This window comes from Schistocerca serialis, chromosome 1, assembly GCF_023864345.2.
Source record: "Schistocerca serialis cubense isolate TAMUIC-IGC-003099 chromosome 1, iqSchSeri2.2, whole genome shotgun sequence".
Taxonomy (NCBI): domain Eukaryota; kingdom Metazoa; phylum Arthropoda; class Insecta; order Orthoptera; family Acrididae; genus Schistocerca; species Schistocerca serialis.
Genome location: NC_064638.1, coordinates 1058136262 through 1058712977, shown reverse-complemented (window position 1 = coordinate 1058712977; position 576716 = coordinate 1058136262). Strand labels below are relative to the sequence as shown.

The 576716-nt window shown below is 42.1% G+C and overlaps 1 protein-coding gene across 1 annotated transcript; it reads right to left on the bottom strand.

Annotated features, from left to right (window-relative positions):
• Positions 1 to 255325: 255325 nt before the first annotated feature.
• Positions 255326 to 534883, bottom strand: LOC126458959 (phospholipase B1, membrane-associated-like). The gene is made up of 8 exons (XM_050095828.1): positions 534695 to 534883; positions 468624 to 468897; positions 418928 to 419183; positions 405935 to 406161; positions 388267 to 388426; positions 380887 to 381038; positions 362805 to 362973; positions 255326 to 255785 (listed from the first exon to the last, which is right to left on the bottom strand). The coding sequence occupies exons 2-8, from the start codon at positions 468819 to 468821 to the stop codon at positions 255622 to 255624; spliced, it is 1326 nt and encodes a 441-aa protein (XP_049951785.1). The 5' UTR covers positions 468822 to 468897; positions 534695 to 534883; the 3' UTR covers positions 255326 to 255621.
• Between the last annotated feature and the right edge of the window lie 41833 nt (positions 534884 to 576716).

Below are 576716 nucleotides of genomic sequence, written 5' to 3'. Positions count from 1 at the left end.
TAATACATCACATATAAACTGTCATACTTTGTAAACAAAGAAGGTACCTGGACTACAAGGTCCAAAGAACATCCAGCCCCATTTACAAATATAGCAACATACCGACAGCTTTTACCCACTGTAAGCTTGAGACTACGTAAATCAGTAAATAGTATAATTAGCATATGTATGCCCATATTTTAAAGCGTAATCAGTGCATCACCCCAAACCTCACTAAGTTATAAAACGTAGCAGATATATTCTTAATAACCCGCTACCCTGAAAACCTCGTTTTCGCTCAGTCACTCCATTCACACGCATATACATATATATATATATATATATATATATATATATATATATATATATATATATCCATCCTCCAATTCATATTTTCCAGGAATTAATTTATTTGCTTACCTCCTATGGTATTCTCCAAATGTGCAATAACTTAAGTAACTCACAAAATTCAGTAGATCCATGACCCACGTGTCAATCTAATATTACATATAGCTGTTTATATTATTAACTTGTGATCGGTTTGTTACCACAACATTTGTTTAGTAATATCTCGTAACAGAGGTAAGTCAAACAAACCGACATGTTTAGCATATCCAAAACTTGGCTCTCTTTCTCACAATCTTTTCATCCTCCATCTTTGAATACCAGTGTAATTTGTTATTTATGTATAATTTTAGCACTCTTGCTAAACGTATTTATTGCACTTAGTATTTACAACATGTCATCTGATTATATAAACAAGTACGAAATGTAAGCTGTATAAACTTGACAGAAAAGGCTATGTATAGACTTGAAATATTTACTCTAACATGTGTAAACATCAACTAAACCAAAGATCTCCAGAATGCTCCAAAACTCTCTCTGAAAATAACTACAGAAATTTTATGCTGTGTGTTCTTTTTACTTCGAAATAATCTATCTGTTTTTGCTTTGTGTTCTTCGGACCAAGTATCTTCCAGGCACCATTTTTATGTGACAGTTTATATGTGATGTATAAGGTGAGAGAAAATAGCCTGTGATCACTGGAGATGTTATGTTTTAGTTGTTATATTTTCCAAATTGTAATTACGTTTAGTTTTTGGTTAAAAACTTCCCCCAAACCAGATTTTCCGCTAGACAGTGACTCAGGCTACCCCAAATTCGTAACAACACGTACATATCCTATTAACACGTATAAATCGACCTGAGGATGGCGGTTTAAACTTTTGAAACGCGTTGTAGATATAAATAAACAGTGACTAGTAACAGTAAACTTGTCATTTCATTCAAATTTCATATGCCTTTCCTTTTCTTTTTTGTTTGCCATTCTTTTCTATTGTCTCATCTACGTGATTACTCTGCAGTTTACACTTAATTTCCTAGCGAAGGATTCATCGAAACACTTCCACTCTATTTCTCTACCGTTCCACTTTCAAACAGAACGCGAGAAAAACGGACACTTAAATGTTTCCGTGCGCCTTGTGATTCCACATATTCTGAACAAAAATGGCTCTAAGCACTATGGGACTTAACATCTGAGATCATCAGTCCCCTAGACTTAGAACTAGTTAAACCTAACGGAAGGACCTCACACACATCCATGCCCGAGCCAGGATTCGAACCTGGGACCGTAGCAGCAGCGCGGTTCCGGAATGAAGTGCCTAGAATAGCTTGGCCACAGCGGCTGGCTTTACGATGACATTTCCCCCTATGCAGGTGCGCGTCAACGAAATATTTTCGCATTCGGAGGAAAAAGTTGGGCATTGAAACTTCGATAAAGAATATTTTGTAGAACTATATCGCCCCATCGAGAAAGTTCATTGTTTTAGTGACTGCCACCATAGCTCGAGTATCACATCCGTGGCACTCTGTTTCCTATTTCGCGATGATACAAAACGAGCTGCCTTTCTTTGAACTTTTTCTATGTCTTCTGTCAATCCCATACCGCACAGCAATATTCTAGCAGAAGAGGGACAAGTGCAGTGTTGGTAGCCTCTTTAGCGGATTTGTTGCATCATCTACGCGTTCTGCCAATAATACGCAGTCTTTAGTTCATCTTCCCCACAGCAAAATCTAACCCGCATCTCGTGGTTGTGCGGTAGCGTTCTCGCTCCCCACGCCCGGGTTCCCGGGTTCGATTCCCGGCGGTGTCAGGGATTTTCTCTGCCTCGTGATGGCTGGGTGTTGTGTGCTGTCCTTAGGTTAGTTAGGTTTAAGTAGTTCTAAGTTCTAGGGGACTGATGACCATAGATGTTAAGTCCCATAGTGCTCAGAGCCATTTGAACCAACAAAATCTAAGTAATCGTTCCAATTTAAATTGTTCGTAATTGTTATCCCTAGGTATTTAGTGGAAGATTCGCCTGTAGATTTGTGTGATTTATCGTGTAACCGAAATTTAACGGATGCCTTTTAGCATTCAAGTAGATGACCTCGCTGTCTTCATTGTTTGGTGTAAGCTGCCACTTTTCGCACCATACAGACATCTTTTCTAACTCATTTTATAACCTATTTTCCTCTCCTGATGAGTTTACTAGGCAGTAAATGACACCATAATCTGCAAACAATCTGACTGGTCAGATTACCTCCTTTAAAAATGAGATATTTTTTTCTTACAAAGAGCGCTAGGATGTAAAATTACCTGAACTTTTCACGTGATGCTTATTGCTTGATGATATTGTACATGTCTTACTTGTTTGCAATGAAGTAAATTAATAGTGAAAATTCGTGCTTATGTCTACTCAACGCGAAAGTCCCCCAAAGTAAACGTTCCGCTATATCACAATACGTTGTCACAAAGTTTCTTCGAATGTTGTAATACCCGTAGTGTAGCTGTGACGAAAGTTTCCGTGCCGCTTCATCACTTAACGGCAATTTTCGCCCGAAAACCGTGAAAAACAGCCACTGCTGCTAGCCAGCTCATCATGATGTAACTGGAACATTACAGTTCTCGTGCTGCATGGGTAACTGTGTGTCATCCAGACACAAGAGAAGTTGTCATACAAAAGCCATTTACTTAACAGTCGGTTCTTTTGCCTCAACGGGGAAGGTAATGCTGAAATATATACATGGCATTCATATCGTCTTTGATAGTATCACAACTATACTCTAGCCATCAGCGACTTTGGCATATATTTTTCAGTAATACATGCTATTTATGAGAAACGTCTCCACGATATTTAAGGATACATCGATTTTAAGCTTTTGGTATTCTTTGTTACGAAACGAGTTTTGGCCTATTGACAATTTGTATGTTTCTCACCCTAAAAATCAGGAAAAATCTTCCGTATGGATGTCCTCGAAATATCTTCGGGTATGAAGAAAAACAGGAAAACAAAGAGTAGTTTTCAAATGTCGCTTTGCCTCATGTTTAATGTTTTTCTCGTTCTGTGAGGGAGAACTCTATAAATGAATAAATGAGATGTGGAAACACAAGGGAAATTTCCAGTAGACGACTATAGTGAGTTGTGTGTGCACTCATATCTGCTTCCCTGACGTCTCGTGGGGAAGGAGTCTCTCTTCTGGAGTCTTGTTATGTCGGCTGTTCCGGACCCTGGAGTACCTCGCCGAAGGCAGAGGGCCGATCGGTGTGTTGTGGTTGACGATTGTTTAACTTGAGAAGAGTGCTGACGCCCTGCGAAGAATCTATACTTTCCTCTGGCTTCGTAGTCGCCGGTAGCATCTTCTGAGTCAGTCCATTTCACATTTCTGCTGTCTTGGTTGTTGGATGTGGTTCTGTTAGCATTCCTTATTGACCAAGGTCCGACGTCGAAATAAATGGTGAGCACCTTGCCTTATGTGTGGTTAAGTATTGGATGAGATTTGCGAAAACTTGCTCTTGCTAGTGGCCATTATTTTGGCTTGTGTTTTTAATGTGAATCACCATACCTGGTAACCGACATGTGGTAGGTTATTCTTAAAAAAGCTGGCGTAAAAAGGCTTACATTTTGTCCAGTTCTGGTTCCGTATAAGCTGATTAGAATCAGAGGTTTTTTAAAATGGTGCATGTGCATTATTCTGAACAATACGTTATCCACACTGTTATAAAGACATTGGAATTTCAAATGGCCGTTAACTTTAAAGCAATTGTGTATAGATTCTTATTAACTGTGTGCGTGTTTTATACTGAATGTTCAGGTGTTCAAACTATTATAAAACATCTGTATCTCCAATTGTCTGTTTCAATCACTTTGTGTTAAAAGGGCGCAGTTCCCTTCCTGTATGTTTGTTATGCCCAGTCCAAAGACCCGTGTAAGATCCTTAATTTATTTCATTTACCGAGTTTTATGTGTATGGTATGCGTTTCAGATTCTGAGTTCAACCAAGCAACTGTGTGACACATAGGATGAAATAAAGCCAATTATCTTACGTTTACTATTATATTTTCTAAGCTCCCTTCCAACTCTGCTCTAAATCTGTTAATTAAATACATCGTTTTTTCTTTTTTTTCCTTGTGTGGTGATTTAGTCTTTTAACGCTAGTAAACTTCGCATTTTCGCTAACATTCATTTTCTAAAATGTTTCTTGGAATCTTAAAATTTGCTTTTAAGTGTTGGAAGTGTCATTCAAAAGGTGGTTATTCTAACGCCTATTTTGCAAGTAAGGAAAGTAGTTAATAGCTTTTGAGAACCTCTTAGGGCAACGTTTTTAGTAGTTATGGGACTTCAGAAAGTGAAAAAAAATTAACTGTCATTAAATAGCCCCCATGTGTCAATTTTATGCCACTTAATCGCTTGTTATTGTTTCCATTATTTAACACAGTCAAATAAAATAAAGAGATTAGAAGTTCGTATTTTGGTACATTCAGCACCTTACCATTCCCAGATCCGTGGTCAGGTGCCGTTTCCTATAGTATAGTAATATTGTCAACGAATGGCACAACAAATGTTTTGGTTATTACGAATAGGAATATGAGTGACGATAGAAGCAGTGACAATATTATTTTGTTCGCAATTTTAAGAGACAATATCAGTAATCACAACTGCACGGTGATGAAAAATTGTAAAAATATATTATCAAATAGAGTAAAATAAAATGAAACAGTGATAGTGAGTGGTTATGTGGTGAGGAAAGCAACGAATAATCAACGAAAGAGATGAAATATTTCGTAGGTCGTGTTAGATGTTTCAAACAACTATTGTGGAAACATTCTCTGAAATATTAATCTGGGGCAGGTCTGAAGGGAGGTAGCACTTTGGATTTGAGGAAATGTTTCCAAAATACTGCTACCGTTTTTGGTGATGTTGATGTTGTTGTGGTCTTGAGTGGTCTGGTTTTATGCAGCATACCATAGTGTGCAAGTCTGTTCGCTACTACAATATGAATGCATTTGGACCAGCATAGTGCAATGAAGCCTTGGTCTCCTACGATTATTAATCTCAACACTTGCTTCCTTCAATAAACTGTATTTCGTTATGCCAATCTCTTCTTTTAGTCAAACTCTGCTATAAGTTTTGTTTCTCTCTGATTCGATTCAATCCTCCTTACCTACCCATTTAATCCTGGTATTCCTCTGCAGCACGATATTTCAAAAGTTTCTGTTTTCTTGACTGAACTGTTTATCTTCCACATCTCACTTCTGTAAAGGGCTACACTCCAGAAAAATATCCCCAGAAAAGACTTTCTATCACTGAAATTTTTTATTGGATGTTAATAATTATATCATTTTCAGAAATTCTGTTGCCATTATACATTCCATATCCTCTCTACTTCGCTCATCGTCAATTATTTTGTTGCCACAGTAAAACTCACCGAACACTTCCAGTTTCTCACTTCATAATCTAATTCACTCAGCTCGGTTTGATTCGATTCCATTACCCTAATTTCACCTTTGTTGATTTCATCTTATAATCTCATCTGAAGACACTATTCACTCCAGTCAACTGTACTTCCTAGTCCTTTGCCGACTCTGACAGAACAACTTGTCACTGGCTAATCACAATGTTTCTAATCCTTCTCCTTCATTTCTAATTCCTGTTACTAGTTTCTGGTTGCTTCCTTTTACTGCTCGCTATATGTACAGACTGAATAGCTTTGGGAGTAGGCTACAAACATGTCTCACTCCGTTCTCAACTTTACCTTCTGTTTCATGTTCTTTGACTGTTACAAGCAAATTTCGGTTTCGCTACAAGTTTTAAATAATAATTTGCTCTAGTTTATCCGTGCTACGTTCAGAATTTCAGAGAGGGTGTAGCAGTCAATATTTTACAGTAAATACGAGTATACGAATTTTTCCGGAATGCTACAAACGTAGATTTCCATTTCTTCTGTCTCTTTTCTGAGACACATCATAGTCTATTGCCTTTCGTGTTGCTGCATTTTTGCAGAATTCAGACTGATCTTTCCGGTAGTCGGTTTCTGCTAGTTTCCTCCATTTTTCTGCAAATATACAGTTTCAGTGCATTACAGCAATGGAGTATTAAACTGTTCGTTTGGTAACATTCATACTTTTCAGCACTTGCCTTGTTTAAAATAAGAATTACTGCATTATTTTTTAGGACTGAGGGTAAGTCTCCAGTCTGAAATAACTTTCGTACCAGGTTGAGTAAATTTATTGTGATATTTCCTCAAAAGGATCTTAATAATATGAAGGAATCTTTTGCTTCTGCAATACTTCTACAGATTTCAACCAAATATTGAGATACATTCTCTCGACGCACCAAGAAGAGGATGTGTGATCAGGGGATTTCAGATACCAGTTTGGGCTGGATGAGGTCGAAATTCCCCGGTTAGCATCCTCCTTTCCGGAATCGATGCATATTGCACGCTGTAGTGGTCCAATCTTGAACATATGCGGAAATTTATCAGAGTGGGGTCAGATTATAAAAGACCAATTTTCGATGATTTTAAGAACATACCCCCCAGGAACAAATTTGGCAGGATATAAGAAAGTTTTAAAGTGTCTCAAACGATTTAGTATTATCAGTTAAAAATTCTTTTGTGCGTAACTTATTTTAATACACTAAGGGTAAGCAATTAGTATTAATACAGTGATGTAAGTTTTTATGTTATTATTTCAGATTTTTTAAATTTTATGTACGTATTTCATGTATTTTTATGTTATGACTGTAAGTACATCCTCGTATGATTAAACGACTTAGGAAACAGAGCTAGAAAATATTCACTAAATATATTTTGTTTTAAATAACACAAATGTTTTTAAACGAAAAATGAAAAATCTAAAATAGACGCAAAAATGAGAAACGCTGAGAAAATCATGTTGCACATCAACGTACATATTCAGAATTACCGCTTATTAACAGTGCTCAAACGGCAGAATCGGGCAATAAACTTTAAAAAAAAACGCTTATTCAAAGCTAGTGCTGTATATAATACTAGTAAAACAGATCTTGACTACTTATAACCACAACATCTCTAACACTTATATCTGGGTCTCAAACCTATATTTCTGTACACATGTTCCACTAATGATAGAGCTACAAATACTATTGGCTTGAGAAATTAATGCAGCTCAGCGACAGATTCTTTCTAGTGTCACATGTATGCAGCTACGAATTCTAGAGAAATCGCGGTCTGATTTATTACTTTCAAAATCAAATCTGCATTTTGACATTTCTATACAGGGCTATGTTGCTGAACAGGGATGAATTGTGTGGTGTCACCGCCAGACACTACACTTGCTAGGTGGTAGCCTTTAAATCGGCCGCGGTCCGGTAGTATACGTCGGACCCGCGTATCGCCACTGTCAGTGATTGCAGACCGAGCGCCACCACACGGCAGGTCTAGAGAGACGTCCTAGCACTCGCCCCAGTTGTACAGCCGACTTTGCTAGCGATGCTACACTGACAAATACGCTCTCAATTGCCGAGACGATAGTTAGCATAGCCTTCAGCTACGTCATTTGCTACGACCTAGCAAGGCGCCATTACCAGTTTATATTGAGATTATTATTGATGTATCAACAAGAGCGATGTTCTACAATTATGGATTAAAGTTAAGTATTTCATCAACTACGTACTTTATTTGCTACTGTTAATTCCCTTAACTGTTCCAGACCTCGCGCCAGCCTGCGTGAGCTTAAGCGCGTGCCTTTCGGCTTCACCTCATAGTGACTTGGCTGTCTTGCCAAGTCACAACAAATTGTATGAAAGACGATCCCTGAATGAGGAGAAAAAGAAGTCATATCGACAAATGGCTGGAAATGTGTTCCAGAGGAGGTACACAAAATTGATGGGGGAGATAGAAGATCTTTGACGTGCCAGATTTCAGTGACTGAGAGCAGCCATGAGAATACACCAGGCACTTTATTCTACCGATAAATGAACGTAATGATGAATTAACCATAGACTCTGTGCACTACCAGCCAAACATCGATATGACCTTTCTTGCTGTTTACCCTCTAACGTATCTTTTTCTGCTATTTGTCCCAATTTTGCAGAATCGCCCAGTTTTGGAGATAATTCGACGACATCTGCAGCAACAGTAAGACTCTAATTCGAGTGGTCTGGCGGTATACTAGTGGCTGAAATTATTCAATGAGAATAATTTCTGGCAGTTACTTAGTCCAGTTCGGTCCAGCTGCAGGTACTACACATATAACATTTGTTGCCAGTAGCTGCTGCTACCGCCAATACACGCCAGGAAGCCGAGTATGACCAGCAACATACCTGCTGCCAGCTGTTAAAGAGATGCAGTAATAGAACTGAGCAAAAGTTCGCTTTCCAATAGTCTGTTTACCTCAAAATAAGTAATACTGAAAACTAGGGAATGAGAATATTTCCTTTTTATGACAGATATCATTTTCAAATCTTGGTTCATGAAGCGAAGATGTCAGCTCTATCGCGTAAGCAACATAATGTAGCATATTAATAAACTAGCGGAGAAATGTTCCTGTCAGAACGCGAGAGCGGGGAGTATGTCCCTCTTTAAAAGATCCTGGCAGGAAGGAGGGAAAACAGCTGCCTAGTATCCATTGCGCCTTTCTCACCAATAATTTTGGCATACGGACGTATTAGTGTTCTTTTAACACAGAACATTCTAAATCCTTTTACCCAGCCTCTCTTTGTGTTTAGCATTCACACACTCAGCATCTACCTCTCACTGGCACTGTCTGTACATGTCTCTCTCCCATTGCCTCCTTTTTCCTCACTGATTTACAGTACATCCCACTGCGCTGTCTCCTCTCTCACTCACACTGTCTCCACCACACATCGGCAGCTCAAATATTCTGAGGGTGCCAACTTACTTCTGCCCCTACACCCATGTGTTTAATCTTTCGTTCCAAAATTTGCAATCCTCTACACCTAAGGGTTAAAGTTCTCCGGTCTGGGAGATCCCCCCAAGCCTGTGTATGGTCTCCATGGTTCTGTATTTTCCAATTACACTGTCTGCTTTTGCTCCCACTGCTATTGTCCTAATCCATCTCTCTCTAGCTGCCACTTTCTCTCCCACTGTATCCTCTCTCTTTCCCTCCCACTGGCATTGTCTCCTCTCTCTTCAACCGTAATTGTCGCGCTGCTACTCTCTTTCCAGTCCATAAAGCGCTAATATGTTCGCATGCCAAAATTTTTGGTGAGGACTACGGAATGAGGTCTGAAGACAGCCGCTTCCTCACTTCTCTGTCAGAGTCTTTTAGACAGGAACATATTCGCCTTTCTTGTGCTCCTACAGGAGCGTATTTCCGCTGCTTCCCTTCTCTTCCCTGCTACAGCAAGGTGTGCTACTTGTATAAAACTAGTTCTACACGTCAGTAAAGATTTCACAGATTATTTATATAATTCCATACATTAATATACTTTGACATTTATAAGCAACAAATAAGTATGCATATAATAAATTTAACACAAAATAGTTAGCTTTACGTTGTACATCGATAGCAGTTCATCGAAAACAATCGGATTATGATTTGTATATTAAAGCAGTAAAAAAGTTATTAGAAATATTTCACTGAATTTGCAGTTGTTCCATGTTCACATAAGCTGTAGCAGTCATTTTACTTTCTTTTTAGAGATGTTAACACCCATTTTAGCTCATATTTTGTCACTGCAATACCGCTTTGAGCATATCAGCATAGGTGTGAAGTGCCCGTTGTACAGAAACAGCGTGTTATTGGTGAAAATATGTCGACTAAAATCATAGTTTGGTGACTCATAGTTTGGTGACCTCAGAATAGTTATGATGACCCTACAACCATTACCACGTGTTTACTATATCAATTAAAAGTAGATGTACTCCTCAAATGGTATATTTCGTGCAAATTTTACATACATAAGTAGAGTAACTTCCAACCTCTCGATCTCGGTAATGCATAATGGTATCGAAAAATGTGTAAAGTTTCCCAAGAATATCATCTTAAGAACATGTGGTAAAAATTTCAACGATTTGCCATGAACAGAAATAATAGAAGCTGCAGTCCACTCAGCTGGTACTTTTGGTACCCAGACATCATGGTTTTTCGAAGTTTTCTCAGGAAGCGCCCATGAACAAATGTTGGTTTTGTAAGCCAAAAGCCCGCGATAGACTACACCTACTTTAAAAGACTCAATCTATTTTCTCAATGTGCCTGGGCTGGAGGAAGTGATTAACGTTCAAATTTTGACTGTAGAATAGTTACGGCACACACCATTCTTCCAATGGGTATAAAAATGGTAGCTAGGCTAAGGGATATTCAGAATACATGACCACTTACATCTGCGATCAATAAATGCGACATACGGCACCCTGAAAAATCGTATTTTCGCGCTCGGTTTTCTGGAACATATTGGTACCACGCACTGTCGTGCACGAAACGACATTCTAATCTACTGTCAGCTTGACCATACTCTAAAATCAACCGATTCTTATGCAGATAAAAGGAACCACACTGAAGAGCCAAAGAAACTGATGCACCTGCCTAATATCGTTTAGGGCCCTCGCGAGCCCGCAAAAGTGCCACAACACGACGTGGCATGTATTCGACTAATGTCTGAAGTAGTGCTGGAAGGAACTGACACCATAAATCCTGCAGGGCTGTCCTTAATTCCGTAAGGGTACGAGGGGGTGGGGGGGTCTCTTCCTAATAGCACGTTGCAAGGCATCCCAGATATGCTCAATAACGTTCGTATCTGGGAGTTTGGTGGCCAGCGGAACTGTATACACTCGGAAGGTTATAAGGTTGTCGCATTGTCCTGCTGTAATTACTCAAGTCCATCGGAATGCACAATAGACATGAATGGATGCAGGTGATCAAGACAGAATTACGTACATGTCAGAGTCGTATCTAGACGTATCAGGGATCCCATATCACTCCAACTGCACACGCCCCACACCATTACAGAACCTCCATCAGCTTGAACAGTTCCTTGCTGACATGCATTCATGAAGTTGTCTCCACACCCGTACATCCACTAGATAGAATTTGAAACGAGACTCATCCGACCAGCCAACATATTTCCAGTTGTCAACAGTGCAATGTCGGTGTTGACGGACCAGGGCAAGGCTTAAAGCTTTGTGTAATGCAGTCATCAAGGGTACACGAGTGGGCCTTCGGCTCTGAAAGCCCATGTCGATGATGTTCCGTTGAATGGTTCGCACGCTGACACTTGTTGATGGCACGGCACCAATTTGCGGAAGGGTTGCACTTCTGTCACTTGAACAATTCTCTTCAGTCGTCGTTGGTCCCGTTCTTGTAGGCTCTTTTCCCTTCAGCAGCGATGTTGGAGATTTGATGTTTTACCGGATTCCTGATATTGACGGCACACTCGTGAAATAGTCGTACGGGAAAACTCTCACTTCATCGCTACGTCGAAGATGCTGTGTCCTGTCGCTTAAGGGCCACTATAACACCACGTTGGAACTCACTTAAATCTTGGTAATCTGCCATTGTTGCAGCGGTAACCTATCTAACAACTGCTCCAGGCACTTGTTTTCTTAGTCGTTACCGACCGCAGCGCAGTATTCTGGCTGTTTGCAGATCTCTGTATTTGAATCCGCATGCCTAGACCACTTTGTTTGGCGCTTCAGTGTATAATGTAGCATACCTAGATTCTTTGCAAATGATGCGTCTTACACTTTGGTTGTTGTTGATCTGAACGCCACACTCAAGGGCCAAAGAACAGAGTCTAATATCCTGGCAGCCACGAGTTCATATGGAACACAGAGCTCGGCGCAGTTGGGGAGGGAAATAGGCTATATTCTTTCCGAGGAAATCGTCACAGAATTCGCCTAGAGTGGTTTTGGAAATATGCACTTTCCGAATGCAAGGTCATTTCCTTAACCACTGTGCCACTTCGCTCGGTGCCAATTCAAATATATTACTTACGTTCGTCTATTTCATGGCAGTTCGTCACATTTGTAACTGACATTTCCTGCATGCAGATAGTCACATCAATTAATTGCTCTTATTGGTTTGATCTCGACAAATATTTCACCACAGTATCACTTCTGATCAACTAATAAGCTCAAATGGAAACTCCTTACAGTTATTGGATACAGCTATCTCTACCACATTACAATTTTTTCTCGTATATTTGTCATAAACTACTGACTCTTAATAGACTTACTGCTCATTTCAGTAGCATATACAGTATAATATCTAGCACACTTACTGGAAGCCTAGGAATATTCATCTGATTTTAATACTTTTTCCTGTAGCCTCTCTGAAACACAAATTCAGTTCCAAAATGGAATGCTATAGTGTAAACGTGGTTTATCACTGATCTGAAACATCTACTGGTTTTTAGCTGCGTCCTCTACTTCACGTTATTTCAGTTCATGTCTCACTGAAAGCATTCCTTAAACTATCATTACTTTCTTTCCTGTCTCCACCATATCGTATTTATTCTCTGTGATCCTATGAAGCGAAACGTCTGTAACATTTAGAATGAACCATTTCAAGCTTCTACCAGCTTCTATTTTGGTGGGCTTCGTCGTGTGTTACATAGCTAGTAAATGCGTGAGCTGAGTTTGTGGGTCAGTTGCTAAACCACAAATATCCACGTCAGTTTCTTTTTTTTTCTTCGTCAACCCATGCCACTTCACTTTGGCTTCAGGTGACATCTGATGCCTTATCTTCACGCTCCGCCTAGTTTAAAATGTGTTTGGTGTCGTCCGAGTCAATGAATGTAGGAAACATTCCTGAAGACATTTTACCATAATGACCAAAACAAGCTGCTATTTTGGGATAATATTTTCGTTCTATAGCAGTTTCGGGTGACTAGCCATCCTTTAAGAGAGAAATATTAAAAATTAATAACCATTTAGCATTTATGTCTCCGAAAAAACTAGTTTTGCTGATTGTATGATCATCTTATCTCTGGAGTCGTTTGGGAACTATATTTTCTAGACATAAATAATTCGCTGCGATCTTTCTTTCCACCAAGCCAACGTTAACAGCAATTAATGAACTACGTCGAAAACTACAAGTGTCATAAATTATTTTATCCGTGAAGTATAACTGTAAGTTACAGTGCGTAACGTACTTTCAACTCAAACAGAGTTTTGAACAATGAAATTTTATTTTAAATCTGAAATGAGCACTTTGGGATATCTTAAGTAGAATACAATTACTTTCACTGTAATCAGTTGTACTGCTCGTTTGGAGCTTCTTGCACTTGCTTATCAATAATACGAGGTTTCAAGAAAACTCAAGTTTGTCGGTATGGTTCCTTGTATGACGTTTGTGGGTCGATATACAGACACTTGCTGCACTTTTCAAAAGTACACAACACCAACAGGCAAACAGCGTCACTATCAACCGTGCGACGCACTCCTGCAACTTGTGTCTGTGTAGAACTGGTACTTTAACATGAAAACCTAACTCGAATCATACTCTAATTTGGCAGTGCAGCTCGTCGCAGTTAATAAATAAAAGTTTTGAGGATTAGTTGCGTCCTTTTCATGAAACTCAACCGGCTGGAACTAAACTCGGACACTTATTATTGTAAAATACGTGTAAACATTGTTGGCACCTTACCCAAGCGAATGTGCCAGGATAAAGACTTCTTTCAGAGGGCCATCAAATGAAGTTTTGCGATACATTATTCTACGTTGTAAGAGAACTGTAATACGAGAGAGGGACAAAAATGTGCGAAATAAGAAGTTTACGTAATTGATAAACATTGTACCTGTTTTTATACTATGTCTCTTTCTTAAAATCACACTTTTTTAAGGCATGTAACGAATGTTGATGCACCCATATCTTCATTTTATCGTCTATAAAGGTGGAGTAACAACTAACAACGATTATTTTAACAAGAAAGAGGAATGTTTCTCAAAGTAAGTTTGCTTCTTGGCTTCAAGTCATTACGAACACTGTGTAAGGATCCGTTCAATGCATATCGCCCCATGGCGTCACGATGCAAGAGATTGGTTACATGTGCGCAGGATGTGCGTACCCACCGCAGGACAGATGTTCCGTCAGACCATTATCTGCTTCCGTCAGCATTCCGGCTCCAACCGAAGAAACTGCAGTCACCAAAACCGGTTCATTCCAACATTGGACGACGTTCCTGTCATAAAAGAAATTCAATCAGAAATTGCAAAACTGCTCCCTACGTTAGTAAGGTGACGATGAACTTATACGAGGTGAGGCAGCCACGACAAATATATCCAGAACGTATAACTATATCGAGGCGCAGTTTTCTTCAACTTACAGCGCAAAAGAAGGCGAATATCCTTAGATTCGCAAGTAATTTTTACCTTTTGTAGTCACCGAATTACGACAGCGACTTAGATTTTTTCTAATAGAAATATATATTTTTTCTGTAGCATTTGAAAGTAGCTCCTAAAAGAACTTCAACGACATAATACACTCCTGGAAATTGAAATAAGAACACCGTGAATTCATTGTCCCAGGAAGGGGAAACTTTATTGACACATTCCTGGGGTCAGATACATCACATGATCACACTGACAGAACCACAGGCACATAGACACAGGCAACAGAGCATGCACAATGTCGGCACTAGTACAGTGTCTATCCACCTTTCGCAGCAATGCAGGCTGCTATTCTCCCATGGAGACGATCGTAGAGATGCTGAATGTAGTCCTGTGGAACGGCTTGCCATGCCATTTCCACCTGGCGCCTCAGTTAGACCAGCGTTCGTGCTGGACGTGCAGACCGTGTGAGACGACGCTTCATCCAGTCCCAAACATTCTCAATGGGGGACAGATCCGGAGATCTTGCTGGCCAGGGTAGTTGACTTACACCTTCTAGAGCACGTTGGGTGGCACGGGATACATGCGGACGTGCATTGTCCTGTTGGAACAGCAAGTTCCCTTGCCGGTCTAGGAATGGTAGAACGATGGGTTCCATGACGGTTTGGATGTACCGTGCACTATTCAGTGTCCCCTCGACGATCACCAGTGGTGTACGGCCAGTGAAGGAGATCGCTCCCCACACCATGATGCCGGGTGTTGGCCCTGTGTGCCTCGGTCGTATGCAGTCCTGATTGTGGCGCTCACCTGCACGGCACCAAACACGCATACGACCATCATTGGCACCAAGGCAGAAGCGACTCTCATCGCTGAAGACGACACGTCTCCATTCGTCCCTCCATTCACGCCCGTCGCGACACCACTGGAGGCGGGCTGCACGATGTTGGGGCGTGAGCGGAAGACGGCCTAACGGTGTGCGGGACCGTAGCCCAGCTTCATGGAGACGGTTGCGAATGGTCCTCGCCGATACCCCAGGGGCAACAGTGTCCCTAATTTGCTGGGAAGTGGCGGTGCGGTCCCCTACGGCACTGCGTAGGATCCTATGGTCTTGGCGTGCATCCGTGCGTCGCTGCGGTCCGGTCCCTGGTCGACGGGCACGTGCACCTTCCGCCGACCACCGGCGACAACATCGATGTACTGTGGAGACCTCACGCCCCACGTGGTGAGCAATTCGGCGGTACGTCCACCCGGCCTCCCGCATGCCCACTATACGCCCTCGCTCAAAGTCCGTCAACTGCACATACGGTTCACGTCCACGCTGTCGCGGCATGCTACCAGTGTTAAAGACTGCGATGGAGCTCCGTATGCCACGGCAAACTGGCTGACACTGACGGCGGCGGTGCACAAATGCTGCGCAGCTAGCGCCATTCGACGGCCAACACCGCGGTTCCTGGTGTGTCCGCTGTGCCGTGCGTGTGATCATTGCTTGTACAGCCCTCTCGCAGTGTCCGGAGCAAGTATGGTGGGTCTGACACAGCGGTGTCAATGTGTTCTTTTTTCCATTTCCAGGAGTGTATGTATGGGCCTTGATCAAACAGTATCAAGATAACAGCGCCGCAAACCACTGTTTTGCCGTTAAGAATGGAGGTTCCACCGTCACCTGCACTATTACACCAAATGTAAGCAGACACGTAATGAAGATTAATTGAGCGCCTGAAGTGAATCAGACTGTTTTCTGTTGTTGTAGCAATCAGATAACTTGCTCCTAAAGCTATTGAGATATTCACAATGTATTTACATCTACGTGGTTACTCTGCTATTCACAATAAAGTGCCTGGCAGAGGTTCAATGAACCACCTTCACGCTGTCTCTCTACCGTCACACTCTCGAACAACACGCGGGAAAAACGAGCACTTAAATTTTTATGTGCGAGCCCTGATTTCCCTTATTTTGTCGTGATGATCATTTCTCCCTATGTAGCTGGGTGCCAACAGAATGTTTTCGCAGTAGGAGGAGAAAACTGGTGATTGAAATTTCATGAGAAGGTCCCGTCGCAACGAAAAACGCCATTGTTTTAATGACTACCATTCCAATTCACGCATCATGTCTGTGGCACTATCTCCCCTATTTCGCGATAATACAAAACTAGCTGTCCTTCTTTGTACTTTCTCGACGTCATCCGTCAATCCCGCCCGATGAGGATCCCACACCGCACGGCAGTACTCCAGAATAGGGTGGACAACCGTGGTGTAAGCAATCTCTTTAGTAGACCTGTTGCACCTTCTAAGTGTTCTGTCAATGAATCGAAGTCTTTGGTTTGCTCTATTATCTATGTGATCGTTCCAATTTAGGTTATTTGTAATTGTAATCCCTAAGTATTTAGTTGAATTTACAGCCTTCAGATTTGTGTGACTGATTGCGTAATCGAAATTTAGCTGATTTCTTTTAGTATTCATGTGAATAACTTCACACTTTTCATTATTCAGGGTCAACTGCCACTTTTCGCAACGTACATATATCTTATCTAAATCATTTTGCAATTCGTTTTGATTATATGATGACTTTACAAGACGGTAAATGACAGCATCAGTTGCAAACAATGTAAGACGGCTACTCAGATTGTCTCGTATGTCGTGAATAAAGATCAGGAAGAATAGAGGGCCTATAACACTTCCCTGGCGAACGCCGGGTATTACTTCTGTTTTACTCGATGACTTTCCGTCTATTACTATGAACTGTGACCTTTCTGACATGAAACACGGCAGTTGAGAAAGTGAATATTGTTGATGGCGAATGACCTGCGGTTGTATACTGAGGAATATCCAGATCGTGTCAAGCATTCACCATCTTTCTTTCAAAACATTATAAAACATCGTTCTAGGAACTGGAAGTGTGTAGAATATAATAGGCCAAGGAAAAAGAAGAACAACTGATGAAAGAAATGAAACTAACATTTCAGTTGCAATAACAGACAGAGCAAATGTCACTGAGAGTCATCACTGAAGGACGACAGAGCTCGACCAAAGGATGTTTTGCGAACACTACATTCCATCGCATTTTATCCTTTTCACATTTCGTTTCAACTACAGCTTCATGGCAATGACTTCGGAAATTTTGGTTACAATTCTCCGAATATTATGCAGTGCAAAGTAATGTGGCATACGTATGTACAATATTGTTCAAGGAAGAAGCATCGTTTGCAAACTGTGGGAAGAGCAATCTTTCCAACACGTAGTATCATCGGTTGAAACTACAGGCTGATCCCAAAGAAGTGGATAAAAACAAATCTCTTGTTCTATCAGCGTATGGTTCGTGTTTTTCAAGACCTGCATCATTGGTCCCTGTTTTATGGATGTAATTTAAACACTTCGAGGCGTCTCGACTTCCTAAGATATGCTGCTGCCGCAGTTTTTGGAAGACATACCTTTGGAAATACTTCGAATAGTGTGGTACCAAAATTACGTACGTCCCTCAGTATCACATTTGTAATGAAAGACCCTCTTAAGATAACATTTGGAGCAGACTAAACGGTCTCTCAGGAAACGCAAAATGGGCTGCACACTTACCAAATTTAATACATCTATACTTTTGTCTGTGGTGAAAATTAAAATATGAAATCTATTTGGAAATATCGATGATTCCCGAACTGCGTTATAACACGCGTCTGTACTGCCGTTAACTCCAGACGAAATTCAGCGTACAGTATTGTTTCTACAGAATCACTTCACAGCATGTAGCAAGGCTCGAACTCAACATTTTGAGTACGCTGTATGACAGCCGTGATGATGAACGTACGAACCGAGCCTGAGACGTGTTTTTTATACTTGTTATAACAGGGCAGAAGTTTGTGGAGCCTCTTGTCCGATGGAGGAACAGTGATATGCTGCGCAGTTATCTTGGTGCTATTTGATCAAGTCCCACACATGTTATGTCGTTGAAGTTCTCTTATAAGTTTCTTTCAAAAGCTACAGAAAAATAATATGTGTCGTAATTCGGTGACTATAAACGATAAAAATTACGTTGGAATATCAGAAAATAGTCACATTGTCCGCTATAAGTTGGCGAAAACCAAATCTCAATATATTTATTTATTGTGGATATATGTATTTGGGGTGGCCTGTCTTAGCTATTTCACCCTGTATATCAATTGTCTCTCTACAGTTAACGCCTATTCAGTGTTGCCGAAATATTACATTGGTCACTGAAAATGTAGTTGAAAAGCTACCACCGCACATGCCAGCTCACTAATGGAGGAAAATTTCACACAAGATCTAGTCAGACTGACTAAGGGAGCAATGGTTACCATTAAAAAAGTAGCAAAGTTACAGAAGAACTGAGATGAAATAACTGGCTGAAGGAAAAAGTAGGTGAGGTATGAGACGCATAAACAATGGTCATTATATTACTGTATTTGGGTAGTGGAATACCAGACGTTGACAGGAACTCAAAACCTGAAGTCAAGCCTTTCCAGGAAATACGGGATCCATCTGGTCAAACTGAAATCTCTGATGGCAAAGTCAAACTGACTTTGAATAAATGCACGAACACTACATGTGACAAGAATAAAAAGTACGAATGTAAATATATATATACTAAGGACTGTGAACAAAAAGAAAACATGTGACCTGTATCTGATGACGATAGAACGCCAGAAGCATGGTCAGTACTGGCCTGCATCTGTGATTACTATCCAGGCTCAACGACCGGCATCAAAAGAGTGCGGAAATTATACAGTACCAAAAAGATCTTGTATCAAACACTACATGAAGGAGTATCATGCTGTTTTCAGTTTCATTGACTTCACTATTCCAGCAACGGCAACAACAACAAAATGTTGAGAGTAAGGGGCATATTTTATTTTATTTAGTTCATAATTTTAGGCTGTTATATTGATAGTTAAAATAAGCAGTATAATCATGTAAGTCATGTTACCACATAAGTGGAAAATAAGTACTGTTTGCTGTAAACACAAAAGTACTATACTTAAAGGGTTATGAAAAGGATGCTCGTGCAATGCAAACATTATTTTGTAAACGAAGATCGTAGTATACCGAATAAAGTTGTGGAAGAATCTACTATCAACGTTTTGTCCCCGAACGATTGCCAGAGCTCTTATCGAGGGTTTCTGCTGATGTTCGCAACTGCGAACAGAACTTTCTGTTAAATGTTTCGTTGAATCCGCAACTGCAAAACTTCCGTAAAGCAAAGTAATATTTATTAAAATCTGCCTTTCTCTACAAAGTATGCCAAGTCTAAGTGGTGTAAAGTAGAGGCATCTGTCATGGGAACCAGCCCTCCGACCGAGGAAAAGAATTATCGCTATTCTTAAACATCGTTGCTCCCCCCGTATCCATACGTACAACTACTCTTCAAAAGCCCTCCTGATGCCCCTAGATATTGAGTGGTAACAATTGAGTCTTAACTAACAACTAGCCTAGGTGCACGCTGATGACTGAACACATCCTACTTCATTATTGCATTAAGTCATACAGACGCACATGAAATGGATCAGAATGTCTGACATTCTAAATCATTCTAGTCAACACTTTTCCGTGAAATTTCGCTCAGAGCTTCAAACTTGCAGTCTGTAAACTCAAACTCCCGTCCCTCGAGAACGATTCTCTTCAGATTTTACATTTACTTAGGAGCTCCGCAATCCACCGTACAGTGCGTAGCGGAGGGCACCATGTACCATTGCTAATCATTTCCTCTCTTGCTCCACTCGCAAGTAGAGCGAGGGAAAAACAACTGTCTATAAACCTTCGTACGAGCCCTAATTTCCCCTTATCTTATCTTTGTGGTCCTCACGCGAAATGTATGTTGACGACAGTGAATCGTTCCGCAGTCGGCATCGTATTACATTTCTCTGAATTTTCGCTATAGTGCCTCGCGAAAAGAGCTTCGTCGTCCCTCGAGACATTCCCATTTTCGTTAACAAAGGACCTATGTAGTACTTGCGTGCTGATCAAACCATCCGATAGCAAATCCAGCTGCCCGCCTCTGAATTGCTTCGGTGTCTTCCTTTAATCCAACCTGGTGGAGATCCCAAATACTAGAATAGCACTCAAGAATGGGACGCACTAGCGTTCTATACACCGTCTCCTTTACATCTACATCTATACTCCGCGAGCCACCTTACGGTGTGTGGCGGAGGGTACTTATTCTACCACTATCTGATCCCCCCTTCTCTGTTCCATTCACGAATTGTGCGTGGGAAGAACGACTGCTTGTAAGTCTCCGTATTTGCTCTAATTTCTCGGATCTTTTCGTTGTGATCATTACGCGAGATATATGTGGGCGGTAGTAATATGTTGCCCATCTCTTCCCGGAATGTGCTCTCTCGTAATTTCGATAATAAACCTCTCCGTATTGCGTAACGCCTTTCTCGAAGTGTCCGCCACTGGAGCTTGTTCAGCATCTCCGTAACGCTCTCGCGCTGACTAAATGTCCCCATGACGAATCGCGCTGCTTTTCGCTGGATCATGTCTATCTCTTCTATTAATCCAACCTGGTAAGGGTCCCATACTGATGAGCAATACTCAAGAATCGGACGAACAAGCGTTTTGTAAGCTACTTCTTTCGTCGATGAGTCACATTTTCTTAGAATTCTTCCTATGAATCTCAACCTGGCGCCTGCATTTCCCACTATTTGTTTTATGTGATCATTCCACTTCAGATCGCTCCGAATAGTAACTCCTAAGTATTTTACGGTCGTTACCGCTTCCAATGATTTACCACCTATGGCATAATCGTACTGGAATGGATTTCTGCCCCTATGTATGTGCATTATATTACATTTATCTACGTTTAGGGAAAGCTGCCAGCTGTCGCACCATGCATTAATCCTCTGCAGGTCCTCCTGGAGTACGTACGAGTCTTCTGATGTTGTTACTTTCTTGTAGACAACCGTGTCATCTGCAAATAGCCTCACGGAGCTACCGATGTTGTCAACTAAGTCATTTATGTATATTGTAAACAATAAAGGTCCTATCACGCTTCCCTGCGGTACTCCCGAAATTACCTCTACATCTGCAGATTTTGAACCGTTAAGAATGACATGTTGTGTTCTTTCTTCTAGGAAATCCTGAATCCAATCACAAACCTGGTCCGATATTCCGTAAGCTCGTATTTTTTTCACTAAACGTAAGTGCGGAACCGTATCAAATGCCTTCCTGAAGTCCAGGAATACTGCATCAATCTGCTCGCGAGTGTCTACGGCACTGCGAATTTCTTGGGCAAATAGGGCGAGCTGAGTTTCACATGATCTCTGTTTGCGGAATCCATGTTGGTTATGATGAAGGAGATTTGTATTATCTAAGAACGTCATAATACGAGAACACAAAACATGTTCCATTATTCTACAACAGATTGACGTAAGCGAAATAGGCCTATAATTATTCGCATCTGATTTATGACCCTTCTTGAAAATGGGAACGACCTGCGCTTTCTTCCAGTCGCTAGGTACTTTACGTTCTTCCAGCGATCTACGATAAATTGCTGATAGAAAGGGGGCAAGTTCTTTAGCATAATCACTGTAGAATCTTAAGGGTATCTCGTCTGGTCCGGATGCATTTCCGCTACTAAGTGATAGCAGTTGTTTTTCAATTCCGATATCGTTTATTTCAATATTTTCCATTTTGGCGTCCGTGCGACGGCTGAAGTCAGGGACCATGTTACGATTTTCCGCAGTGAAACAGTTTCGGAACACTGAATTCAGTATTTCTGCCTTTCTTCGGTCGTCCTCTGTTTCGGTGCCATCGTGGTCAACGAGTGACTGAATAGGGGATTTAGATCCGCTTACTGATTTTACATATGACCAAAACTTTTTACGGTTCTTGTTTAGATTGTTTGCCAATGTTTTATGTTCGAATTCGTTGAATGCTTCTCTCATTGCTCTCTTTACGCTCTTTTTCGCTTCGTTCAGCTTTTCCTTATCAGCTATGATTCGACTACTCTTAAACCTATGATGAAGCTTTCTTTGTTTCCGTAGTACCTTTTGTACATGATTGTTATACCACGGTGGATCTTTCCCCTCGCTTTGGACCTTAGTCGGTACGAACTTATCTAAGGCGTACTGGACGATGTTTCTGAATTTTTTCCATTTTTGTTCCACATCCTCTTCCTCAGAAATGAACGTTTGATGGTGGTCACTCAGATATTCTGCGATTTGTGCCCTATCACTCTTGTTAAGCAAATATATTTTCCTTCCTTTCTTGGCATTTCTTATTACACTTGTAGTCATTGATGCAACCACTGACTTATGATCACTGATACCCTCTTCTACATTCACGGAGTCGAAAAGTTCCGGTCTATTTGTTGCTATGAGGTCTAAAACGTTAGCTTCACGAGTTGGTTCTCTAACTATCTGCTCGAAGTAATTCTCGGACAAGGCAGTCAGGATAATGTCACAAGAGTATCTGTCCCTGGCTCCAGTTCTGATTGTGTGACTATCCCATTCTATACCTGGTAGATTGAAGTCTCCCCCTATTACAATAGTATGATCACGAAACTTCTTCACGACGTTCTGCAGGTTCTCTCTGAGGCGCTCAACTACTACGGTTGCTGATGCAGGTGGTCTATAGAAGCATCCGACTATCATATCTGACCCATCTTTGATACTTAACTTAACCCAGATTACGGATGAGCTACACTTACCAAAAATTCTCCCAATGAAACGGAGTCGAGCATTCGTCTTTCCTACTAACTACGTGACGTGCTCACTCCAATCCACATCGCTCTGAAAAGTTACGCCTAGAGATTTAATTGATACGGCTGTGCGAAGCAGCGCCGTACTAATGCTCAATTCGAACGTTACGTGATTGAATTTCCTATTCGTACGCATTAACTTAGATTTTTCTACATTTAGAGCAAGCTGCCATTTCTCGCGCCAACAACAAATTTTGTCCAAGTCATCTTGTATGCTCCTACAGTCACTCAACATCTTCCCCTGCACCCAGTGTCAGCAGCGAAGAGTCGCAGATTTCTGCTCACTCTGTCACTCAGGTCATGCATTTATGTATATAGAAAATAAGAGCGGTCTTACCACACTTTCCTGCGGCACTCCCGATGATACCCTTGTATCTAAAGAACACTCGTCAGCGAGGACAACGTACTGCTTTCTATTACTTAAAAAGCCTTCGAACCACTCACAAATCTGGGAACCTAAACTGTATGCTCGGACCTTCGTCAACAGTCCACAGTGGAGGACCGTGTCAAGCGCTTTCCGGAAATTTATGGATATGAAATCTACCTGTTGCTCAATATCCACAGTGAGAAAAAAGCTAGCTGAGTTTCGCACTAGCGATGCTTTCTAAACCTGTGCTGATTTGAGGAGATTTTCTGTTTCAAGGAAATTTATTACATTCGAAAGCAAACTGTGTTGAAGGATTCTGCAGCAAACCAAACCTAAGGATACTGGACTGTAATTATATGGGTGTGGTCTTTTACCTTTCTCATGTGCAGGAGTAATCTGTGTTAAGATACATCCTGTTATTATTTGTAATTTTAAATAAGTGAATCATACGTGAAAGTTGCTAAAATCTTTCTAAATCCAAGGCTGCATTAATATTTATTTCTTTACAGCAACCGGTTTCAACAGATTTCGCTGTGATTTTCAGGTCTTCAAAAATCTTTGTTATAAAACGTGTTCATTCAGAGTTAGAACTTTACGCGAATCTGTCATGTTGGTGCATAACTCCGCGTGAGGTTCCAACTTAGAATGAACAGGTTTGATAACCCGAAGATGATAGCAAAGTCTCTCGAAACCGGTTACTGTAAATAAAAGAATATTTATGCAATCTTGGCTATAGAAAGTTTTACCAATTAAAACAGATCGCTCCTTCTGATTTCTCAACATAAGAAAATTATGTCATACCTTAAAATGTTAGGGCAACGAAAGTGCAAATGTAAGACATTGCACCTCAGTTGATTTTCATTCGATGAAATGTGTTTAAAACAGCCACTGCAGTTTTTAACACGGCGACGGTCATATGACGCAGTTTCCCTCTAGCCTCACCTCTCCTCTTTTCACACACACAGACACACACGCACATACACACATTTATCGAGCGAATATTACAGGCGCATGCCACTGAATACTTTCCCGCGTGCCTCGTGATCGTAAAATGACGGTTTCATCGTAATGTTTGACGCGAAGCCGGCATTTCCGAGCACAGTTTCACCAGCAGCTTCGACGTTTGCGATAACAAAAGCGCTTGGTCAGCCGCTGACGAGAATGTTCTGCGTGTTACTTCACCAACCAATTACAGAGTCGTTAGGGCTTCGAGCCTCCATCCCCAAGTCGTAAGCATTGCAGATCGTTATGCAAGGAACCTCGTTTGTGACGTGGAACAGTGGCGTGGCAACCGTCTTGACGATGCTGCGTATAAAATATTCGTATAGTTGGCCGTTGTCCGCTGCTAGAAGCGTACGATCCTTGTGACATTTAAAATGGTAGATATGAAAACAACTCCACAAAAATGGTAAGCATTGTTACTATTTGGTCTGTTTTTTCTAATTACTAGCATCACTGCAGCATACCCTTATTGGAATGAAGTTAGGAACAAATAGCTTTATTTACAGTCAGGCATGAAGGCATTTCGGAATCAATTGACACAAGGTAGACTTCTGTACATTTTGTCTAGTATAAACATAACAGTACTATATGTAAGTAACAGTTTGATATGCGACATCCACATGTTGCTCACAAACATGTTTTCCTACCTGTGGGGTAACGCACTAAACCTCTGGCTTCAGGAGAATGTCTCATGGTTCCTGAAACGCAGCACTCGGTTGCATCTGTAACAACACTTAATCTAGAGGCTTGAAGGAATACAAACAACATACGTGAAAAACCAGAGAACACTACCAAACACGAGCCTAAAATGAAATCAGCGACTGCTTTCGACGTAAACACTGTAGCTGAAGTCTAAGATATTATAAACTATGGATATTAAGCTTTGGTAAATATCAAAGACTAAGTACAAATGTATCAGAATCAAAGGATTACGGCTCAGAACATAGTAAAATAATATGTAAATTCAATTTGCTAAAACTATGGTTGCTTAATTGGGATTCTTTATCTCTGAAACGTTGAAGCATTCTCTAAATTGGGGTAAATACAGTTCTCGACATTCTGGTACATGAAAATCTGGGCTGGAACGTGGGGGATACTTAGGATCAGTTTCATATATTTTGTGACGTACGTTTTGTATATGGACAAACACGTGCTATTTATCAAAATTATTCAATCTAAAAGCATTAATTTATCCCTCAAACTGTTGTAAAGACTATTCCAGTACTATTTACTTCAAATGCAGAACAGTTTTATTTACATGTGTTCGAAATGACATTAATAGTTTTTGAAGCTATTCATGACTAAAAGGATAATTTGTTTGCCACCATATTCTGTTCTATAAGTAAAAATTGAGGTAGCTAGAGAGACTATTGACGTGTTTCTGAGATCTTCTGCCACCGTGCAAATAAGGGCAAACGTTATCTGCTGCTGCACTCACAAAGCTACGTTTGAACTTCAGAACAGAACTTTGCACCAATTATAAGCGTCTGCTTTCCCGTGATAAGAAACTGCACTTAACGACTTATCACAATAACTGCAGTCACTTCAAATATAGTATCTCATCAACAGCTGACTTAGAACCGCCGTATGTCGTCTATATCGTGAAAGGTATCACACAACGTCACGCGATAAAATTCCCGGGGTGAAATCTGTACACCACTCACGAACACTGTCTTGAGAGATTAAACTCTGTTACGGACGGTGAATCTAATCAATATCTTTGTCCGAGGAGACCAGTGATCCATTTTTTAGTCCAGTCTGATACACTTTCTTGAACTTTCAAGCTCGTCGACAATAGCGAAAGTCAATCGAGAATTAATGTAAATGAGACCATGACTGCTTTTCGCAGTAGCAGAGAAGATATTAAACACTATTCAAAGAAGTGAACGATTCTCTCCTTGTATTCCAGTGTATATATTAACTAAAGTACCTTTCCATTTCATAAATAAGTTAAGGAACTGTTTTTAAATCTATAACCTAGATGTCAAACCATAACCTACGTGTAAAAATGGACAAGTCATGTAATGTTTCAGGACACCCACTGAATATGCCTTGTAAAAAAGGCGAAACGCCTCTGGGTGCATAAATAAAAATAAAAATTTCGGTGTGCAGCATGCGAAAAAGACATTTTCTTTGAAACAACTGCAATTTATATACAGCTGCTGCGAAAATGGCCACAACAAGAAACGTGTTATTAACTTAAGACATTAAAATATTCGAAGACTACTCAACGGATCAAAAAATTTACCGCCACTCTTACCCGTGTGTGAGTGATGAGTGGCGGGTTGCAACTTTCAGATCTTCACTGGGAATCCCCGTTTTTTTTTTTTTTTTTTGTTTTGGGGGCAGAATACGATTCTACGGCAAATTCTACGTACGCTTCGTCTGAAGCATTTTCTTCGTTTCGCCACATGTAGCGTTGTAAATGGGAGAAAAGAAATGTAGAAATGGCATGTGGAATCATACATACTTCCACGCTGGGAGGGTAGGACAGGCCAGTATTTCATAACTTCTAATTGGAAACCCGATTTGCAAAGTTATGTTCCTCTCACCATTGAACACGGAACTACGCGACGCATCACCGCGGCCGTGCAGCGAACTACTGCGTATCATAACAGGCGACTAGAACTCACGTATCGTGCAGACGTAGAACAGATTGTAGTATTGGGCAGTGTTTATTGCCTGGACACGTACCTTATATTTGGAGAAGAGAAGTGCAAGTGAACAATAAATATTGCAACCACAGAAGAAAAAGCTGAAGTCATCCTGATTTACGGAGAATGCAGGAGAAATGTTGATGCTGCTGCTGACTTGTACGTTGAGCGTCTCAAATAAAAGAGCTAAAAAGATAAAGCTCGGTCTCGTTCGTTCTTTTACGAGGTTTTGAACGCCTTTATGCCTGATGGCAGCGTACAGACCGGCAAAAGGAAACGAAGCAAATGTGTTGCAGTAAAAGCTAATGAAATAGCCGTACTAGCGGCAGTGCACCACAACTCACGGATAAGCACCCGGAAATTACACCACCATTCCGCTATGTCCGTAGATAGTACTGTCGCAATACTGCATCGTCATAAGTATGACCCAAACCACGTGTCACTGAGCAAGACCTTGATGGCACCGATTTCCACAACCGGGTAGTGTTTTATTAAGGGGCACGTCAACAAATGTAAACGACTCCCACGTTCTTTGACGAGGTATTATTTCCCGATGAGTCTACATTCACAAACCGTGGTAGCGTTAACCCGCTGTTCAAAAAATGGCTCTGAGCACTATGGGACTTAACTTCTGAGGTCATCAGTCCCCTATAACTTAGAACTACTTAAACCTATCTAACCTAAGGACATCACACACAACCATGCCCGAGGCAGGATTCGAACCTGCGACCGTAGCGTTGGTCTGTGTTAAACAGCACAATTATGCCCCACATTATCTACTATCATCTTCCATATTGGAGACAGAGCTACCATCAGGACCCGACCCGGTTCGATTCCAGGCCGAATTGGGGATTTTCTCTGCCCGGGGACTGGGCGTTTGTGTTATCCTCATCATTCACCGTAGCAGTCCCGCGGTTCCGGACTGCCTAGAACCGCACGGCCACCGCGAACCAGCTGTTAACTGGGTGTAGACAATCCCCAGTGGTTACCGCAAGTTGACCATCAACGTCGTTGGTCGGTTAAGGTATGGTGTGACATCATGGGTAACAAGCTCATTCGTCGAATTTTATCGACAGCAGGCAAATACCAAACGTTTTTGGAACCGGAACTACCGGTACTACTGCAGGGTGTTGTCCTGGACGTTCGACATCGAACATGGTTTCAGCATATCGCATGCCCAGCGCATTACGCAATTGAAGCATGGAAGGTATTAGACCGTGTTTACACTGGTCGGTGCACCGGCAGAGGCGGCCCTGCGAACTGGCCCACTTTGTACCGGTATTTGAAGTCACCGATTTAGTTGGTAACGCCTGTTCTGGCATTCCCTCAGATATGCTTCTGTCCCGTGTACGGTCATTTGACAAGCAGGTCACTAAGTGTATTGAAGTTGGCGGTACTAGGTTTGAATACTTACTCTAATTGAAAAAGTAGCGTAGCGATCGCCTCGAGTGACGCCCACAGTGACGCTAGATTAGATCCCTGTTCGATATGTCTTAGGATTAAAACGTTGCGAATGGCGTTTCCGATTGGAAGTTACGAGCTACTGCCCTGTCCTATACCCTTTCAGCATGGAAGTGGGGCCCACGACGCATTGAATGTCCAAGGGACAAGAGAAACAATCTGTAAATTAAATTGTTTGCCGATTTCTACTCCTCCTATCGGAGGACCATACGTGGCGAAACCAAGAAAATGCTTCAGCCAAATGCTTGTAGATTTTGCCGTAGAATCGGAATCTGCAATAAAAGACAAGGATTCCCATTGTAGTTCTTAAAGTAGCAACCCACCACCCACGCACGGAGTCTGATGGGGGCGAGTGTGGTATCACTGTGTGTCCCATTCCGAGACAATCAAAATTGGTATTATAAGTTTTAGTAATCCCTTAAAGCAGTGAAGAAATGGTGCCCTGACACCACAACAAGAAATGTGCTCAATATTTTTCAACGCTACTCTTCCGTTCACCGCTACACTTCTTGAAATGAATTAATCTACAGATACGGAAAACTGATAGTGGAATACTGAACATTTTACCTGCATATCTAAATAGACACAGAAGAAGGTTGTGACCAGAAAACACACACTACAGAATCTTCCTGGTACCCTTTGTGTAAAACACACTGGATGAAATCCATACATATCAGTCGTCGACGGGAAAACATATTTTTCGCTCGTGATATTTTAATAGTTGATGGTCATCGAAGGATAGCTTGCGTTTTTCAGTTTTCTGCTGCATGTCTCTAACGTAAGGGATTCCCGGCAGGAACGTTAGCACGCCGCATCCGTGATTCGGGGAGTTGCGCCGGCCCAGGCGGGTTAACGACGAAAACCGGTGTGCCAGATCACCTGGCTGTGGTACCGAACATACGACAAGGTGAATACAGGTCTGGTACCCATATCACGCCTGAGTCCCACGCAAGGTTTACAGACATTTAGAAAATGCTCGCACACTTTTACATGAGATAAGGAAAAAGATGACGAAGTCAAAACAGTGGTGATGCAGTGGCTAACAAGTCAGGCGGCACACTTCTATGAGGAGGGTATTCAAAAACTGGTACATTATGACAAGTGCCTCAATATTGACGGAAATTATGTAGGAAAGTAGATTAAGGTACAGGCTTTCGTGTAAAAATAAAATTATTGAGATATCTTAGCACTTTTTTTTTTTAAATGGATCTGAGCACTATGGGACTAAACTTCTGAGGTCATCAGTCCCCTAGAACTTAGAACTACTTGTTGTTGTTGTTGTGGTCTTCAGTCCTGAGACTGGTTTGATGCAGCTCTCCATGCTACTCTATTCTGTGCAAGCTTCTTCATCTCCCAGTAACTACTGCAACCTACATCTTTCTGAATCTGCTTAGTGTATTCATCTCTTGGTCTCCCTCTACGATTTTCACTCTCCACGCTGCCCTCCAGTACTAAATTGGTGATCCCCTCTACGATTTTCACTCTCCACGCTGCCCTCCAGGACTAAATTGGTGATCCCTTGATGCCTCAAAACATGTCCTGCCAACCGATCCCTTCTTCTAGTCAAGTTGTGCAACAAATTTCTCTTCTCCCCAGTCCTATTCAATACTTCCTCATTAGTTATATGATCTACCCATCTAATCTTCATCATTCTTCTGTAGCACCACATTTCGAAAGCTTCTATTCTCTTCTTGTCCAAACTAGTTATCGTCCATGTTTCACTTCCATACATAGCTACACTCCGTACAAATATTTTCAGAAACGACTTCCTGACACTTAAATCTATACTCGATGTTAACAAATTTCTCTTCTTCAGAAACGCTTTCCTTGCCATTGCCAGTCTACATTTTATATGCTCTCTACTTCGACCATCATCAGTTATTTTACTCCCCAAACAGCAAAACTCCTTTACTACTTTAAGTGTCTCATTTCCTAATCTAATTCCCTCAGCATCACCCGACTAAATTCGACTACTTAAACCTAACTAACCTAAGGACCTCACACACATCCATACCCGAGGCAGGCCGGCCGGTGTGGCCATACGGTTCTAGGCGCGTCAGTTTGGAACCGCGTGACCGCTACGGTCGCAGGTTCGAATCCTGCCTCGGGCATGGATGTGTGTGATGTCCTTAGGTTAGTTAAGTTTAAGTAGTTCTAAGTTCTAGGGGACTGATTACCTCAGATGTTGAGTACCATAGTGCTCAGAGCCATTTGAACCATACCCGAGGCAGGATTCGAACCTGCGACCGTAGTGGTAGCGCGGTTCCAGACTGTGGCGCCTAGAACCGCTCGACCACCCCGGCCGGCTTCTTTTTTTAATTTCTAAATGGTACTTACTTAAAAAACACTCCTCGTATTTTGCACTCTGTTGTAAACCATCGACGCAAACCACTCTGGACCTGCCTGCTCATGCTCAGTACTGTTTCTGACACCCAGTGTGTATGTAGATGACACTGTGATGTTCCTCAAACGTCACTGGAGCTATACACTCTCCGACGTGTTTGCTTTGCAAATAGGAGGCTCTCACTCGCGAGGCGACCACCTGCTCTCTCCCCAGGTCGGCCACAAGGAGGCCGTGTGACGTAGGCCGGACCGCCACCAGCTGTGCGCGGTCTCCCTGTCGTCAACAGTTAACGGGCGGGCGCGACCGGGCAGGCGCGTCACCGGCAATGTTTGCCGCCTTTCAGATCCTACCGCCCCATCCGCCTCGACCTCAGTAATGACGTTCTGATGCAACGCTGTGCTGAAATACTGAGAACGTATTGTGCAATCATAGATATATGTCGTCTCCAGCTACAACAGCAAGCTGCCATACTCAAGCGTTGCTTCGTACACGGTGAGGCAACACGCTATTTGCCTCAAATGTATTTTAACTTGTTAAAGTTACTGGGAATCTATTTTCATTTGTATGACAATTTAATAAGCCACGGCTGCAAAATACTAACACGAATTCTTTACAGACGATTGGAAAAACTGGTAGAAGACGCCCTCGGGGAAATTCAGTTTGGATCCCGTAGAAATGTTTGAACACGTGAGGTAGTACTGACCCTACGACTTTTCTTGGAAAATAGATTAAGGAAAGGCAAACCTACGTTTCTAGCATTTGTAGACTTAGAGAAAGCTCTTGACAATGTTGACTGGAATACTCTCTTTCAAATTCTGAAGGTGGCAGGGGTAAAATACAGGGAGCGAAAGGCTATTTACAATTTGTACAGAAACCAGATGGCAGTTATAAGAGTTGAGTGGCATGAAAGGGAAGCAATGGTAGGGAAGGGAGTGAGACAGGGTTGTAGCCTCTCTCCGATGTTATTCAATCTGTATACTGTACAAGCAGTAAAGGAAACAAAAGAAAAATTCGGAGTAGGTGTTAAAATCCACGGAGAAGAAAAAAGAACTTTGAGGTTCGCCGATGATATTGTAATTCTGTCAGCGACAGCAAAGGACTTGGAAGAACAGCTGAACGGAATGGACAGTGTTTTGAAAGGAGGGTATAAGATGAACATCAACACAAGCAAAACGATGATAATGGAATGTAGTCGAATTAAGTCGGGTGATGCTCAGGGAATTAGATTAGGAAATGAGACACTTAAAGTAGTAAAGGAGTTCTGCTATTTGGGGAGCAAAATAACTGATGATGGTCGAAGTAGAGATGATATAAAATGTAGACTGGCAATGGCAAGAAAAGCGTTTCTGAAGAAGAAAAATTTGTTAACATCGAGTATAGATTTAAATGTCAGGAAGTCGTTTCTGAAAGTATTTGTATGGAGTGTAGCCATATATGGAAGTGAAACATGGACGATAAATAGTTTGGACAAGAAGAGAATAGAAGCTTTCGAAATGTGGTGCTACAGAAGAATGATGAAGATTAGATGGGTAGATCACATAACTAATGAGGAGGTATTGAATAGAAATGGGGAGAAAAGGATTTTGTGGCACAACTGACCAGAAGGAGGGATCGGTTGGCAGGACATGTTTTGAGGCATCAAGGGATCACCAATTTAGTATTGGAGGGCAGCGTGGAGGGTACAAATCGTAGACGGAGACCAAGAGATGAATACACTAACCAGATTCAGAAGGATGTAGGCTGCAGTAGGTACTGGGAGATGAAGAAGCTTGCACAGAATAGATTAGCATGGAGAGCTGCATCAAACCATTCCCAGGGCTGAAGACCACAACAACAACAACGGGATGGATGAACTACCTGCTTACGTAATTAAGTTTGTACGGAATCCTAGGTGCGCCAGTCCTAATCGCACTTATCCACTTTTTTTTGTCTAGAAAACGAGAAAGGTTAAATGATGTAACTGCGTCGTATGTCTGACAAGAAATCATGTAGTAAAAATACATTTTAAAACTTTATATTGGCCTCAGTTCTTCGGGCACCAGAACAAAGTAAGAGCTCAACAAATGAGCACGTTGTCTAAAGCAAATGATGGAGAAGGAAGAACTTTCTAAGGGAATAACACTATATTAGAATCAGTTCTTCGGACACTAGAATAAAGTAAGATCTCAAGAAATGAGCACGTTGCCTAAAGCAAATGATGGAGAAGGAAGAACTTTCTAAGGGAATAACGCTAGGGGAGAAGATGTGTAGGAGTGAAACTTCCTGGCAGATTAAAACTGTGTGCCGGACCGAGACTCGAACTCGGGACCTTTGCCTCCCGCGGGCAAGTGCTCTACCGACTGACCTACGCAAGCACGACTCACGTCCCTCCTCACACCTCCGCACATTGCAAATCCAGTTAAGCAGCTGCTGAAGCATGACTTCGGAAGTGCTAGCATTATCAGCCACTATTTCCCTACAACCTGGCCGTCCCGATCACCTGATCTTGATCCGTGTGATTTCTGGCTGTGGGGCTATCGGAAAGATGTGTTCAGTGTTCCGACTGCAAACCTAGCTGCACTGAAGGCAAGCATTGCGCAACACATTATGAACGTGAACCCGGAAACACTTCGATCAGTTGTGGAACATGCTGTTTCTGGATTTCAAATTGTTGCAGAAAACGGTGGACAGCATACTGAACATGTTTTGCGCCAGTCACACGGAAATTAATAATCTGATTTGATATCGATTGATGCTTTTTATGCGGTTTTTGGCCTCAGGACGATTAAAACCTGATTTTTGCCATCCGATGTGATATGACTTGCCATGGAGGATGGGCTTACGTTACTAACAGTATCACACCTGTACACCCTTGCACACTGAATGGTTCAGTGTGTTTAACGTCTAACGTACACCTTAGGCATTGTTGTATGATTCAGTTGTCATTTGTAGTCAACCATTATTAAATTACGATGCTTACAGCGTCATTTATTGCTTCATTTTATAACTATTTATTTTTCTTCTGCCATACGTTTTCCCCCTTCTCCAATAACATTCGTTGCAATTTGGCATCATTCTGACCAGTTGTGTTATTTCTACAGCGGTTTGAAAGTTTAATTTTAATTATAATCACCCTGTACATTTTTCAATTTTTTTCATTTTTGACGCAATTACTTTCTTATGACACAATCATAACCGGTTTCGGCTTTCGAAGGGCATCTTCAGATATTACAACTGTGAACAAAAAGCCTTAAAATAAAAAAAGTGGCTCTGAGCTCTATGAGACTTAACTTCTGAGGTCATCATTCACCTAGAACTTAGAACTACTTAAACCTAACCAACCTAAGGACATCACAACATCCATGCCCGAGGCAGGATTCGAACCTGCGACGTAGCGGTCGCGCGGTTCCAGACTGTAGCGCCTATGACCGCTCGGCACCCCGTCCGGCTCTTAAATTAAGAACTGAAACAAACATGATTATTTTCACTATGGCAGCATATGAGGTTAATATTAACGTGCATATGGTTCAAACCTATGGGCCGCATTTTTCATATTTAATGGTTTTACGACTGAAGATTTTATTGTAGAGGACGCGAATATCGCGCAAGGAGTAGGCAAGCAAAATTACACTTGTTTGTATGCGTGTAATTCCGTGAGTTTTGATTTTATGTTTAGTTGATAACAAATTAACACTTGTTCATCAAATACATGTCAATAGCACTTAAGCAACCTCAGTGGTAGGCCGAACGAAAAATTATTTCATTTGTTTCAGGTATTAATTTAAGCTTCTTTTATCTCTTTTATGGTATCTGAAGATGGTCTTTGAAGGCCTAAATCGGTTATGATTGTATCACAAAAACGTTGTTGTGCCAAAAATTTGTAGTATTTGCGTTGGTGGCGTGAGAAATTTGTCATTTATTGCTTTCTGTTGATGGCGGTGGCTAATTTTTTTCATATCCTGTTAAACGTTAGACGGTTCATGCCCCTGCTTTATTTGGTGTTCAGCAAAGGCAGAATGCTTCTTTTCACCCTTCCGGTGTCTAATGTGTCCTTTGTATATACTGTAGTTTTCAACCGGTGAAGCAAAATATTTCGTGAGAACACTTCCGGAGGAGCTTCTTCAGAGCGTCGTCGGCCGGATGGTGTGTCAGTGACTCTTCCGCACGCACGAGACTGCGTGAGTCGCGTCCAACATGTGGGAGGAGTGTCACAGGGCATCCCCGATGCGTCACGCCACCGGCCGGGAAGGCGTGGGCAGCGGCCAGCTCCTCCCGGCTCCAGCCGCGCCAATTCGTCACGTTTCCAGCCAGCTCACCATGGCAGGCCCCCCAACACGCTGGTTCACGCGGAGGCGCAATACAAAAGCCCAACTGCGCAGCAGCAGAGGCCCAAGGTGTGTCATTGAACTTAAATGCCTATTGCTCAAGGCCTTCTTACCATGCAATACGACTGGAGCGATCTGTGGAGGAACATTTAAACACTAACATTTGCTCAATTCCCTCAAAGTAACTGAGTGTTCATACTTACTAAGGATTGCGCAAGTAATAAACGGCGAATGTAAACTGGAAAGCCTAACAACAGTTCCAGACAACATATAACTGTTCTTCAGTACGTAACAAGCATTTGTTTACCTAAATCTTAATGCCAGTTACGTGGCCGCGGTGGTCTTGTGATTAGAGCTCTAGGCTCTGTCCCTAGAGGTCTAGGTTTCAAACTCGGACACAGCAGGGACAGGGAATCGACTCTCCGGTTCCTTCGGATGGTCCCATCTACACTCAGCCTTCTGTCAAATGAGTACCAGACATCTTTCCCAGGGGCAAAAGGCGCCGGGGCAATGTGTGCGCACACACCTACTGCCGCGACAAAGAAAGGCTACACTCTACCCTAGTCGGGTCAATAGCATGGTCAAGCGCTTGCGTCACAGATGTTACTTACATAAATATACATCGTATCCATCTCATCGTAGATACGCACAGTGTTTCATGATTCCTATTACACGCTTCTAGTCGGTGCGGAGACGACTTATTAGACAAACTTATAACAAGGAAATCTTCCCAATAAATGTATCGCTTGGATAAAAGATTACTTTGAAGACTGGGTCACTACCAAATATCGCACTTCGCCGTACGCATGCAAACTGAGGACACCGTCGTCGGTCCCTCTTGCAGATACATGACCTACCACTTTCTTTCGACTTAAACAACGACTGCGACAAACTTGTACTATTGCAACCGAGGAGATCACGGCAAATGCCATAACCCGATTTCCCAGAAACTTCATTTAGTGTAGAAGCGGTCAAAATAAGCTAACACGTGTCTTGGCTTATCCGTAGATACTGCACCGTTTCTGAAAAAACGACCAAGTTATCGTGGTATTTTCCACGGTATTTATGTATCACTTACTGCGCGAGATATTCATGTGCAATGGTGGCGCAATGGTTATCGTCGTGGCCTTTAATTTTGCGCACCGTATTCGAAACCCGATTATTACACTACTGGCCATTAAAATCGCTGCACCACGAAGATGTGCTACATAAGCGAAATTTAACCGACAGGAAGAAGATGCTGTGATATGCAAATGATAAGCTTTTCAGAGCATTCACACAAGGTTGGCGCCGGTGGCGACACCTACAACGTGCTGACATGAGAAAAGTTTCCTACCGATTTCTCATACACAAATAGCAGTTGACCGGCGTTGCCTGGTGAAACGTTGTTGTGATGTTTCGTGTAAGGAGGAGAAATGCGTACCATCACGTTTCCGACTTTGATAAAGGTCGGATTGTAGCCTATAGCGATTGTGGTTTATCGTATCGCGACATTGCTGCTTGCGTTGGTCGGGATCCAATGACTGTTAGCAGAATATGGAATCGGTGGGTTCAGGAGGGCAATACGGAACGCCGTGCTGGATCCCAACAGCCTCGTATCACTAGCAGTCGGGATGACAGGCATCTTATCCGCATGGCTGTAACGGATCGTGCAGCAACGTTTCGATGCCTGAGTCAACAGATGGGGACGTTTGCAAGACAACAACCATCTACGCGAACAATTCGACGACGTTTGCAGCAGCATGGACTATCAGTTCGGAGACCATTGCTACAGTTATCCTCGACGCTGCATCACAGACGGGAGCGCCTGCGATGGTGTACTCAACGACGAACCTGGGTGCACGAATGGCAAAACGACATTTTTTCGGATGAATTCAGGTTCTGTTTACAGCATCATGATGGTGGCATCCGTGTTTGGCGACATTGCGGTGAATGCAAATTGGAAACGTGTATTCGTCATCGCCATACTGGCGTATCACCCAGTATGATGGTATGGGGTGCCATTGGTTACTCGTCTCGGTCACCTCTTGTTCGCACTGACGGCACTTTGAACGATGCACGTTACATTTCAGATGTGTTACGACCTCGATCCCTACGAATCCCTACATTTCAGCAGGATAATGCACGACCGCATGTTGCAGGTCCTGTACGGGCCATTCTGGAAACAAAAAACGTTCGACTGCTGCCCTGGCCAGCAGATTCTCCAGATCTCTCACCAACTGAAAACGTCTGGTCAATGATGGTCAAGGAACTGTCTCCTCACAATACGCCATGCACTAATCTTGATGAACTGTGGTATCGTGTTGAAGCTGCATGGACAGATGTACGTGTACACGCCATCCAAGCTCTGTTTGACTCAATGCCCAGACGTATCAAGGCCGTTATTACGGCCAGAGGTGGTTATTCTGGGTACTGATTTTTCAGGATCTATGCACCCAAATTGCGTGAAAATGTAATCACATGTCAGTTCTAATATAATATATTTGTCCAATGAATACCCGTTTATCATCTGCATTTCTTCTCGGTGTAGCAATTTTAATGACCAGTATTGTACTTTTATTTTTGTTTTTCATTTATATACCCATGGCATTACTGCACGAATGTGTATATTGTATACTGATATAACTTTGCCCATAATCGAGTACTAACAGTACGTCAGATGAATAAATTTAAAAAAATGAAACAAATCGTTTTAATTTTTTTTGTGTAATTCCTGAAATGTAACTTCATTCATAATCAGTTGCAAGCGCCAGTTTTCGGAAAAGAGATTCGTTAGTCATGAATGCCACGAAATTATTGCAAACCTGGGATATCTCACCAATGTTTGCTATACTTCTTTCCCGAATGGGATCCACAGGAAGAAATGTCACTACGGCCAACCTGCCTTCGCGCGATGCTCGTGGTGTTCGGAATATCTGTTTCAGATTGGTATCATCCAAGGGAATGAAGAAAATCATCCTGAATAATTACACATGAATGAAATATATCAATTAATATAAGAATTGATATGAAAATGAGATATCAACAGATGAGAATTTAAAAAAAAAATTGTAACCTGTCAGCCCGGCCGGGGTGGCCAAGCGGTTCTAGGCGCTACAGTCTGGAACCGCGCAACTGCTACGACCGCAGGTTCGAATCCTGCCTCGGGCATGGATGTGTGTGATGTTCTTAGGTTAGTTAGGTTTAAGTAGTTCTAAGTTCTAGGGGACTGATGACCTTAGTAGCTAAGTCCCATAGTGCTCAGAGTCATTTTGTAACCCGTCAACATACTATACACACATATTATACAGTAAATGTATGATACGTATTGTTAAATTGAGTTGTAATTTATTAATTAAGATAACAACCTTGCATCCCCTTCTATGGACATGGTCAGATAAATGAAAACAATGAAAATAAAATAACCAAAAACAATAAGCGGCTCCGCCACTGCCAGTCCCAGGACCTCATCTCGCAAGTGGTGAGGCAGAAGGAGGCTGATGAGTAACTCCTCGTAAAAGAAAAAAATAAAAAGAAAAAATAAAAAAAAATAAAAAAATAAAAAAACCTAGGTCAATCTCGCTCTGGATAGTCGCACACTGTGAGGACCCTGCATAGGGTTACAGGTGAAACCTCGTCAACAGTCTCAAAGGTGGAAGAGGAATCCTAGCTCCCAAGTTCCCAGTGACAGAGAGGACTGAAGAATCTACGGGGGAAAACCATGAAAAATAATCATTTCCGACTAACAATGCTTGTTTGTCTTGGAATTTATTTCCTGCCATTTACAAAGTACAATTTCAGTTGTAGAGTGGAAAGTCCAGGGGATGACTCGACAGAGGAATCCACGTTTGCTTTCGGCAATACATCGGTACCCACGGTTCTTGTGGGTTGTGGCTGGAATTCAGTTCCGGCGAGGCAGTGCACGAGCATTAACTCACCTGAAGATGGCGGCCAGCTGATTCGCCGAAATATTGTGTCTGGACGACGATATGATCCGGCTGCAAACCCGTCAAGAATATCAATATAAATGGAAGTTTTTGCATAAATAAATAAGCCAGTACTCTTGCGTAAATGCACTCACGATAAATGACAACAGATTGTCGTTAAAAGATGTTTAAACTATTGCTTAGGCCTGCTCATCGGAAGTGTCTTTTGACACTCTTTGACAAAGGTGTTGTTATCTAACACATGCGAATGACCAAGTCTTAAATAACCGTGATTTTGCATTATCGATTGTAATTAATATTTAAATAAAGTTACTGGCAAAATAGTAAATTATTCATTAAATGAATACACAAGTATGACGAAATGTGAGGTATTCACGCTGTGTTAATTTATGTAGTTGTACAGTGTTCTGTCAAATACTTGTATAATGAAAACATATGAAAACGTAATAAAACAAGAAATAAAATAAAATATAGTTACGTACCTTTCAGAGATGATCGCTGTAGGGTTACGCTATCGTCTGAGATATCTTATGTCGAAATTGCATGAGACCTTCGAAAGTTGTTCATTCAGAAACTCATTGTGAATATGTTTGTTCTAGAATGAGATTTTCACTCTGCAGCGGAGTGTGCACTGATATGAAACTTTGTGGCAGATTAAAACTGTGTGCCAGACCGAGACTCGAACTCGGAACCTTTGTCTTTCGCGTATAAGTGCTCTACCAACAGAGCTACCCGAGCACGACTCACGCCCCGTCCTCACAGCTTTACTTCTGCCGGAATCGAACTCGGGATCGTTGCCTTTCGCGGGCAAGTGCTCTACCAACAGAGCTACCCGAGCACGACTCATGCCCCGTCCTCACAGCTTTACTTCTGCCAGTACCTGGCATGTTTGTTCTCTTTAAAACATTTACTCAAGTTTTCAAGGTATTTAAATATTGTTGTGTCATTAGATGCACCTCATTTTCCTGATATCGCTAATGTATCCAGATTTTTTGATTGATTTTGTGATGCCTTCACCTGCCATTCTCTTTATATCATCTGCGATTTGTAACAGAGCAATAAGTGGAAGGGCTGGGGGTGAGGAGGTAGGCGTAATACACAGTTGTAAGCATAGTTTTGTTGCAACTAACCACCTAGTAAAATCAACTGATACTCCTAAAAGCAAACTTTTAAAAACAACACCAAGTAATTGATTTAAATGTCAAAAAAAGTAAAAAAGCAAAAAAAGTAAAAAAATTCAAAGAAGTAAAAAGGTCTGTCAAAAATGTCTGTCAAAAAATGTCAAAAAACGTTACAGTTAAACATTTAATTAAATGTGGTACCTAGGCCAAGAAAAACTTTACAACCCAAAGTGAATATAACACATGCGCTCACCCTATCAAAATTACAGCAGTTCCTCATTCGTCTATCTTTGCTCAATGCAAACAGTTACAACATAAAACACAACTATTAGATTTTTTTCTTTTGTAGGAGTACAGTACATATGAGTAGCATGACAAGTTTTCGGACTCACCCTCTCGCAGAATTCTCTCAGTTAAATATACGCCACAGCTGAGCCACATAGAACACGCCCAGTATTCAGATCCCTTGGACGACCGTTCCAATCACCACAGCTCACTATAATTCAAAAAGGTTATGATCGCTGCTACACACGGTGTCACTGATACCGACCAAAGACGTCTTCTGTGCGGAATACGTCGTATAGGGGGTTGACGCAGCCCGCGACTCCGCTTTTCCGTCTCGCTTCCTGCTTGCAAACGTTCTATCCGTAGCTGGTTTCGGCCGTCCCTCATGACAGTCGGCATAGGGCGACACCTGAGAGGCGCTTGTTTAGCTACACCGTAGCATGGCGCGGGAAGGTTGCGAGCAGCATTCAGAGGCGTCGGACATGGGGCGATGATACCATAGGCACATACGCCATTTTTAAGTATTTTATGGATGATTCTTTAGAGCAGATACCAATGGTGACCATGTAGAAAGAAATGATAATTAATCGAAACCCTCAGCTGCCAACAGGTGTTGTTGATATACCTCAATGGGGACAGATGAAAATGTGTGCCCCGACCGGGATTCGAACCCGGGCCAGTGAGACCCACATTCCCAACTGTCCACAACCTACATTCGTCATGTTCCTAAAGGATATTTGCCCATTCACTCATTACTCGCGCCACCTAAGGTGACGACTCCTGTAAGAGTTCGGACAAAGTGTGCGCATTCGCACAGAAGAAGGTCAATGGTCGGTTGGCATGTAAGCAGGAGATCCCGGGTGCGAGCCCTGGCCGCGTCACAAATTTTCAGCTGTCACCATTGAGATATGTCAACAACACCTGTTGGCAGCTGAGGGTTTCGAGTAATTATCATTTTATACTTAAGTAATAAATTGTGCCAGGTAGGTCCTTGCTCCTTTGACTGCATGTTATACTCATAAATTAAATTAAAGGTTTTACTTTAACACAATTTTTCCAAAGCTGCTCGAAATTAACGTGCTCCTAAAATAGCCTAAAAAGTCTATAATTTAATTGATGAGCATAACAGGCAGTCATAAGAGCAAGGATGTATGTGGTATAATTTACTACTAAACAATCATCCACAAAATACTTGAAAATGGCCTAAGGCCGAAATTGTACAATCGCCCATGAAAGAAAGAGAATGGCAAATGTAATATATTGCGAATACATAGAAAGAAGGATCCTTTATTGTATGATTATATGATAGCGGAACAAACACTGGTAGCAGTTACTTCTGTAAAATATCTGGGAGTATGCGTGCGGAACGATTTGAAGTGGAATGATCATATAAAATTAATTGTTGGTAAGGCGGGTACCAGGTTGAGATTCATTGGGAGAGTGCTTAGAAAATGTAGTCCATCAACAAAGGAGGTGGCTTACAAAACTCTCGTTCGACCTATACTTGAGTATTGCTCATCAGTGTGGGATCCGTACCAGATCGGTTTGACGGAGGAGATAGAAAAGATCCAAAGAAGAGCGGCGCGTTTCGTCACAGGGTTATTTGGTAACCGTGATAGCGTTACGGAGATGTTTAATAAACTCAAGTGGCAGACTCTGCAAGAGAGGCGCTCTGCATCGCGGTGTAGATTGCTCGCCAGGTTTCGAGAGGGTGCGTTTCTGGATGAGGTATCGAATATATTGCTTCCCCCTACTTATACCTCCCGAGGAGATCACGAATGTAAAATTAGAGAGATTAGAGCGCGCACGGAGGCTTTCAGACAGTCGTTCTTCCCGCGAACCATACGCGACTGGAACAGGAAAGGGAGGTAATGACAGTGGCACGTAAAATGCCCTCCGCCACACACCTTTGGGTGGCTTGCGGAGTATAAATGTAGATGTAGATGTAGAAGACATCACGAAATAATTCAAAAAATTTATCGCAGCCGCAGAACCTGTCACACTGAAAATTATAGTATCCTTATTTGCTTCAGTACTTGAGAATGATTTATTGTAGATTCTTGAAGAGTTGTAAAGAGCCATCTCTCAGCTTATCTGACACTCCGTCATTTCTTGGAGCATCTCCTGTACAAAGGTCGTGTGAGCAACAGCAGTCAAAATTCCCCACTCTTGGTTTTCCGCATTTCTGGCCACACTGCTCGTCTCTGCACGTGACTAGCGGGGCTGGCCGCTATCCGCTAGCGTTCAGCCATGAAACAGATTCGCTTTACCTCGCACCAATTTTGGGTGGCCGAATCGATCGCCTACATGCGCAACAACGTCACAAACGGGATTCGAGGACGCTTTAAAGGACGGATAGAGCTATGTAACGTTTACTAATGTGGCCGTTGGAACTATCGTAAAATTATCAAATAAATGAGTTAAAGTTAGTTATTAATTCATCAGATTCCGTGGGACAATGACAGCCAAAGGTACTTGCTGATGGAACGAGTTGGTACGAATTCCATGAAGTTTCGGGCTTGCAGCCAGAAGAAATCGACATCTTACTACGATATTTTGGCGGAAAACCATTCAGCCACCTTCAACTAAATGTGGCTGAATGTTTGTCATCCGAAAAATTGTGGCAAGATGTCGACATCATGTGGCAGCAAGCTCAAAACCTCATGCAATAATCAATACGCCAGGGAACTTCAAGAAACACAGCCTGTACGTAGCTTGTAGAATGTTGAGTAGAAACCTTACAAAGTAATTAACAAATCACGAAAAAAGTTGTTAGAGAACATTCAACTAAATAACCCATTACAGAAACAAGCTCTCAGGCATTGCGAGGAACTCCTGTACAGAATAGACGGAGTGGACTACAAGGAAATCTTTCAACTTTGATTTGAATACTTGGGGTTTGTCACTCATTTTTTTTTCTGTTGTGTTGCAAGCCTATTGGAAATGAAACCTGCTGAATGGAACACAGCTTCCTGTACAATGCTTAACGAAGTGTCGTCCAAGTGCACATCGTTTTACGGTCTACTGTTTGTTGATGAATGTTGCAGTGAGACATTGACTCACCAAAACCCATGGTGGACTAATAATTCTGAAACGCCTGAATGACGACCTACGTGAAGGTCACGAACTGACACTGCATAATTTATCAGTCTGACCGTTCTTTTCATGACAGGATATTCTTCATTATTGCGCTCTAAACTGTACCACGTACGAGACAATAGAGTGAAAGTAAACACCACGAAATAGGATTCTTATGCGAGGCTTCGTAGTATCAAGCCTTTCGACTATTTACTTGTTTCTACAACAGCTGTTCACTTAAACATAGGTACTTAACACAAATTTGAAACAGTTTTACTAAGCCTCTTCGGATTCGCTAGAAGTTAGCATGCAGTTTCAAAACAATCGTAGCTAGCCTGATATCCGTGTCGTACAAAGGAAGGCTAGGGGAAAAAACATTTTATCTCAGTAGCGCGGGCTTATATTCTTGCTGCGTACGACGAAGGAGACTGGCATTCGAATACCACGTAGTACTGTTTACACAACAACAGCCGTTTCCAGGCGTCTAGCTTTTGAGTTTTGCCGTGGATGCATTTTGGAAAACTCGTCATGTCCCATTAACAAATACTATATAACTTTACTTGCTTGTTCAAGAGGTTTTGAATGTCATTAAAATGTGTGTCGCTTCATTAAAAAAAGCTAAACTTGCCACATTATCTCCCTTTGTACATGAGTTAAGAGGATTAGACATTCAACAGAATTACTTTCCCTCCGGCGTACTACCATTTAGCGAAAACCTTGTTTCCATATTTGAACCTTTACACGACTTCCCCTGTGTTATACATTTCCATATGCCGGGTACCTCTCCTATGATGCGTTAGTTGCATTTGCTCTGGTGTTTGTGCAGGTTTTTGCAGTTTCATTTTCGCATCATGTAGCTCATGTATCCCAAACAATTTAATGGTTAGCATGTCATATACATACACTCCTGGAAATGGAAAAAAGAACACATTGACACCGGTGTGTCAGACCCACCATACTTGCTCCGGACACTGCGAGAGGGCTGTACAAGCAATGATCACACGCATGGCACAGCGGACACACCAGGAACCGCGGTGTTGGCCGTCGAATGGCGCTAGCTGCGCAGCATTTGTGCACCGCCGCCGTCAGTGTCAGCCAGTTTACCGTGGCATACGGAGCTCCATCGCAGTCTTTAACACTGGTAGCATGCCGCGACAGCGTGGACGTGGACCGTATGTGCAGTTGACGGACTTTGAGCGAGGACGTATAGTGGGCATGCGGGAGGCCGGGTGGACGTACCGCCGAATTGCTCAACATGTGGGGCGTGAGGTCTCCACAGTACATCGATGTTGTCGCCAGTGGTCGGTGGAAGGTTCACGTGCCCGTCGACCTGGGACCGGACCGCAGCGACGCACGGATGCACGCCAAGACCGTAGGATCCTACGCAGTGCCGTAGGGGACCGCACCGCCACTTCCCAGCAAATTAGAGACACTGTTGCTCCTGGGCTATCGGCGAGGACCATTCGCAACCGTCTCCATGAAGCTGGGCTACGGTCCCGCACACCGTTAGGCCGTCTTCCGCTCACGCCCCAACATCGTGCAGCCCGCCTCCAGTGGTGTCGCGACAGGCGTGAATGGAGGGACGAATGGAGACGTGTCGTCTTCAGCGATGAGAGTCGCTTCTGCCTTGGTGTCAATGATGGTCGTATGCGTGTTTGGCGCCGTGCAGGTGAGCGCCACAATCAGGACTGCATACGACCGAGGCACACAGGGCCAACACCCGGCATCATGGTGCGGGGAGCGATCTCTTACACTGGCCGTACACCACTGGTGATAGTCGAGGGGACACTGAATAGTGCACGGTACATCCAAACTGTCATCAAACCCATCGTTCTACCATTCCTAGAACTTGCTGTTCCAACAGGACAATGCACGTCCGCATGTATCCCGTGCCACCCAACGTGCTCTAGAAGGTGTAAGTCAACTACCCTGGCCAGCAAGATCTCCGGATCTGTCCCCCATTGAGCATGTTTGGGACTGGATGAAGCGTCGTCTCACGCGGTCTGCACGTCCAGCACGAACGCTGGTCCAACTGAGGCGCCAGGTGGAAATGGCATGGCAAGCCGTTCCACAGGACTACATCCAGCATCTCTACGATCGTCTCCATGGGAGAATAGCAGCCTGCATTGCTGCGAAAGGTGGATATACACTGTACTAGTGCCGACATTGTGCATGCTCTGTTGCCTGTGTCTATGTGCCTGTGGTTCTGTCGGTGTGATCATGTGATGTATCTGACCCCAGGAATGTGTCAATAAAGTTTCCCCTTCCTGGGACAATGAATTCACGGTGTTCTTATTTCAATTTCCAGGAGTGTATAAATGACACAGTTAATATTCTGTTGAGGTGAAGGTCTTTACATATGTGCTTGCTGGAGAAGGAGGTGGGGAGGCGGGGGAGACGAAATAAATTATCTTCTTGTTTACAGAACCATCCCATCACTCACCTGTGTGATACGGGAAAACCACCGAAAAATTAAATTGGTGAATGGACGCGGATTTGAACCCCAGTGCTTTAGAATGTGAATCACGTGTTTTAGTCTAAGCGCCATCGTTCTACATTTCCTCAGTTCTTGTAGATGAGAGTTCATGTTCTATTCAGTGAGATTGCTTCAAATCGGCTGGAACTATGTTTACATTGCACTTTCTGCACGGCTATCAGCTTTAGACAACAGCCGGGGTGGCCGAGCGGTTCTGGGCACTACAGTCTGGAACCGCACGACCGCTACGATCGCAGGTTCGAATCCTGCCTCGGGCATGGATGTGTGTGATGTCCTTAGGTTAGTTAGGTTTAAGTAGTTCTAAGTTCTAGGGGACTGATGACCACTGCTGTTGAGTCCCATAGTGCTCAGAGCCATTTGAACCATTTAGACAACATTTTAAACTGATTCCATATATAGCACACAATTTATCACTGAAAATATTTATGTCCATGACGCAACTCTGCTTTATCTGCGTGATACGCTTCCACAAAATTCTGGTGGTGACAACGTGTCAGACAAATTTTACATATATTCTCGCTTCTTTTCCTCTCCGTGGAAGGCATTTTCTGTACGATGGTCTTTTGAAAATATTTCTATATACGTTATGGTCATGAATCGCTGCTTTCATCTGTATAGTTCTCTAGAAAATCCTGCGCTGTTTCAGCGTTAATTCTGAAACTTATGTTGAGGTACAGATACATTTTCTTCAGTAACGGGATAAGCTTCATTGGCAAAACATTTAAGTATCAATATATACTTAATAAAACATCCTCCAGGAGAGATTCATAGTTCGTAATGTTTCAGAGTGTCTACGAGAAATAACCGATACAAATATTAATATTTTATTTCCGAATGTCTGGAACGCATTATTCTTTTTCGACGGTTATTTTAAAAATTTGCTTACTGGCCAGCTTCTCAAACCCTGAACTGATGTAGAGGCCATTGGATATGTTTTAGATGTAGTTTTAGGATACAGGAGTTTGTGAGGCTCCTTCTCGGTGCACACTTCACTGATAGTATTACTTCTCTCCTTGTGGTTGATGGACTGTTCCACCGTTAGTATTATCTGATCGGCGGTTGCTGAAGTTTATTAAGCACAGTGGATTAAGATTTGTTTGTTTATTTAGTTATTAGTTTGTTATATCCTTCGTCGAAAGATACTAATGAAAAATAGCAACAAAATAATGCCACGGCATTACAGAAAAATTTCAGCTTTCATGATTCCTTCAGTCTTGGATGCCATTTCCTATTTGAGCATTACCTTCAATATTCTTCCGAAATGCAACCATAAAATCGACTACGTTGTCTCACTATCATTCGAATACTTCAACCGAGTGCTCCCGACCGACTACATTTGTAGACTTGACTTTCACACCTGCCTCGTGTCAGCTGAAAACAAATAAACCACACAACTCCATGTTGAGTCGCACGTCACAGAGGTTTATCGAGACTTGAGAAAGTTCACTGAGCTAAAATTAATCCATGAACTCGTCCTCAAAGCAAGGTGGGTTTCAGCGTAATCTTGAACAAGGAAGCACTTCAGTCAAAAATTCCCTCCTATAAGTCCTCCTAATACTAGGGATAAATACCTCATAAATCAACTTCATACAGTATTAGCGAGTTAGCCCATATTTTGTAATTCATCTTCCACGTATCTGCAGTTTACTTTTTATAGCAATGGTTATCTTTCCCAGCGCCTGGTTGGTATCGTAGCAGTACTGTGCAGAGTTCACTGGCTTTTCCAAATACAAGGAGAGCTTACACGTATTTCATAGATTGCGGATCTGACCTCGTTCCCTATTTTTGTATTGATTTGCTTTAGTTTTTGGTTAACGGTGATTCGCACGTCGTCTCTCAAATCCTCAGTAAGCTTGACGTTTCAGCTCCCCGTGTCTGCTTGTTTATTTTTTTATTTTATTTTTTTGAATTTTCAGTCTTCTGACTGGTTTGATGCGGCCAGCCACGACTTCCCACCTGTGCCAAAATTTCATTCTCAGAGTGGCACTTGTAACCTACGTCCTCAGTTATTTGCTGGACGTATTCCAATCTCTGTCTTTCTCAATACTTTCGCATTTTGTTCGATTTTCTCTCATTTCATATCCAGTACTGATTAGACTGCCCACAGATCCAGTAACTCTTTTTACTTTCACTGAGAACAGCGATGAAATCAGCGAATCTTATCACGGATATCATTTCACCTTGAATTTTAGTCCTAGTCTGGAACCTTTCTTTTATTTACATCTTTGCTTCTTCGATGTACTGACTAAGCAATAGGGGTGAAAGAAAACATTCCTGTCTTACATACTTTTTAATCCGAGCACTTCGTTCCTGATCTTCCACTCTTGTTGTTCCTTCTTGGTTCTTGTACGTATTGCATACTACCCGGATTCCCCTATAACTTACCACCTTTTTTCTCAGAATTTCGAACATCTTCCACAGCTTTATACTGCCAAACGGTTTTTCGGTTCGACATATCCTATGAAAGCGTTTTCATTTTTCTTCAGTTTTAGGTCCATTGTCAACCACAAAATCGGAACTATCTAGTTTCGTCACCTGTCTTCGGAATTGTGTCCATGATGTTTTCCGAAAGTCTGTTGGTATGTAGCCAGCCTCATATATTATACAGACCAACGTGAATAGTCATATTGTTGATACTTCCCCGATGATTTTAGAAATTCAGATGGAATTTAATCTATCCCTTCTGCCTTAGTTGACCTAAAATCTTCCAAAGCTTTCTTAAATTTTGACTTTAATAATGAATCCTCTACCTCTTCCCTGTCGACGTCCATTTCTTCTTCTATCACGTCACAGTCAAGTCCTCTCCGACTCAGAGCCCTTCAGTGTACTCTTTCCACCTATTCGTTCTCTCCTCTGCATTAAACAGTGGTATTCCCACTTCAATCTCAATGTTACCATCCTTGATTTTAAATTCATCGAATGTTGTTCTGATATTTCTATATGTTGAGTCAGTCCCTCTGACAACCATTTATTTTTCGATTTCCTCATTTTTCAAATGCTTCAAATGGCTCTGAGCACTGTGGGACTTAACATCTGAGGTCATCAGTCCCCTAGAACTTAGAATACTTAAACCTAACAAACCTAAGGACATCACACACATCCATGCCCGAGGCAGGATTCGAACCTGTGACCGTAGTAGTCGCGCGGTTCCAGACTGAAGCGCCTAGAATTGCGCGGCCACACCGGCCGGCTCCTCACTTTTTCCAGGCTGCCATTTCGCCATAGCTTCCCCGCACTTCCTATTTGTTGCATTATAAGAGACTCACGTTTTTATGTTCCTGAATTTCGCTGATCATTTTAGTACTTCCATCTTTCGTTGATCAGCTTGAGTATTTATTCTGTTACCCATGGTTTCCTCGCAGTTACCTTCCTCGTACTCACATTCTTCTTTCCAAATTCTGTGACTGCCTGTTTTTAGAGACGTCCACTCCTCTTCCACTGAAGTGCCTACTGGGCTATTGATTATCGCAGCATCTATAGCCGCAGAGAACTTCAAGCGTATCTCTTCACCCCTTAGTATTTCAGCATCCCACTTCTTTGCGCATTGATTCTTCCTGAGTAGTCTCTCAAATTTCAGCCTTCTTCTTATCGTTACTAAACTGTAATCTGAGTCTATATTTGGTAATGGATACACCTTTACAATCCAACCTCTGATTTAGGAATCTCTGCCTGAGGTTAGGTTAGGTTAGTGGTGTTTCACGTCCCGTCGACAACGATGTCATTAGAGACGGAGCGCAAGCTCGGGTTAGGGAAGGATGGGTAAGGAAATCGGCCGTGCCCTTTCAAAGGAACCATCCCGGCATTTGCCTGAAACGATTTAGGGAAATCACGAAAAACCTAAATCAGGATGGCTGGAGACGGGATTGAACCGTCGTCCTCCCGAATGCGAGTCCAATGTGCTACCCACTGCGCCACCTCGCTCGGTGTTAATCTCTGCCTGACCATGATGTAATCTAACTGGAATCTTCTCGTATCTCCCGGCATTTAGGAACTATATTTTCTCCTGTCGATCATGAAATTCACTATTATGGGCTGAAATAAATTTCAAAATTCATTTAGTCTCTCTCCTCTCTCATTCTTATTACGAAAACCATTTTCTTCTGTAATCCTTTCTTCTACTCCTATCCCTACAACCACATTCCAATGCCCCATGACTATTAGATTTTCATTTCTCTTTACGTTCTGAATTACTCTTCCAATATCCTCATGTACTTTCTCTGTCTCTTTACCTCTTGCTTCAGATGTCGGTACGTGTACGCGACTCTCTGCTCTACCTTCCTATTCATAAAAAAGTCCCACACTGTCATGCCATTTTCTGCTGCTGCTGTTATTCAAATGGTTCAAAGCACTATGGGACTTAACATCTGAGGTCATCAGTCCCCTGGACTTAGAACTACTAAAACCTAACTAACCTAAGGACATCACACACATCCATGCCCGAGGCAGGATTCGAACCTGCGACCGTAGCAGCATCGCGGTTTCGAACTGAATCGCCTAGAACCGCTCAGCCACAGTGGCCGGCTGCTGTTATTACACTATACTCATCTTACTGGAAATCCGTTCCTTATTTTCCATTTCCCTTCCTTGAGCCCCACTGTATCTAGACTGAGACTTACCATTCTCTCTGTCCGCTCCTCCGCTCTCTTTGGTGAGGCTCTTAGCAGAATGGGGGCGACTTCTTATTCCGGATAATTTTAATTCAAATATATGTAGCGGCGGGGTTCGAACCCGAGACGTTGGAAGTTTTGATTAATAGTCGAAGACGTTAGCCCTAGACCACGGATGCCTATCCGCAGAATATTTGTCACTTTTTGTCTTAAAATTTTCGCACTTTACTCTGCTAGCTCTAAAAACTCTAGGTTTACTGACCCATCTACCACTCTTATTGTTTTTGTTTTCCAGAACAACGCTCTTACTTACACTGTTTCCAGATAACAAATTTCTCATGCGACATAATTTTTTTAATTTATGCACTAGTCTTGCATATTTCTTTACTAGTTACTGTAACTCCTCTTCCAATATCTTTCATGTGCCTCGCTCTTTTTATAAAATAACTTCTTATAATAAGGGTCCACAGGTTTAATAAAATTTTTAAGTGATGTTATGTTCGAATTAGCTATGTCCTTACGTTGACTAACTTCAAGCTGCATGTGAATAACAAGTCTACTCATGTCATTGGCCACAACTATTTACAGTACAATCAAGAACGTTACAACCCTAAACGAATTTGTGATTGTATTACATCAAACCTTATTAGGAACGCCAGCGGAGCGAAAAGCATTATAACATTGGCTATAATAAATTTGGTAATGTTTATCACTTTACTGCTATCACTTTACTTGGCATCTTGGTACCCTGTTAAAAAGTTTATGTAATAGTCACAAAAATGTTGCAATGAAAGTGCAACCACAGTGAAGTCTAATATAGCTAAATAAGCTTCCTTGACCATCGTCAGTTTGGATAGATCGTTTCGGGTATTTGGCTGCTACCTTATGAAACACTAAAAGAGCTAAAATGGTCACGTTCAAATCGAATTTCCACCGATGCTCAACAGAGTCCTGATGAGAACAGCTACAAAGTTGGTCTAAATGTCTTGTTTTAGAGTTTCGTAATCAAGTGGCCTAATACCAAAAGTGATTTTATTCAAATAGTGAATTCTAGTTAATCAAAGTGAGAAAGCAAATAAATTTCGTTAACTTTATTGCTGTGTCGTCGTATCATTCTACTGCGTATACATTTAACGTAGACAAGACGACCTGTTCATTCGTTACGAGATACAGAAGATTAGAATAATGGTTTATGATGTAAAGAGTTCGTATATTCCACAACACGGCGCTAAATAATGAATATCGTCTTTGAAAAAGGATAATTTACAAGAGCAGACTACTTTTCCTGCTGAGTTATAACTGTGCCATGAACTTATACTAGTGCTTCTAAAGGCCACGGCCGGACTCCATTATCCCAGTTCGGTTTTATCTGGTTCTCATATGTTACACAACACTGCTGCTGGACTTCATATCATTATTAAAGGGCACCCGACTGGTTGCAGTGAAACATGAAGTCTTGCCAGTTGTAATTCAGACAGGAATAAGGAGTGAATACCCTCACTATGTGCACACTTCACAGTGGTACTACATACATGTAATCAACTAAGATTCGTTTGACGTACTTATGTGGTGAATGATAATTTTCATAAATGCACTCTACACCGAGGAGAGGCACGAGTCAGTAATCATTTTTCGTGCTGTCTATAGATCCAGGAACAGGAAAATGTAACGTATCTACTATGCATTCATTTCCGCTGACTGACTTGATCTAGAAAATCAAAGACAGTGTGAATTGAAATTTCCAAGTCTATTGTTCGTGTCTTCATCTTAGTCTAAATTAGTATACGTATAAATAAAACATTCAAATCTTCACTGATAGAAGATTTTATATCTCTTTTGTGAGTGTCGTTTAGATATTGCATCTGATTAAAGGCAACTTTCTCACACGAAGAAGGAAACTGATTCTTTATTGGATATTTCTGTTCCATGTAGTCCTAGTGCATTAATACATATGAGATAATTTTAGCGACAGGGTTCACAAGTCTTTCTTGTGGATAAATCTTTTCTAATCATCTGTGAGTTTGTAATATCTAGTAAAGAGCTGATCATTACACATTCTACCCATAATTGACTGTGTCAAAGTAGTTATATGATTGTAAAAAAAGAGAAACCTTTCTTCGCATTTGGTAGAAAGAAGAAGAAGAAATTAGTATACTAGGCCAGTGCTAAAGTTTACAGATGATGGAATTCTTTCTACTGAAAGAACTGAATACTCTCACAATACGGAAATAAGAATCAGTATAGATTTATGCAACAGATCTTTCTCTTTCATTTTGAAAGATTTATCATTAAACTGCAATTATTCCATCCGTCCTATAAATCTCGCGTAATCCACTCTAGTATTTCATTAATACTTCATTCAGTTAACAAAGCTAAACATCATGTTTCGTACGTGGCAGACATGCCTCATGACACAAAAAATCGAAGCACCAGAAAGGGAGGAGGAAACGATATGAAACTTTACGGCTGAGGGGGTGTGTGAGGTAATTTCAGAGACTGCTAAATCGAGTCAAATTTAGAAAGAACTTTGTAGTAAGAGGCCAACGGCCTTGGGGAAGTGGTAACACCGATTCCCGTCGGAAGTCAAGGACTGTCAGCACTTGGGTGGGTCACTGCCCGGGTTGATGGCAGCCGGGGTGCACTCAGCCCTTGTAAGTCCAATTGGGGAGCTACTTGATTGAGAAGTAACGACACCAGTCACGAGAACTGACAATGGCCGGGAGAGCAGTGAGCTGACCACACACCCGTCTGCATAGCACCCAATGATGCCTAAGGGCTGAGAACGACACGGCGGCCGGTCGGTAATGTTGGGCCTTCACGGCCTGTTCGAATGGTGTTTGTTCGTTTGGCAGTACGAGTCCACTTATCAGTAAAACACTGCATCCCCTCTGGACTACCTGGATGTATTGATTCGATTGGGAAGTTTGTCACAAAGCCGTTGTATTCTCTGTTGGAGGAAGCTGGCCCACAGCTGTTATAACTGGTCCTTGATATGCTGGATACTGGCACTGGGACCGAGCTGACGTCAGAGCCGATCCGACACGTTCTCTGTCACAAACAGATCTGGGGATCTTGCTGGTCATGAGAGTACCAGACAATACATAGAGTAGACGAGCATTGGTCTGTCGAAAAAGTGGCAGCACTGTACTATAACTGGGTAACCTCTTTTGATGACAGTTGTCAACATGAGCATTACTGCAAAGGGCATTTGATTATAAAGCATTATGTCAGGGTGAAAAACACTAAACAAATTACTTTTTCTCTTTTAACAACATGTGGGCAGGGTGCGTTCTTCCTTGGCTCGGGCATGAGGTAGAATGAAACAGCATTTTTACATTTATTGAAAGATTTGTACAATGGTTTCCTTACTGCATTGTTCTGGCTGGGAGAGCGGCAGCTGTGTCGTTTGTGAAGCCTTCTGCTGCGTGAGCGGCGGTGTCTGATTACGCCTGGCAGTGTGTATCTCGTGTCGCTGTTTCCCCCAGTTGACTGGAGACACGCATCCTGAGGCGGCCCATTTAACTGTTGATAACGAAGTCGTGAATCAGATGGTGATACCTTGGATGTGGCGTCCCAGTGTTTCTCTTTTCTATGCGGCTGCATGTGTCAGAGTTGTGTGTCGGCCAGTGGAGCGGCACGGTGGGGGAAGGCCAGTGTCCTGAACTCGAACAACGGACTCCAGCCTGCCTGTCTTCAGCTGTCAGATCTTCACCACCAGCTCACAGGTGACTGCTGATGTGAGGCCGTCTCCTTCCCATCCTCACGAGTCACCCGGGTACGTAAAAATCAGTCGTCAAATACCTTCTAACTTCTGTCTTCTGGCGGTGCGGCTGCTGCTTGCTATTCCATTACAGTGGCGGACTTGGTGCTTCTGTGTACTCTGTAGTCTCTTCCTACATGACGGTCTTCAGCACCGACTGAACTATACTGGAACTGAACTCGAACCAAAACTGAACTGAAAACTACTGTCGGGCCCACTGCGTCTCGCGTATTTATTTACTTCAGTTCACTGGAGGTGAACGACTTCACGGTCATTGCCTCTTCTGTCACATTGAAAAGTTTCTCGAAGAATCTTCTTAACGTCGGTCATTGGCTTTTGGAATGTAGGTGAGGGCCTTTGAACACATGTGACAATTGAGAAACACGTGAGCTGGTCGGGCGATGCCCTGACGGCTGAATCGACAGCTTCCGCTTATGTGGGGAGGGTGATGGCTTCTCCTGAACATGCTGACTTGCAAGTGCTGGCCGTTAACACTGCTGCTCTGCTTGCTGTTTGCCAGTGTGTAACTCTTATAAACTAAGTTTTTCACTGATTTCTAATTTCTACTTCACTTCACATTGATTTCACTAATTTATTTACCTATCTTAAGTACCACTGACAAGTACTGTCACATGAGAGGTACCACGTAAGGAGGCAGGATTTCCGTGTAGTACCGTTATGCCGTCAGTGTTCACTCAGTCACCACCAGTCAGGACATGAATTCATACCCGAACGCACCCTACACGCCACAGTAACACTCTCCATAACTTTGGAAGAATGAGACCTCTCCCCATGTCGCCCATGGTAGCGCAGAAGGGCGATTCATCACTGAACACAATGCGGAGCAGTCCATGCTTCCCGGTCACCGTATGACTCCAAACAAGGCCGTTTGTGTTGTAAGTTGCATGAGTAGTAATTCCTTAGTCACCCTGGTTCTAGCGTCCGACTAGTAGTGTGGGGTGATAAATAATGTTGCAGGGAGTCCATTAAATGTTGTCGGAAGACTTGTGCAGACCATGTCCGTCAGACGTCGTCGACTAGAACCTCGACGACGAGTATGCCTTCCCTGCAGTGTTAACATCTGGTCACTGTCAGTTCCGAATACCCTCCCGATTCGACAAGCTGGTCAAATGGTGTCTATTAGGTGCCGATAACGCTGTCTCACACGTGTACGCGGCATCTTCGTATTTTCACAGTGATCACTCAACATCTGACGCTCTTCACGTCCCTACAAGATCTGTTGTTATTATTTTTCTTTTTTGTCGCACTTGCGACCTGCGTCCTCAATTATTTGCTGGATGTATTTAGTCCTCTCTCTCCCTCTAGAGTTTTTGCGTCTACAGCTCCCTCTAGTACCACCTGGTAACAACACTTTGGACATAAAACATTAATGCATTTATTCTAGCTGTTCTACCTGTACCAGAGAATCGCGACCCTAATCATTTACGTACCTGCCGATGGTATGTACGTGTACAAAGTTAAACTGACAGCCTCTTCATAGAATATTCCGCTCCTGGTACCTGGGTGGTCAGTGTGACGGAATGTCATACCTAACGATCCGGGTTCGATTCCCGGCTGGGTCGGAGATTTTCTCCGCTCAGGGACTGGGTGTCATGTTGTCCCCATCATTATTTCATCACCATCGACACGCAAGTGCGGAAGTGGCGTCAACTCAGAAGACTTGCACCAGGCGCACGGTCTACCCGACGGGAGGCCCTAGCCACACACAGCATTTACATTTTTTTTCGTAGAATAACGATCTCCAAGTATGGAATAAGAAGATATTTCATACACAACAACATCTAGTTGATAGGGGGCAGAGCATTAGATCAATCTGATAACAAATAAAGATGGGCTCCAAATTTTCAATCTGTCTACATCTGTTTATGGAATATGAAACAGTGTAGAGGGACGGAGGTTTCAACCAGGATTTTCCAGAGCCGTAACAGTGTATCAGTTCACTCGATATCGACTTTAGGCAGCAGTCCTCAACTAGCGTGGCACTCAAAGTAGAAAGGCATCCTTGTCACAGTTTTCCTCACAGGAGATTGCACGATTATTTTAGTCTAACTGTACACGTACTGTTTACAAACGAGCAAAGTAGATCAATGTGACTTATCCAACAATGACCTCCGACACGGGAAAATTTACGAACACTTCTAATATCAGTAACTTGATTTTCAGTATCCTTGTCCTCTTTTAGAGGTAGGAATATTTTCGTCAACAACGTTGAAGCTTTTCAAGTCAGCAGGCTGACATCGTGAAACAAGACAAAGCAACTGGATTTTCGTACTATTCAATGTGTGTTCGTCTGTTATTCCAGCAGATGTTTATTCTAGAAGAAGTGAAATAACTGCACTACTCGTTATTCGATGTGGTTGATGTACGAAGTTCACAGTCATATCAATATTACGAAACACTACTGATATGCCTCGTGACTCAGCAATATATTGACTACATTGGTTACGCGCATTTTAATATTAATGTAAATCTCGTTCAAGTACCTCACCAACATTCAGTTCTTCTTAAATTACTTATCACCTTTGTTGGACGCAATATCTGTACGTTGTATGTATTACACATTTTGATGATTCACTAAATGGATGTGTGTGAACACAATGGAAATTAAGGGTTGGTATGCTCTCAGAGCTAAAGTATACAGAACTATAGCTATGAAAATAAATATTTTCATTTTCCAGAAATATTATAGGCAGAAAAAGAATGCCTGGCCGTGATTGCCAGTAAAACCCCATCCAACACGTACGAGTTTCGACTTACTATTTTGTTATTCAGTCTCAAAATACACCTTATTTTTATCTTAAAATGAAAGCTCAAAGTATTCTTTTCCATTTTCATTCTGTATTTGTTAGGTTCGATCCAAGCTTTCGAAGACTGCTGTGGTACGCAGTGTGTTAAAAAAATCACCGATGAGCTTCAGCGACAGATCTCTCACATGAAACCAAAAAATATATACGTTCACAGATATGAGCATTTGTTCGATATTAAGAAAACAATCCCTTCTTCTTAAGGTCTTTGCTTTCCATATTTTTTAGAGGAGATGGTATGGATCAAAACAAGAAAAAAATAACTAATCAACCTGGGCTCTAAAATACATGTGTTAGGAGCTACAAGCACTTGTTCACTGGAAGAGACGTGTTTCGCACTAGCGAAGATGAACATGTGCTGATAGCTCATAAAGTATCCATTTTAGACACCGTGTTTACTCGTAATTTTTTTCTTGGTTTGGTCTATACTACATCCTATCAAAATATAGAAAGCAAAGTCATTGTAGTAGAAGAGATCTGTTTATAGTATCGAAGATGAACAAGTGGTCATGGCTCTTAAGGAATGCATTTTAGAGCCCATGTTTACTAGACGCTTTTTCTTGTTTTGGTGTAAGGAACTGCTCCTGAAGTTTGTAGATGTTTTTTGGGACTCCCTATAGATGCAACTTAAGGAACTTCCATGTTGACTGGAACAGATTATATAACAGCTTTAATCGTCTTAGAGGGCACTTTTCTCTCTTAACTTAAAGGAAACAGTCAAATTAGACAGCTCTGTCAATTCTGAAGACGTATCATTTATCATCTGATGACAAAGCAGTTCCAGCGTGCTGTAGTGTTCATTACTGAGCCCCTACTACTTTAGTTATATACAAATGATATCCCATGTTATACTGTGAAGTGGAAATAGTTGTCAAAGATCGGTACCAAAAGGAAGATAAATGAATTTCTAATTGAAATTAATTACTGCTAATCGGTAACCGGAAAATAACTCAATTTACAAGAAACACGACCAGTATATCTCCGTGCAAACCAGAGTACATCATCTAAAATAATACTAAAACATTGTGGAAAAGTAATACGCAAAAAAAAAAAAAAAAAAAAAATCGAGGCGTATTAAGGATTCTAACAAGATTTTTATTATTTTGTGAAGTTAGTTGATAACTGATCGCAGTATGAAATGAATAGTAACGCTCATAACCGTAGCACTACGAAAGAAATTTATCTCCACTGTACAAGCAAGAACTGGACTATAACACTATGTAGCCATAATATATTTATCAACACCAACATATGGTAAGAGGCAATAAAGGCAAATTTTAAAAACTCTCGTACTCGTCTTGTATAACAGTTTCTTAAGCATCACAGAATAATTTTTGAAAATATTTATTTTCGTCCCACTCCTCCCCGCCACCCCTCTCTCTGCTTGTTTGTGTGTAAGTGTGTGTTTCTGAACAGGCACCGCTAATGGGCTCAGTTCAATTAATCAGTTTAAGCACAACTCACTCAACTGCAGTAAGAAGGTACACTTCGATTCCCCCAAGAAATAGTTGTTTTTATACGTTCCAGTTGGTTCCAATGGCTCTGAGCACTATGGGACTTAACTTCTGAGGTCATCAGTCCCCTAGAACTCAGAACTACGTAAACCTAACTAACCTAAGGACATCACACACATCCATGCCCGAGGCAGGATTCGAACCTGCGACCGTCGCGGTCGCACGGTTCCAGACTATAGCGCCTAGAACCGCTCAGCCACCCCCGCCAGCTTATACGTTCCACACAGCGAGATACCGTGGATACGACGCATAGAATATGAATATAATTAACTGTCATTATATTTCTGTGCAAGGAGATACTTCTATGCCAATTTTCTTTGAGTCATGATAAAAACAAATTTTTGTTTCCTGTGACGGGTACGAAGTGTACTTGGAAGACACAATGGCCGCCGCTAGGATACTTTTATACGTAATGTGTAGCAGAAATGTGCAAGGCAGTGTTTTAATATGTAAATACCTTTAACGTATCTTCGTTTCTGCGACTGCGGTAAAAAGTTCCACTAGAGGTTCAGCGTACGTAAGCGTGTCAGCTAGGGTTCTCACTTGATGGAGTGGATGATTTTCTTGTTTACATCACACAGTCTGAATGTCATAAGAGGTGAAGCTCTTCTGCCCTGATGGAACAAACAATGGAAACGAAACCATCGGCGGCCGGTGTTAGGTAATCTTCCTCGAGAACAGCACCGCCATCAAGGTGGGCGACTTACCGACTACCACTTAGTGGAAAGCGCTGTGTTGCGATTCCCTTGGTGCCGTATGACCATGCAGTTATTTAAGTACGGCAGAATTCAATACACTGATTCCTGTCTCTCTAATAAAAATTTGGTAGAAATGTAACGATGTACCGGCAAACTTTGTAATTATATACCCACAATAGAGCGCAAATTTAAAGCAATATACGTGCAGTACTGCGGGAATGGAATTCAGAGAACAGCTTCGCAATAACTTTTGAAACGCACAGTACCATAAAGGAATATGAAAAAAATAAACATACTCGCCTAATCATTGATTATTATAACCTTGTGAAAATATGAGAAAAGTGCTACTTTTTTTTCGAGAAGTGTACATATACTACCAATAGTGCTATCCTAGCGCGCCTCAGCTTCGCCAAATAGTAAGAAGAGCCACCTCTGATAACCTGTTTTCGGTAGCAATAACATAAATATTCAAACTGAAAGACATTAGACACACATGACAGAGACATGCCGTGTTTCAACGGTATATCCTTCCAGTTACTATGCGCTGACAGCCATGTTGCATTGCTGTGAGAAGTTTCCGCAACAGAGTCTAAGGTGCTATGAATGAACGTCATACGATGTTCAGGGTGGTAGCGTAAATCGGAAACGAAGAGCGTCATCTCATTACCTTAGCCCACCTTCGGAAGGTCTCTGACCTACTGTGCTCATTCAAGGTACGCAAGGTCGTGAACAAAGTGTCTTGTCCCTTCACAAATTTGAAATATTAATTTGACGCAGTTTGACCGAGGGGCACTTAATATGACTGGATTAGAAAATTTCTCACTGATGGTACAAACTGTTTTAATTATGCCATTTAATTCTATCGGAGCTTCGAATTCGTGTAGTATGTCGTTACAGCATGTTCTTTTTTTTTTGTAACTCATTTACGATACTATTTGTGGCCGATCGGTTCTAGGCGCTTCAGTCCGAAACCGCACTGCTGCTACGGTCGGAGGTTCGAATCCTGCCTCGGGCATGGATGTGTGTGATGTCCTTAGGTTAGTAAGGTTTAAGTAGTTCTAAGTTCTAGGGGACTGATGACCTCAGATGTTAAGTCCCACCGGCCGGAGTGACCGAGCGTTTCTAGGCGCTACAGTCTGGAGCCGCGCGACCGCTACGGTCGCAGGTTCGAATCCTGCCTCGAGCATGGATGTGTGTGATGTCCTTAGGTTATTTAGGTTTAAGTAGTTCTACGTTCTAGGGGACTGATGACCTAAGATGTTAAGTCCCATAGCGCTCAGAGCCATTTGAACCATTTTTTTTTTTTTGTTAAGTTCCATAGTGCTCAGAGCCACTTGAACCATTTTTTACGATACTAGTTGTTATTCTCATTAAAATCTTTACTTTTGTAATGTTAAGAATTCTTCTTCCACAAGCTGATTCTAACGCATTATAGAAAAAAAGGTTGCCGCATATTGTGGTTACGGAGCGATTATGCTCTCAGACAATGACGTCATAGCTTAATCAAAGAAAAATTCTGATCATTATGCGACTTTTCATGGTTGCAATGTCCTGTAACTATACGAATGACGAATACCGTTATATTTCTTCCAGGATGCAAACAACTTGAAATTTACATTCGCTACAAGCAACGTGATCCTCTAATAAGACCGAAAACCCTCTTTATTTAATGCTGTGTTTAATAAATTTTGTGTTATGCATAGTTCCTTTACATCTGACTTAATACTGCAGTTTTTGTAAACGAGAAACGTAGCACATCACATTATTCACTGTGAAGTACATAATAGAGGACGCTCCCATGATTGCTCAGCTGCACATGTCGGCGTGTGAAGCTCTTTATCACATGTGTGCTGTGGTTAGAGGATCGTAATAAGTACATGAAAGCCACAAAAGTGACTTCAATATATATAGTGTCTTATAAAAGAAGAGGCACACTGGAAAGTTTCGAGCTATGTGTTCCATAAACATTTATCTAAATACAAAGTGTCTAGCGTTAAAGCATAAAAGAAAATTTACCAATAAATTTATTCGCTGAGAAAAAAAGAATAATTTATGAAGATGATTTTTTTCTTTTTTTTGCCACACTTCTGAAGGTGTCTTGATGTACAGTGCGTAAACTACGACACTACTACGTCTTTTCTTGTTTTCTCTGTAGATCTAATTTTGAATCAACGGTAACAGGTAGAATTGTTTTGTAGTAACACCCAGAGCAATTGGCTGTAAATAGCCTCCACGGGTTGGACGACGAAGAAATGCGAAGTTTAGGTAAAATATGTATTACCTGACCGATGAAATGTGGAAGACGCCCATCCTTCTGAAATAATATACCATACCTCGTAGCCAAAGTAACCTGTGGTAAAAGTAGTGTCAGCTCAAGATGTAGTAACTACTGTACTTCAGACATGCAAGGCAACAGGCCCAGTATACAAACGTTCTATCACAGAGCACCTTATTTTTAAAGAGTAACGGTTTTGTAAATGTTTCTTGACAGTGAAACTTACTGGCAGATTAAAACTGTGTGCCGGGCCGAGACTCGAACTCGGGACCTTTGTCTTTCGCGGGCAAGTGCTCTACCAACTTTTTTTTTTTTTAGGCGTCTTTCACTTACGACAAACAAAATTAGAATGTACATCCGTAGCAACAACAGAAAAAGAGTTCCTCCTAAACTATGAAATAGAATTTGAAACCAACAGTGTGATGATAGAGAATAAGGAAAGAAAAATGTAACCAAATCCCGCACGCCATTCCATGTGCATGGCCCATCTGCGTACAGATTCCACGTTCCAAAGTGATAAAACCTTCCGCAGCGTTTGGCGCTCCAGACGGCGGTCATCCTCTGCCCGGTACCCCCCCCCCCCCTCCAACTGTGAGAGGGGGTTATCGGAGACACTGCGCAAATAGTTCGCAAATAGTTGTCGGTATCGGAGTGTACACTCAAGTGTACTATGACTGTCCTGGAGAAATTGCCAGTAATCAAGTACCATCTTCTCATCATCTCGAAAGAGGTAGTATATGGACATGCCTTTAAACCATGTGAGAACGTGAGTCTTCGCAGGTGGGAAATAAGTATCCTCTGGACAAAGGAGGAGCCGCAGCTCAATTGTGCGAGGCGCGATACGTAGGTAGCAGGCGAGGATCTTCTGCACTAACAGCCATACCTCTAACGCCGAGCCACATGTTAAACGGTGTTCGTCAGTATCCACGAGGTGGCAACGTGGGCAAAGGGGGGAATCCGTCATCCCAATAGCGTGCAGCCTTTGTCGAGTCACAACCTTCCCGATCACCACATGGTACCACGCGGCTCGTACCCGCGTGGGGAGGAACGGCTTCTGGACCGCTCTCCACACTGCAGGCTATAGGGTCGTAGGGCTCTTCCTCTCAATCACATTGCGAGGGATGGACCTTAGCAGCAGCCTGTAAACGTCTCTCGCCTTGGGAGTGCGAGTGTTGGGAAGGTCTGGGTGCACGTAACTATACTCAAGAATAAAAGCCGAGAGGAGCGAGAGTGAGGGTGTAATGTGTGCTACCGTGACAGGTGGCAGAAGAGACGCCGGCAGCAATTCCTCTAACAGACGTCCGTAAGGGACATTGTGCACAAGTATAACGCTGTAGCTCTCGCTCGTACATTTAAAAGTCCCAGTCCGCCATCACGCGGAGGGAGGGTGAGTGTTTCGTAGCGGACTTTGAATAGGTGTCCGGCGGTAAGGTAATATCCAAACGCTGCTTGCGGTCTGTGGGCCATCGCTGTTGATATCGGTAGGACCTGGGACATGTGGATCATCTTAGTCGCCACGTGAAGGTTGAGGTATTCCACACGCTGTAGGAGGTCCATCCGTCGAAGTAGGTTCCGGCGAACTTCTGTGCGTATTGCCTGTAGTAATCGTGCATAGTTCATGGCAGCCGTGCGGCGCACATCCTGTGTAAATGTTATGCCCAAGAACCGGATCTTGTTGACTAGTGGGAGTGGGGCTAAAGCGTCCTCCTGTAGACGTCTCCCAATGGGCATCGCTGCCGACTTGGCCACATTCATGAGGCTGCCCGCTGCCAATCTATAGCGATTGATCCATTGTATCACCGAGCGTACCTCGTCACCAGAGCGGACAATTAATAGAAGGTCATCAGCATATATCCTGCAGTGAAAGGTGTGATCCCTCAATGACATGCCTGAGAGCCTGTTTTTCAACCCTCCGACAAGTGGTTCGAGTGCGATCGCGTAAAGGATCATGGAGAGTGGGCATCCTTGGCGAACTGACCGTCGGATCGGAAAGGGACCAGCAATCCGTCCATTCACCAGTACACGGGATGCAGCTCCACGGAAAAGGCGCTGAAAGATGTCGACAAAGTCAGGCGGGAAGCCCATGCGGGCCATAACAGACAGAAGGAACTTGTGGCGAACTCTGTCGAAGGCGTGGTCGAAATCAAAAGAGATCAGAGCAACTCGAAAGCGACAGGATGTGGCGATGGCTATGAAATCCCTGCATTCGCTGGTTTCCGTTTGCATGTTGGTCACTCCGCCCTGTGTCGTTTGCTCCATGGAGAGGAGTAGGGGCAGAACCTTCTTTATGCGGCTGGCGAGTAGTCGGGCGAAGATTTTATAGTCCGAGTTTAGCATTGTAATTGGCCTGTAGTCCTCGACCGTCCGACCTCTGGAAGCCTTGTGTATCGGTATAAGGAGCCCTTCCACGAATGCTGGTGGCACGTGGGAACCGGGGGTCATCAGTTCTTGGTACATGATGATCCATCGGGGCATCATTAGATCGCGGAAAGTCCGATAAAACTCGAGCGGCAGTCCGTCTGGCCCGGGAGATTTGTTCAGGGCTCCCTTGTTAATCGCGTCCTCGATGTCGTCCCGTGTAAGTCCAGCTAACAGCGTCGCCGCTGCTGCATTGTAGAGGGTGTGCGACACGTGCGGCAGTATGTCGTGATCGTCCGCTTCCTCTGTACTCACCTCGTCGTAAAACCGGCGACAGTGATCCGCAAAGGCTTCTGTAACCGCCGCCTGAGTCATGACGACCCTACCACCTGGCAATACGAGGTCCGTGATCAGCTGCTGTCGAGCACGATGTGATGCATAGACGGGTTTTCTCCTTCCACTCAGTCTTGACGTCGCGATCGCACAACGACCCCCTCCAAACGTTTCCTCGTAAGAGACAGTATTTTACCTTTAATTCGGCGGCTTTCCATTTGTCGGTTTGGAGATAGTGGTTGGCTGGCGAGTTCGCGGAGCATCGTGTAATAAAAGTCCAATGTGTGACGATGCCAAGCTGCGATATCTTTTCCGAATTATGTTAGCACACGCCGAAACGCTGATTTTGCACATTCCATCCACCATGCTAGAGTCGAAGGGTATCGGGGAAGACGACTTTCGCAATCCATCCATGTGTTGTCGATAATCTGACGGCATTCCGGGGCTTGAAGATGTGCCACATTCAGCTTCCAGGGTCCTCGTCTGCGCCATATCCGCTGCTGCTGTAGAGTGAGTGTGCATATGAAAGCGCTATGATCGGAGAAGGCAAGCGGCCAACGTTCGGCGTCCAATACTCCCGTCGCTAGAGCTCGTGAGATATAAATGCGGTCTAGGCGACTGGCTGAGTGACTAGTAAGGTATGTCGGCTCGGGACGGTCACTGTGCACTGTCTCCCACGTGTCGGCGAGAAGCAGATCGCCGGCCGAAGTGGCCGTGCGGTTAAAGGCGCTGGAGTCTGGAACCGCAAGACCGCTACGGTCGCATGTTCGAATCCTGCCTCTGGCATGGATGTTTGTGATGTCCTTAGGTTAGTTAGGTTTAACTAGTTCTAAGTTCTAGGGGACTAATGAGCTCAGCAGTTGAGTCCCATAGTGCTCAGAGCCATTTGAACCATTTTTGTAGAAGCAGATCTCGAGCCAGGAGCCGAAGTTCTTGACAAGTCGAGAAATGTGGGACTTGGTCTTTGGGGTGGAGCACACAGTTAAAGTCGCCGCCGAAGATATATTGATCAACGCGGCTGATAAAGAGGGGGGCGATATCCTCCGAGTAGAACAGCGATCGTTCGCGGCGTTGGTCAGTTCCTGATGGAGCGTAAATGTTAATGATGCGCGTGCCCAGCGCTGTGATCGCCAGCCCCCTTCCTGACGGAAGGTAAGTCACGCCTTCGATGGCAATTTCGTCGCGCACTAGTATTCCCGTACCGCTGCCATTTCGGTCCGCCGGTGACATATATGTCACATAACCGTAGAAAGTGGGGAGGGCCGCTATATACACTTCTTGCAACAGGGCAATGTCAACATCCGAAGAACGAAGCATCTCACGCAGCAACTGGAGCTTCACTGTCGTTTGCATCGTGTTGAGGTTAAGCGTGGCGATACGATAAGCTTGTTGCCGAACCGCAGGTGTCAAGTTATCCATTAAGACTGGAATTACCTATGACGCTTCTGACTGTATTGACACCTCCACATCCCCCCAAATCTCACCTGCGGTCCTGTATAGAGACCCGGCGTCAATGGCGTGGGCCCTGTTGGCGTAACGTGCATGGTGCCGTCGTCGTCGTGGTCATCCGCCCACGTCAGGGAACTCAAAGCAAGATCGGCTTCCCTAGCTTCCTCAGGACACGGCATAGGTGCTTGTACTCCAGAAGGTGGTGGGCAGCATCTATCCTGCATATCGGCATCCGATTTTGCCACTGTAGATATGTGTGGTTTGTCCTCAGTTCCGGTCGGTGGTGCCAAACTGCAGCAAATGGCGCCTGCCTCTGTGGTAGCGTCGTCATTAAAGGTGGAGTCGTCGTCCTCTGGAGGATGTGTCGCATCCCGTTCGGAAGTTGCTCTACGTCTCCGCTTCCGTTGCTATGGAGAGCGTTCGGTTCCTGGTGTGTCCTTCTGTGTCAGACGATTGCAAAGATTCACGACGTTCCGGCACAAAGGCAGCCGTAGGCACAATAAGCGAGTCTACGGCCATGCTATTGTCATGTATTGTTATCCGTCAACGGAGACGGCGGCATCGGAGTTGAATCCGTAGCTGGTGGAACGGGTGTGTCGTCATCACCCTGTATTGTAGGATGGACCCGCGACCCAACAGTGGATGTCGGCTGTCGTGGTGAAGTGGTAGCTGTCGTGAGGGCTGCTGCGTAAGTCACGGGAAGCAGCGTCGGCTGCGATGGCGGGTCCGCGTCAGCCGGCGGCAGTTGCGTGATTCGACGTTGGATACATTCGTATCTGAGGTGTCCCTCCTTCCATCAACCAGAGCAGGTCTTCGGTTGCCCATCGCAGATAACGATGGCACGGCAGCCACCGATATTCAGATATGAAGGTACGTTTCTTTTAAGTTCTATTCGGACCTGGCGGACTCCGTTCAGCACCGGATATGTCTGGAATTGCGTCCATTTTTCCGCAATATGATCATGCACCGTGCCGTAGGGGCGCAGCGCTGTCACGACGTCCTCCGCCGGTAGTTCGAAAAGAAGTTCGAAAAGTCTGATCGTACGAAGTCCCATGCCAGAATAATCGACGTGCACAGTCCCCACATTGCCATCAGCTTGGCAGAAACGGAGGCCCTGTTTAGTTTCCCGAAGGATCCGTTCACATGCTGCTTCATTGATGATCTTGACATATACGATACTACTCACAATGGACAAGTGAATGCCGAGAATGTCGGTCGCCGGGATTTTAACTTCTTCTCGTAGAAATCGTTCGACTTCGAGTGCTTTGGGCCGTGCAAATTCGTTGCGGAACGTAGATTTGAGCGTCGATTTTCTATATTGGTGCGTCACAGTGATCTATATGCTGAGTACGGCACGCGTGAAACGGCCGAGTACGATGTAAACAACACGAGCGCTCGCTCTGCGGCATAAACACAAACAGTGCGTCCGCACCGCAGCACAGCCAAAGGCCAACTCTCAACTGAGCTACCGAACCACGACTCACGCCTCGTCCTCATAGCTTTACTTCTGCCAGTACCTCGTCTCCTACCTTCCAAACTTTACAGAAGCTCCTTCTTCACAGTGCTGTATGTTTGATGCACCACTGGTGTGAAATACAGATCTATCTATGTTGCCAAAGGTTAAGTAAATGTCTCACTGAACGTATGAATGACACTAAGGTTGCAAATCAGCTTCAATCGCTTACTGCCATCTCAGTCGGTTGCAGAAGGTACCTCACCCTATGTCATACAATGGTGAGTTGCCGCTATTACCAAAGCGGCGGCGGCGCCGACGACGACGACAACCGCGAGGGTCTCTATCAGGGGTAGAAAATACATCAGAAGAACTAATGCAGACATTGATCTCATCGCTAACTTATCGTTGCCTGGTGAAACGTTGTTGTGATGCCTCGTGTAAGGAGGAGAAATGCGTACCATCATGTTTCCGACTTTGATAAAGGTCGGATTGTAACCTATCGCGATTGCGGTTTATCGTATCGCGACATTGCTGCTCGCGTTGGTCGAAATCCACTGACTTTTAGCAGAATATGGAATCGATGGATTCAGGAGGGTAATACGGAACGCCGTTTGGATCCCAACGGCCTCGTATCACTAGCAGTCAAGATGACAGGCATATTATCCGCATGGCTGTAACGGATAGTGCAGCCACGTCTCGATCCCTGAGTCAACAGATGGGGACGTTTGCAAGACAATAAACATCTGCAAGAACAGTTCGACGACGTTTGCGGCAGCATGGACTATCAGCTCGGAGACCACGGCTGCGATTAACCTTGATGCTGCATCACAGACAGGAGCGCCTGCAATGGTTACGCAACGACGAACCTGGGTGAATGAGTGGCAAAACGTCATTTTTTCGGATGAATCCAGGTTCTGTTTACAGGATCATGATGGTCGAATCCGTGTTTGGCGACATCGCGGTGAACGAACATTGGAAGCATGTATTCGTCATCGCCATACAGGCATATCACCCGGCGTGATGGTATGGGGTGCCATTGGTTACACGTCTCGGTCACCTCTTGTTCGCGTTGACGGCACTTTGAACAGTGGACGTCACATTTCAGATATGTTACGACCCGTGGCTCTACCCTTCATTTGATCCCTGCGAATCCCTACATTTCAGCAGGATAATGCACGACCGCATGTTGCAGGTCCTGTACGGGTCTTTCTGGATACAGAAAATGTTTGACTGCTGCCCTGTCCAGCACATTCTCCAGATCTCTCACCAATTGAAAACGTCTGGTCAATGGTGGCCGAGCAACTGGCTCGTCACAATAACGCCAGTCACTACTCTTAATGAACTGTGGTATCTTGTTGAAGCTGCATGGGCAGCTGTACCTGTTCACGCCATCCAAGCTCTGTTTGACTCAATGCCCGGCGTATTAAGGGCGTTATTACGGCCAGAGGTGATTGTTCTGGGTACTGATTTCTCAGGATCTATGCACCCAAATTGCGTGAAAATGTAATCACATGTCAGTTCTAGTATAATATATTTGTCCAATGAATACCTGCATTTCTTCTTCGTGTAGCAATTTTAATGGCCAGTAGTGTAGTTATGTCCGAAGTGGAAAGTCCTGCTTAGTGCACGTTTGCAAACTCTGCTACGAAGTCGGGATCGCCCGTTGGCAGTTGTGGAGAGAGACAGCTCGTCGCAGAAAATGTAGAACAACGGACGGAAACGAGGCGCTCGCAAGGCGATAACAACCGCCGTGTGACCCGCCGCGAGCGCGTCCTGCAGCACACGTGTGCCGCAGAGCTCGCCGGCGCCACAGCCGCTGCGTCAGGCGGCGGCGGTGGCGGCGGCGGCAGCGGCGGGCTGGCCCGCAAGGTCTCTGACGTCAATGCTGGTGCTATAAAAGCGCCGCGCCCGGCGGCTCGGCCACCAGTCGCTCGCAGACGACGCCCGAGCTAACAGCAGCGCACCACCGCTCCGACCTACCGCGCCACTCTGCTGTTTACCAACGCCGCAACGTGTGCTTCTGTTGTGTTGTTGTTTTGTTCCGACTACCGGAGAAACACTCGCCGCCATGTTCCCGAACCCGCTCGAGAGGAAGCACTCGACTTTCCGCCAGGTGCTGGACAAATTCCTGTGCCCGGACGGCGCCAGCGCGAAGAAGAGCAGCAAATGCACCAGCCTGTCTTCGTCGAATGCGTCCATCTCGTGGAAAGGCTCGTCGTCCGACCGGCGAAAGCTGGCGCCGGGCGGCAAGTAGGCGTCTCCGGGAGGCGCGAGCGGACCGCGGAGGGGCGCCTCCAACGCCGCTCGCAGAGGTCCCGGTCACCAGGGGCCAGCACAGTACAAATACACCGCTTCGCGACGCCGGGGCGCCACTACCATCGACTGGTAAGTTTCACCACTTTAGCTCTACTGTCGTGCTCCAGTCTAAATTTTGTTTCTGAGATACACATCTCTTTCACATAGAATCGGTTCTAGAGTAATATTTAAAAGTTTGAGGATGTCAATGTGGAACACACACAATTTCGAACTATATTATGACACAGTCATAAATGCGAGAGAAGTAGCTCAAATCATTAACGGTGCTCTGTTCTCGTGTTGTCTCTCCCTTCACATATACACAGAAACACATACTATTGATATAACTTTAGAATTTTCGCATTTCTGTTTATCTGACGATGTAGTTCGAAACTTGCTGGCCGCGCGGGATTAGCCGAGCGGTCTGGGGCGCTGCAGTCATGGACTGTGCGGCTGGTCCCGGCAGAGATTCGATTCCTCCCTCGGGGACGGGTGTGTGTGTTTGTCCTTAGGATAATTTAGGTTAAGTAGTGTGTAAGCTTAGGGACTGATGACCTTCGCAGTTAAGTCCCGTAAGATTTCACACACATTTGAACTTTTTTTTTAAAACTTGCTGCAAACAAGTAATATCATGACGCATGATATGGAATTTCCGCTAAAATTGTAAGCTATTCTAAATTTTATTAGTATGTACCTAGATAGAAGTTATCAAACAATAAACTGATTTTTGCGGTAGAAGATAGGTCTAAGAGGCTGCTAATGTTATAGTGTAGATGAGGTTAGCTGTTCTACTGGTCCGCTGAGGATTTGGGGGAAAACATACTCTAATTTCAAACTTCTGTCTCACTCTACTTTACTCGCTACAATTTCTACCTATCAGGAGCACCTATCAATTTAGTAACATGTACGACTCTATTACTTCTATTATCAAATTGGTTCAAATGGCTCTTAGCACTATGGGACTTGACTTCTAAGGTCATCAGTCCCCTAGAACTCAGAACTAATTATACCTAACCAACCTAAGGACATCACACACACCCATGCCCGAGGCAGGATTCGAACCTGCGACCGTAGCGGTCCCGCGGTTCCAGACTGTAGAGCCTAGAACCGCTCGGCCACCCCGGCCGGCCTTCTATTATTCCCAATTAAAGTGCGTGTATATGACCGCTTCATGGTGTAAAATATGCGTTGCTTGCGTCCGCTATTGGAGATGGCAATGTATTCTTTGTGACTGATGAGGCCAGCCTCCAAAGCGGCTGAAACTTCGGAAAGTGTCACAACGTATTGCGTTACGCACTAGTGAGTCTTTCATTGAATACGACTTAGAATTTACGTATATATCATTTCATGAAGCGGTCAATGCGCATTAAAGTTTCTTCAACTATTTGAAATTCCTGTGTAGGAAAAAAAGTTGGTAGATCGAAGTAATAGTTTGTACTATAAGGCTGAGCTGTTTATGAATGCAAAGCACAGAACAGAGTCACCTTGAAATTCGTGAAAAGCCAACCTAGTATTACCGGTTCCTCAACGTTGCACGTCAAGGCTAACCTGTGCTTCTCTTGTTTTGTAGATTCGGAAGGCGATCCTGAAAGATACAGACGACGATGGCGTCTGGAGGAACCGAAACAACGTCTGCTGTAGTCAAAGGTGAGCCTCCTGCAATTATTCTTACAATTAGTCACACGGCTATGTTATACCTAAATATCTAAAAAAAAAGAAAAAAGAAAAAGAAAAAAGAAAATCGGCCAAGGCCAAGAGGCATTTACGTTCAGAATGCGGAGTGCAACGTATTTTACAATTTTTTGCTTTTACTATAGACTTAACGCGTAGAATAAAGAAGTTGCATGTAGATGAAAAGTAACTTTGAAGTTTCTTTAGAACTATACAGTGTAAATAAACTGATACGGTTATCATAGACATCAGTTGTATCTTTACATTTCATTCAACGCTTGTCAGTTTGATGTTGCTTGAAGCGCTGTAAATTCAATTCCGTAGAATAATAAATACTGAAACCACTCTTCAGCCGCGGCTTAGCTTCAGTAAAAAAAAAGACTTCCTTTCAGGTAAAGCTAATTGTGTTTCACAACTCGTTAACTAATAAGTGCTGTTTGCTTTCTTTCAGATAGCAGACTTGTCACAACTACCACCCGGTTCTTTCCTCATCGCCAAAGACTACAGTGAACCAAAGACTCACTCCTGGTTCCTTCGAGAAGACTGCACTAGTCGCGCATTCATCCCAGCCAGCATATAAGATCTTAAGAAAAGAAAACGACGCGCTAGATCATTGTACAAGACATCCTATCAGATAGGAGCCCACCGTGTTTACGGCTGTTTTTTATTGTTATTTTGTGTTGTACCATTAATTTATTGTGTGCTCACGTCACCCGCTGGTCGGGTGGCTTTACATGAGAAGCCAACACAGCCGGACTGTGTCAGCTTTGACATCTCTCACAGCTATCATCATAATACTCTCAAACAAGAGACTGACAGTGCGTTCACTCTTCACTTTGTAGCTCTGCAGCGAGCTGAACTGGCAAACGCATTTCACATTTGTTATGTCCTCAAAACAGTGATTGTGTTAATAAAATTTTTATTTATTCATATATTTCTTGCATTGTATCAACTTATTTGATGCCATTAACACTCCTTATGTCCTCCTTTATTGTCCTGTAAATAATGCTGGTTTGTGTTTCCTGAGAATTTTACAATATGTTCAGTATTACCTTCAGAGGCATGTTTGAAGAATAATACTGTTTCAAGTTTGGGAGCTATTAAGCAACGTTAATAAAGAAAGTGAACAAAGGAATGTTCTGGGTGTTATATAATTTCAAAAAATAAATAAATATGTGTCAATGATAGACATTTTTTGAGGACATGTCCAGCCTCTGCACTTAAGGCACAAACCAAACAATAACAAAACTGAGATTCACAACAAATACTCTGAGACTTTCAAAAGAATGTGTTACGTAAATGGAGTCAATTAACAACATGCGAAAAATGAATGAAACAGAGATTAAAGAGTATACACCTTTGTTATTGTTATGCACACAAATAAGCAACGATCTAAGACAGAACTGCGAGCATACTGCTCAAGGAGAGAAATTAGGAACGTTTCTCCTATCGATATTTTTATCACAGTTTTGACAGGTAATTAAAACTGTAATCCAAGCCTACAAGTGTCCAATATGTTGTAATAATGTTTTACAACTTCGTAAGTCTTGAGATATGAACCTACATACAGAAACGAACTATGACAACTGTTATTGAACTTATTGCTCGATCATCCTCAAGAGGCCTCTTTAGATTATATTTCTTACACTCACAAGCTGTAATGTATACTTCCAGATGATGTTATTAATGCGCAACAGAAACCTTATTTACGTATTTTTCTACTTTCGTAACTGTCATATAAGACGCAAACAATGTTTTTCTTGGAATTAAAAAGAAATACAACTTGGAAAAAGTTGTAACAAAGCAAAGGCTACCGTAAAAAATAATCACAGGCCTTTAAATACCCGAACTGTAAATAATCTTTAGTTGTCCTACGTATAAGAAATTTAGATTGTAATTAAAAAAGTACTATTGACCCACTGAGACAAATATATAGTAAGTTTACATACTTTTAACACAACATGCGCATGATGAACGTAATGGTCGAAGTGGACAGCAGTAGTATCTTGTGATAGTATTTTTAGTATTTTCCTTCGGGGTCGGGGTGATGGGGGGCGGGAGGGTGGGGGTAAATAAGATTTTCTGGAAGTAATGTCCTTCCTAGGTAGGAAGTGGGTGATGCAGCTTTAAACCAGAATTTAAGGACATTTATAGAGTAAGAATGATCAATTAAATTTGTTACTCTTTTTCTTCGGCTCAGCAAATCTTGATGATAAGTATCTGTACATGACTGCAATTCAGCAGTGAATAATCTATAAGAACACGTTATTTCCGATATTTTCACAACTTACCACCGTTCTTATTTACATCTCGGCATATTTGTTCGGTTAACTAACCGAAAAAAGTTAATATTTCTTAATATACATGAATTTAAGAATAATACGTATGCTAAAATTTTTCGGAGTATAGTATTACGGCGAAAGCGTTGATAGTATAACACATCGCCGCTAGGCAGCGCCTGAGTGCAGCCGGTTGCAGAGAGCCCAAGCTGGTTGACTGGGAAGGGGATTACATATTAACGAAATAGCGCCGATTTCATGCTGTACTTCTTGAATTTGATTTACATCAACATTGTTTAGAAAACGACTAACGTCTTAGCATACCTCTTTTCTTATCAAAGCGATAAAATTTAATTCTGAGAAAGCGACTACGTAAAGCAGGACGTTGTTCACACACAACGCCAAATACACGTTTTATAACACGCAGTGAAAAGAGTACGAGTGTGACTTTTTTAAAAACTACGACTGCTGTACAGTAATTTCATTAAATCGATAGACAAATTACTTAGTTACGGGGCTACAGTTTCAGAATTCTCAGTTTTCTGACACACAACATGTGCCGTATAACAGCATACATCGAAATATTATTTCTTCGAAGTACACCTACAATTTGTCAGATCTTTAATCCGTCAGTTTCCTTAATCGATTTCTTTGCGTTCCAAGCAGCCCCCTTTCACTCTGTCTCTCTCTTTCCCATACACTTCTTCCATGTGACGACCTAATATACTATTAGTGTCGTCCCACTTCTCGTTCAGAACTCAACAAAACACGATGACGAATGATCGAAATGCATCAGCTCCATACGACAAATTTTTATTTCCGTTCACTAAACAAAATTTTCTCTGCTTGCGGCTCCTGAAGAAAGTATACAAATCATTAGACCCAGAAGAAGACCGCTGCAACCATGGCCGAAAAGGTGGTTTTTCTCCAACAGCAGTAGTTTCATACATTATGACGCGTTACCATACCCAGAAAACGCTTATGACGAAATCAATTTCTATTTCCATTTATTTGCGATGTAATAAGGTTCTACGCAAATGCGGTAAAAATCGAAACTGAAAATTTCTGAGAGCATTCTGAGAGTTAAGTATTATGCGTCCCGTCCTATCTAACAGAAGATTTTTCTGTCACTGATCCCACTAAAAGTAAAAATTTTTAATACTATTCGTAGTTTTTAAAATTCATCATTGGAATGAAAATAATTTGTTGTTTGTAAGCATAATTATAACTTCCAATTTTGAAACGAAATGTGGATTCATTGTATAAAACATAGACTCAAACCAAATTGCTGCTTCTTTGTAAGGTGGACCGACTGATAGAACCAAGAGCTTATTAAGGGGGGTAGGACGTCAAACGGGCCGACTTGGAGCAGGAGAGGCACCACAGGACATTTTAATTTACACTGTCTATACTTTTACAAACAAATTCATAAAACTTTAACGGTATGACCAGGAAGGATTCAGGATTCCTGCTCATAGCAGTGGAAGCTCAAAAACGTAACAAAACACTTTTTTTTACAAGTGAAATTTCATCATTTTTTCACTTATTAGTGGCTGCATTTATTGCTATAGGTACACTTTTCTTCCTAAGCAAGAGAGATTCTTCGATGACTTTTGCACAGCATACAAATCATAGTTACAGGTGTATGAAACTCTAGAAGTTATTTAATTTATGAAAAAATGAAGGAACTGTTACATTTTAAACTTCATGTTTAGAAAAAATTCAAGTTTTATAGTTAATTATCTCAATTTTTTCAACAGTTTTTTAATAGATTTGGAAAATCCTAGAGTTTCATACACCTGTAACTAATGTTTGTATGCTTTGAAAAATTCATCGAAGAATCTCTCTTACTTAGGAAGAAAAGTGTACCTATAGCAACAAATGCAGCCACTAATAAGTGAAAAAACGATGAAATTTCACATGTAAAAAAAAAAGGTATTTTGCTACATTTTTGAACTTCCACTGCGATGAATGTGAGTCCTCAATCCTTCCTGGTCATGGTGACAAAGTTTTACGAATTTATTTGTAAAAGTATAGACAGTAGAAATTAAAATGTCCTGTGGTGACTCTCCTGCTCCAAGTCGGCCCGTTTGACATCCTACCCCCCTTAAACGAAGGAGCTCAACAGATGATACGACTGACTAGAATAAAATATAACTTTAATTTTCTATGATATCGACAGAACTGAATTATGAACATTCTGCATCTACATACATATTCCACAAGATGCTATACGGAGGATAGCGGAGGGTACTTTGTACCACAACCCGTCATTTCCTCTCCTATTCCTCTCGCAAATGAAACGAGAGAAACTCAGCTGTCTTTAAGCGCTCGTACGAATTCCAGCTTCTCTTGCCATCGCTGTCCTTCCGCGAAGTGTACGGTGGCGTGTGTAGAACTTTCAGCCACAAATGCCGGTAACAGATGCTGCAGTAATCCACTGAATTGCTTCGATGACTTCCCTTGATCCCCTCAGGTGAGGTTCCCAGACAGTCGATTATCACACAAGAATGCACCTCATCACTGTTCTATACGCGGTCTCTTTCAGATATGACAGAGAATTGCCTAAAATTCTCCTTATAAACCGAAGTCAACCATTCGCCATCCCTGCTACTGACCTTCCGTGCTCGTTCCATTTCATTTCGCTTCGAACGTTGCGCCTAGATAACTAATCGAGACGACTGTGCTAAGCAGCGGACCACTAGTAATGCATTCGAACACTACAGGAGTGTTTATTCTACTCATCACTTTAACTTACATTTTTCTGCACTTAGATCAAACTCTCATTCATCACAACAAATAGAAATTCTATCTGAATAATCCACCTCCACTCACTCAAAGACGATAAGTTGTCGTACACTTCAGTGCCATTAGCAAACTATTTCCGAACGTTATTCAACCTATCTGTCAGATCGTTTATGTATACGGAGAGCTAGAACGGTCCGATCATGTTTCCCTGGGGCACTTCTCACAATACTCTTGTCTCTGAGGAACACTTGCTGCCGAGGTCAGTTACTGGGCTCTAAAATTTAACGGAACCTGTTCCGTATGTGTGAATTTCCCTTAAGAGTCTGCAGTGGGGCATTGTGACGAAAGCTATCCGGAGGTCTAGGAAAATGGAATCCGTCTGCTGCCATTCATCCATGGTTCGTAGGATATTATGTGAGAAAAGAGCAAGCCGAATTTCGTAAGAGTCAGCTTTCTAAATCCGCTCTGATTTGTGGGCAGAAGTTACTGTCTCAGGGAAGTCTGATAAATTCGAAATTACAATATACTCAACAAATCTGCAGCAAATCAGTATTACGGATATTGGTCTGTGATTTTGAGGGACCGTTCCTTCGTGATTCTTACAGAAAAGATCAATGGATTCGCCTGTGTGTGTGTGTGTGTGTGTGGTTTTTTTTTCACTAACTTGGAACTTTTCGCTGTCCGAGACATTGTCGAGAAATGCAGACTAAGTAAGAGGCCAATGCCGTGGAGTACTCTCTGTAAAACTGAATTAATGGCTCTGAGCACTATGGGACTTAACTTCTGAGGTCATCAGTCCCCTAGAACTTAGAACTAATTAAACCTAACTAACCTAAGGACATCACACACATCCATGCCCGAGGCAGGATTCGAACCTGCGACCGTTGCGTTCGCGCGGTTCCAGACTGTAGCGCCTAAAACCGCTCGGCCAGGGTGGCCGGCAAAACTGAATTAATATTCAATTCAGATCTGCCGACTTACATGTTTCCAACACTTTGAGTTGCTTCTCAACCCCAGGGAAGCCCATTTCTGTGTCCTCCATTCGGGAGTCTGTCCACTTTACGTCTGTACGATTTTTTTTAAGGCAAAATTAAAAATTTCAACTTTCCATTTACTGCGTCGCGTTGTCATATCATGTCGGTCGAGAGCCACTGGATAGCAGTTTTCTACCCACTTACGAGGGAACGTTTCCTGGTGTAAATAGCCGATGTTGATGAAACTTGGTGGGAGTGTAGAGCGGGCAAGACAATGCAATACCATTTTTTTTTGTTAGTACACAGTTTTACTTTTCAGGGGTAAAATACAACAGGAAAGCTGCTGCATACTTGAGTGACAACAGAACTGGTTTGGTACCAGTTGAAGATAGAATGAATGGTGTCAGTGTGTGAAAAAGTTGTTAAATCCTGTTGTAACGTCCTTTATTAACAGGGCATCAAAAGACATACTAGAGCAGGACAGTGTTAGACCTCACTCTGCAGATCACAACAGAAATCCGTCACAGCGGATGCCTGGCTTGCTATGGAAAGACGTGAGCATTCATAGCAGTTACCAATCTTCATGCACTGATGTTTCAGACATGTCAAGAAATTCCTCAAGAAAATATTCCGAATGTTTCGAATGGAAATAAAATTTAATCTTTTAAAATGCGTTAAAACCAGTTATGTGATGAACATCTCCACATATATATCCACGAATGTCGGACTTTTACTTCCATGTCAATGTACATAAAATCTAAGGCAGCGAAGAAAGCAATAATTTTCGACTATATTGAGGCCAATGTTAAGTCCAATGTGCATAAATGTTTAATTCATGACATATCAATGTTAAGTCCAATGTGCATAAATGTTTAATTCATGACATATCTTTCAGCCGGAAGCATCCTTTGTAGTATAAGTTCAAACTCATTGTTCGGCAAGTCTAAATAAATGACGTTGCCTGACGGTATGGTAAGAGAAAGAAACACACATGAGCTACTGGAGACAACCGCTATGTTGCAGACTCCCCTCACCCGGGCGAATGGAATTCTCGAGCCAGTCACGTGAATGGTTCACATGGCTCTGAGCACTATGGGACTTAACATCTGAGATCATCAGTCCCCTAGACTTAGAACTACTTAAACCTAACTATCCTAAGGACATCACACAGATCCATGCCCGAGACAGGATTCGAAACTGCGACCGTAGCAGCAGCGCTGTTCCGGAGTGAAACTCCTAGAACCGCTCGGCCACAGCGGCCGACCACGTGAATGGAACGTCGTCATACTTTCGCGGTTGACATGAATGTTGAGTTCGCGATGGGCAAGACGCTTTGATTACCAGTGCATTTCATCGAAGCTAGATCGTGGGTGCAGATTCATTTCGTGCAGGCATTGTGCTTCCACGTGTCGTGGTGTGGCGTTGTACTGCGAGTGCTATGATTCGGGGGGAAACTGCCACCATCTGAGTCAACAGCCCAACAGCCGTGGGTCACATGACAGTGGTTGCCGAGCACTACAGCGGACGTACAGTGCGACAGAAACCACGAACCCGCACTTGCCCTCTCCGCAACCTGCACTTCACAGAGCCTGGAATCAGGACTGATGGACGATTATAAGTGTCATAAGCATTATTACACGACGATGGTAGGGTAAGAATGTGTCGAAAATAACAAAAAGCTATGTATCACGTTTGCCAACAGGACACAGCCCATACGGTGTAGATACCCTCGTGTGAGGCACATTTTTAACGTGTGAAGTGTGGTGTCCTCAACCATCATTGTCGAAAACTAGCGGAAGGTCGTGTAAATCTTAGTCTGTGATACCCGACGGACGACCTGTACCTTCAAAAAGGCAATGCAGAACACCACTACTACCAAAGTAAGTGGGAATAGTTTGAAGAATACGGACAAGAGGGTGACGTACACAGTATGATCCAAAGTATCCGGACACACTTCTGTAATGTGGAAGTTATCACCAGTATAAAAGGATGTAGGCCATACTGTGTTGTCAGTAGAGGATAACTAAAAGCAGAAAGGATCAGTCAGGAGTGACATTGACATCGAGAGTGTCATTGGATGTTACCCTAGTAACAAATCCATGAGGGACGTTGGTACCCTTCTAAATCTGCCCTAGTCGTCTGTTGGTAAAGTGACTGTCAAATAAAAACTGCAGCTAAATCAAGATCAGGAAGACCTCAGGTACTGACGGACAGGTGCCGACGAACACTGCGGAGGATGGCTGTAAAGAATTGCATGAAAGAAGCAGAAGAAATCAGTCGTGAGTCCCAGCAGTTCAGCAAGCACAGTGATTGTATTTTGGGAGCTAGAAAGAGTGGGATGCAACTCTCGAGGAGCGTCTCATAAGCCATACTTGGTCACGCCACTGTGAAGTGGAAATGTGAAGAAACAACCATGGGTACATCAAGAACAAGCAAACCTCATGTTCTGACGGACTGTGGAATGTGCTTGTAAAATGTCGCATGAAGTGTCACCAGAAGCCCAGTTGACTCAATGTCGCATGAAGTGTCACCAGAAGCCCAGTTGACTCAATGACTGTGCGCAGAGAGTTAAAAAGAATGTTGTACAATGGCCGAGATGCTCCAAATAAGCCACACATTTCTAAAGTCAATGCTGGGCGACGCTTACGAGGAGTAAAGAGCAACGCCGATGGATAATGGAGAGAAACCAGTGATTGAACTAATGAATCACTATGTAGCCTGTTACAATCCGATGGGAGGATTTGGGCTTGGAGAATACCTGGAGAAAGTTACCTGCCATGACTTCTAGTGACGAAAGAGCAGTACGGTGGAGGTGGTGTTACGTTTTGGGAGAGTTTTTCGTTGTTAGGGTGTGGTCTCCTTATTGCACCTAATAAAATGCTAGATGCTGAAGGATACGAACGCATGTCATGGCATTCTGTGCTTCGTTTGGTAGTCGAACAGTTCTGAGATGATGACTGCATCAGCATGACAATGCGGCCTGCCATAAATCTGAGCGTCTGTGTGGCAATGGTTTGTGGACAGTAACATTCGTGAAATGGGCGGGACTGACCAGCGTCCCGACCTGTATCCAATGGACCACTGTGGGATGAGTTACAACGTTGACTTCGCTCCAGACACCAGCTTTCGACATCACTATCGTCTCTGGTTTCGGATCTCGAGGAAGACTGGGCTGCTGTACCTCCACAGCCATTCAGATACATCACTGAGAAAGTTCTCAGTTGAATTTATGTCATTACAAAGAAGAAGACTCGATACACCTCATATTAATGTCGACAAACTGGTGTCCGGATGTTTTTTATCACATAGTGCACCTCCAATAACTCATTGTCTGCCAAGACGTACGATACGATCATTTAAATTCGTTTGTTGACAGGCCAAGCGACCTGTACCTTCAGCACGAAGTCGGATCAGTTGAAGGATACCGAAATGAGGGTGCTTGCATATCACAGATTACAGTCTCATCACAATCTTCTGAAAAAAAAGGAGGTTGTGACACTGGATTCGCAACCTGAGCGCCGCAGTACAGATTCCCGTCAGGTCGCATAGATTTAGATTTTCTGCGGTTCCGCTTAAACAGTTATTGTGTTCTGTATGATGCGAAAAGTGGCAATTGACCCTGAATAAAGAAAAGTGCGAAGTTATTCACATGAGTACTAAAAGAAATAAGCTAAATTTCGATTACCCGATAAGTCACACAAATCTGAGGGCTGTAAATTCAACTAAATACTTAGGGATTACAATTACAAATAACATAAATTGGAACGATCACATAGATAATATTGTGGGTAGGGCGAACCAAAGACTGTGATTCATTGGCAGAACACTTAGAAGGTGCAAAAGGTCTACCAAAGAGACTGCTTACACTACGCTTGTCCGCCCTATTCTGGAGTACTGTTGTGCGGTGTGGGATCCGCATCAGATGGGGCTGACGGATGACATCGAGAAAGTACGAAGAAGGGCAGCTCGTTTTGTATTATCGTGAAATAGAGGAGATAGTGCCACAGACATGCTACGTGAATTGGAGTGGCAACCATTAAAACAAAGGCGTTTTTCATTGCGACGGAATATTCTCATGAAATTTCAATCACCAGTTTTCTTCTTCGATTGCGAAAACATTCCGTTGGCACCCACCTACTTAGGGAGAAATGATCATCACGATAAAATAAGAGAAATCAGGGCCCGCACGGAAAAATTTTAAGTGCTCGTTTTTCCCGCGTGCCGTTCGAGAGTGGAACTGTAGAGAGACAGCATGAAGGTGGTTCATTGAACTCTCTGCCAGGCACTTTATTGCGAATAGCAGAGCAATCACGTAGATGTAGATGTGAATGTCGAAATGATTCCTTTAGAAATGATACACCTAATTTTCTTCCCCATTATAGTCAACAAATAACTCGCCGTCGATAGCACGTCCCACCCTATAAATAATATTACTTCTTTCTATTGAGCTCATTTGCTGAGCCCCTTAGACGCTTCTCCAACGTATGCATTTGATTTTTGGGTGGTGATCGTGGAAAAGAATAGCTCCACTACTCTTTCGATGCTGCACTGAATTTTCACTACCTTGTATCTTCACCGTCATCGGAGTACGGAGGGAGTGCTAATTACTGCTATGTATGTCTCTAATTCACTTCCTCTCGTGAGTGTGTGCACAAACGACATTGTTTGCGATTATTTCTGGCTAAGTCAAAAGCAGAATTAATTTCACTTAACGAGCAGTGACAATGACTGTAATCACAGATTAGTAATCTCACACTGCCAGATTTTATCGATATGGCCCGCAACCCGTAAACGTTTTGAGACAACACTGATACAGCCGTATAAGACACGTTGCGCAATATTCTCAGAATGTATTAATTTTTACATTTTTATTCATTAACCTCTTTTGCGTGAAGTCATGAAATGGTCACTTTTGTTAACGTCATATTATGCACGAGGTTAGTATATATAATATTAGTATACGAAGATGTAATACATATCATATTTATCTACAAAGATTATTATATAATGTAATTAAATATACGTGTTTTGACAAAATGCTGATTACGCAGTAAGGTAATAGTTAATTCGCTTATTTGTTATCTCCTTCTAACATATACATTTCGTTGTCCAACACAGTTTATTTCGTACTATACTCCCACTTTTATTACTTCTTTCACTACTTGAAAAATCTGCATTTTATATAACTTTCAGTTTTCCGTGACAAATGCAATTTGGTTTCGTAGTCTAGAGGGGCGACACTATGGAGCTTTTAATTCCTTCTGTTCTACATGCAAAGCACATGTAATAACACTTATCGTAATGTTAAGTTGTTTCAGCTGAGAAATGTCTTGCCCATCCCTAAGTTTTACATTTAAAACAATGAACAAAGTCAATATACTAGGAATACTACGAGCTTCACTATTGTTATTTGAAACACTTGAAAAATATATGCTTGATGTCGTCAGTAATACATTTTTCACTAAATGAAACACCGTATTAAAATAACACGTCTCTATCTGCTGCGAGCTTCAAGAATAAGATTCTTAAGCTCTGCTCGTCAGTCCTAGATGCGCCTGGAACTTTATAGCCCATTTCGTACTGTTGCAACTTAATACTTATTAACAAATGGTTCAAATGGCTCTGAGCACTATGGGACTCAACATCTTAGGTCATAAGTCCCCTAGAACTTAGAACTACTTAAACCTAACTTACCTAAGGACATCACACACACCCATGCCCGAGGCAGGATTCGAACCTGCGACCGTAGCAGTCCCGCGGTTCCTGACTGCAGACTTATTAACAGTTCATCACATGTGTACGAGAAGCTGTTGTTACTATCTTGCGGAAAGTACCACTTGATTAAGTATTTATTTCTCTTTCAAATGTACGAAATGCAAAATTATTACAATTAAGTAAACTTTCCGGAAAATATCGAGAAAACGCAATAAAGTGTTACAATTACAGCAGCAGGCGAAGAAAAAGTGGAAACTAAGACAAAGATGGAAAGCGAAAACAAAATAGGTGTAATTTACATCTTGGCCAAAGAAGGGAAACTTACTTTCTCTAGGAACTCTGATTTGAGCTGTGGGAAAATATCTCTTGCTTTACGGAGATACGAGATAACCTGCAAGCACTGGTGTCCATATCTCTTTGTTAGATAAGTTGCAGTATCATCCGATATAAGCGACATGTGATAAAGAATACTGTCTATGCCTGTTCTTCTTCTGAAACTTTCCCAGAAACATTTGGACTTCCCAGCGACACTCTTAACGCTGGAATGTCCTTTCGCCAAGTCACTGCTATCAGCTCTTACAGTCTGTCCTGCATTCTTTTCGTACTTCCTGCTGGGCAGCTACGTAGCCTTTCGTCTTAATTACAGCTCATACTTTGCGAAGTATTGTATCTACTTTCAGAGATTGCTATGACCCGTTCATGATAGACATATTTACATCAATCTATTGTTCGCCACTTATTTCCTATCACCATCCTCATCATCGTACATAGTTTACGTAGTTTATTATCACCTGACAGCATCAGTTCAAAGTGAGCTCGAGTTCTACACCCAGAGGTATCTCTGATTTCACGTACACTTTCGCTAAAATTAGCACAAAAGAGCAAGTCTCACTCAGCAATATTCTTAGAAATTCCAACCTCTGTGCACATCTCACAAGTTTATTTCGGTTCAAAGTCTAACCCACATAAATGACAATTTTGAACAAGGCCGACTTTCAGCATCCGTACTTAAGTTTCAGTGAATAATAAAAACAGCCAACTGGTTGCACAAGTTTTACTACATTTACCTAGCTTCGATACCAACTAAGGGTATCTTCATTAGAAATATAAATAAACTGTAAAATTCGCAGTCTTGCTAACTTACTGCTTTATTTCAACACATAGCGCGTTTCGGATTCACAGCCACAATCAGGTTCTAAAAAAAGCAATGACGTCGAACGTATAGTTGTAAAACTCAGCATTAGAAATCATGTGCGTATTTCCTTTTTTGAAGATCTGATGATGGCTGTGAAGCAGAAGCTGAATATCTGTTCAGATAAATCAAAAAGGACCAAGACAGTATATTCTATAGTTTGCTTCTTCGTGTTTCCAAGTAGGCAAGATTCCTCTTACGAAAATTTTACGGATTTTTAGTGTTTTAATATCTGCTGTTATGGATGGGATCTGTTAGGCGTCATATGCTCAAAAATTGCCGCAAGATTTTCCGATTTACTGGATTTCATTGAAATGCAACAGCACTGCTACCTTAGAAGACAGTGGCGTTTCGTGAAATAACGTTGACTTTGTCTAATTTATCGTGCCCTCGATACATTTTGTGTAGCAGCCGGACCGAGTAAGGAAATGACACCGAAAGCGACTGCTAGTATGAAAGTATGTTCCTGTTCCCACCATTTCGGTGGAACATTTCCAATCTCTGCTGGTAGGTCTCGTTTTTCACAGAATTTCATTGAAATGTGACAGTATTTTTGCTACAACATTGTGTACAGGTGGACGTTTCGTGAAGTGGTCCTGATCTGGAAATGATTAGCGTCTTTGAAACATTGTTTCTTTTTCTACAAAAGTGTGACTCAGCAAATGACACCGGAAGCGGCTACTTTTGTGAAAGTTGAACTGCAGATTTATGAGACGACGTCTGTTGCAATTCACCTCATGCTTGGTTAAGCTCACCATTTTCAGCTAATCATCCTCTTGATGTTGATTTCTCAGAAATTTAACTTCATGGTAAAGTTACTGAGGCCTTCGCTCGAAAATGTTTCCCGTTCCTGTATGTTTATGGAACGTAATGTTTCACCCGTGTCAAACGTAGAAGCTACACTCAATTTGAGATGTTGGCGTCTCAGGTCCTCGTCGATATATCAAGATTCAGGTTTTCCCTAAATTTCTTAAAGTGAGTACCAGTACCGTTCTGCGACATTATGAGCGCGAGTGTGCCAAGTATGGGATGTGTAAGCACTACATTTGATTGGACGATTATGACTGGCAAGTTGTCTTTATGTAAAATATCCAACACTAAAATTGCTTATAAAAACAATAACAAATGATTCATAATATGTGCGTATGACACACCGTCAGGGGTGTAGCTCCTCATGACAGGAGAGGGATGAACAAGTACCTATTATTGTCAAATAAATATGCAAATAGTCATAAATAATTCAGTTAATAAGTTGAAATGGAGAGCCTAAACCATTAATTCTCCACATATACGCAATTGATTATCGCCAGCATGAGATTCCAACACTAGTTTCATTTAATGAAATAAAATTTGTTAATTTTATATACAGAAATGATAGGGCTCTCAGTGTAGATATTGTGATTACTGGTACCTTAACATGTACTCACTTCACTATGTTAGTTGATTTTTCTCTGTGTTTAACAGTCTCCCGCAAAGACCTAACATAATCTACTACCTGCCATTTTCCGCACGGTCGTAACTTCACCACTATGTAGACTACGCCACACATTCACACTTCAGCACCTGACATGCTTTCCATATGTACCTGAAGGTAGTAACCAATCTAGAAAAATACTACTCCTAATAGCTATAATTATTAGTTTGTAAATGAAGTAAAAACCAAGGTAATGTTGTTCAGTATACTGTCCCCTGTCACCAATAAAGGTATCTGATTTTATACCCTCAAGCTGCAACACCGGTTATGGCAGACAAAAGGGTGAATAAAAAGGAAGTTGGTTTTTAATGGCAAATATAGAGAGTACTGTAAAACAAAATCGTAAAATTAATTCAATAGTATTTAATGTGAATATTTAAAGTTTAATAAGAATTGTAATACAGCTGATTTCATGAATGGTAGTCAGATGAAGGAACTGAAACTGACCAAAGCAACGATCATGTGACCAAAATTAGAAATAGCTGGAACCACTAATTAGAGTTAATAGGCTTCCAATGACACATCAGTGGATTATGGCTTTTAGAAAACAACTCCTTTATAAGAACGCGAAAACTATCAATCTTTCCTGGTTTCCTTTGTACTTATACGTTAGTACGATACACTTAAAAGTTAAATTTAACACTACAGTATTCATTGTCTGTCGTGAAGTTAAACTGGCAAATGGTAAGATACCAATTCGTTTCCGACCATCCACTGTGCTGGAATGTCTCCTTTGAAATGAAACCGTTGATTTACCACTTGTACCAGAAATGTCGCTATGCTGTGTCCCTCATAACCGTTTCGTCGATATTCCGTTAAATACTAACCTTCCAGCTTTCGTCTACTTTGTTGCATTTCAAGCCCTTATCCTTGCAGCAATGATCTCGATTTCCTTGACTAATGCATTTGCTTCCATATTTCATGACGAAACTGCCAGTTATTCGCTAGCGACTGCCGTGGTAATACAACAGCCTTTTTTTCCTAGAGTCCACTTAAAAAAAGTTTTCCTTGCTCATGTTAGATGTCAGATACATTTCGAAATAATAAGTTCGACTGTTATTTCTAATAGAAGTCCCAACCAGAAAGCTCTACAAGCGTGACTCAGATTGTGAGATAAGCTTTCGGGATTTGGGATTAGTGGCATTCTGTTCAGAAGTAAGAGTTCTTATTGAGGTGTTTTTACGATGAGGCGGAATTTGCTGAGCAGAAAGATATGACTTTTGTTGTTTCAGGCAAGAACTTTCCTCGTGCAGGTACTAAATAAATACCAGTTGAGAATAAATACCAGATCGAAATACTTCACTGTTTTGTCTTCCGATAGGACAACGCCCTAACCTGACTGTACAATATTTGTGCATCCCCTTACATGGAAAATGGTGTCATAACGCTCTGAAACCGATCTACGAAGAATCCATGTTTTGTAGCCGTCGACAAAATGAGTGAAATTCTTCAATTTGACAGCTTTATAGTACTTATTATACTTCAAATTATTTGTCTGATTTGGAAATTTGGCTATAAATAGTAGTAAGAAACCGGACAACGGAACCAATAACTGTAGTAGTAACACGATGAAATGTTTCCCTAACGCAGTAAGTGTTCTTAGTACGCCTTCCTTTACTGACACTTGATGACGCCTGGAATCAATGGTTTCATTCTGACGTAAGACTTTTAATCGGTGAAGGTCAGTGCCTGATACGAGACGTAGTCCAAATACATATCTGTTTCCTTTTTGACGTAAATAGCTAAATGACAAGTTGTTAAAAAGACTGCTACGCCAGAACTCTACGACGACATACGGTGACATATTACCCACATTCACTCACAAGTAGGAAGATCACCTAACTGTCAACTGAGGGGTTTTGTCTTTCAAGTGTCTGTTTAAAATACAGTAAAAATCCGACTTCTAAATAAGCATCTGAAAATAAACAGCAGTAGTCCAGTCCAGCTGAAACCAAGTTATTATTTTTGGTTCCAAGTTCCTTTCCAAGAGCAATGACAAAATAACTTTCTTGGTTAAAGTCTATTTCACTGAAAACAGGAAAAAAGCCGATTTTTTTTAGTTTCCTAAAATAAAATAATGTTCAGATCGGCAGTAAAACGAAACTTTCTGTTAGTCCCTATCACTACGCCCATGAATAAAGCTAAATCTCGCTATTAAGAGCTAGTGTGGTGTTATCTGACGGCTCATTCATGAGATATACTGCGGCGCCTCTTATCACGTGACCTCCAGTCATTCAGTTTCGTCCGCCACATTTATAAATCTGCTGTGTTTCTAACAGTCGACCGTCACAGAAGCACCAAAATAAACACCGTCCACTACGCCGCTATCTCGACGCTGTACTGTTACGTCGGGAGATTCACTCCGTTAATACTACAGACTAGACTGCCTATAAAGCGGAGTCTGCTTTTTCACGATGTACAAACACTAGGGTTTGATCGATGAGAGGATACGGAACAAAAAAGGTCTAATGAACTTATGTCCGGAAATGCAGGCTTTCTATGCTAGAGACCATTTATTCAACGATACTTCGTTACAGAGACTGCAGTCTAATTCGCGCTGTACCATTCAGCCACAGTTACAGTATGCATGATTTCCTCCTAGAGGGTGACACTGTTCCTCATAGGTCATGCCCTAACGCCCTCTCCTGGCATAGTAATTAGTAAAGTCTTGTCCGATTCGCTTCTATTGCTGACTCACCTTGCAGTGGATGTGAGATAGCTTGGTTTCATATTCGAATCGAGAGCTTGCCGACATGGTGTTTACTTACGGAAAGGCAAATGGGTACGGGCGGCGGGCGGCAAGGAGACATGTTCTCGCCGACAACTACCACAGCATTCAATGTTTGCAACAGTGTTTCGCCGTTTCTCTGAGAGAGGGTCGTTTCAGGAAGCAGGAAACCATGAAAGACGTACCCGAAATTTTCGGGCACGAGACCTGGAGGAATATGTGACTAATACAGTGGAAGGCCACCGCCATATCAGTAACAGGCAGCTGGCCCACCAGTACAGGGTAAGCCAGACGACCATGTGGAACATTCTCCATTGCAACTTATCTCCTACAGCGTGTATAGGGGTTACTAGTGACAAACTTTTCACATTGGGAGCAGTTTTGTCACTGGTTTCTTCACCTGGAAACCGGTGTTCCGGGATTTGTGTCATCCATCCTATTCACAGATGAGGCCACCTTTACGCGAAGTGGTATCTTCAACTTCCATAACAGTCATCCGTGGGATAGTATGCAGAGTCCCTGTGGTATGGTGACAGCGAATCATCTGCATCGGTGTAGCCGAAATATGTGGGTCAGGGTAATTGGATTTTTGGATCAGTCTTCCTTCCCCATCGCCTAACACCCCGGAACTATAGGCGTTTCTTGCGGATGACTTTGCCTCTCCTGCTGGAAGAAGTGCCACTGACGATTCGAAGGCTGTTACATAATTGTGCTCTAGCCCATTTCACCATTAACGTTCGGATGCATCTCAATCGTGTCTTATCTAGTCGGTGCATCGGACAAGGGAGTCCAGTTGCATGTCCTGATCGTTCACCGGATGTCAACCAGTGAAATTTCTGGTTATAGGGCCATCGCAAAAGTGTCGTGTATGCAGAGCCTATTCCAGATATGGAGACACAGGAGCGGCGTATTCATACTGCTTTTGTCACTGCGGATGCAACATGGCAGATGCGAATGTGCGATACAAAACATGCTACGGCGTGTAGACGCATGCATTGAGGCACATGGAAATCACATTCACTGTAACTATGACTGCATGGCCGGCCGGGGTGGGCGAGCGGTTCTAGGCGCTACAGTCTGGAACCGCGCGACCGCTACGGTCGCAGGTTCGAATCCTGCCTCGGGCATGGATGTGTGTGATATCCTTAGTTTAGTTAGGTCTAAGTAGTTCTAAGTCTAGGGGACTGATGACCTCAGATGTTAAGTCCCATAGTGCTCAAAGCCATTTGAACCATTTCTCTAGCATGGAAATCATCCATTTCTGGACATAAATTCATCAGACCTTTTTCGTTCCGCATCCTCTCATTGGTCAGTCCCTAGGGTTTGTACACTGCGGAAAAAATCACCTTGTATATATGTCCATATAAATTAAGGCTTAGATGTCCCACTGCTTACTAGCGTAGACTGATTTGGGATATTGCATTTCTTAAAATAATATAAGCTTTGAAATTATGGATTTCATTCTTCTGCCATCCACGTGTACATCTCAAGAGTCATAAGGGAGCTCACATTTCCCTACGTTCAGGAAAAGAATAGTGAGTGTGTGTCGTGTTCTGGAACATGTAAGTAGAGTTGTAGATCCTAATCGCTATCCTTCACATAGCTCGAACCTATCATCTGATATTCTCAGGTGAACACGATCGACTGCTAAGTAAAAGAGATATTGTGCAACCTTGCTGCCATTATTAGTAGATTCCACTGCAATATCTGCGCCTTGTATCAAACACTTAATATGTATTGTGAAACGGTGCAGAATAGAAAGGTCACAGACTGAAAATTAGGTCGTGCTGAAATAACTTGTACGACATAAATTAGACACAACTTAAAAAAAGTTCATAATATTTTGAGGGTGGATCGAAGACAGGGAACCGATTGACTATTTTTAGAAAACAGTCTATGTATTGGCGTTCCACCACTGCAAATTGGGACCTTTTGAGATCACCACAACTTAAATTCCATAGTTTATTCTTTTGACACCTTTCTTGTTACGTTTTATTGCTGGTAACATGGTTTCCACTTTTGTTTTCAAAAGATCGAAATTTCTCGTCTGTTACACTCTTGAAATAATGGAAGTTTATCTACCATAATTTTTTACAACACACTTACTTGTTGCCGTTTAGAACCGCGCCGTTTGGGGAGATTTTAGGAATAACTGTACGTAGAAATGTCTTATTTCAACGGCTTAGGGAACAGCCCTTTCACGATGCTACATCAATTAAAGAGCTGACTTTAGTTTTTAACGTGCGGAACTAGAGTAAATAAAATGATTATGCAATAAGCCCATAACCAAGGCACCACAAATGAATAGTTTGTATTTAAATGTACTTCGCAACTAACAGAAGGAGAACATATGTTTGACTGATCGCTTTATTATGCAAGAAGCCCCTATGACGGTACATCCCTAAAGAGGGTCCCGTATATTGCCAATGTTGTTTCGACTACGCTGCAGAAGCTTAACTCGGAAGCCTATGCACTTCCTCTATAGAGTCCCGATGCTTCCCCATGCGGTTTCCATATTTTTGGAGCCCTAATGAAAGTAATTAGTGGTCCTGGACTTGCTTTGGACGAAGAGGTGAATGCCTTGGTACAGTTATAGTTCTATAGGCAACTGCAAACATTTTTACATGAAAGCATTGACCATCTTTTCTTACAGTAGTATAAATGTATTAGCAGTTATGGGTATTATTTTTGAAATAATAAACAGTTTTCTTATTTTTTTCTTCCATCGGCCTCGTTTTCATTTGACCGTCCTTTATATGTTAGTTCTTGCACCGATCAGATCGTTCGGATATGTTAATGTTTACGTTGAGAGTCAGATGCTTTCTGTTTTGCCACATATTAATGAAAAAGACTCATTACAATATATTACCCGGTCCATGCAGCGCGTGCATATACGTAACGTTGTTGACCGTCACTTCTAAAGGTTTTACTGCAATAGAAAGTGCAACCGAGGTTCCAATTTGCTCTCAGTGTAACATAGAGCACTGTGACGTTTATTTCGACTAACTCAAAAATGGTGCATTTTACACTACTGCCAGGTGTTTCAGCAGAAGATGCTGTGAACAGAGTGAGCAAAACTAATAGCCGTACCGGGCGTTGCTCAACTGTACATTAAATTCTTGCTTTGTGACCGATTAGGAACATGTGTTCTCTCTTAAGTATCTTGAAAGATCTGACACCACTTTCAGTCGTAACACACATGAAGTAAATTTAAACTGATTATGTTACTTCGTTTTAGATGATTTTCAGATATTTTGGTAAACCCACGCCGTATCATCGACTTGATTCAGTCAAATCTTTTGCTACAGTTAACTAAAAAGAACGCGGAACATGTAAGATGTGTCGTTCTTTAGGTACATACTTATCGCGTTATTTCAATTTTGTTGGCATAGGAGAGAGAACATTTTACATACTACAATAGGTCAGAAAATTAAGTATGTTTCAGATAGGTAAGAAAGGGTAGGTATGAACAAACGCCAACAATCCGCTAATTTGACAATAGAATAGAGGTTAAACAGAAAATGTAACTACTGAAATTTGTATTACATAGCACGTTCATAGACGTTAACTGACAGGAGTAGAATGAATGGAAATGAACCACAGTATAACGCCAATGAACAGACGTTGACGAAAGAAGACATAATAGTACAATTAGACGCGTGCAAGTTTGGCCTGCTGCTTATGTGTCATAACTTCCGCACCTACAAATTTTTCATCAGAATCAATAACCGACGTGACATCTGTGATAAAGTACAAATATACCGACAGTCCTTACGTTTTCAGCCTGCAGCTGTGTTCTGTAGTGTGTGTGTTGACTCACCTGCGGAGGACATTTGTTTCAACACGTTTCCCAATCTGCTGCGCAGAAACATCAAGTGTACTCACCTTTCTACTACTTCTGTGAGTATAGAATATGCTGACATTGACGCAACACTACAGTCTTATTCCAATACAGAGCAGCTGTTAATCAGGTTGGAAGTGGCATGTAACCCGGAATCTTTGTAAGAGAGAAACTACGTCACTGATGGGGACGGCTAATCGTTTGGCACTTCATTCAGGGAATTCATTTAGATCAAGTCAGTACTATTAAGTGTGTTCCCTGCTCTCTTTTATCAAAACCGTCTCTGTTTAGATGATTAGATACATTGCTTTTCTGTGAGCTAAATGCACTATCAAATTTTTTCGTTGCCTGAAATTAGCAAAGCTTTCCTAACGTAGTGTAAAGGAACACCAAACGAATTCCTACTCCATTTCTGAAATATGTATTTCCTTAGTCCCAAATACAACAGTTTTATTTCAAAACAAAGAATTCGTGCATTTATTGTACGTCTCGCTGTTTAAAAAAAGTGATCTATTGACAGGCTATGGTTCAAATGGTTCAAATGGCTCTGAGCACTATGGGACTTAACTGCTGTGGTCATCAGTCCCCTAGAACTTTGAACTACTTAAACCTAACTAACCTAAGGACATCACACACATCCATGCCCGAGGCAGGATTCGAACCTGCGACCGTAGCGGTCACGCGGTTCCAGACTGAAGCGCCTTTAACCGCACAGCCACACCGGCCGGCGACTGGCTATACCTGATCCGTTATGGAACAGCCAATTTAGTAATCAAGGAAAGTCTGAGAGGTGAAAATTATAGAGAGAGATCAAGGCTTGAATATAGTAAGCAGCTGCGATCAGGTGTAGGTTTAGCAATTATGAAACAGAGAAAGGGAGAGAAAGCGAGAGAGAAAGAGAGAGAGAGAGAGAGAACGGGGTAGATTAGCGTGGAGAGCTGGATCAAATCAATCTGTGAACTGAAAACTTCAACGACACTGTTGGGTTTTTAATTTTACTCTCGATAGCTTTTAACTCTTTCTCCAGTTTCTGTTGAGATGAAGATGATGTCATAGCTATTTTTATAACATGGGGGACGTCTAACATTTTCATGCATTTCATCATATTCGATAAATATAACTACGAAGCTTGAAGAACTAATCTGTTTCACACTGTTTCTGTGCATGAGCCAAAAGTATTACAGTGATATAACCGATCCATTAGTATAGTTCAATAAATTCTCCGATCGTCTAAGAAGTGACCGATTCTACATATCGTGGCCTTATGTGTCACACGTATAATTGTCGGTGTTCCACCATTTTTAAACTTAAAACACCTACCGTTAAGTGAGACGAGGACGAAAGAGTTTAACGATGTTTCGAGGTCGAGGTTATAAAGACTGAGAACATAGTCAGTTTCGACAAGACTAAGGAAGCAAATGACCACTACTTAAATGAGGATAAACTGTACATGGATGGCCAGACTGTGTGTGACCTGTACACTGTTCACCTCGGGCCCATTTTCTAAATCAGTGTTACCTCGTCCTGTTCGTTCTATTAGAACAATTACTCTCTGGGTGTGAGTTTTGCAGCTACTGACAGTCAATATGACAACATCCGAAGTCTTTCTTGGATGTTGTGCAGTATTTGATGATTTATCTTTTCGTAAAGATAAACGAGTTTTCACAGCTGACGAGAACGGGTTGACTTATTTTTGTATGTCCATTATTTTAGCAGGAGGACTCTCGGACGACGGCCGTTTACTATCGTGACAAATAAAAACACCTAAAGCCGTCGTTATGATTTTATTTTATTTTGTCGCTACCAGTTTCAGCTCTTCAGTGCGTCATCTTTAGGCTGTTTTTAATGCGGTACACTTTGGTATGATCCCCATGCATAACACATCAGTTGTCAGCATTGATGGTTGGAGTGCTGACACATCATCTATGTATCCAGTGTCTTCTTCACTGATGTAATATCCCTCATTCAATTCTGAGTAAAATAATTGGTATATAAAGGTTATTTCTTTCGGGTCTTACAGTTCCATATCGCAGTTTGATGATGAAGTGTCTATTTTTTCGATATGGGCCATAGTTACTGTGACAATTTCCGTGTACTCTGCAGCATAAAATTTGAAGGGTTCGCTGACTACCTTACGTTTGCTTCATTTTAGGTGTTACGTTTCTGTATCCTAAATGTAGCTAACATATCGTGATTCTTTTTGAAGTTGGAAGAAACGCCACATGTCACTACAGTACTCAGAAAATAGACGTTGAAGTGTTTCATTTGAGCGCTCTGCCTGAGTGCGCTACCTCCATGTGGCTTGCAGCTCCCAGTGGGTTCACGCCTACCCTTCATCACCGATTTCGCCCATAATTGCGGTATATGCATGGCTTGGTGAGAACTGAAAGTGAGAAAAGTGGGAACACCAGGTGGCCAGGCCTTTGAAGGAAAACAGCAACTTTGGCGCGGCTCGGGAGGCATGAGATATTTATGGTAGCATAGCTTGCAAATAGTGCGTAGTGCAATGGAAAGAATGCGGAGTAGTAACTGGAGTTTATCGGGTTGGAGTCCGTTAGTAAAAACTATTTTATCTTCCACATTTTCAATTTTTACGTTACGTGCACTGGAAAACAAACAGAAATAATGTTTAATATATTGTATTTATCAGTACATTCAAAAAAGACATGAAAAGTAAAGCAAAAAAAGAAAAATTGAGGTCGCATGTAATTTCACAGGAAGCGACTTAAGCTGTACACAAGAACTTCTCATATAAAATTAGAAGCTCTCCTTATTTTACAGTTGATGGATAACACTTTTCGGGATGATATTGTCACAAAAACAGGGTAAGCAGTAATTTCTCTGGTATTTTGTACACGTTATAAACATTGCATTTATACAGTTATGTAGTTGTTTTAAAGTTCTATAGAAAAACAGACATGGATTAAACACTATGTGATTGAAAGTATACTGACGCCTGGCTGAAAATGACTTACAAGTTAGTGACACCCTCCTTCGGAAATGATGGAATTCAATATGGTGTTGGCCCACCCTTAGTCTTGATGACAGCTTTCACTCTCGCAGGCATACGTTCAATTAGGTGCTGGAAGGTTTCTCCGGGAATGGCAGCCCATTCTTCACGGAGTGCTGGACTGAGGAGAGGTATCGATGTTGGTCGGTGAGGCCTGGCACGAAGTCGGTGTTCCAAAACATCCCAAAAGTGTTCTATAGGATTCAGGTCAGGACTCTGTGCAGGCCAGTCCATTTCAGGGATGTTATAGTCGTGTAACCACTCCGCCACATGTCGTGCATTACGAGCATGTGCTCGATCGTGTTGAAAGATGCAATCGCCATCCCCGAATTGCTCTTCAACAGTGGGAAGCAAGGTGCTTAAAACATCAATGTAGGCCTGTGCTGTGATAATGCCACGCGAAACAACAGGGGATGCAAGCCCCCTCCATGAAAAGCACTACCACACCATAACACCACGGCCTCCGAGTTTTACTGTTGGAATTACGCACGCTGGCAGATGAAGTTTACCGGGCATTCGCCATCCCCACACCCTGCCATCGGATCGCTACTTTGTGTACCGTGATTCGTCACTCCACACAACGTTATTCCACTGCTCAATCGTCCCATGTTTACGTTCCTTACACCCAGTGAGGTGTCGTTTCGCATTTACAGGCGTGATGTGTGGCTTGTGAGCAGAGATCGACCATGAAATCCAAGTTTTCTCGCCCCCCCGCCATACTGTCATAGTACTTGCAATGGATCCTGATGCAGAGTGGAATTATTGTGTGACGGTCTGGATAGATTCTGCCTATTACACATTACGACCCTCTTCAACTGTCGTCGGTCTCTGTCAGTTAACAGACAAGGTCGGCCTGTACGCTTTTGTGCTGCATGTGTATGTGTATGTGTCACTTCACGTTTCTACTTCACTATCACATCGTAAACAGTGGACCTAGGAATGCTTAGGAGTGTGGAAATCTCGCGTACAGACGTATGGCACAAGTGACACCCAATCACCCGACCACGTTCGAAGCCCGTAAGTTCTGCGGAGCGCCCCATTCTGCTCTCTCACGATGTCCAATGACTACTGACGTCGCTGATATGGAGTACCCGGCAGTAGGTGGCAGCACAAGGCACCTAATATGAAAAACGTATGTTGCTGGAGGCGTCCGGATACTTTTGATGACATAGTGTATTCACTGAAGGTTCTCTCTCATCGCACAGTATAGCAGCAAACCAGAATTGTCCCACCATGTCGCCAAACACTGGCGGTGATGTATAATAGACAGTATTATGATGTAGTCTACTCTAGATGTAATTTCCTTTTTTTTCTATTTTCGTTGAGATAAAAGTGCCGGCCGGGGTGGCCGAGCGATTCTAGGCGCTACAGTCTGGAACCGCGCGACCGCTACGGTCGCAGATTCGAATCCTGCCTCGGGCATGGATGTGTGTGATGTACTTAGGTTAGTTAGGTTTAAGTAGTTCTAAGTTCTAGGGGACTGATGACCTAAGTAGTTAAATCCCATAGTGCTCAGAGCCCTTTGAACCATTTTTTGAGATAAAAGTAATTTTCGATGTTTCTCATCATATTCTTTACCTGACAACAAAAACAGACATCGCAGGTTTGAGCTAGCATAGAGCATTTGGGAGAATCATTTTAACACTGAAAGATGGCAAACCTCCTCCTTCTTGAAACATTTCGTCATATAGTTCTGGATTTGTGTGGCTTGCCCACGAGTCATTAACGGAAGAATTTTTTTTCCTCTACTTATGGTTTGAACACGTCAGTCAATTTTTTTTATGTTGGCTGTTATAAGTTTACCAGATTTTGATGAAGTGATGAAGACATTCCAATATTTTGCCTTCGCCTTTACTTACCATGACTTTTATGAAAATATTGGTAAATACAATGTACTGAGCATTAGTTCGGTTTATTTTCGATGCAAATAACGTAAAAATGGAAAATAAAGGATGATCAAATACTTTCCGTATTGCCCCTATGCCCTGCGACCCTCGGGTTATCGTTCCGCACTCTTCCCGCATCGCTTGTCCACGGTAAACAGTTCGCGGAAACAAATGCACCTTTCTCAAACTAGTGCTCTCAATTTATTGTACAACAAAGGAGGTTCATAAGGTTTAGCACAGTCGTCTCTAATTTTTTTAATTTTTTTCAGGAGGAGAATGAAATTTCTTGTGAAACATTTAGCTATACATTGAGCCTACTCAATGTAGCCCCCATCTGCTTTCACGCATCTGGCCCAACGTTCTTTCCAGGATGTAAATGCACTTTGCTAAATTCTGTGGATTGACCTTTATACCATAACTTGACACAGTAAATAAGGTCTTTCTCACTGTCAAATGTTTTACCGCGCAAATGGGCTTCCAGACGACCAAAGAGGTAAAAATCAGACGGAGCCAAGTCCGGACTGTAGGGAGGAAGAGGAACAATTTTCCAACCCATTTTCCTGATTTTCTCCTACGTTATAATGGCTGTATGTAGTTTGGAATTGTCATAGTGCAGTCTGATGAGTTGACCCTGACCCTGAAGCTGTGGTCTGTGGGTCTTGATGGCACGTCGCAGTTTGTCGAGTCACAAACAGTAACGGTCCCGGTTAATTGTGGAGCCAGGTTCCAAATAATCAATGAAATTGAAACCACAATGATCCCAGAAGAAGGAGGCCATCACTTTTCGGCCTGCTGTTTGCGAAACTCTTGGTTTCTTCTTCCGAGGGGAACCCGGATGACGCCACTCCATGCATGGATTGGGTTTTGCTCTCAGGTTCGGACAAAAACAACCATGTTCCATTCTGGGTAATGACGCCGTCAAAACATTGTTTCCACTCTTCAGTAAAGGTCATGATGAGACCCTCGCACACATTCTTCCTCATCGTATTCATTTCTTTTGTCAATAATCGAGGCACCCAATGTGCACAGATTTTTCTGTACCCTAGTGACTGTACCAGTGATTCCACACTACCCAATGACAAACGAGTCATTTCAGCAAGCTGTCGTGTCGTCACACATCTGCCATTTTGGATGATTTGATCAATGGTCTCCTTATTCACATCACTCACTGCCGTCGATGGTCTGCCGCATCGTGGATTGTCCAGTAGAGAGAAATCACCTTCTTTAAAGCTCTGCAACTACCGCTGGATACTGTTGCGATACACTGTGTCCTGCCCATAAACAGGGAACAACTTCTTGTGAATCAATGTGGCAGAGTCACTGTCGGTCTTGAAGAGGAATTCCATCACCAATATCTACTTCATGGACCATTATGGCTCACCTGGAAATAAAAGAAAATACTTTTATACACGAACCTACAGCTAAATGTTCCAAGTATGTTCGCAAAAAGTTTCATTCTCCTCCTGCAAAAAATAAAAAAATTGGAGACGAGTGTGCAAAACTTTTTAAACGCCATTTCTACTAATCACTGGAAGAATATGATGAAGAAGAAAACATTCTACACTAACAGTTGCATAATGGAAAGGCTCAACACATATCATATTTAGGACAAAGTAGGACAAAAATTTATTTAGATACTTATCAATCGCCATTTATTAAACGAATATGATGCATATTACACATTGTGTCAGAGGGAGCTTATAGCTCTGGGCATAATTCAAAATATTTATGTAAATTAAATTTTAATCAACCTTATTGACTTCTTTTAAAGTAATACCTGCGCGTTGCTTTCAAGTTGAAAACAGGAATGAAAGTTCCAGCACTGATACAAACTTTGAAACTCCTGCAGATTGTTAAATTTCTGTTGGAAGTGAAGTTGATTTATCTGTCCACAGTCTCAGCAAAGAAAAATTAAGGAGTAAAATAAAATTTCTGCACGAAAAAAACGGTATTTACACAACAAAGCAATTTCATTGACATCTGACGCTAAAATCAGTAGCAGTTCACAGCTGACACATGAGAACAGTAATTAAGTGATAAGTTTTTGACTAAAGATGAATCACGCCTTGTTTCATTAGCGTTTCCTTTCCTAATCGTATTCATTAACTCTGTTTCGTAAGAATGTCCATTTCGAGCCGTAGTAATAAGCGGCTATGGCTTCGAGTTTACTCGGTTTCAAGAGGGCATAGAGCTCAAGGCTTGGCTTCGTACAGATCAAAGGAGTTGCCCTCTGCTTTCCTTTCTGTATATTCTATGGTATAGCTGCAGAATTTGTTTTGTACAGTTTTAATGTTGAGTGTCTCGTTTCCACTTCCTTCACTTTTCCCGTGTGCAAGCTAGACAGCGCTGATGATAAACAGACTTTTATCCCACACATATTTTAACTAGCGTTTGTCTTCCGCGTCTTCACACTTTTATAGCCGTACTTAGTGTTTGTAAATATTGTACATCACTCGGGCGGCTTGGTAAATTGTCCGAGTTTTCTGTAAATCCTACTCTACTTTTCATTGCTGAAAGCCCTCTGTGTTTTCACGATTAGCAAGAAAATATAAAACATTTGTATATACTCACTTCGAAAGTCAGCATATGTCCACTACCTTTAAAGTTCTTCTGTATCTCCGTATTCTAATTTGGCCAACAATTTACAAACTTCAGATGTAAAATAAATCCCATGATATTACATTTTATGTGAACATGATTACTTAGGTAGCGTGACTATAATGATCTATGAGAATTCATATAGTATGAATTATGATTCCAACAATCCGAGCAGCAGTTCTAATAACCTCACAGCTTCTCCAATGAAAGATTTATTGTATGTGTGTGTATGTGTATGCTAAATGAACTTTACTGACACAGTAATTAGCTCCCCGCCGTTTCTAGAACACGAAGATATGAGAGTCGATGTGGAGGACGTAGGGGCTCCCGTGTTATGGTTAGAGGTTAACCGCGCTTTTGAGACGGTAAGGCAGAAGGGATACATAATATTCGTTCGGAATTTCGAAAATCATTGGAAGAGTGGGGTTCGGAAATGGAGGGACATGACAAGTAAACAACTACTCAAGTTTCCAGAGTGAGATTTACACTCTGCAGCGGAGTGTCCGCTGATACGAAACTTCCTGGCAGATTAAAACTGTGTGCCGGACCGAGATTCGAACTCGGGACCTTTGTCTTTTGCGGGCAACTGCTCTACCATGTGAGCTACCCAAGCACGACTCGCGCCCCGTCCTCACAGCTTTACTTCTGCCAGTACCTCGTCTCCTACCTTCCAAACTTTACGGAAGTTCTCCTGCGAACCTTGCAGAACTAACAATCCCGAAAGAAAGGATATAGCGGAGACATGGCTTAGCCACTGCCTAGGGGATGTTTAACTACTCAAGTTGGTCTGTATGTTCATGTGTGTCGAGACATATGGCGTTAGACATTCTGAAAAGAGTATTTCACACAACGCTTCGTATTGGAAAAGCAGAGCAGCGTGGTAACCATCACACAATCAGCTAAACAACTGAAGCATCCAAGTAGATGACAAGGATAATGCACAGAAGAATGGAGAAGCAAACCGATGATCTGTTACAGAACAATCACTTTGCCCTTAGAAAAGGTAAAGACACAAAGATAGGTATTTATGACATTACCGTGATAATCGAAGCAAGATTTGAGAATAATCAAGATAAGAATGGAGTATTTGTCGCTCTAGGAAAAGCGATCGACAATAGTGAAAGATGTTAAAAACTTTCAGGAAAATTGTTGCATGCTATAGGGAAAAGCAGGTGAAATACAATATGTATAAGAACCAAGAAGGAACATTAAGAATGGAAGACCAAGAACTATGTGAACGGATTGCAATGGAATGGGTTCTTTCGGCTATACTTTTCAATCTATACATAGAATAAATGACGGAAATAACGGAATGGTTCATGAGTAGGGCTAAAATCCAGGGTGAAAGGGTTATCTATGAAACGAGTCTCTGGCGACATTGTTGTGGTGGGTGAAAGTGAGAAAGAATTTCAGGATATGTTGAACAGAATGTAGAGTCTATTGAGCGTACACTGTGAATTACACGACCAAACCGCACAAACACGCAACTAATGAGGAGTAACAGAAATGATATTAGAGATATACTGAACATCAAAGTTGGGGACCAAGAAGTAGATGAAATAAAGAAATTTTGATCTGTTGGAAGCAAAATAACACAAGACGGGCGAAGCAACGAGGAGATAATGAACAGACCATTCCTGGCCAGAATAAGTCTACTAGTATCAAGAACCGGCCTTAGTTTGAAGAAGTTTTGAAAATGTTCGTTTGGAGTACAGAATTGTGTGAAAGTGACCGTGGGCTTTGGGATGGAAGGAAAAGATGAAATTCGAAGCTTTTGGGACGCCAGGCTACAAAAGAATGTCGGAAATTATAAGCTATTCAGGTACAAGAAAAATAACGCTACTAAAATAAATATTAAAAAAATGAAAATTAAAACATAAATCTTAAAATTTGAGTTATATCAACCTTGAATGTAACTAATTAAATAAACAGACAGGCTATATTTAGAAATTACTTGGAGTAATAAGAAATGAGGGTATTCGGAGATTCGACGAGGAAAGGAAAATGTGAAAAATATTGGGAAAAAAGGACAAGACAATAGGACATGTCTTAAGACATCAAGGAATAGAAAAAGTACTTTTTCGGTGGGTGTAGACTTGTAGCAGTTATGCATAAACGATAGGGATAGCGATTTCTGCTGGATCCATGTAGGTGTATTATAAATATTACGAGCTCGGAGAAAGAAATGTGTTCCTGTAATTGTAATTGATGCCCAGGTGACATAACGATCGTATTAATTACACGAAAAACATAGCGTTGTTCTTCTGTTTCAGATTCTGTTTCGGCATAAATCTTCCTCTGTCCGTTTGTGGTAAACAAGTTTGACTACCAAATGGGTGACCCGTAGTCGATCCCGATGTTGTCAACATTTTTTTTCTTTCATGTGTGAGAAACATTTAAGGCGGTCCACGTGGCATACTGCGTGTGTGGATGGTAAGGAGCATCTTCGCCAACAGACCTCATCTTTGGAGACCACTTTGCTGACCACAAGTTTTCCCAATATAGCTGTCACAGGATGTCAGACGAGGACACTGAAGCAGCGTCTGTCGCGGTTCCCCCGTGTCGCGATGTCGAAGTTAGGCCACACCTGGTGGACCTGAACTACAACGACACAACTTCCAAGGTGCAATGGGTATATTTTTTTAGTATTTAGGTACAAGAGATCCTTACGCTCTGGTGGTTTCTTACAGAGTAATTATGTAACTACGATATTTTCCGGTTCATTGCTCCAGTTACCTTTTCTTCTCTCACAGCATTATCACAGCAGTCTGTTGTGTAAACACCGGAACACAGTGTAATGCAACAGACTTCAGTAAAAAAGCACTGTCATATGACTGCCGTCGTTGCGGGAACAGCCCAGCATAGAGGCATTGTGACTGTCTTGCAATGTCTTCAGTAACCCAATATACGAGTTGAGTATCGGTCAACTCTTCATCAGTAAAACAATCCGTACTGCTGTGTGATGCTGACGTACAACTAACGCTGCCGGGAAAAAAACGAGCAGTAATGGATGCGAGAATGAGGGTGGATTGTAAAACGCGCGTTACTGTTGTCAACATCAAATAGCCTCAGTGAACGGAACAAGACTGTTACCGAAGAAAGACACACAGAGCATAACATCATCTGCACTTTTGTACAACGTACATAAAAAGATAAAAGATAGTAATAAATAGCCAGCCCTTTGAATCCATATAATCTCCTTCATTATGGACGCTTACCGTTTTAAGCTGTTCCTCTTTCACCCACTGAGAACCACTGAACTCCTTAATTGTTGACCCAGATTAACTCTGCAGACTACAATTTATTCTTCTATCTCTCTAAAAGCCAGCAGACAGACTAATGCACTTGTATTGAAAAAATTGAGACCTTTATCAATTCGTTGAACACCAGTAGTCCAAAAAGCTATATTTTTATAGTCCTTTTTGCTATCAGCTCATCTTTCGCATTTCGATTAAGTCTGAATCTCCCACTCAACTCTCCCCCCCCCCCTCCCCCCACACCCAATGCTTCCCACCTTTTCTCTCTAGCTACATGGTGCCCTCCAATCTAACTTGTGAGAAGTATTTTAGTGGTACTATCGCCCACGTGATAGCGTGCGGACTTGCTGTCTGTGTTTGGATAGTTTAAGTTACTCTCATTTCATATCAGCATTCCGTTGTACGTTTTCTGTATCAGCTGTCAAACCGTATTTTTTCAGAACCATTACTTCTTTATTCTTGAGTTGATGTAATTAAATATGCAATCTCCCAACACACTTAAGTTTGCCATAATCATTGTCTGAATCTAATTTACAGAGCTTTCCAATTTCTTCGCTATTTGTAGGTAATTGGGAAGTCCTGCTGTTATGTACTTGCTACAAAGCAATATTTTGCTGTACGTTCTAGAACAGACAGAAACCTGTGCTTAGCAATCGTTGAAGTTTTAATTTCAAAGGGCTCTGCGGGTTCTCTTATAAGGTAATTCTTCTTCAGGATTTAGCTGCATCAGTTTTCACGAATCTTGCATCAGAAATTTTAATAAGGAAAAAATGATTTAGGTTCGTTCCACACATCCAATTTTCAGAAATTTGTACTCTGAGACTTTTTTAAGTTTAAATTTTCCTGTAATATGTACGCCTTTGTATGAATCAGGTGATTTTGAGTGAGGGATTGCTCCCCATGTTTCACTACAGTGTTTAAGTAGACTGCTTGGCAGAAATATAGTACAGCACTAGCTTTCATTCGTGGACTAATGAGCTCAAATATCTCTCTGATCACCGTTTAAAAATAAAAGTCTGATAGATGTACTGTGTAGTTCTCCTGGAAAACTTCAACTACCTCATTTATCCTGCTTGTTTCGCAATACCATCTCTCTCCGTAGTAAATCCTGAAGATTTAGTTTCATCTGAGCTATGAAAGACGAATTTCGTATTATTCCTTAGGCTGAGATTTGTAGATACATTGCCGGCAGGGGTGGCCGAGCGGTTCTAGGCGCTACAGTCTGGAACCGCGCGACCGCTAGAGTGCCCCATGACAGTCCTCATTTCAACTGCCATAACTCTTCTTTTATTAGTAGAACAATCTCTGCTGGGTCTTCGATACTGTCTCTCATTTAAGTCAAGTTTCCTAGCCTTCAGCTTTTCTCTGTATCTAAGTTGCTACTCCTTGTTTAGGAACTACTTTCCTCAGTCTTTGTATGAATTTTCTTTTCTTTTTTGATCTGGTTGCGGTTTGTGTTTATTGATATGCTTTTTTAAATGGATTTGGCCTATTAAGGAGCACATGAAATAACTTAAGTCTTCTTCCTTTTCTCCTTTCTTTCTTTCTAGAAGTCTTTCTTTCTTTCCCTATATTTTTCTCTTCTTTCTCCTGCCCACACCGCGTCTGTCTTCTTCTTTGTTTCCTTCTGGAAGCCCCTGAAACTTTTTACTTTTTCTTTGAACTTTTCTCCTTCTCCTATTTCTCCCTTTATTATTTGTATTTCTCTGAGGCCTCCTTTAACTTCTTTGATCAATGTCACTGATGTTTTTGAGTTCCTGTGAAAAACATTGAAAATTCTTTTTGTTGTCCTCTCTTCATCTAGCCGTTTTACGTGTCCTTAGAATACAACTCTTCTCTTTCTCATTCGGTATGATATTTGTACTCTTTCTTCATAAATCTTTCATTATCTCTTAATTTCCATTTACCATTTTCATTTGGTTCCAAGACTTTCATGATTATTTTTCTTTTCTTCTTTTGTTATTTCATTTATGGAAATAAATTTCTTGTTATACAGGTCTTTTGTTAGTTGAAAAGCCACCTTCATTTTCCTTGTCCTTGCTAACTCAGCTTCTTTGTCCTAAGCATTTTGTTATATTATTTCAGCTAGATATTTAAATTTTGTAGTCTGTGTGGTGTCCATAATCATTTTCCATGTATTTCGCTGCCTCCTTCGTGTCTGTCATATAATTTCTTATTTTTTATTTTGTTTCAAGAGGCTATACAATGGCCTGGTTTTGAAGCTATCTCTTGTAGAAGATTCATCGGCATGTTGCACCTTCTGTAGTTTCAGCTAAGATGGCAAGATCGTCTGCAAAAGCCAAAACAACCGAAACTCTGATTATCTCGATTTCTCCCAATTTATATTTTTCTAAAAATTCTTTCATCTTGTGCACTTTTCCACCACAGTTACCTTTTATAATCCTATACCTTTATTTTTGGATAATTTTCCATCTTCATTTTTGAAGCCCAATTTAGCCAGTTGGTAAGTTTGAAGGTGTAGTTTATAAGTTTTATGCAAGTTTCTGATATTGTTCCTTTGGGGTCTTCCTCAGTTAGTGATAGCTGGTTTCTTTCGAACTTCCTTTGACTGCCCTTATTGTTGTTGAGGTTTCGCACCTTTGTTGCTTAAAGTTGATAACGTCTTCACTTCTTTAGGTGAAGTATATTTCTGCCAGGCTTGTTGTCCAAGTAGTAATACTTTTTCACACTGTTCATTCCACCATACGTACTTTTTGTGTCTTTTGACTGGCACCATTTGAAGGACGGTGCTGATTAAGTTTGTTTTAATCTCCTCCCAGCCTTCTGAGTCTATATTTAGCTGTTCCTGAAATTCTTGTTTCTTAGTTTCAGTGCTGCAGTATCAGTTTTACGAATCCAATGCCCTTGTCTTTGAATTTTTGTTTGTATAGAAATTTCATTTTTATTGTGATTAGATAGTGACCTGTTTCAACATTAGCACCCTTTATAACTTTTACGTTCATGACTTCTTTTTGATTGTTAAAAGATGTAGCTGCATGTTTGATTTGAAATTCTCCTACGTTTGCATTGGGTGTATTCCACGTTCTCCGTTTTCATGGCTGTTTCTTAAAATTTGTGGACCTTATTTTGCGGCTGAAGCCTCTGTATAATTCTGTTTGTCTTAGCTCATTCTTATTTGTTCTTTTCTGTGCTGGATACTCTCCAACTATTGCTGAACTTCCTTTCTTCTAGAGTCTGGGCTTTGAAGACCCCTGACAAAATTTTTACATTCTGTAAGGGAACCCTTGATAGTCCATACTCCTGTGAGTCCCAGAAGTTTTACAACTTTTCCTGGATTCCTTTTATTGTGGATCTCGGATTTAAGACTGTTTCGCTTGCAGTACAACTAACAATATCACCCCCGTTTTAGCTTAGGATAGGGTCCATACAGGAACTAAATAAGTAATTGTTTTTAGGACATGTTTGTACTCCTTGCTCTTCCTTCTGCACCATTTGCAAGCTAGGATTCTGAGATATCTGCTAGCATCATATACTGGAAAATGAATGAGTTTCTGATACAATAAATTTGTCCTTAATATTGTACGGAAGTTATACTAAAACTGCGAAAGAATTTGAGACAAAGAATGAAGTGGCAATATAGTATCATAGACCTGTTTGAGAAAAGCTGCAGATAAATAACGAAAAATTTTTATTTACAATAGAAGAGGAAATGTACCTGTGGAAATCTGGACTCCAGAAATCGGACACTGCCAGTAATATTTTCCTACTCATAAATCCAAGCTGGACTACCTCCTTTAGCCAATTTTTGTACGTTATTTCACTACCGAAAGATAATCGAAGTATACACTCCAATCAATTTACCAGATAGTCAGTCTCAAAAATTATTTGTTAGTATTTCTCACTACAAGTACATCGAGCTACGTTATCAGTAAGTTTTCCATACAAGGCCGTTCTTTCAAATCCTTTCATTTAGTTTCACATGTAGCCGACGAGAGCTGTAGTGAATCTTTCTAGGCATATCTGACCCGGTTTCCGTGGAGCGGAGGTTAAGACCCACTTATCTCCAGACATTGACGCCGATCTGGGACGAGCCAACCCAGTGGCTGGCGGCACGTGATGCAGTCACGTTGTGCCACCGAGCCTCAGCCAGATCACAAACATTTCTCTCTAGCGGCACGTGTTTCCTTTCACATATACAAAGGATAATTTTCTTATCCAGTTTAGATAGCATTTGTTGTTGTCGTTGTTGTTGTTGTGGTCTTCAGCTCTCCACGCTACTTTATCCCGTGCGAGCCTCTTCATCTTTGTGTAACTACTGCAGTCTAGTTCCATTTCAGTCTGCTTACTGTATACACTACAGGTTCTCTGTCTCTCTACAATTTTTACCCCCACATTTCATTATTAAATTTACTATTACTACTCTATCCTTGATGTCCCAGGACGTGTCCTATCAATCGGTGTTCACTTTTTCTCAAGTTGTATAACAGATTCACTACCTGCCTCGTTATTTACTCCACATAGCCATTTAGAAGATATAATTCTTCTTAGCACCATATTTCAAAAACTCTCTTCTTGTCTGAACTCCTTATCGCCCACATTTCACTTCTGTACAAGGTTGCACTCTAACAATTGCCTTTAGAAAATACTCCAAGAACTAAACATATTAGATGTCAACAAGACCTTTTCAGAAAAGATTTTCTTGCTACTGCCAATTTCCATTTTACATTCTCTCTCCTTCTACCATCAGCAGTTATTTCGATACCTAAATATCTACATTCCGTTACCTTGATTTACTTTTGTTGATGTCCATTTTATAAGACAACTCAAAACACTGTCCATTCCACTCAACGGCTCTTCCAAGTCCTTTGCTATCTCTAACAGAAACATAATGTCATCGAGAAAGTTAAGACTTTATTTCTTCCACTGAACTTTAATTCCTGTTCATTATGTTTCCTTCTTTCCTGTACCGCTATTTCATTGTACAGATTCAATGACATTTGAGCTATGTAACGACCCGTGCCACTTTTCACAACCACTGTTTCCTTTGCATATTCTTCGACTCGTAACTGACGTCTGGATCCCGTTCAAGTTGTAAATGTTAAGGAGTGTACTCTAGTCAACAATGTCTAAACATTTATTTAAATTTACAGATGGCACAACGTAGGTTTGCCTCTCTTTGGTCTGTCTTTTTTAACTTCTGCAGCGTACTCGGACCCACATGTTGCCATGTTGCAGAAGTTTCGCTGGGAAACCCTTACACGTCCTCCATACAGTCCCAATTTCATGCCATGCGATTTCACTATTTTTCGAGCTTTGAAGAAAGTCATTCGTGGCCGATTTGCTTCGGACGAATGGCTGCAGTCGTGGTTCTGTAGGCAATAGCAAACATTTTTCTTTACAGCCTCTGACCACCTTGTGTCACAGTGGCGCTTGTGTCACTGTAGCATAAATGTATTAATAGCTACGACGATCACTTTTTAAACAATAAACAGTTTACTTACTTTTTTTTCATCTGCCTCGTTTATTTGACTGCCCCTTACACGTTTCTCCAGAAACGAAACTGATCTTGAGTGTGGGGTGCCAACTGTAAAAATTGTTAGTTCGCCTTAACAGTTCATTCCAAAGGATTTAAATACACTTAATCTCGTGTTAGTAAATTGTCGAAGTGTCTGCAGCAAGATCCCCGAGTTACTCTCCGAAATAAACAGTAGTAAAGCCAATATTGTATTAGATACCAAAAACTGGTTGAAACGAGACATAAAAAGCAGTGAAATTTTGAACACGGATTGGACAATGTTCAGGAAGGATAGGACTGATGCTATGAGAGGTGGTGTGTTCATTGCAGTTAAAAGCTGTTTAAACGCAGTTGAGATCGATACTGGGTCGGACTGTGAAATAGCCTGGATAAAGCTGTCAATCAGACAAGGATTGACCATTGGATTAGGATGTTTTTATAGCCCACTAGCATCAGCAACAAACATCGCAGAACGTTTCAGGGAAAGTCTTGAGAACATAGGAAATAAATATCCAAATTATCCATTAGTTATAGGCGGAGACTTTAATCTGGCATCAATTGACTGGGAGAATTACACATTTATCACAGGGGGCAGAAGCAAAGATTCGTGTGAAGTTATTCTAGGAGCGCTCTCAACTTACAACCTTGAGCAATGTGTTAGAAAACCAACTCGAGATGGGAACATACTAGATATCTTGGCGACAAACAGACCTGATGTTTTTGAGGAAGTTAATCTAGAAGAAGGTATTAGCGACCATAGTGTCGTTGTGGTTTCTATGTCAGTGGAAGTTGGAAAAAAAAACAAAGAAACAGTGTAGAGTTTTCTTGTTTGGGAAAGCAAATAAAAGTTTCATTAATGAGTATCTTCATAGTCAGCTCCAAGCATTCACCGCGTGACACAAAGATAATGAGTATCTTTGGTCGGAATTTAAAGGTATTATCCACCATGTGCTAGAGAAGTACCTGCCTAGCAACAATATAGGGGAGGGAAAGTATCCACCTTGGTACAACAAACATATTAGGAATTTTCTGAGGAAGCAGAGAATTTTGCACAGTCGTTTTAACCGTAGTCACTGCCGCGCTGACAAACAGAAATTATGCGAAATGAAAGCAGCTGTCAGATGGACAATGAGAGATTCTTTTAACTAATTTGAAAGCAATATTTTATCTGCAGATTCTAAAAACAACACCAAAAAAATTGTTCGTACGTAAAATCTATGAACGCTACAAATAATTCAATGCCTTCTCTTGCCGACAGTACGGGTAATGTAACTGATGTTGATAAACAGAAGGCCGAAATTCTAAACCTAGCTTTCAAAAACTCGTTTACGGTAAAGGTCTGCAGCACCATTCCCCCTTTCAATTATCGAACAGACGCAAGGAAGGCTGATATAGTATTTAGTGTATCTGGGACGGGAAACAGTTAAGATCCTTAGACGCCAGGAAGGCATCTGGCCCAGACGGTATCCCCATAAGATTATATGTTGACTATGCTACAAATATAGCACCATTCTTATCCATCATCTATCAGAGGTCATTAGAACAGCGGAAAGTTCCACGGGACTGGAAGAAGGCCTGGGTCATAGCAATCTGTAAAAAGGGAAGAAAATCGGATACACAAAATTACCGGGTAATTTCACTGACATCGATTTGTTGTACAATCATGGAACATATTTTGTGTTCAGACATAATGACCTTTCTAGATTCTGAGAAGCTCAACTGCAAAAACCAGCACGGTTTTAGGAATCAGCGGTCATGCGAGACACAGTTGGCTCTCTTTGTGCATGATACAACAGGCTGTAGATACCGGCTCCCAGGTTGATGCCATGTTTCTCGACTTGTGAACGGCGTTCGACTCAGTTCCGCACTGTCGCTTGCTCCAAAAACTGCGCGCTTACGATCTATCCGATGACATATGCGGTTGGATAGAAAGCTTTCTAACAGACATGGAGCAGTATGTCGTCATGATCGGGGTGACTTGAACAGAAACAAGCGTAACTTCAGGAGTACCCCAGGGCAGCGTAACAGGTCCGCTGCTTTTTACGATTTACATTAACTGTCTGGTTGATGGTATTGACAGCGGCATTAGACTATTTCCCGATGATGCTATAATAGTCTATAGGAAAGTAGGATCACACGAAAGTTGTGAACAAATCATTGAAGATTTTCAGAAAATTAATGCGTGGTGTAATCACTGGCAGTTATTTCTCAATATCAGTAAGTGTAACCTACTGAGTATAGCAAGGCGAAAATCCCCATTGATATACGAGTACAAAATAATTGCCCAGTCTTTGGAAGCGGTAACATCCGTCAAGTATCTGGCTGTGACTATTCGAACTGATCTCAAATGGAATGATCAGATTACACAAGTAACGGGTAAGGCAAACGCTAGATTGCGGTTTATTGGTAGAATCCTGAACCGATGACGTCCTTCAACAAAGGAAATAGCTTACAGTATGTTAGTTCGTCCAGTCTTAAGAGTATTGTTCGTCTGTATGGACCCTTACCAGTTGGGTCTGGTTCACGAGATTGAGAAGGTTCAAAGAAGAGCGGCAAAATTCGTGACTGGTACATTTAGCCAACGCGAGAGCGTTACAAATCTCATAGAAAGTTTGAAGTGGGACGGGGCGCTAAACGGAAGGGGCTGCTCTCTAAATTCCGAAATCCGATCTTCACCGAGAATGTAGATCATACATTATTACCACCAACTTTCAAGTCGCGCAATGATCACCGCCAAAGATTAGAGCTCGTACTGAAGCGTTCATACAGTCATTTTGTCCTCGCGCGATCCGCGAGTGGAACAGAGGGGGAGGGGGGGGGGGGGGAAATATGACTTTGGTGCGAATTGTGCCCTCCGGCACAAACCGCTTGGTGGCTAGCGGAGTATGTATGTAGATGTAGATGTAGATGTAAATCTTCCTCCGAGTTTGGCTTCTTCTGTAAATAATGGGCAACAGTATTTTGTAATCAATACTTAACTGTAGGAAATAGCCCTAAGAATAATAATCATAAAAAGTAATTGGGCTCATTATCAACTATTCAAAATGGGGCGACGGAAAAATATCGAAACACCAAAAAATAACTAATGTAGAGTAATGAAATTTCGGGAATACATTTGTCTAGGTGATATATGTAAATGATGGACATTGGAAGATCACATGTCAATAAAGCCCGAGATCGGCCATTGCAAATGTAAAATGCTGGTTCATTAATTATCGGTGTAACAGGCTGAATTTTGAGCGCAAGGTTGCAACCACATATGCATTGCGTAGTACAGGTGCCGGATGTCAGTTTGTGGGATGGAGTTCCATATCTGTCGCATTTAGTCAGTCAATAAAGGGCGGTTAATGCAGTTTTTGGATGACGCTGTAGTTGTCGTCCGACGATGTCCCATATGTGCTCGACTGGAGACAGATGTGGTGATCGAGCAGGCCCAAGCAACATGTCAACACTGTTAGAGCGTGCTGGGTTGCAACAGCGATATGTGTGGGAGAGTTAACCTGTGTGAAAACACTCTATGAAATCCTAGTTATGAAGGCAACCACAACAGGTCGAACAACCAATCTGACGTACTAGTTTGCAGCCAGAGTGCGTGGGATAACCGCGTGCGTGCTTCTGCTTCCATACGAAATCGGTCCACAGACCTTAGCTCCAGTATAAGTCCAGTGTGTCTACCAAGCAGACAGTTTGTTTGCAGATCCTCAATTGGCCTCCTTCTAACTGACACGTGGCCATCACTGCTACCGAGGTAGAACCAGCTACCAGTAGAACCAGAATCAAACATAACAGATCTCTACGCTGCCCTCGAATGAGCTCTCACTTGACACTACTGAAGCCACAAATGGCAGTTGTTTCGGGTCAGTGAAATGCTCGCTACATGGCGTCTGGCTCGGAGTTGTCCTTGAAGTAATCGATCTGTAACAGTTCTTTGTGCCACTGTGGTGCCACCTGCTGCTGCAGATGCAGTACTAGGCACCAGAGCCATACGCCCGACGTGATGGTCTTGCTCTCGGTAGTGCCACGTGGCCGTCCAAACCCTAGTCTTCTTGCGACCGTACATTCTCGTGACCACCGCTGCCAGCAGTGGTATACATTCTTGCCAAGTATTTCTGCAATATTGCAGATCGAACATCGAGATTCTCGTAGTCCTATTACACGACCTCTTTCAAACTCAGTGAGGTGTTGCCGCCTGAAAGGCACTCTTGACTAACATCAGCTCACCAGGTCCACTCTCGTAGATAACTAACGCTCACGATCGTTACAGCGTGTATCTAAAGCAAACATAATTTCCGTCCTCATAGTGGCGCGAAATTTCAGCACCCGTCATCTTTCAGACGTAGAAACACGATTACCAACTATCCTTTATTTCATGCAATTCCTACTCGATGTCGAGATTTTTCTTCTATTAGAGAGTTTGGATTTTGACTGCACCAATATTTTCAATCAAGGAATAAAATTGTGCAATCAGTTACTCAAAGCGATTTAGAAGGTTACTAAAAACAAACATACTTAAGTAGTACATCTTACTCGACACATTCTATTTGTTGGATTATTTACATAACGCAGCATAAGAGTTTAGGTAACGGCCTTGCCGCAGTGGATACACCGGTTCCCGTGAGATCCCCGAAGTTATGCGTTGTCGGGCGTGGTCGGCACTTGGATGGGTGACCATCCAGGCTGCTATGATCTGTTGCAACTTTTCGGGGTGCACTCAGCCTCGTGATGCCAATTGAGGAGCTACTCGACCGAATAGTAGCGGCTTCGGTCAAGAGTACCATCATAACGACCGGGAGAGTGGTGTGCTGACCCCACGCCCCTCCTATCCGCATACTCCACTGAGGATGACACGGCGGTCGGGTGGTCCCGATAGGCCACTCGTGGCCTGAATACGAAGTTAAAAGCGAAAGAGTTTATAAAAAGGTAGTAACAGTACAAAACCTGTCAAATTATTGTCAAACTGCTCTGGTAAGTGTGTAAATGCACATACGAAGTACGTTATTTTTGTTGTTTTTAAATTATAATACCAAGATTTGTTCAGTATCCTTGTAAAAGTGATCTATCTACTACTACAATTACTGAAACACTTCACAACACACTTCCGCACTACGATGAATTTTTTTCTGGTAAATAGTACACCAAGCTCTGTAAAGGATAATACTGACATTTTATCTCCTGCCTGAGTCAGTTTTTCAGTGAAGATAACGAGAAGTTGCAGTACGAAAATCGGAAAATTACCACCATGCTCATAGTCCCGATGACATCTACATCTTCATCTACATCTACATGGATACTCTGCAAATCACATTTAAGTGCCTGGCAATTCTCTATTATTCCAATCTCGCATAGCACGCGGAAAGAATGAACACCTATATCTTTCCGTACGAGTTCTGATGTCACCTATTTTATCGTTATGGTCGTTCCTCCCTATGTAGGTCGGTGTCAACAAAGTATTTTCGCATTCGGAGGAGAAAGTTGGTGATTGGAGATTCGTGAGAAGATTCCGTCGCAACGAAAAAGGTTCTTTTAATGATTTCCAGCCCATCATTTCTGTGACACTCTCTCCCATATTTCGCCATAATACAAAACGTGCTGCCTTTCTTTGAACTTTTCCGATGTACTCCGTCAGTCCTCTCTGGTAAGGATCCCACACCGCACAGCATTATTCTAAAAGAGGATGGACAAGCGTAGTGTAGGCAGTCTCCTTAGTAGGTAAGTTACATTTTCTAAGTGACCTGCCAATAAATCGCAGTCTTTGGTTAGCCTTCCCCACAACATTTTCTATGTGTTCGTACCAATTTAAGTTGTTGGTAATTGTAATACCTAGGTATTTAATTGAATTTACGGCTTTTACATTAGACTGATTTATCGTCTAACCGAAATTTAACGAACTTCTTTTAGCACTCATGTGGATACCTCACACTTTACGATTTTAGGGCCAACAGCCACTTTCCACACCATTCAGATATCTTTTCTAAATAGTTTTGCAGTTTGTTTTGATCTTCTGATGACTTTATTAGTCGATAAACGACAGCGTCATCTGCAAACAACCGAAGACGACTGTTCGGATTATCTCCCAAATCGTTTATATAGATAAGGAATAGCAAAGAGCCTATAACACTACCTTGGGGAACGCCAGAAATTACTCGATGACTTTCCGTCATTTATTACGAACTGTGACCTCTCTGACAGGATATCACAAATCCAGTCACATAACTGAGACGATATTATATGCCGGCCGCTGTGACCGAGCGGTTCTAGGCGCTTTCGTCCGGAACCGCGCTTCTGCTGCGGTCGCAAGTCGAATCCTGCCTCGGGCATGGATGTGTGTGTTGTCCTTAGGTTAGATAGGTTGAATTAGTTCTAAGTTTAGGGGACTAATGACCTCAGATGTTAAGTCCTACAGTACTTAGATCCATTTGAACCATTTTTTCGATATTTTACTAGCACGCAATTTCACTACGAGCCGCTTGACAATTGATAAACTGCCCAGGAACTGGTATTGCGAAATAAATTTACAGTGTAGCACCAGCTTCTTGCAATATGAAATAACGTTTGTACATTGCATGTTGTTTGTGGTGAGGGTGTATGATGTGTGCCATGAGATTTTCTCTACGTTAGTGTAGGAGGAGGGGGAGAAGGAGATTAGTGTTTAAGGTTCCATCTGAATCGAGGTCATCAGAGGCGAAGCGCAATCTCAGACTGGGGAAGGACACGGAAGGAAATCAGCCTTGCCCTTTCGAAGGAACCATCCCGGTATCTGCCTTAAGCGATATAGGGAAATCACGGGAAACCAAAATCAGAATGGCCGGACGCTGGTTTGAACCGTCGTCCTCCCGAACACGAGTCTAGTATTTTAACCACTGCGCTACCTCGCTCGGTTTAATGTCGAAGTCTCTACATCTCTGCCTAAATCGCAACCTGCATTAGATGAACATGGTTACTGTAGTCAAGAACTGGACTTCCTCGAAAATTATTACTTCTCCAATCCCCCTCCCTTCCCCCAATCGCCACGTATTTCCATATTGTACATTTCTTGATCCCTCAGCATGTGTCTATCAAAATATCTATAAGTATTGTCAATTGCAATAGTTCTAAGAGATTAAAAGTTATTTGATGTATGGTGTGAAAAAACACAAGTTTTGAGACTCTTTTTAAGTTGCAATATCTTACATCCAGCTGTGTCCACGTTTTGCTTCTGTTGTGCAGTACAGTCATGTGCTGACAGATAGCCAGGCAAATGAAACTGGCTGTTTACGAATAAATACTAGAAGTATTACACGCTGTACAAGAAATTTCTGATATATTATATTTTTAATTACGGTGACGATATATGTGTCTGTAAATTAAATCTCCAACGACTAAAAAATGGATCACATGACTAGGAGTAAATTAGAGTCTGGGCCGGATTTCACAAGACGTTGGGGAGGTATTTCCAAGAATGGAAGGCTGTGTCGAGTGCTCTGTTGACTTACCAGGTGGTTGAGCGCGATAGTAGTAAAGGTCTCTTTCTAACAGAAAAATATTCTCGGTAACATTTGCGCAGCCCTTCGTGCTATCTAAACAAACTGTGTAACTACAAATACAATTTACATGTTTACAGTTAGGAGTATTAGCGCCGAGGAAGATGCACACAAAAATGGTAGTGAACGTGAATAACCAAAAAAAGTACAACCTGTACCCGATTTAAGGTCCAATCGATGCAGCTGTAGGAAATAAGGTAGTTTAAACGAGATTTTTCTCATGTTACTAACTGAAACTTAAAGAAATTTATAGAAAGAAGCCATAAGTAGGGATGCCGTTGAAGAAGCGATTAAGACAGAAACGGTAAAGACCTGCAGGAGGTACATGAAATGGACTTGCGACTGCGGGATGCGTAACAGATGCAAGGTGAGTCTTCTATATTTACACTTTTCTTATACAGTTTAAATAATTTTTAGGTAATTACTACATCTCGCATCTACTACTAAATGATAAAAATACACACATATAATATCCACCTTTATTGGTTTGTTTTCTTCTCCTGCTCATATTGCGGCAATAACGAGCTCGTTTCAGTATATAGTTTTATTTCAGAATATCAAAACTGATTTACGACTCAGAACACCAGAACGTAAATGCTTAGAGCTGTATACCACAGTCACCACACTCAGGAGATATCATTGTATGTACTGCAAAATACTTTCTTTTCAATATGGTACATTCCGCCAGGTAGAATGTTTTAAAACAGGTTCATGAAATAGAGTTTACGGGAGAATCGACAGTATTGTCATCTAGCATAATAACACAGTTACATTTAGTACCACAGTAACATTTATCACCATGTTCAACACGTTATAATAAGTAGTGATATAGTCTATGTAGAATCAATGTATTTAAAGAAAGTATATCAAAAATAATTTGTTATACTGTGTAACTTACAATGTCTTATTTCTCTCTGTTCTAGTGGGCATGTGGAAGATCTAATTGTTTTAAAAATGGAAACTTTACCATTGGTCAGTATACCATACTTCAATTCCCCGACCGCTACGGTCGCAGGTTAGAATCCTGTCTCGGGCATGGATGTGTGTGATGTCCTTAGGTTAGTTAGGTTTAATTAGTTCCAAGTTCTAGGCGACTGATGACCTCAGAAGTTAAGTCGCATAGTGCTCAGAGCCATTTTTTTCAATTCCCGCTGGCTGATTATGATGCGGTTTATGGCTCACAGTAATGTCTGCCGCCGCTCGCAAGTTTAAAACATCGTCTTTTGCACAGTGGTCCTTGTTTTCCTTAGTTTACTTTAGTCGGATGTTTTGAGCCAACTGGCTGCGTTGCGACACCAGACGGTGTTCGCTGCACTCTGAACCTTGACACTCTCCGCTTTGCACCAAAGAGGAGCAGATGCACTTTCTTTTTCCATGTCAATTGCAGCGCCACTATAAATTCTGCCGTCAAGGCGGAGAGAAGTTGTTTCTGTCTGCTTACGCCACAGCTCTTTTTATTCTCTCGATCCTCTTATCTGACAGGTCGTCCCATAAGATATAAATTGCAGAGATTCGTGATTCGCTATTTACACTGTATGAAATAATGGTTACCATATATAATTGATTTTTCGTTAGTATGACACTGTCCAATTTAAACGCGACCCATTGTTGAGCACTGCTCGAGTCTTTGGTATCCCCACCAGGTCAGGTAAAGGAAGGCATCTACATCCGCACGATTACTCTGCAGTTCACAGTTAAGTGACTGGCAGAAGGTTAATTTTTATTTTTTCTTTTCGTTTTTATTTTGAACGTCTAGTTTCACAGGACCAAATTGAGGAACAAATCTCCAAGCTCATGGAACGTGTCAGTACATGAAATGACAACATAAAAGTAATAACAGATAAAATTAAATGTTTATGAACCCTAAAAAAGATAAGCCATAAGTTTATGTAAAAGCAATCAACAATATAACACAGGAGTCAGCTTGATTTTTCAAGGAACTCCTCTACAGAATAGAAACTCATGAGAAAACTCTTCAGTTTCGATTTGAATGAGCGTCTATTGCTGCTAATATTTTTGAATTCTTTGGAAGCTAATTGAAAATGGATGCAGCAGTATACTGCACACCTTAACATACAACAGTCAAGGCAGTTCGTTCCAAATGAAGATTGGATTTCTGTCTAGTATTAACTGAGTGAAAGCTGCTATTTTTGGGAATAAGCTGATATTGTTAAGAAAAAGCGACAGTGAAGAATATATTTATTGAGAGGCTAACGTCAGGCTGCCCAGACTAATGAACAGGGGTCGCCAAGCGGTTCTTGAACTTTCACTGCCAGTTTCTGAGCCAAAAATATCCTTTTGGAATGGGAAGAGTTACCCCAAAATGCAATACCACACGTCATAAGCGAATGAAAATAAGCAAAGTAGACTACTTTTCGTGTCGAACTATCACTTGCTTGAGATACCGCTCGAATAGTAAAAATGGCAGCATTAAATCTTTGAAAAAGATCCTGAACGTTTACTTTCCACGACAGTTTACTATCTCTCTGAACGTCTAGAAATTCCAACTGTTCAGTTTCACTAATAATACGCCCAATCTGTGAAATTAAAACGTCGTGTTTTGTTGAATTGTGTGTTAGAAACAGTAAAAACTTAGACTTACTGTGATTTAGCATTAGTCCATTTTCTACAAGTCATGAACTTACGTCACGAATTGCACTATTTGAAACCGATCCAGTGTTGCTCACGGCATCCTTTACTACCAAGTTAGTGTCATCAGCACACATAAATATTTTAGAACTGCCCGTAATACTAGAGGGCACATCATTTGTATAAATAAGAAACAAGAGTGACCCCAGAACTGATCCCTGGGGCACGCCCCATTTGGCCGTGCCCCACTTAGACCGCATATCGTAGCCATTCTCAGCACTGTGAATAACGACTTTTGGCTTTCTGTTGTTGCAGTAAAAGGTGAACCAATTGCGAGCTACTCCCCGTATTCCATAATGGTCCAGCTTGTGGAGCAACACTGCGTGATAAACAGAATCAAAGGCCTTAGTTAAATCAAAGAAGATGTCTGTCGTTGGAAATCTTTTGTTAAATCCATCCAGTACCTCACAGGGAAAAGAGAATATAGCACTCTCAGTTGTTAAACTACTTTAAAATCGAATTATACATTTGACAGCAAATTATGTGAAACAAAATGACCAATTGTCCTTACATACACAGCCTTTTTAATAACTTTAGCAAACACTGATGGCATAGAAATAGGTCTAAAATTATCCACATTATCTGTTTCTCCCTTTCTCCCCCCTTCAAGCTATTGCCCTACCGTTCCACTCTCGAGCGGCGCGAGGGAAAAATGAACACTTAAATCTTTCTGTGCAATCTCTTATTTCTCCTATTGCATCATGATGATCATTTCTTCTTAGGGTAGGTGGGCCTTCTTAGGGTAGGTGGGCGCTAAGAGAATATTTTCGCGATCGGCGGAGAAAGTTGGTGATTGAAGTTTCACGAGAAAATCCTGCCGAAAAAAAAACCTTTGTTTTAATGATTTCCACCTCGATTCATGTATCATTTCAGTGGAACTTTCTCCCTTTTTCCGCAATAATACAAAACGAGCTGAATTCTTTAACCTTTCCCGACGTCCTCTGTCAATCCCATCTGATGCGGATCCCACACGGCACAGCAATACTCCAAAGGAGGGCGGACAAACGTTGTGTAAGTAATCTCTTTTGTAAACCAGTTGTACTTTATAATTGTTTTGTCAATAAACCGCAGTCATTGGTTTCCGTTCACCACATCGAACCAGTGCAGAGAAGTGCTGCTACATTTTTACCGATAGTTTCGATAAGCACGCAAGTATTATGGAGATGCTTCGTGTAATTAAATGGTAATCTCTGGAGGGAAGACGACGCTCTTTTCGGGAGGCAGTACTGCGAAAATTTGGAGAACCGCCATTTGAGGCCCACTACAGAGCGAATCTGCTGGCGCCACAATACATTTCGTGTAAGGACGACGAATATGAGAGAAATTATGGCTCGAACGGAAGCACATAGATAGCCCTTTTTCCTTGCTCTGTTTGAGACAGGAACAGGAAACGAAATGACTTGCGGTGGTACGTGCTACTCTCCGTGCCATATGAGGCGTGCGGAGTACGTATACAGATACAGGTGTAGCTGTAGGTTAAAAATCAGAGCTAGGAATGAATTTACAATAGAAGAATGATATATTTCTCGTTACAGATGCGATGTCACGTGCTGTTATATCGGAAAGGCTAAGTGGAGGCTCAGTAAAAAAATTCGACACGCGATGAAATCTGTAGGCCCTTCGCGAACATACGTGGCCACTCAAGTAATGTGCTGCTGCGTATCTGTGAAAGAAAACTGCGATCATTTGGCCATACTGAGCACTTAAAGTATTCATAAAAAGGGTAAGAAAGTTTCTACTGTACGATGAACACGTTATCAGTGGTTGTTGCTACTGCAGCACAACAACAGTTAATAGCACTCGAGTGGGAATGAAAACATGCTGACACTGTTGACTCCAGGTCACTTATGACGTTGTCTTCTTCTCGGGCAGCTGACATTCACCTCTTTGAAGGGACCTACTAGTCCCCTTCTCCTGAGTGTTGAAGGTGGCGAAGGGAGGGGAGGAGGGAAATAGTGGTGTGGGTAAAAGAGAGGTGGGGAGGGGGAAACCTTTGGGCGTCATTCTAGGACCAAAGTATGTTTGCTTAACCTTTCATCACTTCTCGAAGTGCGAGTGTGTTTTCATTCGGTTTTCATGTCATTTTATGTTTACGTCATTCAACGAATCGTCCGTCACCTTCCTCATTAACTTCATGATTCGTCGCAACCAGACGTATTGTAAACATTGTACAATCTGCTGTGTTGAGAAACTGATTCCTCTGTGAGATAGTATTACAGAAAATTATCTAGTAAAAGAAAGTTTATAAAATTAACTGCAATCATAGATTATAAAGTCACTGAGAACTAATGCTATTTGTAACAAGAAAGTGGTTCCGCTGATTTAACCAATACCACATTTGAAAATTTTTCCGCAGCTGATGATAGATATTTACCCTGAAAAAGCAATACTACAGTTGCTGAAAATTACAGCCATGGATGAAATAACATTTCAAATTTTGTTTGTTGTTTTCAACAGGTAAGATTCCGGTAGTGATGAAAGGTAAATTAAATGTTTGTGCTGTTCCATTGCATCGAGACGGTCCAAAACAATTGATTCGAATTCAGAATGTGAGGATCTCAAATGTATCTAATACTTATTGCAGCTTGATGCCAAATTTATCACTCGAAACATGTCGCTAAATGCAACATAACTGTACAGTAGTTTTACGTAACAACTGAGTTCGTTAAATACAACAAATTATTGAGAACAGCAGTAATGCTCGAAGAGCAAAGCTGGCAGGATTACTGTACTAACGCCTTACTTTTTTCTTTAAGCGGCTCCTCTTTCTCCGCCCCCCCCCCCCCCCCGCCCTGTCTCCCCCCGCCCCTATCTCCCTTTCTCTCTCTCTCTCTCTCTCTCTCTCTCTGTTTTTCCCGCTTCTGTATCTCGGTCAACTTTCACCTATTCTGGATGCGAGGTGACATATTGAAAAAAAAGTCTTAGCTTCAATCATGCATTACTTTAACAATTGTCAACCGAAAAACACGTACTAGAGTCAAATGGAGTCTGATTTTCACTACTTTTATCATACAGAGGCATCAGATGACTGATATAATGAAATAACGAACAATTTGGGCCTTAAGGCCATCTACTGTCGTTTCCACGACCCAGCCGTCACTGGAAGCTCTTGCGCTCATAACAGAGATCAGTGTAATGATAAAAGATGATGGGTGTCGCCCGTACTTGGTGCGATTCGACTACAAACACTTATTATGAAACTAGTAACCAGTCGTCATCTACGAGAAGTTGCCAAGGAAGCGTGCATCGAAATGCAGCAATAACCCACTTCTCTACACCTTCAACGCTTTTCACATCATTCCTTTTCAAAAAAAACTCTAGAACGTCGTACTGGGAATTTAGTCGATATGCAGAGAAGGTAGGAGGAAAAGTCGAGAGGTTGTGTTTTGATGTTGAGGGCGTTATGGACATGAATAGCAGAGGACTAAAGCGTATTAACAGTGCAACTCTACTAATATTTGACCACATTTCCTAAAAGGATTTACGGAAGTCAAGTGGCTCCACATATGTTGTATCGGGAGCTGATCTGGTGATTTCGTTGGCACAGGAAGTGTCTCAATATCCAGCACTCAGTTCATAGATACATGTGCCACGTGTGGACCAACATTGTGTTGTTGAAAAAGCACCACAATACTGCCGCATAAGAGGCAATACATGAGGATGGAGGATGTCCGTAATGCACCACTGTGCCGTGAGTGTACCCTCAACCATTACCAGCCAGTGACCTGAAATCACACCCATTGGTTCCCCACACAATTACTCCAGGAATACCACGGCTGTGTCTCTCCAGTGCATTGGAAAAATAGGACCTCTGTGCAGGTCGCATTCATATTCGCCAACGTTGGTGAAACGCCTTCTTAATTACTTAGGGCTAACAGGTAATTAGGATTGTGGAAACGGCCAAAGGAGTTCCGGTCGGATTCATTTCACAATTCTAATTTATTATCATTTAGTTCACAAATACACTTTTGAAAGAACTAAATTTGTTCGCGGCTGAAAGCCTTCAAACAGATGCTTTAGAATAAGTTCAATTTTAAAAAGACATGACACACAGTTAAATTTACGAATAAATGGTTCAAATGGCTCTGAGCACTATGGGACTTAACTTCTGTGGTCATCAGTCCCCTAGAACTTAGAACTACTTAAAACCTAACTAACCTAAAGACATCATACACATCCATGCCCGAGGCAGGATTCGAACCTGCGACCCTAGCGGTCACGTGGTTCCAGACTGATGCGCCTAGAACCGCACGGCCACACCGGCCGGCCAAATTTACGAATAAGATTAAACGTATACTTATATATGATCAGTATGTGGAGCGGCTGAAGGCCGCCGGAATAAATCTTCAAAGTTCCAAATATACTATGATGATTACTGAAGGCAGAAGGCCGCACTGTTTTAAGATGTTAACAGGGCTGATGACCCACAAGGAGCACAGAGATAAACAAATGCAATAAGATGGCTGAAGGCCGCAGAGTTAAATTCTTCAAATTAATGAAATACATATTGCAACAATCGGTAAAACAAGTTTAAAAATTTGCTTTTGCAACACCAACGGCGGAAGGCCCACAATAAGTTATAAAATCTTTCAGAGGAAATTACAATAACCTTTCAAGAGCAGAAGCGGATAATGTTTGGACTTGAAGGAAACTCTGAGAACATGTTTCCAGGGCTGAAGGCCCACAACTAACCTTGCCAAATTAAAAATATAAAATACAGTTAAATTACAACAACATTAACACTGCCAAAAGGACAATTAAGAGAACGGCACTCAGGAGTCTCCAGTGGATCGGTCTGTCCTCGTTCAGTTAGGTGAGACAGGTGGTGAGTCCAACTACACTTAATTCGTGCGAACCCAAACAAGGGACAGTCACTGATCCGACCGACCAACCGCTTGCTTGCCGCGACGGAGTGCACGAGAATTCTAGCCTCCCCCCCCCCCCCCCCCCCCAAAAAAAAACACATTACAAGTATCACTATCCCCAAACAAACGCGTATGTGAACTGAGCTGCGAAAACTACACACCATGTTGGGCAGCAACAACAGGCGAGGAAAAAACACTGCCTAAAAACTACGTTAATGGCCAGGGCAGGTAACCAGAACACTAACGGCCACAAGGCAGAAAATTTCGCTGGTGCACTCGAATTGTAGTCAACCAATATAGTTAATTGCACCGCATGGCGGCTAAATTTCAGCAGTAGAAACACTCGGACTCGGTGTTGCTCACAGGAAAACCTCCCCAACAACGAACCACGGAAACGAACCACCACAACATGAATGGACGTGGCTTGGGTTGTTGAAACCACTACTCAACTTTGACGTCCTGGCTCGGTGAACCGCGAAGCTCGTAGCGATCGGACAGCTCCACACACGCTCCGATACTGCGCAGAGACCGACAGCGGACCCAGCCGACCACGCCGCACGGAGATATCTTCCCTGGTCCGCAGCAACCGACCGACTGCCTGCTGGTCCGTCCCCGACTGCAGCTCCGTCGCGTATCCACTGCTGGTGCGTCTCCCACTCACTTCCAGACACACGACGGCGGAAATACTGGCTCGGACCCAACCATGCAGAGGGAACACGCCCACTGGCTAAACGACATCCCTGCACCAGGAAAGGACCGTCCCAAATTCCACAAGATGGTAACTGAAGGGGTCCAGAAGCGCTCGGAGAACCAGTTACACGTCGCCCAGGGAGACGACCGACGTCTCAGAGCCAGTACGCCGACAACATTTAAAATAATCATCAGTGGAACTAACGCCCACTACACACACAATCTGACGAACACTTGCACGAAGTCCTGAACGATACTCAACAGTAATGAAGCACGCACAAAGACAAATAGGGAGTCGATGCACGCACACACACACACACACACACACACACACACACACACACACAACCGACTCATGAACGATCGGCGAGCCAAAACGCGTCGTCCGGTAGGACGACCGACCGACGATCCACCAAGACCGTGACCCTGCTCACGTGATGCGTGGCGGCAATGGTCGGGCGCGCCATGTCGACGCAGACCTCACTGCTCCAACCCGACTGCACTAGTGCCGCATTGCAACTGCCGACTGGCAGGTCCGCACTGCGCTTCAGACACCTTCCAACTGACTGGCAGCCCGAACTCCCTATCCGAACTTGCTTACGACAGGCAACGACCAGGAAGTAACAGCAGTCGAGCGAGATACTACGAGAGGGGATATATCGATAGGCCCTGCTAACGCCGCTCACGGTCGGGCAAAGGAGCAACTCAGTGACAGTAGTAATTTAAATTAATGTAATAAGGTGGAAGTACGTTAAAAACAGGGTGTAAAATACATGATGGCGGGAACATGAGCGCCGGCTGCGGTGGCCGATCGTTTCTAGGTGCTTCAGTATGGAGCCGCGCGACTGCTACATTCGCGGGTTCGAATGCTCACTCGGTCATTGATGTGTGTGATGTCCTTAGGTTAGTTAGGTTTAAGTAGTTCTAAGTTCTAGGGGACTGATGACCTCAGATGTTAAGTCCCATAGTGCTCAGAGCCATTTGAACGAATTTTTTTTTGGAGGGGCGGGGGGGGGGGGGGGGACATGAGCCACGCACGGCTCAGATGGTCCTCCAGGATAGTACAGAACCGTGATTCATCGTTGAACACAAACTGACGTCATTCGTCAGCAGTTCATACTTTCTGGTCACACCACCACTCCAAACAGTCGTTTTGTGTTGTGGTGTTAAAGGCAGTCTACGCACGGAGCGTTAATTTCGTAGTCCAGTTGCTGCTTGTCTCCAACCAGTAGTAGTGGATGACAAAGGATGTTACAGAAACTCGATTACTAGTTCCCGTACAGCAGAGGCAGATGTGAAGGGGATAAGATGAGAAAGATGTACAATACGACAGCCCTCTCTTGAGGAGGTCACGTGTGGTTGACTACGATGTTGACGACTAGTGTGCCTTCCCCTCATGCTCTCATTCATTTCTACATCAAGCCTCTGTCATATTCTAATGCCCCACAAATCTCGATTGCACGATTCTACCAGCCAGCTAAGTGGAGACCCACAATGAGGTCCCTCTTAAACTGTCCAGTGCTGATAACGCTGTGTCACTCGAGTACAGACCGTCTCTGTGTCCTTCACCATGATCACTCAACAGCTGACATTATTCGCACTCCTCATATACCTTACTAGGTTTGCTAACAACACTAAACGTGAACAATAGTAACGCACTGTGGTGGCTTTCCAACCTGTCCCAGAGTCTCGCAACTCTGATGATTTACATAGAGTGCTCGCAGAATAACATGGCCGGTAGATGTGCAGTCGGCAGAGCAAGCGTGTGGGGGGGGGGGGGGGGGGGGGGGGTTGGGGGGGGTGAAGCCGGCAGGCGCTGTAGTGGAAATGCTGTATGCTGCAGGGGTGTATGCTGCAGGGGAAGTGCCATTCTAAGCTGAAGCCTACACTCATATTTTTCATAAACATTACGTGGAGCCTCTTCGCACCCACGCTTGCGTCGTGACCATTCACGCTCTGTCACCTCTTGGTTAGCACCTTGAAGCAATTCCGCTGTAAATGCAAGCAAAGCCGCGATTTGTTTTGCTGTCGCTTGTTGACAATTTGAACGTTTCAGAGAAGCGTCATAGGCGGTGTATATTGAGTAGAATCGAGTTTGTTAGTGTGCCTAATTCAATTGTTTTGATTAGCCTTTTTTTAAAATTTAAAATGGACTTGTAGTCCGGGGTGATATGTTACAATACAGCATCACCGGGGTATTGCGGTCTAACTGTGTTGGTGAGGCGGTGAATTTCCACAGGGCTGTGACTGCGTCTTTGCAATTCACTTTGGGGGTGTGGCGGTGGGGCTTGTGGTCCCGTATCGCCCTTTGACGGTGATGGTGCTGCATGAGTCAGGCAGAAAAATTTTGCCTAACATGGGCGGGTGAAGGTGTGGCGGTGGGACTACCACCAGACCATTGCAGAGTTTATGTCTTTCAAATGTGCAGACGCAACTGCGAGATAATTTTAAAACACTGATTTATTAAGTGAGGAACTGAGGAAAAATAGGGTCGATAGGTGAAATGAAATGATCGTATGGGATTGTTGGCCGGGAGGCCCCATTGGAGGGAGTTCGGCCGCAGTGTTGCAACTTCTTTTTAGCTAACGACACTTCGGCGACTTGCGAGTCAATGATGATGAAGAACACAGAACACCCGGCCCCCTGCCGGGAATCGAACCCGGGCGCGCTGCGTGACAGGCGGTAACGCTACCGCTACGCTACGGAGGCGGACGGGTCGATGGGTTATGAAAAAGCACATCCTCTGTACAAAAATAAATGTGTAATGTCTTCACTTATGTTATTCCGCAACCCAAAGCATTTCTCGCTTCACCAGCTATCGAAGGCGCTTTAAAATTGCAGAAAGTCTGTGGATAGTGCAATAACATGGTAGTTAATGAAGTTTTGCATAATAACAATACGGCAAAATACTGTCCTTTTTGCGTATTATCATGTACAAAAATCTCATTTCGATATCTCAAACTGTTTATGAAATATGAGGAAGTTGTGGATATTTCATCTGCAAATGAGTCTTCCGCATCAGATCGCTTTTTCGAAATTGGTAAGATAGACCTTCACCCAAGTCTAAAGAAAACTTCAGTATGTTAAATAAATTTCAAGCACAGCAACATATTATGTAACGTGCACTAAACGCGAAATCGTAGCGCAAAATCATAGTATCCCTATCTTTCATTGATAACTTTTTCAAATTTACCGCTGTGTCCTACTTAAATGCAAACATCACAATAACTATGACCACTAACGAAATAACGGGCACGTCGCCATGAAGCTGACATATAAAACTATAAATGAGGTAAAAATGATTTTATTTGTAATGAGTAGTTCATCTAACAGAAAGATTTCAGGGAGTGCACTTGGAGTCTGTCATCTTTAGGCTGCCCGGCCTAAAGCGAGCCATGTCGGCCTCCCCGTCTCAACAAACGGATGAACACTTTGGACGAAAACTGGTCGCCGCCCGTCGGCCACCGTATTCAGCACGGACTCCACCCGCCAATTCTATGTGCGTATCACACATTGACATCCGACTACGTCTTCTGGGCGCTCCACATTTTTTGTCCCGCAGTGCATAACCACGAGAGCCCACACTAGAACAAAACATACATACACAGAAACTAGCCCGTACGAGTGAGTGTACCACATTTTGTTCTCAGATGCTCTGAGATGGGTATTATACAGGCTACGAGAAAAACATCTGGCTGTCAACTGGGGCAGTCTCAGCATGCTATGTCTCTCCCTCTGGAGGTATTTTCCACGACTGTTCACATTATGACTGTAGACTCTGCGTCGCCATCCACCGTTAATAGCGTCGGGAGGGGATAGGATAGGAGCACTCCGTTCTGACATCACACCACATAACATGGGCAGTTACGTAATACAGAACGCGCATTGCGTGAACAGCGTTATTCGGCACTTTTAGATGATACGCTATTCGCTTCCACAGAAAAATGTCAACAAATAAGTACTGTGAAAGCAGTTTAATTGCAATAAACTTACTCTCCAACAAGAGAAGCAGCAGAACCATTTCACGGAGTGGAAAAATGTGTGTACGCCACTCGTACGAAGGAACTTTCCGGACGAAAACGCAGGTCATTAGCAGCGGTCTTGTCAAACGATAAAATGGAGCTCATTAGGCAGCCCAATGAAAGGAAACGTAGGTGGAACGACGATTAGTGATTCGTTCTATCGTGGAATATTAGCGTCCATTTATAGTTCTGGCTCCATTATCGTGACTCCAGGGGAAAGGAGCTCAGGAGCTCAGGAGCTTTACGGTGCTCCTACAGTAGACTGCACACTAAATGGCAATAGTAGATGCAAGGACACAGACATTAACCGTTTCACTGCGCATTTATTCTCAGCGGCTCCCGCCCTGTGTACGTTATTTTCACCCGGTGCGTATATATACGTTATTATTGAGATAAAAATGAGACGCAAAATCCAGTATTGTAGGTGTAAATCATTTCCTTTTTTTAAATATTAGTTCAGAAAGTCTTATTTTGTTCAAAAAAGGTACTTTGTTAGGAGAAAAAAATACAAAACATATTACATTAGCAATACTTCAAAGTGTGATATGTCTCGAGACAAAAATTCAAACATAAAGGCACATTACATTTTACACAAATGTATCTTGTGTCACTTCGTTTATCATGTTTTGCACATACAATACACCTTCTCTGGGCGGCCTTCTTCTTTGAAGTTCCTGGGATTAGCGAGATAAAGTGGCGCTCGGTTAGGCGTAAGGGATTGTCACCAGGCCGGCCGGGGCGGCCGAGCGGTTCTAGGCGCTTCAGTCGGAAACCGAGCGACCGCTACGGTCGCAGGTTCGAGTCCTGCCTCGGGCATGGATGTGTGTGATGTCCTTAGGCTAGTTAGGTTTAAGTAGTTCTAAGTTCTAGGGGACTGATGACCTCGGAAGTTAAGTCCCATAGTGCTCAGAGCCATTTGAACCATTTGATTGTCACCATCAGCCGATCTCCTTCCACGACGTCCCTCTGTTTGCGGTTGGTGGTGAATCTCTAGGATCTCTTTGATAAGTTTCTGCTGAAAATCAGATACTGAAATATTTCGTCCCGTTTGAGTTTTATGTAATGCATGCGCATTGAGCAGACACAGATCCGCCATCGTACACATTCTAGTGAACTTAGCATCATGTTGCTCCTTCGACGGCTTCCATATTTTCAGTGTAGCTTACGATGCAAGCTGGTTTTGTTTTTGGTTCATTCGTGGTTCTGTCAATTTTGTCAGTCGCTGTAATTTTGCTTGTATGAAGAGTTTAAAGCATCCTCACTTCCCGCTTGTCCTGCCACTTCAGAGCAAGAAGTTTATCTGTTGACATAAACTCGATCTCGCCTTTTCTAAGTTTTTTTGATAAAGCAGGCATGCCTTTGCGGTTTGTTCCACAGTTCCATAAGCATTAGTCACTCTGTCATGCAAATAAGAAAATAACGTCGAGCTAGTGTACCAGTTGTCAATATATAATGTGTGACCTTTACCAAGGTAACGTTCAAGTAAAGTGAGAACAACGCTTCCATGTATTCCGACATTTACACCAAAGTCAGTTTCTTTTTTTACTTCTGTTGCCGCACCCACATAAATAATAAAGTCAAGAATATAACCAGTTTCACAATCACATAACACAAAAAAATTTACACCAAATCTGTGGCGTTTGGAAGGAATTTACTGCTTGAAGAAGACACGACCTTTGAAGAGAACTAAACTTTCGTCAATGCACAAATTTTTAAAAGGATAGAAAGCACCTGGAAATATTTTTCTTAAGTGATCCACAGTTCGACGTAACTTCCAGATTTTGTCATCTCCAGGGTCCTTACTGTTATCAGCAAAATATAACATTCTAAGTAACAGAAGATATCTATCTCTCGGCATGATTTGCGCAAACATTGGAGTAGACAGTAACTGATCGTTGGTCAATAACTGTTTATTTCATTTTTTCTCACTTGAGCCATCAGAAAATTTACAGCAAGGAAACTGTAAACTTCGTCACGTTTTTCCAAAGTCGTAGTCTTGATTTTTCACTGGCATCATTGCAAAGGTGTTCATAATATAAATTACATTGCTCAGCTACGTAGCTCACAATTTCCTGGCTAAAAAAACTTGGAAGCAGTCGTATACAGTACATAAATCATCTAAATTGACGATTTTGCAACCGGAACCACTGTTATCGAAATTATACACTTCAGGGTCCAAATCAGAGTCTTTCCAACGTTTGTTCAACGTTTGTTGGTTCACAAATATTTTTTATGTTTGTGGAGGCAGATTTATCTGCCAGCTCGTCGTCGTCATTATCTGTCCACCCATAATCAACTGGATTGGGCATGATGATGTCCTCGTCGTCATTTTGGATCAGAATACTCAGCAGCTCGTCGTCTGTAAACGGACGGTAACGTCGCGTCATTTTATTCGGTAACGTGGAAAAGGCCGCACACAAACTAGGTAATTGAACGAACTCAGCAGAAAGAGAATTGAGCATTCAATAGTCGTTCATGTCATCATCATCATCATCATCATCAGCCAATTCAATCATTAGATGATGTGGCCTCTTCGAGTCGTGGATTCAGGTAGGCTTTCAGAAGTCTTCTCCAAGTGGGACGGTCTTGGGCAGTTCTCTGCCAGGTGTTACCAGCGATCTTCTTGATGTCTTTGTCCCATCTGTCTTGTGGTCTTCCTCTAGGCCTTCGGTGCTCTCTCGGACTCCACTCCAGTACTAACTTCGTCCATCTGTTGTCTTTTCTTCTTGCAACGTGGCCAGCCCACTGCCATTTCAAGGAACCTACTCTCTCTAAGATGCCATTAACCTTCGTCACAGACTGGATGTCATCTGCCCTTTTCCTGTCCTTTCTTGTATAGCCCAGCATTGATCTCTCCATGGCTCTCTGTGCTGTCCTAAGTTTCCCTTTTGTGAATGAGTTCAGTGTCCATGTCTCGCAGCCATACGTCATCACAGGAAGAATGCATTGATCAAATACTGCTTTCTTCAGATTTACTGGCATTTTTGATCTGAATACTTTTGAATTCTTCCCAAATGCTTGCCAGCCAAGCTTGATGCGTCGATAGATTTCTGGTCTTATGTCTCCCTTCATATTTATAATCTGGCCAAGGTAGACATATTCACTGACCTCTTCTAGTAGACAGTCCTTGACTTTCACATCTCCAGCTGGGACCTATTTGTTGGATATTACTTTTGTTTTGGAAAGGCTCATGTTCAAGCCAACCAGCTGACATTCCGATGCAAGATCTGTAACTAAGTTTTGGAGCTCTGCGAAGTCTTTGGCCAGTAAGGCAATAGCATCAGCAAATCTCAAGTTGGTAAGCCTTCTTCCATTAATTCTAATTCCCTTACCTTCCCAGCTCAGCTTTGACATAGCCATTTCCAATACAGCAGAGAACAGTTTTGGGGAGATGGGATCGCCTTGCTTGACACCCCTCATGATGCGGAATTCTTGAGTTGATTCGCCGATGTTAACAGAAGCTGAAGAATTCTCGTAGATTTTCCTGAACACTTCAATGTATGCTGCTCCCACTCCTTGCTCACTCAAAGCTTGGAGGACAGCTACATGGCTAACGGAGTCAAATGCCTTTTCAAAGTCAACAAAGGCAATGCAGAGAGGCAGTTGGTATTCATTCGCTCTGCTTATCACTTCACTAACGGTCAGAATGTGGTCAATAGTGCTAAAATTGCTTCGGAATCCAGCTTGTTCTATAGGTTGGGCTGAGTCTAGGGTGGAACTAATTCGGTTTAACAAGATCTTTGTGAAAATTTTGTACAAAATTGAGAGCAAGCTGATAGGACGGTAGTTTTTAATATTGTGAATACTTCCTTTCTTGTGTATCAAAATAATCTTAGCCTTGTTCCACGATAGTGGGATTGAAGAATAGTGCAGGCAGGATGTAAATACTTTTGCCAAGTGATTTATTGTTACCTCTCCTGCCAGTTTGAGGATGTCAACGCTGAGCTCATCATCACCCGGCACTGTTCCCTTCTTCATGCTATCTAGAGCACACTTGACTTCCGATGGGAGTATATCTGGAATACTAGGTATATTATTTACATTAGATACACTCAAATTTTCCCCTGGATTGCTATACAAATTGCTATAAAAGTCTCTGATGAACTTCAAAACCACCTCCTTTTCAGTGATTCGACTGTCATTTCCATCGAGTGCGATAATCTGCTTTTTACCGATTGTGAGTTTGCGTTTGGCTGACTTTAAACTTGTCTTGTTCTCCAAGCTTGCTCGTTAGGTGTCTTCAGTGAATTTCTGTAAGTCAGTTTTCATTTTTCTTCGCACTGCCTTACATAGTTCGGAATACGCAACCATGTCACGATCGGTTTGGATTTTCATTACTCTCCTCTGTTGTAAAAGGGTTTCAGTTTTGGCACTGAATTTCTTTAGTTGTTTATTTTTTTGGCATAGGCCACCGACTTCTTGTGCACTTGAAACAATCATTTCCGCCAAATCACAATCTTTAGTTACGTGGAACTTGCTTTGGAGGACTTTTTGGAATTTCGAGGAATGTTCTCCCAGGTTTTTGAGGTTGATTACCCTTCTATTCCCTTTCATAAGTTTACTCCTTTCATTTCTTACATTCAGTTCGACCCTTGCTCTCACAAGACGGTGATCACTGCCAGTGTTGAACTGATTTAGCACTGATACGTCTTTTACAATCTGCGGAATATTTGACAGAATAAAGTCTATCTCATTTTTGACACTGAAATTTGGGCTCCTCCAAGTCCATTTTCGGTCAGGGTGCTTCTTAAAGAACGTATTCATGATGGACATACTGGTGTACTCAGCGAACTGGACTAATCTCTCACCTGTATCGTTTCGGTCGTCAATCCCATAGTTGCCCACCACTGTATCGCCTTGTTTCTTGGTGCCAAATTTTGCATTGAAATCGCCAATGACCATCTGGAAGTGACAATCGCTAACTTTTTTACAGGTGTTATCCAGACTTTCATAAAAGGATTCAATTTCTTCTTCAGGGTGACTTGAGATGGGAGCGTACACATGAACAATCTGTATTTTATACCTATTCGACATCTTCAGGACCATTCGCGCTGTCCTGCTGGAAGTTCCTTCTAAGACAGATACTCTATCAGCAATATTCTTGTTGATTAAGAACCCAACTCCATTGAGTTTTCCTTCTGGGTCGCCACAAAAGTAAAACAAGTTGCCAGAGCGCAAACGGAGACAGTCTTCGTCAACCCCGTGTGGGGTTGCTAGTCCCTCATCGGGCGCCCCCCCAGGTGGCAGATAGGGGAAAGCCTCCCAGATATGGGTGGCACCGGGGAAATGAAATACCCGGGGTGGACCAAAACTAGCTGCGTGGTGGCGTCTGTACTCTAGTGGAGCGGCCTACCAAAGGCGTCTGTACCCCATGTCAGGGGCGGCCTGGAAATTATATCGCGAATCCGTTCTGAAGCAAGCGTGGCGATTATGCTTCTCACCTTCGAGATATGTTGTGTGACATTAATGTTAAATTTTCCGTAGTAATAGCCCCACAGTCGGATCTCCGGGTGGGAGCAACTTTGATGTCCCAAACACCAAGTGGTGCTGAGAAGAAGATACAGACTCTTCACATCTGTACATATAACTGTCGCTCTCTAATAGGCAACGACAGACTAGCAGAGATCGAGAAAGAGCTTACAAAAATCAACTGGAGTATTGTTGGTTTAAGCGAAGTTCGCCGAAAAGGTGAAGACTGTCTCCGTCGTTCATGCATTTCCTAGTATTCCAACAACTAAACTGCGTACTTGCGCAACAATTACCTCCGACTCGCTGGCCCGATTGTCGGCGTTGTACGTAACTATACGACTGCAGCAGGGAACCGCTGTAAGTATTTTTTATAGCAAATAGTAATATATACGTCTGGAGCACTGAAACGATTAGCGTATATTTACGTCTGCAGCAGTGAATGGAGTAAAGAACCGGTAATCAACAACTATGGAGGGTGTCTTTATCATAGCGCACGTATTCGTTTAGTTAAAGGGCTAATTCATCACTGTGTTCTGTTACAGCTTTTCATCGATGACGAACTTTTTTTATGTACTTTCTCGTAGTCGGAGGAGAAAAGCTGGAATTACTGCCTTGATATTTGTATTTTCTTCGTTCAATAAGTCCTTAAATCACTTGAGGCAATGTTTGTTTTACAGCTATAAAAATTGGATGGATTTCTTTGTTAAACACGACTGTTGATGTCTTGAGGGGTCGTGACTTCGGTGCACCGCACGAAGTAGCTAGCTGTTGAGTCAGCTGCGAACCGCTGTGTGCGGTGAATCGAAGACACGCTACCCTTCAATTGTCAATTCTCCTTCTCCCCCTACCGCTCCTCCTCCGTCACCCTCTTTTTTACCCCAAAGAGCGACGCACCATTGTTTACTAAGACAGTCCATTCAATCACAGATTAATAGCAATATACATTTTAATGACTGAAACATTCTCTGGCTATGAAAACTTACGTTTTATGAATATCGTTATGTTCTATAAGTAAAATCATGGGCAATTTACAACGAGAACACGTGAGATCTTTGGCCGTCCCCGTTAAACAAGGACTCCATACTTCCTTTTATACTTTGTCAGTGCCCTTATGATAGCGCATCTGGCAAGATTCTTTAATTCACTTCAAAATGTACCAAAGCAGACCTGCATTTGTATTAGAGTGCAGAACGGAAGCACGGTCCTGACGAATGGTTTCTGGGTTTCACATGAGTTTTACATCTACTGATACAGTGAGAAAGTTTCGTGCTTCCACCGAGCCAGGTTGTACATGCATTTTGTCAATGTTGTTTGTTATTTGAAAATGGAGAGGACAGCCCTCCGGAACTTGCGAGCAGACCCGGATACAGTGGTGCTTAAATCGGACAAAGGCAATGCTACTGTTTTAATGCTACGGGAGGACTACATTAATTAGATCGATGTTTTATTATGTGAGTCAACATATCGAAAAATAGATAAGGATCCTACTACCCGAGTGGTGCGGAAAACAGCAGAACTTCTGATTAACAGTTCCTTACCAGAGGTGGTAATTAACAGAATGAAACCAAGTAGTTAAGTTCGACCTAGGCTGTCTGGATTACCTAAGACCCGCAAGGATAACGTGCCATTAAGTCAAATTGTGAGTAATATTGGAGCAGCCACCTACGACTTAGCAAAGTACTTGGCATTTTTGTTCAAACCAATGGTATGAAAATGTCCACATCACATAAAGAATTCTAGTGATTTCATCCGCAGACTGAAGTTATTGCCGCGCGGGCTTAGCCGAGCGATCTAAGGCGCTGCAAACATAGACTGAGCGGCTGGTCCCGGCGGAGGTTCGAGTTCCCTCGGGCATGGGTGTATGTGTTGTCCTTAGGAAAATTTAGGTTAGGTAGTGTGTAAGCTTAGGGACTGATGACCTTGGCAGTTAAGTCCCATAAGATTTCACACACATCTGAACATTTTGAACTTAAGTTATTGCAGCTGTAAAGTAACGACTTGTTGGTCAGTTTTGATGTGATTTCACTTTTTATAAATGTACCTCTTGTGGTCTCACGTTATCTCATTGGCAATAGGTTTGGGGCTGACATTACAGCGCTGTTTGAGCACACCCTCTCCTCTACATATTTTTTTTATTTAATAACGAGTTTTATGAGCAATCAGACGGTTTCGCCATGGGGAGTCCTTTGTCTCCCTTGGTGGCCAATTTTTATATGTTTCTTTGTATTTAACACTGCTGTTATGTGCGTATTCTTAATGTCCTGTTCCCAACCCCACCCCCCTTTTTTTTTCTTCACAATCCACTAACAGTCAATTTTTAACGGATTCTGTATCCTTTAATGTTGCATGGGTTATTTCCGCATCACCGTTACTTTACACAATATTATCTATTATATGAATTTAGAACCATTTCGTGTCTAACACGAGATGCAATGTAGGTCTGTATATCTAAAATCTTATGCTGCCCTTTGTGTCTATGTTTCCTTCCTACATATTAGGCAAGACTACTTGTTAACTAATGCCCCATGTTTGGCTATTCTGCTATTCATATTACTATGAATAATCTCTAACTACTATTATATTCGCTAGTATATTTACTATTTAATTTTCATGTGTCACATCGATAGAGGGCGCCGTCTTCACGGCAACCCTTAAAGTTTACACAGGTCGTCTTTGCTGTCGTTACAGAACTCAATGGCAGCTTTTTAGAATGTGGTATCGATGTAGGACGCCGTTTCTACGGCAACCCTCAACGTCCATATAGATTATCTTTGCTAGTAGCTTTTCTCTATCGCTATAGCAACCTTTGACAGCTATTCCGTATATCTTTGCCAACAGTACGTAGGTTACGGAACAGATAACAGAGGGCAGCCTACACTGCTTTATTTTACACTAATTATTTATTACAGTTTATATCTTTTGAGGAATAACTATTTCATAGCAATTTCACGATGTACTTTACCTATAACTCTTCTTCAAATCTTAGTAATATAGGCCATTGTAATACTTTTATGCTAATAGTACACACTGTACTCCTGATTGGTTAACACTGATGTCATACACAGCACGGTGAGTGGGACTAGTCTATTTAAGACCACTCCCTGCCTACCCATTCAGCAATCAGTTCAGCGTCGTGGACCGGCGCAGCCTGCTGCACGGAAGTCCACCTGCAGTTGTGGGTGTATGTAGTTGATAATCTTATTCCAGTGTATATACGTTCTGTAAGGATCCCTCTATCTGTTTTATTTCAGAGTCTGAAGATGATTCTTAAGGATTGAAACCGGTCACTCTGATTAAAAGAAATTTGCGATCAAGACTGTTTTTTAATTATCATAGTTTATATTCTCTTCGGATAGGGGCCGCTATTGGTTATGAACTGTTGATTACAACTGAAGAAACTGCAAAAAGGTGGGAATTTAAGGAGATGAGACCTGGATAAACTGACTAAACCAGAGGCTGTGCAGATTTTCAGGGAGAGCATAAGGGAACAATTGACAGGAATGAGAGAAAGAAATACAGTAGAAGAAGAGTGGGTAGCTTTGAGAGATGAAGTAGTGAACGCAGCAGAGGATCAAGTAGGTAAAAAGACGAGGGCTAGTAGAAATCCTTGGGCAACAGAAGAAATATGAATTAATGAATATTGAATTTAATTGATGAAAGGAGAAAATAAAAAAATGCAGTAAATGAAGCAGGCAAAAAGGAATACAAACGTCTCAAAAATAAGATCGACAGGAAGTGCAAAATGGCTAAGCAGGGAGGGCTAGAAGACAAATGTAAGGATGTAGAGGCTTATCTCACAAGAGGTAAGATAGATACTGCGTACAGGAAAATTAAAGAGACCTTTGGAGAAAAGAGAACCACTTGCATGAATATCAAGAGCTCAGGTGGAAACCCAGTTCTAAGCAAAGAAGGAAAAGCAGAAAGATGGAAGGAGTATATAGAGGGTCTATACAAGGGTGACATACTTGAGGACAATATTGTGGAAATGGAAGAGGATGTAGATGAAGATGAAATGGGAGATACAATACTGCGTGAAGAGTTTGACAGAGCACTGAAAGATCTGAGTCGAAACAAGGCCCCGGGAGTAGACAACATTCCATTAGAACTACTGACGGCCTTGGGAGAGCCAGTCCTGACAAAACTCTACCATCTGGTGAGCAAGATGTATGAGACAGGCGGAATACCCTCAGAATTCAAGAAGAATATAATAATTCCAATCCCAAAGAAAGGCCAAAGAGTGGCCGTGCGGTTCTAGACGCTACAGTCTGGAACCGAGAGACCGCTAAGGCCGCAGGTTCGACTCCTACCTCGGGCATGGATGTGTGTGGTGTCCTTAGGTTAGTTGGGTTTAATTAGTTCTAAGTTCTAGGCGGCTGATGACCTCTGAAGATAAGTTGCATAGTGCTCAGAGCCATTTGAACCATTTTGAACTCAAAGAAAGCAGGTGTCGACAGATGTGAACAATCAGTTTAATAATTCACGGATGCAAAATACTAACGCGAATTCTTTACAGACGAATGGAAAAACTGGTAGAAGCCGACCTCGGGGAAGATCAGTTTGGATTCCGTAGAAATATAGGAACACGTGAGGCAATACTGACCCTACGACTTATCTTAGAAGCTAGATTAAGGAAAGGCAAAACTACGTTTCTAGCATTTGTAGACTTAGAGAAAGCTTTTGACAATGTTGGCTGGAATACTCTCTTTCAAATTCTGAAGGTGGCAGGAGTAAAGTACTGGGACCAAAATGCTATTTACAATTTGTACAGAAACCAGATGGCAGTTATAAGAGTCAGGGGACATGAAAGGGAAGAAGTGGATGGGAAGGGAGTGAGACAGAGTTGTAGCCTCTCTCCGATGTTATTCAATCTGTATATTGAGCAAGCAGTGAAGGAAACAAAAGAAAAATTCGGAGTAGGTATTAAAATCCATGGAGAACAAATAAAAACTTTGAGGTTCGCCGATGACATTGTAATTCTGTCAGAGACAGCAAAGGACTTGGAAGAGCAGTTGAACGGAATGGATTGTGTCTTGAAAGGAAGATATAAGATGAACATCAACGAAAGTAAAACGAGGATAATGGAATGTAGTCGAATTAAGTGGGGTGATGCTTAGGGAATCAAATTAGGAAATGAGACACTTAAAGTAGTAGAGGAGTTTTGCTATTTGTGGAGCAAAATAACTGATGATGGTCGATGTAGAGAGGAATTAAAATGTAGACTGGCAATGGCAAGGAAAGCGTTTCTGAAGAAGAGAAATTTCTTAACATCGAGTATAGATTTGAGTGTCAGGAAGTCGTTTCTGAAAGTATTTGTATAGAGTGTAGCCATGTATGGAAGTGAAAAATGGACGATAACTAGTTTGGAGAAGAAGAGAATAGAAACTTTCGAAATGTGGTGCTACAGAAGAATGCTGAAGGTTAGATGGGTGGATCATATAACTAATGATGAGGTATTGAACAGGATTGGGGAGAAGAGAATTTTGTGGCACAACTTGACTAGAAGAAGGGATCGGTTGGTAGGACATGTTATGAGGCATCAAGGGACCATGAATTTAGTATTGGAAGGCATCGTGGAGGGTAAAAATCTTAGAGGGAGACCAAGAGATGAATACACTAAGCAGATTCACAAGGATGTAGGTTGCAGTAAGTACTGGGAGATGAAGAAGCTTGTACAGGATAGAGTAGCATGGAGAGCTGCATCAAACCAGTCTCAGGACTGATGACCACAACAACAACAACAACAACAGGGGTCGCTCCTGTAGTAATGCGGTCCTAGTCAACATATTATTGGCTGACTGTCGTCTCACAGCCTTCTCTGCTCTTGCGTTCTTCATCTTCGTGCCGGCGATTGTCGTTATGCCAGAACTCATAATTCATGTGTGGGATGAAATAACATGTTGCTCGACTGCACGGAGTGTGCTCTCTCGCAAATTCAGTATTAAGCCTCCCATGTCTCTACGTGAAGCGCAATGCCACTTTCGTACATTTCCGTAACGATCTCGCATGGACTAAGCAAACCCATGACGAACCTCGCCGCTCTTCGTTGAATCATGTTTGTCACTTCTATTAATCCAGCCTGCTTAGGATCTGAGAGTGATCAGCAATACTCAAGAACGGTGCGAAAGAATGTTTGTAAGCAACTATTTTCGTGAATTTATTACATTTCCGTAAGGTCCTACCAATGATTCTCACAATCAGCCTGGCATCTGATTTTCCTACAGTTTGTTTGATGTGGTCATTTCACTTTAAATTTGTCCGGATTGTTACTATTCATTATTTTGCTTTAGCTACTGTTCCCAGTGATCCATCACCAGTAGTGTAATCCGACAGTACTCTATCTCCGCGCCTGCTTATGTACAGCACGTCACATTTATTTACGTTGTTTCAACTGTCAGTCCCTAACGTGGGTCCTCTGCAGGTCTTTCTGCATAACGCATTTCTTTGATATCGTTCCTAGAACGAAGTTTTTTTGTAGTGGTCAACCATTAATTTTCGTCCACATGCGGATTACTTCTCTTCTCTGTAAAGGATACACTCATCGGCTTCTTTTTTACGTTGTAGTAGGTGAGTAGCTGCCAGTTTGAAATTATTTCTGTTTTTTTCCGTATTTTCTCGTCTTAGTATTTTTTTTTTTTTTTTAGTGCCTTCTCCTCTTGTGACCTGTTTCGAAGACAGCAATACGTTGCTCTGATGCGCGTATTTGGAAGGCACTCTAGACCGGCTCCTTGATACCCGCTTCGGACTGGGAAGGCTCATCTTTTCAGCGCAACAGTATCCGTAAACCGTGATTAATTCCACTATCATTAAGGTAGGCCTCTAGGGAAAAAAAACCAACAGCGGGAACTGCATGTAGCTACAGGCCACGTGGTTATGGTTTACAGGTAGTTTTCTGGTTTGATGCAGCTTTTCACAGTAGTCGGTTCTGTGCAAGTATTTACATCTCTGACTACACTACTGGCCATTAAAATTGCTGCACCACGAAGATGACGTGTTACAGATGCGAAATTTAACCGACAGGAAGAAGATGCTGTGATATGCAAATGATTAGCTTTTCAGAGCATTGCCTGGTGAAACGTTGCTGTGATGCCTCGTGTAAAGAGGAGAAATGCATACCATCACGTTTCCGACTTTGATAAAGGTCGGATTGTAGCCTATCGCGATTGCGGTTTATCGTATCGCGACGTTGCTGCTAGCGTTGGTCGAGATACAATGACTGTTAGCAGAATATGAAGTCGGTGGGTTCAGGAGGGTAATAGGGAACGCCGTGCTGGATCCCAACGGCCTATATCACTACCAGTCGAGATGACAGGCATCTTATCCGCGTGGCTGTAACGGATCGTGCAGCCACGTCTCGATCCCTGAGTCAACAGATGGGGACGTTTGCAAGACAACAACCATCTGCACGAACAGTTCGACGACGTTTGCAGCAGCACGGACTATCAGCTCGGAGACCATGGCTGCGGTTACCCCTGACGCTGCATGACAGACAGGAGCGCCTGCGATGATGTACTCAACGACTAACATGGGTGCACGAATGGCATTTCTTCGGATGATTCTAGATTCCGTTTACAGTATCATGAAGGTCGCATCCGTGTTTGGCGACATCGCGGTGAACGCACATTGAAAGCGTGTATTCGTCATCTCCATACTGGCGTATCACCCGGCGTGATGGTATGGGGTGCCACTGGTTACACGTCTCAGTCACCTCTTGTTCGCATTAACGGCACTTTGAACAGTGGACGTTACATTTCAGATGTGTTACGACCCGTAGCTCTACCCTTCATTCGATCCCTGCGAAACCCTACATTTCAGCAGGATAATGCACGACTGCATGTTGCAGGTCCGGTACGGGCCTTTCTGGATACAGAAAATGTTCGACTCCAGATCTCTCACCAATTGAAAACGTCTGGTCAATGGTGGCTGGGCAACTGGCTCGTCACAATACGCCAGTCACTACTCTTGATGAACTGTGGTATCATGTTGAAGCTGCATGGGCAGCTGTACCTGTACACACCAACCAAGTTGTGTTTGACTCAATGCCCATGCGTGAAAATGTAATCACATGTCAGTTCTAGTATAATATATTTGTCCAATGAATACCCGTTTATCACCTGCATTTCTTCTTGGCGTAGCAATTTTAATGGCCAGTAGTGTATATGCTGTAGCCTTTACCTAATTGTTTTTCATTACTACTCACTTTCATATTAGTGATTCTCGAGAGCTTATTTTAACGCAATTTATTTCTTTTGTTTAAATTCGACCAAATAATAATGTTTACTATTACTAATGGCTCGTTATTTATTGCAAAAGAAGACTAATGTGCCCCTATACCTATCTCTGGATTAGGTAATTTGTTGATTTTCTGTGGCCAAACCTGTTTCTGGAGTAGCACTCATCTGAAGTAGCCTAACTGTTTCCTTTGTAATTTTAGGAAGCTTGAAAGCTGGGAATTCTATGAGAAGCAGGAGAAAGTTTCTTAAAGTCATGAGAGTGAAGTAACGTATTAATTCTTCGAAACTTACTGGAAGACTGAAACTGTGCTCTGGAGCGGAATTAAAAGCTAATAATTACTTAACCGCTGAACTAACCAGACACGGCATCACATCTTCAGCGCTGCTACTATCTCTCTCCTACATACAAAGTTTCTCAGAAACTCGACCGAATCTCCGCCAGCAACAAACTAAACGCGTCAATCACTTTAACTAATCATTGCGAAGAATTCAGCACCAACAAACTGCGATTTGAATGAGAACAAGGAAGAAGTCACTGAATTTTCGAGGACTCCTTTTAAAATCGTGAAGATTGAAGATCGAGAACATCTTTCTGTACTACCTGAGATATTCCGCACGTTCTAAGACAGAAATTACGGCAAAGAAATGGCCACTATAAATGTTACGTGAGCTGATCAGACCGTTCAATAACGTTAAATATGTTTTTGAAGAGGAATACTCCAGTAAGATAACTGCAGATCATTACGAGTGGAAAATGTCTTCCGCGCGAGGCGGTATAAATAGTATGTAGCTATATGGACACACGATATTGATGATATGCGGGGAGATTTCCGACAGACGGTAATAAGACTCCCATCACAAGCACAATTACTGGAAGTACTGGAATATGTATGCACACTGAGATGTGTTTGTTTTATTCAAGGCCTGAGGCAAAACAGAATTCAGACGGTACGGAATAACGGTAATGAATTCCACTTACAAGAAACAGCGGAAATCGCTTCACAAGAGGAAAAGTTTCCTACTTTCCATGAAGGTAAGTGGAATTTTTCGTGTAAAAAACACACCGCAATCGTTTGACTCCTTATGAAAAAAATTTGCCCTTCAACGTTATGGAGGTTATAATGTTGAAAGGAGGGAAAAGATGAAATCATACGAATGTGTTATGGTAGTCCACAAACAGAAAGAGTGTTCTTTTGATATCAGGGAATATTTTAATAGCAGAAGAAGTGGGATTGTTAACAATAACTCTCTGTTCATGTTTTCAGCTTTCTGGTGAAATTTTGGCATTTGGCATAGAACATAAAATATGCTGTACATTACGGCTCAATGTCAGCCAATATCATAGCTGTAACTTCATGTACCATTTAAATGGTTCATACAGAATGGTAATATAATGTTGAAAAATAAGATATTCCATGAAAATGAAGTGTATAAAAAATGATGTTCTAACTGTTATGGTACACAGTTGTAACTAAATTTTGGACTAAATTTTGTGACTAAATTTTGGATACGGAAATCTCCAGCAAGAAAACAGGTATTTACCAGTAGGCATCTGCTGATTACGATTTCGCCCACAGCACTGTCTTCCTAACGGAGTCTGAGCATTTGAGATCCTGCAGTTCTAACCGAGCACTGACCTTGACAGCCAGTATGTGTGTCAGGGTCGCCACCTTATGTGATCTGTCGCGCCGGTCTAATACGCTGCACAAATACTAACAAGCGGTTACCTTCACTGCGTGACGGCACGAGCTTCACTGGAAAATCCTTGTGAGTACGAGCATATTATGTTCCCTTGTAGCGACATTTTCGTCTTGTCACGCTAGAGAAAATGACTCACACCCCCAACTTATAACTGTTGCTCTCGATTTCCGGGGTTAGATAATCGGTAATAAAACTCTAATGATGCACAATAGCAACCATATAAATAGCCAAATATTGACACACTTCCGCACACACAGGAAACTAAATTTTACCAGTTAAGGATACTAAAGAAGCTCCTAGCCAGTCAAATTCTAGAGTGTGAAAAGACACCGCACTCTATAGAGGTATAGATCAATTTGCAACGGTTTGAAACTGACTAGTATCCGTGAGATCAGGGGTGAAGTATATGGTTACCCGAAAATCATACCGTAAATAAATTCGAAATTGTTGGTTACATCCCTCTAACGCATCGTTGTTTGTAACGTCATCGATGTATGTGTTTATGTGTAACCCATAAATATGTAATGTCTGAAGCGCCATACTGTGTTACAAAAATGAATCATAATCGTTATTATCTTCCAAAAATGAAGTTAGATTGGATCTCTGATAAAACTCTTTGTGGTGGGAGCGTTTGCCATACATTCCTGTGTAACTGCACAGATTTAATATTGGTTCGTATTTCATTCATTTTCAGGGCGCTCAGTGCTGGACTGTAGTGGTTTTGTGACTTCAAAATGGTTACGATGGACGTTTCATGTAGGACACTTACGTATCGTCCACAAGTCTGAGAAATTATAGGCTATGAATGTGTCTTACACAATATGGTGTGGTGCATTCTTGTAATTTCCATGGTTTTTCTTGTTCATACAGTCTTCCTATAAATTGTTTAAGATTGAAATGTCCGTAATGAAGCATGTAGTCGCACAGCTGCGTATCTTGAACAGCCATTTGACAGTAGACGACAGTCGACGAATTATAATGTTACGAACTGTTAATATATTTTTTTGTCAAGTGTCACATTCAGAATCTGAACCTGAACTGAACAGTTATCAAATCAGATTATCGGCGTCCTTAATGTTTTCATTCTCAAATTTTAGTTTCAAAATAGCCTAAGAAGTTTACTTTACTTCTCCTTCTTTGCAATATTGTCTTGTCTTCTTAGGATACTTAGTGCATGACCAACCAAGACTTTTCCGAGACCATTTTGTTCGATAAGGTTTGTTAGTACTGCTCCATTTTACAATTTATTCATTTAATTATGAACATCGTCTTTTAGCAGCAAGTATCAGATGCCTGTACTTTTCTTCCTTCCATTTCCTTCTCTACCGACGTATGAAATGCTCCCAGTAAATTGCATCAGAACCTTCAACTTCGTCGCAACTCTGATACTACTAAACTTCTTTCGTTGGAACCATTTCTCTGTATATACTATTCTGCTCTTTATCTTACAGCCTAAACATCGATTAAGTATGTTTCACCACAATTAAACATTATAACACAGTAGTGAGACTTGACAGTCTGTATGGCACCGAAAACTGAAATTAGTGCTGAAAAGTGGCATAAACAAATCATGGAAATGGAAAGAAGATTGCTTAGAAGTACACTTGCCCAACGGACAACAGAACTGAATGCAACACGAAACGACCTAACAAAGAAATCTATGAATTTGTAGACAGTGCATTATACACATTACACGAGTAAACAAAGTCGTTCCTCGGACATTTGACAAGAATGGATGGTGACTGATTGACGAAGCAAAGCCTTAGTAAAATTATGAAGCTGAAAGAACAACTGGCATTGTTTTCATAGACACTAAAATGACCTCAAAGAGGCCAAAATCAAAATAATGGACACATGTAAGAGGAATTTATTTAGAAATAAACTTCAGAAAGTGATCTTCAGGGACGTACAAAAAAGAAAAGTATAGCTCCTTCCTAACAACTCTGGAAGCAGAAATCACAAAGTATGAAACGAATAGATGAAGAGGAAGAAGAATACATGTACCAAGAACTGAAGTATTGATTTAACGTGTTCCGTAAAAGGTCTAGACGAGTAAATAAATAGAGTCCCTAACTGCAACAATTACTTACACTTATCACAAGGAAACAGAACACTACGACTTAGAGAGCTCAACACAATAGGGATCAATGGCTATTTTACAAAATACTGTCGCCGGCCGCTGTGGCCGAGCGGTTCTAGGTGCTTCAGTCTGGAACCACGCGACCGCTACGGTCGCAGGTTCGAATCCTGCCTCAGGCATGGATGTGTGTGATGTCCTTAGATTAGTTAGGTTTAAGTGGTTCAACGTTCTAGGGGACTGATGACCTCAGATGTTAAGTCCCATAGATCTCAGAGCCATTTGAACAAAATACTGTCAGCTAGGCAACCTTAGCTGCAGCTAAAAACAAAAGGCTATCAGCGAAGCCTCCCGACTTCTACCGATTCACGACTAGGCTGCTGATCGGCTAACTTACATTTAACTGACAGTACTGGCTGTAGTCCTATAGCAGACACTCTTAGATGTACATTGTACAACCGTGCTGTTTGTTCCTATGACGGGCGCTGATAACCTCGTTGTTGTGCGTCCTAAAACACTAATCATCATAATCATCATCATTGTTCCTATGGCAGTGCGTGTGCGTGTGTCTGTGTGTGTGTGTGTTTACAGACCGAGTCATACTGTAAAAGGAAGCAATCTTTGTGGCCTTCATCTTGGTACAGCGTATAGTGGTGTACCAGTTGTAGTTGTTTAATAGAAGAATACATTGTCCGTTGTAGGCTGTATTATATTTTATTGAAATCGTGCTATTAGCTAATTTCGGCCGTGAGTAATTATCAAGAACATCTGCTATGTCATGTGTTACATGACACAGCAAATATGTTTGGTAATGTATGTAATACATGACATACAAATGTACTTGATGATGGCTCACGGCCGAAATTAGCTAATAACACGATTTTAATAAAGCAAAGTACAGGCGAGAAAGGAGAACGTGTTCTTTTTCTAGGCAATTAGAGGCTGTGAATCTGTAGTCGCATTTGTACTTTAAAGTACCATACTGACTCCATCGTCCATGTACAGGAGTGCTACAAAACTGGCCGTTAACAATATGCTTTATTACGTGATTAGCCTCAAATACTACTGAAATGAAGTGTGAACTGTTTTTGTGACGTTGTGCTGAGCCCGCAGCGTGGGATGGCGGCTGAGACAGCTCAGGCAGTCCTTCGTGTGCCTGCAGTGGAAACGTTTACGGTCGCGCCTGATGGGACGCTCTCGTTCCATAGTCCGCCATCATTGCCGGTAGTCACGCTGTTCCATCCCATCTCATATCTTCTTTCTCAAGGTAAGTGGTTGCAAGGATTAGCCAACTGTAGGGGACTGCCACACAGGTCTTGACGAGTTGCCACAGACTGTCTATTGTGCTGTGCATGCTGTACGTAATACTCATACTCCATTACGGCTAGTCCATATACTAACCTAGTAGTTCAGTCTTGTGACGGGTGAAATATCCGAAAGTAGAGTGGACAAAGGATAGGAGACGTGGAAAGACGAACCTAGGGTGAGCGTATCATTTTTCCTCAAGAAATTACAAATTTATTTCAAAATATGCCAACAATCAGAATGATAGTTAAAAACCACAATCTTCTCTTGCACTTGAAATACAATAATGAATAGCAAGTTTCTCTTGCATTAAAAGTCCTTAAGACAAGAGAAATATAAATTTAAATAACAAGCTTTACTTACACAAGCCAATTTAAAACCGACAATAACTGAAATAACTACTGTTAATCGAAATAAGCAGGCCGAAGCGCCGGCCGCTGTGGCCGAGCGGTTCTAGGCGCTTCAGTCCGGAACCGCATGACTGCTACGCTCGCAGGTTCGAATCCTGCCTCGGGCATGGATGTGTGTGATGTTCTTAGGTTAGTTAGGTTTAATTAGTTCTAAGTTCTAGGTGACTCTTGACCTCAGAAGTTAAGTCGCATAGTGCTCAGAGCCATTTCAGAGCCGAAGCCATCCTTATACCCACAGGCGCCACTGCTAAAACTCAGTAGACAACAAGTTAAAGTAACCCAAAATTTTAAACGGCCGTAAGGACCTTAAATAAAACCCACACAATTATAATAGTGGAATTAAGAAAAGATTCCTGAATTACACACAACCAAGAACGAGAAACAAAGGCAAATTTACAGCTTTAAGTATGGTAATCTTCCAGTGAGTTACAAAATGTGTGCAACCAACTTGACTATCAAGAGCAGTGAATTACAGACATTATTTAAACTTAAGTACAGTAAATGTTTGTAAACTCAAGTACAGAAAATAGATTCTTAGGTTCATTACGTTAGATCACAAGTCAGGGCAAGCTCGAAAAGGCAGTTGGCTCAAATGGTTCAAATGGCTCTGAGCACTATGGGACTTAACATCTATGGTCATCAGTCCCCTAGAACTTAGAACTACTTAAACCTAACTAACCTAAGGACATCACACAACACCCAGCCATCACGAGGCAGAGAAAATCCCTGACCCCGCCGGGAATCGAACCCGGGAACCCGGGCGTGGGAAGCGAGAACGCTACCGCACGACCACGAGATGCGGGCGAAAAGGCAGTTGCTTAAAACCATATATCAAATAGAATATCCGGAAAACAAAACTTGTTTAGCAGCCGCAGCAAGAATCAAAACTGCAGCGAGAGCTAACGGCCACCGAAGACGTCTTCCAGGTGCATGCACAGGCCGAAACACAGGAGTACGATCGCGCGGGATTAGCCGAGCGGTCTTGGGCGCTGCAGTCATGGACTGTGAGGCTGGCCCCGCTGGAGGTTCGAGTCCTCCCTCGGGCATGGATGTGTGTGTTTGTCCTTAGGATAATTTAGGTTAAGTAGTGTGTAAGCTTAGGGACTGATGACCTTAGCATGTAAGTCCCATAAGATTTCACACACATTTAAACATTTTTTTTTTTTTTTTTTTTTTTTAACAGGAGTGCGTACATGCGGGCAAGTACCGCATCAGTTACAACGTCACGGCTCAGAAGCCAAGGTTGTCAACAAATAGCATACACATTGCGACAGTAAAGTCAAGACCTCTGGCCGTGTTCACGTCTTTCAACGCTTAATAAAGCTCTTAAAGTAACGTAACATTCGCTAAGCAAGTACTTAATTCTAAGCTAAACGCGTAAGTCTTAAAACTTTTAATTATAAGCAGAAATCTCAATTAGTGTACTAAAACTGCTAATATAAAAGGATAAGACACTTGTGAGAACCAACAGCAGACTTACCAACACACATCGAATGCTTTTTTTGAAACTGCAAAATAATAGACCCAAGCTGACACGCCTGGCAGGGACTTTAAGCTTAACATTTGAAGATAAGATTGACTTTGCAGACCCTCAAAATTTCAAACCATCTAAAGCAAATTCAAAAGTACATTAGTTTAAAACATCAAAAGGTGATTCAACATTTCTCAAAGTTTACAAAAGATTGGGAATGACTTAAGGCTAAGGAACAGCAAATGGAAACAACAGTGCACATTAAGTACCGCCGGGAGAATCCGGGCAGAACAGTTCAAAGACAAATTTATCCCTTCAGAGGCCCATCTAAGCAAACATTCATGTAACTCGAGACTAAATCGGAGATTCTAACAAACCAGTTGCCCGTACAACAATTCTAATACACTCATAAAAAGAAACCACTAAGCAAATAAGCAAGGTTACCCGCGGCTTCAAACAGGTTACAGTAATTGCCAGAGTATTTCTTATTTCGAACTCCACAGGCGAGCTTCACTGCGGGAACAAACACAATACACACAATAAGTTCTTTAGAAGTCCATATGGCGTCATTCAAAGTACTATTCCAGCCGCCAACATTCAAACTACGGATGGAACACTCCACAAAGCAAATTGCTGGTGCACTCTCTCTCCAAAACACGGAATTCAGCCACAATGGGTGCTATATCATACATACGGCTCCGAATACAGGAAGAGGCCTCAACGACCACCATGTTAACATATTGGCCCTTCAGTTCGTACCCGTTGTCTCCTCGACAACTGCGGCACGGGTCCCGCCTTCTCCTCACTCGCTAACAGCGATAAACCGAGCGAATCAATGTGGCACTCGCGCCTCCTACCGGGACGCCAGTCAATCAGAGGGTCTAAAGATAGCACATCGCCACTACGGCTCAGTGAGTAATGTAGTAACCAGACGTGGACGATATTACGCATTCGAATAGTTTAGTTATGCTATTTGGAAGTCTTAATCGGTAAACTGCATAGTGAACGCTACTTTCTCCCAACCTACTTACTTATCAGTTGTGCGAGTCGGAACACGTAAGATCATTGTTGGGTAGAATTATTTAATAGTGTGTTCTCATTCCACTCTCTCTTATCCGTCATCTGTGTTTCTTTTGTAGATCGTCAGTATGACCCGTTGGAAGTTTGGCACAATGTATGCGAGACAAAAGTGACTTCTTTACATGAATATCTTCGTCTTCTTTAAAGTTCAGCTATCAGATTAGTCTGTAACAAACGTCATTCATCTCTTCTATCTACGTTATTCTTCGTTTCCGCTTACATACATTAGCGCATCCCATATCAAACGTAGTCTGCTGCATTTATGACATCATTGGACGTCCTTGGCGAGTCCATTCCTCAATTGCACCTTCTACTATGGTTCCAATGTTTTATTAGTATTATTATTTATTATTTTGAGTCATCAGTCTTCCGACTGGTTTAATGGGCCCCGGCACGAATTCCTGTCCTGTAATAACCTCTTCACCTCAGAGTAGCACTTGCAACCTACTTCCTCAATTGTTTGGTTGCTGTATTTCAATCTCCGACTTCCTCTACAGCTCCCTCTAGTGCCATGTCTCAACAGATGTCCTATCATCCAGTCTGTCCTTCTTATCAGTGTTTTCCATTTATTCCTTTTCTCGCCGATTTTGCGAAGAAACTCCTCATTCCTTACCTTATCAGCCCACCTATTTTTCAACATTCTTCTCTAGCACAACTTCTCGTAGCTTTTGCTACGATTCTTTTCTGTTCCGGTTTTTCTACAATTCATGTCTCACTATCATACAATGCAGTGCTCCAAACGTACGTTCCCAGAAATATCTTGGCCAGGAATGCTATTTTTGCCAGTGTTTGTTTACTATTTATGCCCAACTTACTGTCGTGGGTTACTTTGCTACCTAGGTAGCTGAATTCCTCAACTTCGTCTCCTTCGAGATTCCCAATTCTGATGTAAGTTTCTGCTACTTATTGCTTTCGTCTTTCTTCGATATACTTCAAATCTATGTGCTGCACTCAAGAGAATGTTCTTTCCATTCAGTACATGATGTATTTCTTCTTCACTTCCATTAAAGATAGCAATGTCATCAGCGAAAGTTTTCGTTGCTATCCTTTCACCTTGCATTAAAATTCCGCTCTTGAAACTTTCTTTTATGCCTGTCATTGCGTCTTCACTACAGAGATCGAATACTAGGGGCGAAAGACTACATCCCAGCACTTCGTTCTTCCACTGTTACTGTTCTCTCTTGGTTTTTGTGCACATTGTATATCACCCGGTTTTTCCCTATAGCTTACCCTTATTTTTCTCAGAATTTCGAACGTCTTGCAACATTTTACACTGTCGAACGCTTTCCTTAGGACAAGAAATCCTATGAGTGGGTATTGGATTTTCTTCATTCTTGCTTTCGTTATCAATAGAAATATCAGAATTGCCTCTCTGGTGCCCTTACGTTTCCTAAGCCCAAACTGATCATCATCTAGCAGATCCTCAACTTTCATTTCCATTCTTCTGTATATTATTCCTGTCAGCAAATCCGATGCATGAGCTGCTAAATTGATTGTACGATAATTCTCGTACTTTTTGTCTTTTGCAGTTTTCGGAATTGTGTGGGTAATGTTTTTTCCGAAAGGCTGGTGGTACATCGCCAGCCTCATACATTCTGCAATGCAGCTTGAACAATCGTTTTGTTGCCACATCTCCCAGTGATGTTAATGTAACTTAAAATACATCCCAGAGTCTCCTCTTGTTTCGATCTGTCTCCAGAGGGATCTAGTTTCCAGTAACCTTCTCAGCACTTCTTCGGTGTTAACACTATCCCTCCAACTGATAATCATCTTTCTCTGCCACCAAATCTCCAAGGCTTCTATTCGTCATCTCTGATGTTTCCTATTGTCCAGTTCCCGCCCCCGTGAATGGTCACCCTCCAAACAGACGAATTCATGATTTGTTTCCTTATTTCCTGAAGTATTTTGACTGGTGAATGTGGTCCTTCTCAAATTGGCCAGCAGTATTCTGCTAACGGTTTGTTTCCGGCTTCTACCGTGCCTTGTGCTCCTGCTTCCCCAGTAAGTAAATTCCTTCATCACTTCTAACTCCTCTCTTCCATGTCTCATTCTTAGAGGTTCACATTGTTCAACAGTATTACGTACCATCATGTTAGTCTTTCTACCATATCTATTAGAGAAAGCTCTTTTTGTTGTGCAGAGGATCTTCTCTATGTCTTCTTTCGTCTCCCTAAAGGTGTAACGTAGTGTGTCTATCTTCTGTGCATTAATTTTAATCTCTATCGCAGCTGTTTCACTAACTTGATCTATAACTTCCAGGAGCAAGAACTAAATATAAGAGCAGAAAGCACCTATTTGTCTCACGCCATTTCTAATTTTTCCTTTTTGTTACCTGGAAATTGCTAAGCAACGAAAAGCGAAGTTACAAAAAGCGCCTGTTGGACTTCGTGCTTTTACTACTAGAAAATGGAAGTAAATTTACGACAGTTGCAGTATGGAAAAGTATTCTTTCGCGTCTTTGCAAGTTTTCTGAGACGTTCATTAAATGTACCGTAAAAAATCTTCTCAACTAATTACTTCTTGTGCTTGATTAGATTTCATTCTAAACTCTTCTACAACTTCTTGTAGTGTAAACATTCCTACGAGATTTAGTACTTAATTCAGTACCGCTTTCTGAACCATACTACAACGTTCCCTTCGAATCAGTCGACACTAGGCACTAGGCCACCAACTGAGTTACGTCTAAACGCGCACTCGTCCGCTTGGCGTTTCCTTGTTTGGTTGAGATAATAAATCACTCGCGTCTGGACTAAATTACTTGCCTGGTGGGAAGCGGGCCTTACTCGGGTTACCCTGAATGGGTGACGTAAACTACTCACACTTCCCACTCACAAATGACCTGATTGGCCTACGTGTGGGGCAGCATACATTGTGTTACAGTATCTGTTCCGGAATTCAGAAATCTCTAATTTTATAACTGCTGTGACAGATCAGCTTGAAAGCTACTTGGAAGCGTAATTTACACACACACACTTTGTGGTACTCTTTGGGTAGAATAATAGCGTACTGCTTCACTAGTCCATCTCCTCGTCCTCTTGGTTCTTCATCTTTGTTGACACTATTCTGCAGATGCTTTTGTCATTGCATTAGCCCTAAATGTAGCAGGTGATTTCTTCTATATCTTATTCGTGTGGTTTGTTTCACACTATCAGGCTGTCTACAAACACACAAAAAATTCTTTTCATAAAGAAAAATCTTATGGAATAAGCGAAGTGTGAGGATCTGGATTGTCTGTCTGCACCTGAGATGAAACACGAGGGTCGTCCACAAAGTAAGTTCCGTTTCTATTTCTATCCGCGGCAGAGCTACGATCGTTGTTCAGAGCATGAGACGCAGTTACTCTGACTCAAGGAGAAGACATGTGCACAATTTTCAGATCGCAGCTGCCGACGTGTGCTTATTAGTGCTTCTTTATAATATCAACCATAATTGAAAATGGCGCCGCGTGTGAAATCAGATCTGTGATTCGTTTTCTAAATGCAAAGAAAGTTAAACCAAAGGAAATTCATCAGAAAATCTGCGAGGTTTACGAACAAAATGCTATGAGTGATTCAATGTTTATAGGACGGGACAGACAGATCAATGAAGGACGTGATCAAGTGCACGATGAAGTATGAAGTGGACGCCCGTCTGTGGTTACTGACGAACTGGTTCACACAATTGAAGAGAAGATTGACCACAACCGTAAGTTTACACTTAGTGCTCTTGCTATGGAAGTTCCACAAATCTCACAATCACTAATTCATGAAATTGTTACTGAAAAACTGAAATTTCGAAAACTTTGCTCACGTTGGGTACCCAAAATTCTTACTGAACAACATAAAAAACAACGGATGGGCATTGCACTTCAGGCGATGGTTTTCTTTCTCGGATAGTCACGGGGGATGAAACTTGGGTATCATACGACACCCCTGAAACAAAACGGCAATCAGTGAAATGGAGGTATACTTAATCCCCAACGAAGGTTAAGCCTAAGCAAATCTTGGACACCTGGAAAAGACATGTACACCGTTTTTTGGGACAGAAAAGGCATTTTGCTGATTGCTTTATTACCATGAGGCAAAACAATCAATGTACATGGCTACTGCGAGACCATTAAGAAACTGGGTCGCGCAATACAGAACAAGTCCCGAGGATTATTCTCAAAAGGTGTTGTTTTTTTTCACGGTAATGCCCGACCTCACACGGCGAAAGTGACCAAACAACTCTTACAGGAATTTCACTGGGGCGCATTTGGTCATCCTCCGTGCAGCCCGGACCTCGCTCCTGATGACTTTCATCTCTTCTTACACCTAAAATCTGTCCTTGGTGGTCAACACTTCAACGATGATGACGAGCTGAAAGAACATGTTACCACATGGTTGAATACACAGGCGGCAACCTTCTATGAAGAAGTCATACAAAAACTTGTGCCACGCTATATCAAGTGCCAATAAAATTTCGAAACCTATGTAGAAAAGTAGATTAAGAGTTGTAAATTTTTGTACAATAAATATTTTTTTTTTATCTGTACACGTTTGTTTTATATATCCAAACGGAACTTGCTTTGTGGACGGCCCTCGTATTTTCTTCGAGACTACCCCTCTGTCTTACACTTGATGATTAAATTAATGTATCTGCAACGTATTTATTCAATAATGAGATGCAGAAAGACATTAAAAGGGAGATCCAATTTCAAGATAATATTAATTTCTTTCCCCTAGTTTTAAAAAATGTTCAAATGTTTCTGAAATCTTATGGGACTTAACAGCTAAGATCATCAGACCCTAAGCTTACACACTACATAACCTAAATTATCCTAAGGACAAACACACACACCGATGCCCAAGGAAGGACTCGAACCTCCGCCGGGACCAGCCGCACAGTCCATGACTGCAGCGCCTGAGACCGCTCGGCTAACCCCGCGCGGCTCTAGTTTTACAAATGTTCGTTTCTACATATACTGGACACGTTACCTTTTTGTTTAACCAGAAAGCATTTTGTCTGCCCATTTAGACCTCATTCGATGGTGTCTCGCATGTATCTTCTTTTTTTTTTTCTTAAATTTATGTTACGACACTCTTACGTTGTCACTTCCGTTAGGTATGTTGCACTACTTCCTTTTGGTCTACAGTGACCCAGTACTTATCTATGTAGATTGTGGGCGGGTCCTTTCTATATTATTTCATGCAATTTTTAGCCGCGCGGAGTGGCCGCGCTGTTTGAGGCGTCGTCTCACGGACTGCGCTTCCCCTCTCGCCTGAGATTCCAGTCCACCCTAAGGCATGGGTGTGTGTGTTGCTCTTAGTATAAGTTAATTTACGTTATGATAATTAAAAAACAGTCTTGGTCGCAATTTCTCTTAATCGGAGTGACCGGTTTCAGTCCTTAAGGATCATCTTCAGACTCCAGAACGGCAGGAATCTGAAGATGATCCTTAAGGATTGAAACGGGTCACTCCGATTAAAAGAACTTTGCGATCAAGATTGTTTTTTAGTTATCATATTAATATGAGATCGCTGATAATGTTTTCAACAATTTTAATTTACGTTAGTGTAAGTAGTGTGTAAGTCTAGGGACCGATGACCTCAGCATTTTGGTCCCTTAGGAATTCACACACACACACACACACACACACACAAACACATACACATCCAATTTTTAAGGTACCTCCAACTTTATATGTTTTCTTAATTTGACTATTATGCTTCCAGACGAGTTTTTTACCATTGCAGCGCAAATTTGTCAATTGCCTCATCAAAGAACGTACTCTAAATAATTACTATTAAAAACAGTCTTGATCACAATTTATTTTACAGGTGACCGGTTTCGACCACTACTGTGGTCATCTTCAGACCAATGAGTTGGAACGCCTTTCTGTTGGAGAATCACAATTGATTCTCCAACAGAAAGGCGTTCCAACTCATTGGTCTGAAGATGACCACAGTAGTGGTCGAAACCGGTCACCTGTAAAATAAATTGTGATCAAGACTGTTTTTAATAGTAATTATTTACAAGACATTGATCACTGCTGTTCCCATAATGCATTCAAAACGTACTCTAAGATTTGTGTGAGTCACATCAGACACGCAAACCATATTTCACGGTACTAAACTGCTGGCAGATCTACAGAGCAATAGAAAGAAAAACTACAGATTCAGTTTCATTTCAATAAAGAGGTAACCCTATACAGAATAAATCATGGCTTGTAACTTAGTGACGCATGGCAGAATTAATAAAACACGCGACAATTTCTCTTTTGTGGACTTAGTGAAAGGGAAGATGGAATTAGTTCTGAAACGAATTAGGAAGGCGAGTAATCCACAAACTCTACAAAAGGAAAATACAAGTAATAATAATGGAAGATCAGATAAAAATTTGGTGGGATGCTTGCAGTTTACCAGCAGTATAGCACAAATTGTATGTCGAAGAACAATGATTAAAAGAGCAAGGAAGAGCAAAGTGAGCACACTCCAGACCGAAATTAAGCGCAAAGAAAAGTTAAGTATATTTTAGCGATGGGAAGATCGAGCTCCTGGTGCACTTTTGATATGAAACTGATCTACAAATTAATTAACTTGATTAGTTAACTACCCTCCACCCCCGTCCTCACCATAGGTGACGTCATGTGTTTTTAGATGGTTCAAATGGCCCTGCGCACTATGGGACTAAACATCTGAGGTCATCAGTCCCCTAGACTTAGAAATACTTAAACCTAACAAACGTAAGGACATCACGCACATCCATCCCCGAGGCAGGATTCGAACCTGTGACCGTAGCAGTCATGCGGTTCCGAACTGAAGCACCTAGACATGTGTTTTCCCCGTCTGGAACGTGGGTTCCCGCACACTCCCCCTCCCCCTCTCCTCACCACTTCCCCTCCCACTCACCCACTTACTATAATGGCGGAAATTTCGAATTTTCGCGGGAATTTCAAAAAATTGTGGGAATTTCAAAAATGGCGGGAATTTCTTTTTTCCAAGGCTGTACTGACGTTCGACCCACCCCTCACCTGGAAATTGGCGGGGATTTCTAAATGGAAATGCCCTTTCCAGGAATCCAATCCCGGTCCTTCTGGACAGAAAGCCCAACTGCACACATGGAAAAAGTCCAGGTGAAGGAGAGGAAGATTAGGTTAGTGTACTTTATGTACTTTTATTTGGAATGTGAAGTAAATATCGGTCATAATTACATAGTTAATCATAAAGATATGTTCTAATTACAAACTATATGCCCTGTCTCCGCTATTTTTTAATTTAGTCCCAGAATATATTGTACGAATGGGAGCAGATAATTCAGAGGGTGTGGAGTTAAATGGAAATATTAACATGTTAGGGTATACAGATGATCTAAAGGTAATTAGCGATAGGAAATAATCTAGAACAGCAAATGCGAATGCGTTAATCAAGGCTAGTGAAGATGTAGGTCTAAGGATAAATGAAGACAAAACTAAATACCTGTTTACTACTAGAATGCCAGCAGCAGTAGATCAGGAAATGTTAAGCGTTGCAGACAGGCAGTTTGAAAAAGTGAACACACTTAAGTATCTAGGCGTGGACATCACTTCGAGAAATGAGAGTTAATTCGAACTGAAGAAGAGATTACGGGCAGGAAATGCGTGCTACTTCTCACTGAATAGATTACTCTCATCACGGATACTGTCTAGGAATTTAAAGATTAGTATATACAAAACTATTATTCTACCAGTTATGCTGTATGGGTTTGAGACTTGGTCACTCAATGTGAAAAATGAAAAGCCGTTTCGACTATTCAAAAACAAAATTTTTAGGGAAATTTTTGCAGCAAAAAGGGATGACATTAGCGGAGAGTGGCGAAAACTGCATAACGAAGAAGTTCACGAACTCTATTCAAGCCCTGACATAATCTGTATTATTAAATCACGTAGGCTGCATTGGGCTGGTCACGGAGCTCGAATGGATGTGGGCAGGGCAGCGCGCAGAGTACTGGTAGGGCACTTAGAGGGAAAACGTCCTGTGGGGAGACCGAGGCGTAGATGGGAGCACAATGTGAAGGCTGATTTGAGCAGCCTAGGTATTGAAGGTGAATGGAAGAAAATAGCCCAAGACAGGGACATATGGCGAAAATATGTTGCTGCGGTAATGGACTCTCGAGTCCGGTATGACCAGTGTTTGTGTGTGTGTGTGTGTGTGTGTGTGTGTGTGTGCGTGTGCGTGTGTGTGTGTATGCATAGCGCTATGCAAGGAGCACCTAAAATAACAAAACATCTAATAAACTGACAATGTCATACAACTGGTGTTATCCTGCTGGGAAAAATTTCACTATTGCACTCGAAACTAGTGGCGTGGCAGACGTACTCCAGTTCCAAATAGGTTGATAACTTTACCTACAGTCTGGCAGGAAAAAGGCTGGATTGAAAGGTACTATCTTTATTTTTGGCGCGAATCGTATTCAACGGATGAGAGGCTTATGTTGGACGGAGATGAGTTTAATAAGAAAGCACACAACTGAGGACTGAGTTATTCACTGTTTGGCATCAGAGTTCGCACAGACGCCTCCAGCTGCATTACTCGACAATCACCCTGCAGCCCAGGTGATTGATTTCAGGAACGGCAATACACGCTACCACAACTGATGGAAATAGCTTCACTGTTCTAATTGCACATCGACATTGTCTTAAAAAGGGGACCAGCTCTCGTAAACATGGGTCATAATGCTACACATGTACTGGGGATTGGGGAAAATCATTGTATCATTACATTACACCACGATAGAGAAACAGCAGTTGCACTTCTCCTCGACGTGCGGTCACGTACTCACCAACTTAGAGACACTCATATACTCTCCTCATCCCTCCATCTCCACAAAGAGATCCATATAGCGACAGTGATATACTGACTCCAGTGTGTTGAACTCATTCACAGATAGATGCATCCTACAATCTCTTAAACGTATTTTTCGGAAAGAATGAAATTCTGTGGAAATCTCGAGATCGCTTTTTCAAAAAGACAGCTGTTACTACTTCTGCAGCCCCCCCCTCCCCCCGCCACAAATAATACATCATATCTGGGAGCAGAGTCTTCAGTCCAAAGCAACCCCAACAGAGCACATGGCCGGGTGGTCCAGGCGGTTGGTCTGCGCCAGCAGTGTCAACATACAGAATAGACCACAACGCCGGTAGGCCACAGTACAAGTTGAGATAAATGACAGCTACTCCGACCGCAAGCTGTTTGTCAGTCAAATCAGCATGCCCCCATGCCTGCAGCAGCTCTGCCTGCAAGTGCGCGCTGTTCTGTGACGTATTTAACATCACCACACCTCTTCTAAGCGAAAAGAAAACACAAGTTGACAATAATAAGTTTCCTGTTTCCATGAAAAGAGGTGCAGTCCATCTTTTCTTAGTTTTTTGAACAAAGTCAGTAGAGATTAAGAACTTTTCTCATGTTCAACTTATAAACTGTCGTGCACGAAGGCATTACATGCTTTAGAAACCATTGAATTATTAACATAGAACGGCATCTATACAGTCATTCTTTCACATTAGACTGCAGAATACAATTCGCATCTCTCTCCCTACCCTCACCTCCCGTTATTTCGCGACATCCAAAGAAATGAAAGAAGAAATTACACCACTGCCGCCGATAAGAGATCACTGCTTTCTGTATGTCCACGTTCATGCACGTGTTGCAGATAGATCCCAAGACGCAAGGTAGGCCTGTGTTAGTGTTCGAATGAGGATCCTCCTCTTGTTATAACCAGGACGATCTGTAGAAGCGGATCCACAATGTGCTACGCCTTGGACAGGGTTCGAAGGTGGGTCCACCGGCGACAGGACTGACATAGACATGCAGAAAATAGAGAAAACGCACTGCATCTGTAGAATATATCGTTGTGAATGACTGGGTGCATTCGAGTACAGCGCTATACTGTAACGTCTAACTAATGTGCTGTTATGTCTAGTACATAAGAATAACACAAAGTACTGACTCCCTCTACCCAACTGACATCTTGCACACAAAATTGTGGAAATGGGATGATCCTTTGCCGTCATCATGGATCTTGACGAATATGAAAGAAGGTATGATAGGTGCAGCAGGGTGTCTTGGTTTGTTGTTATTACTGTAGAATCTAGACAATATTGTTACGAAATATCGGTAATATAACTTGCTTCGAAGATGTTATTCTCTTTAGCAGGATGAATATAAATGTGCTTACATCCCGTATAGAATCGTTTTCCGAAGAGTTTTTCCCCCATTGACAAGGCTGTAGCACTGTCGAAAATAATGTACAAGTGGTTGAAATCGAGACTTCGCGATTGATAATACACATGAATAGTCTCTATATGTATACCTGTAGAGCTATCAGTGGATGACACCGCGGTTCGAATGCATAACTTGCTAATTGTTCGTCTATAGATTACGTTGCCGGGCTTGTGCACTTTGTAAATAGGAAGAGAAACTCTCACATTCCAGGATGCTAAGTGCAGTCGGCACACTTTCAGCTAACGAATAACTTATTACTAGGATAAAAAAATACTCGAAATCTACAATTTTTAGATGTGCTGACATTGTTATGGGGATGTATCAGAGTTAGAAGATGTAAACAAAAGTAGCGAACCTCATCTGGTGAGCAATAAGAGCATATGATTGGGGGGAAAACATATCAGTGCAACAGCAGAAATCAACTTAGTACATGTATCATCTCCCTGTTGCAGATCCCTTCAGGGTCGAGTGAAAGTTAAAGGGATGGGCAGACTTCTGAGTTTACATCAATTGCATTGCTACATGACTCAGCAGACAAGCTCTCTGATGTGTTGTAGCAGTACCTGTAATTGTTTCCAGACTTGGAGTTTCGAGTCTGCACCACTCGATGAGCCTTATATAGGTATGAGGCGAGTGTTACTATACCTTTCATGATCTTCCTATCCAAAGTGCATGCATGTAGATCATTGAGAAGTGAGGAATTGTTAAGATTCATAGTAGACTAGTTTATACATATGGAAAAATAACGAAGGGAATACGAAAAATGACATTAAAGCATTAAAAATCGAGGAAAACCTGGTATAATTACGAATAATTGTTGGGAAATACGCAAAACTGAGGGAAATGTGGCGAATTGTAAAAAATTTCGAAAAACTTACAAAATTGCGTACACTGAGAATATATAAAATTAGAGAAAAAGTACCATGAAAGGTGGGGAATTGAGGTGAGTTGGGGTACGTGGACACTCAAGGCTGGGAAAAGCTTAAAAATTGAGCTCTGTCTGCATGCAGACCCCTGTAAAGTACATGGGTTTTCGTAACACATACTCCAACAAAGGAGATGTTTTACTGAAATGGCAAAACATATGTATCCCAATTCATAATTGTGTTTTCACACATGCAGGTATTACCAAATTACAGTTGGTTCTCACAAGCAATGGTATTCCATAAGTATGAAGGAGAAGAATTAATGCGTTTATTAGCCATTCCCTACAGTGTCCTGTTGAAAAGTAGACTGATGCCATATATATTAGCCTTAATAATGTGAGTAGAGTGTACTCTGCAGGGGTGGTGTTAGGATGAAATTGCTGTACTCTACAGGCGTGGTGTTACGATGAAATTGCTATATTATCCTATGCATGTGCAAAACTACCTAACATCAGATCAGGACTTCTGTGTTGAAGATGAATGTTACCAGAGCCGTGGTGATGCTAGTGTAAACAGCATTAAAATTGTTACATCTTCTTTGGGTACCGATGGTGATGCTTATTTTCTCATAAGAAATTGCTGTTTCATCATGTGCATTTTCGTGCAGCGGGGCATGGATGATAACAATGTAATAACTATCGAAAATATTCATGTCGTTTTTTTCCTCGCTCTGTTTCCTTGTGAGGTATAACCACATCTATCAAAAGCGCTACTACTAATAATAAGTATGACTGAAATGGGTCATCTATAATGGGTGTCAGTGCTGTAGTTTCTTTGTCACATCGTTTGATGTCGTAAAATAACAACAGGGGGGAGGAGGTGGGCACAGGAGATTTATTGCTGCTGAAATTGTGTTTTTTTTTTTTTTTAGTAGATGATCGCTTCTAAGAGGCGCATTGATGTTAAATACGATTGTTACAGTGAAGTGTTTCTCCACAGCAGAACAGTGTGTGCTTGTGGGCGGAGTTCCTGATAACATGGGGGAGTGCTGCGTTGGCTGACTAACAACTCACGATAGGATTAGCCATCACTTAACTCGCCTTGTACTGCAGCCTGCAAGCGTTGCAACCTATTGTGCATCTCAGCATCGTTAATACAGATAATACAGAATGACTGCCTGGACCATGCATCCATGCACTCCTGCAGGTGCTGCTCCCAGATACAGCAGGGGCTGTGGTCAGCATAGGCAGTGCACAAAAGTGGTGGCAGCTGTCTGTTTGAAAAAGCGATCTGGAAAGTTCTCCAGAACTTCGCTGTTGTTCCAGTCTTTCTGAGAAATACGTTTAAGAGATCGCAGGGAGCATCCCTCTGTGACTGAGTTCCGCAGACTGGAGACAGTATATCATTGCCCCCATCACTGCCACCAGATGGATCTCTGTGTAGTCCATCAGTGACACGATAGAAGAGACCTCTACCACTACACTCGTGGGGTGGGCAGGGAGGGTGGGGAGGGGGAAGGACAGAGGGGAATTAGGGGAGATATGACTATCTCTAAGTTGGTTAGTTTGTGACTGCACATCGAGGAGAAAGCACTTGCAACTGCTGTTCTTCTATCCTGGTGCAGTCTACTGGTACAATGATTTTCCCCAGTCCCTAGTACATGTGTTGTATTATGACCCATTGTTTACGAGAGCTGGCCCTCTTTTTATGACAATTTCGATGTGTAAATGGAACAGTGAAGCAATATACCTAGTTGAGGTAGTGTATACTTCCATTCGTGAATTTCGATTGAGCACGTCTGCCACTAGTTTCGAACGTTATTGTGAAACTTTTCCCAGCAGGATAACACCAGTTGTATGACATCGTCAATTTTTGAGATGTATTTCAATTTTAGGCACTCCTTGTGTAGCCATATGCATATAGTTGTGTAATTAGGACCAATATTTATCATTCACTGCATAATTAGGAGCAACCTTTCCTTCAGATTCCCAATAAAAGTAAATGAATTACACTAACCTAACCCTCCTCTCCTGCATCTAAAGAGTTTCTATGTGTCTTCGTGGGCATTCTGTTCAGAAGAATTGGGGCTTGACTCCCAGAATGGGCCCTGCCATTTTGAAATTCCCACTAATTCCTAGGTTGTGTGTTGCGTGCAGAATCAGTAAAGCCTTGAGCCAAAGAAATTCCCATCTTTTTGAAACAATTTTTTTGAATTACCAGCCAATTTCGAAGTTCCCACCAATGGGTTGGGTGGGTGTATTGCAGGAGGTGGGGAGGGGTGGGAGGGGGGCAGGAACCAACGTACCACGTGACGAAAAAACATGACGTCATTCGGAGTGAGGGTAATTAATTGATCAAATTAATTAATTTGCATATCAGTTTGATGTCAGAAGTGCAAAATGGTTCAAATGGCTCGGAGCACTATGGGACTTAACATCTATGGTCATCAGTCCCCTAGAACTTAGAACTACTTAAACCTAACTAACCTAAGGACAGCACACAACACCCAGTCATCACGAGGCAGAGAAAATCCCTAACCCCGCCGGGAATCGAACCCGGGAACCCAGGCGTGGGAAGCGAGAACGCTACCGCACGACCACGAGATGCGGACTCAGATGTGCAACAGAAGCCTTATTTCCCCACTACCTGCTTCCTGAATTGGATTCCAGAAAGCTTACAGAACAAGTTAAATAACTGATACCTAAGCTTTGGACTTAGCAGGCAAAAAGGAATACAAACGTCTGAAAAATGAGATACATAGGAAATGCAAAATGGCTAAGCATGGATGGCTAGAAGACTAATGTAAGGATGTACAGGTATATATCACTAGGAGTAAGATAGATACAGCCTAGAGGAAAATTAAAGAGACCTTTGGTGATTAGATTAGATTAGATTAGATTTACTTTCATTCCAATTGATCCGTAGTGAGGAGGTCCTCCAGGATGTGGAACATGTCAGAAAAACAACAATACATGACAAATATTTAAACTAAAACAAATAAGCTAATGTACCATTCCACAGGTCCCAAGTGGAATGATCGTCATTTTTTAATGAACACTAAGAGTCATTTTACAAATACTATTGCACTGAATTTAAAATAAAAAAGTTTTATATTTATTTATAAGGTAAGAAACATGTAATACAACTACTGTAATACTTATTTACAATGAACACATTGCTGCACTGAAATGGTGCAGAAGTTAGATTATACTTACACACATACACACACACACACACACACACACACACAAATTTTCAGTGAACACATTACTGCACTGAAATTGTGCAGAAGTTATGTTGTACTTATATACAAATCAGTTGGTTTTCCTCAGAAATTCATCAATGGAGTAGAAGGAGTTGGCCACCAATAAATCCTTTAGGCTTCTCTTAAACTGAATTTCATTGGTTGTTAAGCTTTTTATGGCTGCTGGCAAGTTATTGAAAATGTGTGTTCCTGAATAATGCACACCTTTTTGTACAAGACTAATTGACTTTAAATCCTTGTGAAGATTATTCTTATTTCTAGTATTGATTCCATGAATTGAGCTGTTGGTCTGAAAAAGTGATATATTTTTAATGACAAATTTCATTAAGGAATAAATATATTGGGAAGCTGTAGTTAGTATCCCTAGTTCCCTAAACAGGCTTCTGCAGGATGTTCTTGAGTTCACACCACATATAATTCTTACTGCACGTTTTTGTGTGAAAAGAGAACCACTTGCATGAATATTGAGCTCAGATGTAAAACCAGTACTAAGCAAAGAAGTGAAAGCAGAAAGGTGGAGGGAGAGCATAGAGAGTCTTTACAAGTGCTATGTACTGGAGGGCAATATTGTGGAAATGAAAGAGGACGTAAATGGTGATATGATACTGCGTGACGAGTTCGACAGAGCAGTGAAGGGCCAGAGGCGAAACAAGTCTCCGGGAGGAGCCAACATTGCAGTAGAACTACTGATAGCCTTGGTAGGGCCAGCCCTGACTAGACTTTAACATCTGGTGAGCAGGATGTATGAGACCAGTGAAACACCCTCAGATTTCAAGAAGAATATAGTAATTCCAATTCCAAAGATATCAGGTGTTGACGGATGTGAAAATTACCGAACTATCAGTTTAATAAGTCACAGCTGCAAAACACTAACACGAATTCTTTACAGACGGATGGAAAAAGTGGTAGAAGAAAAAAGGATCGGTTTGGATTTCGTAGAAAAGTTAGAACACGTGAGGCAAACTGACCCTACGACTTATCTTAGATTAAGGAAAGGCAAACCTACATTATAGCATTTGTAAACACAGAGAAATTTTTTGACAATGTTGACTGGAATGTTCTCTTTCAAATTCTGAAGGTGGCAGGGGTCAAATACAGGGAACGAAAGGCTATTTACAACTCGTAGAGAAACCAGATGGCAGTTATAAGAGTCGGGGTGCACGAAAAGGAAGCAGTGATTGGAAAGGTATTAAGATAGGGTTGTAGCCTATTCCCGATGTTATTCAATCTGTATACTGAGCAAGCGGTAAAGTAAACAAAAGAAAAATCTGGAGTAGGGCTTTAGAATTTCCTTTTTCAGATTCTCCAAATTCTATACTAACTGATATGAAGCCATCATACAACTGTTATTCAAATTATATTCAGGGTAATCAGCGCTGTCAACCGCGTAATTATTGCCACTACCTGTTTTGGGACATCGTTATCCCATTTTCAAGTGCTAAAAATAAGGAAACCAGATAAAACAATCCTCATACCGACAGACATATAAGAATTACAGGCGTCCTGAGTTAAAACCTACGTTAAAATTTTTGTATCCTATTAGACGTCTTCACAACTTAAAAACCAAGCTGTAGGCGTGCGAGGTGCCGGGGCTAGCAGTGTATTTAACACTAAATTCTAGAATCTACACATGTAAATGATGCTCTAAGGCCCCCCTATTCTAACTCCGACTTTTGCTGTTGCACAAGGATTAAAAAATATACGCGAACTGACTGTAATCAACCCTGCAAGTGGAGTAGAAAAGAGTTTGGCACCTGCAATTTATTAATTTGATAAATAAGTTAAATAAAGGAAGGTTTCATTAACGTATTGAGAAAGGATGGGTTGCTCTAGCGATTAACAGAATGACAGTTCTGTCCAAAATAACAATATCATTTATTAAGACTAAACACAAAATAATAAACAAAAACACATGAAACATTTATAATACATCAAATTGGCTCAAATTGGATACACAAACAAACGCTGTGAAGGTGAAGTTGTCCCTAAACTAGATTGTGAGGTTTATGACGAAGTGGTATGTGGAGCCAATTCCTTGCCACTCAAATCTTAAGAGAGACACACAGCTAACCCAACATTAATTGCTGCTACTCAAGACAGAACAAAGTTAGAAAAAGACGAACACGCGCACTCTGCTTAGCTCTGATTATCACCTAGGAAAATCCCTGTCTGCCGGTGCTGCGGACATACATTACCAAACTGTCTTCTTAACTGCCAGAACACGATCTGGCGTACCGGAGGTGATGGCTGGTTGCTTCGACGTCCTCGACCGAAAGGCGAGAGCCGACTACCTAGAGCATCCGTACAGGCCGAACACACAACATTCCCGCCCCCACAACAGTGGCCGTGGTTAAACGTTCCTCGAAAACCGGCAGAAAATTTCACTCCATTGCCGGAACACTGCCATTCCACCAATGGAGATTCTTGGCGCCAATTTCTTCGCTGGTTTTGTTACGTCACAGAGCTATGTCCTGAGCAAGCCAATCACAGTTACTATTTTTCAGAAAGCGCGGGAATTTTCCCGCCACAACTGCCTGGGTACACAAGTCATTCCCACGCCTCGCTGGTAGCCCGCCAGAAAGTGTTTTCGCTAAGCTTCTGCGAAGCAACGGAACCTCCAGCCCAGCCGACACTTCAGACCCCTCCGGGTGCGTCCCTTGACAATGTCGGCGTCTGCAAAGCATTCACTCGACTTCCTCACACCCGTCGGCCTAACCCTCTCCAGATCCGCAGAGCCCGCCTGTCACCGGACCACCCGGGCGACAAGAGACGCTGCGTGGGAAGTCCGCGTGTGAAGGAATAGCGACCCTTCACTGCATGCAACTAGAGAGGAAAATCGTAAGATAGAAATAAGTGAGGGGGCTCATGCTACCTCTCAGGCGTGCGTTGTCAACTCAAACCATAAAACATAAAGCATCACAAGCCGGTGCATTCACCCTTCCCGGGTTACAGTTGCAACCTGAAATCCGCTGCCATCCCCTACCAACGATGATGTATACTTAAGCTTAACGCTCAGTACCAATGATATTACTGTCTGTCATAAAATCTTTGAGAAATATCTGTCTGCTCCTAGCCCATTAAACATAAAACTACCACTACGCAACAATCTAAACCGAAATAACGTGTGTAAATCCTATGTCACTAAGTAACATGTGTTGTTGGTTGCTTCTTAAGAAGAACGTCGGTGAAGTGTACCCAAAACTGCGTTTCAGCCGGCCGGAGTGGCCGTGCGGTTCTAGGCGGTACAGTCTGGAGCCGAGCGACCGCTGCGGTCGCAGGTTCGAATCCTGCCTCGGGCATGGAAGTGTGTGATGTCCTTATGTTAGTTAGGTTTAATTAGTTCTAAGTTCTAGGCGACTGATGACCTCAGAAGTTAAGTCGCATAGTGCTCAGAGCCATTTGAACCATTTGAACTGCGTTTCAGTTACCTCCATCTCCTTATTTGAAACATCGACGCACTCCTATTTCAAGGCACAATAAATATCTACCGCCTCTAAATTTTATTTAAAAGAAACAACTTAGGTTTACCAAAAGAGAAATAGACAGCTTTATAGTGACGAATCCTGAGGCTCCATATATGAACGGTAGGATAAAGACCCACAAGGAAAGGGATCAGTTACGGCCCATGATGAATGGTTGAAGAGGACATGAATCAAGATTAATGAAACGATTGAGATACTTCAGAGATGGTATACATGTAATGGAACCTTTTCTGTTAAAAGTAGTAAGGAGTAGCACAGTTGATACAAGAAAGCAACTTACATGGCGGTGCAAGGTTGGCCTCATTAGATGTAGCTAATTTATATGCATCTGTGCCAGTGGTAGAAACGATAGACATTATAGAAAAGAACGTATGTGAGCCTGGTAAAATATCTGATGTGGAAAATTTATAAGGTTATCAAAGTTTGTTTTGTCGTTCAGCTATTTTAATTTTAATGGTTAGTCTTATGTACAAGATAAACGTTTTGCAATGAGATGTGCATTAGCAGGCTAGATGGTAGACATCTTCTTGAATAAGTACGAAACAGATTTTTTAAAGACGAATGTTAAGTAAAGTGAAAAAATACAAATGTGCAGAAGGTATGTTGATAATACTTTCATAGTATATCAGGGGTCCGAGGAAGAAATGAGTTGGTGAATGACTTCAGTAAGCTGGATAAGGGCATAGTTTTTAGACTGGATCATGGGCAACATGGATTCTTAAATCTTCTGGACCTGATGATCGAGAATAAGAACAAGCTCGAGATAGGAATTTTAGGAAATCCACGCTCAGAGAGGCTATTACTAAAAAGTCCTCAAGCCACTCCCAGAAACATAAATTAGTATTTTTTTCAAAAATGCGGTGCAAAGGGCTAATTCCACGCCTCTAAGTCTGGAAAACAAAATGAGGAAATGAAAACCCGTAGACAAATAGCGACAGAAAATGGTTTTGAGGCGGTTTAAATAGATTGGTTGGACGTAGCAGCTAGGCACACTAACCAGCAAAAAGCCAGAAGTCCAGACAAATATAGAGTCATACAGTTTTGAGAGCCATCTGAGATAAATTAGCGACGTTATTTAACAAGGAAGTGGTTAGAATAGCGTTCAAGACGCACGTCAAATTAGAACAGAGTCTGAGGTACACGATCGACACAGACGGGAACTCTACGAGGAAACTGGGAGCGTATGGAGTAAAACATCAGGATTGTGAAGCGAGATAAGTGAGGAAAGCCGTTACGGAATTTTAAAGTTAGTTTTAAAGAGCATAATAATAGTGCCAACGGCTGTCAGTTGTAGCAAAGCATCTCAAGAATAAGCAGCATATCATTGGGGGATGTAAACGGAACGCATCAAGATGTTGGACGCTGAAGAGGAAGAGTGGTTGCTACCAGTTCTAGAGGAGGCAGAGGTTTATTGTGCCTCGAAAGAGAGGTGCGTCGGCATTTCAAATGAGAGGACGAAAGTGTCTCAAGGGAATTTCTGGTACACTTTAGCGATGTCCTCCTAAAGAAGCAGCCACCAACATATGTTACCTAATGACATGGGATTTACTCACGTTATGTCTGTTTAGATTTTAGCGTAGTGGTAGTTTTATGTTCGAATGTGCTGTGACCAGACAGACATTTCTCAAAGATTTTATGACAAACATGAGTACCGTTGCTGATGAACATTAGACTTCAAGCAAACCTCGCCGTTGGTAGGTGATGGCAGCGGCTTTCGTTTTGCAACGGTACCTCGGTAACGGTGGAGGCACTGGCTTGCGATGTCTTATTCTTTAAGGTTTGTGTTGACAACGTGCTTTCGCAGCTTGGTTTTTAAAATGTGACGAGACCTTATGGCATACAAATTTTTTAACGTAGATTTTAACTCAGGACGTCTGTAATTCTTATATGACTGTCAGTAAGGGGATTGTTTTATCTGGTTTCCTTGTTTTCAGCGCTTGAAATTGGGATAATGTTGTCCCTAAACATGTAGTGGCAACAATTACACGAATGACAACTGGGTTGAATAGCTTCTACATTGCTTTCATATGATGTTCAGACTTCTGATTTCCACGCCCGACTTGTTGAACGTTACTGTGCCATTGATTATTCAGACTTTTTCTCATGGTAACTCCCCCCCCCCCCCCCCCGCCCCCCAACCTTGGCAGTCCCTGCCGGAGATCCGGAAAATTAGGTTTCAATTGCATTCTGCAACTACTGCATACCGTTGCCTATTGGTAATTATCCGCAAGTTTAAGGGCAGTTTTCCACCCGAAGGGCAAGAGATTCCCCTGAACCTTTGTCCGCTCCTTCGCCCTGTTTGATAATGGCATTGGTGGAAGTCTTCGATAGCCATCACTTACGACTTTTATTCGAAATTTAAGCAGTGGCGGTGTTAGAACCCGGGGAAGAAGACGTTTTGATTAATAATCAAAGATGCTACCGCTAGAAAACGGGAACAGGTTACCGATTAATTTTAAAATCAGTACATACGCGGGCTGACGTTCCGCCCCAAAATGTCAATATTGGCTCTTCAGCGAAAGACTTTGACGATCACTGCTTTGGAGTATCAGGTTCTGCATTGAAAAGGAAAAGCTATTGGCCGACCTTTGACCGTAACAATCCCGTAACAATTTCGCGCGAACGAAAGCGTCCGTCCACCAATCTCCAAAGCGTTCAGCACTTATACAGCTGCCCTCGGATTTTCTGACAGCATCATCTTCACTTACAGCCCTTCAAAATGACGGGTACCCAATAATTAAATGAGAGATTTTGAAACTCGTAGAACTGTATGTGAAAAAATTCTTCAGAACTTTCCCCCTGGCGCTGTTTCGATATCTTCTGATGAGGACCACTTCCATTTGTCGTACAGTACGAAAAACTGGTAGTGGACAGCATAAAACCCGCAGGAACTTCACCAAAGCCACTTCAAAACTACTGTCTGAGTCTGGTACGCCGTTGCTGATTTAGGTGTGTGGGAGGCCGTATGTTTTTGGAAGAAGATGTCGTAATTGTAACGCTTAAATTAAATTGCTATTGTCGCCTAATACATACCTCTGTTTGTTGGGAACCATGAAGAGTTAGAAGTCTGGTTCCAACAATACGGAGTCACAGCTCACACCTCTCGGCGTTCTCTATAAACTTTGAGAGCCCTACCTGGACGCCTTCTCTCTTCGTGAGGAGACATCGCCTGACCCCCAAGGTCGCCGGATTTTTGTTTTTGTACACTTAAAGGCCCAAGTGTACAAACATTGCCCCACAACCGTGCAAGCTCTTTTGGAGGCAGTCACCCAGGGAGTGGTTGCCATTCTTCTGGTGATGATTTGAAGAACTATGAACAACTTCCGGGAAACGCTTCGTCAGTGTGTCATCAAGGGAGGACGCCATTTACAGGACATAATTTTTAAAACCAAATGTAAAATGCTATAGTATTTGTAGTTTACAAACAAAACTAGTTTCTCTATACTTTTCTTTATTTGTTTGTAGCTATCTTTTGAGCAACGGGTGGTCTTATTGCCGGACCCTTTACTTCTGCGACCAGATTTGAAGAACTTAGACAGCAATGTGTACAAGAACTGAAATGATTTGACATAGTTTCGAAAACTTCAAAATTTTTTGTTCGTTTCATCACACGCGTTTCCGTGAGCATAGGTAACAGCTCATCTGTCGTTTTCCAGTTCGTGCTCCTTGTAGATACTGCTCTGGTCAAAGATGAAGCACATTTACTAAATTCGTAGTGGTCCCGTTTGCTCACTTTCTCATTCGTGAAGGCAGCAAAAAAGTCGAGCGTCGCTACATACTCATGTCAAATTACAAACAGAAGCGAAATCATTTTTTTTATTTATAAATTCTTCCGTTACTTCTTGGTAAAACAATTCCATATTTAAAGTTGAATAACAAGTACACTGTTTTAGTTCTACTGATTTTTGTTAATTTCGAACTAGTTTTCGGTCTATTAGGCCATCCTCATGAAAGAACTGTTCCCTGAAGATAGCCTAACAAGCAGATAACTAGTTGGAAAGAAACAAAAATCATCTTCAGGAATCAGCCGCTCCCTGAAGATAGCCTAATAAGCCGATAATTATCTATAAATAAACAAAATGCAGTAGAACAAAAACAGCTGTACTTGTTATTCAACTATAAATACGAAATCGTATTTTTCCACATCAAACAGTGTGGGAAAGAGGAATCGAGAGTGAGAGGCATGCACTCACAGGGAAAGGCAGAGGGTTGTATGGTCCTTTCATACGAAAGATTCGTAGAAAACACCGGCAACATTTCGCCCACACATCGCAACTGCCAGCCGCAGCATGCTCCAGCAGCAACACCACCCGGCCATACGGAAATAGCGCCGTTTGATGCAGTTACTATGCAGTAATGTTCAGTGCAGCACCGCATCTTACAACGAAAGAATTACCTGCCAGATTAATAATCTACGGAGAAATAATATACAGTTATTAGAACATATTTTTTCTAGGTTGAAGGGGCTTGCCAATAAAAAAATGTTCACTTCCTTCTAAAAAATGTAATACGCTACTCACCGCTGTTAGAGCTGCCCTATGACCCTGCATTTGTATCTTAACCAAGGTGTAGCTTTCCTCGGCGACGACTTTCCGCAAAAGGTACGGGAATAAAAAAGAAACAGGTAACGTGAAAGTATCTTCTTCTCAGCCCTGTAATTTGGAGACGTTAGCAGAACGATGGCTCCCACTTATCCCGTTTGCCTTTGATCATCAGCACGTGAGACTTATTCAAAACTATCCGGAGTACCCGGCTACGCTCAGGAAGTTGATATGAGATTGTGTGGTAGTTGGAATAAAATGATAAACCTTGAAGTACAAGAAGTAAAAAAATTATTGAAAAAACATGGTTACTATCTGCAGTACTAGTTATAAACAACATTTTTCATTTAGTTATCCGGGGTACATATGTACAAATTCTTCGAATTTACTACTCGAGAGCAAGCTACGTATAGCTGACCGTGAGAGAAACATGAGTCTTTGAGGTTGATGTCGCAGTCCGCAGTATTTTAAAGTTTGTTATTGCACTTTGTTGACTGTAAAACTACAGACTAATGTGACTGGAAATTGCAATCTTTTAAACTTGAATGGCTGTTCAATAAAGATCAGGGGTATTCTGGGCATAAATAGTGTGTGTTCTTTGTACTTTACGGTCATAAGTTCGGCTTCGATTATGATATTCGGTAGTTGTTTGATGATCATCCATCTTCCGTTACCTAGTTTTGGTGAGTTAAGATTTTGTCCTCAGTAAAAGTGAAGGATTACGGGATCTGCTGAATGGAATGACCAGTCTAATTTGTACGGAATGTTGACCGAGAGTAAATAGAAGAAAGACGAAAGTAATGAGAATTAGCAGAAATGAGAATAGCGAGAAACTTAACGTCAGGATTGGTGATGGTGAACTAAATAACGGTAAGGTATTCTGCTACCTAAGCAGCAAAATAACCCTTGAAGGACGGAGAAAAGAGGACGTAAGAAGCAGACTTGCACTGGCCGAAAGGGGATGTGCTGCTACAGACGAATGTTGAATGTTAGGTGGAGTGATAAGGTGAGGAATGTGGAAGTTCTGCGTAGAATTGGAGAGGAAAGAAATATATGGAAAACACTGAAAAGAAGAAGGGGTAGCGTGACAGGACATCTTTTAAGAAATTAGGGAATAGCTTCCATGATACTGGAGGCAGCTGTGCGGCGAAAATCTGTCAAAATACCGATGACTCAAAAAAAAAAAAAAATTCAATCCGCCTGTATCATGCTTGACTTCTGTGCCCATCCCCCAATTCCCCCCCCCCCCCCCCCAGTCCCCCTCCTCACCCACACCCTTCGACGCTAGCACCCGGAATCACAAGACCAGTATCGCCCTTGATAGGATACTGTGATGTTTAATGTCCTGGCCATCAAATATGCTTGAACTGAACACGTTGGGACTCCATCAGACGCCAGCTCCACACCCATAAGCCACCGGTCTACAGTTTGCGGGAAATACGTAAAGTGTGCGAAAACATTTGTTGCCACATACTATACCACTTCCCTTCCTCTCTGGGTGGTAGACTAATTAAACAATGCTAATGGTTTGATATTAATTTGGAATAAGCCAGCGAATCTAAAGGTAAAGTATTACCGGGAAGAAGTCAGGTGCAGCCTTAACTAGTTATTTATTGCACGATTTTACTTCGCGCGGTAACGATTGGCAGAAATAAAAAGATGTACAAAGTAATAAGGAAACTAGCTAGTGAAATTTTGTTCCGAAATGGGGAATTAATTTTGGGTGTATTTGGAAATTACTGCCGGCCGGTGTGCCCGAGCGGTTCTAGGCGCTTCAGTCTGGAACCGCGCGACCGCTACGGTCGCAGGTTCGAATCCTGCGTCAGGCATGGATGTGTGTGCTGTCCTTAGGTTAGTTAGGTTTAGATAGTTATGAGTTCTAGGGGACTGATGACCTCAACTGTTAAGTCCCATAGTGCTCAGAGCCATTTTTTGGAAATTACTGAACGGTCGCCAACTCACTTAGTGTGAGCGAAATCAATTAAAATTTTTGCGGTAAAATGAAACTACGTTACTATTGCAGCATGTTGGCAGGCGTGGACATTAGCAAAGGCACTGACTCTCGCTCATTATCAATAAACAATTGTCACCCAGAAAAATCTCAGTCATGAACAAAAGCAAACTTGCCTCTTCTTCGTGAAATTAATTACTAGTTCTTCACGCTACCAGTTACGTAAAACCTGAACCTCGTTTTCACTGTGATGTTAACTGCTATTAAAAAGATACACTTTTCGGTACGAATAATTTCAGTACTTAAATTGGCTGTTCTACAATAATAACTGGTTTTTAGAATGATAACGGATTTCTTTACTTTAATTACTTCCAACACAAAATTGTCTGCACATGAAATATTGTTGACTCTCCTGAACGAAATTTTCACTCTGCAGCGGAATGTGCTCTGGTACGAAACTACCTGCTCGATTAAAACTGTGCATCGAAGCGAGACTCGAACTTGGGACCTTTGCCTTTCATGGGCAAGTGATCAAATATCTGAGTTACTCAAGCACGATTCACGACTCGTCTTCACAGCTCCAATTCCGCCAGTACCTCGTCTCCTATCTTCCAAACTTCACAGAAGTTCTCCTGCGAACCTTGCAGACCTAGCACTCCTGAAAGAAAGGATATTGCGGAGACATGGCTTTGCCACTACCTGGGGGATGTTTCCGGAATGAAATTTTCACTCTGCAGTAGAGTGTGCTCTGATACGAAACTTCCTGGCAGATTAAAACTGTGTGCCGGACCTACACTCGAACTCGGGACCTTTGCCTTACGCGGGCAAGAGCTCAGTTCGATAAACTTCACTCTTCTTATCATTTACTTTCAGTTCATTAATTACCCACTCGGTTAGTTATAGATACGGAGAGGATCCTGTCGGAAGTTGTTACTGAGTATTACATACCTTAACACACGGTAGTTGCCGCGAGGTCTAGGGCGTCTTGTCACGGTTCGCATGGCTCCCCCCCCCCCCCCCCCCCCGTCGGAGGATCGAGTCCTCTCTCGGGCATGGGTATGTGTTTTTGTGTTTTGTCCTTAGCGTAACACACTTTAAGTTAGACTAAGTAGTGTGTAAGCTTAGGGACCAATGACCTCAGCATTTTGGTCCCATAGGATCTTACCATCAATTTCAATACTTATAGGTTGCTAAAGTATTTGTTATCGAACGATTCGCAACTAACACTGGCAAGCCTCTTACAAATATAATGATAAATTGGTCGGGTCTTACTTCATAGTAGGCCGGTCGGTGCTGCTAGGTCCATTATACCACGACAACGTATGGCCACAGTCTCTTCACCAAAATCAACTTTGGACCCCCAGCGCTCTTCTTAAACACTGGTCAACCTTGATGCTTTGCGCTGTACCCAATTAGTCCTCCACATTATGCCTGGCCATACTGTTCGTAGAATCTTGCAGTGAAACAAGTCTTGCGTCCTCACGAAGCAGAATTCCCCTCTGCTTCCGACCCTCTCACTCGCTACTAACCGACTCTCGTTACTACTTGACAGACACTGCTCGACTGCGCCGCGCTCCTATAATCTCTTTGGTTTACATAACAATGTTCCCCGACTTTGCCGGTGCGTCTACTACAATTCTTTGCAAACTCATTCATTGATTATTTTCCGCACAGGAAATTAGTCAAACATATACAGGGTGGTCCAGTGATCGTGACCGGGCCAAATATCTCACGAAATAAGCGTCAAACGAAAAAAACTACAAAGAATGAAACCTGTCTAGCTTGAAGGGGGAAACCAGATGGCGCTATGGTTGGCCCGCTAGATGGCCCTGCCATAGGTCAAACGGATATCAACTGCGTTTTTTTAAAATAGGAACCCCCATTTTTGTTACATATTCGTGTAGTACGTAAACAAATATGAATGTTTTAGTTGGACCACTTTTTTCTCTTTGTGATAGATGGCGCTGTAATAGTCACAAACATATTGCTCACAATTTTAGACGAACAGTTGGTAACAGGTAGGTTTTTTAAATTAAAATACAGAACGTATGTACGTCTGAACATTATATTTTGGTTGTTCCAATGTGATACATGTACCTTTGTGAAGTTATCATTTCTGAGAACACGTGCTGTTACAGCGTGATTACCTGTAAATACCACATTAATGCAATAAATGCTCAAAACCATGTCCGTCAACCTCAATGCATTTGGCAATACGTGTAACGACATTCCTCTCAACAGCGAGTAGTTCGCCTTCCGTAATGTTCGCACATGCATTGACAATGATCTGACGCATGTTGTCTGGCGTTGTTGGTGGATCACGATAGCAAATATCCTTCAACTTTTCCCACAGAAAGAAATCCAGTGACGTCAGATCCGGTGAACGTGCGGGCCATGGTATGATGCTTCGACGACCAATCCACCTGTCATGAAATATGCTATTCAATACCGCTTCAACCGCACGCGAGCTATGTGCCGGACATCCATCAAGTTGGAAGTATATCGCCATTCTGTCATCCAGTGAAATAACATCGGTAGAGCATTAGTAGGAAATCAGCATACATTGCACCATTTAGATTGCCATAGATAAAATAGGGGCCAATTATCTTTCCTCCCATAATGCCGCACCATACATTAACCCGCCAAGGTCGCTGATGTTCCGCTTGTCGCAGCCATCGTGGATTTTCCGTTGCCCAATAGTGCATATTATGCCAGTTTACGTTACCGCTGTTGGTGAATGACGCTTTGTCGCTAAATAAAATGCGTGCAAAAAATCTGTCATCGTCCCGTAATTTCTTTTGTTCCCAGTGGCAGGACTGTACACGACGTTCAAAGTCGTCGCCATGCAATTCCTGGTGCATAGAAATATGGTACGTGAGCAATCGACGTTGTTGTAGCATTCTCAACGCCGACGTTTTTGAGATCCCCGATTCTCGCGCAATTTGTCTGCTACTGATGTGCAGATTAACCGCGACAGCAGCTAAAACACCTACTTGGGCATCATCATTTGTTGTCGGTCGTGGTTCACGTTTCACATGTGGTTGAACGTTTCCTGTTTCGTTAAATAATGTAACTATCCTGCGAACGGTCCGGACACTTGGATGATGTCGTCCAGGATACCGAGTAGCACACATATCACACGCCCATTGGGAATTTTGATCACAATAGCCATACATCAACACGATATCGACCTTTTCCGCAATTGGTAAACGGTCCATTTTAACACGGGTAATGTATCACGAAGCAAATACCGTCCGCACTGGCGGAATGTTACGAGATACCACGTACTTATACGTTTGTGACTATTAGAGCGCCATCTATCACAAAGTGAAATGTGGTCCAACTAAAGCATTCATATTTCTTTACGTTCTACATGAATATGTAATAAAAAGTGGGGGTTCTTATTTTAAAAAATGCAGTTGATATCCGTTTGACGCATTCGGGAGGACGACGGTTCAATCCCGCGTCCACCCATCCTGATTTAGGTTTTCCGTGATTTCCCTAAATCGCTCCAGGCAAATGCTGGGATGATTCCCTTGAAAGGACACGGCCGACTTCCTTCCACGTCCTTCCCTAATTCGATAAGACCGATGACCTCGCTGTTTGGTCTCTTCCCCCAAATAATCAAAAATGGTTCAAATGGCTCTTAGCACTATGGCACTACTGTGGTCATCAGTCCCCTAGAACGTAGAACTAATTAAACCTAACTAACCTAAGGACATCACACACATCCATACCCGAGGCAGGATTCGAACCTGCGACCGTAACAGTCGCGCGGTTCCGGGCTGCGCGCCTAGAACCGCTAGATCACCGCGGCCGGCCCCAATAATCCAATTGTATCCGTTTCATCTATGGCAGCGCAATCTAGCGGGCCAACCATAGCGCCATCTGGTTTTCCCCTTCAAACTAGACGAGTTTCGTTCTCTGTAGTTTTTCATTTGATTCTTATTTCGTGAGATATTTGGCCCGGTCACTATCAATGGACCTCCCTGTATACATCACAATAAGATACACAATATATTTTTACACTCCATTAAATGTACATGGTTAATAAAGCAGGAAAAAAATATATGTGGGTACTGTGTTGTTGCGTTACAATACCTCCACAAACACACAAAGAACTTACCGAATCCATGCCATGCAAAGTCGCTGTTGTATTGCGTTGCAAAGATGGATCAACTTGCTACTCGTATTTTACAGATGGTCATAATGTTCCCATCCATCAGCGTAAATACAGCCACGAGAGATACGGATTTTCTGTCTGCAGAATGCCTGAAAACAGAGGTACATTCGAAGAGCCTTTGTCCTGCTGAAAAGCGCATCTCCCTGATAGTGTAAGTACACAAATCAAAAATAATTTTACATCAAAACCGGATTATGATTTGTGTATTGTTCTTGTTGTGGTCTTCAGTCCAGAGACTGCTTTGATGCAGCTCTGCATGCTACTCTAACCTGTGCAGGCTTCTTCATCTACCAGCACCTACTGCAACCTACATACTTCTTAATCTGCTTAGTGGATTCATCTCTTGGTCTCCCTCTACGATTTTTACCCTCCTCGATGCCCTTCAATACGAAATTGGTGATTCCTTGATGCTTCAGAAATTGTCTTACCAAACGATCCGTTCTTTTGCTCTGGTTGTATCAGTAATTTCTCTTCTTCCCAGTTCTATTCAGTACCTCCTCGTTGCTTACGTGATCTACCCATCTAATCTCACGTTCCGCTTCCATACATGACAGTACTCCATACAAATACATTGATAGATTACTTCCTGACACTTAAATCCATACTCGATGTTAACAAGTTTCTTTTCTTCAGAAACGATTTTCTTGCCACTACCAGTCTACTTCGACCATCATCAGTTACTTCTCTTGCCAAATAGCAAAACTCATTTTAAGTGTCTGATTTCCTAATCTAATTTCCTCAGCATCACTTGATTTAATTCGACACGTTCCATTTCCCTCGTTTTGCTTTTGTTGATGTTTATCTTATCTCCTCCTTTTAAGATATTGTCCATTCCATTCAACTGATCTTCCAAGTACTTTGCTCTCTCTGACAGAATTACAATGTCATTGGCAAACCTCAAAGTTTTTCTCTTCTTCCTGGACTTCATACTCAAGATTTTTCTTTTGTCTCCTTTACTGCTTGCTCAATATACAGATTGAATAACATAGGAAATAGGCTACAAGCCTGTCTCACTCGCTTTTCAACCACTGCTTCCCTTTCGTGCCGCCGACCGCTGTGGCAGGGAGGTTCTAGGTCCTTCAGTCCGGAACCGCGCTGCTGTTATGGTCACAGGTTCGAACCCTACCTCTGGCACGGATGTGTTTGATGTCCTTATGTTAGTTACGTTTAAGTAGTTCTGTGTCTAGGGGACTGATGACCTCAGATGTTAAGTCCCATAGTGCTCAGAGCCATTTGAACCTTTCGTGCCCTCGACTGTTACAACTGCCATTTGGTTTTTGTACAAATTGTAAATAGCCTTTCGCTCCCTGTATTTTACCCCTGCCACCTTCAGAATCCGAAAGAGAGTATTCCAGTAAACATTCTCAAAAGCCTCCTCTAAGGATACAAATGCTATAAACGTAGGTTTGCGTTTCCTTAACATATCCTCTATGAGAAGTCGTAGGACCAGTATTCCTACGTGTTCCTACATATCTCCAGAATGCAAACTGATCTTCTCCGAGGTCGGTTTCTAAAAGTTTTACCATTATTTTGTAAAGGATTCATGTTAATAGATGTATTATAGATTATATAATTATACATGAGGGTTTCATTCACGGGTCAGAGATAGCAGTGGATGTTAGATTAGATAAGATCACATCCTGTTGGTGTCAATATTTGACGCCTATGCAGAAGGGAGAAAACCGAAGAAACCAGTTAAGGATCAAAAGGAAGAACAAGTTCATATTTTAGAAGATGGCAGCATAAGAGGCCTCTACTAAAAACGGATTACAAAAACACTAACCAACTTAGAAACTGTAGAAGACTCAGAAGAAGAATGTAAATAATTGAAAACAGTCTTACTGAACACAGTTAATAATGTTCTGGGGACGAATGAGAAATATAGAGAACGTGGAGAAGTAAAAATTTGAAAGCCAGAGATGGAAACATCAATTAAAGAAGAAAAAGATGCTGTCAACACTCAGCATGAATAGTACCATTAATGAAAAGTATAATAAATATAAAGAGAGGAGAAATAATGCGAAATACACGACTCGGAACGCGCACGCAAGATCACGGAAACACTTTATTAGCAATATAGATCATGATTTACATGGCAGACAAACTATTTCTTCTACAGTGACGGGAAATGGTGTATACACGTTAATAATATAGGAGAGAACGAATGGATAACTTGTAAAAAATGTCGTATGATTATACTTTAATTCAAACATTACCTGCACTGAACAATGCTAAAGACCTGGACGATATTAATATGAGAGAACTGATGCAAGTTCTAAATGTACAAATATGGGAAAGCCACTGGTTTAGATGCTATTAATATGGAACTGTGGAAATATGGACGGTTATTCCACAACGACCTTTCTGTGCTGGTACTATGAGCGGCTGAAAGCAAGGGCCGGCCGGGGTGGCCGAGCGGTTCTGGGCGTTACAGTCCGGAACCGCGCGACCGCTACGGTCGCAGGTTCGAATTCTGCCTCGGGTATGGATGTGTGTGATGTCCTTAGGTTAGTTAGGTTTAAGTAGTTCTAAGTTCTAGGGGACTGATGACCTCAGAAGTTAAGTCCCATAGTGCTCAGAGTCATTTGAACCAATTGAAAGCAAGGGGAAACTACAACCGTAATTTTTCCCGAGGGCATGCAACTTTGCTGTATAGTTAAATGATGATGCCGTCCTCTTGTGTAAAATATTCCGGAGGTAAAATAGTACCCCATTCGGATCTCTGTGCGGGGACTACTCAGGAGGACGTCGTTATCAGGAGAAACAAAACCGGCGTTCTATGAATCGGAGAGTGGAATGTCAGATCCCTTAATCGGGCAGGTAGGCTAGAAAATATAAAAAGGATATAGGATAGGTTAAAGTTAGATATAGCGGGAATTAATTAGTGAAGGTCGGTGGCAGGAGGAACAAGACTTCGGATCAGGTGAATACAGGGTTATAAATACAAAAACAAGTAGGAATAATGAGAGAGTAGCTTTTATAATGAATAACAAATAGGAAGGCCGATAAGCTACTAGGACCAGCATAGTTAACGCATCATTGTAGCCAAGATAGAAATGAAGCCCACGCCTACCACAGTCGTACACGCTTATACGCCAACTAGATCTGCAGATGATGAAGAGATTGAAGAAATGTATGACGCGATAAAATAAGTTATTTAGACAATTAAGGGAGACAAAAATTTAATAGTCATGGGGACTGGAATGTGATTGTAGGAAAAGGAAGAGTAGGAAAACTAGTAAGTGAATATGGACTGGACGTATGGAATGAAAGAAGATGTCACCTGGTAGAATTTTGCACAGAGCATAACTTAATCAAAGCTAACACTTGGTTTAAGAATCATGAAAGAAGGCTGTATACGAGGAAGCGGCCTGGAGAACCTAGAAGGTTTCAGATAGATTATTTAATTGTAAGACAAAGATTTAGAAACCAGGTTTTAAACTGTAAGACAATTCCAGTGCCAGATGTAGACTCTGACCACATTCCATTGGTTATGAACTGTAGATTAAAACTGAAGAAATTGCAAAAAGGTGGGAATTTGAGAAGATGGGACCTGGATAAACTGTAAGAATCAGAGGTTATAGATAGTTTTAGAGAGAGCATTAGAAAACGGTTGACAACAGCAGGAGAAAGAAATACCGGAGAAGAAGAATTGGTAGCTTTGACATACGAAATAGTGAAGACAGCAGAGGATCAAGTAGGTAAAAAGACGGGTAGTAGAAATCCTTGGGTGACAGAAGATATACTGAATTTACTTGATGAAAGGAGAAAATATAAAAATGCAGTAAACGAAGCCGGCAAAAGGAATACAAACGTCTCAAAAATGAGACAGACAAGATGTGCAAAATGGCTAAGCAGGGACGGCTAGAGGACAAATGTAAGGATGTAGAAGCATATATCAGTAGGGGTAAGATAGATACTGCGTAAAGGAAAATTAAAGACATCTTTGGAGAAAAGAGAACCACCACTATGAGTATCAAGAACTCAAGAGGTAAACCAGTCCTAAGCAAAGAAGGGAAAGCAGAAAGGCGGAAGGATTATGTAGAGGGTCTATACAGGAGTAATGTACTTGAGGGCAATATTACGGAAATGGAAGAGGACGTAGATGAAGATGAAATGGGAGATACGATACTGCATGAAGAATTTGACAGAGCACTGAACGACCTAAGCCGAAACAAGACCCCGGAAGTAAACAACATTTCGTTAGAACTACTGACAGCCTTAGGAGAGCCAGCCATTTCAAAACTCTTCCATCTGGTGAGTAAGATGTATGAGACAGGCGACATACCTTCAGACTTTAAGAAGAATATAACAATTCCAATCCCAAAGAGAGCAGGTGTTGACAAATGTGAAAATGGTTGCAAAATACTAACACTAATTCTTTACAAACAACTGGAGAAACTAGTAGAAGCCGACCTCGGGGAAGATCAGTTGAGATTCCGTAGAAATTTTGCAACGCGCGAGGCAATACTGAGTCTACGACTCACCTTAGAAGACAGATTAAGGGAAGGCAGACCTATGTTTCTAGCATTTGTAGACTTAGAAAAAGCTTTTGATAATGCTGACTTGAATACTGTTTCAAATACTGAAGATGGCAGGCGTAAAATACAGGGAGCGAAAGGCTATTCACAATTCGTACAGAAACCAGATGTCAGTTACAGGAGTCGAGGGGCATGGAAGGGACGCAGTGATTGAGAAGTTATTCAATCTGTACATTGAACAAGCAGTAAAGAAAACGGAAGAAAAACTTGGATTAGGAATTAAAATCCGTGGAGACGAAATAAAAATTTTGAGGTTTGCTGACGACACTGTAATTCTGTCAGAGACAGTAAAGTACCTGGAAGAGCAGTTTAACGGAATGGACGCTGTCTTGAAAGAAGAATATAAGATGAATATAATGAAAAGCAAAACGAGGGTGATGGAATGTATTCGAATTAAATCAGGTGATGCTGACGGGATTAGGAAATGAGACACTTAAGGTAGTATATGAGTTTTGCTGTTTTGGGAGCATAATAACTGATGATGGTCGAAGTATAGACGATACAAAAAAAAGACTGGCTATGGCAAGCAAAGCATTCCTGAAAAAGAGAAATTTGTTAACATCGGGTATGGACTTAAGTGCCAGGATGTCTTTTTTGAAAGTATTTGTATGGAGTGTAGCCATGCATGCAAGTGAAACATGACGATAAATAGTTTAGACAAGAAGAGAATAGCTTTCGAAATGTGGTGCTACAGAAGAATGCTGAAGATTAGGTGGGTAGATCATGTAGTTAATGAGGAAGTACTGAATAGAATTGGGGAGAAGAGGAATCTGTGGCACAAATTGACTAGAAGAAGCGATCGGTTGGTAGCACACTTTCTGAAGCGTCAAGGGATCACCAATTTAGTATTGGAGGGTGGCGTAGAGGGTAAAAATCGTAGACGGAGGCCAAGATATGAATACAGTAAATAGATTCAGAAGAAGGTAGGTTGCAGTAGTTCTTCGGAGATGAAGAGGCTTGCACCGGATGGAGTAGCAGGGAAAGACGCATAAAACCAGTCTCCGGAGTGAAAACCAAAACAACAACAACATTCCTACATATAGCACTTCACATAATTAATCAATGTTAAAGAAATAAGAAGATACCAAAAGACTGGCTGAGATCCAACGTAATAGCTGTTTGTATATCTAATTACCTTTAAAAAGGGCGATAAAAATAAATACAGTAACTACCGAGGTATAACCCAATATCTTCACCGTATAAATAATATGCCAAAGTCCAGAAAGTAAGACTCAACAATATCACGGAAAAGCTAATATCTGAAGAACAGTCAGGTTTTAGAGAAGGACGATCAGTTATTGACAATGACTTTACAGTGCATACAGTGCAACAAGTTATAGAAAAGAGGCGAGAGTTCAACTGGGAAAGACATCTTGCTTTTTTGGATTTTGAGAAGACATTCCCTAATGTGAAAAGAGAAATATTATGGAATACTGGAATATCATGGCTGATGTTATCTATCTCATATCATAATTGCTATTATGAGTCTGTGCACAGAGACCGAAATTGTTATAGATATGGGAAAAATAATAGCAAAGCCAATGAACACAAGCGAAGGGGTACCTTGTACGTTACAGGAGACAGCCTCAGATTACAACCTAACATTGTCGATAGCTAAAACAAAAGTTATTTCATTTCACAGCAGGCTACCATTAAGATCTAAATAGTCTTAAATAACAAAATCTTGGAGCAAGTAATACAGGCTCAATAAATGAGATTTATGGAATGAGTGGAAGGATATACAAGGGAAAATCTAAAAATAAATGATGATATAAAGATAGATTTAGGAATACATAAGCTAAATGAAAAAATAAAGGCCGGCCGCGGTGGCCGTGCGGTTCTAGGCGCTTCAGTCCGGAACCGCGAGACTGCTACGGTCGCAGGTTCGAATTCTGCCTCGGGCATGTATATGGTTTAAGTAGTTCTAAGTTCTAGGGGACTGATGACCTCAGATGTTAAGTCCCATAGTGCTCAGAGCCATTTGAACCATTTGAAAAAATAAGGACAATAGAGGAAAACAGAAGGAACATGTAAATCTTATGGATGGACAAAGATTTCCAGTAAAGGCTCTCAATTGAAATGTGCTGGAAGAAGAAATATAGAAGACCATACCACAGATGGAGTACCGTTACAGGCAATTTGCCTAATATGTGAAGTGAAGAAGAAGAAGAAGAAACTCTTGGCGGACAATAGAAGGAGGGCTACTTGGACTTCAAAATCTCTAACACCTGCAGAGGGAGGCGAAAATGTGGAGCCAAATTTAGAAAAAATATCTTTGACGTTCGGGTTTCTACACATTGAGTTGACTGTGGAGTGAAGTCGTGAATTTCTAACCCCTGCGCATTAAAGAGATGGAGAGCTCTCGGTGCACCAAGACCCCAAATCCTGACCGTGATGTTGTACGACTGATAATGTACTTGATCCACGAAGTGCCGATTAATTGTTGTGGGGTCATTTCTACGTATAATTGCGCACTGGGACCCCAGAAATTTGGACAAGAGATGAACTGACACTATAAAATAATCCCCAATTGGTGAAAGTGATGGCAGCCTCCGTACCTATCCGCAAGGACATTGGTACGTCATTGACTTTTACGTTTAATAAGCAACTTCCTGCAGAGTGTGGGAACATTGACTGAATATACTAGTATGCTACTTCAGGGCATAGTTCATCCATGTTGTCTGCCATGCGGGTGCAGTCCACTGACATCCTCAAAGTTGATTGACATACTTGGTCCTGCTTTCGGTTTCCACTTCGCTCGCCGGTAAGCCATTACCGCCGATGTCTGATAAAACAATGACTGAGAGGCTGTTTTGGCGGTGGGCTGTAGTGTCTTCTCCTGAACTTGGTAAGTCCGATCGGGCAGTTTTTCGTAATTGGTCGTCCAAGTTGCAAACACTAGTGACAGGTCCGAGAGGGTAGCCAAGGATGAAGATATTGTTCAAACGCCCTGATAATGGTTTCCAAAGATGGTTCCTTCAATTTTAAGACCAGTTCACATGAATGCTTGTACTCAGGATTACTGGATTGAAAACGCTAGTCTACAGATCTTATAGGTGGGAACTCCATTTTCTGGGCTGGGTCTACGAATGCAAAAAAGGAGGTGCACCACTGCTCGTCACCTGAGATGCCGTGTACCAGGAAATGTTTCTCCATGTACGCAACGTATTTTGTCCTTGTTTAGACCTTCCTGTCGAACTGATTTAACGCTTGTGGGGCCGAACGGGCACCTTTGAGAGTTGAGCCGATCTCGGAAAGACAGGAAGTGGAAGCGACTTGGTGATGGCCGCCAGACGCTCGGGCAGCAGTTCATGGCTACATTGCGTCTGCTGGGGTAATGTCAACACCTGGGTGGAGCAATCCATCGGTTCCGTCACGCTGTAACCAAAGTTATATCAAACGTACCGTCTGGTGGAAATCAGATGCAAACACCGACCAACTGAACAGGAGGACACGCATGACAATGAAGTGAAAACATATCCTCGCTGCCAACAGGTATGCCCGCTGGACAAAAAATATTCAGGTAGCAATGATTGAACGAGCCTATTTATCAAACATTAATAGCTCGTACGCTGTGACATGAATTCAAACAAAACATAATAAGTCGCTTCTCGAAATAGAACAATAATACTTCTGGTGGCTGAAGGGCTGTTAGTTACATTGTGGAGGGTGTGGAGGGGGCTGCAAGGAGTTTAACTGAAGAAAAGAGCAAACGCACTGACAATGGATTGGAAAGCACGGAGAGATGTAGTTTGTGGCAGCCAACATTTGAAGGTGAAATACATCTTTAAAGGTTGAACAATAAACAAAAGATTGCACTCTCATTTCTGTGTTAGTATTAAGTAACTGTGAATGTTTTGTAGAAGACCTGCCGTAACAATTAAGACATGTGATATCTTATCATACAGTCAAAAAATAAATTATTAAGGCCCGGAATCGAACTGTCGAACTTAAGTATTCTAAAACAAAAATATATCACTACACTTTCTAGGCAGGATAGATACAAAGTATTCAATGAAGACATTTTTCGTACATACACTTGCAGCATTAACAAACCGCCTCTCTTGTACGTCCATTTTTTACCGTAAATATGCATGGGACGAAATTTTGTTACATTCATTTTCTTATTTCTACTATGCAAGGAATCGTGCTTTATCATCCAATTCTGAGAACTTTGCTTCACCCTGTATATATTATGAAACTTGAAGAAATCTTGTCAAATCTTATATTTACATTTTAAAAAAAGGCTGAAATGGCAAATATATTTGGCAATGGCACGCCATTTTAAAATATTATACACAGCGACTATTCTTGGTAGATTATAAGCATCACATTCAATTAATATATGTTGAATGTCTTCTTCAATAAGAGAGCTTGCCACCGCACACTCCAGGGAAATCAAGGTATTACCACGACACACGAATTGATTACAGATTAACTGGACTTTGGGGCTAGCAATGATATTAATTCATTTTGACTATAGTTCTATTTGTGGCTTTCTGTCGTGCGAGGGCGAAAGAGAATTTCCGGACAGGCAGTAATGATGTCACAGAATAGAGGTGCTGCTCATAATTCTTGCCTGTCAAAATTGTAATTAATTCAAAAATTGGTGATTTTCGTCATTACGGCTCTCCGTTGCAACGGACCCTCCACTGTCCTTCATGCAGGAATTACACCACAGAGGCGCCACGAAAGCGGTTCTGGACGCTAGAAGAAGTCAGTGGCTGACAAGTTAACTGGAGTAAGCAACCTGCCCAACACTGACCTTCCACATGACATTCAACAAGCATAATTGGTACGTTTTGCACACTATACTTAATCTGTCACATAGGAGAAAGAAACGGAAGAGATGGCGAATGATACTTTCTAAAGAATTATTATGTGGTTCTCAGTAAATGAACTCTTCCCTAATAAAAATGGAAAAAAAGAAACACGATATTCAGTTCTGTACAAAAAATAGTAATACAAATAATGGGTATAGCACATGAGCAGAAGTCAGTTAATAGGGTACAACGCTCCAGATTTTTGTACGTACACGTTGATGAAAACCTGAACTGAAAGACACATATTACTGAGCTGCTCAAAAAATTTGATTGACCTTCTTTTGTTCTGTGTATAATTTCTAATCTTGGGAACAAACGAATCAGTCTCCTGACATATTTTGCATATTTCCACTTGACCTAGTTGTCATACGGAATAGTTTTCTGGGATAACTCAACCCTTAGATAGGAAGTATCGACAGCACAAAAGCGAGCAATAAGGATAATATTAGGTGTTCACCCACAGAAGTCGTGTAGGTCTCACTGTAAGGAGCTAGGCATTTTAAATGCGCTGTCACAATACATATATCCGCTAATGGAATACGTCATAAACAATGCACAAAAATTTGAGATGAACAGTGATGTTCATACATGAAACACTAGAGCGAAATATGACATTCATTACTCACTATTAAAGCTGTCAATGACTGAGAAAGGAATTCACTATGCAGCAACAAAAATAAATTTTTGATAATTTGTCCGATAACATAAAAAGGTAACAAGGCAAGTCTTAAATACAACATAAAAAACCATTTCTCTCGGACGACTCCTTTTATTCCACTGACAAATTTCTACTTAATATTGGTATCCAGTATACACTCATATTTAAATGTTGCTTCATGAGTTAGACCAAAAAATAGTGTATTCATTCATGTGTACACTAACCATGTGTACGTATCCTGTAAGTTGACTTGTTCCACATTATTTAGATAAAAGAATCGTTCAAATGACCTATGGACTACGTAACAAAGTGTGCAAGTCAACACGATTATGTGCGCTCTCAGTATAATTGGCCGTTTCCTTCGAAACCCAAGGTGTTAAATAACTCAGACAGCTAGAGTTCTGCCTCACGGGAACCCGGTTTCCAGACGCCTTTCCTTGGCTGGTGCAGTGGGTCTCCAGACCACATGGTCTTACAATTTAGGCATCATGTTGAGACAGTATGAGTGAGTGCTTCAGGCATAGGAAGGATCATTATTACATGGTTAATTAGTCAGAAAATCAGCCAGTGATCTTGTTGTTTGTTTGTTACGACAATCGGATCACGGAATTGCTATGGTAACTCATCATTATAGTCACAAGCATACCACTGACGCTCTGTGAAGGTCTTCATCTACATCTACATACATGCATAAAACTCAGGATACAACGGTACGGCGCGTGCTGGAGGGTACCTTGCACCATTACTAGTCTTTGCCATTCCTGATCCAATCGCAAATAGAGCAATGAGAAACCACTATTTGTATGCCTGAGTACGAGCCTCGGTTTCTGTTACCTTACCCTCGCGGTCCTACTGCCACGTGCCAATGTTACATGGAAACTCACTCGCTTGTCCTCAGTTATGTGTTCTGTGTTTTCATTTTGCGTGCTTTGAATACTTACGTGATTTGGTTTCCTCGATTGACAGGGCGTTGTCTACCGTTCCTGATATCCATACACTTGTGCCATTTCTTTCAGTGCCTTTGAATCTGCGAGCTTTTTGTTAATATGTTAGTGGAGCTTTACAAAAACATACATTTCCATTGAGACTGTCGACGACATTTTTTAAGTACAGTTGTGCACCACATCGTGTCCTTAATCTATCCACTACAAGTGTGACGACAAACTAGGCATGGTCAGTCCAGGAAGTAGGGTGCTGGGTGGTCGGCTCCAAGACACGCAGCGGGTTCTCCTTTTCAGAGCAGGAGTTGTAAGTAGGCTGTTTAGGTTTTTTTATTGGTAACGCCACCTCTGTATGAAAATCACTGGCTGTGCTGTGTGCAGTCTGTGGCTAGTTTGCATTGTTGTAATACTCGCCATTGTAGTGTTAGGCAGCTGGATGTGAACAGCGCGTAGCGTTGCGCAGTTGGAGGTGAGCCGCCAGCAGTGGTGGATGTGGGGAGAGAGATGGCGGAGTTTTGAAATTTGTCATGAACTGCTATATTTATATATGATGATATCAAGGTAAATACATTGTTTGTTCTCTATTAATATCTTTCATTTGCTAACTATCCCTATCAGTAGTTAGTGCTTTCCATAGTTTGAATCTTTTATTTAGCTGGCAGTAGTGGCGCTCGCTGTATTGCAGTAGCTTGAGCAGCGAAGATTTTTGTGAGGTAAGTGATTTGTGAAAGGTATAGTTTAATGTTAGTCAGGGCCATTCTTTTGTAGGGAATTTTGAAAGTCAGATTGCGTTGCGCTAACAAAATATTGTGTGTCAGGTTAAGCACAGTCATATATAAATTGTTCAAAGGGGACGTTTCAGAGTCACTGTCTAAAGAGAATATTAATTTTTGCAAATCTCTAATTTATCAGTATCCATGTAACCTGCCCTTAATCTGTTAATGACGATACTTTTTCGTCTCGTGAAGGTCTAGATGAGAGAGAAATAATGGCACGCAGTCTGTTGGAGGGAGATTTTTGGCAGTTGGTCTGTACATTCGTAGGCCCGGCGATATTTTCCTATTCACCGCACTCCAACGGCCGCGATCCAGCACCTCTTCCAATCATCGAGACCGTGAGATATTAAGCATTTGTACCAGTATAAGGACGTAGCTTCTTCAGCCTATCCTTTCCGGTCGTTCAGTCGTAATGAATTGAGGACCGTTTTGGAGTCCGTGCAAGTCATTAGCGAATGCTGGCATTAAATGATGTTCCCCGTGGCAGCTGATTCTGGCGGCAGCGGTTTTCCTCGAATTGAAGCAGTCAATATACGCTCTTGACAAGGTGCCACGTGAAAACCCAGTAATATCACGACATCAGAGAGAGTGCTCGATGCGTCAAGCATCCACTATCTGGCCGCAAGTAAATGCGTTGATATCGTGCGTCTCCCACTTCTTGCGCCCTAATATCACATCACTGTTGGTCAGTGCAATGTTTAAAGACATTCCTGTCACGCGACAAGCCAGTTATTATGTTCACAGCAAACCACCCCCTGGTGTGTGAATATGGGTAGTTCATGCACCATTGTCACTTCCCCCTTTCCTGTTCCGCTAGCGAACGATGTGCAGGAAGAATAATTGTTGGTAAACCTCCATGTGAAGTGCAAAATGCGAAATTTTATATTCATGGTCTTTTCCCAAGGTATGTAAAAGCAAGCAACATTTTGCCCCATTCATCTATAAATGTTTGCTCTTGGAACATTAATAGTACACCACAGCATAACGCTTAACGCAACTCTTACAGCGTGAGCTGATTCCTGAGGATTATTCCAATGATTCTGAGTCATGCATCTGTTCCTCTACGATTAGTTTTATCTGGTCGTTTCGCTTTAAATCGCTCCGTACACATACTCCCAGATGAAACTTCCTGGCGGTTTAAAACTGTGTGCCGGACCGAGACTCGAACCTGGGACCTTTGTCTTTCGAGGGCAAGTGCTCTATCATCGGAGTTACCCAAGCACGCCTCACGTCCCGTCCTCACAGCCTTATTTCTACCAGTTTGGAAGGTAAGAGACGAGATACTGGCAGAAGTAAAGCTGTGAGAACGGGGCGTGAGTCGTGCTTGGATAGCTCAGATGGTGTAGCACTTGCCCACGAAAGGCAAAGGTCCCGAGTTCGAGTCTCGGTCCAGCACACAGTTTTAATCTGCCAGGAAGTTTCATATCAGCGCATACTCCGCTGCAGAGTGAAAATCTCATTCTGGACACATCCCCCAGGCTGTGGCTAAGCCATGTCTCCGCAATATCCTTTCTTTCAGGAGTGCTAGTGCTGCAAGTTTCGCAGGAAAGCTTCTGTAAAGTTTGGAAGGTAGGAGACGAGATACTGGCAGAAGTAAAGCTGTGAGGACGGGACGTGAGTCGTGCTTGGGTAGCTCAGATAGTAGAGAACTTGCCCGCGAACGACAAAGGTCCCGAGTTCAAGTCTCGGTCCGACACACAGTTTTAATCTGCTAGGAAGTTTCATATCAGCGCACACTCCGCTGCAGAGTGAAAGTCTCATACTCTCAGATATTTAATTGACGACCGGTCTGCAATAGCGCAGTCGTACAATAATTCCGTCAATTTATATGTAGTGCCTTACATATTTTCATGTTGAGGGTCGGCCACCAATCCCTACTCCAAACATCGATATTTTTCAGGGCTTCTTGCATTTCATTACTGTTTTCTAGTGTGGGGCCTTCTGTATATATAACATTAGTCGCGAACAGCCTCGTGTAGCTTCCGAATTTGGAAAATCTCTTTTACCCCAAATGTCCTTTCGGCTAGCCAAAAAGATGGAAATCGCATGTATAAGGTCAGGGCTTACCGATCATCATCAACCTAATCCGTGTGGTCTTTTCCAGGTTGTTGACACTATTCCAGAAAGGCAGGAAGGGACATTGCATTTGATCCATATACTGCAAGAATTACGCTGTGAATCTGCGTGCAATTTACACGTTTGGCCTGCATGAATCGTACTGCCCCGAGTACTTAAAGTACGTTGAATGTTTCCGCACCATTTCCGTCGCACACTGTGATGTACCTGTTACCAGTAACGTAGGACAACTGTGTCTGTAGGAAATCCAGGTCTTATACATTCTTCTGACAATGAAGCACTCTTGTTGTGCAATGATCTTAACGTTGGACGACATGAGTAACTTTCTTTCTGAAGTCCCTAAATATGTCTTATAAAGAGTGAAGTCCTAAAACACACCCTTGGACTACTGCCGAATATACTCCTTCATCTGAAAATTTCTCTCCACTAAAAATTCCGTCACGACTACTTCTTCTCCAGCACTCTTACTCGACTGCTCTCGAGTGTCAGTAATGTTGATTAATTTTAATGTTTTACTGAGTGTGCAAACTGCAGAGAAGGTTATAAAACGATGAACTTTATTCGTTACATCTGTAAACATTAGACCATTTTTGGACTTAGTCGTAGCAGTGAGTCGTCACTGGCTAATTACCTACGAAAATACCTGGGAAGCGTTTATAGTTGAAAAAAAGGATTTGCAATTAATAACGTATGATGATAGAACAACTTGCCTCTGTGGCTGAGGTTGCTAACGCTCGACTCGGAGGTCACCCGATTCGAATACTGTGGCCGTGAGGGGGTACCAGGCTTCAGCCTCACCCTTCCTGTCATACGTAACCACACAAACCTAACACTACACTGTACGTGCCGTCATAAGAGTCACCCATACGGCACTTAAACACACCTGACACTTCAAACAGTTTAAGATCGGACAACGGCAAACCGCCTCCACTAGTTAGTTGCCCGAAGCGACGACACCCGAATTCCTGCACTTGCTCCCCAACACTCATTCCCTGAGTATGAGACGCCATCTGCCTACATAATGAAAGAAGATTAGGATTTAACGTCTCGTCTCCGATGGTCAGTACAGACAGAGAACAAGAGAAGAAAATCTGCGAAAATCTACCATGCCCTTCCGAAGGAGCCATCCGGCCTTTCACCACGAGCTGTTTTCGAAAATCACAGAAAACGTTATTCTGTACGGCCAGACAGAGATTTGAACTGGCGGAGTTCCGAATAAGAGCCTAGTCGCAAATACGGTAACAGAACAAATTTTGTGGACTCAGAAATCATTTCAGTAGGGTAACCTTGTCTTTTAGGAATGGCTTGTTGCTGGTAAACTTTTATTGTCCTTGACGCTGTTGAATATGAATCACAGGTAGGGACATAACTTTGCAGATAGACTCAATGACTGAACAACTAAGTTGTTATGGAGTGATTTTATAACGTTCGTTTCTTGTGAAATTTCTATTTTTATTCATTTGCCGCAAAACGTCCTTGCGTTATAGCTATATAGATTTAATTGATTCTGATCAATTTCGGATAAAGTGAATACCTTTATCACTCACAGCTGACTTTCCCGAAAGTTTGTACCTGATAGAGCTATTTCTTGTACACGGACTATAGCGTCCCCAGTGCTAAATTATTATCATGTAGCCGTAAAATAATAATTTCTCTGTGTAGGTTTAGATTGTAAAGGAATAATTTATGACAGAATGATCTAAAGAGACGACAAGATACGCTCTTTTGTTAATTTTTTAGTCGACTTCACTTCTTCTCTTGTCTTTGTGTACGTACAACATCTTGCGAGTGCTGGCAAATGTAAGCATATTTGTATGAGTTAAGCATATAATATAACGATTTAATATTATTGTGCACTTTTAATTTGTAAGAGGTGATCCCGATTTCATGTCCGCCTTCCTTGAATTAACCTGCATTCAAGTAATTTACAGTTCAACAATCGCAGCGGCCGATGCAGCCAACGACGCCATTACGTGGCGATATTAACTTATGAAAAATTAGCGGAAGCGGAAAACTCGCCCACTATTAGCATAATATTAATCTTTCTCCACAGCCGCCCGACGTTGCAGAAAATACTTAGCATTAAGATTCTTATTTTCAGTACTGTAGCTGAGAGCCAGAGCCAGGACTCAGACTACAATACAATGGTTAACGGAGGTAAGAAAAATACTCTCGCGCGTGTGTGGGCCGCAATTGTAATTAATAACTAAAGATCTTTTGCTTTAAAGTGAACTGACTAGCCGAGGAAATTAATATGAAAAGTTTATTACATTGTTCAACTTAAATATCATTTTTGTTAAGGCCCACCACGTAAGTCGGCAACAATCAAAAAATAATAATAACAATAATAATACATATATTAAATTACGACGGCCGACGGACGCGAGATTGGCGCCCAACGTGGGGCGCCAATCTCGCGTCCGTCGGCAGTCGTAATTTAATATATATGTTATTATTATTTTTTGATTGTTGCCGACTTACGTGGTGGGCCTTAACAAAAATGATATTTAAGTTGAACAATGTAATAAACCCCCCCCATGAACCATGGACCTTGCCGTTGGTGGGGAGGCTTGCGTGCCTCAGCGATACAGATAGCCGTACCGTAGGTGCACCCACAACGGAGGGGTATCTGTTGAGAGGCCAGACAAACGTGTGGTTCCTGAAGAGGGGCAGCAGCCTTTTCAGTAGTTGCAAGGGCAACAGTCTGGATGATTGACTGATCTGGCCTTGTAACAATAACCAAAACGGCCTTGCTGTGCTGGTACTGCGAACGGCTGAAAGCAAGGGGAAACTACAGCCGTAATTTTTCCCGAGGACATGCAGCTTTACTGTATGATTACATGATGATGGCGTCCTCTTGGGTAAAATATTCCGGAGGTAAAATAGTCCCCCATTCGGATCTCCGGGCGGGGACTACTCAAGAGGATGTCGTTATCAGGAGAAAGAAAACTGGCGTTCTACGGATCGGAGCGTGGAATGTCAGATCCCTTAATCGGGCAGGTAGGTTAGAAAATTTAAAAAGGGAAATGGATAGGTTGAAGTTAGATATAGTGGGAATTAGTGAAGTTCGGTGGCAGGAGGAACAAGACTTCTGGTCGGGTGACTACAGGGTTATAAACACAAAATCAAATAGGGGTAATGCAGGAGTAGGTTTAATAATGAATAGGAAAATAGGAATGCGGGTAAGCTACTACAAACAGCATAGTGAACGCATTATTGTGGCCAAGATAGACACGAAGCCCACACCTACTACAGTAGTACAAGTTTATATGCCAACTAGCTCTGCAGATGACGAAGAAATTGAAGAAATGTATGATCAAATAAAAGAAATTATTCAGATTGTGAAGGGAGACGAAAATTTAATAGTCATGGGTGACTGGAATTCGAGTGTAGGAAAAGGGAGAGAAGGAAACATAGTAGGTGAATATGGATTGGGGGACAGAAATGAAAGAGGAAGCCGCCTGGTAGAATTTTGCACAGAGCACAACATAATCATAGCTAACACTTGGTTTAAGAATCATGAAAGAAGGTTGTATACATGGAAGAACCCTGGAGATACTAAAAGGTATCAGATAGATTATATAATGGTAAGACAGAGATTTAGGAACCAGGTTTTAAATTGTAAGACATTTCCAGGGGCAGATGTGGACTCTGACCACAATCTATTGGTTATGACCTGTAGATTAAAACTGAAGAAACTGCAAAAAGGTGGGAATTTAAGGAGATGGGACCTGGATAAACTAAAAGAACCAGAGGTTGTACAGAGATTCAGGGAGAGCATAAGGGAGCAATTGACAGGAATGGGGGAAATAAATACAGTAGAAGAAGAATGGGTAGCTTTGAGGGATGAAGTAGTGAAAGCAGCAGAGGATCAAGTAGGTAAAAAGACGAGGGCTAGTAGAAATCCTTGGGTAACAGAAGAAATATTGAATTTAATTGATGAAAGGAGAAAATATAAAAATGCAGTAAGTGAAACAGGCAAAAAGGAATACAAACGTCTCAAAAATGAGATCGACAGGAAGTGCAAAATGGCTAAGCAGGGATGGCTAGAAGACAAATGTAAGGATGTAGAGACCTATCTCACTAGGGGTAAGATAGATACTGCCTACAGGAAAATTAAAGAGACCTTTGGAGATAAGAGAATGACTTGTATGAATATCAAGAGCTCAGATGGAAACCCAGTGCTAAGCAAAGAAGGGAAAGCAGAAAGGTGGAAGGAGTATATAGAGGGTCTATACAAGGGCGATGTACTTGAGGACAATATTATGGAAATGGAAGAGGATGTAGATGAAGATGAAATGGGAGATATGATACTGCGTGAAGAGTTTGACAGAGCACTGAAAGACCTGAGTCGAAACAAGGCCCCCGGAGTAGACAATATTCCATTGGAACTACTGACGGCCGTGGGAGAGCCAGTCCTGACAAAGCTCTACCATCTGGTGAGCAAGATGTATGAAACAGGCGAAATACCCTCAGACTTCAAGAAGAATATAATAATTCCAATCCCAAAGAAAGCAGGTGTTGACAGATGTGAAAATTACCGAACTATCAGCTTAATAAGTCACAGCTGCAAAATACTAACACGAATTCTTTACAGACGAATGGAAAAACTAGTAGAAGCCAACCTCGGGGAAGATCAGTTTGGATTCCGTAGAAACACTGGAACACGTGAGGCAATACTGACCTTACGACTTATCTTAGAAGAAAGATTAAGGAAAGGCAAACCTACGTTTCTAGCATTTGTAGACTTAGAGAAAGCTTTTGACAATGTTGACTGGAATACTCTCTTTCAAATTCTAAAGGTGGCAGGGGTAAAATACAGGGAGCGAAAGGCTATTTACAATTTGTACAGAAACCAGATGGCAGTTATAAGAGTCGAGGGGCATGAAAGGGAAGCAGTGGTTGGGAAGGGAGTAAGACAGGGTTGTAGCCTCTCCCCGATGTTGTTCAATCTGTATATTGAGCAAGCAGTAAAGGAAACAAAAGAAAAATTCGGAGTAGGTATTAAAATTCATGGAGAAGAAATAAAAACTTTGAGGTTCGCTGATGACATTGTAATTCTGTCAGAGACAGCAAAGGACTTGGAAGAGCAGTTGAATGGAATGGACAGTGTCTTGAAAGGAGGATATAAGATGAACATCAACAAAAGCAAAACAAGGATAATGGAATGTAGTCTAATTAAGTCGGGTGATGCTGAGGGAATTAGATTAGGAAATGAGGCACTTAAAGTAGTAAAGGAGTTTTGCTATTTGGGGAGCAAAATAACTGATGATGGTCGAAGTAGAGAGGATATAAAATGTAGGCTGGCAATGGCAAGGAAAGCGTTTCTGAAGAAGAGAAATTTGTTAACATCCAGTATTGATTTAAGTGTCAGGAAGTCATTTCTGAAAGTATTCGTATGGAGTGTAGCCATGTATGGAAGTGAAACATGGACGATAAATAGTTTGGACAAGAAGAGAATAGAAGCTTTCGAAATGTGGTGCTACAGAAGAATGCTAAAGATTAGATGGGTAGATCACATAACTAATGAGGAAGTATTGAATAGGATTGGGGAGAAGAGAAATTTGTGGCACAACTTGACCAGAAGAAGGGATCGGTTGGTAGGACATGTTCTGAGGCATCAAGGGATCACCAAATTAGTATTGGAGGGCAGCGTGGAGGGTAAAAATCGTAGAGGGAGACCAAGAGATGAATACACTAAGCAGATTCAGAAGGATGTAGGTTGCAATAGGTACTGGGAGATGAAAAAGCTTGCACAGGATAGAGTAGCATGGAGAGCTGCATCAAACCAGTCTCAGGACTGAAGACCACAACAACAACAACAATGTAATAAACTTTTCATATTAATTTCCTCGGCTAGTCAGTTCACTTTAAAGCAAAAGATCTTTAGTTATTAATTACAATTGCGGCCCACACACGCGCGAGAGTATTTTTCTTACCTCCGTTAACCATTGTATTGTAGTCTGAGTCCTGGCTCTGGCTCTCAGCTACAGTACTGAAAATAAGAATCTTAATGCTAAGTATTTTCTGCAACGTCGGGCGGCTGTGGAGAAAGATTAATATTATGCTAATAGTGGGCGAGTTTTCCGCTTCCGCTAATTTTTCATAAGTTAATATCGCCACGTAATGGCGTCGTTGGCTGCATCGGCCGATGCGATTGTTGAACTGTAAATTACTTGAATGCAGGTTAATTCAAGGAAGGCGGACATGAAATCGGGATCACCTCTTACAAATTAAAAGTGCACAATAATATTAAATCGTTATATTATATGCTTAACTCATACAAATATGCTTACATTTGCCAGCACTCGCAAGATGTTGTACGTACACAATAAAGACAAGAGAAGAAGTGAAGTCGACTAAAAAATTAACAAAAGAGCGTATCTTGTCGTCTCTTTAGATCATTCTGTCATAAATTATTCCTTTACAATCTAAACCTACACAGAGAAATTATTATTTTACGGCTACATGATAAAAATTTAGCACTGGGGACGCTATAGGACGATTATTCTGGCATCCCCATGTAATACTAGTTGACAGTTTGTTGCTAATAACGAATCTTCTATTTACGATCTCAGGATAATAATCATTGAAGACGAAGTCTGCGTAAGAGTAAGCGCTAATTTTTGTAGTAGCTCTTTGTTATAACACACATTGACTCTCAAAATAATGAAGTACAACGTTCCCAACTAACTAGTTTCCGGTGAGGTAGCGTCAGAAGTTCTTGTTTCTATTACGTGGGTTCGGCAGTTACTTGATGTACATTGTATTGTTCAACAGGATCTTATTATGGTCATAACATGACGTGGCATGGACTTGAATAACATCTTAAATAGCGCTGGAGGGATATAACACCGTGAATCTTGCAGGACTGTCCATAAAAACAGGATGGAGATGTCTTCTGAACAACACGTTGCAAGGCATTATAGATATGCTCCATCAAGTTCATGTTTGGGAAGTTTGGTGGCCAGAAGAGTGTTCCTGGAGCAATTCTGGGGGTGTGCGGTGTCGCATTGTTCTAGTGTAATTGCCCAAGTCAGTCGGAATGCGCAATGGACATCAATGGATGCAGGTGATCGGACAGGATTCTTACGTACGGTAACCTGTCAGAGTCGTATCTACACGTATCAGGAGTCCCATGTCACTCCAAATGCACACGCCCTACACCATTACAGAGCCTCCACCTGCTTGAACAGTCCCCTGCTCACATGCAGGGTCCACCGATTCATGAGGTTGTCATCCGCTCGGTACAAGTTAAAACGAGACTCGTCCGACCAGGCAACATGTTTCCAGTCATCAACAGTCCAATTTCGGTGTTGACGGGCCCAGGCGAGGCGTAAAGCTTTGTGTCGTGCAGTCATCAAGAGTTTCCGGCGAGGTCCCAGCATTTAAATCTGCAGCAATTTGCGCAAGGGTTGCACTTCTGCCACGTTGCACGATTCCCATCAGTTGTCCTTAGTCCCGTTCCTGATGGATCTTTTTCCGGTCGCAGCGATGTCGGAGATTTGATGTTTTAGCGGATTCCTGATATTCACGGTACACTCATGAGATGATCGTATGGGAAGCTCCACACTTCATCGCTATCCTGGAGATGCTGTGTCCCATCGCTCGTGCGCCGACTACATCACGTGCAAACTCACTTAAACTTTGATCACCTGCCAATGTAGAAGTAGTAACCGATCTAATACCTGAGCCAGACGCTTGTTGTCTTATGTAGGTACTGAGGACCGCAGCACCATATTCTGCCTCTTTACATATCTCTGTATTTGAATACGCATGCCTATACCAGTTTCTTTGGCACTTCAGTGTAAACTAGTTACATGAGCGAGTAAAACTTGTAGAAGGCAAAAAATATATTGAAGGGGGTAGCCCTCTTTCAAAATTTCAAACAATCGATTTTTTTTTTCTTTGGCTTAAAACTTTCTCTGGGATATCTACCTTTCCGCAGCGTTCATCTCAAATTCTCCAGAAACTCCATTATCCAGTTACGAGGCAACCTGTGAAAAAATGTCCTAGGAAATCATTAATAGCGGGAAGAAAATAGTCGACATCTAATTCCAACAACGGCCTGACAAGCATTATGGAAATTACGAACGTGCCATATGACGGGTGACAGACAGTTTGGCATCTCACCGCTCAGTTCGAAGTGAGATTCATAACTGAAGACAGTTTTACTCCAGTCAATGAGAGTCGAGGATGAAGACGTGTCTGTAGATACAGGTCCAACAGGAGCACTTCGGAAATCCCCACCGACGACAGATGTTGTGGCTGCAAGTGGTTCTTCCGTCTGGTGCAGCGTTACAGAGAGCGTGCGACGTGGATACAAAAATAGTTTCTTAGAGACAAAAGTGCGAGACATATAACTATATCAGAAGAGTTAGCATTACTTTTTACGTTGATTGTGTTGTTTGGGGGAGGAGACCAAATAGCCAGGTCATTTGCCTGGAGCGATTTAGGGAAATCCCGGAAAACCTACATTAGGATGGTCGGACGCGGGATTGAACCGTCGTCCTGCCGCATGCGAGTCCAATGTGCTCACCACTGCGCCACCTCGCTCGGTAGCATTACTTTTTGTTTTATTTTAAAAAATAATCGCGAAAATCGCCAATTTTTCATGCATTCAGAGAAGTCCACCCCCTTAAGTCTTTCTACCTTTATCAAGTTCATCATCAGTTCTGCCTCTGTGGTGGCTTTAACGTCACCAAAGCCAAATCACTCAACTCAGACATCTTTCTCTGTGAGATACTCTTTTACAAAACGCTTACGTTACAGGGGTCTCGCGTAGGTAGTAGGCATGTCCTGCTCTTTGTCTTGTGTAACAGTGATACTCTCTTTTCGCATTGAGACTAGATGTAAGGAACCGTGACCTTCGTAGCACGTGCTACTAAATTCCTCGTTGTGAGCTCCTTTAAAGCTTATATCGTCAGAAGTTGTTCCTTATGCGCAGCAGTGCCCTGTAGAGACAGCGGTCGAGCTGTCTGTAACGTGCGGCCTGCGAGTTTGTCAGCCGGTGGCCCGTCTGCTGCGCTGCTCTGTACAGCTCCGTGCCAGTGCCAGTCCACAGTGCCTGGCACGGCCTCTCCCAGCCTACCCCTCATCTACATGTCTTGTCAAACGTCACGCGAGCCACAGTCCAAAATACACGTCCGGCTCAATCTCACATTATTCATCTGTAGCCGCCAGGAATGCACGCCAGACATACGCAGGAGTACGCTAGCAACCAAAAATCTAATAATAATGTTTTTATTATATTTTGTGGCCTCGGGTCAGACAACCTGTGCCATATCGATTGAGAATTCCCACCAACTCATCAGGCAAACTGTTTAAAAAGGAAAGAGCAAGACGTAGTAAAATAGTACGTCGCTACATTACAGACTCCTACTAACTTCTAAACGCTGCTCACGCACTTCAGTATTTCACATGGTGACTCGTCGAAGCAGAACTAAACAGACCAGGACAGGTGCTCACATCACGAGCATATCTGCACTCCCGGTAATTGAACAGTTGACTACGTGATAGTCTAAATTTGGTAAATTATAAATCGCAAATACAGTATTTAAATATTCGCAATTTAAACTCATTTTGATATATACTCTTCTCAAAACGGAAATTAGTAAAAAATTACACACCTACTAGCGCACGTAAGCTGGACGTGCATGAGAAACAAACGTGATCTGCAAGGGTGGAACTAGTCACTGGCTGTGATACACTTGAAATTTACGCTACTGGCCATTAAAATTGCTACACCACGAAGATGACGTACTACAGACACTAAATTTAACCAATAGGATGAAGATGCTGTGATATGCAAATGATTAGCTTTTCAGAGCATTCACACAAGGTTGGCGTCAGTGGCGACATCTACAAGGTGCTGACATGAGGAAAGTTTTCGACAGATTTCTCATACACAAACAGCAGTTGATCAGCGTTGCCTGGCGAAACGTTGCTGAGATGCCTCGTGTAAGGAGAAGAAATGCCTACCATCACGTTTCCAACTTCGATAAAGGTCGGATTGTAGCCTATCGCGATTGCGGTTTATCATATCGCGACATTGCTGCTAGTGTTGGTCGAGATCCAATGACTGTTAGCAGAATATGGAGACGGTGGGTTCAGGAGTATAATACGGAACGCCGTGCTGGATCCCTACGGCCTCGTATCACTAGCAGTCGACATGACAGGCATCTTATCCGCATGGCTGTAACGGATCGTGCAGCCACGTCTCGATCCTTGAGTCAACAGATGGGCACGTTTGCAAGACAACAACCATCTGCACGAACAGTTCGACGACGTTTGCAGCAGCATGGACTATCAGCTCGGAGACCGTGGCTGCGGTTACCCTTGACGCTGCATCACAGACGGGAGCGCCTGCGATGGTGTACTCAACGACGTACCTGGGTGCACGAATGGCAAAACGTCATTTTTTCGGATGAATCCAGGTTCTGTTTACAGCATCACGATGGCCGCATCCGTGTTTGGCGACATTGTGGTGAACGCACTTTGGAAGCGTGTATTCGTCATCGCCGGGTGTGATGGTATGGGGTGCCATTCGTTCCACGTCTCGGTCACCTCTTGTTCGCATTGATGGCACTTTGAACAGTGGACGTTACATTTTAGATGTGTTACGTCCCGAGGCTCTACCCTTTATTCGATCCCTGCGAAACCCTACATTTCAGCAGGATAATGCACGACCGCATGTTTCAGGTCCTGTACGGGCCCTTCTGGATGCAGAAAATGTTCGACTGTTGCTCCGTCCAGCACATTTTCCAGATCTCTCACCAATTGAAAACGTCTGGTCAATGGTGGCCGAGCAACTGGCTCGTCGCAATACGGCAGTCGCTACTCTTGATGAACTGTGGTATTGTGTTGAAGCTGCATGGGCAGCTGTACCTGTACACGCCATCCAAGCTCTGGCTCAATGCCTAGCCGTATCAAGGCCGTTATTACGGCCAGAGTTGGTTGTTCTCAGGATCTATGCACCCAAATTGCGTGATAATGTAATCACATGTTCTTTGTAGTATAATATCTGTCAAAATAATACCCATTTATCATTTGAATTTCTTCTTGATGTAGCAATTTTAATGGGCAGTAGTGTAATAGGTTGTGTATGTAACTGACATTCAAGAAATCACGTTTGTTACTGGGACTACTTGGTAAGATGTTCGATGTTCCTGTGGTTAACGAACAGAGCTGTAAATAAAGTTATACGCACGTTGAGTATTCCAAAGGAACGTATCTCGTCAGTCCAAAAAGTTTCGAGACTGGAGTAATAAAAAAATACAGAGAAGATGATAATTTTAATGCTTCGTGTGTTCAATGTTGTCTCTCCCATTTGAGTATAACCCACAGAACTTTCATACAAACACGTGAAACTGTCAGATGGGTCTTTCTTTGGGATGTTGTTCAACTCATGCGTGACATTCGTACCTTCTTCGGTCTTCGCGAAATATCCGAGGTGCAGTCTGCACTTCGTCGGTAAGTCCCTGTTGACAACACCAAGTCTCCTCACCCGTGATGCTTTCTTTCGAGAAAAGAACTGCCCGTGTTTCTCAATCCAGTCAAGATGCGACAGGCGTCCACTGGTCCTTGTTCGTGATCCGAGTCAAGGTAGAACGGTACGTCAGTTAAACCACTTTTGCTCTATTATAAACTACCTCTTTCACTTTTCAATCATCCGCTGGAGACATATTATTGTAACGGGCACATTGCATCCGATGAACATTCGCATTTAGTGATATCCATTTCACGGTTCAGGTCAGTCGCTACTTATACCGGATGGTCATAATTAAGCTGCAGTTACTCAAGAAGGATCAGCGTTGGTTTTAATTATCGAAAGGCAGCGAAACTTGGTAGAGATGCTAATGCGTTAATGAGCAACCGATTTTCACTGGGAAATTATTGGTTCCAATTTTGGCCAGCAGGTGCAAATCTGACGTTGTCCCTTGTTCGTATCATGGCGGTATGACGTCCACGCTGCCATTTTACAAGGCATGATGGTTAATAGTAGTTACTTGTTTTATATTATCTGCTCACGTTCTGATGCCAATCCATTAAACAGACACATTTCTTGAATTTACAGTGCCAGATTTGCAGCTGGTGACCAAACTTGGAAATAATTTTTCCAGCTTCAATCGGTTCCGCGTTAACATATTACTATATCCACCAAGTTCCACTGCTTGTGACAATTACAGTCCACACTGGACTTCTCTGAGTAGTTGCTCTTCAGCTATAATCATCTGGTATTATTTTCATGCTCTGTTCATTGAATAGACAGAATAAATTCTACTTGCACCCTCGCTTAGTTTTCTATCATTTCTCAGGCGAAATGATGTAAACATGAACATTACTACCATGATCCGCACGGATAGTCGCGTGAGTTTACCACGCCGCTTTCGACATTCACGGAGGTGCGCCAGCTCTGGATCGAATTCCCACGGTGGATATGATGAGGGCCAGTCAGTCTGAGTAGAATTTTTAGGTGGTTTTCCAGATCTGAATGATGAATAAGGGCTGGTATCCAGGTTCCGCCTCAACTACACGATTCACAGACTTCTCGCACCGCGCGACCGCTACGGTCGTAGGTTCGAATCATGCCTCGGGCATGAATGTGTGTCATGTCGTTAGGTTATTTAGGTTTTAGTAATTCCAAGTTCTAGGGGACTGATGACCTCAGATGTTAAGTCCTATAGTGCTCAGAGGCATTTCAGCGCGAGAAGGGTGGGAACAAAAACGACATCCGACTGCACTGAAACACGTATGTAACATAGCAGCGATGGCGAGGCATTGTAGCATCTGTGACCAGAGAGTTTGCGCTTGACCGCGCGAGTGTTGCGAGCGGTTCTCAGTCTGTCAGTAGTCGTTGCGAGTCTGTCAGTCAGTCGTTGCGAGTATGTAGCTCTGTCTAGTTGAGGGCAGTACTCTGTCAGTAGTCGTCGCGTGAAGTACGCTAATAGTCGTCATGCAGAGCGGTCGGTCAGTAGTAGCAGCCCAGTGCGGTTGTGTGATGTAGGCGGTCGGCAACACTGGTCAAGATGCTGAATGAGGTATACTGTTAATTAATATAATCATTAGATAATGAAAAAATTTATTTATTGTAATGATTCTCCAACAAGAGCCCCCAATAATAATTTTTATTTCAAAAGCATTTTCTCAAAAATTTAATTTTTTATTGAACTAAAGATTTCGTTGCACTTCCCATTTCATTCCACTTCTTTTGAAAAAAAATTTCACTAAAATCACACAAAAAAAAGGAATATTATTATTTGCAATGCAGTTCCTCCAAGCCGTGCGCAAAAATAAGAGCAGAAATTTGACATCCAGTTTTTCTGAGGTAAGAGTTTAATTTCTGATTTGCACAGGGCCATAGACCGATATTTCGGTTTAATTGAATTTTCTTATCACTGAATAGACTTTAATTTTTTGCTGAAGAATTTATAGTTGAGTCAGATTGCGAATTTCACATTTTTGTTGCCATTGTCAGTACATTTGATTGTGGGCAGGTTACGCTTAGCACAATGTCCATTAGCATTCATAATTAAATATTGTCGTATTTCTTTCTTTTAAAATTTCATTGTGGGGAGGTTACACTTGGCGACACCCAGTCCAGGATCGAATTTCGTTGAGAGTCTTTTGAACAACAGTCAGATATCTGCTCTTATTTGCTTAGATATAATTAGGATTTGGCGCTACGCTTTTACTAATTTTGTGACTTTCTTTCTACAGGTCAACGGCAATTCGTTGCTCTGTTGTATTTGTGTGTTGTTTTTGCATTTGTGCTTATTGTTTTGTGAATATTTGTGACTGTTGTAAAAATGCCGCGAAAGACTATGAATAGTGTATCGCGAGGTATTGTGAATGAATTTACCGACTTAAACAACGTGACTGATAGGACAGGTGACACGCAGTGTAATGATGACAATCCTGCGTTCACTGACAATCAATGCATTCCAACCACTAATGATGACTTTCACCTTAATGATGAACAAACGAACTCAATTGTCTCGTCTGTTAATTTGACGACAATTGATGACGCGGGACGCTCTATTGTAATGAGCGCTGCCCAGCTTAACACACCCGATTTGGAAAATTTAAGTAACATACAAACAAATTTTTCGAATGAAAATGGTCAGTGTAGTGAAAGTACGACGGATTTATTTAATTCCGAAATAGGGTCTGACAGTGTATGTTTAACTGGCAAACCTTTTTGTAAATTACAGAATGACCAAATGGTCACGCAAAACGAGACAATTCCAGATCGACCATTGAATAGCACAGAGAATAGAAATGCCAATTTTGAATCGGATCCAATTATGGCATTTTTGCGGCAAAATTTCAAACAGTTTAATGAAAAATTTAATAAAATTGATGAAAATTTCAAACAACAGAACGAAAAACTAGACAAACTTAGTGAACAGATCAGACAACAGAGTGAAAGTTTCGACAACCATTTCAAACAACTTAGAGAAACAATTGATAAAAGTTTCGAACTCACAAGCGAAAAACAAGACGACCTTAAAGAACAGAACAAACAAGTTAGTGAGCAGATTACAGCTGTTACCGGGCAATGTCAGGACATTGAAGAACAATTACGTGTGAATACTAAGACTTGTGCCAATAACAGTAATGAAAAAGTTGGCACTGTTGCACAAGAATTAAGTAGCACACGTGTAGGCACAACAGAATCACATAAAGACGAGATTAATGCAGTCACTGAAAAATGTTTAGCGAACGAAACACAGATACACGAAATTAATGCAGTCACTGAACAATGCCGTAAAAACGCAGTACAGATACGCGACGAGTTTAATTTGAAGTCACTGGAAGTTTCACACACTGTGAATACGGAATTTGTTAATGAAAGTGAACGACACAACAACCAAATTGACGAAAGTATTAAAGTAACAGAATTAACAATTATTTCAGTCACCAATACGTCACAGAACCCGCCACGTTGCGAGCATTTGTCAGAGTCACACAGCGTGTATAATGTGAGCAATTTACAGAGACTACGAGACGTAAAATCCGAAAAGCCACGCGACTTAAAATCTGAAAAGCTACGTAACTTGAAATCCGAAATGACACAGACAAACAGATTCACACACAAACCCGAACGTGTTTTCAAATTCAGTGACGAGAACGTTAATAATATGCAATTTGCATTTGTAAAAAAATCTAAGGAATTTAATAATGACAGAGCACAGATACACGATTTGCACTGTATAAGACAATTTATTTTTGTACTTTCACCGCTATTGCCTGTAATGCAGAAGCTAGCTTTGAACCAGATGCGACAATTTATTTTTGTATTTACAACAGCATTGCCTGTAATGAAGAAATTTGAATTAGCACGGATACAACAATTTGCTTTTGAATTTTTACCGCAATTGCCTGCAACGCAAAAGCTAAAATTTATTTGCAGTGCGTAAAAGACCTCAGGGGATTCGTTACGCTCTAATGAATATGTGCCGTAGCGAGCATAGGGCCCCGAGCTGTAGTAGTGCTATTTCATCTTTAGTTTTCTGCACTGCTGCCTTTTCTTCTACTATCCTTTATATCTATCAAAACTGCTCTTTAACTATTGCTCTACCTAGTATTAAGAAACTAGTAATGAAAACCCGATGTGACAAACTTTTACCGAATGTGACAATTTTCAGTAGGCACTCCAGAACCAGCGTAATTTTAATAACGGATAAAATCGTAATCATCAGTATGTGTAAAATTAACAGCAAACGCATTTTTGATAACAATAGATGTTTTTCACTACAATAGCATGAAAGTCAGCCACTTAGCATACCTAGCCAACAATGCAGTCTACAAGGTCAACCAAACTTTAATGTTTCGCCGCGTGCACGTATAGTCCCAGCTCCAACAAATAGTAACGCATGGCAGCAAAGAAATAACTACGTACAGACAACGCACTATTTCAACTCGCATCGCAATGCGCCGTATAGAAATTACTATCATGACAGACGTAAAAATAACGAGCACAATTTTCAGCGTACATTTTAATAATAGTCGATCTTATGAGCAGCAACAACATCAGCAACAACAAATAATCATGAATGGAACAGACAATAGGTGTCATCCATAGCGTAACACGTCATTAAGAAATAACAGAACAGTTCATATAGTGGATATGCCACAACATTCTCCCGTAAATAATAACACGTACGATAGATTTTAACCAGATACAGCACAGATTGCATAATACAGTAACGCAAACATTACTTTTGACACGCAGAATTTTGCTCACGAGAATGTTATTTGAAACATGCTTTGTTGAATGCACCACTTTTATCGCACCCAGATCTTACTAGAAATTTTTCCATTGTCACTGACAGTTCCAACACCGCTTTAGGCGTACATATTTTCCAGGAAATTGAAGAAGATGGTTCTACAGTAATTAAAAACATCGCATTTGCAAGCCGCATTCTGTCACCTGCTGAACGAAATTATTCCGTCACAGAACTTGAAACATTATGCGTTGTATGGGCTTTTACGAGATTTCGGCACTTTCTTTATGGCAGACATACCACCGTTTACACAGACCACAGAGCGATACAATTTTTACTCTCGGCTAAATTTACTCACGACAGGTTAAGTAGATGGAAACTTTATTTACAGGAATTTAATTTTACAATTGTTCACATTCCCGGCACGCAAAATGTTATAGCAGACGCACTATCGCGTTCTCTCGGCAACAATCAGCAAGACGTAGCAACCAACTTCTGCAAAACAAATTTCAGTGTCATGTACATTCAGCAAGTTGCATTTGAAAACTTTATTTCATCGTCATTACAGGACATAGCAAAGGAGCAAAATAAAGACAATGTGTGGAAAGAAATTAAACACCTTTGGCAAGATAGAAAAAATGTTACGATTAGAAACCATTACACTGTACGCAATGACGTTCTGTTTCGCCACTCTCATCCTGACAGCAACAATTGGTTATTATGCATTCCTGACGAACTGGTCAACAAATTAATTTGGTACACTCATTTAAGCTACGCACATTACGGAGCACGAAAATGTTTTCTTATACTGAGACAGAACTGTTATTTTACTAACATGGAAAAACGTATACGACGAGTTTTAGCGTCTTGTAAAATTTGCCAGAAAGCTAAATCAGACACCACTTCACATATTCCTCCTTTATATCCCATTATACCTGTTAAATTAAGACATATGGCCGCAGTAGATATTTTTGGTCCGATTCCGAGAACTAACAGAGGTTTTTGCTACATTTTTGTCGCTGTTGAGCTCACTTCAAAATTTGTTACTTTCACTCCGTTACGCAAAGCTACTGCTAAAACTGTTTCGAAAGCATTTGTAAAACATTTTCTATTTCATGTAGGGCATGTGATGAAAGTAATTTCTGATAATGGATCACAATTTCGTAGTAGCGTATGGACACGCATGTTACGAGCTAGAAACATTTCTCCGATCTATATATCCAAGTACCACGCTTCTTCGAACCCCTGTGAAAGATTAATGAAGGAAATTGGTAAACTGTGTAGAATATACTGCCACAAAAGACATATTGATTGGGATACACACATACTCTCATTCCAAGATGTAATTAATTCCATTCCAAGTGAATCCACTATGCTATCTCCGACTGTTATACTGAAAAACGTTGAACCACCGAACAAAATTAAAGAATTAGTAAAATTACCCAAATGTAGGCGACTAAGACACCACGAAATAATTGACATTGCGCTGAACAACATCAAACGTGCCGCAGAGCGCCGGAGAAGACAGCAAAAACAGGTTTGTACACGCCGCGACTTTCACGTTGGACAGAAGATATTAGTACGTACACACTATTTATCCAGCAAATTAAAAGGTAAGTGCAGTAAATTTGAACTTCTATACGCAGGTCCGTATCGGATTCGCAGCATCCCTCACCCCAATGTTGTACACGTCGAAACTTTGAGAACTAGAAAATCGAAAGGCAATCACCATATCTCAAACATTAAACCGTTTATTGAGTGAAACCACTGTATGATTCAACACACTATGATGCCATTTACTAATGCAATTATTTCACGTGACTAATTACTGATGATTATCGTATTTTTTCTTGGCAAGTGCCCGGCAAGGTAAGGTTAGCAGGTCGCTTTTCTTGTCGTTACACATCAGACCGTGCACATTTTCCACTTTTTTGTGTATATGATTGTACTCCAGTTTTGTTTGTATGTATTGTGAAATAGTTAAGATATAACACACACCAGTCGACTTTGACATTTTTTTTTTTTGCCTTATGACATCTCAACATCGTGACTGTTTTACATTTTTTTTTTTGCTGCTGCATTGTAATATTATCTGTACATTTTGCCTCTGAACACTGGCAATGCCTTTGACATATTACGTTTTCTGTCATGTTATGCTGTACGGTTAATTATGTTACCATAAACCAGTCATTATTTAATGGGTATATGATTTAAATGCAGGACATTAATCTTTGTTCATCAATTTCAGAAAGGAATGATGATTGTAAGAAATAAATTCAACAGAAATGGGAATTTCACCTACGGAATAAACGAAAGAAGATGCAATAACTTCATGAGGAAGAGTAAATGGATCAGGATTAACAAGCATTAACAAGAATATACTATACTCATCACAGAATAGCAGTCTTAACTAATTTTTTCTTTCAGAATACAAGGTGATTGATGCAGGCTGTCAGAGAGAACTACACATCTTAGTTTTAGTGATGAAATATGCTAGAGATAAGGAATAGTTATGTAATGAGTAATGAAGTGATTTTTTGCAGATGATAATGAATACTGAAGAATAATGATGAAGGATATGGTATTATGAATAATGAAGTTTTTCTTTACAGGTGATGATAATAATGAAGTTATGATAATGTGGATAATGAAGTGATTGATAATGAAGTTTTTTCTTTACAGATGAGGATAATGTTGAAGTTATGTATTTATGTTATGTAGTTATTTAAGTATTTGTTGCAGTTTGCTTTGACAGCAGGTGTTATATTGCATAGTAGGATGACGGAAAGTTTTGGAAAGGACAGCTATGGAACACATTTTTATACACATTTCACTACCTGTTAATTCGAAGTTCACTACTTTTCAGCATAGTGTGCGTTTCTTCTTTCAGGTCAATAATCCATTTTGTAATTTTTCCAGGAGAAGTTTTTCATGATACTTACTAAACCTGTTACTTATTATACCTGTTCTAGTACTTGCATTTTTTTTTGTATTTTACCCATTTGTGTTTATCATTTATAAATGTGATCACACATACTGCCTTGTTACATAATCTTGCTACAGCTGACTCATGACGAATGACGTTACCTATCCTCATTTGCAGCAATAGGTCAACAGCAAATAGTGTTATGCCTCACCAATTAATTATCGATCCCAACGCAATGCATTGCTAAAAGAGGTATTACCAGTCCCTCATAATGTCACTAGTTTATGATAATTCTGAATAATACTGATCAACTCTGAATAGTATGTCACTTGAGTAATGACTTCCTAATGAGACAAAAAAAAATATATATATATATATATAAAATAATGCTTTGTCACTAGCTAATAACTGCCACTGTTTATTGTAATGAGACTACTTATAATGCCCATGATTATTAATGCTATGACTAATTAGCTGATTTTTAATAATGCCTTCGTAATGATCTGAATAATACTGAATGATGAACTATGTTTTATTCTATTCAATACTTGCTGGCCACTGAGTGCCAATAATTAATGTCACTTGAATTGTTATTAATTATGCCATTGATTAGCTCTTGTTTCCAATGTTGATACTTTGTAACCAGAAAAGAATGTGACTGTTTAATAATGCTTTGTAATTAGAAGAAGGCTAATGATTCTTAATAGATTGGAATGACAAATGATTAATTAACTGTAATTAGGATGTTTTGTAATTAGAAGGCTAATGAATCTTAATTATTGTTTAATAATGCTTTGTAGTTAGGAGAAGGGTAATAATTCTTACTACATTGGAATGACAAATAATTAATTAACGATGCCATACTTTGTAATTGGAAATGAATGTGACTGTTTAATAATGCTTTGTAATTAGGAGAAGGCTAATAATTCTTACTAGATTGGAATGACACATAATTAATTAACTATGCTATTGTTTCATAATGCTTTGTGGTTAGGAAAAAGATAATGATTATTACTATTGGAAGACAAATGATTAATTAATTATACTATATTTTGTAACTGGAAAAGAATGCATTTATTTCATAATGCTTTGTAACTAGGAAAAGAAGGCTACTGATCCTATGTAAAACAATTACTGAACATTTTTCTGTAATACTACATACTTGGTACAGAAATGTTCAATAACTGGGCTATGAATGCCACAAACTGCTAATTAAGTCTGTAATTGTCAATATTATGTGACTTGATGTCCTTCACCTCATAAGCTGACTACCCTAAATTACTGCAATGTCCATTTGTCCTGTTTATCCTAGTGATCATGGAGCACTATATTTGGTTTTTGCACTAATTCTACGTTGGTGTGCCTTGTAAGAGCGTGGTGTTGACACGACATGCTGTCCACCACCGTGAGCAATGAAGACGTTATTATGGTCCCACTGTTTGGTGTACCTAATGTACTGCCAAAATGAAAACATGGAACATTACTACGACAGTTCAGTGTCTTGGCTACACTGATAAATTCTGATGGGAAAAGAACTTCAAGTTGTGTCACTTGGTGTTGTACTTCTGTGGAAAGATATGGACTTTCAGAACAGCTGTGTGCAATCTAAAGTGCTACAACCATGATGCAATCCTTCCCTTTCCCATCCTAATTCTTGTCACATAATGAAAATCATTTTTTTGGTAACATCATTTCTGTTCGTAGGTTATACATTTTTTTCGATTCGCTGAACTCCAGTGCGAGTACACTTATGTCACTGGTCGACATGATGTTTGCCATTATGTTTATTTGTTGTGAAAATGCTAAAGACATTTTTCAGTGCATGTGCACTTTGGACATGATTTTCTTGCCATTATGTTTATTTATTGCGAAAATGCTAAAGACATTTTTCGATTTGTTCTGAAGTACAGTATATGTACACTCTTGTCTTTTATATTGTATATACATTTTTTTATTTTCTGAACTACATTGCATGTGCACTCATGTCACTTGTCAACATAATATTTTTTGCCAGTCTGTTTATTTGTTCTGAATATGTTAAAGAATTTTTTCAGTGCCTGTGCACTTTGTTATCTGTCAAAAAATTTGTATATACATTTTTCTGATTTGCTACTATGTTTGTATTCACATTTTGTCTTTGTCTGATATATTTTGTACTTAGTGCGTGTGCACAACATTTAAATATTCTGTAAGTTGTAGGATTTTGTTAATTAAAGAAAAATTTTGCCGCGCTTGGCAAGTCCAAATGACTCACCATCGCTGCCAAATTTTTGCCCCCCCAGTGGAGGGTTATGAAACACGTATGTAACATAGCAGCGATGGCGAGGCATTGTAGCATCTGTGACCAGAGAGTTTGCGCTTGACCGCGCGAGTGTTGCGAGCGGTTCTCAGTCTGTCAGTTAGTCGTTGCGAGTCTGTAGCTCGGTTTAGTTGAGAGCAGTACTCTGTCTGTAGTCGTGGCAGTCTGTAGCTCGGTTTAGTTGCAGAGCAGTACTCTGTCAGTAGTAGTCGTGCAGTGCAGTACGCTAATAGTCGTCATGCAGAGCGGTCGGTCAATAGTAGCAGCCCAGTGCGGTTGTGTGATGTAGGCGGTCGGCAACACTGGTCAAGATGCTGAATGAGGTATACTGATATCATTAGATAATGTAAAAATTTATTTATTGTAATTATTCTCGAACAAGTGCCCCAATAATAATTTTATTTCAAAAGCATTTTTTCAAAATTTTAATTTTTATTGAACTAAAAATTTCGTTGCACTTCCCATTTCATTCCACTTCTTTTAAAGAAAATTTTCAGTAAAATCACAGAAAAAAGGAATATTATTATTTGCAATGCAGTTCCTCCAAGCCGTGCGCAAAGATAAGAGCAGAAATTTGACATCCAGTTATACTGAGGTAAGAATCTAATTCTGATTGTTTTACACAGGGCCAAAGACCGATGTTTCGGTTTAATTGAATTTTCTTATCACTGAATAGACTTTAATTTTTTGCTGAAGAATTTATAGTTGAGTCAGATTGCGAATTTCACATTTTTGTTGCCATTGTCAGTACATTTGATTGTGGGCAGGTTACGCTTAGCGCAATGTCCATTGGCATTCATAAATAATATTTCTGTCTTGTAAATTTTTGTGGGGAGGTTACAGCACGTTACCACCAACATTGCCAAACCAAGATTAACAGGCCGGCCCCGTGAAGATACGAGATACTGCCAGTAAAAGGAGATGAGGATACTTACTACGTTTTGTCTGTTTGACGTCATTAAACGCCGCGTAGGATTAGCCGTGCGATCTCAGGCGCTGCAGTCATGGACTGTGCGGCTGGTCCCGGCGGAGGTTAGAGCCCTCCCTTGGGCATGGGTGTGTGTGTTTGTCCTTAGGATACTTTAGGTTAAGTGGTGTGTAAGCTTAGGGACTGATGACCTTAGCAGTTAAGTCCCATAAGATTTCACACACATTTGAAGATTTGTCATTCAGCAGTTTCATACTTCCAATTAATGCGATTGCGAAATGTGAAACAGAACAACTGAGCGAATTAAGCAACATACGATGAAAGCTGTCAACAGCAGGGCATCACAACGTGTTCAGTGACTTGTGTAGTCATGTGGACTTGTACATATAGTTGGCATGACGATCGAATATATCACGAGCAAGGTACGCTGTACAGGCGATGTTACATACTATGAAGAAAAAGTATTAAGTTTCTATATAATTATTATGAGCTTCGGTCTCTTTCATATTTTAAAATTGGCACGTAACGTTCCAGTCAAAATTGAAGGTGTCCAAAGCGTTGATTGACCTTTTCATCAAAATGATGCTATGCACAATCCAGAAGAACTTACTCCAGTTGCGATAGCACACGTATTTATTGTTTTTTGTCGTCTTCAGTTTTCTAACTGGTTTGATGCGGCCTGCCACGAGCTCTTCTCCTTTGCCAACCTCTTCACCTGCAACCTACGTCTTCTATTATTTGCTGGATGTATTTGAATCTCTGTCTTCCTCTACAGTTTTTGCTCTCTACACGTACCTGTAGTACCATGGAAGTCATTCTGTCATGTCTTAACGGATGTCCTATCATCCTGTCAGTGTTTTCCAAATATTCCTTTCCTCTCCGATTTTGCGTAGAAGCTCCTTATTCCTTACCATATCAGTAAACCTGATATTTAGAATTCGTCTGTAGCACCACATCTCAAATGCTTCGATCCTCTTCTGTTCCAGTTTTCCCACAGATCATGTTTCGCTCCCACACAATGCTGTGCTCCAAACGTACATTGTCAGAAATTTCTTCCTCAAATTAAGGCCTATGATTCTAGTAGACTTCACTTGGCTAGGAAGGCCCTCTCTGCCAGAGCAAGCCTGCTTTTGATGTCCTCTTTGTTCCGTCGGTCATCGGTTAATTTACTGCCTAGGTAACAGAATTCCTTAACTGCAGCTACTTCGTGGCCATTAATCCTGATGTTAAGCTTCTCGCTGTTCTCATTTCTGCTACTTCTCATTAATCTACCTTCGGTTTACTCTCAGTCCATATTCTGTACTCATTAGATTATTAATTCCATTCAGCAGATCATGTAATTGTTCTTGTAACCTCCCCACCGAAATTTTAAAAGACAGAAATAATAAATGAATGGGAGCCAAGCGTAACCTCCCTAGCAATTAAATTTAATGACATTAAAAATGAGAATCGCAATCTGACTCAAGGTGTAAGCTGTCACGAAAATAATGAAAAACAATTCAATGCTAATGAGACTTTAGTGACAATGTAAACTCAATTAAACCGAAATATCGGTCTTTGGCCCTGTGCAAAAAAAATCATAATTAATTTCTTACCTCATTCGAAACTGCATGTCAAATTTCTGCTCTTATTGTTGGCCACGGCTTGGAGGAACTGCATCGCAAGTAATATTTTTTTTTTTTTTAAATTTAACTGAAACTTTTCTTTAAAGGAAATGGAAGGAAATCGTTCGTTCAATTAAATAGTTCTTTCGTTAAAAATATTGCTTTGAAATCAAAATTATTATTGAGGCATTTGTTGAAAATTAATTACAATAAATAAACTTTACATTATCTGATGATTACCTTAATTAACAATATACCTCATTCAGCATCTTGACCAGAGACCCATGTCGACGCCTGCGACTGCGTCCCGCTCGCGACCGTGATAGGACTAGACCACTACTGCCGACAGACTACATCACACAACTGCACTGGGCTGCTACTACCTTCAGACTGCACTGCTCAGAGACTGCCCACTGACTACTGCTCGCAACTGTACTGCACGACTACTACTGACAGAGTACCGCTCGCAACTCTCGCGCGGTCAAGCGCAGACTAGCCACGATAAATGGCTCTCTGGTCAGAGACTCTGCAATGCCTCGCCATCGCCGCCACACAACATACGTGTTTCATTCTTCACTTTCACTCACGACAGGAATGTCGTCAGCGAATCGTATCGTTGACCGTTGCACCTTGAATTTTAATCTCACTCCTGAACCTTTCTTTTATTTCCTCATTGCTTCTTCGACTTCCAGACTGAACAGTAACCCACTAAAAGTCCGAAAACCATGAGCATCCACACCACGCAGATCATATCCTGAGAGAATCGAGATCTTAATCTTTCCCTCTCCCCAATCTTAATCTTTCCCTCTCCCCACTCTTTCTCTCAAACCACGTGTGTTTCCTACTTCGACGTCGGCCACGACCCAATCATCTCAAATTCTCTTCCGTCCCGCACCCAGAAGAGACTTTCCTGCTGTGTCAGAGCTCGGCCAGTCGTGTGACGACCTAACAGTCGAGCTGCCTATCACAGCCTCCTCTAGTATTATGCGCGGGAAGTTCTCCTGTGACAGGTTGTAACGGAATATGATAACTAGGCGACCGTTTCTCCAAAACGTCCCAAACACCAGCACAGTCGTGGTACCGAGCTGGAGCATTCCTGCCCAAACCAAGAGGCTTTTGCGAGAAAACTTTCCCCAGCCATTCTAAAAACAGCGAACGTCCTTTGCTCTGACCCTTGAGAACCGACATCAAAAGAAAAAGCTGCCAGCCAGAGGACGGGATTCCGTCCACAAGTCCCTGCGACCAGATGTTCCCCCTCCCTCCTGAAGGTTCGCTGCAGTTGTGAGCGTCTAGCCATCTCCTTGCTCAGATGTTCCTGTTCGTCTCGAACATGGAGTGAACAAAGTTCTGATACACATACATCTTAAACTATAGACATGCCGCTACGTAGCATCTGGTTACCTACTTTGCATGACAGTGTACTACAGTTGCAAAATGACATTAATTTGCATGTATCCAAATTTAGACTTAAGAAATTCGAGATAGGCTGGTTTGATGCCCATTAATTACGGTCTGAAGAGGCCAGAGGTCCTGCTTCTTGTAGGACATGCACCGTTCAGTCAAGTTCCGGAGGGATCCTCTTGCAAGGTAAGTTTAAAAAGGACAAAATGGAGCTTCCGCTACATCTGCCATCAGCGAGCGATGCATGATCCTACAGTCGCCTACAGCAGCACAGGTGGTCTGCACCTTTACCAATACAATGCACAATCCCTCTACTTGAGGATGCAGGCTTTCTCGGCGAATCGCGATGATAAAATCTTCTCGGGTTGACAGCCGAGTCAATGAGTTGTTCTCAAGTAACGTTTCAGCAAGTTTCTTACTTGTCAATCCCTCTACTGCTGGAACTGGTTGGAAATATTTGAGGAATACCCCATGAACGAAAATGTCATGAACATGACGGTGATTGTGAACCTTCACAGCCCCCCCCCCCCCCCTCTCTATTTTTCTGATCATCTGGTACAAATCCTGTTGGACACACCTGCTCGCATTTCAGTCGCGAAAGACTGCGCACCTCCACTCTGTCCCTTTTCCCCCAGATGTTACTTCGACCTCTCGTGAACTTTCTGCCAACAATAGTTGTCAAAAGGGCGTTCGAGACCCCACTATCTCGTAGACCTAACTCATTGCTCATTGTCCATTGTTTACCATTCATTTGTATTTCAATGTCATTCTATAGTCACAAACAAACAATTAATCTGTTGCAAATAAAATTACAGAATTTTTATTGCTTTACAGCATTCACCACCTCAAAACGAACTCATTCAACCCTGCTGGTCCCTACAGCAGCGGTTTGAAGCAGAGAAACCAGACACATACGCTGTTGGTAACTATCTTACCCAGGAATGGCTCTTTTCGTTGGTCTATTCTTCCAATTAGTTGTAGACTTTCGGTCCATTTCACCCGTCTGCTCTAATATCACTAGAAGGAAATCTTTGAGGTGCACATTTTCTTCTCTGCATTTTCCACATTGGCCAAACTGTGGTCTGTTTTGGTTCATATTTTTTACTCGTTCTGTCAGGATTTCTTTTCCTTTGTGGTTTTAAGTTCTTTATCCGATGAGGTAATCTCGCTGGAGCCTTTTTTTGTGGATATTTATTCCATTTCTTTTCTTTTCATCAAGGTTTTCTTTCACACTGCTTCCGAATACCTTCATTTCGTATTTTATACGTCCTTTTACAGCGCTTCACGGCTCTAAGAAATCTTATTCCTACTATCTATTTTAGTTTTTCTTGTCTTCTAATCAATCCCTTCAATTCACTTCCATATAAAAGTCCTGAGATTGCGACTATTTTTGAACTTCACTCGTGTTTCTCTCCATGTTTCATGCTTTAAAGTTCCCTTAATTGTTCCACAAACATGTTTACATCTAATCAACTTAGTCTATATACCTTCTCTCTACTCATACGATATTTTACATTCAAAATCATTACATAATTTTACGTGTTCTATAGGTTGCTAACCAACAACTGTCTTAATTCTCTGTGTATATCATCGATAAAATGCCACTGAATTAGTTTTACTAGAAATTTTTTTCATATTACGTTCCTTACACATTTTACTTGGTTCAGAAATTACTTTTTGTAAATGTCTTCCTTTGAAAACGTCAGTGTAAAGTCTTCAGCATATAGGGGCGATATTAGCTTTACCGAATTACATTGAACCGACAAAGAACCTGGTATAGACAGGCAGAATACGGCGCTGCGGTCGGGCAGACAAAAAGAGTCTGGCACCGTTGTTGGATTGGTTACTGCTGCTACAATGTCAGGTTATCAAGATTTAAGTGAATTTGAACGTGGTGTTCTAGTCGGCGCACGAGTGATTGGACACATTTCCGAGGTAGCGATGAAGTGGAGATTTTCTTGTACCACAATTTCATGAATGTACCGTGAATATCAAGAATCCGGTAAAACCTCAAATCTCCGACATCGCTGCTGCCGGAAAAATATCCTGCAAGAACGGGACCAACGACGACTAAAGTGAATCGTTCAACGTGTAGGAAGTGCCGGCCGCTGGTGGCCGAGCGGTTCTGGCGCTACAGTCTGGAACCGCGCGACCGCTACGGTCGCAGGTTCGAATCCTGCCTCGGGCATGGATGTGTGTGTTGTCCTTGGGTTAGTTAGGTTTAAGTAGTTCTAAGTTCTAGGGGACTTATGACCTCAGCAGTTGAGTCCCATAGTGCTCAGAGCCATTTGAACCATTTGTAGGAAGTGCAACCCTTTTGCAAATTACTGGAGCTTTCAGTGCTGGACTACCAACAAGTGTCAGCGTGCGATCCATCAACGAAACATCATCGATATGCGCTTTCGGAGCCGAAGGCCTATTCGTGTACCCTTAATGACTCCTCGACACAAAGCTGTACGCTTCGCCTGAGCCCGTTAAGATGGACATTGGACTGTTGATAACTGGAAACATGTTGCCTGGTCGGACAAGTCTCGTTTCAAGTTGCAATTACCTGCATCCATTCATGTCCACTGTGCATTACGACGGTCTTTCGAAATTCCAGCAGGACACTGCGACACTCTACACATCAAGAATTGCTACAGAGTGGCTCCAGGCATGCTCTTCTGGGTTTCAACACTTCCGCTGCCCACCAAACTACCCAGACATGAGCATTATTGGGCATATCTGGGATGCCTTGCAACGTACTGTTCAGAAGAGATCTCCACCCCCCTCGTACTCTTACGGATTTATGGACGGCCCGACAGGATTCATGGTGTCAGTTCCCTCCAGCATTATCTCAGACATTAGTAGAGTCCATCCCACTTCGTGTTGCGGCATTTCTGCGTGTTCACGGAGGCCCTACAGGATATGAGGCAGATGTACCAGTTTCTTTGCCTCTTCAGTGTATTTAGCTGTACCCCAATGTTTATTCTAGAATTCCACTGGCAAACTGCATCATCAGTGTAAATACTGAACAGCATATGGAATAAACTCCTTCCTTCCTTCTTTCTTTCTTTCTTTGTTTCTTTCCTTCGCTTAAGCCAGTGTCCGACAGCGATCGCAGGGTCGGCGTGGTTACATCGGATTTGGCAATGTCTGTGTTAGGGATGGCCAGATGCCCTTCCTAGCGCCCACCCTTACCCCCCAGGATGGTATCAGTGTATTCCAACTGTCTGCACCTAGTCTAAATCGTAAAATAGTGCGGACGCGTTTCAAATGTCTGCGACGCGTGTAACTGAGGCGGAACGTGGGGACCAGCCCGGTATTCACCTAGCGGGATGTGGAAAACCGCGTAAAAACCACATCCAGGCTGGCTGGCTCCACCGGCCCTAGTCGTTAATCTGCCAGGCCGGTGCGCCTACCCGAGTCCAGGAAGCAGCGCGTTACTGCGCTCGGCTACCCTGGTGGGTGGAATAAACTGCTTCCTTCTCTCACCCCTTTATTTGATGACCTTTTTGGCGTCCTCTCTTTGGTATTTCTTTTGTATAATTTCTTTTATGTTTACAGATCCTTTTATTCGTCATGGTAGACTATGAAAGATATTTTTTATATACTGTTTGTTTTCTTGTATTGCTCCCGAATTTCCTGTGACCAGATTTTTAATTCGCGTCTTTCTTCTTTCCTAATGACTCATTTTCAGACTTTATTATTGTTTTTTCAGTATCTGTCAGCTCTTCTTCAATAGTGTACTGAGCATCTAATTGCTCTAATTCTTTTCTAAATCTGTTCTTATCTAGGCACTTAGTACTTTCATTCTGGAGCAAAAATATTTTATCGAACTCTTCTCTGTGCAGTAAAAGATTTATTTTCTGCTTCCGTTTAGCAAAACCAGCAGTCTGACAGACTACAAGGGAGTGATCAGTTCCTGTATCAAAAATTCTCTCTTCCATTGTACCTTTTACTTGCTTGTATTCGTATATTCTCTGTCACATAATCTATAACTGACCTGTATCCTCTAACAGTCCAAGTATATTTGTGAAGATCTTTTTTTATACATAATAAATGTATTAGTTGTTTTTAAATCGTTAAAAGTGGAAAAATTAAGCAAGTGCAAATTTTGATTAGAGATTGCCATCCTTCATTCCAAACAACGTTAGGTACTGAACTGTTTCGTAATTTGAATTTAAGTCCCCAGTACATCAGTGGCTCAGGAGTAGCGAATCTCTCTACTGCTTAGTCGCCAGTAATAGCACTCTAAGATTCCCAGCATGCGTCACCCTCGTCCTGCCAACATCCTTGTGATAGAGGGCGTAAGAGCAGACAGAGCCTCAGGGCACTCTCTTGTGCTTTGTGGTGGAAAACTGCCTCTAAAAGGTGGAAGAATTAGCAATGATCAACGGCATGAGTATGCAGAAGACAATGAAAACCACTGCTTTAAAGACACATACGTGCACCCAGACGATATGTGACCTGTATTTGAAAAAATGCCATGATGATCTCTCCATTGTCAAAAGATTCCGGTTTAGTCCCCCATGCCAAGCTCTGGGATGGGAGTGTCTAGGGGGAAATAATCATTACAAAAAGGTAGAAAAGACAATGTTCTATGAATTGGGGCGTGGAATGTTAGATGTTTGACCGAGGTAGGCAAGCTACAGAATCTGAAAATGGAATTGCTAAAGCTCTAGTGGGGGTTAGTGAAGTGAAAGAAAACAAGCACTTCCTGTCAAGCGAGCATAGGGTAATATTAACAGCAACATAAAATGGTGTGACTAGAGTAGCATTCATTATGAATAGTAAGGTAGGGCAGAGAGTGAGTTACTATGTACAGTACAGTGATAGGGCCGTTCTTATAAGAACAGACAGCCAACCAACACTGACAACAATAGTTTAGATATACATGCCGATGTCGCAAGCAGAGGATGAAGAGACAAAGAAAGTTTACAAGGATATTGAACGGGCAATTTAGTACGTAAAGGGAGATGAAAATCTAATAGTAATGGGGAAGTGAACTGTATTTGCAAGGAAACGAGTAGAAGAAAGTGGTTTGGGTGAATATGGGTTTGGTGGTAGGAATAAGAGAGGAGAAGACTAAATGAGCTCTGGAAGATATTTGAGTTAGTATAGCGAATATCCTCTTCTAGAATCATAAGAGGAGGTGGTATACTTGGAAATCGATGGAACATACTGGAAGATTGCAGATAGATTACATCATGGTCAGGCAGAGATTCTGAAAACAGATATTGGATTGTAAGGCGTACCCAAGAGCAGATATATAGTCAGATCACAATTTAATAATGAAAAAGAACAGACTGGATTTTAAGAGACCAGCCAGGAAGGATCTGTGCGCAAAGTAGTGTGATACGGAAATACTAAAGAATGAAGGCATACGCTTGAAGTTCTCTGAGGCTATAGATCCAGCGATGCGAATACAGAAATACAAGTCACTTCGGAATGAAATAATTAGGAAGTTTGGGGAAGCTGTTGTAAGTAGGCTGTTTAGGTTTTTACGTTCCTAACGCCACTTAGCTCTCTGTATGAAAATCACTGACTGTGCTGGGTGCAGTCTGTGGCTGGTTGGCATTGTTGGAATATTCGCTATTGCAGTGTTGGGCAATTCGATGTGAACAGCGCGTAGCGTTGTGCAGTTGGAGGTGAGCCGCCAGCAATGGCGGATGTCGAGAGAGAGATGCCAGAGTTTTGAGAGGTCACTATAAGCGGACGACCTGGACCTGTGTCCGCCAGAAAAAGGAAATTTGTAAAGTTGGATGTCATGAAGTGATAAATATACAGGGTAGTCCATTGATAGTAACCGGGCCAAAAATCTTACCAAATAAGAATCAAACGAGAAAGCTATAAAGAACGAAATTCATCTAGCTTGAAGTGAAAAACCAGATGGCGCTATGGTAGGCCCGCTAGATGGCGCTGCCATAGGTCAAACGGATATCAACTGCGTTTTTTTTAAATAGGAACCCCCATTTTTATTACACATTCGTGTAGTACGTAAATAAATATGAATGTTTTAGTTGGACCACTTTTTTCGCTTTGTGATAGATGGCGCTGTAATAGTCACGAATGTATGATTACGTGGTGTCACGTAACATTCCTCCAGTGCGGACGGTATTTGCTTCGTGATACATTACCCGTGTTAAAATGGATAGTTCACCAATTGCGGGCCGGCCGCGGTGGCCGAGCGGTTCTAGGCACTACAGTCTGGAACCGCGCAACCGCGACGGTCGCAGGTTCGAATCCTGCCTCGGGCATGGATGTGTGCGATGTCCTTAGGTTAGTTAGGTTTAAGTAGTTTTAAGTCTAGGGGACTGAAAACCTCAGAAATTAAGAACCATAGTGCTCAGAGCCATTTGAACATTATTGAACCAATTGCGGAAAAGGTCGATATCGTGTTGATGTATGGCTATTGTGATCAAAATGCCCAACGAGCGTGTGTTATGTATACTGCTCGGTGTCCTGGACGACATTATCCAAGTGTCCGGACCGTTCGCCGGACAGTTACGTTATTTAAGGGAGCAGGAATTGTTCAGCCACATATGCAACGTCAACCAAGACCTGCAAGTAATGATGATCCCCAAGTAAGTGTTTTAGCTGCTGTTGCGGCTAATCCGCACATCAGTAGCAGACAAACTGCGCGAGAGTCAGGAATCTAAAAAATGTCGCTGTTGAGAATGCTACAACAACATCGACTGCACCCATACCATATTTCTATGCACCAGCAGTTGCATGGCGACGACATTGAACGTCATGTACAGTTCTGCCACTGGGCACAAGAGAAATTACCGAACGATGACAGGTTTTTTGCACGCTTTCTGTTCAGTGACGAAGCGTCATTCACCAACAGCGGTAACGTAAACCGGCATAATATTCACTATTGGGCAACGGAAAATCCACGATGGCTGTGGCAAGTGGAACATCAGCGACCTTGGCGGGTTAATGTATGGTGCGGGATTATGGGAGGAAGGATAATTGGCCCCCATTTTATGGATGGCCATATAAATGGTGCGATGTATGCTGATTTTCTACGTAATGTCCTACCGATGTTACTACAAGATGTTTCAATGCATGACAAATGGCGATGTACAACATGATGGATGTCCGGCACATAGCTCGCGTGCGGTTGAAGCGGTATTGAATAGTACATTTCATGACAGGTGGATTGGTCGTCGAAGCACCATACCATGATACATTTATCACATTGGAACAACCGAAATAAAATGTTCAAACGTAGCTATGTTCTGTATTTTGATTTAAAAAACCTACATGTTACCAACTGTTCGTCTAAAATTGTGAGCCATAAGTTTTGACTATTACAGCGCCATCTATCACAAAGCGGAAAAAGTGGTCCAACTAAAACATTCATATTTCTGGACGTACTACAAGAATATGTAATAAAAAATGAGGGTTCCTATTTAATAAAACGCAGTTGATATGCGCGCCATCTAGCGGGCCAACCATAGCGCCATCTGGTTTCCCCCTTCAAGCTAGACAAGTTTCGTTCTTTGTAGTTTTTTCGTTTGACGCTTATTTCGTGAGATACTTGGTCCGGCCACGATCAATGGGCAACCCTGTGCATTTCAGTAGTTAGAATCTTTTATTTAGCTGGCGCTCGCTGTATTGCAATAGTTTGAGTAACGAATACTTTTGTGAGGTAAGTGATTCGTGAAAGATATAGGTCATTGTTAGTCAGGGACATTCTTTTGTAGGGATTATTGAAAGTGAGACTGCGTTGCGTTAAAAAATATTGTGTGTCAGTTTAGCGATAATCAGAATAAGTAAAGAGAGAAATGTCTGAGTACCTCCAGTTTTGCTCAGCTGTTTGAAAATCAAATAACGTAAGACGTTTACCAGCACAGTAATTCATAAATTTTCTAAGGGGACGTTTCACTGTAGCAAAATGGCTGCATGAAAAATGTGAAAAAATCGAAAAAGAAATAATTGGAAATAATTGTAGGAAGGGCTGACTCAGCATATAGGGAAGATAAAACAACCTACGGTGAAATTAAAAGCAAGAGTGGTAACATTCAGAGAGCAATGGGAATTCTACTGTTTAGTCCAGAGGAGAGAGCGGATAGCTGGAAAGAATACATTGAAGGCCTCTATGAACGGAAAGACTTGTCTGACAATGTGACAGAAGAAGAAACAGGATACATAGCAGATAGTGGATCCAGTATTATAATCAGAATTGAAAAGAGCTTTCTACAACTGATGATAGAACACATTCACTCGCAACAAAGCGGCTATTTACGTTCGTGCGAATGTTTGTGACTGGCGATGTACCAGCTGACTTTCGGAAAAACATCATCCAAACTATTTATAAGATAGCAAGAGCCGACAAGTGCGACAATTATCGCACAATCAGCTCAACAGCTCATTCATTCACGTTTCTCACACGAATAGTATGCTGAAGAATGGAAAAGAAGGTTTAAAATCTGTTTGATGACATTCAGTTTGGCTTTGCGAAAGGTAAAGGCACCAGGGAGGCAGGTCTGACGTTGCGGGTGACAGTGGAAGCGAGACTGAAGAAAAATCAAAACACGTTAATAGGATTTGCCGACCTCGAAATAGCGTTCGAGAATGTGAAATGGTGCATGATATTCGAAATTCTGAGGAAAAAGAAGTAAGCTATATTGAAAGACGGCTGATATACAATGTGTGCAAGAACCAAAAGAACAATTACAATGGAAGACTAAGAATGACGTGCTCGGATTAAGAAGGGTGTAAGATGGGAATTTTGTCTTTCGCCCCTACTGTTCGACCTGTACATCGAAGAAGAAATAACGGATATGAGAGAAAGGTTCAAGAGTGGCATGAAAATACAGTGTTAATGTTTAGCAGTGATATTATTCTCCGATGACATTGCTATTATGACTGAATGTGAAGAAGACCTACAGGATGTGTTGAATGGAATGAACAGTCTGATGAGTACAGAATATGAGCAGATAGTAAATCGAAAAGAACATAAAACTGATAAGGAGTATTAGCAACGAGAGCATCGAGGAAATTAACATCAGATTTTGGAGTTCCGAAGTAGATGTGGTGCTATAGACGAATGTTGAAAATTAGGTGTACTGATAAGGTAAGGAATGAGGAGGTTCTCCCCAGAATCGACGAGGGGAGGAATATGTGGGAAACACTGACAAGAAGAAGGGACAGGGCGATAGGATCTCTATTAAGATTTCAGAGAATAACTTCCATGGTACTAGCGGGAGATGTAGAGGGTGAATACTGTAAAGAAAGAAATTGGAATTACATCCAGCAAGCAACTGCGGACTTGGGTTGCGAATGCTATTTTGAGATAAAAAGGTTCGCGAAGGAAAGGAATTCGTGGAGGGTGTCATCACACTAGTCAGAAGACTGATCACTCAAAACAAAAATTAAGTCACCAAATAGATCAAGTTGGTGTTTTTGGTTATGAAGATGGGTGGCACCCAGTGGTTGACAATATATGAAAACCAACACAATCTACGATTGCAATTATTTGTTTTATTGAGTGACCAATTTCAATTGTCATTTTAGTTATCAGATCGATGTCTCCTGGAAGTTAATACAAGAGGCAAATACAACTTACAATAATGATTGGCATCGTCACGTTGTGTAAAAACGTGATACATTTACAGTAAACACTTATAGCTCGTGAAGTAGAGCCGTCCTTAGCAGAATGACAGTTTCGTCATACTTTCCCAGAGTACTGTTCCCTACCTAAGCAAGTTCACGTTGTTGTGTTTTCTGTTGAGTTCCGATGTACTTCAACAACAACTTCTTGCAGAAATCTTAATAATAATCATGAATGTAGACTGCTTAGTCCTGACGAAAAGTAACTAGTTCTAGCCGCTTCGCAGTTGAAAGTGCCAATAGAAAGATTTTTCTGTGGGTATGAGGCTGTATTCTTCCACTTGCGTGACAGTAATGATTCTTGTTATAATCACTGTGTACTAGAGGGAGCTGTAGAGGGTGAAAACTGTACAGGAAGACAGAAATTGGAACTACATGCAGCAAGTAATTGAGGACGTAGGTTGCAAGTGCTGCTCTGAAATAAAAAGGTGATAACGAAAGACTTGCACCAGGCGAACGGTCTACCCGACGGGAGGTCCTAGTCACACGACATTTTTATACCATTCAGTGAGTTTCGTGGGGCGACAACTCGTATACGTGAGAAAACGTGGGTGAATCTCACACGGATGAGTTCATTTACGTCCAAACAGAAAACCTGATTTCGATTATGTAATTTATATACTACGAGAAAGACCGGCGCTTCTTCTTTTTTTCCTCACTTGATCTCTTCTCGTGAAAGAAACGACAGCTGTTACAAAAGTATGTTCTCCCATACAAATTTAGAAGCTCAAAATCTTTGTACTGGGAGAAACAATAAACCTATGCTTGACAAAGCAATACTCCACAGTTCATATCAAAAGATTAAGCGTGAGCTACAACAAGGGAATTCTACGGTTGTTAGTACAGAAATTGCTAACTACATTCCACATTCATGGAAACCTTAGTACTGTGTAGTTCTCTGCACGGACAAAGAACAACATTGTACAAGTACTTTTAGAACTGCACATGATGTAACTGAGACGCTAAAACCTTTCATTAACTCAAGGGTGCACACATTTTCCTCTAATATCAAATCACTGTTTTCGTATTTTTCCAAACTCGGAATAAGAGGTCGAAAGACGTTCGTTGACCAGTACATAAGAAATACTTTGAAAATGCTGTGGGCATAAGTATCGTCTTGAAAATTTGGAGAGGGAGAGAGTAGTCTTAGATACCAAGAAGTTACAATACTTTTATCATTGTTTATTTTGTCAATGGGCACCTGAAATTTAGATTTAACCAATATCAGGCGATAATGAATGTTACAAAAGCTCTTAACCGTCTATGAGGGTAACCACCCCAGTAATTTACACTGTTCATATAAACAGAACTAAGACGCTCCGTCAAGCAGTTTATTAACGCCAAACATATATATATGTCCGTAGAGTTTCATTGGCCATTGTCAATCAGTGTTCATTCATCCGAGGAGACGAGAAGAATCCTCAAGAAGATCCCAACTGTATTATCGAAACATGGAGTATTTAAGGATTTTCGAGAGTATTGTGAAACGACCTAACCCAAGATTGTACCATTCACCATTACAAGCGCTAGACATGATCACATTGAAAGGAGTGGAGATATTTTGCCAAACGGTCGGCCTTGGCTGTGGGTAATTGTGTGTCGTAATTGTGTGCGATCGTTGTAGGCGAATACTTAAATATTGTAAATGCGTTGAAGCCCTATACTATTGTCGTGTATGAAACCGAAGTAAATGTACATTCTTATGTAAAATATAATATTAAAGTGTGCCGAGTACATCCAAAAACACTGAAACTTTAACAATTGTGTATTGGAAACGGAAAAGTTTGAAAGTACCCGGAATAAAATTTTTTAGTATGCAATAAAATCTGTTTTGAACTGTAACAACAAACCGCAAAATTCTGAAAAAGTGTTGAAAGTGCGTAATACAGTGACATGTTAAAAAGTGCAGTTCTCTTACACATATAACTTGATACTGTCTGCGAAAAGCTGAAAGTGAAATCTGTCATTTATTAGGAATGTTGTAAATGCCTTCTGTGCGATTAAAAAAGTGAATGTCCAGCTTTTTTTACACAAAAATTATGAATGTTCATAGTAGTTTTTCCAAGTTTATTATCATTTTTGACTGAGTTTGATTTTAATAAGTTTTGTCCATAAAATTTATCCACGATTACAAATTGATAAATGAACTTTGTTATATCTGCAATTTGAGTGACTGGTTGAAAAAAACCTTGTTTGGAAATGAAACATGCCAAAAACATTTGTTAAAAGGATAAAACAAAATCTGACACCATCTTTTTTCCTTTTTCATCCTTTATTGACACTGTTTTTTATTGGGCATTGTACTTAATACACATAAAATAACTAATAGGTTGTCTATAAGACAAACTTTATAATAGATAAACTATAACTACACACAACAAAATTTAAAAAAAATGTAGCTCCTAATTACATTCTTAGATAAACAAAATGTTACGATTTTGTACATGCCTCCCCTTCCATCGGAGTTTTCCATCATTTTCCTTGGAAAAGACAATCTACCTGAATACGAACAACATTTCTAAATGCAAAAAAAAAAAAACAGATTGCCTGTTTAATATAAAACAAACTAACTGAAACATAATAATCCGTAAAATCAACCGTGTTAGACAGTATGCTGCACTTTACGATCTTGTCCAAAAAATGCTTAAATTCGAGAAGGTATGGTGCTTAATACATCTTTTCTGTCCCCTACTTTTGTCTTCCTCCTTAAGTACTAATCTTTAAAATGTTAAATTTCAATTATTAGTTGTTAGGATGGATGTTCTAAATACGAACAATTACAAATTCCAAAAACTTGCATTTCTAAGGGTTTATTTCTTTTTCTTCGTTGCCTTATCTTCCTTCCTCCTCCTGCTTCTTCGCTCCTTCCTGCTCCGATGACCATCCACGTTTTCTCCTTCCTGCTCCAATGTCCAGCCTCAAATGCCTTGTAGAGCGCTTCGTCATCTACATTCTGCAAGGACTCAATCATTTTCTCTAGATCTTTTTCCATGATATCCTCCAGCTGAATTGAACTTTTGGTATGTCATTCACATTAGGAAGTTCATGAAGATTTACATGATTATTTAAAACATTTGCTTTTTTGTAACGTACCATTTCATTCCCTCCAAATCTCAAGACTGATGCTATGTTCAAAATGTAATGCCTCTTATGTGAAATTTTCCTAATTTCAAGGTCCTTAGTATTCAGATACTTTCTAGCAACCTCTTCAAAGTCAATATATTCCTCAGGTTTCATAGGAACAACATTAAAGGATTTTCTACACAAGCTGTTGTTTCTACATTCCTTAGATTTATGGAAGAATTAATTTCAATGTTTTGCGCCACTTTTCAATTACACCAAACGCACGGTCGCAGTTCATGTAGCTGCGTCCACTAATTAAATATTTTACATAAGTATAACAGAAAACCTTTTCGTTCCCAAGTAAATTATTGCAGTTAGGAGAAACTGGTTTTCAATCTGTGCTTCGCAGTTGTCACACCATGACAAAAGCCTTTTTCGAGTTAACAGAAGCGCTGAAGTAACAACATTGAAAAAACAAGATTCTATTGCGTTTGAATCGCGCCCACCCATGCCTTGGTGCCACATACTCATACAGGCCCATCCACGATTATTCACATATATTCCCTACAACGATAGTTGCCTGCAGTAAAACATAATGCTATATGTTAGCACTGGGACAAAATCACTTGTTGTAGGTTCGTACATAAACAATTTTTGTCAATAGCTGCATGCTTACAGTGTCCTGCTTCATATACATTCTTGAGCTTTTTGTGACTTTCTTTGGTGCTATTGCTGTTGTATTTTTATTCTGTTTCTGATGTTTTCACTGACAGGTGCTTGTATCTGAAATTTAAACAACTCACATTTTTTACAGGTTGGTAGAGTTTTAAATTTGAGGTTGGAAAGTGCATATAAGCTACTTTAGTACTTTTATTTTTTTTAAGAACCTCCAGGAACATTATAAATAAATGTGCAAAACGCATACTTTCCACCAGATGATTGTACGTGCCACGTCGCCTGCGACCTGTAAGTAGCACCTGCATGTGGTTCAACGAGTAAATACCTATTGGTTCTGTTCGTTTACTTTCTAAAATTCCGAACCCAGCAACTTTTTTTGTTCATGGATCAACTCCTTATGTGTGTACTTACACGAACATGTTGCTTGTGCATGTGCTGCGGATTTCCCAGGAAATTTTTTGCCTTTACTGTTTCCGAAGGGCTGTCCTAGTTCTAGAGCTTTTCTTTCCTCCTTAACGGTCCTCTTATTTGCAAGGCGATCATCACTTTCCTTATTAGGCATTGTAGCACTGACAGCTGTCTCACCAAACCTGACAAAAGCTTCCAGTTCTCATTACACAAGCGAAAACAAAGCACTATGTGAGTACTCACACTACAGTATCCGTCCGAAGCGACTACTTGCTAATGCAATGCGTGGACAGACACCTCCATCATGGCTAGTGGTAACGACCTCTACAACACATTCCACCCAAAATCTAGATTTTCAGTTTTCTGAGACTTTTAGCCTTTCCCATTTTATTGGTCAATTACAAACTGACTATAAGGCCTATTTATCAAATTCTGCTTGTAAGCGAGGTAAAGAAGTTGTGAGAATTCACAGCATAGTCCGCTTCGAGTATCATCCTCACGAGCACATGGTAAACAGAAACACAAGCAACCAATTCCCAACGTCAACGATATACTGTCACGAACTTGTCTATGTTCAGTGAGCAAGAGAATGGCACATGTAAGTAGGAATTGTAACAAATTTTTAAGTATTGTCGCTTTACTTCTCAATAAAAATTGTAACTGATTTGACTATTTTTGTTCTCTAATAAATCATGCTTCATTTTAAGTACAGATTCAAAGATGCCGCAGGGCCCGCATCATTCTGTGTCTCCAGCGATGCTACACACAGCCTATCTATCGTCGTTTTTTATTTCCCAAACATTTGTCACTGAATCCTTCACGATGTGCTATTTTCCCAGGTGTAGACAGAAGATTTATATTCGTGTGACTCCACCACAAGTATCAAATTTCATTAATTTAATGGCAGTGCTATTGGCCATCTTACATGCTATCATGTCATTCACGAAAACGGAAAGCCCAACAGGACACTGCGTCTCTGTCCATTACCTTATCATCAAACGACTTTGCATCAAGCACTGTGGATTTCCGTTGGAATCTTTGCACTTAAACTTTCAAGTATGACACACTATATCTCCATTGTTACACGTCTGAAGTATCCGATTACTTTGAAACGCAGACGAGCAGTTGTGTCAATGTCACAAGCGACGGGTAACAGTTGTCTTAACTTTCACTTCAACTGCATAATACATTCTCCCGCAAGTTAATCTGTGGCTGTGTGATGGATTAATCCTTCTGAACTCACCATCACAAAATACGAAAAATCCATTAACTAATCCTAGAAAAAATACAGTTTTAAGTGCCTTTGTTTCATAGCCTGCCTGCCCCAAGTGTTGAAAACCCCATGGAGTAATAGTTAATTCCTGTCAGTTATATGTCCCTGTTTGTCTTCCTTCATCAGCATATCTCCCTCCGGAATACTGCAAACAACATTTTTTTTGCAACGTGCAAATAGAAGATTTTGATATACTTCTTGTGAAACACATGGTCTACACATTAGAACATGAACAATGCGTTTTTAGTCATCTACTTTCGTGAAAAATACTGAAATAATGTAGTACAGCCCCATTTATTTCCGCAGTGTGTGTATTTGTGTATTTGTGTGTGTGTGGGGGGGGGGGGGGGGGAGTATCATATGGACAAGTGTCGCACATGCACACCTTTTGATCGGTGTCATGCAAGATAAAATTTTGTAGTTTATCGTACCGCCCAAGTTCGGTGAGCTACTAATCAGCTCAACGTTCCACAATAGCAGTATCTTCAAGCAGGGTGCTCTTAGTTTTCATTTCGTGTTGAACAACAACGTGAAGTTTTTGTTGTGAGCTTATAAAGGTGAAGTAAAAATGTATAAGTGAAAACTCCTTCAACCGCCCATATTTTGAATATAACATGTAGCGGTTTTGCTTTCCATGTTGCTATTCCGGTTACTATGGATTTATTTATCGATTATAATTTTTTACTTGTAGATCACTGTTGCTGTTTGAGCTTACATATTGTCATTTTGTCATTTAGAGATAGGGAGTGGACCTGTGTACGCTAGAAAATGCAGTGCGAAGTGGAGAAATCGAAACATTTCCGACGTATTCTTCTGTTTGAGTTCGATAGAGGGGTGACAGCAGTGCAGGCAGCCAGAAACATCTGCTCTGTGTCCAGGGATATTGCCACTGGACAGAGCAAGGCAAGAAATTTCTTTTTTGTCGTTTTAAGGAGGGTCGTTTTGACGTTAGTGACACTCCAGTTTCAGGAAGACCTTTGAGGTTTTATGAAGATCGTTTAATCGCTTTAATCCACAATGATCCAAGTCAGTCTGCTCGAGAATTGGCAGATGTGATGAACTGTGATCATTCCATCATCGTGTGACATTTGCAAGCAAAGAGGAAGGTTCAAAAATCGGGTCTAAGGGTATCACAAGCTCTAAGCCAAAATCATAGAAATCAGTAGATGGCGATGTGACAGCTTTAGTTGCTAGTAATCAATGGCTCGTAAACAAAACCTACAATTCCTATGCTGTATCGCTACTGGGCAGCTTCTCAACCATCTGACCACAAATATTATCAAGAACACAGTTTGGATTTCTGAAGGGTTCTGATATCGAGAAGGCTATTTACACCTACAGTGAAAATGTGCTAAATTCATTAAATAACAAATTACAAGCAGCAGGTATTTTCTGTGATTTGTCAAAGGCATTTGATTGCGTGAACCACAACATCCTTTTAAATAAATTAGAATTCTATGATGTCACGGGCAGTGCTGCAAAATGGTTCAAGTCATGCCTTGCTAACAGGAAACAAAGAGTATCAGTGCAAGGGACTAGTGAATTAAGTCATCAGTCATCATCAGAATGGGAAGAAATTACATGTGGTGTCCCACAAGGATCCATCTTAAGGCCATTGCTTTTCCTTGTGTACATTAATGACCTCTCATCAGTTACACTGCCAGAAACAGAGTTCGTTTTGTTTGCAGATGACACAAGTATTGCAATAAATAGTATGTCGAGTGTAGTTCTAGAAAGGTCTGCTAATGATATTTTCATGGATATTAATAAATGGTTTAATACCAACTCACTGACATTACACTTCGAAAAGACTCATTATATGCAATTCAGAACCTGTAAGAGGTTTGCACCCAGCATATGCATAAAGTATGAAGAAGAGCAGATAGAAGAGGTTGACAGTCTTAAATTCCTGGGATTACAACTTGATAATAAATTCAGTTGGGAGGAGCACACCACAGAACTGCAGAAACGCCTTAACAAATCTGTATTTGCAATTCGAGTGTTAGCTGACATAGGCGACATAAAAATGAAAAAGCTATGCATACTTTGCCTACTTTCAGTCCATAATGTCATATGGTATAGTACTTTGGCGTAACTCTTCAAGTCAAGCAAAAGTTTTCAGCTTCCAAAAGCGTGTAATACGTATTATTTGTGGAGTAAACTCACGGACGCCCGGTAGAAACCTCTTCAAAGAACTGGGTATACTAACTACTGCCTCTAAGTATATTTACTCCTTAATGCAATTTGCCCTAAATAATATATCTCTTTTTCCAACAAACAGCTCAGTTCATACATACAATACCTGGAACAAAAATGATCTGCACAAGGACTTAAAAGCACTTCCTTTAGTTCAAAACGGGGTCCACTACTCAGGAACACACATCTTCAATAATTTACCAGCAAACATAAAACGTTTAGTTACAAATAAAGATCAGTTTAAAAGGAGCCTGAAAGACTTACTAGTGGCCAACTCTTTCTACTCCATTGACGAATTTTTTAATACAAACAAATGATGTATTGTATATTTTCATACTATTAGTATTCTTATTTCAGCTTAAAAAATATTTACATGTTCTACATCCACTAGAACCTCCTCAGCACGAATCTATGGAACGAAGAACTAATCTAATCTAATATAATATAATCTGGGGACGACAAACTGTGTCTCTATGCGGACATAAGGATAAGAAACGAATGCCAGAGTCCAAACAAGGCAACGACTTCCGTACAAAGACCTGCGCGCATCCACAGACGATAGAGCTACGCATCTGGTAGAACAGCAACGGCCCGGTGCACTACAAATTACTTCCCCAAGTTGTAACCAACACGGATGGTATTTGTTGTCAACGACTGACGTCTTGCAGAGGCAATCCAGCAACAACGGTCAGGAAGACCGCGTGAGGTCATGCTTCTCCACGATAACGCCGTAGTGTCGCTTGCCCATTCCCTTCGTTACTCCCGACATTTCGCCGAATTCTGTGAGAGCTCGAGCGTGGTGATCACTGAAGTCATCAATTGGTCGTCCTCACCTGGATTAAATATGTGGTGTCCGTTCATTCGAACACGTCCGAGGCGTCCTAGGATATTCCGTGCATTACAATCACCATTGTGTCCAGCTGGCGCAGCGGTCAGCGCATCTGCTTAGTTGGCGTGAGACCCGGATTGAATCCTACTCTGGCACAAATTTTCAACTTTCCCCATTGATTTAAATCAGTACCTACTGGCAGATAGTGTCATCAACTCCTTTGTGTCTTAACTGATTTATAATGGCTGTAGGATCGAAATTGTGTCTATTCTTTCGGACTTGTCACTAAGCCAGACTTGCCCGCCCGGTTGGCCGTGCGGTCTAACGCACGGCTTTCCGGGCGGGAAGGAGCGCCTGGTCCCCGGCACGAATCCGCCCTGCGGATTTGCGTCGAGGTGGATGGTTTCTAGGCGGTTTTCCATCTGCCTCGGCGAATGCGTGCTGGTTCCCCATATTCCGCCTCAGTTACACTATGTCTGCGACTGTTGCGCAAACAAGTTCTCCACGTACGCGTACACCACCGTTACTCTACCGCGCAAACATAGCGGTTACACTCGTCTGGTGTGAGACGTTCCCTGGGGGGTCCACAGGGGGCCGAATCGCACAATAACCCTGGGTTCGGTGTGGGGTGGCGGAGGAGTGAAGTGGACTGCGGTAGTCGTCGTGGGGTTGTGGACCACTGCGGCTGCGGCGGGGACGGAGCCTCTCCGTCGTTTCTAGGTCCGCGGTTAACATACAATACAATACAAAGCCAGACTTGCTGCACTGTATTGTATTTTCCCAGAGGTGTTTCGCCTTTTTTCACTTTAAGGCATCATCAGTGGGCTCTATAATGATACAGTTATGATAATTTTTTGTTTTGATATGTGATACTCGTAGATTATAAAATTTATATATGTTTTATTATCATATTTCTTCAAGCCACTGCGTTGCATTACAGCAATTTTAATTTATTTTGATATAATTGCTAAAAACATGTACTGCATTTGAAGGTGGCCATCGCTGTACCGCTAATTCACGAAACCATGTAGCTTCCACGTCAAAATACACTGAAGAGCCAACGAAACTGGTACACCTGCCTAATATCGTGTAAGGTCCTCCGCGAGCACGAAGAAGTGCCGCAACACGACGTGGCATGGACTCGAGTAATTTATGAAGTAATGCTGGAGGGAACTGACACCATGAACCCTGCAGAGCCATCCATAAATCCGTAAGACTACAGGGGAGTGGAGATCTCTTCTGAACAGCTCGTTGCAAGGCATCCCAGATATGCTCAATAATGTTCATGTCTGGGGTATTTGGTGGCCAGAGGAAGTGTTTAAAGTCAAAAGAGAGTTCTTGGAGATACTCTGTAGCAATTCTGGACGCATGGTGTGTCGCTTTGTCCTGCAGGAATTGCCCAAGTCCGTCGGCATGCACAATGGACATGAATGGATGCAGGTGATCAGACAGGATGCTTACGTACGTGCCACCTATCAGAGTCGTATGTAGACATATCAGGGTCCCATATCCCTCAACTGCACACACCGCACACTATCACAGAGCCTCCACCAGCTTGAACAGTCCCCTGCTGACATCCAGGATCCATGGATTCATGAGGTTGTCCCCATACCAGTACACGTTCATCCGCTCGGTACAATTTGAAACGAGACTCGTCTGACCAGGCCACATGTTTCCAGTCACCAACAGCACAATGTCGGTGTTGACGGGCCCAGACGAGGCGTAAAGCTTTGTGCTGTGCAGTCATCAAGGGTACACGAGTGGGCCTTCGGCTCTGAAAACCCATATCGATGATGTTTCGTTGAATGGTTGGCACGCTGGTAACGGTGACCCAGAATTTAAATGTGACTCTCTGTCACGTTGAACGTTTCTCTTAAGTCGTCGTTGGTCCCGTTCTTGCAGGATCTTTTTCCGGCCGCAGCGATGTCGGAGATTTGATGTTTTACCAGATTCCTGATATTCACGGTACACCCGTGAAGTGGTCGTAGGGGAAAATTCCCACTTCATTGCTACCTCGGAGATTCTGTGTCCTATCGCTCATGCGCCGATTACAACACCACGTTCAAACTCACCTAAATTTTGGTAACTTGCCATTGTAGCAACAATAACTGATCTAATAACTGCGCCAATCGCTGGTTGTCTTATATATGTGTTTGTCGACCGCATCGCCGTATTATGCCTGTTTACATATCTGTTTACGTATCTAGTTTCTTCGGCGTTTCAGTGTACGTGTCGTAGCAGCTGATCGGCTGACTGGCACAGGCCCGTGAATTGTCAATATAAATATACTCTAATCCTACAGTAGCCGCGCTACTCATCTCTCTGGTATTGAGGTCCCGGTTGAATTCACAAAAGTCCATTAAAATTAAGCGCATCTAAACACTTTACTCTCTCTGTACGTATTTTTGTTTGTTACTATGCAGAAAATTACACTCTTAACAATCTCTTAACGTTTCGTTTCTGTGAGACATAAGGTTGTGTTTCGAGCAGAAATTATAAATATTACTAGTACCACATATTTAAATGCTGTACAATATACTGACTTTCATTGAAGCCTGTCGTTGATTCCGCAGTAAAAGAGTTTTATGCTGTGTAAAATTCTGTACATTTTAGAAACTAGTTACGGAACGCAGGGATAATGCACGACCGCATGTCGCAGGTCCTGTACGGGTCTTTCTGGATACAGAAAATGTTCGACTGCTGCCCTGGCCAGCACATTCTCCAGGTCTCTCACCAATTGAAAACTTCTGGTCAATGGTGGCCGAGCAACTGGCTCGTCACAATACGCCAGTCACTACTCTTGATGAACTGTAGTATCGTGTTGAAGCTGCATGGGCAGCTGTACCTGTACACGCCATCCAAGCTCAGTTTGACTCAATGCCCAGGCGTACCAAGGCCGTTATTACGGGTAAAAGTGGTTGTTCTGGGTACTGATTTCTCGGAATCTATGCACCCAAATTGCGTGAAAATGTAATCACATGTCAGTTCTTGTATAATATATTTGTCCAATGAATACCCGTTTATCATCTGCATTTCTTCTTGGTGTAGCAATTTTAATGGCCAGTAGTATAATTATGCGACTCGTGGAGCTTGTTTCACCTTTATGTTCTAGATACTGTAGCTGAAAAAAAAAATCAGGTGAGTTTTGTGGTCACTGTGCCCCAGCTTCCCCTGTCTCTGTTACGTACTCTAAACAAGGTGTGTTCATTCAGCTGCTGTGCAGTTAGGTTCATGCTTATAATTTTTTAAAAATTGTGTTGATATTTGATCTAAGAATTTTGTTTTCATCTACACTGTTTTAATCTTAGTTGACTACCTAATACATCATTTTTCGAGTAGTTCTACAGGTTACCTCAATGATGTAACTTAGATGTTTCGACAGAGGTACTTTTCTGGGAGATAGAATGATATGGCACTTAATCTTATCACGCTCTGAGGGAAAAAAATTAACTTTTTTGGTGCCTTTGACAGCCAGAAATTCCATTATCGTGGTATCACAGACATGCAAATAAGAAAATGTAATACTGAACACTGCACAACACGTGTGCGGAGGGCATTTACAACGGTACTGCGGCCTCTGTAATTTCTACTGAGTTACTGCTTGACTTTCCCTACAGCTGCCTGAAGACATATATGTAAAACGAGGAAGAAAACTACAGACTCACGTGCGAAATTAACAGCCGCGCGATGAAATAAATATCAAGCTGTACAACGCTGCCAGATTTAGCACTTGGAGAGCTGCCAGGAGTATTCTCAGGGTGACTTAAAACTGTTTCAGAGCTCCGGTTATATGTGACTAAGGAGATGCGGCGGTGGCTCAGACCTGAGAGAAAACAAATCTCTGAGGGTACTGCCTAGATAACAATATTTTAGCTCTCTGTGGAAGGTTGCTGCTGGTTGGGGATTCAGAGAGGCTAAATTCTGCTATCGTCTGGTTTGAAAAATAGAGGACAAATGTCAAACTATGGCTGTAAGTAAGACAATATTTACTGCTTTTATATAGATCTTGTTGTTTACGGTTCATGTTGTGAATTAAGGCTATAATACATCGTGCGGTACGTTTCTTTAAAAACTTATGTTTACTTTGCCTCTTCTGGTACTTTCTCCAGTTCCTTCCTTTTAACATCGTTATTTTAATTCATTACATTGATTTTATTTTATTGGTCTTATGCGTCAGTGACACAAAGTCGCAGGAAATGTTACAACGTATCCAAAACCATACAAAAACTTCTTTAAAAACTTATGTTTACTTTGCCTCTTCTGGTACTTTCTCCAGTTCCTTCCTTTTAACATCGTTATTTTAATTCATTACATTGATTTTATTTTATTGGTCTTATGCGTCAGTGACACAAAGTCGCAGGAAATGTTACAACGTATCCAAAACCATACAAAAACTTCTTTAAAAACTTATGTTTACTTTGCCTCTTCTGGTACTTTCTCCAGTTCCTTCCTTTTAACATCGTTATTTTAATTCATTACATTGATTTTATTTTATTGGTCTTATGCGTCAGTGACACAAAGTCGCAGGAAATGTTACATCGTATCCAAAACCATACAAAAAGCGGCAATAAAACATGGAACTGAGGCAGTGTAGATAGAAGATAACTAAAAGAAATAGCGTCAAATTTAATTATGGAGAACAAAACGGCGTCATTCGGAATAATTCGGGAAAAACATAGAAAACTCAAATAGGGATTGATGTAACGGAGAAAAAATCGTGACCTCTTTACATGAACATACTATTTGGTTGTTACATGAATTTTTCTCCTCTGTCCTGAAATTCGTCGTTCTGATTCATCTCGTTGGAGCAGTTTCCTTACCTTGTTCATCACATGAGAGGAAATCAGGAGGAATCATTGTGCAAAGAAGTGGGATACAGAAATACTATGTAATAAAGAAATACGCTTGAAGTTACTTGAGGCTACAGATACTACTATAATGAATAATCCAGTAGACAGTCCAGTTGGAGATGTATGGATATCTCTAAAAACGGCAATCACAGAAACTGGTAAGAGAAACATGTGTAAGAAGGAGGTAATAGCGAAGAAACCATCGTTATAGATAAAATACTTCAGCTGATCGATGAAAGAAAGAAGTACAAAAATGCCCAGGGAAATTCAGAAATATAAATCACTAAGGAATTAAATAAATAGGACGAGCGATGAAGCGAAATGGTTGCATGGAGAACGTGAAGAAACCGAAAAAGAAATGGTTGTGGGAAGGACTGACTCAGCATATAGGAAAGTCAAAACTACCATGGTGAAATTAAGGGTTTTAACATTAAGAGTTCAATGAGAATTAGACTGTTAAATGCAGAAAAGAGAGCAGATACGTGGAAAAAGTGCGTTGAAGGCCTCTATGAGGCGCAAGACTTGTTTGATCACGTGATAGAAGAATAAACAGGAGTCGACATAGAAGAGATAGGGCATACAGTATTAGAATTTAAGTGAGCTCCGGAGCACTTAAGGTCGGAAAAGGTAGAAGGGATAGGCAACGTTACACCAGAATTTCTAAAGTTGCTGCGGGAATTGGCAACAACACGGCTATTTACATTGGTCTGTACAATGTATGAATCTGGCGATATATAGCATACTATCAGAAAAACATCATCCACACAATTCCGAAGATAACAAGAGCTGACGAGTTTTATTTATTTATTTATTTATTTACACGTCAAGTTCCGTAGGACCAAATTGAGGAGATCATGGAACGTGTCAGTACACAAAATTACAACATAAAAGTAATAACAGATAAAAATAAAATGCTTACGAACCCGAAAAAAGTCACTCTATAAGTTTAAGTAAACGCAATCAACAATACAACAAGAATCAGCTTAATTTTACAAGGAACTACTCGACAGAATAGGAGTGACCCATGAGGAAAATCTTTATTTTCGATTTGAAAGCGCGTGGATTACTGCCAAGATTTCTGAATTCGAGTGGTAGCTTATTGAAAATGGATGCAGCAGTATCTTGCACACCTTTCTGCACAAGAGTTAAGGAAGTCCGATCCAAATGCAGGCTTGATTTCTGCCGAGTATTAACTGAGTGAAAGAACAAATCGCAGGGATCTAATGAAGGGTAGAGCCACGGGTAGTAACACATCTGAAATGTAACGTCCACTGTTCAAAGTGCCGTCAATGCGAACAAGAGGTGACCGAGACGTGTAACCAATGGCACCCCTTACCATCAGCCGGTTGATAAGCCGGTATGACGATGACGAATACTAGCTTCCAATGTGCGTTCACCGCCATGTCGCCAAACACGGATGCGACCATCATGATACTGTAAACAGAACCTGGATTCATCCGAAAAAATGACGTGTTGCTATTCGTGCACCCAGGTTCGTCGTTGAGTACACCATCGCATGCGCTGCTGTCTGTTATGCAGCGTCAAGGGTAACCGCAGCCATGGTCTCCGAGCTGATAGTCCATGCTGCTGCAAACGTCGTCGAAATGTTCGTGCAGATGGTTGTTGTCTTGCAAACGTGCCCATCTGTTGACTCAGGGATCGAGACGTAGCTGCACGATCCGTTACAGCCATGCGGATGAGATGCTTGTCATCTCGACTGCTAGTGATACGAGGCCGTAGGGATCCAGCACGGCGTTCCGTATTACCCTCCTGAACCCACCAATTCCATATTCTGCTAACGGTCATTGGATCTCGACCAACGCGAGCAGCAATGTTGCGATATGATAAACCGCAATCGCGATAGGCTACAATCCGACCTTTATCAAAGTCGGAAACGTGATGGTACGCATTTCCCCTCCTTACAGAGGTATCACAACAACGTTTCACCAGGCAACGCCGGTCAACTGCTGTTTATGTATGAGAAATCGTTTGGAAACTTTCCTCATGTCAGCACGTTGTAGGTGACGCCACCGGCGCCAACCTTGTGTGAATGCTCTGAAAAGCTAATCATTTGCATATCAGAGCACCTTCTTCCTGTCGGTTAAATTTTGCGTCTGTAGCACGTCTTCTTCGTGGTGTAGCAATTTTAATGGCCAGTAGTGTACATTAGTTGATCCTATAATTTCTTCTCTTTGCCCTCACATTAACAGTTTTGGTATAAATACCGAGAAAGTAAAGCTCTTTCTCTTGTGCCCATGTGGCCCATACCGGGTCAAAGTGAACAGTTGCTTGGGACACCATGATTACACATTTAGGAAGGTAACTTATCCATTAAAAGCTTCTTTTCTCATAATTAACACCGTTATTTCATTATTAGACATATATCTTCACATTTTACTGAACATTATAATGACTCAAAAGAGACTGGGAAGGCCAGAAAGTTAATATAATGGTTAGTAGCTCCAACAAGATGGGGCTCTGGTAGTTTAATTGAATTTCCTTATTATGAGAGTACTGAGGGGCGATGTGTTTTGATTTTTAAGAACCATTGAACAGTCAAAATCGCTAATTTAAAACAAAAAAAATCAAGACAGCTAGTTTCAATAGTCATAGCTGTCATCATCAGGTAATAAAACATGGTCATTTTACGCTGAACTTCATGCACAACATGTCAAGTGGATAAAATTCAGCACATTAGAAACGTTTTTCACCGCCAAAACGTTTCAAAACACACAGCACTTGTCCAAAAGGCCTGTTTAGTACGTGTCCACCATATGTAAACAGATGTGCTATTGTGTACCATACTTGTATGATGTAACAAGCATCTGTAAGGAATATGTATATGCACATCGCCTTTTGGAAAAGGTGCTGAGTGTTTTTAAATATTTTAGTGATGACAAATGTTTATAATGTGCTGAGATTTACCGACTTGATATCTTGTACATGAGGTTCAGAGTAAAATGAACATGTTTTACTACCAAAAAAATGTGTAAGACCTGAAGATGACAGCTAACACCGTTGAAACTGGTTGTCTTGGAAAAAAAAAAAAAAAAAAAAAAAAAAAAGTGCAATCTTGGCTTTTGAATGGTTTTCGATAGTTTACTCACAGTGTCACTAAGATGGATGTCATTTTTCTCTGGATTTTTCGGCATTGTTAAATGGTTCTCACTTTTATGTGATTTCTTCAGTACGACTCTTTTGCGGCTTTTTTCTCGTTGTCGGTAGGACTGATCGTGGCAACCAAGTACCGAAACGGAATCTGTTTTTGCGGCAACTTCAGTTTCACCACTATATAATCATCTTTTTTGGGATATTCAGTGAGTAGTGTCAACATATCGTGCTTTTAATCGCTACTAAAAGAATCTATGCCATCGTCTGTGTCATCCTACTCAATTCGCATTTCTGCATCAGAGTCATCGATTTCTAAAACAAGTTGTGTTTTGGCGCTGGCTGTCTGCTTCACAGGAATGACATCTTTTGCGCTTCCCTTGGCTTTCTTTTGCTTTTGTTCTATGAATTACTGCTTTTCTGGGGTGTCTGTCAAGATTTGTGTTTTGCTTCTTTCCTTCTGGCAGATGAACTTTTCTTTGCTAGTGCCTTTGGAAATGTACTAATTTCTTGAGGTGTGAGAGACGTGTATGGTGCTCTACTGGTGATGTCTCTTAAAGGGCCGGGTGTAGCAGTTTCTTGCCATTTTCTGGACAGATCGAAGGTTGATATAACACTTACAATAGTATCTTTATCGTTAATTGCATCGCAGTTCCCTTTACCATTTTATTCAGTTGTTTCACGCAGCGTTACAGAAGAAGACAGGGAATCTTGTTCTGTAAAATATTGGACTTAAGAGGGCAGATGCCGGTGCACTGGAATCCTGATGCGGTATTGGGTACTGTGAATGCCATCGAATATGATCTTTCGACAAGTGCTGCAAGATTTTGAAGTGTGACAGTATTTCTGGGGTTCATGGTCATTAAGTTGTGACATGACTGTAATAAAACCTCTTCAAGGACTATAAACAGTTCAGTCTAGACGTTGTATTTCGTGGCTACAATGTGGTGAGAGTGTCAGAATTGTCACGTCATTCTGCTTTGCTATATCAGTACCAACTACATTGAGATAGCTTCCATGATTGTCAAAACGGTTCTTGTAACGAACAAAATTTTCCTCTGTCATCGACCAGGACTTCTGAGCTAACCCTAGTGTTTGTAGTGGTGCACTATATATATCATGTGTCCTTGACAACGAGTTCTAGGGAATATTATTGCAGATATAATAGAATTCCCCAATGCGTTTAAACAAGAATTCAGGGTAACAAGTTGGCCACGTTCAGCAGATGTGCAGCGTCCTACCTGCTTTTGTCGTTTTGGAGCAATGACTTTTGCTGATGACTGAGCGGTTTTTATCCCAGTCACATCCAGACTGTGTAGGAATTCAGGGCCATGTGATAAAACGCTTGAAGATCTCCACAAATTTCCCAATGAACAGTCCTGCACTGTGAGGGTAGAACCTTGTTGTTCTCGATAATGATGTAGGCTGTGGCTTCTTCAAACTCAATGAATGACATCTTTTCGATACTTCCTGGCACCACTCTGAACCAGTACTTTTATTTGGCTCCCAATTTTCTGACATTCTGATATTATTGCAAGCTGCTGTGACATATTCCAACTTAGCAAGCTGCATCATGATGATACCAAACAGCATGTTATCAGATGCTTCAGCACATCCACGTAAAATGTTTTCTTGCTACAATGTAAAAACTTGTGTAGAATTATACTTTGGATAAAATCAAACATCTTCAAGGTCTGGTGTAACCTTTGCTGTGTTCACATATCTGGAAAAATAAATTTGTGAGTTGGTATGGCCACAGGTAAATTACGTTAATGTACGGTGCAAGTGTCTGTCTAGGAATTCCGTGTTCTTTAGATGCTGCACGCACAACATAAACTGTTTATGGGGCAGTTTGTACAGCTTCTTTCATTCTGCCTTCAGGTGTCATATAAACATTAGTGTAAGACGTCGTGGTCTCCTGACCTTCATTGCTTACATATTCCGCCCTCACAACCATATTCCGCCCAGCAAGACGCTTCATTCGAACCCAAACTCGATAAGATAAAGTCAATGTTGTATAAATTCATGTAAACGATATGAAAATAACTAATAAATCGCAAGTGCGTACCGTGGTTGAAATACTCGAGGCTGGCGTACACTCATCCATTCCAGACACGACGGTCACAGGAGCTTTTCGTTCGACAGAGGCAACCGCACGCGAGGCCAGTCCCAACTCATCTACGTCGACGGTGACCGCCCGTAGAGCAGACAGCGTTTGCCCGAGTGAAAGGACAACCCCGTGTTTGGCTTAAAAGCAAATTCCGCTACATTGTGTGGGAGCGGTCAGCCTACGCATCCTTTACACATAGCACGCAGTTTCAGAGATTTTCACATGGAGACAGCAAACGCCAAACGCCGATGCTACAGGTTTCCGGATTGGTCGCCTTAAACGAAACGTCATTCTCCCATTTTAGAAGAGCAATGCTGATTGGCAGACGATATTTCTGACGCCTTGAGCTGAAGGAGTAATGGAAGAGACCGAAACATGTACCCCTTCACGTCTGCCGTAGAGAGGGACCGTTCCGTTGTCGCTCTTGGAGCGAGAACAAGTAATGAGAGCGTGCGCGCTTGTACGTGTACTCAAAGAGCGAGGAACTAGTCTCTCCTCAGTACTCCACTGGGAGAGCACCTCTGTCGAGAGCGAATCGAAGTGCGACTCTATATTGAGTCCTTGCGATTAAGCGTTGTTCACTGTGTTGGCCACCACACTTATTGTGCGGTGTGAACGGACAGAGTTATAGTTAAACGCCTGCGAGCGAATTTTTGACTGGCATCATGGTGGACTGGTTATCTTCCAGTGTACTACGCCAATAGTTAGACTAGGGGCGAATAGGAGTCCTTGACTTCTCAAGGCGTAGGGAGAGTTTGATTGGCGAAGGTCAATCCAGATAGAACGAAAGTTATCTTATTTGTCAGCAGCGAGCGGCGCAGACAGCAGCCATTGCAGCTTACGGTATTGTGCGCTACAGCTCTTGCGAGCCCCATATTTCCTCCACAACAGTACACTTCACTGCATTTCACACGTGACAGCATCGCCCATACTTAGCAACATTCTAATGAATAATTATTCAAGTTGAGTAGGCGTGGCTCTCAGCCATTCTGCCAAGTCAATAACAATCTTAAACTTTGTACAGAAATTTCATTGGCGAATCCTATCGTTGAGAGGTAATTTCATATTCCGAAAAGAACCAGGAAATAACGTGTTCAGTTCATAACTAAGAGTGCCAGTGTGATTTCTCAAAATTTTTGCAAAATAAATAATAATGTTCGTTAGTTTTATGTTTTTCTTACACTAACTAGCACTACTCCAGTACCCAAGTATCCCACTAGTTACATAAGAAATTTTGTGAATTTTTGTGTCATTTCCTTACAGCGGACGACTCCAGACGATATTTATTGCTGAAAGTTTTTCGGGCATTTCTCTTTAGAACGTTAGGAGCGTCTGTCTGACTTATGTAATAGTGTGGGGGTGGAAATTGCATCTTGCAGGAGCCACAGGGTAAAGGGTACATCTCAGATTAATCCGTTGCGCAGAATGGCAGAATAGCAAACCCACACGCTCACATTAGTTTTCCTTTTCCTATTTAGAATTATACTTCTTGAAACATAAGAGGGAAAAGCGGATAAGAACACAGAGCAATAATTGTAATGATAGCAGTGATGTGCGCCCCTCCATACAATATACTATATTTGCTACATATAATATTACAAGTACGTGAATAATGAATTTTTGTGTTTCAATATCATTTCTAAAACTACTGCATTCATGCTTACCGCTTTTGACTTTCCTGGACGATAAGTTATTTCAGTAGAAATGTTTTCATTTCATGGAACAAATGAGGTTCAAACTCACATGCAATGTTTTGGCGGAACTGTGGCGAGAGGCCATCTTGAAAAATCAGCTGGTGTCAGAACATGTGAGCATCTTCCCTTGATGAAGTCACCTTACCCTACGTATGCAAACTAGGTTACATGCTTTTCTGATTGTATTTTTGGTGTCGTCATTAATTACTATAAGTGACTGCTCTGTGATAATTAATCTAAAATTAACCCCTTTTGTGACGACGGTTTTTCAAATTGGATGTCTATAACGTTAACAGTTCTTTTGTTTAATACTAGCTGTTATCTGCATTTGCGCTTGCATTTCAGTAGTTATGTTATGATGAGTGACAGAGAGTAACTAAGCTCCCCCCCCCCTCCTCCCACCCTCCCCCCTTTCGACTGCCACAGCAATGTACAACGACATGCTGTGTGCAGAGTCGGTGCCGAGTGGTACGCATTACACAACGTATTTATTATGCAACAAATTTAATGATTTTTTTAACATGGTTTGTGTTCCCTGATGTACAAAAGTAAGTTTCACTCCTCACTTCACCGTCCTAGGAGTCGATTTCTTTTCTTTTTTACTTTCTAAAATAGCTCCATAACAAATTTAATCATAAGCGGTTCAGTGGTTTAGTCGTATAAACGCAACAGATTTATTTCCGCATTTAATAATTTTAGTATGGAATTATGGATGAAACCCATTGAGTACATGCATTGTGTCCATAAATTTGAATCGTGTTATGTAGAACGTATCACCCAACAAAAGCATTTTAACAAACAGGATAAAGTTCAAAAGTAAAAGAGTACAGCTTTTTCGAAGAATAACTATTTTCAGCAATTCGCATGATATTCTTCTAATCATTGAATGTATTTTTCTACAGAATTTCTAGAGTAGCTTATATTCGTCCTCAGTTTTCAGGCTTTCGCCATACGAATTTTAATCGAAATCGGTTCTGCGGTTTAATCCTAAAAAGTAACAGACAGAGTTACTTCTGCATTTATAATAATAGTATGAGTATGGGTTATCACTTTTTATGGATTTATAAGTTTTTGTTAAGAGTTCTCGAGGGGTTTCTTTCATCTACTACTTAGCATTATTAAGCATTCTCTGGAATTGTTTGCTCTGACATTTGTTATTGAGTGTGATTTATCTGTTTGCATGTTTTATGAGTTTGTCAAATGTTTCAGTTGTCATGTACATACAGTTTAATGCACTGAAAAAATTGGTAAAATTGCATCTTCTTACCAGGTCGTGTGCACGTCAAGACGGTCAGTGGCAGAACCTAGGTGTTTGTTGTAAATTGGGTGCACTAATGCTCGTTTTGTAAGTTCTTCTGATACCTGTGGAACACGTTACTCTAATTGTTACGTACTAGTGTTAAACCTGACGGCAAGAAACGAGTGTAAATTTTGTCAGAGTCCAGGGGAGTCTCTGTCCCTACTTGTAGCATTACAGCGGAAACTATTCGCGATGACTGCACAATACAACTCGCTCTTGCAAACGTGCAGTCCTTACCGGCGCACTTCACTGAGTCCAGATGCACATTTAAGTACCGCAGCTTTCGTGTCGTGCTACTGTCGGAAGAGGAGGATATTAGTGTTTAACGTCCCGTCGACATCGAGGTCATTAGAGACGGACTACTACTGTCGGAGACGTGGCTTAAGCGGAGTATCCCTTCCAGTTCTGTAAGCCTCGATGACTACATGATTCTGAGACATGACAGGTATAACAGAAGAAGCGGCGGCTTGGCTGCATGTATACAATTATACTTACTCCCCAATGTGGTGGTAACGTCCAAAGATGAGGACAAACAACCCGAATATATATTCATTGAAATTAAATATCTCAACCGAAGGTATCTTATCTGTGTAACACACAATCCCCCCAATGACGGAGAGCCCTGTAGCCACTAATCAGCACTCCCAGCTCTTGTATCTATGTATGAGCATGCAACTGTAACTGGAGATGTGCCCATAAATTTTATAATCAACAGCCCTGCAGTTTCAACATGCAAGACTATACTTTTCTGCTCGAATCTCACACTGTTTCCACTTGGTCCAACTTATCATACTGTAGACACATGTTCGCAGCCAAGTCTCTAAACAGAATAATTCGCACTGACTGAATTTCTGGATCTGTCTTATCTGGTCGTGAGGTAATACTCAAGAATTATTCGTTACAATGTCCAAAGAACAAACCTCAAGTGGCCACTTTTAGAGATTTTAAGCGCTTGATTAAATTTGAACGTACAGCTGACGCCTATGATGTCTCTTGGTAGGGAATGACAGAAAATAATTTTGACTAATTTATGGAGTACCTAATTTCATTGGGGAGTGGCTAATTTGTACAATTAAAATGCTCCGATAAAAAATGTAGGAGTCAGGAGAAAACCAGCACCATGGCTTACCGATCAACCCGACCACCTTATGAGTGTCTAAGACGCAGCACACTTGAAATATAAAGGGCTCCGAGAATCGTGCCTCCTACAAGAGACTACACAACCGAGTTAGTCGGTGAGAGGTATAAAACACAGATACGCCCACTTTTACTGAGAACTTTCACAGGCTCTCCGTTTTGTGGAAAAATGTACGAGGGCCAGGAACAGGCAAACCTCAATCTGCAGCTGAATCTCTCCTTTGTGTTGAAGACCTGAATGTGTATTTCGCCACGCCTACTTCGCTACTTGACCATCGCTCAAGGACGCAAACCATCGAACTTCCTGAAGTATATAGGACTGATACAAACGAAACATTTTTTTAGAGCCGTTATTCCTTAACACAGACATGAAGTCATTGATCCATTACTGCCCATAATAATGGACATTTTTAACAATTCTATGATCTCCAGCATCTTCCCAATAGCCTGGGAAATGTAATTCATAAAACCTCCATACAAAAAGAATAAGCTATGGACAAAAATGGCGACTCTTACGTGTTTTTTTGGATCCAGTAATGCCTTCGACACTGTCGAACTCGATACTTTGAAAGGTGACAGCCCCTTCTGTCCCGTCTACTTTCGTTGGATGGCCCGTGAGGTACTTTCCCATCTTTTTCGTAATTCAACATGCAAACAGTTAACTGATAGTTAAGTAATAAAATAAATCAAACAATAATTAGCATGTGGTCTCATCATTTCTGTCGTGGAATACAAGGAATGATTCGGCGAATGAGCTCACGGTAGCTGCATGTCAGGGGAATTTCATCGGTGAGGGTATAGATTTCTTTTATCCATACTACGTTTCGTTTGCTGCAAGCAACTACTGCATTCGTCCGAATCAAGGTGGCCAGGGGTCGCATGACGTAGAGAGCTGGGGACCTTCCCGCAAGGAAGCGAGAACAAAACATGAAATTGATGAAATGTCTCACAGTCTGAGTCCGTCTCTTAAGTTGCCCCTTTTTGTGTTGCTAGAAGCTACGTATTTTTGCTGTACGGCAGAGTGCCCGCACTGCTTGGTTTTCATTTGTTTTCTGACAACTCCACCAAGTGGACGAGTTTGTGATCCCGGGCTCAACGTCAATGTTGTGTTATGTAATTAATAACGTTCTCTTTCGGTGAATGGTAAACTGTGATAAAGTTTTGAATATGTCTTTAAGAGAGGAAATGAATTTCCGAATAAAAAATACAGGGTGCCATTTAAAAAAGTCATACCGCTGCTCATATCTTTGTACAAAAAAAAAAAAAAAAAGCTACAACGAAGAAAATCATGCTGATTGATATCCCCCTGACGGCTGAAGAACATTTGCTTGAAACATTTTGTAATTTGCTTCTAGGCAAACAGTTATTTAGGATGGTCAAGATAAATGGGACATCCTGTATATAAGCTATATGTAAACTGAAAGAGTTGTAGACAGCATCAAAGGTAAATTAACGAGATGTTTTGTGGCAAGGATAATGTTTTGATACATAGTTAAATACACTCCTGGAAATTGAAATAAGAACACCGTGAATTCATTGTCCCAGGAAGGGGAAACTTTATTGACACATTCCTGGGGTCAGATACATCACATGATCACACTGACAGAACCACAGGCACATAGACACAGGCAACAGAGCATGCACAATGTCGGCACTAGTACAGTGTATATCCACCTTTCGCAGCAATGCAGGCTGCTATTCTCCCATGGAGACGATCGTAGAGATGCTGGATGTAGTCCTGTGGAACGGCTTGCCATGCCATTTCCACCTGGCGCCTCAGTTGGACCAGCGTTCGTGCTGGACGTGCAGACCGCGTGAGGCGACGCTTCATCCAGTCCCAAACATGCTCAATGGGGGACAGATCCGGAGATCTTGCTGGCCAGGGTAGTTGACTTACACCTTCTAGAGCACGTTGGGTGGCACGGGATACATGCGGACGTGCATTGTCCTGTTGGAACAGCAAGTTCCCTTGCCGGTCTAGGAATGGTAGAACGATGGGTTCGATGACGGTTTGGATGTACCGTGCAATATTCAGTGTCCCCTCGACGATCACCAGTGGTGTACGGCCAGTGTAGGAGATCGCTCCCCACACCATGATACCGGGTGTTGGCCCTGTGTGCCTCGGTCGTATGCAGTCCTGATTGTGGCGCTCACCTGCACGGCGCCAAACACGCATACGACCATCATTGGCACCAAGGCAGAAGCGACTCTCATCGCTGAAGACGACACGTCTCCATTCGTCCCTCCATTCACGCCTGTCGCGACACCACTGGAGGCGGGCTGCACGATGTTGGGGCGTGACCGGAAGACGGCCTAACGGTGTGCGGGACCGTAGCCCAGCTTCATGGAGACGGTTGCAAATGGTCCTCCCCGATACCCCAGGAGCAACAGTGTCCCTAATTTGCTGGGAAGTGGCGGTGCGGTCCCCTACGGCACTGTGTAGGTTCCTACGGTCTTGGCGTGCATCCGTGCGTCGCTGCGGTCCGGTCCCAGGTCGACGGGCACGTGCACCTTCCGCCGACCACTGGCGACAACATCGATGTACTGTGGAGACCTCACGCCCCACGTGTTGAGCAATTCGGCGGTACGTCCACCCGGCCTCCCGCATGCCCACTATACGCCCTCGCTCAAAGTCCGTCAACTGCACATACGGTTCACGTCCACGCTGTCGCGGCATGCTACCAGTGTTAAAGACTGCGATGGAGCTCCGTATGCCACGGCAAACCGGCTGACACTGACGGCGGCGGTGCACAAATGCTGCGCAGCTAGCGCCATTCGACGGCCAACACCGCGGTTCCTGGTGTGTCCGCTGTGCCGTGCGTGTGATCATTGCTTGTGCAGCCCTCTCGCAGTGTCCGGAGCAAGTATGGTGGGTCTGACACACCGGTGTCAATGTGTTCTTTTTTCCATTTCCAGGAGTGTATCTGTATGAAACAAGGTAAGAAATAAGCACTTCAATTTATTGGTCCATGTATCTTCACCGTTTTGTTTTCGGAAAGTGGTAGTGTACGGACGTATGTTTGGAGCCGTCGTACCGGCATTGTTAAAAATTTGTATTTTAACCGTTCATTAAAAGTATTACAAAAAGTTATTAAAAAGCAATATTTATTCGCGCGGCCACAAGGTCAACTCCTACCTGTTCTTCACTTCATTAGCCGTTGAAATCCTGCATCAAGAGGTCCTGTGCAGACAAGAAGAACCCCCGCGGCATCCGGAGGAGCGTTCCTGCATCGACATTCTCACAGTCAAGAATTAATGTGAAGATCGACAATTCCAATGGTTGCGGCGATTATATGGTACCACACACTACTGGGAGCAGCAGTGCGTAATGCAAGTTATGTTTATTGACCTTAAATGTAACGATATTAAAGGTCTGTTGATAATGGTATCAGTTAAAGTTAACCCAAGATTGTGCACAGGTTCATAGATTACCTTCAAAATTTTTTTGAAGTATTCTTTCCAATAAATTTTTCCAATTATTCAAGCAATTATTAATCCATTTTCACATACTTATTTAGTGATCATAACTTAACGTCCTTCCCCTGGTCACATATTTTTAAAAGGTTATCACATAATTTCTTTAGAAATTGAATTCATGTGAAATTAGTCTCCTCGTTATCATATGTACGAGGACCAGAGTAAATCAGCGTTCAATAACCCTTGAGTCACATTATCAATCTGTATCCTCTTGAGGATGGTGTATATCAAAATTCTTCCGTTTTGATGTTGACAAACAGAACCCTCACAGTGTAACGTCCAATAGTACTTGCTAAACCTAAAAGTCAAAACTTTTCTTCAGGTGGTGTAGAATGGCTCCCCTCATACCTTACACGCCGCCAACATTGTGTAATGCTCGAAACAACGGGTCACAAATGTAGAATATAGTATCACGAGTCCCCCAAGGATCATTTCTCGGTCCGTTACATTTCCCATTATTTGTTAACGATGTGTCGGCTATTATCTACCATTGCGAATGTCATTTATGTGCTGATGACCTTCAGTTATACCTAAGAGTAAGCCCGAGAAATCTGCACACAGCCATCCAGAACGTAAATGCTGACTTACTTGCTTTATCAGAATGAGCAAAGAACTTGATGCTTCTAAAGTTACACGAGACTACTAGATAACTTACGTTAGAATACTGACACAACTCAGAAGCCCGATGACGTTCTAGTGAACGATATCGATCGGGACAAAATAAGTATGTATCAGTACAGCCGTGGTATTTCTCACTAATCATAATATTAGCATAATTCAGCTGTGGAGCTCAGCGTGATCAAAATTACCTGGAAGTTCCTATTTTTGTCACACCTACCTTTCCCACTGGTACGGTACTGAATTCTTGAAACACAGTCAAGATCTTCATGAAGACCTACCAAGACCACATCAGTTGCCATATAACAACCTGTACGTCTTCTGTTAATTGTTTGAAATGAAAAAGACGTTATTATGTCAATTCGGAATCAGCACTGTACTTCGTCGGAAAGTTATACGAAAGTTACGACGTCGTTGTCTCATGATAACTACTTTTTGTATGAATAATATTTCTTAGCTACAAAAAATGTATAATTTCAGTGTATTATCTTGCCTCTATGCTGGATTTAGCTACACAAATACTGTATTGGCTCAAGAAGAGTGCGTGTATTAGTGTAAAAAGCACGACTTTAAAGCCAAATCAAACAGTTTTAGTTTTATTACTGTGTTTGTTTTAACCTCTCTGTCTTCACTCTTTTGTTTCTGACTTGTAACTATATGTTCATTCGTTATAACTCCATCGAAATCGAGCTTCAAACACTTCCACGAGCAAATATGTTCTCGCGATTTCATACTAGACCTATAGCTTAGACTGTGTTTATTTATGTAGGCTGCTCGATAGTGATGAAAGCTTACTTAAATGTATACTTAAATGTACGCTTCAAAATTCATTCTAATAATCATTCAAGGGTATACTAATATTCGTAATTAAATGAAGAGAAAGGGTGAATTATGTTCACTGGGAAACTGCCCGTATGGTAGTGACCACAAGGTTACCACAATCGTGTACTAGGTATATGAAATCACTGAAAGACGCATGATTATTGCACACGCAATAAACAAGAGGCACACCACGACAAATCTTTAAATAATATTATTTACACTTGTTATTTTTTACATGTTTACAGCAGTGGTTGGAATTAGGAAAGTTGCGTAATTACGAGATCGGGTGGGAGACCAACTTGCGAGAACAAGCGCAGTACCTTACATTTACATTAACTGTGCAGTCCGAAGCAGGCCTGAGTGAGTGACGGAGGCTACGGAAACAAAGGAATAAAAGTAACAAGGAAGCCGTGCATATGACGGTAACGGCACAGCCGAACGGCCTTCCTTCCCAATCAGAAATGCAGTCGAAGTTCTTCAATTGACTCCGAAGGGCACTTCCTGTCTGTGGAGACGGATGCTACCACTGGCGGCCCGTGCGCTGGAAGGTCCTGGAGTTGTTGGCGGTGAAGATGAAGGGCGCGTCCTCGGTGGGGCAGCGGAAGTCCTCGAAGACGCGCCGCAGGCCGCGCTCCGACTTGTTGCCCACGGGCTCCAGCATGTTGTTCCACAGCATGTTGGCACCTGCGACACAACAGCACAGCGCCGGGTCAGCCCTGGCCGAATGGGGGTCACACTGCGCATGCGCCGCACGTCCGGGACGACAGCGGCGACAGCCTGGCGTGCTCTTCCTGTCGGCCGGACAGGAGGCGCGCGCCGCATCGTTCATTGCTCACACGTGACCATAGGCCACGCAGTGATCCTGCGCCCTTGGCAGAACTTTCAAAGTCCCATCGCCCCTCCCCCCCCCCTCCCTCCCTCCCACAGAAAAAGTAACTTTCTCCAATTTCTTCTACACAGTCAGAGGAAATTTTCTAATTTGTACGATAGGCTTCATAGAAAAAAAGCGTTATTGAAAAATATTATGAGGGTAATCCCAAACCTTCGGAGAGCCAGTCCTGACAAAACTCTATCATCTGGTGAGCAAGATGTATGAGACAGGCGAAATACCCTCAGACTTCAAGAAGAATATAATAATTCCAATCCCCAAAAAAGCAGGTGTTGGCAGATGAGAAAATTACCGAACTATCAGTTTAATAAGTCACAGCTGCAAAATACTAACGCGAATTCTTTACAGACGAATGGGAAAAATGGTAGAAGACGACCTCGGTGAAGATCAGTTTGGATTCCGTAGAAATGTTGGAACACGTGAGGCAATACTGACCCTACGACTTATCATAGAAGAAATATTAAGGAAAGGCAAACGTACGTTTCTAGCATTTGTAGACTTAGAGAAAGCTATTGACAATGTTGACTGGAACACTCTCTTTCAAATTCTGAAGGTGGCAGGCGTAAAATACAGGGAGCGAAAGGCTATTTACAATTTGTGCAGAAAGCACATGGCAGTTAAAAGAGTCGAGGGACATAAAAGGGAAGCAGTGATTGGGAAGGGTGGGAGACAGGGTTGTAACCTCACCCCGATGCTATTCAATCTGTATATTGAGCAAGCAGTAAAGGAAACAAAAGAAAAGTTTGGAGTAGGCATTAAAATCCATGGAGAAGAAATAAAAACTTTGAGGTTCGCCGATGTCATTGTAATTCTGTCAGAGACAGCAAAGGACTTACAAGAACAGTTGAACGGAATGGACAGTGTCTTGAAAGGAGGGCATAAGATGAACGTGAACAAAAGCAAAACGAGGATAATGGAATGTAGTCGAAATAATTCAGGTGATGCTGAGGGAATTAGATTAGGAAATGAGACACTTAAAGTAGTTTTGCTATATGTGGAGCAAAATAACTGATGATGGTCGAAGTAGAGAGGATATAAAATGTAGGCTGGCAATGGCAAGGAAAGCGTTTCTGAAGAAGAGAAATTTGTTAACATCCAGTATTGATTTAAGTGTCAGGAAGTCATTTCTGAAAGTATTCGTATGGCGTGTAGCCATGTATGGAAGTGAAACATGGACGATAAATAGTTTGGACAAGAAGAGGATAGAAGCTTTCGAAATGTGGTGCTACAGAAGAATGCTGAAGATTAGATGGGTAGATCACATAACTAATGAGGAGGTATTGAATAGGATTGGGGAGAAGAGAAGTTTGTGGCACAACTTGACTAGAAGAAGGGATCGGTTGGTAGGACATGTTCTGAGACATCGAGGGATCACCAATTGAAGGGCAGCGTGGAGGGTAAAAATCGTAGAGGGAGACCAAGAGACGTATACACTAAGCAGATCAGAAGGATGTAGGTTGTAGTAGGTACTGGGACATGAAGAAGCTTGCACAGGATAGAGTAGCATGGAGAGCTGCATCAAACCAGTCTCAGGACTGAAGACTACAACAACAACATCCCAAAAGTAAGGTCTCCTATTGTTTTATAAGTACATAAACCTGTTTATTTCTATAGTGGTTTACATCAGTTTGCAACTTGAACGTTTAGCTATTTTTCGATATTATCACTATTTCTGTCGATGCGTTTTTTGTAGACGCTGCGGCAGCTTTTGTATGCCCATGTCATACCAGCTCGCCGCCTTGCTGTTCAGGAAGTTATGATCCTCTTCTTTCACCTCGTCGCCGGAGCTGAATCGCTTACCGGCCAATTGTTCTTTTAACCTATGGAACTGTGCGGCTGATCCCGGCGAAGGTTCGAGTCCTCCCTCTGGCATGGGTGTGTGTGTTTGTCCTTAGGATAAATTAGCTTAAGTAGCGTGTAAGCTTACGGACCGATGTCCTTAGCAGTTAAGTCCCATAAGATTTCACACACACTTGAACATTTTTAACCTAGGGAACAGGTGATACTCACTGGGCGCTAAGTCAGGGCTATAGCGTGGTCGGTTATTATGGCTCAAATGGCTCTGAGCACCATGGGACTTAACTTCTGGAGTCATCAGTCCCCTAGAACTTAGAACTACTTAAACCTAACTAACCTAAGGGCATCACACACATCCATGCCCGAGGCAGGATTCGGACCTGCGACCGTAGCGGTCGCGCGGTTCCAGACTGTAGCGCCTAGAACCTTTCGGCCATTCCGGTTGGCTCGGTGATTATGTTCCACTGAAACTGTTGCAGGAGAGCAACGCTTTTGCCGAGCGATGTGTGGGCGAGCGTTGTCATTGAGAATGTGTACGCCCTTGCTCAACATTCCTCTTCTCATGTTCTGAATTGCCCGTTTGAGTTTCTCAGACTCTCACAGTACCTGTCAGCGTTAATTGTGGACCCAGCGATTCAGCTCCGACGACGAGGTGAAAGAAAAGGTGCATAACTTTCTGAACAGCATGGCGGCGAGCTGGTATGACATGGGCATACAGAAACTGCCGAAGCGTCTACAAAAATGCTTCGACAGAAATGGTGATAATGTCGAAAAATAGCTAAACGTTCAAGTTGTAAACTGATGTAAACCATTGTAGAAATAAACAGGTCTATTTACTTATGAAACAATAGGAGACCTTACTTTTGGGATTACCCTCCTAGTAAACCTATATAGATGGAAAATATTAGAGACATAAAATTATATGTATTATTGGATGTTCAGAAAAAAACAGAACACCTTAAACGACTAGAGATAGGTAGTTCACATTCACAGGACATCATCATTAGTATGTTCTGCAGAAATGATTAGCATTTGAACAACATTGGCCGGAGAGTTCAAGGTCAGCATCAATATCGCCGCGCAACACCGCCTACCGGTAAAATGTGGCTACGGTTCTCGTTGTCGCAATACACCGAAGGTAATGTATCAGTCTGACTTGAACAGACGTGCAGGATGCCTCGCAGACGTATGCGTGAATAACGAGTGTCAAAGAGGGCTTATTTTTGGCATGAAAGAATGTGATGCATACATCCGGGAAAATGCTGCATGTGTGGGACGAAGTGTTTCGACGGTGCAACGGATGTGTGCAGAATGAGTCACGGAAGGCCGCAGAACATGGCAAGATGGGCCACGTCACACCACCCAGACCATCGCCGAGAAAATAGACGCCTCATCCGAATGGCATTGCAGGACACATCTACGTCCTCCTCGGCTCTGCCGCAACAGTGGAACACATCGTTCACTATCAGGGGTGACAGTCCGTCGCCGTTTATTACGATACGGGTTACGCGAGCGTCGTCCACTTGTCCATCTGCCTTTGACGAAAGTGGAGAAACATGCTAAACGGCATTGGTGTATGGAACGACGTCACTGGGATCATTAATTGTGTCAGATAGTCTTTTCGGACAAATTAAGATTCTATTTGTTTCAAATTGATGGTCGCATTTTGGTCGCCGCCAGGCCAGGAGAGCGGCAACGCAGTGACTTCATTCGCACAAGACATCAAGCGCCTACTCAGGACTTAATAGTGTGGGATGCTCGCGGGTACAATCACAAATCAAATGGTTCAAATGGCTCTGAGCACTATGGGACTTAACATCTATGGTCATCAGTCCCCTAGAACTTAGAACTACTTAAACCTAACTAACCTAAGGACAGCACACAACACCCAGCCATCACGAGGCAGAGAAAATCCCTGACCCCGCCGGGAATCGAACCCGGGAACCCGGGCGTGGGAAGCGAGAACGCTACCGCACGACCACGAGATGCGGGCAATCACAAATCACAGTTGGTGCACGTCCAGTGCAGTGAATGACATCCTGCGACCAAAAGTCATACCCTTTCTGCACAACGCATCAGACACCATTTTTCAGCAAGACAATGCAAGAGCAAAATTGGCAGTTGAGCCTAAATAACGAAACGTGTGAGGACATCCACATGAGTGTTAAAAGGAATTCGTTATACTTCGGTTACACGATAAATCAGTCTAATCTAAAAGTCATAAATTCAACTAAATACCTAGGTATTACAATTACGAATACCTTAGACTGGAAGGAAAACACAGAAAATGTCGTGGAGAAGGCTAACCAAAGACTGCGTTTCATTGGCACGACACTTGGAAAATGTAACAGACCTACTAAGGAGTCTGCCTACACTACGCTTGTCCGTCCTCTTTTAGAATACTGATGCGCGGTTTGGGATGCTTACCAGATAGGACTGACGGAGTACATCAAAAAATTTCAAAGAAAGGCAGCACGTTTTGTATTATCGCGAAATATGGGAGAGAGTGTCACAGAATTGATACAGGATTTGGGCTGGACATCATTAAAAGATAAGCGTTTTTCGTTGCGACGGAATGTTCTCGCGAAATTCCAATCACCAACTTTCTCCTTCGAATGCGAAAATATTTTATTCACGCCGACCTACATAGGGAGAAACGATCACCACGATAAAATAAGGGAAATCAGAGCTCGTACGGAAAGATATAGGTATTCGTTCTTTCCGCGCGCTATACGAGATTGGAAAAATAGATAATTGTGAAAGTGGTTCTGTGAACCCTCTGCCAGACACTTAAATGTGATTTGCAGAGTATGTATGTAGATGTGGATTAGCACATGTTGCTGCACGAACACATGCCTCCTTGGTGTAACAGGACGTCAGGCTTTTCCCCTGGCTCGCCTGATCACCAGACTTGTTGCTAGTCAAAACTGGATATGGTGAAACGATGGGTGCAGCATTGCGACACAGTGCCAACCACCACACATGAACTTTGGAACCAGGTGAATGCAGAATGGATGGCAACACCACAGCACGCCTTTCCTACCTTATACGCATCGATGCCATCACGCATGGAACAAGTTATCAGGACTCATGGAGGACCCTGTGCCTGTTAGACAGCAGGACAGATTCTGAACCGAGGTGACTGAAATGCTAATCATTTCTGCAGCACATATAAATATACATTTGTTTGAATATAGATGTCCTATCTCTAGTCTACATCTACATCTACATTTATCCTCCGCAAGCCACCCAAGGGTGTGTGGCGGAGGGCACTTTACGTGCCACTGTCATTACCTCCCTTTCCTGTTCCAGTCGCGTATGGTTCGTGGGAAGAACGACTGTCTGAAAGCCTCCGTGCGCGCTCTAATCTCTCTAATTTTACATTCGTGATCTCCTCGGGAGGTATAAGTAGGGGGAAGCAATATATTCGATACCTCATCGAGAAACGCACCCTCTCGAAACCTGGCGAGCAATCTACACCGCGATGCAGAGCGCCTCTCTTGCAGAGTCTGCCACTTGAGTTTATTAAACATCTCCGTAAGGCTATCACGGTTACCAAATAACCCTGTGACGAAACGCGCCGCTCTTCTTTGGATCTTCTCTATCTCCTCCGTCAAACCGATCTGGTACGGATCCCACACTGATGAGCAATACTCAAGTATAAGTCGAACGAGTGTCTTTAAGGTGTTCTCTTTTTTCTGAACATGAATGTAAATTACAAACTGTATATATTTTCTAGAAGAATTAAAACTAAAGCAGAATCTGTCTAATTGTTCGTGGCAGGTACTGTATATTGATTTTATTGTGATTTGTAATAAAAAAACAGATTTTATTTGCTCCTATTAAATTATTAGCACTGTCTGAATTATTAATCTATATAGACAAAAATTTAAATGGTGGTTTGTTCAGAATCGTATACCTCCCAAATTTCTTCACCGATTGCGTTGAAATTTTGACACAACGTTGCATTCTGTTATAGGCATGCTTTTACGTATCTATTTTTTAATAGGTCCTGTACAGGGAGTTCGAAAATTCCCGTTACAGACTTTTGCATTTGCAGAAGGGAGTTAGTAGATAATATTTTGAATAGGAACCCGTGTCCTTAAACGTGCCGTTTCCGTTCTACGACTGTTTCAGTTGAGATATGTAACGCGTCCATCTCTGCTGAGAGAAACAGAAAAGTGTCAGTGTTGTTTGTTCTGGTATGCAACAGGGTAGACACGATGACCAGTTCTTGGAAGCTTTGCCACTGAACCTCCGTCAGGAAATATAGTTTCAGCATGATGGGGCACCATCTCACTCGTCACGTGCGGTTCGGAGACATCTCAACAGACGATGTGGTGGAAAATGGATAGGTCGACATGGTCCAACTGCATGGCCGCCTCGATCGCTAGATTTAACTCATATGTTCTACTTCTTGTGCAGTCATATTCGAAGTTTAATTTACGAGATCCCTGTGGAGACAGACGAAGATATGACGGTAAGAATTCTGGCCGCTGCACTAGAAACTGAAGAGACATGAGGTGGGACGGAGAGTGTGTACCAGAACATGCTTCGTAGGTACAATGTCTGTAACGACGCTGGTGGTCGCTACATCGAACCACTGTTGTAATGCAGCAGTACTGTTCTGCACGAATATTTTGGAATAATGTAAACACGTAACGTTTAAGTGTTAATAAAAACAAATGCGCGTAAGTGATAAATGGATGTTTCATCATGTTTCCTTTCGAACTGTTACCTAATAATTGTATTATGTCACGATAAATTCAGTTCTCAAGCAGAAGTAAATGAGTTAAACATCTGAACTGAAACCGTCGTAGAAACGAAAGGCTACGTTTCCGGACAGAGGTACCTGTTCAGAATACTATGTACTTACGCATAGGTACCTATTAACTATGTACTTACTCCCCTCTACATGTACTAGAAGTTTGCAACGACAGTTTCCGAACATCCTGTATGACAAATACACCTTTTTGGGATTTTTGTAACAATCTTTTCCTACTATTAAATATATAAAAATATGTATTATAGCTATTTAAAAAAAGGTTTACGAGAACACATACGTATTCCAGTGCAAGGCTGAGTCAAAATTTCCAAACATTAGGTCAGAAACTTTCAGAGACGCGATTAGGAACCATTGCATTCGAATACTTACGTGTTTCTATATACCAACTGGAACGCCATCTGGTGTATAAGTAAGATATATGTAACAAAAGAGGAAATGTTATAAATGTTGGTTTGTTCTGAATCGTTAATCTCCGAAAGTTTCTGGTTGATTCCTTTGAAATTTTGACACAACGTTGAATTTAGATACCGGTGTGCTTTTAAGTATCTGCTTAATTAATATATGTGCATTACATATATATATAGGGAACCATTGTTACCAAAAATCTCAAAATGTGCCTTTCCGTTGTACTTCGAATTTGTATACGTTACTCAAATGAATGTTCAGATACATATAGATTATACACTTTTTAATAATTAAAAACACATTTAAAGTATACAACAGTGGAACGTTGTTAGCAATCAGTAAATTTGTATTTTTGGCTTATTGGTTTATGATTAGAATACTACTACAGAATCTGAATTTGCAGTAACAGTAAGCAAAGTTCAGGGTCAGAGAGAGGAGGGTTGAGATGCACGGAAGGGTGGAAAGAAAAGGACATAGAAAACGGGGAGACGGAAACAGAGACCGGTCAGGAAGAGATGGAGAGAAAAAGGGGGGGGAGAAGGTGGACAGAGAAAGATCGAGGAGGTGATGGGCAGTAAGTGTGCGAAGAAGGAGGAGATGAATAAAGAAAAGGGGAGAGGGAGTTGGACAGACAGGACAGAGAAAGATATTAGAAAGTATATCCAGTCCCCATACGATTTAGAAACGCGTGCTCTCTCTTTTCCTTCTATTCCATTTAACCATACTGAGTGACAGCAAATCGTGGTCAAGTATAGCTACTAGGAAAAAAGAAAAACGGCTACATTTAAGTGTTTAGAACAAATTCCTTTCTAATAATTCTATTCTTTTTATAATTGTACTTTCCATTTTCTTGCTTTCAGTGCACCAATGTCTATAATAATATAACTGAAGTCAGATTTAGCAGTTGTATCGTATTCTATCGACAAGATATCTGAATTTGAACCTGTTTCATCTATACTCGAACTTAAGCAGCTTTTTATCTTCTCTAATTTGCTGAAAGTGTACTCAAATTACAAACATCCTGGAAGTTATTTGAGTGTTCAGATAAGCGTCTCGTAACCCATAATAAGGAAAATAATGTAGTTCAAAATAACCAAATGCGAATCTGTGTCAGTACTCTTCATCGACTGTTTCTACTGGAATTCGAAAGCAGCTATTTCGTTAACTAACTCTGATGTGTCGATATTTTTATTCTGTTTGGCACCAAAACATGCTGCATACTTTTCGAAATCAGATACAGAGCTCTCATTTAACACTTACCTGACAGGAAATTAACGTAAGGTTACAAGTAGTATTTATTTCCATTTAACTTATTATTATGTCAAATGTTTCGAAGCAGTCTAGCTTAAACAGTTTGATCCCAGTTCCCAGTTGTCAAAACTCTGAAAAAAGGAAACCTTCGGTTAAATAGCATATTATTAGATCCGGTGGCCGACCTTTGACGCCCTACATTAACGCAGCGAAACAGCAGCAAATCTCCATTGTTGAACGTGAGCAGCTGTAACAAACAAGTTCACTGATGACATACAACCCAAATGACCCCTGTTCGGAAGTAGTCGTTTTTTGAGTGCTATTTACAGCGTGAGTTTTTAGTCTCGTGTAGAGGGAAAAGCTTATTGCATCCTGTAGACGACAACATGTGCCTCTCATCCCCCCATGGTTAATTCTTAAATCACCTTCCTCTTTTTTTATGGGTCAATTTTTTGCACCCCTCTGTGTCTGCGCCCTTGTCGGGTGTCTATCCCCTCCTAGTACCTAAGGAAACAGTCGCTTTATTCGTTACAAAATTCCTACGTGTTTCTACACGCCTTTTGCTGTGATTTTACTGATAGCAGATTAGCAGATTTAGCTTTGAGGACTAAACGCGAACCCCTTCGCTTTCACAGACACTATGTCTATCTCAGTTTTGTATGGCTGTGAGACTGTTGACGGTAAATTAGGTCGTTTCTCACAAAATGACAGTATATATTCCCTAGCATGCGGATTGCGGCAACAATTTACAGCACAAAGCAAATAGGCTGCAGTATACTTGTAAGATTTCCATCCTCAGTTCCGAAGAGGCCTCCTATCACCCTGCTGTACTGATTAATCATAGTAGGTGATCACCATTCGTTTGTGGACAAAGAATGCTAATGAAATTCAACCCAGTTTTACATGGCAGAACGATTATTGTTGACTCTTAAGAAAGCCGCTCTGATGTATGAACCAAAATACATTAGCGGAAAAGAAGAAATATTGGTCTCTGTACTAGAAGAGTGGAGTTGGATCCCCCTCAAACAGTTTAGGGTGTAGCACAGAGCAGCAGTCAGTGACAGCTGTCAATTCTCCAGTACGTTCTCCTGGCTGCACAGTAGCACGCCAAAGTGGGGATACGAGGACACTTTGAGTCAGTCCTAAGTTCTGAGCAGCCGGTTGTACTGGAAAATAATATAGTGGAAGACTTCTCCACAGTTATCTCGCCGAATGCTGCACTGTGTTAAACTGCATCCAAAATAACAAAGAACATAGTGGATCAGCGGTTAGCAAGCGCCGGCAGTTAGTAAGGGTCACCTGGCATTTCTCGGGTTTTCTGCAAAACTGCGGTCGCATGCAGTGTTTGAAATAAAGCGCAGATAGCACTCCGCTATTTGCTACAATTTTACTTTGATTGAGCTATTTGGTTTGTGTTGTTAGTAAATGTTACTTGAGTGTCACAGAAGGTGAGCTTTGTAATCTTCAACATAGTCTCTACGTTTTGGGGAAATAAGTAATATCATCGTACTGGTATTCATATTTAAGTAGCTTAGTAAAGAATGTATCATAAAAAACATGCAGGTAACACGATTCGAGAGGCTTCCTGTTACCGACATGTTTTAAAGTGTCATGTCAGTTGGGTAACACGGGCTACACCAGACTCGGGAGGGCCGTGCAAGTAATTTGTTTTTATTTGTGATTTTTTTAGGGCACAATGCCGAGGTTGAGGAAGAAGAGGCTCGAAGGGAGTGGTGCGCAACAGTGAGGCAAAGAGTTACAAGCGTTATGGAAGCCGAAATGACCGAAAGAGCTGCTAAAAATGTTCAAATATGTGAGAAATCTTATGGGACTTAACTGCTAAGGTCATCAGTCCCTAAGCTTACACACTACTTAACGTAAATTATCCTAAGGACGAACACACACACCCATGTCCGAGGAAGGATTCGAACCTCCGCCGGGACCAGCCGCTCAGTCCGTGACTGCAGCGCCCGAGACCGCTCGGCTAATTCCGTGCGGCAAAGGGCTGCTGCCGATCGCTTTAATGTTCCTCAAACTTCACTGCAAGGGTGATTAAAATCTGTTGTAAGGAATCAGTGCACAGCTATGATACCTCAGACGGGTTTTTACAAATCAACATTTGAATAAGACTACGAACAAAGCTGGTGGGAGAGATTGCACGTTACCGCCGCTAGCTAAGATTTAGTTTCAAAAGTTCACTTAAGATTTCGTAGAAAATTTAACACTAGTTCACAGATTTCATAAACAAAAGAAACTGCCAGGTTAAGACTTCTTTCAAAACTTTATGAACTTGCAGAAATACTTAGTCCACAAGTTTGAAGCATTGCGTTATGTTTTCTAACCAACTGTTCTTTTTCATCATCTTGTAATTTTGATATACAGCCTGATTAATTTGTTCGTGAACTACAAAAAATACTTTTCTACTTCAAAACCCATGTTTTGTTAAGTGGCCTTTACTACCCTGCACATCAAAAAAGTTTTTCATCACCTTGTTCCGAAAGTTCCGAAAACTGTAAAGAAAATTGTAATAGAGAGCAGCATAATTTCGGCCCTTTTTATTTCTCAAGGAAACCACATATTGCACGTTGTACCACCATACAGTGAGACCTTCAGAGGCAGTGGACCCGATAGCTGTACACGCCGATACCTCTAATACCCAGTAGCACGTTCTCTTGCATTGATGCATGCCTGTATTCATCGTGGCATACTATCCCCAAGTTCATCAAGGCACTGTTGGTCCAGACTGTCTCACTCCACAACGGCGATTCGGCGTAGATCCCTCAGAGTTGTTGGTAGGTCACGTCATCCATAAACAGCACTTTTCAATCCATCCCAGGCATGTGCGATAGGGTTCATGTCTGGAGAAAATGCTGGTCACTCTAGTCGAGCGATGTCGTTATCCTGAAGGAAGTCATTCACAAGATGTGAACGATGGAGCGCGAACTGTCGTCAAAGGAAAACGAATGCCTCACCAATATGCTGCCGATATGGTTGTACTATCGTTCGGAGGATGGCATTCACGTATCGTACAGCCGTTACGACGCCTTCCATAACCACCAGAGGTGTACGTCGGTCCCACATCAGGCCACCCCAAATCAGCAGGGAACTTCCACCTTGCTGCACTCGCTGGACAGTGCGTCTAAGGCGTTCAGCCTGACCAGGTTGCCTCCAAACATCCGACGATTGTCTGGTTGAAGGCATATACGACACTCATCGGTGAAAAGAATGTGATGCCAATCCTGAGCGGTCCACTCGGCATGTTGTTGGGCCTGTCTGTAACGCGCTGCATGGTTAAAAAAAATGGCTCTGAGCACTATGGGACTTAACTTCTGAGGTCATCAGTCCCCTAGAACTTAGAACTACTTAAACCTAACTAACATCACGCACATCCATGCCCGAGGCAGGATTCGAACCTGCGACCGTCGCGGTCGCGCGGTTCCAGACTGTAGGGCCTAGAACCGCTCGGCCACTCCGGCCGGCGCGCTGCATTGTGTCGTGATTGCAAAGATGGACCTCGCTATGGACGTCGGGCCGCCCTTGGGCGGCCTGACCGAGTCATGTCATCGACAGTTCTTGTCTCTCTGTACCTCCTCCATGTCCGAACAACATCGCTTTCGTTCACTCAGAGACGCCTGGACACTTCCCTTGTTGAGAGCCCTTCCTGGCACAAAGCAACAATGCGGACGCGATCGAACCGCGGTATTGACCGCGTAGGGAAAGTTGAACTACAGACAACACGAGCCGTGTACCCCCTTCCTCGTGGAATGACTGGAACTTATCGGCTGACGGACCCCCTGCGTCTAAGAGGCGTTGCTCATCTTTGGCTGTGATGTGATATTATTTGAATTTGTTTTGATATTAATTGTGGTTTTCCAATTTTTCATTACTATGTTTAGGAATTGTATCAATTTAGGATCTACTTTGTATATTTCCAATATTTGTAGTAACCATGAGTGGGGTACACTATCAAAAGCTTTTTGGTAATCAATGTATGCGTAGTGTAGCGACCTTTGTTTAGCTTTAGCTTGATATGTCACCTCTGCATCTAATATCAGTTGCTCTTTACATCCTCGTGCTCCTTTGCAACATGCTTTTTGTTCTTCATTTATAATTTTGTGCTGTGTTGTATGTGTCATTAATTTCTGTGTAATGACTGAAGTTAATATTTTGTGTATTGTTGGTAGGCATGTTATGGGGCGATATTTAGCTGGGTTTGCTGTGTCTGCTTGATCTTTAGGTTTCAGATAAGTTATTCCATGTGTAAGTGTATCAGGGAATGTGTATGGGTCCGCAATGTAACTGTTAAATAATTTAGTTAAGTGTGAATGTGTTGAGGTGAACTTCTTTAGCCAGAAATTTGCTATTTTATCTTTTTCAGGGGCTTTCCAATTGTGAGTAGAATTAATTGCTTGGGTGACTTCATGTTGCAAAATTAACACTTCAGGCATTTGTGGTATCATCTTGTATGCGTCTGTTTCTGCTTGTATCCACCGTGCATGCCTGTTATTCTGTACCGGGTTTGACAATATGTTGCTCCAGAAGTGTTCCATGTCTGTTATGTTTGGTGGATTGCCTATTTTAATGTGTGTGTTATCTATAGTCTGGTAAAATTTCTTTTGGTTTGTGTTGAATATTTGGTTTTATTTCCTTCTATTTTCACTTTTTTTGTATCTTCTAAGTAGTTTGGCGAATGCTTGTAATTTCTGCTTCTTTTCATCTAATTGCTCTATCGCTTCTTGTTCTGAAATTTTACCTAACCTTTTTCGCTTTTTGTATGACATTTCATTTCTTATAAATTGTGTTAGCTGTCCGATGTCTTTTCTCAGTTTTTCTATTCTCGTCTGTAACCTGTGTTGCCATGCTGGTTTTGTGGGTTTCTTCTGTGTGTTGGTTGGTTCTGATCTCTGCCTAGTGTGTGTATTTAGTGTAGTGAGTGCTCCTATATAAACCAGTAGTTGGAACTCTTCCATAGTTGTGTTTTCATTTATTTTGCTGTGTATGATTGTGTTAATAGTTGTTATTGTTGTGTCGACTTGTGGGTTATTTGGCGGTCTATGCAAGAATGGTCTAATGTCTATATATGTCAGCTGAAATTTTTCTTCTATATCTAACATTTGTGTCACTTCATGTTCTATTTGTGCTTGTTCTGGTGGCTGTCTTAAGAGTTTGTTTTCCTCTGATTGTTTAATTGATGCGTGTTGTTCTTTGTTTGTTTGCTCTGGGATGTTTGAGTCCATTACTGTATTTTCTTCTTCTTCTGATTGCACATTATTTTGTTCCGGTATTTGTTGTACTTGTTGTTTGATGTGTTCTAATTCTGACTGGGGTATCCTGTTTTTTTTTATTACTACACGGATCTGATCAGCTAGTCGTTGTTCTGTTAAAAATTTTAATTCTGGGTATCTGGTAATAAATGTTGTGTATACTTGTGATCTGTATTCAGTTGTGTCGGTTCCTAGGTTTGTTGCTTGGTAAGAACAGAACATGAGGTGTCGGTTAACTTCATCTGACCATCTCATCCTCTGTCTTTGTTTTCCTTCTAGGGTGGTTGCAGGAAGCATATCCTGCAAAACACCTCTATTTGGATTTAAATCCTTTTCCAGTTGGCTAGCAGTGTCGTTACTATCGTGGACGGGCATAGGGTTCAAGCGTCGTCCCCGACCATGACGGCGCTTGTCCGAGGCTTCTTTAGTTCTGCTCTGAACCAACTAATCACACTAAAAGGGGGGTTAGCCCTATTAGTGGTTTGTTCTTTTCGTCGCCTTTTACGACTGGCAGAACACACCGGAGGCCTATTTTTTTCCCGGGCCTCCACGGGTATTATGGTTTCAAGGATTTTGTAACTTAATAAATGTGCGTGTGCTTGCTGAAAGGTGGAATCCGTGTTGAGAAGTGTCATCAGTATGTCACTGTAAATGTGCCCGGAAATACTTAGCTCCATGAAGAAGAATGGACCGTTCAGTTTCTGTACTGACGTCCCACAGAAATACTATGTCAACTGTCTCATACGCTGCACACTTCGCATCCAAAATTATCAGTGCGAATAGATCAGTAATAATTGTAATTTGTTGCTGGAATACTTTACGAAATAAGCCAGCAGTCACCACTGCTGTCTATAAATGTACAGCTTGTTTCACATATCTGAAGGCTCTCCTCGATAAGGAGATTTATGGAACGTGGTTTTTTAATGAATAAATGAAAAAAACGTACACACGCACAAACCTTAAGTGAGGACTCACTTCACGCTAAGGGACCCATAAGGACCAGAAAGCCATTATAAACTTGTTCCATACTGTAAAATTCTCTTTCCATTATCTCCTACCATTTGCTGAATTCATCGTCTAGGTATCTGGAACAACTTCATGAAATCGGCAACCAGTTATCTACAACCTGTACTCGTACAACCATTACAAATATTTCCGTCAAGTTGAAAAATTTTAAATGAAATTCGCTTTCCCGGTGTCGTGCCTGTGCTATGATATTTTTATGCGTGTATGTCCGAAGGAACGTTGCACCGTAACTCGGAATAACACAGGTAGGGTAAAAGGACTATCCTACACGGAAATATAATATAGATGTACGATTACAGGTTGTACGCAAATGGTTAACGACAAAAGGAATTTTGGGTCCGGCCGCGAGGTGGTCCGGCACAAACTTTCACTGTCGTCATTCCATTATGCAACTGATAGGTGTTCATATTTGCAGCTGCGAATACACTTCATATATATTTCGTTTTGGTATAAATGGCGAAAAAACATTTGAAACCAAACCTATACATTTCTTAAGGCTTGCAATTCGAAATACACATTTCAAAAAAAATAAACGATGACTGTGAATATTGTATCACAGACACAGTTCAGACTGTTCAGAGATGTCACTAAACCCGCCCAAATACAGATTAAGCGTGGAATATACCAAGGAGACTCATTAAGTCCTTTCTGATTCTGCCTTGCTCTGAACCCACTATCCAACATGCTAAATAATACAAATTATAGATACAATATTACTGGAACATACCCACACAAAATCACACATTTGCTATACATGGAGTATCTAAAACTAGTGGCAGCAACAAATCAACAACTCGACCAATTACTAAAGATAACAGAAGTATTCAGTAATGATATGAATATGGCTTTTGGAACAGACAAATGTAAGAAAAATAGCATAGTCAAGGGAGAACACACTAAACGAGAAGATTACATATTGGATAACCACAGCGACTGCATAGAAGCGATGGAAAAAACAGATGCATATAAATATCTAGGATACAGACAAAAAATAGGAATAGATAATACAAATATTAAAGAAGAACTAAAATAAAAATATAGACAAAGACTAAAAAAAATACTTAAAACAGAATTGACAGCAAGAAACAAGGCAAAAGCTATAAATACTTATGCTATACCAATATTGACCTACTCTTTTTGAGCAGTGAAATGGAGTAACACAGACCTAGAAGCACTCAATACACTTACACGATCACAATGCCACAAATATAGAATACATCACATACATTCAGCAACAGAAAGATTCACATTAAGCAGGAAGGAAGGACGAAGGGGATTTATCGACATTAAAAACCTGCATTACGGACAGGTAGACAATTTAAGAAAATTCTTTCTAGAACGAGCAGAAACTAGCAAAATACACAAAGTAATCACTCATATAAATACATCGGTTACACCACTGCAATTTCATAACCACTTCTACAACCCTTTAGATCACATAACATCAACGGATATGAAGAAAGTAAATTGGAAAACGAAAACACTACATGGCAAGCACCTGTATCATCTGACACAGCCACACATCGATCAAGACGCATTCAACACACGGCTAAGAAAAGGCAATATGTACAGTGAGACGGAAGGATTCATGATTGCAATACAGGATCAAACAATAAACACCAGATATTACAGCAAGCATATTATTAAAGATCCCAATACCACAACAGATAAATGCAGACTTTGCAAACAACAAATAGAAACAGTAGATCACATCACAAGCGGATGTACAATACTAGCAAATACAGAATACCCCAGAAGACATGACAATGTAGCAAAAATAATACATCAACAACTTGCCATACAACATAAACTAATAAAACAACACGTTCCCACATACAAGAATGTACCAGAAAATGTACTGGAGAATGATGAATACAAATTATACTGGAACAGAACCATTACAACAGATAAAACAACACCACATAACAAACCTGACATCATATTCACCAATAAAAAGAAGAAATTAACACAACTAATCGAAATATCCATACCTAATAAAAAAAATATACAGAAGAAAACAGGAGAAAAAATTGAAAAGCACATCCAACTGGCTGAGGAAGTCAAGGACATGTGGCATCAGGATAAAGTTGACATCATACCAATTATACTATCAACTACAGGAGTCATACCACACAATATCCACCAGTACATCAACGCAATACAGCTACATCCAAACTTATATATACAACTACAGAAATCTGTAATTATTGATACATGTTCAATTACCCGAAAGTTCCTAAATGCAAAGTAACATATGCCGTACAGTTAAAAGGAAGTCACGCTTGATGAAGGTCCGAGTCACTTTCCATTTTTGACCAGACATAACGTCTGAGAAAAGAAAGAAAGATAATAATAATAATAGGAATAATGATAATAGTAATTGGTTTTTAAGTCGAAGTTTGCCGTAAAGGGTGGTTTCAAGCCCATGCGATGTTTACGTCGGGACCGAGATGGAGTGTTCTGTACTGGCTGTCTTAGCCTTCAAATTTAGTATACTTCATGACAAATTTCTCGATACTCTTCAAAAGCTGCTAAACAGTAACAAAAAATGCACGTCGTTCCTCTTAATAAAAAGGTGTTACTAATAAAGTATTACAGAAAATAGGTAAACTAACGATTACGAATATGAGCTCTTTCGTAAAATAATTGCTCTTTTGTGTACTGTCAGTAGTTGAAAACTTGAAATATGAGAGGTGTTCAGTATGTTGAAAAACTTAAGTGATTATTCTTATCAGTTTTGATAAGAAAAATGTGTAAGCAGTAGAACGGAATGAACAGCTACGAAGGAGAGACGAGAATAGTAGTTTAACAGGATCACCCCGTTGTAGGAGACAGTATTATGAAGCAAATGAAACGCCTTAAATTAAATCTGCCAATTGTCAGAATCGGTTGCTGGATCATCGGTAGTACGTGCCAAGTAATGTTGAGACCTTTTGTGTGATGTAGAACAGTAGACTAGATAGTACCTTTGAATATTTCATACAGCAGATAGCTAAGGCGTCATATTCCACCCACAGGGTTGTCATTATAACTGCAGAACTTGAGCCAATATTCGAACATATGTAGCCAGGCTATAGCAGCGATTGAATTAAATATAAATTATCGTGCTGTATCAATTCCAGTCTAATAGAACAATACACAACCATTTATAAAAACAGTAAAGACACTTTTTATGAAGTTATTAGTAGAACAGAAATGTTTTCTCCGCGGTATACATGTCTCTGTATTCCAGTAGTGTACGTTAGTATGTAGAGCATATTGCAGACTATCTGACTTGGAAAGAAATTGGAAAATAGACATTCAAAAGAGATTTGGAGATACGAGGGTTGGAACTTAAAATAGTGGCAACTATTTATTAACAACCGATACAAAAGAGTTACATGTTTCCACCTGTTACTGTCCTTCAAAGTAATCACCAGCGTTGTGTAGAACCCGTTGCCAGCGATGTGGAAGGCGTAACATACCGTTAGCAGAGCCCGTTCTGTAGAAGAGCGAATAGAGCGGTCTGCTGCCTGTCGAATCTCTGGAACAGTTCTGAAGCGAATGCCACAATTTGTTTCCTTCATCTTCGGAATCAAATCAAAGTCACAAGGACTTAAGTCCGGGGAGTATGGTGGATGGTATAGTACTTCCCAGTCCCACCGACCGAACAGAATAACCACAGCTTGCGCTGCAAGCGCCCACGCATTGTCGTGCAAAGTGATGGGTGGGTTGCGCAGAAAGTGTCGCCGCTTCTTCCGCAAAGCTGTTCGCAGGTGATGCTCCTAAAACGAACAGTAATACTGTGCACTGACGGTCTGTCATGAAGGAACGTAATGCATTAAGATAACACTATCACAGTCGTACACCAGAATCACCATAACTTTCACCATACTGGGGCTCTGAAGCACTTTCGACTTTCACGCCGACCCATAATGACGCCATTCGTTGGATTGGCTCGTACGATGTGGTTCATGTCTCATCCAGTGTTACGATACGGCGTGAGGAAGCCTCTCCTTCGCGCTCATAGCGCTCCAAGTGCGTCTGAGCAGCGTCGTAACGCATCCGTTTCTGCGTTTCCGTCAAGTTATGCGGAACCCATTGTGAAGCAATTTTTCGCATGCCCAGGCGTTCCTTCAGGATACGAAGCACAGTCGTATGGTCTAATCCGGTTTCGTGGGCAAGCTCACGAATCGTATGGCGTCGATCACTGTCCACTAACGGGGCAACAGCATGCACTTCTTCAGAGACACTAGGACGACCTGCCCGATGCATGTCTGCCACAGTCTGCCGACCTTCGCTGAACGCTTTTACCCAACGTGCCACTGTTCTGTACGGCAATGCCGATTCCCCGCACGCCTCTTGAAGACCTTGATGACACTGTCGTGCTGTACGACCTCTGGCAAATCCAATTTTGATCAAACTTCGTTGTTCCTGTTTCGAAAACACAGTGACACCTTTAAGTTAGACCGCTCGCTCACAAGGGACTGTGTTTCCCTCGATTGTGCGCACGCCGGTGACGGGCGAGTCCATTTGCTCGGAGGTTAGGTAGTTATGTCAACAACGTGTGCTATCAGCGACAATAGTAGATTCCATTGCATAGTGTCTCCACAGCAGTGTTGCCACTATTTAAGTTCCAACCCTCGTACTTATGTTACTGATGTAGTTTTGGAAAGTTCCTCTTGCTCTGCTCCCGAAGTCAGCTGTTTTCCATTGAAGAAGTATACACGTAACATCGTTCTTTACGTTTTCTTGTTTTACACACATGATTCTCTACTTGATAGAAGATTTTTTAGTTGAATCCATTTGCGTGTCAAAAATCTTAAACGTAATCGTTTCCTGGTACAAGTGCGGGCTGAAAAGTAATTTCTCCGAATCTTTTTGTGGAACCGTCTTAAAACTTTTTAAATAAAACAGAAGTTACTAACGCTCTACACCTTCATTCTTCGTGTCTACACATTTTTTCTCAATATTTTAAACGCATTTCACTCAACATGATACGAGTTTGTTGATGCCGTCACTGTATAATATTTGACACTGAACTCACCTCCGCTTGTATCGCAGTCATCACTATCGAAATGAAGTCCTCGAAGGTGTTCTTTAGGTTTAGGAAACAGATGAAAATCGGATGGCACCAAATCGAGACGTGATGATCGATAACAGTGAATCGAAGACGTCGCAGCGCTCGTATGTGGTCTGACATTGTCGACCTCAAGGAGAGGATGTTCCATGTGTGGACGATCTCGAATTCTAAACTCGATTACATCACGTACGGACATAGTTATGTTACACATTGCCATGCTGGAACATACAATTAGGAGTTCTCTAGTGGCAAAGGGCTGCAGGTAAGTAGACATGAAGATGAAATATGTAGAATGTTAATAACATTCGTTTCATTTAGAAATATGTAAGGGTTTTCACATAAAAATTAGGAGACAATAGCTTTTAGGATGCCCTCGTAGATGATTGTGATGCGTGCGTGTAGAGTATTGTATTTGGGCTGTTGCCGATGCCGGAAAAGGAGGGAGACGGTAACAGTCGATGCGGCACTTAGCTTATTACACCGAAATAACACTTAAGGAATCAACTAGGACAATTTAGCAATGTTTGGCGATCATGAACTTGATGTCACCAGCACTCCTGACCTTACTGGCCAAATAATAGAGACGGGAACTTTCCCCACCCCAGCGACTTGTGTCATCTCCGATTCTTGCGCTCTGCACAAGCTAATGTTAATGATCTAGGTTGCGGTAGCGGGTATATCAACCATACAAGTTACTTTGGGAATTTGATTTCTACCACGTCAAAACACCATGATCCTACCACAACCGATGAAACGCGATGGAATATGGGGCTTTATTAACATAAAGTGTATGAGGGCGTAATAATTTATTTTCATTAAATGTATCTTATAACATCACTCGAAACTGAGCTCCTAACACCATTGCCTTGGAAAGCAAAAGTCCGGGTTCGTGTCGGAGTCTGATACGTAGTTTTAATCTGTAAGAAAGATTCTTAAATGCTCACAAACGACTCTAGACTTAAAAAAATCGTTTAGAAACAAACTACTGTCTATGAATGTGTGCGATCTTTCCAAGGCGTTTTAAGAGATCGTGTTACTCTCTGAGAAAAACTTAAGTTTTATGGAACTGATGGCTTCACACGCAACAGGTTTGAATCGTACTTAACGTAGATAACGTAAAAAGTTGTGCAGATTAATTCAAACAATGTTGGGAAAGTAAAAAATTTTAGTGACTGGGGAGAAATCACAACGGGAAATCCCACATCGTTCAATTTTTGGTTCACTACTATTCTCTATGTGTATGTGAATGACCACCTCTTGCCCCCCCCCCCTTTTCCCATTTGACATTTATCAAACACATTTAGTAACTTTTTCAGAAAGAAAACAACAGAAGAGATGGCAAATGATGTTTTTCAAAGAATTATTAAGTGTTTTTCTGGAAATAGATTCTCCCTAAACTTTGAGGAAACACACTACATTCAGTTCCGTTTCACAAATAGAATCAGACAACAGATGTAGCACATGAACAGGAGACAGTAATCAAGGAAGAATGCTCAAAATTTTTGGGTGTATATTTTGATGAAAACTTAAACTGCAAGAAGAATATTGCAGAGCCACTCAACTCATTCAGTTCAGCTACTTTTGCTCTTCGTGTGATGGCTAGTACTGGCAACAAAAGAATGAACAACCTGGCTTATTTCACATATTTCTACTCAATAATGTCTTATAGAATAGTTGTCTGGTGTAACTAATCGCTCAGGAAGAAAGTACTGGTTGTACGAAAGCGAATCATAATAATGATGTTTGGCAGTCGCCATGTAGGTACCTCTTCAAGGAGTCACGTATTTTAACTGCACGATCACCATACATACTTCTAGAGGTGAAATTTGTCATAAATAAGCGTCACAGTTTGATGTTGTTGTTGTTGTGGTCTTCAGTCCTGAGACTGGTTTGATGCAGCTCTCCATGCTACTCTATCCTGTGCAAGCTTCTTCATCTCCCAGTACCTACTGCAGCCTACATCCTTCTGAATCTGCTTAGTGTATTCATCTCTTGGTCTCCCTCTACGATTTTTACCCTCCACGCTGCCCTCCAATGCTAAATTTGTGATCCCTTGATGCCTCAAAACATGCCCTACCAACGGATCCCTTCTTCTAGTCAAGTTGTGCCACAATCTTCTCTTCTCCCCAATCCTATTCAATACCTTCTCATTAGTTACGTGATCTACCCACCTTATCTTCAGCATTCTTCTGTAGCACCACATTTCGAAAGCTTCTATTCTCTTCTTGTCCAAACTAGTTATCGTCCATGTTTCACTTCCATACATGGCTACACTCCATACAAACACTTTCAGAAACGACTTCCTGACACTTAAATCTGTACTCGATGTTAACAAATTTCTCTTCTTCAGAAACGATTTCCTTGCCATTGCCAGTCTACATTTTATATCCTCTCTACTTCGACCATCATCAGTTATTTTACTCCCTAAATAGCAAAATTCCTTTACTACTTTAAGTGTCTCATTTCCTAATCTATTTCCCTCAGCATCACCCGATTTAATTTGACTACATTCCGTTACCCTCGTTTTGCTTTTGTTGATATTCATCTTATATCCTCCTTTCAAGACACTGTCCATTCCGTTCAACTGCTCTTCCAAGTCCTTTGCTGTCTCTGACAGAATTACAATGTCATCGGCGAACCTCAAAGTTTTTACTTCTTCTCCATGAATTTTAATACCTACTCCGAATTTTTCTTTTGTTTCCTTTACTGCTTGCTCAATATACAGATTGAATAACATCGGGGAGAGGCTACAACCCTGTCTCACTCCTTTCCCAACCACTGCTTCCCTTTCATGCCCCTCGACTCTTATAACTGCCATCTGATTTCTGTACAAATTGTAAATAGCCTTTCGCTCCCTGTATTTTATACCTGCCACCTTCAGAATTTGAAAGAGAGTATTCCAGTTAACATTGTCAAAAGCTTTCTCTAAGTCTACAAATGCTACAAACGTAGGTTTGCCTTTCCTTAATCTAGCTTCCAAGATAAGTCGTAGGGTTCCAACATTTCTACGGAAACCAAACTGATATTCCCCGAGGCCGGCTTCTACTAGTTTTTCCATTCGTCTGTAAAGAATTCGCGTTAGTAGTTTGCAGCCGTGACTTATTAAACTGATAGTTCGGTAATTTTCACATCTGTCAACACCTGCTTTCTTTGGGATTGGAATTATTATATTCTTCTTGAAGTCTGAGGGTATTTCGCCTGTCTCATACATCTTGCTCATCAGATGGTAGAGTTTTGTCAGGACTGGCTCTCCTAAGGCTGTCAATAGTTCTAATGGAATGTTATCCACTCCCGGGGCCTTGTTTCGACTCAGGTCTTTCAGTGCTCTGTCAAACTCTTCACGCAGTATCATATCTCCCATTTCGTCTTCATCTACATCCTCTTCCATTTCCATAATATTGTCCTCAAATACATCGCCCTTGTATAGACCCTGTATATACTCCTTCCACCTTTCTGCTTTCCCTTCTTTGCTTAGAACTGGGTTTCCATCTGAGCTCTTGATATTCATACAAGTGGTTCTCTTTTCTCCAAAAGTCTTTTTAATTTTCATGTAGGCAGTACCCCTAGTGATACATGCTTCTACATCCTTACATTTGTCCTCTAGCCATCCCTACTTAGCCGTTTTGCACTTCCTGTCGATCCCATTTTTGAGACGTTTGTATTCCTATTTGCCTGCTTCATTTACTGCATTTTTATATTTTCTCCTTTCATCAACTAAATTCAATATTTCTTCTGTTACCCAAGGATTTCTACTAGCCCTCGTCTTTTTACCTACTTGATCCTGTGCTGCCTTCACTACTTCATCCTTCAAAGCTACCCATTCTTCTTCTACTTCATTTCTTTCCCCGATTCCTGTTAATTGTTCCCTTATGCTCTCCCTGAAACTCTGTAACAACCTCTGGTTTAGCCAGTTTATCCAGGTCCCATCTCCTTAAATTCCCACCTTTTTGCAGATTCTTCAGTTTAAATCTACAGTTCATAACCAGTATATTGTGGTCAGAGTCCACATCTGTCCCTGGAAATGTCTTACAATTTAAAACCTGGTTCCTAAATCTCTGTCTTAACCATTATATAATCTATCTGAAACCTGTCAGTATCTCCAGGCTTGTTCCATGTATACAACCTTCTTTTATGATTCTTGAACCAAGTGTTAGCTATGATCAAGTTATGCTCTGTGCAAAATTCTACCAGGAGGCTTCCTCTTACATTTGTTACCCCCAATCCATATTCACCTACTACGTTTCCTTCTCTCCCTTTTTCTGCTACCGAATTCCAGTCACCCATAACTATTAAATTTTCGTGTCCCTTCACTATCTGAATAATTTCTTTTATTTCATCCTACATTTCTTCTATTTCTTCGTCATCTGCAGAGCTATTTGGCATATAAACTTGTACTACTGTAGTAGGCGTGTCTATCTTGGCCACAATAATGCGTTCACTAAGCTGTTTGTAGTAGCTTACCCGCATTCCTATTCATTATTAAACCTACTCCTGCAGTATCCCTATTTGACTTTGTATTTGTAACCCTGTATTCACCTGACCAAAAGTCTTGTTCCTCCTGCCATCAAACTTCACTAATTCCTTTGTATCTAACTTTAACCTATCCATTTCCCTTTTTAAATTTTCTAACCTACCTGCCCGATTAAGGGAGCTGACATTCCACGCTCCGATCCGTAGAACGCCAGTTTTCTTTCTCCTGATAACGACGTACTCCTGAGTAGTCCCCGCCCGGAGATCCGAATGGGGGACTATTTTACCTCCGGAATATTTTACCCAAGAGGACGCCATCATCATTTAACCATACAGTAGAGCGGCATGCCCTCGGGAAAAATTACAGCTGTAGTTTCCCCTTCCTTTCAACCGTTCGCAGTACCAGCACAGCAAGGCCGTTTTGGTTAGTGTTACAAGGCCAGATCAGTCAATCATCCAGACTGTTGCCCCTGCAACTACTGAAAATGCTGCTACCCCTCTTCAGGAACCACACCTTTGTCTGGCCTCTCAACAGATACCCCTCCATTGTGGTTGCACCTACGGTACGGATATCTGTATCTCTGAGGCACGCAAGCCTCCCCACCAACGGCAAGGTCCATGGTACATGGGGGAGGGGGGGGGGGCACAGTTTGATAAGAATAGGAATATCTTTACCTGCAACATTCGACTAAAAACAGAATGAGCTTTCTTGCCCATTATTTAAAGGGTCAGTGGCTCAAAAAGGTGTTAAATCTGCAGCAACAAAAATTTTTGATCATCTTCTCCGTATCATAAAATGTCTGTCAGGTCATAAAGCAAGTTTTAAGTCTAACCTAAAATCACTGCCCCTGGATAAAAACAAAGCTGCATGAGTAGGACTGTGAGTCAGATGTCCGTAAATGTTAACAGTGTTCATGTACACTTACGCTGTAGACTGACTCGTTCCGCATCATTTCGATAAAAGAATCGTTCCAATGGTCAATAGAAGATATAACTAATTAACTAGCTGGGTGAGACACTATAACATCCCGTTCCCAAGTCATCCCAGTCCACTGATGTGATACTTGAATTCTGTAAATAAGATGCCAGAAACAGCTATGAATATGAGAAAAAGTATGTTGCAATAGCGAACAAAACCCTTTTATCGCCTGTGGGACCAATCAACAATGACCAAACGTTGAACGATTGATAGAAATTATTAAATTAATAATTTTTTGCTAACAGAAAGTGAAGTAGTTATCAAAAACAATAAACGTAATCTTTATTACGAAGTGAAGAAAAACGTTGAAATATTCAGACAGCATTTAAACCTGAAACGCGTAAAAAGGGAGAGAATTTATCCAGGACGTAGTATTGTCTTAGCAACAAATATCTCGTGAAGATTAATTGTGTAATCATTTAAATCACTGAGCGTTTGCACGGGTAGATAAAATTCCTTTTTCTAATTAGTCAATGGGCATGACAATTTGCGACATTTGGATCATAGGCTGAAGGAAGTTAAGCTTACATGCGATGATGCAAAAATAGCAAGGCACCTACACAGTACTGTATATCATACTGTCACCTTTTTATTTGATTCTCGACAGAAATATCCGCTGATCCTACGAGGACACCGCCCGGTTACAATGATGCCTAATGGACGGAAATTTTATGTGGCTGTCAGGTGAAGGCAATAAATCACAGCATTCTACTATGATATGCTGTCGAATACGGTTGGCCTTAACGTATAAATAATGCCAGTGGCTGACTGAGACAGGTTATAAATGACACAGTAAGCGTGTTAATGGAAATGCTCAAGGTGATTCGACCACAATAGTACAGCAAGGCGATAAAGAAAGTCCAAGTGTATAATGACGTCGCGACACTGTGGAATGTGCTTAATTTAAAGTGAGAAGCTTAATAAAGCTCTAGAAATCGTAGGTTGGATCTACACTGAAGGAAAAAATGCCGAAACACCCAAAAAATAACATTAATGTAGAGTAATTAAATTTCGAGAATACTTTTATCTACATAACATATTTAACTGATTCACTTTGCATAACCACAGGTTAATGTAAGAGTGAGATTAGCCACAGTAAATGTGTGTTGCTGGCACATTTATTACCGAAGTAACTAGCAGAATGTTGAAGGTAAGCATGCAAATGTGCACGCATTTTAATGTACAAGTGCCGAATGTCAGTTTGTGGGATGGAGTTCCATGCTTGTTGAATTGGTCGGTCAATATAGGGACAGTTAATGATGTTTGTGGATGCTGCTGGAGATATCGTTCGATGAAGTGCCGTATAAGCTCGAATGGAAACAGATCTAGTATCAGAGCAGGCCAAGGGAACATATCGACACTCTGTAGATCGTACTTGGTTGCATTATCCTGTTAGAAAACACCACCGGGAATGCTGTTCATGAATGACAGCACAACATGTCGAATCATGAGACTGACGTAAAAATTAGTAGTCAGGATGCGTGGGATAGCCACGAGAGTGTTTCTACTGTCATACGAAATCGCACCCCAGACCATAACTTCTGGTGTAGGCCAAATGTTTTTAACACGCACACAGGTTGGCTGCAGGTCCTCAACTGGCCTCCTCCTAACCAACACACGGTCGTCACTGGCAGAGAGGCACAAGCAGCTTTCATCAGAAAACACAACAGACTACCACCCGGCCCTCCAATGATCTCTCGCTTGACACAACTGAAATCGCAAATGGTGGTGGTTTGGGTCGGTGGATTGCACGCTGCAGGGCGTCTGGCTCGGAGCTGTCCTTGAAGTACAGTTCTTTGTGTTGCTGTGGTGCCAACTGCTGTTCATATTGCCACTGCAAATGCAGTACGATGCACCAGGGCCACATGCAAAACACGATGGTGTTTCCTGTCGGTAGTGCTACGTGACCGTCCGGAACCCGGTCTTCTTGCGACCGTACGTTCTCGTGACCTATGTTGGCAGCAGTCATATACTCTGGCTACATTCCTGCAAAGTCTTTCTGCAATACTGCAGAAAGACCATCCTGCTTCTGATAGCGTTATTACACGACCTCGCTGAACATCTGTGGGCTGTTGATAATGGCGACTTTGTCACCTTAAAGGCGTTCTTACCTAACATCAGCTCACTACGTCCAATCTCAAAGGTAACTAACGCTCAGGACCGTTACAACGTGTATTTGAAGCAAACCTGATTTTAATCCTCATAGTGGAGCTAATAGCGTCGCTCTTATGCGGCTGGCGCTAAATTTGAACTTATAAGCTCCCTTCGTCTTTGGAGATTATATAGGTTAATTAATGATTATTGTGTTACAATCCCCTTGTTGTAGTTGGCCGTGTATATCGACACTTCGTTCATTGTTAAATGCCATAGTGTGGTACCAACTGACGGAGACGCATTAAGAACTGGTAAGATTTAATTTATTTCCTTTATCACACTGCACAAACCCAAACACACTATTATTCAAACTGTGTGCCACTACTATTAAACATAGATATAAATCGTTCGCTGCGCAATCGCCTTTGGCTCACGCAGCCTACACCCTCCACAGCCTCTCAACAACTGCCTCTGCTTGCGACTCTCTGCGCCACTGGGCATTGTCGCCTTCCAAAGAACAACCACTTACAGATACTACACACCAGTACCGTCACAAAGTGTCATCATGTAAAAACAGATATACCAACTATTTTTCATGTCGCACAGCTCTTTCTTGGTTTTGTGATTATTTCCGTCTGTGTATTTTCAAACTGGAAATGCTCTTTCGCTACTCTGCTTGATGTAATATGGGCATAAAGTTATTTTCGTAGGCACCCTACGTAGTCTCTATAGTTTGACTTGTACGTGAAGAGGTTTTGGTCTTCTCGTCCGTAAAATTACGCATTCAGTGATTTGTCCAGAGCAATGGTTAAACTGAATTTTTAATCCTCATTTTGTCAGAACAATAGTTCGAAACTTATTCCGGTATTTCTCACTAGTATATTGTCATAGAGTCTTCATTATTGCAGTGGAGCCCTACATAAAACTTACCCGCGCAAAACCAGCATCTTCCGTTGGCGACATACCAGTACCCATACTGATGCCTCTATTGCATATTGAGAAGTCGGGGTATGAAGTAGCCTTGTAAACACTCATTGTTGTGATCGTGGAGATGCAGACGTGTCGGAACGCCATTGCTTCATTGACGACCCTAGGTACTGACTTCAGGAGCATACAAAAGTGAACGCTACATCAACGCAAGAATTTATTCTTCCGCCAAGTCAAGAATCAATACCGCAGAAAAGCAACGCCTTACCAGATTCTTATACAGAGGTGGACACATTTTTTCATTGCACAGTATGCATAGACGGATAATTGTCGATTCCCAGCCCCACGGACATGTCTGATCTAGGGACCCAACTGCCGCAAAGATGTTCGAAGAAACCATAATAAATGCACTGTTTATACGGACAGAAGCTGCATGTAAGGGAAAGAAGATTACGCTGTACCGTCCCGTCGACATCAAGGTCACTAGAGACGGAAGACAAGCTGTGATTGTTACAAGGATGGGGAAGGAAACCGGCCACGCCCTTTCAGAGGATAAACCGCGGCATTTTCATGGAGAGAACTAGGGAAATCGCGAAATTCCATATCTGCACAGCCAGACGCGGTTATGAACCGTCGTCATTCCAATTGCAAGTCCAGTGTGCTAAAAAATGCACCACCTCGCTCAGTTTGCGTGTCAGGCAATCTCTGCAACACAAGTCTACAGTTCAGTGCCACGACGACCGGAAATTCGTAGTGCTCTTTGTAGACACACAAAATACATACTGACACTAACGTGACTGCAAATAATTTTTATCATTTTGAGCTCCGCAGTTAATTAGTACTAATTTCGCAGCTGCCCTGTCATACATACATTGTGTCAGGACCAGTTTCATTCGAAACAGAGTCGTCAGACTGCCAAGTAGTGATAAGAAATGACTGAAGAGGTCACAGTCTACAAAGCATGCGGCGTCGCGTGTTCGCCATGCAACTTGCAGGAGGTCGGAAGAATCTTTATATGGTCATAATTCCAGTTCTTACCTCTTACGTTATATAACTAATCTCTTAAATGATGAAAGTGGCGTAACTGATCATGTTCTAACGAACAAAACAATAAATTTATGTAAATAGAGGTGTGGTGTTATCAGTATTAGCGTGACAGCATTCGCTTGAAACTTAAACATAACTTCTTCTATTATTACTTTTTTGTGGTTCTCAGCTAAAAGTAACGTGAAACGGCTGCAATACTCCTGTTTCCAATGACGGAACATTCAGTGAGGGCTATGATGTATCAGTGTCTGGGCTGTCAGACATTTTCATATAAAACCGAGAAACGATGATATTTTGCCAAATAAGTCTTCTTGAGGGACTTAAATTTCATGTATAGGCTGTTCCTTTAATTTCAAATAAGCACTTTACTTCATTATTTACCAACTAGCTAATTTTGCCCACTTGGAGATAATCATGCCAGATTACATCAAAAGTTTCTGTGCTTACGATATGTTACAAACCAAATATCAGTGTGTAAATGAATGACCTCTAATGACGTCCTTAATAAGAGCTCCGTACAGTCTTAGTATGTACGGGCATAACTATCACAGTTGTGGAGCCAGTAAGTGAACTGAAAAAACTGCAAACCTTATGAAGGTTTTGTTAACCTTCCAGCAATGCTGTCTTCAATCCAAAGACTGGTTTGATGCAGCTCTCCATGCTACTCTATACTGTGCAAGCCTCTTCATCTCCGAGTAACTACTGCAAACCTACATCCTTCTGAATCTGCTTTCTGTATTCATCTCTTGGTCTCCATCAATGATTTTTACCCCGCACACTTCCCTCCAGTACTAAATTGGTGATTCCATGAAGCCTCAGAATGAGTCCTACCAACCGAGCCCATCTTCTAGTTAGATTGTACCACAAATTTCTCCCCAATTCTATTAAGTACCTTTTCATTAGTTACGTAATGTACCCACCTAATCTTCAGCATACTTCTGTAGCAAAACATCCCAAATGCTTCTATTCACTTCTTGTCTAAACTGCTAATCGTCCATACTTCACTTCCATAGATAGCTACACACCACACAACTAAATGGCTCTGAGCACTATGGGACTTAACTACTGTGGTCATCAGTCCCCTAGAACGTAGAACTACTTAAACCTAACTAACCTAAGGACATCACACATATCCATGCCCCACACAACTACTTCCAGATAGGACTTATTGACGCTGGAATTCATACTCTATGTTAACAAATTTCTCTTCTTCAGAAACGTTGTTCTTCCCATTGCCAATCTACATTTTTTATCCTCCTGCTTCGACCATCAGGTATTTTTCTTTCCAAATAGCAAAAGTCATCTACTACTTTAAGTAGCTCATTGGCTAATCTAATTCCCTCAGCATCACCTGACTTAATTCGACTACATTCCATTATCCTCGTTTTGCTTTCGTTGATGTTCATCTTACATCCACTTTTCAAGACACTGTCCATCCCGTTCAAGTGCTCTTCCAAGTGATTTGCCGTCTCTAACAGAATTACAATGTCGTCGGTAAACCTTAAAGATTTAACTTAGTCTCCCTCGGCCTTAACTCCTACTCAAATTTTTCTTTGCTGCTTGCTCAGTACACAGATTGGATAACATCGGAGGTAGCCTGCAACCTTGTCTTATTTCCTTCCCAACCACTGCTTCCCTTTCGGCCCCTCGACTCTTATAAGTGCCATCTGGTTTCTGTAAAATTTGTACATAAATTTTCGCTCCCTGTATTTAACACCTACCACATTTAGAATTTGAAGTCGAAGGGTTAGTATTGCTTCACGTGTTGCTACATTTATATGGAATCCAAACCGATCTTTCCCGGGGTCTGCTTCTACCAGTTTTTCCATTCTTCTGTAAAGGATTCCTATTAGTATTTTGCAACCGTGACTTATTAAACTGGTAGTTCGGTAAAAGTCACACCTTATGCGTTAACGAGCATTGCGCTCTCATTTAAATATATAGCCGAAAGGAATCGTGAAACGAACCCTGTCGTCCAGGACCGCGTGTCACAAAGAGCGCAGATTCACCACAAGATTGGGAAATTCACAGGTGTCTATTGTCTACTGAGGCCTAAGAGCTGTAGTCTGCGAGTGAGACAGACTAGAACCTACGTCACAGGGAAACTCAGTAGGAGGTTTTTGTGGCCAAGGAAACGGAGCAGTGTTAAATATGGTTGACCTAAGATCGACCATAAAGGGAAACATTAATGAAAACTATTTAATTCTGTAGTAATTCAGGGAATGAAGCCGCAGTAATTTTAATCTGCCATCCTCCAAAAATTTTCATGGTGATCCCAATAAAACTTGAATGTCGGTCATATCTATAATAGTTTGATTTACTGTTAAAGTGAAATTGAAAAGTTTTGTAACAAAGACCTGAATGCTAAAATCTGAACGCTCTGGTCGATCTTCACGATCGACATTTCATATAGAAGCGCATCATTAAAATGACAAACGTTGTGAATATTAACTCCGTATCTTTATTTGTTTAAAAGATATAGTAAATTTAAAGTATCAGTGTTTTCAGTTAAGCATCACATCATCATTTCCTTCACACAAAACACACTGAACGATGACAGCATGACACCTTATTGAATCATTAGGTAATAGAATATTTGTTGTTAAGTTTAGTGCATAATAGTTACTTTTGTTCTTTATTTATTTATCAAAAGCACATTGGTGCAAGTCTAATGCCCGTGACATTCAAAGTTAAGAACGAAATTCTATTGGTTTCATGTAAAAGAATTTAACGTTTATTATGTAATGGATATAATTGTTACTTTATTTAGAACGTGAAAGTGGTCAAGCTTTAATTATTTAAATATTTTAAAATGTAAAATAATGAAGGAAAAGCTGTAGCCAACCAGATTGACGGCTTCAGGAAAGGGAGCTGCCCTAGTCAGTTGAGCGACGATATTCGGCGCGCGGGAAACGCGGCCGGGGACGGGAGGAGGGACAGTACTGGTGCAGACGCGAAAGCGGAGAGTTTTGGTTTAGACCCCGAAGAGTACAGTTCGGCTGGTACAGTTCAGATTGAGATGTGAAAGAGGACAAGCGGTCTTTAGGCAGCTAGGAAGTGAAACGACTTACAAAATTTCGTGTTGTGTGGTATGGCGGGACTTAGTCACTGAGCGGTGAGCAGCCGCGCGCCTGGTGTGAACTCTAACTTTTCGTGTAGTTACGGAGGCGGAGTATTGGACTTGTGTTTCACGATGAGATTGTGAATGATCGAACTGTACCAAACAGATATGCGCTCGAGTGTAACAGTAACTCAGAATACGACGACCACTTTCGCTATTAATTTGCTTTATGAATAAACGTTATTCTAACCAAATCGCGACTGTGTGGCCTACATCATTTATGGGTCGTTAACATTATATGTTATATTAACTTTGTATTTCTTAAACTTGCCATCAGCCAGAAAATATAGCCAAAGGGTAACAAGTATCTAATTTAGGTCGTGTAACGCGACACGTGCAGTTCAACCGCTAGACGAGTTTGAGCCAAGACATTTCGACGTACAGGAACCGCATGTCAGCCCGAACATCTTTGGAATGCTAGCTCTCAACCTGTCAGCACCAGCCTTCCTTGGAATTGGAATTATTATATTCTTCTTGAAGTCTGAGGGTATTTCGCTAGTCTCATACATGTTATTCACCTGATGGAAGAGTTTTTTCATGGCTGGCTCTCCCAACGCTATCAATAGATCTAACGGAATGTTATCTACAAACCTGCCCCTTTTCAGAGTCCCTTTTGTCAGTGGATGCCTCACTTGCAAATATCTGTAGAATGATTCTTCATCATTACCTCGAAGGAAACGGTCTACTGACACACAGTCAACATGGGTTTAGAATACATCGATCCTGTGCAACACAACACGCTCTTTATACACGTGAAGTGCTGAGTGCTATTGACAAGGGATTTCAGATCGATTCCGTATTCCTGGATTTCCGGAAGGCTTTTGACACTGTACCACACAAGCGCCCCGTAGTAAAATTGCGTGCTTATGGAATATCGTCTCAGTTATGTGACTGGATTTGCGATTTCTTGTCAGAGAGATCACAGTTCGGAGTAATTGACGGAAAGTCATCGAGTAAAACAGAAGTGATTTCTGGCGTTCCCCAAGGTAGTGTTATAGGCCCTTTTCTGTTCCTTATCTACATAAACGATTTGCGAGACAACGTGAGCTACAGTCATCGACTGTTTGCAGATGACGCTGTCGTTTATCGACTAATAAAGTCATCAGAAGAGCAAAACAAACTGCAAAACGATTTAGAAAAGATATCTGAATGATGCAAAAAGTGGCAGTTGACCCTAAATAACGAAAAGTGTGAGGTCATCCACATGAGTGCTAAAAGGAACTCGTTAAACTTCGGTTTCACGATAAATCAGTCTAATCTAAAAGCCGTAAATTCAACTAAATACATACGTATTACAATTAAGAACAACTTTCAATTGGAAAGAACACATAGAAAATGTTGTGGGGAAGGCTAACCAAAGACTGCGTTTTATTGGCAGGACACTTAGAAAATGTAACAGACCGACTAAGGAGACGGCCTACAATACGCTTGTCCGTCCTCTTTTAGAATACTGCTGCGCGGTGTGGGATCCTTACCAGGTAGGACTGGCGGAGTACATCGAAAAAGTTCAAAGAAAGGTAGCATGTTTCGTATTGTCACGAAATATGGCAGATAGTGGCATAGAAATGATACAGGATTTGTGCTGGAAATCATTAAAAGAAAGGCGTTGTTCGTTGCGACGGAATCTTCTCACGAAATTCCTATCACCAACTTTCTTCTCCGAATGTGAAAATATTTTATTGACACCGACTTACGTAGGGAGGAACGATCACCACAATAAAATCAGGGAAATCAGAGCTCGTACGCAAAGATATAGGTGTTCATTCTTTCCGCGCGCATGTGATTTGCGGAGTATCCATGTAGATCTCTGCTTCGCTTGTACACTTTCGTTACCACGCCACGCGCCTACAACACCATCAAGCAACATTCAGTCTCGCTGTGGGGAGTGGCCATAATGTAATCGATTCGTCAGTGTGTTCTCACTATAATTAGCTAATTTTTGGGTCTGTGATCATATTTCCTCCTTTGCATTATTCAGTTCTTTCAAGAAGTGTGATGCCAATAGTAATACACGCTATAAGACGGAAATAAAACAACGACGCACCACGAAGGAATTATCCGAATGGGACGGAAGTCGATAGATGTGATTTACAGATAAACAAACCATTACCATTTGGTATCCCACCACGACAGGGGCGTCTCCAGAAACGTCTTCGGCCTGGAATCTCATTGACTGGTATAGAATTGTCTTCAATGATGAGTCTCGCTCCGAAATGACCCAGATAACCAGCGAAGACTATAAGGCCCGGCAAGCAGGACTGCTAGTTCATTTCATAGCAGAACCACTTTGATTACCATCCGCGGCACCTCCTCCCCGTTTTGTTGCCCTTCTGGACCGCCCGCACACGGCGAGATTTTATCTTGCTTGGTCTTCGTGCTTGGCTAATCTACCTTGGCCATCAAAGTCGCAGGATCTCTTCCCAATTGAGAACGTTTGGAACGTTATGGGCAGGGCCCTCCAACCAGCTTGGAATTTTGACGATCTAACGCGCCGGTGGGACAGAATTCGGCACGATATCCCTCACGAGGGCATCCTACAACTATACCAATCAATACCAAGCCGAATAGCTACTTCTATAAGGGCCAGAGTTGGACCAACGCGTTATTGACATGCTCAATCTGTTAAGCTCTTTGTGTTGAATAACGCATTTAATTGTTCTGTAATGATTATCATTTGTATGTCTGCATATGTTCATCTCATTGACCGATTTCTGTCCCTCTCGGATAATTTCTTCGTTGTGCGTCTTTTTTTAAACTATAATGCTGAAGAAAAGAGAGATAAATTGAAGAGTTATTCAGCGATGATAGGCTTGATTTCAGATTAGGAAAATGCTCCACAGAAAGCCTTCAACACAGTAATGAGGAATAATGTATTCTCCATCTTGAAATGAATGGATCCAAAGTCCAAAGCAAGTGGGTGTAATAAACGCGTAATTCACGAGTATATTTACCTAAATAAGAAGAATCTCAAGCGAATCTTATGAATGCTGGAAATGACAACCAAAATTGTCCAGAATCATACTTTTCTCGATGTAGTAGCTGAATTCTTGACGATAATATGTCTCAGCTGTTACCTGAACGCCCACATTTGCTACTAAATGTATCAGAGCGCTTGATGACTTTCCTTACGTCACGCCTTTCACCCTGAGAGAGGTCCAGGAATTCTCTCTGCAACGTGGTGTATTTTGCCGCTTGTCTGTGTGCCAACTACGAATGGAATATTAGCGCTTGTTTTTCTAACGGGTTTCTTGTTATGAAAGATTTCTTGATATACAACTAATGATAATAGAGGATTGTGGAGTGTTTCCTACATGACAGAATGTAGTTTCTCAGCAAAGATCATATATTCAGGTCGATAATACAAATTCCTTCTCGGTAAATACATGTAATTTGTTCTTTGGCTAACCGTGAATAAGTGTAAAGTGTCATCTCTCTTCGACGGCTAGTTACTAAAATCAAAACTTGTTAAAAAAGTGCACCACAAACATGGAAGTAATTTAAATTATTTTACTGTTGCTTGCACATGTTATACACTACTGGCCATTAAAATTGCTACACCAAGAAGAAATGCAGATGATAAACGGGTATTCATTGGACAAATATATTATACTAGAACTGACATGTGATTACATTTTCGCGAAATTTGGGTGCATAGATCCTGAGAAATCAGTACCCAGAACAATCACCTCTGGCCGTAATAACGGCCTTCATACGCCTGGGCATTGAGTCAAACAGAGCTTGGATGGCGTGTACAGGTACAGCTGCCCATGCAGCTTCAACAAGATACCACAGTTCATCAAGAATAGTGACTGGCGTATTGTGACGAGCCAGTTGCTCGGCCACCATTGACCAGACGTTTTCAGTTGGTGAGAGATCTGGAGAATGTGCTGGCCAGGGCAGCAGTCAAACATTTTCTGTATCCAGAAAGGCCCGTACAGGACTTGCAACATGCGGTCGTACATCATCCTGCTGAAGTGTAGTGTTTCGCAGGGATCGAATGAAGGGTAGAGCCACGGGTCGTAACACATCTGAAATGTAACGTCCACTGTTCAAAGTGCCGTCAAAGCGAAAAAGAGGTGACCGAGACGTGTAACCAATGGTACCCCATACCATCACGCCGGGTGATACGCCAGTATGGCGATGACGAATACACGCTTCCAATGTCGCCAAACACGGATGCGACCATCATAATGCTGAAAACAGAACCTGGATTCATCCGAAAAAATGACATTTTGCCATTCGTGCACCCAGGTTTGTCGTCGAGTACACCATCGCAGGTGCTCCTGTCTGTGATGCAGCGTCAAGGGTAACCGCAGCCATGGTCTCCGAGCTGATAGTCTATGTTGCTGCAAACGTCGTCGAACTGTTTGTGCAGATGGTTGTTGTCTTGCAAACGTCCCCATCTATTGACTCAGAGATCGAGGCGTGGCTGTACTATCCGCTACAGCCATGCGGATAAGATGCCTGTCATGTCGACTGCTTGTGATACGAGGCCGTTGGGATCCAGCACGGCGTTCCGTATTACCCTCCTGAACCCACCGATTCCATATTCTGCTAACAGCCATTGGATCTCGACCAACGTGAGCAGCAACGTCGCGATACGATAAACCGTAATCGCGATAGGCAACAATCCGACCTTTATCAAAGTCGGAAACGTGATGGTACGCATTTCTCCTCCTTACACGAGGCATCACAACAACGTTGCACCAGGCAACGCCGGTCAACTGCTGTTTGTGCATGAGAAATCGGTTGGAAACCTTCCTCATGTCAGCACGTTTTAGGTGTCGCCACCGGCGCCAACCTTGTGTGAATGCTCTGAAAAGCTAATCATTTCCATATCACATCTTCATCCTGTTGGTTAAATTTCGCGTCTGTAGCACGTCATCTTCGTGGGTGTAGCAATTTTAATGGCTAGTAGTGTAGGTACGAGGATACAAGGTAGTATTCATGACCCGAGGGCAGGTAGGATTTCGGGTTCTTTCGGAAACCTGGGTTTAACGGAATTTGTCTTCGTATTGAATTGAGGTACGTCTAAAAACGAATTTACGCGTTTTCTTTTCCTAATTCTGTTTTGTAAGTCTATGTGGCATTGTGTTTTCAGTTCTTCCATTTTTTCTTGCATGTTCATGGAATCTAGACTCGCTCAAACACAAAGGTAACCAATACGAATGAATCCTGATATTGTAGGAAATAATTATCCCAGTGTTTTCGTACAAGAAGAGGAGATGTGATGGTGTAACGTCTCTGATCACCTTACTTTGAGCCAATGTGCTAATTAAATCCAAACTTCTCCGGAAGCACCTGAGGGCAATCTATCTGCCGCACGGGGACGTTAAGCTCGTCAACCTAGGTGTTTTTCAAAGGTAACAGGACTTGTCTGGACTCCAGTTTTCAGTCTCACCCTTTATTTTATTGTCATAACAAGACAAACCTATCTCTACACAAGAAGTCATCATATCTATCCTCGTAATATAGGTAAACTCACACCATATCGGAAGTAAGCAGTAGCATATCACTTCTATCATATGTTGTCCAAGACAAAAATGTAACATTTCTGCAGATTTCTCAGTGGCTGTTACGTGGGTTTGTGTCATTGATTAATAAAGTTCTTATTCTAACATCGGGCAGGAATGCAGAACTTACAATGTCGTTCGATTTAAATGCTCGTGATCTAAACTGAGAATGAGATCATCTTGTACATAAAACGAGCACTATCTGAACACGTTCACTTATTTATCGTAATTTCTAGATATCAAAACTGTCCAGATTCAGTCTACAGAAAACTTTCCCTCATTTACACATGACCGTTTTCGGCTCAGCTGCCTTTGTTCAGAACTGTTATAAAATATTTAAATTAAAAATTGGTTCAAATTACAAGTGGTGCAAGTCTTACGTTTAGAAAAAAAATTAGAGGTTTCCAATTAATTCAAGATTAATTGTTGCTACAGTGCATATGTAGAACGTGAAACGATTATATTTACAGATCTATAGGACAAGCTGATTTGAGGTACCAGGTATAGGTATCGACCCATGCTGAAACACCCACATTAATATGGGCAGCAATGCGAGTGCTGACTCTGGCATCCAATCGATCGTACAGATGGCGAATACTGTCCTGGGATACGTTATTCCACACCTGCTCCACTTGTTCACATTATTCTGTAAGAGGTGTTGGTTGACGATTCATACGGGACACTTCTCGACACATCATATCCCATACGCGCTCGATTGGTGGCAAGTCTGGCGTTCATGATAGCCAGGGCCCAGGGAAGTTGATGCATGTCTTGTAGAGTGTGTTGAGTTTTTCGGATAGTGTGTGGGCGAGCATTATCCTGTTGGAACAACACATCACCTCCCTGTTGCAAGACCGACAAAGGAACACGTATAACAACACCTACATCTACATCTTCATCTACATGGTTACTCTACAATTCACACTTAAGAGCCTGGAAGAGGGTTCACCGAACCATTTTGATACTACGCGTACTTCTCTACTGTTCCACTCTCGAATGGCGCGTGGGAAAAAGGAACACCTACATCTTTCCGTTCGAGCTCCGATTTCTCTTATTTTATTACGATGATCATTTCTCCCTAAGTAGGTGGGTGTCTACAAAATATTATCGCATGCGGAAGAGAAAGTTGGTGATTGAAATTTCGTAAATAGATCTCGCCGCAAAAAAAAAACTGCCTTTGTTTCAGTGACTGCCACCCCAACTCCCGTATCATACCAGTGACACTCTCACGCCTCTTGCGCGATGACACGAAACGAGCTGCCGTTTTTGGCACTTTTTCGATGTCTTTCGTCAATCCTACCTGGTAAGGATCCCATACTGCGCAGCAATATTCCAGCAGAGGACGGTCAAGTGTAATGTAGGTTGCCTCTTTAGTGGATTTGTCGCATCTTCTAAGCGTTCTGTCAACAAAGTGCAGTCTTTGTTTCGCCTTCCCAGCAATGTTATCTGTGTGGTCATTCCGATTTAAGTTGATCGTAATTGTAATTCCTAGGTATTTAGTCGATTTGACAGCCCTTAGATTTGTGCCATTTATCGTATACCCAATATTATCGCATTCTTTTAGTACCCATGTGGACGACCTCGCACTTTTCTTTGCTTAGTGCTGATTACCAATTTTCGCACCATACAGAAATTCTCTCTAGATCATTTTGTAATTGGAATTGATCGTCTGATGATTTTACTAGACAGTAAAATACAGCTTCATCTGCAAACAATCTAAGGGGGCTGCTCAGATTATCACCTAGATCATTTATATAAATCAGGAACCGCAGAGGGGCTATGACACTGCTTTGCGGAACGCCAGATACCACTTCTGTTCTACTCGATGATTTACCGTCTATCACTACGAACTGTGACCTCTCGGAGAGGAAATCACGAATCCAGTCACACAACTGAGACGATACTCCATATGCACGCACTTTGATTAATAGTCGCTTCAGAGGAACGGTATCAAAAGCCTTCTGGAAAGCTAAGAATATGGAGTCGATCTAAGATCCCTTGTCGACAGCACACTTTACATCATGGGAATAAAGAGCTAGCTGTGTTGCACAAGAACGATATTTTCTGAATCCGTGTTGGTTATGTATCAATAAGTCATTTTCTTCAAGGTGATTCATGATGTTCGAGTACAGTATATGCTCCAAAATCCTACTGGAAATTGAGGCCAGTGATATGGGTCTGTAATTCAATGGGTTACTCCTATTTCCTCTCTTGAATATTGGTGTGACCTGTGCTGCTTTCCACTCTTTAGGAACAGACCTTTCGTCAAGTGAGTGGTTATATATGATTGCTAAGAAAGGCGCTATTGTGTCTGCAAACTCTGATAGGAACCTGATTGATATACCATCTGGACCGGAAGTCTTGCCTTTCTTAAGTGAGTTGATTTGTTTCGCAACACCTAAGATATCGCCGGCCGGAGTGGCCGTGCGGTTCTAGGCGCTACAGTCTGGAACCGAGCGATCGCTACTGTCGCAGGTTCGAATCCTGCAGCGGGCATGGATGTCTGTGATGTCCTTACGTTAGTTAGGTTTAAGTAGTTCTAAGTTCTAGGGGACTGATGACCATAGATGTTAAGTCCCATAGTGCTCAGAGCCATTTGAACCATTTGAACCAACCATTTTTTGAACCTAAGATATCTACTTTTATGTCACTCATGCTAACAGCTGTTCTGGTTTCGAATTCTGTTATATTTACTTCGTCTTCTTTGGTGAAGGAATAACGGAAAACTGTATTTAGTAACTCCGCTTTAGTGGCACGTACCGAACGCTGGGTAGCTTATCCACCAGAAACACCAATGGTAAGCGAGAGTTGTAGCTTATCGCACACCAGACCATAAAGCCTAGGATGGGGCTGATGTGTCATAACGAAAGCATTCTGCGAGAAAGCGCGCACAATGTCAACGTCGTACCCGCGAATGAGCATCATTTACGTGCAGGCAGAATCGGCTTTTATCGCTGATGACCACGGCACACTATTCCGTCTTCCAAGTCATCCTCTGGCGGCACCAGACGAGCAGCGCAAGTCGATGCTGTGGCGTTAGTGGAAGATGGGTCAGAAGTGTGTGTACCTCTAATCCCGCTGCTAATGCCCGGTTTGCAACAGTTCGTTTTGACACGCCTGGGCTCACAAACGGTCTCAGCTTTGCTGTCGTAGCTGTACGACATGCCACAGCTGCTCTTACATTACGACGGTCCTGGAGGACGTCTGCGCTCGTGGACATCTAGAGTCTCGTCTAGTGGTGTGAGATTGTTCACTTGACCACTGATACCCAGCATCACTGCGCAACTGGTGCAGCACGTCCAACCTGTGTGGTGTGGGATTGTTCACTTGACCACTGATACCATGCATCACTGCGCAACTGGTGCAGCACGTCCAACCTGTGTGGTGTGAGATTGTTCACTTGACAACAGATACCCAGCATCACTGCGCAACTGGTGCGGCACGTCCAACCTGTGTGGTGTGAGATTGTTCACTTGACCACAGATACCCACCATCACTGCGCAACTGGTGCAGCACGTCCAACCTGTGTGGTGTGAGATCGTTCACTTGACCACAGATACCCAGCATCACTGCGCAACTGGTGCAGCACGTCCAACCTGTGTGGTGTGACATTGTTCACTTGACCACTGATACCAAGCATCACTGCGCAACTGGCGCAGCACGTCCAACCTGTGTGGTGTGAGATTGTTCACTTGACCACAGATACCAACCATCACTACGCAACTGGTGCAGCACGTCCAACCTGTGTGGTGTGAGATTGTTCACTTGACCACAGATACCCAGCATCACTGCGCAACAGGTGCAGCACGTCCAACCTGTGTGGTGTGAGATTGTTCACCTGACCACAGATACCCAGCATCAATGCACAACTGGTGCAGCACGTCCACCCTGTGTGGTGTGAGATTGTTCACTTGACCACAGATATTCAGCATCACTGCACAACTGGTGCAGCACGTCCAACCTGTGTGGTGTGAGATTGTTCACTTGACCACAGATACCCAGCATCACTGCGCAACTGGTGCAGCACGTCCAACCTGTGTGGTGTGAGATTGTTCACTTGACCACAGATACCCAGCATCACTGCGCAAATGCTGCAGCACGTCCAATCTGTGTGGTGTGAGATTGTTCACTTGACCACAGACACCCAGCATCACTGCGCAACTGGTGCAGCACGTCCAACCTGTGTGGTGTGAGATTGTTCACTTGACCACTGATACCAAGCATCACTGCGCAACTGGTGCAGCACGTCCAACCTGTGTGGTGTGAGATTGTTCACTTGACCACAGATACCAAGCATCACTGCGCAACTGGTGCAGCACGTCCAACCTGTGTGGTGTGAGATTGTTCACTTGACCACAGATACCCAGCATCACTGCGCAACTGGTGCAGCACGTCCAACCTGTGTGGTGTGAGATTGTTCACTTGACCACAGATACCCAGCATCACCGCACAACTGGTGCAGCACGTCCAATCTGTGTGGTGTGAGATTGTTCACTTGACCACAGATGCGCAGCGTCACTGCGCAACTGGTGCAGCACGTCCAACCTGTGTGGTGTGAGATTCTTCACTTGACCACTGATACCCAGCATCACTGCGCAACTGGTGCAGCACGTCCAACCTGTGTGGTGTGAGATTGTTCACTTGACCACAGATACCCAGCATCACTGCGCAACTGGTGCAGCTCGTCCAATCTGTGTGGTGTGAGATTGTTCACTTGACCACTGATACCAAGCATCACTGTGCAACTGGTGCAGCACGTCCAACCTGTGTGGTGTGAGATTGTTCACTTGACCACAGATACCCAGCATCACTGCGCAACTGGTGCAGCACGTCCAACCTGTGTGGTGTGAGATTGTTCACTTGACCAGTGATACCCAGCATCACTGCACAACTGGTGCAGCACGTCCAACCTGTGTGGTGTGAGATTGTTCACTTGAGCACAGATATTCAGCATCACTGCGCAACTGGTGCAGCACGTCCAACCTGTGTGGTGTGAGATTGTTCACTTGACCACAGATACCCACCACCACTGCACAACTGGTGCAGCACGTCCAACCTGTGTGGTGTGAGATTGTTCACTTGACCACTGATACCAAGCATCACTGCGCAACTGGTGCAGCACGTCCAACCTGTGTGGTGTGATATTGTTCACTTGACCAGTGATACCCAGCATCACTGCACAACTGGTGCAGCACATCCAACCTGTGTGGTGTGAGTTTGTTCACTTGACCAGTGATACCCAGCATCACTGCGCAACTGTTGCAGCACGTAGAACCTGTGTGGTGTGAGATTGTTCACTTGACCACAGATACCCAGCATCACTGCGCAACTGGTGCAGCACGTCCAACCTGTGTGGTGTGAGATTGTTCACTTGACCACAGATACCCAGCATCACTGCGCAACTGGTGTAGCACGTCCAACCTGTGTGGTGTGAGATTGTTCACTTGACCACAGATACCCAGCATCACTGCGCAACTGGTGCAGCACGTCCAACCTGTGTGGTGTGAGATTGTTCACTTGACCACAGATGCCCAGCATCACTGCGCAACTGCTGCAGCACATCCAATCTGTGTGGTGTGAGATTGTTCACTTGACCACAGACACCCAGCATCACTGCGCAACTGGTGCAGCACGTCCAACCTGTGTGGTGTGAGATTGTTCACTTGACCACTGATACCAAGCATCACTACGCAACTGGTGCAGCACGTCCAACCTGTGGGGTGTGAGATGTTCACTTGACCACAGATACCCAGCATCACTGCACAACTGGTGCAGCACGTCCAACCCGTGTGGTGTGAGGTTGTTCACTTGACCACAGATACCCAGCATCACTGCACAACTGGTGGAGCACGTCCAACCTGTGTGGTGTGAGATTGTTCACCTGACCACTGATACCCAGCATTACTGCGCAACTGGTGCAGCACGTCCAACCTGTGTGGTGTGAGATTGTTCACTTGACCACAGACACCCAGCATCACTGCGCAACTGGTGCAGCACGTCCAACCTGTGTGGTGTGAGATTGTTCACTTGACCACAGATGCCCAGCATCACTGCGCAACTGCTGCAGCACGTCCAACCTGTGTGGTGTGAGATTGTTCACTTGACCACAGACACCCAGCATCACTGCGCAACTGGTGCAGCACGTCCAACCTGTGTGGTGTGAGATTGTTCACTTGACCACTGATACCAAGCATCAGTGCGCAACTGGTGCAGCACGTCCAAACTGTGTGGTGTGAGATTGTTCACTTGACCACAGATACCCACCATCACTGCGCAACTGGTGCAGCATGTCCAACCTGTGTGGTATGAGATTGTTCACTAGACCAGTGATATCCAGCATCACTGCACAACTGGTGCAGCACGTCCAACCTGTGTGGTGTGAGATTGTTCACTTCACCACAGATACCAAGCATCACTGCGCAACTGGTGCAGCACGTCCAACCTGTGTGATGTGAGATTGTTCACTTGACCACAGATACCCAGCATCACTGCGCAACTGGTGCAGCACGTCCAACCTGTGTTGTGTGAGATTGTTCACTTGACCACAGATACCAACCATCACTGCGCAACTGGTGCAGCACGTCCAACCTGTGTGGTGTGAGATTGTTCACTTGACCACAGATGCCCAGCATCACTGCACAACTGGTGCAGCACGTCCAATCTGTGCGGTGTGCGATTGTTCACCTGACCACAGACACCCAGCATCACTGCGCAACTGGTGCAGCATGTCCAACCTGTGTGGTGTGAGATTGTTCACTTGACCTCTGATACCCAGCATCACTACGCAACTGGTGCAGCAGGTCCAACTTGTGTGGTGTGAGTTTGTTCACTTGACCACAGACACCCAGCATCACTGCGCAACTGGTGCAGCACGTCCAACCTGTGTGGTGTGAGATTGTTCACTTGGCCAGTGATACCCAGCATCACTGCACAACTGGTGCAGCACGTCCAACCTGTGTGGCGTGAGATTGTTCACCTGACCACAGATACGCAGCATCACTGCGTGGTGTGAGATTGTTCACTTGACCACAGATACCCAGCATCACTGCGCAACTGGTGCAGCACGTCCAACCTGTGTGGTGTGAGACTGTTCACTTGACCACAGACACCCAGCATCACTGCGCAACTGGTGCAGCACGTCCAACCTGTGTGGTGTGAGATTGTTCACTTGACCACTGATACCAAGCATCACTGTGCAACTGGTGCAGCACGTCCAACCTGTGTGGTGTGAGATTGTTCACTTGACCACAGATACCCAGCATCACTGCGCAACTGGTGCAGCACGTCCAACCTGTGTGGTGTGAGATTGTTCACTTGACCACTGATACCCAGCATCACTGCGCAACTGGTGCGGCACGTCCAACCTGTGTGGTGTGAGATTGTTCACTTGACCACTGATACCCAGCATCACTGCGCAACTGGTGCAGCACGTCCAACCTGTGTGGTGTGAGATTGTTCACTTGACCACAGATACCCAGCATCACTGCGCAACTGGTGCAGCACGTCCAATCTGTGTGGTGTGAGGGTGTGAGATTGTTCACTTGACCACAGACACCCAGCATCACTGCGCAACTGGTGCAGCACGTCCAACCTGTGTGGTGTGAGATTGTTCACTTGACCACTGATACCAAGCATCACTGCGCAACTGGTGCAGCACGTCCAACCTGTGTGGTGTGAGATTGTTCACTTGACCACAGATACCCAGCATCACTGCGCAACTGGTGCAGCATGTCCAACCTGTGTGGTGTGAGATTGTTCACTTGACCACTGATACCCAGCATTACTGCGCAACTGGTGCAGCACGTCCAAGCTGTGTGGTGTGAGATTGTTCACTTGACCACTGATACCCAGCATCACTGCGCAACTGGTGCAGCACGTCCAACCTGTGTGGAGTGAGATTGTTCACTTGACCACAGATACCCAGCATCACTGCGCAACAGGTGCAGCACGTCCAACCTGTGTGATGTGAGATTGTTCACTTGACCACAGATACCCAGCATCACTGCGCAACTGGTGCAGCACGTCCAATCTGTGTGGTGTGACATTGTTCACTTAACCACAGACACCCTGCATCACTGCGCAACTGGTGCTGCACGTCCAACCTGTGTGGTTTGAGATTGTTCACTTGACCACAGATACCCAGCATCACTGCACAACTGGTGCAGCACGTCCAACCTGTGTGGTGTGAGATTGTTCACTTGACCACTGATACCCAGCATCACTGCGCAACTGGTGCTGCACGTCCAACCTGTGTGGCAGTTCTCCGAAAGAACCATCCAGCCGCTGCGAAGGCCACAATTTGATCGCTTTGAAACTCGATCGTTTGTTAGGAAACACCAGTGCATCTTCCTGGCATCTTTACCTGCTTTCTTCACACGTTTTCACCACATTGAGCTTTCTGGCTTATTACAACATAATCAAACATCATACTCTGGTAGCCATGCCACAATGTCATCTGTTGCCGGAGGTCGCTGAAACCATTATCAGTACATGCCCCAGGTGAAAATGGCGTCATCGAACCAAAATCAACGTCGTCTTTCCCGGTCTAATAATCTCTTTCCGGCGGTCTAAATAAAACATTTGTTACAATACAAAGTTGTGCAACATACAGTTTTTTATAGTTACAGAATAGTCTGCCGAAGACGGAACTGAAAGTTCACTGTCGTAACTAGCCTTACACGGCCTGCTGCTACTTTATATTTTTAAGAAACGTGATTGGTGCAATACCTTCAGCACTGAAAAGCGCCCTCTGTCGATACATTAGTGCACTCACTACAAATAGAGGGGGCTTTTCAGCGCTGTAGGTGTTGCACCAACAAGGTTTCTTAAAACATGCGGGGTGATCAAAAAGTTCGTATAAATTTGAAAACTGAATAAATCACGGAATAATGTAGATAGAGAGGTACAATTTGACACACATGCTTGGAGTGACATGGGGTTTTATTAGAATCAAAAAAATACAAAAGTTCAAAAAACGTCCGACATATGGCGTTCATCTGATCCGAACAGCAATAATTAGCATAACAAAGGAAGACAAAGTAAAGATGATGTTCGTTACAGGAAATACTCAATATGTCCACCATCATTCCTCAACAATAGCTGTAGTCGAGGAATAACGTTGTGAACAGCACTGTAAAGCATGTCCGGAGTTATGGCGAGGCATTGGTGTCGGATGTTGTCTTTCAGCATCCCTAGAGATGTCGGTCGATCACGATACACTTGCGACTTTAGGTAAACCCCAAAGCCAATAATCGCACGGACTGAGGTCTGGGGACCTGGGAGGCCAAGCACGACGAACGTGGCGGCTGAGCACACGATCATCACCAAACGACGCGCGCAAGAGATCTTTCACGCGTCTAGCAATATGGGGTGGAGCGCCATCCTGCATAAACATCGTACGTTCCAGCAGGTGTTTATCAGCCAGGCTGGGGATGATGCGATTCTGTAACATATCGGCGTACCTCTCACACGTCACGGTAGCAGTTACAAAACCAGAATCATGCATTTCCCTCGGGGAAGAAAGGGCCGATAACGGTAGATGTGGTAAATCCAACCCATAGCGTGACTTTCTCGTCGTGCAATGGTGTTTCCATAACAGTTCTAGGATTTTCGGTAGCCCAAATTCTGCAGTTGTGGGTGTTGACAGACCATCGGAGCGTGAAATGAGCTTCGTCAGTCCAAAACACGTTACTCAACCAATCGTCATCTTCCGCCATCTTTTGAAACCCCCACACCGCAAATGCTCTCCGCTTCACTAAATCCTGTAACATATCGGCGTACCTCTCACCCGTCACGGTAGCAGTTTTGCTGTCCAGCGCCATCTGTCGGACATTTTGTGACCTTTGTTTTTTTTTGGGTTCTAATAAAACCCCATGTCATTCCAAGCATGTGTGTAAATTTTTACCTCTCTATCTACATTATTCCGTGGTTTATTACGTTTTCAAATTTATACTGACTTAATGATCACCCGGTGTATATAAAAGTGCAGCAGGCTAGTGTATGACTAGTTACGGCAGTGAATTTCAGTTCCATATGCGACAGGTTACTCTGCAACTGTAACAAAATTCTAAGTAGCTCAAATGTTGTGCTGTAACTAATTTCTTAAGTATTTTGAAGTTTTATAATCATAGGTCGTAAACGATTTGTAACTTGAAGCAATTTAAATTTTTTTTAATGTTGCTGAAGGTGTGCAACTGAGCCGGAACCGGTCATGTGGAATTAAATGAAAGTGATCTGGAGACTGACTTTGGAGACTTTTGTACGAGTAACTATCGCAGACAATCTGTGATGGCGCCTATGTCCAGTTTTAATAAATTTATACAAACAGCTGGACATAAAATATTCAGTGATTATTCTAGCATTCAAAATTCCATCATATTTAAGAAGTATCTAAAACAGAAGAAATAGCAACAGCCGTTGAGTAAAAGTTTCTCGGAGACTCCTATTAATGACAGAGGTCTTTAATTGAGCCTAGTTCCGGAGACAGTCATTGTTGCGCGGTGGAATCATTGTTCCAGAATATCACTTAAATGAAACATCCAGGCAAATTAAGACTGTGTTGATTACCCGACGTATCAGCGTACACTGCAAAGTGAAAATTTCATTCCAGATATCACGTAAATGTTTTCCGCGTTCATACCAATATGCTGCATGTCTGTGAATACGTGTAATTCATCTTAATGTAAAGGCTCAGTAGTCCTTGCGGTAAGAACGAGCTCAAAGAGATTGTTGCGAATTGCTGTCGAATCTAAGCTTCAGAATACGTTTCTAGCCTTCGACTAGTAAGAGACCCAGAAACTTTCCATGTTCAAATTTAACAATAGGATCTGCGTTGGGTGGCTGTGACTACCAATGTCGTGTTCCATGATACCAGTCTCATGTTGCAGGAAAGAAAAGTGCCAAACTGCGAAAGAGATTATGATTTCAAGAGTTTGTTGAGTTCTTTGCTTTAAGGTAGAACATTCAGTAGCGTTGCCATTTCACTGGTCACTTGGAACTTTCTTTTTCCTTGCTATCAGCAGTCCGATTGCAACGCCTTGTAATATTTCCAGTAACACCATTAACGTTCCATTTGTTATCTTCCTCAGTCATCCACTGACGTTATTTACGTATTAAGAACTGTCGTATTACACACTGTATCAGAGAATGCTGTGATTTATTGCCTACATCTGTCAGCCGCTTACAGTCTGCCTCCATTAGGCATTATTGTGGCTGGAGAAATGTCCTCGGTGTGTCAGCGGACCGTTCTGTCGAGGACATAACAAAAAGACGGGCAACATGGTGTTCCATGTTTACGATTTCAAGGTATTTTTCAGTCGTCGTACGGAAAGTTTATGCTCTTGTATCCATGATCTGATGGTCGCATTTTCTCACTAGGACAGTCCAACAACAAATTAATACTGTTGTCACTACTACTACTGTTACCGCATTCCATTTGTTGGTCCAGAAGGCCAGTTACTCCAATAACTACATTGCTGAGGTTAGGAGCTCCTGGCTACATTTTTCCATGTTTGAGAGCTATTTCTTTTTAACTCCACATACTTTTTTCCGTATTATTTACCCAAGTATGTGTCGTCTTCTCTCGTTTTTTTTTAAAATTTATGTACCTATAGAAATAAAGTTTTGTAGTAAGTGGACGATTTTATTTACTGTCTCAAACCAAGGGCTTCAGTTACTACAAATTTCCTTAGAAATGGTCTCAGTTATTTATTCGATTTTGTAACACATTTTCACTCTACACCTTTAATTATAAATTCAAAATTCTCCCAGAAGGTCATCAATTTTTATATTGTCGCTCATTAAGTAACCTTTGAAATCTCTCAAAAATCTCATTTCTTCTTAGTGTAAGTTATTTTACGTCTTTCTCTCTCAATCTAGGATTTTCTACCACAGATTAGCAAAGGCACTGCCATTCTTTTATACAGTCTTAATTTTGTCGTTATGCTAACTTTATTTTTTAAAGGTTAGTTATGGTTCCACATACATGTTGAAGATTGTTTGTTTTCTTTACTGTGTCATTGTCTATGTTCAGTTTAATGTCATTGCCTAAATAACTGATACTCGCCCAAGTACTTTGTTTTCAGTGACAGCCTTATATCGAACTGAGAATTCACTGTAATGGGTCATAGGTTACATTTTAGTAGCAGTTATTTATAGACTGAAATATTTCTTCCCAAGTCATATAACTTACATAAAGAGTGTTATATGTCTACCTCTATATTTTGTAATACAGTTACACTATTCGCTCACAGCGTAGCATTTAGGTGGTAATTTTTTTTTTTAATTTTTTTTTATTTTTGAGTCATCAGTCTTCTGACTGGTTTGATGCAGCCCGCCACGAGTTGCTCTCCTGTGCTAACCTCTTCATCTCAGAGCAGCACTTGCAACCTACGTCCTCAATTATTTGCTGGATGTATTCCAATCTCTGTCTTCCTCTACATTTTTTGCCCTCTCTAGTAATATGGAGGTCATTCCCTCATGTCTTAACAGATGTCCTGTCATCTTGTCCCTTCTCCTTATGAGTGTTTTCCACATATTCCTTTCCTCTCCGATTCTGTGTAGAACCTCCTCATTCCTTACCTTATCAGTCCACCTAATTTTCAACATTCGTCTGTAGCACCACATCTCAAATGCTTCAATTCTCTGTCTTATGTCTTAACAGATGTCCTGTCATCTTGTCCCTTCTCCTTATGAGTGTTTTCCACACATTCCTTTCATCTCCGATTCTGTGTAGAACCTCCTCATTCCTTACCTTATCAGTCCACCTAATTTTCAACATTCGTCTGTAGCACCACATCTCAAATGCTTCAATTCTCTGCTGTTCCGGTTTTCCCACGGTCCATGCTTACCTACCATACAATGCTGTACTCCATACTAACATTCTCAGAAATTTCTTCCTCAAATTAAGGCCCATACTTGATATTAGTAGAGTTCTCTTGGCCAGGAATGCCCTTTTTGCCATTGCTAATCTACTTTTGATGTCCTCCTTACTCCGTCCGTCACACGTTATTTTACTGCCTAGTTAGCAGAATTCCTTAACTTCATCTACTTCGTGACCATCGATCCTGATATTAACTTTCTCGTTGTTCTCATGTCTACTACTTCTCATTACCTTCGTCTTTCTTCGATTTACTCTCAATCCATACTCTGCACTCATTACACTGTTCATTCCATTCACCAGATCATGTAATTCTTCTGTACTTTCCCTCAGGATAGCAATGTCATCAGCGAATCGTATCATTGATATCCTTTCACTTTGAATTTTAATTCCACTCCTGAACCTTTCCTTTATTTCCATCATTGCTTCCTCGATGTACGGATTGAACAGTAGGGGCGAAAGACTACATGCTTATATTACACCCTTTTTAATACGAGCTCATCGTTCTTGGTCATCCACCCTTATTATTCCCTCTTGGCTGTTGTACATATGACCCATCTATTCCTGTAGCTTACCCGTATTTTTCTCAGAATTTCGAACATCTTGCACCATTTTATGTTGTTCAGGTCGACAAATCCCATGAACGTGTCTTGATTTTTCTTTAGTCTTGCTTCCATTATTAACCGCAACTTTATAATTGCCCCTCTCGTGCCTTTACCTTTCCTAAAGCCAAACTGATCGTAATCTAGTGCATCCTCAATTTTCTTTTCCATTGTTCTGTTTATTATTCTTGCCAGCAACTTGGATCATGAACTGTTAAGCTGATGGTGTGATAATTCTCCCACTTGGCAGCTCTTGCCGTCTGCGGAATTGTGTGACATGTTTTTCCGAAAGTCAGATGGTGCGTCGTCAGACTCATACACTCTACACACCAACGTGCACAGTCGTTTTGTTGCCACTTCCTCCAACGATTTTAGAAATTCTGATGGGATGTTATCAATCCCTTCTGCCTTATTTGATCTTAAGTCTTAGAACCTCTTTTAAATTCTAATACTGGGTCCCCTATATCTTCTAAATCGACTCCTATTCCTTCTTTTATCACATCAGAAAACTTTCACCTCATAGAGGCTTTCAGTGTATTCTTTCCACCTATCCACTCTCTTGTCTGCATTTAACAGTAGAATTCCCATTGCACCCTTAATGTTATCACCCTTACTTTTAATGGCACCGAGGGTTGTTTTTACTTTCCAGTCCTACCGACAGTCATTTCTTTTTCGATTTCTGCACATTTTTCATGCAGCCATTTCGTCTTAGCTTCCCTGCACTTCCTCTTTATTTCATTCCTCAGCAACTTGTGTTTCTGTATTCCTGAGTTTCCCTGAACATTTTTGTACTTCCACCTTACAATCCAATATCTGATTCCGGAATCTCCGTCTGACCATGATGCAATCTAATTGAAATCTTCCCTTTTCGTCAGGCCTTTTCCAAGTATACGACCTCCTCTTGTGATTCCTGAACAGATTATTCGCTTTACCAGCTGAAGTTTATTACCCTCCTCTCTCATTCCTTGTCCCACGCATATATTCTCCTGTAACCTTTTCTTCTACTCCCCCTACAACTGCGTTCCAGTCTCCCATGAATATTAGATTTTCATCTCCTTTTACATACTGTACATCCTTTCCATATTCTCATACACTTTCTCTTTCTCTACACCTTCAGCTTGCGACGTCGGCATGTGTACCTGAACTGTCGTTGTCGGTGCTGGTTTGCTTTCAGTGTAGACTTTAAAACGCTTCGGTGACTTCCAACATCCCTATCTGAAACCTTGATTTGTTACTATCTTTTCTACTTTCGAAACACTTGCATTTTACGATTATTTTGGTAATTTCATATATTACCTACATAACATGCATGGTGTATCATTGCTTGTCCATTAATGTTGATAATTTATTTCTAGTCAACGGCTTGAAGTGCAGCATGTGTTTCTAAATGGATTTCCTGTCGTTTTTCAGAAATTCTCTCGATAACAAACATCATCGGCCACGAGCGTCCCTTCCTAAACTCACTCTGCTCTTCTCCAAAGCGTGCATCTGTTATTGCATACAAGCGGTTGTTTGTTAATTTTTACTAAGCCTTGTAGACTGTATTCTTGAGACTTTTATCCATGTCACGAACATTTTTTTTTGTCATTTTAAAGCTAGAAATTACTTTGGCGACTTTCCAATCTTCAAGGACGTTATAAGCTCGCCAGCATTCATTAAATAAATGTAACATTCTTAATCGCACAGCGTTCCTCCGTACTTAGTACATTCAGCATTTATTTAATCTAGGCCACAACTATTGCTGTTTTTCAGACTTTTCATAACCTGTTGAGCCTCCTCTGAGGTTACTGAATCAACTGCATTATTAAAGTCAGGTGTCAGATATTTTATGTTTATTGCAGCGGCTTCACAACACCACGCATTCTTATAATATATTGTCCCCTGTTCTTCCTTAATTACATTAATTCTGTCATTATCCCTTTCTGATTGATTTAAGTTTTTTATCATTTTGTAAGTGAAGCTCTGTTTTCCATTTGCTTCATGTTCGATATTTGTAATTAATTTTTTCCAAACCTCTTCATGTGCTTTTCTTATCATCTTCCTAGCATGGCTCCGCTTTTCCTTATACTGCTGCTCTGTTGCCTTTGTTTTCTCTTGTAGCAAGAGTTGATAAGTGTTTCGTTTTTTCTTCACAGATTGTTTAATTTCTGTACTCCATAAAACGTTATTATAGTGTAAAATACTCTTTACTTTTTCATTTCTCTATCCCTACGGATGTCTTATTATTATCCATCTCAGGTGACAGGTCGGCTAGGCTGACTTCAGTTTGACTTGCCATTTGAGGATTTCACACCGTTTGATGAAAGAATGAGCACTTTTTTCCTGAAGATAAAGCCTTGTTACTTCCATTCAGTGCTATGCTCCAGACGTACTTTCTCAAATTGCAACTTATGTTCTAAAGTATTAGCCTGTTGCTGAAGAACGCGCTCTATTCTTGTGATATTCCTTATGTCAAGTCCTGCTAGCATCATTCTTCATGCTTGTTGAAATTGTAGCAGAAGTCCTTCATTTCGTCTACCCAGTGGAAGACAGTTTTGATGTTTGCCACTAATCACACCTCTGCTAATCCTAAATACTTTAACTTTACTTTGATTTCCTCTGAACCCATATTCTATGATCTATAGACTATTCGTTCTATTAAATGGATGCTGTACACTTTCCGCAAGTTCACCGCGAATACCACTGTTGCCAGTGAATCTTATCTTTCAAATTCTTTCACTCTGGATTTCAAGTTAACATTTCCTTCGTATATACAGTATGTGATAAAAATATCTAGACACCCCCAAAAACATACGTTTTCCATATTAGGTGCATTGTGCTGCCACCTCTTGCCAGGTACTCCATGTCAGCGACCTCATAGTCATTAGATATCCTGAGAGAGCGAACGAGGCGCTCTGCGAAACTCACGGACTTCGAACATGGTCAGGTGATGGGGTGTCAATTGTGTCATACGTCTGTACGCGAGATTTCCACACTCCTAAACATCCTTAGGTCCACTGTTTCCGATGTGATAGTGAAGTAGAAACGTGAAGGGATACGTACAGCACAAGAGCTTACAGTCTTACCTCATCTGTTGACTGACAGAGACCGCCGATAGTTGAAGAGGCAGACATCTATCCAGACCATCACATAGGAATACCAAACTGCATCGGGATACACTGCAAGTATTATGACAGTTAGGCGGGAGGTAAGAAAACTTGGATTGTATGGTCGAGCGGCTGCTCGTAAGCCACAAACCACGCCGGTAAATGCCAAACAACACCTCGTTTGGTGTAAGGAGCTTAAACATTGGACGATTGAAAAGTGGGAAACATTGTGTGGAGTGACGAATCATGGTACACAATGTGGCGATCCGATGGCAGGGTGTGGGTATGGCGAATGCCCGTCAAACGTCATCTGCCAGCGTGTGTAGTGCCAACAGTAAAATTCGGAGGCGGTGGTGTTATGTTGTGGTCATATATTTTATGGAGGGGGCTTGCTACCCTTGTTGGTTTGCGTGCCACTATCACAGCAAAGGCTTACACTGATGTTTTAAGCAACTTCTTGCCTCCCACTGTTAAAGAGCAATTCGAGGATGGCGATTGAATCTTTCAACACGATCGAGCACCTGTTCATAACGCACGGCCTGTGGCGGAGTGGTTACACGACAATAATATCCCTGTAATGGACTGGTCTGCACAGAGTCCTGACTTGAATCCTGTAAAACACCTTTGGGATGTTTTGGAATGCCGATAACGTGAGAGGTTTCACTGCCTAACATCGACACCTTTTCTCAGTGCAGAACTCCGTGAAGAATGGGCTGCCATTCCGCAAGAAACCTTCCAGCTCCTGATTGAACGTTTGCCTGGGAGAGTGGAAACTGTCATCAAGGTGGGTCAATACCAAACTGAATTCCAGCATTACCGATGGAGGGCGCCACGTACTTGTAAGTCATTTCCAGCCAGGTGTCCGGATACTTTTGATCATATAGTGAGGTTGAAGAGTAGTGGAGGAAGAACACGTTGCTGTCTGTTTAATCCAAGGATCTGTCTAGTGGTTCTCGTAGATAGCGTATGCATCCCATCTTTCCCTATAGAACACATATATCGTAATAAATGAATAAAATATTTTAGAGGATTAAACCATCTTACTCCATTTTTAGATTGTCGAACGGTGTTATTAAGCTGACAAAGCTTGTGAAAGTGGAAGTTCTTTGGCAGCGTTTAACCATTGTCTTCCATTAGATTTTAACAAACTGAATAGATGTGGATACATTTCATAGCCAGGAACAGAAAAAATATTATGTACTGCATATAAATGATTTAGCAGATAATCTAGGCAGTCATCTTGGATTGTTTGCCGATAATACCGCCATTCACCATCCAGTAAAGTCATCAGGAGATCAAAACCAATCTGCAAAATGATTTAGAAACGATATCTGTATGGTGCGAAAAGCGACAGTTAACCCCAAACAATGAAAAATGCTAGGCCAACAACATGAGTACTAAAATTTCGGTTACACGATGAAATACACAAATCTAAAGGCCGGCGGTTCAACTAAAGGCCAAGAAATTACAATTAAGAACAACTTAAATGGGAACGACCACATAGATAAAGTTGTTGGAAAGGCAAACCAAAGACTGTGTTTTATTGGTAGAACACTTAAAAGGTCTACTAAAAGAGATTGCTTACACTATGCTTGTCGGTTCTCTGCTCGAGTATTGTTGCGTGGTATGGGGTCCTTACAAATACGATTGGCGGAGGACAGCGAAAAAGTTTGAAGAACGGCAGCCCGTTTTGTAGTGTCACGAAGTAGGGGATAGGGTGTCACGCATATGAACGCGCGTTGGGACTGCAATCATTAAAACAAAGGCCTTTTTCGTTGCGGCGAGATCTTATTACAGAATTTCAATTTCCAGCGTTCTCCTCCGGATGAGAAAGTATTTTTCTGATAGTCACGTACTTAAGGAGAAACGATCATTGAAACAAAATAAGAGAAATCAGAGTTCGCACGGAAAGACTAAGTGTTCGTTTTTACCACGTGCTGTTCGAGAATGGAGGGGTATACAAATAAAGGTGATTTGACGTACCCTCTGCCAGGCACGTAATGCTGAATTGGTGAGTAGTCATGTAGATGTAAGTGTAGAAAGGTCTGCGGTATCTGACTTTGTCATAGTAAGTAATTTTCTACCTCTCTCGCTTTCGTGGATTAAAAATGCGAGGTGTTGTGAATGTTAATATATAGGTGTCGAATCCGGAGGAAGCATGTTTCAAAACGCCGTCCGAACGTTCAAATTTTCGTTTACCGAAGTCGACTAATATGAATGCCACGATTATTCGTATAAGCCAATTAAATGACCTCATCCTAGCACTGAAACACTTAATTTTTCATTTCTTCCTTCCATCGGAACAAAACAGGGATGCTCATGATATGTGGGGAACTTAAGGCTTTTACGTACACTGCAGACAGAAATAATGGAGAGGTTTACGTAACGTCTGTAATGTAACTATGGATGCTAACTATTATTGGTTGTAATATTCGCCTCCATGGTAAGGATTACGGCCGCAATCAGATTTGATAAGTCAGCTTATTACGATCGTTAATTATGGCAACAAAACATTACAAGGCTAATAATTGTTTCCTTTCTCATTCAGGCCGTGAAGGTGCACTGGAGGAGACGAGCTGGGAGGGAGCGCCGCGTGGTGTTGTGTTCCAAGCCGTGGCGACCAATTGGCTGGTGATTCCTTCCGTCGGAGTTCACTTACTCCGCTGCCCTCTCGACCAGCGTCCTATTCAGACAATTGATGCTCTTCTGGAGAGCTGCCGCCTGTCGTAGGAAGCGTGGGATCATAGATATCCTGCAAATCCCAGCACCCAGGTTCTCAGGCAACTGCCGATTCCGTAACTATATTTTTCTATCCGCTGGTACTGCAAGAGTGACCTGACAGGCGCCAGGTTCGGCTAACAGTGCTAATTTGCAATCACGATAGACAGTAATACATTATCTTTTCGTATTCAATTGTTGAAGAGAGTATATTCTACATTCCGGGTTAATACGACCGCTTCCGGGATGGGGAGGTATGCCGGGCCCGAATCGAATCCGCCCGGCGGTTTAACGATAAGGGTCGTTGAGCCAGCTAGCCTTTATGTGGTTTTCAGGCAGTTTCCCGCATCTCACTAGGTTCCCATACTCCGCCTCAGATAAACGCTACGCAAACTTTTATAAGAATTTCTGACACGTGCACACAGAATTTACTCTGTGCGCAGACAGATGCGTTTCACTGCTTCTGTCGTTTAGGGGACGGTGTACGGGGACCGATGGCCTTATCTGTTTGGCCTCCTTAAACGCTTACTCAGCGTACCTGCATATACATATTACTACAATGACCACTCTTCAGTGCACCCTGGAAATTACCTTCTACCACTACTAGCGATTTCCTGTCGTATTCGGTTCTGTTATGGAGCGAAGGAAAAGTTACCACTGCATGCCTCAGTGAGAGCTCTGATTCTCATGGTCCCAAGAGATATACTATTCAGACAGGAGAGTTTCACATTCTTCACTGAATCCCGGTTTCCTAAATTTACTCAAAAGTGTTTCATAAGAATGTTATCTTTCTTCCACAGATTTCCATTGAAGTTCCCTGATTATTTTTGCTACAATTTTATATGGAAAATAGAAAGTAATTACGATTCTAGCAACGAGATTCTGCTTTTGTTAGGTGACTTGAAACTCTGGGACAATACTCTAGAGGTGTTTGCACAATCCTCTCGTGTCGGGCTGCCTTTACAAATGCTCTTTAATAGAACCCATAGACGATATGTAAGCTTTTCATTCACATTCCCTAAAGGTTTTATATATTCATCCCGTTTCATATCCCTCAAGGTATTTAAATGATGCCCTTATAGATATTACGTAATTAAACTTTCATTGAGACGTATGAGTCTCTACTTTATCTACGATAATGACAGAAGCTGAAGAAATGAATTAAAATTTGTACCACGGTCGGGACTGAGGTGGATGTTTTAGCCTTTACATGTCTGTAACATTATACGTAACACAGCTGCGCAAACTTCAGTTCACGGCTACGTTGGTCTAATGGCTAGTATATCTGTCTAGTCAATAGGAGGCCAGGTTGCAAGTCCCGGCTGCGACTCAAATTTTAATTCATTTCTTCAGTTTATATCATTATCTAGTTCTTGTATACTTTTAGCAATGGTTTCAGTTCTGTGCACCAGCGAAATACTGACTAAATCGTTCTTTATTTCCCTACACTCATGTAGCGATGATACCTGCTGGCGTACCGTTATAAGTAAGCTGATAGTACGGATAGTACTTTGGTTGATACATCCTTTATGCACCGAAAAATATAATCTGTCCAATTATGCTTCCTTGTGACATATCCCTTACGTTCGGTTCATTTGAACAGTTGCTGTTTAGTAAGACGTACTGGGACCAATCAGTTGAAATTTCTCTGAACCAATGTTACCAACTTTAACTCAACAAGTCCTGTTGTGATACTAAAATTCGCTATCATTTCAGTAATTATAGAGCCACATCTGAAAACCCTGCACTAAATCATGTTGTTTAATACATCGTAAAATATGTACAGGGGTCAACCCATGAAGTGTTATGAACGACAGGACCAAATAGATTCTTTTGCATACAGAAATTGTTGTGCACAGTAGAGAGAGTGACAGTTGCTAGAAGCGATGTGTATCTTCATAAAACTGACACATAGGTTTTATTCAAATCGGGGAACTAGTTACACCGCGCCACCAGGCACCCTTCCTAATTTAAAAGTAATTCTTCCGTATAAGTTCCTAGATTAACAGTTCCGCTAGAGAGCGTACGGCGAATGATGGTTGACCACCGTCTGGGGAATGTTTCGAAACGGATACTTCTATATTGAGGGTTTGAGTCAACCTGTAAAATACATATGACTCAGTTTTTAAGAATGCTGTCAGCAATTGTAAGTGGCCTGACATCAATTATCGGAAAGGCACAGAAGTTTGACTTGCCCTGAAATACCACGTTTCATAGTTGTCACACGATGAGCTCAACATCTCACGTTTGGTCTAGAAATATACGAAGGGACTTCAACAAGTAAATTATTCATTATTATGGCAGGCCAACTAACTTTTATTGAATACTGCATTACACTTCAAAGTGACACCGATTCATGACACTGTTCTTGATCATAGTCACCAAATGGTGACAACGGTCGGAGCTTCGCACCAATCATTCAGTTCCTCTACGATAGTAATCTGCTCCTTGGTTTTAGAGTCCAGATCAAAATAATGAAGGTTACACAAAAGAAATCATTAAAGTCGTGGGTTTTTGGGACAGTCAAATGTAGAAAACAAAGAAGTGACAACAATAACTATTTCTGTATTAACTGAACTTCCGCGTATTGTGTATCACACGCCGTGATCTGTTACGTGATAGAATGTCTAACAATAAAAATATATCGTAACAATATTTTAACTGGGTTAGAAATTTTATCGGCATTCGTTCCAGTGCCGCACCAACACTGTCACAGGCACATTTATAAGAAATAAATACTGTGCGTCGTGTACCCAAAGCATTATATTCGCCTAAAAATAACTTCCAGTGGACAAAAGATTGGAAGATATCATTCAGAAGTAACTGCAGCTGCTCACAGAGGTTCAATGTGGACTGTAGTTGTCTATGGCAGAGAAACTTGGTAGGTGGCATTAAAGGGAAACCGACATACGCTGTATAAAAAATTAGTGTAAGGTGTAAAACTGGTGCTGTGAATGCAACAAAGACGTGTAGAACTGTTTCCATACGTAATGGTTTAGGAACGGGACACGAAAAGAAAAGGTCAAACAAGTGAGAAATGCATAATGGTGATTTTATTGCTAACCACTCTTCACAAAATTTGTTAGATATGATCACTGGAGACGTCGACGAGACGCTGCTTCCATAAAAGTACGTCATCAACAGTTGCTCGCAGCAGTTGCAGTGGAATTTGAGCAACGTGTTCCTGTACGGTGGCATTCAGATCAAGTAGAGACCTAAAGTGTCCCTCGTAAACGAGTTCTTTTAGGTATCCCTAGAGTCAAAAGACAAATGATTCAGATCAGGTGACCTCGTAAGCCACGCACCTGGAAAACCTCTGGAGGTTCGTGGTAGGTTGGGTCAAGCAGATTTTTCGCTGTATGAGCGACATGAGTTATTGCCCCACCCTGCATCAAAACAGTGGTTTCCACACAGCTACACTCTTCCAATGCAGTTATCACGGTGCTGTATAAGTAGGTTTCTGTAACGTGCAGCCGTCATGGTAGACCTGATAGACCCTCTGGGTGAATTCTCTTCAAAGAAGAACGGACCGAGAATGAAGGTGCTTGTGAACCTGCACCATACACCGTAAGGGCAGTGCAATGGTTGTTCGTGCACAACACATGGTTTAACAGTACTACATATTCAGCTGTTCTGTGTTTACACTACACCCTGTAGTGTAAAATGTGCCTCGCTATTCCACAGAATATTGTCTGCCCACGTGTCATCAACTTCGAACCGTGCTAGAAACCGAAGAGAAAATTCAGAACGTTGCTACAGAGCATGATATTTCAGCTGCTGCACTGCCTTGATCTTGTACAGGTAGCAGTGTGAATTAGACTGCAAAACTTTTCGTACAATTTACCATGGGGTGGACAATTCTCGTGACTTTGCATGAGCACTAGCACTACGCGGGTCACGTGCTGTACGTCAGTTACAGCGACAGAAACCTCGTGAATAGCTTCCACTGGGATAGTACGCCTTCCTCTTCCAGGTGCCACTCAAAGCTCACCCGTTTTTTCGAATTCCATTATCATCTTCTTTAAACGATTTAACGACATCGTTCCTCTCCCCAGAACTTTCTGTCGGCGATACTGTCTCAATGCAGCGTTGTAATTGTTGCCGTTCAAACAAACCAGTTTCACTAACAGCGTACGATCTCTCTTCTCGACAGCAACACTGTTTAGTCATGTTATGACTTGTAAAATGACAGCGCAGATGTCATAACGTCATGCAAACGGTATACACTGTCAGATTTGCACCTGGTGGCCAAATTTGAAACTAATTTTTTTCCAGTGTAAATCGGTTCCGCACTAACGCATTAGCATAACTACCAAGTGTCACTGCTATGCGGTAATTACAACCCACACTGGACAGCTGCACTTTAATTGTAACCATCCGGTATGTCTATAACCAGGCTTAAGTGCCCTCGAATGTTGATTACCGGTACAAATCGCAATATATTTCTATTTGCTGTTTGCAAGCAAAGTATCAATTGTGAAAAGGGGGATTTGTGGTTCTGAACACGAATGGGTTTTCATGAACCCACGTTAGTTCTTTTATGGAAGCTGCTTATGTCCGAGGAAGTGTGATAATGCTCGAGTTTAAAGTAAGCTATAGAATCCTGCAGCAGAATAATGTTATAGGTATTTTTCTGTAGTACTTTCGAACATTACTTTACTTTTGATACTAACAGCAGTGGCTTGCATTATTTTCCAATTGCACGTAACTACTCGCTGCGAGAGAAATTCTTGATAAACATTAACTAGAATTGGGGCTTATTCGATGTGAGTTCCTTAGAATTTGGGCCTCCTTCAATTTGAACAGTTTATATCTTTCCTTTCATCGTGATGCCTGTTTCATTGTCTGCCATTCAGAAGTGCGTGCGATACTCAAAATTTAGTACGGTAGTAGCTTGTGCATACATTTCTAAGAACGGAATTTAGTATTGTGGTTTCTAATCAAATATCGCTTTGAGCAGTATGGGACTTGACTTCTGAGGTCATCATTCCCCCAGAACTTAGAACTACTTAAACCTAACTAACCTAATGACATCACACACAGATATGCCCGAGGCAGGATTCGAACCTGCGACCGTAGCGGTCGCTCGACTCCAGACTGTAGCGCCTAGAACCGCTCGGCTACCCCGGCCGGCGGTTTTTAATAGTTTCCAGTTTCATCGTCAGATTGATCCACAACACTTTTAGATATTTGCTCCGTCTTCCAACCATTATTTCAGAACAGCACGGTTGCGTCTGGCGTTGAAAGGCGCATTGAACGGTTTTCACGTGACTAATCTTAGGCGAATGTCTTTACTGACTGCAGAACACTGACGGAATGCCGTTTGAACTGACTTGGCAAACCATATGGAGAAGAAAACATGCCCAGTCATCGTACCATGCCAAAGGTTTATACTCTCTCCACTACGTGCTATGCTCTGCCAGCATATGCTACATCATTGACTTAAGAAATAAACAGATATGTTTATTCTGTTGGAAGCTTTCTCTGTTCATTAGGGATTTATGCGTTTCTTTCTCTTATTGCCATCAATATTTACATATCAGTGAGGCTGCTTACAATGCATATGAGCAATTCCTCAGTTGACATTACTCGTTCCAGATAATGTCTGCGCATTTGTTTACTTACAACTGATCATTGGACCATAGATTTCCTGCAGCAGAGATACTTTCGAATATCGTGCAACATTACACATCAATATATTGACAAGGTAATGGAGCGATATAATTATGTTTAATTCAAAAGTCATGCTAAAAACATGAATAGGTACTAAGATGACGCACTTTCGTTCGCGATTAAATTCAGCCATAATCGATTACCATCGAGCACAGAAACCATTATCTTAGCACAGGTATGAGTATTTAGTTGAAACAAGGACGATGTGTCCACAGCTGCTGCTATAGATTTTTTTTCGAATTTATTGAGGCCTTAGTGTCGCACAGGAGAAATTGCTCTATATTTGTAAACCCTCATGATCTAGGAAACGACGATTCTACGTCGAATTAATTACTATAAAGTGAAATATTCTTCAAAAACAGTTTCCTGACGTAAATGAAACCATACAAAAACTGAGATTATGTCAGGAATCCCGTTCATTCCTGCGTATTTATACCGCCATATCTACACTAACTGTTTCCATCAGCAACAAGTAACACTTCTCATCTGTAAACAAGATGAAAATGTTCCAACGGCGTCATTGTTAGAAAAATATTGCTTTCGAATGTGTTCCGAAATACGAATATCGAAGTACTACACAGCTCATCTGACATCAATAAAAAACGGCAAAAATTTATTTAGCTGCAAAACTCCAGTCTAAGGGCGAAGTCGAAAGTAAAGTGTAAAGGAAAATTTCCCACGCATTTCATTTTGTTGAAATTCCGTTACTGATTCTACAGAGGTGCGTGGACGACTGACGTCGTATATAGACAACTTATTTGTGTATTTACTATGGAAATTATCGATCAAAGTACAGGGCTATTACAAATGATTAAAGCGATTTCACAAATTCACTGTAGCTCCATTCATTGACATATGGTCACGACACACTACAGATACGTAGAAAAACTCATAAAGTTTTGTTCGGCTGAAGCCGCACTTCCGGTTTCTGCCGCCAGAGCGCTCGAGAGCGCAGTGAGACAAAATGGCGACAGGAGCCGAGAAAGCGTATGTCGTGCTTGAAATGCACTCACATCAGTCAATCATAACAGTGCAACGACACTTCAGGACGAAGTTCAACAAAGATCCACCAACTGCTAACTCCATTCGGCGATGGTATGCGCAGTTTAAAGCTTCTGGATGCCTCTGTAAGGGGAAATCAACGGGTCGGCCTGCAGTGAGCGAAGAAACGGTTGAACGCGTGGGGGCAAGTTTCACGCGTAGCCCGCGGAAGTCGACGAATAAAGCAAGCAGGGAGCTAAACGTACCACAGCCGACGGTTTGGAAAATCTTACGGAAAAGGCTAAAGCAGAAGCATTTCTTAAACAGGAGATTGGAAAACCGATGGATCGGTCGTGGTGGAGATCATGATCGACAATTCATGTCATGGCCTCCACGCTCTCCCGACTTCACCCCATGCGATTTCTTTCTGTGGGGTTATGTGAAAGATTCAGTGTTTAAACCTCCTCTACCAAGAAACGTGCCAGAACTGCGAGCTCGAATCAACTATGCTTTCGAACTCATTGATGGGGACATGCTGCGCCGAGTGTGGGAGGAACTTGATTATTGGCTTGATGTCTGCCGAATCACTAAAGGGGCACATATCGAACATTTGTGAATGGCTAAAAAAACTTTTTGAGTTTTTGTATGTGTGGGCAAATCATTGTGAAAATATCTCAAATAATAAAGTTATTGTAGAGCTGTGAAATCGCTTCAATCATTTGTAATAACCCTGTATAATTTCATAAAGAGCTACGAGCTTCTTTGGTGTTAATATGCTCAATGGATCTGTAGAAGACACATAAACCTGGTGTGTCGCTGGAATTATGGGTTCGTTGACTCGACAGGGCGTACAATTGGCTACCCGTGGGAAACCTCTTTATAGGCACGTGCCGTACGGAAATGTGTTGGAAAATCGTAACCTGTGCACAATTTCACGGTGGATTCGACGCTGTTCTGAAGTAAAATTCAGGAAAGGTAAAGACGTGGAACCAACGTCAATACAAACACGAGCTGATGAGCATATCACGATGGGTTACCTTAGGGAGACAAGAAAGAATCGGCAGTAGACTTCGTAATTCTCCAAGAATTACGCTGTCACATATTTTTCGTCGCAAACCTGACACCACAGTCCTAAATAGGACGACTGCGTCATTGAGGGACAACTACTACGGCAAGGAAATTGCTAGTCACTTTTGTGGATTCTAAATTCCATTATCAAGTTCCACTAATATTCGCTGTCCTGAATGGTTAAAACGGAAAGGCAGACTTCGTAAACACCGAAACTCCCTGGGTAACGATAGTTTTGCTATATAAAGGGAGCTTTTCGGGAGCAGAATGGTAAATATCAGCAAAATTGAAGTGAAAGTTAAGGCCAGACATAAATCGCAGCCTTTTTACTGCCAACCACCTTCCTACTCACTTTCGCAAAGTATGCAAACCTGCAGGTGTGTGAGAGAGCGTCTCGAGTCATAATAACAAGAGAACTTATGTAGTGGAGAATTCAAGATTTGAAACGATCTATAAGGTATGCTCGAACCGATTGACTGATTCCTTATAACGAAAAGTGAAAACAGCTGACAAGGATAGGACAGGGATTTGCAAGTCCCATATAGTAATGTGGCTAATTATTGTAAGACTTGACTTAACTCTGAAGAATATAATAAAGCGTTTTTCATTTGAAGGCAAAAGAAGGTATATGTCTTCAATCCAGACAGTCGATCTTTTCTGAAGCTTATTACAAAGGATCCCAAAATTAGTGCTCCAAAAATTGTTAGTGATTCTCTTAAACAAGGTAGAAGTCTTTTAACATACAGCGAGAGAAGTGTGCTGACATGGCGATTACTGCAGGAGAGCAGCTGGTGCGCCAAGAATGCACTAAACCTACAAATCACACTCAAACCTTGTACAATAGTGTACTTTTTAGTGGCGAAAATACGTTTCACATCCACATTCATTTGACAACAAAAACATTCTAATGGAAACATGAGCACAGGCCAACAGCCGAAACACCTGAATCGTTAAGCATTGAGGTGCGTCAGCTCTTACTTCGGACTAGAAACGAATTGAAGCGGAGGAATAAGGAGTAACATTATTATATTACTGAAGTGAACACAAGCTTGCTCTTAAGAACAGAAATAATTTTTATTATGTTCGGAAAACAAATTTCGTCTACTTTCAGTCAATCTGTCCTCAAACAGGTATCAACTGGACGTCCTCCAAATATCTCTGGCCCGAGCATCCTCCCTCATTTGCTTGTAACTTATCTCCATCTCTTCACATCAGTTAGAATTCGGAACCTTTTTCTTTCTCTCCCTGTTTTTCCTTCTACTTCTCCCTCCATGATTCTCTGTAGAGGACAAATCCTACATAATACGTCTCCCATCCAAGACGCTATTCTCTTCTGAATCATCCCCATGACATTTCTCTCTTCTTCTACCCTGCTCAGCACCTCATTTCTCATTCTTTCAGTCCATTTCACTTTCTCCATTCTTCTCCATAACCGCATTTCCAAACCTTCTAAGTATTTTTGTTCATTTTGTCTGACTGTCCACGTTTCAGAACCATAAGACACAACACTCCACACAAAACACGCCTTTCTCTAAGCTGCTTCTGGCTGTCAACAAACCTTTCACTCTCCCTAAAGCTCTCTTTGCCATGGAGATCCTGCATATCACTTCCTGTGTACAAGTTCCGCTGGAAGTTATCAAGACACTGGGACGGACTGAACCTGTTCTAATACCATTCCACCCAGTAATATATTAATCGTGTCGTCTTCTTTTCCGGTTTCCTCACTTTTTTTTGCCACTGTTCAGTTTCATGCGAAGCAAATATACACATCAATAAAACAATGGTCCTATGTTTATTGCACCGAGTAGTAAAATGATGTTGATATCTGAAGACCACGACAGTATCAAACTGAAAATTTATGGAATGTGATAGAGCCCGTAATTTGAGACCATAGCAGTGCGAAGAGTGATCTGAAGGTGTTCCTTTGGAGACTTAGAAGTCAATCAGTAAAGGCTTATGTGCTGTAATTGCAACAGAGGATAGCGCAGACAATTACTAAAATTTGTTTTCAAATCAACCTTTTTTTATTTTAATTTTCATTACATAACCCTGACGTCATTTTTAATTTTTCAACGTACCCTCTTTTTTATTGCTGTCACAGCAATTGATCGTCGCAGGCCCTTCAGCGTCAAGATATACGTGGCACAAAAACATAGTTTCAAAGTACATTAGCCTGCATATGACGAACTTTTTATGACTTCCCAAGAACGTTCGATTCTTATTCAGTTACCTGAACCACAAATATCATAACATCCCTAATGAAACAGACGTCGTAATACTTGTTTTGCGTAAGAAAAGGTCGATTGTTTAAAAATTTGTATTGCCTGTCACAATATGTTTCATTATTATTTATTTAACTTTTTACGTCATAGGGAAATAGATGCTACAGAAACCAATACTTGCATTTTCCTTGTTATTACAACGTTAATTTATTTTCAGATACCTGCAAAGCAGTAATATCTAGGTTCGAGAACAAATCAGTGTCACTTTGTAAGTGCATGATCGTTAGAGTTCTTCCATAAGTTGTGGAGGAAACGGTGTGAAAAACAGCACATTAGCTGAAGACTAATGTATCTGGTTTTCATGTTGCAACTATCTCTTCCACCATGCTAATAATGTGATGATTAACGTTGCTTAAAATCCAATTCATATCCACTAATATCGCTGCAATAATAATTCACATATTAATCTGTTTCCACTTCCGAAAACTGTACTGCGAACGTGTATTGATCAGTGTTAAGAATCTTGCTTTCACCATAACTTTAAGAAATTTTACGTTAAGGGGAATCAAACGAATTTCGGCAGCGACGGTTTCTCTCTTTCGTCGTACTGTTATTTACTTTTCCTCAGTACTCAGAAAGGAGATATGACTTGAGATAATTAAAAGTTTAGTTAGAAACCCGTCATCTGACTAACAAATTTTAAGTTTTAACAACTTATACTGCAACCTACTCTGTTTTTAGTTAAGAACTTTTATTCTAATGTTTGATCGCTGCTTCCCAGGAACCACGTTCCAACAGATGTATAAAGGAACTGACGTCTTCTCCTGTTGCTAAGATGGCCAGTGGCCAGTGATGTAGTTAACGTAACATCGCTGTTATTGTGCACTTATCACAAACAGTCTCATTACATTACGTGTCGACGATTATTTCTAATCAGACGCCCATTTGACTGTCCCACATGGCAGAATGGTTAGCGCACTGCATTCTTATTTGGGAGGAACCGGATTCAAACCTAACTCCCCCAACACCAATCCAGCCATTCTGTATAGAGTTCTTCGTGGTTTTCCTGGATAAATTACCGCGGATGTCGAGATAGTGGCTCTGAGCACTATGGGACTTAACGTCTGATGTCATCAGTCCCCTAGAACTTAGAACTACTTAGACCTAACTAACCTAAGGACATCACACACATCAATGCCCGAGGCAGGATTCGAACCTCCGACCGTAGCGGTCGCGCGGTTCCAAACTGTAGCGCCTAGAACCGCTCGGCCACTCCAGCCGGCGATGTCGAGATAGTTCATTAGAACATACTACGTCAGATTTTGCTTACACCGAGCTTTTGCATCTTCTCTGAGGATGTCTCTGCCCTGAGGACGTTGATTCTGAATTTCCTTTCTTATTTCAGGCATTGTTGTCTTATTAGTCGACTGGAAAACTTATACTGCAATTTTCAAATTCTTCACTTTATACAATATTTTCCATTTACTCAGGAGTCAAAAGATACGTCCCACAAGCTCCTATTAATTGTTTTACACAAATATGGAGAAACTATAGAAGTAGTAGTTGTTTGGTCCTATGTCGGAAGACTGCCCCAGCTCTCCTTGCTAGTCCATCGTGTGCTAATCTCTTTATCTCCGTGTAACTTCTGCAGCCTTCATCCTCTTAAAGGGGTACAAAGTAGACTAGCCTCCAAGTGGTGTACCCCGGGCAACGTAACTAAGTTACGGCTAAATAGTCTACAGATATAGGCTGCTGGACCTCTGGTGGTTGCAAATTACCTTAGGATATCCCAGCTGTTAGAGGATACGTAGCAATGAAGCAAAACAGTTCTGCCAAGAACTACCTGACAAAGGACTTAGGGAATACCCACCGGCTCTTACAGCTAAACACAGAGGGAACAAGCACAGCAAAATATGAGTATCTCAATCAAATACTGATTGAAAACAAGGTGGACGTTGTTCTACTACAGGAAACCCACTGCTCAGACGAAACCCAACTTCATTCCAGGTGTAAGCTCCCCGGCTACACGTTAGCTGCTGCGACATACCATGCAAATTACGGATCTGCAACATATATCAAGAATGATGTTGAAGAGGGAACAAATGTCCAAACAAAAACGGAAAATAACATCCATACCATCAGGCTGAAAGTCGCCAACACACAGATTGTGAACATCTATAAGCCCCCAGCACAACCGTGGGTAAATGAAGCTGCTCAAAATATTCCACATCCAGGAATAGTAATTGCAGACTTCAACAGCTATAACACACAATGGGGCTACAGAACCACGAATGAAGATGGTGAGAAAGTATCAGAATGGGCTGAAATGGAACGCCTTTTCTTACTATTTGACGGGAAGGACAAAGGGACATTCCGCTCAGCTAGATGGGCTCAGGACTACACTCCCGATCTCTGTTTCGTTACCACTAACAACAAAGGATTACCCTTGCAGAGCAGCAGGAAGGTGCTCAGTGATTTCCCTAGAAGCCAACACCGACCTGTACTGGTGAAAATTGGACTCGAAATCCCAGTTGTGAAGTCTATACCAAAGCCACGATGGAACTTCCAAAAAGCCAAAAGGGAAAAATTCTCTGAAGAGGTTGAGCATATTATTCAGTTTATTCCACCTAAAGTTGGGCACTACGACCGCTTTGTTAGACTAATTCATTCCATTGCCAGAAAACATATTCCAAGAGGCTACAGAGAGAACTACATTCCTGGATGGAACCCTAGATGTCAAGAATTGTATGACGAATTTAAAACGACTCGAGACACCAAGGTAGCAGATGAATTGATTTCGGCCCTAGATTCAGCTAGGCAAAAGAAATGGATGGAACTAACTGAAAACATGTCTTTCCAACACTGGAGTAAGAAAGCTTGGAATTTATTAAGAAAGCTTGGCAGTGCCACAAAAGTTAATATCTTATCAGACAAAATAAACCCTAACAAAATAGCAGCCAGGATTGTTAATATAACAAGAACACCAAGCAACAACAACAAACAGAAAACCAAAGAAATAAAACATGAGCTAAATTCTAAAATGTCTCAAGCACAGGCTTCCGAATTTGCACAGAAAATCTCTGCAGCCGAAGTTGTCTCAGCCCTAGATACTCTGAAATCTGGTAAAGCGGCTGGTTGTGATGGTATATACCTGGAGTTCCTTAAACATGCTGGCCAAGGTGCAGTGCAGTGGCTAACTGCACTGTTTAATGAAATTCTCGCAACAGGAAGACTGCCAAATCTTTTTAAGAAAACTAAAATAATTGCCATCCTGAAACCGTCAAAAGCTGGTAACAATCCTGAAGACTATAGACCCATTGCACTTCTAAGTGTCTGCTATAAACTGCTGGAGAGAATACTCTATAATAGAATTGCACCAACTATCCTGAAACACATTCCTGTAGAACAGGCTGGCTTCAGACGAGACCGCAGTTGTAGCGATCAAGTGCTAGCGTTGGCAACATACATAGAGAAGGGCTTCGAAGACCTGAAGAAAACAATGGCCGTGTTTATTGACTTAACATCAGCATATGATACAGTGTGGCGGAAAGGCATGCTTCTTAAGTTCTTAAGAATAGTTCCATGTAAATGAATTGCACAACTACTCAATAAAATGCTATCCAACAGGAAATTCCAAGTTCACCTAAAAGGTCAGGTAAGCAAGGTATACAATTTAAATGACGGACTACCACAAGGATCAGTATTGGCCCCCCTACTTTTCAATTTATATGTCGCTGACTTGCCAGAAACGAAAGCAAGAACATTTATCTATGCTGATGACATAGCCTTGGTGACGCAGGCTAACGATTTTACAACTTCAGAAATGACTCTCACTCAGGATCTGCGAATTCTAGATGAATTTTTTAATGGATGGTGACTCAAAGTAAACAGAAATAAAACTGAATCCTCCACCTTCCATCTGAGTAATAGGCATGCTCGCTATAAACCGCAAATTTCCTTTAGAAATCAGTTGCTGTTATATAACCCATTCCCAAAATATCTCGGCGTGACCTTGGATCGTTCGCTAACATATAGAAAACACCTAACTGAAACAGCTTTAAAAATGAGAACCAGAAACAATATATTACACAAACTCTCCGGAACAAGCTGGGGAGCTAAGGCATCAGTACTCAGAACAACTGCCCTCTCACTTGTATACTCTGTTGGGGAATACTGCAGCCCAGTATAGCTGAACAGCGCTCATACAGCCATGGTAGACACGCAGCTGAATGTAGCCATGAGAAGCGTATCCGGGACGATAAAATCCACACCCACAGAATGGCTACCTGTTCTGTCTAATATTGCACCACTGAAGTTACGACGTCAAGCAGCGTTGAAAAGGGAATGGGAGAAATGCTCCAAGAATCCCGAGTTACCGCTACACCAGGACTGTGATGGCACTCAAAGGCAACGTCTTAAGTCCAGGAAACCCTCCTGGAGACTTGGAAAAAGGCTTACTACTGAAGGCTTCCAACCAGAAACAGCATGGCGGGAAGAATGGTTCGCAGCCAATCCCGATTCTGCAGGTCTCATTGCTGATCTTACACGAGTCCCTCATGGATTCCACTTACCTAGGAGGTCGTGGACCACCCTAAATCGCATACGCACCAAGCACGGAAGATGCCAGGACTTGAAGCATAAGTGGGGAATCGCTGAAAGTGCCAAGTGTGACTGTGGACACCAACGACAAACAATACACCACATAGTCACGGAATGTCCCCTACGGAAAGATGCTGGAACTCTGACCAGCATACATAAGGTCTCTGAGGAAGCAATCTCCTGGCTGGATACTTTAGATATTAACCTATAGTTTTTATTATAACTTGAAGCTCTGTTTGTCAATATTACTGTTTATAAAAACCACATTTTCTCTTTTACATGTAACTCATCCTAGTGTTTTTATCCATATGTATATTATTGATTTATCGATCAAATCTAAGACTTTTATTTCCATAAATGAATGTAATTTATTAGTAGTATATGCATATTGTGTTACCAGTAACATCATTTCTGTTCAATTCAAGTAATGTATCCTTGATGCCAAACGAAATAATAATAAAAAAAATCCTCTTAAACATGCGAACTATAGTCCATCCTTAGACTTCATCTACAATTCTTACCCCCCACCCCCCCCCCCCACCCCCTAAACACAAACATATATATTTTTTAATATTAGCAAATAAACTATTACTTAATACCTCTGGATGTGGTCAGCCATTACATTCGTTGTTTTATGCAAGCTGTGAAATAGACATTTCTTCCCACACTGTTCACTACCTCTTCATTAGTTATCCTATCAACCCACTAATCTTCAACATTTTTCTGTAACATTACTGTGCTAAATCGTGTATTATATTCTTCTTTGTGTTGTTTACCGTCAATGAAATTGGAAAAATGCCAGTAATATTAGTTTTCTCGTGACAGCCCACAGCTTTTCGATATTTATTAAAAGCTAATAGTGACACAAAGAAGCTAACATGTCAAATAATTTATGCGCAACCAGTTTAAAACACGTAAAATTATAGGATATAAACGGTAAGATCATTTCAGCATTTAGATATTACGGCTCGATGCCCCACTTTGTGCTGATATTCTTGTTTCGTCAAAAACAATGTGTTCTTCTGTAAGTATTGTTGCAGCTCCTTAGTTTTCAAAGTTATTCTGTTTTCTCCTGATATGCTGTCTCTTGTCTGCATTTTTAACTTTTATATTAACATGATCTCTCGTATTAACCACCAGCTGCGTCGTTACCAGACACAATAAAATCTAAGGAATGGTAAACGTTAACATTAACAGAAACGTTAGAGAGTGTGGCTTTCATGATGCTTAAATTATTTTTTGGCACGAAAACAAACGTAGTACCAGTTGCTATAACAGGTTGAAAGCTTAAGGATTCTATTACCATAAAATAAAGAGCAATATATGTTTCTTCCGTCTTCAGATGGATAAAATAAATACCGCCGGAGCCCACCAGATCGGGAGCACAAAATCGCTAATGAGTTCAAACTAGCTTTCATTCCCCCTCACGCGTGAAAATAAAGTTCAGTCTTGTGCGACATTATGAGTAGTGTTACTATGGAGCGAAGAAATACATTTTTAATTTTCATCTATTGTGTTAAAGATAATTTGTTGTTTCTCTACTATTTCACGGAAAAAATTTGGTGTGTGTAGATAGAGAGAAGCCGTCTTCAGCGAATACAAATTTTTGTACATATTTTCCGATTTTTGCTTCAATTCGAATTCAATTAATGTATTACTGTCTATTGCTTTCGATAATAAATAAAATGCCGTTGATTCGTTTATACATTTGATTTTTTCGTATGTACAAACCGTCTTTCAAATCACCTCTTCAGATCTATTAATTGCGTTATTATTGCTATTACAAAATAATTGTTATAATTAATTAAATGTTTTGTTAAAAAAGTATATTTTCTGTGGAACCATGGTACTATGTAAGATTAGTTTAAGTAAGTAAATAAATATTTTACAAGAACGTTCTCCTTCATGAAACATACGTTGCTTCTAGTACACTTAGATTATTTTCTTAGTTTCAAATAAAAACGCTAAAATAAAAATGTCCCATAAATCTGAAGCTGACTCAGTTATAATGCTAGTGGTTTCCAAGAAGTTTGTCGACATGATACGCAATTACCAAAATATTTCTTGTACTCTTGAAAAAGCTATTTTTAGAAACTTATATCCTACACCATCTATAAGCTTCATTTACTTTTTCTTAGGAAATATTGAGAGTTTACCTAAAGATTATACTTCTAAAGCTTCCATTAATATCATTTCTAATAAAAAAATGATTTTGTTTCCTTTGATGCATTCTTTCTGCCTACATTTCTGTATATTGTCCAGTAATCAGTCGGTTTTATGAAGTCATATTTATAATTTCTTGACACATTCTACTTCTGTATTTAAATCATTGACTGGGAGCTGTGACTAGGTGTCTGTTCAACCCTCGTAGGAATCAAAGTTGACAGGCATTTTCTTTCGTATAGTAACAAATCATTCCGTTCATACCTCTCAAGGGTGTATGATGCCACATTATACAGATATCTTGCTACATCTTTGTCAGTTCGTACCTTCGTGTCCTAGACGTTTAATGGATTGCTGTTCTGCGAATTGTTGACGCCTTTGCTTGGACCTGTACTATCTGGAATACTCTCTTGGTGCGTTCTATAATTTACCACGACCCGGCGTGGACTGGAATTGTGAACTGTCGAGTGATTACTGTGTATCCATACTTTCTGTGTAGTAAATAGTTGTTGCACCTTAGCTGTAGTGAAACGGTTCCCTATTTTCCAGCCTCTGTGCTACATAACAGCTTATTAGCCTTTATTATACATATTAATTTCGAAAATAATTTAACAATTTCAAAGGTACACGTGAGTATTCCAGTTCATAGAATTCCATTCAATTTCACTGTCATTCTTTGCGCTGACGCAAAATGTAAATATGTATTTGCGTTTTTTATTGGATGGACTTGTTTCATCGTGCCAATACAAGCATTTTATCCATTCACTTACCCATTGGCTGTGAATCATTTATAGAAGCATTAAAATTCTGCTCACTAATTACAAGCTGTTTAGGTTACGAGCACAACAGGTAAAAAAATCTCTTTGACGAAGGGTATGGAAGTTGGAGTTCGCGTGTGTGGACGCGTGCGTCAACGAGAGAGAGAGAGAGAGAGAGAGAGAGAGAGAGAGACTTTCGTTGGGAAAGGGATTCCGATGAACAAGCGAACCGGTTCGGCCAACTGCCGATAGAGGGAAGCAGATCGTAGAAATGTTGGTAGTTCAGCAAGCTGCTACCAGAGAGCGCGCATGTGTACTGGTGGAGCGTTGAGAAGGCTTTTAGTTCTCAGCGCAACAACAGAGCGCGGTACGTACAACATCGAAACTTTGGCACACGCCTGCTAATCTTTTATGAAAAATAGACGTTCTATAAATTAGCATTGGAGATAGCATCGAGCCAATACAGGCTTCAGTGACTTACAACTGTAAAAGAAACTACACTTATAATAATCTGCGAAGAAAATACATTGCAAAATTATTACATTTTTACGTTAGGAACGAAAGCTCTTTAGGAATCTTCTCTGGTCGTAGACATGGCGAGAACATATAACTGAAACTGCATAAAATAACTTCTAACTCGCAGGAAACACGTATTGTGAATGATTTTCTGACGTTATACACGAAGTCAGAAATTGCGCTTACAGTGATAGAGGTAGGAAGCAGCAAGGACGTACCGGACCATCCCCCCACCCTCCCTTAACCCCCAAACACTTCAACGAAAATACATGACCTAGTCGCCGTGTAGTTATTTTTTATTTCTATCAAACACCGAAAAAGGATACGCACTATCGATAGTCAATAAGGCCAACGATAAATTTACGCTTTCGATATTTCCATAGCACTACCGGCTATCGTGCATACATACTTTTGCCAAGACCAACTACTTACATTGTTGCCTTACTTTTTCACCGAAGTAGTTGTTTTATCAAGCAGTTCAGTTCGTACTTGTAGCTGAAGTTAACGAAAACGTTGCCGGTTATTGCTTTGGTATTGCATTCTCTTATGGTAGCTTGTAATAAGAAAGAAGAGGAAAACCGATTTTGATTCGTCCACTAGTTTTAAGGTAATTTAAAATATGTACACACTAACATAATAGCCTAAGAACCTATCTATAGCAGTTTTATATTCATATTGCAGTTATCTGGACACTGGTAGAACTTTAGGTTACAATATTTTACCGTTTCACAAGGCAAGGGAGCAGTAAAAATCATTGACAATAACGTTAAACTGAAATCAGTGCATAAAAACATACTTGGATTTGCCAGTGTTGCCAAAAATTGCGTTGATAAAAAAAAAAAAAATTGCCCAAACGGCGATTGTTGCCCTTCTTTAAAAACATTTGCTCGAACTTCTATTAGTAGCCCAAGTGGTAAAATATCGCCCTATCTGGTCACCTATGCGGTACTCAATTATGAAAACCATTTCCGGTATGGAACGATGGGGAGGGGTTTTTAGAGGTGTATGTGTATTTAGCTGGAGGTGTATGTGCTGACAACACATTCTGTAGCTTGCTTCTAAAAATTTTGTCAGTTTGATACTTGAATTCATCCTAGTCGACTGTGCTCTGAATCCCTCCTTATCCTTCCCCTCTTTCATCCAGAACCTATTTTCATTATTGTACTACTAAAAGAACTAAAGCTTTTTAAATGTTCTATGGTAATCTACAAACTGTAATGTTTTTAAGTTGCAGAAATAGTGACTTAAAATGTTTGTCCCTAGCTTTTATTACATGACTTACCTTGATTTGAGGAATAGTTATTAATTTCTCGGGGATACAGTATGTACGCAAGATTACGACAGTATGCGTAGTTCAGCGATATTTACATTGGAAGGCGGCTAGCGATCGTCATTTTGTACAATGTACCTGTGCATAAAGATGGCTCACTTGGGGAACGGCGATATTTGATGTTTTCAAGTTTTACTCCAGGAACGATGTTCTGTTATAAAACGTCTTATTCGTGATATCCTTAGAGCCGTGAGTCGAACCATCACAACTAAAACGTATTTGTAAATAAACGTCATCTGAAGACAACGTATGTTGCACATCGCGAAGGAGTTTATTAGCATCAAAGATTGTACAACAGTATTATCATGGGTACATATAAACTCATTTGTTAGGCAGCATACATTAGACGTCTAGTTGAAATAAATGCGTGAAACCGTGTTAAGATCCCAAAACTATAGCTCGTAGTATTTACGTATTCCGTTTTCTTTTCTAAATACATCTGGTTGCTGTAGTTTCAAACTGACTTTTTAAAAATATAATTTAAAAAGTAATTCTATACCACTTACTGAAACTGAAGAATTTTAATGGAATGAATGATATTTTAATAAAATTTGAGACTGAGTAGGGGAGTTTGGGATCATTTGTTGTGCCGAAGGAATTCTGTCTTGGTTTCGGATAGATCGTAAATTTAAATAGAAGACTGTAGTAGAAGAAAGATGGCTACTGTCAAAACAAGTTTGAACCAAATCAATGCACTTTATAAGTTATGCAACCGAACGTTAAGATTCTTCAGCTCTGCGATAGTGCACCTTATATTATAACACTGATATGTGTTTTGTTATTAAAGAGGTAATTTCGTATTGCCAAACAATGTAACCTTGTGGGGTTGCTGGTCCCCCTTCAGGTGCCTCCCCAGGTGGCGGATAGGGGAATGCTCGCCAGATATGGTGGGTACCGGGGAATAAAAATACCCGGGGTGGGTCAAAACCAGTGAAGAGGAAGCCAACGTCTCGGATGCCGGAAGAGAATGTTTTTATAGCATTCCAACGGTATAAGAGGCGGAAGGAATCTCTACGGGGCAGGCAGAGCTCAGAGCCTGGAAAAGGCAATCTGCCTAGAAAATGGTAATCCAAAATATTACTCAGCGAGCTTGGAAGCTGTGAGTTGGCAGCCCCATCACCAAGCTTAACCTGCGCAGCGCTCGCAAGGCGGCCAGGGGATCCTATACCTACTGGCTCACATCAACAATTTGTCTCGGATACTGGATTCAAAGGAAACGGACATAGGCTATGGAACAGGAATTCGCGAGATGGAAACAAGAAACACTTCTTCACATTTGGGACATGGAACGTTCCTAGTCTTAATAAACCAGCTGCGGCAGCGACTTTGATATTTAAATTAAAAACATACAAGACAGACATTGTAGCTCTACAGGAAGTTAGGTGGCTTGGAGAAGGGATACACACGGAAGATAATTGTCATTGTTTATGGGGTAGATGAAAAACATCATTAATTTGGTACTGGTTTTGCTGTTAAGAACAGGATTGTTAATCGGGTTAAGGAATTCCATCCCATTAACAAAAGAATGTCTTACATAACAATCAAACACCAGTGGTACGATATAACATTCATAAATGTCCATGCACCGACTGAAGATTCAACGGAGGATGAGAAAGATGAGTAGTATGAAAAATTATAGATAGTAGTCGAAAGTATTCCAACAAGAAATATAAGAATTATCCTATGGGACTTTAATGGAAAAAAGGTAAAGAGGATATGTTCATACCCACAATAGGAAAACATAGCAAGCACTCGACCACAAATGAAAATGGATTAAAAACGATCAATTTTTTCATTGTCAAAGAATATGAGAATTTTCTCGACGATGTTCCCTCACAAAGAAATACACAAAGGTACATGGTGCTCTCCAGATGACAAAACAGTAAATCAGATTGGTCATGTTATGACAGATCAACCTTGAACTTCATTTATTAGAGATGTCACAACGTACAGAGGAGCTGAAATTGGCTCAGATCATTTCCTAGTGGTAGGAAACATGATTGGGAATCGACAACCAAAAGCTACACCAGAACCTAATTTAGACATCGAACGACTGAAAGAACTGTCTGTTAAAGAAACCTATGGGATTGAAATAAATAACCGGTTTTCAGCATTGCAAGAAGCTGAGGAGGTAAATAGTGTCTAGAAGACTTGGGAAAGAATAGTAACAGATGCAGCAGTAGAAACACTGGACAGGAAAAAGAAAACGAAGGAACAGAAATGGTTCAACGAAAAGTGTCAGAGAGCAGAGGAAAAGAGGAAAGAAGCCAGGATGCTGTGGCTGCTTAATAAGAAGAGTGAGGGCAGGAGCTAGACCTTCAAGGCGGTTAGAAGAGAAACAGCAAGAGTTCTACGAACAGAGAAAAGGAAGTATCTAACTGGAGTCCTAGAATCTATAGAAGTGGAAAGCAGGAATGGAAACTCAAAGACGTTGTTTCAGTGTACAAAAAAAGTAAGAGAGGTTATCAAAGTAAAAACCTATTCATAAATGATAAAAATCAAAATATACCAACACAGCTGGAAGATATCCTCGAAAGACGGAAATAGTATTTTTCACAAATGTTAAATTCCACTGATCCGCACATGACCCTCAATTACGCAATGTCTGAGAGTGGCAACATTAATAATGACGTCTGTAGAATCACAGAACAGGAAGTGATCCAAACCATTCAAAAGCTGAAAAACAGCAAGGCAGAAGGCGAGGACCAGATATGAGCAGAGATGTTAAAAGAAGGCGGAAGCAAACTACACGAAGAAATTTATAGCCTTATCACAATGATATGGAAAACTGAAACACTGCCTGAAGACTGGACAACTGCAATAATTTGCCCCACACACAAGAAAGTAAACAGAATGGAATGTGGAAATTACAGAGGAATCGGTTTGCTGAACATAACATACAAAATCCTGTCAATGATCATTCTGGAAAAACTTAAACCTTACGCAAAAAACATTACTCAAGATTACCAGGCTGGATTTCGAACAAACCTTCCACTACTGATAATTTGTTTACTATACGACAGACCTTTGAGAAATACTGGGAATTCAACAGAAACATCCACTGTCTCTTCATTGATTTTCAGCGAATCTAGGACAGCATCCACAGAAGTAGCCTCTACAACACGTTACGAGAATTTAGTCTACCCAGTAAAATCATTAGGATGACAACTGTGCATGGATGGCTCCCAGGCAACAGTGAAGTTCAGAGGATCCTTTCCAATTAAAACAGGCTTACTACAAGGAGACGCTCTTTCATGTGTCCTCTTCAACCTTGCATTAGAGGAAGTGGTTCGGGAGAGTAATTTACATCTATGCAATGGTCTCCGATACGAACACAGTGAAGTAAAACTTCTGACTTACGCAGATGATATAGTGTTGCTGAGTGAAAATGACGAAGAACTGAAAGACATATACAGATGTCTCAGGCACAGTGCCAGCAAAATGGGGCTTTTGATTAACCATGAGAAAACAGAATATATGGAAATAGGTCGAGTCATAATCCCAAATCCTTACTTTGAAATTGACCAACATTCTGAATTCAGGAAAGTTCTTCAGTTTAAATACCTCGGATCACGTTTCAGCAGTAAAAATATCATAAAAATGGATATAAACGAAAGAATAGCCTCAGGGTGAGGCAGTCTGTACTCACTAAGCAACCCACTCAAAAGTAAAGCTTTGTCAATCACCACTAAGATGAAGCTATACAACACTGTCATCTGCCCCATAGTACTGTACGGTTCAGAAAGCTGGATGCTTACAAAGAATGAAAGGGAAAAACTGAATGTTTCCAAAAGAAAAATAATGAGAAAATTCTGGGAACCTGTGTTGGAGAATGGCGTATGGCGAATTTGAAAGAACAATGAAATTTATCATCTAATGAAACAACCCACTATCGTCCAGAAATTAAGAAGTAGGAGACTACAATGGGCTGGACATATGGCTAGAATGGAAAACAACAGAATCACCAAAAAGCATTTGAAGGAACTCTTCAGACAACAAGACCATTGGGCCGACCTCCTACAAGGTGGAAAGGTGACAGAGGACGTCGCAGCATTAGGAATTTCCGCAGGTTGGAGAGAGACTGCGAGAGATGGAAGGCGGTGGAAGCAGATAGTTGATGCAGCGCGTGGTCTACAGGGCCTGTGATCGCTGAGGAGAAGAAGAAGAAGAAGAAGAAGAAGTAGAAGAAGAAACAATGAAATATTTAATTGTGCGTTTAGATATTTCTCATACTGTTGAGAATATATCATAATTTTCAATAAAAGACACGAATAGACAAAAGCCAATCATATAGCAAATTAAACATTAAATAAATGTGTTTTCAGAATACATTAAAAACACGAGCCTTTTTAGGTCCTCCATAACAAATGCCCCCCCCCCCCCCCCCCCGCCTTCCTGCCTTTAACAAAATCCTGGTAAAGTCTTTGGTAGCAGTCGGGTGTTACTAGACTACCAATTAAGCATTGATTAGGAAACTGCTTCTGCCGATACAAATATACAGTTTTCTGGCCTACAGTAACAGCAAATGACGATAACTTTGTATACACGTGTACACACGTACAGCTGTTAAAGCATCTACAAAGCTGGATGTAGTTACGTATGAAAAGGAAATAAAGCTAACTACCAGAGATAAAATACAAACTAATGCCAGATCTTCAACAAATGTCATTAGCAATTTGCGCTTATGAAATTTTAGTAGCAGTCTACGTATATATTTACAATAAGATTTTACATAGTGATATAATACCTGATCACCTGATACGTCTGTAAATAGTTTGTATTCATAAGACTGGATAGTAAACACATGTAAGTGCTTAGTAGGTGCCTCGCCATTCCGTTATGAGGCATCATAGTGACTTTACGTAGTCGTTCTCTTTATTCTTCTCCCAGTTATACACTTCTTCCAAGACAATTTAATTTACTATGTCAATACTATATTTCACGTCATTCCAATGTTACTTCACCAGTGTTCTCTCAGTCCACGTCTCTCAGTCCTACAGAGCTATGTTGCAATTTCTTCCACAGTTACAGCAACATTATTGGTTCGATTCTGTAGTTCTTCAAACAGCGTTCCACTCGCACATTTGGTGGAAAGACACTAACATGCAGACTGCTTCGGTAAACGGAGTTGTATTAATGCTCCTGAAATTCAATAAAAAGCACTTTCAACCTTTTACCGAAACTGTAGAGCATCATTTTGAATATCTAGTTTTGATCATACAACGAGATCTATTAACGTTTAGGCTTATAGCTAAAATCTAAAAATGGAACATGTAGCTAAAAATATTCAAACCTTTTTTATGGGGATTCTCCTGAAGTATTTTATCACTATGCATTCGTTTAGCCGAACTACATCTGGATTTAAGACATTTTCGCCTTTTATCTTCACTGAAGTACGGTTCTTGAAGAATAACATTTTCTAGACAGGAGGGACGTTTCGATTCTTATATCATATATAGATCGAGTCTGATTTTCACAAAGAGGTTATGCCTGTCTCTCCAAATCTTTAATAAACTTGAGTTTATTTCATATACCTTATACGGTTTGATGTGTTAAATAATATATTCCCTTTACTGAACTCTAGTCTTTTTTTAATTCAGGAATGTACTTTGGTTCGCACATTTCTGACTTTGTTTTCATATGCCTGGAAAGCATTTTCAGGGATATCTTCAACTTTCATTGTCTCTGTTTCAAGTTAAAAGAACTCCACCATCACGTTCATTGATTCATTGCGTAAAGTTCGTTCTATCGTTCGTCTTCTCCGTTGCCGCATTACTACCTGGATGACAGATGTCATGCGTGATCACCGAGTAGCAAAGGGAGTAGGGGTGACTGGTGACTGGACTAGATTTTTTTTCAGTTTCTTTCATGCGGCTTTCCACGATGTATTTATAAGACAGAACATGAAGTAAGTGTTAGGGAATTTAATTAGATTGTTGCAAGGTACTGTCCTACAAAAGTACAACATGTGATCGACGCTGCTTTAATCACCTTGCGTCTTCAGTACATTACCGACACCTGTATGTTTGAGAACTGGATAGAAGCAGCTCATGTGATAGTGCGATTAGAAAGCTAGTGACGCAAACTTGATGGACAAACATTGCAGCAGCTTCCACCTGGTGATTACGAAGGAAGGCCGTAGGCATTCAGATGTTAACCGGCTGTTAAATATCCACCCTTCTGCTGATCATAGCCTACGGCAACACTTTATACTACCGGATTGGCACTCCGAAGTTCCCGACTGAGATGTCTAGTTGCTACAAGCGCGCAAATTACTAATATCTACCGTCTTCCGCTAAAAGAGAAATGATTGCTACTCACTCCCAAAGGTTGTACGTAACAGGGACGACCAGCATAAAATGGTACGTGAGAAAGTTGTTGCAGTGGGTAGGTCGGTTTACAGACTTCATCTTCACTCTTAAGTCGCTAGTTATATAGTAAAGTTTCTGCAGAAATGTTTTCATTTGGCGAGAAACTACATGCCTTTGTTACTTAACAAATGTTTTCGAATGACGCGGTTTCTGTGATTTGGTAAGTCTTTACGTGGACACGCAGAACTCCACGTCAATCTTCCAGGAAATGTATTTACACGTGTCAACAGAGATGACATCACTATGGTTTCTGAATATCTTCGTATAATAGATGACTCCAGGAGTGCTAGTCCCGCCGGACATTTAGGAAAGTGTCTGTAGTTAATTAGGAGAAGGCAATGCCGGAAGCGAAGCTTTGATTGCGCGTCGTGGGTCTTGCCCGGATAGCTTCCGCCTCGCTCTGCCCAAATCCCCAGTCTCCGTTTCTACAAATTACAGAAGAGAGTTATCGACTTTAACGTTCCGTGTTATAATTCATTCCGTTCCAGGATGCTTCAGGTCTGTGAGAGAGGCCAGTGACTCAAGCAGCAGCAAGACTGCAGCGCATATTGAATAATTACTCAACTTCTTAAGATAAAAGAAACACCGCGATTACACCCTAAAGACCACACGATAGTCGACCGACAACCGTGTCATCCTGAGTCATTCATCACTGGATGCTGTATGGATGGCCATGGGTACAGCACATCACATTCCCGGCCCTTGTCAATAGGCCGAGCTTGAAACCGCTACCTTACAATCAGGCAGCTCCTCAGTTGGTATCACGAGGGTGGGGGCACTCCGGTCCAGTCTTCTCACCAACGAAAAATCCCTCGCATTGCCGGGAGTCAAACACGTGTTCCCCACGTGAGGGTCTGTCGCCTTGACGACTGGGTTACGGAGTCGCTATTATTAAGAAATGTAAGAGTTACTTGTTTCATTTAAAGAGAAGGTTACTTCAGTTTCAACAACCTGAAATCGCACTGACAGAGACTCCCGACGACACTAGTGGAAACCCATCTGTGCGGGTGCCGGATGTACTTTTCAATATTATTTTTCTATAACGTATATGGAGTAACAATGAAAAGTCTAGAATAGTGGAAGAAGCCGACGCTGATGAAGGCGATTTTGGAGGGCGAAGGATGGGTTGTAAGGAGAGGATTGAGGACCAAAAAAAGGGATTAAAAATTAAAATTAAACAAAAAACTAGCTCAGTCGGTAGGAGCATTGCCGTGGTAAGGCAAGGCCCTGGGTTAGAGTCCCAGTATTGCACACAGTTTTAATATGCCAGGAAGTTTCAAAACAGAGGACACTCCACGCAGAGGGAAAGATTAATTCTAGATGTCGATTTATTTTTGTAGAAGGACAACGAGCGACATCACGCTGCTCATAAAAACATCCAACAGAAAGCAAATCAGCACACTGAGTGGACATACTGACATCTCATGGACCATGTTTAGGTTCTCCCATGAAGGCATGTCGTCACTCACAGTCTTCTCCCCCCCTTCCCCCCCCCCCCCGCTCAACATCACCCGTCCTCCGTCCCCTGTCTCCTGTCTCCCGACCCCCACCCTTCAAACGCTAACCACGTTCAGATCATTTAGAATTGATACTGCCCATCTGTAGAGCTCATAAAATCTTGGATCGTTCGCTGTCGGAATTATAATAATATGATCTCTGTGACGCCGATACGTCTCTCTTAGTATCTGTCATGCACCTCTCAAGCTAAATGAACCGTGTGGAGAAAGGCAGATGTTCTTTGAATCTTCTGTAACTTCTATATTGATCTTGTCTATTAACGATCCTAGATCATGGAGCAAACATTCAAGAATCGATCGAACGGGGATTGTGTAAGTCCCAGGGAAGAATTAGTTTCCCTTAGGATTCTTCCAATGAGCACCATTCTTGCATTGGCAAACGTACAAATAGTTGTAAGCTATGATTACACATCAAGTCACTCCAGATAAATTTAGATACTTTTCCTTTTGACGGTTTCAGCGTCTGACTGTCTGTTTTGTCATCAAACGGTAATTGTTTTTTTGGAGTGCAGTTTGTCTCGGAAACTTACACTGAAGAAATCTTCTCGGGTTATCAGCAGAGTCTTGGCTTTGAGTTGACGACACATTTCTCGGGGATTTTTACTCGTCATCTCCAGATAAAGTCTTCGCCTGAAGATGACGAGTATGAAACTCGTGGAAACGTTGGGACGACTCGACACCACGTCCAGGCTGATACCCAAGATCTTATCAATAAATATTTTCTTGTCTATAAATGTGTAGTGCTTTAAGCCTAAGTACACTGAAGTCAACTGCGTGTCCTTACTACAACTGTCGATGAATTTCAGGTATTCATGTGAATCGCTACAGTTGTTTTATATTACGACTTCCCTGTATACGATAGCAACTTCTGCGAAAGTCAAAGGGCTTCCCACCTTATTGTGAAAGCTAACAGCCCTGTACCACTCTGTTAGAGAGCAACCGAAGCTTCAAATCTGATGATTGCTCTCTGTTGTTCTGCACTGCTGACCACCATGAAGCGTTAGCAAATAAAGAAATTTTACTTATTATGAGAACACAGTATACGAGAAAGACTACATGATCACACCAGTAGGCGATATAGGTGTATACAGGGCTGACACCTCTAGCAGTCACAACAGCTCAAACCAAACTGGGTGTCGAGTCATACTGAACTGGAATGACAGATACCGTAAGTCATTCCACGCTGCTTCATTTCTATGCTGGAATAATAAATCCTATTGGTTGGCGGATTGTCGAACAACAGTCTCTCGGTAACCCGTGACGTCAGATTTTCACAACCGATGAGAGATGTGGAGAACATGGTGGCCTGGGCATTAGTACAATACCCTCTTATATAGGTAGGTGATGACAGAATGGACACCATGCAGGCTTGCGTTATTTTGTTGAACGATCGCTCCACAGTAATTGCGAAGGAAGGGGACAGCTACTAACCTTGATACGTAACGGTTGCCGTACAACTGCCAGCTACGCAAACTAGAGGTGATCGTGTTCGGCCCTAGTGGCAGCGCATAGCATCACACCAGTTTTTTTCTTTTTTTTTTCTTTTTCCTATCGTTTCGGCGTGCTATGGACCACGAAGATTTTTATCTCTTCCCTGATTGTGTTTTCCTCTTTTCCAAGTAGATTTTCATTTTGGCTGACTGTGATTCTTTTCTCTGTTTCGACCATTTGCAGGCAGGACGTGGAACTGGCGTCGTATGCGAAATAAGGTTTTTAGTAATTTTGACTTTTTCTCTGAAAACTTCTCGATCCTGAATGCCATCAAATGAAATTTCAGCTTCCTGTAAATTCTTTTTTACTTGGCTTGCCCATTTTGAATACGATTTTGTTTTTGAAATTGATGAATGTATGCGATGAGTAAGTCTCTGCGGGTTCATTCTTTCCAGAAGACCAAAAAATATCATTCTGCGCTTCCTCATGTTGGTAACAATGTCTTCTGTATGTTCGTATAATTCACAGTTGTGTCTTCGGCGGAATTCTCCGTTTTCTTGGACAGGGCCAAGGATTTTCCTCAAAATCTTCCGGTTTTTTATTTGAAGTTTTCGTAGTGGTCCTTTCTTCGTCATGTTTAAACATTCTTATGCATACAAAGCTGACGGTCTAATTACGGTGTTATAATGACAAAGTTTTAGGTTTAAAGACAGGCCTTGCTTTTGTATAAGTCTTTGCACAGATGAAAAGCACCTTCTAGTTAAGAACACTTACTTTCTACAGCTGCGTTTTCTGAACCTTCAGGCGTAATTATTTCTCCAAGATACTTAAATTTCTTCGACTGCCTGATTTTTTCTTGTTGTATTTCAATGTGAGGAGGAGAGTGTTTGATGTTTGTGATGAATTCAGTTTTGTTAAATGCTATTTTTAGGCCAGTCTTAGCAGCTACTGATTGTAGGCTGGACACTTGAACCTTAGCTTCGTCAATATTATTTGCAATGAGTGCCAGATCATCAGCAAAATCCAAACAGTTTCCACTGAGGTCATTTCTTTTGTGTCCAATTTGACTCCCATAAACTGGTGGTATGGTTGTTTTTCACTCTCTGACTATCTTTCCAGGACACAGTTGAAAAGAAATGGAGAGAGCAGGTCACCTTGTCTCACACCTGTACAGATTTCAAGTGGTTCTGACAGTTCGCCTCTGAACTTGGCCTTTGACACTGAGTTATTTAAAGTGGCGCTTATCAGATTGATTGTTTTCCTATTTAGACCAAATTCGGCAAGGGTGTTCTTTATTGTTTCTCGATCAATTGAGTCACACGCTTTTTGAAAGTCGACAAAGGTCACAACAAACGTTTTTTATCTTGATTTGGTGTATGATATAACAGATTTCAGGTTATGAATCTGCTCTGCACAGGATTTTGATGTCCTGAAACCAGCTTGATATTTGCCCAATTTTTGATCTAAGACTGACTCAGCTCTGTTTAACGACAGTCTGGAAAAGATCTTGTACGTCGTACCAGGTACTGGTTCTGTGTTGCAATAGCAAATGCGATACGGCGATGTTCATTCTGCTAGGTGTCTCCAGATACGGATGTATCCATGGTGACATTGTATGCAGAACTGAGAACCATCTGAAATGATGACATGGTGTCACCTCTGTATGTAGTGCTGTCAGTGGGCGCACCACTGTTAGCGCACCTCTCTCTGATGTTGTATCAATGGAATATCATCATGGTCGCTGCGCTCACAGCCCTTGGTGCTCCTACGTCGTTGCACTATCTGCAGTGATATTCGTCTTCCTGAAAACCAACCCATTTACGAATTCAAGGTACGTGACACGGTTCTACATCATGCACGACCGAGGGAACAAAATGTCGGTCCTCTCGGGTGCTAGTCGCTTGCAGTTGTTGATCTCCTTCATACGACTGACTGTGGTCCTCCTTGAAAGCCGGCCGCTGGTGGCCGAGCAGTTCTGGCGCTACAGTCTGGAACCGCGCGACCGCTACGGTCGCAGGTTCGAATCATGCCTCGGGCATGGATGTGTGTGTTGTCCTTAGGCTAGTTAGGTTTAAGTAGTTCTAAGTTCTAGGGGACTTATGACCTCAGCAGTTGAGTCCCATAGTGCTCAGAGCCAGCCTCCTTGAAAAATAGATTCCACATTCGTATGGGGATTGTGGGACCCTGACGAGTGTGGCAAGAAATATCGCGGAACTAGAAACCATTCTTCACAGTCCTGGCACTGTCTGATTGTGACACATGCTTTTGGAAATTTCTCATTCTGACATTGGGGTTCTCAGAAACAAACGTCATTGAAATGCGATTCATGAATGAGAAAACCACGGTGTAACCTTTGATTTTGTACAGAATGCAGACAATGTTACTCTTTTTAACGCTTGCTGTAAAATTTTGATCATTATCATATTCAAGCACGCTGATGTTTGTTTCATGTCACCTCCAAGGTGACGCAATTTTAATGGCCAGAATTGTGTTTGACATACAGGCTTCAAGCCAGTGACAAAGCGGTCACATATTTCGTAAGATAGTGTTTTGTGCAACAGGTTACAGTGTGCTACTCTACCAAATACTTTCCGGACGTCCAGGAAATCTGAGTAACCTCGAGCGGCGCTGTTTAGTGACTACTAGATGTCAAGGACGTGTTGAAAAAACTGACTTTGACAATAATGCCATGTCTGCAGATGTTTGTCAGCCCCAATGGTCCTATTGCGAAACAGGCCTGTGAAGCGATTTTTCCAGTTGTATGGAATGCCTCTTAGCCCTTGCAATACATGATGCACTCTTGCTGTTGTCGCGGCACGGTAATTGGACACAATCTGTTTTGAATAACTGGTTTCATATAGCTCAGTCGCCCCTTCTCTACTAAACAATTACATCTCATTCGTAACACTCAATTATAGTATACCTCCCATTTCCTTGTTCGTGTGACGGTTGAAAACAGGAACCAAACTACGATCTTCTACAGGGTGCCCCAGGGGGAACGATCAGTATTTAGCCATATGCGAGGGGCAATCATTTCATGCAAAAAAGTGCAGTAAACATGGGCTCTAAAGTGATTAGCGTACGACCTATGACCACTTTTTCATTTTCTGTACTATGAAACAAATGTCATCTTTTGTAAGCTCTTTGCTTTCCATATTTTCGGAGGAGATAGCATGGATCAAAACAAGAAAAATATTGTTTGGTAAACATGGGCTCTAAAATACGTACCCTAAAAGTTACGACCACATTTTCAGTAAAGAGGTGAGTTCCATGGTAGTGAGAACGAAAAAGTACTTCTAGTTCTTAAGACATGCATTTTAGAGCCGATCTATCTTCAAATGATCGTTCCTATGATGTCTCTGAATACTGACCACTCCTCTTGGATATTTCAGAAGATAGTGTCAGTACGCCGGCCGCTGTGGCCGAGCGGGTCTAGGCGCTTTAGTCCGGAACCGCGCTGCTGCTACGGTCGCAGGTTCGAATCCTACCTCGGGCATGGTGTGTGTGATGTCCTTAGGTTAGTTAGGTTTAAGTAGTTCTAAGTCTATGGGACTGATGACCTCAAATGTTAAGTCCTATAGTGCTTAGAGCCATTTGAACCATTTGACTGTCAGTACGCCTGCCTTGTCTAACCCTAATATTCATTTTCTGTTCCAAACGAACATATTCAGTTTGGACATTCCAATTATGATGGATAGTTCATATGTTTCCTATGACTCATACAGTTGATTGTAGTTAGCTGATGTTGACAAACTCCCGTCGTCCTGACACAAGCGTCTAAGTACAACAACTGATATATCAGAATGAACTTCCACTTCGTACCGGAGTCTATGCTGTTCTGACATTTCCTACCATATCAAAATTCCTTGCTAGAACGGGACTCGAAACTGGGACCTGACAAACCTTCACAGCTTCACTTCCGCCAGTGCCTTACAGGAGTGCTGATCCAGCAAGATATGCAGGAGAACAGTGAAGTCTGGAATGTAGGAGAGAAGCTATCGGCGGAAGCGAGACTGTAAAAGCTGGTCTTGAGTCATGCTTGGGAATCTCAGTTGATAGTGCACTTGCCCACGAAAGGAAAATCTCCCAGATTCGAATACCGTTGTGGCTCGCTGTTTTAATCTGTCGGGAAGTTTCACAAAAGACATTATTTGTCGTTATAAGTATACGAACAGTCTCTTCTTTGCAGTGGTCGTAATTGGTGTGCCTGTCGCGTCGGAGAGAAAGCGTTACACACCAACCTACACATGACTATCTACTAATGGCGCATCTTAAGTTAGTAGGATCAATGTCCGCATCACTGTCGGACGGCTCTGCTTTGTACATTTAATACTGATCTTCTACCCTCATCCTTGTCATCTTTGTGTTTCTCTTTCCTCCGTTACCTTTTAAAGTCTAATCTAAAAGCCATAAATTCAACTAAATACCTAGGTATTACAATTACGAACAACTTACATTGGAAGGAGCACATAGAAAATGTTGTGGGGAAGGCTAACCACAGACTGCGTTTTATTGGCAGGACACTTAGAAAATGTAACTGCCCTACTAAGGAGACTGCCTACACTACGTTTGTCCGTCCTCTTTTAGAATACTGCTGCGCGGTGTGGGATCCTTACCAGCTAGGACTGACGGAGTACATCGAAAAAGTCCAAACAAAGGGAGCACGTTTTGTATTATCGCGATATATGGGAGAGAGTGTCACAGAAATGATACAGGATTTGAGCTGGAAATCATTAAAAGAAAGGCGTTTTTCGTTGCGACGGCATCTTCTCACCAAATTCCAATCACCAATCTTCTCCTCCGAATGCGAAAATATTTTGTTGACACCGACCTACATAGGGAGGAACGATCACAACGATAAAATAAGGGAAATCAGAGGTCGTACAGAAAGATATAGGTGTTCATTCTTTCCACGCGCTATTGGAGATTGGAATAATAGAGAATTGTGAAGGTGGTTCGATGAACCCTCTGCCAGGCACTTGAATGTGATTTGCACAGTATCCATGAAGATGTAGATGTAGAAAGTAAGGGATAGACATTTTTAGATTTTGGAGGGCCGTGAATCTCATTCTTTAGGCCTTCAGTTTATCGGGCTTTCTAAAATGTCTAGCACAATGCCGCAACGAAGTGGTAGAAGGGAAAGATATTCAACCGCACTCGGTGACCCGCTAACACACAAAAACCTGTTTGTTCCTCACCCCAGCTCACCTCACCGCTGCAGCTACGGCCACGTAACGAACCGGTCAATTAAATTCAAGTGTTCTGCAACTCCACAGGCGCTGCTCCAGCATCAAGATACGTTCACCTTTCACTGTTATATGCGGATTCACAACAGCTCGTGCATGGTGGTCTGTTCATCCTCGAACGATGACAAGGAAGTACGATGTCTCGATGTATACTAAAGGGTTGGGAGAACTGATTTTCTTTAGAATGATTGCATGTTGGCCGTCGAGTGCACTAAATATTATACTTTCCATAAACAAATTTTCGAATTTTAAGTCTGTTTCAGCTGAAAAACGACAGTTGTTAGCATTAGTAAAGTAAGTGCGAGCCAGTTTGAAGCTGGTTCCCACCTGTTTTTAAAAAGTATGAGTTGCTAATACGTGTAGAAACCACGAAACCAGTTTCACGAGGTTTATTTGTACCTGTTGGATACCGATGGTGTATGAGACGAATGTGGACATAGGCCGTACAGCCTTAAATATATTTCACTTTTTTCACTAATGCCGATGACGGCGGTGTTTTCAGCATCTATTACAATTGAAAATTACTTCAGAACCACAGTTGCAATTCTGAAAATTATAATGGAGCTGTCGAGAGTGAAGATATTGTCATTTTAAAAGTTTTACGTGACTGTAATCGAAACCTGTACCCTCGACCTTTACTGATATAACTCTGAAGGTAACTGTGCCTAATATATGACAAAACATAGAAAGAAATGAATCTGCATTTCGTGATTTAATGTTTTATTTATTTTTTTCAAGTGGTCAGCTGCAATTACATCTGACAGGTGCAGGAAGTGAGCTTAATAGAAATTAAGGAACTCACAGGCTTAACAGATCAGAGATGCTTCCCTAGAAGTAAGCTGTAGGAAGTACAGCGTACGAGATCATAGGTAACAAGGTACCGTGGTTTGACGAAGTACTGATTAAAATAAACATATAATTCAACGAAATACATTTATTTGAAACCTGAAACAACTTCCACAGATATAAACGCATAATTTTGACCATCAGACAAGGGTGACAATGGAAGAGAAACACGAAGTCATAAGAAAAATTAAATGAAATCACATCTGAAATGTCTCAACTGACGTGGCATTGGTAATGTGAGCAATGAGACCTTATAGTTCTTTCAGAAGAGATGATAGACAAGAAAGGCTGACAAACGAGGAAACTACATTTACTTGTGTGCCAGCAGCCAGTAAAGCAAACTACAGTAGAACAGCCATAGTAATTCGATACAACGAAAGAAAATGTTCAAATGTGTGTGAAATCTTATGCGACTTAACTGCTAAGGTCATCAGTCCCTAAGCTTACAAACTGCGTAACCTAAACTATCCTAAGGTCAAACATTACACTTGCTGAAACACAAGACAGAGACAGTTATGAAGGCTAACACAGTCGATGACAAACAGTCACAACAGTTTCCTGAGCCACATTGTAACAATGAATCTGCCTTTCCGGTAGTGAAATGGAAACCAGAAATGCTTGTCTATAAATATCAGACGGTTCACAAAATTTCAACGGTAATCTGTAAGTTCAATAATTATCCAAATATGCTACGTATTTAATATTTCTTGCCACGCTGAGTAACTGTAGGTAAACACCCTTGAAGGACTGTACCAAATTTACGATTGCTTCGGGTACTTCTTCCTTTCTTACACAATAATAAAGAATTAAAAACGATAACTATCTCCCAGTCAGTCCAATACGTTGACTATACAGTGTAAACCAAACACATTATGCGATCAGCCCTGAAGCCTGCTAATTTGATACGCACGACTTACCGTTCTGTTGAAGGGGTAACATATTGCATTTTCACGCCATTTTCAAGAAAAGATTCCGCTTTCTCTCCGATTTATTCCGCTGTTTATATCGGTCATGAGACTTTCGACTGCTTCCCGTCTCTAGTAAGCGAGGTTCAACGCCCTGATTAGCTATAATTAAGGATTTCAACTCTTTTCCTCAGCGGAAAAAAAGTTTAGTTATCAGTGTGATGTTTACGTCTGTAGACTACCTCATAAATCTCTCCCTGTTCTTGCCTATATACTGTACCTCCAAATCTAATAGCTTCCCGTTAGATACATCAAATGAAGAGGAACTATCTGATTCACGATGAATGCCGTCACCATCTGTTTATTCCGTTATGTCATGTTCTGTAAATTCATTCTGAAGCCCATATCACCACACAAGGCTCAACCGTGATTGAACTGAAAGCCGGTGTTGTACAGAAATAGTGATCCACGTCAGTGGACTGCTACGTATATATTCATTACATTTTCTTCGAAAACATTTTACACATTCAGCTACATAGTATTATCGCAGAACATTCGTACTTTCTCACCTTATGAACTACTAAGGTATTATTATCTCGCTGAACCTAAATATTTTGCCATTTGTTGTATCAGAATGGGTGCAAAAACTGCTGCACTAATTCAGTCACAATTTCAAGACAGTAGATGCTAGTCTGCATAGAAGGTTAATTAGTACGAGCTAATTTGCATTCTTTTGTGTCGTTGAGATAACGAAAGCTACCGCCCACTCTCTCTCTCTCTCTCTCTCTCTCTCTGTGTGTGTGTGTGTGTGTGTGTGTGTGTGTGTGTGTGTGTGTGCGTGTTTTCTCTTTCCGGAATATTGTTACGATCTCTAGGTAAACAGTCACTCGACGCACATCACTGTTCTTTTTATTGTTGAATATGACTGTGTTATGTTACTTCCTAGGCTTTATCATTGCTTCTGAAGTGAGCTAAACGATCAGAAATGCGAGTGTACTGTCTTTATTAATTTTATTTCGTACGTCTTGCACACTTTCACTGTGATATACAGATATTATACCCAGTTTAAATTAAGCGCATATCTTACTTCTACGTCACACTGTTCCACATTTTACCGTAATTACGTGATTACTCCTCCTCGTAATAATTTTATATACATCGTTGTAACATGTTTTTTTTCATTGTGCGGAAAAGGATCAGTAAAAACTCTGGAAGCGTTCCAAGATATCTTCGGAATACAGGAAATATGGTCGCAATTGAGAATATAAACCACCATCGGCTGTGTATTGGAATGACGACAGTGAAAATTCGTGCCAGAACTGGACACGAACCCGGATTTCCCGCGAGCGGTTGCCGTAACCGCTTCGGCTACCCGTGCACGAATCATAGCCAGACTCAAACTTCCATATGTCGTCATTCACTTTTCACAACCTGCACTCGTACTTAACGTATATTCCTGTCCAGGAAGGACACATTTATTGAGAGTCGAGGGCCTGGCATTGATGAATAAGTACGAAATGTTAAATAAAACATCGTACTTCATAATACCCCAGACATTACCGTTTCATGTCTCCGGAAGGGCTACGATCGTACTGCAGGAGAAATTCACTGGTGAACATTATGAAACACGCACATCACAGTAAATCACCTATATGCCGACGTTATGGTCACCATTGGCCAAACGTTTAAAAGCAGACACACATAGACCCGTGTCCACTCATGTCGGAATTAACAACATAGCTCTTCCTCACATTTCCAGTTTGCACAGATTTCTTTATGATTCCAAGATAAGTTTGATCTGGTGTGAATCAGAAGGAGTTCAAATTTTCCTAAGATATTTTTTCGTTATTAGTGGAGCCTCTGATATCAGTATATTACATACCACTTATTGCAGTAAATGATCCACACCACATTGTCGAGTAGTTTCTATTATCAGTCGTGCTGCACAGTAGTACACAATGGTTACTTAAGACGATAGGTAATTCTTTTTTCGTTTGAGCTTTTACAATTGACAGTGGTGTCTATATAGTCACAAACACAGTAACTTTGTTTGAATTCAATTCTTTGATAGTCACGAACTTCGACTGGTGGGCCGACCGCTGTGGCCGAGCGGTTCTAGGCGCTTCAATCCGGATCCGCGCTGCTGCTACGGTCGCAGGTTCGAATCCTGCCTCGGACGTGGATGTATGTGATGTCTTTAGGTTAGTTAGGTTTAGGTAGTTCTAAGACTAGAGGACTGATGACCTCAGCAGTTAAGTCCCATAGTGCTTAGAACCATTTAAATTTGAATGGTGGCTGTGATTTCAATGCAACGGATTACTCACAAAAATCGATCCAAAATGTCTAGGTATCACTGTGATACTCTCTATTCTGATACGATAGAATAGTAATAATGTGGTATCTGGATCTAGGTTACACTTACTGTGTACCGGTACTATGTCGCTGAGAATGGAGGAACCATCCTCACACTGACAACTTCTAGGACTAAACTGACTGCAGATAGATTCTTTCCTAGTTCTTTCCGTCAAATCTGCTATTGAGGTGAGAATGTTGTTGTTTTTGTTATGGTCTTCAGTCCTGAGACTGGTTTGATGCAGCTCTCCATGCTACTCTATCCTGTGCAAGCTTCTTCATCTCCCAGTACCTACTGCAACCTACATCCTTCTGAATCTACTTAGTGTATTCATCTCTTGGTCTCCCTCTACGATTTTTACCCTCCACGCTGCCCTCCAATACTAAACTGGTGATCCCTTGATGCCTCAGAACATGTCCTACCAACCGATCGCTTCTTCTGGTCAAGTTGTGCCACAAAACTTCTCTTCTCCCCAATCCTATTCAATACTTCCGCATTAGTTATGTGATCTACCCATCTAATCTTCAGCATTCTTCTGTAGCACCACATTACGAAAGATTCTATTCTGTTCTTGTCCAAACTATTTATCGTCCATGTTTCACTTCCATACATGGCTACACTCCGTACGAATACTTTCAGAAATGACTTCCTAACACTTAAATCTATACTCGATGTTAACAAATTTCTCTTCTTCAGAAACGCTTTCCTTGCCATTGCCAATCTACATTTTATATCCTCTCTACTTCGACCATCATCAGTTATTTTGCTCCCCAAATAGCAAAACTCCTTTACTACTTTAAGTGTCTCATTTTGTAATCTAATTCCCTCAGCATCACCCGACTTAATCCGACTACATTCCATTATCCTCGTTTTGGTTTTTTTGATGTTCATCTTATATCCTCCTTTCAAGACACTGTCCATTCCATTCAACTGCTCTTCCAAGTCCTTTGCTGTCTCTGACAGAATTACAATGTCATCGGCGAACCTCAAAGTTTTTATTTCTTCGCCATGGATTTTAATGCCTACTCCGAATTTTTCTTTTGTTTCCTTTACTGCTTGCTCAATATACAGATTGGATAACATCGGGGAGAGGCTACAACCCTGTCTCACTCCCTTCCCAAACACTGCTTCCCTTTCATGTCCCTCGACTCTTATAACTGGCGTCTGGTTTCTGTACAAATTGTAAATAGCCTTTCGCTCCCTGTATTTTACCCCTGCCACCTTTAGAATTTGAAAAAGAGTATTCCAGTCAACATTGTCAAAAGCTTTCTCTAAGTCTACAAATGCTAGAAACGTAGGTTTGCCTTTCCTTAATCTTTCTTCTAAGATAAGTCGTAAGGTCAGTATTGCCTCACGTGTTCCAGTATTTCTACGGAATCCAAACTGATCTTCCTCGAGGTCGGCTTCTACTAGTTTTTCCATTCGTCTGTAAAGAATTCGTGTTAGTATTTTGTATTTGTATTTTTGTATTCGTGTTAGTATTTTGCAGGTGGGAATACGGAATTGAAAATCTCTATTTTCGAAGATATATTCTCCACTGATACGACACTCCAGTGCCTGTGTCATTCTGAATGTCCAAAGGAAAAGGCACTGCGGTGACTACCCCCATTATGAAATTATGAAATAAATGTATTCGCCATTACGAATATGGACAACCGATATTGCTGTTCGCGTTGGTCGAGATCGAATGACTGTTAGCAGAATATGGAATCGGTGGGTTCAGTAGGGTAATACGGAACGCCGTGCTGGATCCCAACGGCCTCGTATCACTAGCAGTCGAGACGACAGTCCTCTTATAGGCATGGCTGTAACGGATCGTGCAGCCACGTCTCGATCCCTGAGTCAACAGATGGAGACATTTGCAAGACAACAACCATGTGCACGAACAGTTCGATGACGTTAGCAGCAGCATGGACTATCAGCTCGGAGACCGTTGCTGCAGTTACCCTTGACGCCGTATCACAGGCAGGAGGGCCTGTGATGGTGTACTCAACGACGAACCTGGGTGCACGAATGGCAAAACGTAAATTTTTAGGATGAATCCAAGTTCTGTTTACAGCATCATAATGGTCGCATCCGTGTTTGGCGACATCGCGGTGAACGCACATTGGAAGCGTGTATTCGCCTTCGCCATAATGGCGTATCACCCGGCGAGATGGTATGGGGTGCCATTAGTTACACGTCTCGGTCACCTCTTGTTCGCACTGACGGCACTTTGAACAGTGGACGTTATATTTCAGACGTGTTACGCCCCGTGGCTCTACCCTTCATTCCATCCCTGCGAAACCCTACATTTCAGCAGGACAATACACGACCGCATGTTGCAAGTCCTGTACAGGACTTTCTGGATACAGAAAATGTTCGACTGCTTCCCTGGCCAGCACATTCTCCAGATCTCTCACCAATTGAAAACGTCTGGTCAATGGTGGCCGAGCAACTGGCTCGTCACAATACGCCAGGCAATATCTTGATGATCTGTGGTATCGTGTTGAAGCTGCATGGGCAGCTGTACCTGTACACGCCATCCAAGCTGTGTTTAACTCAATGGCCAGGCGTATCAAGGCCGTTAGTACGGCCTTAGGTGGTTATTCTGGGTACTGATTTCTCAGGATCTATGCACCCAAATTGCGTGAAAATGTAATCACATAACAGGTCTAGTATAGTGTATTTGTCCACTCAATACCCGTCAATCATGTGCATTTCTTCTTGGTGTAGCAGTTTTAATGGTCTGTAGTGTACATAATGGATGTACGAATACAGGCTGTAGACGCATGATTAGCGACATATCGATATTTGGGTCTAGCAGTGAGTCGAGCACTGAGAGCCAAAAGGTAAGGCGACCGCTCGCGGTAAGCGGGAATTCCGTATTGGAGTCCCGGTTGGTTGGTTGATTTCTGGGAGGGGCCAAACAGAGAGGTCATCAGTCCCATCGGACGAGGGAAGGATGGGAAGGAAATCGGCTGTGCCCTTACAAACGAACCATCCCGGCATTTACCTGAAGCGATTTAGGGAAATCCCGGAAAATCTAAATCAGGATGGCCGGACGCGGGTTTGAGGCGTCTTCCTCTCGAATGCTAGTCCAGTGTGCTAACCACTGCTCCACCTCTCTCGGTCGAGTCCGGGTCCGGCATAAATTTTAATTGTCGCCATTCCATTCTACAGCTGATGGTTGTCCATAATCGCAGTTTCGAATACATTTTGAGTTCTCTGCTATAGCATGTGCTTCGGAAAAAAAAGAAGAGAATGGCTCAATTGGCTCTAAGCACTATTATACTTAACTTCTGAGGTCATCAGTCGCCTAGAACGTAGAACTACTTAAACCTAACTAACCTAAGGACATCACACACATACATGCCCGAGGCAGGATTCGAATCTGCGACCGTAGCGGTCGTGTGGTTCCAGACTGTAGCGTTTAGGACCGCTCGGCCACACCGGCCGGTTGTGCTTCTCAATTTGTGGCTCTATAGTATTCACAGTTCTATAAATAATTAATCCGCAGTATTTCTTTCAGGCAAGCTAAAACACATCACGGTTAAACCTTTATAAGAACAGTGGCGCCACACAAGTCTTTATCTAGTTAGTTACATGTTCTTTCGATCATTGAAGGATTCTTTTATCGAAACGATGTGGAACGAGTCAGTTTACAGGATGTGTGTACGTGATTAGTGTTATAAGATCAATTAAGACATTATCATTTTATTTCTACACTTAAAGAATTTTTTTTACTGGTTACCAATTCATTAACAGAAATTCTTCAGTAGCATCGAAGGAGTGACCCAGGAGAAATGATTTTGAATTAGATTTAAAACTTGCTTCGCTAGCCGTCAGACATTTTATGTTATTGGACAAATGATGAAAATTTTTATTGCTGCGTATCGAACTCTCTGGGCCACTGATAGCTTTAACAATGGGCAATGATGTAATTTTTCTGTCTAGTATGGTAGGTATGTATATCACTGTTCTTCTTATATTGTATGGATTATTTTTGGTGAATTTAATAAGCGAATATATACATTGTGACGGCGCAGTTAAAGTGCGTAGCTCTTTGATGAGGTACATACATGACGTACGTGGGCGCTCACCACATATTATTATTACTGTTTTCCGCTCGCTTTTGTGCAATTAGCACTTCCCTTCTAAGAGACGAGTAACTCCAGAAAATATACTGCTCGCTTTTGTGCAATTAGCACTTTCTTTCTAAGTGACTAGTTAGCCCAGAAAATTATTCTATACGACATTATTGCGTGGAACTATGCTAAAAATGTCCGGAGGTTGATACTCTTGTTTCCAAGATTAGGAAGTGTACGAATTGCAAAAGTAGCTGAACCTAATTCTTCGAGAAGCCCAGTGAAATGTATCTACCTGTTTAAGTACTCTCAAAAACCTGAAGCAATCTACTCTACTTCCTGACGCCCGCTCATGGGGTATATCAATTGTTGGTGTGACTCTACTTGTTGTACAGAACTGAGTGCAGCGGTATTTCTTTCATAAATTTTTCTCCTTGCGGCTTTTTTGCAGGGCTGTAACAAGATGACGTAGTGTTCAAGAACGGTTACTGACCTGCACAATAATGAAATACTTGGTCAGTCACAGTATGTATTTTACTGGACAGATGTTACTATATCCACTGACCAAACAAAACAGTTTTAAAAGGTTAGAAGATCGCAAGATGGAATCTTTTTGAAATTAATTGAAGTCACTTAATTGTTTCATCTGCGAGATACTATTAGAGTTTAAGTTTTTATCGTGTAAATGGTACACTACACGCCTAGTCAAGTTTTTGTTTAAGTAACAGGTTGCTAAATGTTACATTAGGCTATTCATGTAACTCACAGAAGTACATTATATTATCTGTAGAAGAAAAAATTACATTGAACGTTCCATATAGTTCTGTCATCAGATCATGCTGTATGTCACTGGTCAATTTATTTTTTTACATAGATAGACTTAGTTCTTTTTACGGATGTACTACCAAGCCGAGCAAAGAAAAGTCAACAGAAAAATACAGTAAATGTTTTTCGAAAGCGATTAAGTGACTTCACACTGACAGACTAGTTCCAAAGTTAATAAAATACGGACTTTGTCAAAAAGTGCATCTCCTGCAGTACATGTAGTATACCAACAAAACAAAAAAAAAGTGGTAAATTCTAAGTTCTTGGGTGTGAAGCCTAAGCTGGAAAAACCATAGGATAGAAAGAAGCTTATTTAGACGGTCGATAACGACTGACACGGGCGTTGTAGTATCAGTGCATTTAGTAGACTGATGTAAACTTTATTATAAAATTAATTTCTAACTCCATGCATACAAAAATTAATAAGGTTCAATATGAACTTTATTTTCGTTCATGCAAGTCTTATTATTTTTGGTAATGTATTCATTACGCCAAATAATTCATTGGAAAATAGTAACTGGAAGTATGCGGAGATTCACAAATGTACAGCTTGTGAGCAATTTTTTTAAGCAAGTACAAATATTAATTAATATCTTACAGTACAGTGATTTACTGCTAAAATTTACTGCCAGTCTGAGAGTAACATAGATGATTACCGGTAGAATATTAAACGAAAAACGTATGTGGACTACTCTAGAATAATCTGCAGCACCGAAAGGAATTAAAAAACCATTTACAATAATCCTTTTCGATCCCATCACGATATCATATTTCTGTCTTGGTTCTACCGAAGGTTGTCGGGAGATTTACCTTGATTGTGAGGCAAATTCCATTTCATATATTCTCGTCTGGGACTGCCTGTGCCCTGTAAACAGCTGGTCCAGATTTAGGAGACCATAACAGACCGTGAATCTACATTGCGTCAACACTCGAAAGATATTCGAACAGTCCGCTCTGTGCGTAGGGGTACAAAATGGAAAGTGTTAATAAGAAAGTTGTCAGAGTACATATAAATCCTCCCACTGTTGCTATGGTGAATCAATCTTAATGATAAATTTCCAGTAAGAAAAACAGTCTTGGTTGGAAATGACACGAGAATCTTTATTTACGCGCTTCGAATTTTATGAGGTATCTTTAGAGTTACTTCGGGGAAGGCTTGCGGCAATGCTTAGATAGCACCCTGTGCCGGCCTCTCCATCTCAGAGTAGAACTTTTTCAGAAAGTACTCAATTACTTATATTGATAGTATCTAGATGCATCCTCGCTCACATATGGATATTGATGCATATCGGACATGTCCGACAAAACAGAGAACACATATCAGTATGTATATATGAACGATGACGACTCTGGGATGTCTCGATACTTAGTGAATGCTACGAGCTGTGGCTACTAGTGGTTGGGGGAGGGGGGGGGGGCGCTACTTGCGTGTGACAGGCTGAGAATTTGGGAGTGGACGGGAAGCATGTTCGAAAGGCTGAGGCAGTTAAGGCAATCGTTCTAGAGAACCGGAGCATCCGAGTTCGATTGCCGATCTGGCACAACGTTTCGACGTTCACCACTGATTTATTTCAGTGCCTGTATGCAGCCTAAGTCCTGATTTCTCATAATATACTCTATTATTTGTGCACACATTCCAAACTTTGTCTTGTGCTACAGTATTTACTCTTTACAACTCCGTTTAGAACCAGAGTACTTATTGCCTGACGTCTTAACGCACTATTTTTCTGTTTCTTCTTCTTGCCAGATTTCCTCTTACGCTCGTTTTCGCCGATTCTGCGGAGAAATCCCCCCCCCCCCCACCCCCCCCCCCACATAAGTTTCAACGTCAACGTAACATCACATTTCAAACTCTTAGATTCTTTTCTTTTCCTCCTTTTTCACTGTCCGTGATTTACCTCTAATCACTGCTGCATTCCAAACATATATTCTGAAAATTTCTTCCTCAAATTAAGACTGATTTTTGATAATCTGGAACTTCTTTTGGTCAAGAATGGCCTCTTCACCTTTGCTAGACTGCTTTTTATCTTCTTCTTACTTCGTCCGCCATGTGCAATTTTCACTTTATCTACTTTTGATCTCCATTTCTGATATTAAGATTTTCGCTTATCTCATTTAAGCTGCTTCTCATTACTTTCGCCTTTCTCTGGTTTATTCTCAAACTATATTCTATAATCATCAGACTGCTCACTCCATCCAGCATGCCCTGTAACTTATCTTCACTTTCGCTGGGGATAGCAATGTCATTAGGGAATCTTATCATTGATATTCTTTCACCTTGAATTTTAATCCCACTCCTGAAACTTTAGTTTATTACTGCCATTGGTTCTGCGATGTACAGTTTGAACAGTAGTAGCGTTACACCCTTTTTAATCCGAGCACTTCGTTCTTGGTCTTCCATTCATAGCGATCCCTCTCTGTTTTTGTACATATTGTATATGACCTGTAATTTCCTATAGCTTACACTTATTTTCCTCAGAACTACGAACGTCTTGCACCATGTTACATTGTCAGATGCTTTTTATAGATCCTCGAACTCTACGAACGTGGCACAATTTTTCTTAAGACCTTATATTGTAATGAACCGCAACGTCAGAACTACCTCTCTTGTACATTTATATTTTCTAAAGCCTGTCTGATCGTCACCCAAGAGATCTTCAATTTTCCTGTCCGTTTTTCTGTACATTGTGCTTGTCAGCAACTTGGATATATGAACTGTTAAGCTGACTGATTGTGCGATTGTTACCACATTATCCAGAGCGACCACATAAAACAAATAGTGCGAAAAGCACATGACAGACTCAGATTCATAGGAAGAATCTTGAGGAGATGTAACTCATCCACGAAAGAAAATTAATGGCTTATAAGGTGCTTGTTCGACCGATTCTTGAGCACTGTTCATCTATCTGGGTTCCTTGGCAGATAGGACTGATACAAGAGGCACGTTTCGTCACGGTATCGCTTAGCCGGCGTGAGAGCGTTACGGAGATGGTCAACAAACTCCATTGGCAGACGTTACAAGAGAGGTGTTGTGCATGACGGAGAGATTTACTACTGCAATTACTGGGAAGCACTTTCCGGGAAGAGTCGGACAACGTATTACTTCCCCCTACATACTTCTCACGGAATGACCATGAGGAGAAAATTCGAGAAAATAGAGCCAATACATACATACATAAATCCTTGTTCCATACATCATGAATACGACATTTCGTAATGATGCTGAACGTGTCACTTTAACATACATTTTCTTTAAAAAATAATTAATTAAATAATTAATTTTTTACAGTTACTACTTTATATCTAATAATTCAGAAAGCCTTTTAATTTGCTTTTAAATGTCTATCTGCAACACTTTCAATACTATTTGGCTAATCACCAAAGATTTTTGTGGCAGCATAATTTACCCCTTTCTATGCCAACGACGTATTTTAATCCAGAATAGTAATATCATCCTTTCTTCTAGTGTTGTAGCTATGCACTTCGCTGCTATTTCTGAATTGGGTTAGGTTATTTCATTAGTGAATATTTGTATTGCGAAGGTATTGTGAATATCCAGAGTTATTTAAATAAAGGTCTGCAAGGTGGTCTTGGGTGGGCTCCAGCTATTATTCTGATTACACGCTATTGTGCAATGAGTACTTTCTCTCTTAAAGACGAATTGCCCCAAAATACACTCCTGGAAATTGAAATAAGAACACCGTGAATTCATTGTCCCAGGAAGGGGAAACTTTATTGACACATTCCTGGGGTCAGATACATCACATGATCACACTGACAGAACCACAGGCACATAGACACAGGCAACAGAGCATGCACAATGTCGGCACTAGTACAGTGTATATCCACCTTTCGCAGCAATGCAGGCTGCTATTCTCCCATGGAGACGATCGTAGAGATGCTGGATGTAGTCCTGTGGAACGGCTTGCCATGCCATTTCCACCTGGCGCCTCAGTTGGACCAGCGTTCGTGCTGGACGTGCAGACAGCGTGAGACGACGCTTCATCCAGTCCCAAACATGCTCAATGGGGGACAGATCCGGAGATCTTGCTGGCCAGGGTAGTTGACTTACACCTTCTAGAGCACGTTGGGTGGCACGGGATACATGCGGACGTGCATTGTCCTGTTGGAACAGCAAGTTCCCTTGCCGGTCTAGGAATGGTAGAACGATGGGTTCGATGACGGTTTGGATGTACCGTGCACTATTCAGTGTCCCCTCGACGATCACCAGTGGTGTACGGCCAGTGTAGGAGATCGCTCCCCACACCATGATGCCGGGTGTTGGCCCTGTGTGCCTCGGTCGTATGCAGTCCTGATTGTGGCGCTCACCTGCACGGCGCCAAACACGCATACGACCATCATTGGCACCAAGGCAGATGCGACTCTCATCGCTGAAGACGACACGTCTCCATTCGTCCCTCCATTCACGCCTGTCGCGACACCACTGGAGGCGGGCTGCACGATGTTGGGGCACGAGCGGAAGACGGACTAACGGTGTGCGGGACCGTAGCCCAGCTTCATGGAGACGGTTGCGAATGGTCCTCGCCGATACCCCAGGAGCAACAGTGTCCCTAATTTGCTGAGAAGTGGCGGTGCGGTCCCCTACGGCACTGCGTAGGATCCTACGGTCTTGGCGTGCATCCGTGCGTCGCTGCAGTCCGGTCCCAGGTCGACGGGCACGTGCACCTTCCGCCGACCACTGGCGACAACATCGATGTACTGTGGAGACCTCACGCCCCACGTGTTGAGCAATTCGGCGGTAAATCCACCCGGCCTCCCGCATGCCCACTATACGCCCTCGCTCAAAGTCCATCAACTGCACATACGGTTCACGTCCACGCTGTCGCGGCATGCTACCAGTGTTAAAGACTGCGATGGAGCTCCGTATGCCACGGCAAACTGGCTGACACTGACGGCGGCGGTGCACAAATGCTGCGCAGCTAGCGCCATTCGACGGCCAACACCGCGGTTCCTGGTGTGTCCGCTGTGCCGTGCGTGTGATCATTGCTTGTACAGCCCTCTCGCAGTGTCCGGAGCAAGTATGGTGGGTCTGACACACCGGTGTCAATGTGTTCTTTTTTCCATTTCCAGGAGTGTATGATGCCATATGAAAGCAGTGAATGAAGATAGGCATAGTAAGCTAATTTACTGATATGTTTATCACCAAAATTTGCAATAACCCTAATAGCATAAGTAACTCAACCTAAGTGTTTCAGTAGATCATCAATGTGTTTCTTCCAATTCAATTACTCATCAATGCACACACCCAGAAATTTTGAGTATTCTGCCTTAGCAACAGACTTCTGTTCATCGTCAATACTTATCAATGGTGTTGTGCCATTTACTGTACAGAATTGTATAAACTGTGTTTTCTTAAAATTTAGTAAGAGTCAATTTGCATAGAACCACTTAATAATTTTCTGAAAGCGATAATTTGCAATTTGGTTAGCTGATTCTTGCATTTGGGTGTGATTACTATACACGTATCATCAGCAAAAAGACCTAACTTTGCATCTTCATGAATATAGAGCGGCAAGTCGGTAATAAATATTAAGAACAATAAGGGACACAAGACTGAACTCTGTGGGACTCCATTCTTGATACCTCGCCAATTGGAGTTCCGTGCTGATTTTTGCAGACTACCTGTACTGTTAATTTCAACCTTCTGCATTCTTCCAGTTAAGCATGAATTAAACCATTTGTGTACTGTCCTACTCATGCCACAATACTTAAGCTTATCTAAAAGAATTTCATGATTCACACAATCAAAAGCCTTTGAGAGATCACAAAATACCCCAATGGGTGATGTTTGGTTATTCAATGCAGAGGCTTACCGACAATCATTCTTCCCATGCGCTAGTCGCAGGTGGAACAAGGTAGGAGGGCTCAGTTAGTGGTACAAAAGTACCTTCCGTCACACACCATTAGGTGGCTTACGTAGTATGATGTAAATGTAGATGGAGATTTTATCTATCCTTGAAATCTTCGGGATTGTGTGGATTACATTTTTCCGAAAGTTTGGTATTACATCTCCAGTCACATAGATTCTACAAAGCAGCTTGACTAGTTGTATGGGTGCCACTCCCCATACCAATTTTTGAAATTCGGAAGGAATGTTATCCATTTCTTCAATCTTATTTGAGTAAAGCGTTATAATATCCGTGAAACTGTGACTACGAACTGCATCACCTATGCGAGCTTCCATATCGGCTCCAATTTTTTCTTCTGTCACGTCATCATGCAGTTCCTTCCTCTTTCCACCTACCTGTTCTTTCCTCTGCGTGCACCTCTTGCCTTTACTTCTAATTTCACCGAAGGCTGTTTAGGACTCTCTGTTTGATGTACCTGTTCTTACAGCGACCTAAACGACGTAAGGTATCTGACGGACAGACACTAGTGTTTTAGAGTGTTGGTTTTAGTTCTTAATTAGTTGACTTTATGAAAGTGTTTACATTCTCAACTGACGGCACACATTCCATTATGTCCAGTCATCGAGCTACTGTTCCTTCTGAAAGGAATGTTGAAACGAATATGTCTTACAAGGTATAACTGTGTGGTGGATCGGGTCTCGAATCCAGATGCTTGTTGAAGCATGTTGCGCACTCCCATTAAACTTGGTGTACACATTTGTTAGCCGTTTGATCACTACTTCAAAGAGAAGTTCCAGAAATGAAAACGCAGTTCTAACAAGGGAGTTTATCGTGATTAAAAGATGTTCAAATTGAGAGATTCTGCTAAATGTCTAGTGCTGAATCACACATTTGTTTACAGGAATTTGCGGAGGCTATACGCAGTTTAAAATGAAGTGATAAGTGCAAATAAAGACGTTCCATTTATGAAGCACTTGTACAAAACGACGCTTGTGTTTTCTTGGCTACCTGGATGCGCTGACATCTTTTAAGTCGTGGTAGCACGTACCGAGCGCGTGTCCCTTCTGGCTGAAGTGGAAGCAGTCGTGCGTCAGGAAGGAGATGTCGATGGCCTCCTTCCGCCGCTGCTCCGGATCCGCGGGCGTGTTGAACGCCTTGAAGAAGGGCTGCAGCACCACCGTGAAGTCTTCACGCGTGTCGTACCTCCCGCTCGCCACCTGCGGGAATACAAAACGTTTCAGAAGTGCAGTTTAACCAAGCGCAATAAAGAAATTCGTAGTTCATGGTACGTTTTACGGACAATGGACGTAAATAAATATTTCTGCGTCAGCATGTGTTTTCAAGTACAGGCAATAATTAAGACTTTTTACTTTATTCGTCTATTTTCCTTATATTTTTACTAAAGATGGACTTTCAGACCATGGCTATAGTAGGTTTAGCGTTGCCGCCACAAACGGCGGTAATTACACAATGTGACCGGTGGCAGCGCTCGTATGGCGCCGGAGGAGCAAGGAGACGGCGATGTAACCGGCCGCAGAGTAGGCGGAAGACAGTTCCTTTCAGGTAGCCACCTCGAACGAACAATCGTCAGCTAAGTCGCTGAATACAATACACACAGAGCTGCTGTTAAACCTGTCGAGGCCTAAGGTCATGGTACACGAAACTCTTCTAACATTTCGTCCAGAACTGTGCTGGATATCTTCAGATGCGTTGCTGTTTCATTGGGTCTTGAGTCGGCAAGCCTCAATGCTGGGGCAACGCTTCTGAAGATCAGCGCCGTTCTGGAGGTCACGTTAGGAACAGAAGAGTTTCGTGGACCACGACCTTATACCCCTAAAGGTTTATCAGCATCAATATCATCTGCTCGTGAAAGACTTCATTCTATCACGATACACGCTGCCAGATAAGAAGTGCGAAGCACCCGGGAGGAGTGAAGGAAAATGAAAAGTTACATCACGTTTTGAGACGGCATCTGAGATTATTTCAGTTATTAAAAAATCCAGTCAAATTTAAAGAGATCTTGGTAATATGAGCCCACCTGTCTGTATGACACTCCACCTCCTCTGGCTTGGAACGGTGTCATAAATCCCCTCTATCCTCTTCTGAGGCAATTTGGTTCATAACTTTTGTAACTAGTCCTTGATATCCTGTATATTGGCACAGAGATGGAGTTAACGTCTGAGCTGTGCCATCGGCGACAGAGGTACGAATCCTAGTGGCCATGGGTTTACCTCCACACCAGTCAGGCATGTTCAATGGCGGGACGCGCAATGTCCTATTAATACATGGCTCGACGATACTATCGCATGAGAGATAAGACATGAGGACGCAGGATGTCCTTGACGTACGTTTGTGACGTTTGCATTCCCTCAGTAACTCCCATCTGTGACCTGAACTCATAACCCGATGGCTGCTACAACATGCCTCCAGGAGTAACACCACTGCGCCGCCACAAATGACTGGAAGAGTTGGACATCTCCCCACATTCTCGCCAATTGTGGCCAGCCAGAACTGTGCAGAACCACGGTTTATTCCCTAAAACAATGTGACGCCATTCACCAGCAATCCATGCTTCCCTGTCACTGCACTACATCGAACACAGCCTGCGGATGGGACTTAATTCCCTAGTTCGGCTGCTGCTGGTTTATGACCAGTGGTGCGGGATGGCACAGAATATTGCAGGGAGTCCATTACTTGTCCTCGAATGGCAGGTGCAGATGTGAAGGGGTGCACGGCACTGCGATCCTCCCTTGGGCTGGTACAATTTTGTTGACTGGAATCTTGATGAGGAGTATGCCTATCTTCACGTACCCATGCAGTCTGAATGCCCCACATATCTCGATATTTCACGATTCGACCAGCCAGCCATGTGAGACCCACAATGACACCTCTTTCAAACTCTGAAACGTGTTGATGATGAGCACAAAACACCTCCGTGTTCTTCACAATGATCACTCAAAATCTGACACAGCTCACGTCCCACTATGATCACTACCAGTAATAATAACAACACTAATGCAATATGGTAACTGGTCTACCTGCCACATACAGTTCCAACTCTAACCATTGTAGAGGAATGTTGGACAAGGATGGGCTGTCAGGATGCGCCTTATTAAAACTCGCCCAAGTTTCCCAAATGATTTATTATTTCCAGCTACAGTGCCCCCTTTCCTCTCGGTCTGCATCACTGGGTCCCGCCATGCTGAGGACACCACTTCACTGTCTGTGAAATGGCTTGACGCGAAATGGCTACCTCAGTGACCTGTGCAGTGCACTGCAGTGTGTCGGCCTTGTACAGCTACAGAGGTGTGATGACCTCAGGCTGCGCTGACAGCCGACTCAGTGGCCTCCGTCCCGAATGTCTCAGCGCCATCCATGGGAAGCCACAGGGTAGCCCGCTGCGTGGTTCTTCGCCATTGTGGTTAGGATCACGGCGACAAATAGCACCTGTGATCCGACAGCCAAATCTGTGGCCCTTGCCTCGGGATGCCTCCAGCATGTGTTGGGAGCCAACAAGACTGCCCGCAGTAGCGATCCATGACGTGGCCCACTGCTGGATGGCTGTGGACCCTGCGTTGGCCTCAGAGGGTCGAACCAACGACCTACCGTGGACTGGAACACTGGTGCCCCATCTGCTGCTGCGTGTTGCCGGAGGTGTGACAGCCCCATTGACCAGGAGAGCTGCCACACTTGAATGCCTTGTGAGTGAACTGGTGGTTATTCATATGCAGCTCAGTGATTCTGTTTTGCTAACGCACCTCTCCAAGTCATGTACTCATAACACCTGGGTTGGGCCAGTGGACCTCTTCTACCTGTAACTTGCGACATGCAAACCGCTGCGTTTACTCTTTTCAGCCGGTCTACGGCCCTGTGGCCTCCAATTTTAGACACAATCCATAGGAAAGACAAGGCCCAAGAAATTTAAACGAAGTGGAGAATATTCGCGCTGAGATTGATCGCATCCTCAACACTGCTTCTATGCTGCCAAAACGTGTAACATCTTGAAGTATATATTTCCTGACAGGCGCTTTGTGAATAAGAAACATCATTAATGTCGAACAATTGTTTAACGACAAAGTTATCAAATGGTTCAAATGGCTCTGAGTACTATGGGACTTAACTTCGGAGGTCATCAGTCCCCTAGAACTTAGAACTACTTAAACCTAACTAACCTAAGGACATCACACACATCCATGCCTGAGGCAGGATTCGAACCTGCGACCGTAGCGGTCGCGCAGTTCCAGAATGCAGCGCCTAGAACTGCTCGGCCACTCGGGCCGGCGACAAAGTTATCCAAAAATTTAACTCTCATAAATTAGTAGACCGAAAATCTAAAAGAATGTGGGCCGCGTGTTTCAGCTTCATGAAAGCTTCATGAAAGTATCGCCGATAGACAAGTCATTGATCGGTTACCGTCTCAATGGAGCGCAGTTTCTACTGTACCAGCGTATTATACTTTTGAGTAGGGGAAAATGTTCAAATATGGAACTCGTTTCAAAATTTAGCCTCTAACCAGCCCTGTAATAGAATTTAAATATATTTTCTTACTTCATTTGGAAATTAAAGCACTCACTCTGTGTGTGCTGCGATTTCTTTCTGAAACTATAAAAAAATTTCCGGGATAGTAACGTTTTTCCAGACATGAAAACTGATCCAGGGTACAATATGGCCATGTAACTAGGAACAAATATTCTGCTCAAATTTAAAAGTGTTGGAATCAAGAAAATCTTGTCAATACTCTACTTAATAGAGTATGCGTTAAATTATTACTCTGCTGCATGCCCATAATCAGTAAGTCAAATTAAATTAATAAGTAGTATTATCAAAAACCAGTTACAAGCTAAAACAATTTCGAAGTAGAACTTGTTGGCAATTAAACATATTTCCATTTTCAGTACAGTCATTTATTAGCAAACAACACGTGTTCCATGGTGAAGAGACCCTCTGTTTCAAGGCACAAGATGGAGCAGTACTGACAAAGTTTGGCTTAACCGTTCACACGTTATGTAGTTAGTTTTAAAAATATACAGAATTTTCCTCACTATAAAGTACTGTAACTGAGGAATTAGTAATGTCTTCAAAATAACTTTAATGTATTATACATTATTTAAATATGTAGAAGTAGTACTATTTACAAACGCTGCACGGAACACAATCTCACGTCTCACTACAACAAAAACTGTGGAAAGTGCCAAAAATTGCTTATAGCGGTCACTAGGGAGTGTTCCTTTATGTGGTACTAAAATCTATCATTAGACTGGAACACCGACTAGGAAATACTATGTGTTCCTAGATACACTACCCTCCAGGTACAGGAAACTCTTCTATTTGGAGGTAGATTTCCCGGTATCGAGAACTTGAATGCACACATTATTCCAGCAGAATACATTTATGGTATAACTGTGGCAGTAAGAGTTGAAATACTCTTCCAACAGGAAGGTAAGCATATTGCTCAAGCACTGTCCGATACTGAAGACGAACAAACCAATAAAAAGGTTCTAAGAAATAAGCAATACCATCACCCCATTTACTCATTAATTATTGGTTCAATAAAATATCAAACAAAAGTAACTATCATTTATGTCTCATCAAAGAGAAGTCTTTTACATTCTAATGTTCGGGTAGGTGCTAGTGTTGGTGCGGGAGGGGAGGAGACCAGGGCATTAGCTAACATATAACTGAACTCATGGACAATGATCTGATAAAGGTTTGGTATCACTGATCTAAGCGGACTGCAATTAGTTAATAACAAAATCAAAAGCATCAACAATTTTAGTTAGATAAAATCTAGTTTAAAAAAGGAAGGAAAATCAAATGTTGAAATTAATTAGTAACGGTTAGAGGGTCGTTGGGGTACTTAACGTAACCTTACGGAGCGGGAATGTGACGAAAGGAACGAAAAGTGTCATACTCAAGTCGATATTAGAATGTACAGTCTTGTATGGAACAGATACGTAGACAATCAGTCAGAAACATGTAACCAGAACATTAGAGATGGACTTTGAAGATTAGAAAAAATGACAAGAAAAGTAAATGTAAGGAACAACCAAGTGTTAAAGAGAATGGAAGTGAAAGAAGGAATGTGTGTTGTGCTGAACAGAAGAAAATAGCAGTGGTACGAACATGTAAGAGTAATGGAGGAAACAAGAATACAAAAGCTTACACTGGAATAGAAAACTGAAGAAAGACGGAAAAGAGGATGACCTATGACTATGATGTGGTTGCAAACTGTTCAGTTGATAGTGAGAAACCGTGGAGCAGAAGAAGAGACTATAAGATCGAAATAGATGTAGGAACATTTTGAAAATACAGTGTTCAATACTTGAGTGAAAATTTGTCACAATTTCTGAGCTATTGTTACGTTTGAGATAAAGTCTGTATTGAAGAAACGTTAGTTAACATAATACACAACGTTAAGTTTCAGGTATTTATTGTATAAAGTAATAATAATTAGTGCTGGTCTCTGTGGTCACTTAAAAGCTGAAGCGACGAGTAAATGCATATCAGTGTTGACTCTGAAACATAAGCAGAAGTAGAATTCAAAGAGCTTGTATTACGGTCTTTATACTGTTAACAACAGGTGGGGTCTTAGCAATGCTCCAGCATCTTAACTATATTATCAGTAAATTATCGAACCTGAAGATTTTGGAAAAAATTTCAAGGTTATCAAGAAATCCAGACAAGTTTCCATAGCTACAGATATGTCAATGGATGTTTCATATCTGAATCAATGTATCCTAGAATTATTCAAATTGAGTAGCGCAGGTACCGCATCACAGGGTAATTAGTACGAAATATCTCAAATTTTTGTATCATAAAGTACATGAGCTTCAGGAAAAAATTGGAAGAAAATTCTAAATAAAGATTAGACTCTTGACCTAAACGAAACCTAACTGCATGTACAGTACAAAAGTTGAGAAATCAAGCTGATTCTCTTCGCAACGGCGAAGTTGAGAAATGAGTGGTAGCAGGTGAGCCGCATTTAGGCAGAAAAAAGAGTGAGACCTGAACTGGGTGATGCAATAAACCACCTTTCACCAGTGGCTTATACTCGCTGATGGAGGTAGGTGTGATATGTAGGTCCGTCGTCAGTCTAAAGTTTTTGTTTCTGATTTTATCGAACCAAATCACATACTTCACTGGAGTGGCGAATTGCTACGTTCTCTGCATTCGCAGAGAATTGACCCGCCCATGACATTTCTGTTCAACTGTATGTCGGTTTTTTATAAACTGTTGCCGTTAATAGTGTCTTTGGCGGAGATTCTTTAGAATTATGTTTAGTCTCTCTAAGAATCTTCAGCGAAAATATGTATTTCAACTGCAGAAACAATGCATTAATAAAATAACAATTAGAAAGAGAGAGGGAATGCAGGTCAAAGTTTAATGCTCCATCAACGTCGAGGTCGACGTCTTTAGGGACGGAGAATAAACTCGTTTGTACAATGATGGAATTGACTAGGCGAACTAGTCACTTAGAAAGCATGGGAAACCGGTATCACTAACGTCGTTTCCACACACGAAAATATGATATCTTAAGTGAGAAGACTGCAGCCAATGCAAAAGTTACGGGTACTCGATATCCCCACGTAGAATTTTTTGATCCTCCGCACTTTTATCCTCCTCTACATTACTCCTAAATTCTGTCTTTCGTGTTAAACAGATATTTATGCTTGACGTTCATAATGAAAATGTCCCAGGGACATGGTGCAGCCTTACAAGACAGCGAATGAGTTTTGCTGAAGATAGTGCACATGAGAAAGTATGTGTGTCAGGGAGTTTCACCACTTAGCTAAACATCCTTCGGTATGACCGCGGATGTGTGAGGACCAAAGATAACATCAGATCACTTGTGATAGCAACCAAAACAATAACCATGAAGCAGAAAAACCAGAGCAAGCTTTGAACAGGCAGACGAAAGAACAAGAGACAACCCCAGAAAAGTTCAACAATTAAGATAACGTGATAAAAATGTTCTGCAAAATGAAGGCTAAGGTGTAACAGTATTGCCCTATAATTCTGCCATATCTTTTTCAACATTGGTGACTCTCTTTTGCGGCGCACGTGATGTACCTTCGACAAGCTTCAGGAGATAACTTGCGTAGTAAAAAACCGCTTCAGTTGTAATTATGCCTTTATTATTGGATCACTACCGGTTTCGTGGAACTAAAAGAGCCACACCTTCAGGTGAACATCTCTATAACAATAAAGCCAGAAGAAATAACAACCCTGAGATATACACTGACATAGTAAATTATTCTAAGATTTTTAAAAAAATTATAATTTTTTTCAAAAATAATAAGAACTTTTGCATGAGAATATCAAAATGTAAGTACTCGCATAACTAAAACATCACAGCGAAAAAGCTCGGAACTTTGTATCCAACATTCGTTGTCCGTCAGAACAAAACACTGCGAAAAGGCGATATGTCGCAGAATAAAATAGTCGGATTACAATACAGTGAACGGGTGCTATTCAAATCATGCCTTAGTGATGAACTGGTAAGATGAAAATAAATGAAAACTATTAAGACATAATATTGGGCCAGTATGGAAACCCAAGAAGCGGTTGCCACAAAATGGAGGGATGTTCAACCTGGACCAAACCAATCAAGAAAAAAGCTACTGACGAAAAAGGAGAACCTGGAAACCTCACTTATCGCTTCTTCGATCTGTACGGAATCGTGGACAGGGGACGCGACCGCGTTCTGTGTCATACCGACGTAAACAGCTTGCCTGAGGGTTGCTCGCGCATGCGCTGAGGATGCGCGGTCTCGACCGAATGATTGGTGGTCTTTTTTGGGATACATGGATGGTGAATGAGAACAAAGAATACTGGGATGAAAAAGGACAAAAGCTTTTTCTTTAAAAACAATCTGTGGAATAACAATATGACAACGGCAGTTGACATAGTTTTTCTTTAATAATGCCCGTAAGCTATGCTTAAGTTAGTACGTGTAATGACGTAAAAGAGGAGTATTATATAAAGCAACGAAGCAGATATGCCGGCATCGTCCACTGAATAAACCCTAAAACTTTAAGAACCTTAAAATTCTAAAAAGTATTATTTCGTAAAAATGTTTAAAAAATTCTATACTTTGACAGTTAAAAGGATCCTAGATCGTAGTGGATTTGGATACTTATTAAAAGTACATGAAACTTACGAAAACTTACATAAATGTTAAAACATACTTGAAAGGAAGACGTGGGGAAACTGAGACAATAAGGAGGACGCGTAGGAGGTGCGCAGGTGAAATGGGGAGGAGGAGGGGCAGGAAAATGGAGAGGCAAAGGAGGAACAAAAGGGAACTAGCCAAAGAAAGTACAGAGTATTACGACAAATAACTTAGGCAGTCGAACTTTGCCAAAATGCTACAGTGTCTCAATTTCGTTTGTCCATTCAGGGTTTGGTGTGGGAACCGACTAATGGCTCTGATAATTTCGACAACTTCCAGTATGCTTGTGTCTGGCCCTTTTTTTCTGCAAAATTCTTAAGTTAGTAGTGAGAACGGTGACTGAATGCCTCTGTTCACGAAAGTGGGTACTCAAGGCAGGTTCTGAGCTAGAAAGTCTAAGATGTTCTTTAAACTTGGTGCTAAGGCTCCCCCCCTGTTTCTCCGACGTACTCCATGGGCAATAATTGGAAGTGATGCAGTACACCCCAGTTGCATTATATGTGGAACAATTGGCATGTTCTCTGTGCCTATACTTTGTGCCAACGGTACTGGGAATGAAGAGAGCCGGTTGAATATTTTTAGACCTCAACTGTTTGCCGATGTTTTCGGAAATATTGCGGAAATATGATACTTTACGATACGTGATACCAGCGCCCTTCCAACTATCGACATTGATAAAGGTGCTGTCCCTTGAGTTGGGTTTTCTTCATGTCTATCCGAAAACACCCTGTCTAACACCATTGACGAACTCACTGTCATAGCCATTTTTGAAGGCTGTGTAGTGTATGATTCGAAACTCTCTACCAAACGCTTCCTTTCACAACGGGACACTATGGAGGAAAATGAAAACAACCTGAAAGCTGGCATTTTGTACTTGATAGGGTGGTTGAAGGAGCTATGAATCACTATATCAGTGGTAGTTGCATTCTGTAAATATCGAATTCGGTTTTAGTACCATGTAAGTAATCTTAAGTTCCAGACACAGTAACGTGAACGTGCGCACCCCCCTCCTCATTGTGCTGAACTGTAAATTGAAAGACAGCCGCTGTGGCCGAGCGGTTCTAGCCGCTTCAATCTGGAACCGCTACGGTCGCAGGTTAGAATCCTGCCTCGGGCATGGATGTGTGTAATGTCCTTAGGTTCGTTAGGTTTAAGTAGTTCTAAGTCTACGGGACTGATGTCCTCAGATGTTAAGTCCTATAGTGCTCAGAGCCATTTGAACCATTTCTGTAAATTGAATGTTCTCATGTAAGATATTTAACACGTCCATGGACTGACATCATTCCTCGCGTTGTTGTTGTTGTGGTCTTCAGTCCTGAGACTGGTTTGATGCAGCTCTCCAAGCTACTCTATCCTGTGCAAGCTTCTTCATCTCCCAGTACCTACTGCAACCTACATCCTTCTGAATCTGCTTAGTGTATTCATCTCTTGGTCTCCCTCTACGATTTTTACCCTCCACGCTGCCCTCCAATGCTAAATTTGTGATCCCTTGATGCCTCAAAACATGTCCTACCAACCGATCCCTTCTTCTAGTCAAGTTGTGCCACAAACTTCTCTTCTCCCCAATCCTATTCAATACATCCTCATTAGTTACGTGATCTACCCACCTTATCTTCAGCATTCTTCTGTAGCACCACATTTCGAAAGCTTCTATTCTCTTCTTGTCCAAACTGGTTATCGTCCATGTTTCACTTCCATACATGGCTACACTCCATACAAATACTTTCCGAAACGGCTTCCTGACACTTAAATCTATACTCGATGTTAACAAATTTCTCTTCTTCAGAAACGATTTCCTTGCCATTGCCAGTCTACATTTTATATCCTCTCTACTTCGACCATCATCAGTTATTTTACTCCCTAAATAGCAAAACTCCTTTACTCCCTTAAGTGTCTCATTTCCTAATCTAATCCCCTCAGCATCACCCGATTTAATTTGACTACATTCCATTATCCTCGTTTTGCTTTTGTTGATGTTCATCTTATATCCTCTTTTGAAGACACTGTCCACTCCGTTCAACTGCTCTTCCAAGTCCTTTGCTGTCTCTGACAGAATTACAATGTCATCGGTGAACCTCAAAGTTTTTACTACTTCTCCATGAATTTTAATACCTACTCCGAATTTTTCTTTTGTTTCCTTTACTGCTTGCTCAATATACAGATTGAATAACATCGGGGAGAGGCTACAACCCTGTCTCACTCCTTTCCCAACCAATGCTTCCCTTTCATGCCCCTCGACTCTTATAACTGCCATCTGGTTTCTGTACAAATTGTAAATAGCCTTTCGCTCCTTGTATTTTAGCCCTGTCACCTTCAGAATTTGAAAGAGAGTATTCCAGTTAACGTTGTCAAAACTTTCTCTAAGTCTACAAATGCTAGAAACGTAGGTTTGCCTTTTATTAATCTTTCTTCTAAGATATGTCGTAGGGCATTGAAAATGCTGTCAGTTCAACCTGGGAAGAAAAGTGAACGTTATTTTCGAAGCTCGTTCCGGTGACGACAGAGTGTCACGACACTGTATTGCCACGTATGGCTGCGCGTCCGGTTGGCCTTTTCGAAACAAACTGATGGACACCATCTACAAAATTTCAGCCGCTGAAAGGAGTGGAAAATTTGAAGTGTTTCTCTGCTATCTTCTGCTTACTGGAAACAACGGAGAAAAGCGTCCTTGTGGTTGGTCAGTTCGCCTCCACTTAAGTTTGTCGCTCTCCGTACGCAGAAAAGATGGCAGAACGCGGGTTTGAACCGTCGTCCATCCGGATGCTAGTCCACTGTGCGAATCACTGAGCTACCTCGCTCGCCGTGATGCAGTTTCGATTTGGAGAGAACTTACAGGTCGCGGACGAGGAGAGATGCAACAATCAGTTGCTGCTCCGTGACCAACTAAATTGGTTGGGATCCTCTATGACGATCAAACTCCGTCGTTAGGAGCAGCGTGGAATCCTCAGGAGTGATGATTTCAGTATCGTTTTACGTAAACTCTGACGGAAAGGAAATCGTTTATTAATCAGGAAGGATTCACTCTGTGTGTCGTGGGCCCAGTCGATTTTCATGGTTCTTTTCGTTATGTGGCATGGGCTGGCTTTGATGATTCATATATTAATGGAAAGAGGTGAACTTTGCTTTCGAATCTTTGTTTTTGAGTGGAATGGAATACTAATAGCAATCATTAACAATGTATAAGAACAATTGCTGTAATAAGTGACATAGCCGAGGTGTCTAAGGCGCTGCAGGCCTGGACTGTGTGGCTGGTCCCGGCGGAGGTTCGAGTCCTTCCTCGGGCATGGGTGTGTGTGTTTGTCCTTAGGATGATTTAGGTTAAGCAGTGTGTAAGCTTAGGGACTGATGACCTTAGCAGTTAAGTCCCATAAGATCTCACACACATTTGAACATTTGAACAATAAGTGACAGAGGCCGAAAACGAGTTTCCGCCTTCACAATGACAATACGCTTCAAATCCGACAGGAATCACTGCTTAGTGAATAGTGAACCATTTTCCGAGTAAACAATGCGAAGGGAAATCCTTTCTATGAACAACTGGAGTCGCCTACACTGTAAAAGGCTGTTGTTAACAACAGCACATACACTAATGAGCCAACGCATTACAACCATCTAGTTAATCGCCTGTTTGTCCGAAATGCATCAATGATTCTGCGAATCAGGGATCCGACAGTTTGTGGAGGTATGTGGCATTAGATGTCTTCTCACAAGTCATCTATTCCGCGTAAACACCAGGCCGCTGATACGCGTACGAGCTGATGGCGCCCAATAGTGATCCAGATGGGTTCCATAGGATTTATATAAGGCGAATTTGGTCACCGAGACATCAACGTGAGTTCAGTATAATGCTCCTCAAAACCCTGTATCACAATTCTGGCTCCGACACACGGTGAAGGATCACATCACCGTCGGGGAAGACATCAAGCATGAAGGAATGCAGGTGGTCCGCAGCTGTCAGCGTGTCTTCGATTATTACCACAGGTCCCACGCAAGAGCAGGAGACTTCTCTCATGACATAATACTGCTCCCGCCAGCCCGCGTATGTGGCTCGCTGCACGTTTCGAACTACCGTTCACCTCGATGACGGCGTTTATGGGAACGACTAGAGACCTAGTGTAGCAAAAATGTGACTCACCCGAAGGGCTGACTCGTTTCCACTGATCGACGGTCGCATCCTGAGGCTGACTCGTTTCCACTGATCGACGGTCGAATCCTGATGGTCCCGTGGCCACTGGAATCCTATTTGACGATGTCCGTTCGGCCAACATGTGAAGACGTAGGAGTGGTTTGCTGCGGAACTCCATGTTCAACCATGTGCTGTGACCTGTGTGCTCCTAAACATTTGTGCGTGCACCAGCATTCTGCTCTCTCTGCAAAGATGCCACAGACCACCATCTATCCTATTTTACAGAGCAGTCAAACCTCCGAATTCTATGTTCTCTGAAGGGTCGTTGACGTTCGTTTAGCGCCTAGTGGTAGTTTCACTGTCCTTCGTCCTCTTTCCGTAGATGCTCACGACCGTAGCAAGTGAACATTCGATCAGATTCATCGTTTTCGAGATACCCGTTCACAGTCTCTCCGTAACAATAATCTTCCCTTTGTCCAAGTCGCCTATCTCAACGGATTTCCTTATTTGCAGCCTAGATGTTCGCTAGGGTGATCTCCCATCCGTGTCTGCTCCGCTTACTTACTTGGAAAAGGTGGACATATATAAGTGGACAGGACATTTCTTTGCGTATAGTCTCAGGATGAGTGGAAATTTCATGTTACGAGAGGAAAGCAGTCGCATGTGACATCTGTGGAATAGTCGACTTACGGCAGTGACAGTTGTATCTTTGAACTTGTGTGTCTTTGGCTCATTTGTAGAGCGATGAGTAGTCCAGTGTTGGACATGAAGTAAGGTGGCAGAACTGTTAATGTAATACATATTGGACAAGGATTTTCCTGAACGGAATTGTTAGCAATTATTAATCTGGTGGAAGGATTTACAGGCTCAGCATTTATGGAACAGAGAGAATGAATTTCCATTAGGGGTATGTTTTTAAGGTAATAATTTTTGCTGCTGTGTACTGATAATGTTAGCAATTCTTGAAACAGAACAGTCCACCTTCCCACCTCAGCTTAGTTCATTTCAGCTCAATTCAATCTGCATACTCGTAAAAACGTTGCCTTATGAGGCTTTCGTAAAGAAAGTACAGTGCTTGGTTTTCTGTGAGTTTTATGTTCTTGTGAGATAAGAGTTTAAAATACACCATTGTCATTGTAATGAATGAATTAGCGTTTTCATTTCAAGATTTTTTAGCATGAGAAAATCTTCCCGATTTTTCTCCATGTACTTTAGTTTTACTTTACCATATATTAGCTAGCGCAATTTCTTCATGCTGTCCTGTTGCTACTGATTACGCTGTAATTTTTCGCGTCAGTTTCTTTTTCATTTTTTTGTTTGTTCTTTCGTCTCTCTTCTCACGTTTCCATTTCGCAAATGCTAAGCATTTTCTTTGTAATTCAAGTTTATAATGGGCCAGTGAACAGTGTGTGTTTCATTATTTTGCTACGTAATTTCAGTGTTTCAGTTTTTTTTTTGGACAACACACAGTTCGATTTTGGTTATGGTTTTTGAGTAAGAGTTTTATTTAATTTTCTGCACCGTGAACGGCAGTTAGCTCTGTCTTTATGCAAAAATGTGCACTGAGACATGCTGTTCGCAGTAGTAATTACAGTTCAAACTTTTTATAACAGAGGACAGTACATTCAGTTTTGAGTAAAAAGCAGGCAAACATTTTAATGCTCATGAACGAACGAACGATCGAGTAGAGCAAATAACTTTCAACTTTTGCTACCTCGTCACGTGCCCGCAACGTCGACAGGCGGCATATAACGTCGCGGTTGGCTTCGATCAAAATTTTTTGGCTTAGCAGCGTACATTTCCACGTCTTTCGAATGATATAATGCATGGAAAGCACTGACTACCCGATGAGTTATTTGCCCTCCAGTCTGTGGAAAGAATAGTTGCGACTGGAGATGATTCTGTGATGTTATGCGGGTTTTTCTTGTACCAAGAAAAGGGCCCACTCAATCAGTTAACCGTGAACATGAAGCAGGTAGTTTATTTTAAAATGGTTGGTGACTTTATTACAGATTTTAAAGCCGCTGAGGTGACAAAAGTTAAGGGATACCATCTACTATCGTGCGGGACCTCCGTTTGTCCGTCATAGTGTGGCAACTCGACATGCCATGGAATCTACAAGTCGTTGGAAGTCTCCTGCATCATTGAAAGTTCCGTGCAGAAATATCGAGCCACGCTACCTCTTAAGCTGCCCATAACTGCGAAAGTGTTTCCGGTGCAGGATTTAGTGTACGAACTGATCTGTCGATTATGTCCAATAAATGTTCGATGGGATTCAGGTCGAGCGATCTGGGTAGCTAAATCATTCCTTCAAATCGATCAGAATCCTCATCAAACGAAATGCAAACAGGAAGTCCATGAGTGGCTGCAAACGCTCTGCAAGTAGCCGAACATACCAATTTGCAGTCAACGATCCGTTCAGTGTGACCAGAGGACCTAGTGCATGTCATGTAAAAACAGCCTTCACCATTTTCGAGCCACCACCAGCTTGCACAGTGCCTTGTTGGCAACTTGGATCCATGGCTTCGTTGGGTCTTCATTATCTCCAAGTCCACCATCAACTCTTACCAACTGAAACGGGGTGTTATCTGACCAGATAACGGTTTTCTAGTCGTATAGGGTCCAACCGATATGATTCGAGTCCAGGAGAGGCATTGCAGGCGATGCCGTGCTGTTAGAAAAGGCTCTCGCTTAGGTCGTCTACTGCCATAGCCCATTAACGCAAAATTTCGCAGCACTGTCCTAACGGATGCGTTCGTCGTACATCCCACATTGTTTTTGCCGTTATTTCAGGCAGTGTTGCCTGTCTGTTAGCACTGCCACCTCTATTCATACGCTGCTGCTCTCGGTCGTTAAGTGAAACCGTCGGCCACTGCATTATCCAAGGTGATGGGTAATGCCAGAAATTCGGTATTCTCTGCATAGTCTTGACACTGTGGATCTCAATAATGATTTCCGGAATGTAATGTCCCATATGTCTAGCTCCAGCTGCCATTCTGCGTTCAAAGTCTGTTAATTTCCGTCGTACGGTTGTAATCAAGTCGGAAACCTTTTCTAATTGACAGTTCCATTAATGCCCTGCCGTTTTAGGTCTTTTGTACCATTATCTGTACATATCTATCTCAGGACTTTTGTCACCTAGTTGTGGACACTACAATGTTTTGAGAAAAAACAGAAGTATTCACAGAGCTGCAAGTTGACGTTTACTCACGCACCCTATCACACCCTGACTGGTGCGCTAAATTAATCTTAAACGCCTACAAAGGGTCTGGAACAACTAGGAATAGATGGTGAGACGTATCAGTCAACGTTGCGATGTGGCGGATCTACAGAATATAATCATCACTGAGTTGCTTCATCAACATCTACTACGACTCTACAACTAAGTTCCTGGCACAGTGTTCTTAGAAACCACCTTCCGACTATTTCTCTACCATTCCACTCTCTAACAGAATATATGAAAAATGAAAACTGAAATCTTTTTACGCACGAGCTCTGGTTTCTCTCATTTTATTACGATCGTCATTTCTCCAGATGTAGGTGGCGACAGTAAAATGTTTTTGTATTCAGAGAGAAAGTTGGCGACTGAAATTTCGTGAAAAAATTCTTTATTTTAAAGATTGCTAAAGCGACTCCTAGATCACATACGTTACCCCCTATTTCATGATAATATAAAACGAGCTGCCCGTCTTTGTCAATGCTGTCTGCATACCATACCATACCATACAGCACAGCAACACTACAGAAAAGGACGGACAAGCCTCTCTTTAATACACTTGGTACATCTCCTAAGCTTTCTGCCAATAAAACAGTCTTTGGTTCGACTTATCTACAACATGTGAGCGTTCTAATTTAAGTTGCTCGTAATTGTACTTCCTACGCGTTTAGTTGAATTGGCAGCGTTTACTTTTGTGTGATTTATCATGTAATCGAAATATGACGTATTTCTTTTAGTACGCATGTGGATAACCCCACGCTTTTCCTTATCCAGAGATAACTGAAACTTCAGCTGCATGTGACATACAGGGCGACGATTATTGAACTGTATGGAAAAAAACGAAAATTAGTTACAAATTACGGCGTGTACACACTTTATTCAACCTGTAAAAGTCCCTTCAGATATTCGGATTTAGGTTGTAACATATTCTATATGCCTGCCATCATTGGCGATGGTGCGGCGCAGACGATAGCGAAATTCTGCATGACTCGCTGAAGGGTCGGAAAATCGATGCTGTCGATGAACTCCTGAATGGCTGTTTCCAGCTCAGCAATGGTTATGGGCTTATTGGCGTACACCTTGTCTATAATATAACCCAACAAAAAGGAGACGCATATGTTCAGGGCCGTAGAATATGGCGGCCGATCGAGGCCCATTCAAGTGGCCTCTGGGTACCCCAGAGCCAGAATACGGCCCCCAAAGTGTCCTCCAGGACATCAAACATTCACCTCCTTCGATGGGGTCGAGCTCCGTCTTGCATCAACCACATATTGCCGAAATCATATGCCAAAACCTTCACGTACCGCTTGGTAGTATCTGTGCCCTCAAGGAATATCTTGTGTGTGTGTGTGTGTGTGTGTGTGTGTGTGTGTGTGTGTGAATGTGTGTTAACTTTATCTGTTTGTGCTGTTTTTACTTGTACTTGTACACAAAGATAAAATGCAAACAAAATTCAAATTTGGCGCCGAACTCTTTGGTGAACAAATGAACACTGACTGGGCCGGGACACACAACAAACAACAATCACACTGTGTTTTGGTGAGGTGAAAAGTGTTTAACTACGTTATTTGTGGAAAATGCTTTTTATAGTTACGTGTGCACCACAACACCGCAGCATGATGCGAAGAATGGAAGTGCTTGCCACACGAAAACTTAAGCAAAAACGAATATAGGCTTGAAAACATCGCGACATACTAAATTACATTTTAGAAGATAGGTTAACTCCCAGTAAAAGACTTTCTCATCAACATCGTTTCGTTGCAGATGACAAGCTACCTGTAGTACTTAACACACAAGTGATCCAGAAAATTCATACACGCCAAATGTAAAGGCATTTACAAAGAGAAACGATCTGTTGTTTAAACTAAAAATGCACATAAATTTATAATCATTTAACAAAAATGTTCACATTGCAGAATAAATAAAAACGAAAACCCACTGATGATGGCACGGTGGTACCGAAACATGTTTGGGTACTGAGAAAAGACGGTGTTTTGCATAACTGATGGACCTCACATTCAACAGTTACTATTATCATTATTATTATTATGTGCTGATTACATACTGGATGTATTTCAATGTTGTCTTACTGATCTTTACAGATCAAATGAGTGCATTTGTAATAAATGAAAATCTGAGAAATCATTTCCAATTGACTGTTTGGGTTGGCGACAGAGCTCATGAATTTTCTATGGATATAAGGTAACAATAATGTGAGTGTACGATCTGGCCGTGGACTGGTAACAGTAGCCAGCCTGAGTGTGGTTTTTAGGCGTTTTTTCGCGCTAGGTTAGGCAAATGCAGGGCTTGTCTCCAAATTCCGCCTCACGGAGTACAACACACAGACAGTTCAAATACGACCACACACAGAACAAAGTTTAAACGATTGACAGATACAATGGCGCCAACGACTTCACTGCCTTAGCTTAAATTGACGAATGTGACTTCGGGAAGGTCATCCGGCCACGAAGGTAATCGACAAAATAAAATTTGCTAAATCCTGACAAAACGAACTCCACACTAGACGGAGTCAATGGTAGAGACAAGGAAGGAGAACTGAAGAATATTGTGACCGAACGCTATGATGGAAGTGTGGAATCGCCCCCGTCACTGACCAGTTCCTCCTCGGCGCGTTGGTAGGCCTGCGCCAGCTGCGATATGGCGCCTATCTTGTCGCGGGCGCGTCCGAAGTGCGCACACTGGCAGAAGAACAGGTGCATCATGCGGCACATGAACGTGCGCTTCACCCGCACACTAACTGACGCATCTGAAACAAGAAAGGAATTTTACTTTGATGAATGGCGAAACACCAGAGACTCCAACAAATGGGACACCATATTTTGCTACAAATAGAGATTTGCTTAGCAGGTTCCATAGCGGGGATATGATTCGATTCATCCGGATCGTTGCTCCAAGCACCGATGCTTGACTTATCTTCTAAGGTAACTATGAGGGTCAGCATTACCTCCCATGTTCCTACATTCCTCCGGAACCCAAATTTATCTTCTATGGCGTCGGTTTCTACCAGTTATTCAATTCTTCTATACATAATTTGTTTCAGGTTTACTGTAAATTTACTATAATCACCGCACATCTCGAGCAACGAAGAAGTTACTTTCCCGCCAATAATTTAGGAATTAAGATCTCAGTAATTGTCAACACTGATACAAATTACATCATACGTGTCCATAGGACGGACATCGAATGGATTTGGTGTCCAGGACATCATCTGGAATTCGTATTCTTGCTTCTCCAATCCCTGGATCGTATTCTTGTCTTGTGATATGAACTATTTCTTTGTAAATTCCTTCGATTGTTGATAAATTGTCGATTATGAATAGAAGCAAGTTGTGAGAAATAATATTCATTTATATTAAAAATGAAGAAATTCCTCCAGCTGTATTTAAGGTGTCGATTTTATATTGGCAACTAGTTTCAACGTTGTAACAACGTCATCTTCAAGCCCATATACGTATTGACGTCAACTGCGTGCGGCTGATACTAGAAGTCAGTGGCCCATACTAGAAGTCAACTGCGAAGCTGAATGAACAAATAATCACGATAAAAAAAATTTCGAGCTATTCGAAAATATTATTTTTACACAATGATCCCTTTATTATTTTAACACTTAAATTCCTTTAATGGGTACTAAAACGTGTCGTACACTTTTATCCTATCTTTAGATTTTTTAGGTTATCCTTGATTGTCGATATTTCTATAACCTCAAATAAGTGACAAGTTCTCTGCGGATGAAGAGCCATGACATACCGCTACCACGGCAACGGACGCCGTGGCCAGGGCAAAGATAACACCATACGAACACACCAGCTGCTACCATGACGACGGTGTCCTCGCTACGCAGACTAGAGGGCTCCTGATGTTGTTGTTGTTGTTGCGGTCTTCAGTCCTGAGACTGGTTTGATGCAGCTCTCCATGCTACTCTATACTGCACAAGCTTCTTCATCTCCCAGTACCTACTGCAACCTACATCCTTCTGAATCTGCTTAGTGTATTCATCTCTTGGTCTCCCTCTACGATTTTTACTCTCCACGCTGCCCTCTAATGCTAAATTTGTGATCCCTTAATGCCTCAGAACATGTCCTACCAACCGATCCCCTCTGCTAGTCAAGTTGTGCCACAAACTCCTCTTCTCCCCAATCCTATTCAATACCTCGTTATTAGTTATGTGATCTACCCATCTAATCTTCAGCATTCTTCTGTAGCACCACATTTCGAAAGCTTCTATTCTCTTCTTGTCTAAACTATTTATCGTCCACGTTTCACTTCCAAACATGGCTACACTCCATACAAATACTTTCAGAAACAACTTCCTGGCATTTAAATCTATTCTCGATGTTAACAAATTTTTCGTCTGCAGAAACGCTTTCCTTCCCATTGACAGTCTACATTTTATATCCTCTCTACTTCGACCATCATCAGTTATTTTGCTCCCCAAATAGCAAAACTTCTTTACTACTTTAAGTGTCTCATTTTGTAATCTAATTCCCTCAGCATCACCCGACTTAATTCGACTACATTACATTATCCTCGTTTTGCTTTTGTTGATGTTCATCTTATACCCTCTTTTCAAGACACTGTCCATTCCGTTCAACTGCTCTTCCAAGTCCTTTGCTGTCTCTGACAGAATTACAATGTCATCGGCGAACCTCAAAGTTTTTACTTCTTCTCCATGGATTTTAATACCTACTCCGAACTTTTCGTTTGTTTCCTTTATTGCTTGCTCAATATACATATTGAATAACATCGGGGATAGGCTACAACCCCGTCTTACTCCCTTCCCAACAACTGCTTCCCTTTCATTCCCTCGACTCTTATAACTGCCATCTGCTTTCTGTAAAAATTGTAAATAGCCTTTCGCTCCCTGTATTTTACCCCTACCACCTTCAGAATTTGAAAGAGAGTATTCCAGTCAACACTGTCAAAAGCTTTCTCTAAGTCTTCAAATGCTAGAAACGTAGGTTTGTCTTTCCTTAATCCTTCTTCTAAGATAAGTCGTAAGGTCAGTATTGCCTCACGTGTTCCAACATTTATACGGAATCCAAATTGATCTTCCCCGAGGTTGGCTTCTATCAGTTTTTCCATTCGTCTGTAAAGAATTCGCGTTAGTAGTTTGCAGCTGTGACTTATTAAACTGATAGTTCGGTAATTTTCACATCTGTCAACACCTGCTTTCTTTGGGAATGGAATTATTATATTCTTCTTGAAGTCTGAGGGAATTTCGCCTGTCTCATACATCTTGCTCACCAGATGGTAGAGTTTTGTCAGGACCGGCTGTCCCAAGGCTGTCAGTAGTTCTAATGGAATTTTGTCTATTCCGGGCCTTGTTTCGACTTAGGTCCTTCAGTGCTCTGTCAAACTCTTCACGCAGTATCGTATCTCCCATTTCATCTTCATCTACATCCTCTTCCATTTCCATAATATTGTCCTCAAGTACACCGTCCTTGTATAGACCCTCTATATACTCCTTCCACCTTTCTGCTTTCCCTTCTTTGCTTAGAACTGGGTTTTCATCCAAGCTCTTGATATTCATGCAAGTGGTTCTCCTTTCTCCAAAGGTATCTTTAATTTTCCTGTAGGCAGTATCTATCTTATCCCTAGTGAGATAAGCCTCTACATCCTTACATTTGTTCTCTAGCCATGCCTGCTTAGCCATTTTGCACCTCCTGTGGATATCATTTTTGAGACGTTTGTATTCCTTTTTGCCTGCATCATTTACTGCATTTTTATATTTTATCCTTTCATCAACTAAATTCAATATTTCTTCTGTTACCCAAGGATTTCTACTAGCCCTCGTCTTTTTACCTACTTGATCCTCCGCTGCCTTCACTACTTCATTCCTCAAAGCTACCCATTCTTCTTCTACTGTATTTCTTTCCCCCATTCCTGTCAATTGTTCCCTTATGCTCTCCCTGAAACTCTGTACAACCTCTGGTTTAGCCAGTTTATCCAGGTCCCATCTCCTTAAATTCCCACCTTTTTGCAGATTCTTCAGTTTTAATCTACAGTTCCTAACCAATAGAATGTGGTCAGAGTCCACATCTGCCCCCTGGAAATGTCTTACCATTTAAAACCTGGTTCCTAAATCTCTGTCTTACCATTATATAATCTATCTGATACCTTTTAGTATCTCTAGGGTTCTTCCATGTATACAACCTTCTTTCATGATTCTTGAACCAAGTTCAAGTTATGATTAAGTTATTCTCTCCACAAAATTCTACCAGGCGGCTTCCTCTTTCATTTCTCTCCCCCAATCCATATCAACCTACTATGTTTCCTTCTCTCCCTTTTCCTACTCTCGAATTCCAGTCACCCATGACTATTAAATTTTCATCTCCCTTCACTACATGAATAATTTCTTTTATCTCATCATACATTTCATCAATTTCTTCATCATCTGCAGAGCTAGTTGGCATATAAACTTGTACTACTGTCGTGGGCGTGGGCTTCGAGTCTATCTTAGCCACAACAATGCGTTCACTATGCTGTTTGTAGTAGCTTAGCCGTACTCCTATTTTTTTTATTCATTATTAAACCTACTCCTGCATTACCCCTATTTGATTTTGTATTTATAACCTTGTATTCACCTGACCAAAAGTCTTGTTCCTCCTGCCACCGAACTTCGCTAATTCCCACTATATCTGACTTTAACCTATCCATTTCCCTTTTTAGATTTTCTAACCTACCTGCCCGATTAAGGGATCTGACATTCCACGCTCCGATCCGTAGAACTCCAGTTTTATTTCTCCTGATAACGACGTCCTCTTGAGTAGTCCCCGCCCGGAGATCCGAATGGGGGACTATTTTACCTCCGGAATATTGTATCCAAGAGGACGCCATCCATCATCATTTAATCATACAGTAAAACTGCATGCCCTCGGGAAAAATTACGGCTGTAGTTTCCCCTTGCTTTCATCCGTTCGCAGTACCAGAACGGCAAGGCCATTTTAGTTAGTGTTAGAAGGCCAGATCAGTCAATCATCCAGACTGTTGCCCCTGCAACTACTGAAAAGTCTGCTGCCCCTCTTCAGGAACCACACGTTTGTCGAGCCTCTCAACGGATACCCCTCCGCTGTGGTTGCACCTATGGTTCGGCATCTGTATCGTTAAGGCACGCAAGCCTCCCCACCAACGACAAGGTCCATGTTTCATGTGGGGGTCCTGATATACGCTTTATAATCCATTCAGCGGCGTCCTCACCACAAGGAGTAGAGGGCCTTGTAGTCTTTCCATATTAACCGTTTTAGTAAATTGACTCAAATGTTTTCTACTTAAATGTACGAATAGATATATCATAATACAAGACGACACGAGTTTTTGTGTGTCACAAATTGATTTACTTTATATTATGTCACATAATGTAATATATTTTTACGAATTTACGAGGTAACTACGGAACATTTGTTATTATTATATAATTAACACTATAATTGTAACTCTTTTTAAATGGAATGGTTCCTTTCTCTATCACTTAAATTTGTGTTAGACCAAGGTGACTACTAATTACATATAATAAACTGTATTAAATGCCGTTGATCGCCGCTGGGGGTGTTACCGTCTATTCACGTGATCTCAGCACGCTATTTAAGCCCATACGAAGGGTTAGTCTCGCATAGTTTCCTGCCGTTATTTAGACAGGAGTGACACCACCATCAGTGGACCAATGGGTAACATATTTTAAATATACGTAATTTTAGCTGTTGTATAATGGAGTCTTTCTGACGGATATCTATGATTTCACAGTGTAAACGCCCAGAAGATGACCCCTACGTCGGGTTGAAACCGGTTGGCGTTATAATAATAATGCGATTAAGGCTGTTTTTGAATAATTGAGAATGGCAGATACTGGAATCCGTCGACATTATATTGCGGTTAAATAACAATATTCTTCTGTCCTCTTTTGACCTAGCTGACTATCTCATCCTGTCGTTAGCATCAGTGCACATTGATCTGCTTCAGTATTTTCATTTCTTCTCACCCGTGCTACACACTGCCGCCTGACCGAAATACATAATTTCTCGGTCGTATCCATAGCCGAAGTAGCTAAGGAATAGTTGCTAGCTTGTGTTCGACGCGAAGGTACTCTATTTGATTGCTGGAGGTGGAAGAAAATTTCACTGCCAGTATTTGTACGGAAAGGGGAGGGGAGGTTACGGTCAAGTCCTCGTTTACATTCCCTCTCCTCAATGCGTATCTCATGGAACACATTGAGACACTGTTATTGGAAGCCTGACGGACGATAGGGACGTATGCCCGGCGGACCGTTGGCGTTCTGCGAGAGTAGGCCATGTGCGTGCACTGCGTTTCACCGTCTCTCTTCTATTTCTGTCAGACAACACAAACATGAGATCACAATATACACACCTGAGTTACAATCAATATACACACCTGAGTTACAATCACCTACAATCAACACGTGTGCTAAAGACACAACTCTCGTGCACCGCGTGGAAAGCGGCCATTATGCGCGGAGGAAGAAAGCCGATTAGGAGCCTCTGACTTTCTCAGGCAACAACCAGTGACCCCCCCCCCCTCCCTTCCTCCGTCCGGATTCCTTATAGAGTCATCCAAATACCCTTATGTAAAATCCAGTTCAATGTTTATGTAACTCAAGGCGCGCGAATTACCCCGAATACGTTCAACCAGTATTTGAGAATGAGAGTACTTAGTGACTTAAAACAAACTTACACATAATTTCAAACGTTTCGGAAACTCTTTCTCGATGACACCACCCCACAAGATAACGAAAGGAAGAAGGTTTATCGCTTACTACGCTTTCGCTGTTCTTGCAGTAAAACGTAAGCATCAATCATTATGTTTTATTCCGTTTTTATTTCTGACTCTGTTTATAACTCATTTTGCATGCAGTATCTACATATACCACTGGATTTACATGCAAAATTATATCATTCTACGATACATAGATCAGCAGATGTGAAGTCATAAGCATTGAGCTGCGTGAAAAACCTTTAACTTTATTACTTCTTTCTTACTTATTCTATTCGCAACACATTTCGCAGAAGGTATCAGCATATACCACTGGATGTACATGGAAAATTGTATTACTGTACGACACGTATGTCAGGAGAGTGAAAACGAAACTGCAGGTCGACACTTGCTAGAGATACAAATGAAACAGGACTACAAATATGTGTGAAATATGTATGAAAAATATGTGACATGTGTGCACTTGGGAAAAGCCATGGGTAAAAAGCTTCTCCTAAACCCCTGAAACGATTTCACCCAAACTTGGTGCACATATTCCTTACTAGCTCGAAATAAGTACTGTGGGTTAAGAGCCAGCAACACACTTGAGTGGAGGTCATACCGTGAAAAGAGGAGTGGGGAGGAGGAGATGGGCAAACAGAGAGGGGAAATGAGTGCAGATAGGGGGGAGAAGCAGATGGACAGAGAGATAAGGTGGTGGACATGAGAGAAAGGGAAAGGGAGGAGATGTACAAAGGAAAGAGTGGAAGATAGACAGAGGAAGGAAAGATGAGATGGACAGAGCAAGAGGAAATAGATAGAGAAAGAGAAGAGGAGGAGATGTGAAAGGGAGTAAGTGGAGATGGACATGGGAGAGGAAGAGATGGACGGAGAAAGGAGTAGATGGACAGCGAGAGTGGAGGGAGGAGGAGGAGGAGGACAGAGTGAGTGGGGGAGAATACTAAGAGTGGAGAGCAGGATATAGAGGGGTTAGGAAGAGAGAGAGGGAGGAGGTGGACTTAAAGAGGGCAGATGGACCGATGGGAAAGATGGACTGAGGGGGCAAGAGCAGGTGGAAAGAGGGAGAGGCAGGTTGACATGGCCAGGGACTGGAGGGTTGGTGGTAGAGTAGATGGCTTAATGGAAGACTGAAATGAATACTTAGCGAAACGATACACGATACCTACCTAGTAAATAAATGAATAAATAACAACATACTTTAAGTGCGCCCTATACAGGTAGTGTGAGACAGCAATGAGGTAATTTCTTACCTAGGGCTGGAATGAGGTTGACAAAAGCCCTAGGCATGTGCTGGTGCAAGTAGTCGAGCGCGTCCCTCAGGCGGCGGATGTGGTGGGGTGCGGCCGCGCGCGCCGGGTTGTAGCACTGCGCAGAGCACAGGTCGTTGGCGCCGAAGAACACCGTCACCACCTGCGGCAATAGCGACACCAACAGCTCACACAGGGCTCCAGGGGATCCTTCAAATATATTTATTCTCAATACTTGTGATTTTCTGCACTCTTTCCCCCATTTTGTGATCACGTGGGTACTCTGCGTACTAAGTGCATCATAAAATTACAATAAACAATTACTCCATATTGAACAATTTGGAAAGGAAATTAAAGTTAAGGGGGGACAAAAACTTGTCGATGATATTGTTTCTAAGAGACGATAGAAGACCTAAAGATCGAAACTGTCTTGGCAGATTAGAGTACTTGCCCGCAAAAGGCAAAGGTCCCGAGTTCGAGTCCCGGTCCAGCACACAGTTACAATCTGTCAGGTAAGTTTCATATCAGCGCACATTCTGCTGCAGAGTAAAAATTTCATTCTGACCTAAGGATCGACTGTATCTACATCTATACTCTGCAAACAATTTGTGATGGTGAACCACAGCATACCACTGTCACTTACCACCTTTCCTGTTCCAGTCATGTGTAATCCTAGGGAAGAACGATTGCCGGTATGCCTATTTATGAGCTCGCATCTCTCTAATTTAACTTTCACCCTATTTCTGCGGGACAGACGTAGCACGAAGCAATACGCTGAGGCTACAAAAGTCATGGTATACCTTCAGCTATCGTTATGAACGGTGTAGCGCAGCAGCTCACGTTTCATGGATTCAACAAGTCGTTCAAGTCTCCTGCAGAAATATCTAGCCATGCTGTCTCTACAGCAGTCCATAATTTCTAAAGTGTTCCCAGAGCAGGATTATGGGCACAAACTGACCTCTCGATTGTGTCCCACAAATTATCGATGGCACTCATGTCGGGCGATCTGGGTGGCCAGGTCATTTGCTCCAACTCTCCAGAATGTTCCTCAAAACAATCGAGAACGCAATGCCTGGTGACAAGACATCATTGTTTAGAAACACGTAATCCACGAATTGCTGCAAATGGTCTCCATTAAGTCGAATATACAATTTACAGTCAATGATAGGTTCTGTTGGGTCACGGGACCAAGTCCGTTCCATTTAAACACAGCCCACAGCGTTTTGGTGCCCCACCAGTTTGCACAGTGCCTTGTTGTCAACGAATGTGTAATAAAAATGGGGGTTTCTACTTAAAAATGGGGCTATTTCCATTGGGTCTGGGGACAGATTACTGAGCAACATTGCATAAGTATTTACGTCATTTCCAGGTTAATAACTATAGTTATTACATGTAATATGTTTTTAGATTGGTTAGTAACTCCAAGCATATGTCGCAAGAGCAACATTAATGCTTATTTTCCCCTGGGCAGCAGGTCGCCTGTTCAAGTGCTGATGCATGGATGCAAAACTCTTAATCTGTACTAACAGGTGTAGTCCATTTAGACGTGCAGTTACTACGGTCCAGGAAACATCAGGTTGTAAAGTTAGTAATGTCTTTGTGGGAAGACTGTTCAACATAAAAAAGATGGGTGTACATGTTAAGGTACCGCACATTAAAAAATCTGGATTTATACCCGTTACATCCTTTATATAGGCTATTTCAAAGTCCTTCAATCAAATATCTAGGAGGATCTAGGAGTAAAATATCATGTTACAGGGAACAACTTTTGTTAGAGACATAATGTTTGCTGACCCTCCCCAGTGATTATAGGCCTCGTTTTGTATTGATTACGTCCTTCATAGCCTGCAGGGCATGCATAAGCACTCTGTGACATGTGTATGCGATGTGTGTTGTTTATAATACAGTGGTGCTCTGCATGAAGTGTGATAGGCTGAGCCAGTTAATGTTCCTGATTTGCTTGTAATATATCCATATCCGCTAAGAGAATTTAATTGTTACGGTTTTATTCTTGAAAGTCACTCATCAATTAGTAGGACAGATAGTATGCAGCTCGCCTGGTTAGTAGCTCCAGCTAGTTTGGTGAAATCTTGTCAGCCCAGGATGGTCGCATACTACAGGACATCTTATACATAGAGTGTTTCAAAGTCTTTGCATCACCCGTAAGCAGGTGATAGATCACATCAGGGGGAACAACTTTGCTGGAGAGAAAATGTACGCTGACACTTCCAGGGGATACTAGACGTCGTTTTATTGAATTCGCCGACCCTGGGAGGAGAAGATTTCATCGAAATAGCAGGGTCTACTAAGCTGGTGTGCTGTATCTGCATGCTAACTACCACAGTAAACTGGTAGTGATTTTCAACAAGAAAAACTAGAGAATGAATATCTGTAAGCGGAGAAAGGTATTTTAGAAGCTCAGCTTCCACACTTTCATGCGAAGCAGATGACTGAATCATAGGCAATACATAATGCATATGAATGCCGTAGGGTACCTACACCCTACCACCTCTCAGAGGCATAAGCAGTTCTAAAAGACTCCTAGTGTCTGCGGGAAGCAACAGCGAACATTTTGTGTAACAGTAATTGTTGCTTGTTACGTGATCTATCTACACTCCTGGAAATTGAAATAAGAACACCGTGAATTCATTGTCCCAGGAAGGGGAAACTTTATTGACACATTCCTGGGGTCAGATACATCACATGATCACACTGACAGAACCACAGGCACATAGACACAGGCAACAGAGCATGCACAATGTCAGCACTAGTACAGTGTATATCCACCTTTCGCAGCAATGCAGGCTGCTATTCTCCCATGGAGACGATCGTAGAGATGCTGGATGTAGTCCTGTGGAACGGCTTGCCATGCCATTTCCACCTGGCGCCTCAGTTGGACCAGCGTTCGTGCTGGACGTGCAGACCGCGTGAGACGACGCTTCATCCAGTCCCAAACACGCTCAATGGGGGGACAGATCCGGAGATCTTGCTGGCCAGGGTAGTTGACTTACACCTTCTAGAGCACGTTGGGTGGCACGGGATACATGCGGACGTGCATTGTCCTGTTGGAACAGCAAGTTCCCTTGCCGGTCTAGGAATGGTAGAACGATGGGTTCGATGACGGTTTGGATGTACCGTGCACTATTCAGTGTCCCCTCGACGATCACCAGTGGTGTACGGCCAGTGTAGGAGATCGCTCCCCACACCATGATGCCGGGTGTTGGCCCTGTGTGCCTCGGTCGTATGCAGTCCTGATTGTGGCGCTCACCTGCACGGCGCCAAACACGCATACGACCATCATTGGCACCAAGGCAGAAGCGACTCTCATCGCTGAAGACGACACGTCTCCATTCGTCCCTCCATTCACGCCTGTCGCGACACCACTGGAGGCGGGCTGCACGATGTTGGGGCGTGAGCGGAAGACGGCCTAACGGTGTGCGGGACCGTAGCCCAGCTTCATGGAGACGGTTGCGAATGGTCCTCGCCGATACCCCAGGAGCAACAGTGTCCCTAATTTGCTGGGAAGCGGCGGTGCGGTCCCCTACGGCACTGCGTAGGATCTTACGGTCTTGGCGTGCATCCGTGCGTCGCTGCGGTCTGGTCCCAGGTCGACGGGCACGTGCACCTTCCGTCGACCACTGGCGACAACATCGATGTACTGTGGAGACCTCACGCCCCACGTGTTGAGCAATTCGGCGGTACGTCCACCCGGCCTCCCGCATGCCCACTATACGCCCTCACTCAAAGTCCGTCAACTGCACATACGGTTCACGTCCACGCTGTCGCGGCATGCTACCAGTGTTAAAGACTGCGATGGAGCTCCGTATGCCACGGCAAACTGGCTGACACTGACGGTGGCGGTGCACAAATGCTGCGCAGCTAGCGCCATTCGACGGCCAACACCGCGGTTCCTGGTGTGTCCGCTGTGCCGTGCGTGTGATCATTGCTTGTACAGCCCTCTCGCAGTGTCCGGAGCAAGTATGGTGGGTCTGACACACCGGTGTCAATGTGTTCTTTTTTCCATTTCCAGGAGTGTACCTTGGATGTTTGACGCAAAGGTTTTTTGAAACACTCAGTAAATTGCTTAGCTAATACAACCTTTATAGCCCCTTTAACCTTAAACTAACGCACACAGTTTTAAAAGGTTTTTCTATGCCCCTCTATCTCTGCTGTGCTCTGCCAATTGCAACCAGGGACGTTTTTCGATTCTTTATGCAAGCGGTCGCTTAGTCTGCTTTTCTCAGGACTATCCCAGCACTGATTTTCTGCTTATTTCGTCGGTTTTTTTGAGTGATATGTCCCGCAGGTTTCTGTTTTTGAGCCTTTAGCCTTTCCCCTTCCCAAAACATCCCAATCTGTTATTACTCTTACGTATTCATTTCTTTTCAGATATACATCATATTTACATGTCTTTGCATCAAACGTCTAGAGGTAACAGATCACGTCTTGGGAAACAACTTCGTGCCGCAGCTAGTCGTCTGTTTATTATTGGTCATGGCACTGGGAGGTGGTAGTACGTAGACTATATGTGGCGTGTGCAACGTGTTTGGCTATAGTACAATTATCTGCGCCGCGTGAAAGATCGAGCGAGGATGGAACAGTAGTTAGCTGACTAGACTTACATTCTTGAGGGTGACGTTTCGAATTCGCATGCGGACATCCTTTTTTAGATTTTTCTCGATTTCCGTAGATCCCTCTAACAAATGTCAGGATCGTTCTTTCGAAAAGGTCATGGCCGATTTCATTCCCCATTCCTTCGTAATCCGCGATTATGTTCCATCTGTAACGGCAGCGCTGTCGACGGGACGCTAAGCTGTAATCTTCCTTCCCTTTAGCTTCCGCGAGAAAGGTGATAGGCCGGTCAAAATTGAGGTGGCTGACTCGTTTCTAAAGTGTCTTTCTCCGCTTGGAGACCACACCGCTGAATGGAAGCGTCAGTGAACACATTGTCTGTAACAGAAGTTGTTCACCATGACGTCTTGTATCGACCGTAGACCTTTGATGCAAAGACTTTGCAATACCCTGCTTTTATCGACCTGACCGCTGATTACGTCACTGTTAACCATCGTGCACTGTCACAGAATATCTACGGGACAACAAAAGATCATGGTCTTACTAAACTTGAGTTCAATCCAGAACTGGAGATTCTATATGGACTTCCAGGACCGGAGTAGTCGATTGAAGTGTCGAAGAAATAGCTCAACACAAGCAAGTGTATTTCATCATTGTTACTCAATATTGAAACACGTATGTAACGCAGCAGCGATGGCGAGGCATTGTAGCATCTGTGACCAGAGAGTATGCGCTTGACCGCGCGAGTGTTGCGAGCGGTTCTCAGTCGTTGTGAGAGTCGAGTAGTCTGTCGTTGCGAGTCTGTCAGTTCAGTCGTTGCGAGTCTATAGCTCTGTCTAGTTGAGAGCAGTACTCAGTCTGTAGTCGTCATGCAGAGCGGTCGGTCAGTAGTAGCAGCCCAGTGCGGTTGTGTGATGTAGGCGGTCGGCAACAATGGTCAAGATGAGGAATAAGGTATACTGTTAATTAATATAATCATTAGATAATGAAAAATTTTATTTATTGTAATTATTCTCCAACAAGTCTCCCAATAATAATTTTTTATTTCAAAAGCATTTTTTCAAAAGTTTAATTTTTTATTGAACTCAAGATTTCGTTGCACTTCCCATTTCATTCCACTTCTTTTGAAGAAAAATTCCACTAAAATCACAAAAAAAGAGAATATTATTATTTGCAATGCAGTTCCTCCAAGCGGTGCGCAACAACAAGAGCAGATATGTGACATCCATTTATTCTGAGGTAAGACTTTAATTCTGATTGTTTTTACACAGGGCCAAAGACCGATATTTCGGTTTAATTAAATTTTCTTATCACTGAATGGACTTTAATTTTTCATCAGGAATTTATATTTGAGTCAGATTGCGAATTTCACATTTCTGTTGCCATTGTCAGTACATTTCATTGTGGGCAGGTTACGCATAGAGCCATGTCCATCAGCATTTCTAATTAGTATCGTCCTTTTTTCTTTAAAAATTTTGTGGGGAGGTTACACTTGGCTCCCATTTCTATTAAGTATAGCTTTATTTTCTTTTAAAATTGCGGTGGGGAGGTTACACTTGGCGACACCCAGTCCAGGATCGTATTTCGTTGAGAGTCTTTTGAGCGACAGTCAGATATCTGCTCTTGTTTGCTTAGATATAATTAGGATTTAGCGCAACGCTTTTAATAATATTGTGACTTTCTCTCTACAGGTCAACGGCAATTTGTTGCTTTGTTGTATTTGTGTGTTGCTTTTGCATTGTGTTGATTTGTTTTGTGAAAAATTTTGACTATTGTAAAAATGCCGCGAAAGACTGTGAATAGTGTATCGCAAGGTATTACGAACGAAACTACCGATTTAAACAATTTTACCGATAGGACATGTGACACGCAGTGTAATCATGACATTCCTGCGTTCACTAACAATCAATGCATTACAACCACTAATGATGACTTTTACCTTGATAATGAACAAACGAACTCAATTGTCTCGTCTGTTAACTTGACGACAATTGATGACGCGGGACGCTCTATTGTAATGAGCGCTGTCGAGCTTAACACACCCGATTCAGAAAATCCAAGTAATGTACAGACAAATTTGTCTAATGAAAATGAACAGGATACACAAAGTACGACGGATTTATTTAATTCCGAAATAATGTCTGACCGTGTACATCCGACTGACAAACCTTTTTCTAAATTACAGAATGACCAAATGGTCAAGCAAAACGTGACAATTGTCGGTACGCAATTAAACAGCACAGATATTAGAGTAGTTAATGGCTTGGGTCAAATTTTGGTAATGTTACGTCTAATGAATGAAAAACTGGATAACAATCTCGAACGAAGCAAACTGATTAATGAAAGGGATAAACAATCGAATGAAGAACAAGACAACATTGATAAAAAAATCAAACAACTTAGTGAACGAAATGAACGGATTAGTGAACAGATTAAAGCCATTGCCACGCAAAATTGTGATAATACAAGTCAATTACGTGAGGATACTAAGACTTGTGCTAATAACAGTAATGAAAAAGTTGGCACTGTTGCACAAGAATTAAGTAGCACACGTGTAAGCACAACAGAATTACATAAAGACGAAGTTAAAGCAGTCACTGAACAATGTTCAGCAAACGCAACAGTGATACACGAAATTAATGCAGTCACTGAAGAATGCCCTAAAAACGCAGTACAGATTCGCGACAAAATTAATTTAGAGTCAGTGGAAGTTTCACACACTCCGAACACGGAAGATGACGAGAAATTTGCAAGACACAACAACCAGATTGACGAAAGTATTAAAGTAACAGAATTAACAATTATTTCAGTCACCAATACGTCACAGAACCCGCCACGTTGCGAGCATTTGTCAGAGTCACACAGCGTGTATAATGTGAGCAATTTACAGCAACTACGCGACTTAAAATCCGAAAAGCCACGCGAATTAAAATCTGAAAAGCTACACAACTTAAAGTACGAAATGACACAGACGAGCGGATTCACACACAAGCCTGAGCATGTTATCAAATTCAGTGACGAGAGCGTTGATAATAAGCAATTTGTATTTGTGAGAAAATGTAAGGAATTTAATAATGGCAGAACACAGGTACACGCTTTGCACTGTATACGACAATTTATCTTTGTACATTCACCGCTATTACCTGTAATGCAGAAGCTAGCTTTGAACCAGATGCGACAATTTGCTATGGTATTTTCATCAGCATTACCTATTATGCAGAAACTGGAATTAACATGGATACAACTATTTACTTTTGGAATTTTACCGCTATTGCTTGCAACGCAAAAGCTAAAATTTATTTGCAGTGCGTAATAGACCTCAGGGGATTCATTACGCTTTAATGAATATGTGCCGTAGCGAGCATAGGGCCCCGAGCTGTAGTAGTGCTATTTCATCTTTAGTTTTCTGCACTGCTGCCTTCTCTTCTACTATCCTTTATATCTATCCAAACTGCTCTTTAACTATTGCTCTTTGTAGTATTAAGAAACATGTAATGAATATCCGATGTGACAAACTTTTACCGAATGTGACAATTTTCAGTAGGCACTCCCGTAATGACAACTACCGCCGTAATTTTGATAACAGATAAAAAATCGTAATCATCAGTATGTGTAAAATTAACAGCAAACGCATTTTTTTGGTAACAATAGATGTTTTTCACCACAATAGCATGAAAGTCAACCGCTTAGCATACGTAACCAACAATGCAGTCTACAAGGTCAACCAAACTTTAATGTTTCGCCGCGTGCACGTATAGTCCCAGCCCCAACAAATAGTAACGCATGGCAGCAAAGAAATAACTACGTACAGACAACACACTATTTCAACTCGCATCGCTATGCGCCGTATAGAAATTACTATCATGACAGACGTAAAAATGATGAGCACAATTTTCAGCGTACATTTAATAACAGTCGATCTTTTCAGCAGCAAGAACATTAGCAACAACACATTATCATGAATGATCCAGACAATAGGTGTCATCCATAGCGTAACACGTCAGTATGAAATAACAGAACAGTTCATACAGTGGATATGCCACAACATTCTCCCGTAAATAATAACACGTACGATAGAATTTAACCAGATACAGCACAGATTGCATACTACAGTAACGCAAACATTACTTTTGACAAGCAGAATTTTGCTCACGAGAATGTTATTTGAAACATGCTTTATTGAATGCTCTACTTTTATCGCACCCAGATCTCACCAGAAATTTTTCCATTGCCACTGACAGCTCTAACACCGCTTTAGGTGTACATATTTTTCAGGAAATTGAAGAAGATGGTTCTACAGTAATTAAAAACATCGCATTTGCAAGTCGCATTTTGTCACCTGCTGAACGAAATTATTCCGTCACAGAACTTGAAACATTATGTGTTGTATGGGCTTTCACGAGATTTAGGCACTTTCTTTACGGCAGACATACCACCGTCTACACAGACCATAGAGCGATACAATTTTTACTTTCAGCTAAATTCACTCACGACAGGTTAAGCAGATGGAAACTATATTTACAGGAATTTAATTTTACAATAGTTCACATTCCCGGTACGCAAAATGTTATAGCAGACGCACTATCGCGTTCTCTCAGTAACAATCAGCAAGACGTAGCAACCAACTTCTGCAAAGCAAATTTCAGTGTCATGTACATTCAGCAGGTTGCATTTGAAAATTTTATTTCATCGTCATTACAGGACATAGCACAAGAACAAAATAAGGACAATGTGTGGAAAGAAATTAAACACCTTTGGCAAGATAGGAAAAATGTTACGATTAGGAACCACTACACTGTACGCAATGACATTCTGTTTCGCCGCTCTCATCCTGACAGCAACATTTGGTTATTATGCATTCCTGACGAACTGGTTAACAAACTAATTTGGTACACTCATTTAAGTTACGCACATTACGGAGCACGAAAATGTTTTCTTATACTGAGACAGAACTGTTATTTTACCAACATGGAAAAACGTATACGACGAGTTTTAGCGTCTTGTAAAATTTGCCAGAAAGCTAAATCAGACACCACTTCACATATTCCTCCTTTATATCCCATTATACCTGTGAAATTAAGACACATGGCCGCAGTAGATATTTTTGGTCCGATTCCGAGAACTAACAGAGGTTTTTGCTACATTTTTGTCGCTGTTGAGCTCACTTCAAAATTTGTTACTTTCACTCCGTTACGCAAAGCTACTGCTAAAACTGTTTCGAAAGCATTTGTAAAACATTTTCTATTTCATGTAGGGCATGTGATGAAAGTAATTTCCGACAATGGATCACAATTTCGTAGTAGTGTATGGACACGCATGTTACGAGCTAGAAACATTTCTCCGATCTATATATCCAAGTACCACGCTTCTTCGAACCCTTGTGAAAGATTAATGAAGGAAATTGGTAAGCTGTGCAGAATATTCTGCCACAAAAGACATATTGATTGGGATACACACATACTCTCATTCCAAGATGTAATTAATTCCATTCCAAATGAATCCACTATGCTATCTCCGACTGTTATACTGAAAAACGTTGAACCACCGAACAAAATTAAAGAATTAATAGAATTCCCCAAAAATCGTCGCCTACGACACCACGAAATAATTGACATTGCGCTGAACAACATCAAACGTGCCGCAGAGCGCCGGAGAAGACAGCAAAAACAGGTTTGTACACGCCGCGACTTTCACGTTGGACAGAAGATATTAGTACGTACACACTATTTATCCAGCAAATTAAAAGGTAAGTGCAGTAAATTTGAACTTCTATACGCAGGTCCGTATCGGATTCGCAGCATCCCTCACCCCAATGTTGTACACGTCGAAGCTTTGAGAGCCAGAAAATCGAAAGGCAATCACCATATATCAAACATTAAACCGTTTATTGAGTGAAACCACTGTATGATTCAACACACTATGATGCCATTTACTAATGCAATTAATTCACCTGACTAATTATTGATGATTATCGTATTTTTTTTTCTTGGCAAGTGCCCGGCAAGGTAAGGTTAGCAGGTCGCTCTTCTTGTCGTTACACATCAGACCGTGCATATTTTTCCAGATGAATTTACACATTTACGACTATTTCTGCAATTATATTTATGTGACTACTTATTGATGATTATCGTATTTTTTTTCTTGGCAAGTGCCCGGCAAGGTAAGGTTAGCAGGTCGCTTTTCTTGTCGTTACACATCAGACCGTGCACATTTTCCGTTTTTTTGTGTATATGACTGTACTCCAGTTTTGTTTGTATGCACTATGAAATAGTTAAGATATAACACACACCAGTCGACTTTGACATTTTTTTTGCCTTATGACATCTGAACATCGTGACTGTTTCACATTTTTTTTGCTACTGCATTGTATTATTCTGTGTACATTTTTTCGCATCCGAACACTGTCAATGTCTTGGACATATTACGTTTTCTGTCATGTTATGCTGTATGGTTAATTGTGTCACCATAAACCAATCATTATTTAAGGAGATGCAATAACTTTATGAGGAAGAGTAAATGGATCAGGATTAACAAACATTAACAAGAATATACTATACTCATCACAGAATAGCAGTCTTAACTAATTTTTTCTTTCAGATTACAAGGTGATTGATGCAGGCTGTCAGACTGAACTACACATCTTAGTTTTAGTGATGAAATATGCTAGAGATAAGGAATAGTTAGGTAATGAGTAATGAAGTGATTTTTTGCAGATGATAGTGAATACTGATGAATAATGATGAAGGAAATGGTATTATGAATAATGAAGTTTTTCTTTACAGGTGATGATAATGGTGAAGTTATGATGATATGGATAATGAAGTTTTTTTTCTTTATGCCACGTAGTTATTTAAGTATTTGTTGCGGTTTGCTTTGACAGCAGGTGTTACATTGCATAGTAGGATGACGGAAAGTTTTGGAAAGGACAGCTATGGAACACATTTTATACACATTTCACTACTTGTTAATTCGAAGTTCACTACTTTTCAGCATAGTGTGCGTTTCTTCTTTCAGGTCAATAATCCGTTTTTGTATTTTTTCCAGGAGAAGTTTTTCATGACACTTACTAAACCTGTTACTTATTATACCTGTTCTAGTACTTGCATTTTTATATTTTTTACCCATTTGTGTTTATCATTTATAAATGTGATCACATGTACTGCCTTGTTACATAATCTTGCTACAGCTGACTCATGACGAATGACGTTACCTATCCTCATTTGCAGCAATAGGTCAAAAGCAAAAAGTATTATGCCTCAGCAATTAATTATCGATCCCAACGCAATGCATTGCTACCAAAAAAATGTATTACCAGTCCCACATAATGTCACTAGTTTATGATAATTCTGAATAATACTGATCAACTCTGAATAGCATGTCACTCGAGTAATGACCTCTTAATGAGACTATATTCAAAATAATGCTTTGTCACTAGCTAATAACTGCCACTGTTTATTGTAATGCCTGTGATTACTAATGATTTGACTGTAATTAACTGATTTTTAATAATGACTTTGTAATGATCTGAATAATACTGAATGATGAACTATGTTTTATTCTATTCAATACTTGATGGCCACTGAGTGCCAATAATTAATGTCAATCAACGAAATTGTTATTAATTATGCCATTAATTAACTCTTGTTTTCAATGTTCATACTTTGTAATTGGAAATAAATGTGATTGTTTAATAATGCTTTGTAATTAGGAAAAGACTAATGATTCTTAATAGATTGGAATGACACATAATTAATTAACTATGGTACTGTTTAATAATGCTTTGTAATTAATTAAGGCTAATAATTCTTAGTATATTGAAATGACAAATGATTAATTAATTAACTGTAATTAGACAAATGATTAATTAACGACAAATGATTAATTAACTGTAATTAGACAAATGATTAATTAACGACAAATGATTAATTAACTGTAATTATACAAATGATTAATTAACTGTAATTAGACAAATGATTAATTAATGACAAATGATTAATTAACTGTAATTAGGAGAAGGTTAATGATTCTTAATTATACTCTGTAACTGAAAAGAATGCGATTATTTCATAATATTTTGTAACCAGGAAAAGAAGGCTACTGATTCTATGTAAAACAATTAATGAACATTTTTCTGTAATACTACATACTTGGTACAGAAATGTTCAATAACTGGGCTATGAATGCCACGAACTATCAATGAAGACTGTAATTGTCAATATTATGTGACTTGATGTCCTTCACCTCATAAGCTGACTACCCTGAATTACTGCAATGTCCATTTGTCCTGTTTATCCCAGTGATCATGGAGCACTATATTTGGTTTTGCACTAATTCTACGTTGGTGTGCCTTGTAAGAGTGTGGTGTTGACACGACATGCTGTCCACCACCATGAGCGATGAAGACATTATTATGGTCCCACTGTTTGGTGTACCTAATGTACTGCCAAAATGAAAACATGGAACATTACTACGACAGTTCAGTGTCTTGGCTACACTGATAAATTCTGATGGGAAAAGAACTTCAAGTTGTGTCACTTGGTGTTGTACTACTGTGGAAAGATATGGACTTTCAGAGCAGCTGTGTGCAATCTAAAGTGCTACAACCATGATGCAATCCTTCCCTTTCCTATCCTGATTCTTGTCACATAAAGGAAAAATTTTTTTTTTTTTGGTAACATCATTTATGTTCATAGGTTATACATTTTTCGATTCGCTAAACTCCAGTGTGAGTACACTTATGTCACTGGTCGACATGATGTTTGCCATTATGTTTATTTGTTGTGAAAATACTAAAGACATTTTTCAGTGCATGTGCACTTTGGACATGAATTTTTTTGCCATTATGTTTATTTGTTGTGAAAATGCAAAAGACATTTTTCAGTGCATGTACACTTGTCAACATAATATTTTTTGCCAGTCTGTTTATTTGTTCTGAATATGCTAAAGAATTTTTTCAGTGCCTGTGCACTTTATCTGTCAAAAAGTTTGTATATACTTTTTTCTGATTTGCTACTATGTTTAGTATTCACATTTTGTCTTTGTCTGATATATTTTGTACTTAGTGCGTGTGCACAACATTTACTTTATGTACTACATCTAATTATTCTTGCCAGTCTGTTTATTTGTTCTGCATATGCTAAAGAATTTTTTCAGTGCCTGTGCACTTTATCTGTCAAAAAGTTTGTATATACTTTTCTGATTTGCTACTATGTTTAGTACTCACATTTTGTCTTTGTCTGATATATTTTGTACTTAGTGCGTGTGCACAACATTTAAATATTCTGTAAGTTGTAGGATTTTGTTAATTAAAGAAAAATTTTGCCGCGCTTGGCAAGTCCAAATGACTCACCATCGCTGCCAAATTTTTGCCCCCCGAGTGGAGGGTTATGAAACACGTATGTAACGCAGCAGCGATGGCGAGGCATTGTAGCATCTGTGACCAGAGAGTATGCGCTTGACCGCGCGAGTGTTGCGAGCGGTTCTCAGTCGTTGTGAGAGTCGAGTAGTCTGTCGTTGCGAGTCTGTCAGTTCAGTCGTTGCGAGTCTATAGCTCTGTCTAGTTGAGAGCAGTACTCAGTCTGTAGTCGTCATGCAGAGCGGTCGGTCAGTAGTAGCAGCCCAGTGCGGTTGTGTGATGTAGGCGGTCGGCAACAATGGTCAAGATGAGGAATAAGGTATACTGTTAATTAATATAATCATTAGATAATGAAAAATTTTATTTATTGTAATTATTCTCCAACAAGTCTCCCAATAATAATTTTTTATTTCAAAAGCATTTTTTCAAAAGTTTAATTTTTTATTGAACTCAAGATTTCGTTGCACTTCCCATTTCATTCCACTTCTTTTGAAGAAAAATTCCACTAAAATCACAAAAAAAGAGAATATTATTATTTGCAATGCAGTTCCTCCAAGCGGTGCGCAACAACAAGAGCAGATATGTGACATCCATTTATTCTGAGGTAAGACTTTAATTCTGATTGTTTTTACACAGGGCCAAAGACCGATATTTCGGTTTAATTAAATTTTCTTATCACTGAATGGACTTTAATTTTTCATCAGGAATTTATATTTGAGTCAGATTGCGAATTTCACATTTCTGTTGCCATTGTCAGTACATTTCATTGTGGGCAGGTTACGCATAGAGCCATGTCCATCAGCATTTCTAATTAGTATCGTCCTTTTTTCTTTAAAAATTTTGTGGGGAGGTTACACTTGGCTCCCATTTCTATTAAGTATAGCTTTATTTTCTTTTAAAATTGCGGTGGGGAGGTTACAATATCTGTACCAATGAATGATCAACCACTTCCGGCGAACACAAGTTGTTTCCTCTCAGCCAATAATCTGGCATTAGCGAGTCAAGGGAAATCTTTTGAGGGTGTTGAAACCCACCTGACAGACGCTTTAAGAGAGCTGAGTGTCTGTTGCTTAACTTCGTCATACTGTGTAAACGCAGCTGTATGTGTTTCATCTTAAGCACAATCAGTCATGTCGCGAGCTTAACATCACATTGCGAGGGATACAATTAGTAAATACGATCCATGAAAAAGATCTGGAAGTCATTCTGGATCGTACCCTGACGTACAAGCAGCAATACGAGAATGAACGTGAAATCAAAAATAATATCTTTCGGAAGATCACTCATGTCACCTGAGGCTCTCGATCAGAAACGCTGAGAATGACGGTACTCTACAGTGCTGCAGGACATGTGTGCCCAGTCAGGTAGAAATAAACACATGTGAACGAAGTTGAAAGGACTCCAAACGAAACGTGTGGGATTATTACACGACATTTGATACTTACGCCACTTCTGAGATTCTACAAACTCGCAGGCATGGCGCCATCGGACATTCGTCGTGAAGTAGCTCTCAATGCGGAGAGGACAAATCAGGCTTATCCAGAAATCCATCCATTTTAGGGGCACATTCCAGCAGACATGAGGTTAAGGTCCATATGTAGTTTCGTCAAGACCACTTCAGCGTTGCAAAAACAGCAGCTACGGCAAGGAAACATCCGTGGATTTAAAGACTTGAGAATAACTCGACCTGGCCACCCCCTTCAGAAACCCTCCCACCTGGGCGTCAAGGGAAATGGATCGTGTGAAGGTGACTCAACCATTTTCTATATGGAGTTGGAAAATCCAGGAGTAATATACAGAAATAGCATTTCCCCGTGATACCGCCAACTGTGACTACGGAGAAGAACAGAACATGGGACACCTAGTGATTGCCAGCTATGCCTTGCATCATGCATAGAAGAAGATATTATGCTCCAAATGCATTTGGTGTTGCAAGATTTTAGCACCGTTAGTGTAGCTAAGTAATTATTTATTTTTATGTTGTTTTTAATCGTAGTTACCACATAATGTATTCGCTTATTACACGAATAAATAAAAAAAACGACACACATACACACACATACACACACACGCGCGCGCGCGCGCGCACATACTGAAGAGCCAAAGAAACTAGTACACCTGCCTGACATAATGGGGTCGAGCACGTAGTAGTGCCGCAACATGACGTGGCATGCACTCTACTAACGTCTGAAGTAAATTTTTAGACAACATAGTGGTATGGAGATAAACAGCGATTGATTTACTTATAATAAATTATTCAAAATGACAGTCACAATCGCATTATTTATTTTGCCGCCAACCGGTTTCAATCCGCGATGGGTTCATCTTCAGGGCAATTTACACCATTTGGTCGCTCGCTGGAGTCGTCACCCTGCCTGTGCACGGTTGGCAACAATCCGTGCACAGGCAGGGTGACGTCTCCAGCGAGCGACGAAATGGTGTAAATTGTCCTGAAGATGACCCCATCGCGGGTTGAAACCGGTTGGCGGCAAAATGAATAATGCCACTGTGACTGTCATTTTGAATAATTCATAACGTCTGAAGTAGTGCTGGAGACAACTGACACCATGAATCCATAAATCAGTAATAATACGAGGGGTGGAGATCTCTTCTGGACAGCACATTGCAAGGTCATATATGCTCAATAACGTTCATGTATGAGGAGTTTGCTGGCCAGCAGAAGTGTTTAAACCAGAAGAGTGTTTCTGTAGCCACTCTGTAGCAATTCTGAACGTGTGATGAGTCCCATTGTGCTGCTGGGATTGCCCAAGTCCGTCGGAATGCGCAACGTATATGAATGGATGCATACCATTGGGTGCTTACGTACTTGTCACCTGTCAGAGTCGTATATAGTCGTATCTGGATTCCCAAATGCACACGCCTCACAACATTACAGAGCTTCCACCAGCTTGAACGTTCCGCTGCTGACATGCAGGGTCCATGGATTCGTGAGGTTGTCTCTATATCCGTACACGTCCATCTGATAGATACAACTTGAAACGAGACTCGTCCGAACAGGCAGCGAGGCGTAAGGCTTTGTGTCGTGCAGTCATCAAGGGTATACGAGTGGCCTTCGGCTCCGACAGCCCATATCAATTATGTGTGGTTGAATGGTTCGCACGTTACCTTTGTTGATGGCCCAGTATTGGAATCTGCAGCAGTTTGCGGAAGAATTGCACTTCTGTCACGTTGAACGATTCTCTTTAGTCGGTGTTGGTTCTGTTCTTGCAGAGTCTTTCTCCGGCCGTAACGATGTCTGAGACTGATGTTTTGCCGGATTCCCGATATCCACGGTACACTCGTGAAATGGCCGTACGGAAAAATTCCCACTTCATCGTTATCTCGGAGATGCTGCGTCCCATCGCTTGTGCACCGACTATAACACCACGTTCAGACTCACTTAAATCTTAATAACCTGCCATTGTAGCAGCGGTGACGGATGTAACAACTGCGCCAAACACTTGTTGTCTTATGTAGGTGTTGCCAACATCAGCGCCGTATTCTACTTGTTTACATATTCCTGTATTTGAATGCGCATGCCTGTACCAGTTTCTTTGGCGCTTTTGTGGATATAGTGAAGAGTAATGGTTCTGTAACACTAAAATTCTGCGTGCGACTGACGTCAGCGAAATAGTGCCTTAAGCTCGGTGCGTCTGTCCAATCCCCAACATGAAAACGAGGACGTTCGTCATTTTCCCGTGCGCATAAGATTCCGGTTAGGAGGGGTGCAGAGAGACGGCGTACCTTCCAGTCGCGCTGGTAGTCGACGCCGGGGTAGGCGCGCATCCTGCGGACGAGCGTGCGCGCCTGCTGCAGCGCGTCGGCGTCCGCGGAGACGGGGAAGGCGACGTTGAGGCCGGCCGAGGGCGCCAGGAACTCGCCGCGGCCCACCGAGTAGCCGCGCAGCGCCGGGTTGTACTCCCTGAGCAGGTTCGGCAGCGTCACCGCCTCGCGCCACGTGCCGTCGCCGCCTGCACACGCACACACACACACCCGTTACACGCCCACACCCCTCAGAGACCAGGCATTAACTGGCAGGTTTCTCCTAAACTGTCACGCAATACACATCAGAATATTGTAAGCTCATTCTCTTGATCAATGTAGCCATTCTCTTACGCAGCTGCATATTCAGCACCAATAGTGACGGTCCTATTTATTGTCTTCTTTTCTCTTTTCATTTATTATAGTAAGGGACTAATTTATTATAGTAAGGGACTACAGTGCCGAGAGCCATCGAAGTGACTGGGAAAATATAAGAGTTTCTCGAATAGGAATGAGTAGTGTCGCAAAGGTGTTATCCCAGTGCTGAGTCTCACCCACAGGTATGTTTCAAAAATGGCTCTGAGCACTATGGGACTTAACTTCAGAGGTCATCAGTCCCCTAGAACTTAGAACCACTTAAACCTAACTAACATAAGGAGAGCACACACATCCATGCCCGAGGCAGGATTCGAACCTTCGACCGTTGCGGTCGCGCGGTTCCAAACTGTAGCGCCTAGAGCCGCTCGGCCACCCCGGCCGGTGCCGCAGTATAGTGCTACAACGATGAAAAATAATATTACGACGATTCAAACTTTATTTTCATGATATAAAGGAGAACTGACGATACTAAAAATGTAATTATAATTTTTTTATTTTAATATTTGTGCTCAGTGAATCAAAGACTTTCTAGTGCACCGAATAAACTAGCATTGTTTGTACTACGAAACTATATATGATCGTTAAGTGAGAACTGATTCTATGTAAGACATTTTGTCTGGGCGGATTTTGCTCTCGTACTGGTCGGTACAGAAAGAAAAGTTTCTCAATCGATTTATGTAATGTGAATGTCTAAAGGCTATAAAAAGGAGAGAGAGAGATAGAGATAATCCTTGCGGACAATCACCATATTGTATAAGAAAAGGTAAATACAAGTTATTCAAAACAAATATCTCTAAAGTGTATCGTCTTGTGATTTCTAAAGACTGAAAATTGCAGTGTTTAATCTAAACCTGTCCTGAATAACAGCGAAGAACATTTATGTCATCATATATTTTCTTCGTTTGACCATGGTTGTGATTCGCATGTTACTTTTTGTTATGCGACGTGTTAGGAATATTTTTATTATACGTGCAAAAGTGCACACAGCTTTAATCGGACCAGCATCTTTCAGAAACGATAACTCTTAATCAGTAGACTTACGCGAATACCGTCTAAATCTCAACCGTGATCACAGAAGTGTTTCCTGGACCTGATTTTTATAAATGTGTAGACTTGAAAGCGAACAGCATTGCACCATCGCTGGTTCGCAACAATTGAAAGAAAACAAAACAGGGACTGAACAACTTTAAATTTTAACGCCGTCAGCGTTACGAAATCTGAACGACGTAAGTTAATTAATTAAATATTAACAGGAAGAGAATTATTAAATTTTGAAGATTAAATAATAACAAGAATTTAAAGCATTTTAGCATCATTACGTTTCTTTGCATTAGTACTTGAGTATCAGATACCATCATATCTATTTAAAAGACAGTGTGTAAATAAAATTGCCACCTTCTATAATTATTATTATAGCAATTCAACAGGTATCTCCCACAGCATTCGCCTCCCCCAATCCATCGGAATCTGAAAGGTTCATGGGGACAGCTATCTACCAAACACAGCAATGTTCGAAGAATCCTTTTAGAAAGAAAAAAGAACTCTAGCCTGTTGCCGCTTTCCAGAAGTCGGCGTGAGAACCGCCATTGCCTCAGCCGCCATAACAAGGAATAATGTTCTGTTTAAATTTATAAAAAGAACGTCCCCATTGGTGAATAGTGTCATTTTCAGTAGAACGCGCTGTTTTTCATGGGTCTCTATGTGGTAGCTCTCTTACTTGTTAGCTCTAGAACTGTGTCATGAAGAAGTCTCTTGGCTTCTTCCTGCCCTGATGGCTAATAATAACGAATTCCACAGGAATCTGTGTAACCTTATTACTAAAATTTCACTGGACGGAACTTACAATCTCTGGATGTCCATCTTTTCAGAGATGGTTGCGGGACTGGTTCAAAACTTATTTTATTTGACTACCAGTTTCGGCGTTTACTACGCCATCTTCAGGGCTCTGACTGACTTGTAGGAAGATTACACCTCGGTTCTGATCAAAACAGGGGCGAGCAATACTGGTATCAGAAGATTTCTGCTTCTATACCTGTATTTCTGGCCTCTGTTTTGTTCAGAATCGAGGTGGAATCTTCCTACACATCGGTCAGGGGCCTGAAGATGGCGTAGTAAATCGCCAAACTGATAGCCAAATAAAATAAGTTTGGAAACTAGACGGCTGAAAGGTGTTTAATTTGACATCCTGGAACTCACAATGTCTGATTCTACTGGCTGGCAAGATTCCTGCTCTGACAGCAACAGTTAAGTCTCAGAGATTTACGACAGAGAACACTTATTACTGGGAGATGGCGGCGTAGGCACTTTCATCTAGTAGATGGAGGAGTGAAGACTTGGTGCTACGGTAGTGATGAATCTTGGTGTCATATGGAAGGATGTCTCCTCATGAGCATTGAGTACACAGAGACTGCTGAAATCAGAGTCTCCAGCCGCTACTCTCGCTGCTTTCCGTACTCGTGCTACGTGTTTCGTAAGATGGGCCAGCATTGCAAGCACTGACGTGGTAGGAATACGAAATTAATTCATTCCCTTCGGGAGCCAGTTGCACAGTTTTAACGTTTCACAGCCAGATAGTTGCTCTCATTGTGCAGCATGGTGAACGTTCTTGTTTTCTAACCTATTTTTCCGCAGTCCTTCTGTAATAAACTAACCACTTTTGCAGTCACTGGTCCTGTTTGAAAATCCCTCTCATAACTATGCTTCTAGTGTACGTACCCATCTATGCCAACGTTGGATTTTACAGTCATAATTCCTTGCCTAGTAACTGTATGTCCATTCAGTTATTTCAGTGGGTAACTAATATGTTGATATTTACGGTAATGAATCTGATGGCTATAGTGATTACTTGTTTCTGTAGATGATCCCTCCACTGATTAATCTATGTGCCTGGCGTAGTAACCATATTTTCACGCTTAATTCAGCCATCCCTGCTAATTATCATTTGAATAAGACATTATCACTTCAATTAAATTAGTTTTCCTGACCTTCTCCGAAGGTCACCAGAGATATGGCTTTAGCATCTAGCGTGTTCAAAACGGCTCGGAGCACTATGGGACTTAACATCTGAGGTCATCAGTCCCCTAGAACTTAGAACTATCTAAACCTATCTAACCTAAGGACATCACACACATCTATGCCCGAGGCAGGATTCGAACTTGCGACCGTAGAGTTGGTCTGTGTTAAACATCACAATTATGCCCCACATTATCTACTACCATCTTCCATAGTGGAGACCGAGCTACCATCAGGAACTAACCCGGTTCGATTCCAGGCCGAATTGGGGATTTTCTCTGCCCGGGGACTGGGCGTTTGTGTTATCCTCATCATTCCATCACTTTCGTGGAAGTGGCGAAATTGGACTGTTTTCAGATTGGGACTAAGTACGGGCGCTGATGACCGTGCAGTTGAGAGCCTCACAAACCAAACATCATCATCAGGAACTGATTAACCGTTCCTACTCGAATAACGCACAGCGCGCTGCGTTAAAAACCAGGGAGATGATCGAGGTCCAGACGGAGATCGTGCGGTGCTTTTACGTCCATTGGCCTGGTGCACCTGACTGCGGTTTCCCACGCTCGTTTAGGCAAATGCTGGGTTGTTCCTCGATGTCCGACTTACTAAATGCACTATACATACACCTGAAACACCATAACACACAAGAGATGTAACACGCTGCTTCTCTACCTGAGGATAGCTAACGACTGTGACGACAGGTGGAGAATCCGGCCACAAATTTATAAACACTGCCGGAAAATTGAAACGGTAGACCCGTATGAAGGGATAAACGCTAGAAGAAAGAGAATCTATGAACTATATGCTGTAGATTGTGGATAAAAGACCGCCTTCGATTGAAAGCTAAGCGACTTCGTATTGACACAAAACAGAAAAATAGAGAATATAGGCAGCTGACTAGACATTCAAACGGAATTACATTGTAGAATGAACGTTAAGTCTCGTAGCCCAATTCCCAAGTTCTCTTACTTGACCTGATGCCCATATTGTTTGCCAAACTGCTAGACGAAAATGATTTATATCTACTTTTCCCTCACTGATTCATAAATAATTTTAGTAACGTTTTAGTAATGATACCCTCAGTTTCCGTTAGTGGAAGAACGAATTTGGACAGTTAATGAAAGAGCTTAACAGAGCGAGATTCAAACCATATCTGAAAATTACACACAACAAGAGAAAAATAAGGTAGAATCAACACATCAGAAACCTGTGTCTAGAAGTTACCACTGATGTCACGGAATCAGTTGATGAGTTTTGATATTTTGGGCAGTTGAAACTAATGAGAAGATTAGAGTAATTCTGAAATAGGAAGTTTGTAATCAGCGTGTACTGAAAGTTTCGCCTTTTTCCTGTGAGACGTGGAAACCGAGTGCGAAATTCTTAAAGAAATATAGAGTGCTCAGACAGTAGCGGAGAGCTGAACGTTGAAGATTCCTAGCAAAGATAGACTCAACAAGCAAGTGCATAAGGGTACAGATTCTAAAGGAAGACGGAATTATGACTAACTAGGAAGAAATAGGAATGGATAGATATGAATGTGGACAAATGTGTGGTATACAAACCAAGGATCACGCTGGATTCCAAGAGACAAGACACTACGGCACCGTGATCTAATTCAAAACGGGTAGACGATATTGCGAATGAGGGAGCGGCAGCACAGATTCACGTTGTTAAAATCTGTAAAACCTAGAAAAATAGGAAAGTATGGAACAGACCTTTATCCTGAAACTGATGAGAAATGTCCGATGATAACGATACCCATATAAAATGCTGATATTTATAAAAGAACAAACGTGGGAAATGCACAAGTGGTTCCATTAATAACTAATTGCGAAATTCAACAGGAACAAATGTACACAATACGCTACCTTTCTTTTATGATATTCTGGTTTATTTTCAGATTTTTTGAATGTTTTTAGTAAACAGTAACGCACCTGCGAATGATATATTCGCATTTCTTCTCACTGTACTGTTGGAAAAGTTACGTTCATACCAACAAAACGATCTACTGCGTGTTTTCGAACCTTTACTAGCCAATTCAGCTCTTAAACATAAATAAGAACAAATCTGTAGTATCAGCTAGTGCTACATTCAACGAAAATGTTTCGGGTATAAATTTCTCTTTTTCGTGCTGCGTAGATTCGGGTCGTTATTTACAGCGCTACAGCACGTAACAAAGAGCTGGAGAGGTGTGGCATCACAGGTGTGTGCCCATTGTTTTTAAATACAATTCATGAATATTCCAACTGCTAAGCCCTAAACTGAGGTATATTAGGCTAACAATAGAACAATATTTAATGAATAATTTATAATTTATGGAGAAGTTAATTCATTCTGTTGGCTTGCGAGAATACAGGGCAGTATTTGACGCACCTGAAGAGTGATAGTCAGTAGAGCCGACATTCATGTGTTATTGATTACCTTTCTCATAGCGACCTGACAAAAATTACAAAAATTTTGTTGATAACATTTTGAGTGAAGTAAAGAATAATTATGTAGCTCCATTTTAGTTTCATGCTTCCTTGATATAAGTACGAGAACAAATGCGATTTCATATCCAAATGAAACAGTTACAATTTTTTTGTAATTCAAATACGATAGTACTACATCAAAAATTTAACTATCTTTTGCTGGGGGAAGTAGGCATGTGCCCAGTAGTAGACAGGGAATAAAAAGGAAGATATGGAATTATAATATATTGAGCTACGTATGTTTGTGTTTGCAAATTAATATGACAAGTTTTTAGTAAGTGCAAGCTTTTGAGCGCTAAAGTACTGTACACGACATTAATATATTTCTGTATACCGATTGTGTCTATACACTAGTTACGCACAGAACACTAGGCATGAGTGGCTGTTTTTACGTCAGTACACGTCAGTAGGGCGTGCCACGGTTAACAGTGAAGTAGTGACAAAGTAATGCAATAACGTCATGAGCTAGAAAAGTAATACCATCTTTAGCCGTGCAACTGCTCCAGCTATCGAGCAAACACAAACACGTCACCATAGATAACATCACATGTAATTTAGAGATATACATAACTTTCTTCGAATTTTAAGCATTTCGCGTCTGTCTATAAAAACAACTTGTATTAGCTATCACCTTTCAGAAATTTTGCGTAATAGTGAAATTTTTGAATGTATGGAAACGTAATGACATATTAAAAATTACGTATCTTCAAGACGCAAATAATATATGGACGAAATGCTTCAGATACAAGAACCAGAAATGATATTATACACCAAGTGATGTGATGCAGTGTGCACGTACAATATACTATGACTTAGGAGGGTCAGCTTCAGTTACCCACCTGACTTTTTTGATTTAGGTTTCACGTATTTTCTTCAAATATTGTAAGGTGAATACTCGAGAGATTCATTTCACAAAGAAATTATCAGAACTTTTCTTGACACCCATCCAAGTGAAGTAATGCACCTCTACTAAGGATTTTGTTGAATGTGGAGCGTTAAATCTGACGTTCCTGCTACTTTATTATTACTATTATTATTATTTGCTAGGAATAATTTGAAGGAAACCAACCGTTTCGGGTATAACGTTCTCGACAGTTTACTAACTCCGTCGTAGCTAGGCAACGTATGAACTGATTTGTAGAAATACAGATAAAAATTTCTCGATTACGAGACGAGACAGTCCTTCGCGTTTTAGAGATCAGCGCAGCTGGCGGCCAAGCGGAGGATCAGCGTTCGATTCCCGGTACTGCCGTGTATTTTTGGTGGGAGAATTGATACGGAGTACACTCAGGCTCATGAAGCTGATTATTAGCGGTTCCCAGGACCGGGAGAACGCTGTGCTGACCACATGCCCCTCCATTCCGCATACAATGACGCCATTCGGAGAGGATGGCACGACGGTCGGTAGGGCCAGAACGGCGAACTTTACCTGCCTTTACCCTATACGCGTCAGTGCGAGCATTCAATGACTTTCATCGTCACGATCATCAGGTTTTATGCGACTGACTGTTGAAAAACATAGATCGTCTTATATGTATTGAGGGAGTGAGATAAAAATTCAGACCAGCACCGTACGTGCAACATATAAATATCCTGGATCTGGTGGTTAATGAGATTAGCTGAACAGTTATGTCATTAACCAGTACTGAACTTTGCAGTTACAATTAATTGCAGCTATCAAATAGAACTGTGTTTAATACATTCAATACATCAGTAAGATGATTTCAAATTCAGTTACACACATTTCAGTAATCATTCACTCGGCAAGTCAAGTACACGCAAATTAACACGGTGCTGTCTGCTAGCTAAAATTGGTAAGGACAGAAAAACATTAAATACCGAAATGAAACAGTTTCAGAGACTTATCTGGTCTCATACAGATGCGATTTTATGTATATAGACTGAAGCGGCGAGCGAAAATTCAACCGCTGTACGAAGGTGACTTAGTTGCTAACGCACCTGCCTAGTAAGCACGAGACTCTGGTTCGATTCCCGCCTTTGTATAAATTTCCACTCGCCGCTTCAGTCTATATACACAAAATCACATCTGTGAGAGACAAATAACTTCTCTAAAATTGTTCGCCAGGGTTTCAGGCTGGATCCTCTATTTATGTTCAATGCTGAGGTGCTATTCCAGAACATGGAGAGCCTGGCAATTCTGTTCGTGTGTAAGGTGGGAGGCTTGCCAGGGTAATCCATGCAATTCTGTGAACCGCTGTGTCAAGAAGACATAGTGGCTAACGCTACTGTCTTGTAATCAGGAGTCCCGAGTTCGATTGCCGGCTTTGATACAAATTTTCACACGCCGCTTCACTCTTTATCCATAAAAAAAATTAAATACTGGTCTAAGTTACTCAACAAATTAGCCATTGCGCTGGGAGTTTTAGAGCGCGCTTACAGCAGCCAGGGAGTCGGTTAGTATGCTTACTGAAATTACCAACAGCTGGAAGATGGAATTGCATCCCACGAACGAATCATGCTGGTGTGATAGAGACATTGGTAGTTCTTCTTGCAATCACTTCCTTTACAACGGTTTATCCAGCAGGAGCATGACAGTTAGTCTTTCGCTTATGCACTTCCCAAGTACTGTTTTCATAGATATCTTCTCTTGAGGCACATTAAGATTTGATTTTCCTTCGCGTTAGTATGCTTATTACATGTTAAAATACTCATTAGTGTACTCCTGTTGATATCAGTAAAGTCAGTTTTTTCAGACTGTTGTGATCAATAGATTAAAACAAGATGCTGTAGATCTTGGTATATTTGTAGGTTTACGTACGCGATCTAAAGAGTTTAGCGGTTGTTGGCTGCTACAGACGATGGTGTGAATACCAATGAATGATAATTTGAAGAAAGGTGGCGAAATAATTGCTTGTGCAGACGAATTCATTGTTTTCCTCATGTTATTCACCTACCTGCTGGCTAGTGTCCCGACCGTGGCTGGCACTGAATTCTCTTCTAGCTCGTGTTCGGTTGACGGTTAATTCACATAATGGATAGGACAACGGAGAGAAGCAACAGATAAGAGAAAGTACGCGTGTTCTCATAACATCTACGTATAGTTCTTCCAATAACACATAATAAAATGGCGATGTGTCCTGATACGCGAATATAACTGTAAATTTATGAAAACCAGGTCCTATTGCTTCTTGATGCGGTATAAAATATAAAACATTCAATCGTATGACAAGTATTGCATTAAGACGGTGCACCCCTTAAGCTACGAGAGAGTGCGAGGAGAGAGAACATGGAGAACTTCGTTCACTAAGATGAAAGGTAATGCAACCCAGGCAGGGTACTTCAAACAACCAGTCCTTAACTGTATATTGTGTACTGAGCGATTAGCAGCACGAATTTAACTATCTGCAACCTCGCGAGCGGAAAGGTCAACAGCGGTAAACTGAGCCCAAGGTACGCTCGCCGGCCCTAGGATATCGGCTGGTTCCGAAATCAACACCATCGTAATTGTTCACCTTCGTTCAACTCTATCAACTCGTAACAACTGGGCGATCATGTAGTCTGTTGTCATTTTTGTAGCCAAGAACCCTGGACGCCATAAGTTTCGAAAGACAAAGTTTGGTTAGTATATAGTGAGAAGTTTCGTACAGATGTGTATCCTGTCCATACTTGACCGATTCAGAGAGCAGATTGGACAGTATACACAATTATTTATGACAGATGTTTACGCAAACAGCGAATTTTGATTGAAACTGTTCACTTAATGCTCCATTTGCTCATAGGATTCCGAAATTTTCGCTACAAAATTCTAGTATCTGTACAGGGGAGTGGGTACATAATATTTTGATTAGGAACCCATATCCCGAAACGTACCGTTTCCGTTCTACGACGGTTTCACTTCAGATTTGTAATGTGTCCACGTCTGCTGAGGGAAAGAGATAAATCTCATAGTTGCTTCTAGAGATGGGTTGTTCGTGAACTAACGGGCCCAAAGGAAAGGTTCACCAAGATGGACGGAACGAGCGAGGAACGAATTCTAAGGAACCGTCTCTCATAGTTCACTTCGGTTGCGGCTTCCTACTTACAGTTCCCGAGAACGGGAAACGGTCGGTCTCGTTCCAGCCTCGGTCCCGTTCCCGTCTGTCTCGGCCTCGGCCTCGGTCTCGCTCGGCCGGACTCGTCCACCTTCGCGCGGCCACTCATCGCAGTTCGTCGCAGTTCCACTGGTGACTGCTCGTAGTTAGTTCGGTATCGATTAGTTGTTGCTCGTTTCGTTCGCAGTCTGTACTCGGAGCCGGTCTTTCGTGCGCCACCTTATATTATTTCACTGCGATCGGCCACATAACGCTGCAGTCGCCTAAACAAGATGTTCTGCAAAATCAGGAAAATTACAAGTGTGTGAGAATTCTGTTATGAATACAAACTCAGTACTCCAAAGGGGAGGTAAGTGCCACCTCTTGGCGCCTACCATCTTCAGCCAGCTATGATACTAATTTTTAGTTTTTTAAAGAACCATATACCAAGCACAATGAACGGTGAACGAGTAAAAATGAAAGGTTCCCAAAAAAGAGCGATCACCAGTGAACTAGTTCCCAAGGGTGAACGACTTCCCTCTTCTCTAGTTGCTCCTCCTGGTGTGAAGTAAGGTAGATCATTTAACATCTGCCTTGCTTTGAGACCTATTAAATGCCTGTGCTTCGCCGACACAGTAAATATCGTTCCGTACATGTTTTCGAAATATACATTTTCTTGTATACTGCGAAGCCAGGATCAACGGAAAAGCTGCGAGTCTGCTGTATCACGAACGTTTTGTGCAGAAACTGTCTGCCCAAGTTACTGCATCGCGTTAAAGAGAAACCGCCAACGAGTACTCGAACAGTTACGCGTGCAGTGGGTGTCAGTCACAGTATCGTCTGGGACGTTCAGCGTGAGCAACAGTTACATCCGTATCACTTACAGAGTGTACACGGTATGGCACCAGCCGATTTTCCACAATGCGTTGCCTCTGCACGTGGTTCCTCCACCGTTGCGTAGACACACTGTTATTTTCACGTCGAATGCTGTTCACATATTAACGTAATTTCGGTTGGGACTGTGTTCTGAATTCGCGAAACAGCCATGTCTGGGTAGACGAAAATCCTTGTGTGAAGTATGTTCTGAGATTTCAGCACCGGTTTGGTATTTACGAATGTACAGGCACTCTGGACCGTTATGTGATGGGGCCATACCTCCTTTCACTGACGCTACTAGTACTGCGTACTTGATTTGCCTGCAGAACGTATTTTAACCGTTATTGGAATCTGTGCCACCGAATGTCCGTCAGGAAGCGTCGGTTCAGCATGGCTGTGCTCCACGAAAATTCCAGCGTTTAATTTACGAGACTCCAGTAGAGGCGGAGGAAATCTGCTGGCATGAGTTTTGGCCGCTGCAATAGAAATGAAGAGACCAGGTGGGATGGAGAGGGTGTATCACAACATGGTCTGTACCAACGTCAGTGCTTGCCACATCGAGCAGCTGTTGTAATGCATCAGTACTGTTCTGTAAGTACAGCATGCTGGGTTATTTTTTGTTTTGGAATGCCGGCCGGTGTGGCTGAGCGGTTCTAGGCGTTACAGTGTGGAACCGTGAGACCGCTACGGTCTCAGGTTCGAATCCTGCCTCGGGCATGGATGTGTGTGATGTCCTTAGGTTAGTTAGGTTTAAGTAGTTCTAAGTTCTAGGGGACTGATGACCTCAGAAGTTAAGTCCCATAGTGCTCAGAGCCATTTGAACCATTTGTTTTGTAATATTGTAAACACGTAACGTGTAAATGTTGATACAAACAAATATGCGTAAATGACAAATCGATTTTTCGTTATGTTTCCATTCAAACTGTTACTTAATAATTGTATTACATAACGCCTAATTCAGTTCCTCCACCAGAAGTGTATGAGTTAAACAACTGAACTGAAACCGTCGTAGAGCGGAAACGGTACGTTTCCGGACATGGGTTCCTATTTAAAATATTATGTACTCCCCTCTACATGCCACTTTACAGGTCCTAAATGTTGTAATGGGATTTTCCAAACACCCGGTATAGTTTATATTCACATTGCCTATCGTCAGATTAAATCTAATTTGAATAACCTAGTACGCTTTAAAAATGTAAAAGGAGCTACTGAAGGAGAAAATTAAAGATCTTACAATGCGTTATTTCATGCCACTTGATGTACCGTTTCTCCCTTCATGTTAGAGTAAAATGATGCACAGTAAAAATTTGAATACGTATGGAGTTCTACAAAAACTTGTGATCCAAAAATAATATTACCTTAGTACCAACTGGAGTTAAGGAATAAACCCCACGATTTAAAGAAACAGTGTTTTGATTAGTAATGAAATTCCCTCGGGTGTAGCAGTTTACTCTGTCCTCTCATGCAATTACATCTAATGCAATGTTAAAAAACATTCAAAAGCTAGGATCGCACAAAATATTTGGGCCGGCCGCTGTGACCGAGCGCTTCTAGGCGCTTCATTCCGGAACGGCGCTGCTGCTACGGTCGCAGGTTCGTATCCTGCCTCGGGCATGGATGTGATGATGTCCTTAGGTTAGTTAGGTTTAAGTAGTTCTAAGTCTAGGAGACTGATGACCTCAGATGTTAAGTCCCATAGTGCTTAGAGCCATTTGAACCATTTTGCACAATTTTTTTTTATTACTCAAGAAAACAGGTTTCAACAGTCTTAGCTGTTATTTTAAGGTCATTAACATTTTTTGTAGAAAAACATGTTCACTTTACGCTGAACCTCGTACACAAGATGTCAAGTGGATGAAAGTCAGCACTTTATAAACGTTTGTTTGTATTTAAAAACACAGAGCCACTTGTCGAAAACCACGTACATATTGCTCACAGATGCTTGTTACATGATGCAAATACGGAAATACAGTACACAAAAGCACTTCAAATTACATTTGGTGGACACTACAAAAAGATGTTCGAGACCTGAAGATGACAGCTAAGACGGTTGAAACGGATTGCGCGATCTTGGCTTTTGAATAGTTTTTAACTATTAAAACAGATTGCCCTTCAGTACACTCGTAATGAGAAAATTCAATCACATCCAACGCAGCTGAACTGTGTTCCTGATAGTGGTTCATGTGGTACGACCACCAGGGACGTACCTGCGCACCAGGAGACGCCGCGATACTCTATTATTGCGCCGAGCGCGAACTCGTCGAGGGCGCCGTTGCCGGCTACGAGGCTGTCGCCCATGGCGGCGACGACGTCGATGTCGCCGGGCCTGAGGCGGTGCACCGAGGAGGGCCTTTGGGCGGAGCGGCCGCCGCGAGTGTCGCACGGGAAGGGCGTGGAGGCGGGCACGCGCCGCTGCCGCCGCACCCACTCCGGCAGGCCGCTGTCCAGCCGCACCGTAAACACCTGCACAGTGGCGGCGCTGTAGAACATCTACATTTACATCTACATCTACGTGATTGATCTGCGAGTCACAATAAAGTGCCTGGCGGAGGGTTCAATGAACCACCTTCAAGCTGTCTCTCTACCGTTCCATTCTTGAACGGCACGAGAGAAAAACGAGCACTTAAATATTTCTGTGCCATCCCTGATTTCTCTTATTTTATCGTGATGATAATTTTTCCCCAAGTACGTCGGTATGCCCCTTACATGAAGTCATTAAAGATCACCGAACTCACATTGAGCAAACAGTAGGGCTGAACAAAATGACTGACAAGGCACAATGCATCTTGCAGAGGGTATAGTATGGACTTATTGGAATAATCAATGTTGGGTGATGGTTTTAAAGTAATTCACGTGACATGAAAACTTTGTGGTTCAAATGGCTCTGAGCACTATCGGACTTACCATCTATGGTCATCAGTCCCCTAGAGCTTAGAACTACTTAAACCTAACTAACCTAAGGACATCACACAACACCCAGCCATCATGAGGCAGAGAAAATCCCTAACCCCGCCGAGAATCGAACGCGGTAACCCGGGCGTGGGAAGCGAGAACGCCTCCGCACGACCACGAGCTGCAGACGAAAACTTTGTGGAAACGCGTCGATTTACTGGAGACTAGTTTATCCCAGGGAAGTATTCGAGTGACCGTGGCCGGCTGGGGAGCAGCGAAGGGAAGTGACAATAGGCAGCTTAGGGTGGCTCAGACTCTGAGAAAGCGGTAACGGGGTGCGGCCTCCACCTGCCTTAAGATGAATGACAGTGAGGGGGTGGTTGACCCCATGCTGGTGTACTGGGAAGCAGACGGAGAACTTGTACACCTGTTGATAAATGTCCGTCATCCCGTTTTCAGTGAAACATGCGAGAAAGCCGCACAAAGCTACGGTGGAGCGGTCAACAGAGGCCGAAATATGCGTGTTCGTGACTATAGCAACTTCACACTGATTTCACGGTCCTCAGAGTCTGAAGTAAAACATGTGAAGAGCGACAGAATGAAATATGCTTGCCTCTGATGGGAACATAGGACCAAGGAATTTGAAGTACTCTCCTGGGAGTCAGAATTTCGGAAAAATTGGTGTTTTATGCAGATGCTAATCTTGATGGGTGGCCTGGGAGAAGCTAAATAGCAAAAGTTCGGAGGAAGGGATATTTTGTGGAAATTTGTTCACTTCCCAGAGGAGGCATTGGTCCGCTGGGAAGCGACGCATAATTAACACGACTTGCACTGCAATTGGCGTGATTTTGCTGGAGGGGAAACCGAGGCGAAGAGCGGACTGGCAGAAGTCTCCGTAGAGATCTTCCGTTTCCAGCTTGCCTAGAGTGCAGACGTGGCGGTCTTTACTCGGCTTGCCTGAGAGAGAGTGAGCATCTCTGCAGTTCATGACTTAGCAAAAGGAACGATTGAACTTGGCTATGTACTGAACAAGATAGCTATGAGTGAATAGACGAGTGCAGCCTTGCAGCACCACGAGGCCGGCTGACGTCCGCACAACGACGACGCCCCACCACACTGAATTCGGTGATATTGTGCACGCTCTGGCTTGAGTTAGGCCACTGATTAATTTGTTAGATCACGCCGGCAATGTTTCGACGAGGGTTTCATGGGCCGTGTATTGTAGAATTCTTCTTGTACTTCGCATTATGCCTGGGTCAGTCGATAGGAATTAATTTTGATTTATCGCGTTTTACTCCATGTAAACGCAATTTATTCCCACTGCCTGTTAGGAGAGTCATGTAATGTGATGATTGAAGGCCGTGAGTTAAAATAAATTTGTGCTAATTGACTGCATCTGTTTTCAATCAAGTAGTTGAAATCCCAAGTCACTTTCTTAATTAATTTTATGTTCAACATTTGCATCTGGTGTTCAATAGCTGAATATAACATCACTGTTCACCCCTTTTTAATGAAAAGGGATCAATTCTGAATCAATTAATGTCAACACTGCCACCGCAGTTCAATCAGGAGTCACAGGTCCTTATTACTTTCTTTGCGTTATCCGATATTGCGGCAGTTTTGCACTCTCTGTTCATCTGTTAGTCAGTTGGCTGGGGTGAACACACGCCAGAACCAGATAAGTGACGGGTGGGGTGTTCCAGCTGCCAACAGAATGTTTTCGCAATCGGAGGAGAAAACTGGTGAGTGAAATTTCATGTGAAGATCCCGTCGCAACGAAAAACGCCTTTGTTTTAATGATTGCCACTCCAATTCACATATCATGTCTGTGACACTATCTCCCCTATTTCGCCATAATACAAAACGAGCTGCCCTTCTTTGTACTTTTTCGATGTCATCCGCCAGTCCCACCTGATGTGGATCCCTCAGCGCACAGCAATACTCCAGAATAGGGCGGACAAGCGTGGTGTAAGCCGCCTCTTTGGTAGAGCTGTTGCACCTTCTAACAGTTCTGCCAATAAATCGGAGTCTTTGGTTTTCTCTACCGACAATAATATCTATGTTATCGTTGCAATTTAGGTTTTTTGTAATTTTAATCCCTAAGTATTTAGTTGAATTTACAGCCCTCAGATTTCTGTGACTTTTGGCGTAATCGAAATTTAGCTGATTTCTTTTAATACTCATGTGAATAACTTCACACTATTCTTTATTCAGTGTCAACAGCCACTTTTCGCGCCATACAGATATCTTATCTAAATCATTTGCAAGTTGTTTTAATCATCTGATTACTTTACAAGACGGTAAACGACTGCATCATCTGCGAACAATCTAAGACAGCTACTCAGATTGTCTCCTATGTCGTTAATATAGATCAGGAACAATAGAGGGCCTATGACACTTCCTTGTCCACAACTCGTGAACTTGCGGTAGCGTTCTCGCTTCCTGCGCACGGGGTCCCGGGTTCGATTCCCGACGGGTTCAGAGATTTTCCATGCCTCGAGATGACTGGGTGCTGTTGTGTTGCCTTCATCATCATCATCATCATTCATCCCAATTAGGGTCGGAGGAAGGCAATGGCAAATCACAACTGCTACGACCTGGCCTAGTCAGCGGTGCGGGTCTCCGTCATCGTTCCCTACGCTCCTCGGATTATGGGACCTCATAATCATCAGCACTTCCTTGGGGAACGCCGGATGTTACTTCTGTTTCACTCATCACCTTCCATCTTAACAGTGCAGTAGTCTTCTTTAGGAAGACGTTTTATATACCAAGATCGCGAAGATGGTACAACGATTATCAATTCATATCCTATTATGGTTCTATGTTCTTTAGATAATTGATATATTTGTCCAACTCTTAAAATTCTTTTTGACTATCTGTCAGAATTACGTAGACTTGTGCACTATGTAGGCCTACATCCTTAGCGGTTTTATTGAATGGAATTATACTGCTGTACTAATATTTGCCTCCATACTCTATGTTTCTGCTATATTTCTGTGTGATCCATATTAGAGTGCTCGCAAAATGCTGTGCCTTCTAGATACGCAGTAGGCTGGGGAAGCGTTGGGAGATCGGCTGTGGTGCGGGCGTCGCTCAGAGCGCTGCAGGAGACATGCCTAGCTCCGGAGGGGAAAGTTCCGTTGTAAACTGAAACCTACACTCATCTGCATGATGCACACTCACCTGCATGGTGACCATTCAAAAATATGTACTGTCGCCTCTGCTTTCATTTCTCTAAAAATATTCCGCCGAAAATGCGGCGATTCATTTTCGCCTGCCTTGTTAACCATTTGTAGCTTTCAGAGACGGTCCTGAGCGGAAAATTTTGAGTAAACACCACACATTTCTCTAGTTGTCATGTTAAAATTTGCTTCTTTTGTCAAGACACGCTGTCGCAACTCACTGACATGGTGTGCATCAACTGCGAGAAAATTCTGAAACAGTGGTTTATTAATTTCATTAAGTGAGGAACTCAGGAAAAGTAAGGTCAGCATCTTATGAAAAAGCACATCCTTGGTCCAAAATGCGTGTAAGAACTTTGCTTATGTTGCTCCAAAACCCACAGAATTTCTCGTTTCACCAGCTTTTAAAAATTGCATTTTTTCAGGAAAAAATCTATAGTTGTTGGAGTAACATGGTAGATAATGAAGTTTCACATAATAACGATTTCTATCGTTTGCGCCTTTGTCCCGCATTGTGCGCGGGGTTGGAGTGGTTAAATCAGATTCGGCATGTTAATGTGAAGGGGTGGCCGGATGTCCTTCCTGGCGCCACCCCGTACCCCCTGGGACGGAATCAGAGTAACCCATCTGTCTGCATCTAGTGTAAATCATGGAAAAGTGCGGATGTGTTTCAAATGTCTGTGAGTCGTGTAACTGAGGCGGGACGTGGGGACCAGCCTGGTATTCACCTAGAGAGATGTGGAAAACCGCCTAAAAACTACATCCAGGCTGGCCGGCACACCGGCCCTCGTCGCTAATCGGCGGGCGAATTCGATCCGGGGCCGGCGCGCCTACCCGAGTCCAGGAAGCAGCGCATTAGCGCTCTGGGCTAACCTGGCGAGTCTTTTACATAATAACGATATGGTGAAATATTCTGCTCTTTGCATTCTATCATTTGCCAAAATCTCATTTCGATCTCTGGAATTGTTTACGAAATGTTGTGGATTTTTCACTATGGTTTTATCATTGGCGCGGCTCGATCGCAAATAAGTGTGCTACATCAGATCAATTTCCTTGACATTGGGGAAAGGTAGATACCTCTACCCAAGTCTAAAGAATAATTCAGTATGTTAGCTATATTTCATACGCAGCAACATCTTATGTAATATGCACCAAACGAAAATCGTACCGACATATTTCATTCCACACTTTTCCGAACTGCGCGCATGTCTTACCTTCGCGTAAATCACGCAGTAACTATGACCATTTACGAAATGCTTGACACATCACCATGAATCTGACATATAAAGCTACAAGAAAATAAAAAATGCGAATTTGTTACCAAATAGTTTCTATAGTTTCCGGGAGTAGACAACATTCCATCAGAACTACGCCTGGGAAGAGCCAGCCCCGACAAAACTCTACCATCTGGTGAGCAAGATGTATGGGACAGGCAAAATACCCTCAGACTTTATAAAGAATATAGTAATTCCAATCCCAAAGAAAGCAGGTATTGACAGATGTGAAAATTACCGAACTATCAGTTTAATAAGTCACAGCTGCAAAATACTAACGCGAATTCTTTACAGACGAATGGAAAATTTGGTAGAAGTCGACCTCGGGGAAGATCAGTTTGGATTCCATAGAAATATTGGAACACGTGAGACAATACTGACCTTACGCCTTATCTTATCTTAAGGAAAGGCAAACCTACGTTTCTAGCATTTGTAGACTTAGAGAAAGCTTTTGGCAATGTTGACTGTAATACTGACTTTCAAATTCTGAAGGTGGCAGGGGTAAAATCCAGGGCCCTAAAGGCTATTTACAGTTTGTACAGAAACCAGATGGCAGTTATAAGAGTCGAGGGACATGAAAGGTAAGCAGTGGTTGGGAAGGGAGTGAGACAGGGTTGTAGCCTCACCCCGATGTTATTCAATCTGTATATTGAGCAAGCAGTAAAGGAAACAAAACAAAAATTCGGAGTTGGGATTAAAATCCATGGAGAAGAAATAAAAACTTTGAGGTTCGCCGATGACATCGCAATTTTGTCGGAGACAGCAAAGGACCTGGAAGAGCAGCTGAACGGAAGGGACAGTGTGTTGAAAGAAGGATATAAGATGAACATCAACAAAACCAAGACGAGGATAATGGAATGTAGTCGAATTAAATCGGGTGATGCTGCGGGAATTAGAATAGGAAATGAGACGCTTAAAGTAGTAAATGAGTTTTGCTATTTGGGGAGCAAAATAACTGATGACGGTCGAAGTAGAGAGGATATAAAATGTAGACTGGCAATGGCAAGGAAAGCGTTTCTGAAGAAGAGAATTTTGTTAACATCGAGTATAAACTGAAGCGTCAGGAAGTCGTTTCTGAAAGTATTTGTATGGAGTGTAGCCATGTATGGAAGTGAAACGTGGACGAAAATAGTTTAGACAAGAAGAGAATAGAAGCTGTCGAAACGTGGTGCTACAAAAGAATGCTGAAGATTAGATTGGTAGATCACATAACTAATGAGAGGTATTGAACAGAATTGGGGAGAAGAGAAATTTGTGGCACAATTTGACTAGAAGAAGGAATCGGTTGGTAGAGCATATTCAGGGGCATCAAGGGATCACCAATGTAGTACTGGAGGGCAGCGTGGAGGGTAAAAATCGAAAATCGTAGAGGGAGACCAAGAGATGAATACACTAAACATATTCAGAAGGATGTAGGCTGCAGTAGGTACTGGGAGATGAAGAAGCTTGCACAGGACAGAGTATCATGGAGAGCTGCACCAAACCAGTTTCTGGACTGAAGACCACAACAACAATAGTTACTGTAAAATTGCTTGAGATAGCTTGGAGCGTGTGCGCCTCGATTCAGTCATCAGTGAGCGGCCAAAAAGTGGCTAGCACTTATCGGCCCCCCTTCTGAACAAACGAATGAACTCTCCCAACGCTTTCGACTAGAACTGGTCACTGGGAATCGGCCACCGTATCTTGCACGAGTGTCAGTCGCACATGCGATTGACACTCATCATAACGATAACGTTCGCGGATAATGTGGCAACACTCCAACCATCAACTGACAGTTGACAGTTGATGGTTGGAGTGCTGACACATTATCTGCGAATCCAGTAAGTCTGGCAACTGATGGGTTATGCATGGGGATCGTATCCACCTGTACCGCATCAAAACAGCCTGAAATGACGCAATGAAGCGTCGAAACTGGTAGCGACAAAATAAAATAAGGTCATAAAGACGGCTGTAGGTGTTTTTCCTTCTTTTTCTTTTGTCAAGATGGTAAACGGTTGTCGTCCCAGAGGCGTCCTGCTAAAAGGATGGACTTAAAAAAAATTAGTTTATGAAAGAAAAATGTTTAACTGAAAGGACATTAAGTTTCATATCAGCGCACACTCCGCTGCAGAGTGAAAATCTCATTCTGGAAACAATCCCCAGGCTGTGGCTAAGCCATGTCTCCGCAGTATCCTCTCTTTCAGGAGTGCTAGTTGTGCAAGGTTCGCTGGGGAGCTTCTGTAAAGTTTGGAAGGTAGGAGACGAGATACTGGCAGAAGTAAAGCTGTGAGTACCGGGCGTGAGTCGTGCTTCGGTAGCTCAGATGGTAGAGGACTTGCCCGCGAAAGGCAAAGGTACCGATTTCGAGTCTCGGTCAGGTACACAGTTTTAATCTGCCAGGAAGTTTCATATCAGCGCACACTCCACTGCAGAGTGAAAATCTCATTCTGAAAGGACATTAGTTTAGAAAGTAAATAAAATGAATCGAACTGATATGACTGATATTCGAAGTACAGTGCAAATGCCCGCCCGGTTAGCCGCGCTGTCTAATGCACTGGTTTCCGGGCGGGAAGGCGTACCGGTCCCCGGCGCAAATCCGCCCAACGGATGGTTTTTAAGACGGTTTTCCATCTCTCTCGGCGTATGCGTGGTGATTCCCCTTATTCCGTCTCAGTTACACTATGTCGGCGATTGCTGCGCAATCACTTTCTCCACGTACGCGTACACCATAATTACTCTACCACCCAAAAATTGGGGTTACACTCGTCTGATGTGAGACGTTACCGGGGTGTCCACTGGGGGCCGAACCGCACACCCGCACTGGGTTCCGTGTGGGGCGGCGGTGGGGTAAGTGGACTGCTGTAGCCTGTCGTGGTGTTGTGTACCACTGGGGGCTACGGTGGGGACGGGGACGCAGCCTCTCCGTCGTTTCTAGATCCCCAGTTCCATACAATACAGTACAAATAATGTAAGGAAAGCTAAGCGTCTGAAACGAGTCTGCCAGATTTTCGTTTCGTTAGAGAAAAGATTAAAACTCCAACTATCAAAGAAAGACTAAAAGTTTATAAGAACAAAATAAATGATTGATATCTGTGGTTAGATGGTATGTTTATTACGCTCCTTTTTTGTCCGTAAGAGTTACTACTCGTTACGAGGAGGAGATTAGCGTTTAACGTCCCGTCGACAGCTAGGTCATTAGAGACGGAGCACAAGCTCGGATCGGGGAAGGATGGGGAAGCAAATCGACTGTGCTCTTTCGAAGGAACAATTCCGGAATTTGCTTGAAGCGATTTAGGGAGATCCGGAAAACCTAAACCAGGACGGCTGGACGGAGGTTTGAATCGTCGTCCCCCGGAATGCGAGTCCAGTGTTTTAACCATTGCGCCACCTCGCTCGGTGCTACTCGATATGAGAATCGTTAAGTACTCCTCAAAATCCCGCCACGGTTTTTAATTGAAAAGCATGGTTTGCCGGGGATCACGTGATTCACCGTTCGCAAATTGTCGCGTTGTGGGAGCGGGGCGCTGGTCGTTAAGACAAAACGCAAACACTCTAGATTTCGACAGAAGTGGACGAAATCTGCTGAGTTCCAGCAGTCCCGTGGTTGTTTACAAGTTTTCAGGGTGCTAGGATATGAGATTACACAGGAGCTCTTGACGATTTCCGAGATTTTACCACATTACAAGTTGTCGAGTGTTTCTGCATTATTTTTGCCATTTTGCAATTTTTTTGTCTTTGAATTAGAGAGCGATTCTTTGTGACTGCTATCTTGCGTGGTTAGGCTCACCTTTGTGATGCTTTGTAGTATCGATCCTGCTTCTCCAAGACTTCTCATTCGGTGTATCCATTTCGACAACGCTAGTGCGACATCTCCGATGGTTCACGACCTTGATTTTTACATTCACACACTGTCTATGTTGTATCGTTAGCCGCTGCTGTTAGATGAACATCTCCATTAGGCTTTCGCTCTTCCTAATCAAATATGCGTCGAAATGCGCTCTTCTCCTTTGGATAATCATCGATTCCTTTATCTGAAAGGCGGTATTCAAATTGGTGGATTAAGCAAAGTATTTAAGCACACTAAAGCCGGACAGAAACTTAAAAAACCACAACTAATATGTAGGATAAACTCGAAGTCTACATCTACAAATACTATAATTAGTGCGTTTAAGGAGTGAGTTGGTGAGGTGTGTGTGATTGAGGGGTTAGTGTATGTTATTGTTTGAGGGCACGTTTTGATGAGTTGGAGCAGTGCTGGTTGCGATTGGTGAATAGTAGAGATTAACTGACAGATGAAAACTGCAGCAGTATTCGTGTGGTGCTGCAAATTGCGCTTTTTCAGACTACTTGTGACGTTGGCTTCCTCGTCGCAGTCATGAACGCTGGTGTTTTGTATATTACTGTTATGTATGCCCGCTGGGTAATGAGGTTTCGTGTTGTGTTACGGATATGATCGTCCAGATCAGAGTGTTTGTGTATCGTGTTGTGTGCAATGGCGGGCTAAGGATGCGCATATGGGTGTTTGGGATGTCTCCAAAAATTCGTTCAAATGGCTCTAAGCACTATGATACTTAACGGGAGTACGACGTCAAACGGGCCAACTTGGAGCAAGAGAGGTATTACAGGACATTTTAAATTCCACTGTCTATAATTTTACAAATAAATTCATAAAACTTTGACAGCATGCCCAGGAACTATTCAGGATTTTCACCCATAGCAGTGGAAGTTCAAAAATATAACAAAATAATTTTAATGTGAAATTTCGTCATTTTTTCATTTACTGTTGGCTGCATTTGTTGCTATAGGTATATTTTTCTTCATAAGTAAGAGAGCTTATTCGATGACTTTTGCACGGATTACTAAACACTAACTGAAAGCTCTAGAATTTTCCAAATCTATTAAAAACAGTGGTAATATTTGAGAAAATTAACAATAAAATTTGACTTTTTTCTAAACATGAAGTTTAAAATTTAACATCTCATTCATTTTTTCATAAATTAAGTAAATTCTAGAGTTTCATACACCTGTAAGTATGGTTTGTATACTGTGCAAAATTCATCGAAGAATCTCTCTTGCTTATGAAGAAAAGTGTACCTATATCAACAAATGCAACCAATAGTAAGTGAAAAAATTATCAAATTTCACATGTAAAAAAAGAATATATTTTGTTATGTTTTTGAACTTCCATGCTATGAGTGTGAATCCTGCACCCTTCCTGGTCATCCTGACAATGTTTTATGAATTTATTTGTAAAGGTATAGACAGTGGAAACTAAAATGTTCTGTGGTGCTTCCTGCTCCAAGTCGGCCCGTTTGACGTCCTACTCCCCTTAACATCTGAGGTCATCAGTCCCCTAGAACTTAGAACTACTTAAACCTAACTAACCTAAGGACATCACACACATCCATGCCCGAGGCAGGATTCGAACCAGCGACCGCAGCAGCAGCGCGATTCCGGACTGAAGCACCTAGAACCGCTCGGTCACAGCGGCCGGCTTGCGATGTCTCTGCTTTGTTCGTTTGCCTGTTATGAAATTTTCCATGCCTCTCATTTTTGGCAAGAGATGCTGCCCTTACATCGCTTGGCGTTTAACTGGCCACTTTTGTAGTGATTTGCTAAACATCGTCTACATCTACATCAATACTGCGCAAGCCACCTGGCGGGGTGTAGCGGGGGGTACTTCTCGTACCAATAACTGTGCCCTCTTTTTCCTGTTCCAGTCGCGAATAGTGCTCGGAAAGAACGATTGTCAGTCAGCCTCTGTATTAGCGCTGATTTCTTGATGCACAACTGCTCTTTTCTAGCGTTTACCACCGGAGTTTGTTGAGCATCTCTGTAGCGGTTTCGCGCCGACTAAACCACCCCTGACGAAACGTGCGGCTTGTCGTTGGTACTTCTCTTACCATATCTTTTTAGGCCTAACCCAGGACATATCACTATATTTTTTGTGTCCAACTCAGGACATGTTTTGAATTAACTTAAGAGTCTTAACAGTGTACTGAAACATTAAATTTTATTTATTGAGCTGCATTTTTCACTGGACATGACTTTTTCGATAATGTTTGTTTTAATTACACCATAAAAGTCACGACAAAAAAGTTCAGAAATAATTTAACGTTTGGGTGTTTAACATTAAATATAGAAAGTGTGTCCCTTTCTGCAGACCAAATATTGCCGACATATTTCTTGAGACAGTCACGGTTGAAACATGGCTTAAAAATTCTGAAAGAAAGAAGCTCTCTTAACTGGAGCAGATGCCCCCCCCCCCCCCAGGAAAAGACATAGAAACTCAACCCCCTTAGATACGTGGCAACAAGAAAGATGAGTTTTCTCCGATCTTAAACATTCTCTGTTTGGCAGCACACTCCAGGTCACTTTTTTCTATCGTTGGGTGTTTGGTGAAGGAGTTGAATTCCTAACACCCCTATGTTTAGCAGTTTTCACTTCGTCCATAATACCACCTTTTTCTGTATGAGCAACAGAAAATTTTCCAATACACGGTGTCCAGTAAACACGTTCATTATTTTGTCACCACACAATTTCAAAAAGTTGTATCCCTGTTGCAAGCTAACATTAAATACGCTCATTTTTTTTCCTGTTGCCTAACGATGAGACGATGAATCACACAGAGATAAAATAATAAGAAACATGCATACGAGTTACTTCACACACGATAACAACACAAATACATACCACTGTTTTGTCTCTAGGTGACTAACAGTAAGTGAAAACTCTGGCGGAACCGACAGGCACACAAAGTACAAGAAACAGTTGACAAAGAAGCCTTCACAACGAAATGAAAGTGACACATTATCGCCGGCCACGGTGGTCTAGCGGTTCTAGGCGCTCAGTCCGGAACCGCGCGACTGCTACGGTCGCAGGTTCGAATCCTGCCTAGGGCATGGATGTGTGTGATGTCCTTAGGTTAGTTAGGTTTAATTAGTTATAAGTTCTAGGCGACTGATGACCTCAGAAGTTAAGTCGCATAGTGCTCAGAGCCATTTGAACCATTTGAACACATTATCTGACTATGTTATTAACTAGTAGTCCGTGTCTTTTAACGCCAAGCTGAAGCGGTATTGCTCTATAATTCGACGAGAGCTAAACAACACGCAAGAAGAAGAAGAAGAGGAAGAGGAAGAAGTTTTCAACGCTCCTGAATCAAAAATATTACTCGAAAGAAGTCATTACAATATCAACTAATATCCGTACTAACACGTAAGCATGTGAGGAACGCTCCAGAACCTATATTACTTGACGTTCACGTACTTGCTGTGATAATTGTCTATAGTGTTAACGTACCGGTGTAGAAGTACAAGGATACCTAATTCTCACCGATAATGCCGAAGTCTGCAATATCTCCAGACATATAATTTGAAGGGAGATCAGTTTGGCAACGCAAAAGAAACAATTGATATGTTTGTATCAGTCGTAGTTCTACTTTGCTTTAGCAGTTGCTAGAAAATTTAAAGGGGTCAAAGTAAAACGGGTGCTAGTAGACCACATTGATCATGCTACGAAATCTGTGAAATGAGGTCTTAATTGGTAAAGCAGTTAGTTTCTCCCTACTGTGCGTAAAGGAGAAATAAAGCGACTGCTCACAGGATCTGGTTTCGTTCCCTTGCATCCACTGAAGGAAACGCGCAACCGAGTGCTAACAACTCTTGTGTAACAGAGGAAACTTGTTTATGGTGCCTCCATAGCGTAATGAGGAAGTGGCGTTAGGGCGAAGAACACGACTGGTGTTACACGGAACCTGCGCTCTCGCGAAGTTACATCATCTGAACAGTGCTTGTTGCAACTTACTCTCTGAGTTATTTGTTCCATTAATTTTCAGCAAATACTATGAGTAACAATTTGCTACTTAAATATAAGCTACCCTTCAACATGTTAGTCTATCTTGTGGTTACCAGTGGCCGATTCTGTTCAAAATTTGTTATAAATATTCTTCATATGTTTAATATTAACGGGACACAGCATGTGAAAGTTACTTGATTTGGACGGTTGCTCCTGTAACCGAAATATCAGATCTGAAGATGGTTCTAGATGAACCGAAACCTGTCATATGAATAAAATTTTTGCAATCAATACAGATTATAAGTAACATTGTAAAATTTACTGATTGCTGCTATCCTATCAGACATTATGTCTGTTTTTGCAAAGAACAAGAAAATGATACGTATTTCTTAACAAATAACGCGCCATTTGTTTGTCAGCTCTGTAGTTACTTATTTTACGACTGTCTACGATCCTGCAGTAAACAGAGTGGTTGTAATTAAACTTTCGCTGCTTCAGAGGGCCCACATGAAAAGTGAGTGATCATAGGACAATGAAACCATCTGCATCTAAGACAGCCGGGAACCACAATAGAGGTACCATTTAACAATAAATTTTTCGCAGCAGTCTGCGAACTGTGGACCACGGAATGTTCAGCAGTCCTGACACAGCTCGTGCACACTCAGTGCGTTCAGCATCCTCAGCCATGGCAATACTAACTCGTTCAACAGTCTGTGACGTCACTAGCTGTCGGCTTCTATCTCGAGGAATTCCCATATCGCCAGTTAATTCGATCTTTGAACTCACGGTCTTTAACTCCGGTGCGGAGTATTCCCTTAATGCGTCGATACACACAAAGAGCAGCAGCACTACTGCTGTTGTTTTGGCAAAACAGCTTTACGGGTAAAGCCCTCCTCGTCTTGTTCAGAACTATGATGGCTGTCTGCGACTGTAACGCACATTGATGCTTGTGATTCATCTCTACGTCGCCGTACCAGTACCGGCGCCTAGTGGAAAGTTGTGATACTAACACTACTAATAACACAAATCCTGCAGCGCACAGCCTGAACATCATTCGTATGAAGTTGGATACACTGTACCGATAGTTTAATTATAATCACCCTGAAAGTAGCTTCTTAATCCCTGGAAGGCTATGCTGTTTTATCTTCGACTAATAGATCCTTTGGCAGAAAAGAAAATTACGACGGGAAGGGGGGGGAGGGGGGAGAGGGGGATAGTTTTTTGGTCGTATTCGTTTACGACATTCATGATACGACAAGCAGTGTCATAAAGAACTAATAGCCCAGACCGTAAAAAAAAAAAGAAACGAGGTTGTCGTGTATTCATTTTCCTGAGTAGTTTTTGTATGAAGCCACTTCTGTCTCCCTTGTTACAAATAGAACTTAGTCTGCCGTGCTGATTTTAAACTGCCAGCCGGTGTGGCCGAGCGGTTCTAGGCGCTTCAGTCTGGAACCGCGCGACCGCTACGGTCGCAGGTTCGAATCCTGCCTCGGGCATGGATGTGTGTGATGTCCTTAGGTTAATTAGGTTGAAGTAGTTCTAAGTTCTAAGGGACTGATGACCTCAGATGTTAAGTCGCATAGTGCTTAGAGCCATTTGAATCATTTTTTGTTCCTCAACGTCGAATCTTAGAGTTTCAGGTAAGACTGCAGTGTCCGGCGTTCAGTACTCAAGCAGTGAGCAGCCCGTAGTACAGACTAACTTCTCTTCTTTCAGTCATTTACGGTTTTCAGACTCTTGTGAATATCAGTGTTCTCAGCGAGTTCCTTATATATAACGCTACAATTCTTCAGGGTGCTTCTGTTGCAAGGTTCACATTCAATTCATTGTTAGTTCCTTGTGATTTTGGATTACCTACGTTCTTACTGCCAATACAAGAATTATTACTGCAGTCAATAGTTAATCTACTCAAAATATCACTTAAGCATTGGCAGTTTATGTGGAATTTCGGCAATGAGAAGTTTTCGTATCAACGGATGGTTTTTGATCTCAAACAGTCTTAAGACCCAAGAACCGTGCTAGCTCCATTAGCTTCTGGACAGAGTTCACGCAGTCTTCAACAAAGCTCCATGTGAAAATTAAGAAATTTTATCTGTCATTTCCCCGTACAATCGTCGCTGTTAGCCACCTTGTATTATCTATTAATTGTTTTTTTTTTTTCCTCTAAAGGGGTGCATGCTTTCTCTCAGAATAGTGGTAGAAATGATAGCACTACAATAATTTTTCTACATTAGATAATGTTATACACTATCTTGATATTTTCTTGTAATTAAATTTTATAATTTTACGAATTTTGGGTTTAAACCATCTCCAGAATATGTGAGATAAAAATTAGAAGCATTTACCTTACAAATACTAGAGGACATCGAGGATCATGACAAATGCTACCATTCAGTGACAGGATGCCTTAAATAAAAAAATCCGTGGCCGTTAGGTGGACAAGAGTGGCGATAGATCCACTTTCATATATGACAATATTAAAAAAAAAGCGTAAGTACTTTTTAAAAGTATGTAAAAGCTAAATTTACGGAAAATACGGATGATGTTGTATAATGATAACTTCATTATTTTCATTCTTTCCCACAGTTATTGTCAGCGAAAGAGCCGAGAATCGGTTCTTCTGAGTGTTGCAGCATACGATCTAACCCTCGGGTTGCACTAGCCCTTGGGTCTCATGCGCTCTGTAGACGAAACGCCCTAATCTGAAACACTTCTACTGAACATAGTAAACAACCCGATTTCGTTAAGTGCTTGGTGGTACATTGGACGTAAATTTTATTTTTACGATTTTATACGAATTTTATTTTTATTTCAATTTTCATTTTCATTTTTGTTTGAGGAGCTGAAAACGGAAGAAACTGAAATATTTTCAACTAACTGAAAATAGCAAATAATACTGAAAAAGTACAAAGCGCATGGTAGTCTTTACAAATAGGGTTCATTGCTGGATTTCGATGACGTTTCCACGGAGAGTAACATGAAAATCCTCTCGACGCCGCACAGAGAATCAATGTGTGGAAAGTAGCGTCTCTAGAGACAGAATCTGTTGCTAAGATGTACTGTGGTGGAACATTAAAAACATTAGAGCAGCCTGTTAACCGGATTTCAGAAACGTATCCAAAGAAGTCCAAAAATCTGTTCGTATGGCAGAACGTGAGTTTGATGTCCCAAAGTCAGCTATCGGCGATGTGCTATATAAGATGAAGCCCCTCGGTAAACCCAAACAAGCAACGTTTGCCGTGGTCATTCTTTAGCGCACTGACGTAGACAACTTTTCGGCTAACATTGTTTTCATATGAGGCAACATTTCAACTCAGTATAAGGATTGGCGGACACCATGTGCGAATTTAGAGGGTAGTGAACGTCCTGCTGGCTAGCGGCCTTCCCGCAGAGGTAACACCGTTTCCTGTCAGATGACCGAAATTGAGCGCTGTTGGGCTGGGCTAGAACTTGGATGGGTGACCATCCGGCCTGCCGAGCGCTGTTAGCCAGCGGGGTGCACTCAGCCCTTGTGAGGCAAAGTGAGGAGCTACTTGGTTGAGAAGCAGCGGCTCCGGTATCGTAAACTGACATACAGCCGGGAGAGCGATGTGGTGACCACGTGCACCTCCATATCCGCTTCTAGTGACGTCTGTGGCTGATGCTGACACGGCGGCCGGTCGGTATCGTTGGGCCTTAATGGCCTGTTCGGGCGGAGTACAGTTTTTTTTTTTTTCGTTTTAGAACATTTTTCTGAGGCATGCAGTACGAACGAGAGAGCCCAAAAGCGTGGTTCAATGGAGGATGAAATAATTAGATCTCTTTTCTTTGCCGAGACGCTTATGACTGTTCATTCGTATCTTGATACATAACTTAATTTTGTGTTCCCTCCCAGCTGGACGGAGAATCTCTACACTGTCATGCGGAAGTTCTGAAAGCACTGAGTGATGAATTCCCTCAAAGCTGGATTGGCAGAGGTGGTCCAATCCCATGGCCACTCCACTCACCCTACTTTACTACACTGAATTCCTTCCTGTGGGGATAAGGTAGGGCCTAGGTGTACAATTCCAAAGTGACAACTCTAGAATATCTCCGTGAGAGAATTAGAGCTACAACTGAGACAGAAACGCCACAGATGCTAAAGCATACCTGGAGAGAAATCTAGTATCGATTAGATATCCTCGGTGCCACTCGTGAGACACATGGTTCAAAACTTTGTGCATCCAACATTGTATGAATCTTCTTTATGCATCGAATGCATGTTCTATTACAGACATTGAAAATGCAAAACTTCAGAACTTTGTGTATCCATTGTTCCACGAGTCTTCTTTATGCTTCGAATACATGTCTTATTTCAGACATTTCAAATTAACGCATTTCCTCTCGGACGTCCTGTATATAGCAATTGCGTTAAAATAGTAAAGTGGAATGTTGCACACTGATATCGCCTCCATCTGCAGGCCGTCGTGTTACCATGTAATATTGAAAATGGAGTCGGGTCTGGACGGTTCACGCCTCGCGGCCGACGTACGCCCAACTCCACCGTGATCCGCCGGTATTACACCAACAGCTCTTGAAAGATGGCAAAATACCAGTTTAGTCTCAGGTCGCTTTGTAGGTTAAGCAAGCGCTGAAGATCTGTCTTATACGGAAACCTCCAGATGTCAGACACTCAGATCGATACCAAACATTGCATGTCGGTAGAGTATCAACCAAAACTCCGATTTAGTTCGTACTACACTATGTGATAAAAAGTATCCGGACACCTGGCTGAAAATGACTTACAAGTTCGTGGCGCCCTCCATCGGTAATGCTGGAATTCAATATTGTGTTGGCCCACCCTAAGCCATGATGATCGCTTCCACTCTCGCAGGCATAGTTCAATCAGGTGCTGGAAGGTTTCTTGGGGAATGGGAGCCCGTTATCAGGGAGTGCTCCACTGAGGAGAGGTATCGATGTCGGTCGGTGAGGTCTGGCACGAAGTCGGCGTTCAAAACATCCAAAAGGTGTTCTATAGGATTCAGGTCAGGACACTGTGCTGGCCAGTCCACTACAGGGATGTTATTGTCGTGTAACCACTCCGCCACAGGCCGTGCTTTATGAAGAGGTACTCGACAGTGTTGAAAGATGCAGTCGCCATCCCCGAATTGCTCTTCAACAGTGGGAAGCAAGAAGGTGCTTGAAACATCAATGTAGGCCTCTGCAGTGATAGTGACACGCTAAACAACAATGGGTGCAAGCACCCTCCATGAAAAACACGACCACACCGTAACACCACCGCTTCCGAATTTTGCTGTTGGCACCACATACGGTGGCAGATGACCTTCACTGGGCATTCCCCATGTCCACACCCTGTCATCGGATCACCACATTGTGTACCATCATTCGTCACTCTACACAACGTTTTTCCACTGTTCAATCGTCCAATGTTTACGCTTCTTACACCAAGCGAGGCGTGGCTTGGCATTTGCTGGCGCGATGTATTGCTTATGAGCAGCAGCTCGACCATAAAATCCAAGTTTTCTCACCTCCCGCCTACTGTCATAGTACTTGCAGTGGATCCTGATACAATCTGGAATTCCTGTGTGATGGTCTGGATAGATGTCTGCCTATTAAACGTTACGACCCTCTTCAACTGTCAGCGATCTCTGTCAGTCAACAGACGAGGTCGGCCTGTACGCTTTTGTGCGTACGTGTCCCTTCACGTTTCCACTTCACTATTACATCGGAAACAGTGGGCCTAGGGATGTTTAAGATTGTGGAAATCTCGCGTACAGACGTATGACACAAGTGACACCGAATCACCTCACTACTTTCGAAATACGTGATATTCGCGGAGCGCCCCTTTCTGCTTTCTCATGATTCTAATGACTACTGAGGTCGCCCATTTGGAGTACCTGGCAGTAGGTGGCAGCACATTGCACCTAATAAGAAAAACGTATGTTTGTGGGGGTGTCCAAATACGTTTGATCACGTAATTTATGTGTTGTCGCACAGCAGAATGGGCGGCAACGTTAATTAAGAGTAACAACAGAACTACGGAGCACACGAAAAGCATAACTGTGAATAATGAATACGTGTAGCTTCCGCGGAGAAATTTGTAGAGGATCCTGGGTCCTGCATTATGCCTTTTATACCGGTCTATTAACACTTCCGCACATGTGATGCAGTTGTTTCTTTATGCTACTGTTCCGATTGTTTATGTTTATTCTGTGAAATTACAAATGCACAGGCTGCTTCATCACGAATTGTGTCTGTTCTGTCGCACAAGTCCGACAGAACACACACCTCTCTGTACAGACGTACTCATTAGGTTCGCTACTTGAAGAGACTGCCAAAAGAACATTGCTACGAACTCCGAAAAGTCCTTTTACATGCCAGGAAAATGTTCTCTCATACAAGGATTTCACGCGTTGAAAGAATTTGTCATCAGTGGGGTTTGATTAAGGACCTTTGGTCCGACGACTTCATGCTCTATCAACTCAGTCACGCGTTATCTGCAAGACACTACTCACAGATACACTTTTCCTGTATCCGTTATTCTGGCCTTACCTTTAATTATCGTTTACGGATGTTCTACTAGACGACAGCACATAGCACGAGCTATATCGGTGTTCTGGTTGATACTATATCAACACACAGCGACTGGTACCAACCTGAGTGCCTGACATCTGAAGGTTTGGGTGTTGGCGTGAAGCCGGCCGCTGTGGTCGAGAGGTTCTAGTCGCTTCAATCCGGAACTGCGCTGCTGCTATGATCGCAGGTTTGAATCCTGCCTCGGGCGTGGATGTGAGTGATGTGCTTAGTTAGGTTTACGTAGTTCTAAGTCTATGGGACTGATGACCTCAGATGTTATGTCCCATAGTGCTCAGAGCCATTTTTGTTAGCGTGAAAAAGAGTTCAGTTTCTTCTGGAATATTAAAAGTATAGCTTTATGGCACTTTTTTGTACTGTTTATAAATTGTTAGGTGTATGACCAAATTTATGTTCATGACAGTTCAGAATATTATCGAGAGCACTTTTGTTCTATTCCCACCTCCGCTGCCTAAACAGAAATGTCGACATAGCTGCCTGCTTGGTCAACGTAAAATTTATTACAGTCTTGAAAATTATTTTTATAAGCGCCCGAACCCGTAATTTCGTTACGTTTCACGCCGATTTTATGACATAGTCTTGCTCCGAATGTTCCTGTAGTACCAAAGCCTGCATTCAGTTTAGCTTTTTTAAGACTATGAACGATTCATTCTAAGACAGCATCACTGTGTGTCATCCCAACACAGATTTATCAGGAGCATTGTCTTTATTGTGAAATATTTCCTTTTTTATTTTGTTTCCAATCGCCTCTTGAACATTTTCTTCACTCTGTGCATAGTACATTTTATTACGTTTATGAACAGAGTATGATTGTATGTAATACTAAAACTTTCAGGTACTACATTTGAAATCGTATCGGCTCCAACGCTACCAAAGGTACAGCTCGTTCTACTTAACACAACCTATGTTACCAAACACAACAGCACTCATGGGTCTCTTACAGACTGGAACATATTTGTCACCTTAATATAGTATGACTTGCTATTACATACATGTATCTCAAATATTGTGCTTCTTCATTTTTGTGTTTTTATCTGGTGGATTCTGACGATGGTTTAACGTCAACATGCGTTAAGTCACATATTTTTTAAAATGTGAACAAGACGGTGTACGACAGTCTAGGGAATTATGACCACGCGATCTCTTTATAATTTTATAAAGTTAATTGACAGTTTTGTATATCGCCACACAGAGTTCGTTCTATCGGCAGTGGTGGACCTTGCCAGATCTATATGGAACTGAATTTTGTCTGAACTCTGTGCAGCGGTGTACAGTGGAGAGAGAAAGCTGAACTCAGGAAGAGCGGTGCCTAGCATTCATCCAGCTAACTGTTGTGCCAGATACGAAATTTCAGCGCGTTGCTTTCTTCCCCGCTGATTAGAAGCCAAGCCTGCCTCGGCGCGCTCGTGGACTACCGGTGTAGCTGGGAGAAAGCTAGACGGAGCCAGTTGCCTAGCACTAGGTAGACCGCCGTGATCCACCACTCAAAGCGTACGGCGCAGCGGCTGCTTGCAGAAATCTCACTGCCGTTGCTCTGTGAGGATCATTTGCCTCTAATGAGATCCCGATTAAAGTTGAGCATTTAGACTCTTTTACAGGAAGCTGCCTTCCGTTTTCTGCACTTTGTCTGGAGACAATTTATGAGTTCGACTATCCGCCAAACATGCTATCTAGCCAGTCCTCATACGTGCCAAGCATACACTGAAGAACCAAGACCTTACTCGTATGACCACTTCGTGTTAAAAATATATGTCTCACTGTAAGTTTCCCTTTCGATTGCTTAATTATATGCACCGATAAGCCTAAACTGCTTAATAACGTGTTGGTCCATCTTTGGAACGAAATACTACATTGATTCTGTCTGCCATGCTTTCCATAAGATCTTGGCAAGTTCCCAAGGTATGTGCCTCTAATTTGTTAGGACAGGTCACTCATTTCACGTAACTTACGGTGCAGTGGTAATGGACACTGAGCTGACGCTCTAAAGCATCATAGATTATTCCATCGGATAATGATTAGGCGAATTTCGTGACCGAGCGTCACCATGAGTAAACTATCATATTTCTCAAACCAGTGGTGCGCGATAAGCATGCCATGAAGTAAGTATAATTAACGTGATGCAAGATGCCCTCGCTATCAGGGAACACATCAAGCACGAAGGGATGGATGTGGTCGGCATTGATCTTCACATATCCCACAGCTGTCATCAGTTTTACATTAATACCACAGGGCCTATGGAAGCCCAATTGAATGTATCACGTGGCATAATGCTGCCCCCGAGGGCCTGTGTGTGTAGCGCAGTGTGTATGCATGCCCTTATTATACTAATCTTGTTTCTGCATTCCCTAGCGAGCGAGAGGCTGACAATTATTATGAAAATAAAAACGTAAATTAGTTACAAACTACGACATGCACACCTTTCATTCAACATGTAAATGCCACTACAGATATTTCGATTTAGGTTATGACATGATCGATATGCCTGCCATCATTGGTGATGATATGAAGCAGACGAATAGCGGAATTCTGTATGACCTGCTGAAGTGTCGGAACATCGATGCTGTCGATGACCTCCTAAACGGCTGTTTTCACCTCATCAGTGGTTTTGGAGTTATTGCTGTACACCTTGTCTTTAACATAGCCCCACAAAAAGGAGTCGAATGTGTTCAGATCCGGAGAATATGGCGCCAAATCGGGGCCCTTGCCGGTTGCCTCTGGGTAACCCAGAACCATAATGTGGTCCCCAAAGCCCCTCCTACTTCGATGGAGTCGAGCTCCGTGTTGCATGAACCATATCTTGTCAAAATCAGGATCACTTTGGATAACGAGGACGAAATCATATTCCAAAACCTTCAGGTACCGGTAGGTAGTTACAGTGCTCTCAAGGAATACTGCACCGATTATTCCGTGACGGACCAGTGCACACCACAGCATCACCCATTAATGGTGAAGAGACCTCTCGATCGGGAAATGCGGATTTCCAGTCCCCCAAAGGCGCAAACTTTGAGTATTGACGAACCCATCCAAATTAAAGTCGGCTCCGTCGCTAAACCAAACTACACAGCGCATACTGAGACGTAGGTCATGAGCTCAAGGATACTTCAACTCAATAAAGAGAAGGCAACAATTACCTATCAGTCACTAACTCTGGCTTATAATTTCCAACAGATTTTATTTAACAGTTGCATGAAAACAACAAACACATCAAGAAAGTTTAGGATCACCCCGGTTCCCAGAACTGATGATGATAGACGTTGACTGTGGATATTGTATCACAGACACAGTTCCTTTGACTGTTCAGAGATGTTACTAAACCCGCCCAAAGATGTAAACAACAATGCATAAGCAGCGCCTATTAGACGGAGGGGGTCTGACAGCCGATAAGTTCCAGTCTTTCCAGCAGGAGAGAGGTGCACGGCTCGTATTCTCTATAATTCAACCATGCCTAGACGATCAATGCCGCGGTTCGATCGCGTCCGCATTGTTACTTCGTGCCAGGAAGTGCTCTCAGCAAGGGAAGTGTCCAGGTGTCTCGGAGTGAACCAAACCGATATTGTTCGGACATTGAGGAGATACAGAGAGACAGGAACTGTCGATCACAGGCCTCGCTCAGTCCACCCAAGGGCTACTACTGCAGTGGATGACCGCTACCTACGGACTGTAGCTCGGAGGAACAGTGACAGCAACGCCTCAGTGTTGAATAATGCTTTTCGTGCAGCCACAGGACGTCGTGTTACGATTCAAACTTTGCGCAATAGGTTGCATGATGCCCAACTTCACTCCCGAGGTCCATGGCAAAGTCCAGCTTGCCATCCACGACAACATGCAACACGGTATAGATGGGCCCAACAACATGCCGAATAGTCCTCTCAGGACTGGCATCACGTTTTCTTCACCGATGAGTGTCGCATATGCCTTCAACTAAACAATAGTCGAAGACGTGTTTGAAGGCAACCCAGTCAGGTTGAACGTCTTACACACACTGTACAGAGACAAGAACAAGGTGGAGGTTCCCTGCTGTTTTGAGGTGGCATTATGTGGGGCCGACGTACGCAACCAGTGATCATGGAAGGCGACGTAACGGCTGTACGATACGAGAATGCCATACTTCGACCGATAGTGAAACCACATTGGCAGCATATTGGCGAGGCATTCGTCTTCATGGAGCACATTTCGCGCCCTCATCATGCACATCTTGTGTCCAGCATGTTCTCCAGACATGAACCCTACCAAACATGCCTGGGATAGATTGAAAAGGTCTCTTTATGGACGACGTGACCCATCAACCACTCTGTAACACAATCTGGACCAAGAGTGCCTTGATGAACTTGTGGATACTATGCCACGACAAATACAGGCATGTATCAGTGCAAGAGGACGTGCTACTGGATATTAGAGGTACCGGTGTGTACAGCAATCTGGACCACCATCTCTGAAGGTTTCGCCATATGGTGGTACAACATGCAATGTGTAGTTTTCATGAGCAATAAAAAGGGCGGAAATGATGATTATGATGATCTCTCTTCCAATTTTTTGTACGGGTTCCGGAACCCTCGGAACCGAGGTGATGCAAAACTTTTGTTGGTGTGTGTATACAATCGCCCTAGAATTTGAAACATTCCCAGACAGACAATAAATAGTTCTAAACCACTCTTACATAAATCTTAAGAACCATACAAATAATAAATGGTTTACGGAGAAAACCTCCCACAAAAGCAGGACACCTTTTAAGGTATAACAGCAGAAACCAAGTTTCTCATTCTGAATAAGATGTTAAAAACCCAGTGCAATGAAAGGCATCTTTCAGCTATTATAAAATTTCAGTATCGAGTAATTGCACATCAGGGGTACGCGGTAACTACAACTCAGATCGAGACTGAATGAAAACTGAAAGGAACGGTGAAGAAGGAAAGACGGACGCCTCGGCGGGCCAGGAACAAGTAATAAAATACTCAAATTCGCCGAAGAACTGGAATCTACTAATAAACAGAGCGACCACGCTATCTGTTACATTTCAAACTGGCCGCCGCCAATTCGTCGTCCCCCAGTTAAACGACCAGCTACAACGGACGACGCGCACCACTGAAACAACAACATAAAACTACACAGCAACTGGGCAGTATCCAGAGTAACACAATCCTTAAAACAGAAGAAAAATTTCAAAACAGGAATAGGGCTACAAGGGATCAACAATCCATTCACATTCAGAATTAACCACTTTATATATATGCAGTACTCTATCATTAATAGCATGTGCAGACAGGCTTATTACTGCCGGAGCAGGAAGTGATAATATTCTCAAATGTATAGAGCTAAATCACGCTCTCGAAACTTAACTCATAACATAACCCCAGAGCCGATTAATTATATTATACAGGGTGTTACAAAAAGGTACGGCCAAACTTTCAGGAAACATTCCTCACCCACAAATAAAGAAAAGATGTTATGTGGACATGTGTCCGGAAACGCTTAATTTCCGTGTTAGAGCTCATTTTATTTTCGTCAGTATGTACTCCAACGTGTTCAAATTGTAAATTTTCACAATCAACGTGTGTGGGCTGACGAGAATCCGCCCGCAATTGTGCAATCACGTCATCAACACAGATTTTCTGTGAACGTTTGGGCAGGCATTGTTGGCGATGTCTTGATTGGGCCCTATGTTCTTCCACCTACGCTCAATGGAGCACGTTATCATGATTTCATACGGGATACTCTACCTGTGCTGCTAGAACATTTGCCTTTACAAGTACGACATAACATGTGGTTCATGCACGATGGAGCTCCTGCCCATTTCAGTCGAAGTGTTCGTACGCTTCTCAACAACAGATTCAGTGACCGATGGATTGGTAGAGGCGGACCAATTCCATGGCCTCCACGCTCTCCTGACCTCAACCCTCTTGACTTTCATTTATGGGGGCATTTGAAAGCTCTTGTCTACGCAACCCCGGGACCAAATGTAGAGACTCTTCGTGCTCGTATTGTGGACGGCTGTGATACAATACTCCATTCTCCAGGGCTGCATCAGCGCATCAGGGATTCCATGCGACGGAGGGTGGATGCATGTATCCTCGCTAACGGAAGACATTTTGAACATTTCCAGTAACAAAGTGTCTGAAGTCACGCTGGTACGTTCTGTTGCTGTGTGTTTCCATTCCATGATTAATGTGATTTGAAGAGATGTAATAAAATGAACTCTAACATGGAAAGTAAGCGTTTCCGGACACATGTCCACATAACATATTTTCTTTCTTTGTGTGTGAGGAATGTTTCCTGAAAATTTGGCGGTACCTTTTTGTAACACTCTGCATATATTCTATAACACTCAGCCAGCCGGAGTGGCCGTGCGGTTCTAGGCGCTACAGTCTGGAACCGCGCGACCGCAGTTTCGAATCCTCCCACGGGCATGGATGTGTGTGATGTCCTTAGGTTAGGTAGGTTTAAGTAGTTCTAAGTTCTAGGGGACTGATGACCTCAGCAGTTAAGTCCCATAGTGCTCAGAGCCATTTGAACCATTTATAACACTCACTCAATAATTTCAATGCGACAGAATTCTAGCGCACTATATATTTTTCGTCATTAAGCCCCTGCTTGTTTACGTCTGAACACATTACCTGAATACCATCAGGCAGCCAGAAAATGGAGCCTGTGGTTATTTCGGAGTGCACAGACACGCACTTAGATATACACTCCTTCACAGTATCTCAAGTGCGTCCAAAATAGGGAAACCTCATTCACACAGGTAACCACTGTTCAAGACGTTGTGCACCAGTGATCAGTACGAAACAGATAACATTGGCGCACAAACACTGGGAAAGACGTCAACTGCAAACAGCACGACTTCAAGAACCTACCTCCCACTATTTGATTCTGTAGCGAATCCAATTGCAGGCCGATACATTCCAAAGCCACTTTCACATGTTCACATCGTTTAGCAGCACAGATAAGACCATCGCCCTCGCACTACATGCAGTGCACACTCGCCGACTGTACGCACATCTCCGTCCGCAGCCCCACAGCCCACGTGACAGAAAAATGGCTCTGAACACTATGCGACTTAACTTCTGAGGTCATCAGTTGCCTAGAACATAGAACGAATTAAACCTGAGTAACCTAAGGACATCACACACATCCATACCCGAGGCATGATTCGAACCTGCGACCGGAGCGGTCGCTCGGCTCCAGACTGTAGCGCCTAGAACCGCACGGCCACTCCGGCCGGCCGTGACAGAAAGAGGCAGAGCATGCGCAAACAGCGACTGCCGACAACCAGAGTGCACACGGGAGCGCCAACCAACCGACCTAAAAACCAGCCCTCGCCCCACAGCGTCGTGCGCTTAAAAAACTTTGTCATGGGGGAAGTCTCGTCAGAGAGGTCCACCGCATGAACGCTTAGGGAAGTGATACCAGTGGTGGTTTCCCGTTGCCTTCCACTGATGATGATGAAATAATAATGAGGACAACACAATACCCAGGCCCTGAGCGGAGAAAATCTCCGACCCAGCCGGGAATCGAATCCGGCACCTTTGGCGTGACAGACCGTCGCTCTGACTACTCAGCTATCGAGGTGGACGCGTCGTGCGCTTAAATAGTCGAAAAGTGACCGAAAAGGAAAACCGAGGCCACGCGATACAGAGTTGATCGCAGGGATTTTAAATCAAAACAGAGAAGCCACGTAGTACATAATATTTCCCATCATTCCCCGCGGCCAATCGTATAGTTTTAACGTCCTAGTGCAAACCGTTCATAAATTATGATGATTTTATTTCGTATATTTCAATAATTGTCACCCTGTATATATAGAGATTTTTCTTTATTTCAACATTCCACACTTACTGTTATTTCATGAAATTTTGAAAGTAGCGAGATAAACGGGGGAGGCTGTTATTCAAGAATCTTCCATTTGAGGTTTTTCTGCATGTCCCTAACGCTTGCCCAAGCAAATGTTTGTATGTCTTAAAACTGCCTTGTTAGTCCTATTTGGATGGGCTCGCAGACATCAGGGTAATATTACAAATGGATTATACGAGTATATTGTAAGCAATCCTTTGTGATGCCTCCACTGGCGGCCACTTCGCCAACTCACAGTGTGAACGGCTCAGCACGGGGTTGAAGTATGACCGCATGGAGCGGCGCCAGTGATGCATTTTGCAAACACGCAATGGATGGGAGAGTGTCTCGCCAGTGATGAAACCTGCGACACCTTTGGTGTCGCTGGAATCCCCTGGTGACCTGGACATCGCTGCGGCTTCCGATACGCAACATCTGACAGGTCCCTCCTCACTTCAGAGTGGGTGGCAGACAGTGGAGGGTTCGCGTGTCACTGGGCAGAAGGCGAAAGATGGAGCAGGCCGTGCGGCTGGCTCCCTACGTCTTATCAACAGGTACGAGGCGCTACCTAGTGTTGATGATCACTCTGAACCAGCACGGGATGCCTCTCCTGTTGGGTCAGCGGTTGATTTCCCTACCCTGTCCGGACAAGAGGGTGAGTATACTAGTCATTGGGAGCTCGAATGTTAGGCTGGTGATGGAGCCTCTCAGGGAGACAGCAGGCAAAGCGAGAAAGAATTCCAGTGTGCATTCGGTATGTTTGCCGGGAGGTCTCATCCTTGACTTGGAGGAGGCCCTGCCGTCGGCTATCGAGCCCACCGTGGGCAACTGGCTGCATGTAGTGGCACATGTCGGCATGAATGACGCCAACCGCTTGGGTTCTGAGGCCATCCTCAGCTCCTTTCAGTGGCTGACTGATTTGGTGAAGGCAACTAGCAACGCACGCGGGGTAGAGACTGAGCTGTCTATTTGTAGCATCGTACCCAGGGTTGATCACGGTCCCCTAGATTAGAGCAGAGTGGAAGGTCTTAACTAGAGGCTCTACGACTCGGCGACGGTATCGGATGTGAATTTTTGGACCTCCTCTATCGGGTGTGAATTGTAGGATTCCCCTTAGTACGTCAGGCGTGCACTACACGCAGGGAGCGGCTATTAGGGTACATGTGGCGTGCACATAGGGCTTTCTTAGGTTAAAGATCCCCTCCCTTGGGACCAAAGACGATCTACGTGTTAAATCAGCCACACAGACGTCAGACGATCTTGGTCGCATATCAGAGGTAGAAAAGATCAATATGCGTTTAGTAAACTGCAGGAGCATCCAAGGAAAGGTCTCCGTATTATTATCGCTTACTGAAGGAAAGAAGGTTATAACGCACAGACAGTATTGGGAACAGAAAGCTGGTTGAAACCAGACATCAGTGACAACGAAATCCTAAGTTCTTATGTTTATCATAAGGATATGTTAGTCACCAATGGTGGCGGCGTGTTTATTGTAGTAAAAAATTAGATAAATTCTAGCGAGGTTATCACGGATTCCGAATGTGAATTTATCTGGGTGAAAATGAGTATGAAAGAACGGTAAAGAATGGTGATCGGATGCTTTTATAGACCACCTGGGTCAGGATGTGTAGTCGTAGAGCGCTTTAGACAGAACTTGCAGAATATCATTAGTAACTGTCCTCATGATGCCGTTTTAATAAGTGGTGACTTCAACTTGCCAGGTATAGATTGGGAGTGTTATGCCATCGAAACTGGTGTCAGAGACAGGGAATCGTGTGGCATTGTTCTGGACGTCTTGTCCGAAAATTACCTTGAGCAGATAGTTAGAGAACTAACTCGTGACGGTAACGTCTTAGACCTCCTGACAACAAGCACACATGAAGTTACCGAATCGGTTAACATAGAGGAAGATATAAGTGATCATAAGGCTGTGGCCGCATCTATGACGATGGGTGCTACCAGGAATGTTAAGAAACATAGGAAGATATATTTGCTCAGCAAGGGTGACGGGATACAAATTTCAGAATATCTCAGCAGTCAGCATCAAATATTCGTTGATGAGGTCGAAGATGTGGAGAACAAAAAAAATAAAAGGCATCGTGCAATATGCCCTAGACACGTAGGTTCCGAGTAAGGTTTTAAGGGCCCGCCGGTTGACCGTGCGGTCTAACGCATGGCTTTCCGGGCGGGAAGGAGCGTCTGGTCCCGGGCACGAATCAGCCCGGCGGATTTGTGTCGAGGTCCGGTGAACCGGCCAGTCTGTGGATGGTTTTTAGGCGGTTTTCCATCTGCCTCGATGAATGCGGGCTGGTTCCTCTTATTCCGCCTCAGTTACACTATGTCGGCGATTGCTGCGCGTACAAGTTCTCCACGTACGCGTACACCATAATTACTCTACCACGCAGCAAACATAGGGGTTACACTCGTCTGGTGTGAGACGTTCCCTGGGGGGTCCACCGGGGGCCGAACCGCACAGTAACCCTGGGTTCAGTGCGGGGCGGCGGAGGGGTGAAGTGGACTGCGGTAGTCGTCGTGGTGTTGTAGACCACTGCGGCTGTGGCGGGGACGGAGCCTCTCCGTCGTTTCCACGTCCCCAGTTAACATACATACAATACATACAAGGTTTTAAGGGATGGATTCGTGGGAAGGACTCAGGGCCAGACGAGATACCTATAAGATTCAATAAAGATTATGCGAAAGAACTTGCTCCCTTCTAGCAGTAATTTATCGTAGATCGCTTGATCAACGAAAGCTACCTTATGACTCGAAAAAAGCGCAGATCATTCCTGTATATAAGACAGGCCGTAAGACAGATCCACACAATTATAGACCTATATCGTTGACGTCAAGAATTATGACGTTTTTGGAAAATGAACATATCTTCTATAAAAAATCAACATGGATTCCACAAAGAGAGATCCTACGAAACTCAGCTCTCTCTGTTCCTCCATGAGATCCATAGCGCAGTGGACAACGGCGCTGAGGTTGATTTATTTATTTATTGTTCCGTGGGACCAAATTAAGGAGAAGTCTCCATGGTCATGGAATGAGTCAAATTGGTTCAAATGGCTCTGAGCACTATGGGACTCAACTGCTGAGGTCATTAGTCCCCTAGAACTTAGAACTAGATAACCCAAACTAACCTAAGGACATCACAAACATCCATGCCCGAGGCAGGATTCGAACCTGCGACCGTAGCAGTCTTGCGGTTCCAGACTGCAGCGCCTTTAACCGCACGGCCACTTCGGCCGGCGGAATGAGTCAATACATGAAATTATAACACGATAGTAGAAACAGATACGGCTGAAAGCAAGGGGAAACTACAGCCGTAATTTTTCCCGAGGACATGCAGCTTTACTGTATGATTAAATGATGATGGCGTCCTCTTGGGTAAAATATTCCGGAGGTAAAATAGTCCCCCATTCAGATCTCCGGGCGGGGACTACTCAAGAGGACGTCGTTATCAGGAGAAAGAAAGCTGGCATTCTACGGATCGGAGCGTGGAATGTCAGATCCCTTATTCGGGCAGGTAGGTTAGAAAATTTAAAAAGGGAAATGGATAGGTTAAAGTTAGATATAGTGGGAATTAGTGAAGTTCGGTGGCAGGAGGAACAAGACTTTTGGTCAGGTGATTACAGGGTTATAAATACAAAATCAAATAGGGGTAATGCAGGAGTAGGTTTAATAATGAATAAAAAAATAGGAGTGCGGGTTAGCTACTACAAACAGCATAGTGAACGCATTATTGTGGCCAAGATAGACACAAAGCCAATGCCTACTACAGTAGTACAATTTTATATGCCAACTAGCTCTGCAGATGATGAAGAAATTGATGAAATGTATGACGAGATAAAAGAAATTATTCAGGTAGTGAAGGGAGACGAAAATTTAATAGTCATGGGTGACTGGAATTCGTCAGTGGGAAAAGGGAGAGAAGGAAACATAGTAGGTGAATATGGATTGGGGTGAAGAAATGAAAGAGGCAGCCGCCTTGTAGAATTTTGCACAGAGCATAACATAATCATAGCTAACACTTGGTTCAAGAATCATGAAAGAAGGTTGTATACCTGGAAGAATCCTGGAGATACTAAAAGGTATCAGATAGATTACATAATGGTAAGACAGAGACTTAGAAACCAGGTTTTAAATTGTAAGACATTTCCAGGGGCAGACGTGGATTCCGACCACAATCTATTGGTTATGAACTGCAGATTGAAACTGAAGAAACTGCAAAAAGGTGGGAATTTAAGGAGATGGGACCTGGATAAACTGAAAGAACCAGAGGTTGTAGAGAGTTTCAGGGAGAGCATAAGGGAACAATTGAAAGGAATGGGGGAAAGAAATACAGTAGAGGAAGAATGGGTAGCTCTGAGGGATGAAGTAGTGAAGGCAGCAGAGGATCAAGTAGGTAAAAAGACGAGGGCTAATAGAAATCCTTGGGTAACAGAAGAAATATTGAATTTAATTGATGAAAGGAGAAAATATAAAATTGCAGTAAATGAAGCAGGCAAAAAGGAATACAATTGTCTCAAAAATGAGATCGACAGGAAGTGCAAAATGGCTAGGCAGGGATGGCTAGAGGACAAATGTAAGGATGTAGAGGCTTGTCTCACTAGGGGTAAGATAGATACTGCCTACAGGAAAATTAAAGAGACCTTTGGAGAGAAGAGAACCACTTGTATGAATATCAAGAGCTCAGATGGCAACCCAGTTCTAAGCAAAGAAGGGAAGGCAGAAAGGTGGAAGGAGTATATAGAGGGTTTATACAAGGGCGATGTACTTGAGGACAATATTATGGAAATGGAAGAGGATGTAGATGAAGATGAAATGGGAAATATGATACTGCGTGAAGAGTTTGACAGAGCACTGAAATACCTGAGTCGAAACAAGGCCCCGGGAGTAGACAACATTCCATTAGAACTACTGATGGCCTTGGGAGAGCCAGTCCTGACAAAACTCTACCATCTGGTGATCAAAATCTATGAGACAGGTGAAATACCCTCAGACTTCAAGAAGAATATAATAATTCCAATCCCAAAGAAAGCAGGCGTTGACAGATGTGAAAATTACCGAACAATCAGTTTAATAAGTCACGGCTGCAAAATACTAACGCGAATTCTTTACGGACGAATGGAAAAACTGGTAGAAGCCAACCTGGGGGAAGATTAGTTTGGATTCCGTAGAAATATGGGGACACGTGTGGCAATTCTGACCCTACGACTTATTTTAGAAGCTAGATTAAGAAAAGGCAAACCTACGTTTCTAGCATTTGTAGACTTAGAGAAATGTTTTGACAATGTTGACTGGAATACTCTCTTTCAAATTCTGAAGGTGGTAGGGGTAAAATACAGGGAGCGAAAGGCTATTTACAATTTGTACAGAAACCAGATGGCAGTTATAAGAGTCGAGGGACATGAAAGGGAAGCAATAGTTGGGAAGGAAGTGAGACAAGGTTGTAGCCTCTCCCCGATGTTATTCAATCTCTATATTGAGCAAGCAGTAAAGGAAACAAAAGAAAAATTCGGAGTAGGTATTAAAATCCGTGGAGAAGAAATAAAAACGTTGAGGTTCGCCGATGACATTGTAATTCTGTCAGAGACAGCAAAGGACTTGGAAGAGCAGTTGAACGGAATGGACAGTGTCTTGAAAGGAGGATATAAGATGAACATCAACAAAAGCAAAACGAGAGTAATGGAATGTAGTCGAATTAAGTCGGGTGATGCTGAGGGAATTAGATTAGGAAATGAGACACTTAAAGTAGTAAAGGAGTTTTGCTATTTGGGGAGCAAAATAACTGATAACGGTCGAAGTAGACAGGATATAAAATGTAGACTGGCAATGGCAAGAAAAGCGTTTCTGAAGAAGAGAAATTTGTTAACATCAGGTATACATTTAAGTGTCAGGAAGTCGTTCTTGAAAGTATATGTATGGAGTGTAGCCATGTATGGAAGTGAAACACGGACGATAAATAGTTTGGACAAGAAGAGAATAGAAGCTTTCGAAATGTGGTGCTACAGAAGAATGCTGAAGATCAGATGGGTAGATCACATAACGAATGAGGAGGTACTGAATAGGATTGGGGAGAAGAGGAGTTTGTGGCACAACTTGACTATATGAAGGGATCTGTTTGTAGGACATGTTCTGAGGCATCAAGGGATCGCAAATTTAGTATTGGAGGGCAGCGTGGAGGGTAAAAATCATAGAGGGAGACCAAGAGATGTATACACTAAGCAGATTCAGATGGATGTAGGTTGCAGTAGGTACTGGGAGATGAAGAAGCTTGCGCAGGACAGAGTAACGTGGAGAGCTGCATCAAACCAGTCTCAGCACTGAAGACCACAACAACAACAACTGTGATTTAGCATCAAACATTTTCCACAAGCCACGAACTTATTTCATGAGCTACATTATTTGATAATGTTTCAATATTACACACAAGATCCTTCACTACCAAGCTGGTGTCATCAGCAAACAGAAATATTTTTGAATCACCTGTAATACTAGAAGTTATACCATTTATATAAATACGAAACAGCAGCGGTCCCAGCACCGACCCTTGGGGAACGCCCCACTTAACAGTACCCCATTGGGACTGAACATCACTACCATTCTCAATATCGCGGAGAATTTCCTTCTGCTTTCTGTTCTTAAAGTAAGAGGCGAACCAATTGTAAGCTTCTCCCCTTACTCCATAATGGTCCAACTTCTGCAGTAATGTTTTCTGGTCAACACAGTCAAAAGCCTTCGTTAAATGAAAGAAGACACCTAGAGTTCGCAAACTTTTATTTAATCCGTCCAAAACCTCGCAGAGAAAAGAGAATATAGCATTTTCAGTTGTTAAACCATTTCTAAAACCAAACTGTACATTTGACAGCAAATTATGTGAATTTAAATGCTCCAGTAACCTTGTATATACAACCTTCTCGATAACGTTAGCAAACACCGATGGCATAATAATAGGTCTATAATTGTCAACATTATCCCTGTCTCCATTTTTATAAAGTGGCTTCACTACCGAGTACTTTAATTGGTCAGGAAACCGAACACTCCTAAAGGAAAAGTTACAGATATGGCTAAGTACTGGGCTAACATACATAGAACAATACTTCAGTATTCTGCTAGATACCCCGTGATATCCATGAGAATTCTTGGTCTTTAGTGATTTAATTATTAACTCAATCTCCCTCTTGTCAGTATCATGGAGGAGCATTTCAGGTAACAGTCTCGGAACACTTGTTTCTACGAGCGCTATATGATTCCCTGTTGGGACTAGGTTTCTATTTAGCTCACCTGCTATATTCAGAAAGTGTTTATTAAATACTGTACATATATGCGACTTATCAGTAACACGGACATTCCCACTACGCACTGATTCTATATCCTCGACCTGTCTCTGCAGACCAGCCACTTCCTTTACGACTGACCATATGGTTTTAATTTTATCCTGAGACTTAGCTATTCTAGGCCGGCCGAAGTGGCCGTGCGGTTAAAGGCGCTGCAGTCTGGAACCGCAAGACCGCTACAGTCGCAGGTTCGAATCCTGCCTCGGGCATGGATGTTTGTGATGTCCTTAGGTTAGTTAGGTTTAACTAGTTCTAAGTTCTAGGGGACTAATGACCTCAGCAGTTGAGTCCCATAGTGCTCAGAGCCATTTGAACCATTTAGCTATTCTATCTGCATACCACACACTTTTTGCCTTCCTAATAACTTTTTAAGCACCTTACAATACTGTTTGTAATGGGCTGCTGCATTTAGATTTTGACTGTTTCTAACGTTTTGATATAATTGCCACTTTGTTCTACAGGATATTCTTATCCCTCTAGTCAGCCACCCAGGTTGCCTGTTTGTGCTAGTACCCTGTTTTGAACGTTCTAACGGAAAGCAACTTTCAAAGAGCACGAGAAAAGTCTTGAGGAAAGCATTATATTTATCGTCTACTGTATCAGCACTATAAACATCTTGCCACTCTTGTTCCTTGATAAGGTTTACAAAGGTCTCTAAGGCAACTGGATCAGCTTTCCTAAAAAGTTGATAACTATATTTAATATGTGTTGCAGCACAAAAATATTTTAGAGTTAAAACTTGTGCATCATGATCTGAAAGGCCATTCACCTTTTTGCTAACAGAATGCCCTTCTAGTAATGAGGAATGAACAAAAATGTTGTCTATGGTTGTTCTACCGTTCCCTTGCACTCTCGTTGGAAAGAATACGGTTTTCATAAGATTATGTGAATTAAGGAGGTCTACCAGCATCCTTTTTCGTGCACGATCACTTGACAATTAATATTGAAGTCACCACATATAACTAACTTTTTGTATTTCCTATAAAGTGAACCAAGACCCTCCTCTAGCTTTAGCAAAAATGTTGTGAAATCTGAGTCTGGGGATCTATAAATGACAACAGTTAGAAGTTTAACTCCACTAAATTTAACCACACCTGCACAGCATTCAAACACCTATTCAGTGCAGTACTTTGAAACATCAATTGACTCAAGTGGGATACCGTTTTTCACACACATGGTTACTCCCCCACACCGCAAAGAGTCCCGAGAAAAGCTGCCAGCCAACCTTTATCCTGGTAAAGGAAGCCTCTGAATTATCTCCTTATTTAAGAAGTGTTCAGATATACCAATAATTTCAGAGTTAACATCTATAAGCAGTTCACTGACTTTATCTCTAATACCTTGTATATTTTGATGAAATATACTAATTCCCTCATTACTCGGATACCTAAGCTTTGTCGAAAGTGTTTTCTTTGTTAGAGAGACCTCCCTTAAGCAAGGAATACCTATCAGCTGACTTCAATCAAAAAAGGTGCAGCTCTAACACCCACTAGTACAGCAATTTTCCCATGAGTGATCCCACCACCCCCACCTATGCTGTCACCTTTAAGATTTGCCAACCTCCCCTTTCCATACCTGTTGAGGTGCAGGCCATGTCTAGTGAAACCCGTCCTGCTGATAGACTCCATCGACACCACTGAAATGTGACCTATGCCCTCTGTCATCAGCGCACCCCCAAGTCTCATGTTGTTACGCTTGACGGCTGTATTAAGATGAGGCCGATCGGGACGCTGAAACAGTTCCACGAAATGCACATTCGTGTTGCCAGTCTGAGTGGCTATCTTTCCTTGATTTCAGTATGGCATTTGACACTGTCCCGCATTGCCGTTTAATAATAATTTAAAAAAATACGAGCTTAATCAGTATCGGAGCAGACCTGCGATTGGATTTAAGACTTTCTTGCAGATAAAACTCAACGCGTCGCTCTTAACGGAACTACATCGACAGATGTAAAGGTAATATCCGGAGTACCCGAGGGAAATGTGATAGGACCGTTGTTGTTTACAATATATATATATATATATATATATATATATATATATATATATATATATATATATATATATAAAAATGATCTAGTAAAAAGCGTCGGATGCTCTTTAATGCTATTTTCAGATGATGCAATTCTCTACACCAAAGAAGCAACGCCAGAACGTAGTAAGAATTTGCAGAACGACCCGCAGAGAATTGATGAATGGGGCAGACTCTGGCAGTTGACTCTGAACGTAAATAAAAGTAACATATTGCGCATACAGAGGAACAGAAATCCACTACTATACAGCTGCACTACTGATGACAAACAGCTGGGGACTGCGTCTTCCGTAAAATATCCAGGCGTAACTATCCACAACTAAGTGGAATGACCGTATAAAACAGATAGTGGGAAAAGCAGACACCAGACCCACATTAATCGGAAGAATCTTAAGGAAATGTATAAGGCGCTTGTTCGCCCGATTCATGAGTTCTTTTCATCATCTGGGGTCTCTATCAGGTAATACTGATAGAGGAGATATAGAAGATCCAACCAAGAGCCTCGCGTTTCGTCAAGGGATCGTTTAGCTGGCGAGAGAGCGTTACGGAGATGCTACACAAACTTTACTGTTAGACGTTACAAGTGAGACGTTGTGCATCACGGAGAGATTTACTATTGAAATTTCGGGATAGCACTTTTCAGGAAGAGTCTGACAACATATAACTTCCCCCCCCCCCCCCCCCCCCACATACATCTCGCGTATTGACCACGAGGGGAAACTTCGAGAAATTAGAGCCAATACAGAGACTTGCCGACAATCATTCTTCCCAAGCACTATTCGCGAATAGAACAGCGTTGGTGGGATCAGATAGTGGTACCGAAAGTACCCTCCGCTACACACCATTACGTGGATTGTGGAGTATGATGTAGATGTAGTAAAGATGGCTTATTGACATTGTCGTCCCAAATTTCAGCCCTCCAGTTGAGCGGTCCAGTCTGAGTTTACCAGCGGAGCAGCTCGGATCTGCTTACGTCCAGGCTGCGAACTGCTCGAGGATGAGGCTGTAATTACAACGGCGGTACTCACATGTGTTACTCGTTAAAACGATAGCAATGGTACATTCTTTTAGAAAAACTACGGTACTGTTTATGTCCTCTACTGAATATGCAAGGCCAGTCGTTGTGGCCGAGCAGTTGTAGGCGCTTCAGTCTGGAACAGCATGACTGATACGGTCGCAGGTTCGAATCCTGTCTCGCGCATAGATGTGTGTCATGTCCTTAGGTTGGTTAGGTTTAAGTAGTTCTTAAGTTCTAGAGGACTGATGACCTCAGATGTTGTCCCATAGTGCTCAGAGCCATTTGACCATTTGAATATGCTAGACGGAAAGTCGTTTCTGAAAGTATTTGTATGGAGTGTAGCCATGTATGGAAGTGAAACATGGACGATAACTAGTGTGGACAAGAAGAGAATAGAAGCTTTCGAAATGTGGTGCTACAGAAGAATGCTGAAGATAAGATGGATAGATCACGTAACTAATGAGGAGGTATTGAATAGGATTGGGGAGAAGAGAAGTTTGTGGCACAACTTGACTAGAAGAAGGGATCGGTTGGTAGGACATGTTTTGAGGCATCAAGGGATCACAAATTTAGCATTGGAGGGCAGCGTGGAGGGTAAAAATCGTAGAGGGAGACCAAGAGATGAATACAATAAGCAGATTCAGAAGGATGTAGGTTGCAGTAGGTACTGGGAGATGAAGAAGCTTGCACAGGATAGAGTAGCATGGAGAACTGCATCAAACCAGTCTCAGGACTGAAGACCACAACAACAACAACAGACGGAAAGCAGTCGAAATTGAACGTTTCTTGAGAGATGAAGTGCATATTAATTACACGGAGCAGCACTATTTACGTCAAGATGGTCGACGACGCTGCATGTGAAACGATTGTAGAAACTGCCAAGCGATTCATGTTTCAACATATTAGCGACGTGTTAGTGGTCCATGCGGGCCTCGGCGTAAGCAGGACTCGAATGCTCGAGCTGCCCTTCGAAGTACCCGAATCAGTAACAACTGAATCACTCCAACCATACGGCTCAATAATTAGTCATACAGCTGAACGTTGGGCAAGTTTTAGCACGTATCCACTGCACAACGGTTTTCGTCAGGTGCGAATCACCCTTACAATACATGTGTCCCCATATCTAAATATAGGCGGGTGAAGAGCCATTATTATCTATGATGGCCAACCCTGGACGTGTTCTGGATGTGGTGGTGAAGGATATCTTCGAACTGGGTGCATGAAGAGGAGACTCGTGCAACTACCCGGCGGTAACCTACCAACAAAGGCCACCCCCACGTCACTACCACTGGTATACGCGTCGGTGCTTCGCGAGGAGGGGACGCTGAGGTCTGAGCGTATATTCGAAACAAAACCACAGATGACGGAGGGGCCATCAGGCCACAATGATGCTGAGATGGCTGCTAAACCACTCCAGCCACACACGTTGCAGGTGAAAGATCACGAGGACGACCACACAACAAAAGGCATGGAAACTGGAGTGGAGAGGTCCACAGACGGCGCGGCTACGGTGATGCAACAGGAGACGCAGGATTAGACAGCACCGGAGGTCGAGATCAGGGCGTGTAAACAAAGTCGTGTCCATGCACAGTCAAATCGACCCCGAGGTTTGTATTTTTTCTTGGATGTAAAAGGTAATAAAACAAACGAAGTCATTTTATATTTTATTCACCTAAATAATATTTTTATTTGCTTATCATCCTTTAATCTCATAATCTTTTACTTTTTTATTTATTCCAGTCTTTGACCACAAGTCCTTCGCCGATGACCGGTTTCAGCCAGTAATGACCATCTTCAGATCTAAGAATTCTAACATTTTGCAGCCCTGTCAGCAAGTGTGATAATTGAACATGGAACACGTCAGCCTCAGTTGCAAATAGAAACCAATTATTATCCAGGTTTCAGCCAAAATAATTTGGCCTTCTTCAGAAGCCAGTGTTATGGGACCAAACTGCTGAGGTCAGCGGTCCCTAAGCTTGCGCACTACCTAATCTAATTTAAACTAACTTACCCTAAGGACATCACAGACACCCATGCCCGAGGGAGGACTTGAATCTCCGACGGGGGGAGCCGCGAGAACCGTGACAAGACGCCTTAGAACGCGCGGCGATTGCAGATGACTCTGTCGCTTATCGACTAGTAAAGTCATCAGAAGAGCAAAACAAATTGCAAAAGATTCAGGAAAGATAACTGTGCGGTGCGAAAATTGGCTATTGATGCTAAATAACGAGAAGTGTGAGATCATCCACATGAGTGCTAAAAGGAATTCGTTAACTTCGGTTACATGATAAATCAGTCAAATCTAAAGGCCGTAAATTCAACTAAAAATCTGGGAATTACGATGAAGAACAATTTCAATTGTAAGAACACTTAGAAAATGTTATGGGGGTAGCTAACCACAGACTGTGTTCTTTTGGCAGGACACTGGCTTCTGAAGAAGGCTAAATTTTTTTGGCTGAACAATTTTGGTAAACATTTTTGGATACAGGGATCAATACAATATTATATTTAAACTAAAGTTCAGTCTTGATCACAACACTTGTGTCTCAATAACATAGGCGACCGGTTTTGGTTATCTTTACATAACCATCTTCAGACCCATGGCTTCCTTGGAGGATGGTTATATAAAGATAACCGAAACCGGTCACTTATGTTATTGAGACATATGTGTTGTGATCAAGATTGAACTTTAGTTTAAATATAATTTTGGCTGAAAGCTGGGTAAAGATTGGTTTCTATTTGCAACTGAGGCTGACGTGTTACATGTTCATCTTCAGATCTGTTCTACACCATGTTGCTTTTTGATTTCACTTAATAACTGATGTCACTTAATTGTCAGTGTCCAGTGTGGGGCTATCTCACTGTTAACTTTCATGCTATGTGAGTGGTATCACAGATAATTTTAAAGGATTCGCTACATTTTGACGACCAGCGTGAGAAAATATAAATAGTAATCTGATGCAAGGATTCGAAGAATTCTCGATTCGCTACAGTTTTGGAGCCTAACATTGTGCGATCTCATTTGTCATATACATGTCATGTTTCGATTTACTACACTTGTTAGTGATGATCCAGCCACTGTATATCACGTCCTATGGCCTGCGGCTTCGCTGGCACTGATTCTCACTATGAGCATTAATTTTCACCCTCTATCATCGTAACGTTCCACTAATTTCGCAGTTATTACAGTGCGTGCGCTATTTTCGATTCCAGCCGCTGGTTGCACTTCTCTGGTTTTGTTCCGTAGCGGCGGCCTTCGTGTCGTCTTGGTAGAGACAACCTTGCAGCTTAAAGGAATTTTAATGATAGGCTCTGCTCTCTGCTGATGTTTTGTCTGGCTGGCCGTTCCGCTCACTGAGAATGGACGCATGCTCAAGTTGTTGCGGACGGTAACGATGCCATTTGAAGAATCATTACTTGCCTCTGCCTTCGCACAGAGCGGGTTGCGTCTTCTGAGTCGGCCAGTACCCGTTTCTCGTCCGCTGGTTCATGGATGGTGCGCTGCCAGCATTTTTGCTCCTCCTGGTTCCGGCGTAGAAATAAGTGGTGAGTATTTCTTTTGCGTGTGATTAAGTGTTGGATGAGATTTGTGAAAGCCCCTGTTCTTTGCTGAGACTTGGGTTCACGCCGATTGTGACTTTAGCTCTCTCTAGCGGCCGTTATTGGGCTTGGTTTTAGAAGTGGATCAGCATCCTTGGCAATAAGAACATTCCCGAGCTATATTCAAGACAGTTGTAAGAGGGGAGGGGGAGGGTCACACTGCGGCCGTCTATACTTCAGTTATTACCTGATTTAATATAGAGACTCTTTAAATTCCGTGCATGTGCCTTACTTTTTATGTCTAGGGGTTCAAACCTCGGATTATCTCTTGTATTCAAAGCACTCATGTCTTCATTCTTAAGAACTATATCTGTATTTCATTCTGAATGATCAGGTGTTCAAATTATTTTAAAATATTTGTGTATTCAGTTGTCAGCTTGTTTTGTGGATTAAATGGGCAAATGTTCTCCAGTTCCGAGGGCATACACCCACATGCAATCTGTAATTTGTATATGTTATAGGATTTTTAAGCCTTTGCATGTTTCAAAGGCTGCGCTGAACCCCTTAACTGTTTGATACGTGGCCTGGGCTCAAGTTCGTAACCTTCCCTTGGATAATGCATTAAATTTTAGCCCTCTTCTAACCATTCTGTGAATCTGTTAACCAATTCATTTGTTTCTCCTTTGTGGTGAGTTAATCATTTTAAAATTTTTGTGACTGTGGTAGCTGTTGTTGTGATACTGAATTTAAGAGACTGTCGCAGTTATATACGTGCGAGCTCCTCGTCCAGGCCGTGGAGGTCCAAGGGATATCTACTGGCTGCCATGTGATTGCGGTGACACGTGGATGCAGCGCAGAGGGGCACCTGCCCAGCACACTGCTCTCCTGGCGGTTTTGCAGTCTTTCGAGTTCGTGGAGCTGCTACTACTCGGTCAGGTAGCTCCCCAATTGCCCTTACGAAGGTGAGTGCACCCCGTAACAGTCGTCTCACCAAGGACCAATCCCTGGCAGTACCGGCAATCGAACCCGCACCCTAGGCTGACCACTCAGCTACGGAGAAAGTCAGTGAGTTTTAAATTTCATTCCTCGTTGTAACGCTTGCACTGAAAGCTCCTTGTAATTGTCTTGCGAAACTGTAACCAAATGCCTCTAACTTTGGCTCAATGAACCCTTTCTTTACTACACACATGCTCTCTGCATTCCATGTTTATGTTATGGTCGTACTGCTCTCCAAATGCTGGCACCCGTGCTGAGAGACGGGGTTCCGGACGTTATGAAATACTTATCTGAATTTTCGAAAATTATGATGTGCAAAAATTGTTTGGCACACATATTGCAATCTTATGTCTTCACTCGGCAAGAAACTGAGTTTCTCTTCGTTATCTGTCATATTTACAGCGCTACATCGAATTACGTAAAGTAGTGAACGAAATTTATAGAAACTTCCTGGCAGATTAAAACTGTGTGCCCGACCGAGACTCGAACTCGGGACCTTTGCCTTTCGCGGGCAAGTGCTCTACCATCTGAGCTAACGAAGCACGACTCACGCCCGGTACTCACAGCTTTACTTCTGCCAGTACCTCGTCTCCTACCTTCCAAACTTTACAGAAACTCTCCCGCGAACCTTGCAGAACTAGCACTCCTGAAAGAAAGGATATTGCGGAGACATGGCTTAGCCACAGCCTAGGGGATCTTTCCAGAATGAATTCTGGAAATTTATAGAGTTTACACAGGTGAAAACGCAATGTGTAAACTTTGCACCCTCTCCCCTACTTCGCAATGATACGAAACGTGCTGCCCTCTTTGAAGTTTTTCTATGTACTCCATCAATCCTATCTAGTAAGGATCCCACACCGCCTTAGTAGTTTTCCAAAAGAGGACGGACCAGCGTAGCTTAGGCAGTCTCTTTAGTAGATCTGTTACATTTTCTAAGTGTCCTGCCAAAAGAACACAGTCTTTGGTTAGCTACCCCCATAACATTTTCTAAGTGTTCTTACAATTGAAATTGTTCTTCATCGTAATTCCCAGGTTTTTAGTTGAATTTACGGCCTTTAGATTTGACTGATTTATCATGTAACCGAAGTTAACGAATTCCTTTTAGCACTCATGTGGATGATCTCACACTTCTCGTTATTTAGCATCAATAGCCAATTTTCGCACCGCACAGTTATCTTTCCTGAATCTTTTGCAATTTGTTTTGCTCTTCTGATGACTTTACTAGTCGATAAGCGACAGAGTCATCTGCAATCGCCGTGCGTTCTAAGGCGTCTTGTCACGGTTCTCGCGGCTCCCCCCGTCGGAGATTCAAGTCCTCCCTCGGGCATGGGTGTCTGTGATGTCCTTAGGGTAAGTTAGTTTAAGTTAGATTAGGTAGTGCGCAAGCTTAGGGACCGCTGACCTCAGCAGTTTGGTCCCATAACACCACACCACGAATTTACCATTTTCCATCGGCAAACAACCTAAAACGGCAGCTCAGATTGCCTCCCAAATCGTTTATATAGATAAGAAACAGTAAAGGCCCTATAACAGTGTCTTGGGGAACGCCAGAAATCACTGCTGTTTTACTCGATGACTCTCCGTCAGTTACTGCGAACTGTGACGTCTCTGACAGAAAATCAGGCTCGGCTCGGCCCGGCTCTGAGCACTATGGGACTTAACATCTGAGGTCATCAGTCCCCTAGAACTTAGAACTAATTAAACCTAACTAACTTAAGGACATCACACACATCCATGCCCGAGGCAGGATTCGCGGTCTCGCGGTTCCAAAATGCAGCGCCCAGAACCGCTCGGCCACACCGGCCGGCAGAAAAATCAGGAATCCAGTCATATAAATGAGACGTTGTTCCAGGAGCACGCAATTTCACTTCAAGCCGCTTGTACGGTACAGTGACAAAAGCCTTCCTGAAATCCAGAAATACGGAATCAATTTGAAATCCCTTGTCAATAGCACTCAACACTTTGCGCTAGTAAAGAGATAATTGTGTTTCACAAGAACGATGTTTTCTAAATCCGTGTTGACTGTGTATCAGTGGACCGTTTTCTTAGAGGTAATTCATAATGTTAGAACACAATATATGTTCCAAAATCCTGCTGCATATCGACGTTAATGATATTGGCCAGTAATTTGGTGGATTACTCCTACTACCAATCGGTTTTATATTCGACGGACGGTCGCGTGCGACGTGCCCGTTCACATGGTTGTGCATCGAGAATCATGTGGGCCTAACAATCGTCGTATCTCATAAACGATTCACATAAACGATTCAAGATATCGAAAATGGCTATTTTGCAAATGATAGCACGCAATGAGACACATAAGTTGGTGTGATAAATACTCGAAACACTTTTATTCACCGCGATGTGGAAGTAATTCGTCCGCAGCGGTGAGTGGTCGGCAGCTCAGGATGCATACAGACGTCAATAGCACTGTAGAAAAAGCCAGGCTACAAGCGTGTACACGTCTACAATGGCTGGAGAATTGCGGAGCGGAACTGGTATACACGTGCATAATTGCGTAAGGATTAAATATATATTTTCGTCAATGTGTCTGTCATTCAAAAACTTTTGTTCTACATCATTGCTAATAGTCTTTAGTGTCTCTGGAGCATGTTCTTAGATGTTTGCTAGATTTGAGAAATACTGTTTGTTGAAAACTGGAAATAAAAAGAATAGTAGGAAAAGTCTAAATGTTTGAATCTTGTATGTCCTGCACCTTATCACTCCAAATTCAAGCTGCCTTCCATTTCAACAACCATCATAACACTTGCTTGCGTGGTACAATCACATAGAAGCCGTGTGACCTAACGGACCAAGGATGTCAGTCGGAAACCGTCTGCAGAAGGATCTTGCCACAAGCAACAAGTATTGTTATTACGAGGGTCACTCCAAAAGAAATGCACACTATTTTTGTAAAAATACAGTTTTCATTCTGCATGTGTGAAAGTTTTACGGTGTGTAGATACATCCTTCCCGCTTGTTTTCAAACTTAGTTCAACCTGTTCCCGTTGGTGGCACCGTCACAGCATGTCTTCAAGATGGCTGCTACACTTGACGTTCGTCAGAAGCAACGTGCTGTCATAGAATTCCTGTGCTGTGAAAACGAGACAGTGGGAAACATCCACAAGAGGTTGAAAAAGGTGTATGGAGATGCTGCTGTCGATCGCAGTACAGTTAGTCGGTGGGCAAGCAGGTTACGTGATGAAAGCTGGCACGGCAATATTGAGTATTGTCGCCGAAGAGGCAGGCCTCGTACCGCACACACTCCAGACGATGTGCGGAGAGATAACGCATTGGTGACTGCTGACAGACGCATCACAGTGAGCGAATTGTCACGCTACGGTGGGATAGGGGAAGGAAGTGTTTACAGAATACTGAAAGTGTTGGCGTTAAAAAAGGTTTGTGCCAGGTGGGTTCCCAGGATGTTGACAGCGGCTCACAAAGAAACTAGAAAAATTGTATGCAGCGAAGTTTTGGAACAGTACGAGAATGGTGGAGATGAATTTCTTGGAAGAATTGTGGCAGATGATGAAACGGGGCTCGATCATTTTTCACCAGAATCGAAGATGCAATCAATGGAGTGGCATCATGCAAATTCACCCAAGGAAAAAAAATTCAAAACCACACCTTCTGCTCGAAAAGTTATGGCTACGGTGTTTTTCGATTCCGAAGGACTCTTGCTTGTGGACATCATGCCAAGTGGAACCACCATAAATTCTGATGCATGTGTGACGACACTAAAGAAACTTCAAGCTCGACTGAGTCCTGTACGAACACATCGGCAAAAGCAGGATGTTTTGCTGTTGCACGACAATGCACGGCCACATGTCAGTAAAAAACCATGGAACCGATCACAAGTGAGGTGTTTTTCCAAAGCTGTTTCACAGAGGAACACTGCACTGTAGTTACTTCTCTAGATTGTCGTACAGATGACAGAATGTTAGATATCGAAATAGATGAGAGAGGGATATAAAAACACTTAAAATCGCTCGGAAGAGGAAAGGCAGCTGGACCTGATGGGATACTAGTTCGATTTTACACAGAGTATGCGAAGGAACTTGACCCCCTTCTTGCAGCGGTGTACCGTAGGTCTCTAGAAGAGCGTAGCGTTCCAAAGGATTGGAAAAGGGCACAGGTCATCCCCGTTTTGAAGAAGGGACATCGAACAGATGTGCAGAGCTATAGACCTATATCTCTAACGTCGATCAGCTGTAGAATTTTGGAACACGTATTATGTTCGAGTACAATGACTTTTCTGGAGACTAGAAATCTACTGTGTAGGAATCAGCATGGGTTTCGAAAAAGACGATCGTGTGAAACCTAGCTCGTGCTATTCGTCCACGAGACTCAGAGGGCCATAGACACGTGTTCCCAGGTAGATGCCGTGTTTCTTGACTTTCGCAAGGCGTTCGATACATTTCCCCACAGTCGTTTAATGAACAAAGTAAAAGGATATGGACTATCAGATCAATTGTGTGATTGGATTGAAGAGTTCCTAGATAACAGAACGCAGCATGTCATTCTCAATAGAGAGAAGAGTGATTTAAGGTGTGCCGCAGGGGAGTGTAGTAGGACCGTTGCTATTCACAATATACATAAATGACCTTATGGCTAACATCGGAAGTTCACTGAAGCTTTTTGCGGATGCTGCTGTGGTATATCGAGAGGTTGTAACAATGGAAAATTGTAGTGAAATGGGCCGGCCGCGGTGGGCGAGCGGTTCTAGGCGCCTCAGTCCGGGACCGCGCGACTGCTACGGTCGCAGGTTCGAATCCTGCCTCGGGCATGGGTGTGTGTGATGTCCTTAGGTTAGTTAGGTTTAAGTAGTTCTAAGTTCTAGGGGACTGATGACCTGACATGTTAAGTCCCATAGTGCTCAGAGCCATTTTAACCATTTGTGCTGAAATGCAGGAGGATCTGCAACGAATTGACGCATGGTGCAGGGAATGGCAATTGAATCTCAATGTAGATAAGTGTAATGTGCTACGAATACATAGAAAGAAAGATCCTTTATCATTTAGCTACAATGTAGCAGGTCGGCAACTGGAAGCAGTTAATTTCATAAATTATCTGGGAGTAGGCATTAGGAGTGATTTAAAATGGAATGATTATATAAAGTTGATAGTCGGTAAAGCAGTTGCTAGACTGATATTCATTGGAAGAATCCTAAGGAAATACAATCCGAAAACAAAGGAAGTAGGTTACAGTACACTGCTTGAATATTGCTCATCAGTGTGGGATCCGTACCAGATAGGGTTGATAGAAGAGATAGAGAAGATCCAACGGAGAGCAGCGCGCTTCGTTACAGGATCATTTAGTAATCGCGAAACCGTTACGGAGATGATAGATAAACACCGGTGGAATATTCTGCAGGAGAGACGCTCAGTAGCTCGGTACGGGCTTTTGTTGAAGTTTCGAGAATATACCTTCACCGAGCAGCCAAGCAGTATATTGCTCCCTCCTACGTATATCTTGCGAAGAGGCCATGAGGATAAAATCAGAGAGATTAGATCCCACACAGAGGCATACCGACAATCTTTCTTTCCACGAACAATAGGAGACTGGAATAGAAGGGAGAACCGATAGAGGTACTCAAAGTACCTTTCGCCACACACCGTCACGTGGCTTGCTGAGTATGGATGTAGATGTAGACAACAGTGAAACACCCGCCTTACTGTCCTGACCTCGCTTCATGTCACTACCATCTCTTTGGAAAACTGAAAGACACTCTTCGCGGAACAAGGTTTGAAGATGACGATTCTCTTGTGCACGCTGCCAAACAGTGGCTCCAACAGGTGGGTCCAGAATTTTACCGTGCGGGTACACAGGCGCTGATTCCAAGATGGCGTAAGGCAGTTGAGAGGGATGGGAATTATGTGGAGCAATGAAATATTGTGATTCTTAAGTTTCTCCCGGCGTATTTGATAACCAAAATATCCACGGGTGTACTGCCGGTCTACAGTGTCCAACGGGCACAATATTTCGCCTATCATACATGTCGCCATCATCAGGTGAACTGACGGTCTGAGCTCCTGTGAATGTGCCGGCACGGAGATCCGTACGCTATGGCTGCTCAGAGGGAACTGGGTTCGGTCGCGGCGGTGGCCGATTTAAATACCCTCCGCCCGCGGCGCGCTCCCTCCGCTGTCCGCACCCCGTGCCACGGTCGCGCGGTGGAACAGTTTGCGACGGCGTCTGAGATGACGTCGGAGTGATGGCTCTGTCCGCCGTTGTCGTAACAACTATACGTTTGATCGATTTACTCTTGATTAACCCAATCGCTGGTTCCCAAGCCTTGCTAAGATTATAGCCACAGTCACGGTTTATGAGGTCGTCATTGGTGCGAATTTTGATGGCCTCTCTAACAACGCTGTCCCAGTATCTCGACGTGTGTACCAGAATCCTCGTGCGTTCATACTCCATAGCGTGATTTTCCGACAAACAATGTTCAGCTACCGCCGACTTGCTCAGATACATCAGTCGAGTGTGCCTCTGGTGTTCACGGCATCGATCCTCGACGGTACGCATCGTCTGGCCAATATACGACTTGCCACATTGACACGGAATCTGGTACACGCCGGCCTTCCTCAAACCGAGGTCATCTTTGGCGCTCCCCACCAGTGCACGAGTTTTATTCGGAGGACAAAACACAGTTCCGACCCGGTGTTTCTGCAAAATGCGGGCGATTTTCCCCGAGAGTGCGCCTGTGTATGGAATAAACGCAGTGCCTACCTCCTCCCTCGCGATTTCATCCATCTCCACAGGTTGTGCTGTAGTGGTTGGGCGGAGAGCACTTTGAATTTACCACTCTGAGTACCCATTTTTTCGAAATACAGTTCTCAGATGTTTGAATTCCTGGGGTAGACTCTCTGCGTCAGAGATAGTGCGCCCCCTATGTACTAGAGTTTTAAGTACCCCATTCCTCTGTGAAGGGTGGGGGCAGCTGTGTGCGTGCAAATACAGAACAGTGTGCGTTGTCTTCCGATACACCCCATGACCTAGGGTGCCGTCAGCCCTTCTCTTGATCAAGACGTCAAGGAAAGGTAATTTACGCTCCGTTTCAGTCTCCATAGTTGCCCCGGGCGGAGGGTATTTAAATCGGCCGCCGCCGCGACCGAACCCAGTTCCCTCTGAGCAACCATAGCGTACGGATCTCCGTGCCGGCACGTTCACAGGAGCTCAGTCCGTCAGTTCACCTGATGATGGCGACATGTATGATCGCCGAAAAATTGCGCCCGTTGGACACTGTAGACCGGCAGTACACCCGTGGATAATTTGATTAATGAAAATATTGTTCCTAAAGGATGTATCTACAAACTGCAAAACTTTCAAACATGTAGAGTAAAAGAGGGATTTAAAAAAAAAAATTGTGTGCATTTCCTTTGGAGTGACCATCGTAGATTCAGTCATTGAGCACATAGCTTCACTGGGTTAGGACGAACGGTACCCACCTGTGGAACTTGCAGGTAGTTTTCAACGCCAGAGGCAAGGGGCGAGTCGCCCCTGAGGATCGCCTGTGTGGCGTTGAGCGGCCGCCGCTGGGCAGCGCCTGGAGCCACCAGCAGCACCAGGAGTGACGCGAGGGCGAGGTAGGGGGTCCGGCGCCTCGCCCGCACCCGCATCAGCGTCCGCGCCCGGGTGGCCGCCATGCCGGCGTTACCTGCTGCGCCCCAGCGGGCGGGCGCCGCTTCTTCTCATGTCCGCTGGCCGCCCGCTGCTCCCCGTCTGCCAACGATAAAACAGCGCGCGTCAGTCAACTGCTCTCCAAGGAGAGTGTACGCTGCTGTTCACTTCTAGGTCTCTAGTTCTAGCTTTCGTACACTCTAGTTATGAGTTACGAGTGTGTAGTGCGAGAAGACACTGTCCTTCTTCACTCAAATGAAGCACCAGAACATAGGTAAAAAATTGAGAAATAAAAAATAAAAGAGACAACGACGCACCACGAATGAACTATCCAAATGGGACGGAAATCGGTAGACTTTGTACATTTACAGACAAACAAATGATTACAAAATGGTTCAAATGGCTCTAGGCACTATGGGACTTAACATCGGAGGTCATCAGTCCCCTAGGCTTAGAACTACTTAAAACTACGGACATCACACACATCCATGCCCGAGGCAGGGTTCGAACCTGTGACCGTAGCAGCCACGTGGTTCCGCATTGAACTGCCTAGAACCGCTCGGCCACTGCGGCCGGCCAAATGATTACAGTTCCAGAAAAATAGATAATTTATTCAAGAGAAAGATCTTCACAAACTGAGCTGGCCAACGAGTCTCAGTTTGAAGTGCGACTCATCACTAAAGACAATTCTGCGCTAGTAGGACAGCGGTGGTATAGCAGGCTGACTATTGCCCGCCATGCGGCCGGACGCCTAGGAGAGATGTTGTCGGCTGCCATTTATTTTCGTAGCACAAGCCCTTCGGTTGTCACACGTGGCACCCTACAGCACGACGGTACGTTGACGATATTGTACGCTCCGTTTTGTTGCCCTTCGTGGCAAGCTATCTTGGGATTACATTTCAGCAAGATACTGCCCGCCCGCACACAGCGAAAGTTTCTACTGTGTGTCTTCATACTTGCCAAGTCCTACCTTGGTCAGCAAGTGGGCCGGATGTTTCTCTAGTTGAGAACATTGGAACACTGTAGACAGGGCCCTCCAACCAGCTTGGGAGTTTGACAATCTGGTGTACCAATTGGACAAAATTTAACACGATATCCCTCAGGAGGACATCCAACAACTCTGTCAATGAAGGCCGAACAGAGTAACTGCTCGCAGTAGGGGTCAGAGGTGCACCAACGCATTATTGACTTGCTCAATTTGTGAAGCTCTTTCACATGAATAAATCATCGAATTTTTCGATTTCACATAATTCCTTCGTGGTGTGTCATATATATATATCACAGGGTGGTCCATTGAGATCGTGACCGGGCCAAATATTTCACGAAATAAGCGTCAAACGGAAAAATTACAAAGAACGACACTTGTCTAGCTTGAAGGGGAAACCAGATGGTGCTATATTTGGTCCCCTAGATGGCGCTGCCATAGGTCAAACGTATATCAACTGCGTCTTTTTAAACAGGAATCCCCATTTTTTATTTCATATTCGTGTAGTACGTAAAGAAATATGAATGTTTTAGTTGGACCACTTTTTTCGCTTTGTGATGGATGGCGCTGTAATAGTCACAAACATATGGCTCACAATTTTAGACGAACAGATGGTAACAGGTAGGTTTTTTAAATTAAAATACAGAACGCAGGTACGTTTGAAAGTTTTATTTCAGTTGTTCCAATGTGATACATGTACCATTGTGAACTTATCATTTCTGAGAACGCATGCTGTTACAGAGTCGTTACCTGTAAATACCACATTAACGCAATAAATACTCAAAATGATGCCCGTCAAACTCAATGCATTTGGCAATACGTGTAACGACATTCCTCTTAACAGTGAGTAGTTAGCCTTCCGTAATGTTCGCATATGCATTGACAATGCACTGACACATGTTGTCAGGCGTTGTCGGTGGATCACGATAGCAAATATCCTTCAACTTTCCCCACAGAAAGAAATCCGGGGACGTCAGATCCGGTGAACGTGCGGGCCATGGTATGGTGCTTCGACGACCAATCCACCTGTCACGAAATATGTATTCAATACCGCTTCAACCGCACGCGAACTATGTGCCGGACATCCATCATGTTGGAAGTACATCGCCATTCTGCCGTGCGGTGAAACATCTTGTAGTAACGTCGGTAGGACATTACGTAGCAAATCAGCATACAATCAACCACTTAGACTGCCGTCGATAAAATGGGGGCCAATTATCCTTCCTCCCATAATGCCACACCATACATTAACCCGTCAAGGTTGCTGATGTTTCACTTGTCGCAGCCATCGTGGATTTTCCGTTGCCCAATAGTGCATATTATGCCGGTTTACGTTACCGCTGTTAGTGAATGACGCTTCGTCGCTAAATAGAACGCGTGAAAAACATCTGTCATCGTCCCGTAATTTCTCTTGTGCCCAGGGCCATGGAATTCCTGGTGCATAGAAATATGGCACGGGTGCAATCGATGTTGATGTAGCACTGTCAACACCGACGTTTTTGAGATTACCGATTCTCACGCAATTTGCCTGCTACTGATGTGCGGATTAGCCGCGACAGCAGCTAAAACACCTACATGGGCATCATCATTTGTTGCAGGTCGTCGTCGACGTTTCACATGTGGCTGAATACTTCCTGTTTCCTTAAATAACGTGACCATCCGGCGAACGGTCCGGACACTTGGATGATGTCGTCCAGAATACCGAGCAGCATACATAGCACACGCCCGTTGGGCATTTTGATCACAATAGCCCTTCATCAACACGATATCGACCCTTTCCGGAATTGGTAAACGGTCCATTTTAACACGGGTAATGCATCACGAACCAAATACCATACGCACTGGCGGAATGTTACGTGATACCACGCACTTATACGTTTGTGACTATTACAGCGCTATCTATCACAAAGCGAAAAAAGTGGTCCTATTAAAACATTCATATTTATTTACGTACTACACGAATATGTAGTAAGAAATGGGGGTTCCTATTTTAAAAAAACGCAGTTGATATCCGTTTGACCTATGACAGCGCCATCTAGGGGGGGGGGGGGGGGCAACCATAGCGCCATCTTGTTTCCCCTCTTCAAGCTAGACAAGTTTCGTTCTTTATAGTTTTTTCCTTTGATGCTTATTTCGTGAGATATTTGGCCCGGTCACTATCAATGGAGCAAACCTCTTAGGTTCGGAGGGTGTTATCTCATGTTACTTTGGTGAGTGAAATATAGAGTTAAACTTACAAAGAACTGGACACTATTAATCTATTTATCAGTGTGACGTGGCATCTCTACTGGCCTGAATGCATGCATTCATTCATTTGGGTGTCCTGGAGCTACTGTATCCTTTCGTAAGGCCACAACCGTTGTGACTGGTCCGTGATATCTTGTGGCGAAGTTGACGTCCGAGCTGGGCCCATACGTGTTCTATTGGGACATACCTGGAGATCTCGCTGGCCACGGGACTATCTCAACATCAGACAGTTCATAGAGACACGTGTTACATAACGCAACCAGTAACAACGTTATGCCCTTCAGAATATTAAGAGGATGGGACCTCTCCCTAAGTCGCTGCCATACTCGCTGGCGATGATCTTCTAGGGTAGTGCAGAATCATGATTTATCGCTGGACACAAAGCAGCGCCATTTGTCAGCGCTCCTTGCTTCGCGGTTCAAAAATGGTTCAAATGGCTCTGAGCACTATGGGACTCAAGTGCTGAGGTCATTAGTCCCCTAGAACCTAGAACTAGTTAAACCTAACTAACCTAAGGACATCACAAACATCCATGCCCGAGGCAGGATTCGAACCTGCGACCGTAGCGGTCGCGCGGTTCCAGACTGCAGCGCCTTTAACCGCACGAGCACTTCGGCCGGCTTGCTTCGCGGTCAAGTACTGATACAGATGCAACCGTTTGTGTTGTACTGTTAACGGAAGACTTTGTGCGGACGGTAATTCCCTACTCTGGTTGCTGCGGGTCTCTGACCCATCGTGCAAGATGACACAGAATGTTGTAGGGAGTATCGGATTGCAGGTGGAGACTTGAAGGGGCTGTGATGTGTCTGGTGTGCAATACGGTGAACCTCGCTCGTAGTAGTTATACAAGATCAACTGGAAGTTTGACGAGTATGCCTGCTGTCACATTGTCATGGATCCGATATCGGGCCACTGTCATATCCAGATACCCCACAGATCTCGATATTCATCTATTCGCCAAGCCCGACACCCATAATGTGACACCTTTTGAATTCTGTGAGCTGTTGATAATGCTATCTCGGATTGTTACGCAGCACCTACATATCCTTCACAATGATCACTCAACATATGATAGTGTTTACTCCCCTTATAAGCCCTACCAGGCCAGGTAACAAGATTATACATGATCAACACTAATTCCCTCTAGTGGCTGTTCTATCTGTCACGGAGAACTGCAACTCTAAACACTCACCTGCTGACGATGTGTACGTTAATAGTCACGTTGACATCCGACCACGTCTTATGGGTGTCTTTTTGTCGGACATAGTATCTGAAAATTTGTGCTGGAATCGAAGTAGATGATAAAGGGTCAAAAAGCAACTTTCTATATTCCAGTACTTGCTAGGCAATAATATCTGTGCGTAGTTTTTTCTTTCTGAGTTATTACTGACGGAATAATTAAAGTTAACTTGCAGGCAGAAACAAACCCACTGATAAACTGATTCACACCGTCTGTAGAATATACCTCTGAGAATAACAACAATCACGTAGATGGTGCGTAACGTGGCTTCAGGAAAGTTTAGTCAATATTCAAGACTGGAGTGCGTTTTAAATGACTCATAAGTGAAATGATGAAGTTACGTTGCTGCACCTTTGGCTGACGTTATTGTTTTAAACATGCAGATAGCTAAAAGAATAACTTGATGCATAGGAAATTACACCTACAGAAATGTTCTTCATTATGCCGTGAAAGGCTATGAAAAGCTCAGACTCCGTGGGGTGGCAGGTACGTCAGAGTACGACAGTCTACATACGAAAATGGAATTGGGGGGAGGGGGGCGCATTTCGATATTCCGAATAAGTAGTACAGGGAGGTCTCGTATAGGGCACTTGTTTCATCTTTTTTATGTCACATAACCCCTCCCCCACCCAACACACACACACACACACACACACACACACACACACACACACACACACACACACACACACACACAGACAATGCTTATATCGTGAAGTTACAGGTTAAGCAGCACCAGCATATGTGCGAAATTCGATTTATGTACCATACATAATAAAAGTTATAACAGATCCTTGAAGTAATTTTTTTCCTATCACAATTGTTCTATGCTGCTTGTTTTGTATAACAATGTACTTTCCACGTCCAAAATGTATGCAACAGAAGGTAGCAACACAAAAAAATGCGATGTTTATGTCAAGTATCACAATATTTTGCCCTCAAACAAAATATTTTCCGCATCTAAATTGTTCTATGATGCTTGTTAAGTGTTGCACTGGTATCTCCAGGTGTCAAATACTTAAAGATTTTGTCATTTCCATCTGTGTTATTCGTATTTCATAGAACAAACCTGTCACACTTTTTCAGTAACGCTTACGCTTAGCGAGCACCATTTTTGGGAAGGAGGAGGCGAAGATATGCATCATATCCTACATCAGAAAATGTAATCAATCTGATTAACGGTCTAGTACGGCTTTTTATGTGGATTTGAACCTGGCATAGTAGACGCTAAGTACAATACGAACGTCTGAGAAATGTTGCACTCTTTACCAATCGGAACTAAGATACTAAGGCCTTCTAGAGCGTTTGCACACTATATTTTCTATAATCAGCTACTAAATAACGCCAAAATTTAATCAAAATACATGATGTGAAACACACACTGAAGGACAATGTAGCCAAAAGACAAACGAACTGAAAAAAAAAAAAGTTTTGGGAAGGAATGGAGAATGTGTACTGACTGTTTTACTTTAATGTAATGTATGACGAACACCATATTGGCATAATACATTACGTGAACTTCTGATATATTAATATTCAACACAATATGACTAGAGGAGGTGGCACTGTTGTCATACATTAACGATTCTATAACATTTGAAATAAATACACATAGCTCGCATATTGGCACAGCTGAAAAAGTTATAATTCTAGAGCTGACAAGGCGACAATAATTTCTTCATTTGTGTGCTCATAGTGTCCGTAGTAAAGCAACTACGGACACACAAATGAAGTTGTACATTAAGTAGCACTTGTTGATCACCAAAGTTTCATACCTGTACCACACTTTTCAGGCGCAATGGAATCTCATATTAAACATTTACACGTCTAAATTACCGGTATGGCTTATTAAAATACACATGGTTTGGCTTATTGAACCTACTGAAATAAATTATAGGTTAGTAGATGAACATAGTTCGATTTTGGTACCACACATTAAATTCATCAAAATACTTAAAAATTAGTTTTGTTACATTGTAAAACACCCATTAGCATTACCGCTGATCTGGCTTGCAGCTTCAAGTTGACTTGATGAGAGTTTGTGGAATAAACAAAGTCATTCGAATGACAATCGCACTAACAACATCTTATGCTCACAAAAAGGAGTTTCGGCTAGTTCACCATTCATCCATACACATTTCCATACTTATAACACATTTGGCGTAGCTAAATGATCAGAATGCCTACCACAAGCAGACTTTATGTTGATACGTCAAACTGCGTTTGTCCAACAAAAATCTCTTGGAAGACGGAGCTGTTAAGACAGGTTTCCTCCAGTATCTTTATCTTACCTAGTTTTAATTGAATAAGAAATTCAGGAAGCATCCGGCCAATGGAGTAAATTCATCATTATTCACTTAAGCACTTGATTTCTTTATTTAAGATTTAGTGTTCTGTTTTGCAACCTACCATTCTGCATTTCTTTCACTTTACTTCCTGCATTGTAAACTTCAGACAATGATCAGTGCTCCTCAAACTTCCTCTTCATTAGGTTTTATTTCATTATCACATGAATTATTGGCGATCACTTTAAAAGCTATTAGAAATTAATCGCTCCACCAGTTCAGCGGATATACGCGTACTAGAGACTTTCTGTCGATTCACCTGAGACAGTCTTGCAGTTTTGAATGTCGTATTCTTTGTCATAGTCGTTCTCTCGTTCTTCTTCGTTGCTTTCTTCTTCATTGTTACCTTCATCTTCATTATCATCACTAGAATCCCAATATTTCTCATCATAATTATTATTATCCTCTTCTGCTTCTTCTCCAGCATCTCCATGTTCTGCTTTCATAAGTACACTGTTCCAGTGTATGCTGCTCTAGTCTCTGTAGCGGTTGAATGCGTTTCCAGTATAGCCTCAGCTTTACTTGCCCTTTTTTGCAGAGATAGTTTCTTTTGTATATTTAGCTGAAATTTCGCATTTTAGCGAGATTTTTCTGTACTCAAAATTAGACACAGCTGCAATGGGATTTGCAATTGAGAGTAACATTATATGCGGTCGGCTCGTGTCCCGAAGACGATGGAGGAATCGCCTGTTCGTAGGTCATAATAAGGAGACGCTTCCTAGCCTGGACGTAGGGTTTAGGGACACTGTTGACTGGAAACGTTTCACAAGTTGTTAAGGAAACATCCCTGTGTACAACAATCTTTATCCATTTTAATAAAGAGGTAGGACTGCAGCGTATGAGAGGCGTCAGCGACGTGGTTGCTGCCAGTGAGCAGAGCGCTGTATAGTTAGCATATATCGCCCCTGCCGCCAACACAGCATGCGCTGTCAGTGACGGGAGTAAGCGCCGGAAGTGCCAAAGTGAAGCAGACGCAGTCCCTGGCAGCCTGACTAGTTCTTGGACACCACATACCATACCAGGACATACGGTGTTAAATCGTAACATGGAGATTCCCCAAAGTTAAATACGTGTGCACGCACTGGTGACGATGGACACCCTCTGGAACTGGTGTTTCCTCTGTTACACAAAATTCCTTAGCAGTTATATTCCTTGAAACTATGTTTGTCTGTCCAACTTCTGGGATTGACCTTTGTAGCAATATCTTTCCACTTCAACAGAACTCCCTACTGTAATATTTAATATCGCATTAGCTACGGACTCAGAGAACTTCAAATGGATTTAAACATGCCTCATTATTTCAATGTCCCGCTTTTCTCCATATTGGTTGAGTTGGGCAGCTCTCTTAACCCTCGGTTTTTCATTACTAAATTGTGATCCGAGCTCCTGGGTAACTCTTTAAATCCAATATTTGAGTTCGGAATCTCTAAAGGCATAAAGAAGTCCAGATGGCGTCTTCGCATATCTCCTGGCCTTTACCAAATATATCTCCTCTTGTCGTGACTTTGGAAAAGTGTATTCGCTATTAGCAGCTGAAACTTATTGCAGTACTCAATTAGCCTTTCTCCTCTTTCATTCCTATTATCAAACCTATATTCTCCATTATCTTTGTCTTCTGTCCTTCCCTCACTAACGCTTTTAAATCAACCGTGACTATGAGATTGTCATATCCATTTACAAACTGAATTACCAGTTCGTTGCCTCACATATTTTATCTCTTTACCTTCTAGTTGTGACATTCGCATGTTAGCTAAACTAGCGTTGGTTGGCATTGATTTGCTGCTGACTCCGATGACAACAATCCTATCTCTGAACTATTCACAGCAACACACTCCCTGTAACATACCCACTGCCTTTGTTTTTGTGTCATCAGTCCTCTGATGGGTCTGTTGCGGCCCACCAAGAATTCCTCTCCTGTGCTAATCTTTCCATCTCAGAGTAGCACTTGCGACCTACGCCCTCAGTTAGTTGCTGGATGTATCCCAATTTCTGTCTTCCTCTACTGTATTTACCCACTATTGCTCCCCCTAGTATCATGGAAGATATTCTCTGATATCTTAAAACATGTACTGTCATCTTGTCCCTTCTTCTTACCAGTTTTTTTCCATATATTTCTTTCTCTCCGATTCTGCGCAGAACCTCCCCATTCCTTACCTTATCAGTCCCCCTAATCTTCAACATTCGTCTGTAGCACAACGTTTGAAATGCTTGTATTCTCTTCTACTCCGGTTTTCCCAAAGTCTATGTCTCACTGTCGTACAATTCTGCGCAAATTCTCAGGCTCTTCCCCTCAGGTTAAGACTTTTGTTTAATAGTAGTAGACATCTCTAGACCAGGAATGCCCTTTTTACCGGTACTAGTATGCTTTTTATATTCTCGTTGCTCCTCCGTTATGCGCTGTTTTGTTGCCTAATTAGCAGAACTCCTTAATTTCATCTACTTCGCGATCACTAATTATGATCCAGAATGAAATTTTCACTCTGCAGCGCAGTGTGCGCTGATACGAGACTTCCTGGCAGATTAAACTTACCGGCCCAACGAGGTACTGGCGGACGTAAAGCTGTGAGGACGGGTAGTGTGTCGTGCGTGGGTAGTTCAGATGGTAGAGCACTTGCACGCGAAAGGCAAATGTCCCGAGTTCGAGTCTCGGTCCGGCACACAGTTTCAATCTGCCAGGAAGTTTCAGTAATTATGATGTTAAATTCCTTGCTATTCTCATTCCTGGTACTTCTCATTACTTTCGTCTTTGTTCGATTTACTGTCAATCCATATCCTGTACTCATTATACACTGTTCTCCCATTCAGCAGATCCTGTAATTCTTCTTCACTTTCACTGAGGTTATCGATATAATCAACGAATCTTAATGTCCTTTCTCTATTAATTTTAATCCCGCTCTTGAACCTTTCATTTACTTCCATCACAGCTTCCTCCTTGTATAGATTGAACAGTAAGGATAAAATACAACCCACCTTGCCTTAACCCCTTTTTATCAGTGCGCTTCATTCTTGGTCTTCCACTCTTATTATTCCCTCTTAGTTCTTGTACATATTGTATATTACCCGTCTCTCCCTATAGCTTACGCCTATTTTCCCCAGGATTTCTAACATCTGGCACGATTTTACACTGTCGAACGCTTTTTCCATGTCGACAAATCCTACGTACGTTCTCGATTTTTCTTCAATCTTGCTTCCATTATAAACCACAGGGAAGGGATCCCTGCCCACCTTTGTAATTATAACGAACGCTTCTCCCATTTACCATTTTCTGCTGCTGAGGATATTACCCCTCATTCGTTGGAGCTGAAGTCCGTATCTTTCCATGTCATTTCAGTGATCCCCACTGTTTCTAGCCGACTCTTTTTATTTCCTTTTTTTCAGATTTTCTGGCTTCTCTGGCACATTCTACTGACATTCTACTCTCCGACTAGTAGTCTGTTACCTTTCGTTGGGTGTTCAGTCTTCATCTCGAGGTTACTTCGCCCTGGGCGGTCCTCTCCCGCCACATTTTCTGTGGATATACATTATGCATCGTTATGCCGTTGATCATTGCAGATTGTTCCACTTTTGAATAGCAGCTTCCCATCCGATAACAAGGGTGACTCCTCATGCCGGAAGCCTTCAGCCGCTGTTGAGGTTATTTTTGTTTAAAATTTAAGTAGTGGCTGGGTTCGAACACGCGACCCACCATATTTACCTTACTTGTGAAAAAAACGTAACCCCTGAATCGCGGGTCTACTTTTACTTAGCATGGAAAACGAATTTTCTGCATAACAATTATACCGGTACGTGCAGCACCTAACGCAAAATATATTAAGAGCGACACCATATACATTAAAATACAGTTCGGGTTTAAATCAGCGATAAAGTATTATTTCATGATAACTAAATAGTTCTAGGAAGTAACTGCATCAATTTAGCGAAAGTTTTCTAAATGCCAGTAAATTACATTTTTCCATCGTTTTATGGTTGTTTGGTTGGTTTAGAGGCGGGAGAAGGACCAAACTACGAGGTCATTGGTCCTCATCGTTTGACGCCATTGTCTCTTAACGACAACTTCAAGTTCCGGCAACCAGTGCATATTTGCATCACTCTATGGAGAAGCCCAGAGAAAGCCAGTCCCAAACACAAAGCTTACATGGTTTTGTCTGCCGAGCACTGGCTACAAGGTGTAGCAGAGAACACTCATTCATTCACACGAGACATTGGGAAAGACCCACACGATAGCGTGGGCTTAGAACAGTACGCCACAATGGAGATTACCAAAAATAAGACATAAAAGAAATTACCTTTACTGACATCTTCCTTTCAATACATATTCTGGTAATGTATCCTAATCTGTTGATAATACAAAGCATATAAACCATTACATGCTGTATGATTGTCGCACTGGTTTAGGGCAATCTGTCATATGTGAACTTCAAGAGGTACTCTTGCAGTTGCAGAAACTTTAGGGCTAAGGAATCTTACTGTATGTGATATTAACAAAAAAATGGTTCAAATGGCTCTGAGCACTATGGGACTTAACATCGATGGTCATCACTCCCCTAGAACTTAGAACTACTTAAACCTAACTAACCTAAGGACATCACACAACACCCAGTCATCACGACGCAGAGAAAATCCCTGACCCCACCGGGAATCGAACCCGGGAACCCGGGCGTGGGAATGATATTAACAGCTCCACCATTCACTCCATAAGAACATTTCAGTCTGAAACCGTTTTTTAGTAAAGGGATCTTGCTTTCAAAGTATTTGAACCACACATACTGTACATTTAAGTAGAAGGACGAAAATTTAAAAAAAAAATTGTTGAACTGTGGTAAAGACTTTTCACTAAACCGAGGTGGATCTTTAATACTAACAAACATATATTCGGTTTAAAACATTATGATTATTTTTGAGAAGACCTAATTATTGTACTAAGTTTCTCAAAGTTCGACAGAAGAAAAAAAAAAAATAAAAGAAAAACACGCTCTTCAAACTTGGGGTAATGGAAATTCACACAATTTAGAGTCTGATCAAGTGGAACCTAGTAGCACTTCAGACGGCAGCCATTATCCTCGTGTACAGTACATATGTGTAGTCTGTTCTTTCGGACATTCTGAAAGGACGGACACCATTTTGATGCAGCAGCCGTTATTAACTAAGACACAAAGGAATTTGTTGCGAGTGAGCATTGATATAAATCAAAGGGCAAAGTCGAAAATTTGTGGCGGACCGGGATTCGAACCTCAGTCTCCTGCGTACTGTGGTTAGAGCATCTGCCCAGTAAGTACCTGAGCTGGGCTCGGAGTCAAGTCCGGTACAAATTTTCGACTTCCCCTTTGACTTAAATCAGTGCCTACTCGCAGCCAATATGTGTAATTCCTTTGTTTCTTAATTTGCCCAGTAAATAGCCTTCTTTTAGCTATAGGCAAACGCTACTAACTTTAACGTGAGAGTAGTAGTATTAACCGATCGAAACAATAAAACAATGAGGCAAAATCACAAATATTAACATGGAAATTCCGTGGTTCCCTGGATCCTTCCTCCAGTTAACAGTACTTTTCGATCTAGTCCTCTTCGAGGTCGTTCTTATGCAGTCGTGGGAACCATCCTGTAAGGTGTTCGATTTCAGTGACGTTACAGGGAAATCGCCTTTGAGTGTTCGCCGGTGTCTCTTTGTCTGCGAGACGTATTCTTGCTTCTTCCTTTCCCCTAAGCAGTCATATTCGATCGTCAGACAGTTGGTGGCGACTTTCAGACCTGGCGGACGTGTAATGTAGGTACTGTACGATATCTGTTTTTAATTTGATAAGACCTGCGGATCAGAGTCGAAAATATTGAGAGAAAGAGAGACAGGTGGAGGGTAAAAAACGCTCCGTCTCACCTTAACCAACTAGTACGAACGGTTTCTTTCCTGTTAATCGCATATGGGATGAGTTTCGCGACCTCATGACTTAAGAGATATGCTGTAGTGCATGCGAACAAGTCATATCCTTTCCCATACGCATTAGACACACATTGTTATTTAATACACAATTTTGTCAGTAATAAAATAAAATAGATCAAATCTCTTTATTCCCTCCAAGGTTGTCGGGAGAAAGTCCTTCTCTGCGGAAGATGTACTGGATCTGGAAATAATTTTCTACAAGTATAGGAACAAAAATCCTTGCTCCATTCTTGGCAGTGTTTTGCTGAATAGACCATAGAGTTATGCATTGGATCGTCTTGCCAAATGGTTGTAGTGGGACTGAAATATTCGTCTTTCTGAACTGAGCTCCTTATAGTGAGCTTCTCAATATTCCCTGAAAAATTTTCGAGCATAACAAGAGTGTTCTGTATATCCTCTTCCAGCATCATAAACTGAGGCGAATAAAACGGAGTCCAAAGGTCTCGTTAATGTTTTAACTGCTGAGAGTATTTGAGAAAGAGCCATACTCGTTTTTCTGTAAGACCTTAATTGAGCGCTGTGGACGTTGTATATCATTTAGGCAGTCTATGTGCTAGAATAGCATAATCTTTCAGTCTCCGCAAGACGATCAGCTGCCTGGAGAGAATAAACATTTTTAAAGACTATATATTTGCCCAAATATGTAGTATAATCTGAAAACGTCAAGGGGTCACACTAGAAGGTGTTTTTGGTAGGTTACAAAAACAGTATATTTAATTAGAAAAGTTCTCACCAACGATATATTTCGCAGCTAGTAAGAAAGAAAAATCACTGGATGACAATAAATTTAGCTATGTACCATTTGATCCTTTTTGTTTCTGTTTTCCACCGTTACCGGGGACTGTATCTTGTTTTAGCATTTTCAGCTCTAGGGTAAGCTATCAAGTCAACGACGAGAATATTACAGGTTTTCAGAAACAGTATGCAAACATCTGTTGATGATCCAAAACATGAATTAATCTATCTTGATTTTCCACGTTTATCATACACTCTTACTTTGAACTGAATATATTATTCCACATTACATAGCTGAAAGCTTTCTCCGGTACCTTTTCAAGTCTGATACCAAACCTACCATCGCCGACTAACTCTTAAATTTATCTCTCTTTTCTTCTATTTAATATTCCGGTCAGCCAGTTCCAAGAGTCACATGCCAGACAGATATTCCGATACGTTTCACATATAAGCTTGTGTACCTTTTGCGATAACGTAATGAAAGTTCCTTCGAAAGCTGAAAGCCGCCGGAATTTTTGTCCGTAGATCAACTGATCTGCGAGCTACTTTACTTCCGAAAATACATCATCGACAACATGTTATCTTCTCTGAGGTCTGGTCATTCGCTGCTTCGGAAACTGACTACGTTACTTCCACATTAGCTTGAACCTCTACTTCTGTCACATTTTGTTCCACATTTTCCCCGTCGTACGGGCCAACAATGTACTCCTACCTCTCTCTACACCCTTTTCTGCACTTAAGAGGACTTCAATGTGCTTCTCATAGGTTCCATATGCATAATGTCTAGGTTTCTCGCGATAACATATTTCTGTGTTTGTTTACGGATCTGTTTTGTACCTTCTTCCTTAACTTGTGTGCACCGTTTGTTAATTCCATTCCGAATCAATCCTGTAGCTTTTCCCGACCGAATTCTTAGAAATCTGATGTTTTCCTAATGCGTCATTATGTTCAGTATTTCCAGAGTTGTTCACTGAATTTACCACAAATATCACTGTATTTATTAAACTGCGCTCTGCTACTCTTGATGATTTTACTCGTTTCACAGGGAACTGCATAGGAGAATTCCAGCTCCGCCTCATTCAGTCCATACTTTGCAGCATGCTCTTTATTGTATTCTCGTTTTTCTATATCTTCTTGCGTTTCATTCGTATCTTCACTGCATGGCTATTAATAAGCCTTCGTCCATATGTGTGCATTCTTTACATTCCACTATTTAACATCTAAGTATCTAGTTTAAACATCCATGTTTAAAGTATACAGCAAGTTATGTGTGATGTTTAGTATGTGAGAGAAAGTGCACAAATTGACCATTAGAAAACTTAGTCAACGAAAATGAAGCAGACTCCCACACATCGATAACACCACACAGAAATGGCATAATACATACAAAAAAACGTACTTGAAAATGAGAATCATTTCCCGGAACGCGTCTTGTGAAAAGTAAATAAATAAAATCGTGTGTGGTAGCAGAAGATTAATTTATAAACAAACCTAGTGTCTCATATTCTTATTATTCGCATGATGTTGCGCAGCAGTATCTAAACACCTAATTCGTGACGTAATTTTATTTAACAAACCTCTACCATCAGCCACCAATTTCGTAAAAGTTACATTGTGAGTTCATTGGGATCCAATAAAAACTCTTCTCCAACCAGTTTGAATACTTCTTTTTGTTTTTCTTCTGTTACTTGATCAATACCACAGCTGGTATTAACGTAGGTGAAGATATGATGCGCTGTTCTGAAGTTCCTTTAATGAAATTAATGAAGGTTGATGGTACAAGTACAGGCAACTTGTAGTGAGCCACATCAGATGACATAATTTTCTAAGCAATAACTTTATAGCAATGTGTTTCGTCGCACACGGCATGTGGTAACGTGTAGCATAGTGTTGTCTCGGTGTAACTCCGCTTTGACGAATTCTGCAACTGCAGGAACTGCTTCCTGAAGCGCCTCATTTTGCGAGAGGATTGATGTCACGCTTTATCGCAAGGGAACAGCGGGAGGCAATTGCTCTCCGCCGAGATTAATCACAGTTCACTAATGACGGATGCAACAGAGCCGAAATGCGAAATCCCGCGGAAGCGGTTAAGCTTCTAAGACGGGGGGTGGTAGGTAGCAGGTAGCGGGAGTGTCTGGCTGGAAGCGCCAATCCGGTACCTGACCCGCGTTGTGGCAGCAACGACTCGCGAGCAGGTGCGCAAGTTCAAAAAATGGCTCTGAGCACTATGGGACTCAACTGCTGAGGTTATTAGTCCCCTAGAACTTAGAACTAGTTAAACCTAACTAACCTAAGGACATCACAAACATCCATGCCCGAGGCAGGATTCGAACCTGCGACCGTAGCGGTCTTGCGGTTCTAGACTGCAGCGCCTTTAACCGCACGGCCACTTCGGCCGGCTAGGTGCGCAAGTGTCACGCGCTACCCATCCACTGTAAGTTGTCGCTCCCAGGATGTGTCTACTGCAGCACGTCACCTCCTTTCCCAGTACCATTTTTCTGCAGTGTGTGACAGATTTGTAGCTGAAACTAGCAAACATAAGAAGGACAGAGGTGAAATCCCATTCCTTCATTCCAATTTAGGTTTCCCTAATCACTGTAGTCGAATGCTGGGAACGGCAGTTCGGTAGTACACCAGCATGTTCTGAAGCGCTCATTGGCTCATCGTCAGGCAGTGCCCGTCCAAGCTAGCTTGTGCAATGCTTTGGAAGTTAAATACACACCCAGAAGGAATACCAGCCTGGATAACCAATTCATTTTTCGTATTTTCTTCAGATCACTAACCACAATTGTCGTGGTGGTTCCATTCAAAAGCACGTGACTGTTTTCCAACCCTTTCTTATGTGAGATTGTCATCTCGTTGTCAACAAAAAAGCCCAATATTCCTTCCATTCTTCCTTCCTATTTTAATTCTGCAGACCTCCTGACCTCAAAGAGTCGTGTTATGTGAATATTGCACCTGACTGTCAGCTACTCAAGAAGATTTTAAAGAACCTAATAAGAAATACTGGATCTTACACTCGAATCTTTTTTAGTTTCTTTGCATTGTTCTATACGGAGCGACTGAAAACGCCTGATGCAGGTCGCTGAAGTGGTGACGAAGTGATCGGTGACACCCATTTCTCACCCTGATGGCAGAAGCTGGTTGCTACACATTCCGACTGTCTACTGGTCTGAACTCACATGACATACAAGGTGGTGAACAGTCTTTAGGACGGGGAGATTAAGCACTTTGGTCTTCTTGATGCTGTTTATGAGGAGTGGGGAATGTTCCGCCACCAGATATAACCCCCTCCTTTCCTTTTACTCCGTGCTACTCACAGCAACACAAACACACCGTTACACTGCACAAGAATACCACGGTAGCCTAAAAAGTTTCGAGACTGGATTATTAAACAACAGAGAAACGTTAAGATGTTGGTTGTGAAGCTCCAGGTGTTCTACATTGTCTCCATCCAGTTGTGTGCAACGCTCATACAACCACGTGAAACCGTCGTAGAAGTCAGTCTTTCGGATGGTATTCAACTCGCCCGTCACATTGTCTTGAAAGTCGGTTATGTCATCAAAGCGTTGCCCCTTCAATTGAATTTCTGCACTTTGTCGTTCTGTGGTATGTTCGTATTGTTAACACCACGTACCATCACTCATAATGGTTTTTTCCAGGAAAGAATAATCCATCTTAATCAAATCGCGGCAGGCGTCCACACGTCATTGTTTCGGTTCGGGAATTCATATATGCGTGACAAACTTCACAAACACATTTCTCTTCTTCTAAAATTTGTTGAACACTTCATTTAGAGATGTTCCTGCAGTGTGATTTGTGACGATACAACGTTGACACACTACGACCGCACGTCCACTGCTTAACACTTCCTCCTCACAACTGGCTGCTCGAATGAACATCTGTTTACAATTGTTAGTTCAAGTCGCCACTGTGGCTACTGGGCTGACGTCGCTTGTACGTCAGGATTAAAACTCGCCTCTGAACATTTCGTACGGTCGGCGGACATCAAATTCAGTAACCTCTCTCCCGACAATGTCAGATAAGCTAACAACGTCGAACTCCTAATGCCATCTTTCTCGCCAAGATATTTCTACATTGCTCAGCATAAAATGTTCACAGGAAAGTGCAGAATTTGCTCGCGGGTATCGTAATAATCAGTCACGAGTATCAGCGACGACATATCGAATGGCTTGAAGAAACGTTAAGTTGTGGCATGGAAAGTTGAAAGGAAGATGATGTTTTAATGTTTCCTCGAGTACGGGATCACGAGAGACGGATAGGGAAGGAAATGACTCGCTCCTTTTTGAAGGGTATGTCCCGACACTTTCCTCAAACGGTTTAACCTAAATCTCGACGACCGGCGTAGATTTCAGTTGCATCCTCTCCAATTTGACTTAAGTACAAAAGATCGAGAGAAATATTTCCTAAGTGACTAAACAGCAAATAGCAGGCCATGCATCTACGTTGGTATTTGGAGTATACGTATTTTAACTCTAATAAAAAGAAAGGAAATACTGATGTCCCAAATTTATAGAGCTTTAAGTAACTTTTTCCAAAAAGTTCTGGACATGGTATTATAAGGAAACATTTCTACTTACGTAGTATCATGTAAAAAAAGCTTCCAAAATAGTTTTATTGTCCAAATCACAGTTTATACATATCCTGATTGCTATGTAGTTTCATAAAAGTTAAATTATTATCTTATCCGATGATAAGAAGGTGGAAATATAATTTAGCTGAAACTAATAATCAGGATATGTGCCACCTGCGACCTGTGCAATAAAACTTCTAATTTGGAAGCTTTTTTTACAATGATATAACGATCGCTCCTCCCTCCCCCCTCCCCCCACCTCTCTCCAGACAATGTCAGGTAAATTAGTACGAAGCATTCACGCTTCGTCGCTCGTCTTTGACACACATCTAAATGAGTTTCCAGTCGGAACGTCCACAGACCTTGAGAACCATCGAGGAAGGTAATGCTTACTCGAAACGTGCATTGTGAGACGAGTTGATATCGACGTTAGTGGTGTAGTGAATAGACGTTTGTCATCAGTCTTCCAACTGGTCCGATGCGACCCATCACGAATTATTCTCTAATGTCTTCATATCAAAAAATGGTTCAAATGGCTCTGAGCACTATGCGACTTAACTTCTGAGGTCATCAGTCGCCTAGAAATTAGAACTCATTGAACCTATCTAATATAAGGACATCACACACATCCATGCCCGAGGCAGGATTCGAACCTGCTTCCGTAGCGGTCGTTCGGTTCCAGACTGTAGCGTCTAGAACCGCACGGCCACTCCGGCCGGCTCTTCATCTCAGAGCGACATTTCCATCTAACGTACTCTCTTACACGTTGGATATATTCCAGTGTTCGTCTTCTCCTATAGTTTTACCCTTCTACACCTCACTCAAGTTCTTAACACATTTACCATCTTCCGGTCCTTTCTATTGTTTCCCAAATGTTGCTTTCCTAGTCTGCCCTGCAGAGAACCTCATTTTGCATCAATTCTTCATATTTTCAACATCATTCTGTAGCACCCCATAATAAACTCTTCTATTCGTAGCTGTTCCAGTTGTTCCATGGACCATTATTCACTTCAATCCAAGTATGTGCCACAAATGTTTATTCTCACTCATTTTCTCCTCAAATTTCGTACTGGTAGACTTCTTTTCGGACAGGAATTCCCTCTTTATCTGCGATGAGCTGCATTTTATATCCTTCTTGCTTGGTCCGTCATGTTTTATATTGCTTCCTAGTTAGGAGAATTCCATCTCTTCGTGTACTTCGTTGTTAACAACTTCGATGTTAAGTTTATAGCTAGCTTCTTCCTGATAAGTTTCGACTCTATTCGTGTTACTCTCAATCCGTAGTTGTACTTATTACACTGCTCAACAGGTCTTGCAAGACATTAATAAAATTTGTCAAGTTTTTTTCTGCAAACATTTCAGTCACGGGAACTGAAACTTCAGCGATTTACATGTGTTCCCCAGTCGTACTAGTTGTTCCTGACCTGTGTTAAGATTAAAGCTTACAGCGCTTTCAAATGAGACATTATCAACACCATGTGCTAACTGCTATTACCGTGGTGACTGGAACTTTTTACTGCTGTAATTATCTCTTGAAGGATAAATAACACAGGCGAGGAAACCAACTGACTGTTTCCCTCCAGTGATTACATCACGTTACTGCTCAACATTAGGAGGAAAACGGGTTCCTACTCACTCGCTTATTTTTTCTTCATAATTTCTTATTGTTAAAGGAGTTTCTCCACCATCGCTAAGCACTCTGTGCTTTCACTTTCTTCTTAGATCTTATCGCCTCATTGTTCACGGTCTTATTATGAACAGTGCAGAGATTCCCGACCCTAATTTCCAGTTTTAGCTGGTGTTCCATTTGAACAACTATAATTTTTTGTGATCTCCTGGTGATTAATAAACGCTGCATTAACCTTACGTGGGTGATGGAAGTGCGCGTAGAACAATGCTACAGCTTTTCATGATTCGCATGTGGCTTCAGACATAGGTACAGAGGGTGGGCAAAATTATGGACACATGAAAAACACGTTACCATACCTAATACGTTGTAGGAAACCTTTGACATTCAAAACGGCTTCAATTAGCAGCGGACTGGATAAATACATATCTTGTATGGCTTTTTCAAGGTTGTTGTTTGTTTTTGGTCATCAGTCTACTGACTGGTTTGATGCGGCCCGCCACGAATTCCTTTCCTGTGCTAACCTCTTCATCTCAGGTAATCTGATGCAATTATTCCTGCCAACTACAGGTAAATTTGATGGAGGTGGACAGCAATCATGCACCCTTCTCTCCAAAGTAGACCACAAGAGCTCAATAATTTTGAGATTCGGTAACTGGTGTCCAGGGGAGATACGACAGTTCATCCTCATGCTCTCAAAACCAGCCCTGGGTAATGTGAGTTGTCTGAACAGGGGCGCTGTCTTTTTGGTACACATCATCAGCTATGTGGAACAAACTTCGCATTGAGAATCCTAGTGGTTTAACAGCAACTCTTAGAAATGCAGCGCAATTGTATCAGATAGATTTTGCTACGAAGCAACGGGTAGATCACCATCTACAAGCTTCGGAGGTCAAATGTTAAAGGTGTTGGGGGGTAAAGACCACAGATAGAAACACTGAAGGGAACAAGAGCGTCACTCGGGTGGGGAAGTGGGCCACCGGGCATCAGACTGTCGGGAAAGGGCAATGGGAAACACTGTCGGTAGGAGCGGATGTTAAATATGAATGCTTCGACCGTTTGAAAGCAACCCAACCCCAATAGACCGGAACACTGCACGAGTTATTGCACAGGTGGAATGCTGCTTAATGGGCTTAGTGAGTGATGTGGATCAGAGCTTTCTTCTAGACACGGGTGCGCACGTGTTCGTTACTAGCCTGGACTTGGAGGCCAACAGGAGACTGAGGCTACCATGATACAAGTTACTTGGGGTTGATGGTCACAGTGTTGAGTCGTTGGGCTCACGACAGAACTGGAGTTTACTGTATGAGAAGATTAGTCTTGGAAGGTTCGAAAGACAGAGGCCATGTTGCACCACAAAAAAAGTTAATTATGAGAATTGTAAATTTTATAAAGATTTTTCCACCCTTGGCCAGGTAAACTAGGTCAGCATGACCAAAGTGCTAATGAAGAAAGCCAGTGGGCAGTATTATTGACATTATGTTAAAACACTACAGTCATGTAGGGTTTGTGGCATCGGTCACAGCAGAGAGGCACAGAACTGCTAACGCCGCAACATAATGAGACGAAATGTAAGCTAACTTTAAGCTCTTGTGTGATACTGAGAAACTGAAACGTTGCAAATTTAACCGAGCCTAGCAACCCATGCTCGGGACAGAACAAGGTAGGAAAAGCTGAGAGGACAAGTATATGACAAACCTACTTGTGCCCGCCTTCCATTAGGACCATGTCAGAAGTGTAGCTGTAAGGGTACAAATACCCGAGCTTAGAGGCTCAAAGCTACCTGGCTACCTGAACGCTGGTTGACTCATCGAGTTCCAGCATGACACTCATCACATCTGTGGGAATTAGAGAAACTTCATCGATGAGGAAAGCTGGTGTCCGGCCAGCCTCCTGCCTCTGAGGGACTTCGGCCGATGAACTGCAAGCTGTTTGTGATCCAGACGGGGGAGGAGCACCCACGCTGCCTTGCAGCCATCTAGAAGTCATCGACCATCGTCCTGGTCTAGCGCTGGGGAATGACCGGGGCACTGCTGCTCGGCATCAGGACATGTAGTGTCGGCTGTCGCATCCAGGTGCATTACATGGAGACACCGAGTACGCGAAGTGGCGCATAGCCCGCAAAATGTGAGGGCTTATATGGGCCGCGCTGCAACTCCCTGCGACCCATACGATGTATGTCAGAGGCGTGATGGGGACGTCAGTGCATTCTGCAATCGTCTGCATTTGCACACACATAGTGCAGCGCTGAGACCATTGGAGCGCTGTATAAGGCTGTCAATATTATTAATGTTTACCTGCATGCTCCTGGCGTGAATCTGCCCTCTCCATCACCATTTCTCTCGCCCATCTTGAAGTGTAGCGGCCCGGAATAGGCCAGGTCGGTAGAAAACATTGTGCCGTGGGGTGGATCTGATCATCTGAAATGATCCTTGACAGTTATGAGATCTTGCTGAGTAACAGTGGGTTCAAATGGCTCTAAGCACTATGGGACTTAACATCTGAGGTCATCAGTCCCCTATACTTAGAACTACTTAAACCGTATTGAAGTGCCTAGAACCGCTCGGCCACAGCGGCCGTCGAGTAACAGTGGGGCCTATGAGGAATATCACTAGCCGGTTACCAAACTTATCACCGAATCCCTGCCTTGTATCATTCTTTGGACGTAAACTTGGCCAGAACTTGGCACCAGTGTGAAATAAGACTCATCCGACCAAGTAACAATCTTCCATTGCTCTATAGTTCAGATTTAATGGCTTTGGCACCATTTTTTCCTGTTACCGGCTTTTGAATTAGTGATGAGTGGTTTTGGAATTATAGCTCACCCTTCAGTTCCATGTTTCTGGAGCTACCTTCGTGTTGTCCTGACGCTAGGAGGGTTCACGAGTGCGACATTCAGTTCTGCAAAGACTTTTTCAACTGTCGTCCTCTTATTTTTCTTCACAATCCTCTTCAATGATCGCCCGACACGATCACTCAACACACACTTTCGTCGGCGTCGTGACTTTGAGGATGATGTTTTTCCGCTTTCCCTGTATGCAGTAAAAATCTTCGATATGGTGCCTCTTGAAACATCAAACACCTGGACTATCTTAATTACGGAAGCTCGCAAAATAAGACACTAACAATTTGCCCACAGTCCAACGCATTGAACTCCAAGACAATGCACTGGCAACTCCACAGAACACTGTGTTGACCACGACTGACACTAACAAGGTATTGAGGGCTTTGCACAGGAGCTGTGGTCAGATACCACAGCGAAACCTGTGGGTTCGGCTACCATCGGCAATTTTATTCAAGCGTACATTTCTTGATGTGTTTTCATATTTTTGTAGCTTCTACTACACTCCTGAGAAAAATTTGAATAACGAAGAATGACGTGTTATATCGGAAGTGTTTTTGGAACATAATGAGCTTTCTCTTACAGAAATACAGTACCATCTGCACGGTTACCGATTCAGATAAGCGATGATTAAGACAAATTAGGTCGACTGCCCGAGGAATGATGTTCGGCTCGCTGTACCTAATGCGCTTTAACTTTTTCACTGTTTTTCTGCTGTGCTTTACATGAACGAGGGGATTGTCACTTCAACATGGCTACAGCCAGTTCTTGTTACACCATGAGAAGGAAACGAGAAAACTATTCGTGAATAATAAAGCTAATGGGAAAATAATTATTAGAAGGAAAAGTTTTGCTGTTCAACTATGTAACTTCAGTAGTCGTTAATCATACCGTCTCTGTAATAAACCAGAGTCTGAATTCTTTCAGTGTCGTTTCTGCGATGATCCTATTTATGAATTTACCATGTTTGCACGAAATATAAAGAAATAAAGTAATAGAGCGAACATTTACAGTTTTAGATGAAAATCGACGTTAATACTACACAAGTACAAAGGAGGATATCCGTTGATGGTTAATTCTCACGAACGTCACGAATTGTCGTTCTCTTCCTTTCGAATGTGAAACGAGGGAAAAATGACATACGTCTTCGCCTGCTTCCTGGTCTTTATTATCTAATTCATTACGGGAGATGTACTACCGAGACAAAATAAATGTTGTACAGTCTACTAGAATTAATGGAACGGTTTACAGAATGAGCATTTAATACTACTCTATATAGACTAGTCGCTGCTTAAAGTTGTTACGAAAAATCTCGAAAACCTCTTAACCGATTTACTTTAAATTTTTTACAAGATACTCCGATAAACCTTCGAACTGACATAGGCCACATTTTTTTAAAAATATATATGCGTTGCTATATCTTTTTAGACGGTATATTTCTATAATACCTATGTTAACATATTGATACTTCATAATTCTGGTTGTTGTATGGATGACGTGTGGCATTGATGCTGTGGCGTCCAATGACATTTTTTTCCCTTTTACTGTTATGCCTGTGGTTTATTGCGATCTCTCGTCTGGGGGTGTGTCCCGTTAGTGGACTGTCCACATTTGATAACTTTTTCACTGGTTAACTGCACTTTTTCTTTATTGTTATTTCATTCCCGCATGCCGCATATGGGCTGGTGATGGGCTGTCGTGGTACAATACTTCGCTCTTCGGTCAAGAGTTTTCTTAAAGATATAACAAAGATGACACACAAAAATATGACAACTGTTTCGTTTTAAATTAAAAACATGAATGACGGGCAGTTAAAAGGGCGAAAAGATATATACAATTAAAAAGGAAAACACAATTTCAGTCTTTAAAATGATAGAGCGCAGCAGTCAGTCGTCCTTTCCTTTCCGGTTTTATCTAGATTTCGGCTGGTGCCTAGCCATTATCAATGCACTATTTCATATTATCAACGCACGTCCTAGTACGTCAGTCCCCTGTTGTTCGGGCTTCTGTCACAGTTCGTTCAAGACTACAATTGCAGTGTTGTGATATTATCCTACGAATAAAGCACTGGAGCACTGCGGTTTCACTTAACGTCTGTGGGACCTGCGTTTGGTGAGAAGTATTGTGAAGGAGGGAATATTTTCCACAGAAATTGAGGGTGTGCGTAAAGAGAGAGTGATCTGTTAGATGGAGAAACTATGTAAATGATAGGTATCAGGTGAAGCGGATAGTAGGAATACAGACGTTGGAAAGATGGAGAGGAGCAGTAATGATGTGTTGGGAGGGTAGTCGTACAAGAGAAAAGAGATAGGGTTGGATAGTGTGGGAAAAGTAGAGAGGAGCCTTGATGTGAAGTTCAGTAGGTGGGAAAGGGTTAAAGCTGGTAGGAAGGATAAATATCGGGACGGATATCATTATCTGGAAGACAGAGTTGTTGAACTTGCTTTGAGATAGGTTACGGAGTGTGTGTAAGTGTACCAATGAAGTGATGTGTTCGTGAAGGTGCGCCAGCACAACAGGGTTGCTGTTCAGAGGCGAGAAAATGGGGTTATTGGAATCTAGTTTGAGGATAGTATAGGAGATGCGGAGGTGTTCGATGTGAGTGAGGAGGGGCTGGAATTTGATAAGCTGGTAGTATATCTATGCGTGGGAAGGTAAACGGATGCAGAAAGCGAGGCGAAGTCCATGGCGTTCGAGAATTTGGAGGGACCTATAGAACTTTGATGGGTGATCTGTAATTCTTTCTGTAATTAGACTGTTTCGACTATATAAAGAGATTATGTAATATTTTAACAAAGGTTTTTGTTAAAACAAAGTTCCCTTTACCATTTTATTATATGAGATGTAAGCACAGTTCGAATAAGCACAATCATTTCCATTTTGTATTCTATATTTATTTTTATAAAATATGAAATACGTTTTTGTATACTTGAGTGTAGGGAGTCTGCTACTTTGAAATAATGAAAACTGACCTACAGCGGCGACATCTAGCGGGCTTGGATGGAGGCACAGCTGCACTTGTGCAGCACGTGCGTTTCAATGGTGCTCTTTAAATAATACCGTAGTTTTGGTCGTTTGACGAAATCCAAATGGCTAATGATGATGACTGCGCCATCTCTTGTAATGGTGTGATATGTGTAATCCACGAATTTATCCAAGCATGGATAGGTTGTACAACTGCTTTATAGTGTTTCCTACGTTATATTCGTATAGTTAGGAGTGCGTTTGTAAATTAGGCTACCTCAGTCTACTTTTACTTTTCTGGGTTTGTAGATGGTCGTCATCGACGGAAATTAATAACTGATTACAAATAAATATAGTGACCCAAGAGTGGAATGATAATAAAACCAATATATTCTTCGATCCTGAAAACTTTTTCGTGACTGAATCACAACTTGTTAACCGATGTGTTTCCAACTTTTTTCAGGATATTTTAATAGACGTTTAGATGGACTTAAGCTAAATATATTCTTAATGATTAGAAATTTGTTACAGAATCTAAGTCGTTTGAAAAGTAGTAATTCTATCTATTTGTAGATTAAAACTAGGCGAAATAGTGTCACTGAAGCTACTATCTTGACTGATCTAGCAGCAGGAGAGGTCTTTCATACCCCGCATACCAGTGATGTCAACCGATTTACCCATTTATTTTAAGCGACCTCAATTCTCGGTCAAGGTTTCGTTGGCAGTAGCAACCAGGCTCAAGGTCAATCAGACAGAAGATGAGATGAACAGAGGGGACGAGGCGGATATAAGGGAGTGAAGGAGGATGTGGACAGAGAAGTGGTGGATAAGGAGGTGAAGAAACAGGGAGGAGAAGATGGACAGAGTGTGGGCAGGAGGCGATGGACAAACAGAAGGGGGAGAACAAGGTTTGGGTGAATATACAATTCCCATAAGAAAAGGTAAGAAGAGAAAAATTATGCACTAACGCTCGTTAATTAAGGAGCAAAGGTAAAACATATGTGGTATTAAATAGTTAATCACAGTGTACTGGTCGCATTGTGCCAATATTGTAGGGTGTCCACTCCTGACTCCAGAGTGATGTGTGAGCGAAATTGTCGCATGGGATCTCCAGTACTGTGGCGATTGTAGAATCCAGAGTACTGCTTACTCAACATCAACAGCCTGCATTAGTCGATGCTCCCACAGTAGAGGCCAATGACGTTGGCCCAGGAGGTGGCCGTAGTTAGCATGTACCGATTACGCTGAGGCAGTGAAATGCCGTTGCAGCCTAACCGCGCCTGGTGGTCATGACATCATTATTGATATAAGTTGAGTATCAGCACGATAGCATGCTTGGATAGACACTGGACAGCACAGAGAACAAGGCAGCTGGCTGGAATGTGCCGACGAGTTGAATTCAATCCAGGGCTCTCGAGTCTTGTTGAAATAACATGCGAGGCACTATACGGATGGCCTCGCCTCAGGGCATCCACTCTCGCAGGCTGGCCAGAGTATCAGGCGGGGTCTCAAAAGGTGCCTCGTCCCGACAGATGTACCCTTGGTGAATGGCTAGAGTGCCAGTCGAGGGCACACAATATGTGGCCTCGCTTTCGCGGATCCTCTCTTAGAGTCTGGTTGAAGTGTCAGGCAAGGACGCCCAATGCCTCGGCAGATATACTCTTGGAATCTGGTTAGAATATCAAGCAAGGGTACCCAATGGGAACTTCGCTTCGGCTGCTCTGTTCTTGGAATCTAGCTGGAATGCTCAGCAAGAGCACCCAATGTGTTGCCTCGTCTCGGCGGATCCAGTCTCGGATCTTGAAGCAAGTGATGAGAATTTTCAGAACTTCGAAATTATCTGTGCTCAGAGATGATGTACTCAGGATCAACATCACTATTACCCACAGCTGGTTGCTGTATTTCCATCGACCAACAGTATACAGATATTGCTCAGTCGATGCGTTACCGTTACTGCGCAAGCTCTACTGCAAATACACTGTCTGAAGTGCTAGTAACGTGATGTTACGAACTTCCTTTACCGACTCGATTCGTATGATCAGTGGTGTATGGAACGACTATGACTTAACGTTTGTAAACAGAAAGACGCAGCTGTCAACCGTATTCCAGAAAATCGAGCTTGAAAATTTGAGACATGCTTATATACTTTATATGGTAGCTAGTATTTGAAGGACTGAGCTACCAAGCGAGCAGGTCATTAGTTCTATAAGCAAGAGGTCTGTGGATCGAGTTTCACTGTCTGCACTTTTTTCATTTCCACTTAATTACAACAGATTTACAATTACAGTGAAAATTATCAGTATTTAATTATTCATTTATCCTGAAGAAAGCGGAAAAAGCTTTTTGAACGAGATTGCAAACAAAAAAGGATACACGAGAACTTATAAATAATGATAGCAATTTTATTTATGTTATTGTTTCTACATTTGCGACAAGTATAATATGTAACCTATGGAGCACTGAACGAATCAGGATGGCACTGATCGCAGAAACATTGGAAACAAAAATTATTGTAACATACAGCACACGTAATTAACGCCGAATATGTGTATGTTTGTTATTTTTTAAATCTGTCTGTTGCAAGACAAATCCGATTTACGTTCATACACGATTCTCGGTCATCACACAGTTTCGCGGCCTACCACACATACCAGAACATATCATCGGATACTGGTGCAGACAACAGCTGACGCACGAGGGGTTGAAGTTTTGCTTGTATGCAGTATTCTCTAAAAGTTACCTCTCTGTTCTGTTCTAAGCTGTACGTGCAATTTTGTAGTCTTTACAAGGTTCTTCATCTGCCTGTAAAAATAGATGTCACAACGGTGCAAGAGCGGCATACGGTGCACTAAAATTGTTCTTCTCTGTTGTATAGTTTCAAACGCCAGTTACAAAATTCCTGTATAATGCTCTGAGTTTCGAAGACTTTGAAGATGTTATGATGATGTTTTTGTATTTCCGTGGATATTAGTAACTGATTTTTTCACCCTTGATCGAATTGAGCCAGTGGTCTGTTACAAGTAAATAAAGATCGTTGGCAATAGTTTTCCTACTCGTGTCCTGCGCAACCTCTCATTATGAATCAAATCGGCTAGGATGTACACGGGGGGCCGACCGGAGTGGCCGAGCGGTTCTAGGCGCTACAGTCTGGAACCGCGCGACCGCTACGGCCGCAGGTTCGAATCCTGCCTCGGGCATGGATGTGTGTGATGTCCTTAGGTTAGTTAGGTTTAAGTAGTTCTAGGTTCTAGGGGACTGATGACCTCAGCAGTTAAGTCCCATAGTGCTCAGAGCCATTTTTGTACACGTGGCCTAAGGGTAGTTTGGCTCGTGCAGCCATGAGAAGCGGATGTCCGCTGCGTCCAGTCTGTTGTGCAGCTCGAGCGCGTGTTGTTTACTACTCGCCGCGGTTTCGTATACTGAGACCCTCTTACGAGCGAGCATGACACACTCTTACCGCCGGATAGCGATCAAGATCGCATTCTACCCAAAATATGCACGAGCAAGACCTTTCGAAATTGACAACTTTATAAGGGATGATCTTCACCTGGATCCGCAAGATGTCATTGGCATTCACTTTTCCATCTCTGGGAACGTTGTATTTGACAAGATGCGCACCGAAGAACTGTGTACAGAAATTGTGAACCGCCATGCACGAAACCTCAAGTTTAAGCTCCTCGACGGAGAAGTAGGTGATGTAGTGATTGATCTCGCGGGTTTCGACCTGCGTACAATCAAGATTTTCGAACTCACGTTTGAGGTCCTGTCGGACGTCGTCATGTCAGCTTTTAAGTCATATGACACCTTCATTCAGTAATCTGCTGAAAAATGGAAAACTCTTGAGACCTACTCAACGGCTGTCCGTCAAGTGAAAATGTAATTGGTGAAGCATATGCCGTCGTACTTGGTTATAGGAGGATGCTGGGCCATAATTACGAATGACGCACAGCCCCGTACCTGCACTGGCTGCGGACAGGAAGAGGATGTCCACCAAAACTGTCTCCGGCGCCGGCTTCTACAGACAGCCCTCAACGACACCGCAACCACTGCGCCGTTCACAGTTCCTCCTTCGCCTATGCCGCGGTCACCGCACCATTTGCCGATCTCCCACACGACCCACGCGACTTGTCGCAGGTGATGACTACTGTAGTGGAGACTGATGCAAAGCTTTCCACATCACTGTAACCAGAGGCACTGTCAGGAGGAAACACTTGCCTGCCTATTACCGCTGACTGCGACACGGAGATAGGTCTGATGCCTGGAGTTGTAATGACTTCTGTCTTCCTTCCATCTGGCAAGGAGACGATGGACACTCGCTCTCATTCCGACAGAGAACAGCATGTACGTAAACAAAAGGCTCCACGGAAGCGCCGGAAGCGGCCTCGTGCTTCAAAGAATGGGGCCACAAGATGACGACAACATGTCCGATTACGGAGAGTCCTCTGTCACGCAAATGTTTGCGGCCATGTTCCGCCACCTGACACCATGACAGCTTCAGGTCCTAGTGACGCGGCGGCTCCGAACCCTCCTCGAAGCATACTGGGTGGCGTCCATCTTGCTGCACCATTTCCACCTGCGTGCACAGCGGACGACCTGTCGACGGACACCACATACGTACTGATGACCTCCTAGGCAGTTGAAGTTTTGGGTGACACTGTGCTACTGCCTGGTGCCGCAGAAGGACATGTCAGGATGGACGTGTCTGGAGAGCTACGACACACTGACTGAGAACGCAATGGATGCTGCCGCCACTGGAGCGGACGTCAGCTTCCCAGCGGATGTGGAGACCGAACAATACCGACTGGTGGCTCTTAACGTCAATATCATTCGTGGGCGCCATGAACTAGTGATGTAACAAGATACGCTACATGCTGTTGATATAGACATTGTCCTCCTGCAGGAGATTTATGTCGAAGATTTCGTCGGCCCTTTCGGATACAATGCTCACGTCTCCCACGTGAATGCCACTGGCAGTGGCGTGGCAGTCCTTCTCCATGATGGCCTAATTGCCGAAGACGTCGCTTTCCTCCCTGACGCGAGAGGCATGGCACTCACTCTGCATAACATTAGACTCGTTAACATGCATACGCTCTCCGGATCGGGACGACGCCCTGAAAGATCTGCTTTCTTCACAGATGCGGTCGCTCCGCTCTTTATGACATGCCAGGATGCCCTGATCTAAGGTGAGGATTTTAAATTTACCCAGGCGCCGAAGGATCAGCTGCCGCAATACGTCCCATGTCCACCGCTTTCCACCATCATAACCAACCTTCGACTTGTGGACACGTGGAACTATGCACATGGCGATAGGGTGGGTTTGACGTTCTATACCAGCCTAACCTCCAGCCATATAGACCGCGTCTATCTCTCGTGCACCATTATTCGGGGCACAGAGGCCGCTGAAATAAGGCCCGTTGCTTTTTCCGACCATGCGGCCTACATATGCAGTCATCTTGCACAGCCATCTTGTATAGTCTGAGAGAGGCCCCTAGAAATTGAACGTGAGATACCTACATTCTCCTGAATGCCGTCAGTTCGTGGAGCAACGTGGACGTCATGCGCCCATCGGCGACCGGCTTACCAGACCACACTCTCTTGGTTGCTGTTGTGGGCCGAGCCGGCTTTAAGGCAGGCGTTCATTGGTTGTGGCAGGCAGTTCGCCGCCTAGAGGCGCCACTCACTAGATTTTTACTACCGCATTCTGCTTGATTGTTCCATAATGCCGCACTCACTTGCTCGTTAGCAAGCAATGAACCGCGCAAAAGCGCGGATCACAGCACTCACGAGGCCGAACCTCGAAGGGACGTGTGTCCGTACACGTACCATTGATAGAATGGACCACGAAGGACCGTCGATGTACCACATCATCGTGGAACGCCGGCGTCGGCGACGGGCGCTAATTCATGCTTTAGCCGATTGTAGCTGTGTCGCAACACAATGTGCGATCGAAAATGCTCTCCTCGCTTACTATAGTCAACTGTTTGCGGACCACCACTGTCCCCCCCGACGCGACTGAGGAAATCTCTCGACTTGCGTGTGGCACACGACCGCAAGACGCGCAGATATCATTACTGGAGGACGTGACTGAGGAGGTCACTGCAGCTACACTGGCCAGCACGCCTCACAAGTCGGCAGGACCTGACGGCCTCCCGTTACAGGACCTACCGCAAATTACCGACGCCTGCCTGCCGGGACTTTATGTCTCCTAAAGTACGGCTTCCTGGTGTCTTCCACGATGGATTGCTCGCTCCTGTCCATAAACCAAACCGTGGATGAGTCATGTGAGGCTCGAGTTCTTGCCGTTCATACTTGGCGTTTTGTAATAGCGGTAGTGCCGTCTCGTTTCCTTCTTGTATCAATGACGCCACTGAGTTTGCTAGTATTGTTTGTCTGCGAGTGGCAGCAGCATCGGTTATCGATAGCCAGTACTGTGGTACTATCTTTGGTGCGACAGCTTGTATTTCCAGGTCGTCGTGTGTGTCATGCAGTTGGACGTCGGACGGAGCAGCGAGGAGGTACGCAGCGCAAGGGCAGGCCGGAACAGCTCGTGGTGTGCAGGCACTGTCGGATCGAGGGGCTGTAGCCGACGACCGAACCCAGGATGTTTGAAGTTGAGTGAACCTTATCCAGTAGTGAAACCTACACTGTTTGAGATCTCACTGTTGTTTGAGTGTTGCTGCTCCCAGGGTCGGCGAGACCAACCGCTACAGCCCGCATCTCGTGGTCGTGCGGTAGCGTTCTCGCTTCCCACGCTCGGGTTCCCGGGTTCGATTCCCGGCGGGACCAGGGATTTTCTCTGCCTCGTGATGGCTGGGTGTTGTGTGCTGTCCTTAGGTTAGTTAGGTTTAAGTAGTTCTAAGTTCTAGGGGACTGATGACCATAGATGTTAAGTCCCATAGTGCTCAGAGCCATTTGAACCAACCGCTACAAGTGGAGTCTGTCAGGTTGGTGGAAGCTATTAGCCGCCCTCTAATACTTGATATTAGTTTAAATTTGGTGTTGTTATTGGTGAAGTGCAACCAGTGGTCTCTTACTGCCTAATGGCCGCTAACGCCCCAGTTAACTGCCCTGGAGGTTAGCATAATATGCGACAGTGTACTTTTCCTCGTCTTGCCGATACTGTCCGGCATGGCGTGTAATTTGACAGCTTCCTTGACTGGGATATGGATAATTATTTTCCTTGTCTACCTTGGTTATTGTGGTTCCTACTGCCTTTTGGTGTTTTAAACACCGGATTCTGGGGACGCAGTGTTGTCTGTCATTTCGCGCTCGCCTGAATTATTCCATAGTTGCACCCGTTATCTAGCGTTAGGTGTATTTCGTAAGAGGGTTGATCGGCGTTTAAAACGTCTCTAGTTTGAGTTGCCCTTCTTAGGTGAACATTACTCTTGGCTGCCAGTCTCACCGCTTGCACAGCTGTAGTGGACTTCCTCAGGTCGAGCCGTGGAGCACTGCCTGTGGATCACTCCATCTTACTTGATCAAGTTGTCATAATTGTTTAAAATTTACCTTAATGTTTTAACGTGTAATTGCCCTCCTCACTTGCAATTCAGGCCTTCAGCCGTTAATTGTTTGTAACATTGCTTATGGCCTTCAGCTGACGAATAATTTTGAATTTTTTTCTAAATCAGGCCTTCAGCCGTTGTTTGTGTGTAACATTGCTTGCTGCCTCCAGCCGACAAATAATTTTCAATTCTTTCTCAATAAGGCCTACAGCCGTTACTATAGCTTGTTACTGGTTTTGATTGTTTATGAAGGAAATATATTAGTATTTGTTAATGTGTAACTGTTTTTCCTCACTTGTAATTCAGGCCTTCAACTGTTGGGTATTCTGAAGTTGCTTGTGGCCTTCAGCCGACAAATAATTTTGAATTCTATCTTAGCAAGGCATTCAGCCGTCACTGTAATAAATTCCTTTAAAACGGTTGTTGAAAATGATTTCCTCAAATAAAGTGTATGTTTCTACTGTAGCCAACCGTAGCTGACTACGGCCCCATCCACAATCGTTGCCTTATCCTGCCTCTCCCTGACTACCACGTTACAGTGGAACTTACGTCAGTGACTATCGCCCCGTATCACTGCTGAGCTGTGATATGAAGATCTTTATCTGGCTTTTGGCAGAACGCCTCAGGAGGATCGCCCAATACGTGTCGCACGACCAGGCCTTTTTAGGAGTCGCTTACAACATCCGGACTGCTTTATGTCGATACCATGACAAGAGCGCACTTGCACGGACGCCTTGATTCGATAGGTTTGATCACTCCTATTTCACTGCAGTGATGCGAAATAAAGGATCCCCATACAGTTTCGTGGAGGTCATAATCCATCTACTCTGCGGCGATACAGCTAGGATCCTGTACGTTGGTCGTCTAACGCCACCCATCCTGGTACAATGATCGGTGGACAAGGGTGCCCCCTTTCTGCGATCCTGTGCGCTCTCGTCATGGAATCGTTCCTTTGAGGCCTCCACCAACGCCTCACCGGATGACTCTTGGCGAACGCACCTTTTATTGCACGTCTATGCGGACGACCTGGTCCTCCTCCTGCGTAACAACAGTGACGTTCACGCAGCGCTGGAATGGGTGAAGTCCTAGGGCGCTGCTTCGGGCAGCGTCCTTAATATTCGTAAATGTCGCACATTATCTGTAGGCTGTGGACTGTCCGATCAATGAGTCGCTCCGCTGCGGATCTGCTACGTGGTACGATGTTGATTTTACAACCGACTTGTGGGGATCGGTGGTCCTTAACAGAAGACGCTTATTACGCCGGATGCGAGCCGAGCACCGTGACCATCGACTCCGAACCGTGGACATGCTGCATTGGACCCGTTTTGCTAATATTTACGTTACGTCGCAAATCCCCCGCGTGGCCCAGATTTTTCCCATCCCGTCTTCAATGGCCAGATGCTTGTTAGCTGCGTTGGGTTCCTTTGTGAATCGAGGCCTGTTATTTAAAGTCACCTATCAGGCCCTCACCCTCCTGAAGGACGAAGAGGCCTCAATCTCTGCAACGTCTACCATCGAGCAACAGCCCTCTCTCTAAGCACGTATGTCAAGATGTTGCGACGCACTCCGACATGCCTAACTGGCTTCCTGATGTGGACTTTTACCCTGAGCTCACTCATTGCCCCAGTGCCGCTGCCAGGAGTCCCAGCACCCTTTTCCTACTTGAGCCATTTCTTTCTTGAATATACCTACATTCACCTACATTATTCCAATCCCAAAGAAAGCAGGTGTTGACAGATGTGAAAATTACCGAACTATCAGTTTAATAAGTCACAGCTGCAAAACACTAACACGAATTCTTTACAGACGAATGGAAAAACTAGTAGAAGCCAACCTCGGGGAAGATCAGTTTGGATTCCATAGAAACACTGGAACACGTGAGGCAATACTGACCTTACGACTTATCTTAGAAGAAAGATTAAGGAAAGGCAAACCTACATTTCTAGCATTTGTAGACTTAGAGAAAGCTTTTGACAATGTTGACTGGAATACTCTCTTTCAAATTCTAAAGGTGGCAGGGGTAAAATACAGGAAGCGAAAGGCTATTTACAATTTGTACAGAAACCAGATGGCAGTTATAAGAGTCGAGGGACATGAAAGGGAAGCAGTGGTTGGCAAGGGAGTAAGACAGGGTTGTAGCCTTTCCCCGATGTTGTTCAATCTGTATATTGAGCAAGCAGTAAAGGAAACAAAAGAAAAATTCGGAGTAGGTATTAAAATCCATGGAGAAGAAATAAAAACTTTGAGGTTCGCCGATGACATTGTAATTCTGTCAGAGACAGCAAAGGACTTGGAAGAGCAGTTGAACGGAATGGACAGTGTCTTGAAAGGAGGATATAAGATGAACATCAACAAAAGCAAAACAAGGGTAATGGAATGTAGTCTAATTAAGTCGGGTAATGCTGAGGGAATTAGATTAGGAAATGAGACACTTAAAGTAGTAAATGAGTCTTGCTATTTGGGGAGAAAAATAACTGATGATGGTCGAAGTAGAGAGGATATAAAATGTAGACTGGCAATGGCAAGGAAAGCGTTTCTGAAGAAGAGAAATTTGTTAACATCGAGTATAGATTTAAGTGTCAGGAAGTCATTTCTGAAAGTATTTCTATGGAGTGTAGCCATGTATGGAAGTGAAACATGGACGATAAATAGTTTGGACAAGAAGAGAATAGAAGCTTTCGAAATGTGGTGCTTCAGAAGAATGCTGAAGATTAGGTGGGTAGATCACATAACTAATGAGGAAGTATTGAATAGGATTGGGGAGAAGAGAAGTTTGTGGCGCAACTTGACCAAAAGAAGGGATCGGTTGGTAGGACATGTTCTGAGGCATCAAGGGATCACAAATTTAGTATTGGAGGGCAGCGTGGAGGGTAAAAATCGTAGAGGGAGACCAAGAGATGAATACACTAAGCAGATTCAGAAGGATGTAGGTTGCAGTAGGTACTGGGAGATGAAAAAGCTTGCACAGGATAGAGTAGCATGGAGAGCTGCATCAAACCAGTCTCAGGACTGAAGACCACAACAACAACAACAACCTACATTAGGATGATGATGTTCAGATGTGTGTGAAATCTTACGGGACTTAACTGCTAAGGTCATCAGTCCCTAAGCTTACACACTACCTAACCTAAATTATCCTAAGGACAAACACACACACACACCCATGCCCGAGGGAGGACTCGAACCTCCGCCGGGACCAGCCGCACAGTCCATGACTGCAGCGCCTGAGACCGCTCGGCTAATCCCGCGCGGCGCTACATTAGGGACGTGCTTCTCCCTCCACGTTTACTCAAGACCAAGATAGTGTATGCCTCGCTGCAATCGCGCCTTCCGGCGAATGTGATTGAAGAAAAAGAAACCCTTGTCTGGTGGAATGCCATGTGACGAGCAGTTCACACCCCTACTCTTGCGTCGGTTGTCCAATCCCCCGGGTATCTGACGGTTAATAGGAAGCAGGTCTGCAAGTCGCGCCTTCACCGGATCCATCTAGCGCCGTCACCATTATGTACCACGTGTGGCGTGCAAGATGACGAAGGTCATCGACTTGTGTGCGTCGAGTCGAGTAATGTTTGGCTGTTGGTCCTCCAGATGCTGTCTTCATCATGCACACGACTCCTGACAGCATCACCTGAGAAAAGATTCTCTTCCCAGACTTGGACTATTTTCCATGGGCAAAGACACACGCGGTGACTTGGATTAGCGGCCACGCAGCCCACTACTCGTTTGGTAGTGGTGGTGTTGATGGTGGTGGTGACAAATCAGCCCTTGATTACTGGCAATACCTTAACGACCGACATTCTGCAGCTGCCACCAACCCGAAGGGCCAACAATATTTCTCGAACTTTCTCCAGAGCACTTTCCACAACCCCTCTTGCAGCTGGATCATCCATGCAAGGAGCAGCTGACATGTCCCTTCTTCCATTTTACAGATTCGAACCCCTCAACGGTTATTCATGTACACTTCCGAGAAGACGTGCCTCAATGATCAACTGTTGTGTCACCAACACGCAGGATTTTCTTTCCCGCTTATATCGAAGGCGATCGCCAGTTCATGCGAGGCCGTGCTGGTGCGACGGAGATGGAGTCATTCATGATAAAGAAGACAATAAACAAAAAAAAAACAAATACAAACCAAATTGTTAGAAAAGCATCTCCCTTGTATCCTCCTTTCCTGTTTTCTTCTTTTCGATAGACGTTATTGGGGTCTTTGATAGGGGCCAGCGACTTAAGTGGTGGAGCTTTCCTTTTGGGACTCCTTCGTGGCCGTGGCATTAGCTTCTCATTTTTTGTAGTCTTAGTTAATTTTAGCAATCTGATGATAAAATATCTAAAAAATAGAAAAATTAAAAAATAAAGTGGTTAGGCAAAAAGGGTGGTAGAGTCTTTCATTATTAACCAAAACGTCCTCGGTCCTGGATTCTAACTCCGTCATCCCTTAAATTTTGAATAAAAATCATCATCATTGGCTGCCGGTGATTTTCAGCCTAAGAAGTCAACCTCATTCTTCCAAAGGCCTTGTAAAAGATGGCGGAGGAGCGAACAAAGATTCAGGGCACCGTCTTACGCTTGGTATGGAAAACTTCCCCTAAAGACACAAGAATCAGCAATGGTCAACGGCATGAGAATGCAGAAGGCAAGGGATACCGCTGCAGGAAAGACACATGCTGTGCATCCACAGGACATACAGCCATTGGCAGAATAGTCCACCATTCGGATCTGTGGGAGGGGACTGCAAAGGAGGGGGGGAGGGGGTAGGTGATAATGATAACAAGAATGAATGACCAACAAAAGGATAACGTTCTACGAGTGGGGGTGTGGAAATTCAAACGTTTGAACGTGATAGGAAAGCTAGAAATCTGAGAAAGTAAATGCTAAGGCTCAATAAAGGGGGTCAGCGAAATGGAATCGAGAGACGACATGGATTTGTGCTCAGATGAGTATAGGGTAAAATATCAATAGCAGCAGAAAATAGAATAACGGGAGCAGGATTCGTTCTGAGTAGGAAGGTAGGGCAGAGGGTGTGTTACTGTGAACAGTTCAGTGATAGGGTTCTTCTCATGATGATCGACAGCAAACCAACACCGATAACAATAGTTCAGTTGCACCTGTCGACGTCGCAAGCTGTAGATGAAGAGTTAGAGAAAGCATATGAGGACGCTGAACGGGTAACAATGCAGTACGTTAAGGGAGATGAAAATCTAGTAGTCATGGGGGATTGGTATGCGGTTGTAAGGGAAGGAGTAAAAGAAAGGGTTCCGAGAGAATATGGGCTTGGTAGTAGGAATGAGAGAGGACAAAGAATAACTGCGTTCCACAATAAATTTCTGCCTTGAATAGTGATTACTCTGTTCAAGAATCACGAGAAGAAGACGTATGCTTGGGAAATTCCCGGACATACGGAAATACTTCAGTTAGAGTACATCATAGCCAGGCAAAGATTTCGAAAACAGATACATGCACACAGGATCAAATGTAGACTCAGACCACAATCTCGTAGTGATGAAGAGTAGGTTGAAGTATAAGATGCTTGTCAGTAAGGATCAGAACGCAAAGAAGTGAGATACGGAAGTACTAAGGAATGCAGAGGTATGCTTGAAGTCTTTTAAGGGTATAGATATTGCGATAAGGAACAGCTCAGTAGGCACTTCAGTTGAAGAGGAATGGACGTCTCTAAAAAGGGTAATCACAAAAATTTGAAATAAGATCATAGGTTCAAAGAAGGTGATTGCAAAGAAACCATGGCTAACAGAAGAAATACTTCAGTTGATCGATGAGAGATTGAAGTACAAAAATGTTCCGGGAAACTCAGGAACACAGAAATAAAAGTCGCTTAGGAATTAAATGATTCGAAAGTGCAAGGATGCAAAGGCGGAATGGATTGATGAGAAATATGAAGAAATGGAAAATGAAATGATTGTCGGAAAGACTGACACACCATATAGAGAAGTCAAAATAACCTCCGCTAAAATTAAAAGTGAGGGTCGTAACACTAAGAGTGCAATGCGAATTTCACTGTTTTATGCAGAGGAGAAAACGGATAGGTGGAAAGAATGCATTGAAGTCCTATTCCCCGGATAGGACTTCAATTGGGGGGGGGGGGGGAAGACTTGTCTGACATGATACAACAAGAAACAGATACAAGAAGTTACAGAAGAGATAGTGGATCCACTAGAAGAATTTAAAAGGGCTTTGGAAGACATAAGACCAAATAAGGCAGAAGGGATTGTTAACATTCCATCGGAATTTCTAAGATCATTGAGGAAGAGGCAACAAAACGACTATCACGTTGGTGTGTAGAATGTATGAGTCTGGCGATATACCATCTGACTTTCGGTAAAATACCATTCACACAATTCCGAATACTACAAGACCTGACAAGTGCGAGAATTACCGCAAAATCTGCTTAACAGCCCATGCATCCAAGTTGCTGATAAGAATAATATACGACACAATGGAAAAGAAAACTGAAATGTGTTAGATGACGATCAGTATGGCTTTTGGAAAGGTAAAGGCACCAGAGAGGCAGCTCTGACGTTGCGGTTGTTAATGGAAGAAAGACTGAAGAGAAGTCAAGACAAGTACATAGGATTTACCTAGCTGTAAAAAGCGTTCGATAATGTAAAATGCTGCAAGATGTTCGAAATTCTGAGCGAAATAGGGATAACTTATAGTGAGAAACGGGTAATACAGGGTGTTACAAAAAGGTACGGCCAAACTTTCAGGAAACATTCCTCACACACAAAGAAAGAAAATATGTTATGTGCACATGTGTCCGGAAACGCTTACTTTCCATGTTAGAGCTCATTTTATTACTTCTCTTCAAATCACATTAATCATGGAATGGAAACACACAGCAACAGAACGTACCAGCGTGACTTCAAACACAGGAAATGTTCAAAATGTCCTCCGTTAGCGAGGATACATGCATCCACTCTCCGTCGCATGGAATCCCTGATGCGCTGATGCAGCCCTGGAGAATGTCGTATTGTATCACAGCCGTTCACAATACGAGCACGAAGGGTCTCTACATTTGGTCCCGGGGTTGCGTAGACAAGAGCTTTCAAATGCCCCCATAAATAAAAGAGGATTGAGGTTAGGAGACCGTGGAGGCCATGGAATTGATCCGCCTCTACCAATCCATCGGTCACCGAATCTGTTGTTGAGAAGCGTACGAACGCTTCGACTGAAATGTGCAGGAGCTCCATCGTGCACGAACCACATGTTGTGTCGTACTTATAAAGGCACATGTTCTAGCAGCACAGGTAGAGTATCCCGTATGAAATCATGATAACGTGCGCCATTGAGCGTAGGTGGAAGAACATGGGGCCCAATCAAGACATCACCAACAATGCCTGCCCAAACGTTCACAGAAAATCTGTGTTGATGACGTAATTGCACAATTGCGTGCGGATTCTCGTCAGCCAACACATGTTGATTGTGAAAATTTACAATTTAATCACGTTGGAATGAAGCCTCATCCGTAAAGAGAACATTTGCACTGAAATAAGGATTGATACATTGTTGGATGAACCATTCGCAGAAGTGTACCCGTGGAGGCCAATCAGCTGCTGATAGTGCCTGCACACGCTGTACATGGTACGGAAACACTGGTTCTCCCGTAGCACTCTCCATACAGTGACGTGGTCAACGTTACCTTGTATAGCAGCAACTTCTCTGACGCTGACATTAGGGTTATCGTCAATTGCACGAAGAATTGCCTCGTCCATTGCAGGTGTCCTCGTCGTTCTAGGTCTTCCCCAGTCGCGAGTCATTGGCTGTAATGTTCCGTGCTCTCTAAGACGCCGATCAGTTGCTTCGAACGTCTTCCTGTCGGGACACCCTAGTTCTGGAAATCTGTCTCGATACAAACGTATCGCGCCATGGCTATTGCCCCGTCCTAATCCATACATCAAATGGGCATCTGCCAACTCCGCATTTGTAAACATTGCACTGACTGCAAAACCACGTTCGTGATGAACACTAACCTGTTGATACTACGTACTGATGTGCTTGATGCTGGTACTGTAGAGCAATGAGTCGCATGTCAACACTAGCACCGAAGTCACCATTACCTTCCTTCAATTGGGCCAACTGGCGGTGAATCGAGGAGTACAGTACATACTGACGAAACTAAAATGAGCTCTAACATGGAAATTAAGCGTTTCCGGACACATGTCCACATAACATCTTTTCTTTATTTGTGTGTGAGGAATGTTTCCTGAAAGGCTGGCCGTACCTTTTTGTAACACCCTGTATACAACATGTACAAGAGGCAAAAGGGAATAATAAGAGTGGAAGACCAAGAACGAAGTGCTCGGATTAAAAGGGGTGTAAGACATGGATATAGTTTCTTGCCCCTATTGTTCAATCTGTACAATGAAGACGCAGTGGTGGAAATAAAAGAAAGATTCAGAGGTGAATTTAAATTTTAAGCTAAAAAAATATCAATGACAACAGTTGATCATTACATTGCTGTCATCAGTAAAAGTGACGAAGAATTAAAGGATCTGCTGAATGGAATGAACAGTCGAAAGGGTGCAGAATATGGACAGACTAAATCGAAGAAAGACGATAATAATGGTTCAAATGGCTCTGAGCACTATGGGACTTAACTTCTGAGGTCATCAGTCCCCTAGAACGTAGAACTACTTAAACCTAACTAAATTAAGGACATCACACACATCCATACCTAAGGCAGGACTCGAACCTGCGAACGTAGTGGTCGCACGGTTCCAGACTGTAGCGCCTAGAACCACCCGGCCATCCCGGCCGGCGATGACAATAATGAAAAGTAGCAGAAACTTATCAGGATGGATGATAACGAAGTAGATGAGGTTAAGGAATTCTGCTACCTAGGCAGCAAAATAAGCCATGACGGGTGGAGCAAGCAGGACAGCAAAAGCAAATTAGGACTGGTAAAATGTGTATTCCTAGCCAAGAAAAATGTACTAGTAACAAACATAGGCCTTTATTTTGAGGAATAAATGTCTGAGAATGTATGTTCGGAGCACAGCATCGTATGTTACTGAAACATGGACTGAGGAAAGACTGGAGAAGAAGAGCATTAAAGCATCTGAGGTGTGGTGTTAAGAAGAATATTGAAGATTAGTTGGACTGAGAGTGTAAGGAAAGAAGAGGTCCTGTGTAGAATCAGAGACGAATGGAATATATAAAAAACATAGGCAAGGAAGGACATGTGCTAAGACATCACGGAATAACTTCCATGTTACTAGAGGGAGCTGTAGAGGATAAAAAGTGTGGAGGAAAACAGAGGTAGGAATATATCCGTCAAATAATTGAGGACATGGGTTGAAGTTGTATAGATACATAAGGAAAAGCCCCGACACGGTACGATAAAAGTGATTACCAATGACAATAAACACTAGCGCGGCCACTGTAAGCGTTGGCAAAGATGTATTTTGCTATGCCGGAAGGTGAATGACGACAAATGATGGAAACTCCATTTAATTTTTTTAGATGGACTCTGTCTTTAGTTCGGTAGGGAGAAGACGTATTCTTGTAACAAGTGTGTAGTAAACATTGTGTTACCTGAATAATACGTTTTATGTAAGTATGAAGTGTGAGAGTTCTTTTTCTAAATCTGCATCTACGTCTACATCCATACTCCGGAAGCCACCTGACGGTGTGTAGCGGAGGGTACCTTGAGTACCTCTATCGGTTCTCCCTTCTATTCCATTCTCGTATTGTTCGTGGAAAGAAGGATTGTCGGTATGCCTCTGTGTGGGCTCTAATCTCTCTGATTTTATCCTCATGGTCTCTTTGCGAGACATACGTATGAGGGAGCAATATACTGCTTGACTCCTCGGTGAAGGTATGTTCTCGAAACTTCAACAAAAGCCCGTACCGAGCTACTGAGTGTCTATCCTGCAGAGTCTTCCACTGGAGTTTATCTATCATCTCCGTACGCTTTCGCAATTATTAAATGATCCTGTAACGAAGCGCGCTGCTCTCCGTTGGATCTTCTCTATCTCTTCTATCAACCCTATCTGGTACGGATCCCACACTGCTGAGCAGTATTCAAGCAGTGGGCGAACAAGCGTACTGTAACCTACTTCCTTTGTTTTCGGCTTGCACTTCCTTTTTAGTGCAAAACCATGAAAGTTTTCTTTTCTTCCGCGCATTATGCTAATGTCATGTCACTGTAGCTGCCTGCATCTGAAAAGGAAGTCCGATAAAAATCAATATTGTATTCATGTTCAAAAATGAGAAGTAATTGTGGCGGAAGAAGAAGCATATAACGAAATTGTGTAAATCTCAACAGCATAGAGAATACACGAATAGATGTAAGTTCACTTCACCACTGATTTACAATTTATGAGATTTGTGAATTAAAAGTGAAAGACAGTTCATTAGCTGCAAAATCTACAAAAATCAAACATGAAAATAGTGTGAGTAATTTGTTTAATTATATTTTTTATGTATATATATGTGCACAAAGTGCTCTAAGATGAAGAGGTTGGCAGAAGAAAAGAATTCGTGAATTCGTGGTGAGCCGCATCAAGCCAGTCAGAAGACAGACGACTAAAAATGCAAAAAGATATTCAAGGCTACTCTTGCTTCTTCTCGGATACTCTTGGTCAGAACTGATACGCCGCCACGATACTGTACAAGCAATAGGCAGGGGCCCCCTGCTGTGGTCGAATTCTAAGGGAGTAACACTTCCCGAGCAACGCCGAGCACAGCACCAGGTCCGGCTTGCTACGGCGGGCTTTGCAGTTAATAACACCATCGAAGATATCTCTCAGCTCTCAGCGTACAGAGTCCGGAGTTCTGCTGCAATAAACACCACAAATTGTCAGTGATTCATAGACATCCGTTAGCTGAGTGGTATCTGCCAAACAGGAAGCGTTACGTAATGTGCCGTTGTAACCAGCGGGCCGCGCGCATTTATCTGATGGCGAGGACAGGCGTGGACCGGCCCGGCCGCCCGCTTTTCCGCGTGTTAGAAAGCAGAGAAACCAGCGGAGAGCCGAGCCGGGCAGAGGCCGTCCGCATACATGTCACGGGCGTCGCGCCAGACTGGGCTGGAGAACGCGTTTCTGGGGCCGCTTTTTCCGATCTACTTCCGGGCTTCCTTTTCCGGTACTGAGCAAGGTCTTCCGCTAGTCACGTGACCTGCCGCACCAGTTATGGCCGGAGTGTGTCGACGAATTTGTTAAATCTGTGTCTATCCATTGCTGCTTTGGCACTTTCGACTTGCTTCTTCTTTCTATACATTCTATCCATTCAATACTGCTCTTTCCAGAGGAAGACTATATCCGGGATTCCTACGAGTCTCACTGGAAAATAAGTCATACCTGCGTTGAGAATTTATGGCACGAAGTTTGAATATCTAAATCTATATCTACGTGGATACTCTGAAAATTACATTTAAGTGCCTGGCAGAGGGTTCATCGAACCACCTTCATAATTCTCTATTATTCGAATCTCGTATAGCGCGCGGAAAGAATGAACACCTATATCTTCCCGTATGAGCTCTGATTTCCCTTATTTTATCGTGGTGATCGTTCCTCCCTATGTAGGTCGGTGCCAACAAAATATTTTGGCATTCGGAGAAGAAAGTAGGTGATTGGAATTTCGTGAGAGGATTCCGTCGCAACGGAAAACGACTTTCATTTAATGATTTCCAGCCCAAATCCTGTATCATTTCTGTGACACTCTCTCCCATATTTCGCGATAATACAAAACGTGCTGTCTTTCTTTGAACTTTTTCGATGCACTTCGTCAGTACTACCTGGTAAGGATCCCACACCGCGCAGCAGTATTCTAAAAGAGGACGGACAAGCGTAGTGTAGGCAGTCTCCTTAGTAGGTCTGTTACGTTTTCTAAGTGTCGTGTCAATGAAACGCAGTCTTTGGTTGGCCTTCCCCACAACATTTTCTATGTGTTCCTTCCAATTTAAGTTGTTCGTAATTGCAATACCTAGGTATGTAGTTGAATTTAACGCTTTTAAATTAGACTGATTTATCGTGTAACCGAAGTTTAACGAGTTCCTTTTAGGACTAATGTGGATGACCTCAACTTTTCGTTATTCAGGATCAACTGCGACTTTTCGCACCATTCAGATAATTTTTTCTTAATCCTTTTTCACTCTTTTCTTGCAGAAATTTCAGTTACATGTCTGAGTCTGAGGTTCTAACATTACAAGACAAAGGACGGGACTATATTAATGTTTTACACAACATATACAAAACCTCCATAGCGTTAGTGAGTATGGATGAAGAAACCGATGAATTTACCACTGAAAACGGAGTAAACAAGGGTAACTCTGTATCTCCAAAACTGTTTTCAGCAGTCCTAGAAAAAGTAATGTCTAAATTGAATCGGGAAACAAAGGGAATCCAAGATATGGCAAAGAGAGTAAATAACCTGTGGTTCGCTGATGATATTGTTCTTTTTGCAAATAATGTAGAAGAACTTCAAATAATGTTAGTGGACTTCCTGGAGCTGGTCTAAGCATGAACAATGATAAAACCAAGATCATCATGAATGAATGGGCACCGGAGGAACATTTATCTGTTGGAAGTACGAAGATGCAAAGGGTCACAGAATATGCCTGCTTTGGACAAGTTGTTAATGCGAAAGGAAAACTAAATTCAGAAATATCTCGACGTTTACAGTTGGACTGACTGTTTTACGGAAGACACTTCTCGGTTTTGAAAAATACAATGTCGGCTGAGCTGAAGACGTTTTTGACCAGTTCTATGCTCGCGAATCTACCCACAAAAGCAGTAGATTTGCTCTTATACATTTTTAATCTGTCCTGGACGCACAAGGACCTCTTAGCAACATGGAAGAAGCAAGTAATAATTTCAATTCTGAAAAGTGGCAAAGATCCAAATATGGCCACTAATTATCGACTAGTTGCTTTGTCGTCATGAGTTGGCAAAACGCTGGAACGAATGTTTAAAAGGAGATTGGAATGGTAGCTTGAAAATCGTAATTTGATGCCTCGAAATCAATGCGGCTTCAGAAAAGGCAAATGGGACTATACAGAACATGTATTTTCTTGCTATGGATATTACGTCGGCCTTTCAAATGAAAGAAAGGGTGGTCGCTGCCTTTCTAGACGTTACGAGAGCTTACGATCACATTCATATACCAATTCTCATGGACAAACTGGCAGGGTTCGGAATTATTCCATGGATGTCTTATGGCAGCAGTGCTCTGATCAAGAACCATCTACATCCGTTACAAAGGAAAAATGCTCGGACCTTTTCTTGTCTCCAATGGGTTGCTTCAGGGTGCATTTTAAAGCCCCCTTATAAACCCTGTATACGCATGATCTAGAGCGCATAATCACTCTCGCAAAAATGTTCCAATATGCAGATGATGTCTGCGATTATTCCAATGGCGCTTCGTATCTTCAGGTCAAAACGGCATTGCTCAAAACCATTGCATACACTGATGAGGGGCTAATTACCAATGGGCTGAAGATTTCGTCTGAGAAATAAGTAATCTTCCCATTTTACAAGTCGACATAGGCCCTCATTGATGGCCACATTACGTGTGGAAAGTACACTTTCCCCATAAAATCTCATGCTCGATGTCTGTGGATGATTTTGGACTCTCGGTTAAGGTGAGCGCCTCACATTCTATCCATTGTTACCGTGTACGAAGAAGACCGAAATATAACTCGAACACTCACCCATGTGGGTTGGAAGCAAATCAGAGTAGTTGACTCACCAAGTACCGTGGGATTATTCGATTTCGGCTAGTTTATGACTGTCAAGTGTACCACAATGTGCCAAAGGTTCATCTCACCAAACTAGGTACTCTACAATACAGAGCCTTTTGTACCTATCTTGGAGCCTTGCGATCGACGTCCACCAACGCTCTTTTAGTGGAAGCAGGGTGATTCCCTTCATCATTAGACCCCAAATGTTATCGGATAAATTCTACATTCAAAACGTGGCCTTTATGGACAGTTATGTCTACCAAAGTAGAAACTGCATTTACCGACTATAAACTCTCTCTTACAGATGGAGTAGAGCTCCGGCTGTTTGTACCAGCTTTGACACTTGGTCACCTCTTATACTTTCTACACGAAGTTCGTCGCATTGGCCTCTTTATGAATACGATCTTCATACACTCAGCCGTAATATTACAGTTTATAATTTGAATACAAACTGTTGGAAAGGGCTAAAGTCAGTAGTGGAATCAGTTATCTCGTTGGAGCTCAGTGGGCTGGTTTTCTTGTGTATTCACCGATGGAGCCAAAATTCCACAGGGAGAGTATACTGGATGTGCATTTATCTGCCCTCAGGTTCAGATCAGGAAAACCTTCAGACTGCCCCCAAGCGCTTTTATATTTACAGCTGAGACAGTGCAACTTCCGAAAGGTGTTAAGCTTGCCTCTTCCACTTCCTTCCCTAAGGTTTTTACTGTGTCTGACCCTCAAAGCGTCCTTCAAAATATGCATCACCGGGGATGTAACAAAAAAAAAAAACTTTCAGCTATATCTTGGATGTGGTTTCGGAATATATCGGCAGCACACGGATGGGTGGGCAATCCATTTGCTGTGGGTGCCTTCCCATGCAGGTAGGCAGGTAGCCTACATAATCAGGAAGTTGATGCATTAGCGAAATAACCGACATCTTTGCGCGCTGTCCTGGATCTAAAATTACCTTACACAGACTTCTTATGTGAGCTGAATAGTCACGCAAACCAACAATGGCGAGAGATGAAGGTTTCCCAACAAACGAAAGGCGGTTATTACGCAGTGCTCCAACCTCGGATTCCTCCACAGTCGTGGTTCATGAGGACATATTTGGACCGATCCACGATTTCTACTATCATACGACTTCGCTTTAATCACATCTTCTTTTCCTCAACATCTACATCGGATCAACTTTTAGGCTTTGCCAGCATGTGATTGTGACCCTGAGCCCGAAGCTGATGTCAACCACATCTTATTTACGTGTCCCTAATTTGGTTGCGAACGGTTGGGCTTTCTGAAGACATTGCTGGGTGTGGGATACCACCTTCTCGAATCAGTTACTTCTCTTTTATTTACCAAAGACTTTCGCCTTTATAAAGTGGTTAAGTTCATTAAGAGTACTGGGCACAATCTGTAGATTTTAACTGTGTACATATTCTATTTTTCTGTTTTGATTCTGAAGGTATTTCAGGAATGGTGTGATCTGTAACTCAACACAATTTTAACTACGTTTTAGTCTATTTGTTGCAAAAATATGGTAGACATAGCTCTGACGGTTTGAGCTTTCTCTCCTTGTAATACGCATTTATGTATTCTTTCATTCAATTCTATGTACACTGTAAGTATATCTTATTCCCTGTAGTCCTGAGTAGTTAATTTCGGCTATTGTCACCGTCATATGCAGCTTTATATGTATTTCTTCGGTACGTTGTTTTCTGTCAGAATCAGATATTGTAGGACCATTAATTTTCAAAAAAAGTATAAATAACCTAGTGGGTAACGACCGAAGTTCCAAGAGCATTTTAGCGTGTGATACTGCTGTATAGAGAGAAGTCGCAAAACTAGAAAACTGTAGTGAAATGGAGGAACTGCACAGGATGGATGCTTAATGCGTTAATTGGCAGTTGACCCTCGACATACATATAATATAGTGCCCGTAAAGATGCATAAAGACTCATTATTCTACTATCACACGTTGGTAGAAAAATCACTGGAAACATGCATTCTGAGTGATTTATAGTGGAGGGACCACACAAATGCAAATGCCAGACAGGAGGAATGGTCAGGAAGTGTAGTCTACTCACGAAGAAGGTAACTTACGAAAACCGTCTTTCAGTTAACATTTGAATGTTACTTGGCAGTCTGGGATCTGTATAAACTTCGACACAGTAAATGGGAAAAAATCCATAGAAGAACAGAGCGTTTCGTTGCAGGTTCACGTAGTAGGAGCGGACGTGTTACAGAGGTGTACGTGTATCTCGCGAAAAGATCATGAAGATAAACTAAGAGGGATTAGAATTCATGCAGAGGATTACCAAAAATCGTGGATAGCTCATAGCAGTGATGGGTACGAGTGGAAATGATAGTAGTACACGAAATTCCCTCCGCCACACACCATAATGAGACTTGTAGAGTACAGACATCGAGCAGATGCACTTACATGGTATATTTAAGTGCTAGCACTAGCTTATGCCAAGTACATCTGACTGGATACGACGATTCCAAAGAAACACACGTTAAGTTGAATCTGAAAGTGGCAGTAGGCGAAACTAGTTATTAATAAAATTAAAAACGCAGTTTTGACATAAAAATATTAAAAAACTGAATTTTTGGAATTCAGCCCAAGACAGACAGGATACCCCTTCATTCGGACTTAACTACAATCTCAACACGTCTTTACCTTATCCTATGACGAACTATTTTTGAAAAGACTGCTGTAGCGTCACATTACATAAAACCATCCATGCTTATTTATGACTGAGTCACTATCGAAGAGCTTGATAATTCCTTTCAGAGAAGGGGTATTGCGCTCGTCCGCATCGTCATTTCGGTCGTTCGGCCAAAAGTTCTTCGTTTATTTTATTTGCCGGGTAACATAAGAGGATCACAAGGCAAACCTCATTCTTATTTGTGAATAGTTCGCATCTACAATGCGAAGCCAGTGTGGTGAGGAAACTAGACAGTTCATTAATCGCGACAGAAATCAGCTCTGACATTAAAAGATTTTTTTTTAATCGAAGAAGGACATAGCAAAATTTAGAAGGAATTTTAACACAGCACCTTCGGAATTTTAATCTTTTTTTACTCTCTTGAAGAAACGATTTTTCCAGGAGGCCGTTGCATAATTTGCCGGTCATTCATGAACTCATTGCCGTTGAATCTAGCAGACTGTCGCGAGCGTCTGTTCATTCACAGAGCATCCACCAACTTTTCTCCCAGCAGAAGGTCATGACAGAACTCTCCGATTTCATCCACTACATGTTCTGCACCCGCCTGCTACCATTCGGGAACTGTAGCCAGAAAATTCCGCATCTCTTATGCAACAAAGTGACGGGGTTCAATGGCAGTCCTTTACGTGCTGTTCTCAGTCCGTCTAGACTCATCTGGCATTACCTCTTCTCGTCAGATGACGTCCGTCTAAGGCTAGGCATCAAATCTCTCGAAAACATTAATTGAACACTTGATGAGATTATTAACCTAAGGCATGCATGATTAGACTACGCGATATACTTAACGTCTTGCAATGATTGTATTTTGATATTACCGAAATAGACGTTCCTAAGGCTACTTAGATAAGGCCACCCATGACTGAATGAAGAGCGCAGATGTGACGCGAAGAACGCAAAGAAGGTTCGATTTCTGGTAGCGCAAAAAAATTTCCTTTTTCTTTGTTTTTCTTTTTATTGTTACTAAGGCCGAAAGTAACGACTGAGGTAGCGCTCTTTCTGTCGTGCCTGCGGCGAGTATTTTAATTTATGCCATGAAAATAGCTTTAAAACTGGACTGCTGCAATTTTTCGACTCTTAGGTTCAATGTTTCTTCATCAAAACAGCAACTATTTCAGTGACGTTAGTGGCAAGCGTTTTATGATACAAGTGAATTATCACAGCTGCAAGATGTAATTATTTAGAATAAATTCAACAATACTAGTCAGTAGCATCGACAAAGACCGTAACATAAAAAAGGTTCAATAAGCGGCTGCTAACGTGTGGACAATTTCGTAAGTAATTTTTTTCCTCGGCAAGTTATAGGCAAATGTGGCGTAATGAAATTCGTACCCAAGTGTTCGTGAAAGGTTTATTATTTAAAACAATTCGTTTCCTGTATTGCAATTATAGCTGAGAGTGAGGAGCCCGTTTACTGAATACTTCGGTGGCTGATCCACAGCGACAAATAATGTAAAAATCCATTCGTCTTAAGACGAATCGAAAATTGCGATAATCAAACATCAGTAGTATTGAAGTTTTTGTAATGCGGTCACTGCTATAGAAAGCGTAACTCTAGCCCGCACATGTTCCTGAACTCGTAAACCAGCCACAAATGGGGCTGGACTTTCTCTTTGCAGAATAGTTGGAGCCGCAGCAGAGAATTGGAACCAACCGAATTATGTTCTTAGTCGACGAAATGAAATTTAGTTTTATCAGTTATCACATCATGTGTGCTAAAAGCTATTTATGCTACGTGACTGTGTTTTTTTTATTTAAATTTGTTTTCTTTGGGAACAGTTAGAAACATTGTAGGACTGCAACGCGCGGCTATTCGTTATATTGTTCGTCTGTCATACAATGACCACGACAGTCTTAATTATTATTGCTGTTACATAGTCTTCGGACATTTAGTTGTGTCTCGTGTTGGGATAAAAGTTTCACTAAATATTGCACAATGTGGTTATGCAGTCGGCCGCTGTGGCCGAGCGGTTCTAGGCGATTCAGTCAGGAACTGCGCTGCTGCTACGGTCGCAGGTTCGAATCCTGCCTCAGGCATGGATGTGTATGATGTTCTTAGGTTAGTTAAGTTTAAGTAGCTTTAAGTCTAGGAGACTGATGACCTCAGATGGTAAGTCCCATAGTGCTTAGAGCAACTTGAACCATTTTTGTAATTATGCCTCCAACTGGACTGGCAGTCGTTGTTCACTTCTTTTTCTTAGTCGTCACTTATTAAATTATCATCACATGCAATTATAAGTTGTAAAAATATTATCCACGTAGGCCGTTCAACACCTATATTTTTAATGTTAGTTGGTAACTTTACAGAGAGTGTCAGTCGTTTGTTGGATTAACGTCTACGTAATCAAAACGTCTGAGCTCTTCATTAGAACTGCGTGTTCGCTCGGATAAACAAATTTCCAAGAATAGCTTTCTGTGATCCAATTTTTACTTTCAGAAAGTGTACAGCCGTCAGAAATATCCTCTCTGGTGAACAAACAATACGGCAGTATTCGAATGAACCGTGTTTTTTTTATCCTTGGATGAAAAAGTTTACAAGTGACCGCAAAATTGCAACCGACTAGTAATGCGACGGCCGTTCCGTATCAGTACTATCCACCTAGGTATCGCAAGATCTTATTGATTCAGTTAACCAAGAAACCGGCGACTTACAGTGAAAAATTAATGTAAAGTGTGGAGTAAGTGTTGACACATCTCACTCCGCCTCTGAAAGAAATTGAATTGCTATAAGAATGTCGATTGTGGGTTCCCAGAGAACTTACCGATACGTTCCACATCATTACGAAATGTCGTATTAATGTAATTTAGTTGCACCTATTTCAAAAGTAGCGAATGTGATACATTTTAGGACAGGATTTTAGCCTGTGAAGAAACTTGGATACATCATTTTCAGCTGGAATCCCTGCGTCGAAGTTTGCAGCGGAAACACCAAGCACTGCCTGCCTGTAAGAAATTCAAATCCCATCCATTGGCTAGTAACATTCTGTTAACTAACTTCTGAAGTACCCATGGTCCAGTTTTCTGTGATTTTATGGAAGAACATTTCACTATCAAACCAGGCGTGATTGAGAAGATAGTCAATTCTGCGATGGAGAGGAAATGCTCAAGATAGCAGAAGAAAGGCATACTGCTTCTTCGAGACAACAAGCGACCACACACAACACATCTGGACCTGGAAAGTATTGACGAAGCGTGTCGGGAGGTCCTGCTTCATCCTCCTTACAGTCTCACTCTTTAATTTCGAAATTTTTTCTGCGTGGTCTGATGAAAGAAGCTTTGTGTGGCGTCAAGTTCAAAGGAAACGAAGAGCTAACAAAAAAGTAAAGAAGAATACTGACCTCGAGTTCGAGGTAAAGAACTGTTCGCTGAAGCGATTAAGAAGCTTCGTGAGACAGCGTAAGTGCTTAAAAGTTGCAGATTAAGTGGAAAAGCCATCGAAAATTTTTTATGATGTAACAAATCATTTCTGTTGCACGGCGATTAGCTATTTATCGTTGTATTACTATTGTTTTAGCAACGCACCCACCAAATTTCTCGCAGATGTGTTCAAACACTGTTCTCACAATCGGCAGAACGTTTATAGAACTCTGTCTGACCATCAGGACTTACTTTTTCCCGAATGATAGTCCTTTTGAGTGTCCACGGTCAGTTTCCGGCCCAATACTTTTCCATTTCAAATTACTTCTTCGTCGACTGGACGATGAAACCAAATTTTTCTTTCTATTTTTGACAACATATCATTTCAGCACACCTCAGACAATGATTTTTAATCAACCCAGTACCTTCCTGAGTCAGTCGAATTATTGGTAAAGGATCTGGGTCTCAATACCTTAGGCAGGGTGGACACTGATTTTATGAATGAAAGCGGCAATTTTTCCATCTAGGCTGTACATTTATTAAGATACCTTATTAGTTACACAACTATTTTCAGTGTAAGAAAAGCCACTTTGGAGTGCTTATTGAAAGCAAGTGGTCATACTCATGAAACAGCTACCTCAAAGGGTGCGCAACCTTTCGTGATGGTTTGCAAACCACAGTATAAATCACCAGTTGTCAAAATACCACAAATAGCAGCGTTTCTATTAGTATTTGTAAACTATCGCGAACGACAGTATATCGAAAGAGTTCGCTGCCACGTACATGTCTAGGGCGCTTTGCGCTAGCGCCTGCAGGCACTGGAAGATGATGTTTTTAACTTCAATAAATTGTGTAACTATGACGACGAGTTAATAAATACGCATAATAAATAAAAAATTGAACACATCACTAAGATTAATTTTATTACTAACTGTTATTCGTATCTGTGATACGTGTGTTACCTTTACGTGTCATTTAAACACTGTCCATGGTGGCCCATCATCATAAAAATATAGTTTTAGTCGATGTTCTCTCCAAGTTTTCCAGCTGCGGTGGAATGATGGATGGGCGACGATATCTTCATGAAATGAGTGCCGAACCCCAAGTACTGTTAAAATTCTATCCCTCGTCCGTGTTTTCCGAAGTCTTTAATTTGATAGACGTCATAATTACGCTCTCCCAGAAATTTATCATTTGCGCCATGATCTTAGTGTCGGCACGTTTCACTTCAAGATTCTATTCGTGGCAGTGCTCGGTGACAGGTTTTTGCTTGGTTGTTTTAGGCCAGTAATTCCCACCCTGTGGGTAATTATCCTTGAGGGTAAAATGGAAATTTCTGATGGGTAAGAACGAAACGCTTTCGATGTAGATTTAGTGACCGTTCTAAATTAATTTGTTAAAAATAACCTCGATCATCGAAATTTTGGTGGATTTTAATATCTAACACATGATTATCAGCAGCTCCCATTTGATATCTACTGATCGATAAAAGCTTCCTCTAGATATTTACGTGCATTTCTGTCTTCAGCAGTATGAGTCGATATTGCTCCTGTATATCTTATAATGTCTCTCCCTACCTACCACAAGTTCGTCTTTTCAGTCTTTTATTATTTCTTGGAATTCGCATAATCTTCCTTTGGTCATATACCATCCATCTTCCTGGGTACCGTCTTTCCCACCTACACATTCTTTTTGTCCATGTCACAGCTATGTCTCCTATTCTATTCGTTCACTATTCCATTAATTTACTTCCCTGCCTCTCCCAGTAGCCCGCAACGTGCATCTCTCCATTAGTTTATGAGCGATCCTCAAATTTTGAGGGGTCTTCGTGTTACAGTATCACGTCGCACTGTCATGAGTCAGAACTGTTAATACAAACTGTTTGTTAGCGTTCAGTTTCATACAAGACTAAACGCTGCAGTTTGAAAATTGAATTACGTTACCAACAGCACCCAAGGTCAGATATGCTCTTCTATTTGTTGATTTTGCTGTCCATCCAGTGGTAGTTTTTACTTGTCATCAGTAATAAATCCTAATAGGGTGGTTTCATAAGTCTGACAAAAAAGCAACAAAAATCTTTGTTTCCTAAACAACTCACATAGTTTTTGAAACAGACTCTGTTGAGGGTTGTACACTTGGTCCAGCGATTCTCCATCTTTTCATTGCATCGGAAAATTATGTTCTGTCAAACTCTGTAAAAAAGTCGTTGACTGCAACTATCACTTCCTCATTTCATGAATTTTTTTTCCAAGTTAGGGAACAGAAAGACGTCACTTTGGTCTGATGAACAGAGTGGATGAGGACCCAGTTCAAAGACCTATGGGATGGATCATAATCCTGGTGAAAGGGCACTTTTTTTGCTAGCCAAACTTTTTTTTTAATTTTGAGCCAGCGCAAGTTTCAAACGGTGCAACAATCAAGCATAATAGAATCGGGTTATGGTTCACCTTTTTCGCCAAGTAATCTACGAGGGTTATTCTTTGGGAATCCCAAAAAACAGTGGCCATCACCTTACCAGCTGACAAAATGATCTTGGCCTTCTTCAGTGCATTTTCACCAGATTTGGTTCATTGTTTTCAGTGCCGTTTAGACTCTGGCTTGTAATGTGTTTCATCAATAGTCACAGATCGTTGCAAAAATTCTTGCAGATCGCGATTAAATATCGCCAGACACTGTGTTGACATGTTCTGCCGGATACGGTTTCGGTCGACTATGGGGAATCACGGCACCCACCTCCCACATATCTTCTTCACAGCCAGTTATTTGTGCAGAATAGTGTGCACTCGCTTAATTGAGACGCCCACAGTCTTAGTAATCTCACGAATTTTTATTCATCGATATGCATTAGCGTATCATGGATTTTGACGATTTCCTTTGTGGTGACCTCAATTGGACGGCCAGAGCACGCTTTTTCTTCGGTGCTTCTCAAACCAAGTTTAAATTCGCCAACTCAAAAGTAAATGGTCTTCAATGATGATGTAGCATACAAGTAAATTTCAATCATTTCTGCTTTGATTTTGCGGCAGTCCAAAAAAGTTTAATAACAGTACGAAACTCGGTTTTCTATATTTTCAGTCACAGTCGACGCACTCACTAATTCAGACGGCTGTCAACATTAAGATATACGCTGTACGTTTTTGAAATTCTTTACACTATCCAAGGAATAATTATGCTTACCAACCATGAAGGTGAAACAAAAATATTCCATTCTTTCAAGGACGTTCACCAGACTTGTCAGACCACTCTCATATTTTCTTCAAATTTAGAAAATTTACCTAGTTTCCGAGATCAGTTTCAATGAATGACGGAACATTTTCAGGTAGTGAAATTCGAGCGAAAGTGCAATTTCTTGCGTCTTGCAAAGGCAACACACTATAAGCAGATTTTCATACAACAGAACTCATTGTTGTAGCGACCAATCTGTAGCTATTCATTGGGAGAACCGTTAAACATATCGATTCTATTTGCCATGTCTTATGGGTGTTAAACTAGACATTTAACTACGATATCTGTGAACAGTAACGAACTGAATTAACTTCGTACATGACTTTCTGTGTCAGTGGAAGACCAAACCAAATACAAAAATGAATAGTTAGAAATAAGTAGAACCAAAAACCCTCTGACTCATTACTTCGGTGTAAAAAAAGCGTCAGTTTGGTTGTTTTAACACTAACTAATTATGATTTACTTTAGAGATAGGAGTGTTAATTTTTTGATAGTGTAAATTTTAATTAGGTGACAAAATTTGTTTAGAGTACTGGATGAAATATAATGTCGTTCAGGAGTAATGGTCTCAAAAAGGTTCGGAACCATTGTTTTTAAGCAAATGTGTTACTGATATTTGGTGCATCTGAGACATAACAGAAGAGAGAAATCAAGAATCCCTTACCTACCTTGCGCTTTGTCGGGGAAGAGTAGCCTATAGAAATGAAGATATCGAAAAATTTAATAAAGAGAGCTGGCTCTGAAAAACAAAAGAGCCTCAAGGGGCAAAGTGGTCGTCGGGTGTCGAATTCTGCTATAAATAGTGGTCGAAACCAACAGTAACCCACAGTGTGAAAGTAGTCCGGGCAGCAAGTACACATAACAGCACAAACTGCAGCACCTGAAGAAGACGACAGGGGTTACTCGTCGAAATATTGTGTATAACATGGGAAAAACAGCGCGGCTTAAACACTCGGAAGCACACCTTACAATTAATTACACCATTTAAAAGCTGAGAGACGACACTGAAATTATTCTTGTCCATTCACAGTTACTGAAAAGCAATTTTCTCATAAGCCTAGCTTAAAGAAATAGTTATTTAAAACTTTCTGTAAATTTCTTTGTGATATTTTACGGTTATCAGATACGTCCATTTCACTTACAAGTTTGAAATTCAGACGGCTGACGAGAACATCTTTCTACTAGCAAAATGACTACCAGTTAGCACTTGAGAGGGTTGTGTGAAATAATCTGCAACAGACACTCAGCGTAGAAGACAGGCGATTTTACACGTTGTTTCGGGCCGTGCAACACTGTGGGTTTCGTTGGCTTTCTCTGGCACAGCCTGATGTCTGGGTCAATGCGAGATCACCAGAGACGTAGCAGTTACGTAAGGATCCGACCAGGAGGCAGCGCTTAGCGAAACATCACGAAAACTGCATGATATAATTAGTGAAATCTTGATTCCGGGCAAACGCTCTTTAAAACTTCAGCACATCCTGTTACAGGAGAACACGTCAGGGGCCACTCGATTCAGGTAGCTTACGAAATCACAGTTTGGGTTTTCCAGCGGAGACCTGGTTTCGCTTACTCGTGGTGAGAACAGGAACCTGTTGCTAAACTCCCCGCGCAACTTTACGTCTGCTCACGAGCTGATGTTAAGGCGACGCAGGCACAAGCTCCACTCGAAACGTAGTCAGGCGCTAAAGTATTCAGTGATGTCAGGAATATATATAGGTTGTAAACTAAGCAATTTTTAACAAGATAGTAAAGAAGCTAATGACGCTTGTAACGAACAGTCGATGAAAATCACATCGCTATGTTTACTCCTTCTGTTATTTAGGCTCACTCACTTTCTGTCCAGAACGTAGACTGGCATAAAACACCGGTTTAGTAACACAGTGGCCTTCTTAACAAAACTTTTCTAAAATTCGTCGGTACTGACGATGACTTCAGCAGAATACCCATTTATGAATACCAGATAATATTCCTTAACACTTCTGGAAAATTTATTAGTGATCTTTTATCAGACGCCATTTAATGTCTATTCTCTATAGTTAACAGAACTGTAGGTCACACCAAGTCCATATGTACGTCACACGTAAGTGGTTACCCTTTTGTGTCACATAAAATCAAAGTTTGCCAGTGCGGTTGCTACTGAAGTAAGTGAAACTGAAACGAGTTTAAAAGACTGCATTGGACACGTCAGTTAAAAATGGTTCAAATGGCTCTGAGCACTATGGGACTTAACATCTGTGGTCATCAGTCCCCTAGAACTTAGAACTACTTAAACCTAACTAACCAAAGGACATCACACACATCCATGCCCGAGGCAGGATTCGAACCTGCGACCGTAGCGGTCACACGGTTCCAGACTGAAGCGCCTACAACCGCTCGGCCACACCGGCCGGCTTCGTCAGTACAAGTGCCACTATTTTTGGAAAATTATGGTGAGTCAAGACTTTAAATCTATTTGATAGTGTTTCCATGAACACTGTGGAAAGCATTTTGCGGACATGAATTGTGTGTGTGTGAACCCATTATGGGACTTAACTGCTAAGGTCATCAGTCCCTAAGCTTACACACTACTTAACCTAAATTATCCTAATGACAAACACACATACCCATGCCCGAGGGAGGACTGGAACCTCCGCCGGGACCAGCCGCACGGACATGAATTACTGAGTTGCTAGTATATATAGATAAATATGACTTTTATACATAACGTAAGAGATATGGAAAACGAATAGTTCAATGGAACACATTATGACATTGAAACAACGTCAGGACCCTCCAGACACCTTGACTGTATTGTTAGTAGTTACTGAAGCGTTTCTCTACATTTCAACCACAGATACAGGATTACAAAGAGCACATCAATAAATATGTGTTATATGTGTTAACTGACATAGTCCGATTGCACTCTCTAGTTTTTCTTATTTTTATGTCATTTATTTATTTATTTCCTAATTTTTTGAATCGCCTTCTGCCGTGTTTGATACGACTCGCCTCGAATTCCTCTGCTATACCAACCTCTTCCTCTTAGAGTAGCACCTCCACCTACGTCCTGAAGTATTCGTTGAATGTATTCCATCAATCTCTGTCTTCCTCTACAGTGTTCACCCTCTGCAGCTCCCTCTAAAACCACAGAAGTTAACACATGTCCTATCGTCCTTTTCCTTCGTCATGTTAATATGTCCATATGCTCTTTCTTCGCTGCTTCTGCAGAGAACCTTCCCATTCCATATCTCATCAGCCCACCTAATTTTCAACATTCTTCTGTACCACCACATCTCAAGTACTTCAGTTCCCTTCTGTTCCAGTTTTCCCACAGTCCATGATTCACAACCATATAATTTTATGCCCCAAAGATATGTTATCCGAAATTTCTTCCTCAAATTAAGGCCTATATTCGCTACTAATAGACCTCTTTTAGCCAGGAACGCCCTCTTTGCCTGTTCTACCCTGGTTGCTTTAATCCGTCATAGGTTTTATGCTTCCAAGCTTGCAGAAATCCTTAACTTCATGACTACCAATTTTGATGTTAAGTTTCTCGCCATTCTTATCTCTGTTACTTCTCATTACGTTAAATTACAGCAAAATAAAGAGTTTTACGCATGGTGGCTTAGGGTGAAGATAATGGGAAAGATATTTGTTGATATACCTCAAGCAAAAAAAAAAAAAAAAATTACATCACCACTGACACATATTCCAATTAGTTACTGCTAGTTGATTGTTGGAACTGTCTCCTGTATTTTTGCATATGTTTGCCAACTATATTATTCTTCTAACGTTCATTCTTTGCCCGTTAATTTCTAATGACACTTCTTTTGTCCAGTTCGATACAATGTCACAGTTCTACACTCTAACAACAACGTAGACGATGCTTTACAGGTATTTTCCAAGCAGTGTCGGATCGCTGCCTCTAGAACACGGGTACGAAAAACTGTATCTCTGACGGATAAATTGTGGTGCAAAGGTGTGGCCGACCTAGCGGCTCACAACTATGAGAACTAGTGTCTTCAATGGGCACATAAGTAAATGACCAGGTATCTCATGTGACGCAGTTCTAAACTACCTAACGAACGTTATCTGTAACAAAATTGTTCATAATAATGAATCGATCTTGTTTCCAGCATAATACACATTTAAGTTCTACCCTCACAAAGTTTCGGTGGCTGTAATGGTAGACTTAAAAACCTTTTTTGCAGGAGGAAATGGAGAAGATGAAAAGATAATAACGCGGCGTGATGGATCGGTGGAAAACAAAATGGTACGACAAAACAAAAAGGGTACTAGTGACAGGAACGTCGGTAGTCGCCGACGGGTGGCAACCAGTAGCTTTTGTGCGATGGATTGATAACAAATGTTTGTCTAGGTAAAAGTGTAAACGGATCTGTCGTCAACTTTTCAGACTTCAAAGAAGCTTTCCAGCACACCTATCAGGAGAAAACAATATCGCGGAGGAATAGCTTAGCCAAAGCCTAGGTACTGTTTTCAGGATCAGTCGTTGATTCTGCTGCGACACGTGCTCTTCTGTAAAACTTTCTGACAGACTAAAACGCTAAGCCGAACTGTAGCTCGGGCCTTTAACGTTACCTTTCGTGACCATTGCTCTGAGATGTACTGCTTTAAGGTCTCTTTAATCACTCAGATATTTACATAGGCTGGTTTGTACAGTGCTTATGAATGAATCGTTGACTGAAAAAATTTTCGTTACTACTGTGTTCAGCCCGTACGAAGTTCGGCGGCGGTTGCATTGAATTAGACCAGATGTGGACACCAGACCAAGGGATTTAGCACTTCAATATGGCACGTCATTTTTCCGGACAGCTGTGGCTAAACAATGAAAATGACATCACAGTAGAAAACTGGCAATAAGCACCGTTCCTGCCAGTTGCCAAGTACCTCAATGTTGCTATAAGTCTTTAACAAGAACTTTTTGATTTTTTCATTACATAATATTAATGTTCTCATTACCCTTACATACAGTGTAACATACTGCAGCAACACGAAGAATCTCTCTTCATCCTAGGTAACTAAACCAGTCCTCTTTTTCAGGTTTTAGCTCCTTCAAAAGTTTAACATACGCAGTCATTACACCTGTTAGTAGCCACCGCTTTCTCCATACTATCCGTAATGATCTTTATCTTTTTATAACTTCCGAAATAATAACACTAGGCAGAATAATTATCTGACCATGGCTAGAAAATACACGGCACTCTCGGACTACTGAAACATGAATGTACGAAACATGAGCATGTAAAGGGTCCTTTAGTTTAAACTGTTCGTGCCGGTATAGTTCGGTGAGCGCATCGCTCGTGAACGGAAAGGTTCCTGGTTCGAGTTCCTGTCCGACACGCAGTATCGATCTTCCAGAAGTTTAAAAGAAGACCACACGTTGCAAAGCGAAGTATTCCGTCTATAAAGGGTACATTCAGAAATGATGTTCTGCCATCGGATTACAAAGACAGCTAACATACCTAAGTCAGACGAACTAATGACTTAAAGTTTCCAACCATTTCAGTGCATGAAGATAAAACAGAAATCAACCAGAAGGTTGGATCCACTGCCCAATTTCTTTCCTACGCATTGTCCTACTGGAGGTGGCATAAGGTTGTTTCCACCAGATCTTTGAACTGAATTACCCAGCCAATTACGTGGGGACCTAAAGTTTAACTGGACTCCCTACCAAGGAATAACTCATCATCTTTTTTATTTATAAACGCTGCCAGAGGACAAAAAGATGACAAGTGACAGATAGTAAACATCTTGGAACTAATCGAGGATCGCCCACGAGATTATCTGGTACTTTATACCTGTATCACCGAGCCGCAACTGCTTATTTTGTGCAAACGCTGATAGTGAAATGATGTAATATTCTCACTATCAATAGTTCCGCTTCGTAGAAAGTATTCGTTCATTCTGTGAAACATGCGTACCTGAGTTTTCAGGTTAAGTTATTGTTCTAAACATCGTACATTTGAAAGCAGCGAAAGATTAGATAATTGTATTAGTCCTTCCAAACATGGAAAGGTTACCTGCAGGGTCTGTTGTAGTTGTAAAGTAGTTAAACGCAAACTGAAGTCAGTAATCGAACTCTTACTTCAGTGAGTCAAAATTCCCTCAAACAACATACAAAAAAGTAATAAGTATCTTGTTAAGATGGCTGAAAAATTTTTCATACAGAAATTTGAAAAACAATCTCTCGTATTTCTATATGAGAAACGTTGCTATGCTGTTTCAAAATGGATTCCTGCTGAAATGCTGTATCGTTCTAACCGAATTCGTACCAGTTACGATCCAGTTTAAGATAAAGGCAATACATGTTGGCGCCGTTAGTTATTCTGTTCGAAATATGTTTCTTGAAAGCTGGCTGTTAGACATATTATTGATCACTAGATGTTATACAGCGTGTTCCGAAAGTATTCGTTCAGATTAATACAAGCGGTAGAGACTTCAAAATAAATATATTAGTTCCGAAAATAGGGTTGCTGACGGCAGTTTCTGACGCTAAGGACGATTTACACAGAGGCTAATTTATCATACTAACTACAGCTGTGGCATTCACAGAAACTGCTCGAATGCCCGACCACTGGTCTGTATGCTTTTCATGTCCATTTCGAAGATTCCTGGCGTGCCCGCAATGATATCAGCGGCGACGGCAATTCTATCGACGAGGTCGTGTTCTGTTTCCACAACGCTTTCATACACCATCTGCTTCATACGCCCCCAGAAGAAGAAATTCAGACACGTGAGCTAAGGTGACCTCAGATGATTCCACACAGCAAAGCAGTAATGGGCTTGCGCTCCGTCGTGGTAGAAGTACATTCTTTGCCTAACATTCAGAGATACATCCTCCAGCAGTTCTGACGACACATATTCTGTAATCAGAGCGATTTTGAATGTCAGTGCACGTTCCTAGTCAGTGACACCGACACAGCAACTTACATCAGCAACATTAACAAACTGTTCCCTAACATTATAAGCTGACGTCAGAGACCGTATATTCCTCATCGAAATACATTTACTTTGATATTCTCTACCTCCTGTGCGAATCTGAACGAATAGTTTCGGAAGATACTGTAGATTAAAGTCACCCGCCGTGTATTTCTATTTCTACGACGTCTGTTCAAAAAATTCAGGAACATTCGTAATATCGCGCCAGTGGTGTGTTGGAGCGAAATGCTGTTGGCTTCCTTGCACGGGCCTGTTTTTAATGTGTAGAGTTAGAGGAGCAACGCATCTGCATTAAATGTCGCGTGAAACTCACGATAAGTAATGCAGGAAGCCTATGGTGATGAGTAATTAATCCGTACTCGGTGTTACAAATGGTTCACACGGTTTAAAAATGGCCTGATGAAAGTTAATGATAACCCTCGTTATGGAGAGCCTCCGACGTCTACCGAGGACTGTCGTGTCAGGAACATCAACGAAATTGTCCGAGAGCTTGCAGGAGAATGTAACATTTCAGTTGGATCATGTCATGAAATCCTGACACAGTATCTTGGAATGCATCATGTTGCTGAAAAGTTCCTACCACGGCTCATGAATAAAGACGAGAAAGATCTTCCCCTAGCAGTCGGTGAAAATCTTTTGGATGGCGCAAATGAGAAAGCGATGTCCCTTAACGGAATCATAACTGGTGATGAGAAGTGGGTCTTCTGTTTTAGTGTTGAAAACAAGGTTCATTCTTCACAATAGGTCGGGAAATGTTTTCCAAGACCAGAAAAAGCTCGTCAGGTCAAGTGTCACAGCCATGCTGATAATTATCTTTGACTTTGAAGTATTAGTTCATTGTGAAATCGTGCCACAGAGACAAATGCCACAGGGTCAGACCATTAATGGTACTATCAGGATGGGTTGCGACGCCTCCGAGAAAATATTGGTTAAGGAAACGGCCTGAAATGTAGGGAGATGATTCATGGTTCTTGTACGACGATAACGCACTCAGATATTCATCCCAATTGATAAGTGACTACTGCAGAAAAAACGAAAACACTGTGTTGCTGCATCATCTGTATTCTCTAGAGCTGACTCCTGCTGACTATTTTTATTTCAGAGTTGAAAACCCTGCTCAAAGGACGAAGATTTCGAACGGTAGACGAGATAAAAGAAAATTAGCAGAACGGCGAATCGCGCGATCCAGCAGGAGGCGTACCAAGACTGCTTCCGCAAATAGAAGCGACGTTGGGAGCGGTGTATCAGTTGTCGAGGTGAGTATTTCGAAGGAGACGATTGCACAATAAGTAAAAGGTAAAGGTAGAAAAATTTTGTGGGCAAAGTTCCTGAGCTTTTTCAACAGACCTCCTAACGTAAAGGTTGTCAGAAACTACTGTAGGGATTTTTATATGGTTTTCACTAAAAGATAGAAAGATTCAGGAGAAAAGTGCGTGTGTACAATTTTTAAATATTGCACTGACTTAAGTATGATGATGTTTTCGATCAAGCGGTGCGTCTTCAGAACAGTACAGGCGTACGTTGCTTGAATCGTTTAACTGATACTACGGTATTCTGCTACCTAATACGAAATGCAAACCTACGTTTCTAGCATTTGTAGACTTAGAGAAAGCTTTTGACAATGTTGACTGGAATACTCTCTTTCAAATTCTGAAGGTGGCAGGGGTAAAATACAGGGAGCGAAAGGCTATTTACAATTTGTACAGAAACCAGATGGCAGTTATAAGAGTCGAGGGACACGAAAGGGAAGCAGTGGTTGGGAAGGGAGTGAGACGGGTTGTAGCCTCTCCCCGATGTTATTCAATCTGTATATTGAGCAAGCAGTAAAGGAAACAAAAGAAAAATCGGAGTAGGAATTAAAATCCATGGAGAGGAAATAAAAACTTTTGAGGTTTGCCGATGACATTGTAATTCGGTCAGAGACAGCAAAGGACCTGGAACAGCAGCTGAACGGAATGGACAGTGTCTTGAAAGGAGGATATAAGATGAACATCAACCAAAGCAAAACGAGAATAACGGAATGTAGTCGAATTAAATCGGGTTATGCTGCGGGAATTAGATTAGGAAATGAGACGCTTAAAGTAGTAAATGAGTTTTGCTGTTTGGTGAACAAAATAACTGATGATGGTCGAAGTAGAGAGGATATAAAATGTAGCCTGGCAATGGCAAGGAAAGCGTTTCTGAAGAAGAGAAATTTGCTAACATCGAGTATTGATTTAAGTGTCAGGAAGTCGTTTCTGAAAGTATTTCTATGGAGTGTAGCCATGTATGGAAGTGAAACATGGACGATAAATAATTTGGATAAGAAGAGAATAGAAGCTTTCGAAATGTGGTTCTACAAAAGAATGCTGAAGATTATATGGGTAGATCACATAACTAATGAGGAGGTATTGAATTGGATTGGGGAGAAGAGGAGTTTGTGGCACAACTTGACTAGAAGAAGGGATCGGTTGGTAGGACATTCTGAGGCAACAAGGGATCACTAATTTAGTATTGGAGGGCAGCGTGGAAGGTAAAAATCGTAGAGGGAGACCAAGAGATGAATACACCAAGCAGATTCAGAAGGATGTAGGTTGCATTAGGATTTAGGAGATGAAGAAGCTTGCACAGAATAGAGTAGCATGGAGAGCTGCATCAAACCAGTCTTAGGACTGAAGACCACAACAACAATAACAAATGCCGTTCTCTGAATTTTAATCTTAACTCTAACTCAATGGCCCATAAATATAATTGCCACTGATCAGACCAGTCGTCCGACCGTAGATAGTTAATACAACTCATGCGTAGCCGAAGGCGGCTAGACAACTTCTATAGCAACATATCAGATTACGTTCAGTGACTGATCAGTTGAATTCGTAACACAAGAGATGATCCCGTCTTAAAGTGACACAGTGAAACTTCCTAAGAGACCTACCACAATGAGGAGAGTTGTTTAATAGAAAGACGTTTGCGTACCTTGATGAGTAACCGATGACGAGTAGCTACGCTGCCCGTAGGTTGCCGGTGCTGTGCTGGTGCTGCCGTGTGATGACTCAAGTCGCAGGTGGCACAGCCTAGACGCACGGACACACTCGCGCAGTTGTACACAAACGTACGCCGCTGCCGGCACAGTGAGTGGTGTGGTCTGTATGTCCGCAGTAGCGGGCGCCACGGCAGCGAGTGCCGCTGCTGGAGGCTGGGCCGGCGTGCAGACCGCGGCGGGCTGCTCGCTCCCCGCCCCTGCTGAAGTCAGCCAACACCGGCCGAGGCGCGCGGCAGCCGGATTACGGCGCTATCGCTCAGCTGCTCAGGTTACGACGGTCACCAAGACAGCAAAATCATGTGTGCGCCGTCCAACGAAAGTGAAACTGGCTGCAAGTGCACTACAGGCTTGGATATGCAAATGATTAGCATTTCAGTGCAACCTCACGACGTAGGGAGTAAATGGCATCAGCATTCCACTCACGGTGTTCTATTTACCTTGATCACTCCCAAATAACTTGAAAGGGTCCTGTAGCCACCTTTCATTAGTCCGGTAGCCCATTTTCACTAGCATTTCTCTTTCTTTTCCTTGTTTATCTTTTCTCATAATTCTCATAGTGGTGTGATTGAATGAATGTGGTTGTGTGTCAAGCTGCTAGACGGTGCCGTAGTCTGCTGCAGAAAGTCTGCGATAGTGATACAGATTCAGCAGCAATTGTCCAGAATAGCCAACTCTCGTAGTGGTCAAGTAGGCAAAGAGGTTTGTGCTGCTTGTGAGAAATCCACCTGCGTTAGGCTGATGGCGGAAATGGCATCCTTGGGTTTTCCGAGCCCCGCGGAGCGTGGAGGAGGCTGGAGAGGAAAAAGGGAGGCAGTCTGCCGCCGGCACGGGAAGCGTCCACAGCTGTGCTCCAGTCGAAGGGTGAGTTAGACTGACCACGTGGCGCGTTGTTACTTGGCGAGAGGAAAGCTGTTAGCTTTTGGTCTCGGTTTTCAACTCTGAAAGATTGTTTTGCCTTGTCGCAGCAAGAAATGCAAAACTTTGGAAGATTTTTTTTTTTAGTAAATTTCTGTAACAGACTTGGATCCACCGGAAGATCGCCACACAAAGGTGTCGATAAGAAGTGAACACTCGCTTCTGTATGAATGTCTGTTTGCCTTCAGCTGTGCCTGTATAAGCTTTCATTTTTCTAAATATTTATAGCTTTGCCTTCTCGTAAATTTTCCTTGCTTTATGTATCTTTCGTCCGTGGGGAGCCGACCACGTGGTTGAACATTAGAGTTTGTTGGGCTACCGTCATCACTAACTGTCCGGTCTCATGTTTGTTTGAAAGAATGTTAACTGTTCATGATTGTGTGATGTGATATTGCTGCACCTTGGCCACGATACCTAGAAATTGCGTCTCCACAAACCACGTGGGCACGCGGGTGTACTGCGAAACGTGTACCGTTTCACGAGTTATTGCGATCAGTTATCAGGCAACAGCAGTTGTATGAATGATTCACACCAATGATTCTAGGTGTAGATTATAACGGTGTATGTATCGATGCTTTTCTTTAATGTTTTAGGAATTAACGTTATTAGGAATTGTGTACATGCCTCACATCCATATCTTAGGAATAAATGATTTTATACACAATTTTCTCTTACATTCCGGGGTTACGTTTTTGCACCTAAGCCACTCACCTCGTAGCTTTCCTGTTAGCACATCCAACGCGTTTCCTTACGCACAGGTCCAGTGATTAGTTTCCCCTTCTACTCTAAAACAAATGCTAAGTCTTATTTTCAGGTGTGTTGCTGGGAGCTGATCTTCTGCACAGTGTTCATGCATGTACTATTTTATTTTAAATGGTTGATTGTCGTCGACAGTGCACGGGAAATACTATTAATCACATCGCATCCCCTATGAGCGATATCACGACTGACGTATTTTCATGAGTTTTGGTCTGTGATCGAATTAATTTATTTTCCGACTCGGCCAAACCTTTGATTAGTTGTATGGTTAGAGTCGGTGGCGACCCTAATCTTCTCACGTTAATTTCACAATCAATAAGCATTTCCATTCCCACTCTTAGCGTAATAACCCCTAGAAACAGGTTACTTACAAACTTTTTGTCCAGAAACAAAGTAAAATAATGATTAAAATTCTTATGGATATTATGCCGAGTCATTGCTAAAATTAAGAACAATAATAAACTAAAACCGACGTTTCGGTTTCTGTATTCTGTTCTGCATACGTTAACTGCCCGAGCCTACCGGATAAACGATGAAAATAGCATCAAAGAAGAATTAAAGGAGCTACAACACACGGTTCGTGCCAATGGCTATGATGACAACATCATAAGAAAGGTAGCTAAAACCAAAGGGAGCAGGACACGAGAAGAAGGCAAAGAAGAGAAGCTTCCAATGGTACACTTACCATATGTAAAAGGCGTAACTGAACGTCTAGGCAACGTCCTCTGCCGACGAGGTTTCAAACCGATTTTTCGAAGCAGTCACAGGATCCACGAAATGATAGATTCCACCAAGGATGTAGACAACAATCTTAACACTGCAGGTGTTTACGAACTACGGTGTGAGTGCGGAGCTGCCTACATAGGAGAAACAGGGAGACCTGTCAGCTTACGAGTAGCAGAGCACGAACGCTATGTACCATTACAACAACATAATAAATCGGCGATAGCGGAACACCACCGTGACTGTGGACAGCCTGTCAGGTTCCAGGAAGCCCGAGTACTGGCGAAAGAATCGTGGAAGCGAGAACGCAAAACACGGGAGGCGATCGAAATTATTAAGCAGCCTGACATCAACAGAGAAGATGGTAATAAACTCCCGGCGTCCTGGCTGCCGGCCATCCCAGTCAAACGGACCGCGAGCGGTCGCGGGGCAGAAGCTACACGGGACACGGACGTATCTGCACAAACAGCTATAGAGCAACTACCAGTCCACTTCCGCGCACACCAGGAGGTAAACTAGCCGATCAGAAGCCGAACGCTGACTGGCGGACGGCTACCAATCGTTGACGACATGGACATCCACGAATAACCTCTTTCCTTCCATCTTCCCTTACGTCATGACTAGCGAATCATATTAGCGGGCCAATTAAAAGTTTTACAACAGTGACGTCAGACATCGATAGTCTGTAATAAATAGAAGCACCTATCCCCATGCAAAATCCATCCTTTCCCGGTGCATCCATCATCACCTCCGCCGTAACCACCTCCTCCCCGACACCCAATGTGGCCTTCGACCTTCCTTCTCTGCCGATGACCAACTCCTCCGCCTCACTGTTCTCCCTCCAGCTTAACTCCCGTCGCTCCGCAATTTTTGTCTCCCTCGACCTCGAAAAGGCGTACGACCGTGTCTGGCATCCCGGTCTCCTGTTTAAACTCCAAACCTACGCCCTTCCTGTCAACTACATCCGTCTGATGGCCTCCTTCCTCTCCCGCCGCCCCTCCTATGTTACCATCCATAAAGTCAATTCCCACACCTTCTACCCCTCTGCAGGTGTGCCTCAGGGCTCCGTCCTCTCCCCTCTCCTCTACCTCCTGTACACGGCAGATATGCCCCAACCCGCCCCCCCCCCCCACCAGTACACCTCTTGCAATATGCCGATGACACCGCGCATTCCTCGCCCTCGCTCCTACCCTCCAACGGTCCCAACGCCTTCTCCAGAATCGCCTTGAACTTCCTGCCGCATGGTGTAACCAGTGGCTCCCGAAAATCAATCCTTCCAAGAACCAGGCAATCATCATAGGTCGTACCACTCGCTCCTTCCAGCTTCTGGATTTCTCCCTTGCCATCTGCACTCGTCCTGTCTGCCTCACCCCCACCCTCACCTACCTTGGCCTCACCATTGACGTCACCTCACCTGGATCCCTCATCTCTGCTCCATCCAATCCAAAGCCCACAACCGCCTCTGACTCCTCAAACTCTTCTCTGGCCGGACATGGGGGTTGCACCCCTCTACCATCCTCCACACCTACAAACCCTTAATCCGTCCCATCCTCTGTTATGCCAGTCCCACTCCCCCCCCAAATTCTATAAGTCCCTCCAAATCCTTGAGCATCATGCACTCCGCCTCGCCTTCCGTATACGCCTCCTGTCCCCCATGCAGATCCTCTATGACCTCATTCCTTTCCCTCATCTGCTCCTATTCCTTGAACATATCCGCATACACTACACCTCCTGCCACCTTGATCCCCCTCACCCCCTGGTTGCTCCTCTCCTCACCCATCCCCGACCCCTGCCATGTCTTCGCTGTTGTGTCCCCACTACCTTCCATCTCTACACCCTTCATCTCCCTACCTCCCTTCTCCCCACCCCCCTGAGTCCCTTTGTTTTCCCATCCTCTGCCTTCCCCACACCCTGTCGCATCTGCCCAGCACCACCCACCCCTCTTATGGATCCTCATCCTCCATTGGTTCCTTTCCCTCCTCCTCCTTTCGGTTTTCCTCACCTTCCCCTCTTTTTTATCTTCCCCTCATCTATCTAGTTTCCCCCCACGTGCTCTCGGCTGTGGTATGTCATATTTTAGCTCAGTGTTCCAGTGAATGTTCAGTGTTGTTTCATCTTTTCCCGTGTTGTGAACAGAAACCATGCTGTCGCTGGGTGTGAATTTTTATGTCCTTTGTGAACAGAAACCAGACTGTCGCCATGTTTATTTTAATTGTCTGTCTATTATTTTACCTGTCTGCTTCATATGTATTTTTATTAACATCATCATCCTTTTGTTCTGTTTTAAGTTCCACGATTTTTTCGCCATGTTACCCTTTAAGCCTTCGATTTTATCGCCTGTTTTTATTATGTATTATCTTCACCTTTTTAAAACAAAGTCTGTAGGCTGAAGAGCGGCATACTAAGCTGCTGCCAGCCCGCTCCCTTCGGGGGGAATCGAAATTCAATAAAGGAAAAAAATAAAAAAAAACCTCATGCAAAACCAGTCGTGCCCTGAGGAAGGCCGTTGCAATTCGGCTGAAACGTCGGTTTTGGTTTATTATTGTTGTTAGTTTTAGCAATGACGCGGCATAATACCCAGAAGAATTTTAATCACTGTGACACAGGCCTCGGAAACCTACGTTCTTATAAAGTAAAGTAAATTGGCCAGGTGCGATAAGACCCGCGCAACGAGAATTCTGTACTAACTTGAATGGAATGTTCACTCTGCAGCGGAGTGTGCTCTGATATGAAACTTCTTGGCAGATTAAAACTTTGTGCCTGACCGGGACTCGAACTCAGGACTGCGAAAGGCAAACGTTCCGAGTTCGAGTCTCTATCTGGCACACAGTTTTAATCTGCCAGGAACTTTCTGTACGAACTTAATTACGAGTATATACAGTTTATCCATTTTGGGAAATGAGGATCTCGACGATTCTCACCTGCTATCAACATTGATTAAAAAACTGTCGAGAATGTTTTAATTTCACTTTTGTAGTCAGATAACAAATGACAAAAGAAATATTTTTGTATGATGTCATTATAAATGAACAAGTTTCTGACTTCTTCCTACATTTCACTATGAAATGCATGTTTTCAAAGTTAATGATTATACGTCAAGAGAAATCACCCTATACGTTTTAATCTGTGAGTTTGCGATTATCAAAAAGCGTGACAGAAGTGGCCTTACCTTTTGACTGCATTCACTTACAAGCTTAACAATTTTACACCACCAAAGCGCTATAGAGCTCAATATGTGACATAAATTTAAACTTGATACGTCTACTCATTCCTGAGGAAAAAAGGGGAGCTTAACAGACGGACGGAGAGACAGACAGTCTGATAACAAATTAAAACAAATTGTGTGATGTAGTTACGGTGTATCAGTTTTCGGATTTCCTTCTCTGACTTGTTCAGTGAAACCTTACTTTTTGCCAAATTCCACGATTCTAGAGCAACTGGAAGTACCCTATAGGTTTACGTGAGTGAACATGCTAGTGTCAAAGTATCTGACATAAATGGCCCTATCTTTTGAGTAGAATACAGGAGTATTAGTGAATGAAGAGGCACACTAGAAGTCCTCTGAGGCTAGCGATAATGAATAGCTCAGTAGGCAGGTCAGTTGAAGAGAATTGGACATCTCTAAAAAGGGCAATGACTTAAGCTGGAAGGAAAACATTAGGTACAAGGAAGGTAATTGCGAAGACACTACGGATAACAGCTGATCAATGGAAGAAGGTAGTAAAAAAATGTTCAAGGAAAATTCAGGAATGCAGAAATAGAAGTCACTTAGGAATGAAATAAATAGGAAGTGAAGGGAAGCTAAGGCAAAATGGCTGCATGAAAACTGTGAAGAAATAGGAAAAGAAAAGGATGTCAGAAGGACAGACTCATCATATAGAAGAGGCAAAACAGTCTTCGGTGAACTCAGAAGCAATGGCGATAACATTAAGAGCGCAATGGGAATTCCACTGTTAAGTGCAGAGGAGAGAGCACAAAAGTGGAAAGAGTACATTGAGGTCCTCTATGAGGGGGAGACTTAACGAATGATGTGATAGAAAAAGAAACAGGATTCGACAGGGAATAAAAGAGGATACAGTATTAGAATTTACAAGTGCTTTGGAAGACTTAAGATCAAATGAGGAAGAGGGGACAGATAACAATCCAATGGAATTTCTAAAGTCTTTGGGTGAAGTGGCAACAAAATGACTATTCACGTTGGTTTGTACAATGCATGAGCCTGGCGATACAACAGCACACTTCGGACATACATCATCTGCACAGTTCGAAGATAGCAGGAGCCGACAACTGCGAGAACTATTGCACGATCAGCTTAGTACCTCCGCCCCGGTAGCTGAGTGGTCAGCGTCACAGACTGTCAATCCTAAGGGCCCGGGTTCGATTCCCGGCTGGGTCGGAGGTTTTCTCTGCTCAGGGCCTGGGTGTTGTGTTGTCCCAATCATCATCATTTCATCCCCATCGACACACAGGTCGCCGAAGTGGCGTCAAATCGAAAGACCTGCACCAGGCGAACGGTCTACCCGACGGGAGGCCCTAGCCACACGACATTTTTTTTACCCCGTGCAACTACGTTGCAAACAAGAATAATATATAGCAGAATGGAAATGAATACTGAGGATCTGTTAGATTGGATTTGTTCACGTGGCAAAAACGTTCGTCAATGTAAAATACTGCAAAATGTTCGAAATTTTCATGAAAATAGGAGTAAAGTGTACACAATAACGGATAATGTACGTTGCGCACAAGAACAGAAAGGAAACAATAGGACTGGAAGACCAAGGACGAAGTGCTCGATTTAAAAAGGGTGTAAAGCAAAGGTGTAGTCTTTCGCCCCTGCTGCTCAATCTGTACACTTGTAACGGTGTTGGTTTAATTTGATCTGAAAGCGGTGCTGATAGTCAAGACCATAAAAGTGGGTTAAAAGCTGTGAGCTGTCTGGCGAAGTTAACCTTGCATTACTGAGCAACTGTTTCACCAGGTATCCAGTCTAGCTTACCAAATCCCCATTAATTATAATCTTTTAATAGTCATACGACAACCGGTGATATGTATATAAAAAAGAGAATTTAAATAAAAAGAAATAAATCAGTTTATATTTGGAAATTTATTTTAACATTGATCATTGAAATTTCAGCATATTAAACTCGATTCATAACTAAGCTGGTGCTTTATTTAGGATTGTGAAAATGTGAGATTGTAATCTTACGGAACACATCAAATATGGAGCCAAGATTGGGAGACTGCATACAACACTGCATTCATAAAATAACACACGAAGAACGTTGAAACATATGCAAGAGGAAATTAACCACAACCAACCGATTCAATTTTCACCCAAAGAAGCTACGTTCGTAGCACAATCCTGTCCGTAATGTAATTACCACACACTGGTATACTAAATTCATGCTAACTCTCTGTGAAATCTTCCCGAAAAAAATAGCTGAGGGCTACTTTGATGAATACACCACAAGCTTCACGTGGTCAACTTGGTTTACACAAAGAGTGTAACTCCACAATAATTTTGATAATTAAAATAAATTAGATCGAAAAGGAATTTACAAAAGAAAAACCTTGACCTGGTTACTATCGTCTTACTATTAACCTGATGGGTCAAACAATTGTATAAGCACGTGGTACTGCTCTCACAAAGTACACCCCACGTGGGTTGAACATAAAGAAAAGTTGCTATATTGAAAAATATTGTCAAGACGAGACGTTATAATCTCACGCACATTCGCATTTAAGATTGATGAACTTAGTTAGAGTTACTGATCAACACATGGTTCCACTTTACTCACAAAGTAGTGACAAAGCAACTACCGGAATATATTCTGAACTTCACACTCGAATTACACTGCGTTGCAATTTACGATAACATTAGATATTTTAGAGCTAAACCTGAAATAAATGTGATTAAATTTTCAGTTAGGCTGAACTTAAAAAATCCATTGTCCTACGGACTTACCAGACACGCGCTTAGCCGGAGATCTTACCACTTCAGACGCTCGCTGCGGACAGACTGCCCTGGTCCATTCCTGAGGGTGGCTCACAAATACAAACGGAAGTGGCCAGAGGGGCAGCATCCTATACCAACATGACAAGGGACGGACAGGACCACACTAAGGATAGAAACCTCTTTGCTTTTAGAAAGTGTAGCTACCTGTTCCGACGTTGGTCCTACTATACAGGCTTGTCTGCTACCCTCAAGCATGCAACTAGAAATACATTTGCTCATTCATCCTCTCACACAGAAGGGAAGGGGGATGACAGTATCTTATCATATACAGTATATAAAAGAAAGCGGATGTAGGTTCCGTATGAGACTGTGTGACATGAATTACGTATAAACTGTGTTTTAATGTGTAGTAATGTGACAGATCGTTCTTGTTTATGTGTAAAAGTAACACGTTCCACTACTCAGTCTCCTCCCAGATAGTCAGAAACGCCACAGTAAATTTAGAAGAGGAATTTATGCCGTAAATGACAACAGATTTAAGAAATGAACATGAAAGGAATCCAACAGAGACCTTTCACACTGAAGAAGGAAAGAGACAAATAACAGAAATATTCAAGACTGGGATTAAAATTCAAAGTGAAAGCATATCAGTGATAAGATTCACTGATGACATTGCTATCTGGAGTGAGAATGAAGATGAATTACATGAAGTGTTGAATGGAAAGGTCTAATGAGTATAGCCGGCCGAAGTGGCCGTGCGGTTAAAGGCGCTGCAGTCTGGAACCGCAAGACCGCTACGGTCGCAGGTTCGAATCCTGCCTCGGGCATGGATGTTTGTGATGTCCTTAGGTTAGTTAGGTTTAACTAGTTCTAAGTTCTAGGGGACTAATGACCTCAGCAGTTGAGTCCCATAGTGCTCAGAGCCATTTGAACCAATCTAATGAGTATAGAACATGGATTGAAAGTATATGGAAGAAAGACGAATGTAATAAGAAGAGGCAGATGCGAGAACAGTGAGGAACTTAACATCAGAATCTGGGATCTCGAAGTAGAAGAAGTTGAGGAATTCTGCTACCTAGGCAGCAAAATAATCCGTGACAGACGGAGAAAGTTGGGCCCAAATAGCAGACTAGCACTGGCTAAAAGAGCATTCCTGGTCAAGAAATTTCTGAGAAGGTTCATATGGAGCACTGCATTGTGTGGTAGTGTGACAAGGACTGTGGAAAAACCGAAACAGAAGTTAGTCGAAGCCTTTGAGAAAAGGGGCTGGAGAAGAATGTTGAAAATTGTGGGACTGATAAGATAAGTAATGAGGAGTTTGTCCGCAGAATCGGGGAGAAGGGAACAAATGGAAAACAATGACAAGAGGAAGGGACAGGATCATAGGACATCAGTGTGGCGGGTGCAAAAGACTAGTCAGAAGACCAATGAATAAAAAACATGGCCATATCTTTTGACTGCATTGATTTAAAAGCTTCACTTTTTCAAATTGCCAAGGACCATAGTGCTTAATATGTGAAATAACTATTGGTTCCTGAGGGAAACGGTTTAGAACTGTCATAGAGACAGACGGACAACGAAGTGATCTTATAAGCGTTTGCTTTTTACTGATTGAGGTACGAAATCCTGAAAATAATCGAGCAAATGTTGTTTAGTTGTCTTGTTTGACATGTACCAGCATTTATGCATTACTTGAACCTTAGAGGTTACGAAGATACTGTATCAACAGCAGTACGTCTTTTTTTTAAAAAAAGCAACCTATGGTTTTTATTCGCTAATCCACTTCCCCTCCTCAAGACATGTCCAGAACACTTAAACACTGTATTCATCTTCATAATAAGCAGCACAGGAGATCTTTGATACCATTTCGTATTACGGTAATCCACTGTAGGCGCAAGAAGGGGATAGAAAATTCAAATATACATGATTGCAACCTTTGTGTCAACTTCACATGTGGCAAATACTTTTTGGTGTGTGTGTGTGTGTGTGTGTGTGTGTGTGTGTGTGTGTGTGTGTGTGTGTGTGGTGCTTGGCACAATATGGTGATGTGTAAATCATATAATTGCTGCATATATTTTGGAATATTTGAAAAATACAGACCTGCAACTTAGCAACAAAATCGCGTGGAATTTTCGATGGCACCAACACACCAAGAATATTTCGCAGCAGTGGAAGAATAAAAATCGAAGACTGACAATTATGTAAAGTTTATCTTGCAGATATTGTGAACAGCCGTCTGATGATGAACTTGTCAGTTCGAAACCGTTTACGGCGCTATTTACTTAAATAAACATCAGTATTAATAGTGGCTGGTTGCTGTCTTCTTCTTTGTAAGAATCAACCTACATTACTTGTACACAGCCACCGTCTCACCATGTCAGTTTTAGACAAAACAGCAGAATGATATACTGGTTTACGCGTTGAATGAAAGAATTTTTCGTTGCTCCAGTGTTGCCTGCTGATAGTGAATTAGACGCAAGCACGATATGTTACATGATCTTTGGAGTTGTTGGAATATCACGACATACAGTGTGTTTTATTTATCCTAATAAATAGATCCAGAGGAGTTAAGTGAGCAGACGGAACAGGCCAATCTACTGTCCCTCCAAGACCAATGCTCCGGGCAGAACGATTCACAACACGATGCACGCAAGTCAGTATATGCTAGACATCTATCAGATTATTACTACATAAGCATCCTTGTTCTTAGCGGCACGTTATCCAGAGGACGAGGAAGAATTCAGGTAAGAATGTTGGCATATGTGCTTGCGATTGTATTATCATTGATAAAAGAAGGACCAATAATTTGAGTACCAAGAATCTTAAGGCAGATATTAACTCTATTCTCACAGTGATGTTCCTCCTGTGTAGGCCAGGTTGTGTTTTCACTAGACCAGTAGCACATGTTCCTTATATTTAAGTGTCCTTTGTTTGAGAAGGACATTCATCACTGAAATGAACAACAGAGAAGAACAAGTTTGTTTCCGTGGCCATAATCGGGAGCAAGCACAGATATATTTCTTTTGTAAATAAAAAACGCCTTTTTCTTATTGCAATGTAGATACATTGCACCTAGACAAGGGCGTTTTTTGTTTACTAAACGAACGGAGAAGAAGTCCTGGTTGGCGAATATTTGCCACTAACAAAACTTTACGCGATTCTCGACATCTTTCCCAAGAATTCTTGGCGTAAGTGAGCGTGATAGGAAAAGGACTGGTGTCCTGTCAGAAAACGATTAATGCCTGCGCTGGTTTTAGGAATGCCAATCTCCTTCTGTCGTGTGCTCACGTGTGAATTCATTGCAACAGAAGTGAGAACGGTGACTTCGGCAGGTTTGTCTGTGCGAGTTCTACGACGATTCCGTTCCGTTTCCCATAGCGTCGCAGCAAGACGAGGAAACTTTCGTCGGGAAGGATATTGTTTTCTTTAGACTTTTGCGCGGCTAGCACCACGTTTATATTCACCCGCAATAAAAAAAATTACGCTGATTTACTTTTTAATCAGGGAATGCCTTCACTACACACAGCATTTGGTACTAGGTATACCTGCTTTGTAAACAATAAAATTTTATTGCTCTTACTGTTACGCAACTCAGAAGACGAGTAGAATTTCTATCTTATTTTCTTTGGAGCACCGTAACTGAAGGTGGCTGACTAAATGGCCGGTCTGCATTATCCTTGCGCTTGTACGTGAGACTCGAAGTAAATTTTGTATTACGTTTTTAATAAAATCTTATTTATGTTAATGGTAGTTTGTGATACCATTTTCAACAAGTGCTGAGGAAAGGAAGTGGATATCTAAATAAAAAAATATAGAGTGGTATTTAAAAAAGACGCCGACGATTCATATGTTCGTAGCGAACGAAGTTCCCCCTAACAGCTATACAACATTGCTTTACATGCTTTTTTTTAATTTTGATTATGGATAGAGAGTTATTTGGGGTCGTCAATATAATTGAGAAACCCTGTATACAATCAAAGACTACGCAGTGGGTGTTTCGTTCAGATGTCGCATATAAATGTTGTTTATTGCGCGAGTTAGAAGGAGCAACACATGACGGAATGCGTAGGATATTGAGAGCTAAAGGATCGTGCCCCAAATCTGTCGCTTTCTCTTTGCCATTTAGGCAACGTCAGAGTAAATATGTAATACGATCCTGTTGTTTCTTGTCTAGTCTGCAGTTACATTTACAATCCCGTTGTAGACCTCTTGAAAACAGCATTATTTTCAGATAAGCTTTTCCTTCTGATTCATCACATTTGTACCATATGACACCGGCGTCAGTCTTGATACTGGCTTCAGTTCGACGAGATGAGAGAACACAAGAATCTTCAGGTATGCCATACGCAGCAAACGATCACGTAGAGCTACCAGTTTACAGGGATTCCGAAAGTTACGTTTCAGCCCCTGTTCCAAATAGTTTCAGGCAGTTGGGATTTAAGTTCGGGAGATTTATCGGTCCAGTCGAGGTGAGGTATTGCGCCTAATTTCGTAGAACCGGCCACGCGTGCATGCAGCCATGCGAATGAAGCTGATATTGTTTTGGAAGAAGGGAGCGTCTACTTACTCATCACCGAAACTGATGAAATAAACAATTTTACGAATTTCATCGCACACTAACTAAAGCCATCATATACTCGATGTTAAACACCTCATTGGGCTTTTGAATAGCGGGAAAATCGCAACTCATTGTGTCACACTACACGCGTCCAGGGTTACTCTCCTGTTTCTCAACTGTTTGGCACAATGAATGAGTGTAGCTTACCGTGCCGTTGAAGGCAATGCAACGTACCAGACTGTAAACCTCCAGTGCACTCAATTCATTTCGCAAAGTCTGTCTCGAAACTAGTTAGGATAGGACGTACGTCAACTGATAGCAGCAATTCCTGTAGGGTGTGAATCAGATTTTCGTAGAGAAGGCATGACACTCGTCTCTGTTACCTTTAGATCAGGATCTTTCTATGGCCACTGTTTTTACGCTGTGTTACATGGCTGCGATGCTACACTACTCCTTACAGACCCTTAAAACCACTATGATACGCCGGCAAAATTGGTAACTTTATTGACGTCGTGGTCACAGACACATATAAACACAAATACTCCATCTTGCAGTGCTGTCAGATTCCCAAGTCTATCTATCTTCTTCCTGTTGCGGGGTCGCCACATCCCTTCACACCCCATGTATATATCGCCAGTCTCCTGTATCTCACCATTTTTTCTCGCCCTCTTCTTCATCTCTTCTCTTCATCACTTCTTGGATGCCCTTAGCCAGCGTTTCCATGCTGTTCCACTTCTCGTTCCAGTAGCTTACCTTAAAGTATTCTCTTGAGCCATATCTCGTCAACCATTCTTTTGACATGCCCTAACCATTCTAGCTTTCCTTCTTCTATTCTATCCATAATACTACACAGTGTGAGACAAAAGTCCGGATACACCCCTATGAAAGTCGAACGGCGTGAGGAACCATAATGATATGACGTGTCCGTAGGTGGGGCGGAAACTTACAAGAGCTATGGCGACAGCGGTGGCCATCTTAGCATCCGCCATCTTGGATTCTGATTACGTGTTTTCAATGGGTAGGGGGTAACGTGGAACAACATTTTGCACTGCCTTTTTCTCAGGAATACACATGTAAATTATGTTTTAATGTATCTTTATTTGGGTAGTAGTTATGACCTGTTAAAATTTGAAATTGTAAGGAGGTGATCAATTCTGTTTATTGTTGCAGGAGATCCACAATGGCACCCTCGCAGCAGGAACGCATTGAAATTGTGTTAATGAGCGATGGACGCTGTACCAGAGTGCTTACTGTTGACTTCAATGCCCAGATTCCTGAGAAACATGGCAGATGACAGTGTCGATGTTATTGGACAAATTTCGTGCAGCAGTGGTCAATCCACGCAGTGGACATCCAAAAACGCCTACCGACCAGCAGACTGCAGCAGAAATTGCGGCATCCTTTGTAAAAAGTCCACATCTCAAATGGTTCAAATGGCTCTGAGCACTATGGGACTCAACTGCTGTGGTCATCAGTCCCCTAGAACTTAGAACTAGTTAAACCTAACTAACCTAAGGACATCACATACACCCATGCCCGAGGCAGGATTCTAACCTGCGACCGTAGCAACAGCAGCGGCTCCGGACTGGAGCGCCTAGAACCGCACGGCCACCGCGGCCGGCGTCCACATCTCAGTGCGCACCGTTTATCAGCAATATCCGGTGTCAGTCAGCGTTCAGTCCTGCGTTTGTTGCACACACATGAAATGCACCGTACAAATTACAGATCCAACGTCGTCTCTCGGAGGACGATCCTGGTCAGCGGGTGCAGTTGACAGAATGGGCTCTGGATCAGTGTAACAGGAATCAATACTTCTTACTACAGGTGTCGTTCAGTGACTAGGATAATTTTTATGTGGAAGGAGAAGTAACCAAATAGGATCGTTGTTACTCATCAGATGCAAACCCCTCGTTGGTGGATCCCTGTAAAGACGCTGGTGGAGTAAAAGTGATGGTTTGGGACACAAGAATCGTGGGTCCGGTGTTTATTGATAGAACCATGAATGGGGAGAGCTTTCTTAACATCCTATGTGATTATGTGATTCCAGCGCTGATGAATCCGCAGGGTGGTTTCCCAACCTTCTTCCTACAAGATGGTGAACTTCCCCACTATGCTACTGAAGTCAGACAGTTTCTGGATGAACAGTTTGGACGTCGCTGGATAGGTAGGTGGCGTCCGATCTAATAGCCACCACAGTCTCCTGATCTTACACCTCTTGACTTCTATCAGTGGGGACACCTGAAATAAATGTTGTAGGAGGTAAAAAGTAACAATGTAGCCTACCTTTGCCGGTGTATTGAGGAGGCGCGTGCCTCTATTGACACACAGATCGTGCGATATGTGGAGCAGGACCGGCAAAAAAGACTTTTTGTTTGCCCAGAGCAGTGCAGATCATACTGAGCATATGCTGTAATGCTGATTCTGTCAAGTTCCCTAAACTTTAGCAGGACATGGCACCCACACAAATAAAAATACGTTAAAACAGTCTTCACATGTGTATTCCTAAAAAAGAGCGGGTTTAAAATTATTCCCATTTGGAACATGGAACCCAAATCCAAGATGGGTTTCAATATGACCGCCGCTATCACCATAGCTCCTGTAAGTTGCGCCCCTACCTACAAACACCCCATGCCATTATGATTTATCACAACGTTCAACTTTGATAGGGGTGTATCCAGGCTTTTGCCTTACACTGTAATGAGTGTGTATCCTTTCTCTTATTTCCTCATTTCTTACGTGGTCCAGTCGGGAAATTCTACATGCTTTTCTCAATCACCAATTTTTGAAGCTCTAAGTCTCTTCTTTTTTTTTCTGTGAGTTCCCAGCACTCACTGCCGTAGCTTGTTATTCGTTCAACGATGGACGTGTAAAACCTGATTTAACTTTTGGATATCCGCCCTTTCCTGGGTGATCCGTTGTTGGATATTTCTGTCATCTCGTGATAGATGCCAATCAGGTATTTCAACTGTTTACACTCTTTAACACAGTTTACGATAGTGTCTAAGTTACTCTCCTCATCTCAGCAACATAGATATTCCGCTTCTCAAAACCAATTTTCAGACTCCAGTTTTTATATTCGTCCAACAACGTCCTCAGCGTATAAGATGTATCCTCCTCATCGTTTGCTGCAACGATCTGAACATCAGCATAGAAAAGTGTTTACATACACTGGATCCATAGTTCAATCCCCACGCCCATGCACTTTCAGCACCATAGCTCCAGTTACTCCCGCACATACATCTCAAAGAGTCAGTATCATTGTTTCAGTCCTTTAGTTATTCTTAAGGCTTTTCCAGAAAATTCTTTCCCAACTTTAATGATCCATTCTACTGAATTGTACAGATTTATGATATTTCTTACATAAATTTTTGGCAGTGCCTCTGACCACACCACCTCGAACTTAGCTGTAGTGGTACTGTGTCATTTGCTTTCTAGAGAACTATGAAGACCAAATGACTGCTCAGATCCCTTTTCACTCTCTTCTCCATCATCTGTCTTAGGGTAAAGGTGTTATCTACACATGACTTGCTTCTTCTAAAGCACTTGGTCCTTTCACTTCATTTATAATTTTCTCAATTCTTGATTTTAAAATACTCCTGTAAAGCCTGCGAATTGAATATGGGACACATATACCGTAATAACTGCTCACATTTTCTAGCTTCCTTTTTATGTATTGGGCTTGGATACGAAAAGTTCCAATCCGCTGGAATTTCCTCTCTATGCCACATACATTTACTAAATATCTTGCTTAGATGTTCATACGGAAAGATTAGGTTATACCTCACTAATTCTCTTTGTACATTTCCAGTCACTGGTGATTTCCAAGGTTCCATTTGTGTAGCCAGCTTCTGTACCTCTTTCGTAGATATTATTTCTACTTCTTGGCCATGTGCTTCTCCCACATTTCTCACTTTACTTCCCTGTACACTGTCCTTTCTTCTGTTAGAATGCCTTTAAAGTGCTTCTCCCATGCTGACAGACTTACTGCTCTTTCTTTTACTTCTTTTCTCACCCCTGTAACCTTTTTCCACGCTGCCGCCACTTTTGTTCTCTACATGCATCGATCGTCAACCTCGCATTTATCCTCCCAGACTTCATTTTTTTTCTTTTAGAGATGTCCTTTTTATTTCTATGTTTATTTTGACATACAGGGTTCCATCATGGTTTACACTTGTTCTCAACCAATCTTCTTCAGGTTTAATTTTTCTTCAATGCTTTGAGTCCACCACCGTGGGGGTGCTTTCTTTCTTCATCTCGCTGGCCCAGTGCTTCAGGCGCTGGCTCATGTATGCATTTTTTAATTCCTGGGTACATACGAGCCGTCTTACTGCTTATCAGTTCATTACGTTGATGGTCACATGATCACCTCACAGCAGTTATACGCCATTTACACATCTCCAAAGCGACCAGTATACTCCCTTACACAGGTGATGTTGTCCGATCAGCTCGTTTTTAGTATGTTTGATGCCTCTTTCTTCATTGTTATTACATGCCCCCTCACCTCATAGGATGGTGTCGTGGGGGCTGTCAGCAGTATAGTCAACCTGTTCTTCAACCGACTGCAAAGGAAACCTAAATGAGACGAAACACTAATAACCAGAAAGGAGAGCTATTTAGAATGACTTTAAAACTTTTTAAGGTGAAAATAAAATGAAAGTTTTATAATATAAGGGGCACGAATTCCTTTTCTTTTAGTTAAAAACAGTTTTAATAAAAGATAAAAATCAGAAACAAAAAAAATAAGCAATATTGAGGAAATTCGGTCCAGTTTTCAACTGTGTGTTTATTGCCACAACATGTTTCGGGACAACGTTATCCCATTTACAAGTGCTAAAAAAAAGGGAACCAGATAAAGCAATCGTCCTTATACCGAAGGGCATATAAGGATTACAGAATTCGTGTTTTATAACCTACCTTTAAAACGATTTTGTGCCATTAGGCCCCATTATAACTTAAAAATAAGCTGCGCTAGTGCATTTTCAACTCAAACCATAAAACATATAACATCACGAGCCGGTGCATCCACCGTTCTCAAGGTACAGTTGGAAACTAAAAACCGCTGTCATCACCTACAAATGATGATATTTACTCAAAGAATAATGCTCAGCATCAACGATACTACCGCCAGTCATTAAATCTATGAGAAATGCCTGTCTGGTCCTGGCCCATTCTAATTTAGAACTATCTCTGTGGTAGAATCTGAACGGAAGTAGCATGCGAAAATGTATGTCAATATGTAAAATGCGTTGGTGACCGCTTTTTAAGGAGGATATCACTAAAATGTACCCAGAAATGCCCTTTAGACACTCCCATCCCCTCATTTAAAACGCCGACGAACTTCTCTTTCAAGGCACAATAAATCTCTACCTCCCCTAAATTTGATAGCAACCACCATTTTTCTGCAACGCGTAGCATCCTCAAGCTTTCCATTATATCCCTCAATGAATGCTGCTCATTCTTTGGATGCTTTTCTTTTGCTTTTGTAGGAGGTAGAGATTTAGTGTGCCTTGAAAGAGGAGTGCTTCGGCGTTTTCAATGAGAGGAAGGAAGTGTCTAAAGGGTATTTCTGGCCACGCTTAAGCGATTTCCTCCGTAAGAAGCCGCCACCGACACATTTTACCTAGTAACATAGGATTTTCGCAAGCTGTTTCCCTTCAGATTGCAGAGTATATGTAGTTTTATTCTAGAATGGGCTTAGACGAGTCAGATATTTCTGATACATTTTGCGTCCGTAGGTCGAGTTCTAGTGGTTAGCTTTGCTACCTCTAGGTCACAGGGTCGCGGGCTCGATTCCCGGCCGGGTTGGGGCTTTTCTCTGCTCCGGGACTGGGTGTTTGTGTCGTCGTTATCATTACATCACCATTTTGTGAACCTGGCTTGATTGAACCAGGAATTTGTAAGGACACTGGTGACCGCGCAGTTGAGCACTCCACAAGCCAAATATCATCATCATACATTTTATGACAGATTGTAGAATTGTTGGTGCTGAGTATTAAGCTTTAAGTAAATTTTATCGTTGGTACATGATGGCAGCGGCTTTCAGTTTGTAACTGTATCTTAGGAACGGCGGATGCACCGCTTTGTGTTTTATGGTTTGAGTTGACAAGGCACGTGTGCAGCTTGTTTCTAAGTTTTGACGAGTCCTAAAGACATAAAAAAAATTTTCATGGTAGTTTATTATATAACTCAGGACGTCTGTAATCCTTAAATATCTGTCAGTTTAAGGAGGATTATTTTATCTGGTTTCCTTGTATTTACTACTTGAAAATGGGATAATGTTGTTCAGAAACATGTTGTGGCAACAATCACACGATTCATATCTGGGCTGAATGTCCTCAATATTGCTTGAATAACAGTTGTATGATAGCTTCACATCAATTATAGAAGAAGATTAAATTTAAAAACGTTTTGAAAAACCTTGATGCAGAACACTGATGTTAAAAAGAAGCACTTCACTGGCACCAAAGTTGGAAGGAGATGCTCTGAGATAGGAAGTCTGTTGTTGAAAGGGAAAGGTTGCTCGTTGAGGAGGGCAGAAAGGAGTTGGTACATGGATGGAGGATTGGTGCGGGCGTATCGATGGGTAGGAGTGGCTGTTGGGATATATGATGGGTTGGAGTAGAGGGGGTATTAGTGAGGGTGAAATTTGATAATGAAAAGGGACTAGGAAAGAAGAGTGGAAGGAGGAGAAAATATGGAGAAGCAAGATAGTGGGAGCCCTGGCGAGGTGGGACGGGTGTAGTAGGTTTAAAATTGGTAGAAGGGTTAGATGAAATGGGAGATACGATACTGCGTGAAGAGTTTGACAGAGCACTGAAAGACCTGAGTCGGAACAAGGCCCCGGGAGTAGACAACATTCCATTAGAACTACTGACAGCCTTGGGAGAGCCAGTCCTGACAAAACTCTACCATCTGGTGAGCAAGATGTATGAGACCGGCGAAATACCATTAAACTTCAACAAGAATATAATAATTCCAATCCCAAAGAAAGCAGGTGTTGACAGATATGAAAATTACCGAACTATCAGTTTAATAAATCACAACTGCAAAATACTAAGGCGAATTCTTTACAGACGAATGGAAAAACTGGTAGAAGGCGACCTCGGTGAAGATCAGTTTGGATTCCGTAGAAATATTGGAACACGTGAGGCAATACTGACCTTACGACTCACCTTAGAAGAAAGATTAAGGAAAGGCAAACCTACGTTCCTAGCATTTGTAGACTTGGAGATAGCTTTTGACAATGTTGACTAGAATACTATTTCAAATTCTAAAGGGGGCAGGGGTAAAATACAGGGAGTGAAAGGCTATTTACAATTTGTGCAGAAACCAGGTGGCAATTATAAGAGTCGAGGGGCATGAAAGGGAAGCAGTGGTTGGGAATGGAGTGAGACAGGGTTGTAGCCTCTCCCCGATGTTATTCAATCTGTATGTTGAGCAAGCAGTAAAGGAAACAAAAGAAAAATTCGGTGTAGGTATTAAAATCCATGGAGAAGAAATAAAAAGTATGAGGTTCGCCGATGACATTGTAATTCTGTCAGAGACAGCAAAGGACTTCGAAGATCTGTTGAAGGGAGTGGATAGTGTCTTGAGGATATAAGATGAACATCAACAAAAGGGAAACGAGGATAATGGAATGTAGTCGAACTAAATCGGGAGATGCTGAGGGTATTAGGTTAGAAAATGAGACACTTAAAGTAGTAAAGGACTTTTGCTATTTGGGGAGCAAAATAACTGATGTGATGTTTGAACAAAATGACTGATGATGGTCGAAGTAGAGAGGATATAAAATGAAGACTGGCAATGGCAAGGAAAGCGTTTCTGAAGAAGAGGAATTTGTTAACATCGAGTATAGATTTAAGTGCCAGGAAGTCGTTTCTGAAAGTATTTGTATGGAGCGTAGCCATGTATGGAAGTGAAACGTGGACGATAAATAATTTGGACAAGGAGAGAGTAGAAGCTTTAGGAATGTGGTGCTACAAAAGAATGCTGAAGATTAGATTGGTAGATCACATAACTAATGAGGAGGTATTGAATAGGATTGGGAAGGAGTTTGTGGCACAACTTGACTAGAATAAGGGATCGGTGGGTAGGATATGTTCTGAGGCATCAAGGGATCACAAATTTAGCAATGGGGGGCAGCGTGGAGGGTAAAAATCGTATAGGGAGACCAAGTTATGAATACACTGAGCAGATTCAGAAGGATGTACGTTGCAGTAGGTATCGGGAGATGAAGAAGCTTGCACAGGATAGAGTAGCATGGAAAGCTGCATCAAACGAGTCTCAGGACTGAAGACCACAACAACAACATATCCACTTCACTGCCTTATCCAGATATGATACTGTAAATAATAAGCTTCGAATTGCCATTCCCTTTCCTTGTCGTTACTACCGAACTTTACTTTTTCCAGTGTGAGAAAGAAAGGGATGCAATTGCGTGAACTTCATCTTACGCTTGGGTTCCGGGCGTGTAGCCGTTCCCCAACAGTGCGCGTAACGCGTAGCAGCCTGTGATAGCAGCCGCTGCTGGATCCATAGGTGGTGATGCCTTTTCCCTGGTGGCAGGCCTCGCAGAGTCGAGTCCCTCAGCTGGTGTGCAAGCTTGCGGAGACAGGCAGCCGGTCTAGCATACCGCCTCGTCGGCTTTCACCCGCCACGCAACAGGTACGCACAGCGCAGCCTTCCCCCATGCGTCACTTTTTTTGCTCGCAGTTACGCGCTACGTAGCGGAGATCTCATAATGGCACACACACCGCCGGATATTTAGTTACTACTGCTTTCGATCTTGGTGGCCACCGAGACTTCTCTTCACACGCAACCTACACTGCTTTCATATATGTAAGTGTACTGTCTTTCCGAGACAGCTTTAACATTCGAAGTTACGCACATACAATAGCAGGGCCTTACTCGGAATAAGGCACTCTATATCATGGGCATCCACAATGGTAAAGGGCATGATGTTCAGAAGAATTTCGCTGACAGCTGGTAAAATTATTGTTTTATTGACACACAACCGGTTTCGTGGCCTATAGCCACATCATCAGGTGCTACAATGTTAAAAGGTCACAGGTGTCCCCACTGCTCCTAGGCAGGATGTAATACTCAGTGAATGTATTCTACATCTTTCGTTCGCCAATGTAATCTAGATAATATTCACTGAACAATGTATCCTATCTAGGATCGATGGGTACACCTATGACCTTTTAACATTGTTGCATCTGATGACGTGGCTTTAGGCCGCGAAACCGGTTGTGTATCAATAAAACATAAAGTTTTCCAACTATCAGCGGAAACATCACGTACTTGGAATCTTAGCTAGAGGCGCGGGAGAGTGGTGTGGAAGTGCGGGGGAACGCATTTTCGCTGTAAATAGGAGAATAGTTTTGGGATTTCATGCCGAAATCGTTCTGAGTACTCTTACTAATATCGAAGCCCAGTTACTTGTTCCGCCTTCTTTATATTGAATTGATACGTTTGTCTGTTTGCTAGTTCAGTTTGTGAAGACACCACCCTACTCCCATATCCATTATCCACTAGTTGTGTCAGGTGGACATTGTCGGCAGGGTTTTAGTTTTCCTCGTCTTTATGCATCTGCATTGTGGATCACTAGTATAAACTTCCAAAAAAAATTAATATACCCTTTTAGTGGTTCCAGTTTACTCAAGATTTATTGTTGCCCGATTTGGAAGTACCAAGTATCGACACATACTGAAACACCCAATTAGTATTTGGTGTAGCCTCCACGGGTGGCAACTGAGGCGCCGACTCTGGCATACAGTCTATAGTACTAATGGAAAATACTGTCCTAAGATACGTTATGCCTCTCCTATTCACGTAGTTCTATAAGAATTGTTAGCTGAGGAGTAGCATGAGTCACTGCATATCCCACACATGCTCGACTAGGGCAAGTCCAGAGATTGTGCTGCCCAGGGAAGTAATTGCACATCTTCCAGAGCACGCTGTTTCACGGGCGTTATATAGGCGCGCATTTTCCTGTTGGAACAACACATCACCTTACTGTTGTAAGACTTGCAAAAGAAGAGGTCTAACAACATTATCCTCGTACCCATCAGAAACACCAAAGATGAATGAGGGTTATAGCTTATCGCACCCCAGACCATAAGGTCTGCCTTGTGGCCAGTGTGTCTTGGATAAATGCAATCTAAGAGTCAGTAATCACCAGGTCTATGTCATATACACAAATGACCATTACTTGTGTGCAGGCAGAATCTGCTTTCATTGCTGAAGACAAAGGCGCGTCATTCCATCTTCCAAGTATTCCTGTGATGGCACCAGTAGAGCCATGCACGTCAATATTGTGGCGTGAATGGAAGAAAGGCTAGAGGCGTGCATACCCGTAGTCACACGGCTAATTAGTGGTTCACACCTGGTCGCTTTGTCACGCCTGGGCTCTTCATATTGTTTGTCTTATGAATCCATCCCCTTCAGGGCGGATGCACAATTACCTTCGACCTCCTGTGGGAATCTCAAAGTAGCAAGCTTGAAGGGCATGGTTGGGGACTGCGGACAGGCGATGCTAGGTGGGAATCTTGGTCGCCGAGAAGCGTATCGAGATAGTCCTCCGAATGTCGATAAACACTGTTTCCGGGCGGCGCAGTGGTTAACACAATTTGCTAGTAAGTAGGAGCTCCTGGTTCAAATCCCCGTCTAGCACATATTTTCACTGGTCCCTATTTATTCCGCATAAAGTTCCGATGCAGCTGACTTCAGTAGTTCCTTCCTTTTACTTTCCTCTCCTCCACCTTCAATTTACACAACCTCTTATCTGTGCTATTGTAGCTGTCCGTTCTGCCACTGCTGCCCCTCCAGTGCGACAATGTGGGTCGGCCTTTTGTGCTGGGTGGACGTCCAGAACCTCGTCGACGGGTGTGAGGATGTTCACGTGAGCATTGATACCAACATCGATGCACAACTGACGCAGCACGTCCAACTTGAGTGACAGTTCTCCGAAAGGAACATCCCGCACTCGGAAGGCCGCAATTCGACCATTTCCAGAATCGCTCAGTTGGCTCTAGGAAGCACGAGTGGATTTCCATAGAACGTCTGCCTGGTTGCTTCATACATTTGCACCACACCGAGCCTTCTGGCTGTTTGAACTCCCTATTTTAACGTAGACACAGAGATGGCGCTCTGGTGGCTACGCAACTACGCTATCTGTTGGCAGACGACGTTGAAACCATTATCAGTACACTATTATCTTCGAGGTGTCATGTGACGTCATCGTATCAAAATCTACGTCGATCTTCCAGGTGTACTATTTTTTTCAGGCAGTATATTTCAGTAACATTCTTTTGTATGAACAGGTCAAAATAAGGAAAATACGCTGTTCAAAATGGCAGTGCTTGCCAGAAATATGCGATATATTTCATTCTGGCACGGCCGATCATTGCATAGCAGCAAAAAACCGATAATATTACGAGTTAACAAACTTATGATTTTTACCACAGTATGTTTCAGGACTACGTTATTCATTATCGAGTGCTATAAAACAAGAAAAAATATCAATACGTCATAATACTACACGCACCGATAACCCAATAAAAATATTTACGTCAACTTGTAGGACAATATAACGTAAGGTTTCTTTGCCATAAGCCACTGTCAAAAGTATAAACCCGGCTGCTAACCTCCAATGTCAAACATAAAATTCTCTCAAGGACATCTCATGTTAGCGTGTTATACTCTCGAGGCGCAGTTGTAAACTAAATGCAGCCACTTTCACCTACCAAAGATAGTACTTTCTTGCAAGTTGGAAGAGTTTTACGTTTGACAGTGCATGTTTGCTGCAGGGTTTTTACTTTTGACGGTGCCTAATGGCACAGCAGTTTTAAACTGTGTTGTGCAATAGGACAATACAAATATTTTTATATGGTTCTCAGTGTTGCCATGTATTGATTTGTTTGCTTGTATTATAGCGCGGTTCTAGGCGCTTCAGACCGGAACCACGCTGCTGCTGCGGTCGCAGGTTCGAATCCTGCTTCGGGCATGGATGTGTGTGATGTCCTTAGATTAGTTAGGTTTAAGCAGTTCTAAGTCTAGGGGACTGATGACCTCAGATGTTACGTCCCATAGTGCTCAGAGCCATTTGAACCATTTTACTATAGCGCTTGATAATGAGATAACGTGGTGCCGAAACATGTTGTGGTAAAATTATCACACGTGTGAGAACTGGTGAATAGCATACTCAGTAGCGACGCATGAAACAGTTGTGTAATGGCGTCAAAACACTTAAACACGACAACTTGTGAAAAATACTCTTTTTTTGCGGTGTTTCATTCGGCATAACATGTGTGGCGTCTCCACATAGTTTGAGAAAACAAAGGAGAGGTACAGGTACGTCTTACACACACGGGACTGTTTCACAACAGTCCAATCCGAATATCTGCAATACCTCCTTTTATACACCTCTACCTCCCTCTGCTTTTAATGGTCTCCAATCTTTTTCCTTCTTCTTTGTGTTCTTCTACCCCTGCTACATTTCACCTTACTTCTTCCTCATTTCTTTCTCACTTCATTTTTTTTCCACCTCTCATAGAGTTGCGTCCCCACAGAATCAGCGCCCAGCGCACGCGCCCCTGTTGCCATACCCAAGTTACGGCACTATTTTAGCTGAGGCGGCATGTACGTCATGTGAACAGGTAACCAGTGAACGTACAGCCATGTGGAGTTGCTATCAAGGGCAAAGTATTATTTTAATTCGATGTTCATAGCATAAAGAAGACGGCTTATCTTAGATATCCACACTACGACATAATCTGATGAACAGGAAGCAATTGATTTTAAGAGAAGTGTGTACCCACTCACGAGATACTGTCTGGCCAATAACACTACTAGCACTGAAATATATTCGTATTATAATCAGAAAAAAATTCTTTTTTTAAGTTGAAAACTTTTTCTTGCTACAAACCACATTAAGAGTTGTACCGTACATGTTCCGCCTTTTACATTACGGCATATACAGTGGATTTAATTTGGAATACCACAGTTTCGTTTTTGTGTACGATATTTATGGATCCGAGAGCAGTTGACGCCATTACTTTTACAGGAATAAATTCTCACTTGCAGTAAGCAGTTTGTCCGGTCGAAATCTGGTCATAGCTAAGGGTTAGCAAAGTCCTTTCACTTATGAAACCGACACACTTACATGTGGCAAACTTTTTAGTATTCTACTTTTCACATTTCGTTAGCTAACTGCTGTGGAACACAACTACTAATAGGTACGTGATACACACTGAAGCGCCAAAGAAACTGGTACAGGCATGCGTATTCAAATACAGAAATATTGTGAAGGAAACGGTTCCTGGAGATTCACTATGATCGTGAATATGTAATCAGAAAATGTTTAAAGAAAGACTGCATGAAATAATTAATATTGTATAAACCGCAAGAACCCCTTTTACGTTTGACAGTGCATGTTTGCTGCAGGGTTTTTACTTTTGACGGTGACTAATGACATAGAAGTTTTAAGCTGTGTTGTGCAATGGGACTCCATGTGAGAAGTTTCCAAATTCTGTTAAAATTCTGATAATAAAATCCTTTGATAGTGAAAACAGTAAAACATTCAGGAGTTAATTTAATAATAAGGGCACAGTATATTGTAATTTTGCTTACCAGTAACAGTTAAACTCATATAAACTTGCATCTAAAATGGATGAATGGCATGTAAACAAAGATCGCGTACTTTGACAGCTGTTAGATTCAAAGTTCCCTCTGATACGTTAACTTGAACCAATGTAGAGTAAGCTACTTTTTTGTAAATAGTCGGTGTAAATAACTTAAATGGCGGATGTCTCAACTTACACGTCTGGCAACATTTCATAGCACAACACATAAATTCTCCTGCCTAAACGACTGTATACGTCGAAGCACACCCCTCCAAAACACACACACAACGCTTGCGACGACTAGTTCAAATACACTATAAAGCAAAACAAATAAATGATGGCAAAAACTACTCTTAGTGGTGGGGTCAACGATCACTGAAGGTGAACTGTATTTACAATACACTACTTTTGCTTACGCAGAAAAACATTAAGAGATAGTCTATTTCAAAGCAAAATGAAATTAAATTGGTTACAATTGTGAGTTTCTCGAAGAGAGGAGTGGTTTTGAGTATCATCTCTTCTGAGTCGGCGTGATGTGGTGGTAGAAGCAATTTGAAATTGCTGATATGAATCCTGAGTTCACCCAGACGTGTCCTTGGCATTAATACGTCTTCTTTCCTTACATCCTGTTTCGGCTGGCGGTGGCAATTGTGGCGTAGCATCCGTTTGTCGTAGGCCGGAACGAAGTATCTGTTTATGCAGCACTTGAAGGTCTAACCAGTTCAACTGCAACTTTCACACACGATAGTTCGGCACAGTCCATATATCGTGCTTAAATTAACATTCCATTTGGTATAACTTACCAATTGCGAAGTTAGACAGTACATTAACGTTTTCGAATAGAAAGTGATTGTTGAAAGTACTTGCAACGTGTTAATTTTCAGTCGCAACATTTTCATTTAGCTTAACTGTCATAGTATCTCGTACACTGATTGCCTGTCTTGCCTACTGTATGACAATATCCCATATAGTTCTCATCTTATTATCTGTATTAGCAATTTCTGTCAGGACGTGCATATTTCTGGACATCTCGATGACTTTCCTTAAAATATTACAGTTGTTTTTGTAGCAAGTAAGTACATCAGAACTTGAATTTTCTGGCCGTTATATATATTACTCTTTTCTTCTTACTACTGGTTTAAATATACATGCCGGCAGGAGTGGCCTAGCGGTTCTAGGTGCTACAGTCTGGAACCGCGCGACCGCTACGGTCGCAGGTTCGAATCCTGCCTCGGGCATGGATGTGTGTGATGTCCTTAAGTTAGTTATGTTTAAGTAGTTCTAAGTTCTAGGGGACTGACGACCTCAGATGTTAAGTCCCATAGTGCTCAGAGCCATTTGAACCATTTTAAATATACATACAGATTTACTACAAAATAAATTCGATTTGACATTAGCATCTCTTTCCAAATACATCTTGTCCCACACCACATCTTTGTACTTACTCTTAAAACACTGTGTCCTGTTCTCATTAATAAGACTCATTGCTGTTTATGGACGTGCATCAGAGCTGTAAGATACCGTATTCCTTATTTCTAGTAATTGTTCATTTCTGATATATTAATAATGGATACACAAGCAGGGTTATTTGATCCTATATTGCTGAGACACAAATATCTACAACGCTGAAATATTTTCTGTAAAATGTTTATGAACACATTTATCTTAAAACTTATCTTTTTGATTAGTTTGATCCAGGAAAAATCGATGATGAACATTCTGTGAACGACGAAGTGTGGTGTTGAAAGAAGGCTTCACGTATGAACATGCATATATGGTAGGCAGTTCCCGTGGCTGTTCGTTAGAACATAAATTAAAAAAAAAAACATGACGTAATTAGTCTCTAATCCCTTAAGTTTTTATTAACGATTCATTTTACAGTCTTCGCTCCATCATTAGGTGGCAGTTCAGATGTTTAGTTCGGGTTCAGTGCCCCCAGAAGAAGCGACGATATCGAAATCTCTGCAGTTCTAGGCATCTTCGTTGTGTTCTTTCTTCTAGAGCACTGTATTTGACCAACTACTTTATCTGAGGTGTACTGTAGCGTCTCTCGTAAAGTCGTTATCGTAAAGCTTAGTGACTGATTACGTTGGCTTTTTTCTGTATATTTTGAAATGTAGACTGGCCGTCAGGAGTAAACGAAGTATAGTTTATAGCTCGGACAGGAGACTGCATCCGCTATTGGCTCCCTCTTCAACTTTTTCTCATCCTACGGTCCTTTTCATCTTCTGGATAATATTGGAGTACCTTTAAAATTATTATGTTTAAGAAGAGTGCTAACGTAATTTTGGGTCTTGAAATAATGAATATATTTCATCATCATATGAAAGAACTGAAGAAACTTTGCATGACATCGAAGGTTAGTAAATGAAAATCATTCTTTACTTATTCTTCTATGTACCATCTAACTAAAGCAGAAAAAAATTCGGTTGGCAAACCTGCACACGCCTGTGTTTTATGTGTATAAGCCAGAAGTTTCTTTCTTGTCTGTCTTTTAGTTATTGTTTAGTGGTGAAATGAGTAGAACGTTGTGTCGCAGAGTTTGCGAATTTATAGATGGCGTCTGCGTTAAATTTTGTGTGAAACTCAAGAAAACCCGTACACCAAATGACCCAAGGAAGCCTACGGTGATGAGTGCTTACGCCGTACTCGGAATTACGATTAGTTCACACGGTCCGGACGGAAGTTAAAGATAACTTTCGTTCAGGACGCCCCTCGACGTCTACCGACGACGCTCATGTCAGGAAAATCAACGAAATTGTGCATGCTAATGGAAGACTGACTGTCAAGAGAGATTGGAGAAGAATGTAACATTTCAGCTGGATCATGTCATGAAATCCTGACACAGCATCTTGGAATGAATGCTTCGTGTTGACACCAAGTTCTTCTCAGGGCTCTTGAGTGAAGGCCAGAAAAACCTTCGCCTTGCAATCTGTGAAGAGCTTTTGGATGGCGCAAATGAGAACGAGATGATCATAAAGAGAACCGTAACTGGTGGTGAGACGTGAGTCCACGGTTATGATGTTGAGACCAAAGTTCAGTCTTGATAATGGGTCGGGAAAGGATCTGCAAGACCGAAAAAGGCTCGTCAGACCAGGCAAAATGTCAAAGCCTTGTTGATAGTTTTCTTTGACTTTGAAGGATTAGTTCATCATGAATTCGTGCCACAGGGACAAAATGTTAATCGAGGGTATTATCGGGACGTCTTGCGACATCTGAGAGAAAATCTGAGCAGAAAACTGCCTGAAATGTGGAGTGACAATTGATGGATCTTGCATCACGCACGTAAAGCACCCTCACATTCATTCTTGTTTGTACTTGACTATTGCACAAAAAACGAAATCACTCTACTGCCTCATCCTCCGTATTTCCGTACGTCCCCCGCGTACTTTCTTTTTTTTTATTCCCAAAGTTGAAAACCGATTGAAACGACGAAGATTTTTCGACGGTAGACGAGATAAATGAAAATTCGTAGAAGGCGCTTCACGCGATCCAGCAACGGGCGTAGCAAGACTCCTTCCGTTAGTGGAAACCGCGACGGGAGCGGTGTATCAATTGTGGAGGAGAATATTTCGAAGGAAACCATGCACAAGTAGAAGGTAAGAGTAGAAAAATTTTGTCCCGGAATTTTTTTGAACAGACTTCGTACTTTACATCAGAGTATGCACATTGAATTTTACGAGAACAAACTCCGGATCTCACCACATACCTCATCACATTGTTTGTGCGAATCACTATTTTAAGAAGTTTAAAAATGTTCGCGATGATCGTAAAACAGTTAACACACATATTCATGTAAATACATAAAACTACAACCAGGCACTTTATTGAATAGTTATTCATTATTCCGTGAACCGGTTTTCGAACCTTTTCAGGTCTATCTTCAAAGGTTTTGTCGAAGTTACATAGCTGTTTCCAAGATAATACTGGGAGCTGGCACTGTGACAAGAAGATGGAACATGTCTTAACGTAATGCCATGAGTACGGTTTACCTGTCGACATGGATTCTAAATTTTTAGATTTGTACTTACTGCGACAGTATGGGCGTCTGTTTTCTGTTTGTGTCGGTCTGTCTGTTTCCAATTTGATGGCCAGTTGGTACATCACTTCACACACTTTTACACGATCTGTCTGTATTTACACTGCGATAGCGAAACTTGGCCATCATCCAGCACGTGCTATACAACTGTTGATTGTTACGATCTTGACACAAAGATATGATATAGGCCTACTTTGCTTAGAGGTGTTATTTGTGTTTGTTTGCATGTTTTCAGTTGTGTTGAAACTAGCATGTCACTAATTTGTAATTCATGGGCCACAATACCGACTTCGTATGGCGTTTTCATTATCGTTTGCTTGAGGTGGCGTTACATCTTCAAACGGATTCATTCTGTAACAGATTGCTTGACTTACATGTGTTCCCTCTGCAGAAATACATCAAGAACATTTCCTGCTCTGCGAGTGCAGCTGACGTAGTAATTGAATTTCTGAGAAATTAAATCGTAATCTTATAAAAGAAACAGAGAATTAAACGCAGTCAATTAAAATGAACAGAAAGACGTAACACTTCACGCTGAAGCGATCAGAGAGCTGTCACTAACGTCTTCCTCTCCTGTTTCTCGATTAACTGAAGTTGGTGTAACTTACGGTACTCGTAATGGGCTTGTTAAGATAAATGCGATGGAAACATGAAATACTGCATTTCATCAGTGTCTGACGAACAATATAAAACCTTGGCATTTCATTGTTGCGTATCTTTTGTGACGCTTTCATCAGCAACCACAATTTTTTGTTGAGTAATGTATAAATACAAGGAAGGAACATCATTCATTGGTGGAGGACGAGTTGGTGAAGGTGACAGTCAATGACTGTGCTGTCTCCACTGATACTGACATTTTTCAACCAATTACATTTTTAGAAAGACCACGAAATTCTTAGTGAACTGAGGACTTCCTGTCCAACCACATGCTTTGATAAACGGTTTAAGACAGACATTTGTGCAAGTGATGACTTTAATCAAGACAAAATACATCATATTAGACAGTCATCACTGCAGTTTATCTGCACAGTGTTGTTACTTGCTAAAATTCACAGTCTGCTTTCATGGTGTCAACAAGAGGCAAGAATTTTCTACAGGGTGTATCATAATTAATGGCCTTTACGCACACAGCCGAAGTACTCGATACAAGAAGAAAAAATGTCTCACTAAATATAAGAGTAGTTCCGCAAACGAATCGTTTGCAAGATAATTGCGACTTCATGATTACCAGCCAATATTGATATGAATCTGTGTAAACACAGCATTCCGGTCCGTGGAGCGGTCTGTGTGCGAGTGTTGGTGTAAACACGGAACACTATAATAAGGAAGACTTTGTGGATATGCAGTTGATGTATGGTAGGCCTAACACAATGCACGGGAGGCTGAAGGCTGCGTACTTGTACCTAGAACCATACGCAACCCAAAGGCGTCCACAGAATCGAACGTTTACAAGAATGCCTCAGCACCTCTGACAAACTGGATCCTTACACATGCTGCGGGACTTGGTAGGCCTGCGCGAATGACACCTATGCTTGAAGATGTGGTGCTTGAAACAATCGAAGACTCACCAGCAAACTTATCAAGGAGACTTGCCACACAAACTGCTGGAACGAGCCACAGTAGTGTATGATGAAGTGAGGCAGACTTTGGTCCTAGACTATGTTGTGTCAGTGGATGCAACAACAAGCTTTAGGCAGCCATAAGTTTCACAACAACATTTTTTTTTACAGAAGAAGCAGGGTTCACTGGTGATGATTTGTGTAATTATCACAATTCTCACGTTTGTAGTCATTTAGGCTCCAGTCCACTTGCGTGTGTGTCTTCGTATCATCGACGTGTCTCATTGAATGTGTGATTAGGGGTAGTAGATGATCGTCCTATTGGACTGTACATGTTACCAAACAAACTCAATGCACGGAATTACCTTTTGTTTCTGCGATATCATCTTGCAGGACTGATTAAGGATGTTCTCTTAGAGCAGCGCCAGACGATGTGGTACATGCATAATGGAGCACCGGTGCATTTTGCTGCTATGGCGAAACGACATCTAAGGCGCTGTTAGCCGGCCGTTCTGACCGAGCGGTTCTAGGCGCTCCAGTCGGGAACCGCGCGGCTGCTACGGTCGCAGGTTCGAATCCTGCCTTGGGCATGGATGTGTGTGATGTCCTTAGGTTAGTTACATTTACATAGTTTTAAGGTTAGGAGACTGATGACCTCAGCTGTCCCATAGTACTTAGAGTCACTTCACATTTTAAAGCACCTTGTGTTTCATGTTCTAAAGGAAGACAGAATGGCCTTAAACGCTAACTGAAAAGATAATAATTCAGTCTACATTTTGTAAGACGGGTGACATGTAACAGATATGTTTTTACTCGTGAAAGGCGTCGATTATTCAAGTTAACTATGTTGTTTCGAGAAGCCTACACAAATTACCTTACGCGGATAAAGAATGTTTCTTGCAGAATGCTGTAGATTTGCTTAGCACATCTGTTTATTTTTGTCAATGCTAAACGTGCACTCGGTTGCGTGAGGTCGGTAGAAACTGAAACTGACACGTTACAGATGCGCCTTATAAACGTTTATTGTTCAAGAAATCCACTATGGTGAGTATACAGACTTTCCAATGTGCTCTTGTATGTTTGTTTTCTACTTTCACCATCCTAACAAATGATTTTCACAAAGCGCTGATAAAGAGAAGGATAGGAGGAAACGTGTAATTAGCGACAGATTTGAAAATAGAAAATGTCGCACTTTACATTTTAATCTGAAGAAACACTCAGTAACTTACGCATGTTTTATAAAGAAGATAGTTTTAGTGGAGTGTTTCCCGTAGCTAATGTACAACATCTTGACACATCATAGAACCTCTCTGTATTTGCAAAAGAAATATTATTACCTTAAAGCAAGTAGGTTGTTATTCATTTCAAATAGTTTTTCAGTAACCAGTCTCATTGTGAATCTTCTGAAACGATTTCTCTTGAAGGGTTAAAATATGTCAAGCATCTTTTTTAGTAAATTTTGCAAATAATCTTTGCTGTATGTAAAGGAGGAGGACACAGCATATATGAAGTGTATATGCATAAGATGGATCACATTGAAAACCCTGCAGGTTGTGTAAAGTTGTTCGTGGTATGCCCCATTTCTGTTAACATTTTATCTACCGAAATGTTTGATGGATTTTGGTATGAGTTTGAAATTTCTTCTCTTCCCTGACGGATTCACAATGTGGGACTAACGAAAGAGAGAAGTTGTTATCGTCGTCCAAATCTTCCTTTATGATTTTAAAAACAGATTCACATAAGCCTACATTGTTTTCTTTTCTTTTCTGTCACCCAAGCAAAGTTTCTACCATGCACATTTCTTGTTATGCCTCCTCCTGCTGTTGTTGTTACACTTAACACACGAACACTATTAAAGCATTCTAAATGTAGTGTAAGTCCCTTTTCTACGCTCTTAATAAATAACTATATTGCTAAAAATTCCACTCTAATTGCTAAAAAAACTGCGGACGATTGTGTATAAAATTTGTTGGTGAGTACATGTGCTTACAGTACACGGCCCTATGCATAACGCTGTCGGCCGAAAGCTGTAAAACCGTTTAGCTAAAGATAATATTCCTACGGACGGTCGATGAAGTTTTGTCATTTTTCTGACGACTTACTACCGTGTTGCTTCTCGTCCAAAGTAAACTGTTGGAAAGAGCGTAGTTAAGAAGACTTGGGGACGATCGACAACATCCCATTTTAAAACATGATTAGCGAGATATGATGTTCTTCATACATGGAGATGAAGGGGACTGTTGAAGACAGAAGCTGTGGCAACAGAGAGAAAGCTTAGCGCTTTTAAAGAAGAAAAAGAAGAAGTCAGAATTAGAGAAGAAAATCTCAGAAAGCATTCAGGGTCCGAGCACGGTTGAATATATATTTAGGTTTCGATACTGGTGCGAAGAACTTGGATAGTTCGCGGCGGAAGCAGTATAGAGGGGGGGGGGGGGGGGGGGGGGAGTCGGTTGTCATCTGGTGCAGTGAAGACTTGTGAAGACGGTGTATGAATTTAACGGACACTGACACCGTTTGAATTTTAGGAACACAACCATAACGCTGGGCTTTAGTTAAACCAGAATTCGTGACTTTTATTTTAAATACTTCAATCCTTCCTCGGTCCTGGAGTGGCTAATTATTACAATGGATCTCCGGATACCATTTCATGCTTGTTAACTTTCCAAGTGCACATGTTACTTGGAATACATGTCTGAATACCTCCTCTTCTTGGACTTATTTCTGGCATGTAGTTCAAATTCGATTCAGTGTCGATCTCTGGAAATAACACTTCCCTTTATGTTAAGTTTCCCTCTACTTGCTGGCCAGTCACGCGTGTATTACCGTACGTAGATGAGACGTTTTAATGCTCCATATGCATTTTGTTAATTCTGAACGAAGACATTTATCACGTTTAGTTTTTCCACACATATCGTAACTGAACCGCTTCTACTACCGTTCTGGTAGTTAGTAGCCTTTGTCACTCCTTGAGTGTGAATTAATCAAGCCATCAGCCATATTTATACGGGGTGTTTGTCGTAAGAGTCGTCATACGCATTTTCTGTGGTGTTTCAGCAGATATTTGCAGTTTCGCCTTTGAATCGTCTAGTCCAAATCAAGCCACCCAAACAACGCTCATAACGTTTTTCATCCGATGCTCAGTGTCGGTGGACAACGTCGGTTTGTTTCGCTTTACAAACAAAGAGACGTTTTACGTGTCCATACGACAGATCTTCCCACATTGGTCTACTTCGATATTCGCTTTATCGGTGTGTTGACAGGGACAGTAAAACACGAACAATAAACAGCAATCGAACAGTGACTCTGTACTGCCGCATGTCGGGCGATAGCAGTCACTGAGGGCCAGGGAGCTGGAGTACTGGTTATTCTTCGATTTTTACCGTCGCTGTTAACACACACCGATAAAATAAATACCGAACGAGACTAACCTGGGACCGCTCTATCAAATGGATACATAAAATTCCGATTTTAAAATCATTTTGTCTGTAAAGGGAAACAAACAGACGCTTTCTGTCGACACTGGCTTCGCATGGAAGGCAAGATAAGCAAGTATTTGTCTGAGATGATTCCAGATACACAATGTAAAACCAAAATTGCAAATACCTGATGTGACACCAGAGAAAATGCACCTGACGACGCTTAGGAGAGACATCTTATGTATGAAGGACATGTTTACAGATACATTTTAAAATGTGTGTGTTTGTGTGCGTGTGCGTGTGTGTGTGTGTGTGTGTGTGTGTGTGTGTGTGTGTGTGTGTGTGTGTGTGTGTGTATGTGTGTGTGTGTGTGTGTACGCGCACACGTGCGCGCAGTTGGGACGCAAATATCTTTGATCTGACACCATTAACCATCACTTTAATGTAACACTGATTAAATATAAAGGTTTGTACGTTAACGAAAGTATTGACTTTCTGAGAAATAATGCAGTTCTTTGACAACTATACCTATTCAAGTGAAGTTTACGTAAGTTTTTACTACTTACCTTTGAACTTGGTGCCACTTTTACACAGTCATAGCCTCATTTTAATACTACGCTGAGACTAGCTGGAAACTTGCAGATGATGGGTGGTACAAAGAACAACTGGACTTGTTTTCCCATCTTAGAGTATTTTCAACGCAGTTATTTTATTAATTTAATTATTTGAGTTACACTACATTCTGATTTGTTGTCTAATTTTAATATCACAATGTGATTGGCTGGAGAAGGCGGGCAACGATGAAGCGATAGGGGAAGGGGATAGAGTGGACGTAGCTTATTGACATGACTGTAAAGGATGACGATGTCAGTGACAAGAGTGACTATGTCACTAGTAATTATGATGGCATCGCTTCTAACAAGGGAACCTCCCCATCGCACCCCCCCTCAGATTTAGTTGTAAGTTGTCACAGTGGATAGGCCTTGAAAAACTGAACACAGATCAATCGAGAAAACAGGAAGAAGTTGTGTGGAACTATGAAAAAAATTAGCAAAATATACAAACTGACTAGTCCATGTGCAACATAGGTAACATCAAGGAGAACGTGAGCTCAGGAGCGCCGTGGTCCCGTGGTTAGCGTGAGGAGCTGTGGAACGGGAGGTCCGTAGTTCAAGTCTTCCCTCGACTGAAAATTTCACTTTCTTTATTTTCGCAAAGTTATGTCCTTTCGTTCATTGACGTCTTTGTTCACTGTAATAAGTTTGGTGTCTGTGTTTTGCGACCGCACCGCAAAACCGTGCGATTAGTAGACGAAAGGACGTGCCTCTCCAATCGGAACCGAAAACATTCGGTCGCAAGGTCATAGGTCAACCGATTCCTCCACAGGAAAACACGTCTGATATATTCTATACGACACTGGCGACGGCCTGTTCGTCACATGACAGGAATATGTTGTCGCCCCACCTAACTTGTACACTTGGCGAATGGGTAAAAAGATTCTTCTACCTTGCTCGATTAAGGTTTTCTTGTGGATGTGATAATCACTCCCAAAAATGTGATGAAAACATAAGAGTTTGTCACATAAACTGAAAATAAAAAATTAAACTTCTCACTCGAGGTAAGTCTTGAACCCAGGATCTCTTGCTCCGTAGCTGCTCTCGCTAACCACGGGACCACAGCGCTACTCAACTCCTACCGTCCATGATGTTGCCTATGTTCGCATGGACTACTCAGTTTGTGTATTTTACTTATTTTTTTCATAGTTCCACACAACTTCTTCCTGTTTTCTCGATTGATCTGTGTTCAGTTTTTCAAGGCCTATCCATTGCGCCAACTTACAACCAAATCTGAGGGGGGTGCGATGGGGAGGTTTCCTTGTAAGAATGGTTCAGGTTGTGATGTCGTTGGTGACCTCGGTCATGTGATGCTACAAATGCAAACAAAGTGGATCAAATGGGTATAGATACACCAATGAAGATAAAATTAACTAACTAGGGCTCTTGATAAAGTATCGATATATTTTCCATAAATATTGATATACATGGGCAACGATTTAACACTTGTATATCGATACATCGATATCGATACGGCAGTATCGAGTGCCGACATTTTTATTTTATATTGTATTTTTTTCCAATTTTCGATAAATATTTTAAGTTATTCTTCTGAAATTTTAGTAGAACATAATTTTACTTTCGTTGTGTGAAGCAGCCATTCTACTTTTTCACCTTTCATCACGTCCTGTCCTTCTCATTGACTGTATGAAGCAAGTAGAAATGGCACAAAGAAGGAGTCTGATTGCTTTGGGATGGGGGGGGGGGGGAGGGGGGGCTGTTTGAGTGGAATAACAACATATGCTATGAGAAGAAATTGCACACCACTTGCATCAAAAAACAATTTTTAACTCAACTAGTGTGCTATTTCTTCACATCGACATTCTTCAAAAACGATTGCCCAAACTGATGCACAAAAATTTAAATGACAAGCTTGGTCTTTGCGGTGGGCGGAGACGTATTTTGCTACTTACCTGCAATTACCATTGTTAGCAAGCGTTAACAGGCATCGTTTTCCTTTTAATTCTTGCTCTAAGGAGGATAAGTAGGCTGCTAGCTTGTTGATGTAAAGAATATCTAACAAAAATTAATGCTTAAATATACAACTCTAAAACTGGAGTGTGTATACAGCGTGCAGCCATTTTTTTCTTTTTTTTTTTTCTTTTGCCGCTACGTCGATATTTCTTTCGTCTTTACATCGATCTACCGATATCGTTCATCGATATATCGGTGGCCGGTAATTGTACTGGGAAATTTGTGGTAAGGTCTTATGGGACGAAACTGCTGAGGTCATCGGTCCCTAAGCTTAGACACTACTTAACCTACCTAAAACTAACTTACGTTAAGGACGACACACACACCCATGCGAGGGAGAAGTCGAAGCCCCGACGGGGGGAGCTGCGCGGCCCGTGAAAAGGCGCCCTCAGACCGCGCGGCTACCCCGCGCGGCGGTAATGCTATCTCTTTAAATATTGATGTATCGGATTCCTGATAAGTTTAAAAAATATCAACAGTCCTAGTACCAATTCTCACGGAGGCTTACCAGAAATCCTCTTTCCCACGTATCATACGCGGCTGGAAGCCGAAATGTTGGAAGCTGTACTGTTACAGGAGATACCCCCTGCCACACACCATAAGGCGGCTTGCAGAATATTGATGTAGATCTATGATGTGCAGTAAAAGCCGACTACACGGTGAATTCTTGAGACACTCGACTCGTGTTCCGAATGAGTTCGCGAAGACCAGTTCAGATAGTTGTCGTAGTGATTATTTCAGAAAATCAGCGACGGGTTTCCTACTGTAATATGCCCAGTGCGCAAGCGGAGCACAAGTAGCTAAGCTAGTGAGGCAAACACCAGCTGTGTAATTGTCAGCATAGTAAAGTGGACAATTTTAGCGAGTTAAGGCAGCAAACCGACTGGCTTACAAACTGCGTTTAAACGTAAATGTTACGCAAATATGAGAAGCGCTATTCAACTTTCTCTCGGTCTCAGAAGGGTATGTGACTTCGGAGTTCTTTTATTTCAGGGCAACTCATCACCAGTCAACAAGACGAGCGAAGAAAGTAGCCGAAACAGCTGACCCGTCTGAGGCTCGGTACCTCCTGTGAAAGCTACAGGCAGAATGAGCCAGTTTTATGGTAAATTGATGAGACAGTACTAACCCGAGGTAACAAGATCGTAACTTCGTTTTTACCATCGTCCATTTACCGAGCGACGTGGGTCAATCGTTAGCAATCTGGACCCAATTTCTGGAGGATGACTATTTTCTGTCAGTTCCCTAAAACAGCATAAATGCCTTTGAAAAGGGCACGGCTGATTTTTTCCCCCTTCCTTCCATAATCCGGGCTTGTGCTTATAACATAACCTCCGGAAAATGAAGGAGTAACAAAAATTAGCTTATCGATATTCAAAAATAAAGAAGCGCTACATGCGCTCTTAGTATCCTATCAACAGCAATCTTTGTCTCGTAGTAAAGCACGCTTTTTTGTTTCATTGTTTTCTGTGTCTTCTTGGTTATGATGTCCTAGGTCACGGACGCGTGCAAATCACGGTCTGTAATTAATACAATTATCTGTAGCGTTATTATAATTTTTGTTAAATATATATCCAAATAAGTACTGTAGAGTGTATTTTTTTTAGTAGCAAGAAAGTAACTTCCCTATCGATGATTTAGTTACGTAATAATTAAATGTTGCCCTGGCCATTTTGTGTAAGTGCATTGTTGAAGCGACGTCATTAATGATAAAATGATAAAAATCGTTTTAACAGTCTTTTCATTGTGAAAGTATTGAAGTGATTAATCTCAATAAATACAAAACGGCGTCTTGTAATACTTTTCAATTCAATTTTTAGGCCAGAGGCACAGTTTTATTGAAAAATATTTTCTATAAATGTATACGCTGCCATTGCACATAGGCAGCTATACTGCAGCATCAAGCCCCACAAAAAAGGAATTAATTAGTATTATTTAATTGGCTTATCGCGTAACATTAAAGAAAGATTTTTTTCATCCATCATGAGTAAGACGGATGTCTTCACGTTGTAATACGTATGATATTTCTGGCGATAGCGCCCTGAGAAAAAATACTCGTGGCTTTTAAGAAACATAAAAGAGAATTTTTAACAAAACATTTCATTCCAAATTTTACAGAATAATTTATTTCATTCACTTTTCAAAAGTTACGCGATAACTGGCGCCAGCACATTTATGTATGTGTAAAGAATATACTGTATTATTAAGATAAGAAAAATAATGCTTGTATATGTAATCTGTTTAATGTGTACGAGGACTATTACTTTCACTGATAAGTGAAACTGACGACCTGGAACCCGATTTGAATAAGAATAAAGCCGAAAATAAGAACGAAGGTAAGGGCTTCTGAAAATATCTCTTGCTTTCGTGTGTCGTGTTGTTTACCAATATTCATGGTTAGTATCACGTGGTAGTGTTCGGCAAACAGTGATTCGAGAAGGCAAGACAATTTATATCTGCTGTAGATTTGGTGTAGAATTAGAAATTGTAGATTGTATTAATATTGTTTTGTGGTTATTGCCGTGTGAAGATAATTGTGATAAAATAATGTCTCGTTCAGAGTTCATGAGATTACGTAGTAAGACTAGGAGAGAAGTTGATATACACTCCTGGAAATGGAAAAAAGAACACATTGACACCGGTGTGTCAGACCCACCATACTTGCTCCGGACACTGCGAGAGGGCTGTACAAGCAATGATCACACGCACGGCACAGCGGACACACCAGGAACCGCGGTGTTGGCCGTCGAATGGCGCTAGCTGCGCAGCATTTGTGCACCGCCGCCGTCAGTGTCAGCCAGTTTGCCGTGGCATACGGAGCTCCATCGCAGTCTTTAACACTGGTAGCATGCCGCGACAGCGTGGACGTGAACCGTATGTGCAGTTGACGGACTTTGAGCGAGGGCGTATAGTGGGCATGCGGGAGGCCGGGTGGACGCACCGCCGAATTGCTCAACACGTGGGGCGTGAGGTCTCCACAGTACATCGATGTTGTCGCCAGTGGTCGGCGGAAGGTGCACGTGCCCGTCGACCTGGGACCGGACCGCAGCGACGCACGGATGCACGCCAAGACCGTAGGATCCTACGCAGTACCGTAGGGGACCGCACCGCCACTTCCCAGCAAATTAGGGACACTGTTGCTCCTGGGGTATCGGCGAGCACCATTCGCAACCGTCTCCATGAAGCTGGGCTACGGTCCCGCACACCGTTAGGCCGTCTTCCGCTCACGCCCCAACATCGTGCAGCCCGCCTCCAGTGGTGTCGCGACAGGCGTGAATGGAGGGACGAATGGAGACGTGTCGTCTTCAGCGATGAGAGTCGCTTCTGCCTTGGTGCCAATGATGGTCGTATGCGTGTTTGGCGCCGTGCAGGTGAGCGCCACAATCAGGACTGCATACGACCGAGGCACACAGGGCCAACACCCGGCATCATGGTGTGGGGAGCGATCTCCTACACTGGCCGTACACCACTGGTGATCGTCGAGGGGACACTGAATAGTGCACGGTACATCCAAACCGTCATCGAACCCATCGTTCTACCATTCCTAGACCGGCAAGGGAACTTGCTGTTCCAACAGGACAATGCACGTCCGCATGTATCCCGTGCCACCCAACGTGCTCTAGAAGGTGTAAGTCAACTACCCTGGCCAGCAAGATCTCCGGATCTGTCCCCCATTGAGCATGTTTGGGACTGGATGAAGCGTCGTCTCACGCGGTCTGCACGTCCAGCACGAACGCTGGTCCAACTGAGGCGCCAGGTGGAAATGGCATGGCAAGCCGTTCCACAGGACTACATCCAGCATCTCTACGATCGTCTC

What these genes read in the sequence shown, in the direction of transcription:
- LOC126458959 (XM_050095828.1), bottom strand. Translation starts at nt 468,821, where the DNA reads ATGGCGGCCACCCGGGCGCGGACGCTGATGCGGGTGCGGGCGAGGCGC. An exon ending in ACTACCTGCAAGTTCCACAG is followed by an intron (nt 419,184 to 468,623) that starts GTGGGTACCGTT and finishes GCCACTGTGCAG; the next exon opens with GTGTTTACGGTGCGGCTGGA. An exon ending in ACTACCAGCGCGACTGGAAG is followed by an intron (nt 388,427 to 405,934) that starts GTACGCCGTCTC and finishes CTATTGCCGCAG; the next exon opens with GTGGTGACGGTGTTCTTCGG.